Here is a 576,716-nt window from a genome sequence, read left to right as displayed (position 1 = left end):
CATCACTCCGTGGCGCACAATCTTTTATAGTACATAGATGGCATACAGATTAACCAAAAACACTCCAAATGCATACATAAAGAACCAATAAGAAGAGCTCGAAAACAAAGTTTTACCAATGAAAAGAATTTGAGAAATAAGGTATCGAGTAACTCGAAGAAGCCTCTCCTCCAACAGGTTAATTCATTAACGTGTCCGCAACTGACTTGCAGGTGGCGAGGTACGTTTGTGTGCTTTGGAGGACAGTTGTGAAACGAGAGAATACAAGCAGAGGACAGCGAAGGCCAAAGGATAAGATAAAATCAGGAAAGAATGGTGCGAACCATCAAATAGTTGAGACAGGGATTAGCCAGACCAGACAGGGATTAGTGGACTCGGCCAGTCCCTGACACCAGTTCGTAAACAGAGGCAGAAGGCTGTTTTAACACGATGCCGCAGGAAAAGCAGAAAAGACCTCGTTTGCCGTGCTGCCTGAGTGAGGGCAACACAAAATGGCGGCGGAACACAAAATGGCGGCTCGATACGATCGAGATCGAAAATCGAGTTTCCTCAGGGACACAATCTTTTGCTTGCCTGATAGCACAGGCAGGGAATGTGTCTTGTCCTCCCATCTGGTGGGCCCACAATGCTGCTCGTTCCAGGTGGGAGAATAATACTTTGTCCCTACCTGTCCGACAGTAGCAAAAGAAAGCTACTAACAGGCAGCAGATGGATGGGATCATGCAGGGGAGCCAGCGGGCCTGTGGAAGCCATGTGCCTCCCCTCCGCTGCCCCAAATGAGACACCTTGGGCACCCAAGAAGATGCTGGCTCCTGCTGGAACAGGGAACAGTCAGGGTTGTGCAGGCCTTGTGGCTCCCCTCGCAGCCCCATTTTAAAATCTGCTTGTGGGTGCCCCAGGTGGGCACTGGGGTGCCCCAGAATAAAAAATTAACGAATTGCCAGGTCTTGCATGGCCCCTTGAAATGAGGCTACTAGCAGGGAGCTGGTGGGGCTGCAGAGCCATGGGGTTCCTCTCACAGGCACCATAAAACTATAAATCTGTGGGTGCCTCCTGGTGCAACTGGAACACCTCCAAAATGGAATGATTGGAAAAAGGATATAATAAATGAGCAGGCAGAGCTGCTTAATTATCATTCACTGCTCCTACCAAGGAGTGCCCCATAATGCCCTAAGGTACTTCTAAATGATATATAACTGGCATCCCTAAAAGAGGCAGCGCCACCAACAGAAATGTTTTAAAATCTTGTGGGAAACTGCAGGTAGTTCAGCAGGTCCCCAGGAACAAAAGAAAACTGTAGGTCGCCTGGGTCATTCAATTCATGACCCAAGGAGAGCTTACTGTAATTTTCAAAGCTAATATAGTTGGAGCTTTATGCTCTACAGATGGAGTGCAGGGCCACCTTGTGACAGGTTTTATATCTGCGCTTTGTATTTGCTTGAAAGATTTTGGAGAAAGCTCAAAGACATGTTGATTTGTTTTAACAAAACTTTATTATTTTTTATTGCAGACAATTATTTATTAAACATTGCACTGTATGAATTATTAATTAAAAAAAATACAATTCAATGTAATTATTGGTACTTTTGTAGGCAAAGTGAATACATGTGCTGTATATATGTTGAACTCCTGACCCCTTCGGAAAGCCAATCGGCCAATTTTCTATACTCTGGTGTTCTGACCCTTTGACAAAGTCAGTATGTCTACTTTAGTTAAAATCGCACCGAGGCCCTACTCCAAACTCCCTGATGTGCATGGTTTGTGTGCAGGGGGTCTTGGGTACAGGGCCTGGGCATTGGGTTGAGTGGGGTTGGTGTTATGTAACGCAATGTTACTTTATGTAAAAAAGAAACTAGAAATTCTGTGGAAAAAAAACACAAAGGTTAAAGTGGCAATATAATTAGGAATGGTACTAATATCTTGCTTTGCATTAAAGAAACTTTAGAAATTCACTGAAAAAGCCCAAAGGTTAAAGGAACCCTATTTTTAGGTGACAAATCAATTAGGAGATCCACATTTACAACCTTGTGTCAAGTATCGTTATTTGATTTTTAAGGAATTCTCAAAAAAGTCTAGGAATAGTGTTGATTTTCGGGGACTTTCACATATTCCCAGAAGTACTTAATGCATAACTGCTTCAGCGTACATAATGTAACAGGCCTAACATTTATGTATGCAGAAATACGACACAAATATGTATGCATTTTGTTAATGCAGAACATATTTTCCTTGTGTAGACAACCCTCCATCCATTCCCCAAACAATTCCTTTTTTCCTATCCTCCTTCATAAAACCAATCTTTGCTAAGTGGCCTCTATTGGCACCATTGTATCCTTTTTGCTCATTGACTCCTCTCATTGACAACCAGTCTAGTATATGAGCAGGACTACAGACATCTGTTTCAAAACCAGTTTGCTCTGGAACAACACCAAGTACAGTTTTTAAAAGCTGCTTTTTCACAAACATATCAAAAATCTACTTTCACTATTGACGTACATTTTCAATGGCAAGCAGAAAATACATTTGAAAGTAAGTTCTAGTTTTTAATTTGGGAAGGTACAGAAACATACTTGTAAAAGTTATTTCAGACCACATACTGTGCTGCTGTTTGGTCATGTTACCGTGTACAGAGTCAAGAAACAACAAAGATAAAGTACATAAAATGCAAAAAATCAGGGCGACCTTGTTAACAGTCCATTTCCATAACAAATGATGTATTTTCATAGTTTGGAATCATTCCCAAAAATAGGTGAATGCTCATAATCATGCACATTTGTAGAGTTCATAGTTTTCATTGGTAAAACCACTGAGCACTGAGACAGGAATGGATTCTAATCTGGTAAATTAATTTATTTCAACACTTTTGCAAAACTAAGTGTATGGATTGCTTATGAATCCAGTGTTTTGTGATTAACTGCAGATGCTAATGGGAGTGCATTCTAAATATGCAGAATGTATTTTCCTCTACCCTATATCCTATATTGAATCGTTTAACTAAATTATTGTGTGCTGTAACAATAATTCCTAATTAACCTTTGTGAGAGTTTATTTATCATCATGTATTGTACAAATTTCCCAAGTCTATTATATAATGTAATGGCTTTATTTATAGCCTTTAAAAATAACTCATTTTAAATCTGTGTTTATGTGTGCTTCCACAAACATCAGCAAATGGAATTGGAGACTACATCAACTGTGCTTCCAATAGGTGCCCCATGTAAGTGAAAGAAACCATTTATTACAATGGGCTTCTTATTCTCACCTACTTTTCATGCAATGTTTTAAAGGAACTATTTAGATTGGATTTGTTATGGCACAAAATTGTTTTGCGGTTTAAATGCACTAATCAAATTATTTACATACCAAACTCTTTTCAGAACAATTTCTTCAGAATTAATTTGTAATTGCTCCTCATATTGGAACACTCTTCCAATACATATGCAGAACCTTTTTCTGATATTTTTGGTAGCCTCTGTTACTTGATTTGTGTAGGAAAATAGTTACCCCATTTTGCATGTTCACACTAATTTTTTGAAATTTTTTAATGATGGTTGTTAGATTCTGCACACTGAAGCACTGCTGTTAAGTGCTCAGGGTATGTGCTCTGACCCATAAAACATGTAGAAAGTGCTTATTATATGCTGTGTAAATGCACCTTTGGCATGGGCAGATAAATGTCACCTGTGGACAGTGGTACCTATTGTGCCATCCAATAAAGTGACTCATGAAAACATGACTTCCGGTCTACCATTGTAGCCTGACTCCTCCAGTATAAAACCTGTAGTGGAACCTGTTAAAATAACCATTATTGACAAGTAAGCCTCCCTGTTAAATATTAATAGGTCTTCCCTAAGTAGGCCTTGTAACCCACTCAATAGGGTGCATGGTATTTAAAAGGGGACATGTAGAAAAGTTATGTTACCAGGTCCTAAAATTGACAACACCAAAAAATCTATTGTCACTGTGGCAGGCCTGGCTGTCCTTTATAGAGAATCAAAGTACCGATTAAAATTGTAATTAAAATCCAATTCAGTGGTGAAGCATAATTTGAATACATATTAAGGAATAGTAACTTCTTGAAAGTTACCATTTTCGTGCCTTTAGTTCCTGGAGGCTAATTTTCATTATCTCTACAGCTTCTCTCACCCTGTGCTCAGCTCAGGAAGAGGTGGGAAATTCCACCTAAGAGCATCCATTTAGGTGACCTGAATGGTCAGAGGTGACTTTTCTCAGCTTAATAGAGTAATGCATGGGGGCTGCGAGGATTATGTTGAACCCACACAGTCAAATCCTGCCTGACAGGTCTAACTAAAGCACATATAAATGATTTTCACCCTTCAAAGGGAGCAAACAGGATGCCAGGACAATTCTTGTCTTTGTTGTGTCTAGTATCTGAATGACTTTGCTTGCTTTTGTTGAATTATATCTCTGAGTTTGTTGTGGTTACAGTACCCGCTTCAAACTAAATGTTAATGTTAGACATTGGATGGCACTAGGATTACCATAGTACACTACCCACTCACACCTCCAGCCATCAAAGTCCAAGTTTACTGTATTTGAAGACCTTTGCTATCTTGGATTTGCCCCCTGGCACATTGTACTTTGTGTCTGTTTACAGTATAGCAAACAGTAACTACTAAAAAAGATAGGCAAGCCAGGGCCTGGGTTTTCTATTGGTCATAGAGGGGAAGTCCCTCTGTGTGTTTTAGGGTGTATCCAACCCGCAGGCTGGTGAACCTTCCAAAGCTGGACACTCACCCAGATTTCCTTAGAATACTGATGGACTTGTGAAAGGATACCAGGTGGGGTGAACTTGCTGTGCTTGGGATCTGTGATCTGTTAGAAGGACCTGAGGAGGCTGGACCCACTTCCACTTGAAATCCAAGTACCAAATGATTTCCAAGGATCATAACACAGATCCCCTTTGTGGCTTCAAAAGCATAAAAAAGCTGAATAGGACATTCCTGTAATAACTACCAGCTGCCCAGTGGACTTGGACTGTACCATGCTGTCGCTCTCTGCCTCACATCTTAGAGCATCCCAGTTTTCCACATGAGGTCCTTTTGACCTTGGAAGTGTACTGCTGTGGTTGTTTCAGTAACAAAAGAGGGTTGGGAACTTTTTCAAAGCTTTTGCTCAAGAGCTTGAAGGGGAGTAAGTAGGTACAGTACCCGATCAGCAGTCCATGGCATTGGATTGAACATCATGTTTGTACCACATGAAGAAGATTTTTTTAACTAGAAAAATAGCAAAGTCCCTTTTCAGATTGGGACTTAGAAACTTTTTCAAACTTCCCCAGTTCAAGACTAGTAGAGTAATTCTACGTGAAGAATCGCACCCATGCTCCATTGTGGTTGGTCTCAGTTCAACTGCAACCATTGGCTACCATTGGTACTTTGTGCTTTTTGTCCCTGGCTTGAGGCTCTCTGACTACAGGTGGTAGTGGCTCAGTGGTCAGCAGGCATCTGATAGGTGTTTTCTGGGAATGTTGGCCATTTATGCACCTATTTTCTGTGGCTACATTTTCTCTCAGGCACTGCATCCTGTGCTGCCAACTGCTCCCACAATGACTGGATCTCAATAGTGATACACGTTGGGTGCTCCTCTCATAATTGACTATTTGGCCCCCATAGAGGCATATTTATGGCTCACATATATATTTAATATGAGGAGATGCATTTTCCTCACCACTTTGGGTCAAATGGGACTTTATCCTTTACATTACTTTCTTTTTAAACTCAGTCTTTCTAATGACAACATCATTCTCTCAGAAATTATTAGTATTTTCTTTTGTTTTTCTCATAAAAGCCACACAATGTACAGAGCATACCTTTCTTGGTACCTCTCTTGCTATGTAGTGCCCCTTGTGTCTCTCTCCTCATTTGCCATGTATTTCCCACTGACTGAAGAACTCTTTAATGGGATGGATTAAATGCTGTCACAAACACACCTCTTCCTCTAACAAGTTTTTTGGACCACTTTCCTCGTTTCATAAAAGTCTTCTTTCAAAAATGGCAGACAGCTGCGGCATGCAATCTTCTACTTCAAAATAAACTTTGCAGCTCTCTAATCCCCCTCATCCTCACAAAGACATTACAGGGGGCAGTAACAGACAACCAAAAAGGATCCAACTTCACCTCCTAAATATCCTCCACTGCTCAAACTTGAAGACTTAATGGAGGAAATTGAGTTAATGAAGCCTTTTGTTGTTGACACAAATACCACCCTTCAGTGAATGTAATACTTTTGGTCCACTCTTGAGTCCAGATTTTCGGCTCTTGAGATCAGAATCGATGATGCACAAAATGTCACCACAAAAATCTCAGATTTGGCCAGGGAGATCAATACTCTCAAAAAACAAACTAAAGATTTGGAAAATCATAATCAACAAAACAGTCACAGAATTTATGGCCTCCCAAAGAGAGAGTGCAGAGAGAGGTGGCATATTCTTCTTTCTGAACATCACCATACCAAAACATGCAACCCTTTCTGATGGTGCTCCTCAACATCCAGCGAGCTTATCGTCCCTGCCCAAAACGTTTGTCTTCTGGTTCAATATGTAAACTCTGAAGCATTATTGTACTCTTCTACAATTTACTCATCTTATCAGGGGGCTCTCTGTCTCTAAGCAATGGAAACAAATGCAGTGGCCTGGACAGTAAGGTGCCGATTACGATCCTGTAAAAAAATTCCCCGTACGACTCGTATCCGGTCTTTTTACCGTACGAATCGTACAAGTGCCGTACAAACTGCCAACTACGATTCGCATGGAAAAAAGTCCATACAAATCGCATTGGGAATAATTCCCCACACGTCCTCGGTCGGAAAATGTGTCCGACACGTCCCCGGACGATTTACCGTACAAATGTGAAAAGTGAAGTCCGACCGCGCAATTACGATCCATCCCGTGCGTCCGATGTTACAACCGTATGGAAAAAACACCGTCCGCACCGAACTCCCATAGCAACCATGGAGACATGTGCCCGCATACGTGCCCAACACTCCCCCCAGCCCTCCTATGTGCGAGTCGAATCCCCACCCGTGTATGTACACCCGTGTATGTACGAGACGTACCCCCACCCGTGAATGTATGGAGCGTACCCCCACCCAAACAGTGAATGTACGACCCGTACCCTCACCTGCGTACGTATGGAGCCTACCCCCACCCCAACCGTGTATGTACGGACCGTACCATCACCCCAAACGTGTATGTACGACACGTACCCTCACCCGCGTATGCATGGAGCGTACCCCCACCCCAACAATGTATGTACGACCCGTACCCTCACCCGCGTACATATGGAGCACACCCCCACCCCAACCGTGTATGTACAGACCGTACCCCCACCCCAACCGTGTATGTACGACACGTACCCTCACCCGCGTATGCATGGAGCGTACCCCCACCCCAACCGTGTATGTACGGACCATACCCCCACCCCAACCGTGTATGTACGACCCGTACCCTCACCCGCGTACGTATGGAGCGTACCCCCACCCCAACCGTGTATGTACGGACCGTACCCCCACCCCAACCGTGTATGTACGACACGTACCCTCACCCGCGTACGTATGGAGCATACCCCACCCCAACAGTGTATGTACGACCCATACCCTCACCCGCGTACATATGGAGTGTACCCCCACCCCAACCGTGTATGTACGGACCGTACCCCCACCCTAACCGTGTATGTACGACCCGTACCCTCACCCGCGTACGTATGGAGCGTACCCCCACCCCAACCATGTATGTACGGACCGTACCCCCACCCCAACCGTGTATGTACGACCCGTACCCTCACCCGCGTACGTATGGAGCGTACCCCCACCCCAACCGTGTATGTACGGACCGTACCACCACCCCAACCGTGTATGTACGACCCGTACCCTCACCCGCGTATGCATGGAGCATACCCCAACCCCAACCGTGTATGTACGGACCGTACCCCCACCCCAACCGTGTATGTACGACCCGTACCCTCACCCGCGTATGCATGGAGCGTACCCCCACCCCAACCGTGTATGTACGACCCGTACCCTCACCCGCGTATGCATGGAGCGTACCCCCACCCCAACCGTGTATGTACGGACCGTACCCCCACCCCAACCGTGTATGTACGACCCGTACCCTCACCCGCGTATGCATGGAGCGTACCCCCACCCCAACCGTGTATGTACGGACCGTACCCCCACCCCAACCATGTATGTACGACCCGTACCATCACCCGCGTATGCATGGAGCGTACCCCCACCCCAACCGTGTATGTACGACCCGTACCCTCACCCGCGTATGCATGGAGCGTACCCCCACCCCAACAGTGTATGTACGGACCGTACCCCCACCCCAACCGTGTATGTACGAACCGTACCCCCACCCGCGTACGTATGGAGCGCACCCCCACCCCAACCGTGTATGTACGGACCGTACCCCCACCCCAACCGTGTATGTACGACACGTACCCTCACCCGCGTACGTATGGAGCGTACCCCCACCCCAACATTCTAAGTACGGAGCGCACCCCAGGCCCCAACACCAGCACCTTCACACAACATCGTGCATGTACGAGTCGTACCAAGCCAGACACAAGGACAGCACTGTACAACAATATTCCCGAAGTACACACCGTACACACGCTAAAAACGCATGTACACAACCAGGACAAAGCAAAACAACACAAGAATACACAATTCGAATGGCACAAAGCCACAAAACATGTCCAACAAGCACAAAAACAACACATTCACTGACCTGCAACTGCCAAAATCCCAAACAGAGGCCCAAAACACAACCACTCCTTATAACACACCCACCCAAACTTCAAACACAGCCACACCCACCAATGGACCAATAAAAAGGGCCCACAGACACAAACCATGAGCCTTTGCAACAGACTCACTGCTGCCAGACCCCACAGTCAACTTACAGCACCATACTTGAACCTTTACTACACCTTACACTTGCACAGCTTCACACACACACCTTCACAAACACCCCCTCATCACATTCACACACACACCTGCACAACCACACCCACACACCCACAACCATCCACACACACCCCCCCAACCATCCACACCCACACCCCTCACCATGCCCACTAACAAGAATCCAAAGTCCTTGTCGACGAAATCCTCAGAGTCGAGCCACACCTCTTTGGAACATTGGTCAAACAGACCTGCATGTCCGAAAAAACAGCCATGTGGCAGAGGATTGTCGATGCTGGGAATGCTGTTGCGGCCACCAGAAGGACCAGGCATGAATGCCAAACCAGGTGGTACGATCTGCGGAGGAGGGTCCGAGCCAAAATGGCCGATGACCACAACCAGGCCAACGTCACTGGAGGAGGGCCGCCCCGCAGACCCGTACACTACCATCCCTGGGAGGAGAGGGTGATGGCCATACTGCCGGTGGTGTCAGTGGACGGATTAGAAGGACTCCGAGACCCGGGTGAGTACACAAACAACTCACCTCACATGGGGGGAACGTCATCCACAACCAAACTCACAATCAGGCACGCAACCACCCCAAGCTATCGCATGACTCAACCACACTCCATGAACACGCACATGCCACTGGCGCCACCATGCCCCCAGCTGGACAATGCAAAGTCACAGGCCACAGAAAACACCAACACAAGACACGGTAAGCCGGATGGCGGGAGTGTGGGCCCCAAAAATCACATAGTGCAAATCAGAAGCAGACAACAATGCCCTCTGCCCATATGGCCTAGGTCACAGCCAGACAAACAGTGTGTCCCCACACAGGAAAGACTTGCCAGCAAATGGCGGACGCCTTGCATTAACACATGGGGGTGACGGCACGTTTTTGCACATGACAGCAGCTAATGAACAGCCAACACTGTGAAAGAGTGGCAGCACACACCACCACAGCAGCAGCGCAGACACAGACACTACACCCAATGGGTGCCTGGAGATCAGAAGCAAACTCACATCAACAATTCAAGGGCCATTCAAAGATCTGCAAAAAGTGTGTGCCTAGGAAGCTGGACTGAGGTGACAGAGGGTGACACACAGAGGGAGGGAGAGGGGGAGAGAGAGGGAGGGAGACACAGGGAGACGGACAGAGGGAGGAGGCTGACACTCAGAGGGAGGGAGAGGGGGACAGAGAGTGAGTGAGAAAGGGACACACAGGGAGACCGATTCAGCCTTGGGGGGTGTGGGAATGTCTGCTCGTCAGCAGGTGGACTGCGTGCATGTAGACAAGGGTGGCCAGTGCCTGAACCCCCCTCTTCTCCATGGCAAAACAAAGGGCCATGTCTCAACCTGTGCACGATCACAACGCCAGATACCTGCATTATCTAAGTGTGTGGAACAACTCCATGTGCCCACGTACAGTGCAACACGGAAGGCGCCAATGCATGGCTCGCCACACCTGCTCACTCCACTGCTGACTGCAGTCACAATTGACGCAGCAAGTAAGACTGTGCCACACATAGGTAAAGTCGCAAAAGCTGTGGCCAAGGGACATACCCATGCACAAGTGCACTGTGAGTGGAATGCAAGACATATCCAAATTCCCAGAGGAAATGTGCCAACTTAGAAACGAATGAAACATGGATGTTGCATGGAACAAATTTAACATTGTCTCTCTCACACACAGGTCAACGTCGTGGATCACCCCCCAACACTGGGGGGGGAGACTCACAGGACCCGGCTCAGCGGGATGACGGACCCACCGGCAGCGACGACTCTCACCACTCTGTGGACGAACCCGACCCCGACCAACCTGGCCCCTCTGGTGTCCAACCACCTGCAGCTCCTGCGTCAGGTACAACTGGGCCAACCACCACCCCCACTCCTGCCACATCTCAGGAGACACCCAGGATCCCTGCCCCACCACCACAATGCAGCCAGGCTGGCCAGGAGGGACACGGTGTACCGGGCACCCAGGAGGAGGCAGGCGACAACGCCAATGCCACCCCTCAGGGGTCCCGGAGACCCGATGTGCCCACAAGGGCAGGCCATGTGCAAGTGGGCAGGGGTGGTGGGAGTGGAGGACGGTGGAGGCACGAGCCTGACCAGTTGGCTGCGGAACCGGTATATTCCCATGTCAGAAACATCCTGGACACATACCGGCAGGACACCACGGGCATGGCCCAGGTTGTGTCCATCCTCGAGGAGATCAAGACCCAGCAGGCCCAGCAACATGCGGAGCAACATGCCTGTCTACTGCAACACCAAGGGCGGATGGAGGACAGACAGGCTGAGCTCGTGACGGTGCTCACGGGAATTAACCGTTCACTCCGTCGGATAGCCGACAACATGGGCAACCCTCCCTGTGCCACCAGGCATAGAACATCACCACCCACAGGGAGGGATGATGAGGAGGAGGAGACATCCGACGGAGCATCCCAAACATCGTCATGCCTGCTTCTGAGGCTCCCCGCAGGAGGGCGGGTCGTCCACGGAAAAGACCGTGAGGGTCAGCGCAACAGCACCATCTCCCAGGACACCTGGCCTGGCACCTGGCCCACTGGACCAACAGCAGCACAGCAGCAAAAGACATTCTCTGCCACATGGATTTGCTGGTCACTGTCTGACCAATGTTGACAAAGACTATGGCATGGACTCTGATGATTTCCAAAGGCAAGGACACCAACTCCCCCAGTGAACTTTGGATTCCACACACCCGGAAAGCCCCTCATGTCATACCCCCCCCCCCCCCACGTACCCCAACCAAAATAAAAAGTTACACGATAAAGAGATGATGCCTACATTTTGCATTATTACCTTATATGTGTCTTGTAAAGTCTAACCATGCCTGAGTTCTCATTTGACTTCAACCATCCACACCCTGGGGCCTGAGTCTGGCACAGGACACACATGGGTCACATTGTATTAGGCAAGACAGACATGGAGCACCATACACACCCGTGATGGACCCAACCAGCTGAGGGGGTGGCCGCACAACCGTGCCAACAGACATATTGAGTACAGCGACAGCCATGCGCAGAGGTCAGGGATCATGTGGAGTGTCCTGTGGGGCAACCAGGTATGTGTGGACAGGTGGCAGAACCATGTCCTGCAAGCTTGAGTCAGGTGGATGCAGAGAATGGTGGCCTGGCCAACGTTGGATGCATGGGGATGGCACATGTCACAATACCCACACAGTCATGGACATCATGCACAATACACAGTCTAATCCCACACAAACAGCTTGCATCTTGCTACTCTACACATAGACACATAGCCACTATCACGGAAAACCATGCCAGACATGCCGGATGCACCGTGGCAACACACCAGCATTGACTGAGATTAGGCACCTTGGAGGCATAGGGACACCTTTATTATTCATGTATTCGGGAATGCAGAGGCAACTCGGAGTACACATAAACAGGTCATGTGGAGTAACATGTGGGTCCAACACTGGAACCCCCCTTCTGCAGCACAAATGCGTGATAGCCATGGAACTGGCACACAAGTGTCGGGTAACAGCTAAACACCCCCTGCTGCTCACGGAGAGGCTGCCATACACCATTGATCCTCTGATGTGGAAGTCCCACACCATGTCAAGCCAATGCAAACCGTATGTGTCCGAGGGCAGTGTTACACACATTGATGCCATCATCACAATCCACAATCCCATCACAGATGACTGTCAACAAGTCTGACCATCTATTCAGGTGTACCCAGCTGCATGTCATGTGTCCCATGGTGATGCGACATGTCTGCAGAGGAACCAAACATCGACAGGGGCAGTGTGCACACATCGTAAACAACTGCCACACCCAATACACCCCTGATGCATCCCTTACCCTAAGGAGACTTCCAAACTTGTCCGTGCGTGTAACGCTGAGTCAGCACACAATGACGTGTCCATGAGGAATAGCAGTGCCACAACAATGCAACCAGCAGACGGCATGCGCAAGTACCCGGGGATGAGAGACACACAAGAAGTCAGCCACAAAAAGCACAGCCACTTGCATGTGCATGTACTCGACACATGTAAGGATGACAACATGCTAGGTCACAATTCTGACTGGGGAAATACACTCATCACTGGCACCATCACTCCAGTGACACATCCACACACACATCTGACTCACGTGGCATACATGCAGATGGACACACACATCGCAACACATGCCACAAGGGGACCAATGCGTGCACACACAGACACTGGTACTCACCACTAAGCAAAGAAGTCGCGTATGAGCCGACTCCAGATGTCCTCTTGCGGAACCACATCCTCCACATCACTAGCCCCATTGCCAAGACCTTCGTCCTCCACGGGTGGATGGTCCTGATCATCTTGATCCAGGATGAGTGGCACAGCTTTCTCAACTGCCATGTTGTGCAGCATGCAGTGGACCATGAAGATTTTGCAGACCTTCGCCGGGGCATATGGGAGGGCGCCGCCGGTCTTGTGGAGGCATCTGAATCGGCTCTTCAGGAGCCCAAATGTCCTCTCTATCACTCGCCTTGTCCGGCCATGGGCGGTGTTGTAGTGGAGCTGGGCCGGCGTGATGGGGTTGCGGAGAGGTGTGATCGGCCATGGCATGTTGGGATAGCCAGCGTCCCCTACATGGAAACCACATGGACATAAGTAGGACAGGAGAAGCGGTCGTGCTGGAAGTCTACGCAAAATACAGGACACATGCTCGTTCGTTGCGCAGCTGCGTCATCATTTCAGGCACCCTGCTACGCCTCATGATGTAGGCATCGTGTGCTGATCCTGGAAAACGAGCACAGACATGTGAAATCACCATGTTGGACAGACACACCACAAGGGCATTGATGGAGTGGTAGGGCTTGCGATTCCTGTACGCTACCTCCTGTGCCTGTGGTGGTACCAAAGCCACATGTGTCCCATCTATGGACCCAATGACATGGGGCATCCCTCCCAGGGCATAGAATCCACGCTTGACCCCAGTCAACAGTTCAGGAGTTGGGAAATGGATGAACTCATCCAGGTGAAGCAACATGGCCTCTAAGAAATCATGCAGCACACGGCTGAACATGCTCTAGGACATGCCACCAACATGAGCTATGGTATATTGAAAGGTACCCGTGGCAAGAAAATGTAGGGCTGCCATTACCTTCAGCTTGGGTGTCAGTGCCGTAGGATACCTGTGCAGCGGTTGCAGGTGTGGTGCCAGCCTCGCCGTCAACTCCTCAATCAACGGTTGGGGAAGCGGTAGCACCGGATACAGTCATTCTCCCGCATGTCAGCCAAGTCCTGAATTGGTCGGGGAAGAGGCGGCGCTCTGCAGTAATTTGGAAGTGACATGGAAGAGTGAGTGCACTACAACAACAATTTATTTGTACTGAGCACATGTTAATCTGTCAATACACATATGCGACATACGGAGTCAGGTATGTGCCACATGCCCTGGACACGTAGGGCTGCCAGGTGACACTCCTACCAAGACCCAGCTACACACAGAGATTGTGAACCTCCACATGCCATGGCATGGGATTAGCTGTGTCCCAGTGTAAGTGAACAGCCAGACGCAACACAGGAGTGACATACATCAACACATCAGCAGAAGTAGGATGTCGATTTCAGAGACTGGTAGCGGAACACTAGAGCCACAGGTCACATGACATTACACTAGGACAGCCCACACACCTTGCCAATAAGGTGTACATGTCATGACTCTCCACACATTCATTGAGAGGATGCAGACATGTCCTTGTTACGCTACTCCGTGTCCCATGCATACATACGCACCTCACATCCGATACCACATGTGGCCTGGTGTGCGTAACAGTGTGCCATGTCCATCTACACACAGACACATGTTGGTTGCTGCAACAGCTGATGCTTTTGAGGGAGCACCAACATCAAGCTAATGGGAACACCCCACACATACATGACATAGACACATCGTGCACCGTGGGTAGTCACATGTCTGGTGTGGTAACCCCTGTAGCGGGCATCAGGGGACACTTGCGTGTGTTGTTGACTGTGCCATGCCAGTGACGCTCATCCCAAGTGTGCAGTACGACATGCACACATGTCAAAGGAGTTAAGGGCATGCCTGGCACACATTGCACCGTCACACATAACATCTGTACACATCTCATCATACATCTGTTGCCTTCTCGACTCAGGAGTAGTGTGCCACATCACAGACTTTCACACCTGTGCCCCACACATGTAGTAATGCCCAGACAATGCCTTAATGTCCATCCATGGACAAGTATGTCAGCTCTATTCCTTCCTGTGTGCTGCCTGTCACCACTGTGATGTGTGAAAGGCACCGTACATTCGCTCAGAGGGCCTGTGTACGTTCCGTATCACTATGGGTGTGCTCGCGTATGCGTACCTATAGTGATAGTGAGCGTACAGGCGTGTGTACGGTCCGTATCACTATGGGTGTGCTCGCGTATGCGTACCCATAGTGATAGTGAGCGCACAGGCGTGTGTACGGTTCGTATCACTACGGGTGTGCTTGCGTATGCGTACCCATAGTGATAGTGAGTGTACAGGAGCACACCCATAGTGATACGGACCGTACACATGCCAGTACGCTCACTATCACTATGGGTACGCATACGTGAGCACACCCATAGTGATACGGACCGTACACACGCCTGTACGCTCACTATCACTATGGGTACGCATACGCGAGCACACCCATAGTGATACCGACCGTACACACGCCTGTACGCTCACTATCACTATGGGTACGCATACGCGAGCACACCCATAGTGATACGGACCGTACACACGCCTGTACGGGCCGTTGCTATGCATTTGGGGTGCCCTAGGGCCCCGGTACGCACCGTACCTGTGTGTGAAACTCCAAATTACATAGGGGACACATGAGGGACAAGTATAAAGGCCTACATGCATGCTGGTTGTCATGGAGACCAAGTTTAAAGTTTGAATTTTTTTCAGCAGGTGCACAGCAGTAGTCAGTTTGAATGAATCTACTTTGTTGCAATGTGGTTCTGGAGTTGACATCATGCTCAAGAAAAACACACAATAAGAACCCACTGACTGTGCTAGGTTTTGAAGGGATTGGAGGAAACATAGGATGCAAATGTGAGTGACCAATCACTCTGTACTCCTGTGCATGAAACAGGCCAGCAAGGCAGATATAAGGCAGCCAGGTCCCATGAGGGAACACTTGCCTGCACATCTTTGGATTCTACGACCCAGCTGCTGCTACTGATTCCCTGGAACCATGTCAAGGTCTGTGGAGAGGGCACAGCCTTTCACCCTGGAGGAGAACCTGGTATTGCTGGATGTGATCCTCCCACAGTACCCCCTGCTGTATGGGCGACCAGGGTATCAGGTGAGTGCAGAGTCTACTAGCACAGACTGTGTCCCTTGTTTGTGACTGTGACTTCTGGCATTGTGTCCAGGTGTGACACACATGCTATGTACTGTAGGGGGGGGTCCCAGGGGGGGAATGCCTGATGTCTCCCAGCCAGAGCATGCTGTGGTGCATGTCTGCCGTCCTCACTTGCATTGTGTTTACTGTGACAATCACTGCATGGTGCATGCCACATTCTGCCTGTCTTGTCCTCCTGGGAATGTAGCCTCTACAGTCCTCATTTGATTATGTGGTCAGCCCAGTGTGACAGGTGACTGTACCCACAGATGTGTGTTAGTTCTGTGTACCTGTGCTGAGAGTGTCTACATGATGTGTTTGTACCCTGGACATCGGTGTGTATGTAAGTCCCCTGTCATGTGGGTGGGTGCATATGCGGAGTGTGGCACCCGGGCTGCATGAGGGATGGATATACCCTGCCCATGTGATGTGAGCAGGGAGCAGTGCTGTGTGTCTGACATGCAGAGCCAGCCCCACACCTGTGAGCCCCCCCGTCTAGTGGCACATGTGCAGAGTGAGGTTTGTCGCTGCATTTGGCAATGGCAGGTGAATGTCCTGTGCCTGTGTGTGTCTGTGTACTCTGCTGAGGTAGCGTCAGTGGTCTGTGGCATGTGACTGCTTAGAGGTGCTGCACATTATCCTGGTGTAGCTTGTGATGCACAGTGTGAGCCTGGATCATTGATTGTGTCATTGCCCTAATTCCACCTGTGTACTTTCAATGGCACGTACTGCTTTTGCCCTTCCCCAGAGGATCATGTCCCTACGACAAAGGTGCAATGCGTTGGATGCATACTATGCCTTGTTGTAAACAGCAAATTTGTTCTAATATGTGTCTCTGTGACATGTGCCAGGTGTATTGATGTAGTGTCACTTGTTCATCCTCACATGTAGGCGCCTCTGCCAAGAAGCAGATATGGATGAACGCCGTCAGTGCCGTGAGGAGGACGGACGGTCGCAAGCGGCGCCTGGCCCAGGTGAGGAAACGCTGGCAGGATATCCGGTGCTGGACACGGAGGATCTCACGGGTCCTGCTGGGGGACTCACCTGAGACCCATAAGAACCGCGGGCGCCGCCGTCTGACCCACATCCACAAGCGTGTGCTGGCGGTGGTATTTCCAGACTTGGACAGGCGCTTACAGGAGAAGCAGCAGCAGGAAGGGGGTAGGTACATGTGTGTTTGTTGTGTGTCACCAGCATTTGTAAGTGCACAGTTGCATGGATACACTGCCAGGGTTTAAAGGTGCTGTGCAGATCCTGTTACCCACAGTATAGCGGTGCTCTCCTGCCTCCCTTCCCCTCCTTGCAATGTGTTCCCTGGTCTGTGTGTAGTCACTCCTTCACAAGGTTATGTAGGCTGGCACTTTCTCCACGTGAACTATGCCTGTAGCATCATGTGTGGGGGTGGTGTGTAACAGGTTTTGGGACCTTGCCTGTGCCCTGTCCAGTTCAGTACTTGTGGGTTCCATGTCAGTTGGCACTGATGCTGAGTCCAGACATGGGAGTTAGTCTCTCAAGTGTCATGCCTTACAGCACGCATGTCCTATGTTGTGGCCTGTGACATGATGTGCATGAGTGTGCGATACGCATAGTGCAGGGATGGTGGCGTGTGTTGCAGTCATTCCCATTCAGGACCATGGAGTTGTGTGGCCACTACTGTCCCCTGGGGCATATTTTCCTAGGTGTCATGTGTGTCATCACAAAATGTGGACACTCTCAGTGTCTACAGCATAGGTTGTGCTCTGTGCCATTGTCCCCTGGCACCATGTATATTGACGTAAAATGTAGTACAAGTGTCCACTGTACAGCCTGACCTGATTTTCCTTGTTCATACTCACGGTGGCCAGTGCCTGTGTGTCTTGTTACAATCATCTGATGATGACCATTTGTACATGATTATTTGGACAGGCGCACCTTGGGTATTTTGTGTCCAATCTTGCATTTATCCAGCCCATGTGTATTTCACCCAGACTAAGAGATGTAAGTGCTTCCTGTGTCTCATCAAATTGTCTCATGTAGGGGGTGGTTGGTGCGGGCAAAGCCTACATGTCAAAACCGGATATCTCCTTGCTAGGCCTGGCCAGTGTGTGATGTTTGTCTGCACATACACTCAAGGTGCAGTGAGCCAGTTATGGTGGGCATGTTTTCAGTATTACCTATGCAGCATGTGCCTCAAGTTCATGGATATGGTCCCTGCTCATCCCTATTTTCGGCAATGCTGTGTGGTGCAGATGCAGTGCTGGATTGTCCCCAGGGCCTGGCTCCTCTGTCAAACTCCATTTAGTGTCATTTGCTATTGTGTCATGCTCTCCATAGTTTTTCAGTGGCATGGTGGGTCAACCAACTGTGTGTTGCATGCCCTACATCTGTACCTTGTTTAGTAGATGTTACTGATCTTTCTTTTCAGGCTATGCACTGTAACCTATGTAGATTGGACTCATGTGACATATGTATACAGGTGTATGATTAATTGCTGTCTCTTCACCTTGCCCACAGCATCGTCGGGGGACATGGAGGGAGACATGAGCACAGACGGAGCGGAGGGACCGAGCACCAGTGCCAGCGGTGACATCGTGCCTGGCACATCGAGTGGAACTGAGGCGGAGGAGAGTGAGGCTGAGGACCTGTCCACTGGCACGACAGAATATGAAGCTGACGGGTCCGAGGATGATCTCTCCGAGTGGGCGGAGGATGCACCAGCAGCTGACAGCGGCACAACATCTCTCCCCGCCCCCTCCATTGCCATCAGCCGCCTCCCACTTGCTCGTGTCCCTTCCCAGCGTGCCCAGTCACCACATGTCTCCTTCCTGCCAGGCACCGCACCCCCTGCCCCTGTCTCCACTGCTGCCGCCAATGCCGAGTCTGTGGACATCCAGCGGCAGTTGCAGGTTGGTCAGGCTGCGATGCTTAATGTCCTCCATGGCCACAGCCAAGTGCTGAACAACATGGAGGCATACTTGGAGGGCATTTTCTCATCGCAGGCTGACCAACGCAACTTGCTGAGGTCCATTGACTCGACACTGACTGCAGCAGTGGGTCTCCTGCAGTGCTACGTCCAACCCCCTACCCCTGACCCATCCACACTTCCCACTCCCATGCCTGTCCCACGTACACCCAGACGTCAGCATGCACCCACCACAACAGACACAGGCACCACACCAGCAGGGAAGGTCAAACGCACACCTCCTGGCACGCACACACAGGGTGAAGTAGGCACACCCACTGGGTCGGGGGGCAAACGTAAGCCACGCAGCCAGAGTGGGAGTCCGCATTCCACCAAATCCACTCCCTCCAAATCCCCTCCCCTCAGCTCTCCTGGCCACATATCCGGCAAAGACTCCTTCATGGCCGCTCTGTCACTGAGCCCCACAGTGACACCACCCCGCAAGCGGTCAAGGGAGTCCCCGGTCAGGGTGGTTGAGTCCCCCCCTGTCCATTCCCTCCCCCAGTGGCGCTGCGACCCATCCCTCCGCCCCCCCCCTCTTTGGGGCCTGTGGTTCCTTCGGGTGCAGGGGAGTCGCTGGAGGACCTTGCTAAGGTTTGCAGCGCCATCCTGGCCTCAGCCTTTGGCCCTGCCCCACCCCCTGTGGTGGAGTCCTCCATCCCTGCACACACGACGCCTACCCTTCGCCATCATGTCCCTGCGGTGCCTGGTCCTTCCCCCCCACATGATGCCCTCCCCGCTCTGGAAGACGAAGGAGTCTGACTGTGCAGGCAATCTAGGGGACACGCGTCCCACTGTGTCCCTCACCTGGATTTGAACTTTGGATTGCCCTATGGGCATTGTACATTTTGAACTTTCAAGGGACAAACAGATTTTTGGATGCTGAATAAAGCAATTTATTTTTCCTTAGTACACTACTGTCTGTCTGGTATTGCTGTTGGTCGACCTGCCCCATTATTTTGGGTGGTGATTATGTGTTGGGTGTGTGGGAATTGTAGTCTTGTGCTGGTCATAGGGTAGATCCTGGTATCTGTGTGCCATCACAAGCTGTTGGCTACATAACTTTGTTCATGTAAGCAGTTACTGCATGGTGACATCGTCCCAAGGTGTGTTCCTTCCTCTGTGTAACCTGACATCTTCCCTGCAGGGTCTTTCCAATATGTGGTGCTGAGCTGTGTCTACATTGGCTGGGTGTGTGACGGACTCGTTAGACTTGGGCCATGCATGCTGAGCGATGTCTCCACCTGCATCATTCGTGGCATCCTTGGTGGTCACTGTACTTGTGTATGTAGACTGTTGCCATGACTTCATGTGTACATGTTTTCTTTTTTGCGCTATGCATGTGTATACTCCCAGCCTCGCACACATGTGGTACATGTACTGCAGGATCTTTGTGCACCTGACTGACATTTGTGGGCATTGGATCTGTGGGTACTCCACCCTTTTCTTTGCAGGGGCACTGCTGTGAGTGTTAGGCTCCCACCCCTCCTGTGTCTGGGCACTGCTGGGAGGCCTCTGCACACACCCCTCTTGTGACTGGGCACTGCTGGGAGGCCTCTGCACACACCCCTCCTGTGACTGGGCACTGCTGGGAGGACTCTGCACCCACCCCTCCTGTGTCTGGGCACTGCTGGGAGGCCTCTGCACACACCCCTCTTATGACTGGGCACTGCTGGAAGGACTCTGCACCAACCCCTCCTGTGTCTGGGCACTGCTCGGAGGCCTCTGCACACACCCCTCTTGTGACTGGGCACTGCTGGGAGGCCTCTGCACACACCCCTCCTGTGACTGGGCACTGCTGGGAGTGTTAGGCACCCACCCCTCCTGTGTCTGGGCACTACTGGGAGGACTCTGCACACACCCCTCGTGTGACTGGGCACTGCTGGGAGGACTCTGCACACACCCCTCCTGTGTCTGGGCACTGCTGGGAGGGCTCTGCACACACCCCTCTTGTGACTGCGCACTGCTGGGAGGACTCTGCACACACCCCTCTTATGACTGGGCACTGCTGGGAGGACTCTGCACCCACCCCTCATGTGTCTGGGCACTGCTGGGAGGCCTCTGCACACACCCCTCTTATGACTGGGCACTGCTGGGAGGACTCTGCACCCACCCCTCCTGTGTCTGGGCACTGCTGGGAGGCCTCTGCACACACCCCTCTTGTGACTGGGCACTGCTGGGAGGCCTCTGCACACACCCCTCCTGTGACTGGGCACTGCTGTGAGTGTTAGGCACCCACCCCTCCTGTGTCTGGGCACTGCTGGGAGGCCTCTGCACACACCCCTCTTGTGACCGGGCACTGCTGGGAGGCCTCTGCACACACCCCTCTTATGACTGGGCACTGCTGGGAGGACTCTGCACCCACCCCTCCTGTGTCTGGGCACTGCTGGGAGGCCTCTACACACACCCCTCTTATGACTGGGCACTGCTGGGAGGACTCTGCACCCACCCCTTCGTGTGTCTGGGCACTGCTGGGAGGCCTCTGCACACACCCCTCTTGTGACTGGGCACTGCTGGGAGGCCTCTGCACACACCCCTCCTGTGACTGGGCACTGCTGTGAGTGTTAGGCACCAACCCCTCCTGTGTCTGGGCACTGCTGGGAGGCCTCTGCACACACCCCTCTTGTGACTGGGCACTGCTGGGAGGCCTCTGCACACACCCCTCCTGTGACTGGGCACTGCTGTGAGGACTCTGCACCCACCCCTCCTGTGTCTGGGCACTGCTGGGAGGCCTCTGCACACACCCCTCTTATGACTGGGCACTGCTGGGAGGACTCTGCACCCACCCCTCCTGTGTCTGGGCACTGCTGGGAGGCCTCTGCACACACCCCTCTTGTGACTGGGCACTGCTGGGAGGCCTCTGCACACACCCCTCCTGTGACTGGGCACTGCTGGGAGTGTTAGGCACCCACCCCTCCTGTGTCTGGGCACTGCTGGGAGGACTCTGCACACACCCCTCTTGTGACTGGGCACTGCTGGGAGGACTCTGCACACACCCCTCCTGTGTCTGGGCACTGCTGGGAGGACTCTGCACACACCCCTCTTGTGACTGGGCACTGCTGGGAGGACTCTGCACACACCCCTCTTATGACTGGGCACTGCTGGGAGGACTCTGCACCCACCCCTCCTGTGTCTGGGCACTGCTGGTAGGACTCTGCACGCACCCCTCCTGTGTCTGGGCACTGCTGGGAGGACTCTGCACACCCCACTCCTGTGACTGGGCACTGCTGGAGGACTCTGCACCCACCCCTCCTGTGTCTGGGCACTGCTGGGAGGACTCTGCACCCAACCCTCCTATTTCAGGATATGTACGCTTAGAACATACACGGGTGTGGGTTCGCTCCATGCATACGAGGTGGGGGTACGGTCCGTACATACACTGTTGGCATGGGGGTACGCTCCATGCATACGTGGGTGAGGGTACGGGTCGTACATACACGGTTGGGGTGGGGGGTACGCTCCATACGTACACGGGTGAGGGTACGGGTCGTACTTACACTGTTGGGGTGGGGGTACGCTCCATACGTACGCGGGTGAAGGTACGGGTCATACTTACACTGTTGGGGTGGGGAGTACGCTCCATACGTACACGGGTGAGGGTACGGGTCGTACTTACACTGTTGGGGTGGGGGTACGCTCCATACATACGCGGGTGAGGGTACGGGTCGTACATACACGGTTGGGGCGGGGGTACGCTCCATGCATACGCGGGTGAGGGTACGGGTCATACATACACGGTTGGGGTGGGGGTATGGTCCGTACATACACTGTTGGGGTGGGGGTACGCTCCATGCATACGCGGGTGAGGGTACGGGTCGTACATACACGGTTGGGGTGGGGGTACGGTCCGTACATACACTGTTGGGGTGGGGGTACGCTCCATGCATACGCGGGTGAGAGTACGGGTCGTACATACACGGTTGGGGTGGGGGGTACACTCCATACGTACGCGGGTGAGGGTACGGGTCGTACTTACACTGTTTGGGTGGGGGTACGCTCCATACGTACGTGGGTGAGGGTACGGGTCGTACATACACGGTTGTGGTGGGGGTACGGTCCGCACATACACTGTTGGGGTGGGGGTACGCTCCATGCATACGCGGGTGAGGGTACGGGTCGTACATACACGGTTGGGGCGGGGGTACGGTCCGTACATACACTGTTGGGGTGGCAGTACGCTCCATGCATACGCGGGTGAGGGTACGGGTCGTACATGCACGGTTGGGGTGGGGGTACGCTCCATGCATACGCGGGTGAGGGTACGGGTTGTACATACACGGTTGGGGTGGGGGTACGCTCCATGCATACGTGGGTGAGGGTACGGGTCATACATACACGGTTGGGGTGGGGGGTACGCTCCATACGTACGCGGGTGTGGGTACGGGTCGTACTTGCACTGTTGGGGTGGGGGGTACGCTCCATACGTACGCGGGTGACGGTACGGGTCGTACTTACACTGTTGGGGTGGGGGGTACGCTCCATATGTACGCGGGTGAGGGTACGGGTCATACTTACACTGTTGGGGTGGGGGGTACGCTCCATGCATACGGGGGTGGGGGTACGGTCCGTACATATCCGTACCCACGCTATGGAATGCTTGTGCGGGCCGTACCCAGGCCTTTGCCACGTGGGTACAGCCGTCCCGCCATTGTTGGGGTGACGTAGGTGTGGGCATGGCACGACTCGTACCCACGCTCTTAAGGCGTGGGTACGGGACGTACCTGTATTGTTGTGTTGCCGGTTCGCGCCGTCAAGCACTTCCGTTGTGGTGGACGCTGGCTTTGCTGGACACGCCCCCACCCCCTAGTAGTGACCAGGGCCTGGGGGTCAGGTATGTCCAGGGCATGTGTGCTGTGTGACTTTGGTGGGGGTTTTGTGGCCTGCCCCTGCTCCTGCCCCCCCTTTCCCCCCTCCCTTTGTTGTTCTGTCTTTCTGCGGCGTCTGCGTCGTAACCTGTAGAGGAGGTCGACTGCTATGAGGGCCGGGATGACACGTAGGTTCGGGTCCATGTGTGTCCGTCGCGTGCAGGTACTCCTTGTTCGCGTCGTCCTGATTTCCCGGTAGTTTTTGGCTGCCGGAAAATATTGTCCGTGCGGGATGACGTCGGTGCGAATCGTACTTCCTGGTTCGTGAATGGCAGGCTGCGTGCGTCCAGACGTCACGTCGGCGCTTTCCCGGATCACATTTGTATGTTTATTTTCGTCGGTCGGGGTTTTGTACGATTCGTACGGAAATAGTATTTCCGTGCGAATCGTACTTCCATGTTTGTATATTGTTGCGACCGGGTACGCGTCGGACGGAGAATATGCTCCGTCCGACGGTTCGTACCCGGTTTTTACAGGATCGTGATCGGCACCAAAGTCTTCTGCTCTCAAGACGTATCTAGAGTCACAGTGAACAGAAGGAAAACATGTCTTGACCTACATCCTTGTCTACATGCCACAAATGTCAGATTTAGATTGATACACCACTGTGTCTTCAAAGTCACATATAAGGATATTACTTCAACTTTTGAATCTCCTGCTCAATTTAGAGACTTTATTCCGCTCCATAAACAAGATGCAATGGAGATAAGCAATAGTCAATTAGACCTCTGTTGTTCATGAATGTTCTTTTGATTTTTTTTATAGTGTTATAAATTTGCCTTGTATGTTGTGTTGTTTCATTTGTTCTCCAGTCACCCTTCCCTCCTAGTAGTAATGCTTCTCCCTTGTCTTTTACAAGTTATTTGTCAGTCACATCCAAGCGGGTGACCTGACTTTTTTCCCCATCACTTGCTGTGGTTGTCAATGTATTGTCCACAATTCCCTGTGTGTTCAACTCCCCTTGGTTTTTTATTCAATACCGAGATAAGTCTCTATCTCAGTTTTTTTACCCCAATTTCAATGGTTGTCATCCATTCACCCGTATTACTCATATTCATTTTGGTTTTTCTAATTTTTTCCTTTCCTTTTTTTCCTTATTTTGGGGTTTTGGATCTCATCTTTTTCTTATTTCATCTGTGCATACCTGACACTTGGTGCTTCTCCACTTTCCATTTTCAAGTCTCTGTGTTCTCAGATCTTCTTCCTCATGATTCAAGTCTCTCATACATCTCACCATACTCTTCTTTCTTTTACCATTTAGGGTTCTATATTGTTCCCCAGTTTGCAATTAATATTTTTTCCTTTACCTCCCTTCTCTATCTGTTTTTTATATGTAGTTTATATGTAATTTTTGCTTGTATTGTCAGAATGCATATATATCCAAACCTTCTTATATGTTGATTTCAATCTATGTTTCAAGATAATTTGTTATAATGTTTTCACTATTTGTTCTTATGAATAATCTCAGAATTGCTTCATGAAAAGTTAAAGAACTTAAAAGTCCAGTTAAATGACGGAGATTTCACATTCATCTCTCAAAACTGAAATGCTGCATAGCATTGCTGCAGGAGACTCACCTTTTGTGAAGGAAACTGCCTTTCTGATGAAAGGATGCATGGGATCTGTTCATTGTTCCTCTGCTTCACGAAATAAGAATGAGATAATTATCATTTTTTGATAAACGTTTATCAGTTAACATTATCAAGCAGATTTGTGATGATGCTGGGCAATGGTTTTATTTGGATACTAAGGTCAATTGAACCTCAAGCACCATCTTCTATGTGTTACCCCAACTGGAGTGGACATACAATTGTGGGACTTCATGTCAACACAACTGATGTCACTAACTACAACTAATCTCATTGCAGGTGAGGACTGTAATCAATCAACTCTATTCTAGACAGAAGATCAACATTCAGATATACTCTCAATAAAATGCAAAAAGTCTTGAAATGCATGGTTTTAAAAAGGGGCCTCATTGATGCATGGCCTATTTACAACCCCCATGTACTGTAATGATCTTTTGACTTCTCATCTCATCGTTCCAGATGAGCATAGATGATATTTTTCTGGATAAGATCCTCACACAGACCCTGCTTAATGCTGAGAGAGGTGATATTTTGATATCTGATCATGCCCCAGTCTTGACTGATCTGGATCCTCTCCTTTACCCTCTTTGTACCAACAGATGGCACTTTAATAATTATCTATCACAAGTCTTGGAGTTCATCAAGTGTTTTCAACAATTTATAAGCACATTGGTCCTTGTTAACATCAATTCTGACTCTCAATTTCACTTTATATGGGATTAAGTCATGGCTACTGCAAGCGGATACATTATAAAATATGTTGCATACACAAAACTGCTTATAAACAAGGCTCTGGATTGTTTCTCTAATGGAAAAGATTGGAATATAAATATTATTCCGTCTTAACCAAGCAAAGTTATTGTTCAATAAAACTTCCATTCAGCATGCATGTGGTACCTTATTACAAATTAGTACTCATTATTATGGTGATTCTAATAGAGCTGGTAAACTACTAGCTAATTACTTAAAAGTCAAGCGACAAAAACAGAATAGAGCTCATATGAAATTAAATGAAAATGAAATGAAATGAAATGAAAAGGCGATTTGTCGAGCGCGAAACAATCACCCGAAGGTGTCAAGGCGCTTACTCATTTCGGCTGGGAATAGACAGATCTTAATGATTAAACAGCCAGGTCTTTAATGCCTTCCTGAACACTAACAGAGTGTTCTCATGTTTTAAATATAGTGGGAGTGAGTTCCACAGCCTAGTAGCACCTAACAAAAAACGTCTTCCTCCCCAAGAACATCTTCTTACCTTGGGGACAACCAGATCATTAGACAAGGGTGAATGAAGATTTCGTGCTGGGATATAGCGTAACAGATTCTGTTTTAAGAAACCTGGTCCTATATCATATATGGATTTAAAAACAATACAGAGAGCCTTAAACTCTATACGTTTTTTTATTGGCAGCCAGTGAAGGTCCTTCAATGCCAAAGAGGCTGATTTATACCTCGGGATGTTCAATAAAAGCCTGGCCGCGGCATTTTGAACAACCTGAAGTTTGGCTAAACATTTTTTATGAAGATTAATAAAGAGCCCATTGAAATAATCGGCTCTCGAAAGAACAAGTGCTGAAACCACCAACCTACGGAGCTCGGCTGGAATAAAAGGGAGGACTTTTCACAGAATTTGTAATGTATGAAAAGAAGAGGAGATAACCTGATTGACATGATACTCAAAAGACAGTTTGGTGTCAAAAATATAAGATGCTGATAGTAATACACTACGTAAAAATCATGGTATCTTAACCCAATGCACAGAATTCTACTCTCAACTTCACACAGAGGACGATCCTCCTAGTCATACTCAAAAATACTGATCCCATCCTGGAGATTTCTCTTTAGAAAAAGGACTACTATGGTACAGAGATCCTCATCGCAGCTTCCCAGAGATAAGGCACCAGGCTTCTTCATTTTCTAATTTATTGGTCACCAAACTTTTGATACTATTTCAGCACTTTCTCTACATTAAAGGTTCAGTTGGATCCTTTTCAGGGGCCATGATTTGTCTGAGTCCCAAAAAAGGAAAAGATCGAATGTAAAAACCATTAACCAATCTCCCTTATAAATACAGATTGCCAGATTCCCACAAAAAACTTAGCCTTTTGTATAAATGATTGTATTTGCTGCCTTGTAGGTCTCGACCAGACCGGATTTTTAAAGGGTCACAATATTGCAGATTTTTCTAGAACTTTAAATATTCTTCATGACGCATCCAGATATAAGCCCGTAATAGCAGCAGTTTGCTCCCCTTAAAATACGCATGAGACAAAGTTGTCCATTATCCCCACCACTTTTTATGCCATCCCTAGAACCCTTTCATAATTCTAACACTATTTCTAGTTATCATTCCAAACTGGTAGAAGTGAAATTCACGGCATATGCAGATGGCATTTTATTATATATTTCTAAACCCCATACCTCCATTCCTGTTTTTCTTGAACTTCTTTCCTCCTAATATTTAGTTTCTGGATATAAAATAAATATTGATAAGTCGGAGGTATTACCCCTCAACAAATACTGTTTCAAATATATGTTCAAAAGCTCTGTTTTTTGGGGGAAAAGTGACACTTTTAAATGTCTTGGTATAGCCTATATCTCCACCATTAAATATACCAAGAATTTGAAAAACAAAATTAATTCCATGTCTGATATATTGTCCCCGCTTTCTCTCTTTTGGTTAAGTAGCTTAGATACCTATAAAAATGATGATGCTATCGACTTCTATCTTTCTATGCTTTCTCTCAAACTTCCTCAAACCTTTTTTTAAAATCTATCAATAGCATGTAGTCTAAATTTTTTATGGAATAAAGAAACAGCTTGTATTTCCTTCTTCAATCTTCAAAGACGTAAAAACAGTGATGGCATTAGTTTTCAAAATTTTGTCAGATGTCAGACATCCTTTGTAGCAAAAGAAGGTGGGCTAAGGATGTAAGAACCAGATTATTTTCCCTTAGGATCCTCCGTACATACAGATATCGGTACAGTTACATCCTGGAACCCCTTCATAGGCAAGTAGGTATTACAAGAGTCTGTTGCTTTGGTGTCCGAATCCAATGACTTATTTTACCTGAGCATGAAACAATCTATTAGCTATTAACAGCCTACTCTGGGTCAAGATCCTTTCTTTCCTTATTTGTTGCAGCTACCAGATCCAGGAATGCTGAATGAAATATTAAGGGTTCGGGTGGGATATAATTCAAGCTACTCATCCCGGCCAAACAGGGCCTGGGTCCATAATAATAGTGGCCTCTGTCCCTGCCCCTTGAATGTAAAATGTTCTTTGCTGCATATATTAATGGATTGTGTTTTTTATTTGGCAAATCAAATACATGTTTTAAGACCTTTGTTTTTTAAATATGGCACTCTCCATAGGGGGTAAGCTGCGTGGTTGTATCAGAAGTGCGCTATGTGGATGTGGCAGATGGAATTGCTCGGTTTTTACAGTCAAATAGAATTTTATGATTAAGTATAATGTGAGAAGGATGCTGGGTAGTAAAATGGGACTTTTTATGGATTTAAATTTGTAACCGTGTTTTTAGAATGTTCTATGGACATTTCTCTAAATAAACTTATTTTTCTACCTACCTACCAGACATCCTTTGTACTTTAACAGAAATGAACCTCTCTGTCAGCTCATTCCCACAGGACAGGTATTCCCCCATTTGGCACACAGTCGAACTCTTCCTTATCTCACTTTTTTTTGGGGAGTTTGGGCTCATCACTCACAAACCAAAATAATTTTCTTCCCCTAGATTAAATTATCCGAGTACCATTGCGTGTTCTTTCCTTCCTAGTACACATTCAACTCAACACTGATCCGTACTCTCTCCTATTTGGTATAATTCTAATATTACAATTAATCAAAAAGTATTTAAATGTCCCGCTGGATATCTACAGGTATCACTAATGTTTCTCATTCATTGTCCAATAATCAATTTTAGTCCTTTAAAGATTGTCATTCTACTTTCAATATTCCTCATTCCTTCAGGCATAAATATTATCAGTTACTGGAAATCCTTAGGCTTAACCTCACTGAGCTCTCATTAATTTCCTGTGAAAATGTATTAGATCATGTTCAGTTCTTTGACTACTCCTCTGCGTCCAAAGCTTCCCTCTTGTTTAAAATAACTCTGCGATTCTGACATAGACAGACACAAAACTGAAATTGAATTACTTTGATAAACAGATTTGAATAGGTCATTCCCTATTTCTCTGTGGAAAAGAATTGTGGCAAAAAATACATTTAACATCTCACCCTGCAAACACCGCCCAAACATTCTTCTTCTTTTATAACAGGTTATTTTTTATGCCTGTTTCTCTATATCATATGAAAGTATTTGATACTGATAAATGCTGGACATATAATGCGGAAAGTGGCGACTTTATGCATATGCTTTGTGCATGCTCTAAAGTTTCTAAATTTTGGAAACCGGTATAGAACACATTTTCTGATATTTGTGATTTTAGTGTTCCATTTGACATTCTACATGTATTTATTGGTGGTTGCTCTAATATATGGTCTACAGATGCAAATAGTGGTGGAATAATGGCTCTTCTTCTAGCTGTTGCATTTCAGGTTATTACTTCAGACTGGAATACTCTTAACAATGTTAGTTATCTTAAATTGTGGATTTTGATATGTCATAATCATATGATGGACACTGCTTATCTACGAAGTACATACTTAAAGATTAAGAGAGACCTATGTGGTTGCCTAAGATTTCTGTTTTATCTGAAGATTTATCCATCAATACTACATCTGATGATGTTTTCAAGCCTCTATGATTTACTCCACTTCTGCCACTACTACTTGTCTATTGTCTTTACTGCTCTACCTGTCTTTATTATTCTCTCTATTATATTGAATTTCAGTACACTACTAGATTAATTTTGGCAAATGGTTGGAATCCAGTCCTGCTCTGTCAACATTTGGTATATTTAAAAAAATAATCTATTTATGATATATAACTTTTCAATTTGTTATTTGTTAAGTTTCTCATCTACATGTGTTCTTATTTTATCATGTATGATGATGTTTCAGCTTGTTGCTTTTTCTTTTTTATGCATAATATACTGTTGTACTTTGTTTTCTGTACCACTCATATATATTGTACTTGTTTATAACATATTTCTTTAATAAAACATTTAAAACTAAATAAAACCCTGTCTTATCTTTGCCACAGCTACCAGGATTAGAGTTCAGATTTAAATTACTGAAATCTTTGACTGGACTTAGAGAGACAGCCACTTTATAATTTTGTGGTGGACAGAAATCCACCCCTACTGATAAACCACTTTCTCACAGTGTCCATTAACTACATCTTACTGACCTCTCTGTTTGATCCATCATATTATCGTTTTACTGTCCTGAGTTGTACCTTATGTTTTACTCCCAGGGTGAAATGAGCTAGACTTTCTGACATTTGACTGGACTGGACTGGATAGTTTCATACGTGTGACAGCAACTATTGATTAATGATTTTCTATATCTAGAAAAACACATGAAATACACATTCGAGAGAGCAGCATTTGATTTTCACATCTTACACACCTCGAGTTTGCAAAAGAACAAGGTGTAGAATACACCCATATATCTACTGTAAGGTGGAGTTCGCACACAAGTCCACAATCTGGAAGTGTCTTGACATGAGTGTATTACCCGTCACAGAATACATATGTTATGCATATGAAATTAACGCACCACCAGTACATACGATAGTGTGTGTAACTGACATCTAATAGACTTTGTTCTTCTGCTAAATCACAATTGCAGGCACAAATAAAAAAAAGTAAGTATAACAAAACTGCACAAGAAGCACATATATCAAAATTAGCATCTAATATTCACTTATGTCCATGGTATAATCTATGCATTAACATGGTGCATACAAACACAACACACCAACAGTCACAGAAAAAAAAGTGTCTGCTCGGAATATTGAATCAACACTATTGATGGGGCAGAATATCTAGGTCAGAATAATATATCAACAAGTAATTAGGTGCATATTTTCTATGCACAACTCCATGCATATGTACCTAGACAGTACATATAGCTTCAAGGTACATAGATGTGGAGTTAGGAATAGTAAATATATACTTCTCTATATACACTTACCTTTCAATATTTTGTCTCTCACAATTCTGTCCTCGATTTTAGCATGCCAAAATATTGTTAGTGTCAATATTCAGTACTACAGAAAGAAAAACAGAACACATGCAATATGGTACATGCTGGTCCACATTACTCTTTTAGTACAACTGGCATACTAATAAAATTCCAAGAATATGCAAGCAGTTCCTGGAGTGCTCCTCAAATTCATTATTAACTGTGGAGTATTGCAAGAGTAAGTCACAGTGAAATCTTTGAGAGTTTGGCCCCATCTATCGAACCTGCACCCACAGCCATTGCCAGCATAGAGAAAGATTCACTTTGGCAGCCACACAGGATCTTCTTACCTAGCAGTTTCACTCACCGGTCACCCATGTCTGACAAAAGCATCATTTGGTAAACAAATATATTCCTGCTCAGCCACACAAGAGTCCCGTGCAATAACAGAAAGAAAGGACAGCGTGATCTCTTGGAACCAGGTAATCTTCACCCAGCACAAAACTATTGCTCAACCCACAAAAAGGGTTATCTCGCATGAACAAGACCACTGTGCTTTCACACACCTGAAATCAAAATTGTGACAGGCACATATACACATTATAAATAATGGCGCAAATTAATTTGATTAAAAAATGCAAAGCACATTGTAACAACGCATTCCTATTCTAGTATCACAAAAGCTGTGAAAAGGAACAGTGACTAAACTCCACATTACAGGAAATGGAAAGGCATTAACCTTCAACTAAATATTCATTTCTTCTACATCACTATTGAAAAAAGAAAATTGAATATGCATTTGTGTCTAGAACTCTAAAGAAACATCAACATCCATTCAATGACAACAATTGATTAAACATACTCTACAGTTTAATAATTGAAATGTGTAGCACTACGTGAAATATTAAGCTTTGCATCAAAAACCCAAGGAAACTCAATGCGCGTGTCTGTTTTTAACTTCGTCACACATACTATTTATTGACACAGTAATTGCTAAGTACACATTTGCAAATCAAAAAAAAAAAAAGAAAGTTGGCATACTGGTTCGTAGCCTCCAAGAATTCAACTGTTCTATTTTTGCACTTGCCCATATCAGAAGTGCTCAACTTCCTCTGTATCTGAGTTCCAAAGACTTTAGCCTCGCGACCCATGCGCAGCGCGAGACATAGCCGAGCGAGATCGAGGCTCAACTCTCTTTACTAAGAGCACCACCGCATTTCCAGTCAATGGGCTCAATTCAAACATATTTTGCGTGCGTTATACTAGTAGACAAATACCCCAAAAACTCCATTTGATAAATTAGTTATTTTCAGGGATGAACCTTAAATTCATCTTCTGGTTAAAAGCGCAAAGAAGTTCAGAAATGTCCCACCTTTTCAAACTTTCTGGAGCAGTTTCACTTGGTCACTTCCAAGGCTACCAGATCCTCAGCGTCAGCACATAAGGGCCGGAACACACTCCTGCAGAGGACAACAGTAAGGTGCAATGCAAGTCCCGTCAACTTGTCACTCCAGGAAAACGGCCTCTTGAAACTTTTGATGTCCCTCTAGCAGCATAGGAGGTCAGCCAACCATGGAAGTCCACTTCTTAATCCTGGGTATAAATGGGAGAATATCCAATCAGGTCACAGATAGCAGGCACAGTCCTCTTCTGTTCCGCCCAGGTTCAGAAACTATTGTAAGAAGCTGGGGTAGGTGCTACTTTTGTTCAATACACTAGCCAGTGACAGATCACAATCCGGAAAGAACTGAAGAATGGCTAAGAAACAAAACAAAACCAAGCAGATTTAAGCGATTTAAAGTTGACATAAATGGTTAACAAAAAACAGAAAAAGGTGGAGTTAGGGAATGATTACATTTAAAGATCAATCTCAAAGTTGCAAATGAAGTATTATAGCAGTGGACCCAGAACAGTTGCTTGTGGTATAGGGAACTATGTGGACAATATTAAAGAATAATTTGTAAATCAGCAATTGCATGGTTTTGGTCATTTTAATTGGTTTTAACATGAAAATTGCAATGCTCGCGAATCAAAACAAACTGCACAATCAGCATGACTAGGGGCAGCATTCTATAGCATTGGGGGACACATGCAGCATAAGATAGTAAGAAATGACAGACCCAAAAGCATAAACTTCATGCAACAACCATATCAAAGTGAGCAGGAGCATTCACACCCAATCCACCTCCACAATAGGGATCAAGTCCTATGGTGCAGCACCACCAGGTACAGTTCTGCGCAGATAATTTTGATAGGGTTCCCAAATGTCGATAGCTCTTAACGCAAGTGGCTGCTTCTCTGCATATTCCTCTGCCATGTCGCCACAATATGCAACCACTCAAAGCCAGTCCACCACTGTGGGTTTATTAGCATTTATCCACATCATAGCTACCTGTCTCTTAGCCAGGACCTGCAATATGGACATAAGACGCCTGTATGGTGCTGGCATTGCTGACGTGTCCCCTAGTAAAGCAACCACAGCGGAGGGAACTATTTCCAGGTGTACAGTTCATCTGAGCATTTGAAATACATCTAGTCAAAATTTGTGCACACCTATACAGCTCCAGGATAAGTGCAAAAAGTCAGCATCTTCCATATAGCAGCACTTGCTTTCACTAAGGTCTTTATCCCCAAACTTGATTAATTGAGCAGTTGTGTGATAACATTGATGGAGAAATTAAAAAATCTGTTTGTGCTTGTAATTTATGGGGGTTCTTTTACCTGAGCACAGTAATAGGCCCATGTTTTCTCAGAAATTATGCAACCCAGAGTGGCCTCCCAATGCACTTGTCGTCTCTCATAGGACCATTGTCAGCAGCCATAAGGGTAGCAAAGAGGAAGGATACAGAGTAGGGAAGCCAGCAGTCTGTGGTCTCTGGCAGGCTAGGCTTTTTAGGGCAGCGTTATCACATCAGTTCAAAAAGCTAGTTAAGGATAAGAAGCTGCATTCTCAAAGAGGTCTCCTAGCACAGACAAGCAAACTTTGTGTAGCAGAGGTTAAATTGCATGTTCATGGATTGGGAGCAACAGTATGTTATCACTCAGGCGAATAAGCAGTGAGTATGGATACTCCAGTCTGAGCCTCTCCACCCGGAGCCAACAGGCTCAGCATGTAGTTGCCAGCACATCTACATTGGTGTGTGCCATTTGGGGCTGAAGGGATCATCTTGCTGCAGCATCCCTAGATCAAGCAGGTGCCTGCTCAACTTAAACATGCGCCAAAACCAAGCATTAAGAAATTCACCATGCACTCTCCTTGCAGTACTCCAATCATTCAGTCAGTACCCATGTACTCATGCAATTACCCAGGCACTAACTCATGCACTTCTACAGTCCTTTGAGTGGTACCCATACAGTTTAGTAGTCTCCATGTTACTACCTATGCACTCCTCCAATTACCCAGCCAGTCCCATTTTCCCTGTTCAAATAGCACTTTTGTTGCTAAGTGTTTAATCGCTCCCCTGGGGACTTCAAATAGTAAATCAACCCGGCAACTATTTGAAGTCCCCCAGGGGAGCGATTGCCATAAAATAATTGGCAATGAAACATGTTGGCCGTCATTAAAGTGGCTCACAACATTCTGTGTTTTTAACTTGGTACAGACTCACAGTTCGGAATAAAAGTGACTAGTTTTTGTGAGTTTAGTCCAATTTTAAATCGAGACTTCTTGAGTTTCATTGTCTTCACGGGGTCTTTATCTTTTTCACTTCCTTTCTACTGGACACATCACTGTTTTCTTTTTTGAGAAAGTTATTGATGATGATACAAACATGGGCAAGCTGGTGAGAACCTACCAGTAGCTCCTCTGGTGGTGCGCACGTGAGATACTTTCTCTTTCCTTTACACATTTTTTAGCACATATACACTTGAAGCTGGGTGTTATGTGTTGATTTGAGTGTACTGACTGACTACTCTCTTCTCTTTTTCTTTGCTTTAATTGTTTTAAAATTAGTGGGCACATAGGATTTGGCCATATTTTGCTATACGATAGCTGGGTGTGGATTTAGATAAAAATATCCTTCTTCACTATAATCCTATATATATATAAAAAATTGAGAACGTGCCTGTATATGCCAGACTTTTGTTGTATGAAAATATGTTGAGTGGAGGGCGTTCTGGCATATTATTACCCTCTATAGCTCCTTATTGTAAGCAATACCAAGTCACTCTTACCTGCAGAATACTTGTTCTCTTACCTGTAAGATGCTTGGCAGGTTTTGCAGAGATGCTATGGGCCAACCTCCCAGAACCCCTAATGTATAACCAGAGAATTATATCTAAAAACTATGGCCATAGAATAGAAACTTAGGGGGGAGGGCCGGATTCGGATGCTGCTGAATTCCTGTTGTCGACCTGCGAGGCAACAAGAAATATTTTGAGCGCTTTGTACTATGGAAGACCTCTTAGCTCTACTCTTTCTACATTAAGGCTGAGAAATGGATTGTGTAAACGTCCTACCTGCGAATCTACAGGTATGGTCCTAGCATCCTGTTTTCGTACTGTGATGGAGTTCTTGTCCGAAGTGACGTCCAGATGAATCTACTTGTTAGAACGCAGGGGGTTGGTAAAGTATTCTTCTATTCTTATGAAGAAAAAATGAGTATTAGTGTTTAAATTCTAATATTCAGAAAGGTGTTTCATTTCTCATACTTTTTACTCTACACTCTAGTCTTGTTCACTTACTTTGTGTAATTCTGCTTCTACGTCTGCATACTCCATCACTCGATTTGTGGTTCCTTAAATAATAATACATATGCACCAAAAGATAGAAAATATGCCTCTAAAATACTCTTCAAAATATTCCGCTTTAGCAATTACAAACATAACATGCATGCAAATGTTCTTTTGGCAAGGTTCCTTTTGAAAGTCAAAAGTGTGTCCAAAAATTGTTCTTCTTATTCAAGTTGCCAGTCACTACTGTCTTGCATAGGGCGCCTGGTTGAATAAAAGAATTTAAAAGTAACTTAGCGTTCTCTGTTTCTTTTTAGAAGATCGTGGGTCCGGCTTACGTCGAAGTTCCTGGAAGTCCGGACGAATTCAGGTAAGCCGCTGTGATGTTGACGTGACTGCACTCGGAAGGTTAAGCGCCTTCTAGAGGCTCGGGTGTGGCTTTTATACACCTACCACACCCGAACCGCACCCTTACGATGCTTGACATCGCCCGCGTTCATACGCGAGGCAACGTTTTAACCTACTGAGGCTCATTCTTCATTGCGCGTTCAACGCAAGGCAATACGCGAGGCTTTCCTTCTTTACGAAACTTGAACATCAGATACTGCTGCCAGAATATTACAGTGAACATCAGATTCTGCTGCCAGAATATTACAGTGAAACAAGTCTCTCCATAGTTTCGCCAGCATTTTCAATGTATCATGTTTCCGCCATCATAAACAAACAAGTACTCAGACCCAAATTCATTAATACAACATACGTAATTACACAAATAAGCACATAATGACACTTAGCACACTGAATTAAAGTCCGTGGAGTTCAGGATGCACAGGATAGGGGTGGGTTTTTTATGGGATCATCAAAGACATAAAGTCTAGAGACGCTACGTTAGTTTTGTCACATAGACTTTTTTACAGGTCACTCTTTTATTCATGTTTAGACTTTACAGGTCTCTCTTTCATTCATGTTTAGACGTGGAATCATGACACCAAATGTCCAGCCAGTGTGCATGATTGCTTCATCCTCCGACAGTCCATCAGCAACCAGCATTCTCAGGATGGCACCAAGTTCCAAATGAACACCCCACTCACCTCAACTCCACAACCATGCAACTCACAACTCTGGCAATGCACACATCACAAAATCACAACCAACATGCAAAACAACATGCCCACCCACCAGACACGACAGATTAACTCCCAATGGTAACCTGGGCAAGCCGTGAACATGAGCCATCAATGGCATGGCACCTCAGCCACATACTAGCCCAATGTGGGGAGAGGTGGCAACCAGGCATGTGTGAAGGATGCAGGAGAACCATGATTGGGAAAGTACACAATGCCAAGAGTGGCGGAGATGTGCTGGAACGACCACCGAACACACCCATATTCATGGCAACATACACCTCTGGTGTATGGAGTGTAGTGGACAGTGGACGCAACCATGTCACCCCAGCCAGTGGGGGAGTTCACGGAATTGTTGCCTGTTACGTCCCTCCATAAGCGTGAGCGGAGTGGGATGGCCCTGCATACACCAGGCCAGCGTAGGAGTGTGAATAAAAAGCACATAGCCCTGGGCGTGGTCCTCTTACGGAAAGCCCAATGTCTCTGCCAGTCCGGTGCCTCTCACCACGCCACGAGGCTGACGCCATGCTCGTGAACGGAGTTGCTTGCGATCCTGTGCGCCTGCCATACCCCGGCCCACTGGACCCCAAACCCATCAGGCCCGCCCCTGCGCATGCCACACTGATCACCTTCCGACACCGGCGTGTGTCAAGGAGGGCCCACCACGTGCCTGGGCAAGCTCCAAGCCAGAAGCCCGCAACCTTGGCAGCCTCCTCAGACCATCACGGCCTCCACGACACAGGCCCGCTTTACTCCTTTCTCATTGACGTACTCTACTGCCGCTCCCGGCCTACACCATGGTCAAGTAGGTCACACATTTGGAACTGAGTCTTGATTACACCATGGCATTGAACATTATTTAAGGCAGAGTGCATGTCACTATACTCCCTTCGATGTGGTGCCACCAAGTCTGTGTTTAGCATTACAACTAAGCCTGGGCGAAGCACTACGCTACGCTCGCGTAGTTTGCGAAGTTCGCGCTACTTCGCACTACGCGAACTGCACATAGCACAGTGCGAACACGCGTAGCGTAGTGTTGCGTAGTGCTGCGGTCATTTTTTGCTTGCTCGCGGTCCTCAACGTCAAGTTGGCGACCGCGAGCAAGCAAAATGACATCCCGGCGAGACTTTTTCCTTGTTCGCGATCAGCAACTGCAAGTTGGCGATCGCGAGCATGGAAAATAAACCTCCCGGCGAGATTCCCAACGCGAGGAGGTCAGGTTTCTCATTGCGAGTGGTCGCGTATGCTCGCGACCGCTCGCGATGAGAAACTACCAGTTCGCGTTGAGAAAGCTGAAGCTCGAGTAAAAATCTACTCGAGCAGCAGAAAACTACAGCTCGCACTGTGCAAGATGCCATTTTCAATGATTGCACAGTGCCGGTTGCTTGTCCGCACTGTGCAATCATTGAAAACAACATCTTGCACAGTGCGAACATGTTACTACGCAGTTCGCGAAGTGCTATGCGTAGCTCGCGTAGTGCAAACTTCACTTTGCGTAGCTTCGCGAAGTGCTACTTCGCGAACTATGCCCACCCCTAATTACAACCACACCTGTCTGTGGGCCTACGCGGACTACTGCCCTTGGCCTATGCTGCGCACGAGTAGGTCACAGAATTGGAACTGAAAATTCATTATTCAAAGGCAGAATTCATATCATCACACGCAAGGAGAGGCGTAAGAGGATGACGCATTGCAGCCCAGAGGGAATAGGATCATCGTTACGGAAGTGATCGAACACTACTGACAATAGCCCTGGTGTCACTAACTGCATTGCGAGCCAACAACAGATGGGTGTGGGCAACTGCTGACCGCTGCCTCCGGCCTACACTGCGGTCCAGTAGGTCACAGAGTCTTGATTTAGCGATGGCGGTGTTCATATCAGTGTACCGGCATCATTGCAGATTGCTTCCCCTCTCAGCACCGGTGCCACTAACTCTGTTCCCCGACATTCATGGACACTCTCTGGTCATACGCTGGTGGTGTCTGAGTCTATGGACTAGGGTCTAGTTATCATCCTCATGTAGCTGATACCAAATTGGTGGTGAAAACGAGGCTGTTGCTTTCCACTACACCATTTGCTGCTTCCGGATAACATCAGACCTTCCGCATCATGCCCTGGAGGACACCTTCCTCTGTCCCCCGCTAGCCTCTGCCACATTCACCTTTGACGTGGACCCGCTCACTGTGCGTGGACCTACTTCAGTGCACCGGAAGTCACCATCCCGTGGCAGGGTGCCTGTGCCGGCCGCTGTGTATCCAGGTCCACTAGCTCTGTTCTGGTCAGGTCCGTGACCCCTTCTTCTGAGGCGATGGTCTTAGGGTCATCAACGCCATGTGTCTGTGGCCCTGCGCTGTCCACTGCCTCCAGCCTCAACTGCGGTCCACCAGGACTCACACATCAAATCGAGTCCTGACCAGTACGGACGTCGCATTACCGCAGGAGACACATGCCACCACCGCCACGACCACCTCCAACTGCCATCTGCCAGAGTCGAAATGGTGGTCCTGACAGACTTAAGGAGTTGCTCACACCTGTCATGGATGCCATCATCAGACTGATACCCTGCTTGGCACTCCAGGTGCCACTGACTCCGTGCACCGCAAGCCATTGTCCGTTATTGATTGAGTTTTGTGCTGTGGAGAGGTTGTGCAGCAATGTCACCTCAAGCAGTGTGGGAGATCTGGGACATTGATGAGGAAGATGATGCAGGTCTAACACACCCCACTGCATCTGCATCATGAATATCTCGAAGAGACACAATCCGAGACTTTTTCTTCACATGGGTGCGCTCAGCTGTAGTGCCCTAACCTCAGTGCACTGCAGCTAACGGACACTTCTGTATGCATGTTGGGTGTCCTATGGACTTTCTCCGGCTACCTCCATGTTGCTCAGCAGTTGACTCTGTTATGCAGGTGTTTTCAGTTTCCGTTGCACTGGTGTCCACTGTTCAAGTGGTTGTTAGCACCAAGCATTCTGTTCGTGCTGGCTTACACTCACCACACACACATCCAGCACAGGCGTCACTGTATATGTGGCCCTGCTAATAAAGGGGCCAGGCGCATGTGGCCATAACCAGTTCAACATAATATCTGCGTGTGTCCCTGTGGTCTACGGCATTACATTGTGCAGCAGATGCTGACATGTCACCGCAGGCAGAGGGTTAGAGCTTGGACATGTAGCTTTGTCGTCACCCACTCAATTCGTAAGGAGCCGTCATACGCAGAGCCAACGTGGGTGTGTGACTGCTATTTGCGTGCCCCTGGGCATGGTTGTGTACTGTGAATGTGCATCTGCATGTGTCTCTATGGCAGTGTGGGTCGCCTTTGTGGGGTGTAGGTGGTCCCTGAAAGGTAATAGACACCAACGTATGTGATCTAGTTCACCCTCCATGGGTTTGGACCCCACCCACACCTGTTCGGCCACCTCCTTTTGCATGCTGACATATGGCATTGGGGTACAATGTGTGGGTGGTTGGGTGAAGTGTTGTGAGCCAGCTGTGCTTGCGGGTGCTTCCTGCTGTGTGGTCTGTTGCAGGCTGTGTGTTCTCCTCTAACTAGCTTGGCTACCCGAGTCCTGGTGGTGGGTTGCATGGGATGTCCATGGGCTGTTGTAGGGCATCAGTTCCGAAGGTGTGGTGGTCCTCTCTGGCATCACAGATGTGTTGTCTTCTGTGCTCTGCTGGAGGTGTTGTGTGCCCCTCTGCAATGTGAACGGGAGATGCATGTTGACATTGTGTTGACATGTCTGTTGGCACATTGTTCTGGTTGACATGCAGACTGTATGACAATGTACATTCTGACTCTTTGGGAGGTGCTGAATACTGCTGCAGGACAGTGTACATTTGGACTACATGATGATGTGAAGTCCTACGTGTACATTTCCTTTTCCATTGTCCTGCTCTGTCAGATGTAGTAGGCATGTTTCTGTGCATGTGCGAAGCCAGTTGTTTCCTCTGTTCTGCATTGTCGACTTTGCGCATTGTACCATGTTGTCATCAATGTGAGTGTGCTGTTCTTATTATGTGTGTGTGCTGCAGTGTGCCAAGAGGATGAGGGACATGATCCAGGGTAATTGTGGGTGTTGTGCATGTGTGCCATTGTGCCCATCTCCCCCCATACCCCCCAGTCCCTGGTTATTACTCACCCTGTTGATGTTGTGTCAGGTCCTCTCGAGCTGTGTCCGTACTCCCTACTCCTTGCACCATCTCCACACTGATGATTGTGGCCTGGGTTTCCTCCAGCTCCTCCTGTGGCGCAGGACTGCCTCTTCCTCTCACCGTTGCAGCCTTCCTGTTAGCAGCAGGTTTGTGCCTGGTTTAGGTTGTTACATCATGCCAGCGCCTCTTAGCCTTTTTGATTGACCTCCTCGGCACTCCGACTGCATTCCAGGTGGTCTACTTGTGGGTCAGTTGATGGTAGTGTTCTGTTACCTCCATGACGCTGATCTGGTTTTGCTGTGGACTTCACCCCGCCTTCCTCTCCCTCTTCTCCTCGGCCGTCCTTGTCCCCGTTGTTCCTTGCTGGTGGTCTGTGGGGGTTGTGGGGTTTTCGTTGGCCTCTGCGCTCGGTGAGGGCGCATCCATGTTGCTACGTGCTTTTGCTTGTTTCTGTTGTTTTTATGGGGCATTTTCCCACCAGTCATGTGGGATTTGCAAGCCTGTGGCTGGTTTTCGCTACATTTTGTACCGCGTTTTTCCGCATCGCATGATTTCTTGCATTCGTGTTTCGCATTTTTGCGGTGTGGTGTTGATTTTTGATGCGTTATCTGGTGACTATCGCATGCTGCCACTGCCTTCTTAATACATGGTTGGCACGGCGTAATTTTCCCGCGATAGTCTGCGATGTTGAGAGTTGCGACAAGCTACTCTTGCGGTAGTTATCACACGTTCTTGTGAATATACCCCTAAGTATCCTGTTGCTATCCATGTACTCAAGCAATGACCCAGGCAATTACACATGCAGCGTTACAATCACATGTGCACTATCCATGCAGCCCTGTAACCACCTAGACACTACTGATTCACTCCTCCAATTATCCAGGTAGTACCCATGCAGTCCAGCAATCACGCTGTCACTCTCAATCCACTCCTCCAATAACAGAGCTAGCACCATGTACTAATCCAATCACACTGCCAAAACACAAGCACTTATAAATTCACCATGCACTCTCTTTGCAGGATTCTAATCATCCAGTGAGTCCCAGTGCACTCTTGCAATTACCCAGGCACTAACTCATCCACTTCAACAATCCTTTGAGTGCTACTTATACAGTTTAGTAATCTCCCTGTTACTACCTATGCACTCCTCCAATTACTCAGCCAGTCCCATGTCCTTATCCAATCATTCTACCAAAACCCAAGCACTTATAAATTCACCATGCACTCTCCTTGCAGCACTCAAAGTTTCCTGTTGCTATCCATGTACTTATGCAATGACCCAGGCACTAACACATGCAGTGCTACAATCACATGTGCATTATCCATGCAGTCCTGCAACCACCTACACCCTACTGATTCACTCCTCCAATTACCCAGGTAGTACCCATGCAGTCCAGCAATCACACTGTCACTCCCAATGCACTCCTCCAATTATCGAGGCAGTACCATGTACCAATCCAATCACTCTGCCAAAACACAAGCACTTATAAATTCACCATGCACTCTCCTTGCAGTACTCTAATCATCCAGTCAGTACCCATGTACTCGTGCAATTACCCAGGCACTAACTCATGCACTCTTACAGTCCTTTGAGTGCTACCTATACAGTTTAGTAATCTCCATGTTACTACCTATGCACTCCTCCAATTACACAGCCAGTCCCATGTCCTTATCCAATCACTCTGCCAAAAGTCAAGCACTTATAAATTCACCATGCACTCTCCTTGGAGCACTCAAAGTATCCTGTCGCTATCCATGTACTCATGCAATGACCTAGGTACTAACACATGCAGTGCTACAATCACGTGCACTTACCATGCAGTCCTGTACCCACCTACACACTACTGATTCACTCCTCCAAATACCCAGGTAGTACCCATGCAGTCCAGCAATCAAACTGTCACTCCCAATGCAGTCCTCCAATCTCTGAGCCAGTACCATGTGCTAATGCAATCACTCCACCAAAACACAAGCACTTATAAATTCACCATGCACTCACTTTGCAGTACTCTAATCATCCAGTCAGTACCCATGTACTTATGCAATTACCCAGGCACTAACTCATCCACTTCTACAATCCTTTGAGTGCTACCTATACAGTTTAGTAATCTCCCTGTTACTACCTATGCACTCCTCCAATTACCCAGCCAGTCCCATGTACTAATCCAATCACTCCGCCAAACACATGCACTTAGAAATTCACCATGCACTCTCCTTGCGGCACTCAAAGTATCCTGTCGCTATCCATGTACTCATGCAATGACCCAGATACTAACACATGCATTGCTACAATCAAATTTGCACTATCCATTCAGTCCTGTAACCACCTACACACTACTAACTCACTCCTCCAATTACCCAGGTAGTACCCATGCAGTCCAGCAATCACACTGTCACTCCCCGTGCACTCCTCCAATCACCCATCCAGTACTATGTACTAATCCAATCACTCCGTGAAAAAACACATGCACTTATAAATTCACCATGCACTCTCCTTGCAGCACTCTAAGTATTCAGTCACTATCCAAGAACTCATGGAATGATCCAGGCACTAACACATGCAATGCTACAATCACATGTGCACTATCAATGCAGTCCTGTAACCACCTACACACCACTAATTGACTTCGCCAATTACCCAGGTGGTATCCATGCAGTCCAGCAATCACACTGTCACTCCCCGTGCACTCCTCCGATCACCCAGCCGGTCCCGTGTCCTAATCCAATCAGTCCGCCAAAACCCAAGCACTTATAAAATCACCATGCACTCTCCTTGCAGTATTGTAATCATCCAGTCAGTACCCATGTACTCCTACAATGGCATAGGCACTAACACATGCAGACCTACAATTACCTGTACATTACTCATGCAGTCCAGCCATCTCCCTGTCCCTATCCATGCACTCTTAGAATCAACCATGCTCTACACATGTACTCTAGCAATCACCCAGATGTTAGCATGCAGTTATTTCTCTTTTTTAACCAAATAATGTAGTTCTGAAGAGACCTGTTTTTTTTCTTCTTTTTTGTTTTTAATTTTTTTTGTATTTTTTGAACAACTTTGAGATTTGTTTGGTGTTTTTTGAAAAACAAAACAACAAACAGACAAAACTTCAAAGTTTTGGAATTGAAATGTCATTCCAACTGATAAAAAAAAAATTAGCAGCAATAATTTCTTGTTGCTGAACATACAGCGTCAACGGATTGCTCCCCACAGCATAAAATTGCATTGCATTTTATACAATGCTGTTTGTGCGTCGCAAACTCTGGATGAATATCCAGACCGCAAGATGCAGAGGTTGAGCATCCAGAAGTACTGGGACCAGCTCCCTGGTCAGTTTGTGGTGTGGCCTCTTTAGCAAGTCGCAGTTGTTCTTTTGCGAGTTGTTTGGGATGTATAGTCTGCAGATGACGATACATACTAGAAGCGCTACACGAGTATTTCTTCTCATTGCCTCTTGATAAAACTTTGGGACAGAGTGTGCAGCTCACCTTCCTTGCATTCACTTTTCTTTCTCCCTCCGGAATTGTGAAGAATTTCCAAACAATAGACTCTAGTCTTTTTTTGGGAGGTGGAACCAAATCTTCTTCATCAGATGGAAGGTCTACTGGCGGATTAGAAGAAGCCATTGCAGAAGTTTTCCAAGTAAACACAAAAAAACCTCTCACTATTACTCCTAAAAACACAGCAGGTGTCTCTTCTCTGATGCAGCCGAAAGACTGACTAAAAAGGGTGGGGTCCTCCAAGTTCTATAATGGAAAACCTTGTCAACCAATGAAATGGTTTCTTTTAAAGTCACATGGGAGTCGTAATATGTGACGTCATCAGCAGTGCATTGGGGGGCACATGTTATAATTAGCTAAACTAACTATAACAGCAGAATTTCTCTGGTGTTGTAGAAGTGAAATGTCCAACTAACTATAACGTCAATGAAACCTATGGTTTTTTCAGTGAATTTCTAAGGTTTTTTAAATGCTAATTTCTAACTATAACGTCCCTGAAACCTATGTTTTTTCAGTGAATATATATATATGTATGTACAAAACACCTCCAAGTTAGGAGCCCCCGACCCTGCAGGGCAGCCTCTGAAGGCGGGCACGTAGTCGCCCGTCAATTTCACCACATGAAATACAGAGAAAGGGCCCCCTATCTGGAGATAAGCGCCTTTATTTCAGGAAATGCAGCAACATGCTTTCTCAGTCCAACATGTTTCGGGGTTAGCCTTGATCACAGAGAGAAAGCTCAAACACAGGTACATATCTGCGTGCATTGTTATAGGTGTATTGGTGTCACGTGACTCATAGTCCCACATCATCCAGAATGCACCTGGAAAAGCAAGTGAGTGTTGGTTAATCAGAAACAGTTCTTGTTGTTTAGGCAGCAGTAATCCATTGTAATTTCCCGTACTTTGCATATTAATTTCATTCTGTGTGGACATTAGACACTAATGTTTCGTAGCCAGTTGATGCTGAATAAACCTTTGTCCTGAACAAAAGCTCACATCCCCAGAACGATTGGAGCGGGGAATTCCTCACACCAAATCCCTTCTGTCGCCGCCGTTACATTTGCTTTGTTAGCATTTACCTTAGTAGGTTGAATGGCAGCATGTGGGTCATGCTCCATAATTCAAATCCACAAAACACCTCCGAGTTAGGAGCCACAGACCCTGCAGGGCGCCCTCTGAAGGCGAGCACGGAGACGCCCGTCAATTTCACCACATGAAACACAGAGAAAGAGGCCCTTTTCTAGAGATAAGCGCCTTTATTTCAGGAAATGCTGCAACATGCTTTCTCAGTCCAATATGTTTCGGGGTTAGCCTTGATCACGGAGAGAAAACTCAATCACAGGTACATATCTGTGTGCATTATTATAGGTGTATTGGTGTCACGTGACTCATAGTCTTACATCATCCAAAATGCACAGGGAAAGGCAAGAGAGTGTTGGTTAATCAGAAACAGTTTTGTTGTTTAGGCAACAGTAATCCATTGCTCAGAGTCCTTTCCCGAACTTTGCATATTAATTTCATTCTGTGTGGACATTAGACACCAATGTTTTGTAGCCAGATGATGCTGAATAAACCTTTGTCCTGAACAAAAGTTCACATCCCCAGAACGATTAGAGTGGGGAATTCCTCACACCAAATCCCTTCCGTCGCCGCCGTTACATTTGCTTTGTTAGCATTTACCTTAGTAGGTTGAATGGCAGCGCGTGGGTCATGCTCCATAATTTAAATCCACGAAACACCTCCGAGTTGGGAGCCACCGACACTCCAGGGTGCTCTCTGAAGGCGGGCACAGAGACGCCCGTCAATTTCACCACATGAAACACAGAGAAAGAGACCCGTTTCTGGAGATGAGAGCCTTTAATTCAGGAAATGCAGCAACATGCTTTCTCAGTCCAACTTTTTTCGGGGTTAGCCTTGATCATGGAGAGAAAGCTAAAACACAGGTACATATCTGCGTGCATTATTATAGGTGTATTGGTGTCATGTGACTCATAGTCCTACATCATCCAAAATGCACCGGGAAAGGCAAGTGAGTATTGGTTAATCAGAAACAGTTCTTGTTTTTTAGGCAACAGTAATCCATTGCATATATTCAGTCCAATAACCCCCACTTCACGTCGGCTCTCAGGCAGCACACCTTCCACGACAGCCAGTTCCAAGATGAAAGGATTCACAGTGAGTCTGCTCCTGAACCCCTCCGCAGTGTATACTGCTTCCTTCCTCCCCTTTGTAGGAAAATAGTCCCTTGTTGTTATTGACTGCTAGGGGGGATCCGCATAGTATTTTCATACTCCAATCCAAAGGTTGCCATTTAACATGGTGCACCTGAACGGAAGGGCGTGCCATTAACAGTGATAGCGTACTGTTCAAACATTCAGTCCAGTAACCCCCTCACAATAGAAAGGGTCCGACACAGCAAGAGTGGATGGATGTGGATTTAGGAATGGATGTGGATTTATAGAGCGCGAATTGCTGCCCGAAGGCGTCCAAGCGCTAGAATAACCAGGGACCTGCAGAGGGGCCTAACTGGGATTAGTGGGGCAGATTAAAAAGAAAAGTTTTTAACTGTTTCCGGAATGTGGGCAGATTGCAATTGGCTCTCAGGTGCAGGGGGAGGTTGTTCCATGCCATGGAAGCGTTGTAGGCGAACGTCCTGCCGCCAGATCTGGATCTTTTTATTCTTGGTATCGTGGCCAAGAAAGTCTGGCTGGAGCGGAGGTTTCTGCTGGGGAGGTAGTGGGTAATTAGGTCCCAGGTGATCCTGGGACCCGTATCCCAGAAGGCCTGATGTGCAATGCACATGGCCTTAAACAGAATCCTCTGGCGCACTGGTAGCCAATGAAGGTTAGCCAGCCCGGCCCTCACCGATTGTCTGCGCGGGATGTTCAGCAGCAGACGTGCTGCGCAGTTCTGCACTATCTGGAGTCTGCGTATGGTATATTCTGGGGCACCGAAATAAAGCACGTTGTTGAAGTCCAGGCGTGATTGTATTAGACCCTGTACAGCCACCTGTTTTGCCTCCATGGGAAGGAGAGGGAAGATTTTTTTTAACATTCTCATGAGTCCAAAACAGGCGGCTGAGAGTTTTGTGGCCTGGGTGCTAAATGATAAGGATCTATCCAACCAAACCCCAAGGCTCTTGATGTTGTTTTTTGGGGTTGGAGGAAGGCCCAGACAAGGGGGCCACAAGGTGTTGGGGAAGTAGGGATCCGGGGAACCTAGGAGCATCAGCTCCGTTTTGTCCCCATTCAATTTGAGGAATGAAGAGGACATCCAGCCCTTGACCTTCTCTAGGCATTCTTTGAGACCGCCTGACGCAGGCATATTGGCCTCCTGCGCCAGTGAGACCACCAGCTGCGTGTCGTCCGCATAGGAGATGATCTTAATCCCAAATGAGCGGACAACCTCGGCCAGTGGCCTCATGTATATATTGAACAATGCGGGGCTCAAAGAGGAGCCCTGAGGGACCCCACACTTTAAAGGTCTACAGGTGGACATAGACTCACCCTCAAAGACTCGGAAGTATCTATCCTCTAGGAAGGATTTGAACCACAGCCATGCTTTGTCCCTGATCCCGGCGTTGGATAAACGGCGCAGCAAGATGTCATGGCTGACCGTGTCAAACGCCGCGCTGAGGTCAAGGAGGATCACTGCCACTGAACCTCCTTGGTCCAGGATCTTTCTGGACTCCTCTGTAACCATAAGAAGGGCGGTCTCAGTCCCATGTTTGGGTCTAAAGCCCGTCTGGGTGGGATCTAATAATTGTTGTTCTTCTAGAAAGTTTACCAGTTGGAGATTTATGAATTTTTCCAGAAGCTTACTCACCCATGGGAGCAGGGAGATTGGACGGTAATTACCAAGGTCAGTCGGGTCCAGGTTGGATTTCTTCAATAAGGATCTGACCATAGCCTGCTTCCAGGCGGGCGGGACAATGCCGGAGGTGATAGATGAATTTAAGACATTTCTAATGGTCGGCAGAATGAATTGTGAGGCCGCCATAATGATGTCTGGAGGGGCTGGATCGTCAGGGGATCCGGACTTGACTTTTCGGGCTATGGATTCAAGGGTTACAAGGTCTAGAGAGGGGAAATGGGTCAAGGTAGATAGAGGTTGTGGTGGGGAAGAGATTGGGGTTTCATTGGGTTGGGCTGATAGGGTGATGTCCTTATGGGGGAAGGCTGAGTAGATTTTATTCACTTTTTGATGAAAGAACTCAGCAATGTTATTACAATGGGTGGAAGATTTAGTGATTGGTAAATCGGGTGGGGGTTTTGTTAAATGTTTCACAATTTGAAAAATTTCTTTAGGCTTTGATTTAGCACTCATAATCTTGTTCGAGAAGTGGGCCGCCTGAGCAGTTTTAACTTCTGCTTTATATTTGCTGAGTGACTCTCGGTAGAGGGTTTTGTTCTCCGTCGAATAGTTCAAACGCCAGCGTCTTTCCGATTTCCTGCACTGACGCTTCATGTCCCTGAGAGCTTCAGTATACCAGGGAGCAGTTTTGTGAGAGCGTTTTAGCGTGACTTTCTTTTTTGGTAGTATGACATCCAGAGTTTGAGAAATCCAGTCAGCGTAAGTTTGGTAGGCTACGCAAGGGTCTTCATTATAATGGGGGTGGCTGCTAGCAAGTTTGACGGACCAGTCGTCAATTACGAGGCGAGACCAAGCTCGCATGACCCTTGTGGTGGGTCCAGTCGGGGGGGGCTTGAGTGAGGTCCACTCAAATGGGACCAGTGAGTGGTCTGTCCACGGCAGAGGAATAGGTAGCCCAGCTACAAGGTCAGTACAATTGCTAAAAATCGAATCCAGCAGGTGGCCCTTAGCATGTGTGGGGGTCTTCACATGCTGGGTGAGTTGCAGGGCTGCCAAACCGTCAGCCAGGGTAGTGGCTGTATGGTCTGTAGAGGAGTCAAAATGGAGATTAAAATCACCTAACAGGGTATAATTAGACGAAGTACTAGCCCGTTCAGCCAGGCTCATAGGTAGGCACTCATGGAACTGCTTAGAGGGGCCAGGGGGACGGTAGATAAGAGTGCCTGAAAAGCAGCTATTAGGAGAGAGATCGATGTCAAAAGTGAGGCTCTCACAGTCTGGGATGGTTTCAGAGGTGACACGACATTGAAACCGTTCCTTGTAAATAATGGCTAGACCTCCTCCCCTGCCTTTCGGTCGGTCTTGCCGCGTAATTTGAAAGCCTGGAGGGAGGGCGACGGCTAAGGCGGGGTCGGACTCCGAGGTCAGCCAGGTTTCTGTCAAAAACAGGATGTCTGGCATATGCTCCTCTATCAAAAGTGCAATTTCAACCTTATGTTTCGGCAAAGAACGACAGTTCAGTAGGAACATTTGGAAGTCGTGGGTGAATTCGGCGGTAGGTTTGGGTTTAAGGGAGCACTTACATTTAGGACAGGCTTGTGGTAGAAGGTCAACGCAGTAGGGATGCTGCGTACAAGCAGTGACAGGGGGTCTGAGGCTGTACAGAGTTTCTGCATTATAGTGCCTGAGCTCTGGTATCTGTAATGCAGGGGTCATGGCCCTAGGCCCGGGCTCGGCGCGGACGAGCGCAGACGAGCTTGCCTTATGCGCGCCTTCGGCGCGCAATCGTCGCGCCCGCTGCGCTCGTCCGCTGCGCTTCCGGCAGAGGCACATGTTTATAGAGGAAGGGCGAGTGCAGGGGGCGTGGCCTCGAGGTGGGCGTGTCCCCAACTCGGCGAGGGCAATGGCGGCTGACTAGGATTGCCAATTCTGCCCTTTCCAGCGCTCGTTTTCCACCCACAAAGGTGCCTGCACACTGTAATTGTGTGTCAGGTTGGGGAGGTGAGTGGTATTAAAAACGAATTATTTCAACTTAAAAACAGTGAAAAACAGTGAAATGCGCTAAATGCAGTCTACTCCCGGCTGTGCCTCAGGAGGTTCCAGGGTTAGTCTATTGCGCTAGTGCTTCAGCGCCCTCTTTATAAACAATGCAGGGGGCGTGGCCTCGAGGTGGGCGTGTCCCCAACTCGGCGAGGGCAATGGCGGCTGACTAGGATTGCCAATTCTGCCCTTTCCAGCGCTCGTTTTCCACCCACAAAGGTGCCTGCACACTGTAATTGTGTGTCAGGTTGGGGAGGTGAGTGGTATTAAAAACGAATTATTTCAGCTTAAAAACAGTGAAAAACAGTGAAATGCGCTAAATGCAGTCTACTCCCGGCTGTGCCTCAGGAGGTTCCAGGGTTAGTCTATTGCGCTAGTGCTTCAGCGCGCTCTTTATAAACAATGCAGGGGGCGTGGCCTCGAGGTGGGCGTGTCCCCAACTCGGCGAGGGCAATGGCGGCTGACTAGGATTGCCAATTCTGCCCTTTCCAGCGCTCGTTTTCCACCCACAAAGGTGCCTGCACACTGTAATTGTGTGTCAGGTTGGGGAGGTGAGTGGTATTAAAAACGAATTATTTCAGCTTAAAAACAGTGAAAAACAGTGAAATGCGCTAAATGCAGTCTACTCCCGGCTGTGCCTCAGGAGGTTCCAGGGTTAGTCTATTGCGCTAGTGCTTCAGCGCGCTCTTTATAAACAATGCAGGGGGCGTGGCCTCGAGGTGGGCGTGTCCCCAACTCGGCGAGGGCAATGGCGGCTGACTAGGATTGCCAATTCTGCCCTTTCCAGCGCTCGTTTTCCACCCACAAAGGTGCCTGCACACTGTAATTGTGTGTCAGGTTGGGGAGGTGAGTGGTATTAAAAACGAATTATTTCAGCTTAAAAACAGTGAAAAACAGTGAAATGCGCTAAATGCAGTCTACTCCCGGCTGTGCCTCAGGAGGTTCCAGGGTTAGTCTATTGCGCTAGTGCTTCAGCGCGCTCTTTATAAACAATGCAGGGGGCGTGGCCTCGAGGTGGGCGTGTCCCCAACTCGGCGAGGGCAATGGCGGCTGACTAGGATTGCCAATTCTGCCCTTTCCAGCGCTCGTTTTCCACCCACAAAGGTGCCTGCACACTGTAATTGTGTGTCAGGTTGGGGAGGTGAGTGGTATTAAAAACGAATTATTTCAGCTTAAAAACAGTGAAAAACAGTGAAATGCGCTAAATGCAGTCTACTCCCGGCTGTGCCTCAGGAGGTTCCAGGGTTAGTCTATTGCGCTAGTGCTTCAGCGCGCTCTTTATAAACAATGCAGGGGGCGTGGCCTCGAGGTGGGCGTGTCCCCAACTCGGCGAGGGCAATGGCGGCTGACTAGGATTGCCAATTCTGCCCTTTCCAGCGCTCGTTTTCCACCCACAAAGGTGCCTGCACACTGTAATTGTGTGTCAGGTTGGGGAGGTGAGTGGTATTAAAAACGAATTATTTCAGCTTAAAAACAGTGAAAAACAGTGAAATGCGCTAAATGCAGTCTTCTCCCGGCTGTGCCTCAGGAGGTTGTGGTTTTATTCTCACCAGGATCAGACAGCAAAGTCTATGGGCCTGTGAAACATATAGGCAGACACGTTTCAGCTCTGTTAAGCTTTCCTCAGTGCCAGTTCCAATGTGTGTTGTTCTCGCCTGGGGTCCTCTGAAGTATTTCTGCCGCCACTCCCATTGAAGAGGTGACTCGGCCCCATCCCACTTTTAAGGGTACACTGCCACTAACTCCACTGGATGCAATGCTTTGAACTGCTGCAGTGTGGCATGCCACCACCGGGAGTAAGGTCAATTAGGTAATTAGCTTTTCGACGCACAGTGGCGTCCCAACTTCACGTCGGCTCTCGGGCAGCACACCTTCCACGGCAGCCGGTTCCAAGATGAAAGGATACACGGTGAGTCTGCTTGTGAACACCTTCGCAGTGAATACTGCTTCCTCCCTCTCCTTTGCAGGAAAATAGTCACTCCGTGGTTATTGACTGCTGGGGGGCTCCGTGTAGTATTTTCGTACTCCACTCCAAAGGTTGCCATCTAACGCGGTGCACCTAAACGGAAGGGCGTGCCGTTAACAGTGATAGCGTACTGTTTAAACATTCAGTCCAGTAACCCCCTCACAATAGAAAGGGTCCGACAGAACAAGGGTAATTCACTTGTGGTTTCAATCTCACCAGGATCATACAGCAAACTCCAAGGGACAGTGAATCATATAGGCAGACGCGTATCAGCTCTGTTAAGCTTTCCTCAGTGCCAGTTCCACTGTGTGTTGTTCTCGCCTGGGGTCCTCTGAAGTATTACTGATGCCACTCCTATTGAAGGGATGACTCGGCCCCTGTCAGGAAAAAGGCAAATGCCGCTGCTTCTGTAAATCGGAATGAGAAAAGATCTCGAGTAACGGTTAAGCCCTCCTGCTGCAATGTCTGGATGACTGCCTATTAGGTCTAGCCACACCATTTCAAGATGGCCGCTTGTTTCCCCAAGATCTATCCACATTTGATGGACGCTCGAGATCTCGTGAGAAACGAGGTTTCGTGCGTCGGCAACGAACGTTCTAATCAGCACTTCAATTTGACTCCAGTAAGGGAAGCTGCATTTTGGCGCGCTCCGCAGAAAATGAGTAAATTTTTGTGCGCGTCACGTTCTTTCAGCTGAGCTACTGTCCGCTTGCGAAGGAGTAGTCGTCCTTGCAAGAAGGAGTCCAGAGTCAAGGTATTGTGGGGAATAAATTCATATATTCCCCTAGTGGAACTATTCTCAAGAGGAATTTCGAGTGAGGCAAAGATTCACTCCAGAAGAGAGCAACAGTCTTCTTGGAGTTCAGGAAGCCGAAGAAGATTCCAGAAGGTCTACAGAGGCTCTCACTCTGCTCCGGTAGGATATCGTCGAGCTATGGGAGGCCAAGAACTAGAGACTGAACAAGAAAGGAAACAAGTAAGAACGATTCTAATTAATATTTGAACTCATGTATTAGACTTTGCTGACAGAAGAAAAGACTCATGCACGCTGGCTTCTACCCTGTCCTCCCCTGGCGTACTTACCTGTTCTTTCCTTCCTTGTTTTCCTACACTTCCCTTTTTGCGCGTTTTCCTCTTGAAGCCAAATATTTCCAGTTGTTCACTAAAGACTTTGAGATCAATAGCCATTCAGACAGACTAACACAAGGTAAGAGAAGAGTAAAGGGAGTTAGATCAGTTAGAATACAGAGTGAGGAGAATAGGTGATTACATAACCCCACATATATCTCCTTTGTGCATTAGGTTGAGAATCACACCTACCAGAGTTCAGTCAGCTGAATCAGAAGAGGAGCCAAAACTCCAGCAAATCTGGGTAGGGGAGGTATAAAAGATGTTTAGAGCAGAGACGGCCAGGTAATTAGAGTAAATAAGATTGAAGTGATATCTCCCTCTGTGCATTAGGTACTCCAAGACAGTTTCATCAAGAATAAGAAGAAGGAGCCCAGAAACGCTCAAGTGTCTCTTCTCTGTCCCATTCCCCTCTCCCCCTGCCTGGAGCCATTGTATTCACAGTGCGTTCCGGGAGGTGGGCATTGGGAGCTAGCAGCATTCTGCCTCCGTGGGATTCTGGCGCAACTTCCTTGACAGATTGAAGTGCCCTCAAAATTTCTCCACTTGGGCAGAATGGCTGAGGGTTTTAGTTTAAAGGCATTAGGAGAAATGTTAGAGGGAATTCAGCGGGAGTTAGGGGCCCTAAGTGAAGAAAATAAAAATTTAAGACAGGAACTGTTAACTTCCCGTCAAGAAACCATGCAATTGTCCCAGAGAGTTAGTGGAATCTCCACCGGAACACCTCCAATCCCGACTTTTTCTGGTAGTTCCCAGCCAGCTCAAGATCCGCACACTGTAGCTCAAGTAATCCATTCGGTTTCCCCCTTGATTCCTTTGGCCCCCCTGAAAGATTTCATGGTGATCCTCAAAAGGCTCAACTCTTTCCAACACAATGTTCATTACACTTCATGTGTCGCTCCACTCTGTTCCCTGATGCCCAGTCACGAGTGGCTTTTATTTTATCCTACCTGGGGGGCGATGCCGCGAATTGGGCCATGCCTTTAGTTTCTCGAGATGACCCCTTCCTATATGATTTTGAACGTTTCAAGACAGAATTCCTTAGAATTTTTGATAGGCGCAGAATTTCGCAGGCCACTGATAATGAGTTATTAGAACTGCGCCAAGGGAATAGGGATCTTCTCACCTACCTAACCCAGTTTAATAAATTATTGGTTGAAACCAACTGGCCCGAGGAGAAGAGATCAGCCTTATTCTATCGGGGGTTACGAGATGAAATCAAGGATACTCTGGCACAGATTCCTAATAGACCCACAGAATACGCTGAGCTGGTAGATCTAGTCCTTGAAATTGACTTTCGAAGTTCGGAAAGAAGAGGAGAAAGAAAAACGAGAGATTTTCGCTGGAACCTTCCTCGGTTTGACAGAACGAAGCCGGATACGAGTAAGGGTCTGGGAGGAGCAGCGGATAGTGAGCCCATGCAGATAGGATCAGTTTGCGGGCCTTTAAGCAAGGAAGAAAAAGAACAAAGAAGACAAAAGAAGTTATGCATGTATTGCGGGGGCTCTGGACACTTTGTGAAAGAGTGTCCGAAAAGATCGAAGACCACAAATTCGGGAAACTCTCAAAACCATCTGTAGGCGGAGTCGCTCAGGTGACGAAAACAGAAGACCAGACTCCAGGAATTCATCATATTATGAATACCCTTCAGACCCAGACGCCACATTTAACAATGCAAATGATTTTGAAGTTTCGAGATCAAGAGATAGATGGAGTGGCCATTATGATTGATTCAGGCGCCACAGGCAATTTTTGCGACATTAAATATGCGAAAAGGATGGGAATTCAGGCTATGCGCAAGGAGCAAAAGGAGTCTGTTCGAGCTGTGGATGGGACTAATCTCTCTTCAGGCCCTATCACGCATCACACAGAATTGGTGGAACTGATCCAGGCAAATGGTCATCATGAGATCCTTCAATTTAATTTGATTGACGCCCCACAGTTTCAGATAATCTTGGGTCTTCCTTGGCTTACGTTACATAATCCAACGATAGATTGGGAAAATCAGACGGTCGATATGGATTCGATCTTCTGCTCTGAATATTGCTTCGCTTCCCCGTCTAAGGTTCCAGAACCATCCATGGCCACCTTGTTATCGTTCAGTGGAGAATCAATAGGGGTCATAGACACCTTAGAAGTTCCAACAGAATACCTAGAATTCCAAGAAGTTTTCAGTGAAAAAGAAGCGGAAAGACTTCCACCACATCGTTCTTACGATTGCACCATTGATTTGGAACCAGGAGCAGCACTGCCCTGCAGTCGAATTTATGCATTGACGGAAGCAGAGAATGGCTATCTCAAGGAGTATTTAGATCGCTATTTGGCCAATGGGTTCATCAGACCGTCACAGTCTCCAGTGTCTTCTCCACTCTTCTTCATTCCGAAGAAGGAAGGTTCTCTGAGGACGTGCATCGATTATCGTGCAATCAATCGGGTCACCGTCAAGAACCGTTACCCGCTGCCACTGATTTCCGTTCTCCTAGACCAGATAAAAGATGCTCAAATATTCACCAAGTTGGACCTTCGAGGGGCATATCACCTGATTCGCATGAAGGAAGGGCATGAATGGAAAACTGCTTTTAGGACCAAATATGGGCTATTTGAATATCAGGTCATGCCCTTTGGCCTATGTAATGCCCCGGCTGCCTTTCAACACTTTATTAATGACATTATGGGAGATCTGGTGGATAAGGTGGCAGTGATCTATCTAGATAACATCTTGATATACTCTAAGAATCCTGAAGAACATCCCGAGCACGTCAAGGCCGTATTGGAGAGACTTCGTAAGCACCAGCTTTATGTAAAATTGGAGAAGTGTGCTTTCAGTGTACGGATGGTTGAGTTATTGGGATTCGTTTTATCTCCAGGAGGAATCTTGATGGATGCTAAGAAGGTTCAAGCGGTGGTGGATTGGCCATCACCAAAAGATGTTAAGGAGATTCAACGATTTCTAGGATTTGCTAACTTTTACCGTCGATTTATCCAGGGATTCTCGCAGAAAATCATCCCCATCACAAAATTGTTCAAAAAAGGAGTGAAGTTCTTTTGGACGACAGAGGCGGAACAAGCTTTTGAATATCTTAAGACCAGCTTTACTTCAGCACCCATTTTGCTTCATGCCGACCCAAGTGAGCCCTTCTTTGTGGAAGCAGATGCTTCTGATCAAGCTATTGGAGGAGTTCTGTCTCAGCGGCACAAATCAACTGGACAGCTGCACCCTGTGGCGTATCATTCTCGAAAACTGAATCCAGCCGAAATTAATTATACCATTGCAGAAAAAGAGCTGTTGGCTGTGAAGGACGCATTCACTGAATGGAGACATCACTTACTCGGGCCCGACACACTATAACAGTGTTCACGGACCACAAGAACCTTCAATTTCTCAAGTCTGCAAAGACACTAACCCCACGCCAATTGCGTTGGTCCCTTTATTTCGCAGATTTTGACTTCGTGATCACATACCGCCCCGTGAGTAAGAATGGCAAGGCGGATGCCTTGTCCAGAATCCAGACGGAAAGTACTGAACATTTGGTAACTCCACAACCAATCATTCCAGAGTCTAAGATATTGTGCACCCTTTCTCTTGCGAACTATAAAGAAGAGATTAGCAGACAGATGTCAGCAGCTGAAATGACCGAATGGGCAAGTCAAGAGGAAGGAAGAGTCATCAAGGATTCTTTGCCTTTTCGACAGGGAGCTCTGTACTTGCCCACTAAAGAGATTCAAAAACAAGTTCTGAGAGACTGTCATGATCAACCTTTAGCTGGCCATAAAGGTACCTTGAAGACAATCGACTTAATCCAGCGTTATTTCTGGTGACCAAATATGAAGTCTCAAATTCAGAAGTATGTGGAGTCTTGCGGGCTCTGTGCCAGAGGGAAATCAAGTAGACAGGCCCCTCAGGGGTTTTTGCAACCGTTACCCACATCCAGACACCCTTGGCATACAGTCACGTTAGATTTGATCGTAGACCTTCCACTGAGTAAGGGATATGACACGGTTTTGGTAGTGGTAGACACCTTCACCAAAATGAGCCACTTTATCCCAGTAAAAGGAGTTCCTTCTGCCCCTGAGTTGGCTAAGCTTTTCAGGGAAAATATTGTAAAGATTCATGGGGTCCCCATGATCTTGATTTCAGACCGCGGCCCTCAATTTGTGTCTCACTTTTGGAAGGCTTTTATGAGAGGGCTGGGTGTAGAAGTCAGACATTCCACCAGTTACCACCCTGAGACAGATGGCCAGACTGAAAGGGTGAACCAAGAGTTAGAACAGTATCTGCGTCTGTATCTCTTGGATCGGGGTGGTGAATGGTCAGACTTACTGTGGATGGCAGAATTTGCACACAACAATGCAAAGAATATTTCTTCAGGTTACTCTCCATTCTTTTTAAATTCTGGAAGACACCCAAACCCCTTCTGTAATCAGGTAGATTTCAGGGTTCCTGCTGTTAGTAACCTGTTAATGGACTTGGCTTCAGCTCGCAAGGCTGCGGAATCCAATCTATTGAAGGCAAAAGAGGGTTACAAGAAACAGGCTGACCGACATAGAAGAAAGGCCCCACAGTATCAGGTGGGAGATTGTGTATAGTTATCCTCCCGACATCTTGGGTTGAAGGGAAATCGAAAATTTCAGCCTCGATTTTTAGGTCCATTCCCTATAGAACAAGTTCTTGGCCCTGTCACTTGTAAACTCAAGCTACCTAAGCAGTTGCGGATTCACCCAGTTTTTCATGTATCCCTCTTAAAAAAGACAGCTCCTAATCTCAGAGTAGACAGACCGCCACCTCCTTTGCAGATCAAAGAGCATCTCGAATACGAGGTAAAAGGGGTTTTAGACTCTAAGAAGGAGAGAGGCAAGTTAGTCTATCTAATAGATTGGAAAGGTTATGGACCAGAAGAACGAACCTGGGAACTTGCAGAAGATGTACATGCCCCAAGACTGTTAAAACAATTTCATTTGCGATACCCATTGAAGCCAGGACCGATAAATCGGTCTTTGAGAGGGGGTACTGTCAGGAAAAAGGCAAATGCCGTTGCTTCTGTAAATCGGAATGAGAAAAGATCTCGAGTAACGGTTAAGCCCTCCTGCTGCAATGTCTGGATGACTGCCTATTAGGTCTAGCCACACCATTTCAAGATGGCCGCTTGTTTCCCCAAGATCTATCCACATTTGATGGACGCTCGAGATCTCGTGAGAAACGAGGTTTCGTGCGTCGGCAACGAACGTTCTAATGCGCACTTCAATTTGACTCTAGTGAGGGAAGCTGCATTTTGGCGCGCTCCGCAGAAAATGAGTAAATTCTTGTGCGCGTCACGTTCTTTCAGCTGAGCTACTGTCCGCTTGCGAAGGAGTAGTCGTCCTTGCAAGAAGGAGTCCAGAGTCAAGGTATTGTGGGGAATAAATTCATATATTCCCCTAGTGGAACTATTCTCCAGAGGAATTTTGAGTGAGGCAAAGATTCACTCCAGAAGAGAGCAACAGTCTTCTTGGAGTTCAGGAAGCCGAAGAAGATTCCAGAAGGTCTACAGAGGCTCTCACTCTGCTCCGGTAGGATATCGTCGAGCTAAGGGAGGCCAAGAACTAGAGACTGAACAAGAAAGGAAACAAGTAAGAACGATTCTAATTAATATTTGAACTCATGTATTAGACTTTGCTGACAGAAGAAAAGACTCACGCACGCTGGCTTCTACCCTGTCCTCCCCTGGCGTACTTACCTGTTCTTTCCTTCCTTGTTTTCCTACACTTCCCTTTTTGCACGTTTTCCTCTTGAAGCCAAATATTTCCAGTTGTTCACTAAAGACTTTGAGATCAACTATTCAACTGCTATGCCGTCCTCTCAGGCATGAGTTACTAAATAGCCATTCAGACAGACTAACACAAGGTAAGAGAAGAGTAAAGGGAGTTAGATCAGTTAGAATACAGAGTGAGGAGAATAGGTGATTACATAACCCCACTTATATCTCCTTTGTGCATTAGGTTGAGAATCACACCTACCAGAGTTTAGTCAGCTGAATCAGAAGAGGAGCCAAAACTCCAGCAAATCTGGGTAGGGGAGGTATAAAAGATGTTTAGAGCAGAGACGGCCAGGTAATTAGAGTAAATAAGATTGAAGTGATATCTCCCTCTGTGCATTAGGTACTCCAAGACAGTTTCATCAAGAATAAGAAGAAGGAGCCCAGAAACGCTCGAGTGTCTCTTCTCTGTCCCTTTCCCCCTGCCTGGAGCCATTGTATTCACAGTGCGTTCCGGGAGGTGGGCATTGGGAGCTAGCAGCATTCTGCCTCCGTGGGATTCTGGCGCAACTTCCTTGACAGCCCCATTCCACTTTTAAGGGTACACTGCCACTAACTCCACTGGACGCAATACTTTGGACTGGTACAGTGCAGAACCCCACCACCGGGAGGAAGGCCAATTAAGTAATTAGCTTTTCGATGCACAGTGGCGTCCCAACTTCACGTCGGCTCTCGGGCAGCACACCTTCCACGGCAGCCGGTTCCAAAATGAAAGGATACACGGTGAGTCCGCTCGTGAACCCCTCCGCAGTGAATACTGCTTCCTCCCTCCCCTTTGCAGGAAAATAGTCACTCTGTTGTTATTGACTGCTAGGGGGGACTCAGCGTAGTATTTTCGTACTCCACTCCAAAGGTTGCCATCTAACGCAGTGCACCTGAATGGAAGGGCATGCCGTTAACAGTGATTGCGTACTGTTCAAACATTCAGTCCAGTAACCCCTCACAATAGAAAGGGTCCAAGACAGCAAGGGTAATTCACTTGTGGTTTTAATCTCCCCAGGATCATACAGCAAAGTCCATGAGGCAGTGAAACATATAGGCAGACGCGTATCAGCTCTGTTAAGCTTTCCTCAGTGCCAGTTCCACTGTGTGATGTTCTCGCCTGGGGTCCTCTGAAGTATTACTGCCTCCACTCCCATTGAAGAGATGACTCGGCCACATCCCACTTTTAAGGGTACACTGCCACTAACTCCACTGGACGCAATGCTTTGGACTGCTGCAGTGCGGTGTGCCACCACCGGGAGGAAAGCCAATTAAGTAATTAGCTTTTCGATGCACAGTGGCGTCCCAGCTTCAGGTCAGCTCTCAGGCAGCACACCTTCCACGGCAGCCGGTTCCAAGATGAAAGGATACACGGTGAGTCTGCTCCTGAACCCCTCCGCAGTGTATACTGCTTCCTCCCTCCCCTTTGCAGGAAAATAGTCACTTGTTGGTATTGACTGCCAGGGGGGCTCCGCGTTTTATTTTCATACTCCAATCCAAAGGTTGCCATTTAACACGGTGCACCTGAACGGAAGGGCGTGCCGTTAACAGTGATAGAGTACTGTTCAAACATTCAGTCCAGTAACCCCCTCACAATAGAAAGGGTCCGACACAGCAAGAGTAATTCACTTGTGCTTTTAATCTCACCAGGATCAGACAGCAAAGTTCATGTGGCTGTGAAACATATAGGCAGACACGTTTCAGCTCTGTTAAACTTTCCTCAGTGCCAGTTCCACTGTGCGTTGTTCTCACCTGGGGTCCACTTAAGTATTTCTGCTGCCACTCCCATTGAAGAGCTGACTCGGCCCCATCCCAATTTGTAGGGCATACTGCCACTAACTCCACTGGACGCAATGCTTTGGACTGCTACAGTGCGGTACACCACCACCGGGACGAAGGCCACTTAAGTAATTAGCATTTCGATGCACAGTGGTATCCCAACTTCATGTCGGCTCTCGGGCAGCTCACCTTCCACGGCAGCCGGTTCCAAGATGAAAGGATACACAGTGAGTCCGCTCCTGTACCCCTCCACAGTGAATACTGCTTCCTCTCTTCCCTTTGCAGGAAAATAGTCACTCCGTTGTTATTAACTGCCAGGGGGGCTCCGCGTAGTATTTTCGTACTCCACTCTGCTGCAGTGTGGTATGCCACCACCGGGAGGAAGGCCAAATAAGTAATTAGATTTTCGACGCACATTGGCTTCCCAACTTCACATCGGCTCTCGGGCAGCACACCTACCACGTCAGCCGGTTCCAAGATGAAAGGATACACAGTGAGTCCGCTCGTGAACCCCTCCACAGTGAATACTGCTTCCTCTCTCCCCTTTGCAGGAAAATAGTCAGTCTGTTGTTATTGACTGCTAGGGGGGTGCTCCGCGTAGTATTTTCATACTCCATTCCAAAGGTTGCCATCTAACACGGTGCACCTGAACGGAAGGGCGTGCCGTTAACTAGGGGTGTGCGGAATTAGCGAAATTCACTTTTGCAAATTATCGCGAAAATGTAAAAAATCTCCGCAAACACGCAGAAATATCGCGAAGATGCAGAAGTTTTTTTCCCGCCTGTTCGCGGTATTTTCTGCATGGTCGCGGCTCGCCAACTTACCCATGCGGTTTCTCGTGGGCGTGGCCACCTTGTTTTCACTTGTCTCGCGGTGCATGATCGCGAAAAGAAGGACGTGATCGCGCGACAAATGACGTTACTGTTGTGCGAACTGTCGCGAGACAGCGCAAATAGCTACCAACAATCCAACATCTCGTGGAGAACGCGACCGGATCGGGAAAACTTGTCGGTGAACGCGGGGATTCAGGTAAGGCGATCGCGCGCACACGGGAATGTATTATTTTACAGCGCGAGCAAGCAAAAAATTTCTGGTAAAATGCAGATTGCGTAAATTGTTACATTTTTGCGCTCACCGCGGAATGCGAAAATGTCAAATTATCGCAATTTCCGCGAGCGGAACGGAATTTTAGCCCAGGTCTACCGTTAACATTGATAGCGTACTATTCAAACATTCAGTCCAGTAACCCCCTCACAATAGCAAGGGTCCAACACAGCAAGGGTAATTCACTTGTGGTTTTAATCTCACCAGGATCATACAGCAAAGTCCATGGGGCAGTGAAACATATAGGCAGACGCGTATCAGCTCTGTTAAGCTTTCCTCAGTGCCAGTTCCACTGTGTGTTGTTCTCCCCTGGGGTCCTCTGAAGTATTACTGCCGCCACTCCCATTGAAGAGATAACTCGGCCCCATCCCACTTTCAAGGGTGCACTGCCACTAACTCCACTGGACGCAATTCTTTCGACTGCTGCAGTGTGGTACGCCACCACCGGAAGGAAAGCCAATTAAGTAATTAGCTTTTCGATGCACAGTGGCGTCCCAACTTCACGTCGGCTCTCGGGCAGCACATCTTCCACGGCAGCCAGTTCGAAGATGAAGGACACACGGTGAGTCCGCTTGTGAACCCCTCCACAGTGAATACTGCTTCCTCTCTCCCCTGTGCAGGAAAATAGTCACTCTGTTGTTATTGACTGCCAGGGGTGCTCCGCGTAGTATTTTCGTACTCCACTCCAAAGGTTGCCATCTAACACGGTGCACCTGAACGGAAGGGCGTGCCGTTAACAGTGATAGCGTACTGTTCAAACATTCAGTCCCGTAACCCCCACACAATAGAAAGGGTCCGACACAGTAAGAGTAATTCACTTGTGGTTTTAATCTCACCAGGATCAGACAGCAAAGTCCATGGGGCAGTGAAACATATAGGCAGACGTGTATCAGCTCTGTTAAGCTTTCCTCAGTGCCAGTTCCACTGTGTGTTGTTCTCGTCTGGGGTCCTCGGAAGTATTACTGCCGCCACTCCCATTGAAGAGATGACTCGACCCCATCCCACTTTTAGGGTACACTGCCACTAACTCCACTGGACGCAATGCTTTGGACTGCTACAGTGCGGTACGCCACCACCGGAAGGAAAGCCAATTAAGTAATTAGCTTTTCGATGCACAGTGGCGTCCCAACTTCACGTCGGCTCTCGGGCAGCACATCTTCCACAGCAGCCAGTTCCAAGATGAAGGACACACGGTGAGTCCGCTTGTGAACCCCTCCACAGTGAATACTGCTTCCTCTCTCCCCTGTGCAGGAAAATAGTCACTCTGTTGTTATTGACTGCCAGGGGTGCTCCGCGTAGTATTTTCGTACTCCACTCCAAAGGTTGCCATCTAACACGGTGCACCTGAACGGAAGGGCGTGCCGTTAACAGTGATAGCGTACTGTTCAAACATTCAGTCCCGTAACCCCCACACAATAGAAAGGGTCCGACACAGTAAGAGTAATTCACTTGTGGTTTTAATCTCACCAGGATCAGACAGCAAAGTCCATGGGGCAGTGAAACATATAGGCAGACGTGTATCAGCTCTGTTAAGCTTTCCTCAGTGCCAGTTCCACTGTGTGTTGTTCTCGTCTGGGGTCCTCGGAAGTATTACTGCCGCCACTCCCATTGAAGAGATGACTCGACCCCATCCCACTTTTAGGGTACACTGCCACTAACTCCACTGGACGCAATGCTTTGGACTGCTACAGTGCGGTACGCCACCTCCGGGAGGAAGGCCAATTAAGTAATTAGCTTTTCGATGCACAGTGGCGTCCCAACTTCACGTCGGCTCTCGGGCAGCACACCTTCCACGGCAGCCGGTTCCAAGATGAAAGGATACAAGGTGAGTCCGCTCGTGAACCCCTCCGCAGTTAATACTGCTTCCTCCCTCCCCTTTGCAGGAAAATAGTCACTCCATTGTTATTGACTGCTAGGGGGGGCTCCGCGTAGTATTTTCGTACTCCACTCAAAAGGTTGCCATCTAACGTGGTGCATCTGAACAGAAGGGTATGCCGTTAACAGTGATAGCGTACTGTTCAAACATTCAGTCCAGTAACTACTCACAATAGAAAGGGTCCGACACAACAAGAGTAATTCACTTGTGGTTTTAATCTCACTAGGATCAGACAGCAAAGTCCATAGGGCTGGGAAACATATAGTCAGACGCGTTTCAGCTCTGTTAACCTTTCGTCAGTGCCAGTTCCACTGTGTGTTGTTCTCGCCTGGGGTCCTCTGAAGTATTACTGCCACCACTCCCATTGTGGGTGATTCACTGGGTGTATGAGTTCATGAGTACATCTGCAAGGGGCCATATGGATGAGTGAGTGTGCCTATGGCTGTATTGGTGAGTGAATGAATGTCTCAGTCATATATGTGTGAGTAACTACATATGTGAAAGGCAGTATATGTGAGTGTTGGTGTATGTAAGTGAATATATGTGAGAGTGAGTGTTTGTGGGAGTGGTTTATGGATGAGTATGTGCTTGTGTCAGTGATTGTAGAAGAGATTTAGTCTGTGTTAGTATATGTATGAATAAGTGAAGTGGTGTATGTATAACTGTTTAGGTGAGTAAATGGCAGTGTGATTGATTCTTTGGGTGACTGACTAGGTGTGTGAGTAACTCTATGGGTGAGTAGGGGTGTGTGAGTGTCTGTATGGGTGTTTGAGTGCATATATAAATGCCTATATTGATGAGTGACTGCATGTATGAGTAACTGTATGGGTGAGTGAGTGGATGTGTGTGTAGACCTATGAATCTGTGAGTGGGTATGTACAAACTGGTATTATGTTATCTATGGTTTCAAGAATGGTGGTCTGAATTTTAGAGTGGGTGCATGAAAGGTTATATTAGGGTGTGAAGAGGTGCTTCAGATATTAGGTGGATGATGTCATCAGTGATGTCATTTGCAATATTATTATGTAATGTCACCAGTGATGTCACTGACCATGTCATGTGTGATGTAATATGTTACTTCATCAGCAGTGTATTGCGGGTGGTGTGAGTTATAGTTAGCTCAGCTAAATATAACAGCTGAATTTCTCTAGTTTTGTACGAGTAAAATGTTGACCTAACTATAACGTCCCTGAAACCTCTGTTTTTTCAGTGAATTTCTAAGGTTTTTTAAATGCTAATTCCTAACTATAACGTTCCTAAAACTTATTGTTTTTCAATTAATTTTGAAGGTTTTTTAAATGCTAATTCTTAACTATAACATTCCTTAAACCAATGGTTTTTCAAGGAATTTCTAAGGTTTTTTGAATGCTAATACCTAACTATAACGTCCCCGAAATCCATGGTTTTTCAATGATTATAAATAAACTTTAAACTTTTTTCACATTATCATCCACATTATTTTATGTATTCTTACCTTTTAATAAATGTACATACAGTACTCCGTAAAAGTACTTTAGAATAGTATTGTCCTAAACAGCACTAAAACTGTTCTTAAACTTCACCAGTAGTTACTATAAACAAAAAGGAGAAAAACTGTTATTTAATGTAATGTATTACAGCAATTATAACCTTATATTTAAAAAAAAAATTACAATTCCATAACAATTTCAGTTTCCCATTTTTGCTGCTCTCAGATTCCACTTAACTTCACCATACACAGTGATTTCAGTGTAGTATTACCATTGAACAGCGGGAAAAAAACAATCAAATTGATTGTAGAAAAAAACACATCAGCGTAGATCATCATTTTCAATATGTGTAGCTATGTGTTTTTCTATGTACACTTTGTTTATTACTACCTTCATCTACATTAACTTTATTTTTTATCTCAAATACATTTGCCAAAATGTAGACTCTCATTTACATCTGGTACAATATTTACAACAAATGTATAAACTATTTCCTTTTAAACACAATTTTCCAGCTGCAATATCAATTAGCACAAATAATATTCCAAATACTAATTATAAATACTAATTGTTTGCATTGCTCTCTACTTTCTGTTCAGATCTTCCCAATAGGCCGAATGATGTATTCAAAACTTTGATTTCAAAAATATCAAATATGAATTTGGTAGTTCATAAGGGAAATCTAGGTTTGAATTCCGAGTGGGCATCATTGCAATCTTTCCATCCTTTATTACACTTCAAATACACAGTATAGTGTCCAGATGTTGTAGTAGGTCCATTATGTAAAATAATAGCCACTGCTATATACGTTCTTCCTGCAACAGATATTTGACTTCCATTAAAAATTTCAATTTTGGTTTACGATTTACTACCATTTGCTCTACAACATTGTAGCATTAAAATGAGATATTTTCTAAATCTTTCTACATGTAATGTAGACAACATCTCTGATCTTTTAGTCCTGATTGGCTGTGTTTATCAATTTGCTAAAAGGTATTGATTTGCATTCTGATTCTAGCTCTGTGGTAGAAGTAAATGAACAATCTTCACATTTATGATCCCATCTGTAACTTAGTCCGAATAAGTTTTTAAGTGGTATTCCTTCATGTTCTAACACTCCAAGCATAAGCATTAGAAATTCTTGTGCATATTGTTGTAAAATTATGAGTAAATGGCAATGAACCAGTATATAGATCCAAAAGATGCTGAACGCCAGGAGCAGTATGGATTTTACTTCTGTAAGGTACCAAAGTTGAAATACATGATGTAGTAAAGAACAAACTCTCTTTTCATGATTTCCCATTATTTCACGATGAAGATCTTCTAGATAAAACACAACATTCAGAATCACATTAGCATAGCAGTTGATACCTGAACTATTTTCCAACTGGTATCCTACAATCTCATCAATAGTTTCCATTTTCTCTTTGTTTACACCCTCAAGTTTCTTTTCAAATATTTTTTTTTCAACCTCAGTTGAATATTTGACATATTTCCATTTTGGACACACTACATGTTTCTCATATATGGGATATTCACCTAAATCAGGTGTCTAAAGTCTTCTTAAATGATTATACTCTCTTACACAATTTGCATCAGCACTAACCTTTTTCTCATCCAAATCGATCAAATACATAACCAGACAATGTTCTTACTCAAGATAATGCTACGTATGCCATTCCCTCTTTGAACACTGTACTTCCAATATTTACAAAAGCACTGTCTATACTTAAACCTTGAGATTTATGAATAGTTACTGCATATGCTAATGACAGAGTAAAAAGTTTTCTCCGAACATCCAAATCTTTTACGAGCAAAAAACGTACAACACAACGCCAAATCTATCTTACCTCTTTAATCTGATCAAATTTTATAATAAATAATTATTTTCTATCTCTGTTCTGAAATTTTACAAAATCAACAGCAATTATATTGCCCCATTTACTAAATAGTCTTCTACATTCAAATTACTGCCGTAAAATTACCCGACAGTTTATACAGACATGTAAAGTCTTTCCTAAGCCTGCAGTTTTAGATACAGACTTTTCCAAAGAAGGCAATTTAGCCTGTACTTTTGCTGTGAGAAGAACAGTCATGCCCTGGTGTTCAATTTTATCAATAGCTTCAATTTACACTATTTGTTGTTTTTCCAGTTTCAAAAGTTCTTGAATAAATGTAGGACACTCTTGCAGTGTAGGCATGAGGCAAACGATTGACTGCTTTCCTCCAAGCATATTGTACATTACTTCACCTGCTGTGTTTCCACTTGTAAACAAGTTCCTTAATAGCTGACTTTCTAAAGCTTGTTTACCCTGTTTCGTCAAGACATTATTATGTCTTGAAGAATATTTCCGTAATCTTTAACATTTGCTTGTTGCATATTCTTAATAAGCTCTTTATATTTACAATGTAACCAAATGTTCACATTTCCAATACTTCCCAAAGATGTCCTAGTGTCTTTATGGACAAGTGTTTTAAAAGCAGGTTGTCCTTTTACAGGAGTTAATTGTAGTAGATCTCCGAACACAATTAAATGTTTTCCCCCAAACAGAACATCGTGATCTGTTTTTGAAACCTGTTACATTCTAAAGTGTACAAAAGCGAGCATTAAGTTTGACACCATGCTCACCTCATCAATGATTAAAAGTTTACTTTTCTTCAGTACTCTTGTCACTTCATAACAAGCTTCTCCAGACAGCTTCTGATATTCCAATGTATTATCATGTTCAACTGGTAGCTTAAGTAATCCCTTTAATGTTGTGTGCTGTTAATGCAGTTGGAGCTGTTACAGCCCAAGATAAATGTGAATCTATTGTTTTCTATAGATAACTGGTCAAAAGTTACATTAAGAAATGTTTTCCTGTTCCAGCTTGACCACTGATGTACATTAGAATAGGTTTAAATGATGAACATAGGCATTCTTTTTTTAATACAGCAAACCATGTTGTATCTGTAGTGTCACTTTTAGATATATTCCTTTTTGTTCAATATTTAGCTGTTCTTCTAACTTTTCCAATGGAATTATATCCTGTTGTGCTTGTTGCATTGCAGTTTCTGCCTCCTTCATGGCTATTGCTGCTTCATTCTCGATAATTGGTTATCCCTGTGGATCTTGACTTAGTGGATCAGAACTTCGACTATCTTGAGAACTGTCTCTTGCTATTTCAGCTGCAATAGTACTTTCTTCTCCAATCTCATCATTTAACTTTGGTACATATGTAGGGTAAATTGTGTATTGATTGACATCTTTACTTGCAGTAAAAGAATCTTCTCAGCAGTAGAAATCTTCAAGTAATTCTGCTTCACTACGCCATGGCTTCAACAGTTGCAGAAGTGCTAAATAACAAAAATCACTATATTCTGGACTTTCGCAACTGAGTTTTCTGTGGTTAATAAGATTTCCTTTGGCATGTTTTACTAAACTTCCGTCACATCCAATTACTGCATATTTTTCTTCTTTTAGATTTCCTGTAACTTTTCTTTTAAAGCTGTAATGTTGAAGTATTTCATACAGACATAGGTTTTCGAGATGTGGACTCCTTTTGGGATAATATGTATCCAACATACTAGTTTTAACAATATCTTTACTTTCTGGTTCATTCAGTGCTAAGTATTCCATTTCTTGTAATGTTTTCAATACTCTATTTCATGCGGAGGCAAGACCCAAACTTATCCAAATGATTCCTTTTGATTTTGTATATAAACTAGCAGAGCTCAAGTGATCCTAACATTCATAGGATCTAATCTCTCGATTGGAAAGCATTTTTAAGCTAAAGCTGTACAATTTCTTTCTAAGACTCTTCTCTTGTGAAATTTCTCCCCACATTTCTTTCATCTCTGTCTTTTTAGATATGATGTGACATTTCTACAATATATTGAATATCCATGTTTGCATACCACATTTTCAAAGTCACTGGATTGTTGTCATTATTATACTTTGAGTCTTTGCTTCTTTTTAAATTGTACTTATTCTTCGGAGATTTCCTACTTATTGAATGCCATACTGGTGACATAAACTATTAACTCTTCCTTTAGAAATTATTGGACGTGGGAATCCAATACAACATTTTGTATAAAATTTCCCTTTAGACTTGTATTTTCGTCAATAGTATTTTTCACATCGATGATTTTGAAACTGTAAAACTTGTTGTCTTAAACTTTTTTCTCCTCCTTGTCTTGGAATGGCACAGGTAACATACTGTTCGATGAAAGACAAAACACTTCTGAATTTTGGAGCATTCTTTATCCATAATAGCATGTGTACATGAGGAGCACCTCTAGCTTGATACCTTTCCCACAAAAAGAAATCAGTAACTTCTCCAAGTGTAGAAATATTTTTATTGCTGATAAATGACATCATACTTTGAAAACTATAGTTAAAATACCTGCAGAGATTAACAGGATCCAAGGAACATAGCTCTCCAGGTGTCTTCAATTCAATATTTTTTACATTTGAATTTGCTTCTTTTAGAAATTCAACTAAATTTTCCCATGCATATTCAGCAGAGCTAAGTGTTACAAACCATGTAGGTGTACCTACGTTTCTTAACATACATTTAAGTTCACCGTGACAACGAAACCAATATTCATTGTTACCACGTTGACATGTCATCAAATTAATTAACAGTGATTCTAAATTTTCATCTCTTTTGCAGAAACATCTGAATGATGAACTCCTGTTTTTAATATGTGTTTAACTGCATATGAAAGAGCAGACAAATCACTTTCAAACAGAAAATGAAATATGCATGGAATGCACTCTCAAAATCTTGCATCTTCAGAGTACAATCTTGTTGAGCGGTATTCTGAAGCTGGAATCCGTACAGCTCGCTCATCAAATATTCCGCCTTCTGGAGTGGGGAACAACTGTGGAAAACAACAAGCTTCTAAACTTTTTTACACTCATGGGAGTTCCCTTTGCTTTTTTCATTTGAAATAATTCAATACTGTTTCCTATCACTTATATTGAATGTAGAGGATGTATAGTATAATTCATAAATCTCTTCACTCGTGGACTTATCCACTTTTTGTATTTGGCCACTTGAAATTTTTGTTTCATCTTCTATGCATATTACCTCTTCATCAACATTTACATTCTTATAATAAATATTATTGTGTACCAGATATAATGTTGCCTTTTGAATTTTATTAACATCTACAAACTCTTGTCATATTTTTCGACTCTTTGTTGGTACACCATTAACTAGAATAACTACTGTCTCATTTTCCTCCCTGTCTACAACAACAGTTTCAATATTTGTCATTGAATCTAAAGGTAGTACACAACTCTTCCTTTCAGACCTCTTTGTAATTCTGTTGGAGGCAGCTTACCTGTTTTAGGTTCCATACGAACTATAGCCTGAAACGGGTGCACAGATTGAATAAGAATGGACTCATCTGCATTCAAATCTGCCAGTTCTGGAGGAATAGCTACCAACTCTAAGTTGTTATGTGCTGCTCTAGCTGGCATTTTGTTCTCTTCTAATGTGTTGTAACAATTTTACAAATAACTTGATCACTAGTCAATTGAAACCAACCTTCTAACAACAAATAAGCACCAAATTACTGCTACTTATTATTGTTTTTCATTTCACTTTTTAATTATAAATCTACACTCCTAGTTTGACTTCTATAATAGGTACGTTGACAACAAATACAAACATAGTTTGGTTTTTCCCATAAATCTGTCCTAAACTTTGTAATTTCTGCTGCAAACTTATCAATACTAATATCTTTCGCATGTTTTTCAACACCTACACTACACCTATCAAGGTCTCACTTTCTCCACACTCCTCTTGTGAACCAATAAAAACGAAACTGTATATCATCACAAACTTTTTGTACATCTGAAACTGAACCATGCAAAAGAGATGTGTTCATTTCACTTAAACATAATGCAGGACTTTTTACATAGTAGAGTCTCCTTACTAACTTCGGCATTTCGATTGGTGTACTGCTAAGATTCTTAAATGATGAAAAGTACTTTTACACACGTCTCTTGAAAGACAAGCCAGATAATGACCCTTCAACTTACTATATTTGTTTATTTTACATAGATAGAGTCCTTGTAACATTTAATCTTCTGTATAACAATTTTTTTTAATACTCTTGTAAAATATATTGCAATATGTCAATGGATTCCTGTTGAATACTGCAAATACTGCTACAATCCCACTTATATACATCCCACTTATATACAGGAGATTGTGTACGCTTCCCTTGAACTTCTTGAGCTATTGCTTCTTCCACACTCCTAAAACCATTTTTTCTTCACGAATGGGACAACCATGTTTCATCTCATAGCATCGACCACTAGTATCAACTGCATACATTCATGTGTTGCATTAAAAATAACTTTCTTCATTAAAGAAAGGCTCAGTAGTGGACGAGTGCTTCCATTCACCAGTAAAGGTTTTACAAAAGTTACTTCTATTAACTAGTCTTTTTCTTTTCTCCTTCATAAACGGTTGTATGTCGTTACAACGCATTCCGTTGCAATGCATGCCTTTATCAAGCATGCGTTACAACGGAATGCTTTTTCAATGCATAACCTTTACCATGAATATTCCTTTACCATGCATACCTTTACAATGATTTTTGTTGTAAATGTATGCATGGTAAGGGCATACTCTTGGTAAAGGTTATACCCCTCCCCTGTACCCTAACGTGTCCCCCAGCCCCCAATCCTTCTTATATTTAGCCCTGCCCTTAACCCTCAATCCTGTATTTTTTTTAAACTCAAATTCCCCTGACCTGTTCACGTTGCCTCCTCTCCATCTTCCGTGGTGACGTTGTACGTCGTAAAAAGGAAGCAGAAGTTTCTTTCTGTTTCCTCTCAAACGACACCGATTGCCTGCACTTCTCGGCGTGACATCAGGTGAGTTTTTTTGGGGCGGTGTAGACCCCCCAAGCCCCCTTTTTCTAATTTTAGCCTTTACCACACATGCCTTTACTATGTATCTCGTAGTAAAGGTATGCGTGGTAAAGGATTTCGCGGTAACCACGCATACGTTGTAATGCATGCGTGGTTAATGTTTGCGTGGAAACAGCCGCGTTGTAGGGGCCGTTTCCCTCATAAACACCATTGTTTTATCCAATGTTCTCATTCTCTTCAATATTAATATAAATAATTTTTGTTTCAATTCAAAAGCAGTATCTCCTACATTTTCAATGTGTTGCTTCTTGTTTTACACTACTGATCGTTTTTTATACTTCTTACAGTGTTTTAATACATTTTGAATTACTCTACTTTGAAAGATACATGTGTGTTTCCCTAAACTGCTTTTATCTTCATGAACCATATGTTGTTTTGTTACTATATTATATCTTATTCTCCTTCTTCTTTGTTGTAAAACATTCCTTTTTTCTTGCATTTTTCTTCTGTTTCTTTCTTTCCTCTACAACGTTGTTAAGAAACTGTTTAGTCCTCTTACCAGGCCAGACTTTATCCTTGGTAACATTTCTCTTTTTTCTAATACACTCTTATTACCTTTGTTTAAGTAGATCTGTTTTTTTTTTGTTGTCTTCTCTTTTCATGTTTTCTTGCAATCTTCAATTTGTGATCCAGACAAAATAATTTTCTAAAAAACAAAGAACAATTTCAATAATTTGTTACACGAATTAACAATTTTCAATTAATTACATATCAATATTCATATTAACTAGTAAGCAATTACTTACAATTACATTGCTATTCTCTTTATCACAAATAAAAAAACAAAACTATAGCAACAAGCAAGAGAACTGCAGGAAGTAGAAAAAAGGTGCTAAATTGAAAGAAAGGGAGCGAAAAAAAGAACAAATGTTTAAGAACACCAAAAAAGAAATACACAAAGAAGAAAACATCTACAAACCAAATTGAGAAATACAAAAAAGAGGCAACACAGGTGCACAAATAAGCAACAGATATGCACAAAGAAGCGAGAGACGAGCATAAAGAATAAAGAGATGCACGGAAAGAAATGAGAGGTGCATAAAGATGGAAGACAAGTGCACAAACACGTAAAAGAGGAGTAAAAACAAACAAAAGAACTGCACAAAGAACCAAGATAGGTGCAGATACAGACAAGAAGGATGCAGAAAGAATCTAGAGAAATGCAGAAAGAAGCAAGAGAACACCAGCAATTCAAAACAGCAATAAATGCAATGTTACTATTGTAAGTCTCACCATATTCTTGCAAACATGCATGCAAGCGTCTCTACCTTTTAGCAGATGCATCATACAAATAGTAGTATACATGTACTACACATGAATAGCATGTTCAGATGCATAACACATATCAGAATACGTTTGCAAGTAGGCACATACCTCATTCACAAGACCATGCAGACCTTTAAACATGACTAACAGCACTTTCCATTCCAAGCAAACACCTACAATTATACGGCATACTCCAATGATACCTTTCCACTGACTCATAAAAATAGCCTAATGACTAATCCGTCTGCCACCATGTCTTAAACCCGACTTTTATGTTGCAGCTTCACTATTCAGCGACTACTCTGAGTGTTGGGCCTAGCCAAATCTAAAGCAGCAACCTTCCGCATGTCTCTGTTGTAAGTCTCACCCAGTGGTTGAAGTGGGGAAATTAAGGTAGGGGAACTGTTGGCGGAGAATCAGAGGGCTGGAACAACCTGAGGATGAGATCAGTGGGCGAGTCAGTGGTGTGTCCAGAATGCACAAAACCTCCCAATTTTAGGTATTGTTCGACATTTCACTGACCAGTTACAGTTTATTATGTTATTTAATTCAACCAATGGATACACATGATTATTTAAGCTATAATATGAGTTATTGAAATTAAAATACATTCACAAAATGGATTATGTTTCCAATCACAGAATGCCCAAAACACTCTTAAAAGTGAAAGCACAAGCCATTTGCTCCGAGCCTTGTAGTTTCTGTCAGCACTTCGACTCCCTTTTTCCACAAGATCAGATCAAACATGAATAACAAAATATCCAAGTTTGCAAATGTTTTCTATATTATTATGGCTCTGCCATATTTGCCACATAATACATAATCTTCTGCATAATCTGACAATTTCAACTAGAAAATTGTTTGTATCTCAAACACATCAGAAGTTACTGAAAAATGTGAATTGTGTTGCTACGAAGTGGACTGCCCTTTGCAGAGGTTGACTAATCACCTTTCTCACTGCTTCATTTGTATGTTACACTGATACTAATAACAAAAAATCTTTCCAGAGACTATTAGCATGTGTAAAAATGTCAAAATAATAAAGTATCATAAAATATACAGCATTACGCTGCAGCTTTTTTTGCTGCATAATTTAGTCAGCGTTGCTGCATTATTTTGACCTCCTGTGCTGCATAATTCCTGTGGCCCCAAATCAGGCAGCACATATTAAATCTGCTTGTGCATGAAGCAGAGAGACTGTGAAGTTTGCAAAATTAGTTTGCCATGCATCAAAACCCTGCATTACCGATCCCTGGTGAGTTGCAACTACTACTGCTGAAACAAGGCCAATTGAGGTAATATATGGGTGAGGCGGACTGGCCTCAAAGGCAGGGCTGACTTTTGCACTAGGGGCTCCCTGTGCAAAAATGTTTGTTGGTGCCCCCCAACGACCACCTCCGGCCTGGATTCCCTCATTACCACCCTTTGCCCTTCAAGGCTCCATAACCACACTCTCTCTCACAAGCATTTAATTTGATTTACAGTGCCACTCATACCAGAGTAGGGTGTCAGAGCACTTTACATCAGACACATTACACAGAGACAATCAATTATAAGTGTATAAATCACTGTATAGAAAAGCCTACATATGACTAACGACTTACAAGATGGAGCACTCACATGAGAACAATACTAGTAGGCAGTATAGTTTAATAGCCATTGATCTTGAGAAACACAAACTCAAAATTTAAAAAATAATACCATGGTTAGGGGGGTCCTCTTTAATAATCAGAGTTAATTTTTATCCAAATGAACACTTTTTGCAACATTACGATAATCAGAGACTGAGGGAAAAAAACATAATGCTCTAATATATACCTTGCAGTTTGCATGCAGCTCTTATATGACAGTTATTAGCTCACAACTGTTCTATGTTCGCATTTTAACTTATAAACTGCAAGTAACAAAAGGATCTATCTGACAAAAGCAGTCGCCCACTGACTCATTTATGTGCACTTTGTGATCTGCATGGTGCATGTTCTTTACAGCAGGCACATTAACCCTCCGCGCTACCTTTCTATGAGTCAAAACTTCCACTAGACAAAACTTTAATATCTCTCTCTCTAAGAAGAACATTATTCACCTGAGTTATCATGACATTTGTATTGTTGCTGATGCTCCCACCTAAACTCAGTACCCAGTGTGGTCACACCACTTGCACCACCTTAGAGCCGGCCCTTCTCAAGGTTCCTATAACTTCATGCTCTAGGATGTGCTGCTTCATAGGCTACCCGCCAAACTGGAGGTGAACTTCAGTATGGATTTTGGAGGACAGGCCTTCAAGGTTAACCCACACTTGCCACTGCTAGGGTCCACCTGCTGGTCTAAGACACCAGGGCTTCTAAGCTCTTGCGGAGCCTTCCAAGGTCTAGCATGGGAATGTGCTCCCTCAGAAAAGTGGTCTGGGGGAATGGTCATGAAGGCTGAACCTGGTTCCCCAGTTCCAAATTTGGCAACTCTCATCATAGTGCCACATCCTTCCCCCACTAAACACGATACTCCCCAACTAAGAGAAATTTGCACTGCCTTCCACTACAAGCCAATTCTACCACGCTATGAACACCTGGATGAGCCTCAACTCAAATTACACACTAGACATGAGCAATATCCTGCATAAAAAAAGTAACAACATCCTGGAAAAACAAAACCCTAATAGGCAATGCAAGATTAAGTAAAGCATGTGAAATGTAAGCAAGAACAACATGGGCTCCTTAACACTTTTGCACTCAATATTCAGAAATCAGTGAGTGCTTTTCCCTAAAAAGTTAAGGACATGACTGCAGGTTCCGGAAGAGACCGGTTTAAAATATCCATTGCTTACATGCTTACAAAATGTAAGAAGTATGGTTTAAAAAGACCACATATATGAACACAGAGCTGCGGTACACATTTTGTTTTCCAATTCACCCAGCAATCAGTTATTGCAGTACCTCCAGGATTGGTGCACTTCCCCACAGGGAGAAAACAATGCTGTTCAAAGAAAGACAAGAAAATAAAAATTACCCTTCACTGGTAAACTCTGTAAAGTGGCGCTAATGTGTTTGGTTGCGAATAAAATCATTCTTGCCACTTTGCGACCACTCTGCCTTGCTTTATTTAGTTATTTATTTAACTTTCATATTTTAGACCATTTATTCCTGAGGCTGAAATAGGAAAATGTAAAAAAAGATGACATTTCCACCAAAACTATATTTTTTTTGGACCCATTTCACAAGTGAGCAAAAACGAAAGGAGGAAAGAGAGGGTCAGAACCAATTATTGAAGTCACGGTTTTCAGTAATTGAGAAGGAGCTAGACAGAAAGAGAGTTAATAAGAGGAAGAAAAAGAGGGAGGGAGCAGCTGCCAGAGACAAGGCACAAGTGGACACTGTATTTGCCTTCTTCCTTCTCTGCCTGCCCCACCCAAAAAACGCCGAAACTTACCTGTAGGCCTCCGCTATTTTTAAATTAAAAAAGTTGGGGAATGGAATATATTGATTTAAAGAAGTAGGGGTACGGCGTGGCCTGCCGATCCTGCCGACTTCGGCCACTGGTTTAACCATATTCCTGAAAGCATGCAGGCATGTGTTAGTACCTTTTGCTAGTAGCGTTAAACATAAAAGAAACATACAAATAGATGTATACCTGTGTTTTATAGCTCAAGCATCTTCAGGTGCAGAACACATGTGAAAATACATGTACAAGTACAGACATACCTCAGTCACAACTCCCTGTAGTTCTTTCAACTTCACAGACTGCACTTCTCATTTCAAGCAGATACCTACATTTATATGTCATACTTGAAGGGTACCTTTCCACAGAATCATACGAAGTAACCTAATCACTAATCGCTCTGCCAGAAGGTCCTAAACATCACTTTTATATTTCTGCTTCACTATTCAGTGACTACGCAGAGTGTTGGATATAACCAAATATAAAGAAGCAACCCTTGGCATGCCTGTTGTAATTCTCATGATATTCCTCAAAGCATCCAGACATGTGTCTGTGTCTTTTGCTAGTTCCATCACATATAAAATAAATATAGAAATAGATGTATACCTGTGTTTTATAGGTCTATCCTTGTTGCTGGAATTCTGCCCAAATACAGAAGTATGCGCAGAAGTATGGGACCTTGGTATACTACCACCTTACTACCCACAAACCCAGGACCGACTAGCTATAGAGTCTGCCTTGCTCTCCTACACCATTCCCAGATAAACCATTAGACACCCCAGAACACAACACTCCCAGATCTCTCAGGAATCGCGGTAACAAGGCACACCATTTCGCTCATACTGTTCTACTTGTCCAAATTAAGATCTGACAGAGACATGCAACAGTTTAAAATATTTCCTTTAACTAATGTGCCCGAACATGCAATATACATGCCACAACAAGCAGGAAAAAGCATAATACAAGTATAGTCAGCATAGTACTGACTCTATACATCATGAAGGGAAATTTCATAATAAAAAGACAGTGGAGAAAAACACTATGGTGCCTAACCTCACTCCCCTTGCTAAGAAGAACTATTATTATATAATACAAGATCTCTGGGCTTTGTCTCAATAACCCATACCTTAGCCTATACATGGTATATGTAAATCATAGGTCTTCTCCCTGGAAAGGTCTCTCTCAAAGTGTTTCTCACCTCTTCATGCACCCTACTAAAAAACTCAAGTACGCTGTCCAGACAACAGCTGCATCAGTATGTTTTCTCTAAGGGCTACGGTCTGGCCAGAACAAAATACCAAGGGGTATTGTTGTTCGACCTTGCACATAATGTTCAGTCAAAATCCCAGGAACTTGCAGAGAGCAAACACATGACTTCCCATGTGAAAGCAGTCATTTAAATATTGCAGAAATAAAGATGTGTAGTAATGTGCGCAAAAGCAGCAGACAAGCTGCGAAGTGCCCATGCTAACTTAGTGAAAAACAACAATGTCCCTATAAGCTATGTGACACCCAAACATTGGCCAGGGCGTTAGCCATATGGGGAAACACAAAGCAGAGAAAAGCAGAGGTAATTTAGTCGCAGTCCAATTGATATTGGCAAAAAGGCCCAACATGTTTTGTAATTTCAAGAGTATACTGTTTGATTTCAAGAGTATACTGTTTGGGAAGACAACATTTTGCCAAATGGGCGCTCAAAAACCCATCCATTTAAATGTCGTCGTCAGTGACCAAAACGTTGCGGGAAAAGTGGAATGCCATGAACTCCAGAATGTTCTCTGTTTCTTCCATTGCAAAAAAGTTTGCCATCCAGTTGCTGAGATCAAATGAACACACATGCCCCTCATATCCATAGGCTCTTAGAAGCATTTCAGGGCAACCTGCGCCAACTTCAATCAAACTCGGAGTAATGAGGCGCTGCGCACGGGCACAGGTACTCAAGTCTGCTGTTGGTCCAAGCACAGGATCGCACAACAGGCGCCTCCCCATAGCACATTCCTGGTCATGGGCCTTTAAGGGGCCCACTAGCAGGTCTTAATCCAGGGTGGCTCGTGTGGTATTGGAGAGGCAGACTTCCAGGGCCCATTGAAAGGGGCACTGCAGGCAGTGGAACACAGGTTGCACACAGGTGAAGTAGGCATAGCGGCAGGTCAGCCAATAGTCCATGGCAAAGGACTTCACCGGCATGGAACCAAAAAGCTGCCACATCCGATCACGGTCCAACTGCAACTAGACTGGCCTGGCAGTTCCACAAATCAAGCAGCCATTGCGAAGCAACAGTATAAGAACCAGCATGCTGTAAATCAACAGGAGCAACAGGGGAAATCCTCCGAAGGTGTTGGAAAAAACAGAATGAATAACGGCTGGTATTACTCCAAAAATAGTCTCAAAGGAAGAAACAAGGTAACATCCCACAAATTAAAAAAAAGGGAGCGAGGCCTTCCGTATTAGATGCATTAAATATTTGATTTATTCATTCTCAAAAATAGAGTGGCACATTGGTGTTTAACAGAGAGTTTATCTCACTTGCGGTTGTCCCCACCTGCAATTCAAAGGTCTCTCGAGCTGATCTGAGAGCGACTTCTTGTTGAAACAATAGCGCTTTGAGTCTGCCTAATTTGTTGAAATCTGTTTTCAAAGTTGTAATTCAAGGCCAAATGAAAATATTTACAATCCCATGTGGGGACGGAAACACGACGTTGCTGCAACATGTAACTCGTTGACAAACAGTTACTATATATGGGACACCAGCCCGTAAGCCGCGGCACTCATGGTTATTCAAAATATGATAACTCCCTTTACAAAGCAAAGTAAGTGCAGAAATAACAGCTGTGACCAGAATACCTTTTTAAAAAACAAGACAGATTAGAAGCTGAAATGTTACAAGCCCTGTGCAATAAGAAAAACTTCCCTTTCTGGTGCTGACATCTATTGGTGAACGTTAGCGACCATAGTTTGTGAATATAATTATTGCCAAGGGGTTTATATCTACCAATTGCGTACTGTTTCATGTAGGGAGTGAAATTAAAAAATGAGATAGGCAGTGAAATACCCCAATGTATTAATCACACAGCTGAATCAGTCTCTGTACGGAAAAAGGTAACTGTTCTAATTGCTCAATATGTAATAATGTGTAAGTACAAATATACCTCTGTCACAACTCCATACAATTCTTTCAACTTAACAGTATACACTTCCCATTTCAAGCAGATACCTAAATTTATATGGCATACTTGAAGTGTACTTTTCCACAGACTCATACAAAGTAGCCTACTCACTGATTGCTCTGCCAGCATGTCTTAAACCTCACTTTTCTCTTGCAGATTCACTATTCAGCGACTGCTCATAGTGTTGGTCCTAGCCGAATATAAACAAGCAACCTTTCACATGTCATTAAAGTCTCACCATATTCCTGAAAGCATGCATGCATGTCTCTGTACCTTTTGCTAGTGGTATCATATATATAAAAAAACATACAACTAGATTTATGCCTGTGTTTTATACGTCTAACATCTTCAGATGCATAATACGTATGAGATTACATATGTGATTAGACACATACCTCAGTCACAAGACCATGCAGACCTGAAAACCTGACAGACGGAAGAACTTCCCATTTCAAAGGGACACCTAAAATTTTTCGGCGTACTTCAACTGTAGTTTTCCACAAACTCATACAAAGCACAATAATCACTAATCCATCTGCCAATGTACACATATTACTATGCACAAACTATTTCAATCATCAATTCAGTACAATAAAACAAACTACAATGCAAATCGGTACATTTAAAAAAATATGGTGTTAAGAGGAGATGTCATCAACAACTGCCTGTCCAAGGTGTTTGCCTGGTTCAGGCTAAACCAACTGTTATGTAATTCTGATAAATCCGAAATCATTTTCTTTGGCCATAGTCCTGGTGTGGAATGGCAAAATTGGTGTCCTCAGGACATGTCCCCTTCAGCTTGCCCAGTTACTACCATAAAAAATCTTGGGGTAAAAATGGACGTGGACATGTCCATGAAGGCACAAGTGCAATCTGTAGCCACCACATGTTTTGGACTAATGAAAATGATGAGGAACTTTCTCCCTCTCCTGTCAGTTTCTCATAGGAAAACTGTGGTCCAAGCTCTGATAACATCTAGGCTGGACCACGCCAACGCTCTGTATCTCGGCCTCCATGACTACATACTAGGCCGCTTGCAGGTGTTTCAGAATGCGGCAGCAAGGGCCGTCCTGCTGGTTGATACCAGAACCCACATGACACCCCTCTTGATGTTTCTGCACTGGCTTCCGGTGCCGAAAAGGGTGATATTCAAGGCTCTGGTGTTAGTCTTTAAAGCCCTTCATAATGTCAGGGCTCCTTACATCAGGAGCAGAATTCAGCCATATGCCCCTGCTAGAACGCTGCGACATCCACTCAGAAGTTGTCGGTCGTGCCAAATTTGCACGCTCTCGGTTGGGTGGACGCTCGTTCCAGGTGAGCACCACTAAGCTGTGGAATAAACTGCCGCCTCCTTTAAGATAGGAACAAGTTCTCCTCAGCTTTAGAAGGAAATTAAAAACCTGGTTGTTTCAGTGAGAGTAGAACTCTTGTAGTCGCTTCCAACTGCTCTGTCTATAGGGTTAAGTCAGCGCCGGGACACTCGCAAGAGTAGCCGTGCGCTTTACAAATACCCCTACAACATAACATAACATATTTCAAACATCACACTTCTCTAAAAGTTTCAAAACTTTGAAAATAATGCTTTTCAAATATAAAAATATCACTAGAAAGTGTGAAGCACTACTACATAATACATAATACACCTTACATATGTGTAACTCACCCCTGTAATTTTATTGCAGAATATGAAATATCAGAAACTCATAAAAGATTTTCTTTCTCACACAATAAATGTAATGCACCACTCTCAACAAGGTTAAACCAGTAAATGCAAACTTTTTCTCTCTTTCGCCGCGCAAATAAATGTAAGGTACATATCAAATTGCTTTCTACATTATTTCAAATTGTGAAACAAATTTCTATTGGTTAGACATATTAACCCTTTCTAAATGTTATGGTCCCTTACAGGAGTTCAAAAACCTATTTCCAATAATACTAGTATTAGTTTTTTTAACATCGCACCGCTTCTAAACACAGTACTTATTTGGGAAAACTTACTGCAGCAGCATATCACTTATGCATAAGTTAGCATTTCATATTATAAAAGGACAGTTACGTTTCAACCCTTCTCCCATTCTGCTTAATCCTAGTTTCCATAGTAACACTGTTTGCAACATTGAACTCTACCAGTACCTTTCAACCATTTTTCCAACACCAATCAGAAACATGCTTCTTGAGCAAATTAACATGCATCCTATTTTGAGTGCACAATGTTAATAAGCAGCCAATCACTTATCGGATTTTTCAAAAACTGTGTCTTCTCCACCATTTTAGATACCTCTCATTCCACCAACTGACTACCTCAGCTACAGACATCTTTTCATTCCTTCCAGACATCCCTTCAAGATGCTTACAGTATGGATTGTAGGGCACAGCTATGTTTCCTGGTTCAAAAGATATGCTGAACACAGAGGTATTGACAAAGACCTAGGTTTGCAAAATGTGGAAATTAAATGGTTTGCACAGAGAGGACTAAAGTGGCACCAATTGAAGCCTTTGGTTAAAACCTTTTTGCATCGCCAACCCCCTGACCTCATCATTGTGCACTGTGGTGGCAATGACCTAGGCACATTGACTGGGGTAGGGGTGGAAATGCTAATGAAGGCTACCTTTTCACAATTGATGTTGCTTTTGCCTCAAACTGTCTTTGTATATTCTAATATATGCCGAAGACACAAATGGAAGTGGTCAAATCAATTCACTTCACAGATGAAGGAAACAGAGTTTTTCCCAACAACCTTAAGCTATGCATCTGTACTTACATGTAGCTCAAACAGAGTTATGATGAACACAACAGCTCTTTTTAGAGCCAAACTAAAACCTGGGGCCAACAATGGCTCATGAAGTGGGTCCATGTGGCCCCCACTCCCATCAAGTTTAAAGCTCCGGGGAGGTGGTGGCCCACAGACTGCGGGGTCCACAAAGGACCCTTGCCCTTAATGTATGTATGCCTGGGAAGGTGGTGGTCCCCGGGGCAGTGTGGGGGGGCAGGAGCCCCCCAAACTTCTTTTTAAAAACTGAAGCCCGGGAAGGTGGCAGTCCCTGGGGCTTGGGGAGCCCACTAGACCCCCCCACCCATAGAAAAGGAATGCCCTTGAAAATGGTGGTCCCCTGGGCACCGTGGGGGGACAGGAGCCCCCCACATATTTTTGATAAAAAGCCCCGGGAGGGTGGTGGTCCCCCAGTGCTGAGAGGGGGCACGTGCCCCCCCTACATATTATTAACAAAGCCCCAGGGAGGTGATTATTATGCATTGCCCCTAGGACCTGGCCCACTCGGCGACTTAAAAGAAACAAAGTGCAGAAGACCGCGCACTGTTTTTTAATATATTTTCGGCAGGATATGCGTGCCCTACGCGTGTGCTGAATCCCACCGAATATATTAAAAAACAGTTTGGGGGGCCCTGAGGGTCCCTGTAGGACCACCTGTTCATGCCTAGAGGGTCTGGGTGTTTCTACCCTGCCCCTTTTCTTGTTTTTAATTTATTTCTTTACCTTATTGCTTTTTACTCGGTTCAACCGAATAATAAGATGGCTGTCAACAAGTTCTGGTTTGAAGTGTTGGCAGCAAATCAGAGTCAACCTCATGGTTGGGCGGGTTCGCGGATCTATGGCGCTCTCCCGATACTAATGTTTATTTAAATATCAATTTCTCAGGAACTTCTGAACGGATTGACACCATTTATTGAAAAGAGTGCTTCTGGACCAAAAGCTACCTTTTTGCCAAATTTGGTGTAATTCCTTTCAGCAGTTCAGGCTGTAGCCGTGTCTAAAGTTTCCTATGGAAATTAACATGGAGAAAACACGTTTTGGGTCCCCCCATTTTTCTCGGCCCCCCCACTTGACGAATAACCCCAAAACTTTCAATACAGGAGCTTACCGGAGCACCCCATTCGTTTTTAAAAATTCGAGAAGATTCTGCAAACGGCACCAAAGATATTGGCAAAAGAAAAACACTTTTCCTATGGAAACAAGGTCCTAAATATAACTACTTATTATTACCTACTGGCGGTCGCCAGTAGGTAGTTATAGTTAGGACCCCTTTTCCATAGGAAATCCGCAACATTCTATTTTGAATAACTTTGGCGCCGGTCGATGAATCCTCGCGAATTTCTCAAAATAGGTGGGGCGCTACGCTCCGCTCCTACCCTGAAAGTCTCGGGGGGATACGTCAAGCGGGGGCTGAGATAAAAGGGGGGTCCCAAAACACGTTTTTCCCATGCATTTTTCCATAGGACCTTTAGAACGAGCTACAGCCCGAATGGCTGAACAGAATTACTAGAAATTTGGCAGAGAGGTAGTCCCTATGTCAAGGAAGTGCCTTTTGTAGGTTTGGTGTAAATCTGTTCAGTAGATTCTGAGAAAATAGCCTTTAAATCAATATATATATCTGAGCCCGCTTACGGTACGCTTACCGTACGCTTACGGTACGCGTACGGTGCCGTGCGCGAGCGCGATTCTGATTGGCTGTTAGATCTTAGTAAACATTCGAATCGGCCGAAACCAGGAAGCGGCGGCCGCCATTTTGTGTGTTTCACTCAGAAAAAAAAGAGTGAAAACAAGAAAAGGGGGCAATGAGGAGAGTTACAGACCCCCTTACATTTGTGAGGGGGTCAAAGAAGGACAGAAAAGTACAAAGAAAACATTTATGGATTTTAAAAAAAATCACGGGGTACGCGTACGGTAAGCTTACGGTAAGCGTACGGTAGAAAAAAAAAAAAAAAAAAAAAATGAAATTCAGATTTAAGTGTTTAGATATTAGGGGGCTCTAAAAAGAGCCGTTGTGTTTATGAAATGATTTTTTAGTGGTACCTACAAGTAAGTACCGATGCAGAGTCTAAGGTTCAAGAGGAAGACTCTGTTCCCTTCATCATTGAAGTGCACACCATCTCCTCTATAAATGTCTTGCATGTCATAACGCAAGTTGTTGTGGTAAATGGCACCCATACCATAGTCACGGAGGAAAGCAGAAACAGATTTGTTGACGTGCTTTCTTGCTTTGTCAATCTGCGGACAGAAATGATTGGACCAGTTCCATTTTTGCCTTTGGCATATGTTGGAAAACACAAAGGCAGTTTTAGGGAAAAGTGAAAACAGTTGTGCAAAGGTGTCCTTCATAAGCATTTCCAGACCTACCCCAGTCAAAGTGCCTAGGTCATTGCCACCACAGTGCACTATTATGAGGTCAGGGTGTTGGATTTGCATGAAGGATTTCACCAATGGCATCAATTGGTGCCACTTTAACCCTCTCTGACCAATCCATTTAATGTCTACATTTGGCAAAGCAAGGTCTCTCACCATATCTGTTTTCTCTGCAAACTTTTCACTCCAGAAGACATAGCTGTGCCCTACAATCCACACTGTGAACATCTTCAAAGGAGAACTGGATGCACTCAGGAGGTGTCTTTCAGTAGAATGGCAATATGAAAAGAAAGACAGTTTGGAAATGGAGGCATACATATTTTTTACAAAACAAAAAGAACTGATTGGCTGTTTCATACCATTCTAGAATAAAAACTAGGCTGTATGTGTAAATTAATAGAAGCATGTTTTGTATTGGTACAAAAAAATGTGTTACCAAAGAACAGTACTATGGATTTGCTGTTAGGTTTGAAAAGTCAAGCACTCTTGCTCTGTGGAATTGAAACATTGTGTGGCGAACTTCTGACCTAACTCCACACAGCAGTGTTCCATGAGCTGTTGCTATGGTAGCAGGCAGAAGTCAAGTTGGGGGAAGGGTACTAGGCAGAAGTCAAGTTGGGGGCAGGGTACTTTTGGAAAAGGGTTGGTTTTCAACCAATAGAAATGTGTGATTACATTTGAAAAAAAGGGGGAAGCACTGAGATTTGAAACTTACATGTATATGTGTGGAAAAATAGAGGGAAAGTTTGCCATTATCTGGTTCTGCTGAGAGGAGAGAGGTGAACAGAACAGAGATCCTGGCTCTGATAATCTGCTGTTTGAGTGCCACATTTCTTTCACAACTAACTAATTTTAAAGGTGAGTTATGAGTTTGAGAGGGGATGTATGTGGTAACTTAAGAAATGAATAATAGAAATGGAAATTCTTTTTGTTGAAGTTGCGTTTATCATTTTCTGTTTTGGGAGAAATTTAAATGTGAGGAACATGTAAAATAATATGGACTATGTTTTCACAATAAATTAAGGTGTACTGGAATAAAAAAAAATAGTTTAAGGGTTTGAGGTTGGACTCGGTAATGCAAATACATTCAGCATCACTAAGGCTGGTTGCCCTTGCTGGAATGTAGGCAGCCACCCAGGTTACACATGGTGGTGGTCTGAAAAAGCAGTTTGGACATGTGCATTTAAGAAAATCAAAAAAGTGGTTTCATAATGTGTCAGTCTGTAAAAGTGATTTTCACTTGCCAAAAAAAAAGAGCAGTAAGTGTGCTTTCAAATTGGCAAAGAAATTTCGTTTTGGGACTAATGTGAAAACATGACTCTGTGTGCAAAGAGGAATTATAGGCAGAGATTTATTGCGTATTGCTCTGGTGATTTCACAGTTGCATTAGATGGAAAGGGGGAGCGATTTTTTGGGGGAAGAAGCAGACTCTTAGCACACACCCATCTGCTTGCCATGTATAATCATGCACAGTATTCACAAGCGAGTGGGGTTTTCAGGTTTCAGTCTGTAATGCAAATACATTCAGCATCACTAAGGCTGGTTGCCCTTGCTGGAGTGTAGGCAGCCACCCAGGTTACACATGGTGGTGGTCTGAAAAAGCAGTTTGGACATGTGCATTTAAGAAAATCAAAAAAGTGGTTTTATAATGTGTCAGTCTGTAAAAGTGATTTTCACTTGCCAAAAAAAAAAGAGCAGTAAGTGTGCTTTCAAATTGGCAAAGAAATTTCGTTTTAGGACTAATGTGAAAACATGACTCTGTGTGCAAAGAGGAATTATAGGCAGAGATTTATTGCATTTTTTTCTGGTGATTTCACAGTTGCATTAGTAGGAAAAAGGGGGAGCGATTTTTTGGGGGAAGAAGCAGACTCTTAGCACACACCCATCTGCTTGCCATGTATAATCATGCACAGTATTTACAAGCGAGTGGGGTTTTCAGGTTTCAGTCTGTAATGCAAATACATTCAGCATCACTAAGGCTGGTTGCCCTTGCTGGAGTGTAGGCAGCCACCCAGGTTACACATGGTGGTGGTCTGAAGAAGCAGTCTGGACATGTGCATTTAAGAAAATCAAAAAAGTGGTTTCATAATGTGTCAGTCTGTAAAAGTGATTATCACTTGCCAAAAAAAAGAGCAGTAAGTGTGCATTCAAATTGGCAAAGAAATTTCGTTTTGTGACTAATGTGAAAACATGACTCTGAGTGGGTATGGTAAGTCAATAATAATAATTGTAGTCTCTCAAGGACCTTGTAATGTGATAATTGATTTTTAGTGTTTTTTTAAAAAAAAAAAAAAAAAAGCGCACCGTACGCGTACGGTAAAAAAAAAAAAAAAGTTTTTAAAAACATATGTAAAAAAAAGATGAAAGATAAGGTTGGCTCTTAAAAGAACCGTTGTGTTCATGCAGGGACAGAGGAAAGAAAGCATGGGAAAATTATTCAAAGCGACAAATGTGCTGATCTATTTTGTTGTTCACTAGGGAAACACTGGTCTCCCTATGGCAAATTAGATCTTGACAAAAGGTGCATCGAATATCAACCCTTCGAAATCGAGGGTTCATTTCCAGAGGGCCAGCAAAAGGAGATTCTCCCCCCACAGATGAAGGGCTCACCTGACCTGCAGAAGAAGGAGTCAGCTCTGCAGATGATGGTCCAGGCTGAGCTGCTGTGGATGTACTTGCTTGTCTTTCTGAAGAGTTAGCTCCAAAAAGATGACCATGTGTCCTTCTGTGTACATCCTGGAGGTGTCTCTTCATGGTATGATTCCCAAAGGAATACTTCCTGTCAGGATTACCTCTAGAAAGTACACGCTTACACAGCTTGCAAGTTACTAAGGGTGCATTCACCTTTTGCTGGCCTTCAGGAAAAGTAAAATAATCCCATACATAAGAGGGCTTTTGTTTCCTCGCTCTCTGCCTCAAGACAGTGCTGCTAGTGCTAGCCTCACTCTCAGAAGAGCTCTGCTGTTCTGCCATCGTATCACAAAGACAACCCAGCTACTTCTCCTAAGGGATCACAAGCAGAAATGAGGGGAATGGGTGTGGTGTAGGAGAGTTCTAGAACTGAAAGTAGTTTCAACCAATCAAAAGTTGTGTTTCATGATCACATGACCTACCGTACGCTTACGGTACGCTTACGGTACGCTTACGGCAAAAGTGCGCATGCGCGTAAAAAAGACACGCGCTTGCGCGCATGCGCATAACAGTCACTCCCCGACACTTCCGCGTAACGTGCGCGTGTAGCGTACACGCGTACGCGTCCCACGCGGAGTACGCGCGGCTACGCAAATTGCGTAACTATACGCAAGCAGCGTAAAAAAATTACGGGCGTTGCGTAAACCGTACGCTTACCGTGAGCTTACGGTACGCGTACTAAAAAAATAATAAAACAAATAGAAAAAAAGTACTGCTAATAAATTTTACATGTTTATTTTAAAAAATATATTAAAAAAAACATATTAAAGAATTTTAAAAATTTAATCATAGTCTTTATAAAAGGTAAGAAAATTAAAATAAAAATATGTTAGAAAAAATAGAAGAAAAAAAAAAAATTAGCATTTAAAAAACCTTGCAAATTCACTGAAAAAACCATGGGTTTCACACACGTTATAGTTAGGACTTAGCATTTAAAAAACCTTAGAAATTCAGCGAAAAAACCATAGGTTTCACACACGTTATAGTTAGGAATTAGCATTTAAAAAACCTTAGAAATTCAGTGAAAAAAACCATAGGTTTCACACATGTTATAGTTAGCTGGACATTTTACTCGTAAAAAACCATTGAAATTACCCCGTTATAGTTAGTTCAGCTAACTATAACTCGCGCGCCCGCAATGCACTGCTGATGACGTCACATATTACATCACTCATGACATGGTCAGTGACATCACTCATGACATCACTGATGACATCTCAAATGACATCACTGATGACACCATCCAGTGAATGTGTGTTTTTCTGAAAATTAAATATGTTTTATATATGTATATCTCAAGGTCGATGAAAGAATAAATGGGTATATTACTGTCTAAATGGATGATTTCTTATTGAAAAATTGATTGTGTAACTGACTGATTAAGTGTATCATAGTGAATACATGGCTTAGTGAGTAATGTTTAAATATATAAATATCTGTATCAGTCTCTCACTTTGTGTATAAGTGGCTGCATGGGTTGGTGAGTATCTACATGGGTGTCTATATAGGATATTAGTTGGTTTTTTGAGTATCAGTCTGAGTGTCTGCATGGTTCGGTGGGGGGTATTACGTAGTGCATAGGTGCATGAATGATTGACTCACTGTTTGTATGTGTTGATCAGAGCATGTGTGCAGGACTGCATGGGTGGATGAGTGTGTGTATGGGTGTGTTAGTGAGTGAATGACTGTCTCAATAGTGTCTTTATGAGTAACTACATATGTTTTAAACTAGTATATGTGACTATTGGTGTAAATAAGTGAGTATATGTGAGAGTGAGACATTGGAAGAATTCCTGTATGAATAAGTATGTGTTTCTATAAGTGATTGTTTAAAAGACTAAGTATGTGTAAGTTTCCGTAGAAGTAAGTGTGGTGGTGTGTGAATAACTGTATATGCAAGTAAATGTATGTTTTATTCTTTATTAGCATGGGTGACTATGTGTGTGAGTAGCTCTATGGATAAGTGGCATTGTGTTACAGGATGTATAGGTGTATGAGTACATATGATAAGTGAGTACATGTATGAGTGACTGTATTGAACTGTTGGTGATTGAATGGATGTGTATGTGGATCTTAGAATTACTGAAGAGGTTGTTGTAACTGTTATTGGTATGTCCATTCTTTTGTAAATTTTAGTCTCTATTTTTGTATGTGTGTATCAAAGGTTATATTAGGGTGAGAGGAGGTCTGCCACTCTATCACAAGGATGATGTCATCAGTGATGTCATTTGAGATGTCATCAGTGATGTCATGAGTGATGTCACTGACCATGTCATGAGTGATGTAATATGTGACGTCATCAGCAGTGCATTGCGGGCGCGCGAGTTATAGTTAGCTGAACTAACTATAACGGGGCAATTTCAATGGTTTTTTACGAGTAAAATGTCCAGCTAACTATAACATGTGTGAAACCTATGGTTTTTTTCACTGAATTTCTAAGGTTTTTTAAATGCTAATTCCTAACTATAACGTGTGTGAAACCTATGGTTTTTTCACTGAATATATATATAGTTAGGGCCTAGTTTCCATAGTAAAAGCATTTTTTTTACTTGCATATAGAGAAAAAGGGGGGTCAATAAAGTACATTTCACTTTTGAATTCCCAAAGGGATTTTAGACACAACTACAGCCCGAACCACAGGATGGAACTGCACCACATTTGGGAGTAAGCTAGCTCTTGGTCCAGAACAAATTCTTTGTGTCCTTTGGTGTAAATCCATTCAGTAGTTTTTGAGATTTTAAGGGAAATTCAAATTTGCATATCTAGGGATGCGAAGGCTCTGTGAACTCTCTCGTTCTCATGCTGATATTAGTTTGGCTGCCAACACGTCAACCAGGAATTGTTGGCAGCCATCTTGGGACTTTCCTTCAGCCGAGTCCCTGAAAAAACATTTAAAATAAAAGAAAAGTGGCCAGGGTAGATACCTCTTGTCCTGGCATCTCCATGGATCCCCTAGGACTAAAAATAATTTCTTTCATTTTTGAAAATCACGCCAGATCCGTGATTCCAGTGAAAAATAATTTTAAAAAGCAAGCACGGGCTACCACACTTGTTTTGATAAAAGCCCCCAGATGGATCAGGTCACAGGGGTATTTTTTTTAAAAAGGAGGTGGGCGCACGTGCCCCCCATCTGTGGCTCCTTTAGCCCTGGGGACCAGAACCTCCTCAGGACTTCATTTTTCTAAATGGAGGGGGCCATGTGGACTCCCATACAGGGCTTCATAGAAGCCCTAGGGACCATCACCTCCCAGAGGCAATGAATTAAGCAATTAAAGGGGAGCCCTGGGGTCCTCCTTCGGCCCCCACGGATCATCACCTCCTTGAAGTCAGGACGTCAACACAGAAGGAGGGGGCCGTGCTGCTTCCCTCCTGGAGCCATGATTGATCCTGGGGACCGCCACCCCCGCAGAGGGAGCTGCATGTTTAGCAGTTCCCTGTGTATGGGAGAAATGTCAGGCCCCTGTTCAAGGGAGGGAGCCATCAGGGACTTCGGGGGCATTCAGACTCCCCTCACAGTCCCCAACGGTGCAGACTGGGTGCCTTTGGAAAGGATCCAGGGCACCCAGCATTTATTTTAAACATATTTCTATTTGCATTTATAAGTTGCAATGGTTTGACAATTACATCTGCAGTATAACAGAAATTTCCTAATCTTCAGGCTTGGAATTTGCAAATACAGGACTTTGTGCACTAAATATTAATTATCAGTTCCTTCAATATTGAAGCTCTCAAACATTATAAACAAACTCTTTCCACCATCAATCAATGAATCCCATCTTATTGGAAAGAGTATCTAGGGTGAATAAGAGTGTGCTGCATCTTCTGTCCACTGTATGACCGCGACATTGTAAGGATCCAGCCTCAGTAAGTAAGATTATCTGAGGGCAAGCCCCTAGTATTCTCAACAATTTAAACCTTGAAAAACTAATGCAGGGAGTGCTAGTAAGTAAGAACCAAGGGGTGGTTATGTTGTGACAGGCGTGGGCGGGGGGGAGATTCCCGTAGTCATGTCGCAAGTCGTGCATCCGATTATGTCCCCTAAATACTGACGGGCGTGTATGGGTTCTAGGGAGGGGTCTGATCCCATTGTCCAATTTCATTTCTAAGCTCTATTGGATTGCCTGAATATAGTCTGTCCAACTCTCAAGGCAACCAGTCATAGTTCACCGAGCTGTCTGTCACTATGTTGGGTCAGTGTATCCTCTCCTACCTGTACATCACCTTGGTTGTCTGTGCTTTTGGCCATTTCCCTCTCTGGATGTTCCCCCGAAACTCCTCTCTAAACAAAACCCTACACTCTGCTCCAGCCTACTGGGTTACATCTCTCACCCAAGTCCTCACTGTAGGTGCAGTACTGAACTTCCAAGCCATTGCTTTGCTTCTTTTAGCTGATGCCAAAGCCAAGTTAATAAATATGATTCCCACTTTCCGTTTGGGTGGTCTTGGAAAGAGCCCCAGTAGGAAAACATCAATGGTGGTGTAGAGGGCACGTCCCAATGTTGTCTCCAGGGCAGCTATGACCACATAGGGCATTTCTAAGTTATATGTATGAAGTCTGCATCTATGTATTTGCTTATCGGGCAACAGTGTGGCTTACCACCATAGACCACCTAAAGCCTGTGAGTGTTCATGTATGTCATATGTAATTAAACTGTGTGTACTTAAATCTGGGTTAGACTGAGATCCTATTCCTGTCCGAGTCTGGGAGAACCTGGTCTTGTATTGCCCCCATCTTTGGCGCAGTTTCAGCAGAGGTTTAAGAGACATCTAAGCAGCGATCCACAAAACCATTTTACTAAGTGTCTCGCAGTACCCAGGGAAAGCAGGAGTTGCAGTTTCGCATGTGTCTTGGGTTCTTTGCAGCTCCCTCCCAGAGTCCTCTAAAAGTATGAACCAAGGCCTCGTATATGAGGAATTGACCAGCTTGTAGGCCAATACTGGACACCAGTTCCTCAAAAGAGATAAAAGCTTATTGTTGGTAAAAGTCGTCGACAGTCACCAATCTTGCTTCGCCTCAAGCTTTTAGTTGTTCAATCATAAAGAATGTTAACAGGCATGTGATTTAAACTGCCGGGTTGAGCAATTTAGCCAGTACCACTCCCATGTGGGCAGAGGACCCCACCAATACTATCTCCTCCTGCCTCAGTCCATCAAGCAATTGTGTAATCTACGGGATTTGAGGGGAAATATAGCTTGAAGTTCGGTGCTCCCAGACCTCCCTCTGGTAGGGTCTCTAATGACACCTTCTATCAGCTCTTGTCCCATAATAACTCCTGCAACAGGGTGTCAGGTTGGCAAAAGCAACACAAAGGCACCGTCACTGGGAGGTTGATAAAAAAGTATAGCAGTCGGGGTAACATGCCCATTTTGAACAAGGATATTCAGGCCATGATCGGTAGTTGTACAAAGCGCCAAAAAGAGACACAGAAACAGAGAGATCTGAGCATTTTACCAAGATTACCATCATGGAGCTCCTCGAGAGAATGGAATATCTGTAGCCCCAAGTAGCGAAATGTGGTCTGGGACCAGTCAAGATCAGTAGGGAGCTCCTGTGAACGTGGGGTTTCTGGAGACTTGGGGAACAGGCTTGAGAGTTATTTAAATTCCCATAGGAGAGTAAATACTCTAGAGGAACCTCAGTGACATCCCGCAGGTAGAGTATAAGGTTGTCTGCATACAGGGAGATAATGTGCTCCTTGTCCCCAGCAGTCAGTCCCATAACCCTACCCCGCTGTCTGAATGACTCTGCTGAGGGCTCAATAGCCAGCGCAAACAAGAGCTGGACTGGGGGAATCCCTGTTGTGTACCAATAAAAATCTCATATTGCGGGGACACCATCCTGCTAGTTTTGACTCGCGCAGTGGGGGTGTCATGTAGGAGTTTCACCCACCAAATCCAACCAGCCCTCAGGCATATCTTCTGCATGACTTCAAATAAAGAAATCCCCTCTAATCGTGTTGAAAGCCTTTTTTGGTCTACCGACAACAGGGCTGCCTTCGGAATGTATTGCATCGTCATGTGAAATAACACAAAGTATAATGTCCGGAGATTCAATGATGTATTCCTTGCCAGGATGAAGCCATTTTGGTAATCATGTATAAGGGTGAGCATGTATGGGTGTAGACGAAGAGCCAGTATTTTACTAAGGAGCTTAAAATCCAGATTAAGCATAGAGAGGGGTCAAAGAACCGTGGTGTGGGCACCCTGGGTGCTTAATTTGGGAAGGTGAATCACAACTGCATCCCTTGTAGACTCCGGCAGTCTTCCCAGTAATAGAGATTCCACATATAAGGTCTCTAATAGGGGAGCCAAGTTTGAGGCATATACTGAATAGAACTCTGCATGAAGTCGTCCGGGCCGAGGGATTTACCTATGGCCATACTCTTAATAACCGCGCCTTTCTCTTGAGCCAAAACTGGTCCTCCCAATGTCTCCCTTGCTTGCTGATCAAGTTCTTGCAATGCACCTAAAAAGTCCATTTGAGCCTCTGACAGAATAGTTGGCGGTGAATCGTAAAGGTTTTTGTACTAATGACCAAACAGGAAATTGATGGGCTTTGGCGCGACTATAGACTACCAATTTATCATTTTAATGTGTGTAATCGCGGACCCGCAGGATTCCGGCCTAACAAGCTATGCCAACAGTCTACCCAGGCGTCCCTCTTTTTCTTGCACTTTAGAGAGACAAACCCTATATCCATGGCATCAGAGCTTTTCCAGTGCAGCGTTAGAGAGTTCACGTGTTTCCCTAAAGTCCTCAGGGTCAGCCACCTCCTTGCCCTGGATATTATCAAGGCTGTGCACCTTGCCCTCATGTTCCGGGAGTTCAACATGTACCTCATGCTGTATTTCTATTGATTGCCCTAAACAATGCCCTCTACCACTACTTAAATGCCTTCCATTCCACCAGTCCCAGGGATTCTGAATCAGTGTTAACATCAAAATAACTGTCTATGGCATCCCCAAGGTTTCCGAAAAGCATGTGTCTTCTATGCTTGATGGGTTAGGTCTCCACAAAGATATCGACTGACGCCCCCCTATTGGTTTGAAATTAATCAACAAGGGACTGTGGTCAGAAAATGTCTTCCCAGATACTCAGTGTGTGTTAAAGAATGGGTGAGTCTATGGGAGCATGTAAAGGCATCTTGCCAAGTGTGTAGCTGGTGCATTGGGGAATAAATGGAATAGTCCCAAAGATCTGTATGTTGCATACGACCCATCCCCTTGATATTCCATGACAGGAATTTTAGCATGCAAGGTGTAACCACCATATGAAACCAGGCAGTACATACCTCCTTCCTCCCATGTCTTCCCCCATTCCAGGATCTCACATTCAAGAGAAGTAAAGCCATTCCTGCAAACAGAACTAAAAACAGAAACCAAAAATTCCCATAAACAAGAACTCCCCATCCCAAGAGCAGCCTGGCAATGTCCAGCTGAACAAACAGCAGGCTCCTCCACATCGTTATGGCAATGCCTACCAATCCCAGGGTGAGATTATCCAGGAGGGCTTAGGCTACGGCCTGAAGACAGCACTTGCCTGCCTGTGCTGGCCCAGGCTACCAATAATGCCCATGGGAGCCACTCATCTTGGAGCAAAGATATGGTACTTTCCAGTCAGCTTTGACACCTCCGCAGGGGTTTGCATTGGAGGGGGTCGTCTGCTGCCCTCTGAGTTATTTTTGGGATGGATAAACCATCTGTCTCTGAGGAGTCCAAGTCGGACCCATCTGTCCCCTTCTCAGAAGGAGAGCCAGCTCCAGAAGTAGTCCCCTGTGTTCTCATAATCTCAGCCACCGCCTGGAGGGCAGCAGCCCTCTCTTGTGATGTTTGAGAAGGATCCGGTTTCTTAGGGTACCCACACGGGCCTCCTCCAGACTCTCTTCCTCATCCTCCGCCATTGTATCCTGGGGGCAGTGTTTGTTTTTTAAATGGTATGTCCAGATCTATACACTTCCAGCCATCCCCAAGTATCTTTAGGGCCATCACAGAAGTGTGAGGTTTCCTCTAGGATTATCCAGCGTCTTGCAGGAAATATCGAGGAGGACTTCAGGCCCTCCAAACAGAGAGCTCTTTTGACTTCCAGGGAGGAGGCCTGCCTCTGCTGCACATCTGCCATGTATTCCGCAAATATGGAAACTCTACTATTGTCCACAACAAATGGGACCTTGATGTGTGCTCTCTGAAGTATCATATCTCAGTAGTGGAGAATCAAGGCCACCACTAGGCGGGGGACCCAGTGCTGGCGGGTGCCTTGGGACCCGGTGTGCTCACACCGATGTGTAAAAGGCAGACAGTCCCTCTGGCGCGACCACTGTTTGAAGCAATGATGTGAGATATGTGATCATGTTGCTGCCTCTCACCCCTTAAGATAACCTCACCACTTGGATATTTTTCTGCCTTTTGCGTCCTTTAGCATCTTCAACCCTATACTCAAGTGAGCGGACTCTGTCAGAAAGTTCCATAACTTTTTGTGATAATGCCTGGTGAGCGGACTATAAATCGAGGTTTCTGCCACTTTGATTCTCTCTGCCTATTTATGGTGTTCCACTATCAGCAGTCTCAGCCCCACCAGCAGTGTGCTGATATCCTGGTGCAGCATAGCCTTAATATCTGCTGTGGCTTCAAGTATCTTACTTAACAGTACCTGAATGGGGTTCACCAGTATACCAGGGCCTGGTCCCTTCAGGGAATCAGCTTGTGCAGAGTGTCATCCACTTCAGGGGGCACCCACCCCTGTCATCTTTTCCAGGGGTCTTGCCCATCCTCACAAGGTTGCATAGCCCTTGTACAAAGAATGGGTGACGCTTACGGTTCCTGATCTCTTTAGGTCAACCATGTCTTAAATGTGTGGTATGGTAAATCCTCCAGTGTTGACCCTCCCTCAGGTGGCAGGTACTCCGTGATGACTCCCGCAGTCAATAATGTATCAACCCCTTGTGTTCCAAATAGTCACAGGCCCATAGCTCTGGAAAGAGAAGGCCCACCTCCTGCCCTCTGGGTCCACAACTTCAAAGCCAATCATTAAGTAATATATGGGGGGTCAGTAATAGTGTGAATCTCCCAGCTGCGGAAGGCTGATTGGGCCTAGGATTTCATAAACATGTATGCTGGGATTTACCACTACCTGAATGTCTGCCAGCCCCAGCCAGACCACCAAGCCTCAAAGTCCTTTACGCCTCATTCCTGATCACAGGGCCTAAATCATTGCGTTTCACAGACCAGAGTCTCCAAAAGAGGCGGGGCTCCACCAAGTAGGCCACCCGTACCCAAGGGTTGACTCAGCGCTGCTCTCCAGGCACCGAGCTGGGCCCAAGTTCCTCACATGTCAGGGGGTGCTGCAGTTACCAGTCTCTTCGCTCCCCCCAGCCACAGCTTACCACTTCTATTCAGGCATCCGGGCGCCTCAGGTTCATCAGTCGACTCCTCATCGGACAGTCTGCTGCTCTGTCCCTCTAGGCCATCCCATGCCGCCCCACAGCAGAGGCCAGCCACTCTTCTTTTGCAGCTGGTACAGTGGGCCAAGTGTGACCGCTTGCTCCTCACTTCAAGCCTCCTTGGCATACTGGCGTTCGCCTGATCCCCCAGCAGCCGTGGCTCCATACCTTTGGCCAAGTTCATGATGGCAAGCCAGGCGGGACTGCTCCCACGTCCCTCTGTGCACCCTTAGCCCACTGCTAGTAATTCAAGTCATCAGTGGCACTTTCTCAGGTAGAAAGGGTAGCAATTAGGGGTAAACCAGTGTCTCAGGGCAATGCAGCCAGTCCCCAACACCCCCAAGCTGAGCATACATCAGTGAGAGCTCCACAGGCCCAGCCAATGGTGTTCACACTAGAGAAAGGAGCAGGTTTGTGGTCGCCTGTCTGTGGGAATAGGTCTTTGCCTGTCTCTGCCCCTGTTTACCTCCTGTTGTTCTGTAGGGGCACAACTGTAGACTCAGGACTCCAGGGGCAGTGTTTTTTTCCTTTTCCCTGATGCCCAAAATGGTGGATCTCAGTCAGAAATCCATGGGGCCTCTACAATCTCATCCCAGGCCTCTTCTGGTGGCACTAATCATCAGGCTGAGCCCCCCCCGGTAATATACCTGACACAGAGGAGGCCTCTCATCTCCTTTCGTCCTCACCCTTGCTCCTCCACACCACTGCGCGAGGCCCCAAACCCAGACCAGCGAGATGTCTCCCCACCCGTGCATGCTGATCTGCATGTTAGGAGTTCTCACTCACCCTGTGCCGCAGTCGGTGTTAATTACAGGATTCTCCGCTCCCATTTCACTGAAGTCCCACCAGCATTATCACGAGGGCCCGCTGAGCAAGTGCAGGGGTGGTTCTGCTTTCACGCTGTTGACTTCGCTGTGCTGTTGGTCCCTGGGAGGTCCACTGTATTCGGCCGGGGCACCCGCTTAAGTCCCCAGGAGCCACTCCAAGCCTATGTACAGTTATGGATGACAAGCGGAGTGATCAGGCAGATTCCTGCCATTCTGTGATCTTGCGGCTCCCAGGGCGAATGCCGATGCAGGCACGAATCTCTCGGCACCTCCGGTCAGACAGCAGTTTCCAGCCTGAATGGTTCTCCTTCACTCACCAGACAAGTCTGCAAAGCATTCGCTCTCCCTGGATGCAGTCAGGTGCTTCACAGGCGGGGGGGCAACTTACTTCTCTGGTCTTCGCCCGTTCCAGATGCAAGTAGCTATAACTTCAGGCTCCGGTCACCATTTTGTGTCTCAGAGTCTCCAGCGGAATGTCGGCCCAGCCGGTCTTAGCCACTCCACTACAAGGGTCATCAGGGCCATCAGTGGGCCCACAGCATTCCCAAAATGGGGGGCACCAAGACATTAGGGGGTTCTAAGATGCTGTATGGCACAGAATAAAGAAAGGGCTGGTGTGGAGCAACAGTCTCATGCATCAGCCATGTTCGGCTCGATAGCCACGCCCCCTTCAGGGCACCCAGCATAACAAGGGCAGGCCCGAGGAGATGGAGTCCCTGGGTACAAAATCAGCCTGGGAAGGGCGGGCTACACAGTCCCTCTCCCCATTTTCTTTAGTAGTATGCAAAGGTCTTCTCACCTTTTTCCAGGTTGATGGACAGCTTAACTAAAGCCACCTGAGCAAGTTTACACCTGATTTTGGTGACGTGTTATTGATGAAGAGGACTACGAAGACATCTCCACCAAATAAATAAGCACTTTTTTATTTAGTCAAGAGGAAGTACCCCTGTTTGGGACATCTGTCCCAGACTATCACGGCTGTGGGGAGGAGCCTAGGACAAGCACCAGCTGTGGTCACTGTAGGCGCTACATAGCAAGTGTTATCTTACCGCTGCGTGGGACATCATTGCCACAGGAGAAGGGGGACTATCTATCCCAGACTGCCAAGGCTATAGGGAAGAGTCCAAGACAAGCCCCAGCTGTGGTCACTCTCAGCGCTATATAGTGCGAGTTGTCTTCCCACAGCGCATGATATCATTGCCGCAGGAGAAAGGGGACTACCTGTCCCAGACTACCAAGGCTGTGGGAAGCAGTCCAGGACAAGCACCAGCTCCGGTCACTCTGTTTTCTACATAGTGCGTGTTGCCCTCCTGCAAGACAGGATGCACACGAGATGCGCGTGGGCTACATCCAGGCAAGGCGCGGGCCAAATTGTGGGCCCGTCAGTGCGAGGAAGATGCAGGGAAGGGCCACCCCCCTTCGTCCCACCTATGTGGAAGCACACTGGAGATATACTCCAGTTCCATCAGTGAGTACAAATTCTGATATTTTCATTTGTGCCATGGCTAAAAGAAAGGCCTTGGACTGTGCTATCAGTAATAGGCAGATAGGAAACTGGTTAAAATCATGCAACAGGCAACTACACCTTGGATGCCATTGATATATTGATAGAGGAGGTGGAGGAGATATTAAAAGATGACAAACAGAAAGAGGGAGTGGGCACTAAACCGCAAATCACCCATTTTTCAAGAGGCAGAAAAAGTAATGGCAACTTCTACGTCTGCTATCACCAGTCCAACAACGGGTGAGGGAACTCCCTTAGTTGCAAACTCAAAGGAACAATGTTTAATCAATACTGCCAATGTCTTACCCTTTTACTCAACAATTCGAACATTCCTAATATTACTGACTACAACAGGGCATGCCCGCTCTCCTGCAAAGCCAAGTTTAGTCTGCTCACATAGTTTTACCCCCCTTGGGAATTTGACCAAAGAAACGGAAGGGCAGAATGCACAGAAGGACATGAGTCTTCAAATTGCAAGCCTGAGAGAAGAGTTAGATTCCTTGAAATCAACTGGGCACATACTGAATGAGAAAATGCCAGAGCTCCAAACCGCCATTACAAGTATATCAAATAAACTTGCCACCCATTTAGCTGCAAGCCATGATTAGTGGATGGGCTGTGAAACATGCTCTAACTGTTCTCAGAGCTCAGAGCAAGGGGGTGCTCAAAAGGTTGCAGGCTCAGCAGGCAACAGTACGGGCAATGCTGCTCGGCGTTTTCCTGACAGACGATATTGGGAACAAGTATGGATGTACATGTCTACCATGAGAAACCCAATCCTTCTAGGCCTTGAATCCAACAGAAATACTCAGAATCACCAGGAGAGCAAAATGGTACATACCCTGCCCTGTCCTGTTATTACCCTACCACACTGTCTTGCTTTGGAGCAAACTGAAAGCAGATCCCATATGCACCAGTCAAGACTTTACTATAGAGCAACTCCTTCCATGCATTCAAATATGTCTAATCAAGCCTCAGCATGGACTGCCAAAGAACCAATTAAAGAATCTACTATTTATATGACAAGAGGCCCTAAATTGTTACCAGGTGAATAGTAGTCAAGGGAGACACTGAACAGCAAAGTGTTCCACTTGATTAGACTTCAGCCTAGTTATCTCTCAGTGATTTAGACAGACATTATTTGCACATAACGCCTGTCCTAATGAGAAAGTGCCTATGACAACATTAAGATACAAGCGAGCCAGCAGGCCATTCTTGATGGTCTATTTGGCCATGGAGGCTCATTCCATCCCTAGGGTTGAACATGCAATTCAGAAGATAACTTTACTTCTCCCATGTAATTAATTCCACAAGAAACCACCCACCATCTAGACTAAGCATGTCAACCCTCCCCCATACCCCCAAGGGAAAATGCGGTCCACATTGACCAGACAAGTAGAATCTACAAAAAAAGATGGCTCTCCCTACAAGCTCATGGGAGTTGATTGACTATGGTGAAACAAGCCAATAGACAAAGAAGTCTCCAGCAATGACACTATTGAGTCACCTAAACTACCTTTGGCAGTGGAAAGTGTGCTAGAAAATACACCGTAACCAGCTCTACTTAACTATCAACAGAGGTTGCTCAAAGAAACATTGTGTCTTATAAAGCATGCCCAATTTCAAAGCAAAATGAATAACTTTGTAATTTTTTCTGATATCTGTGATACACTGCAAGATCGAAGTCTCCCAAAAAGACTACCACTTACCTTAACCACCCAATACAGCCACAATCCAAGGCCTGACAATGCTGTGTGGGAAAACAAATCCTCAGATGTACCCTCATTCCCAAAACCATCATCTGAGGAAGGTAGATTTCCCTGTTGATTATCTTATATTATCCAGGAAAGTATCAGGACTTCAAAACTCATAGACCCCAAATGAGGCGCCTTCATTGAACAATTTGATGTGATTATGTTGCAGAAAACATGGGCACTTTAACAAAATTTCAAACAAGGATATGCTAACTTTAGCAAAGAAGCTGTTTCCTCAAATGCAGGCTGCCCTTTGGGAGGGTTTCTATTATGGGTAAGAAATAAATTGTGCCTGTCATTAGGCCAGATTAAACTTAATAGTAAGGATATATTGGGCTTAACCAGGAAGGGTAACAATGGCTGAAAGGTTAAAGTGCACAACATTTACAATTGTGCCGCACACAGAAGCAAGGAATCCCCCACACTGCATTTATTAGCCCAACACTTGACTGAAAATAGTGAAAAGGCTCCTCACCTGATCGCTGGCGACCTCAACACCACTTTTGAGTCCTCAGATGGTATTGAGTCACCCATGGATCTGGAAGATGACACATGGGGAATCCAGAGACTGGAAACTAAACCATTGCAATGATAGTCGAGCTCTGCCACTCAGTTAACCTCTATTACTGCGACCCACAGCCTAAGAGCCTGCAATAGGAGATTTGAGTCTGATAGCCCAGCTAGCACTACCTTCAAAAGGGGTAACCACCAGAGTAGAATAGACTACATTATCCTAGACCTCGGCCTCTGGAAACTTACAAAAAACTTCCAAATCGTGCCTAGACAGTGATCATAATGCCCTTAAACGCTCATTAAAAGGTGAAATATTTATGAAAAGTATAGTGAAGGGCGGTCATTTTGTGTTGATTCTAACACTGGGAAACAACAGAAAGACAGTGCAGTGGTCGATATTAAGTTTAAATGGGGAGACACTTTCAGAAATTTACACCCAGTTCAACAATATTATGGACTCCTGCGTGAATGGTTGTGTAGAAATGCCTTCTTTCCTAGATAAGCACAAATAATATGTTTTATTCATTGTGTACCAAAGCCATCACTGGAAAAAATAAAACAACCCATTCGGCCCCTTTATGGTATTCAACGGAGTGCCGTAGAGTGAAGACAATGTTAGCACAGGTTATTAAAAAAGGAAACAGAGAACTTATTAGATCCTGACTCGTCCAACACAAGTCATTTCTCTCTAGCTCTAAGCAAAACTGGCCTGATTCAAGCTGGGTGGCTATGGTAGATGCATCCAAAAGTAAAGACTACCAATTCTATTGTCATATCCTCACACAGAGTAGCTCTGAATCCTGTAGCCCACTTGAATTTTTGTTACAGCCATAACACTGGGTGGAATACTTCAAGGTCATGTACACATCATACGACAGAGCACACCCGTGATATAGACTCATTAAAGCCCATCCTTTATCTAGTAGCATCCTAAAGTCATGCTCTCATACAGTTCTCACTAGATGAGGCACTTAAAGCCATAAAGTTGCTAAAGCCAGGAAAAGCACCAGGCCCAGACAAGGTGCCAGGAGACCGGGACAAATCAGAACCATCTGTGTGGGCGCTTTTACATAAATACTTTGTCAAACAGGATCCTGGCAGGAGACAGAATTCCCGAGTAATGGTGTGGCACAGAGATAATTCCTCTATTTAAAAAGGGTGATAGATCCATTACTAGTAATTATTGTCTGATAAGCCTGATGGACAACCTTCAAACAGTGTTTTGTGGACAGCTTTTAGCTAAATTATTTGAATGGATGGATGTAATAAAAATTCTACCCTGGGTTTCAGAAGAGGGTGAGCACAGTTGTCCAGATTTTAAGATGAAACTAAATCACCATGGCATTTGCAGACCTAAGATCCGGGTTCGATTTGGTTTCAGCTTAGCCCAAATGGGAATAAATATTGAATTGCTCGAGATGCTAAAAAGATTACATGAAAACAACTTTGCCCGAGTAAGGTGGGGGGCAGGAGGTAAGCTCACTGAGCAAATACCCAGAGAGCAAGGACTCAGATAAGGGTGCATTCTTGCCCAAATATTGTTTTCATTATATTTGAAAAATGTGATATCACCTGGGCAAAAGCACTCATGACTCACCAAAACTGAGGGGTGTACAAATAACCGCATTGTAATTTTTGGATGACACCTTACTGCTTTCCCGTACCCCTGTTCGGCTACAAAACCTCTTAAATAATGTTGCTGATTTTTGCAATTTATGGGGATTAGAGGTATATACTTCCAAGACTAAGATTTACAACAATATGCTTCAGCCCTGTGTTTCCCCCTGCCCTGGCACTAAATTTAGCAGCCTAGCACCAATGCAGGCACCCTTGCACCTTGGTGCAAAGTTGCCTGCGTTACAGGGGAATATTGTTATATGCAGGAAGGTGTCCCTTCCTGCACATAAACAATCTTTAAATTTTGGCTCAGCCCCATATTTACGTCACCCTTGTAAATATCGGGCAGCGTCAAAATCATTAGGTGTAGTGGTGAAATGACCACCACTGTCCCCATTACCCACCCCTTTCAAGCTAAGTAGTGTGTGAAACGGTGCCTTATTCACAAGGCAGAGTTAAGCCATGTTAAGTGGCTTAATGCTGCCTTGTGAATAAGGCGAAGCCCCTATCACCACTACAATGTCCTGAAAAGTGATGTTGTGGTGGCGATAGGGGCTTGTAAATATGCCTTGATGTTCATTTGTTCAATCTGAATGTCTAGTTTGTTGGATTGAATTGTGAGTGCCGCCGTTGAAAATTGTAGTGTTAAAAATGTCAGTCTGACTGCACCATCCACTGGACTGCCGCCGGCGTGTGGTTTTTGACCTGATAGGAGGCGCTCCTTCTTGATTCAGGTCTGGTGGGTTGCCTGGTTGATGGAGGAGAGTGCCGCTGGATGTTTCAAGAGAGGGTCGGGCTGACTTACTGTTTATTGTTTTTTTTAAAACAAGCATCGGAGACCCTGCAACATTTTCAGATGGTGTGTTAGGATCTTTTTTTTCCGCTGTGTTCTTTGTTGCTGACCAGCTGATACATCGATTTAGCTCTCGTAGCTTGTGAGTAGTCCTCATTTGGCGAACACGTGAGTGGTCTCCGCCATGCACTTTTGAGGTTGCCCTGATGGGTCTGTATAAATCCTTTGGACCATTGAGATGTTCTTAGTTTTAGAATGGTTCTTGGGTGCAGTGAGGCCGATTTACCACCTGTTTGTTTGAATTTGTTTCTGAGGAATTTATGCTTTCGTTCATGCCTTCTTTATCCTCATACAGTTTATGATCCTCCTAGGAGGTTCTCTTGATTGTTTCTGTTGACATCTGGCACAAACTGAAGCTTGAACTAAGGCTGAAGGTTGTCACCCACCTATTTGGTTTTTCGGTATGAATCTGAGCTTCTATGGTTGTAGTTTTTTGGGTTGGTTTGATATTGCTTGTAAGCGTAGCTCCTAATTTTTATGAAGTATTGTGTGATTCCTCAGCACCTTGATTCTTGTAACACACTTGATTCGGTGGATTTTTTAATTGCAGCTCTTGTTGGGATTGGGAGTGGATATTCTCTGCGGGGCTAATGGGGTTAGACGACCACTTACATCTTCTGCCATTGACTAAATTGCGGCTCCTAGGTCTTTGAGAAAATAAAATCTGTTGCACATGCTTTCTTTGCCTTCTTAGTCTACTTTGTTAACTGTGGAAAATAATGGTGAAATTAGGGGGTTCCGTTGTGTGTTTCGGGCTTCCGCTGGGTTTGTTGGCTTTATTGATTTGTTTAAGAGTGATTTATTTGATTCCCACCTTTGGCTGGAGCCCTTCTGTCCCTGGGTGTGCCTTATTTTCCCTGACGTAATTTTTATTTTGCATTTTGGAGCAGCCTTATTGAGGGTTTAGGTATCGACTCAAGTCCTGATCTAGGGGTTCTGAGATGTTTTTTGCAAGTGCCAAAATTGAGATCACTTGCAGTGAGCTGGACGGCTCCTTGTGAAAGATATTTATTTACTTATGTTCTTTTTTTCTGGCACTTGTTGCTGTTTGCTGTTTGGTTTGTTTGTCGCTAGGGTTGAGGGAAGAAGGCAAGAACGCAGGTCGTCTGGGGGAGGCTGTCTTGACCTGTCTGAACCAGGGGTGCCTTGAACAGCATTAGGGTAAGGTAACAGTCACAGAGGGGTGGACACCCAGTGTTGATGCCGGTGCCCTGCCTGCCCCCTTGCCTGTCACACCCCCCAGAGGTTTTGCTCACTTTGAGGCTCCTTTTTCTCTTCCTTGATGGTATGTATCAACCACACTGTTGTTGGTGGTGACTGTCCAATGGCCACTACTTCTGTACCCTGTCCTTGCTTCCTCTCCTGGAACCCCTAACAGCAGACTCCGATTGCTGGCATCCTGGTGTCCTGGCTTCCAGTGCTTACTTGCTGCCTTAGCTTCTCTGAGCCGTTGGCAGTATGGGCAGTCTAGGCAGTGTAGGCAGTGTCTGGCACCGAATGGGAGCCTCTCCAGACAGTCGCACCCAGACCTGGCTGGGCAACCTCCGCTGGGCCAGGCTCACACTCTGAAGGTGGGCACTACACTCCCCCACACTCGGTCAACCCTTCACCTGGTATCTGCAGTCCCTCATCCATTGACTTTGTTGTCTCGGACACATGGTAGAATTGGAGGGAGCCTAGCAGCAGATATTCTGGATGTGGAGCACATCCGGGCTGCATGTTGTGTTGCAAACTGCAAACCGCTTCACTTCGCTGCCTCACTGCATCACAAGAGTCCTCCTCAAGGCAGTGAAATGCTGTGTTCTTTTTAGAATTAGTATTGGTCTTATTTCACTTATCAATGTGGGATAAACTGTCTGAAGAAAATGCTTAGATATTATTATAGATATTGGCGGGCAATGATAGGTTTTTGACTATGTTTCTTTCTTTCTTTATCATTCAGTACTATACGTTGGAAGTGAAATTTTCAAAATGTATACTTGTTTTTAATTCACTGTAGGATATTGAAATGTAGTCTATGCTATTTAATTTGCAGCTTTTATGGCCATAGGCTGTAAAAGTCCATTTATATACACACCCCTGTTTGGTGGAGATTCACCTCTTTGTAGTCTCATCGTCTTCTCTTGACAAGGATTCACATTATCATAGATTTATGGATGAAGATGCTTGAGGAACAATCACGTTATCGAAATTACATACACACAAGGTCACTGGAGACATTACCCCTTAGTGATCTACACAGCTGTAGTGCAGAATCTGCACAAGGCATTTACCCAACAAGGTAACACTTACTAATTAAATGGGTGAAAGTACTCCAGTTGGGTAGACTTTTTTGGCAAAACTGGGGAATCTTCTGGGAAAAAAAGAGGTTCCAATCTGGCCCTGGTGTGCATTTCACAGAAATTAAACCTCAATGGAGAACACTTACAAATATAAACATAGCAGGAGCCCCAGTTGAAGCTCCACTTCAGTACAGCACAAACATTCATAACTTCTTGAGATTAGCGTAGGAAAAACAAATGTGTTTCCTCATGTATTCCACACTGAAAAACTATCTGGAATCCTTAATGGAGGCAAAAGGATTGTTGATCTAACGTATTGAAATCTGATCTGATCTCTCTCACATACCCACTCACAAACCCATACAGCCACTCACACACTCACTCACAGACCCATACAGCCAATTACACACCCACACACTGACCTATACAGCCACTCACTCTCAAAGGTTACAGGTAACAATTATTTTTTTTATTAAACCTTTCAATTAAACCTTTCAAATTTACTCAAATAACCAAAGGTTACAGGGACGTTATTGTTAGGAAATAGAATTACAACTTTTTAGAAATTTCCTGAAAAACAAAAGGTTTTAGGGACGTCGCAGTTAGGAAATAGTATGTTTTTTTAAAACTTAGAAATTCACTGAAAAAAATCAAAGGTTACAGGGCTGGTATAGTTAGGCTCAGATTTCACTCATACAAAACCAGTGAAATTCATCTGTTATAGTTACCTGAGCTAACTATACCACACACCCCCGCAATGCACAACTTTTGACCTCACATATTACATCACTCATGACATGGTCAGTGACATCACTGATGACATTTCAAATGACATTATTGATAACATCACTCACAGAACCTCACACACATCCTCTCACATACACACACAACCACTCAAATGCCCAATCACACACACATAATCCGCTCACATACTCTCTCATTCATCCATAGAGTCACTCACACATCCGTACAGCCACTCACATAGCCCCCTACTTACCCATACACCTACTCAAACAGCCACTCACTCACCCATTCAGTCACTCACACAGCCACTCACTTATCCGTATGGCTACTCACACAGCCACTTACTCACCTATACAGTCTCTCATACAGCCACGTACGCACCCATACAGGCTCTCCACAGAGCCACTAACTCATCCATACAACCACTCACACACCCACACAACCCCTTTACGTACCCATTCACACATCCATACACGCATTCACATGACCACTCACTCACCAATCCAGCCATTTACACACCCACTCATTTAATCAAACACCCAGTTACTCACTCACTCATACAGCCACTTACACATCCAGTCACTCACCCACATAGCCATTCATGCACCAACTCACTCACCCATACAGCTTCTCACATATCCACTTATTCACCCATACAGCTACTCCCACCTCCACTTATTCACCCAAACAGCCTCTCACACACCCACTAACACAGTTATACATCAACTCAAACACTGATACAGCCAGTCTCAAAGCTACTCAGATAACATATGATAGAAATACTATCACTCATTAGTAGTACATGAAGAATAGTAATTTAACTTATGCTGTAGCTTAGTATATATCTTTAAATGTCAGAAATGTTTAGGAAACATCTTTATTCACTGGATGATTCAGTGATGTCACTGACCATGTCATGACTGATGTAATATTTGAGGTCATAAGTAATGCATTGTGGGGGCATAAGTTTAAGCCAGTCTCAGGTTGACACGCCATTTTGGTGCAAACCGATGTTTACTGAGGTTAGTAAAAACAGGTTTGTACCAAAATGTATGGTTAGATGAATGGTAACGCCCATGATCATCCATGTTGCATCTCCCTGATGTAAGGTAACGCAAGGCAGCACTATGCTCTGTCTTGCTTTAGTATTCTTTTTTTTTTACAAAGCCACTCAAAGTCATGCAAATTGAGCTTTCCATGATTTATTACATATCAAAATAGATTTTGCATCACTGCTGCATCACAAAAGTGAAACAAGCCCAAAGCAAAATCTTAATAAATCTTTACCAAATTATTTTAGAGGTTTGTGGGAAGTGTGATGGAGTGACCATGTATTATAAAGAATAAAGTACCCTCTGCCGTGCATTATAAGGAAATTATAAGCCACTTTGAAATTCCTTGACCTTATAAAGATACTTGGCCTTATATGTGTAAACATCTTGTGCTTTTTGACTGTTTTACTCTGTAAAAGTCAGTTGGTGGAAACTTTATGAATGGCATTCCCTTTGGTTTGATAATTTCCCTCATTTCTCAAAGGCTGTGTTAGAATGCAGCATTGAACAGTATGGATCAGTATGCATTTCACACTTATGTCATTTTTATGTTGATGAGGTTTTTACTCAGAGGAGTGCTAAAGTTTACACAAAGGTTCCGCTCAGCGGAGGCGCGGGTGCTGTTTAGAAGTTATGTGTAGTTTTCTGTATTTACCAGGAATATGAAGAAAGAAGTTTGTATTTTCTCAGAAATGCTTTGCAATCAGGTGGATGTAAACTATACATTTTGAAGGTGTGTGTGCCAACACACCGCTTCTACTAAGAACTTTCTTCAGCTTTAATATCGTGAGCAAAAGGAGGATTCTCCTCTGCAGAACATAACTCAGTATGATCTGAGTTTGTTTTATTGTTATGCCTTTATTAGTTTCTCCCTGCAGAGCAGTATAAAGCTGCACTCTGTACGGCTGGTTTTCATTCCAGCGTGATTTGTTTGATGTTTACTGTGTAATATCCACTTTGGGGTTTGAAGTCCAAGCAAACAAATTCCGCGTTTGTTTCAAAGAGAATTAGCTTCCTGTTGCTGTGAAATTCATCCTCTCCGAGCTGCCTTTCCAATTCTCTAACTGCACATCAGCTGACCTAAAAAGGGTAGTGCGGTCTTTACTTGTCTAATTATGTTTTTAGATGGGAGATTTCACGAATTTGTTTTAAATGAAAGGACATTGTCTCACCTCTCTGCGGTTGTTTTTGTGGAGTAACCACAAAGCAATATGATTGTTCAAGGAGCAATTTAAATAAGCATTTCATGTTTTGGAAGCATGACTGCTTGTGATGAAAGTCCAGGACTTGTACCTTTTTGCGTTTATTCTGCATGTTTTTCTGCAGACTGCCTGCCTCCTAAACCATACACTTTGTATTCTATGGTGGTTCGCGCAGCTTGTAACATCTGTTCAGAGCACGCTTAAGGCCCTTTGTACCTGCTCATCTGACCTCACCAGTGACTTAAAGCAGACCGGTGAAGGTCGAGGGATTTGTAATTATGTAGACCTCGCTGTTCCGTGTATTGAATACGAACCACACTACTAATTATTAATATGCTGTTGTAATTTGGTTATAATTATCACAAAAGCATTGTCAGGCGTTCTCTTTGTGTGTTTCTCGAAAATGCTTATTTGGCCGTAAATGGCAGTTTTCCAGGATCACTGGTCTCATAATTAACGGGTCCTCAAACACTGGACCCGACAATTCCTGACCCGAAAACACCCGACCAGGAGCGATCTGTGGATCTGCAGGGGGTGGGGGGGGGGGGGGGGGGGGGTTTGTACAGGCAGCTGAAGTGCCTATTTGCCCGCATCCTTTAGCAGGAGGCGGCAGAAGAAACATAGGGGGCATGTCCTTCACATCTAACATGGGCTTCTATTGGAATTCCATAGAGCATATTATCAAGCCCATTATTGCAGTTTTCTGCCGCTAAAGCAGCGATAATTTTATCGCCTGTCTTGATAATATGCCCCTGAGGGGCATATCAGCAAGGGCCGGCGATAATTATCGCTAGGCGCACTTAGCGCTAGGATAATTATCGCCGGCTATCGTGGAATTTTATCGCTGAGATAGCGTGCTATTAGCAATGCTTATCTCAAAAGCGATAAAATTACTCGCGCTAACAGCCAAAAGTGAGATTATCGCTGGAAATCCAGCGATAATCTCAATCATTTTGGCGTTAGCTTGCTGATAAAGCAGGGCATACTTAGCCATTATATCCACCTTACATTGGATATAATGGCTAAATCAGGGTGAAAGCAGGCCTCTAGAAAGTAGCGTTAACTGTGGTTACACTACTTTTCTCATCGCTATGCCTGTTAGCTATTCCCTTGATAATTGGAGAAATGTCGGTTAGCGACATTTCTCCAGTTATTTTGGGACGGAACGCCCACTTTGGTTCTCATTAGAGATGCAAAGGTGGGCGTTATGGGAAAGGGAGCTAAAGCAAGGAATCACGCATTAGCGTGACCTTGCTGATTAAGGGATAAAATTATCACCGCTTTTCGTCCGAAAACGGACGCTAAAGCGGCGATAATTTTTTATCGCCAGCTTGCTGATATGCCCCATAGTTCGTCCCAACTTGTAACCATACTCACGCATAAAAAGTACACCTCATACCGAGGGCAAACATTGGTTGCACTGGTATTTTTTTGTATCTGGTATTATTTCATGTGTCTATATTATCCAGCTAAATCATTCATATGACGTTACCATATAATGTGCTACTTTAATGAAACGATTTCAAGTAGTCCTACTCCTAAATCTTGAGTTCCCACAAACGCAGGCACTACTAGAGATTTAAGACTTGTTCTAGGAAAAAAAGATTCACTTTTGTGACCTCCCCGACATATCATGTCGCCATTAAACATGCAAGTGTTGTTTCTTGCTTGAAGAAAACGTGCATGCTTATGGAAACAAATTTGTGAAATTTCACCAATACATTTTGATTTCATTTTCTTCACATGAAACACATTTTCTAAGTGAAGACCACTTCCGCCACACAAATGAAAGCATTCTATACATGTCACAACCCTTAGTGCAACACTTACACCTTATACTTTTAAGTTTAATGTTGGAAGAGCAGAGCAGTGAGGGAAAGGTATTGAAAATGTTCCTGAATACCTAGAATCTTGGGTGTGACTGTGTCAACATTCACCTCGTTTGCATGGACCCCTCCCTCAACTGTTACCTTGGAACATCCACTGTCTCCACCCCCAAGGAGCACAGACTGAAAAGTCACAAATTCAGTAGACTGATATACATAACTAAGAAAGTAAGAATATTTTTTTTGTAAAGATTGTGGAGCAAAATACATTTATTAAACCAAAATAATTTGATGTAAAGTTTAACAATATAGTGCTAATAGTAATAATTATTATATATCAGAAATGAATTAACAATAAGTGCAATCTCACAAAATGAATTCACTGAAACAATTACATGTTTTCCTCATATAATTAGGAACAACTGTATTTTAATTTCTTCTTGGAATCCTTATCCATGGTACCCTACCATACACAATTTAAAAAAACGCAGTGAGCTTGAGTCGCAAAGGTAAATATGTATGTGTAGATTTACCGGCATGTGGATCTACTTCTACACCTAGGTGTACACACCATTTTCCATTGGTCATTTACACCTAGTTGTAGACTTACATGTCTCCATCCCTTTCAGTGAGGGAATGGAACCCCCTATGAATGATTTTACATCCATTAAGTTAGTACTAGTCACTTTTCACTTGTTGCTGGAATTCTGCCTATGGAACAGATAAGGTAAATTATTAGTTTATCTTTTTAAAGCATATGTAAAAATATTTGAGGGCAAAATATAAATTTAAAATAATCTAAAATAAATAATATTAACCTGGAACTGATAAAATATAATGTTACATCACCACCTCAAACTAAATGTGTCTTAAGTAATAACACAATGTAAACATTAATTACACTTATAGATATTATTTCTTTAAGCAAAAACTTAAATTCTCACCCTCACAAACCTATTTGCTTTTATTTATATAAAGTCAAAGTCAAACGTTTGCTTTATTTGGTTAAAATTTAAAACCATCAAAGCACAATCCAATAATTCGTGATACAGATAGATACAAAGAATTCACAAAAAGTATAATACAATACATTGGCATATAAACACAATAAAAGTATGTCAGTATAAAAGTGCTAATCAATTACTCATCCATAAAACCATTACTATTTCAACATTTCCATGCTTCACTGCTTAAAAGATTAAATACATAGTGGCTGGGGGATTACTGATGATAATATTAAACCTTATTTCTGCGCCTAATCGCCCCAGTGATGAAACTTGCCACCCCAAAGCATACCAATGGCGTCTCAAGCATTTGCAGGTAGACCAGTGCAGGCCTCACTTGCACAAAATTATGCGGTTTGACAATAGGCACAATATATTTTCTCCGAAGCAAAGAATAAAATTTACAAAAGAAAACCATGTGCAACATATCTTGTTCGGAAGTGTTATCGCATGGGCATGGACCCAGGGTTCCCTCTTTGAAGAATCCCTTGGGGTAAGCCAGGAGCCAGGGCAGCATGCCGTGTTTAAACTTTATCAACAAAAACAAGTGAAATGGTTTGTTTATAAGGGTCAGGTAAAACTGAATCCTGCTGCCTGTGCTTAACATGACAAACCTCCTGACTGCCGGTTTATTCAATTCTACTTCTTCCCTCAGTGACATGGCTTTACTCAGAAATTGATTTTTAAAGGCCTTTATGTTTGTTTTACTTAAAGCACAAGGTCTATCAAACATTTCAGAACAGCCAAGTGACTTCAGGTTATTCTTAACCCCTTGAGTGCCCCGGCCTTTCCACGCCCTGTGCCGGGCGTTTCATTAGCGGGCGGGGCTCATGACGAGATAGTCTCGTCATGGGCACAGCGCAACCGCGGCCCATGACGAGACCATCTCGTCATGGGCACTCAAGGGGTTAATATAACGAAGCCATGGGATAGACAAAGCTTCGTCAAGGGATAAGCAGTCCTGTGCAATAATCTGGCTCAGGTTCGGAGGTTGCTGAGCCCACAGTCTAAGGCAGCCCAATAAAGGCGCCACAGTAATTTCGTCAATAAGGTAACCTGCCCCCAGATCTTCATGCATATTAAAAGTTGGAGCAGATGGGGGAAGAGACATCAGTTTGCGAAAAAAGGTATTTTCCACCGTTTGGATTTCTAACGAGTCCTTATAACCCCAAACCTCACTGCCATAAAGAGCCATAGGTGTACATTTAGCTCTATACATTTTCATAAGTGCAGGTAGAGGTTTACTCCCCAGACGTTTTGCAAAACCTAACAGAGCTCCTGTGGCTCTGGCAAGAATGTTCGTTTTCTGGGCACGTTGCAAAACCCAAGAACGTCTGTCGTCAAATAAAATCCCTAAATATGGGAAGGACTGTACTTTTGTGAGTTCCTGTTCATTACAGTAGAATTTGACCCGTTTCGCTCTCCCAGCCCCTATTGACATGGAATGTGATTTTTTAAAATTTATTAATAAATCTAAGGAAGTCATAAAATCATTAAAACCGTTTAAGAGTGCTTGCAAGCCTCTCGCGGTTCTTGCCAATAACACAGTGTCGTCGGCATATAGTAAAGCGGGAATCAATTTTGAGCCGGCTCTGGGGAGATCATTAGAGATCGAACTTAAAACCTCTCCCAGGTTGTTGATGTAAAGCGAGAAAAGCAGGGGAGCTAAGATGCAACCCTGTCTTACCCCGCGCTTTACCTGCCAAGGATCAGATATACTGGACGACTGCAGTGGTATCCTCATGAATAATGGCCAGGAAGGATATCAATACTGGGTCAAGCCCAAGAGCAGCTAATGAAGCCCATAATTTTTGGCGGTTAACAAGGTCGAAAGCGGTGGACAGATCCATAAATGCTAAATGAAGGTCCCCCCGCTTCGCGACCGTGTACTTCCCGATAATGAGATGCAAGTTTAGGCATGGACCCACTGTGCCCTTTCCCTGTCTGAACCCATATTGTAGGTCACAGATTATGGATTTATCTTCCAAACAATCGTGTTAAAACAACTTTGCCCATTACTTTCATGGCAGAATCCAAAAGAGAAATTGGCCGGTAGCATGCCGGATCTTCTCTAGACCCTTTTTTAAATAAAGGGACAATAACAGCTTTGCCCCAAGATTTAGGGGCTCCAGCCTTGGAGGCAGCATTAAAAACGGCCGTTAAAAGTTTTGCCCAAAGCCCTGGGTCAGCCTTATAAAGGTCCGCGGGAACACCATCCGGCCCAGGGGCTTTACCTTTTGCCATTGTATTGATGGCTTTTAAAACTTCTTCCTCATTAAAAAGAATTTTTGAGGCTAAGTTGCTATCCGCGTAGTTCACTGGATTAGGGTCATACATTTCAGAATAAAGACCACTGAAATGGCCCACCCATCTCTCTGGAGGGATAAAACACTCACTATTGGTGTTCTCCAGCTCATTAAAAAGTGGACTGTTAATTACCCTCCAGAACTGGGTACTATTTGACAAAACGCTAACATCTGTCAATTCATCCCAGGCCAGATTTCTCAGCTGAATTTTCCTGTCCTTAGTTGCTTTTTTGTACGCCCTTCTTGCCTCTGCAATCTTATTTGGATCTTTGTCTCTTTCTTTTAGTGCCAACATAAGAACAGAGTGAGCACTTGAACAAGCATTATCAAACCAGCTTTTAAATCGCTTGGGCCTTGGTCTCTCGTGTGTTGTGAGAAAGCCCAAAACTTGTTTAGTGATCCTGTCAAAGGAGCTGAGAACTTCCATAGGAAGCGCCTCTGACGACAAACATAAGCTAAAATCCACAGTATTATTTTTATATAAGTTCTCCAAAAAATCAGCTGGAGTAATGACATCCCATCGTAGTCGTCTGCCCTGATTAGTAGAGACTAAATTTGTATTAGAGATCACAGGCAATGCGGAATCGTTTACTAAGGCATTCATTTTAATTTCCATCATAAGCGGATTATGATCGCTTAGAGGATTGTGGGTAACACTAAAGGAACCTATTAAGTCCCTCAAAGGACAGGATATAAAAATATAATCAATAGTACTGTTATGGCCTTGACCAGTGAACGTAGGGACACAACACAAAGAATTTTGAACTGGGGAATATAAATGAAGTGCAGAAACAATGCTCTCCAGGTATTTCCCGCCCTTAGAGTGTTTGTAATGTAAATCCTCTTTTTCACAGTAACCATGATTATCAGAACCATAACAATTAAGATGACATACGTGAATGTTAAAATCGCCAAAAAGTAAAAGAAAATAAGGAGTGCCATTCTTAGTATCATAATCGTCCAGGAATGTGAACAGTGCTTTCAAATGTTCCAATTCATCGGACCTAGCAAATGAATTGTAGAAATTTACAACTAAAAGCGATGGCTGATTAGGACCTTCAAGTTTCACTGCCAAAAAATGTAGAGAATTGGTGACTAGCATTTCAGTGTTATAGGATAACTTCAAACTAATTAATAACAAGAGACCTCCTCGAGCTCTCCCCATGGCAGAAGGGACAGCATATTTAATAAAAGACTGAAACCCATCCAGGTAATACGGCTCGTTCGCCTCCCAAGTCTCTTGAAGTGCGATAATGTGGTGGGTGGAAAGGTAATCCCTCCAGCTTTTGTCCTCTCTTTTGGTACGTAGTCCCGCTATGTTCCATGAGAGTGTAATAATTTTGTTCATAACTGGAGTATCCCCCATACAACCTGGCTCTTGAGTAAGGTTATTTTCTACGTTAGGAGGACAAGAATAAAGTGCAGCCTGCACACTATGCCCGAATGCTGCGTTGCTGATTTTCCCCGTTATAGTGTTAGGAATAGTAAAGCTCCCCACCAACGGAGCAACATCGGGGTTCTCTTGAGTGATTCCTAACTCGTTAACTGCCTGAAGAGTTATATCCATCGCATCACTACAATTGACCATATAGTCAATAAAAGGTTCTCTCAAGAGTAAAGGGGCAGGGTGATTAGCTGAAACAACACAAGTTACATAGTTAGAAGTGTGAATACTAACCGGGGTAAGTCAGTCATTAACGTCTAAGGAACTAAGGGCCTCAAATCTATTTCGTAAAGACAATGGTTTACTGGCAGGAATAAACTGGGTGAAACAATCGCCAGAACTAGCGGGCCCTTGGGCATGAGGAGGGTAGAAGAAGCCCAATGGGAGAACATTAATATGGTCGTGGTGTAATCTATTCGTCCCTGCCTGCCTTAAAATAAGGTCTACTATGTCTGGGGAACTAAAATTCACTACAACACAGTCACCATTTAACAATTTGTTAGACTTCCCCACCCAAGAAACCCTTCTGACCATTTTAAAACAGTCAAAAAGGCGGCTACCCAAAACAGTTTTACCCGACAAAAAATGAAGGGCTTTATTTTTTAATGAGGACCAATGCTCTGCCCTGCCGTCAGGTGTTTTCGGGACATTCGCTAAAATTACAGTATATGGACAGGCTTCCGGTGGCAAATGTAAAGGATAATCCTTCTGTCTGCACTCCAGCTGAACCCTAGCATTTTCAGTCTGCCCCCTTGACCCTGCATTCATACCATGATTTGCTCCCAAAGCCGGTGGTAAAGGATTTAAGTTACCCACAACCGGAGCCGTAATAGACTCAACCAACTCCGAGACTCTGGAAGTAGCAGCGTTCAAAGAGTGCAAATCGGGTGTATTTTTCCTAAGTGACAGTACATTCTGGTCCGCTAAGTGATGTTCAATCAATACAAGTCTGTCATTTATCTTATTAAGACTATCCATAACTGGTGAAATTAACGCTCTCAATTGCTCTTCCATAAGTTTAATCAAGTCGACAGGCTTTACCCCCTTTGTAGCAGCTTGCCCTTGATCAAAAAACTCATGACATCCATTCTCATTATTCAGTATATGCTTTCCCACAACGTTATTTCCCTGACAGTCCAACCCAGATACAGGGTCTTTAAGTCTCGCTGACTTGGCTTGTTGACGGCTTCCTTTGGGTGCATTGTTGGCTTTTCTCTTTCCTTTGGAAGAAATAGTATTAATTACCGGGGGAATTTTTGACTGCCTGGTACGGGTAACTGGGGGAGAAAATGCAGGAGTAGATACAATAGAGGGAAGGGGGAGGGCGACAGGGCTGGGTTGAGGGGCACGGCCCGGTGAGGGAGGATGGACAGTTTGCCCAGCACCTGTACTTAAAGTATGATCGCCTGGTTGTAGTTCCAAAGAAAGCTGGGTAAATGGTTCTAAGGACAACCTCCTTTCCACCATTTGTATTTCCTTCGAGATGGCATTTTCGGCTATTTTTAAATAGGCATCTAATGTCCCAGGTCCTCCAATAGCCAACCCCTTACTGTTATGTTTTGCCATAATACACACAAGACAATAACCGGAAGTCACTTCTTGTAACGATAATCAATATTCCAAAAGTAAGCAGAAACTGTACCTCAATACTCGAAGGTAAACATCACACCATAGGACGCGTTACTATCGCCGATGTAAGGGAGGTGGCCACAGACGGTCCCGCCCTTGTCCCGGGCTTAACCCGGCGCAGCCCGCGCGCGGAGACCGCGATGCGGAGGTCGGGGATTATTTTTAAAGCGCCGTCGGGTGCGAAATGCTGCTTCCGGTGTCAGAGGCTCAGGGCAAAGGAGCCTGGGGGATGTAGTCGCGCTGTAGCCCTCTCGCTGGAATCACCGCACACACCAGCACCGTGGCGAGGGGGAGAAGAGTCACTCCACAGCAAGGACCCGCAAGCCCTCACAGCCAGCCAACAGGTAAGAACTGCGCCACCAGTAATAGCCTGCGATGGACAGAGAACCCGCTTCTGCCAAGGTAGGGGGTTATTTTTAAAGTGCCGTCGGGCGCGAAATGCTGCTTCCGGTGTCAGAGGCTCAGGGCAAAGGAGCCTGGGGGATGTAGTCGCGCTGTAGCCCTCTCGCTGGAATCGCCGCACACACCAGCACCGTGGCGAGGGGGAGAAGAGCCACTCCACAGCAAGGACCCGCAAGCCCTCACAGCCAGCCAACAGGTAAGAACTGCACCACCAGTAATAGCCTGCGATGGACAGAGAACCTATTTATATATATACTTAGTATACACACACACACATATTCACAGATCATCCTCTGGCCATCACATGATGGCAATGTATGTACAGGTGCCAGTGCCGTTATGTATCCATCAATACTTTTTAAAGCTTCTGCACTTAAAAAGAAATGCATGTTCACTCGGGATCATGCAAAAAACTCAAAGACTTGTAAACATGAGTTTGCACCAAAATGTTGTGCCCAACTGAGTGTTGCATAACGAGCAGAACTATCCTTATTTATCCCCATTACTTCCTGCATTCTGCAGCCTATATACAAAGAGGAATAGGTCTCAAAGTGTTGTCTTTGTGCAGGAAGTTATCTCTTTATCAGAATTTAATATTTACCAGGCTGTGGGTGGGAGACACCCTAAGAAATTCCGAGTTCCTCTCTGACCAATGGAGTAAGGTTTTCAGGCCCCAGTCTTCCTACTTTTGCAGTAGTTTAAGTTTGTTTTACTCTCAACAGGCCTACAGTACCGTGTGACAGGATAAATACAAGATGCTGAAGGTCTTTGCCCACACTGGACTTTGGGCCTAAGATTGGGGCTGTGAGCGTGGAGTATACTATGGTAATTAGTGTTCTACTACACATAAAACTAAAATCCAGTTTGAAGCAGGCACTGCACCCACAACAAGCCCAGAGACAGATGTCTGGTAGGGCAAAAACAGGATCTTTCAGATACCAGACTGGGAAAACACAAGCATTGATACTGTGGTGTCAACAGAATGCCCACAGCCTTTATCGTGCATATTCTGTTGAGCTCAGAGGAGTCTTCTCTGCCCATTCAGGTCAGCTTTTTGTGAGCTCCTGGGGGAATTTCAGACGTATATGAAACCTTTTCTCAGCTGAGTGCAGGCTGGGAGTTGTTGGAGAGTTAATACAAAGTAGCCTCAGGGATCTGCAGGCAGGTAAAATGTTAAAAGTTACTTTTCCATAATCTTTGAAAGAAATCTGACTTCACCATTAAATTAGATGTTTAGTATTTTATTCTCTACTTTAATGTTCTGCATAGGAAAGCTGAGCCTGCCACAGTGAAAGTAGCTTTTAGGGCTCCGTCACTCTGGGGATTTTTAAAGAATAATATTCTACATGTCCCATTTTTAAATACCATGCTCTCTATATTGGAGGCGGCATGGCCTATGTAAGGCCGAATCACTAATATATAAAAGAGAGTTTTTTATCTTCCAAACCGGGTTACTTTAACTAGTTACACTACAGGTCTAAAACTGCAGCAGTCAGGCTACAATAGTACACCTGAAGTAATGTTTTCCTTGTCACACTAGTGGATGGCACAATAAGTGATTCAGTCTAGCGGTGAAATGTAACTATGCATACCCTGGGCGAAGTTTCTTCTCCATATATTATGGCTTTATAGGAGACTGAAATATACCAAACAGGGATTTGCCAATTTCTCCATGTTTTATGGGTTGCATTACATACACTGGGAACTGGATGGCATTCCTCAGTGTGTAGAGTATAAAAGCCAGCAATAAAATTCAGCAAATAAATGAGGGTCATGAGCACAATTCTGCATTTTCTCACACCCACATTACAATATAGAAGAACAGCATACAAAAACACAAATTGCAACAATATTTAGAAGTTCACCGTGTGCAGTTTTAAATTCCACCAGACAGGCATTGGCTTACAGCAAAGCATATGGAAGGGCTGCTGAACACCTTTAAATAAGGAACAACTGGTGTGCAATTGGACAAAATTCACACATTTGAGTACCAGGACAAGAAACCTTAATCTAGGAGCCATATAAAATCCACAAAAAAATAAAATGAAATGAATTGCAGATTAAAGAGAAACATTATCACAGGGACAGCAAGTTAAGTTCTCTAATACCACCCAGCTCTTGGGAAATGCCAAAGAATGATGCGCAGCTTGTATGATAAACTTTATAACGCTCGGGCTATTCCACTGGAGTTTCCCGGGTCTAGGGTACTGAAACAGAGCAGGGAAAGGGGAACCTAAACTGATAAAGGTGCTTCTTTGGACTAAAAAACAGGTCTTTAGCTTCTTCCTGAAAAGAGGTTTGGATGTAATAATTCGAATTTTCATGGGGAGGTTATTCCATGCAGACGGAGCTAGTAAGCCAAATGAACTGCCTCCTGCTCTAACTCATTTGAATCTCGACACAATGGTCTGCTTAGCTGCCGCCAATCTCAAATTTCTCATGGTAGATACAGGGGACCCTGGACGGAGAGAGCATTAAAACAGTTACAGATTGCTTTGAAAATAACCCTATGCCTTATTTAAAACCAATGTAGTTTCGGCAGTATGGGTCTGATAGGGGCCTGATTTGGAAGTTTAAACAAAAAATGTGCTGCTGAGTTGCAGTCTATTTAACTGGGCCTGGGATGTCCCCAGATACAAGACGGGTATTAATCTAGCCTGGACATGACCAATGCATGAACCACAGTCCTCTGGGAGAAAATGAAGCACTTTCCTCAATGATCTCAATAAGCCAAAGCACATTCCAGTCAGGGCAATAAGTTGAGGTTCAAAAGAAAATGTGGAATCAAACTAGATGCCCACGTTCTTGACTTTGACCTTGGGGACGTGTAAAGGGCCTAGGTCATCAGTTCACCAGGCATTAGACTGAATGTCAATACCCTTGCTTAAGACCACAACCTCTGCCTTCCAGCATTAAGTTTAAGACAGTTTAGATCAATCCACGAGGCTACTTCTGGTAGACACTGATGGAGGGAGGCCACCGTGGTGCTGTTCTTTGGCAAGGTGATGACAATTTGCATAGGACACAATAAAGAAACAATGGTGCTCCACAATCTCCACCAATGGGTGCACATATAGCACATGAGCTGAGTGAAGAATCCTGAGGGACTCCCTGCTGCAAGAGGTGAACTGTAGATTTAAAAGGTTTCTCAGAGACCTGAAAGGTTCGTCCTGAGTACAATCCTAAAGTTCTAAAGACATTTTATAGTTATGGTTCTATAAATACTGTTGCTTTCAACAAAACAAAGGAATTGAGAGTGAGCTTTATTAATTCTAAAGACTTTCTTTTTGTCTTCTAAGCTGACAAAAATTGGTCTTGGCCCATGGCGTTACATATTTTTTGTTATGAGTTAAGGATTCATAAAAATATCAGGTCTGCCCAATTCAGAACATAAGGATTTTACATAACTCAACCAATATGAACTTGAAGCAGTGGTCCAATGATAGACAGTCATTAATCAATCAATCAAGACATTTCTAGGTTGCGCAATTACTAGAGAAGGCTTTCTGGTGCTGTGCTTAAAAGGCCACATTCCCCACCTAGACACCAAAATTACAGTGTGCAAGCAACTTCCTGAATCGACTGTGGTCCATGATCCCCCTTAGAGAGTTTGGCAGGCTATTCCATGGGTGAGACACCTGTAGAGAGAAAGCTCTGTCACCAACCCGAGAGAATCTGAATTTCTGCTGCAAAAAAATCTTAGCTTCAGAGGAACGCAGATAACAGGTGGTACAATAGCTACTAAACTTGTCCGGTAGATAAACTGGAAAAATTTATGGAAAGCCCTGTGAACAATACACAAAGACTTGAAAAGAGTTTGTTAAGCAGCTTAGTGGAAGAGGAGGCAAACTTGCGGGAGAAGGAGCCTGAGGCATCGCGTTCGCTGCCTATCTTGCCAGAACGCCACAGTCAGAGTCGGAGTGCGATATCGGGGTACCGGCCCTTAGAAGACGATTCCCTGCCAGCTGATACCCTCTCCACCACCAAACTGATGCATACTGGCACCTTGTGCCACGGCCCGCATAACCAAGGAGGAGGCCATGATGGAGGGGTTGGAGAGGCTTAGTGAGGCTGGAGGTGAGGGGGCAGAGAGGGCAGCTCTTAGAGGTGCGTGGTGTGCCACAGAAGTGTCTGGCTGCACTTGTGCCCACTCAGGGCAGAATCCCAGCTTTGATGGAAGACAGTGGTCAGGCAACATTGGAGGGTGGTGTCGAGGGGTCCCTGGCTCCAGTTTTGGATTCGTGGGGAGGCAGGGAAAAAGCGACGGGCAGTGCGACTTGCAACTGATTCTGCCTCAGATTGTTTCAGACCCCACATTGCCTCTCAGTAACTTTATCAATCTGAGCATGCCTGAGTAAGTCTCTAGAAACCCCTGCATCTCTGCAATATTCTCCTTCCCAGTCATTAGCTTACCTGCCCTTTGATTCCTAGCTCCAGCCCCCCAGCTCTGAGCCAAGGAGCTTTGTAGGTCGAAAAGACCTGAGAAGGAATATTCTATAGGACAAAGAGTACCTAGCATTTGGGATCTGAGACACAAAGTCTACATGGGACAATCAACAGTGCTGGTTTTATTCTATCGTACATCTGGTGGCTGACGCCTCTTGGTTGTGTATAGCGACTTGTTATTTCAAGTGGCCAGGAGGTCTGACAGCAGACAAGGTGACAGGTGTGCTCATTCTGATCTCTGGGTAGCCTATTGAAAGCCCTGTTGAACCACGGTTAGATTATATTAACAGGGAAGGCTGGGGCTTAATGGAGCACCTTTGAATAAGCAACAAGCAATCCAAGTAAAACAAGTAATCCAAAAAATAATTAATAATCAGTGACTAAGGGCCAGATGTACGAACACATTTTCTAATAGACACTGAATGGGTAAAACTGTTTGATACATCTGGCCCTAAGTGATTAAGCTACAAAATGGCTATGAGGTCAGGTCATATTTGAGGGTCTGTCAATCCATGCATGATACAAAACTATTGAGGTAAAAAGAAAAAGAAAAAGAAAGGCAACTACAAAGCTAAAATCCAAGCAGAGCTATGGGCACTGGGGGTCCCAAGTGATGTTTTGCGCAGGAATTAACAAGTGACGCCATGCCTGCCACGAAGAAAGTCAAAATTATGGCTTTGATGAAGCCTGCATTGAAAACAGTGTCCCCCCCACTCAATTTACAAAGTCAGACATTATCAGCAAATGTAAGCAAGCAATCAAGGATGTCTAACCAGCCTCTGATGAATAGCCCTGCTAATAGGAGGACTATTATCGCTCAAGCCATTCTACACTCATTAGGCTTCCTAGGTCCTTGTGCCGGTCAAATCCTTGAACCCCTCAAATCATGTGCAATTGATTAACTCAGTGGGGAGTCGATGCCTCTAGTGGCACCACCTCGCCCAGGAACTATCTTTGCCCAGTCCAACAGCGGTATTGTCAACAACATCAATACTTTCAGCAACTGGGCTGCACTTAGTGAGGCCGTTGTTTTGGTGAGGTTGATGGGAATGAACCATCAGACTCCCTTATTTTACAGAAAATTAAATCAATCCTCTTCAGTCCGTTTGGGCCTCCTGAGCTGACCCTAAGTAGGGCTTTCAAGAGAGGGAACTTGGCGGATTATAATCTGTCACCTGACTGTTCTACACAAGATCCTGCCAAATTCATCAATTAAGGAGCAGCTCAGTGACAACATCGTGAATGCATCTCCTATACCTCCTGTGTCTCCATGGATAGGTGAGGAAAATGCCAATGCAGCAACAGAATGTAAAAGGGTGGGGTTACTTGACAGCACCAGCAGCTCTAGCAATATGTATTGCCCTGCTTAGCTGATGTCACCCCTATGGGACACTCTATATGACATTTGGAAGTTATATCTTTGGCCCTTAATATCCATTCAGATAAATTAGAGCTACAAATGGACCTGCTCAATGCCTTAGCAGTCCATGTTTTGGGAATAGACAACAAACTAAAAGTGTTAAATTATATGGTCCAGAGAGTTCAAACAGCTCCTGCCACCAGTTACCATACCTGCACATGCTCATCTACTCTTGATTTGCTTACGTCCATCCTATCCATTACTGCTACTATGTGGAGGAAGGCAAAGGTAATAGACTTCAGTTTGATACCTTTGCATCAAATTCAATCAGCAAGGAAGAGACAGTACAATAGGCCCAATCTCCTTCCTCACCATCCTTGGTTAGCACGAATGCAATAAATGAACAATGAGCACTAACACTGCAGTCTCATCCTACGATCTAACACCAGCTATTGGTGCATTAAGTCATCCTCATGAGAAAGTGGGCCGCAGAGTTCCCTTCAACCTACAGCGTGAGGTCTTCAAAAAGAGGGGTCTGCATCGGAAACGCGATTCGTGTTCCTGATTGGACCCCGCCAGGCCTCCCGTGTATTTCCCATTTTCCCATCTCCTTACCTGCTGTATCCCCGATTGTGCCTCAGTGAGGAGTCTTGCTTCTGTGTTCCTCTCCATCTGCTTTCGGTATTTCATTGCGGTCTCTTCTGGGTGAAGAGATTCTAGGTGCCGCTGAGACAGCTCGCAACATTGATGCTTACTAGCATTGCAGGGCCGTTAACTCTTTGCTGCCTCGTGCTCTATCCCTGTACAAAAGCAAAAAGAGGTATTTTAAAAGAATCTTTGTTTTAGGGGGTGATAGGTTACACCACATTTCGCTCCCTGTAAATTCGACCACATACTTATCTGATTGTTTGGCTCATTGTTGTTTGGAGGAGTGTTTTGTTCCGCTTGGTTGTGGCTTCCATTTTTTTTCCTCTTTGGGCATCTCATATTCAGCGAAGATAGGATCAATTTTTTAGACATTTGTATCAAGGAAAAGGAAGGCCATTTTGAGGTAGAACTTTACAGCAAACCTACTGATAAAACACCTTACTACATTATAGTAGTTTTCATCCCAAAGCACAAAGGGATAACATCCCATTTGGACAATTCCTGCGATTGCGCAGGAATTGTTCTTCGATGTATGATTTTAACAAACATTCAGAATTTCTCAAACAAAAGTTGAAAGACCATGGTTATCCGAGGAGATTAATCAATCAATCCTTGAAGAGGGCAAAGTACTACGACCGTGAGTATATGCTGGACCAAAATAAGATTAGGAATGAGGACCAAAAGAAAGACAAAATTGTATTTGTTAGCCAGTATAGTGAGAATAGCGATCAGATTAAGAATATCTTAAATAGGAATTGGAAGATTCTCAATGATGGGCAGATTTAAAAATTAGAAAAAACATTATTTGCCTATAGAAAATATAGGAACATCAGAAACAGTCTGGTAAAGACCTATAGGAATTCCAGTAAAGAGGGGCAGGGTACCCTGTATCGTACAAGAGCAATAGACAATAATAAATGTGGTACATGCTCCATCTGTGCACACTGCATAGCAGCGAAAACCATTGTTCATAATGGTCAAGAGATCAAATGTAGTAGTCTCAACAACTGTCGGAGTAAAAATCTTGTGTTTCTGCTTATCTGCCCATGTGAACTAGGTTACGTAGGGGAGACCGGCAGGGAACTCAGGTTGAGGGTACAGGAACATAAATCGGCACTGAGGACAGGGAAAGTAAATGCACCCCTAACGGAACACTTCTCTAAGTTGGGACATGACTGCGAAGACCTGAGGTGGTTCATACTTGAGAAAATATCTGGAAATATGAGAGGGGGTGATATAAACAAAAAAAGAAAACTGAGAGAACAATGGTTCATTTGTAAACTCAACACTGTACAAAAGGTTGGTGTTCTCTGGGTTGGAATGTTACATACTATGAATCAGTGGTTAGGCAATGTGCCACAGGTTAAGGAGCTATTGAACTTTAAAATCAAACTTGCACTCTTTGTAATCTATTGTCTATTTAAAACTCAATTTCAAGGTTTTATTGTCTTTATCTAATAGTATTAATCATGACCATTACAATTTATTGCGCAGCACTCTTAGAACCGTAGTCATTTTATACTCCAGATTCAGGCCATCTCATCAGATTTTTGTTCTCCCTAAGGTGGCAATTGTTGAGTAGTTTTTAGACTTTTGTTCTAGGTGCAGATGTTTCCTAAGGGTCCAGATGTCTGTCGACATTAGTCCTTGCCCAAACGAAAATCCTGCTATGCACTTCTAACAAGCTTCAGCGATTTCCTATAGCACAGAACTATATTTAGAGTGTTTTCTTCCTAGCAGGCCCTGGTCCAATCAAAGGCTTTTTGCTTCGACCTTTGTTTCAATAGGGGTACATCTAAGAGAGGTTGAATTGTGTTCTTTTGTAATTTTGTGGTCTATTATCTAGACTGAACAAAGTTCCTTTGAATCATTGATTGACTTTAAAGAACTCTATTTGGTACAGGAACCCAATGCAAGTTTGTTTTTTAAAGCAGAGGTGGCAGGGAAAGAGCATGGAAGGGAAAGGGCCAGGCACACTGAAGCATTTTGAATGCTTGAGAGACCCTTGATCAAATAGTCAGGAAAACTAAGGAACAAAGATTTCCCATAGTCTAACCAACATAGAATTGTAGCTTTGAGGATTAGCTGGCTGTGTCCAGCAGGAAGGAGAGGGTATACCTTCCGGAGCACTTTGAGAAACGAAAAGCAGGTGGATGGCAGCGTATTTACATGGGAGGTCAAAGAGGAATCACTGTCAAAAATTAACCTCAAGTTCTTGACCACAGGTGATTCCACTAAGGGCAAACCAGATTGAGAAGGCCAGAAATCTGAGGGGAGAGCAGGAGGGATTTTATTGACGGCGCTGCAAAGGATCTCAGTTTTATCTTCCTAAAGCTTGAGGGAATTCAAGGTTAGCAATTTACTGATTTTGCTCATGCAATGATGGAAGTTGTGAAATGGAGCAAGAGCCGTCGAGTCCACTGATATTACAAGTTGGGTGGTGTCTGCATAATCCATAAAGACCACCCCCAGATTGCCAAGTAGGGGAGCTATCGGCCTGAATTAAATATGAAATAGAGTGGGACTTATCGCTGAACACTGAGGCACACCCTGTTTGGAACAACGGAACTTGGAATCTGAATCACCTGAGCTCTATTGTCAAGATAGGAAGCCTGCCACCTCAAAGCCGTTCCCTTTATCCCAATATCGGCCAGCCTAGAGATCAAAGTCTAATGAGAGACCAGGTCAAAAGCAGCTGATAGAACTAATTATGCAAGAGCCACAAAGTTCACGTTATCAGCTGCATTCCTCAAGTCATCCAGGACAGAAACCGATGCAGCTTTGGTTCCAGACCATGGGCTTTGGTTCAGTGCACCAGCCAAAAGCATAGAGTCAAACAATTGATTACTCTCAAGATAACCAAAGAGAATTGAATTCACCTGCTTTTCCAACCAAATTACATTGAAACACGAGCAATGAAATAGGGCAAAAATTTCTAAAGGCTGTTTCTTTCCAATCTAAAGGAGCCATCCCGGATGACAAGGAAGCATTACAAGTAGATTGCAAAACTTCGGACAAAGTTCCAGCTGGAGATTGCCACATTTTCGTTGGAATAACATCATTGCAAGAGCCAGAGGTGATGGCGGATGCCAACTCCTAGCAACTCACGTCCAAGATGTGACCAAAGGCACCCAGTGAAGATAAATTGGTCCAAGATCCTTCACCACCAGCCGTCGGTTAATCCTTGTCAGCTGGAACCAAGGCCTGATGACCAATGCCCTGGGAATTGGTCTGAATAGAATAAGTCGGTAATAGAGACAGGGCCTTCATGATGTTCATAATCTTTTTCTCAAAATAGAGAACAATATTATCACAATGTGCTTGAAAGTGTGTCATGGACCCTCAGGACAGATTTTCTAAAGAGTGAGTAATGGACAACATCTTACTAGATGGATTTGAGGCAGAGAGCATCTCATTTGAATAATTATTAGTTTTAGCAGAGACAATGAGCTTTTCATTAATCTGAAAGTGTTTGAAGCGTAGTAAGATCCCCAGTTCTTTTCAAATTTTGGCACTAAATCTTGTCTTTTCTTTACACCTCACTGTACCAAGGTGCAGTCTTACGATTGTGTGTGTGTGCACAGTCCTCACAGGCAGTAACCTATCCAAGGCAGAACCGGTCAACAGACTATCTGTATATATGTCCACAGTAAATATGGTAAAAAACAAAAGAGGGAGTGAAGAGGTAAAGGAAATAGAAGGTGGACTTGTGTAGGGGAGCACAATGTTTTGTTAAAATAACCCTCACCCACCAAAAGGACCCTTGGTGGAATGCTTCATCATCGGGTTCTTCCCGCCCCACTGCGGGACGGGGCGTGCTACAACCAATGAAGACGCGGGAGCACTTAGTAGTGATTATACTATGTGTAATGCAGAAGTGAGAGTGGAAGGGTCAAACGTGTAGGTAGTGGAGTATGCTAAAAAATAACTGGCTATGTGGAAAACTAAATGTTAATGTTCCTTCTAGCTGCTATTATTAAAAATGGGGAGTGGATGTACTGTGCTACAATCGCCTACCACCTCCTTACTCAACATGTTTCAAAGCCATCCCCTTGGCTTCTCATCAGGACCCTAGAAGATCCCAATACCACTCTTATGATAAAACAACAATGTGGTCTGCTATTGAATCAAGCAGGAATAATGTATAAAAAATGACATGCACTTAATAATATGCCCTGATAGGTATGATGCCTTAAATTAGTCTGGAAGGATAAAAAAATCATTACATTACAATACTTGAGAGCAATCTCTGGATCATATCATCCATTTAGCGGAAATCTGTAAGAGAAATTATATATATTTTTCTATGTGCACCGCAATTGTTATATTTAGTGGGTGCTGTGCTGCCCATGAAGGACAAACTCGGCCCTGTACCAAAATCAGCCGAAAACCAGCCCTGGCAAAGAGCCCGGCGGCACCCCCATGCGCGGGGGGGGGGAAATCCGGCCGAGCAATTTGCCAGGGCCGGTTGTGGTTCCCAGTCCGGCCCTGCAGACATCACAACAAAGAACATAAAACACACACAATATTGCGATCAAGTGTAATATTGATCCGTCTCCTGAAAAGTCTGGAGATGTTGTAATGGTCATATATTATTGGCGTGATGTATCATGATGCCTCTACAAGTAATAAACAACAGACATTAACGTACACTTTTAATGGCATGCTATAGCCTCATAAGCTTTTTCACGGGAGGGGAGGAGCGCCTGTAGTCACACACTGTTGAAAATGAGAGGTAGTTAATGTAAACTGGATGTCTGACATACGTTTAAGAAAAAGCTCAGAAAATGCTCAGAAAATTGCTCATTGTCTTAGGGGGGGAAAAACGGCTGTTCCAAACTCACTTCATCAAGGCTGCTCCCTCGCTCTGGATACTGCCTCGCTGTGGCTCCGTTGAATGAGGAGTCGGTATCGTAAGCCTGTTTAAGTATGGTATACTTCCGCGTTTCCACGCGTAAAGTGTTACCCACAGAAAAAGGCTAGAATGGCAAACTTTCAAAAATGGCCACCTCTGCCGGCACTAGTTTTATGTTAAAAAATAACGACTTCCGTCCTAACTCTGCCTGTATACCCATTATATAACATAACAGAGAAATAGCTCAAGAGGAATTAGTAGAGCTGAGGTGCAGAGGTCAATAGTATGTACAACAGCTGACTAGAACTCTGAGGGGCATATTATCAAGAACGGCATTAAAATTATCGCCGCTTTAGCAGCAGGAAACTGCCGCTAAAGCGGTGCTAATGGGCTTGATAATGTGCCCTTGAGAATTCCAATAGAAGCCGATGCTCTGGTGTGAACCTGGGCTTCTATTGGAATTCTCAAGGGAATATTATCAAGCCCATTATCGCCGCTTTTGCTGCAGTTTCCTGCCGCTAAACCGGCAATAATTTTAACGCCGTTCTTGATAATATGCCCCTGATTCTTCTTTTGTAATGCATATTTGGTTGTATATATGAAGGGCTGTTATTTTGGTATCCCTGTGGTTATGGTCAACAGAGTGTTCATTCAGTTGAGTCCGACTGATGATCGCACTCGAGTTGGGGTGAGCTAAGGCCATCATTTATCACCCTGCTACGCCCTGATGTAGGTACTCTAGCCGTAGAGTCATTTAAAACGACTTCCATCCTAACTCAGCCCGTATGTCCATTTTACAACATAATTGAAAGAGCCAAAAGGAATTAGCAGAGTAGGGGTTGCAGAGGTCAATAGTATGAACAACACCTGACTGGAACTCTGATTCTGTTATACAGATTTGGTTGTGTCTACGAAGGATGTCGGATGACAGAGTGATCCTCAATACTGGTATGTTAGTATCTCTGTGGTCATGGTCAACAGGGTGTGCATTCAATTGAGTCCAACTGATGAGCTCCCTTGAGTTGAGTTATATGAGTATGAGATATAGTTTTTATAACCATAGAGTTTAACAGAGATTTCGGTGGTTCCAACCAAGCCCACTGTACTGGATTAGTCAAAAAATCTTTTCAGGTGGCATGTGGCCTAGGGTGTGTTCATTGTGGTGCACCTGTACCTCTCTGACCAGGACTTGTTAGGGTTTTTTTTATCAGATGTAAAAATGCTGGGATGATAGGATCTCATTTATGTTGTCAGGGTATGTCATCATCTAAACCTAAGGTGTGTGTTCCCAAACGGAACACCCAGCGTTGTTTTTTTCCGAAAAGGAATTCCTCAGTGTTCACTTGTTCGATGACTGTCCAGTTTATGTCCTCTGTGGTGTGATTGAACTCAAGATAGTGGGAGGCCATTTTTGTGGTTTCTCTTTTGCATCTAATGTTACTCTTGTGTTCAACTATGCGTGTTTTGACTGTGAGTGTTGCCATCCCAATGTACTCCATTGCACATGGGCAAGTTATAATGTATACAACATTCTTGCTGTTGCAATTAGTGAAGCGGCATTGTTCCCACCCTGTAACATAACTAAATTTGATGTTTTTACTTTTTTTAGTTAAATGACATATGCTGCAGTTGCCACAAAGGTAATGACCCTTGACAGGTGGTAACAAGGTATAAGTCACTCCAGTTCGAGGAGTATCACGTGGTCTTGTATGGACTACAATGTCACATAGACTCTTGCCTTTCTTGTGGGAAAACTTTGGTTTTGGTAGGTCCGGGTGACCATAGTTAAGTAACCGCCAATATTTATTTACAATCTTCGTTACTTGGTTGGAGCCAGTGTTAAAGGTGGTAATGCATGTAGGTCTTTCTTCTTGTTGTTCCTGCACTGTTGTTTCCAACAGTGCATTCCTATTGCTGTTTCTTGCCCGCTTGAAGGCTTTGGCCACTATCTTTGGTGGATACTTCTGTGTGTCCAAATTATTTTGTAAGTCCACCACTTGTTCTATGAAATCACTAATCTCAGTGCAATTTCTCCTCAGGCGAAGGAATTGTCCATACGGGAGGTTATTGCGCAGGTGACGGGGATGAAAGCTGTCATTGAGTAAGAGGCAGTTTTGGAAGGTGCTTTAAAGTGTGTCATTGTTTTGAGTGTGCCATCTTCTGGGTAGATATTCAAGTCTAAAAAGACCATCTCCCTGTTGGAGATGGTACTTGTGAATTTCAGGTAGTCATTTTGGCATTACAGCCAGGTCATAAATCTATTGGCAGTTACTTCATCACCTTCCCATATGACCAGCACATCCTCTATGTACCGTTTCCATATTTTGATGTGTGTCAGGAAAGGGTTACTGGTATGTAGGATTTAGTGTGTTCAAGGTGGTGGACATACAGACCAGCTATACTAAGGACAAAGGTACTCCCCATACTTGTCCCATGTTTCTGGAGGTACAACTTTTCTTTGAATTCGAAGAAGTTCTTCGTTAGTGCCAGGTTACAGCATTCCATGACGATGTTGCGGGGTGTTTGATACCCCCAGTCTATTCCAAAAAGGACATCTTTTATGATGGTTAGGGTCTTGTCATGGGAAAGGCTCGTGTAGAGGCTTTCCATGTCTAATCCCATCAGTAGTTCCTTGGTTGGATCAAAGTTGACTGTGTGCAGAAGCCGCAGGACATCTTTAGTGTGCTTGAGGTATGTGTCTGTTCTGTACTAGTGGGCAAAGAAAAGCATCCGCAAAATATTTGCACACTTCACTATCTGCACGTTTTACCCTTCCACATTCACACCGGCATTACACATGGTATATGTGAGAAGTTGGCCTGATATATGCTGTCCACTAGTGATAGTGGGAACCCTGTATCAGTCCAAACAACCCCTTATGGTGATAGGTTAAAGACAACCTTTATTGAAAGCTGTCCTAGTGGTAGCTATGGAGAGCAGCCTTTAGGCTAAGTCTTGAAGGAATGTAAAGCAGCATGCTTTACCAGTCTATAATCTCCTGAATGGCCAAATGAAAGGACAACCACACCAGGTATATATTTAAAATATATGTATTTAAGATAAAACACTGGAGTTCGAAGTACTAAAGTTACAAGTTAGCAATCAACAGTAATAGCACAAAGGCGTACCAAACCATATACCAATTAAGTGGTGGAAGAACCATGACTGAACTAGAAACAAGGCCTAGAGCCTGTAGAATCGCTGGGACCCCAAGGAACCACCCAAGGTAGTGACACAGGGGACCCACGGGGGCCGTGTGCAGTGTGTGAACACAGCTGCGCAGCTGCGGGTTCCCGTTAGCTTCTATGGGCGATGTTGCAGTTAGAAATTCAAAGATTAGGGACACTTTGAAATGAGTCAGGACCAAACCCTTTTGGACTTAGGAAGTTCTAGGGCTAGCACCCATGGGAGCACCGGAGTACTCGTGTTACCTCACCCAGGGAAGCCGGGTGCATAGGTGTCTTTTGGTGTCGGGTCGCATCGTCGATATCAATGGAAGTTGGCAAAGAAGCGCTGCTGCCGTGAAGAGGAGAAGTGTCCGAAGATATCCAAGCCTGGATCTAGGATGGAAGGAACCTGAAAGCAGAAGGGACAGAGTCTGGGTCACTTACCAGTGACCAAGGGCACGGTAGACCAATGCCCACAGATGTCGGGTGCTTCAGGTGAGTTGACGGGTGTCTTGACTCTTCAGCTACGAGGTCCAGGAGGTGCCAATGATGAACAGGAGCTGGATTCGAGCTGTCCCACAAAGTCTGTTGAGTGCTGCGGTGTCAGCGACTAAATTAGACCCAACAAGCCTCGGCAACGGCAAGTCACTTAGAATCAGAGAAAGGACGGCGGTACAGACCAGCAAGGTCTGGTGGACTCACCCAGCGAGGGTAAGTCAGGGCACATCTGGAGCAACCAGAAAAGCCTAATCAGAAGAGGAGTTGCCTTCGTGGGGACCTACTAGCCAACAGGCTAGCAATCGCAAAGGAGCCTTGAGCGGTCGCACTGGAAACTGGCCCACGGGTCACTCATGGAGTGGAGGCCAGCAATCTTCGGTGCAGGAGATGCTCAAGGCTGGGGCTACTTGAAGCCCAAAGCACAACTTCGAGGAAGACCAGGAAGATGATAGAGCTGCAAAAGTTCATGGTGTCCAGGGGTCACGGTTCCACGTCAACCACGATAGCCACAGGCCTCAGCTTTGCTGTGGACTCAGGGTAGCCTCGGGCAAGTCTGAAAATTCACATCTAGTGATGCAAAGACTTCGGCGTCCGGCAGGAGCTTCAGCGATGCAGACCTGTCAGTTGCTTCTTTGGTGCCTGCCAAGCAGGGGAGTCACTCCATGACCCCAAGGGAGATTTCTTCAGTCTTCTAAGCAAAGTAGAACGTCGAAGGTCCAGGATATATATTGCAAAGTTTCATCCAGGGTAATCTAAAGTTGCAAGGACTGGGTTCCCATACTTATACAAAGTTTGGGGGTTGGACATACTCTAAGGACCCACCTATGGGAGGGTTTGGAAAGAGGGGTGGTTACACCTATTTCCTTTGTCCAGTTTCACACCAGAGGAGGGGCAGGTAGCCCCTACAACTGGTTTGAAGTGGACTATGCACAGGGACACCAAGTGTGCCCCCAATGCAGGACTTCAAAGCACCAGAGAGTGCTCCCACCCAGCCACAATACACATCAGCCTGTCTGGGGAGGTGGTTACACCTCCCTGGGACAGGAAACCTATTGTCCAGGCCACCCCTGCCGGAGTTTCAGTCATCAGCAGGAGGCCAGACCCGTGTCTGTGGCAGAGGCATCCATTTTGTGATGCCAGGGCTGTAGAAAGTCCTACCGGGTTAGACCAGTGTGAACATGTCTCTCCCTCTAGAAGGGTGGAATGCTACTACCGCCACCAGAACTGGTGGGAGGGTAGTATTCCAAAGCATTTGACACCAAACACGTTTCCGTGCAACCATCCGAAAGTTAGCATTTACCGCGAGGTTATAATGCATTTAAGAGTATAAAGTCAGGCTGCACCACAAACAGCATCAGAGGAGGTACTCCGAATGCTGCAGAGGGGCTCTGCTCATGCAGGGGCACACTCTCACATAAAAACCAAGCACTCTGCCCTCAGGATTGTTAAGGCCTGCCATAGGAGTGACTTATAGGTTTTATATGTTTGTGAAATGGTAGTGATATAGGTAGCCTATACTACTGTAAGGGGTGCAAGCACCACCTTACCCAGGCTGCAGTAGCAGACCTGTGGTGACATTTTGGAGTGCTTCCCAGGGGTGGCATAATACATGCTTCAGCCCCTGGTAGGCCTCTGAGGTACCTATGCCCTAGGTACATAGTATACCATATACTAGGGGCTTATAAGGCACTCCAGAATCCAAGTAGAAATGTACCTAATGTACATGGAAACCATTTTAGAGAGGAAGCAGCTAGGCTGGGGTCCTGATTAGCAGGGCCACAGCCAGACTAAGGTCGAAAAACAGTGAAACACCAGCAAAAAGTGGGGGCACCCATGTAAAGCAGATCCTTCTCTCCTACACAACCCCCCCAAACGCAGGGACATTAAAATAACCTTGACCAGTTGAGTCTTCATGTTCTAAGTGGAAATGACTAGAGAGTCCATCTGCATTGGCATGGTTACTCCCAGGTCTATGTTCCACTGTAAAGTCCATCCCCTGTAGGAAAATGGACCACCTAAACAGTTTGGGGTTTTTACCCTTCATTTGTTTTAGCCATAAGAGGGGCTTATGGTCTGTCTGAACTATGAAGTGAGTACCAAACAAGTATGGCCTCAACTTCTTCAGAGCCCAAACCACAGCAAAGGCCTCCCTTTCAATGGCTGACCAATGTTTCTCTCTAGGGGTCAGCCTTCTGCTTATGAAAGCTACTGGCTGATCGTGACCTTCATCATTCAATTGTGACAGTACAGCCCCTACCCCCAATTCAGATGCATCTGTTTGGACAATTAACTTCTTGGAGTAGTCAGGACTCTGCAGAATGGGAGCAGTGCACATGGCCTGCTTTAGGTCATCAAATGACTTTTGACAGCTAGCTGTCCACTGAACCTTTTTGGGCATCTTCTTAGAAGTTAAGTCATTCAGGGTTGTCACTATTGATCCAAACCCCATTGACAAATCTCCTATAGTACCCAGTCAGGCCTAAGAAGGCTCTCACCTTAGTCGGGGTAGTTGGAGCAACCCAGTCCACGATGGTCTGGATTTTGCTCTGTAGTGGTTGAACCTGGCCTCCACCTACAAGGTGGCCCATGTACACAATCTGACTCTGTCCTATCTGGCACTTAGTAGCCTTGATAGTGAGGCCTGCTTTTTGCAGGGCCTCCAAAACATTCCTCAGGTGGACCAGGTGATCCTCCCAGGTGGAGCTAAAGACAGCAATATCATCTAGATATGCTGCACTATAGTCTTCCAGGCTTGTAAGGACTTGATTCACCAACCTTTGGAGAGTGGCAGGTGCATTCTTCTAACCAAAGGGCATTACCACAAACTGATAGTGCCCACTAGGGGTAGAAAAGGCTGTCTTTGGCTTTGCATCATCAGCTAGTCTGATCTGCCAGTAGCCAGCTGTCAGGTCAAATGTGCTTAGAAACTTTGCTGAGGCCAAAGTATATATTAGCTCATCTGCCCTGGGGATGGGATGGGCATCAGTCCTAGTGACTGCATTGGGACCCCTGTGGTCTACACTCAACCCCATTTCTCTCTTGCTATCTGCGATGTGAGGTTTAGGTACCAGGACTACTGGACTAGCCCAAGGGCTAACTGAGGGTTCAATCACTCCCAAATCCAACATCTTTTGGACTTCTGTCCTTATACAGTGCCTGACATGGTCAGGTTGCCTGTAGATCTTATTCTTCACAGGCAGACTGTCCCCAGTGTCTACTTCATGAGTGCACCAGGTGGTCTGACTTGGAGTCAGAGAAAACATATGTCTGAACTGGCTGAGAAGCTTTCTGCAGTCAGTTTGCTGCTGGGCAGTGAGGCTGCCAGCCAAGGCTACACCATCAAATGACCTATCATCAGGGTTCTGAGAAAGCAGGTCAGGGAGTGGGTCTCTCTCTTACTCCTGTCCTTCATCAGTAGCCATGAGCAAGCCCATGTCTACCCTATCAACATATGGTTTAAGTCTGTTTACATGAAGTACCCTGCGGGGACTCCTAGGGGTTCCGAGGTCTACCAAGTAGGTAACCTCCCCTTTCTGCTCAACAATTGTATGGGGGCCACTCCATTTGTCCTGGAGGGCCTGCTGGGGCCACAGGCTCCAACACCCACACTTTCTGTCCTGGCTGGTAAACAGTCAGTACAGCCTTTTGGTCAAGCCAGGCTTTTTGCAGTTCCTGGCTAGCCTCGAGGTTTTTAGTTGCCTTTTTCATTTACTCAGCCATCCTGGAGTGGAGACCAAGTGCATAGTCCACTATGTCTTGCTTTGGGCGCTTGAGAGGTAACTCCCATCCTTCCTTCACCAAACACAATGGACCCCTGACAGGGTGACCAAACAAAAGTTCAAAAGGGCTGTAACCAATCCCCTTTTGAGGTACCTCCCTCTATGCCAGTGAAAGGCAGGGCAAGAGTATGTCCCATCTTCGCCTAAGCTTTTCTGGGAGTCCTTTAATCATGCTCTTTAAGGAATTGTTGAACCTTTCAACTAAACCATTGCATTGTGGGTGATAGGGTGTAGTGAACTTGTAGTTCACTCCACACTCCTTCCACATAGCAGTCAAGTAACTAGACATGAAGTTTGTTCCCCTGTCAGATACTACCTCCTTAGGAAAGCCTACTCTTGAGAATACACCCAAGAGAGCTGTTGCGACCACAGGTGCTGTGGTGGTCCTTAGGGGTATTGCCTCTGGGTACCTGGTGGCATGATCCACCACCACCAATATAAATCTGTGCCCAGATGCTGTTTGAGGATCCATGGGACCAACAATGTCAATCCCAACACTCTCAAAGAGAACCCCCACCACAGGTAGTGGTATCAGGGGAGCCTTTGTGGTTCCACCTGCCTTGCCACTGGCTTGGCAGGTCACACAGGAGCAACAAAACTCCTTAGTGTCTTCAGACATGTGGGGCCAGTGAAAGTGAGGGACAACTCTGTCTCAAGTCTTGTTCTGGCCCAGGTGTCCTGCTAGGGGAATATCACAGGCTAGTGTCAATAGGAAGCCCCTAAACTTCAGAGGTATAATCAACCTCCTGGATGCACCAGGCTTGGGGTCTCTACTCTCTGAGTAAAGGAGTCCATCATCCCAATAAACTTTATGGGTGCCACTAGCATTCCCAGCAGCCTCATCAGCAGCCTGCTTTCTGAGGGGTTCAAGAGAGGGGCAGGTGTTTTGCTCTTGGCTCAGATAAGACCTGGAAGGGCCCTTGTCCCCAAGAACTCAACCTGGTCAGGTTCAAGCTCCTCTGGGACAGTTCCTTCTTCAGGCTCAAGGTCATCTCCCTGAGGAGACTGATCAGCATTCTGAGTCAGGTGGGAAGGCTCTGCCTTAACCCTACTGCTCCTCCTCTTGTGAGGCACCTGGCCCATTTTTCCAGAATCAAGAGCCTGTCCAGCTTAAGACATTTTGGCCTGTGACCGAGTCACAGCAAAGACATGAGCAGGGATCCCTAACATTTCTGCATGTGTCCTGAGCTCCACTTCAGCCCAAGCTGAAGTCTCTAGATCATTGCCAAGCAAGCACTGTACTGGTAGGTCTGCACTTACCACAACCTTCTTAAGGCCAGTTACCCCTCCCCAGGAGAAGTTAACAACTGCCAGAGAATGGTCTGTTCTGACATTGCTAGCATTGGTCACTTGGTACATTTCTCCAAGTATAATCTGCCCAGGTTCCACAAGATCTTTTGTCACCATTGTGACACTTGCTCCTGTGTCCCTGAATTCCCAAGCCTCTACTCCATTTATTAAACGCTGTTGTCTTTATTTGCCCAGATTACTGGGACTCACAAAGGGGGACATATCCATGTCCCCATCACAGACAAGCACAGCCTGAGTTGGAACTCTGACTAGGCCAGAGTCCATCTCAGAACCCAGGGTCAACCCTACTACACCCTTATTCTAGACATTGCCACCACCTATTGTATCTATACTAGGGAGAACAGTTGCCTTAGGGGCAATGGTGGCTGGAGTTGATTTTTTGGACTTGGTGCAGTCACTGGTCCAGTGAGTTTTCTGTTTACAGATTTTGCACCAAGGTTTCTTTTGGCCTTTTCCCTTGTTAGACAGTCACTCCCCATTTGAAGAAGATTTTTGGGGCCCTTGAGAAGACTTCTGGTCTTTGCCCTTGTCCCCACCCTTGTCAGAGGTCTTAGAATCCTGCTTCTTTGGGTCACCACCTTGGTAGTGTACCTTCTGCCTCACCCTGGTTCTGACCCATTTGTCTGCCTTCTTTCCCAATTCTTGGGGAGAGGTCAGATCAGAGCCTACCAGGTACTGGTGCAACAGCTGATTTTGACAGTTATTAAGAATCTGCTCCCTCATTATCAGATCGTACAATCCAATGAAGTCACACACTTTACTGCCCAATAACCAACCTTCCAGAGCCTTAGCAGCACAGTCAACAAAGTCAACCCAGTCTTGATTTTGTGCTTTTTGGGTATCTCTGAACTTTAACCTGTATTGTTCAGTGGTTAGGCCAAACCCATCTATCAGTGCACTTTTCAAGACCTGGTAATCATCAGCATCCTCTTCTCTTACAATGAGGAGCTTATCTCTACCTTTGTCTTCAAAGGAGAGCCATAAGATTGCTGCCCACTGACCTTGGAGGACCTTCTGTACTTTACAGGCCGTCTCCAAGGCAGTTATCCATTTTTGGATGTCATCCCCACTCTGGTAGGGAGGAACAATCTTACTTAGGTTTCTATGGTCATAAGACCTCTCCCTATCTCTAGGGAAATTGCTGCCACCAAGGGACTCTAGTCCCTCCTTTTTACTAGCTCTGTAGAGCTCTAGGGCTTCCCTATCTAGGGCCATCTGCTGCTTTCTGAGGTTGAACTTATCTTGCTCATACTTCAGCAGTCTCTCTCTCTCCTCTCCTGGGAGGTTTCCCTCCCTCTGTGAGAAGAAACAGAGGTCCCTACAGATGAGTTAGACTGTAAAGGCTCCCCTTAGAGAGATCTATTCCTCCCCTATGTTCAACTCTTCCTGGAGGAACATAGAGGGGAGCATTATTGTCATCCTCCTCATCCAGGGGAGCTGGGTTCACCAGATCCTGATCATTGTCATCAGTCTGGTCAGCAGTAGAGGTGGGGTCAGGGGAGCTTCCACCCCTAGGCCCACCCTCACCTGCTGTCCCACCCACTCGGCCTACCCCATCAGGCCCTCTAGGCCCTGAGAGATCATCCAGCTTGAGTATCTTTATGAGATGCTGGGTGGTTGGGCTTTTGCCTGTCTTCAGCTTCCTAATGGACCATAAGGCCCTAAGCTTTGCAAAGGAGAGATCCTCATATCTATAGGGGAGAAGCTCACTGGCTTCTGGCAGGGGCCCACTGGTTCCTGGCTGATTAGACATTACTAATGTGGTGTGGTGTATTGCACTACTTACACTAGTGTGGCCTACTAAACTCTCTTGAGTTGTAGAAATGGTGTGCTATCCCTTAACACACAATTCTAAGTTCAGTAGAACTTACTGTATACTAAACTTGATATTATATGTAGCTAAGGTACCTTTAGTGGTTTTTAGTTGATCAATTCAATTGAGATTATCTGGTAAAACAATAGCAAGCTGGAATCCCACATGCTGCACACCTATGTGAGAAGTTGGCCTGATATATGCTGTCCACTAGTTATAGTGGGCACCCTATATCAGTCCAAACAACCCCTTATGGTGATAGGTTAAAGACAACCTTTATTGAAAGCTATCCTAGTGGTAGCTATGGAGAGCAGCCTTCAGGCTAAGTCTTGAAGGAATGTAAAGCAGCTTGTTTTACCAGTCTATAATCTCCTGAGTGACCAAATGAAAGGACAACCACAACAGGTATATATTTAAAATATATGTATTTAAGATAAAACACACCCCTCTAGTCTCTTTATGAGACTGGAGTTCGAAGTACTTAAGTTACAAGTTAGCAATCAACAGTAATAGCACAAATGCACGTTTGGGCCCTAGGGCGTACCAAACCAAATACCAATAAAGTGGTATAAGAACCACGACTAAACTAGACACAAGGCCTAGAGCCTGTAGAATCGCTGAGACCCCAAGGAACCACCCAAGGTAGTGACACAGGGGACCCACAGGGGCCGTGTGCAGTGTGTGAACACAGCCTTGGGTTCCCGTTAGCTTCTAAGGGCAATGTCGCGGTTGGAAATTTAAAGATTAGGGACACTTAGAAATGAGTCAGGACCGAACCCTTTTGGACATAGCAAGTTCTAGGGCTAGCATGCACGGGAGCACCGGAGTACTCATGTTACCTCACCCAGGGAAGCCGGGTGCATAGGTGTCTTTTGGTGCGGGTCGCGTCGTCGATTTCTATGGAAGCTGGCGAAGAAGTGCTGCTGCCGTGAAGAGGAGAAGAGTCCGAAGTGATCCAAGCCTGGATCTAGGATGGAAGGAACCTGAAAGCAGAGGGGACAGAGTCTGGGTCCCTTACCAGTAACCAAGGACACGATAGACCAATGCCCACAGATGTCGGGTGCTTCAGGTGAGTTTACAGGTATCTTGACTCTTCAACTGCGAGGTCCAGGAGGCGCCGATGATGACCAGGAGCTGGATTCGAGCTGTCCCACGAAGTCTGTCGTGTGCTGCATTGTCGGCGACCAGATTGGACCCAAACAGCCTCGGCAACGGTGAGTCACTTGGAATCAGAGGAAGGACGGCGGTACAGACCAGCAAGGTCTGGGGGACTCGCCCAGTGAAGGTAAGTCAGGGCACATCTGGAGCAACGAGGAAAGCCTAATCAGAAGAGAAGTTGCCTTCGTGGGGACCTACTAGCCAACAGGCTAGCGATCACAAAGGAGCCTCGAGCGGTCACACTGGAAACTGGCCCACGGGTCACTCGTGGACTGGAGGTCAGCAATCTTCGGTGCAGGAGATGCCCAAGGCTGGAGCTACTCGGAGCCCAAAGCACAACTTCGAGGAAGACCAGGAAGATGATGGAGCTGCAAAAGTTCATGGTGTCCAGGGGTCACGGTTTCACGTCACCCACGATAGCCACGGACCTCAGCTTTGCTGTGAACTCAGGGTAGACTCGGGGAAGTCTGGAATTCCACCTCTGGTGATGCAAAGACTTCGGCGTCCGGCAGGAGCTTTAGCAATGCAGACCGGTCAGTTGCTTCTTTGGTGCCTGCCAAGCAGGGGAGTCACTCCTTGACCCCAAGGGAGATGTATTCAGTCTTCTAAGCAAAGTAGAACATCGAAGGTCTAGGATATATATTGCAGAGTTTCATCCGGGGTAATCTAAAGTCGCAAGGACTGAGTTCCCATACTTATACAAAGTTTGGGGGTTGGACATACTCTAGGGACCCACCTATGGGAGGGTTTGGAAAGAGGGGTGGTTACACCTATTTCCTTTGTCCAGTTTTGCACCAGAGCAGGGGCAGGTAGCCAGGGGCAGGTAGCCCCTGCAACCGGTTTGAACTGGACTATGCACAGGGAGACCAAGTGTGCCCCCAGTGCAGGACTTCAAAGCACCAGAGAGTGCTCCCGCCCAGCCCCAATACACATCTGCCTGTCTGGGGAGGTAGTTACACCTCCCTGGGACAGGAAACCTATTGTCCGGTCAGCAGAAGGAGGCCTGACCCGTGTCTGTGGCAGAGGCATCCATTTTGTGATGGCAGGGCTATAGAACGTCCTACCAGGTTAGGCCAGTATTGAACATATCTCTCCCTCTAGAAGGGTAGAATGCTACCCCGCCGCTAGAACTGGTGGGGGGGGTAGTATTCCTAAGCATTTGACACCAAACACGACATGTTTCCGTGCAGCCATCCCAAAGTTAGCATTTACCGCGAGGTTATAATGCACTTAAGAGTATATGGTCAGGCTGCACCACAACCAGCATCAGAGGAGGTACTACGAATGCTGCAGCACCTTACCCAGGCTGCAGTTGCAGATCTGTGGTGTCATTTTGGAGTGCTTCCCAGGGGTGGCATAATACATGCTTCAGCCCCTGGTAGGCCTCTGAGGTACCTATGCCCGAGGTACATAGTATACCATATACTAGGGGATTATAAGGCACTCCAGAATCCAAGTAGAAATGTACCTAATGTACATGGAAACCATTTTAGAGAGGAAGCAGCTATGATGGGTTCCTGATTAGCAGGGCGACAGCTAGACTAAGGTCGAAAACCACTGAAACACCAGCAAAAAGTGGGGGTACCCATGTGAAGCAGATCCTTCTCTCCTACAGTATATTCACTACTAAGTGCTCTCGCGTCTTCGTTGGTTGTAGCATGCCCCGTCCCGCAGCTGGGCAGGAAGGTCCCAATGATGAAGCATGCCACCAAGTGTCCTTTTGGTGGGTGAGGGTTATTTTAACAAAACATTGTGCTGCCCTACACATCAGTAGGGACACACAATTCACAAATAGTGATATAATACTTTGGAAGGATATCTCCATTTCGCTTTATCCAAGGAGGATTCCCTTTGGTTTCTTCACAGTAAACATGGGCCAGGTCTTTTCTAACGGCTTATTTCATGGCATTTCAAGATTGCAGGTGGTCTGAAAATACAACCTGGTGGCTTAGAATCATTTAGACTAATATCGAAATGGATCCGGTAATGATACTACCATGTCATGGACCCTATGACAACTTGAAAATTTGGACCAAAGATAAGGTCCAAAATACTGCCAGCCTTACACGTGGAGACATGGACAAAATATTTTAGGCTGTTCAACGCAAAGGAGTTGATAATATTAACGGCATGAGAATTCGAACCAGACCAAATTAAAATCACAAAGAAAAAGGAAGGTTTAATCAGACAGAAGCAGAGATGTAACAAAATCCACAACAGCATCAGTGGAATGCATTGCTGAACCAGGTGGATGATAACAAACCAGGCCCGCCAAGGCACTAGACCCCAAAAATGCATCGAGAACCCCAAAAGTTTAGCCTCTGAAAAGTTGGGAAGTTTTGGAGCCTTGAGGCCCTTTGAAAGAATTGCTTATCCCTCCCCAGCCAACAGGACCAGGGATATGAAGGACCTCACACCTCGCCAGACAGGCAGCACCCGGTTTGGATTGGTCTCAGATGCAGTCAAAGATTCTGTAATTAAGAGCATGTCCAGTTGCTTTCACTCAACAGTACATCATAGATCTTAGCAGCATGCTTTGGCAGAGAGCGAGCATTAATTAAGTCACACAGCAAGGAAAAGCAATAAAGCATGCCCCCTCTAAACAATGCAAACTAGGACATCATGGTTGAGTCCTAACCTCCTGTTCCCACCTTGCCATTCCATATTCAAACAGGCCAGTTGAGACCTTCGGGTCCCAGTGTCATCAGAAGCCACGCTTTGAGGAGTAAAAACCATCCCCCTCCAGCCCAGTGGGGATGAAGCTGCCCCTAACCCCCCTCATAGAAACTAAGAATACCCTAGCATTCCTGTAATGCGTGGGAGGCAAAGTCTGTGTTGGAAGAATCCTATGGTTAGAAAGCAAAGGACACACAATTGATGGACGGAATGCTGAACAAATCAAAGCATTCACCCCTAATCAAGAGACCTGGGTTAAATCCATCATTCTTTTGCTCACCATGCCACCCCAGTTTAGACCTGGCCATCTGCAAATCAGCCTTGACCCTGTGTCTCATGTGAACAGTCTAGCCCGAACTGCCAAGCCAGGTCTTCCCTGGACCAGAAACAAGCATGCTAGGACCGGTTTTGGGCTTTCAGCCCTCATCAGCCAGGATAGCTTGATTCCAGTGGCACAGTGAGCCCGGGACCCATGTCTGGGCATACCCGGCACACTTAGGGCGAGAAAGCAAAAGACACACAATTGATGGACAGAATGCTGAACAAATCAAAACATTCACCCCCAGTCAAGAGATCTGTGTTAAATCCATCATTCTTGTATTCATCATGCCACCCCAGTTTAGACCTGGCCATATGCAAATCAGCCTTGACCCTGTGCCTCATGGGAACAGTCAAGCCCGAACAGCCAAGCCAGGTCTTCCCTGGACTGGAAACAAGCATCCTAGGACCGGTGTTGGGCTTTCAGCCCTCATCAGCCAGGATAGCTTGATTCCAGTGGCACAGTGAGCCCGGGACCCACGTCTGGGCATACCCGGCGCACTTAGGGCGAGAAAGCAAAAGACACACAATTGATGGACGGAATGCTGAACAAATCAAAGCATTCACCCCCAGTCAAGAGATCTGGGTTAAATCCATCATTCCTTTGCTTCACATCTCAGGATGCTTGTTTCCGGTACAGGGAGGACCTGGCCTGGCAGTTTGGTCTGGACTGTTCCCATGGGTCACAGGGTCAAGACTAATTTGCATATGGCTGCTTATGGCTTTGTCCAAACTGGGGTGGCGTAGTGGGCAAAAGAACAATGGATTTAACCGAGATCTTTTGACTGGGGGAGAATGTTTGCATTGTCAGCAGTCCGTCCATCATTTGTTTGCTGCAAAAAAAAGAAAAAAAGAATCCTATGGTTAGCACAACTGACTGCATTGCTGGCACTGTGCAAGGCCAGTGCGGGGAGGGTTGCAGACGAGTGTGCCATTGGTGCTCCTGCAGCATGCTGTCAACCAAGCCATGATGCAGTCTGTCTTAAATACGCAAGGTATTGCCTGCACGTGAGTGTTATCAGGGTAACTAAGATGGCGGTCGGAAAAACAGTAGACCATCAAAAAAAAAGCAGCACCTTGAGAAAGTCAAGTACCACTGAGTACAATTTACCAACACAGATTTTTTCCAAAAGTCTTTGTTTACCAATAAAACTGATTTGTTTCTCATTCCCCAAAACAGTGAGCCCCTCGGTCACTCTTACCCCAAATTAAGGGGCATATTAGCAATGCTTTGCGATAACTATCGCAAAGCGTGCTTAGCGCTCCTTTACCTAAAGCCCGCTATTTCAGGTTTTTATTGCGGAGATATCGCGTTATTAGCAACGCGTATCTCCAAGGCGATAAAAATTCCTGCGTCAGCGGGGAAATCGCCGTTTTGCAGGGAACATCGCTGTTTTCCAGCGATGTTCCCTGCAAAACGTCGATAACCTTGTTGATACGACCCTGTGGTTGTATCAGCAGAATCAACCCCCTATGTTAGGGGTGGTTAAGTCAGGATTTTAGCAGACGTTAGTTTTTGGAGAAAACAGCAGTTTTCTCCAAAAACTAACGTCTGCTAAAATGCTAGGGCATCCTTGCTGATAGCGCGAAGCCACGTTATGGATGTTCTGACATGCAGTGAATGTCAGGAAAGCCCACTTTGCATCTCATTAGAGATGCAAAGGTAGGCGTAGTGAAAAAGGGTGCTAACATGCGAATATGCATGTTAGCACCCTCTTGCTGATAGTGTGATGGTTTTATCGCCGCTTTTCTGGCTTTTAAAGCCAAAAAAGCAGAGGTAAAGCCCTTGCTGATATGCCCCTAAATAATTAAAAAACGGCAAGCGTAACAATAAAAAACAGCAGAAAAAAATAAACACCATAAAAACACAGAAATGAACAGAAAAGTAAACCTCTTGGCCGCACAGCAGTCTGCCCTAAATAGGTGAGGTCTTGTCTGCACAACTGGAAGAAACAATGGCAGCACCAGGGGCATCTGGCCTGGCTCACGGGTGGGGGGGCGGGTGCAGGGGCCGTGGGAATTGCAGGGGTGTTGCGGGGGGTGTCACAGGGTGTGTTGCGTGGGGGGAGCAGGGATTAAAAAATAAATAAAAACTTACCTCGAAGCCGGGTACCGTGTCTCATGTGCTCCTGCCCTCCTGAGTCCGCTTCCAGGAACAGGAAGCAGGCAGCCAGGCATCCTCCCCTCAGCCAATTACAATGCTGCAATGCAGCGTTGTGATTGGTCTGAGCTCCATGGCACAGTGTTCAGTCAGTGGCTGTAGGGGGGGGCATTTTCTCCTTGCAGGCTGTAATGCAGCCTGCATGGAGAACAGGGAAGCGTGCATGACTGCTTTGGGCAATTAACAATAAAACAGTTTTACTTCTCATTCAAATCTCCCACAACAGGGAGTCCCTCTGGTCACCCTACCCCAGACTGAATAATTAAAATCAGCAAATGTAACAATATAAAACAGAGGAAAACTATACAAATACCATAAAAACACAGAAATTCACAGACCGTACTGATTCTGTCCTCTAAGAAGACAAGGCCAAGCTTTTCATGGCACCAAGATGTGGGCAGCTTGGGGGGAAATATTGTAACAATGACAAAAACTATTTTCTTAATCCTGTAAGGGCAATAGTTGGCATATCCCCAGATGAAATTAATATTATTTCCACTTGTTGAGTGTACTGTTACCATCACAGGTGTCCTGGTGCTATGAGAAATTGCTAAAGGTGCGAGAAGCCAGTCATGAAAGTAAAAGAGGGTCTAATGATCAAGTTTTAAAGAGTGTAAAAGCCCGGTTTTGGGAGTTTTCCTGAAGGAATTTAGACTGTCAATGAAGCAAGCACAGTGTGGGAGAGAGAGTTCCACAACTGGACTGCTTGGACTGAAAAGACACACCCGGTCCCCCGGATGCTTCTAGATATTGGAACAACTATTGATTCTGACCCTGTTACTTGTATGGTGAAGCCCAGAAGCTTGGCCAGGTCGAAATCTGGTAAGCTAAGTGTTTTTATGGCCAGGCTCTTCCTAAATAAATTATGCTATTGGCCTTATTTAGGTAAAGGGCATGGGAGGTGTATATCTTTAAAACCCCCAGGACAGGTGCAAGCAAAATCAGAATTAGACTTGTGATTTGTCCAGGACTCTGTAATAAGAAGTAAATCAAGAACTTAGGTGCTTAATAGATAGTGTAGCTCTGTTGCATGTTTAACCAGCAACCATGCGTTAATTAAGGCACAACTACTATTAGACTGGTGAGCACATAAGCCTGGTGAGTTTAATGTGTCAAGAAGAGATTAGTCTGTAATGGTATGGGTAATTGGGGCACTGATTCGAGGTGATCCTTCCCCGCAAGAGCTATTGCTGTCTTACTCCTCATGAAAGACAACCCTGTTTTGAGTAATTTCATATTAGCAAGACTTATCCAATGCGACCCTAGAGTTAATAAACGTTTTCTAGAATGCTTGATGCTCAATATCGTTTTTCACTATGGCAGAGTGGCTGGTGTTATGTGCACCACTGTACAGACTGGCACTGTAACATACAATAGAAACACAGTTACTGTTATACAAGGTGAGCATATGAGGCAGTGTCTTCCTGCTCAAGATTTTCTTCAAGTCAAAAGGTGATGCGAGCATTGAACAGCATTGTCAAAGGTGAATCCCAAATATGGAAAAGCTCCAACCATATTTGATACATGGTCGATGAATGAAAAATATCTAGATTTAGTATTCTGAGATCCCAGGGTCATTCTATAGGACTTTGCACAGTTTGTTCTAAGTTCCAATTTGTCCTTAAAGGACACAAATCCACCAAAGACATTTTTCAGACCATTTCCTGCTCAGACCATTACAACTGCATCATTGGTGTAGAGTAGCACAGCAAAGAGACAGAGCCTGCCAAGCGGGGCAGGTCCTGGCTCTTATCTATCAAGATACCCTTAGCTAGTTTAAGATACTCTAGTTTGGCCCAGAATCACACCCTAGCAGATAGATCATGATAAAGATGTTGTGAAAGAGGAAAAACGTTGTATCTTCTCCCATGAAAGCAAGAAGGGAACAGAAAATTGCTCCATTGGCTCAGGCAAAATCAGGTCCATAAATGCTACATGTGGAGAAACCTTTTTAATGATGGCTTATTTGTCACAAAGAAGTTAATGATATAGGCATTGCTCTATTGTTTCAAGCCTAGCCCTAAAACCATATTGGAGATCCCAAAAAAGTGTTTGTTCTCAGCCCCACTCAATATCCTTTCCCTAATTACTCTGCTAGCTATTTTTACCATGGAGTCAATTTTCCGTAAAAAACTGTACAGTTATACATTGTAGCCATAATGCTAGTATAAAAACGAATCGCTGCATTAGAGCTTTGTTCACAAAAGGTATCCAAAGGTCAATGTTGGTTTTAAAAATGTCTGTATTGCCTCCATTGAACCCATCAGCTGTTGTTGGAGGGCTATTAACATTACCATTTTTACCTCTTGGTACAATAAACAGATATTTTAGATAACGCATGAATCAATAAGAGCACTATCGTCAAGGTTTGATATACAATCCTTACTATAAATATTATAAAAATGATTTACCCGAGTATCTGGTACAATAGTTGAGACTAATGAAGAATTTAAGGTGTTATTAAAAAAATTAGACCTTATAATTGTCCAAAATTGACAATTATCTATTTTTGATGTGGCAGCAAGTAAGTCATCCCAGGCTTTATGTCTTATTAAATTCTTTCTCATAGTGAGAACTTTCTTGTAATATGACCTACATTGGAAGAGCATGTCAAAACACTCTCAGGAAAATGCATCGGCATGATGCACATGCTGAACAAGATCTTCCCTTGGATTCCCCTCTCCTCCAGAAAGGTTCTCATTCAGTCTCTTCTAGTCAGTAGACTAGACTATGGGAATTCTTTACTGGTAGGGATCAGGGAGGATTTGTTATCAAGGCTGCAGGTCGTCCAAAATACAGAAGCTCGCCTGGTCCTTAACAAACCTGCACGAACCCAATCATTGCCTCTGCTGCGAGAACTGCACTGGCTCCCCATCAGGAAAAGATCAGTTTTCAAACTCGTATGCCTGGTATTTAAATCTCTCCATTGGCTTGGCCCGTAGTACTTAACAAAAAAACTAGAATGGCACACTCCGGTACGCCAGCTGAGATCCAGCAGTCAAAGGCTGCTCTGTCCCTTGAGAATCAGGAAAGTTAAAATGGGTGGCGGTGCCTTTTCCTACCTAGCCCCAAAACACTGGAATGGTCTGCCAGAAGATATTCGGGCATGCACCAACCTGGTATAATTTAAGAAATGTCTTAAAATGTGGTTATTTTAATGAGCACAGTCCATCTATGTTGTCTGCTACCCTGGCGCCGAGAGATCCCCCTGGGGATCATTCATTGCGCCATACAAATATTAAATAAATAAAATAAAATTGTGCTACTTCATTGTAGCTCTAAGAGATTTACTAAAAGCCCATCTAAATTTTTGGTTAGTTCAGGAAAATGAATTATCAAAGCATCTATTTTCATGGCCTGAGGTAACCCTCAACAGTGTGATTACAAATTCACAAATACCATTTAAAAGTTTCAAGAAATAAAATATCGGAGTTAGCAAAGGTGTGCAACTACAGTTGAAGCACATACGTTTTTTGTAGAGAAGAGGTGGGTCAACACATTCCCATTTTAGCCTTAAAACTCCTTCTATGAAAGCCAACTCTCACTTTGCTACAAGATATTCATGCTTTGAAAGCCAAGGATAAGAGAATGAGAGAAATAAGGGGGTTGTGGTCATTGTGGTCCTTAGGTGTAATTTGAAATGAATATGCACAGACTGGTTTGCACATGTGTTCCTCTAATATTAGGTAGTACCATAAACGCATTTATATTTTTGTGTTCATATGATATGACTCTTTCTCCCCAGACTAACTGAAGATGCTGTTCTGCACCTCTGGCATGGTACAATAAGGATGCTGTTTCATTATGTAAACAGCTTCCATGCTGAATTAGATGAGAGACACTTCACACCGAAGTTATCATCATAAACGGCTGTGAGCTGTGACTGAGATGCAGACCTGCTGGCTTCATCCTGAGAAGGAAGATAGCCATGCAAGAGAAGTGTGTAGGCCTGCACACTCAGGCAATATGCATTTGTTAATGCACTGAGGCCAGCTTACTGACACATTATACCAAGGTATGGGCTTAGATCATTCCAACAGGTCTGGCAAATGAGTACTCCTAATATAATCTTGCTAGATTACAGTTATTAGTGAGAGATAGGAGTAACATTAGGAACAATTAACATGGTTAAATTGTTCGTGTTTTTTACCATTCTAATAATGCTTATAACATTGATGTGTTTCTACTGTTAATAATCGCACTCATGTTTTTTTTACAAGAATGAGATCTTTTCAATAAATATTTGAAATTGTTTCATATCTTTTTTTTGTGACACATTGGGCATGCAAAAGTGACAAATGAAAGGGTTAGAAATGTTTCCACAAATTGTTTGGCATCAGAGTGGTCATATTCAAGGTTACCAATAACATCTATAACTCTGAAAGGTTAGGGATGGTACTGTGTGCGACCCCAAAACCCCATTTACTGATGATATCAGTAGACTCAGTCTATATATTGTGAAGTTCTGTTGACCTAATATCCAGTCCTATTAAATTCAAAGGAAACAAATAACAGGACCATTCATAAACCATGATTACTCACCAAAGATTCCACGTTAAAGGAACTTAAATTGACCCCACTATGGGACCTCAGTCTCCCTTATCAAGCATTCATGCAATGCCTCAAGAAAATAATAGTTAAAAAATCCAGAGAAGCAGATTTGCAAAACCTCCTAACAATACAGCACAATCCATTTATAGTTGATTCCCATGGAAACCCAGTGGTGCAAACGTATTTGGACTTGGTGCTTTCACAAGAAAAAATAATCCAATTTTTAAGGCCAAGGCTTTTGTTTATCGACTTTGGAGAAATAGCAATTAAATAAAAATATAAAAATATAAGAGATAAAACTCAACTTGTAGATTCTGCTCATACTACAAAGAATAGCCAAGCAAACATATTTTGCAGTTGTCCAGCCTTTGACAGTAACAGGGAAAGCCTACTTTGACCAATAATCTTAAAATGAAGATATGAAATTGTTCATCCACTATTGACCAATGCTTCAGCAGTATGGATAGTTGTTTAGTTTCTTATTAGACCTAGGGGGAGTTCGTCGTTGAGTTTACCAAAAAACACCACCACGCTGCAAGGGGTTCCGCAAGCGATGGAGTTCATTCGGTCACACTGTTTGTGCTGATTTTTAGCGCAGGGTTTTTGATCCATGCTGGCGGCACCTTGCACAGCGCAAGAGGGTGCTGCTTCTTTCTGCGGCTTGTGTAGATTTTCTACTCGAGTGGCAGCTTCCTCAATGCCAACAGAAGATTTCTCAATGTGAGCAGTCGCGGCCATCTGTGACCACCCGTGTTGAGAAATCTCACCAGGAGGTGGTCTGGAGTAAATGTTTCCTCGCTGGCACTCACCAACTTAAAATTGGCGGAGTTTTTCAAAAATGTGCATGCTACACGGAGCCTGAAAAGCTCTGAAAACTCCGCAAGCAGAGCATAATTTCACACCCCAGCATATTTCTTATATCACCAAAATATATGTCTAAAGCCTTCCAGTACCTGGATAAATTATATCACACCCTTTATTACCTCTTGCTCTCCCTCGCTCCTTGGAATCATATCAGACCAGTGAAGGTGATGATGAGAGGGGAAAGTAAGACATTAAATCAATTCACAATGTATTACTTGTCTTGGAAACATGCTGTCCCTGATAATACTATTTTCATGTCAAACACTTAACTCTACTCATGATCATATACACTGCTTGATCCAGGGTAAATGCTAGCCCTTTCCCTAAGACTGCTGACAGACTACTCAAATAATTTAGTTTAAATTTGAAACATGTTCAGAATCTCGAATTTTATAATAGCCAAAATAATGAGTGACAATTAATGGTTTGATAAAAGACAAGGGAATAGGTTAACACTAATTGTTGTGTATCATAATGGTTTTAATTAACTATACAAAATGTTTTCTTCTTCAATGAGTTTGATAAGATATTACAAAACATTATTGCCAAAACATTGGAACTTAAGATGTAGTCAATAATCCTAAACAGCCTCTTACAACAAAAGTAAGATTACAACTTTTGGTGCAGCCTAAACTGTAATACGCATCGATCAAATTTCTTTGAAGTAATACATATGAAAGGAAGAGGCCTTGTTTCTCTTTTGACTTGAAAGGATGTACACTTTTTATTCCTCACGGTCTGACTAAAATTGTCACTTATTTGTGTCATTCCTGACTTGGCATTAAAATCAACAGTGATAATATTTGGACAACCCTAACTAGAGGAATCAACAACAAAGTTCAGAAATGTGTTCACATAGTCAAATAGAGCAATACAATTACACAAATTACAACATTGATTACTAAGACAATTATAATTGTAAATATTTGTCACCAAAATATCAAATTCAAAGAAGTGGCCCCCCAAACAAAAAAGACCCAGATTTAGCTCTTGCTATTATAAATGGAGTAGATGGTAAATCAGAATTGTCCTAACCATCTAAATGTTTTTGCTTAATAGACCAAGTCTCTTGAAATAATACCATATCAAAGAATTTTGTGAAGCCTAACCAAGTACCATTTGAGAACTCTGATGTTAATGTTATTGTCAAACACAAACCTCAAGGTTACAAACTTAATCTGAAGGCAGTAGCGCCTCCTTCAAAGGAAGAGGCCAGAAATTGAGGGGAAGCGTAATGGGGATTCTGCCCGAAGTACAGCAAAGAAACTCAGTTTTATTCCTGGTAAGTTTCAGTGAGTTGGCATTCATCCACTCACTGATTTCAACAAAGGCTCTCTGAAAAGTTGTTAAAGCTCTTACGGTTTCCTTCTAATTATTGGAAAAAGAGAGAATCAGTGGTGTTTCGTCCGCATGTTTGACCACTTTTAGGCCATTTTCCTTAGTAAGACTTATGGGGGAGAAAGTGGCTATTGCAGGAGCTCCCGTCTTGCTCCATGACTGAAGTCGAGGCGGGCTCGGCGACAGGTTGGAGTTCGTACACAGCTGCAACTTGTGGCTGGTGTTTTCTGCTGTGAAGGACGTTGGCAGAGTTTATGCCGCTGTGAGGGGCTTTTGGTTCAGCCGGTGCGACTGCGGCAGGGGAGATGGCATGGTGCAGCGTGGTGGAGGTGGAAGATGGTTGTGTTGAAGGGGGAAGCTTGAATCATCTGCAGGCAGACACGGACAGGTCACGGACACAGACAGGTCTACTATAGCTGCTGTGGTGCCTGTCTGTTACTCTTCGATCTTGAATTTGGTGCCCTTGAAGCAGGGGCTGACATCACGCAGCAGTCAAGAGCAGCTCTGAAGCTTGAAAAACATACATGTTCAGGTCAGAGATATCCTTTGTTGAGTACCTTACTAAATGGTATTATTACTGCGCTAGCTACTTCAATCTTTTACCACCTGCACTACTACTCCTCCTCGACTACCATCTATGACTAAGGCTTTGGGCTAGGGGTGTGCGCAGAAGAAGCCTAGCCAGGTCAGGTGCGGCTTGCGCCCGCTCTTTTAAGTCACCCCCCCAATTTAGAAGGTGGGAGTGGAAAAGAGAAAGAAAAAAGAAAAAAAAGAAAGGGGGAGGGAGGGAAAGAGAGAGGAAAAAAAAAATTAACAAAGTACTCCACGAAGATCATGAAAAGAATCTCTTGTGACAATACCTCTAAAACACAGTTAGTAGCGAATTCTACACGAGCTACAAAGAATCGCTGCCAAAATCCCTCTGAAAAAGAAATGGAACTCAGGTAATTTAGCGGTGAACCAAGAAATCGCCTCCTGATGGACCTCAGGGGCAATGGGACCCTAAAAAGTTAGGTGAGCAAAAGGAGGCTCAAAAACCAGCTACTGCTTGGGGCCGAGCGCTAGCTAAGGGCGCCTGTAACACCATGAAGTCTCCCCTACAGGCAGTAAGCCATACCTCTCCCCCAGGAATGGAAGTAAGCCTGCCACCATCAAACGAAGTAACAAAGGTGCTCTCAAGTGGCATGCATCATTTCACCTACCCACCGTTCTGAGGTCTAAATTAAGGAGCTCAGCATGAATCGACCAGTCATAATACATCTAAGTCAACTTCAAGTCTAGAGATCCACGACGAGTGTTCTCTTTGAGATACCCTGGCAAGTCTGATCATTGACACTTCCCTATTCACCACTGCCGTAGAAGTCGCACCCGAAACCCCAGCCACAAGTGCATCTTTAAGCCAATCAGTTCCACAAACTGCCCCCACGCCTGGAGTATCAAAGAGCATGGCTGGGCCAGAGGACACCTCACATATCCTCCTAAAACAAATACTGCTAGACCTAAAAAGTATGAAATTGTCATAGGAAAAAGCGCAAAAGAAAACTGAATCTCAACCGGGTTCAATTCAATCTTTTATCTAGCAACTTTCATCACGCATCACTGATGCAGAACAGCGCATCTCAGACCTCAAAGACAAGGTACCTCGGCAAATATATCAAGTCACCAAATTAAAATCTGAGTTTATTAATCTGCAAATTAAGGTGGATTACGCAGAAAATCATTTATGGAGGTCCAACCTCCGCACACCCGGGGTGCCTGGAGGCAGCAAAAATGGTTGATTATTATTATCATTATTATATGGGATATCTAGAGCGCATGGCTACCCCAAGGCTTCCCAGCGAGACACGTAGCTGCTAGGAATCGGGCTTTGCAGAACTGAAGTTCTTCATTCGATATTCCAAAGGTAAAGAATTCCAAAGTTTAGGAGCAAGGTGGGCGGAGGATCATTCTCCCTATCTCTCTCTCCTGGCCTTTGTTGATTTTAGAAGTTCCTCCTTACTTGAGCGCAAATGCCTGTATGGAATCTACAGGGAGACTAGAGTCTTGATTTTCCTGGGACCCTTATTATGTCGAGCTCTCTGGGTAATGACCGGAATCTTGAATTTTATTCTGGCGTCTACTGGGACTCACGTCTACTGGGAGCCAGTGTAGAAATTTTAGGTGCTTTTTTACTGACTCCCTGCCGGAACATTACATAGTAATCTTGTAGCTGAGTTCTGAACAACCTGCAGTCTGTGGGTCACATGTTTAGGTGCAACCAGGAATATAGAGTTTCCATAATCTGATTGTGAGGTGACCAAAGAATGGACTACTGTCTTCCTAAGCTGTATAGGAATCCTATCTAGGATTTTTCTGAGACTTCTAAGTAGTCCAAAACAGGTAGCTGCGACTTTCTTAGTCTGTGTCACCATGGAAAGATCTTTTTCTAGCCAGAAGCCTAGATTCTTAATTATTTATTTGGGAATAGGTGGACTGCCTAGGCATGTGGGGCAGCCTATGGTGGTCCTGGGTATTTCCTTGCTCCTAAGGATCAGTAACTCTGTCTTGTCCCTGTTTAATTTTAGACAGCTGTTAGACCTGGCACCATTGGTGTGGGTCACCCTTCCATTTTTGTCTGTGCCTCAATGTATTTTTGTGCTGGTGTTAGCTGCTCAGGGCTCTGTGCCACTGCCATCCAGTGCCACAGGGCAAGTGCTCCCTTGGGAAAATGTATTATGTGAATTGACTTCCATGTTTGGCTATTTGGTTTACTATCAGTCCCTAGGAGAGTGCACCAGGGGTGCCAAGGGCTTGTATATCGAAATGCTGCTAGTGGGCTTGCAGCACTGGTTGTGCCACCCACAGAAGCAGCCTGGTAAAATGTGTCTAAGGTCTGCCATTGCAGAACCTGCATGCAGTCTGGTACTGTCATGCTGACTGGGCAAGTGTCCCCACTTGCCAGTCCCTAAACCTTCCCTTACCTTCATGTGAGTCACCCCTATGGTAGGCCCTAGGGCAGGGTGCATTGTAAGGATAAGGTAGGACATGCCCTGAAGTGTGTGGCATGTCCTAATAGTGAATTACAGCCATTTTCGTTTTTCACTATTGTAAGGCTACCTGCTCTCCATAGGCCAGAATGGGCTGCTAGGTTATAACACTCTATAATCCTAGCAGGCTCAGGAAGCATGGTAGAAAGCCATGTTTAGTATGCATGAACTCAGAATAATAAAATACATCTTTTAGCAAAAGTTTTTTTAATATCCTGGGTTTGCAAATGCTACTTTTAGGGGGGGGGGCTAGCTTCTTTGTGTGTGGCTTGAGTGACAGGGCTGGGAAGTTCCAGGAGACAGGCTGGGGCTGCCAGGTGGTGAATAGAGAGATTACACCAGGATGGGCAGGAGGAGTGCACCTTGACTCTGAATAGGGCCGTGGTCTGCCTCCACAATGCTGGCTCCACCCCCTGGGCAGCGTCTGATGTTTCTGCCCTGCCTGCTGAAAGAAGGAGCCAGAGTCCCAACAACAAAGTGCTCCTCACTGAAAAGAACTGGACTGGGATTATGCAAAGGCCCCCCTGGCCTGTAAAGACAAAAGAAACCTGGTATAAATATAGGAGCCCTGCTCCTACGAAATCAGATCCTGATTGAACCACGAAGAAACTCTGCCTGACTAGAAGGACCTGGGAGAAGCTGAAGGAGGAGTAACTTTCCCTGACCTGGGGGATTGGCCTGCAGTGGGTGCCTTGCTGAGAGAGGAGAGGAAAAGACTGAAAGAGACTTTGCAACTTTGTTTCAACAATCTCCAAAGGCTTGGGAGAAGAGCCTGCCCCCTGAACTGAGTCCCAGGACCATTGGACTCATCTGCCTTCCAAAACTGCGTTGCCTGGACAATTCTTGCTTGTTTCCTGCTGGATTTGGCCCCAGTACGACTCGTACTCCATCCGCCGCGAAGCCGTGTCTTTGCCGCCCGGCACGTGTGTCTACGCTGATTTAAAAGCGTTAGTACGCGCCGTATCCCTCCCGGCCGCATCGCACCTAACCTTCCCCGCCGATTCAAGTCGTACAGCCCTGGCTGCCGGACCCTGTACGCTGAACACAAGCTTTGTTGTCCCGCAGGTACGGTCCGTACGCTGCTAACGTACTGCACCGTGCCGTGCTCAGAGCCGAGACGCCACATCGCACCGATCCTCCCCGTACGCTGTACGGCTCGCCGAGAAGTGTCGCCGCCTATCCGCACCGAAGGTACGGCTCGAACGCCGAACGCCACGGACTCTGCAAGCTGATCCGGGCCATCCGCACGTATCCCTGAAGGTCCCATACCAACGCCGCGTCCCGACGCCGCGACCCGACCAGCATCCGAATACGCTGCCGAACTACGATCCGGACCCATCAACTTGTCCCACACTGTCCGTCGCGAACCCTACAACACCAAGGTACTTTGTTCTGTTCGCACTGCAGCGTGCACGTCACGGACCCCGGAGTCCGCAACGATTGTTTGACTCGTAATTCCCTTGTTTTGAATACCAACGAGTCGCACATCCAGGTATGAACCGTACAGAGCCTTGACAGAAGCATACTTATGTGAAAGAAGTGTATTTTAACTAAAAGAAGCCTATTTTTGCATTTTAAGCCTTTCTACAAGAACATTGAACTTTAAAATAATACTGTGGTCATTTTTATTCGTTATTCTAGTCTTGTGCTAAGCCTCATATAAAGAAAACTATTTTTATACAACCTTGACTGGTGTCCATTTGTGGTGTGTCATTGTATTACTGTATTTGTTCACAAATGCTTAACCTATGACGCCCTGAGAATAGTCTTGACTGCTTGCGCCACACTACCTAAAGGGTGAGCAGGGGTTATTTGAAAGGGTGATCCCCTTATCCTGACTTAGAAGTAAGAGTCCCTGCTTGTCACAAGTGCATACCTGTGCCAACCAGAGATTCCCAATTCTAACAACAGCTTTTTGCCATCCACTCATTGACTTTTTCCATACAAGAAGATAATCTCTCAGCCTCCTCGCTGTTTTTTGGGTCAAAGGAGATCACCAGTTGAGTGTCGTCAGCATAGGATGTCATAGAAATGTCAAACTCCAGGACAATCTTAGCAAGTGGTTCCATGTAGACATTAAATAGCGTAGCGCTTAATGACGAACCCTGTGGTACTCCACACCTTAATTACATAGTTTTGGAAATAATAGTGTCCTCTAGTACTTGAAATGTTCTATCCTCCAGGAACGATGTCAACCACTGGAGCATAGTGCCTTGCACCCCAATGTCTGAAAGCCTTCTACGTAATATATGATGGTCTACCATATCGAAGGCCGGGCTCAGGTCCAAAAGGAGAAAGGCAGCTGATTTTCCCTGGACTAAGGATCTTCTGAAAGTGGTCAGTGATAGAAGTTGTCTTGGACCTTATTTCCAAACATGTGTGCCATGCAGCCACAGCATAGAGGGCAGACCTTACCATCCAACTGGCCCATTGTGTACCTACAGTTCAGTATCCCAATGCCAAACATCTGTGAACTATTATTGCAAACTTTGTTGACTTCAGAATTAAGGATAAGATCTTGGCATGTGCCATTCGGGACGGAGTACATCAGACTCCTGATAAATTTTCATTTAAAGTATTTTCAGACATATCTGCTTTTTCTGCATGGCGTAGGAAGGAGTTTAGAGGCATGATAAACTCCTTTAAGCAGCTAGGAGCCCTGGCGGGCATTATTCAACAATCCAAATTGAAAGTCCTGCATAAGGGGAGGGCTTATATCTTCCTGTTTGTTGAGATGGCACAGGAGTTTCTTCAGTCCCTACAACACTCTGGGGGCAGAAATAAGGGACAGCTTTGTTTTTAAGCCCCTAGGCAGAATGATGGTGGATATATGTGTCTGAAATATTTTCTCTTGTTTTCCTTTGTTTTTTATGTTTTTCTTCGCCAGCCGCCTGCCCACCACATTGGGTGCCATATCACAGCAATCCAATTCAGGGGAGGGAAGAGGGCAAGGGAAGGCACAGTTTGGGAGGTAAGGAGGGTAGGGTCAGTGGGGGTAGAGGGAAGACCACCCAAGGAGCTTTGGATGGGGGGACTCTGGAGCCAAGCGGTCCATGGGATGATGGTTGAAGGATCACTGGGAGGGTGGATGGAAGGGGGGCTGGGCTCCCTGGGGGAGGGGGACAATAAAATGCAGCAGAAGTGAGGTAATTCAAGGGAGTAAAATAGTTTATTTAGCTGTCATTTTTGTACAAAGATGTCTCTAAGATCACTAAAGGTAGTATTGTGTAATGTAAACAGCGTCAGCAATAGAGTGAAGCGCCGATCTATGAAGGCATGGTTCAAGGCCCTACAGGTTAATATAATCTTACTTCAAGAGGCACACTATAAGGAAGGATTGTTAAGGGAAAAGCCCCTGGCTTTCTTCAACATGAGTTTTATGCTTTCTTTAATGCGGCCACCAGGAGGGCAGCGATGCTAATAGGCAAACATTTACAGTGTGAAATTACAATGGTACAAAGGGACCACAGTGCTAGATGAATTTGGGTGCTGATGAGGACCTCTGAACAACTCTTTAACTTCATGAGCTACAATGGTATTATTGAGGACTCTTCCGAGGCACTGCAGTCTCTTTATGGCTTTGCTATGATTCAATCTGGGTTAATTGTGCTCAGCGGTGATTTCAACTTATTGCTTGACCGAGATGGCTTTGTCAGGACTTAATTCTGGACTTTGTGTTAGTTGACAGTTGGAGAGATGAATTCCCATTCAAGGATGTTTCACTCCTCCTCTTGGATTGATTTCTTTCTCATCTCCCACTCTCTCCTAAATACTGAGTTCGAGATAATTGAAAATTTCTTCTCTGACCATGCAGTCATTTTGGTTCAATTTAAAGTTTGAACTCAATCCCAAACTGGGTACAGATGGGTATTTGACAAGGTTCTACTAGTAGATGAGCAGTTGGTTGCCCATATGCGCTTGGCATTGGAGGAGTTCTTGAAATGTATGGTTAATACAGCTTCAGAATTTGCTATGTGGGCTGCTCTTAAAGCCTTCTTTAGGGGGGAAGTAATTGCCTATAAAACCTATAAGAGGAAAAAAGAGAACAAAGAAAGATCACAGTTAGAAAAAGAACTCTCTATAGCTATGGCAAGCTATCTAGCCATACCTTCCTATGAAAGTAAAAATAAGCTCGGTCAAGCAAAATATAAATTACAAGAATTTTTCACATCCGAAATGATTCTAACCCATGAATCAGTCTTGCAAAAAAGATACACAGAAAATGATCACATCGGCAGATACCTGGCTTGTTCGGCTAAACGTAGGGCCGATACCAATACCATTAAAAATATTATTGACCCAGCCACCAAGAGAACTACATCTCAGCCTCTTGAAATTGCTGCCAGTTTTTAAATCATTAGAGGCGAGCTTTATTCTGGCTCCCATAACACCACTTCAGAGGAAGCTATGAACTGGTTAAATGTGATTAATTGCTGGAAATATTCTACTGAACAGAGAGAATTCTTACTGGCTGATATTACATCTGAAGAAGTCAGTCATGCAGTGGATACATCACCATCTGTCAAAACATGTGGGCTAGATAGGATTCCAATTGAAGTCTATAACATTTTCTCTTTCTAACTGAATACCTTTTTGAGATAATTATTTAATGGGATTCTAAAAGGAGACACAGTACCCAACACTTTTATTCAAGCTGTAGTGATTAGCTTTGCTAGGAAGATGAAACCCGAGGAAGAGGTAAACTCATATCGACCAATAAGCCTACTGAATATTGACTACAAGAGCTTTTAAAAATTATTGCAAATTGATAAGCACAAGTGACTTCTTCTCTTATAAATTGCGACCAAAATGGCTTTGTGTAAAGTAGGCTCTTGCCTTCTGATACTTACTACTTACTTCAATCAATTGATTATTTCGGCAGTAATAAAACAAAGCAGCAATAATAATCCTAAATGCCAAAAAAGCTTTCGACAGAGTGCAGTGGAATGTACTTTTCGCTATTATGAATAAATTTGCATTTCCATCCAAATTCTGACAAGTAGTGAAGAATCTATACTGTGATGCTCAGGCCTCCTTTCTTGTTCATGGGAATACAGATGGCTCTATTTCTATTAGCCAGGGGATGCGACAAGGCTGCCCCCTTTCTCCAAAGCTCTTCTCCCTGTTTATTGAACCATTGGCTTGTGTCATTAGGCAGGACCGTGCCATCCTAGCTCTTGTCTCTGGATCCACAAAACTTACGTTATTTGCGGATGATATAGCCCTGTATTTGACTGCCGATGTAGATGACATATCGAGAACTTTCTCTAACATAAGTGAATTCACACTTGGGGTGTATAAATAAATCACACAAAGTCAGAAGCACTACTTTTTAACTGCTCTCTTGATATAATACACCTCCCAATGCAGGGACATTATTCAACGACTCAGCCCTTAAGGTATTTAGGGATATTTATAACCTCTCACTTGGAGGATTTATTTTCGCTAAATTTTATCTCTACACTTAAGAAAATACGTAATCTTTTTAGGCAATGGAAGTATCTTCCCTTAACAATTATGGGACGAGTGGCTCTTATTCAAATGAAAATTCTCCCCTTGCTCCTATTTTCCAATATAATAGTTAAGGTTCCTCAATCTTTTTTTGATCGGATACATTTTAAAATAAGATATTTCATATGGCAAGCAAAAAAACCTAGATTGAAACTACAAACATTATAATTGGATTTTGAAGATGGTGGGCTCGCTTTACCTAATTTTCGTTTATATCATAAAGCTTCACTTATTATGTTGGCTGCATTATAACAACCTTGAGGACAAGCTCTCGGCAATTTTTTTCCTGGTTCTAATGCGTGAGGAATCTGAGATTGGTTTTGCTCCTTTCTTACGAATCCCCAAACTACTGAAAAAATCACGTTATAAGATCCACAGGGTTATAACATCTCACTTCCAAAAGATTTGTGAAGCCCACGGAATCCCCTGGCTGCATACTCAACTGACTATAGAAGAATGCATCCCTTTGGGGCTCCAGTGGTCTACTCAGAGTTGTTGTCAGTGGGTTAAACTTGGGTTCCATAAAATACAACATTTTTTAAAAAATGAGCACCATTACAAACATGCTTTTCCTCTTCAGTTATATTCAGATTAAAAAATTCAGCTCTGGCTTAATAACCTCAGCAAAGTGTAATGCCTCTCAACTTGGGAAAGCCCATTTAATACTTAAAACTAAAGGGCTGGGGAACTGGTGTAGGCTATTTAAATCTGTAGAGAATGAGCAAATAGTTTCAGATCACTTAGAAAGAATTTTCACACCTACTGGCTGCCGCCTTAGTCTCCAACAATGGCAGGGATTGAACAGAATGAGCTGTAAAGATGTAAGAGCGGATAATTTAGGAAGGATGGCTTTTTTTACTCAATGGATGATTTACTATACCCCTGCCAGACTCCATAAAATCTATACGGCGGTAGACTCCAGGTGTTTTAGATGCAGACAAGCAATTGGGAATTGAACGTATGTGGTGTTCACATGCACCTACCTAATGAATTTTTGGCAGAATGTTTTTGCACAAATTGGAAGACGTCTGTCACTTAATTTCTTTCCCAATGTCTTAGTTGCTCTTTTAGGCAGAATAGAGGTATGAGAAGAGCTCACCACTGGCCACCGACAGTTCATCTTCATAGCCACCTTAGTAGCAATATCATTAATTCTTGACAATTGGCAATCAGAGACAATACCGACAATTTCCCAATGGCTGATTAAAATGCAGAAAATCTTCAGGCGGGAAACTTTATATGCCAAAAGGGTGGGGTCAGTAGTGAAGCTGAACAGAATATGGAAGAATTGGAATTGAATTACATCAGTGGGGGGTCAAAATGATTTATGATTTATGAATTAGATAAGATGGTTTTTGCACGTTGCTACCTATTATGAACTTTGTATGAACTTTGTATGCACTTTTCATGTTTATAGATCTCCAGCTTTTATAAATCCAGAGGTGTATATGCACTTTATGTAAATATTTGAAGAAAAAGAGAATTTTTATAACAAAGAAGTATCATTTATGGATTATGCTACATTGAAAATAAAGATTAAAAAAAAGATTGATAAGGGGTTTCATTCACCCATTGAATAGCAAGGGGCTAAAAGCAGATCCCTGTGCCACTTCCTGATGTAAATTTTTGAAATCTGAGTAATTGTCATTGTACCAGGAGAGACAGACAGGTGCACTTCTCTCCTCGTAGCGAGAGTGATTCATCTCTGCAGCTGAACTTGAAGGCCCAGCATATTCAATTATCATCTCCACACCAGGTAACTAACAGACAGATTGACATCATGTTCTTGTGAGGCTTACTTAGAAACAACCCCCTTTACCACGGAAATTCATGACAACTACTTATCGCCCTTCTGAGCCTATTTAGGCTTTCTATCTTAAACCATCCTGACTGCCAGTATCCTCCCCACTGTAAGTGTCCGGCTGGGCCCTGTGTGAGTACCCTCTTTCCTTTTTCACCTCCACACAGTGCACAACATGTTATCTGACAGTCATCCCCAGATGCCCCTTCATTGCTAGGTCCTGATGAGACCCCACATTGTCATGTGGGCGAAAACGTCGTCAATTACGTGTAGTGAACTATTTGTCAGCTACTTTTATTGTGTTAGTAGGCTGCAAGCACTATTTTCGTATTGATTTAATGGTCCCTTTTGTACATTTAAGTATTTTTGACTGATTGCCCGCAGGAACCGTTGTTTTCTGTTGAACTGTAAAGTACCTTTGTTCCGGGTGAGTAGGGTGTCCCTTGTGTTTTTTACAAATGACATCAATATATATGCACATTGTTTTATTAATTTTAAAATCTATTTTATAATTGTATCTTTTTTAAAACAATTAGGGGCTTATTACGATGTCGGTCGATGCTTCCTCTGACCAGCACCGTGACAAACCGGAACCGATCGACCTCTGGTTGGCGGTCCTGACCGCCTAATTACGATGCAACCGCACATGGTGCGGTCACATCCACACATTTCCCTATGGGAGCATGTGTTACGACCATATACTCTTGTTTATTGTGCTGGTGTGTTTTATACTGCATTTTTCAAATGTGATGCTGTGTTGCACTGTGGTTTTGCTGACTATTTTTGTCTTGTGCTATGTTTTATTGTTTACTTTGGATATGTCAACGAATGCTATTAGATTTACAGCCAAAACAGCACATGCATTTCATGTTTCCTGACAGAAAACCATTTTCCTTTCTCTAAGGTGGTAAAGTGGCACTGCTTGCGCTCTTCAAGTGCTTAAGACACCGGTCAGGTCAAAATTGTCGCATAAACTTAAATTAGAATTTCAAGTGCTCACTTTATGTTACACAGCACAAATTGTCAATGATTTCCACATGCCGCAGCATCAATTCCTGGTTTCATTGTGTCAGTTCTGGTTCATCTGTCATGCTGCATTTAATAATTTTAGTTGAATTATATAAAATTATTTCCGAGAGAGAAATGCATCTTTTATTTTTAAATTAGGAAGGGGATATATCTTTTGTTTTGAAATTAGGGAAGAGGATCACTCTTTGCTTCACAAAAAATATTGACTAAAAAATATTTGTAATTTAACTATCAGGGGTCATATCATCTACAGTGCCCTGGGGGCGCAGCTGGTATTTGTGCCCGCTTTCTGTGCCCCCGGGGATTTCAGGTGCGTGTTTGGCCTATTCTGTGGCACAAATAGTGGAGTGCTATTCACTGCGGATGTTCCCTCATTTGGGAGTGTACCACAAAGTGGCATTGAGTTCCAAATCAATAAAATGACATCTTATGTTATCCTTACTCTAAATTGATGGCCAAATATGATCTTCTGACAATACTACAATGCTCAGTCTTTAACACTAAGTCAGAGCAGCCAGAACCTCCCCTTAGATAAGAATATTTATATATAGCATTTGCATTTATGTTTTCATGTATGCGTTAATGTATTTATTTTGGAGTTGTATATAGAGCAACATGACCCTTTTTGGCCAGTACTGGCCATGTGGACAACTTAGCCAGGGGACGTTTGATCCTGAATCGAATCTCACTAGATGCTGATCTCACATCTTTTCTTGGCTGTGAGTATAGCCCTTGTTACATAGAATATCCGCGGTTTCATCTCAGTGAGTTATGTAACTGCTTGTCCTTCATCTTTACCTTTTGCTAATGTTGGACCATAGAGCTCAGAATCATGCTTACCGGCATTGGACCCCATTTCCCCACAATGTCTACAAGATTCGGTTGCGGTTTGCATTATGTTGATATCTTTTTTCACAGTGTTGGGCCTCCATCTGAAACTGCTCACTGTCAGGAACCCTTTCATGTTCCAGGTAACTGCTTCTTTATGTCCTTAAATATTACCTTTAATAAGAGATATGCTTGGTCATGCACACTTTCAAAAAGTCTCGAAGGCGCATTTTCTGTCACCTAGGCAACAGATGCTATTCTGCTCTTCACACACTCAATCGGATCAGCGGCAAAAAGTCATCCTGATGATGTATTTATTTATGTATGTAAATGGCAAAACCGGAAACGGATTTTGCTGTTAGTGCTAAGCACTTCTCGGCCGGGATTTGATGCCATAACTATCTCGCCAGTGCTCATCAAAGTGAAGGCATCGGCAGAATGATGCTCACAGCCATCGTTGAAAATGCGGGGAAATTAACGACTGAGCAACAAACTTAGCCATGCATTGATACTGACCCTTGGTAAACAACACCAGAACTACCCATAAGCTGAAAACTCATAAAGGAAAACGACTATTATTCCACATGAACGCCCATTGCTGCAATAAAAGCATGTTTATGAAAAATATAGTATTTAAATTGGATTTGAAGAAACTTCAGATCAGTTGCTTGCTTGTAAATACAACCATTTTCGTCACAATATCATAAGTCGTGTCCATGGAAACAGAACGCATTGACCTCTGACGGGCAAAATGCTAAAATCATTTCTGTTATGTAAGTGTAATTATAGATTGTGGTATTCAGTGTGCTTGCAGTCTCCCTACTCCTGTTTAAAAATACAATATAACATGGCATTTGGAATGTCCAATTTGAAGAGATGTTCATCTTTGAGCAAAGAAACATGATACCACTGGAGGAAATTATAAATTATTCAAGCCAACAATTTTATATTCAAGTCCAAACTGACAAGCTGGAAATCAGAACAAGCACAAAGCATCTGAAGCGGAATGATTACCATGACCATACTGTAAAGTTCAAATCCAAATATTTCATAACATTTCTAATTTGTGACTTTAAATCTCAAAACTGCTATGGAAATTGGTATTTCGTTAAAATCACACATTGTACTGACTGGCGTTTAAATGTCTAACGACAGTCACTGTTAAAAAAAAGGGGAAAAAACCTATGATTTTCGTTGGCAAAGTCAGATAATTCTACTGGTAACCCCTTAAGTGGAAATTCTTTAAAAGTCTCTGTTATGAACGCAAGTAAGTGCATAATCAGACACAATCGACTTTACGTTTGTTCAAGATTTTTTTTATTCCATTATGCATTTGTTTTTGTTTTAAACTTGTTTAGCCATCTTAAGTGACTTCTATAAGAGTGGCTGGAAAGTATTGTTTAGTCTCATGTAAAAAGGGCATTCCCATCCTCTTTATAGCCATCTACATCATTAGGTAATTTGGAATATGTTATGTTATGCGTTGTTATGTTATGCTGTGCTATGCTATACTATGGTATGTTGATTTGCATAGCAAACTGATCGCCCAAGTGGGTATCCAGGCACTTGGGCAAGATGTGTAGGTATGTGGTCCCACGGTGCTTATATGATGAGCCTGGTCTTTAGCTTTTTGAAGAACTCAAGAAATGAGGAGGAGGTTCTGATGTGTTGAGGGAGGTCGGTTCATGTCTTGGGTGTGATGCAGGAAATTAGCGACCTCCAAATTTGCTTTTGCAGATGCGTGGAGTGTGTGCAAATGTGGCTTTTGCTGATGTAGGGAGTGTGTGGGAGTGAGGCAGAGTGTAGCTGTTTGGTGGGTTTGGATTCTGGTCTTGCGTTGTGTAGGGCTTTGTATGTGTGACCGAGAAGTTTGAATTGTCTGTGCTTGTGAAGAGGGAATCAGTGATGCTTTCTTAGGAGCGGTGTGATATGGTTGCGGTGTGGGAGGCCGAGTATGAGTCTTGCAGCTGTGATCTGAATGGTCTAGAGTCCGTGTAGGAGTTTTGTGGAGAGTCTGGCATAGAGACTGGTACTATAGCCCAGTCTGCTAGTGATAAACGCTTGCTTCTGGCGTTCTGCGGCAACCATTTAACAGGGCTAAATTTTGATTCCTCTGTAGTAATCAAATTATGTGAATATCTTACTCCAGTAATTTCTCAACAGAGAAAAACGCTGATACAGGCGAAAATAGGTGAGATGCACAACTATTTTAGCATATACTTAACCATTTTCCTTAATATCTACTATGAGGTATAAAAACTGTAACCATTGGTATTTACCTGCTGTGGTAAATATCTTACACCATACCGGTCCACTGATATTCGGAGTCATAGTTGCAAAACACTGGCACAAACTAAATAACAGAATGGGCCTCTCTCTATAGACCCAAGTCGGTGCCTGAATGGTCAGCATGTCGGCTATAGTTTACGCTCTATTTCTCATTGCCTTGGCATCCAACAGTCTATGATCCATGTTATCAAGACGTCTCATTTTTTGTCACAACCATCTAAAGGCGCCACATGAATTCATTAGTGATGCGGACATTGACAGAATTTTTATAACCCCCGGGAGCCCAGCAAAGGGCTAGAGTTCAAACACTTTCGAAACAATTGCTCTGCCAGAAAGTAATTAATATGATACAGTTTCAAGAGCTGTATTAAAAAGTGCAGTCATTCATTCATTTACTTGTTTGTCAGAAGAACTCTTTGCTCATTTGGTCACAACTTCTGTGTCTGTCCAGCTGCCAAGAGGAAACTCTATCTATTTGAAAAATAAAAGCTCCATTATTGATGAAGTTTCTTCAAATTGATCCCCGATCATTGACTAATAAGAAATTATAAGCTGTTAAAGGAATTTATTGGATGCCTCTTCAGGGGCTGGGATTCTTGTAACTCAAACGGTGGGTATAATCATCATACAAACCCCGCCATTGGTTGAATAGACCTTTGTTAAGCGACGAGGAGAGACGGTAAGGAGCTATCATTTACATTAATTTCCAATAGACTGTGAAGACCAATTGGGATTTCACAGTAGCAGTGGCTGCCACAAGAGGGAGCTAGGGTTCCAATTGCCTCATTTTTCAAGCAATGTGGATGGTAACTGCCAAGAGCAATTAGCATCCACATTAGTTGTTTTTTAATTAAATAAGGATTTTAAGCACATGCTTGTTACTGCTTTCAATGCCCTGCTGCCTCTCCTCCTTGCTGTGATGGGAGTCAGGCAGCCAGGCACTTTAAAAGGGGCACTTGCTCAAGAGAGCATGTGCCCCACAGCACAGCATTGACCTAGCGCCAGCTCTGCCCTGTAATATACAGGGGTCTGAAGAGACCTCCCAATCATGATGTGCCTATATTTTCAAGCAGTTCTGGATGTTTAAGGCATAAGCCCTGTATTACCGACCACCTGTCAATCACTTTCACAGGTTGCAAGAGCACACTTTCCAAACTCGACACCTGTGACGTGTTGGGAAAGGGTGTTGCTTGCAGCCGGTAAAAGTGATTGAGGGAATGTGACTTGAGGTCACAGAGTCATGAGATTCTGTGACTTCAAGTCACATGCATACTGTTAACAGATACACTGCACATGCTTTTGCATGGGAGGCTTGGCAGTCTCACGCCTCCTCACCTGGACTGAACAACACACTGTTGTGAGTTGGCCTGCGTGTTCCAAAGCAGGATTTGCCAGGTAAGTGGGACCAGGGAACCGAGGCCTTCCATCATGCCTGCCAGCCTGTGGCTCATTTATTCACTGTTTTTGGTACAATAAAATGAAACCACATGATGGCACACCAGAGAACACATCATGAACTGATGTATTTGAAAGTTATCACTTTGTATTCTTTTAATATGCACTTTTAAATATGTGAGTTCAGGGTGTAGACATCAGGAACTGACATATGTAAAAGTGCAGTATTCTCTTGTGTGCTTTTAACATGCAGGAGTGTTTCACTTTAATAGATCAGCTTATACCACTATATTAAGTGGCATTAAAACTGTTAATAAAAGCCTCTCAATATAGTGTTATAAACTGATGTACTGAAGTGAAGTGCTCCTTTATGTTAAACACATACAATGTGCCCAACCACATTCAAATTCCACCAGCCACAACTGCATCACAGAAAACAAGAATTGAAGTGAGTTAAAAATAATTTATCAACAAATTAGTCCAAATTAGATCATTAAGTAGTCACATTTCAGACATCATTATTACAGATTTAAATAATCAATAAGTCAATATTTCATAATTATATACATTAAATAAGGGTAAGAATACCAAATAGGATGCAGACTATACAACAAATGCGTTCCACAAAGGAAAATTACGATTTTGACTGAAAGAAAGTTAAGTTGAGAAGGGCATCTGGGTAAGCAAATAGGATAAGGTGACAGCTTCATAGAACCAAATGAAAGTTTCTGATGAGAGAATACAAATGTTCAGGCATGAAGTCTTTGCACTCTGATCGTGGAGATTTGCAGAAATGGGAAAGATTTTCTTATTCAAAGTCAATGAGCATCTTTCTAATGAACAAAGTGTGCAAAAGACAGTATGAAAGGGGGTAATGGCCTTTAGGATGCAGGCTGAGTCAAGCTTGACATTTCCCTTTAAGCGGAACAATGCTTGCCTGAACCACGCATATGTGTGGTTAAGGCAGACAGTGGTCTGATGTCTGGATGGGTGGGGAGAGGAGCAGGAGGCATCAAAACAGGACGCTCCAGACACAGTCAGGTAAGTGGGGCTGGGGTTGGGGCTTGAGTGGGGTAGTTTTTAGGGGTGCGGTCAGTTTCAAGATTCAGGACAACATGGTCAGTGTAGTTTTTTCAGAAGGGGTGGGGTTTTAGGGCAGGGGTCACGTAGTTTTAAGGGCTTGTGTGGGTTTTAGGGTGCAGGGCGGGGGAAGTGGCAGGTTTATGTGGAGGGGGTCAGTTTTACGGCTCAGGGTGGCGGAGCTGGGGTTGGGGTGGTTTTTGGCAGGGGTCAGTGTTTTCGGCCTCAGGGTAAGGGGTAGGTTTAAGAGCAGGGTGGGGGTCATTTCTAGTGCTCAGGGCATGGTGGAAGGGGTAGGGGTCGTTTTTGACAGGGAACAGGGTTTTAGACCTCAGGGTGGGGAGGGGAATGGGTAGTTTTAAGGGCAGGCTGCGGTCAGTTTTAGGGCTCAGATTGGCAGCAGAGTGGGTGGGGCAGGTAGATTTTGGGGCAGGGACCAGGTGTTCACTCAGGGTGAGACATCAGGGTTGTTTTAAGGGCTGGGGCAGGGTGGGTCACAGGGCTGGGGTATCGGGTGTTAAGGCACAGGGCAGGTGGGCTTGAATACCCGATTTACCATGCAGATCCCTTTAGCATTCATGTCTTTACAATGAAATTCATTGTAATGGCACGTGTGGTAAAGGAATGCGTGGTTGAGACACATTTGTTGCTGTGAACGCTTAGTTTAGGCACATGTGGTTTAGCGATGCATGCTTATGTCATACAAACTAAGTGGGGGAGTCCTCCTCTACTCTAAGGAACACATATTAGTAAAACATGAGTTGTAACATTTCAGTTTGTTCTCAGTCCTATAAACCATAAATTTTCTACCAAGCTCATCAGTGGAAAGAGAAAGAAAAATATGTTGTGGAAAAAAAACGCATAGATATGTGAAAAGGCACCTTAGACCTGGTTGTAAAGTCGATATTTAAACATGCCATTAATCTTAGGCTAACTTATTTCATTACAACATGTTAACTTGACTGTCTACTTGTAATAGCTAAGTGTGGTTAGCTACAATAAATTGTTAGAGTTGCACACGTAATTTAATGTGATAAATTGCACTTTGTAAATGAAACGTGTTTAACTTGGAAAATGAAGAATTATACTCCATCAATTCCCCACTTTGATGGCTAGAATAGCCTTCACATGAAACACAAACGAATCTCCAAAGAACACTTTAGCTCCCTGCTGAGTCATCCATTTTACTATTTGAGTTTTGCATTTCATTCATCTCTCTGTAAGTCTTACTTTTTCTCTTTTCTATTTCATCTCTCATTTTCCTTTTTCTTTCTTTCTTGCTAAGAAACATCTAAAACTCTTATTTACAGGAAATAAGCAAATACAAAAATGCCAATAATCAAAAGAGACTTTAATATAGCACCTACAAATCCATTAAAAATGTTTCCAAGCCAATTACCTACTGCAGAAACTCCCTTCCTTAAGGTACCTAAAACATTAATTATTTCTAAGTTCTCTAACTCAGAATTTAAATGAAAAACATTTTTCTTAAATTAGTCCATCTCCTTGCCCTTGACTGGCAAGTATGAGCAAGTGTCACACTTTCAACATCTTACAAACTCCACCTTTCTCTGCTAACAATATGTCCAAAGCTAATCGGTCTTGTGAAACCATTGATCAAACTGCTACTAATTCTGTATTTACTGCTAACAAAGTGCTAGTAGCTAATTTATCCTCTACTCTAGAAAGCATCTGATTTCTTACCATTTAAAACTACTCCCACTGGGGGAAAAACAGCACCAAATATATCTCTCACTAATTGTATCACATTGGTAGTACTGCCACTATATTTGTGAGATGAATTAATCACCATCACTTTTATGCTACTCAAATTGTACTTTTTTGGCAATATTAAAGCTAAAAACCAAACACCTTCCCAATCAGCAGGCAGTTAGAAATAAGCATCCTGTCAAAATATACTTCAGGCTTAACTGATTCATCTCCAGTTATTATTTGAACAGGCCCTCCAAGAATATTGAATTTGTGTACATTTCTACGTATTCCCATGTGTCTGCTTCAGTAGTGATTTCTTCTCTTGTAAAAGCATAGTTTGACTTTATGTTGTTTGTCTATTTTAATTGAAGAAGAACCATTTTCCCTTTGTACTCATCTTCCTCATTTCTCACACAGTCTTCAAAAAATCTTTTTTTTTTTTTTTTTTTTTAGTTATAGTTTTTCCAGGGAATGACCTACCTATTCAACGCAATCCCTTTAACATTCCCTGGAAAAACTATAACTAAAATACAGGGTAAAATTGGTAGCTTTATATGGGGGCATAAGAATGCCAGAATGTCATGGAAAAAGCTTAGGAGGAAGCTCCTTAAGGGAGGACTAGCCTTACCTGACATAAACTGGTATCTGATGGCTTTTCAGTTTAAAGGGATAAGAATGCTATTATCTCACCCCGAACAAACATCTTGGGGGAGAGTACTGGGAGAAATGGTTACGGCTGAAGGTGTCAACAGTCAAGAAGGGTTTTTGTACAAATTTGGTACTCCAAGGTTTTTTAAAAAGGTTCGGCTAAAGGTATTGAAATCAGCATTACAAACTTGGTTTAATTTAAGGAAGATATGGGGAATTGGATATTTCTCGGACTTTGCTCCAATATGGGACTCGCCTGGGACACCGCCCCTAATGTGTGATAGTCTGGCGATTCCGATTAAAAATTCAGGTATGGAGCGATGGCTAGACTTAGTGGACTCAGAGGGAATTCTACCGTGGGCAGCTCTATCAGCTAAAATTGGCCCCACCTTTTCAAGGTTTAAATATCTTCAATTGAACAGCTGGTATGAGTCTGAAAAAGGCGATATAGGAGGAAAAGGGGAATTAGAACAGCTTTTTCAAGATCCGTCCCCAAAGAAGAAAGAAATAGCCTTATGGTATGCCCAAATCCAAGACGCTGAGGAAGCCAGGATCCCCTCCCCAATTTCAGTTTGGAATGACTCTCCTTTGGTCGCCCAAATCGAGAAACTACTATATCCATCATTAAAGACGCTGTATAAATTCATAAAGCCTGCCTCCTTGAAGAAAAACCATTTTTATGTAATAAACAGGCTATACTATACTCCGGCTAAAATAGCCAAATTTGCTCCTATCCCGCCCCCAAGGTGTCCAAGATGTAGTCTCACAAACGCAAATGACATACACATTTTTTTTCAGTGCCCGGTGTTAACCACATTTTGGAAAGGAGTGGGGGAAGTGTTGACATCTATTCTGGAGGTGGATATAGTTGTAGATCTCTCTCTGGTGTTCTTTGGTAAAAATGAGTCTACGGATGGTGTACCTTTACAGAAACATATGGCCTTAATATTATATTTAATCATCTTGGCAAGGAGAGAAATATGTATCAAATGGAAGGACAAAACCCCCCCTGGTAATGAAGATTGGCTCAGAGCCGCCTTTAAAGCGGCACGATTAGACCAAGATACCGGAGCAGACAACCAACCCAGTACTTGGCAACCATTGATACGTTGGGCACAACAAAGGTATTTGATTTGATGGATCAAGGCAATATCTCTAAAAATGTTTCATTCCCTCATGGTCCTATGATTACACCAGTCCTCCAACACGGGAGGAAGGCCATGGGGCCTAGACAGAAACAGTGAGCCAAAGAGGCCCTCAGGAATCGAGAACAAAACCTGGCTTGTCAAATCTGTGGAAGTTTTTGGTGATATGAGGACAAAAAAAAAAAAAAAAAAAAAAAAAAAAAAAAGTCTTCAAAAAATCTTCCTTTTCTGTTCCCTTATGAATCATACAAGCACTCCTTTCCTCTAAACCTTACATAAATTCTTCTTCTCTGATGGGTTCATTGAGCATGTTAAATTGCATTCATACACTCAAACGGTATGTATTTTACTAGGGGATCTAAAGAAAATCCACTCCTTAGCCTGTGGGCGATGATTAATTCTTTTGTGAACTGGAAATTCAGATAGGATAAAGTCCTAATTGGAGAAATAATATTTAAAATGATTCTGCCTATAAAATGAACTAAACAATATACTACAGGTAACTGCACATGAAAATAGAATGTGGTGATAGGTGACACCCTCAGCATCTGAAGCAGATTAGTGTACACAGCCATGGCAATCCTAGCATTCTTGTACTAAACTAGAATAAGTGGTTGATGTGAAATCTCCTTCAGAAACATCTAAATATGAAGCCTTTAGTTTTATTTCATCTAATTGACTGTGCAAGTGATGTAGGTGCAGGGGTAAATCTAAAGGTACCTATCTCAGGAGTAATACTCATGTCTCTCTCTCTATCTTTCTCTCTCTCTCTCTCTCTCTCTCTCTCTCTATATATATATATATATATATATATATATATATATATATATATATATATATTACCTACTGGCGGTCGCCAGTAGGTAGTTATAGTTAGGACCTATTATCCATAGGAAATCCGCAACATTCTATTTGGAATAACTTTGGCGCCAAAACTGGTGGGGCGCTCCGGTCCGCTCCAATCCTGAAAGTCTCGTGGTGATTTGTCAGGCGGGGGCCGAGAAAAAAGGGGGGTCCCAAAACGTATTTTCCCCATGCAATTTTCCATAGGAACCTTTATTTGCAGCTACAGCTCGAACTTCTGAATGTAATTACACCAAATTTGGCAAAGAGGTAGCCCTTGGCTCACACTCGTGCCTTTTGGTAAAATGGTGTAAATCCGTTCAGTAGTTCCTGAGAAAATCAAAAGTAAAATCACATATATATCTGGGCGGAGCCTAACCACACATCTCATCGTGAGATCTGATTGGATGTCAGCACTTCATCCAAAAAGTGTTGGTAGCCATCTTGGGACCAATATACACAATAGCACCTCATTAAAAAGCATTGCAGTTAATTGAAGATTTTAAGACTTAAATTACATTATAAATCATTTGTTGATGGTACCATACTCATTTTAGGAATTGTGGTGTGTTCTAAGGTGATTTTACCATGTGAAAAATCCTTCTGCTGGGATATCATGAATCATGGTTGAGAGAAAACTATTTTCTCATTCTTTTCCCACAGAGGTTTGGAAAGTGATCTATAAGCTAAACTGGGAGCATATTTTCTGTAAATTCACAATATCTTTCTCAGTCATTTGAGAATGAAGTCTGACATTCTCAGTAAAACATGTACATCCAACAAGGGCAGAGACTGTCAGTTGATTCCTTTGTGTTCTACTGCAGCTTCCCAGAGTGTTCTAAAGAACAACTAGAGCGCTAAAAGTCCTACTTATGACAAACGTATTGCACACCTGAAGCTATCTTGATTGGATGCACTTTCAAGACCAGCAGCAGACTTCCCTGGTGAGCAGTAGCTTTACTACAGTGATCTAATGAGCAACTAGAGTGCTAACATTCAGAATTTATGGGGGGGGGTTCATTTTGCCATAGAAATTATGATTAGTTCTGCAGAAAGAAAAATTAGGGCACATATTGACTTCTCAAATCCTCTTCTATTTCATAAAAAAATTCTGACATGCAGACTGAAACATGCACTTTGAATATAAGCAGCAGACTTCCCTGGTGAGCAGTAGTTTTACTACAGTGATCTAATGAGCAACTAGAGTGCTAACATTCAGAATTTATGGCAAATGTATGACACATCTGAATGCCTTCTTGATGGAACCAAAATAAAAAACTGAAAGTATTCCCACTGAGGAGACTGCAGTAAATGAGGAAATTAGGAAACTTCATAACAAATAAATCTCCCAAGATGGCCACCAGAGACAAAAGAGCCCACATGTAGCACAAATATCACCCAGATGTAGCCCACAGGTAGCCCAAAGACAGAAGTGTGCAAAACACTTATTTTTTGCGTATGTGCAGTTTTATATAGTGCAGACTTGTCAGGTATTGGAGTGCTTTACATGAGCATTGGTTACATCACACAAGATCAAATTCATTTTGGTTGTAGACATGGGGAGATTAAGTGATTTGACCAGAATCACAGAATGTTGAGCTGTAGCAGAAACTCCAACCTGGTTCCCCAGTTGCAAAGTCTGCAGCTCTGGAAGTAACACCACATCCTCTCCCCTAGGTGCAACATTTAATAAAGTGGTCAACTGGATAAAAATCATAAAGATTACAAATAATTAAAAAGTTCTTTGTCGCGATTTGAAAACTCAGAAAATATGTCCTTATTTTAGTTTTTTAGAGCACTAACCATAATTTTGATGCAAATAAGACCCTCTCATATATGTAATTTCTAAAGGAAATACTCTAGGTATTACAGTTTTGATTACATCAAGATGACGTCAGGCATTCCACACTTTTGTAATAAATATAGAATGTTAGCGATCTAGTTGTTCATTGGGATACTGTTGAGATGCAGAGGCCAGGGGCACTGACTCTGAAAATTGAAGGCAGGTAGGAGAGTGCAGATGCAACAATTTGGACAGGCAGGAAGGGCAGTGGCAGCACAACAGACTATGGAGGACAGTGGAAAGGGGGGCAGGGGCAACAAACCAACAATACAGGACTGGCAAGAGAGGCTGTGGCAATATAATAGACCATTGTGGGCAGAAGGAAGAGGCAGTGGTAGTACAACCATACATGCCAACAGACCCGTTTCAGCCAGTAAACGTCCAATGTTTTTAAGCTCAAATGGGCTTTATTTGATCTGTCTCCTATCTACAATCTCCTCTTTTTCAATGTAACTCAAAGGGGAAAATCAATACCCCAGTTTTTTTCAAAATCTCCCTCTTACCTAGTTCAAAATGTTCGCAAGTATGGTACATTGGATCATGGTAGGCAGGAGGAATTGGGGTAGGGACATGGACTCGGATAACAGAGGACAGGAGGGACATGGAGAGGTGCACCAAACTGACCCTACAGGGCAGGCATCAGGGTTTGCAGCAGCACAATACACCACACAGCGCATGCGGGATGGGAGTGCAGCACAACAATCCATAGAAAGCAATAGGGAGGGGACAGGACCATGCACATGGACAACAGAGAACAGAGGGGAACAAGGCAATGGTAGCTAGCTGACCATAATGGACAGACAGGAGAGAAAGCTGCAGCATAACAGACCATAAAGGGCAGGAGGGACGGATCAGGGGCATTACAATGGAACAGACAAGCCAGGAGGGAGGGAATAGGGATCTGCACATGGAAACAGAGGGCTGGGGGCAAGGGGGCAGGAGCAGCAAGATGACCATGGAGGTCAGGCAGGATGGGCACTGGAAACAAGACACACCATGGAGAGCAACAATGAGACTATGATGGCATATACACAGACCATGGAGGGAAGGTGGGAGGGGGTCAGATCAGCTAGCTGGCCACACAGGGAAGGTGGGAGGGGCCATGGCAGCACAGAAGACCATGCATGGCAAGCGGGAGGGTTAGTGGCAGCACAATGGCTATGATGGGCAAGAAGGAGGGTGCAGGGGCATGCACAAAGGACCATGGAGGATAGAAGGGAGGGTCAGGACCTGGGCACAGACAAGAGAGTTCAGGGAAAGGGGACTCATAACAGACCGCGCGGAGCAGGCAGGAGGAGCAATTGCAGCACAACAGACCAGGCAGGGCAGAAGGGTGTGGCAGTAAAATGGACCATGGAGGACAGGAGGAAGGGGATAGGGGCATGGCATGTGGACAGGCAGGGTGGAAGTGGCAGGGACAGGTTACAGTCATCTGACAATGCTAGGCAGGTGGGAGGGGAGTGGCAGCTCAACAGAACACTCAGAGTAGATAGGAGTGGCAGGTCCATGGAACATGGTGGGCAAAAAGGATGGAGCAGGGGCATGCACAAAGACATCGGAGGTCAGGAGGAAGGAGAATAGGGGCAGCAAGCTAAGCACAGAGGCTAAGCAGGAGGTCAATGATGGGCCATAGAATTGGGCAATGGAGGGCAGGAGGCGTGGACTGGTACATCATGCTAAATGGAGGGCAGTGGCAGCACATCAGACCATGCATGGCAGGAGGTAGGAGGCTAGTCCATGGATTCAGACAACAGAGGATAGGGAGGAGGTGGATGGGGCAGCAAGCTAACTGTTCAGAGAAGGTGGGTATTAGGAACTTTATTGTTTTTAAAATGTGTGTCTGTGGGAACTACTTAAAATATGAACAAGTATGCAGCATAATCTCACTTTTATTCAGGAAGAAGAGGATGTTTGTGACTGTGACTCCGGGCTCACTTGGCAGAAACACCCCTTGACCCTCCACCCCCCATCGCAAAATGTAATGCCCGTGAAAAGGGTAGGTGGACGCTGTGTTATATAGAACATAATCCTGAGAGCACGATTGAAAACGCGCCCCCTGGCCAGTTGTATGTTGGGGAATTAATTCCCCTTCAATACTGAGGGTCCCTGAGGGCCAACTAGCCCAACAGGTATCTCCAGTATGCGCCAGGGAGCTGCGTTGCAGACAGGTGTTCTGAGGCCATGCCCCTTTTTACACCTCTATGCAACACAGCTCTGGCGCTTACTGGAGGTACCTAGTGGGCTAGTTTGACCCTTGGGACCCTAAGGATTCAAGGGGACTTAATCTCTCAACATAGAACGGCCACAGGGCGCGTTTACACAGTGGTGAATGGAAGGGACGGGGCCTGAGGTGACGTGTGCAAACACGCCCTGTGGCGCGTTTTAAGTTGGGGAAATAATTCCCCTTCAATCCTGAGGGACCCTGGGGGCCAACTAGCCCACTAGGTGCTTTCAGTAAGCGCCACTGCTCTGTGTTGCAGAGAGGTGGTGCAGGCCGTGCCCCTTTTTACACCTCTCTGCAATGGCGCTTACTGGACGTACCTAGTGGGCTATTTTGTCCCTAGGGATCCTCAGGATTCAATGGGACTTAATCTCCCAACTTACCACAGGGTGTGTTTACACAGTGGGGAAGGGAGGGGACGGGGCCTGAGGTGACGTGTGCAAACACGCCCTATGGTGCGTTTTAAGTTGGGGAAATTATTCCCCTTCAATCCTGAGGGCCCCTGGGGGCTAACTAGCCCATCAGGTGCTTCCAGTAAGTGCCACTGAGCTGCGTTGCAGAGAGGTGGTCCAGGCCGTGCCACTTTTTACACCTCTCTGCAACGCAGCTCTGTGGCGCTTACTGGAGGTACCTAGTGGGCTAGTTGGACCCTAGGGGCCCTCAGGATTTAAATGAACTTAATCTCCCAACTAAAAACGGCCACAGGGCGTGTTTACACAGTGGTGAAGCGAGGGGACGGGGCCTGAGTTAACGTGTGCAAACAAGCCCTGTGGCGCATTTTAAGTTGGGGAAATAATTCCCCTTCAATCCTGCGGGACCCTGGGTGCCAACTACCTCACCAGGTTCTTCCAGTAAGCGCCACTGCCCTGCGTTGCAGAGAGGTGGTCTAGGCCGTGCCCCTTTTTACATCTTTCTGCAACGCAGCTCTGTGGCACTTACTGGAGGTCCCTAGTGGTCTAGTTGGACCCTAGGGACCCTTAGGATTCAAGGGGACTTAATCTCCCAACTTAAAACGGCCACAGGGCATGTTTACACAGTGGGGAAGTGAGGGGACGGGGCCTAAGGTGACGTGTGCAAACACGCCCTGTGGCACGTTTCAAGAGGAAGTTTTAATCCCATGCCCTATTATATACTAGGGGCTTACAGAGGAGGTCATGCTGATCACAGGGGGACCCCAACGCATAGTGTTCCCTAGTGTATGTAGGTGTTTTCACTGTATTCTGAGTGTCTTTTCACATAGCACTGGATATAGGACTGGTTAGTCAGACTCAGTTACCACCAGTATCCGTCTGAAAAAGTTGAGGGTACAGGATGATTTTGCAACAAGGCTTCTTACTGCTCTTCTGTTTGTTCTTTCTGCACGTTATCCTTCTTCCTGCACTTTTCTTCATCTTTGAGGTCTTCTGTTGCTTCTTTCTGCATTGCTTTTTTTTCTTTGTGTGCGTTTTTTCTTCTTTCTTCACATGTCCTATCTCTGTAGGCATAGTTTGAAATTAGCATTTAAAAAACCTTTGTAATTCTCTGAAAAAACCATAGGTTTCAGGCACATTATAGTTAGGAATTAGCATTTAAAAAACCTTAGAAATTCACTGAAAAAAACATAAGTTTTATGGGCGTTATAGTTAGCTGGACTTTTCACTCGTACAAAACCATTAGTTCAGCTAACTATAACTCGCGCGACCGCAATCCACTGCTGATGACGTCACATATTACATCACTCATGACATGGTCAGTGACATCACTCACGACATCACTGATAACATCTCAAATGACATCACTCATGACATCACTGATGACATCATCCTTGTGTAAGAGTGGCAGACCTCCTCTTATCCGAATATAAACTTTGATACACACATTAAAAAATACAAACTAAAGTTTTGAAAACTATAGAGATACCAATACCAGTTAGAACAACCTATTCAGTAATTCCAAAATCTACATACGCATCCACTCATTCATTAACACTTCTATATAGTCACTCATACATGTACTCAGTTATCATATGTACTCATACACCTATACATCCTGTTACACACCTACACTCATACATAGAGTTACTCACACGCATACTCACACATGCAAATATACATCCATTTACTTGCATATACAGCTATACACACACCACTACACTTACTTCTACAGAAACGTACAAATACTTACTCTCCAAAACAATCACTTATAGAAACACATACTTATTTATACAGGAACTCTTCCAATCTCTCACTCTCATATATCCTCACTTATATACATCAATACTCACATATACTAGTTCAAACCATATGGACTTACTCATAAAGACACTATTGAGACCTGTCATTCACTCTCTTACTCACCCATACACACACTCATCCATCCATACTGTCCTGCTCACATACTGTCTTCAAAACACATACAAACAGTGAGTCACTCATTCATGCATCCATACGCTAAGTAACATCCCCCACTGAACCATACAGACACTCATACTGATACTCTAAAAACGAACTAATAACCCATATACACACTCATGTAGCTACTCACCAACCCATGCAGCCACTTATACACAAAGTGAGACACTGATACAGATATTTAAATAGTTAAACATTACTCACTGATACTTGTATTCACTAAGATACTGTTAATAAGTCAGTTATACAATTAATTTTACAAAAAAAAACATCCATTTATACACTTATTTACCCATTTATTCTTCCATTCACCTTTAGATATACATATATAAAAAATATTTATTTTTCAGAAAGACACATATTCACTGGATGATGTCATCAGTGATGTTATCAGTGATGTCATTTGAGATGTCATCAGTGATGTCATGAGTGGTGTCACTGACCATGTCATGAGTGATGTAATATGTGACGTCATCAGCAGTGGATTGCGGTTGCGCGATTTATAGTTAGCTGAACTAACTATCACGGGGGAATTTCAATGATTTTGTACGAGTGAAATGTCCAGCTAACTATAACATGTGTGAAACCTATGGTTTTTTCAGTGAATTTGCAAGGTTTTTTAAATGCTAATTCCTAACTATAACGTGTGTGAAACCTATGATTTTTTCAGTGAATTTGCAAGGTTTTTTAAATGCTAATTCCTAACTATAACGTGTGTGAAACCTATGGTTTTTTAAGTGAATTTGAAAGGTTTTTTAAATGCTAATCTCTAACTATAACGTGTGTGAAACCTATGTTTTTTTTTGTGAATTTGTAAGATTTTTTAAATGCTAATTTATCTATGTATTATTATATTTTTTATATATTTATTTTACAATAAACTACCTATGTATATAGTTATAGATTGACTGTATCCTGTAATATGGAATGGCTCAGCTCTTTTTTTTTTTTATTTGGATAAAGTTGAACAGCATAGTTAATATCTTCTATAAATGTATAAACAGTTTAAAATGTTTGTTTTTTTTAAGGGTTTTTCATGGTGCGCACACCGGCAATTTTTTTTAATAGAGGAAATGGGTTTTTTTGATTTACGAGGTCCTTTAGGGACCCCCTGAGAAGGTCTAGGGGGTCAGGGAGTGTCTTCCCTGCCTCCTTTTCATGTTTTAGAAATTGGGTTAAAAGTAATTCATTTCTGATGTGTGCGTGCACCGTGCGCGCATGCGTGCGAGCACCGTGCGCGCACCGGCAATTTCTTTTATTAAACAAAATGGTTTTTTTTTATTTACGAGGTCCTTTAGGGACCCCCTGAGAAGGTCTAGGGGGTCTGGGAGTGTCTTCCCTGCCTCCTTTTCATGTTTTAGAAATTGGGTTAAAAGTAATTCATTTCTGATGTGTGCGTGCACCGTGCGCGCATGCGTGCGAGCACCGTGCGCGCACCGGCAATTTCTTTTATTAAACAAAATGTTTTTTTTTTATTTACGAGGTCCTTTAGGGACCCCCTGAGAAGGTCTAGGGGGTCAGGGAGTGTCTTCCCTGCCTCCTTTTCATGTTTTAGAAAACGGGTTAAAAGTAATTCATTTCTGATGCGTGCGTGCATTGTGCGTGCATGCGTGCGCACACGGTGCGCGCATACGTGCGAGCACTGTGCGCGCACGGCAAGTCATGTGATTACGAAATAACACTTTTCATTGGTTCATAGTAGTTTCTGTTCCAGAATCTTCAAACACCACACCCACTCCCCTCACTATTTCTTCTTATTTCCTGGGAGAAGGAGCTGAACAACTACTCGAGTGAAATCTTACTTGAAAATGGCAGAACAGCAGTCAACTTCAGGGAGTGAGGAGGAGACCTTTGTGGAACCACCAAGGAAGAGCAAACAAAAACACTCTTTCATCTGGAATTACTTCACCTTTCCAGAGGGCCAAAAGAAGGTGAATGCGCCGAAGGTGACATGCACTATTTGTGGAAGTGTCTTATCTAGAGGAGATCCCAGCAAGAAATACTCCTTTAGCATTTATTCTATGCTGAGACACTTCAAAACAGTGCATCCTGTACATTATGCTCGAGAAATAACTAGAGCCCTAAGGGACAACCCTCCACCTGCTCAGCCGAGCACATCATCTGCGGCCGCAGATTCACCGTGTACCAGGCCACTGGACATCCGCCCCCTTTTCCAGAAGGTGCACATACATTGCAATGTGTGCAATGCTGTTCTTTGCTACGGTGAGAGCAGTATAAACTTGATTGAAAACAGAATACAGCAGCACACATGCTCCAGCCCATAATTGTTTCCATTTTTTTTTGTTCCTGTTGAACAGTTTTTCATTACCAGTTTTTTTTTGGTGCTCAAAAAAATAAGACAAAATTGTTAAAAAAAAAAAAATACAAATCAAAAAAGACAAAAAAAACTGTTCTTTTCAGAACTCACTTCACTTCCCCAAGAAGAGCTATATTCCTAATATACTATGTTGTAATTTTATTGAATGAATGTGTAGTGTATACATGAATCATTGAAATGATTGAAATGACTGAGTGAAGAGGAGGAAAGGATAGACAGAATGCTTGAGAAAAGGAAAGTATGATCAGTCATGAAAGGGAAGTGAAAGACTGACTGCAACAAAAGGACTAAGGGTAGAGGATACAGGTAAGAAGAGGGAATGAGTAAGGGAATGGCAGTGAGTAATGGAGAGTGATGGAGGGGGAGTGAGAAAAGGGGAGTAAGGGACGGAGATAGGAAAAGGGAGTAACATATTAAGCGGATGAAGTACAGCAGGATAAAGGGATTGAAAGTAAGAGAAGTGGAGTGATGGTGAGATAAGGGGTATGAGGATTAGAAAAGGGGATAAGGGAAAGTGAGAGATGGGGAGTGAGGGGATGGAGGGATTTAGGAAACTGGACTGAGAGAAAGGGAGTCAGGATTTCAATGAGCAAAGGAGAGTGAGGGAGAGTGAAGGAAAGAATGCGAAAAGATGAAGGGGTGTGAGATACAGACAGAAGGAAGTGAAGTAGGAGAATAGGAGTGACTATGAGTAAAGGATAGTGACAGTTAGGGAAGGTGAGGGAAGGAGAATGACGGAGAAGGTTAAAAAATTAACATAGATGGAAAATGAGTGATGGAGAGAGGAGGAGTGGTAGAAACAGAGATGTTAAGGAAATTAAGGGTAAGACAGACAAAGGAAGAGAGACAGAAACAGAGACAGAGAGCAAGGAAGTGAGAAAGAGTAAGGCAGTTAGAATGACTGAGCCATATGGAGACAGGGAGAGAAACATGGTTGAAAAAATAGTGATGGAGGCAGTAAACCTAGGGGAGCAGTAGAGAAGGAGTGAGGGAGTTACGAAAGAGCAGTAAAGGAAGAAGAGAGAGGGAAGGGGAATGAGAAAAGCAGAGTGAGGAGAAGTGAAGAAAAGGGAGCATGAAAGTCAAGGGGTGAGAAATACAGATATTTTAAACTTACCTGACCAACAAAATAACTTAATTAGAAATACATGTTTTTTTTTAATTACAAGAAAAATTGATTCAATTTCCTAAATTTTCTTTCTCGATCTGAAAAAAAAGAAAAAAAAGTAGTAATATTTAACAATACATTTTAGAATACAGAACACATATTTTCATATTTAACAAAGTAATGTTTTGCCCTTTTTTTGCTGTTTTCAGAATATATTGAATTTCACTGAAAATAGTGATATCAATTGCATTCATCACTTAACAGCGGGCAAAAAAATAAACAATCTGAAAGATTGTTTAAAAAAGCCCTGAATCTATCCTCAGTAAAACATACCTTGATAGAAATGTAACATATATATTAAAAATATCTTCTAAGAACAATAACTATTTGCAATAAATAACGTCTGTAAATCTTGATGCTTAAGCACATACACCAAAATAATAGCTGTCAAAGAAGTCCACAATAGAAACATTTACCTTTCCATGAGGCCAAATGGTAATTTTTAAATCCTTTTTAGGTGAAATATCCAATGGTAATCCTATAAAATCGAAATAATGGTTTCTTCAGATGCTGCAATTCGTATCTAAAATTTTGGTTTTAGAAAAATTAAGTAGGAATTTGGTAATTCTGCAGGCAAACGTTGCTTGAAAATCAATAGAGAATCATTACACAGTGTCCAGCCTTTTTCACATTTTAGATAAACTATGTAATGACCAGAAGTTATAGAAGGTCCATCATGGAAAATTATTGCAACTGCAACAAAAGTCTTTCCTGATATTGATAATTGATTTCCTACAAACTTCTTTATTAAAGTGTCCACTTTTGTTCCATCAGCTCTACAACGTTGCATCATTAAAATTATATGCTGTCCATATTTCTTTAAAAATAACGTTGATAACATTTCTGATTTACATTGAGTACATTCCATGTTGTGATTTGCATCTTTAACTAATTTACTAAAAGTCACTGATTTACTCTCTGGTAATGTTAAATGTATGAACCTTTCAGAATCAACATTAGTGCTGCATGTGTTCATACAGTTTTCACAACAATGTTCCCATTTATAAGAGAGACCAAACATATTTTCTATTTCTACCCCTTCATCTTCCAGTACCATAAGCATATACATTAAGAATTCCTGTGCATCTTGCTGGACATTTTGTGTAAACTGTGTACATCCAGAACATACATCTAAAAGATTTCTAACATCAGAAGCACTTCCTATTTTAGTTTTATCATTACTCAACTTCTCATGAAGGAAACTCAGCAGAGAACAAAATCTTTTTTCATGATTTAGTATTATCTGCTCTTGCAAACTTTCAAGATAAAATACAACATTCAGCACTACATTAGTGTAGCAGTTGACACCAGAGCTATTTTCAAAATGACAACCAACAACCTCTTCAACATTGTCCTTTTTCTTTTTGCTTGCAATCACATCACTCTCCTTTTGTTTTCTCTTCTGTACATCCTCATTACAGATATTCTCAATTCTCCTTTTCCGACAAACAACACGTTTTTCAAACACAGGATACTGACCTAAATGAGGAGCATAGCTTCTTCTTAATCTATTATACTCCTTTACACAATTTGCATCAGCACTAACTTTTGAGTCATCAAGGTCTATCATGAATAAACCTGATAATGTTTTCACTCATGACAAAGCAACGTACACAAAGCACTATCTACAGTTAATCCTTGAGATTTGTGAATAGTTACAGCATATGCTAGAGAAAACGGAAACTGCTTCCTACATACATATAAGTCTTTCACAAGCAAAAAACGAACTGAACAACGTCTGATGTCTTTAACCTCTTCAATCTGATCAAATTTTATTTTTAAAAATTCAATTCCATCTTTTTTCTGGTAATTAACAAAACCCACAACTTTACCCATAGCTCCATTCACTAAACCTTTTTCTACATTCAAATTACGTCTTAAAATTACTCGACAGTTCATATATACATAAAGATTCTTTTCTAAACCAGCTGTTTTCAATATGTTTTTCTCTAGAGAATCCAATTTAGTTTTCAATTTGCCTGTCAATATAATAGTTATTCCTTCATGCTGTATTTTATCCATGGCTTCCATTTTCATAATCTCTTCATTTTCCAATTTCAAAAGTTCTTCATTGAATATAGAGCATTCATGTAGTGTTGGCATTAAGCAGATTACAGTATTTTTTTCTGCAATTTCCTTGTATATTTTCTCTGGAACTATTTGTTCTGTTGGAAACAAATTACATAGCAATCGACTCTGTAAAGTTTTTCTGCCATGTTCTGTGAGTAGTCCAATTCTGATATGTTAGAGAATACTTGCATAATCATCATCATTTGCTTGCCGCATATTGGTAATGAGTTCTTTGTACTCAAAGTATGACCAAATATTCACATTACCTATACTTCCTAATGACTTTTTCGTGTCTTCATGTGCAAGAGTATTAAAAACTGGTTGTCCTTTAACTGGAGTGAGCTGCAGTAGATCCCCAAAAACTATAACATGTTTTCCTCGAAATAACACGTCATAGTCTGTCTTTAGAATTTGCTGCATTCTTAAATGCACAAAGGCAAGCATTACGTTTGATACCATGCTTACCTCATCAATAATGAGAACTTTCATTTTCTTCAACACTCTTGAAACTTCAAAACATGCTTCTCTTGTTAGCTTGTGGTATTCTATTTTGTTCTCATGCTCTACTGGTAACATTAGCAAACGATGTAAGGTAATTCCTTTTATGTTATATGCTGCTAACCCAGTTGGAGCAGTAACAACACAAGACAAAGTTGAATCATTTTTTTTCTGTAGGTAGCTTCTAATTACTTTAATTAAGAAACGTTTTCCAGTTCCAGCTTGTCCACTCACATACATTCTGATTGGTTCAAATGATGTGCATGAGCACTCTTTATTTTCATGTAGTAATCCATGATCAATTTGTTTTGTGACTTCTTCATAAATTTGTTGTTGTTCATCATTCAGTTGTTGTTCCAAATTTGGTAAGTCTATTAAATCTTCCTGCGCTTGATTCATAGCTGTTTCCACTTCAGTCATGGCTATTGCAGCTTCATTTTCTACGATTGGTTGTCCTAGGGGATCTTGACTGAGCGTACCAGAACTTTGACTGTCTTGAGAACTGTCTCTAGCTACTTCAGCTGCAATTGTAGCTTCTTGTTCAATTTCTTCATTTAACATTTGTACATAATTTGTGAAAGTACTGCATTCTATGCTATCTTTACATGCATTAAAGGAATCTTCATAGCACTGAAAATCTCTAAGTAATTCATCCTCTGAACGCCATGGTTTAAACAGCTGTAAAAGTGCTAAGTAGTAAAATTCCTTTTTGTTAGTAGTGTCGCAACTCAGCTTCCTGTGATTAATCAAACTTCCTTTTGTTTGTTTCACCAAACATCCTTCCTCACCAATGACTTTATATTTTCCATTGTTGATTTCTTCTGTGGCATTCCGTGTAAAAATGTAGTTCTGCAGCACTTCATAGAGACACATGTTCTCAAGATGATGACTTCTGTTTGGGTAATATGTGTCCAACATATTTGTTTTCAAAACGTCTGTACTTTCTGGTTCGTTCTCTGCTAAATATTCAATTTCTCGAATAGATTTCAGTACCTGATTTCGCATTCCTGCAAGGTCTAAACTTACCCAAATTATTCTTCTGGATTTGGAGTACAGACTTGCAGATGATAACCTATCTGAGCATTCGTATGACCCAATTTCTCGATGCAATAACATCTTTAAACTGAAACTGTATAGCTTTTTACTGACAGTCCTCTCGTGAGAAATCTCTTCCCACATTTCTTTCAATTCCGTTTTCTCAGATTTAGTGATGTAAGATGTGACATACCGAGCAACAGCAATAGAATTTTCAGCTACATACTGAATATCCATGTTAGCATTCCACATGGATAAAATGACTGGGTTGTAGTCATCTATATATTTTGACTCTTCTTTTCTTCTTAGGTTGTAGGTATTTTTCGGAGATTTTCTTGTAATGGTATGTCGCACAGCTGACATAAAATTGTTTACTCTTCCTTTTGAAAGAACAGGTCGTGGAAATCCAAATCGACATTTTGTGTAGAATTTATCTTTACTCTTGTACTTTCGTCGACAGTATTTTCCACACCGATGACTTTGGAAACGTAAAACTTGCTCTTTTAAGTTTTTTTCTTCTGTGCTTTTAGGTATAGCACATGTTGCATATTCTTCAATGAAAGATAAAACTGCATCACCAGAATCTGTTCCAAATTTTGGGGCATCCTTGATCCACAACAGCATATGAATATGAGGAGCACCTCTCGCTTGGTACTCTTTTCTCCAAAAGAAATCCACAACTTTTCCAAGAGGTGGATTTTTTTTTATTGCAGATGAAGGACATCATAGCCTCAAATCTATGATTGAAATATCTGCAAACATTAACCGGATCCAATGAGCACAATTCTCCTGCTGTCTTGTATTGGATGTTTTCAATATTTGAATTTGCCTCTCGAAGAAAATCCAGTAAATCATCCCAAGCGTACTCAGCACAGCTTAGGGTAAGGAACCATGTAGGAGTTCCTAAATTCCGTAACATACATTTCAATTCTCCATGGCGTCGGTACCAATATTCTAGTTCCACGCTGACAAGCCATCAGATTAATCAATTGAGATTCCAAATGATCATCTCGCTGTTGCACATTGTTCATAAAACGAAATCTTGGAACTTCTGCATATAATCTTGTAGTCCGATACTCAGAAGCAGGAATCTGTACTGGACGTTCATCATATCGTCCACCTTTTCCTGTAGGAAACAGCTGGGGAAAACAACGAGCTTCCAAGCTCTCCTCCCATACACTCATGGGAGTTCCTTTTGCTTTTTTCATCTGAAACAGATCAATAGTGTTTCCCATAACTTCTTTAGAATGAAGAAAATGTGTGCTGAAATGTTCATAAATTTCTTCTTCTTTTGACTTATCCACTTTTTCAATTTCCCAGTTGGTATTCCTGTGTCTGCTAGTAAAACTTCTTCATCTTCATCCATATAAATTGATTCATAGTACTTAATATTTCTTTTCAAATATAAATTTGCTCTTTGTACTTTTCGTACATCTACTAGCTCCTGCCAAATTTTCTTATTCTTTGTAGGTACACCATTAACCAGAATAACTAATGGTTCAGTTTCCAAGCTATCTGCATCAATTGTTTAAATATTGTTTTTCAAATCTAATGGCAAATAGACAACTCTTCCTTTTAAACCTCTTTGTAAATCCGAAGGAGGTAATTTACCTGTTTTGGGCTCCATATGAACTATAGTCTGAAACGGATGGACACATTGAATGAGTATAGACTCATAAGTATTTAAATCACTAAGTTCTGCAGGAATATCAACCAATTCTAAATTATTATGTACAGCTCTAGCTGGCCTTTTATTTTCTTCTAACTTGTTATAACAGTATTTACAAATACGCTGATCTTCACCCAAATCAAAACAATTTTCCAGAAACAAATATGTAGCAAAATCCTTCCACTCATAATTATTTTCTTTTTCACTTTTTTTATAGAGATCAACATTCTTTGTTTGAGTTTTATAATAGCTTCTCCGGCAACAAATACAAGTAATATTTGGTCTTTCATTTGAGATAATAGTAAATTTTGTCATTTGATCTTCAAAATTTTTACTAACAGTGGGTTCTACATTCTCTTCCACATTTTCTTCAATAACTGTGTCATTTCCTGCACTTTCTTGTTCTGGACCAAAGTAACAAAACTGAATATCATCAGTAACCTTCTCTACATCTGATACAGATCCACGCAACAGAGCACTATTCAACTCATTTAACTTTAGTGCTGGACTTTTAGCAAAATACAATCTTCTCACAAACTTTCTCATTTCAGTATGATGTAGTAGCAGCATCTCCCTTTCTCAGGCAGCGTTCCCAGCACCGCTCGGTGAACACGACTGTTCAAAACATAGCATGCCACTGAGGCAGATGGGGGTTGACTGAAGGGGTGGAACAGCCAGAGGGGAGACCGAGGCCACTCGGTGATCTCTTACTGCCTTCAACTACGGGTGTCCAAAGTATGCGTAGGAGGGCTGGCTGCATCCAACCGGGCTTTCAGAATAAGCCTCGGCTAAGTAGATGTTTTTCTTCAGATGCAGTATTCAATATTTCTTATTTGGGTAAATTAAACATGTGGCATGGATGTAAGTTGGACAGCCCCGCTTTAAACATTTAATGTAAGCACTAAAAATTGAATAATAAAGGTACTATCAAAGCACCACACACAGGTGTCAAATCTACAGATAGCTCTAGTTGTCTGTCTACGCCTTATCCGGGTGCGGCACGAGAATACTTTGTAACAGGAGCTGTTTCTCTGCTGGAAGGATAAGACCATGGTGCCGCTCGTGCCTGGATTTGTGGACTCTTCGCTTGTCAGGACATCGCTGGGTGCTTGAACTGGGTGTGAGGGACTGCGAGGCGCTTGCAGCGTGAAGATTGCCAACAGCTGCTGCCTCTTCCCGGACACTCCCCCTTTGTTTGTTTGCCCGCCTGCCTGCCTTTAAAACACGACTCGCGGCCCCCGCTCCACGGGAGCCGCTCGTGCCTGGATTTGTGGACTCTTTGCTTGTCAGGACATCGCTGGGCGCTTGAACTGGGTGTGAGGGACTGCGAGGTGCTTGCAGCGTGAAGATTGCCAACAGCTGCTGCCTCTTCCCGGACACTCCCCCTTTGTTTGTTTGCCCGCCTGCCTGCCTTTAAAACACGACTCGCGGCCCCCGCTCCGCGGGAGCCACTCGTGCCTGGATTTGTGGACTCTTCGCTTGTCAGGACATCGCTGGGCGCTTGAACTGGGTGTGAGGGACTGCGAGGCTCTTGCAGCGTGAAGATTGCCAACAGCTGCTGCCTCTTCCCGGACACTCCCCTTCCCTCCTACTTACCTGCCTTTACTATAAATTCAGAACCTTCTGACGCAGCGCGGGGCGCGCGCCGGGCGAAGCCCGAGCCAAGGGCGGGCCCGTTCATGCCCGTCCCAGACCGAGCAAGACCGGACCGGGCCCCCCCTCTAACGCTTAATGTTCAGTCTGTTAGTCTTTCTAGTAGGAGGAACTTAAACTTAAACATATTTTCGCTTAAGTGTTTTCTTGTAGATAGTTATACCCACTACTGCTCTAATGGCGACTACTCGAGGGCGCAGGAGCAGGCTAAATGTGGATGTATCTAACATTACTGGTCCACTTGACAATTTTATTGTTAGAGCCAACTCAGTTATCGACCAAGGGATTGCAATAATGGAACGGAGAGTGTCGCAAGACTTACTATTAGCACGGCGCTCCTCCATGGGCCACATTGCAACAGCTAAGACTCCCGTCCCACAAAGTAACAAGGTAACCACGAATCTAACACACGTAGACATACATACTATCCCAAATACAGTGGATTTGTCAGCGTCAATGGTGGATTCTATATCCCTTACACAATTAGAGAGGTCTCCGCTCCTTGCTTCAGAGTCATTGAGTATTGAATTACCGTCACAAGACTCAGCTAATGATCAGTTGCGAAGAGTGTGCGAGGGAGTTGGTACAAAAATAACAAAATTATCTAAAAATCCTGGGAAAAAGATAAATGATAATACAGCTAAAAGGACCAGGAAGCCACAAAAATCTACTGCTTTGGGGGAAAAAGGGGAAAGTAAACATTCCCTCAGGTCTGCAGCTCATAAAGGTCAGCAGTCAAAGGATGTGTCTACACGAAAATGTCCATTAGAAACCGTAGTTAATTTGGATTTGACTAGTGCGGGGGTTCCCTCTGTTACTGATACAAATTATAAAACTATTGAATCTGACAATAATTTATTTGAGTATTTAAAGGAGCTTTTTAAAACCTATCTTTCTCCTCTAGAAATTAGGTTAAAGCGGATTGAGGCACAGTTAACGGACCTGACTGATGTCTCCAAAATCCCGATTATCTCTGGGGTACCAAAGGCTGCGAGTGGGAATCTAACCCGTACAAAAACACCATTAGTGACCTCCTCGACTCTTAAACCACAAGCTCCTGCAACCAAGGCAAATAAATCGGCATCCATCATGACTGAGAACATAACAAACGTAGAAATTAAAAATCCCCCTATAAATTTGGTGCAGGAGGCTAATACTGTCAAACATTGTACTTGGGGATCCAATTCAGGAAACTCGAGCATTAGTTTGCCCCCCGAAGCATCGCCATATGTGGTAATCTTGACTGGGGTTCCTAAATTGAAGGAGGATAATGAAGAGTCAACCGGATCACTAAAAAATAAGGCACAACACTGGTTAAATATCAACCGACCCCTTCCACCAAATAGGTGTAGTAAGATTTTAATGGTCCGTAGGGTACCCTGGGTGGGGCCAGAAAGAAAGTCGATACAGGGTGACTGTGTTCTGGTCAATTTTGATAACCCAGACACGGTCGACTATATCTGCTCCTGGGATACCCAATTTAACAACGAGGGTATTGAACCTAAACGACTTTCCTTCTTTTATCCACCTAGACCTTATCACCATCAATTTGATTGTAATGAAAATTGGACTACTGTGGGTACTCAAGTTAGTGGAGCGGCCAAAAGGCGTTGGGAAAGGCAGCCTATTAGGGATCAAACACCCAGGGATACCTGGAGAGGTATACCAATCTCCAATAGATTCAATAGCTTGGAGATGGTGGATTGACTCTATTGGAGAGTTCGGAGTTTAAATGTTTACTGTCCTAGCACAAATAAATTGTATAATAATTTTAACTACAGCACCACGGGCTCTTTAGGGGATATTGACGAGGGCAGGGCTAATCAGTTACCAGTAACCCCAATAGCAATTCCAATAGTTGGTCCATTTCTAATTGAAAATTCAGATGGATTAGAGCAGGAAATATTTACACATCCAGTCCTGGACCCGGAAACGGCCCCTAACACTCGGAATCCTCAAATTATTATGGAGATAGAAAATGAAAGTAATTCTTTTTCGATTGAAACAGATCATTGTGTTGACCATCTCCATAATTTAAAATGTCAAGGAGAAAATAAAAGAGGGTATCTGTCCTTCCTATCATGGAATATAGCGGGATTATCAAATAAGGTGAATGACCCCATTTTTTGCGATTTAATTGCGAAATATGACATCATTTGCCTCCAGGAATGCTGGGAACAGACTGAGATCCATCTGGCAGGTTATCGGACTTATTTTACCCCTGCCACCCAGTCGAGGAGAGGTAGGAGTTCTGGGGGCCTTTGCACTTACATCTCTAATACAATTACTTTGTCTATAAACCAACAGACTACACGGGGGCATAATAGTTTTCAGGTTCTCAGCTTAACAGCAGGTGGGAAACGACTCCTTATTCTAGTCAATTTATATCACAACATCCCAAAAGAAGAACATCACAAAGTTTTAGAAGATTTAAATGACTGTATATGTTCTTCTAGTATTAATCCTGAACATAATGACCCTTGTATCATCCTGATGGGCGATTTTAATTGCCATTTGTGTAATCATAGTAATTCAGGTATTTGCGGTATGGTTAACCTGATTGGCGAACCATGCACACATTTTGAGCATACTTCTTTGGGAAACTTGTTTAATACCTTAATTTTCGACTTGAACTTGGGGTTCGCAAACGAACTTTGTAATCCCCCGGTTTTATTCCAAACCCCTTTTAATGGGCGTGGTTTACAGTCCGTTATAGACTACACACTGATTTCAACTTTCTATCACCATAATGTCCTGTCTTTTAAAACACTGGACATTGTGTTGAGTGACCATTATCCGATCAGTACAATCTTTGACATTGAGATGAGCATTAGATCGGGTACTAACGTAGCCGAAAATTTGTATCGCCATGCCCTTTCATTGGCGAGACAAAACGGCTTCGCCTTAAAATGGAACAAAGTTGACCCTACAAATTTTCTTCAAAACCTAATTAAGGAACAACACAATAATATTAAGATTTGTTTGGAGGAAAATCCTGACCCGGGCATGATTGTTAATGCTTTTAACCAGATTACTTTGTATATTGGCGAAAAACTGACAGGAACATTTCGAACAGGGACGAGAGAAAAAGCTGAGGGATGGTTTAACTCTGATTGTACAAAAGCACATTCTCGCTTAAAGCAGATCTTAAAGAACATACCGAAAGATCCGCTAGCAGTTAGAGTAGCGAGAACTGCCTACAAAACCTGCTTGAAAAAACGGAAACAGGAGTTGAAGGAGATTGCGTGGGATACTCTAACAAAAGCCAGTCTGTTGAGAGATAGTACTGCCTTCTGGAAAGCAGTAAATGCTCCCTTTTTCGTAGATAGAAAATCCGATAAGGTAGAGCTTGCCATTGATGGACCAACCTGGGTGGAACATTTTACCGAGCTTTATAAAGAAGACGTCCTGCCTACTATAGATTTTACCTCCCAAAACTACCAGCTTTTAACTGAGTGGGCCCCTTCCGCTTCATTCCCTCTAAGTATTCTTTTCTCTGTCCCCGAAGTAGAATTAGCATTACTAGAAAGTTCGAGAAATAAAGCTCCCGGCCCCGATGGTGTGCCTATAGATATATATAAAGATACAATTTCCTTATGGACTCCTTTGCTGACCAACGTATTAAACAGTTTTAATAGCATGGGTTTTCCACCGACCTGGCAAGAAGCCGTAGTTGTGCCTATTTTTAAAAAGGGAGATCGTAATGATCCCAAATGCTATAGGCCTATCTCCCTACTTGATTCTTTGATGAAAGTGGCAGGTAGAGTCATTTTAAACAGATTAAACTCCTGGGCCGAGGAAAAGGATATCCTTTTTAAGTTCCAATATGGTTTTAAGACAGGTTTAGGTACAATCGAACAAGGACTTAATTTAGCCCTTATCATCGGTAAATATATGACGGCTAAAAAAGGTAATCTTTTTATGACGTTCATCGACTTAAGCTCAGCTTTCGATTGTCTGAACCATGAGGTATTATGGAATACTTTGACAGGCCTGGGTATTGACATAAACATTCTTAACTTCATTAAAGAATTATATAGGGGGCAGGGGCAAAGGTACGCTTTGGAAATAAAGGAGAGTGTTCTACTAAGTTCCCAATAAAGAAAGGGGTTCGACAGGGGTGCATCCTGGCACCATTTCTTTTTAATCTATATATTAATGGTGTGGCGGAATTTTTAATCAAACAAAAGGTAGATTATCCTCAAATTGATGGCACGGCGGTTCCCATTTTACTTTATGCGGATGACGCAGTTATCATGGCTAGAACCCAATTGGGCCTCCAAAAAGCTCTAACCTGTTTTACATCGTTTATGAGCTCTAGAGGCCTAAAAATAAATATAGGGAAAGCGTTCTCCATGTGCTGCTCTTCGAAGAATAAACTTCCTTGTAATGTTTGTATTGAAAAGTCTAAGATAGGACTTACAAGTACTTTCTCATATTTAGGGGTTGTTTTTAATGAAAAAGGCACCTGGAAAGCAGCGATTAGGAGCAGGAATCTTGCTTTTGCTTGCGCACTAGGAGCAATAAAACAGTTTTCCAATAAGCTGGGGGGCAGGCCTGTCTGTATTTTAATGGATATTTATAATGCCAAATGTGTTTCAACTGCATTATACGGTTCCGGCATATGGGGTATCGCTGACTGTCAGGAGATTCAAGTAAAAGAAAATTCTTTCCTGCGTTATTTGTTAGCGGTTCCCAACTCGTCCTCCACATATATTTGCCATAAGGAATTAGATCTGGTTTATATTTCTGATCTAGTTAAAGTTAGCCCCTTATTGCTATGGCACAAGATATGGACTACAGAGGAAACTGTTTTTAATAGAACTATTCTGATTGACTGCCTCAAATTAGAAAGATGCATGGACATTCCCTGGATTGGCTATGTAAAAGAATTTATGATTAAGATGGGACATTCAGATTTTTTTGAAAACCCTTGTTCCTTAACCTCGATCTCCCGGAAGGCTTTCAAAAAATGGTGTCTTGACTTCCTGGAAAGTAGACGATGGTGTGATGAAAAAAGTAAGATATCTGTATCCCAACATAATTTACTGTTACAGGCCCCTGGCCTACAGTTGTATCTGTCTCCCGATCACTCCAGCTACGACAGGATGTTGTTAGCTCGTCTGAGAGTCGGGTCCTTTTATAGATTAATAACTTTTCCAGACAGAAACGATTGGTCTCCAAATTTAATTAACTGTCCATGTGATATTCTTGCAACGCAATCGCAAATACACTGTGTTCTCTTTTGTAAATTTTATTCATGGGGAAGAAGGCAATATTTGATTGCCCTATTGAAGACCTGGGGACTGAGGCAGTGCAGGCCTGCTTTTCTAAAACTGCTTTTACCACAAGATGAAATACCCATTAATGCCTTATCCAAGTTCTTAAAATTTGCTATTCGGTGCAGATTGTCAATGAATTAATTTAGAGTCTGCCCTTATGTTGGATACCCCGACCATGATGTACTTGAGTTGTAAAAATTTCGATTTTTAATTCAGATTTTTTTTTTAACATGTATGTATTTCTGTGTTGCTTTTATGATTTTATATTTGAAATCGAATAAAGCTATCTTGACTTGACTTGACTTGACAGTATGATGTACTGCCAGCATCCTAAAATGGTGAAAAACACTTTGACAAACTTTCCTAGAAAGACAAGCCAGAGAATGTCCTTGCAAACCAGTATTCTTTCTCACTCTGCATGGATCTAGTCTTTGAAGCACCTTAATCTTCTGTTTAACACTTTTTTTACTATATTCTCTTAGAAAGTCACGTAATTTATCAATAGATTCTTGTTGTACAGTACAAATACTACTACAATTCCAAGTGTACACTGGGGCTTTAGGACTTTTCCCCATAACTTCATCAGCTAACACTTCTTTCTCATTTCTTGGAACCATTTTCTCCTTTTCCATTACACAACCATCTTTAACTTCATAACTTCGACCACTGGTGTCAACTGCATGCAGCAAACTATTACTTTGAAGATAACTCTCTTCATTAAAAAATGGTTCAGTACTTGAACTATGCTTCCATTCTCCTAAGCACACATTACAAAAGTAATTTTTTTTCACTACTCTTTTCCTTTTGGACTTCATTACATTGACTATATTATCTAATGTACGGATCCTGTTCAAAATTAAAATGAATAGTTTTCTTTTTAATTCCAAAGGCTTTGCAACAATTGATTCAATATGTTTCTTTTTCTTATAAAATATTGCTTTATTCCTATATTTTTTCACATCCTTTAGCAAATTGAACACCACTCTTTAGAAATTCTGTTTTTCTTTTTAAGTCATTCTTTCTTGCTTCTGATTGTACATTAGCATTTAGTAATTTCTTTCTATTGTCTTGTTGTTTTCTTCTTGAAACACTATTTGCAGTGGATATAGTTTGTACATTTTTTCTATGTTTGAGGATATTTTTAAAAAAATCCTTAATCTGCTTACCAGAAGACTTTTTCTTTTTTCCAACATGAGATTCTTCAACTAATTTCTGTTGTCCAGTTGTCTTCAAATATAGATGTTTTTGCTGTTCTTTTCTCTTTCTTGATTTTATAGGCATGTTTAATTTATTTCAGTGTTGTTCAGCAATACCTAAAGGAAACTAAAAAAAAATACCTTTATGTAATTTAAATAAACTACTATATTTTTTTTGAGCTTTTCAAATCCTATCATATGAGCTGCCCCTTTCCTACGAGTGGAAGTCTTACAGAACAAGAGCAACACAAATTAAATCTCTGACAACAATTCCTGTGTGCAGACAGACTCATGGTGTGCTTCTAGGCAGAAAACGATATTTGATTGTCAATTTCAAAGCACATTTACTACTGTGGTAGAGAAAGTGATAATTACTGTAACAGCCTGACACATTTTCCTTATAGTTTAGAGAGGCAGAAAAGAGCACATGTCCTAACAGCTACTTGAGACCATGAGCATGTGGAACCTGGGTGAGTGATTAGACTAGAGCAAAGGAAATGAGCCTTGGTGATGTTGAATGTGTTAGCGTTACACACTGCTATCTGAAATACCACACAGTGCTGAATAGTAAACATGGGAGTGCAGGAGAAGCAGCTGCCTGTGTGCTAAGAGTGTGTTTCTGGAGACTGTGTATTGTCAGGTGCAAGAGAGATCTGCATGGATGCTTGCACAACTGCATGAAGACTGCACAGATGTATGTAAGATCACCTGTGGCAAGGGTTAATTGGAGTTTTGAACATGTAGGAACTATCTCACCCATTGCAGGAGTGGAAGGAAAATCTACCCTGTTGTTTTCAAATGTGTTAGCATTTGCCTCTCATCTGTGAGATGGTGATGTGTGCTGTATGCTAACCATCACAGTTCAAGAAAACAAGCTGCCCCTCTCCTACGACTAGTGCAAATCTTACAGAACAAGAGCAACACAAATTAAATCTCTGACAACAATTCCTGTGTGCACACAGACTCATGGTGTGATTCTAGGCAGAAAACGATATTTGATTGGCAATTTTAAAGCACATTTACTACTGTGGTAGAGAAAGTGATAATTACTGTAACAGCCTGACACATTTTCCTTATAGTTTAGAGAGGCAGAAAATAGCACATGTCCTAACAGCTACTTGAGATCATGAGCATGTGGAACCTGGGTGAGTGATTAGACTAGACTCTAGAGCAAAGGAAATGAGCCTTGGTGATGTTGAATGTGTTAGCGTTACACACTGCTATCTGAAATACCACACAGTTCTGAATAGTAAGCATGGGAGTGCAAGAGAAGCAGCTGCCTGTGTGCTAAGAGTGTGTTTCTGGAGACTGTGTATTGTCAGGTGCAAGAGAGATCTGCATGGACGCTTGCACAACTGCATGAAGACTGCAGAGATGTATGTAAGATCACCTGTGGTAAGGGTTAATTGGGCTTATGAACATGTAGGAACTACCTCACCCATTGCAGGAGTGAAAGGAAAATCGACCCTGTTGTTTTCAAATGTGTTAGCATTTGCCTCTCATCTGTGAGATGGTGATGTGTGCTGTATGCTAACCATCACAGTTCAAGAAAACAAGCTGCCCCTTTCCTACGAGTGCAAGTCTTACAGAACAAGAGCAACACAAATTAAATCTCTGACAACAATTCCTGTGTGCACACAGACTCATGGTGTGATTCTAGGCAGAAAATGATATTTGATTGGCAATTTCAAAGCACGTTTACTACTGTGGTAGAACAAGTGATAATTACAGTAACAGCCTGACACATTTTCCTTATACTTTAGAAAGGCAGAAAAGAGCACATGTCCCAACAGCTACTTGAGACCATGAGCATGTGGAACCTGGGTGAGTGATTAGACTAGAGCAAAGGAAATGAGCCTTGGTGATGTTGAATGTGTGAGCGTTACACACTGCTATCTGAAATACTACACAGTGCTGAATAGTAAGCATGGGAGTGCAGGAGAAGCAGCTGCCTGTGTGCTAAGAGTGTGTTTCTGGAGACTGTGTATTGTCAGGTGCAAGAGAGATCTGCATGGACGCTTCCACAACTGCATGAAGACTGCAGTAATGTATGTAAGATCACCTGTGGTAAGGGTTAATTGGAGTGTTAAACATGTAGGAACTACCTCACCCATTGCAGGAGTGGAAGGAAAATCTACCCTGTTGTTTTCAAATAGGTTAGCATTTGCCTCTCATTTGTGAGATAGTGATTTGTGCTGAATGCTAACCATCACAGTTCAAGAAAACAAGCTGCCCCTTTCCTACGAGTGCAAGTCTTACAGAAAAAGAGCAACACGAATTAAATCTCTGACAACAATTCCTGTGTGCAGACAGACTCATGGTGTGCTTCTAGGCAGAAAACGATATTTGATTGGCAATTTCAAAGCACATTTACTACTGTGGTAGAGCAAGTGATAATTACTGTAACAGCCTGACACATTTTCCTTATAGTTTAGAGAGGCAGAAAACAGCACATGTCCTAACAGCTACTTGAGACCATGAGAATGTGGAACCTGGGTGAGCGATTAGACTAGAGCAAATGAAATGAGCCTTGGTGATGTTGAATGTGTTAGCGTTACACACTGCTATCTGAAATACGACACAGTGCTGAATAGTAAGCATGGGAGTGCAGGAGAAACAGCTGCCTGTGTGCTAAGAGTGTGTTTCTGGAGACTGTGCATTGTCAGGTGCAAGAGAGATCTGCATGGATGCTTACACAACTGCATGAAGACTGAAGAGATGTATGTAAGATCACCTGTGGTAAGGGTTAATTGGAGTTTCGAACATGTAGGAACTACCTCACCCATTGCAGGAGTGGAAGGAAAATCTACCCTGTTGTTTTCAAATGTGTTAGCATTTGTCTCTCATCTGTGAGATAGTGATTTGTGCTGAATGCTAACCATCACAGTTCAAGAAAACAAGCTGCCCCTTTCCTACGAGTGCAAGTCTTACAGAAAAAGAGCAACACGAATTAAATCTCTGACAACAATTCCTGTATGCACACAGACTCATGGTGTGATTCTAGGCATAAAACGATATTTGATTGGCAATTTCAAAGCACATTTACTACTGTGGTAGAGCAAGTGATAATTACTGTAACAGCCTGACACATTTTCCTTATAGTTTAGAGAGGCAGAAAACAGCACATGTCCTAACAGCTACTTAAGACCATGAGCATGTGGAACCTGGGTGAGCGATTAGACTAGAGCAAATGAAATGAGCCTTGGTGATGTTGAATGTGTTAGCGTTACACACTGCTATCTGAAATACGACACAGTGCTGAATAGTAAGCATGGGAGTGCAGGAGAAACAGCTGCCTGTGTGCTCAGAGTGTGTTTCTGGAGACTGTGCATTGTCAGGTGCAAGAGAGATCTGCATGGATGCTTACACAACTGCATGAAGACTGAAGAGATGTATGTAAGATCACCTGTGGTAAGGGTTAATTGGAGTTTCGAACATGTAGGAACTACCTCACCCATTGCAGGAGTGGAAGGAAAATCTACCCTGTTGTTTTCAAATGTGTTAGCCTTTGTCTCTCATCTGTGAGATAGTGATTTGTGCTGAATGCTAACCATCACAGTTCAAGAAAACAAGCTGCCCCTTTCCTACGAGTGCAAGTCTTACAGAACAAGAACAACACAAATTAAATCTCTGACAACAATTCCTGTGTGCACACAGACTCATGGTGTGATTCTAGGCACAAAACAGTATTCCTGGGTAATACCAGTACACCTTAACTTATGGTGAAGACATACTCCATAATATCTTACAAGTTCAAGGCAGTTAAATATCTTCCAAAACATAAAATGTAAAACACAACTTTAAAAGAAGAAACACATTTCTATTATTTATATCAAAATACACCACATACATCCCCTCTCAAATTCATAACTCACCTTTAAAAGTAGTTAGTTGAGAAAGAAATGGGCCACTCACACAGCAGATTATCAGAGCCAGAATCTCTGAGCTGTACTCCTCTCACCAAAACCACTAAATGGCGAAATTTCCCTCTCTTTTTTCACACATATACATGTTAACTTCAAATCACATTGCTTCCCACATTTTTTTTAAATGGAAACACACATTTCTATTGGTTGCAAATGTCAACCCTTTCCAAATGATTCCTACCCCCAACATGACTTCTGCCTGCTACCATAGCAACAGATCATGGAACATTGGTGTGAGCAGAGAGGTCAGAAGTTCAGCACACAATGTTTCTAATCCAAAGAGCAAGAGTGCTTGACTTTTCAAACCTAACAGCATATCCAAAGTAATCTTCTGTGGGAACATATTTTTCTGAACCAATACAAAAAAACATGCTTTTAAAAATTTAAACATACAGCCTAGTTTTTAGTGTTGAACGGTCTGAAATAGGCAATGAGCTCTTTTTATTAAAAAAAAGTATGTAAGCCTCCATTTTACAACTATCTTTCTTTTCATATTGTCATTCTACTGAAAGACACGTTCTGAGTGCATCCAGATCTCCTTGAAAGATGTTCACAGTGTGGATTGTAGGTCATAGCTATGTCTACTGGAGTGAAAAGTATGCAGAAAAAAGAGGTATTGTGAAAGACCTTGCTTTGCCAAATGTAGACATTAAATGGATTGGTCAGAGAGGGTTAATGTGGCACCAATTAATGCCTTTGGTGAAATCCTTTCTACATCTCCCACAGCCTGACCTTATAATTGTGCACTGTGGTGGAAATGACCTAGGCACTTTAACTGGGGTAGGTCTGGAAATGCTTATTAAGGACACCTTTGTGCAATTGATGTCACTTTTTCCACAAACTACCTTTGTATATTATAATATATGCCAAAGGCAAAAGTGGAACAGATCCAACCAATATTGTCCGCAGTTTGAGAAAGCAAAAAAGCACGTCAATAAGTCTGTTTCTGCTTTCCTCAGAGACTATGGTATGGGTTCTATATACCACAACAACTTGCGTTACAACATGCAAGGCATTTATAGAGGAGACGGTGTTCATTTCACAGATGAAGGGAACAGAGTCTTCCTCTTGAACTTTAGACTCTGCATCGGTACTTACTTGTAGGTACAAAAAAACACTCAATGAACACAACAGCTCTTTTTAGAGCCAACCAACATCTAAACACTTAAACTTGATTTTTGATTCTATTTTTTTAATGAATTTTTTGCCGCCGTGCGCGCACCGTGCGTGCACTGTGCGTGCACGGCGCAATATTTATAAAACATTTTTTTTTTTTGGGACCTTAGGGGTCTTTCATGGTCCCCCTGAGAAGGCCTAGGGGGTCAGGGACTCTCTACCCTGCCCCCTTTTCATGTTATCCACTTGTGTTTTTAGCTCTCTTCTGCCTCTAAAATTCAAAATGGCGGCTGGGGGGTGCGTGCACCTTGCGCGCACCCCGCGATTTTTTGAAAAAAAAGAAAATGTTTTTTTCACCCTTCGGGGTCCTTCAGGGACCCCCTGAAAAAGGCTAGGGGGTCAGGAACTTTTAACTGCAATTTTCTCAGGAACTACTGAACAGATTGACACCATATATGCAAAAGGCACATCCCTGACCTGAGGACTACCTCTTTGCCAAATTTCAAGTAATTCTGTTCAGCCGTTCGGGCTGTACCTTCGACTAAAGGTCTTATGGGAAAATGCATGGGGAAAACGCGTTTTGGGACCCCCCTTTTTTCTCAGCCCCCGCTTGACGAATCACCCCGAGACTTTCAGAGTAGGAGCTGAGCGGAGCGCCCCATTAGTTTTGAAAATTTCACGAAGATAAGTCAACCGGCGCCAAAGTAATTCAAAATAGAATTTTCAGATTTCCTATGGGAACTCGGTCCTAACTATAACTATCTACTGGCAACCGCCAGTAGATAATATATGTATATATATATTTATGTCCAACAAAGATGCCCCAGCATTTTGAATGAGCACTCGACTGTGCCCCATACCAGAAGGTATTATAATGCCTCGCTGCAGCCTGCCACACACATGCCACTTGTTTTCTGATAGTGCCGACGCGTTTCGAGGCTGTACACGGCTCTTCATCATGGGATTTGAAAAAGACAGGCATCGATGATTCACTTCGTTTCAATTTCCTTTTATTTAAACAAAGCCCTCAGTGGGTTGGGCAAAACACCGTCATCGATTTTCAAGCATTGTGGGATTTGCGGCCCCAAGGAGTGAATTATATTATCATTTCCTTTAGTAGGTTCAATGTCCTGTCGCTATCAAGAGCATTCTTTTATCCTTTAGTAGGTTAGGCAGGGATGAGGCAGGCTCTGTAAGCAAAGAGACGCAGTGCCATCTAGAAAAAAAAAGTTCCTTTCCACAGCCTTTCACTTCATTCAGGAAATGGTGCTCATTCCACGGCGGGCCGCCGCGTGAAAGTTTGTCCAACAAAGATGCCCCAGGATTTTGAATGAGCACTCGACTGTGCCCCTTACCAGAAGGTATTATAATGCCTCGCTGCAGCCTGCCACATACATGCCACTTGTTTTCTGATGGTGCCGACGCATTTCAAGGCTGTACACGCCTCTTCATCATGGGCTTTAAAAAAGACAGGCATAGATGACTCACTCCGATGCAATTTCCTTTTATTTAAACAATGCCGTCAGTGGGTTGGGCAAAACGCCGTCATCAATTTTCAAGCATTATGGGATTTGAGGTCCCAAGGAGTGAATAACATTATCATTTCCTTTAGTAGGTTCAATGTCTTGTCGCTATTGAGAGCAATTATTATCCATTAGTAGGTTAGGCAGGGATGAGGCAGGCTCTGCAGACAAAGAGACGCAGTGCTGTCTAGAAAGAAAAAGTTCCTTTCCACAGCCTTTCACTTCATTCAGGAAATGGTGCTCATTCCATGGCGGGCCGCTGCGTGAAAGTACGTCCAACAAAGATGCCCCAGCCTTTTGAATGAGCACTCGACTGTGCCCCATACCAGAAGGTATCATAATGCCTCGCTGCAACCTGCCACACTAATGTCACTTGTTTTCTGATAGTGCCGACGCGTTTCGAGGCTGTACACGCCTCTTCATCATGGGATTTGAAAAAGAAAGGCATTGATGATTCACTTCGTTTCAATTTCCTTTTATTTAAACAACGCCCTCAGTGGGTTGGGCAAAACACCGTCATTGATTTTCAAGCATTGTGGAATTTGCGGCCCCAAGGAGCGAATTATATTATCATTTCCTTTAGTAGGTTCAATGTCCTGTCGCTATCAAGAGCATTTTTTTATCGTTTAGTAGGTTAGGCAGGGATGAGGCAGGCTCTGTAAGCAAAGAGACGCAGTGCCGTCTAGAAAAAAAAAGTTCCTTACCACAGCCTTTCACTTCATTCAGGGAATGGTGCTCATTCCAAGATGGGCCGCCGCATGAAAGTATGTCCAACAAAGATGCCCCAGCATTTTGAATGAGCACTCGAATGTGACCCATACCAGAAGGTATTATAATGCCTCGCTGCAGCCTGCCACACACATGCCACTTGTTTTCTGATGGTGCCGACGCGTTTCGAGGCTGTACACGCCTCTTCATCATGGGCTTTAAAAAAGACAGGCATCGATGATTCACTCCGTTTCAATTTCCTTTTATTTAAACAACGCCCTCAGTGGGTTGGGCAAAACACCGTCATCAATTTTCAAGCATTATGGGATTTGCGGGCCCAAGGTGTGAATTACATTATCATTTCCCTTAGTAGGTTCAATGTCCTGTCGCTATCGAGAGCAATTTTTTATCCTTTAGTAGGTTAGGCAGGGATGAAGCAGGCTCTGTAAGCAAAGAGACGCAGTGCCGTCTAGAAAAAAAAAGTTCCTTTCCACAGCCTTTCACTTCATTCAGGAAATGGTGCTCATTCCACGACGGGCCGCCGCGTGAAAGTTTATACAACAAAGATGACCCAGGATTTTGAATGAGCACTTGACTGTGCCCCTTACCAGAAGGTATTATAATGCCTCGCTGCAGCCTGCCACACACATGCCACTTGTTTTCTGATGGTGCCGACACGTTTTGAGGCTGTACACGCCTCTTCATCATGGGCTTTGAAAAAGACAGGCATCAATGATTCACTCCGTTTCAATTTCCTGTTATTTAAAGAACGCCCTCAGTGGGTTGGGCAAAACGCCGTCATCAATTTTCAAGCATTATGGGTTTGCGTTCCCAAGGAGTGAATAACATTATCATTTCCTTTAGTAGGTTCAATGTCCTGTCGCCATTGAGAGCAATTTTTTATCCTTTAGTAGGTTAGGCAGGGATGAGGCAGGCTCTGTAAGCAAAGAGACGCAGTGCCGTCTAGAAAGAAAAAGTTCCTTTCCACAGTCTTTCACTTCATTCAGGAAATTGTGGTCATTCCACGGCGGGCCGCCGCATGAAAGTATGTCCAACAAAGATGCCCCAGCATTTTGAATGATCACTCGACTGTGCCCCATACCAGAAGGTATTATAATGCCTGTAGTGTATTGTAGTTTGTTTTATTGTACTAAAATGAAGATTGAAATAGGTTGTGCATACTAATATGTGTGCTTTCTGAGTCTATGATGAAAGTAGTAGAGAAAACTGAGGTTTGAAACATGTTGGCAGATGTATTAAACTATGTCCCAGTCTATATAACTCTGCACCCATGTGCCCGGTATTATGAGAAGAGAGGAATACATACACTTTGTTGTGCAAATCTTCTCAGTTCTGTTCTGTTATTCGGTCACACAGGCAGTTATGTGTTATAGAGCCTCTCAAATAGACTGCTGAATACCCCGATGCCATCTTTTATGAGCATAAAGGCATGCATGCACTTTCTTCAACACAAATTTAGAGAGCATGCAAAGTGAAACACAGGTATTCAACTATTTGTATGTTTCTTTTTATGTCTCATGCCACTAGCAAAAGGCACAGACAGACACATGCATGCCTTCAGAAATATGGTGAGAGTTAAACCAGTGACTTGGGAAGAGTTGCTGTTTTAAATTTGGCTATGCTCAACATTCTGAGCAGTTGGTGAAAACTGAAGCTGCAAGAGAAAAGTGAGCTTTAAGAGATGTTGGCAGAGGGATTAGTGATGAGGCTACTACGTATGAGTCTGTGAAAATGTACACTTGAAGTACGACTTATACATTTAGGTGTCTGCTTGAAATGGGAAGTGCAGTCTGTCAAGTTTAAACGTCTGCTTGCTCTTGTGACTGAAGTATGTGTCTACTAGCCCTTGTTTATGACCGAATCGTACACAGGTCCGAACTACCAAATACGATATGAAGATCGCATACCTACCAAAAGACTAATTTCTGTGACCCGAACCTGTCCCTACAACTCGTTTGCATTCAAATCGTGCTGTGCTATGGAACCGAAATCCGACCGAGCGAGTACGATGCATGATTCGGACAGCCGCCTCCCCTCGGTCTGAGCGAGACAAAACGGCAGTCGGAAACCTATTTTGAGGGGCTATAGCAGACCCCCTTCACCCGGGGACTTTCGAATCTGTCATGGGTGTGTGCCCATGGGTCCCCCCGATCCAGGCATGCACAGTGTTGTGGGCACCATGAGGTTCCCACCACAGGGTGTACGCTTTTCCCCACCCACCCTTTTTCTGCTATGGAAGCCTGTTTACGCATCTGTACACAGGCTCCCAATGATTTCAATGGAAGTCTGAGCGAACCGAGTCCGTAAGCATCCGGCTGCCTCGTACTCACGCGGTCGGACTCCCGGAGCACGTTTCGCTCGGAAAGCCCTCTGGATCCGAGTCGTACGGAGTGCTTTCCTAGCGAGATCGGAATCGGGCCCTTAGAGTTGTTACCTATTCCTCAGGAACTGGCAGATTTAAATACATATGAGTCTATTCTAATTCCATCTGTGCATCCATTTCAGGCCATAGTTCATATGGAGCCTAAAACAGGTAAGCTGCCACCAACAGATTTACAAAAAGGTCTTAAAGGAAGAGTTGTGTACTTACCTTTAGATTTTAAGAAAAAAATTGAAACTGGATGTGTAGACAGAGAAGAAAATGAGCCACTAGTTATTCTAGTAAATGGTGTACCAACAAAAAGTTGAACAATCTGGCAAGAGTTTGTAGATGTTAATAAACTTCAAAAGCTACATTATACCTGGTACAGAATAATATTTATTATAAGAATGTAAATGTTGATGAAGAGGTAATATGCTTACAAGTTGAAACAATAATTTTAAGTGGACAAATTGGAAAAGTGGACAAGTGCAGGACTGAAGAGATTTCTGAACATTATACAATGCATCCTCTGCATTTAAAAGAAATAATAGGAAACAGTTTTGTATTTTCTCAGATGAAAGAAGCAAAGGGAATTCCCATGAGCGTATGGGAAAGAAATTTAGAAGCTCGTCGTTTTCTACAGCTATTCCCCACTGGAGAAGGTGAACGGTTTGATGACCGAGCTGTATAGATTTCAGCTTCAGACTACCGATCACCAAGAATATATAGTGAAGATCCAAGATTTCGGCTGTGCATTCATATATATTTAATCTTCTCTATGAAAGCGATGTGAATGCACTTTCATATGCAGTAAACGACATATTAAAAAGAGGAGTTCATCCCCAACATGTTTCTTCAAAAGAGTTCATGGACAAAGTTGAAGAAAGAGATAAAAAGTTAGAATCTCAGTTAATGAAATTGATGGCATGCCAACGTGGTACCAATGAGTATTGATATCGTCATCATGGAGAACTTAAATGCACGTTAAGAAACTTAGGTACTCCTACGTGGTTTGTAACAATTAGCTGTGCTGAATATGCATGGGAAGATTTACTTGAATTTCTACGAGAAGCAAATTTCAAATGTTAAAAACATTGGATTAAAGAACGCTGGGGAACTCTGTTCCTTGGATCCTGTAAATGTGTGCAGGTATTTTAACCATAGGTTTCAAAGAATGTTTACAATAAAAATGTTCCACCTTTTGGAGAGGTAACAGACTTCTTTTGGCGAAGGAAATACCAAGTCAGTGGTGCTCCTCATATACACATGCTATTATGGATAAAGAATGCACTGAAATTTGGAACAGATAGTCATGAAACTGGTTTGTCTTTCATCAAACATTATGGTACATGTGCGATTCCATGAGATGGAGGAGACAAGAGCTTTTATGCTTTCAAAGTCATTGGTGTGGGAAATACTGCAGACGAAAATACAAATGTAAAGGGAAATTTTACACAAAATGTCATTTTGGATTCCCACGTCCTACAATTTGCCAAGGAAGAGTAAATAGGTTTCTGTCATCAGTAAGACATACAATAACTCTATAATCTCCGAAGAATACATTTAACTCAAAAAGAACAGAAACTTCAAAGTACATTAATGACTACAATCCAGTTTCAGTATGTTGCAGATAATTCAATTGCTGTTGCTCAGCATGCATGCAAGCCTGGCTGAAGACGGCTGAAATGCCAGAAACCAGTCCTAGGAAGCTTGTTTCCGGGTCAGGGAAGACATGGCTTGGCAGTTCGGGCTGGACTGTTCCCATGAGGCACAGGGTCAGACTGATTTGCATATGGCTATGTCTGAATTGGGGTGGCAGAGTGGGCTAAAGAACGGTGATGGATTAAACCCAGATCAGTTGACTGGGGGTGAGTGCTTGCAATGTTCAACCCTCCGACCATTTCCTTTGGTTTTTGCTCAGCATGTTATATCATATATTACCTAATCTAAAAAGACAGAGATGAAAGAAATGTTGGAAGAAATTTCAGCAGAGAAGAGTCTTTGCAAGAAATTGTACAGCTTCAGGTTGAAAATGCTTTCCCATTGAGAGATTGGATCCTATGAATGTTCAGATCGCTTGAGTTCAGCTACTTTATATTCAAAGTCAAGAGGAATAATTTGGGTAAATCTAGGTCTTGCCTCCACATGGAACAGAGTATTGAAATCTTTACAAGAAATTAAATACTTAACACAGCATCAACGAGAAAGTACTACTATTATCAGATTTAATATGTTGAATACACACTACCCCAAAAGAAGACCACATCTTAAAATCCTATGTCTGTATGAAATACTTCAAGATTACAGGTTTAAAAAGAATGATACAGAAAATATAAAAGAAGAACAATATGCAGTAATTGGATGTGGCGGATGTTTAGTCAAACATGCAAAAGGAAATCGTATTAACCACGGGAAACTCAGTTGCGACAATCCAGATAAAAGAGAATGTTTCTATTTAGCACAGTTCAAGCCTTGGCGTAGTGAAACAGAATTACTTGGAACATTTTGACTGCTATGAAGATTCTTTTAATGCAACTAAAGACAGTAGTGAGTGCACAATTTTCCCAACTTATCTACAAATGATGAGATTGAACAAGACATTACCATTGCAGCTGAAATAGCTAGAGAACATTCCCAAAGGAGTCAAAGTTCTGGTCCACTGTAACAAGATCCGCTGGGATAACCAATTATTGAAACTGCCCTGCAACAAGCAGAACAGGATCATATTGATCTGGAAAAGTTAGAAGAACAGCTAAACATTGAACAAAAAGAAATATATCTACAAGTCAAACTACCAGTAAAGCATGGCTTGCTGCATTAAAAAAAGAATGTCAGTGTTCATCATTTAAACCTTTTCTGTTGTACATCAGTGGTGAAGCTAGAACAGGAAAATGTTTCTTATTTATAGTTTTTCCAGTTATCTACACAAAACTACAGAATCACATTTATCTTGTGTCATAACAGCTCCAACTGGTTTAGCAACACACAACATTAAAGGTATTGCTTTTCATCAATTACTTATGCTACCTGTTGAACATAGTAATAAATTGGAATATCAGAAGCTATCTGGAAAAGCTTGTTATGAAGTCTCAAGAATACTGAAGAAAATGAAACTTTTAATCATTGATGAGATGAGCATGGTCTCAAACTTAATGCTTGCCTTTGAACACTTGAGAATGCAACAGATTTTAAAAACAGATTATGATGTTCTGTTTGGAGGAAAACATTTAATTGTATTTAGAGACCTACTACAACATCCTCACATTAAAGGACGAACAATTTTTAAAACACTTCTCCATGATGACACAAGGAAATCTTTGGAAAGTATTTGAAATGTAAATATTTGGTTAAACTTTTAATATAAATAACTTGCTAAGAATATGCGACAAGCAAGTGATGAAGATTATGGAAATATTCTTCAAAATATAAGAATTGATGTCTTGACGGAAAATGGTAAACAACCTTTAGAAAGTTAGCTACTAAGGAGCTTGTTTACAGCAGCTGAAATAATGTACAATATGCTTGTAGAAAACAAATCTACAACAGATTGTGGAAATTGAAGCTATTGACAAAATCGAACACCAGGGAGGGATAATGCTTCTTACTGAGAAACTACAGCTAAATCGGATTCTTTGGAAAAGTCAGTATCTAAAACTGCAGGATTAGAAAAGACTTTACATGTATATAAAAACTGTCAAGTAATTTTGCGCAGTAATTTGAATGTAGAAGAAGGACTAGTAAATGGAGCAATGGGAAAAGTTGTTGATTTTGTAAATTTTCAAAATAGAGATGCAATAACATTTTTGATTATAAAATGTGATCATAATAATAAGGTAAGACAGATTGGATGTTGTGTTGTACGTTTGTTACTTGTAAAAGGCATATGTTGGCAGACAACAGTTTCCTGTTTCTCTATCATATGCAGTAACTATTCATAAATCTCAAGGTTTAAGTATAGAAGGAGCTTGTATAAATATTGCAAATACAGGGGCAGATTTATGTTCCCTGGCGCATCCCTGCAAATCATCATGGATGCGCCAGGGAAGATGCGTCACGCAAGTTTGCCCTTGCGCCACCACAGATGCGCCGCATTTACAATGCGGTGCATCGTGGCGCCAGGACAAGCAGATACGTGGCGCATCTGCCGGCGTAAGGTTGGCGCAGTGCTGAAGTTGCGTCGCAAGCGCGACGCAACTCCAGCACTGTTCCAACCTACCCTGTCCCTAACATGGTGCGTCAAGCCTTACGCCTGCTTCAAGCAGGCGCAGGGTTTTGACGCATCAGCGTTGGGAAAGTGACTCAGTGAAATCTTATAGATTTCACTGAGTCACGTTTCAGGGGCGTTCCTGCGACGGAACGCCCCCCCTGTGTAGAAACACCCACATGAAACCTGACGCAGGTTTCATGTGGCGCAGGGCTTTACACCATGACGCATCTCCATAGATGCGTCACGATGTAAATGGGGCGCAAAATGGCGCAGGGTTTACGCTGCCGCTGCGTCACAAAAGTGAGGCAACGGCGGCGTAGAAGGGGCGCAAGTCCTTCATAAATCTGCCCCACAGTGTTTAATTGACAGAAGGAATGGCATATGTTGCATTGTCTCGAGTAACAACATTGTCTGGTTTGTATTTGATAGAATTTGAAGAGAAAAAGGTGTTAGTACTGCTACAAATTGTGTAAGAGAGTACAATTATTTAAGAAGACTTTATGCTCCTCATTTAGGTGAATATCCCATATATATGAGAAACTTCTAATGTTTTCAAAACGGAAATATGTCAAACATTCAACTGAGGTTCAAAAGAAGAAAACAATTGAAGAGAAAGTTGAAAGCATAAAGAAAAATAAGTGGAAAGTGTTGATATTGTAGGATACCAGTTGGAAAACAGTTTAGGTATCAACTGTTATGCTAATGTGATTCTGAATGTTGTGTTTCATCTACAACATCTTCATCATGAAATAATGGAAAATCGTGAAAAAGATTCTGCTCTGCACTACATCATCTTTTTCAACAGTTGGTAAGTGACAGAACTAAAATACATACTGCTTCTGGCCTTCAACATCTTTTAGATATATGTACTGGTTCAGTGACATTTACTCTAAACATAGAACAAGATGCACACGAATTTCTAATGGTCATGCTTGGTGTATTAGAAGTTGAAGAAATAGACATTGATAACTTATTTGGACTAAGTTACAGATGGGATCATAAGTGTGAAGACTGTTCATTTACTTCTACCACTCAAAAAAACTGAACAATTCCTTTACTTAACAATACCAGACTGCAAATCAGTACCTTTTAATAAGTTGGTAAAAATAGCAAATCGGGAAATGATATTTCACATTGTAGATCAGAACTGTTGTCTACATTACAAATAGAAAGATTTGTTAAATATCCCATTTTAATGTTACAACGTTGTAGATGAAATGGAAGACAATTGGAAACAAGAAGTTCAAATTTTAAAGGAAGTCAAATATCTATTTCAGGAAGAACTTATAAAACAGTGGCTATTTTTTTCTATAATGGACCCACTACAACATCTGGACACTATACTGTTTATTTAAAGTGTAACACAGGATGGACACATTGCAATGATGCCCACCTGGAATTCAAAGCTAGATTGCCTTATGAATAACCAAATTCTTAAATGTTATTTCTGCAGCCAAAGCTTTGAGAACATCATTCAGCCTATTGGGAAGATGTCAGCAGAAAGTAGACAGCACTGCAAAGTATTACAATTTATAATTAGTTTTTTTATTATTATGTGTGCTATTTGATATTACATTTGGAAAATGTTGTTTAAAAACAAATAGTGTATATATTTGTTGAATATATTGAACCAGATGTAAATGAAAGTGTACATTTAGTCAAATAGCATGAAGTGATTAACAAAGTGTAGATAGCAAAACAAATAGCTACACATATTGATAATGATGTTCTATACTGATTTGTTTTTCTTTGGACAATACAATTGATTGTTTTTTTTCCCCGCTGTGCAATGATGATGCTACATTGAAATCACTATATATGGTGAACTAAAGTGGAATCTGAGAACAGCAAAAAGGGAAACTGAGAATGTTATGTAATTCTAAATGTATGATGTGTTCTCAAAAATATAATATTATAATTTCTCTAATATATTATCATTAGATAACAGTTTTTCTTTTTCTTCTTTATAGTAGGTACTTTTGAAGTTTGAAAACAGTTTTAGTGCTACTCTAAAATAGTTTTATTGAATGATGTATCTAAATTACATGGACAGTAAGAATACATAATATATTATGCACAATGAGCTGTAAAAATGTTTAACATTTAATTCTGTGTTATATGTTTCTAATATAAATAATGTTCATCATTTACACTACTTGGAAAGTATGATCATATTTCTTTGGAGCAATATCACACGTACTGTTTACAAAAGTGCATAGACTTATAAAAGTGCTTTTAATGCAAGTTATTTACTCCTCATTTTACAGGAGAGGTGTGTATTGAACTCTCTATCCAAGGACTTCTAAGACACATACACAGATAAGAGATGTCGGCTTCTCTGACTCAGTACTCTGTGAACTGATAAGATCTGTGCACCTGGTTGATAAACTACATAGTTTTGAAGTTAGAGTCATCAGATGCGCAACACGTGTCACAATACATGTAGAAGCCTACACACACTAGAATACGTCTGTTTCACATCTCATATTTTTTAAATTTGCGTATAAGAAGATGTATGTATTAATTTCTCCTCCTTATAGAGGACAGGTGGGTATTGAAAGTACTTTTTATTATATTTGGAAATCTGACAGTTTTGAGGTATGATGTATTGTCTCATTTGAAGAAGTATTTTAAGACATATTATAGAGCTAATAGGCCTAAAATTTAAAGGATAGAATCTACTGTATACGGCACAACCCATGCACTCATCCAATCATTCAAACACTATCCTTGCAATCATGCAATCACCCAGGCACTATGCATACCCACATCCAATCACCCAGACACTACCATTGCACTCCTCTATTTACCCGTGCACTACCTATGCACTCATGGAATTACCCAGGGACTATCCATGTACTTATACACACAAACAGCCACTATGCATATACTCATCCAATGACCCAAGCACTACCCATTCAGTCACCCAGGTACTATCCATGCACACATGGAATCACAGAGTCACTGCCCTTGCACTCACCCATTCATCCTGCCACTACCCATGCACTCATCCATTCACTCAGGCACTGTCCATGCAGTTATGCAATCATCGATGCAGTCCCCATGCATTCATCCAATCACACAGATACTATCCATGCACTCTCCCAATGAGCCAGGCACTACCTTTACACTAATACATTTACTCAGGCACTATGCATGCACTTATGCAATCACCCAGGCACCACCCATGCACTCATCCAATCTCCAAGGCATTACCCATGCACTCATCCAATTACACAGGCACAACCCATACACTCATTAATTCACCAAGGTACTATCCATGAACTTACAGAATCACCCAGACCCTGCTCTTGCATTCACCCATTCATCCAGTCACTACCCATGCACTCACTGATTCACTGAGGCACTGACCATGCAGTCATGCAGTGATCGAGGCATTTCCCATGCATTTATCCAATCACACAGACACTACTAATGCACTTACCCAATGAGCCAGGGACAACCCTTGCAATGATCCATTCACTCAGGAAGTACCCATGCACTATCACTCAGGCACTATCCTTGTACTCATCATTCAATCAGGCACTACCCATGCACTCCTCTATTTACTCAGGTACTATCCTTGCAGTCAACTATTCAGTCAAGCACTACCCATGCAAGTCATTCGATCATGCATGCACTATCCCTTAACTCAACCATTCACTCACCCAGCACCCATGCACTCATGCATTCACTCAGGCAGTACTCATGCACTCATAAAATCTCCCAGGTACTACCCATGCACTCATCCAATCACTCAGTCACTACCCATAAACTCACTCATTCTCCCAGGTACAATCCATGTACTCATGGAGTCACCCAGGAACTGCACGTGCACTTGAATCACACAGACGCTAAACATGCACTCACCAAATAAGCTAGGCACTCCCCTTACACTAATCCATTTATTCAGGCACTACCCATGCACTTATGTAATCACCCAGGCAATACCCATGCACTCATCCAATCTCCCAGGCATTTCTCATGCACTCATCCAATCACCCAGACACTTCCCATACACTCATTCATTCACCCAGGCAGTATTCATGCACTCATAGAATCACCCATACACTGCTCTTGCACTCACCCATTCATCCAGCCACTACCCATGCACTCATCGCTTCACTCAGGCACTGCCCATGCACTCATCTAATCACTCAGACTCTACGTATGCACTCATCCAATCACATAGACATTAAGCATTGACTCATCAACAAAGACAAAATATACATTTTCTGTTTTAAATCCAGAATGGTTGATTTCATAAGATCTGTTTTTTCTTCTTTTTAAAACTATTTTTGTGTTTTTTTAAAACTTTTTTGTAGTTTATTTGGTGTTTTTTACATTTTTTAAGTGAAAATGTAAACACAAAAACTAGCACAAAACACTGTGCCTAATTGTGGGGAAAAAAAAATCCAACGATGGTTGTTTATAGTGTCTAGCATTGATTGCCACAACCTGCTCCCCCACACTCAAAACGGTTGAGCATTTCGGGCAGAAGAGTCCAGCTTTAGCGAAATCAGGCCGAGTTGGAGGAATACTCTGCAGCCTCTCAGCAGATCTTGAAGTAGATGGCTGTGCGTCTTGGCCACCTTCAGATGTGTTCAGTCCTGCCAATTCTTCTCAAGCAAAAACGGTTCTCATGCACCGTTTTCGGATGCTTATACATAGAAGACGTGCCACAGGAATACTTTTTCTCGAGCCCAAGACAGCACCTTCTTACACAACTTGCAGGTGACCTTCTGCACATTTACTTTCTTCTGTCCCTCAGGAATCGTAAAAAACTCCCACACCACACTCTCCTTCGTCTCTTGATGTAGCTATTTTAAATTTTCAAAATGAAAGTGTAAGAAACTGCATACTGCCTGAAAAATAGCTTCTCCAAGAATGAGACTGACTGTTGGCAACCACACCCTAAAGTAGAAGAAAGAGGGTGGGATCTAGCAAGATTAATGATGACAAGATGTTAGACCAATCAAATCTTTTTTTGAGGCAAATGGGGTGTGCAACCCCTATTCAGTGCCACCGCATACCGGACAGGATTCCGTAATTGTTTTTCATTTTTCATTTTAAATTTCCACAATATTTAGTTGTATCTTATAATATTTCATTTGCAAATAGCTGTACCTCATCATTTAAATGAGAGCAAATGAATCTATATTTATATGTTATTTTATTGTAAAAAAAACCCATTGAATTTCGTCCTGTATGCGCATCTGGAAGTTGCGATTTACGCGGACGTACCACGACTTCTAAAATTACTATACATTTTTTTCAATAACGTTCTTTCGTTAATATACAAGTTTAGTAACTATCTTAACAAAACTATAACCTTGAACTTAACATTATTATTCTCTATATATATGAAAAATATATATGTTAAAAATCACACTGGAACCACGTTTCATATGCGGATCCGGACGTAAGGCCTGGTGATGTACAGGGATTATCTTTTAGTACTTGATTCCATTTTTATATTTAAAAAAAAAACATATATATATATATATTCACTGAAAAAACCATAGGTTTCAGGGGTGTTATAGTTAGCTGGACTTTTTACTTGTACAAAACCATTGAAATTCCCCCGTTATAGTTAGTTCAGCTAACTATAACTCATGCGCCCGCAATGCACTGCTGATGACGTCACATATTACATCACTCATGACATGGTCAGTGACATCACTCATGACATCACTGATGACATCTCAAATGACATCACTGATGACATCACTGATGACATCATCCTTGTGATAGAGTGGCAGACCTCCTCTCACCCTAATATAACCTTTGATACACACATTCAAAAATAGAGACTAACATTTTCAAAACAATGGACATACCAATACCAGTTACAACAACCTCTTCAGTAATTCTAAGATCCACATACACATCCACTCATTCACCAACAGTCCTATACAGTCATTCATACATGTACTCACTCATCATATGTACTCATACACCTATACATCCTGTTACACAATGCCACTCATCCATAGAGTTACTCACACACACACACACGTGTTCACCTACCCTTTTCACGGGCATTACATTTTGCGATAGGGGGTGGAGGGTCAGGGGGTGCTTCTGCCAAGTGAGCCCGGAGTCACAGTCACAAACGTCCTCTTCTTCCTGAATAAAAGTGAGATTATGCTGCATACTTGTTCATATTTTAAGTAGTTCGCACAGACACAATGTTTTAAAAACAATAAAGTTCCTAATACCCGCCTTCTCTGAACAGTTAGCTTGCTGCCCCACCCCCCTCCTCCCTATCCTCTGTTGTGTGAATCCATGGACTAGCCTCCTCCCTCCTGCCATGCATGGTCTGATGTGCTGCCACTGCCCTCAATTTAGTATGATGTACCAGTCCACTCCTCCTGCCCTCCATTGCCCAATTCTATGCCCCATCATTGACCTCCTGCTTAAACTCTGTGCTTAGCTTGCTGCCCCTATTCTCCTTCCCCCTGCCCTCCGATGTCTTTGTGCATGCCCCTGCTCCATCCTTTTTGCCCACCATGTCCCATGGACCTGCCACTCCTATCTACTCTGAGTGTTCTGTTGAGCTGCCACTCCCCTCCCACCTGCCTAGCATTGTCAGATGACTGTAACCTGTCCCTGCCACCTCCACCCTTCCCGTCCACATGCCATGCCCCTATCCTCTTCCTCCTGTCCTACATGGTCCATTGTACTGCCACACCCTTCTGCCCTCCCTGGTCTGTTGTGCTGCAACTGCTCCTCCTGCCTGCCCCATGTGGTCTGTTGTGAGGCCCCTTCCCCTGAACTTTCTTGTCTGTGCACAGGTCCTGACCCTCCCTTCTATCCTCCATCGTCCTTTGTGCATGCCCCTGCACCCTCCTTCTTGCCCATCATAGCCATTGTGCTGCCACTAACCCTCCCACTTGCCATGCATGGTCTTCAGTGCTGCCATGGCCCCTCCCACCTTCCCTGTGTGGTCAGTTAGCTGCCCCTGACCCCCTCCCACCTTCCCTCCATGGTCTGTGTGTATGCCATCACAGTCTCACTGTTGCTCTTCATGGTGTGTCTTACTTCTAGTGCCCATCCTGCCTGACCTCCATGGCTATCTTGCTGCTCCTGCCCTGCCCCCTTGCCACCAGCCCTCTGTTTACATGTGCAGACCCCTACTCCCTCCCTCATGGCTTGTCTGTTCCATTGTAATGCCCCTGATCCGTCCCTCCTGCCCTTTATGGTCTGTTATGCTGCAGCTTTCTCTCCTGTCTGTCCATTATGGTCAGCTAGCTACCATTGCCTCTTGCCCCTCTGTTCTCTGTTGTCCATGTGCAAGGTCCTGTCCCCTCCCTCTTGCTTTCTATGGATTGTTGTGCTGCACTCCCATCCTGCATGCCCTGTGTGGTGTATTGTGCTGCTGCAAACCCTGATGCCTGCCCTGCAGGGTCAGTTTGGTGCACCTCTCCATGTCCCTCCTGTCCTCTGTTATCCAAGTCCATGTCCCTATCCCATTTCCTTCCATGATCCAATGTACCATACTTGCGAACATTTTGAATTTGGTAAGAGGGAGATTTTGAAAAAAAACTGGGGTATTGATTTTCCCCTTTGAGTTACATTGAAAAAGAGGATATTGTAGACAGGAGACAGATCAAATAAAGCCCATTTGAGCTTAAAAACATTGGACGTTTCCTGGCTGAATCGGGTCTGTTGGCATGTATGGTTGTACTACCATTGCTTTTTGTATTGATTTAAGTTATCCACTCATGGAGTCGTATATACTATATTGTGAAAACGAGATATAAAATCTACAAACTGTCGCACCACAGAAATAGGATATGATGTTTTTTATTAAAATTCTTATTTCACAAATGGAATTTACAATATTGCATCCAGGACTGCTTGAAGTTTTACAGTCTCCATCAATGAATGCAGTTCATACAATCCCAGACCTTAATACCACACATATTTAACATTTGAAATCAATAATTACACATAATTGAATTGAACATATAATAAAACACTTACATAAAATAAACAATACAAGCAAATATAATTTTTGTCCTCTTGTCCTAAAACCACTTACATAAAATAAACAATACAAAAATATAAGAACAGCAAATATAATTTTTGTCCTCTTGTCGACGCGTTTCGGTGTAATATCTAGTATGTAACACCTTCTTCAGGACCAATACTTTAAAACAGCTCTCAATATCGATTAAAAACAATCTATAAAAAAGGAGGATACACACAATTAATTTACATATTGGTGCTGATAGTACTATTTTTTTTATCTTAGGTTCACAATATTGGATTGTGAAAATCACAATCTACCAATGCATTGCGTTATGGAAGAGGGTACAAGAACCCATACTAAGTATTCATCATGCTTGCGAAGGTTCAGGGTAGGGATATATACACTTTTCCAACTCCAATAATCTATTGACGGTTCTTAATAAAACCTCAAAGCTAATATCAAAAGTCTCATGAATAGAATTTATTCAATTATTCGTAAGGGAGACCCGTAAAACATACTAATTATGCTGGTAAACCCACTCATACTTATGTCGGGGATGTATTTACCAAAATAGCCTGTGTTAGGTTCATATCTAGTGATTATACTTACACTAAAATGGGGCTTCAATTTCGTTTTCAAAGATAGCCGAGGGAGAGTGTCTCAATTCACTGCCTCCTAATTTTCAAAACAAATACAAATAATCTGAACATCTTTGTTGTGATTAAATTTCCCATTTTACGTCAATGCTTCCTATCTTATTGCAAAGAGGTAATTATATTTTTTTATAATTTTTTATAAAACAATACCGCTTACCCTATTTGTTGCGCTAATGTCTTAGATTAATGAATCCTCAATTCTTGTTCGTGTTTGCACGTGTACTTTCGTGATAGATTCAACAAGCTCTATTGGATACAGTATATATAGGTAAATATTAGTGTCATTTATTATTAAGAAACTAACTATTTTGGAAGATTCTTAAAAATAAAATTATAAGTTGAACTCACCGTTTAGGCATTAGAAGAGATTTATTTGATTCTTGGCTCATTCATTCATAATCCATATGATGCGTTACTTTCGAGTTGCTACTTGCAATTTCTATGGTTCTCTTGCTTGTATTTAAATTCAAGCAGAAGCCAGTACCTAGGATTTAAAACGAGAAACCCTTAGCCATTACATATTCTTTGATGCAACGCCCTTGGGACTACCTAGTGTTCAAAACATGGTCCTTGTGTCAACAACTTCGTTACAAGAAGATCCGTAATATACGGTCTTCAATAAATCGGAATTGTTCCACTTTATTTAGGATTTTATGCCTATTAACTTCTGATGACCTCGTTTAAATTAGGCATTATGCCTAGTTGTTGCTCGACAAAATATCCCTATCACACTGCGTTAGAATACGTAGCATCACATCTTTCAGGATGTTTGTTACACAGACTGCTACGTCACACCCTTGCTCTTTGTGCTCTACATTACGCTCGATTACGTCTATGGACTACATGCGGCCATTTTGGTAGTTTTGTGTAGTTCTCTACCTGAATTGTACATACTTTATTGAATCCTAGAACCACAATTTCAGATCTGTTATTAATCACACACACCATTATCCCTGTTACACCTTACTATAGCCCTCCCTCTGTTATCAGGGATACAACTTGATAATAAGGTGTTTAAAGGGTGTATTTGAGAAAAAGTTCATAATCATGAACCTACGAGTTAAGCCGATTTCTATTATAGAAACGCTGCCCCTCTCGGTCTTGGAACGATTTACCGAGTCATTCCTAATTAGCATCGCGTCTCGAAAGGGATAGTGTGTGTATATTAAAAACCCTTTTTTTTTTCCTTTTCTTTCATGTAAGAACCATTATAATACGCAACATGCCCAGATTAATATGGCTGATAGCCTTTCACTTTAAATTAATGTGTAGTCCATTGTTTATGTTGATGTTTGCAATACTAAGTATGTTTATTATGAATAAGTCACGTTGACGAACATACAGGTATGGCAGTCACGGGGCAAGATATGTTGAAATGATAATGTGTGCATATTAACACTTGTTTTCTCATCCTTATTGTATCAATTCCTGAATTTTCACATCGTGACCAGGCCAATATGGCCACCAGCTTTTTGGATTATAGTAATGCACTGCTGATGACGTCACATGTTACATCACTCATGACATGGTCAGTGACATCACTGATGACATCACTGATGACATTTCAAATGACATCACTGATGACATCATCTATGTGATCATCTGATGCACCTCCTCACACCCTAAAATACAGACTACCATTCTCGAAACCATAGACACACCAATACCAGTACAGCTACAATATTCTGTGCACTATGCATGCAGACCTCTAATCAGCTACATAGCTTTGATATAGTCTTTTAAATACTCAGTTAGTACCTATGCAGTCTAGTAATCCTTCTGTCTGTCCCATGCACTTCTCCATTCAACCATCCAGCACTATCTACGTATCCTATCACTCTGCCAATAGTTAAGCTCTAATTAATTTAGCATGCACTCTCTTTGCAGCACTGAAATTACTCCAGTTATTAGTCATATACTTACGGAATGGCCTAGCCACTAACACAAGTGCATGTACAATATTTTGTACACTATGCATACAGACCTCTAACCAGCTACATACTATTGATACACTCTTCTAAATACCCAGTTAGTACCTATGCAGTCTAGGAATCCATCTATCTGTCCCATGCACTTCTCCATTCACCCATCCAGCACTATCTACGTATCCTATCATTCCACCAATACCTAAGCACTTATAAATTCAGCATGCACTTTCTTTGCAACACTGAAATTGCTCCAGTTATTAGTTATATACTTAAAGAATGGCGTAGTCAAAAACACAAGTGCAGGTACAATATTTTGTACACTATGCATGCACACCTCTAACCATCTACAAACCATTGATACACTCTTCTAAATACCTAGTTAGTACCTACGCAGTGTAGGAATCCTCCTGTCTGTCCCATGCATTTCTCCAATCACCCATCCAGCACTATCTACTTATCCTATTACTCCAATACCTAAGCACTTATAAATTCACTATACACTCTGTTTGTAATACTGTAATGATTCTAGTTACTAGTCATGAACTTATGGAATGGCCTAGCTACTAACACAAGTATATCTATAATATTTTGTACACTATCCAAGCAGACCTCTAACTAGCTACATACTATTGATACACTCTTCTAAATACCCAGTTAGTACTCATGCAGTGTAGGAATCGTCCAGTCTGTCCCATGCACTTCTTTAATCACTTATCTACCACTATCTACTTATTCTATTACTCCACCAATACGTAAGCACTTATAAATTAAGTGTTCACTCTGTTTGCAGCACTGTCCTCATTCCAGTTACTAGTGGTATTCTTATAAAAGGACCTAGGCACCAACCCAAGTACACATAAAATATTCTGTGCATAATCCCTACAAATCTCTAAGCAGATACATGCTATTGGTCCACTCCATTAAACACTGAAGTAGTACCCATGCAGCGTAGGATATCTCCTGTCAGTCTCATGCAATTCTTCAATCACCCATCCAGCACTATGTTCTTATTGTATCAGTCTGCCAATACCTAAGCACTTATGGGGCAGATTTACAAGCACCCTGCGCCACCAGTACGTCACTTTTTGTAACGCAATGATGGCGCCAGGCACTCCTTCATATTTACAAGGAGAGGAAAAGCCATCCTGTGTGGTTTTTCCTCTCCTTCTAAATACGACCCCTTCATACAAAGAACTTTGCGTTGAAGGGGCGTTCCATAGGTGTTGCTGTAGGTGTTCCCACGCAACACCCATAGAACAAGACACATCTCCAGATTTATGAGAAATCGTAAATCTGTAGTGTGTGTGAATGCTGCGCCATCCTAGAGTTGGTGTATCAAGGCGCAACGAGGAGAATTGTTTTCATTTCTCCTCATTTTTTCCTCTTTCAATGCATGCTGCATTCCACAGCATACATTGAAAGAGGAAAATGCCTTTACTGATTGTTTTTGTGCAGGAAGGTGTCCCTGTGCTTCGGAAGTGCCACAGTGCAGTGCAGCTAAAGACCTTGCAGTGTCACGCTGCAGTACTTCCTCGTAAATCTTCACCTATAAATTCACCATACACTACTAATGCATTCTTTAAGTCAATCATGCAGTATACATATATCCAACCGAACTTTCACACATTATCTTGCAATTATAGTTCTTTCTTTAACCAGATAAGGTAGTTCTGATAAGAACTTTTTTTTGTTCTTATTTCTTTTGTTTGTTTTTTTAAAAAATTGAACAATTTTGTATTTTTTTGGGTGTTTTTTCAAAAAAGGAACACTAAAAAGAACGAATAAAACAGGAAACATTTGGAATTATTCATTCCAAAAACAAAAAAACAAAAAAATTAACAACAATGGTTGTGTTGTGCAGCACAAACTGCATCCACCAACTGCTCACCGAAGCATTTAAGTTTCTTACACTTCACACAGTGTTGCTCAAGAAAGGCGAATTCTGGCTTAATGTCCATTGTAGGTGTTCCTGAGGACGCTCCAGATGTACTTGCCACAGCAGGTGAGGGGTTCAAAGCAGCTCGCCTCATTTTCTCCCAAGCAAGATTGAGAGGATGTGTGGTCCGGAGATGTTTGTACATAGAAGCAGTGCCACAAGAGTATTTTTTTTCACTGCCTCTTGACAGGGCTCGGTCACAAATTTTGCACGTCACCTTTCTCACATTTACTTTCTTCTCTCCAGGTGGAAAAGTGAAGAATTTCCACACGACAGATTCCAGCCTCTGTGGACGTGGTTCCTCCTGCAAGAATTCTTCTTCAGAAGATACTTCCTCCTGCTGTTGTCCAGATGCCATTTTGTTTGATATTTTTTGAAAAACACCAAAAAAACAAGCAAAAAGGGTTCTTGTAGGAAAAAAGATGTCTCTCTAAAGATGCTCCAACAAGAATTATTTAAATTGGTGGGGTCCTTCAATAGTTACAGTGGGAAATGTTATGAACCAATGAAAACTTTTTTTTTTAGGTCACATGGGATCCGCACACTCTGCGCTCACGAAGCATGCACCCGACGCGACTTCACGAAAATATATTTAAAAATAATATAAGTTTATTATAAGTACAAATATATTATTTTTATGAATATCTTAGATAGTCTCTTGCCCTAATATGTATATTAAACACACATACATATTCTTTTAGAACATTAAAAAATTTCTCGGGAGTCGTGCACCTAGCGCCCCCCAGCACGTATATGACGTCACGCAGGACCCGCTCACCACGCAAGCGTCGCGGACTGTAATGCGCATGTGTCGCGAATGCGCAGGAGCAGGAGTCACGGACTGGTCGCATACCATTCGCGCACATCATGTAATATTAAATGTATATGATGTAACTGAAAAACACGCAGCTGTCGCACACCGTACGCGGATCCTTCACGATGTTTCTAAAATGGCGGCTAGAATCTGTGCATCCACCGTGATGTGTACACTTTGGTTTCGTGACTCTGAAAAAAATTGTGGAAATTTAAAAAAAAAAAGAAAATAATATAAATATATTACAATTAAAAAAAAAAAAAAATTAACCAATATTTCAGTTTTTATTGTTTAAGATATTTTTTTGCAATTTTCAGAAAAATATATAATGTTATTTAAAGAATAAAATATTTATGAATAAACAGGTAAAAATCTGTTGAAAATCAGTACAAAAAATAGGTATAATTACTATTACACTTAAAAATTAGCATTTAAAAAACCTTTGAAATTCACTGAAAAAACCATAGGTTTCAGAGACGGTATAGTTAGAAATTAGCATTTAAAAAAGCTTTGAAATTCACTGAAAAAAACATAGGTTTCAGAGACGTTATAGTTAGAAATTAGCATTTAAAAAACCTTAGAAATTCACAGAAAAAACTATAGGTTTCAGAGGTGTTAAAGTTAGCTGGACATTTCACTTGTACAAAACCATAGAAATTCCTCCGTTATAGTTAGTTCTGCTAACTGTAACTCGCATACCCGCAATGCACTGCTGATGATGTCACATATTACATCATTCATGACATGGTCAGTGAAATTTTTTTAAATGGTGTAAATCTGTTCAGTAGTTGCTGAGAAATCAGAAAAATAAAAGTTTCAATATCTAGGCGGAGCTTAAGTCCTGTGCACGAGCTTCACTGTGATTGGCTGCCAACACTCCAAACCAGGAAGTGTTGGCAGCCATCTTGTGGCTCGGTAGAAGCGACTCACTAGAAAACTGAGAAACAAAGGTAGAAAACAAGAGAAGGGGGCAGGGTAGAAACACCCTGAACCCCTAGGCCTGCTCAGGGAGTCCCAGAAGGACCCCCAGGGCCCCAAAAAACATTACAAAAAATAAATAGGCATAATTCGAGCTGGGGTCATGGGTTCCCGTGTTTTATTTTAATGAGACCCCGGGGTGGGCGAGGTCCCGGGGGCATTTCTTAAAAAATAATAGCGGGGGCTTGCTGGGGCCCGCTGGGGTCCCTGCAGTCTCGGGGCTTCACTCATGTTGGGAGGGGGGTTGCGTGGCCCCCCTCCTGGAGCCCTCCATCTGCTTATAACTATGGCGTCGTTTGACGATTCTTAAAAAAAAAAAATCGAAAACGTTTCTCTTTTTTGATCAGCTCCTATCTTGAAAGTTTAGGGGTGATTGGTCAAGGGGGGGATGAGAAAAAAGGGGGTGTCAAAACATGTTTTCTCAATGCATTTTCCATAGGAAACTTTAGACAAGGCTACCTAGGTCAAACTGCTGAATGGAATTACGCCAAATTTGGCAGGGAGAAAGGTCTTGGTTCATAAAGCGCGGTTTTGTAGAAATGGTGTGAATCCGATCAGTAGTTTTTGAGCTATTAAAGGAAAAAATATATATATATCTGGTCGGTGCCTGAACTCCCGAGCACAAGTTTGCCTCTGATTGTCTGCTAACACTTCAAAGCAGGAAGTGTCCTCTGATTGGCTGCTAACACTTCAAACCAGGAACTGTTTGCAGCCATCTTGTGCCTCGCATCGAGTGAAAATATAAAAGAAAGGTTCCAGGGGCAATTTAATATATCGGAGCTCTGTGTAATGATGATTTGGACGCAGTGAAGGTTTAAGATTTATTAACAATAAAGGAGAAACAGGTGAGCGCCAGGCAGCACGACTTCCACTCCAGGACACCAGTAGGAAGATAATGCTTTCACGTTCCCTGTGCCCAACATCACCACTTTGCAGCAATGCCTTTAGAAGCCAGTCCGTCGGCTCCCAGCTAGTACACTGCTGTGCCTCTACCTCTGTGAGCTACTATGCTGCTGTTCCTTTGGGAGCGGACGGCACATAGTTCTGCCTCTGTGAGTCGAGCGGACGGGCCGCAGTTGTCCCTCTGCGAGCCTGGGTACGAACTGTTCATAAGTCACACTATATGAGCATTGAAAAGCCATTTTGTGATTCAGTCCGTCGGCTGGCGTCTGTCCGAGGCATTTCTGAAAACATACCGGAGCTCTTTCTGCGAGAGATACCCCTTTCACGCTGCGTCTCCCCACATTAGCAGGTAACTGACCCTCTTCACACATCACCAGTATACCCCCAACAACCCTCTTGGGCCCGGAAGTGTCTCTCTATGAACTATTAATAAAAAGATGCTTGTGAGGTTGGAGAAATAAGAATCTTAGTCATGTATAGATTTACATATAAAATATTGTATTAAAACAAAACAACAACAAATAAAACTATGTACAACCGTAGCGTGTCATCACTGGTCCATTTGTGATTCACAGCCTGCAAGACAAAAAGAAAGATAAGATGGTGCGTCATGCATCCAGCAAAGGAGATAGAGAGAGAGAGAGTGAGAGAGAGGAAGAGAGAGAGAGGAAGAGAGAAAGAATGAGAGAGAGAAGAAGACAGAGAAAGAGTGAGAGAGAGAGGAAGACAGAGAACGAGAGATAGAGTAAGAGAGAGAAAGAGAGAAAGAGTAAGATACAAGGAAGAGAGAAAGAGAAACAGAGTGAGAGAGAGGAAGACAGAGAAAGAAAGAGTGAGAGAGAGGAAGAGAGAAAGAGAAAGAGTGAGAGAGAGGAAGAGATAAAGAGTGGGCTACAAGGAAGAGAGAAACAGTGCGAGAGAGAGGAAGACAGAGAAAGAGAGAGAAAGAGAGAAAGAGTGAGCTACGAGGAAGAGAAAAGGGGGAATCAGTGTGAGAGAAAGAAAGAGAGAGAGAAAGAGTGAGAAAGTGAGAGAGGAAGAGAGAAAGAGTGAGAGAGAGAAAGCCAGACAAAGAGAGAAAGAGTGAGACAGAGAGGAAGACAATGAGAGAAACAGTGTGACAGAGAGGAAGAGAGAGAGATAAAGAGAGAAATAGTGTGAGAGAGAGGAAGAGCTAGGGATAAAGAGAGATAGAAGAAGAGAGAGAGAGAAAGTGAGAGAGGGAGAGAGAAAGAGTGAGAGAGAGAAAGAGAGAAAGAAAGAATGAGAAAGAGAGAAGAAGAGACAGAGAAAGAGAGAAAGTATGAGAGAGAGATAGGAAAAGATGGAGAGGGAGTGTTAACACTGGAGAAAATCTTCGCAGCTCACCTTTGTGCCACCAGTGTGTCTCCAACCACGTGCTGGGACATAGTGCACCATCAAGTTTAGTGATCTGAAAGATAGTATAGATTTAGTTGTTGCAGAGTACATACAACTGCACACTCGTAATTCTCTGTTTCAAGGCAGAGAGAAAGAGAGAAACAGTGTGAGGGAGAGGAACAGAGAGAGAGAAAGAGTGAGAGTGAGGAAGAGAGAGAGAGAAAGTGAGAGAAGAAGAGAGAAAGACTGAGAGGAAGACAGACAAAGAGAGAAAGAGTGAAAGAGATTGGAGGAGAAAGAGTGAGAGAAAAAGAGAGAAAGAGTAAGATATAAGGAAGATAGAAAAAGAGTAACAGTGTGAGAGAGAGGAAGAAAGACAGATAAAGAGTGAGAGAGAGGAAGAGAGAAAGAAAGAATTAGATAGATAGTAAGAGACAGAGAAAAAGTGTGAGAGAGAGAAAGGAAGAGATGGAGAGGGAGTGTTTGTAATTGCAGAGTACATACAACTGAATAAACGTAATTCTCTTTTTCGCTAATTCGCAATGAGGCTGGTGCACCCCATCCACTCCCACTGCTCGGAGGTGTCTGTGCACTCTTGTGTGCCCAGACTGCTGCACACTATCCACTCCCACTGACCAGAGGTGACTGCCTGCTGCTGCGGAAAGATGTCTCTCTGCTCACCTTCCACCACCGGCGTGTGTGTAAGAAGGTCCACCATGTGCCGAAGCAACTTTGTCATGCTTTCAGGATGGACATGCATCATCGCAGATTTTTTGCATGTTCAGCTTTGGTGGTGTTGGGAGGGTGAACGTCGATTCGTGATTCACAGCCTGTTGGATAAAAAGCAAGATAAGAGTGTGCATCATGCGTCCATCAAAGGCGAGAAGAAGAGAGAGAGAAAGAAAGAAAGAGTGAGCAGAAGACAGAGAGAAACAGTGAGAGTGAGAGAAAGAGAGAGGAAAAAAGAAAGAAAGTGAGAAGAAGACTGAGAGAAAGAGTGAGAAAGAGGAAGAGAGAGAGAAAAACAGTGAGAGAGAGGAAGAGAGAGAGAACGAGTGTGAGATAGAGGAACCAAGAAACAGAGGAAGAGTGAGAGAGAGAAAAACAGAGAGAGAGGAAGAGAGAGGGAGAGAAAGAGACAAACATTGTAAGAGGAAGAGGAAGATAGAAAGAGTGTGAGGGAGAGAAAGGAAGAGATGAGGAGGGACACTGAGTGCCCAAACTGTGTACAAAACCATCACAGGTTACCTTTACACCACTGCTCTGTCTCCAACCACGTGCCTCGACCTAGTGGAACTCTCAAGCTCCCACATCTGAAAGATAGTACAGAATTAGTAATGGTAGAGCAGGGTTGGATTAGAATTCAAAATCGGCCAGGGGCTCACTAAAAAAAGTGGCCCACATTTGCATATTGCCTTTCCTCAAAAAAATTTATTTAAAAAAGGGGGGTGGGGGAGATACAAAAAAAAGCAGGTATTCGTTTACACTGGTGACTTAAAAACAAGTGAGGCCACTTCTGTTCAGGCCCCCTGCCCTGATAGGTATGCATTCATTAATGGGCGGCCCTGCGAGAGAAAGAAAGTGGCACCTCTGCCTGTTGCTAAACGTGAGGTAATGATGCCCATCTGCCTCCAGAAAGGCCATTCAAACACCCACTGGGCAGCTGGCTGTATCCAAACAACAGCGACACTGCCCAAATCTGCCCCCCAGACTGCTCCAAAAAGCAGCCCACATTCGGAACTCGGCGCCGGCTCCTCGGGCATTGCACCAGTGCCCACGTTACCAATCCGACACTGTGGCAGGGTATATATGAGAGCATACGACTAAATCGCTCTGCCGTCTCTCTGCATTCAGAATGCTGTACCCCATCCACTCCCGCCGCTCAGTGGTATCTGCCCGACACTGCGCACCAAGATCACGGCACCCTCCACATCATGCAGCTCCGTTCTCATGTTTGGTACTGAGTCTTGATATTGCCATGGCAGAGGACATACTAGTGCACCTATCATCATCGCAGGTTGTACACCCGCTCAGTGCTTGTGGTGCTACTAACTCAGTGAGAAGTGAGGCCACACAGAGCAAACAAAACATCAAGTGTCCAGAACACCGGGACGTGCCATCACGTGGCGGTGTGACTGTGCCGACCGCAGTGCATGAGTTGAGAGCAAATCTAAAATGACATAGAGAACGTGCACCCAGTCTTTTTTATTAGTAGGATCACGTGTCCTGTGATGCCTTTGCTGGATGGGTGTGGTGTGGGTGTGGGTGTATACCAGCCGTGAGGGAGTGGCTGTGACATCATGCGGGTGTCCATATTGGAGTGCTACCGTCACCTGGGTTGCAAAAGCCAAAGTGTCACTCTGTGAGCCAAGTCCAGCAACATGGCCAACATGGAAGGTATGGGGAATTACTGACCCTATATTCGTCCGCACAAGAAAAATGGTGGACATGAGACATCTGTGTGGATATGAATGTTTATTGCACATTCAGTGGAGTGTTGCAGCTGTAGCAATACAGGGCCATGGAAAGTTGAAGTTTCAGTTTTTGGCACATGGAGGGCAGCCAATTAAAGACAAGCTCGTTGTTGGAGTTAGGCTTCACCAACATATGTACTTATACAATCACTGCGACGATCCTCACGCACTTATAATTTCACTATACACTCTGCTTGCAGTACTCTAATGATGCAGTATCTACATACGTCCTTTTACAATGACCGAGACAAAGTTATATAACTAAAGTTTTCTCCCACTGTCAAAGGTAAGTTGGTTGCATACGAAGTCCAGAGCACAAGGTAATGTGGTAGGGCCCAGGGGCAACATGTTGCATACATAAGGAACACACGGACACAGATAGATAGTGGAACTGGGTACTGGCACGTACGCTCGACTCCTTTTTATTACCAGGGTCAAATGTCCAGTGACGTCTGTGCTGGATGCGTGTGGGGTGAGTGTAAGCCAGCCCTCTGGCAATGGTTGATGCTAGCAACAAGTAGAACAGTAATCATTGGATCAGACACAGAGATTCAATCATAAAGGGTCAATGATTTTGTGCTGCACTAAGGTATTTCAACTGCAATAGTTCTTTCTTGATTCATCTCTTTGTTCAACATTTGGAGATAATTTAGTAAAATTGTACATTTAATGCTATCTTTACATGCATTGAAAGAATCTTCATAGCAGTCACAATCTCCAAGTAATTCCATTTCAGTCCGTCAAGGTTTGAAAAGTTGCAGAAGAGCTAAATAGAAAAACTCTCTTTTATCTGGAGTATCACAACTTAGTTTCCAGTGATTAATCAAATTTCATTTGGCATGCTTTACTAAACATCCTTCAGATACAATTACAGCGTATTTTCCTTCATTTATATTTTCCATAAAAAAAATTTTTAAACTATAATGTTGCAGTATTTCATATAGGCATATGTTTTCCAGGTATGGACTTCTATTTGGATAGTACGTATCCAACATATTTGTTTTCAGAATATCTGTACTTTCTGGTTCATTTAGTGCCAAGTATTCAATTTCTTGCACAGATTTCAAAACTCGATTTCGTGTTGCAGCAAGACCTAGACTTATCCAGATGATTCCTTTTGACTTTGAATATAAACTTTCAGATGTCTATCGATCCAAACATTCATAGGATCCAATTTCTCGATGTGAAAGCATCTTCAAGCTGAAGCTGTACAATTTTTTGCTAAGTGTCTTCTCCTGTGAAATTTCTTCCCACATCTCTTTTGATTCTGTCTTCTCAGACTTGGTAATATATGACATGACAAAGCGAGAAACAGCAACTGAGTTATTTGCAACATATTGTATATCCATATTTGCATTCCACATCTTCAAAATCACTGGATTTTAATCATTAATGTACTTCGATTCTTCTGTTCTTTTTATATTATAAGTATTTCTGGGTGATTTTCGAGTGATAGTATGCCTCACTGCTGACATAAAACTGCTCACTCTTCCTTGAGATGACTTATGGTGCACTGAATTAGTAGTACCTTTGGTGCTCAGCGTGTATGTACCCTGAGATGATGCGTGGTCCGGGAGGGACGCACTCGGACCAATGTCTTTTGTCTATTGAATTCTGCCTCAATAAGGCCACGTGGTGATGGCTTATGGTGCACTGAGTTAGTAGTACCTTTGGTGCTCAGCATGGACGTACCCTGCGATGATGCATGGTCCAGGGGGGCCGCACTCGGAGCAATGTCTTTTGTCTATTGAATTCTGCCTTAATAAAGCCATGTGGTGATGGCTTATGCTGCACTGAGTTAGTAGTAAGTTTGCCGGTCAGCGTGTACATACCCTACGATGATGCGTGGTCCTGGGGGCCCGCACTGAGAGCAATGTCTTTTGTCTATTGAATTCTGCCTCAATAAGGCCACGTGGCAATGACTTATGGTGCACTGAGTTAGTAGTACCTTTGGCGCTCAGCATGTACTTATCCTGCGATGATGCGTGGTCTGGGGGGCCGCACTCGGACCAATGTCTTTTGAATTCTGCCTTAATAAGGCCACGTGGCGATGACTTGTGGTGCACTAAGTTAGTGGCACCTGAAGCACTCAGTGTGTGTGCACCATGCAATGATGCGTGGTCCGAGAGGGTCGCACTGGGAGCAATGTCTCTTGCGTACTGGACTGCGACATCTACAATCGCTACTTCATCTGAATTTTGATGCCTGCTGTCCGCAGTTTAGATCGAAGGCAGTAGTCTGTACAGACATAAGTCTGCGGTGCTGTGCTGCTGGGTTCACAGGGGGCCTGTGTCGAGGAGACCTGCAGTCATGGCAGCAGCAATGTGGCAGGGTTAGGCCCACTGCTCTCGCAGACTCGTTGGTCTCCACAGTTCACAAGTGAACCACGCCCAGAACCCCGGCTTATTTATTCATACTCCTACGCTGGAGTGGCGTACATTGGTCCAGCCCACTGCGCTTCCACTTCCAGGGGAGGACAACACAGCTACATGTCCGAGATCTTCCCCACTGCCTGAGGTAACATGGTTGCGTCTATTGTGCACAACACTACAAGCACCGGCAGTAAACGCACAGATGGAGAGGTTTATGATCTGAATAGTGAGGTCTGTCCAGCACATCACCGCTACACTTGGTATTGTGTGCATTGATATTATTGATGGATGAGTTGCGTCCTTCACACATATTTACTTGCCATATCAGCCAACATTCAAGTAATGTGTAGCTGAGGGACCATGCCATTTTTGGAAGGTCCGCTGTCCTGTTCTGTGCTGCCTCAGAGTAGTAGGGAAGGGGGTGGTCCGTGGGGGACATCCTGAGGCTGGTGGCAGTGAGTGTTGTGACCTTCATGGCTGTTTGAGCTGCGTGATCAGTAACTCGATGACATATTTTGCGCTTCAGATGTGATTCTGGGCTGCAATCCCTTTCACATTGTAGGTAGTCGTCCTGGTTTACACCAGTAAAATGGAGATGTTGGATACCTACTGCAAACGTGGCTTATTCCCTGTTTTTGGATCGCACCCCAGATGTGGCTGCTCATTGAAAATATCGGGTACTGGTGCTTTTGTGTTTTGCACGGGGATGTCTATATTATTACCATTAGTTGTTCTCAATTGTGAACAATTTTTTTTTGTGGAAGCTATTGCTGGAATACTGGGGATATTGGCTGTTGTCACTAGGTGGACAATGATGTGATAATTTAAAATCAATGAAAAAACTATAGGTTTAAAGAAGAAAAAAAAAGAAATATTAGCATTTAAAAAACCTTTGAACTTCACTGAAAAAACATAGGTTTCAGGTACGTTATAGTTACAAATTAGCATTTAAAAAACCTTTTTAAATTCACTGAAAAAACCATAGGTTTCAGGGACGTTATAGTTACAAATTAGCATTTAAAAAAACCTTTGTAATTCACTGAAAAAAACATAGGGACATTATAGTTAGTTGGACATTTCACTCATACAAAACCATAGAAATTCCTCCGTTATAGTGAGTTGAGCTAACTATAACTTGCGCCCCCGCAATGCACTGCTGATGACGTCACATATTACATCCTTCATGACATGGTCAGTGACATCACTGATGACATCACTGATGACATCTCAAATGACATCACTGATGACATCACTGATGACATCATCCACGTGACAATCTGATGGACCTCCTCATACCCTAATATAACCTTTGATACACCCCCTGTAAAATACAGACTACCATTTTCAAAACCATCGACACACCAATACCAGTTACTACATACGCACTCACTATTTCCTAGGTCTACAGACACATGCACTCATTCATCCATACAACCATTCAGACATGTAGTCACTGATCAATACAACACTATCATATGCACTCATACACCTATACAGACAGTCACACGCCACCACTCATCCTAGTCAGTCATGCACTTATCCTAGTCAGTCATGCAAAGAATCAATTACAGTTCCATTTACTCACCTACACAGTTATACACACATCACCTCATTTATTCATGCAGATACTAACTCATACTTACTCTCTTATATAATCACTAATACAAGTATACTCTCATCCATACAGCCACTCCCACAATCACTGACTCTCACAGATAGTCATTTATATACTCCAACTCTCACATACACTGCCTTTTACTTTTGTACTTACTTGGACATCTACCACTGAGACATCCAGTCACTCACCAACACATCCATACACACACTCACTCACACATAGAACTGTTTCCACATGCACTCTTAAAGTCATACACCCAGTCAATCAACCACTCATACATCTATGCACAGAGCCACACACCCCCACCCAACCACACACACACTCAGTCTCCCATACAATTACTCAGGCAACTAATCAATAACACACATAGATACCCGTGGAGCTACTGACCAACTGATGCAGCAGGTTATACAACAACAGACAGACTGATACAGACAATCACACAGTTTAGTCACTAACCTATGTATTCAGTAAGACACATTTAATCACTCACTTAAACATTGAGTCACACACCTACTAAATCCACCATCCAGGCACTTATACATCCACTCATTCTTCAATACAGCTTGGTATATATATAATACATATTTACATTTTAAAGAAAACACATTCACTGGATGATGTCATCAGTCATGTTATCAGTGATGTCCTTTGAGATGTCATCAGTGATGTAATCAGTGATTTCACTGACCATGTCATGAATGATGTAATATGTGATGTCATCAGCAGTGCATTGTGGGGGAGCGAGTTATAGTTGGCTCAACTAACTATAACAGCAGAATTGCAATGGTTTTGTAAAAGTGAAATGTCCAACGTCCCTGACACCTATGGCTTTTTCAGTGAATATATCTATATGAGTATATATTTTAAATGAAAAAAAATCTTATTGAAAAAAATTAAATACATTCAAAAAATATTTATTATATAAGTATATATATATATATATATATATATATATATATATATATATATATATATATATATATATATATAATATATATATATTACCTACTGGCGGTCGCCAGTAGGTAGTTATAGTTAGGACCTATTTTCCATAGGAAATCCGCAACATTCTATTCCCAATAAGTCTGGCGCCGGTTGATGAATCCTCACGAAATTTTCCAAACTTTTGTCCAGCTCCACTCCGCTCCGCTCCGCTCCGCTCCTACCCTGAAAGTTTCGTGGTGATTCATCAAGCGGGGGCTGAGGAAAAAGGGGGGTTCCAAAAAGCGGTTTCCCCATGCAATTTCCCATAGGATCTGTTGTCGCAGCTACAGCCCGAACCGCTGAACGGAATGACACCAAATTTGGCAAAGAGGTAGTCCTCAGTTCGGACTCGTGCCTTTTGCATATATGGTGTGAATCCGTTCAGTAGTTCCTGAGAAAATTAGAGTTAAATGTACATAAATATCTATGACCTACACGCACCATAAGCGCACCCTCCCTGAACCGAGCGCGCACCCTCCCGATCGCGCGCTGAATGCTAATTGGCTGTCGAGTGTCTCTCTACATTCGAAACCAGGAACTGTTGGCGGACATTTTCTGCCTTGCTAGAAGCGAGGCTGAAGAAGCAAGGGGAATAAGTGTGTAAAACATATAAAGGGGGCAGAGTGGAAATACTCTGACCCTCTAGAGGTGCTTAGGGGGTCCCAGAAGGACCCCTGGGGCCCCCTTTTTAAAAAAAAAAAACTGCGAAATGCGCGCACGGTGCGCGCATCCTATCGCGTTGGCTGCACGGATTCTCACGCGTTGGGTGCGTGGATCCACGGCAATGTTTTTTGAAAAAAGACAAGAAATCATTGGTTGTATGACTACTTTCTACACTGAAAGGTAGGGTGTATATTTCTGTTTTTAAAGGTATGATTCTTATTGGTTAACAAAAACAGATTGTAAGGAACATTATATATGATAAGCTCATATGTTGAAAAGTCAAGCACACTTCCTGTCTTGTTTAGTAACATTGTGTGCTGAACTGGTGACCTGTGAGCGCAGTTTCTATGGTAACAGGCAGAAGGCAGATTGGGGGAAGGGTTGAAATGTATTTCAGTTGGAAAGGGTTGAAATGTTTAACCAATAGAAATGTGTGTTTGCTTTTGAGTTTATGTGTGAAGGATTGTGATTTGATGTTTACATGTATATGTGTGGAAAATGAAAGGGAAACTTTTCCATTCTTTGTTTTCGCTGAGAGGTGCACAGTGCAGAGATTCTGTAAAAGAAAATATGGTGAGTGATTGATATACTTCTTAATCTCTAACAAAAGAACTTGAAAGATGAGTTATTTAATTGTGAGGGGATGTATGTAGACTATTTTGATTTTAATCAGACTAATGTATTTCTCCTGCTAAAGCGTAGGGAGTACTTTTTTTCTATACAATCTTATTGACAGTGCGTGTGCATGTAGAAACCATTTTGTGATAAGCATTTGTGTTTTTCATGTGTTTGCAGACAGATAACTGTGTTGTTTTTATATTTTGGTAGAATTAGAAACCAGTCATTGTTTATGAATTTGTGAAATGAGTTATGTTATGTTTCTATACTAAAATGTAGTACTACTTTTAGATGAAGAAATGTGTTTTGGTATAGTGCAAGGGATAGTGTTGTTTGTCTAGAATCACACAGTGAGTCTGTGTGTATTTGGGAACCACTGTGAGAGAAGCATTTGGTAACATCATGTATTTGCTGACAGATAACTGTTTTAGCTTGTCATGTTGTGAAGTTTTAGTAGCGTTAGAAGACAGTTACGGCTTATGATTTGATTAAATGAGTCAGGCTTTGACAGAAAAGTGCAGTCCTGAAATATGTAGATTGTGTGCAGTTCTGTTACCAGTTGCACTGCAGTGAATGAGTTTTGGTAAACTCCTAGGGATAGTGGTGCTTGTCTAGAATCACAGTGTGAGTTAGTGTGTATTTGGGATCAGTGTGAGAGAAGCATTTGGTGACATCATGTATTTGCTGACAGATAACGTTTTAAAAACCTGTCATGTTGTGAAGTTTTAGTAGCATTAGAATCCAGTCTTTGCTTCTGCGTTGATTAAATGGGTCATGCTTTGACACTGATGTGTTGCAGTTAAATATGTAGATTGTGTTCAGTACCATTAACTCTTCTAGACTAGTGAATGAGTTTTGGTAAACTCCTAGGATAGTGTTGATTGTCTAAAATCACACTGTGAGTCTGTGTGCATTTGGGTAAGGATTGTGAGAGAAGCATTTGATAACATCGTGTATTTGCTGACAGATAACTGTTTTAAAACTGGTCATGTTGTCAAGTTTTAGTAGCATTAGAAGCCAGTCTTTGCTTATGCTTTGATTAAATGAGTCAGGCTTTGACACAAAAGTGCAGTCCTGAAATATGAAGATTGTGTGCAGTTCCCCTACCACTTTCACACTAGTGAATGATTTTTGGTAAACTCCTAGGTATAGTGGTTGTTGTCTAGAATCACACTGTGAGTCTGTGTGCATTTGGGAACCACTGTGAGAGAAGCATTTGGTAACATCGTTTATTTGCTGACAGATAACTGTTTAAAAACCTGTCATGTTGTGAAGTTTTAGTAGCATTAGAATCCAGTCTTTGCTTATGCGTTGATTAAATGAGTCATGCTTTGACACTGATGTGCTGTACTTAAATATGTAGATTGTGTGCAGTACCAGATTAGTGAATGAGTTTTGGTAAACTCCTAGGATAATGTTGCTTGTCTAAAATCACACTGTGAGTCTGTGTGCATTTGGGAACCACTGTGAGAGAAGCATTTGGTAACATCGTGTATTTGCTGACAGATAACTGTTTTAAAACCTGTCATGTTGTCAAGTTTTAGTAGCATTAGAAGCCAGTCATTGCTTATGCGTTGATTAAATGAGTCAGGCATTGACACTAAAGTGCAGTCGTGAAATATGTTGATTGTGTGCAGTTCCCTTACCACTTCCACTGTAGTGAATGTGTTTTGGTAAGCTGCTAGGGATAGTGTTGTTTGTCTAGAATCACACTGTGAGTCTGTGTGCATTTGGGAACGACTGTGAGAGAAGTGTTTGGAAAATCTTGTATTTGCTGACAGATAACTGTTTTAAAACATGTCATGTTGTCAAGTTATAGTAGCATTAGAAGACAGTTGTGGCTTATGCTTTCATTAAATGAGTCAGGCATTGACAGTAAATTGCAGTCGTGAAATATGTAGATTGTGTGCAGTACCATTAACCCTTTCCGTGCTCATGACGGAACCACTCCGTCATGAGCCACGGGTGCCGTGTGCTCATGACGGAGTGGTTCCGTCATGCTGCGGCCGTTGGCGGCCGCTCCGCCCACGCGGCGCTAATTCCCCGCCTGTGCGGGCGATTAGCGCAGTGGGCGGAGACGTGATGGAACCACTCCTTCATGAGCACAGCTCACCCGTGACTCGTGACGGAGTGGTTCCGTCACGAGCACAGCGCCACTGCAACTGCCCCCAAACCCCCCCAGCGCCGCGGCGGAATTCCTGCCGCGGCGAAGGGGTTAACTCTTCCAGACTAGTGAATGAGTTTTGGTAAACTCATAGGATAGTGTTGCTTGTCTAAAATCACACTGTGAGTCTGTGTGCATTTGGGTAAGGATTGTGAGAGAAGCATTTGGTAACATCGTGTATTTGCTGACAGATAACTGTTTTAAAACCGGTCATTTTGTCAAGTTTTAGTAGCATTAGAAGCCAGTCTTTGCTTATGCTTTGATTAAATGAGTCAGGCTTTGACATAAAAGTGCAGTCCTGAAATATGAAGATTGTGTGCAGTTCCCCTACCACTTTCACACTAGTGAATGATTTTTGGTAAACTCCTAGGTATAGTGGTTGTTGTCTAGAATCACACTGTGAGTCTGTGTGCATTTGGGAACCACTGTGAGAGAAGCATTTGGTAACATCGTGTATTTTTTAGCAGATAACTCTTTTAAAACCTGTTGACAAGTTTTAGTAGCATTAGAAGGTAGTCTTTGCTTATGCATTGATAAAGTGAGTCAGAGTTTGACACTAAGGTGCAGTACCATGTACTATTCTGTTCACTGTGGCAGAACTGAAAATTTAAAAGTTTTACCTAAGCACTGTCCTAGAAGTAGTGTCATTATTTAGTCAGTTTCTAAGTACCAAATAGATTGCTTCAAATGTCTATGCAGTATGCATGTAGTGTTCTAACATACTCTATACTTGTCTTTTACACCTTCAATTCCCTAGTCAGTATCCATACACTTCCAGAAAACACCCTGCCACTTCCTTTTCAGTCCTCTAGAGACCCATTCAACAGCATGTACTAATCCATTCACTGTGCCAAAACCCAAACACTTATAAATTCACAAAGACACTCTCTTTCCAGTACTCTAATGATTCAGTCACTGCCTAAGTATTCATGCACTGAGCCAGGTCTTAGCACATGGACTTCTTCAAACGCCTATCCACTATGCATGCAGTCCTCTAACCACCTACACACTTGTCTTTCACACATTCAATTCCCCAGTCAGTATCAATTCACTTCCAGCAAACACCCTGTCACTCCAGTTGCACTCCTGACCCATTCAGCATTATGTACTAATCCATTCACTGCGCCAAAACCCAACCACTTATAAATTCACCCAGGCACACTCCTTGCATTACTCTAATCACTTAGTCAGTACCCAAGTACTGAGCCAGTGACCCAGGCCTTAGTATATGGACTGCTTCAAACCCCTATCCACTATGCATGCAGTCGTCTAACCACCTACACACTTTCCTTTCACATCTTCAATTCCCCAGTCAGTATCCATACACTTCCAGGAAACACCCTGTCACTCCCTTTGCAGTCCTCTAGTGACCCATTCAGCACCATGTACTAATCCAGTCACTGTGCTAAAACCCAAACACTTATAAATTCACCAAGATACTATCTTTGCAGCACTCTAATCATTCACTCAGTGCCTAAGTATTCATGCACTGAGCCAGGCCTTAGCACATGGACTGCTTCAAACCCCTATGCACTATGCATGCAGTCTTCTAACCACCTAGACACTTGTCTTTCACACTTTCAATTTCCTAGTCTGTATCCATACAGTCCAGTACTTGTCACTGCCTTTGCACTCCTCTAGTGACCCATTCAGTACCAAGTACTAATCCATTCCCTGTGTGAAAAGCCTAGCACTTATAAATTCACCTAGGCACTCTCCTTGCTGTACTCTAATCATTCAGTCAGTACCCAAGTAGTCATGCTGTGAGCCAGGCCTTAGCACATGGACTGCTTTAAATGCCTATGCAGTATGGATGCAATTGTCTAATCACCTACACAGTTGTGTTTCACACTTTCAATTCCGTAGTTAGTATTCATACTCTTCTAGCAAACACCCTGTCACTCACCTAGTGTGTCTCCTTACAGTACTGTAATCATTTAGTCAGTTAGCATGTAGAGTTTTAGTGAGGTAGGCTTTAGGGCATGAACTGCTTCAAAGTAGTATGCACTATGCATGTAGTGTTTTAACCATCGTCACACTTGTGGTTCAGGAACATCGTTTCTTAGTCAGTATTTATATAAAATGTGTTTGTACAGTAATGGAATAGTATAATTTTGAAAGTTATTAATATACATTTATTTGTGATTCTTTTTTACAGATACAGAATAGGAGTGTTTCTCATCTGTTTGCACTCTTCTCGTGCAAGATTGTTCGGATGAAGGGTCCTTAGGTGTTTCATCATACTTGCCATGCCGCATGAGTATTTTTTGTTAGGATCCCCTCGTAACAGAACTCTTTTGAAAATCTTGTGCATGATCAAGGTGGCATTGGTCTTTGTTTGCCCCTTGGGAAAAGTAAAAAATGTCCTCACCACTGAAGAAAAACAGTGTGGGCGTGGTGCCTTCTGCAAAAAATGTTCCTCAGATATGGTAAATATTTTACAGCGGCAACATTTAAAGTTTTTGTAAGTTAAACTTATAAAATTTTGTTAGCTGTATGCATTTTATATATCTCTGATTTGTTTCTTGTGGTATTTTGTTGAGAATACCATGTTGTTTTTTTTTTAACAATCTTTCTGATTTTCCAGGTCTGTCGTCGACATCCATGGTGTCCACAGGAGTGTTCCGCCTTGTTGTTTTGTATTATTGTTGTTACATTTTGTTTATTAGTTTATCGTTCATATATATGTTAATAAAAAAATAAAGTTTGAAAATAGTTTATCGTTTACTTATTTATGATTATAAAAAAAAAGTTTGAAAAAAAATTAATAACGTTTTTGGTTGTTCTCTTAACTGCTGTGTGACTCTTTCTTGTTCTTATTACTGTTATTTGATGGAGTCCACCATGGTGTTAAATTTGGGGCACTTATCGCTGGAATACTGGTGATATTTGCAGTTTGCACCAATTTCTGAATAGTGTGTTAGATTTATCTTAACTTTACTTCCGTTAAAGTGCTGATAATGAAATGGAGTCTAGCTGTTCTCGTGCAAAAAGACACGAGGTGCACCTTTCCAATTTATTCTAAATACTACAATCCTGTATTGAATTGCACTGAGGTATTGGCTGCACTTACAGTGTACACACAAAATCTATTAAGAAATCTCATTGTATTTATCACAACTTTCACACTAATTGCAATGCGAAACAAATTCCGGCGATAAGACACGTTAGCACCAGGGATTTTACACCTGCTTTCTGCTGGTGTTAAGCAGGACAACTACCTGCACCATGAAAGGGAACACAGCCAAGAGCCACACCAGAACACCCACAGGTGCCATAGAGTCAATGAGCATGATACAGGGATACCCATGAGGGCCAGAAGACTCATCTCAACAACTCCAGGACTGCCAATGCCCCCCAAACCCACATCTAAGTAAGTGTGTCCCTGTGGTCATTGTCTTAGCATGATAGGCACGAGCCCTGCAACATCACAGTGTGCTGTCACCTCAGCGTTGGCAGTGAGCCTGGACGTGTAGCTACGCACGCATCCTCCTGCATGCACAACTGGCATGTGCTGGCCTGGGGTTCACAGGTCAGTGCAGGGGTGTGCCTATCCGGCAAGGGGAACGGGGTGTCTCAGACATGTCCTGTACAGGAAGTGTGGTAAGTGTGTCTCTGTGTTCTGGTGTGGCCTGCTACAAGAGCCGCAGCAGTCGATGTTGTAAAGTGGCATGCACCACCTCCAAACGGCACTGTGATGGTGTAGTTGGAATGTAGCAGGACATGCACAAATAGGCATTACAATGGTGTGCCGTACGAGTGCATGAGATACAACAGCGCACCGTACAAAAGTGTGGGGGCTCTTGGGAGGGAGGAGCAGCCGTTTGGCAACATAACACACAGTGAACTCGACCATGTGCCACATGCTGGGCATCTCATCCATGATGACCACGGTCGCAGACATCCCACAACACCAACGACTGGCCTTTGTACACATCCTGTATGAATGCAGAGTGGTTTTCACTTCTATGCTCATTTAGTGGTGTGATGTTGGTGGGTTGTGTGACTTGTGCTCCTTGTTGGTGTGTTTCATTTTGGCCATTGTTAGTCTATATGTGTGTTGTACTTAATTGTGCATGTGTGCCATTCTGTCCATCTCCCCCCTCCCCCCACTCCCTGCTTCTTCCTCTTCCTAGTGCTGTTGTGTCTATAATTTTGTTGCTGCACACATAAATACATGTAAAGAATAAATTAGAATAGTTCCTTGATTCTTTTAAGTTTCAAAACTTCTCTATTGGTTTCTTTTTAATTTTCCATATGAACCGTTTTTTTAATATTCAACAACACATAGAAGTCAGAAGTGCAATGTATTCTATCAAAACACTTTCTAGAACATTCTACAACACGTGCAGGTTAAAAGTTCATCAATTTTTTAAAGCTTAACGATATTTTTTGCAACATTTTCTTGAACATTTAACGACACATGCAGGTTAAAAGTTCACGATTGTTTTAAGTTCCAACAGTGCCTTCCAAATGCAAGTAGCAGGTGTGGTTGAGCTGAGCAAATTTTATCCTATGATATGTACTCCACGTTGAAACTGCTTTTTCTTAACCAATCACAAAGATGCTTTTCCACAAAACTAATGTGCACCCTACTTTTAAAAAAGAATGCTTTTCATGATATCTTTAGAGATAAGTTATAGATAGGAATTAGCATTTAAAAAACCTTTGAAATTCACTGAAAAAACCATAGGTTTCATGCACGTTATAGTTAGGAATTGGCATTTAAAAAACCTTTGAAATTCACTGAAAAAAACATATGTTTCAGGCACGTTATAGTTAGGATTTAGCATTTAAAAAACCCTAGAAATTCACTAAAAAAAACATAGGTTTCAGGGGCGTTATAGTTAGCTGGACATTTCCCTCATACAAAACCCTAGAAATTCCCCTGTTATAGTTAGTTCAGCTAACTATAACTCGCGCCCCCGCAATGCACTGCTGATGACGTCACATATTACATCCTTCATGACATGGTCAATGACATCACTGATGACATCACTGATGACATCTCAAATGACATCACTTATGACATCACTGATGACATCTCAAATGACATCACTGATGACATGACTGATGACATTATCCATTGAGTATGTGTTTCTGAACGGTTTTAATATGTTTAATATAGATAGGGAAAGGCCTGTTGAAAAATAAGTGGGTGTACAAGTGAGTGAATGGATGATTTTCTAGGTGTGTAACTGACTCTATAAGTGAGTCATTAAATGTATCTTACTGCAGAATAGTGACTAAACTGTGTGAATGTCTGTATGTGTCTGTGTGTTGGTGTATAAGTGGCTGCATGGTTTTGTGAATAGCTATATGAGTGTCTATATGGGTTATTGATTGGTTGTCTTAGTATCTGTATGGGTGCCTGAGTGTTTTTGTGGGTAGGGTGTGTGTGACTCTGTGACTAGATGTGTGAGTGGGTGATTCAGTGGGTGCATGGTTTTAAGAGTGCATCTGTGATGGACTGTATGGTTGGGTGAGTGTATGTATGGGTGTGTTAGTAATTGAATGTATATCTCAGTGATACATGTGTCAGTAACTACATATGTGAAACGCAGTGTATATGTGTGTAAGAGTATATAACTATCTATATGTGAGAGTGTGTGATTTTGGGAGTGGCTGTATGCGCCATAGTGCAAGGATATCTGTGTCATGTGCTGTTTGTTTTTCTGCAGGAAGACACAGAATTTGTTAGTATTTTTATGAGTAAGTGAACTTGAGTGTGTTTAACTGTATAGGTGAGTAAATTGGACTGTGATTAATTATTTGCATGACTGACTAGATGTGTCAGTACCTCAATGGATGATTTGCGGTGTGTGAGTGTCTATATAGGTGTATAAATGCACAGAGTGACTGTAAGTATGAGTGACTGTACAGGTGAGTGAGTGGACATGTATGTAGACCTAAAAGTCAATGAGTGGGTGTGTAGTTATTGGTATTGGAGTATCTATGGTTGTCAAAATGGCCGTTTGAAATTTTGAGTCGGTGTATCAAAGGTTATATTAGGGTGTGAGAAGATGCACTAATTTATCACATGGATGACGTCATCAGTGATGTCATCAGTGATGTCATTTGAGATGTCATCAGTGATGTCACTGACCATGTCATGAGTGATGTAATATGTGACGTCATCAGCAGTGCATTGCGGGGGCCCGAGTTATAGTTAGCTGAACTAACTATAACTGGGGAATTTCTAGGGTTTTGTACGAGGGAAATGTCCAGCTAACTATAACGCCCCTGAAACCTATGTTTTTTTCAGTGAATATTATATATATATATATATTATTCAAAACAGCTCCAATGGTATAAACCAGAGATGGCACTCCATGCAGTTTGTTCAAATGCTGGCATATCACAGGCAACAGTCTACTTGTTTCAGCTCACTCTGAGCCTTGTTTGTCCACCCGTGGTTATTTGGCTGCACTCTGGACATGCAAAGAAGGAATTAAATGTGTATATATATATATTTATGCACAGAAACCCTTCAGCAAGCAGAAAGGAAGAAGCCACACAAGGAATCCAGTTTAGAGGCTTTAATATAGACAGCATGTAGGCATAATGCATTTCGGCCGATGGCCTTCCTCAGACGCCACTGCTAATCAGGAACACAAACAACTCGGTGCCTTAAAGTGCTCCTGCTGTCCTCTTATTTGCGAGAACTGGCACCCTCTCCAACCAAGTGATCGCCCACCAGGTGAAGTACTGTATGCACTACATCTCCCAGGTTGCATCAGTACTGGACAGGTGTTGCGCAGAGAAAAAGAAAATAAGTCCATGTGGGAAGGTGTCATGCAGGGCAAGTCGCTGTGTGTCCGATTTAATGAAAGTCCAAAAAGCCTCCTTTGGTCCCCGCATACGTTCAACCCTTTAGATGCAAATGCGCTGGGCCGTGAGTTTTGATTGTAATAAATCAAACTCCTCGTGCAGTCACAAGCTGCCACTGGCAGCAGCCCCTGCTGTACTCACATCTCGAGGTGGGCTGGTTCCAATCCAATACCTTGGACAAACAAAAGCCCGCAGATGCAGAAACCAGAATGGCAACCATATATAGATATATATATTATCTACTGGCGGTCGCCAGTAGATAGTTATAGTTAGGACCGTGTTTCCATAGGAAATCGCAAAATTCTATTTTGAATAACTATGGCATCGGTTGACGAATCTTCGCGAAATTTTCAAAACTTGGGACCCCCCTTCAAAAGTGGGGTCCCAAAACGCGTATTCCCAATGCATTTTCCCATTGGACCTTTAGTCGAAGGTACAGCCCGAACAGCTGAACAGAATTACTTGAAATTTGGCAGAGAAGTAGGCACCATAACGTGCGCGAGCGTATTTCTGATTGGTTGTTACATGTCACTCAACGTTCGAATCGGTCGAAATCAGGAAGTGTCGGCCGCCATTTTGTTTGTTTTCAGTGCGAGAGTGGAAAAGGAAGGTGGTGAACGTGAAAAGGGGGCAGGGTAGGGAGTTCCTGACCCCCTAGCCTTTGTCAGGGGGTCCATGAAGGACCCCGAAGGCAGAAAAAAACATTTTTTTTTTTTTTTTTTTAATCGGGGGGGGGTGCGCACACGGTGAAAAACCATAAAAAAAATTAAAAAAATCAAAACGTAGTTAATTGAAAAATAAATATATATAAAAAATAAATACATACATAACTTAGCATTTAAAAAACCATACAAATTCACTGAAAAAACCAAAGGTTTCACACACGTTATAGTTAGGAATTAGCATTTAAAACCCCTTGCAAATTCACTTAAAAAAACATAGGTTTCACACATGTTATAGTTAGGTGGAAATTTCACTCGTATAAAAACAATCAAATTCCCCCGTTATAGTTACTTCAGATAACTATAACTTGCGCGACCGACACTCTATCACAAGGATGATGTCATCAGTGATGTCAAGAGTGATGCCACTGACCATGTCATGAGTGATGTAATATGTGACGTCATGAGCAGAGGATTGCGGGCGCGCAAGTTATAGTTATCTGAAGTAACTATAACGGGGGAATTTCATTGGTTTTTTACGAGTGAAATATCCACCTAACTATAACATGTGTGAAACCTATGGTTTTTTAAGTGAATTTGCAAGGTTTTTTAAATGCTAATTCCTAACTATAACGTGTGTGAAACCTATGGTTTTTTCAGTGAATTTGTACGGTTTTTTAAATGCTAAGTTATGTATGTATTATTATTTTTTTATATATTTATTTTTCAAATAACTACGTATTAAAATTTTATTTTATTTGGCTGTGTCTTTGAGTGAATGGATGTCTCAGTGGTACATGTGTGAGTAACTGCATATGTGACAAGCAGTTTAGGTGAGCATTGGAGTATATAAGTGACTGTATGTGTGAGTGAGTGCTTGTGACTGTGGCTGTATGGGTGAGTCTGTGCTTGTGTCAGTGACAATATAAGAGAGTAAGTATTTGTAAGTATCTGTATGAATAGTGAGTGTGTGTGAGTTTCTGTATGGGTGAGCACGTGGCTGTGTGATTGAGTGTTTGGGTGAGTGAGTAGGTGTGTGAGTAGTTCTATGGGTGACTGACGATGTAAAAGTGGCTATATGAGTGTTCCAAGTGGATATATCAGCGGCTGTATTGGTGAGTGATTGGCTGTATGAGTACCTTCATGGGTGAGTGAGTGGATGTGTATGTAGATCTATGAATCAGTGAGTAGGTATATATGTACTTGTATTGGTGTGTCAATGGTTTCAAAAATGGTAGTCTGAAATTTGGAGTGAGTGTATGAAAGTTTATATTGGGGTGTGAGTAGGTGCATCAGGCCTTATATGGATGATGTCATCAGTGATGTCAATTGAGTTGTCATCTTTGATACCATCAGTAATGTCCCTGACCATCTCATGAGTGATGTAATATGTGACATCATCAGCAGTGCATTGCAGGGAGCGCGAGTTATAGTTAGCTCAGCTTACTATAACAGCTGAATTTCTTGGGTTTTGAGTGAGTGAAATGTCGGCCTAACTACAACATCCCTGAAACCTGTGTTTTTTTCAGTGAATATATATATGCATACGTACATATAAAAAGATATTTGTTACAGGGGTATTATAATTAGGTTATAGGGATGTTATAGTTAGGCTCACATTTCACCTCGTACAAAACCACATAATTTCAGCAGCTATAGTAACCTGAGCTAACTAAAATGTATGCCCCTGCAATGCACTGCTTTTGAGCTCACATATTACATCACTCATGACATGATCAGTGACATCAATGATGACATCGTCCTGTAAGTGTAATGGTGACAGTATTTTTAATATATGTCATTTGAGTGGCTGTGAGACTGTGTGAATCTGTTTCTGAATGGCTTTGTGAGTGGCTGTATAGGTGTGTGAGTGGATGTGTTAGTGGATGTGTGGGTGAGTAGCTGTACTGGAGAGTGATTGGCTGTTTCGTTGGCTGTATGTGACAGTGAGTGGATGTGGAAGTAACTATTTGGGTAAGTAAGTGGTGTATCAGTGGCTATATTGGAGAGTGAGCTGCTGTGTGTGTGGTTGTAAAGATGAGTTAGTGGCTGAGTGGGTACTTGTAAGGGAGTGGGTGTGTGAGTGGCTGCATAGGTTACTGATTAGTTGTTAGAGTTTTGAGTTGAGTGAGTGGTTGTTTTTAAGAGTGAATGCCTATGTAAGTGGGTATGTGAGTGTTTTTATGGATGTGCGATTAGGTATGTAAGCAGTTGTGTGAGTGAGTGTGTGAGTTGGCAGCTGCATGAAAGTCTTCATAGCTGAGTGTGAGGGTAAATGAATAGCTGTATCGGTGGTTCTGTGAGTAGATGTATGAGTGAGTGAGTGAGTGGATATGTGAGTGGCTCTATGGATGAGTGCTGGGGTGTTTGACTGGCTGTATGAGTGACTGAGTGTGAGAGAGGGTCTATAGAGAGTATGTGGTTGTCTCAGTCACTGTTTAGGTGACTTGAGGCATGTGTTAGTATCTGTATGAGTAAGTGGTTGTGGGAGTATCTGTATGGGTGACTGACTGGTTGAATGAGTGCCTGTATGAGTGTATGAGAATGTCTGTGAGTGGCTCTGTAGATGAGTGAGTGGTTGTGTGAGTACTGGTATGAGTTTGTGAATGAGTATATGAGTGGTTGCATAGGTATTTGAGTGGGTGTATCGAAGGTTATCTTGGGGTGTGAGTGGGTATATGAGTGGTTCTGTGGATGATATAATCAGTGTTGTAATCATTGATGTAAATTGAGATGTCATCAGTGATGTCATTGGTGATGTCACCCACCATGTCATGAGCGATGTAATATACAAGGTAATAAGCAGTGCATTGCAAGGGCGTAAGTTATAGTTAGCTCAGATAACTATAACTGCTGAATTTCACTGCTTTTGTATGAGTGAAATCTCAGCCAACATATAACGTCCCTGTAACCTTTGCTTTTTTCAGTGAATTTCTAAGGTTTTTTAATTACATTTTCTAACAATAATGTCCCTGTAAAATTAGTTTCTTTCAGTGAATTTCTAAGGTGTTTCTAAATTATATTTTCTAACTATAATGTCCCATTATCTTTTGTTTTTTAAGTGAATTTCTATGGTTGTTTAACTAGTAGCTGCATTACAGAGTGGTGGAGAAAGGAGGCGGTTAATCTGACCAGCTCGCAGGAATCCTTCTGTAAGGGACTTACTGGAGGTAACAGGATGGCTTCTAGGCACGCAAGGTCCCTCAGCAGCCAATGGGACCTCATCCCCCAAATAGAAAAACTCCAAGAGGCACGTTTGCAGAGTGATGGAGAAAGGGGACATCGCCTACATAGTCCTTACAGCTATTGTGCTCACTGGGACTTACTGGAGGTACCAGGAGTGGTAGATGGCCCCAAGGCCCATCTGGTACCAGAAGACTACACCCCACAATGAGCAGTGCACCAAGAGGCGCATTTGCAGAGTTGGGGAGAAAGGAGGTGTGGCATCCGATAACCTCTCATCAATCCCGCTGTGTGAGACTTACTGGAGGTAACAGGTGGGGTAGTTGGTCCCCGAGACCCTCTGGAGCTAAGAGGACTTCATCCCCCAACCAGCAGTGCACCAGAAGGCACATTTGCAGAGTGGTGGAGGCAGGGGGCGTTGCCTTCCATAACCTCACAGCAATCCCACGGTGTGGAACTTAATGAAGGTAATAGGAGGTGTAATTGGACCCAATGGACCCTCTTGAGCAAATATGACTTCATCCCCCAACCAGTAGTGTGCCAGGAGGTGTGACTGCAGAGTGGTGGAGAAAGGGGTTGTGGCCTCTGATGTCCTGTCAGCAATCAGGCTATGTGGCACTTACTGGAGGTAACAGGAGGACTTGTTGGTCTCCAAGGACCCTCAGCATCAAGGTTGACCTCATCCTCAACCATCAGTACACAGGAGGTGCGTTTGCAGAGTGGTGGAAAAAGGGGGCACGGCCGCCGAACACCTCTCAGCAATCCCAATGTATGGGACTTACTCGAGGTAACAAGAGGGCAAATGACAGTGCACCTGAAGGCACGTTTGCAGAGTGGTGAAGAAAGGGGGCGGAGCCTCTGGCAACTTGCCAGTCTTTTTATTTTTTAAATCTTTGTCTTTTTTCCGGGAGGGTGGCCAAGTCCTTCCCTGGGCCAATTTTGGTCCCTTGTACCCCATCTCATGGGGCTCAGCCTCTGTTCTGGGTGCCCTGGTCCCACCCAGGGCACACACTTTTTATTGTTGGTGATTGTGGGGTGAGCCTCAAAGCCCCCTCCCTCTCTGCTGGCTCCCCCTCCTGCAGGAACCGGCTTTGCTTTTACACATAGGGAGATGCTAACATGCAACTTCCTGTGTGTAAAAGCAATTCGGCTATCCTTTGATCAAGCAAGAGCAATTTGCTCTTCCCTGCTCAAAGCAGGTCACAATTTGCTATAGATTGGTGGAAGTGGTAAAGACCCCTCCAAGCCATAGAAATTTGTCACCCCACACATTTGGGAGACAAACCCAGGAAGAGTAGTGTAGTGGGTAGGTGTTGCCCCCACACAAAAAGACTGGAACTTGTCAAATATGGCACTCTGAAACTCCAAATCAGAAGGCTCCTGGGCCTGTGGAAGTTACAGAAGAAGGACTGCCCTGCTGCTTGAAGGACTGTCTTCCTGTCTGAGAAGGAAGACTGGACCTTCTTGCCTTCATCCCAGGCTAACCAGAGGGACTTCAATGGTGAGTTAGCTGACCTCCAATGTGAGCTACAAGAGACAACAAGCTTCAGAGGCCTCCTTGCAAAAGCCCAGTTGGTTTGCTGCAACTAGACTTGCCTGGACCTGCAACTGGAGTGGCCTGAGCACTGCTGGCGTCTGCTATAGTAAGTCCCTGCTCCCTAATAAGTGCCTCCCCGGGTCCTGGATCCTTCACTGTTATCAGAGTGTACTCTTCCTGAAGTAAATGTGAAAATCCTTCAGTTTGGGTTCCTCAAGACTGCTGATGGCCCCCCCTGCGCCAGTCGGTAATTTCAAACTCCAATGAAACCAGCTCTTCACACCAACAACGACAGTCTGTGGTGACTAAAAATACAAAGCTACAACAACAACTATCAGTGATGCTTCATCATCTCGTCGCACTACAGAACGATTGCCCACAATACCCTGACTGCTCTTTGCTTTACTGTGAAAATCGTCTGTGATGCTTAGCCTCATCATTGCAGTCTCCTCCAAAGTGAATGGAACTCTTCATGCCAGACTTTGATGGGAACCCTTCAGTGGGACTAATTTGGTCATAGTATCTGACCTGTGCTTTATTGCATTTGGCCTGAACTTGTGACTTTCCCCACTGTCTAGCTTGACCACATGACCTCGCGTGGCATTTCGTACTTTTAGGCATTATTGTCACTGAAAAATGTAGATTGAGTATCCCCAGTTACACTGATTGGAATTTTCTTATTCCTGGTATCAATGTATCTATTAACAGTTACTGTATTTTTCTAAATTGTTTTTTGATTTTTCTTGTTCTGTGTTTTCATTTTATCACTGTTTATATGCTGCATAAACACTTTACACTAAGGGAAGGCTTGACCGCTTTTGTTCCATGCTACCATATGAATAAGTACAGGTTCATTTGATGACTTTTGTGGTTCGTCCTTAAAGGGATTGTGGTTGTTGCCTGAGTACAGCTTCCACCCCCTCAACCAATTTCATTATTTCTTGCATAGCTTATGAATGGTATGGAAAAAATGTATTGAATCGTGTGTTGTAGATGTGTGAGTGCACGTTTGTATGTGCGTGAAAATGTGTGTGTGTTTCAATGTTTGTGTGAAGTTGTATGGGAGTATATATTTATGTGTATGCATGATTATGAGAGTACATCCCTGTCATTTTAGCTGTAATTGTTGACTTATTCTGGTAAATAACTAGTTCTGGCACATTAGTAGTAATTCCTAGCATGTGGTCATTCACAGTATGAAACCATGGTTGCATCTTTCAAAACACTGTGAATTCAACATATTTACAATATTTGGTGATGTATTGGGGCCTAAATAGCATGGTTATGCTTCCCCTGGAGAAATTCGTGTCCTGGTATATCTTTTGTAATTCTTGTTATTTTTTGAGCACCCACAACAGGATGTTGGTGACCTCTAAAAAGATGTTAGCCCTGGCATATTGATAATTCTTCACATTTTTGGGGCATTGTAGTGCTCATCCATGGCAAAACACTGACCCTGACACATTGCCTATAATTCTTGCCTTATGTATAAGTGTGTGTGTGTTTGTTTGTGTTTTGACACTTGTGTCTCCGTGTCTTGTTTTGTGTCCAAGTGAATATGGGTTTGCATGATTCAGAGCGCTGACCTTGACAAAGTGCCATGAATTCTTGGTACATTGGTGCCAGCTCTGGTATGATGGTCCGCTTCCAGCCACAAAGGACTGTGGTGCGTTAAGTGTAATTCTGGAAAAAATGGGGGGCATCCATTGCATGTTCAATACCACCTCCTGGTGAAATGCTGAACTTGGCGTTTTGGTTTGAATTCTTGACATTGCATGATGCCTTGGTGGACATCTCATGGAGACTGTCGGACAATTGGTGGTAATTCTTGATATTTGGTGACCATCCTTTGCATGAAGGTGCCCAACCCTGGAAATGTTATGCTTCTGCCATTTTGGGGCAGGATGCTGCGCAATCATGGTAAAACTCTATTACTGGCCTATTGGTATGCATTTCAGGAAAGTTATGTTTTGACAAATTAGACAAAATTTAGACTCTAGTATATTGCTAATTCTTGGCATATGGGGCCAGTGAGAGCTCACTCCTTTCATAATGTTGGCGTTGTCAAGGTTTCCATGTTTTCAGGTGTTTACAAACACATCCATTCTTTTTAATTTATTCATGCATCATTTTCGGCTCTCATCTAACTACATTGTACCCTTCCATTAAATGTGCCTTTTAAGTGATGTTTAATTATTTCTTTAACCTCCATTCTTGTCTAATTTCCCAGCACTTAAACTACTCTTTCCAGCAGTACATTTGCACCCTATTTCAAGAATGTTTGCACCCCCTTTAAGATTTGAATGTAGCAGCTAAAAGATAATGGTGGGAATTTTACACACATTCCTGCCGCTCTGTTCTTCAGAGAAATGCAAATGATTTGCTGAATAAAGAATGAATACTTAAGACATGAGATATATATAGTGGGGTGCTCTGTGCTCAGTTATTGGAAGCCGGTGTCACTCTTGTGTTCTTTACCATGATAAGAACCAAGAAAGGACCGGGCTTCCAAGAAAGAGTTTGGCTAATACTCAGCTACCATGAATGAACTAGGCTAATAGATGTGTTGTTATAGTGTGATCTGGGACTTTCCTGTTCTAACTGGTTGTAGGGGAGAAGCTTGCTAACAAACAAATATGCATACTGTTAGCTATAGAGACTTTGGTGAGAGCAAACTGAGCTGTTGTGCAAAGAAGCCTCTAAAGGTAGTACAGAAGCTTTATCGCCTGTAGGATGGTTTGGGTTATTTGCATGTACAGTTGTTCACAGCATGAAGTAAGTAAATTTTTCATTCTTTGGTCATGGCTTTGGAATTTTGTGTCTTTTTGAAAACCAATACAAGGATCTCTAATCATCAATTTTTACAAAGCAAGTGGCAGGAGGACTACGTTCCTTCCAGGCATTAGACCATCACAATGTCGACATAATAACAGGAGTGTTGGATGTAGTGTTTTATGAAAAGACTTTATTTCTAGAGGCCCCTGTACACACAGTCATCCTTGTTGCCACTATCTGGAAACCTGAGCTTTCCAAAGAGAAAAGCTCTGCCCCGGTCTCAGTGAGGCAGTATGGACTCCTGGAGGTGCCCCTTGGCCTGGACTGAGTTCAAATGTGATCCTGCTAGCCACTATGTAGCAACATGCAGTGAACAGTGAGCTGAATGCCATATGATGTAAGCCATGCACCCCAAAAGGGGTGGAAGTAGGTCCTAAAGGGTGTGAGGACTTGTAGGTGTCCACAAGGGTATATTAGGTGGGTGAGCATGGCCCAAGTTGATCATAGGTGCAGCATCCATCACAGAAAAGTGCTTAGAGGTTGGGGGCTTCATTTCTCCTCTTTGACACCAGAGGGTGCCAAATCAGAAAAAGTGCAGCAAAATCGGATGTATTCTGTTTTCTACTGAAAAACACATTCTCATTTCAGTGGTGTTTTATCAATTATAATCAGTTTTAACTGAAAACTGGAAACCCTAGCATTGTGATATCAGTGGCAATTCTTGGGCTGAGAGGTACCTCGTTGGCATCTTGGTGCCCATTCTCTGGTATTGCTGGTCCAAACATAATGGTAGTCATGCTTTGAATAAATTGGGCATCAAGTCCTGGTTTTCATTCCAGGCACTTATTGGACACCCATATAATGATCATCATATCCAGCATTGATATGGTGCTGGCTCTAGCAAAATTGTGATCAGGCCTGGGCCAAAATTCCGTTCCGTTCGCGGAAATTGCGATATTTTGGCATTTTCGCGTTCCGCGGAAAGCGCGAAAATGTCAAAATTTCCGCATTCCGCAGCTTAGCGATAATTTTTTTCTTGCTCGCGCTGTAAAACAATACATTCTCGCGCGCGCGCGATCGCCTTACCTGAATCCCTGCGTTCTCCGACAAGTTTTCTTGACCCGGTCGCGTTCTCCACGAGATGTTGAATTTTGGTAGCCATTTTGCGCTGTCTCGCGAGAGTTCGCGGCCGCATTAAAGTCATTTTTAACGCGATCACGTCATTTGTCGCGCGATCACGTCTTTCTTCTCGCGATCATGCACCGCGCGAGTATGAGAAGATTGAGATCTCGAACATGTCATTCTACATCGCGAGCCAGAGGATGAGGACGCGGGCACGTGAAATCGAACGCGAACAGGAGAAAGAGACCGCGAACACGTCATATCCAACGCAACAGGGACAAAGAAGAGAACGCGATCATATCGTTTTCGACACGCCGGCGGAAGTAATGTGAAGCTCGAGAACTCAACAACGTAAAATTTACAATTTGGAGAGGAATATCGGCTCTAGCAGTATGAAACCATCTGCAAATACTGATTTTGGATGAAAAGAACTCCTTACATTCACATTTGGCTTTCCTTTTTTGTGCAAGGAGTCATTTTTTTACAAGGTGGAGAGAGGGAGGAAGTGACACAGAATCTCCAACTTCCTGTTCCTGTCCAGCAGGCTCCTCCCAGTGCTTTGTCCATCTCCTGCTCATTCTGCCTTTGGATTTGGAGCTGGAAAGATCACTCTTTTTGTCTGCTGCATCATTGCAATTGGATTTCAGGATTTTTGGAATAGGATATTTTACAAGTAAGTGGTTGTTGTGTTTGATTGTGGGCATTGCAGTTGTTGTGTAACTACAATTTATTTTTGATAATTAATTAATTATCATCATTCCTTTTATTTTTTAATTTTTTTAAATTTTGTGGGTTGTAGTAGTAGGCCCGAGCTAGCCATGGGCATGGCCTCATGGGTGTGTGTGTGCATGATGAAGCAACTGTTCCTTTTGTTTTTTTAATATATTTCATTTTCAAGCACATTTAGGGCATGGATGGCATTGGATTGAGCTGGGGAAGTGTGTTTTTTGGGGTGGCCTTGCTGATGTTGTTGGGCCTGGCCATGTGGCTGGTGGCCATTTTGAGGCCTAGGCCTGCAAGCTTGCCTGGCCTTGTCTGCCAACAGGCCTGCTTTCATCCACTGCTACCAGAGCAGGTAGCCACAGCTTTAGTAATCTACTGTTTTCTGTTTGCTCTGGTGAATTTAGACATCATTTAGGGCATGGATGGCATTGGATTGAGTTGGGGAAGTGTGTTTTTTGGGGTGGCCTTGCTGATGTTGTTGGGCCTGGCCATGTGGCTGGTGGCCATTTTGAGGCCTAGGCCTGCAAGCTTGCCTGGTCTTGTCTGCCAACAGGCCTGCTTTCATCCACTGCTACCAGAGCAGGTAGCCACAGCTTTAGTAATCTACTGTTTTCTGTTTGCTCTGTTGAATTTAGACATCATTTAGGGCATGGATGGCATTGGATTGAGTTGGGGAAGTGTGTTTTTTGGGGTGGCCTTGCTGATGTTGTTGGGCCTGGCCATGTGGCTGGTGGCCATTTTGAGGCCTAGGCCTGCAAGCTTGCCTGGCCTTGTCTGCCAACAGGCCTGCTTTCATCCACTGCTACCAGAGCAGGTAGCCACAGCTTTAGTAATCTACTGTTTTCTGTGTGCTCTGGTGAATTTAGACATCATTTAGGGCATGGATGGCATTGGATTGAGTTGGGGAAGTGTGTTTTTTGGGGTGGCCTTGCTGATGTTGTTGGGCCTGGCCATGTGGCTGGTGGCCATTTTGAGGCCTAGGCCTGCAAGCTTGCCTGGCCTTGTCTGCCAACAGGCCTGCTTTCATCCACTGCTACCAGAGCAGGTAGCCACAGCTTTAGTAATCAACTGTTTTCTGTTTGCTCTGGTGAATTTAGACATCATTTAGGGCATGGATGGCATTGGATTGAGTTGGGGAAGTGTGTTTTTTGGGGTGGCCTTGCTGATGTTGTTGGGCCTGGCCATGTGGCTGGTGGCCATTTTGAGGCCTAGGCCTGCAAGCTTGCCTGGCCTTGTCTGCCAACAGGCCTGCTTTCATCCACTGCTACCAGAGCAGGTAGCCACAGCTTTAGTAATCTACTGTTTTCTGTGTGCTCTGGTGAATTTAGACATCATTTAGGGCATGGATGGCATTGGATTGAGTTGGGGAAGTGTGTTTTTTGGGGTGGCCTTGCTGATGTTGTTGGGCCTGGCCATGTGGCTGGTGGCCATTTTGAGGCCTAGGCCTGCAAGCTTGCCTGGCCTTGTCTGCCAACAGGCCTGCTTTCATCCACTGCTACCAGAGCAGGTAGCCACAGCTTTAGTAATCTACTGTTTTCTGTTTGCTCTGGTGAATTTAGACATCATTTAGGGCATGGATGGCATTGGATTGAGTTGGGGGAAGTGTGTTTTTTGGGGTGGCCTTGCTGATGTTGTTGGGCCTGGCCATGTGGCTGGTGGCCATTTTGAGGCCTAGGCCTGCAAGCTTGCCTGGCCTTGTCTGCCAACAGGCCTGCTTTCATCCACTGCTACCAGAGCAGGTAGCAACAGCTTTAGTAATCTACTGTTTTCTGTTTGCTCTGGTGAATTTAGACATCATTTAGGGCATGGATGGCATTGGATTGAGTTGGGGGAAGTGTGTTTTTTGGGGTGGCCTTGCTGATGTTGTTGAGCCTGGCCATGTGGCTGGTGGCCATTTTGAGGCCTAGGCCTGCAAGCTTGCCTGGCCTTGTCTGCCAACAGGCCTGCTTTCATCCACTGCTACCAGAGCAGGTGGCCACAGCTTTAGTAATCTACTGTTTTCTGTGTGCTCTGGTGAATTTAGACATCATTTAGGGCATGGATGGCATTGGATTGAGTTGGGGAAGTGTGTTTTTTGGGGTGGCCTTGCTGATGTTGTTGGGCCTGGCCATGTGGCTGGTGGCCATTTTGAGGCCTAGGCCTGCAAGCTTGCCTGGCCTTGTCTGCCAACAGGCCTGCTTTTTCATCCACTAGGATCAGAGCAGGTAGCCACAGCTTTATTGATCAAGTGTTTTCTATGTGATCTGTTGAATTTTTAGACATCACCTTCCTGAGAGTGTAGTGTGTGGCTGTACACAGTACTAGTAGTATAACATAGCTCTAGTTAAAAAAAAGTCATAAATGGGTAGACTATCTTTTGTTTGCACTAGTACAGTACTAAGTAACTGAACCACAAAAACAAATGCAACATTTCACTGATGTTCTTCTCCTGTCTTCTTTGCTTTTAGGTGCACAAAAGACAGAGTAGGAGGTGTCATCGGCATCACCTGGCTACCCGTTGTACTGCCAGCCAGACAGAAGTCCTGCTGCGCATCACGCCCACGTGTGACCAGAACTTGTTGTGCATCTGCCTCCTGCCTGACATCGCAAGAAGATGGCCCCAAAGAAAGGTACCAGGTCCAGTACCAAGAAAGTTGCTGGTGAGAAGAAGGAACAGAAAAAGGAAGTGCCATTAACCACGACTGGTGGTGTGCCGGCCAAGGTTTTTTTTGGCACCAAAGCGTTGTCCGGGAACCAAGCTGGGACCAGCACAGCGGTCCAGCAACCCCACCAACCTAGGCCCAAGGGCTTTACTGTCGCAGAGGTAGCCAGTCTACTAACGGGCAGCGATGTTGAAGAAATGTCATTACCGCAAAGTAGTACACAATCAAGTTCAACGCAGGCGCAAACTCAGCATATCAGTGTCAAGCCGCCGCAACCAGAACAGCAGCAGCTGCCGCAACCAGAACAGCAGCAGCCGCCGCAACCAGAACAGCAGCAGCCGCCGCAACCAGAACAGCAGCAGCTGCCGCAACCAGAACAGCAGCAGCCGCCGCAAACAGAACAGCAGCAGCCGCCGCAACCAGAACAGCAGCAGCCGCCGCAACCAGAACAGCAGCAGCCGCCGCAACCAGAACAGCAGCAGCCGCCGCAACCAGAACAGCAGCAACCGCCCACCATAGTAGTTGTTGCTCCTGACGTAGGGGCATTTCAGGAAATCGAGCTTCCTGCAGACAAAGTGGAGCGAAGTCAAACCACTGTTTCAGAAGATCAATTGTCTTCCAGACCACCAGCAAGGAAAAGGAGGCTTAGTCCATCATCTTCTTCTTCAAGCCCCGCTTCTGATGATCGTGATGACACTTGGGTCCCACCAGCTCGGTCTGAGAGTGAAGTACGCCACAAGACATTGCTTCTGAAAAGGAAGGTCCCAGAAAAACTTAGAGTTATGGAGGTAGATGTAGAAGAGGGGGGTGATGATGTTGATGAAGACGAGCCAGTCATCACGCACATTACTCCCGCCCCAAAGGGATTGGAGACTGACATTCTCACCCTATCCAGAAAGGCTGCTACTGAGCGGGATGTAGCACGGATCTCACCAACACAGGTTACACCACCACTACCTCCAGCTGCCATATTTTCCAAGGCCCGGCAGGGACCTACATCCAGCTCAACCATCTCAGTAGGAAGTGGTAGTAAAAGTCACAGTGTAGGTGGACAGGGTCACATATTTTCAAGCACCCCCTCAAGTTCATCTGGTGTTGAAAGTGGCACATCCAGCAGTGCCAGAAAGTTCTCCTCCCCAGTTTGGGACTTCTTTTCTGTTAGCGCCAAGGAGGAGAACGTTGCTATATGTGCAATTTGTCGGCAAGGTGTTCGGCGTGGTAAGCTTGGTACAAACTATGGTACCGGAGGACAAGCAAGTCATCTCAGAATACACCACACTATCGTGTGGGAGGATCACCTACGTAAGTTAAAAGTAGGAAAACTAAACCCTTTGAAGTTGGTCAGGAATCAGGGAGCGATATTATTATGGTGGCAGGTGAAGAACAGGGAGGCATTTCTAGCCCTGTCTCCAGTAGTGCAGTCACTGCAGTGGTAACGCCCACATCCTCCTCAGTAACATCAGAGTGGCACCGCAGTAAGAGCCATACTCAGAGTGTGGGAGAGACACCAAGGCGACCGGCGAGTACCTCAATGAGACAATCTGTGTCGTTGAGCCTTAGTGGGTTAATGGCACCACTAAGGAAAGTAAGCCAGCCTACCATTGACAGCATGTTTAGGTTGGAGGGGCAGTTCCAACGCAACCACCCAACGGCACGATTGTACAATGCGAAGCTGGCTAAAATGTTAGCGCTGGACCTTCTTCCTTTTTCATTTGTGGAAGGGGTGGGTTTCCTTGAATTTGTGTCTGCCATCTGCCCGAAATGGAAAGTTCCCAGCCGGTCCTATTTTGCAAGAATTGCTGTTCCGGCACTACATCATGATGTGCTGGAATTGGTTGGTCACGGTTTGCAGCAGAGTGCTGTGCACAATATCCACCTGACAACAGACATGTGGACCAGTTGCCAAGCCACAGATTACATGTGCATCACTGCACACTGGATCTCTTTTGTGGGGGTTAGAGATCAACTATCTGCACGAGGTGTTGTTGACACAGCTGCGATTTTTGAAGGTACTCGGAAACATGCAACTGTAGCCATGTTCGCCATGGAGAAATCTCATACGGCTGAAAACATTTTAGAAGAGTTTCGCACCAAGGTTTTGGAATGGCTGCGGCCCAGAGGGCTTGGTATTGGTTTTGTTGCCACAGACCATGGCAGTAATGTACTTAAGGCCATGAAACTTGGTTCCTATTTCAGGGTTCCGTGTTTGGCACACTGCATAAACATTATAGTGCAAGACTTTCTGAAAAAAGAACCCATAGTCAGCAATTTACTGGCCATCTGCCGAAGAATATGCACTCATTTCAGCCATTCTTTTAAAGCTCGGAAGCAGCTGAGGATCCTCCAACGTGAGCGTAGGATGCCAGTCAAGGCACTCATCCAGGAGGTGGCAACACGTTGGAACTCAACGTATTACATGCTTGATCGTCTGTACGAACAGCAGAGGTCACTCAATGAATATGTCTGGTACAGAAGCAGTGATGCTAGTGTTAAAGGCATGACCCTTCAGAGGGAGCAATGGACCCTAATTCAATGCCTGACTGAGATGCTGTCTCCTTTTGAGGTCTTCACACGTGAAGTCAGCAAGGAGGACTGTACAATGGGCCAAGCTATCCCATTGTTGCAAATGCTAGAGCATGAGCTGAATAATGTGTCTGAATCCTACAAAGGTGTAGAGGACAGAAGGCAAGCCCATGACTTGGTGGAGAGCTTATCCAGGCGCTTATCAGAAAATGTAAGGATACAAAATAAAATTTTGTCACAAGAACATTACATTTGTGCCACAATTCTGGATCCACGTGCAAAATTAGGACTTTCCTTTCTTTTTCCGACACTGATTTTGCCCGCTACAAAAGTTGTATAGCTGAAGCAGCCATCAAGTTTGAAAACGAAGGGCTGCTAATTAAAAGCCCGCCACATCAACCCACAACAAGTACTGATACTGAAGCAGGCCATGCAGAATCAAGTGCAACTTCGTCGGCTGAGGGCAGTGCGGTTGGCTCACAATCGCAACACTCACCATCACCATCGACTACAAAAACAATAACTGGATCATTCGGCCGAGTACAATCATTATCAGATTGGTATGTAAAGATGGGCCTTAAGCACAGTGCTGATGCACAGAAAAAACAGCACAAAAGCTTACCAGCAGCAACCCTGAACATTGAGCGGATGGTCCAGGCCTATCTGGACGACCCAACAGAGGTGTACGTTGATCAAAACCCAGTGCAGTATTGGTATAGGAAAAGGTCTGAATGGCCACAGCTCAGCAGGCTGGCGATAAGCTATCTGGCTTGCCCTGTCGCAAGTGTCTCTTCCGAACGTGTTTTCAGTGCTGCTGGTTCCATTGTAACCTTGAGAAGGACCAGTCTATCTCCCAAAAACGTGGAGAGGTTAACAATGATCAAAATGAATCAGCACTTCATACCACCGAATTACACAATGCATGAATCAACAGAGGAAGATGAGGACAGCGGCTCAGGTGACGGAAGTATTGTGTCAGATGATTACCTACTACTGGAAGATCCCCCAGAGTTTGAGGACGAGCTATACTTCCCTGACAATTAGGCTCGCACTTACTGTCTTCCTCCCTTTTTTCCCCCTTTGTTTCTGTCTGTCGTTCCGGTTATAAACTTGTGAATCGCAACCAATGCATTATCACCGTCTTCTACTCTTCTAATTTAAGATACAAGTTTCAGGTGTCTGCCATTTGACACTACAGTCCTCAGAATCCAGCTCCTCCGCTCGATCATACTGCATCTCCTGGTCAATTCCATTTCCCTCATGAATGATGATTGGATGATGGTAACAACAAATTCAAACTTTCCTCGTCCTTCCAAAACAAGTGGAACATGAATCTGATGACTTCTATAGCTATCCTCCTTCGAGAGAGACTGGCCATTAACTGAAAATAAGATGCAACAGGTAATGATTGATGCCATGCATTGGCCGCAGAATAGCAGACTGAATGATGTAGATTTTGTTGTGTGTGTTGCGCATGAATGAATTGATGTAATTGTGCACTGCCACTAATCAACATTCTACAGAACACACTAATTTTCCCCTTCTTGCAAACAAGAAATGTGTACTTCTCCTGCATCTTGGTGATACATTGCTTTTAATTCAATACAGGAAGGGGACTCACTCAATCTGCGCAATGCAAATGACTGTGACTTAACAGCACCGTCCATCATGATGATGGCGAAAGAGACGGCCTGCAGCGTTAACGAGATGAGATGCAACAGGTAATGATTGATGCCATGCATTGGCCGCAGAATGGCAGACTGAATGATGTAGATTTTGTGGTGTGTGTTGCGCATGAATTGATGTAATTGTGCACTGCCACTAATCAACTTTCTACAGAACACACTAGTAATTACTAATTTTCCCCTACTGGCAAACAAGAAATGTGTACTTCTCCTGCATCTTGGTGATACATTGCTTTTAATTCAATACAGGAAGGGGACTCACTCAATCTGCGCAATGCAAATGACTGTGACTTAACAGCACCGTCCATCATGATGATGGCGAAAGAGACGGCCCGTTAACTTAAGATGAGAAGGAACAGGTAATGAATGATGACAATTAATGGCATGCATTGGACACCTGACTCTGAGCTATTGGTCTTTGTGTTTGCGTTGTTTGTTGTGCACAAAGTGATGTCAAAGTGTACTAGTGGTAATCTATCTTTCTGTACACAATAAAGAATGACTCAAGTCAGTAATATTTATATTTCTACTCTTGTTGTGTTATAAAAATTACACTTGTACTGCAGGCCGATCTCCAGTTAGTCAGTAGAAGTATCAGAGCTCATGATGAAGTCAGGAGGATGTTTCATGAGTGGCATAAAACGGAAAAGCCTAAAGGTAAACACGTCAACAACAACCACAGCACACCCAAATGTCTGTGTAGAAGTTGAATAGAGTGTAGCGGTGGGATGACTGCAGTGCATTGATTTTACTAACTTTAACTGTAAAATGCTATGTTTGGAATGGATAATGTGCTTTGCGTTTGTCCAACTCTTTGAGAGAAAAAAAAAGGACTCTAAAGTGTTAACGTAGGATGTGCTAATGGTAAGCACTGTGGGCCTGATCTCTCCTGTTACTGTTGAAGGTCTATGCTGGAAACAGACTACAGTAGAGATGATGCATATGCATACATGCCACCTCGGAAAGTGTTCTTGTTGCACTACACCATCACTTGTGCATTTGTTTTCACTTTCTTTCTGAATATCCCCTTTGGTTTTCAATCTAAAATTACAGGCCGGGCCTTGTCCAAAACTTTGTAAAACATTACAATGCATATTAACTACCTTACCAATCAATCACCTTTTTATTCCAGCCGGGCAGTGGCGAGTGGCGAGGCGACACACCCAAGATTGATGGACGAGAGGAGCAAGAGGAATGCCGAGATGCAAAAAACCAGTCCACATTTTTGACCAGGATAAGACAGTAACAGTATCCACTTTTCACTTCTTTTAAATAATTTGATTAATATCTTGTATACATTCTTTACAACAGTGTGTTCTTGGAGTTGTTATTATCAATCATCATTACGTTTGCTCTGTGTTTACGATTCTTCACTACCAATATTTAAAATTTCTATTTGCTATCTGTTAAAGTATTAAGGCCGGAACAGAACAAGAAATAGAAGTGTATGTAATCCGGGTCTCATCATCATGCATGCATTGCCTTTTTCTCCCTTAACATATGGAATGGATATGGTATGGTAGTCTTCAATGATTGTCGTTTGTTTGTCTATGTATGTATACTGTTTTTCTATGTCAAACCTTTCCCAAAATCCCCCTTCCCATCCAATCAACGGACCCTAACCCTCTTCCCCCGGGCTGTGTGACTTATTGTCGAGGTGTAACTAAATTAAATGTACACCAATACTTAATCACACACTTGCTGGGGCGGATGTGGTGAAAGCAACACTACTTCAATTTCAATGCAGAGCGATGATCTTCTTCTGCTTGCCCACCCATGAGTAGGATATTTCAGAGGTTATTTTATTTAACAAAGGAACATATACCTCAGCATGAATTGCCGGCATTGATTGGATTTGTTTGTTGTCATTCCTCATATACAGCACTAACTGTTAGACTGTAGGCATAGTCAAGTGACTCGAGTCGACAAAACTATAGTTTGTAACTCTGTCTAGTAGGCTATCCTCATAATAACCAGCATTCAGTTTTTTTGTCAAATATTTGAGCATATAATTGTGGCTCGGTAAATTCTGTGATGTACTTCATTCAACTACTCCTCTAACAGTCTCTCAAAGGCGATTGACTATCTCCTTTTCTTTTTTTGGAAATGCTGCCACCCTGCCAGTGTATACTACTACTACTATACTACCACCACCACCACCCCAATCATGGCATGTATGAAAAAGGAAACCATCTTCACCATGCAGCCAGTGCTGTGCCACAGTTTGACATAAACATCAAGCACCGGTAAGAGAGAAGTTTGGGGGAGGCAGAATTAATAATGGACATGTTGTCAATGATTTCAGTTTCAAACACCACTCCAAAGAATGCATAGTAGGACCAGTCAATGAGTGAGGTGTGTCGCATCTATCTGTTTGTGTCTTATACAGTCAGCAAATTATTGAAATCAAACACACGCTATGGGCGGCCATGCACCAGCAAGGAAACAGTGTGATGTAAAACAGTTACCCCACCTACAAAACATTAACAACATTGCATGTAACATAGAAAAATATATTTAATTGACCCTAACAAATAAACTAAACCCACAAAAGCTGACCCACCCACCTCCCTAACCCCAACGACTGTCCATAGAAGTAGAGAACGCCCAAACGAGTGAAGAACGAACAGGAATTAAAAAAGGGGCAGTGACAGGGACTAACTGGTGGGGCGGGACTGGAGGAGCACACGCATCTGGTCCTCTAAATGGGCGACGCGGCGTCTAAGGCCGCGGCAGTTGCAGCCACAGTGGGGGGGGCACCGGAGATGACACGGTGGCGGCGGGCAGCCGTCCGGCGGTGGCGCCGTACCGCTGGAGGGCGGTGGCTGGGGCCCGGGGCACTGGAGGAGGCTTCAATAGCTGCAGCAGCCTCCTCCTCCTCCTCGGCTAGGACCACCAGCCGTCGGTATTCCTGCTGGATTGCCTCCAGCTTCCGGCGCCGTGCCTTGGCGGCCAACTCCTTACGGTTGAGTTTCGGAGTTGCTGTGTATCAAAAAGAAAAAAACAAGACAATTGTAAAATATAGTCTTAATAAAACAGTAGGACAAGGTAATTATTTATACACATAGTGGCATGGTAGAGTAGCACTATAAAATAAAGCACAGTAGTACATAACATTTTAAATGTCGCCCGTCCTTCTTCCTTCCACCTGTCTTACACTTTTTAGTTGAACAGTGCACCAGGTGCTCTTCTCCATAAAACTTTCAAAGCGGAGTTGAAATCAGATAGATGAGGACATTGGTTACTCAATACTCCGGCTCCTAGTCCTATACCAATTAAAGGGAATTCTAGTCTTCTAGTTCACTCTTCAAACGTCCCCAAGAACTCATACTTACTTACGACATCGGATAGCGGGCGGACTTTGTCCGCCCGCCATCCGACTGCTAAAAAGGGTGGGGGTCCCGTGGGGACAATTAATTAGGATGATGCGCCCGGCACAGTGGCGGGCGCACCCTGTTTTTTTAAATTTAAATTCTGGTTGGCTTTGCTGAAAGCAATGCTAAAATGTTGTGCTGCTTTTCCAAGCACAACATGACGGGCCTCGCACGGAGCCTGTCACGTTTTGCTTTGAAAGTCGGGGGGGTACCATAGCATCGGTAGGTACCCTCCATGGGGGCCCCCAAGCATACTCTGCAATGTGTGCATGCCTTTCTGTGGCGGACGGCAATGCCGCCACGCAAAGGCATTCCAAAATGCAGATTATACGGCTGCCGGTGTGGTGAGAGAGACACCACCGCCATATTGAACCCTTTTCCGCCTGGACATGTCTGAATATTTTCTACAGGGATGGCGAGAGGTTTGCCCCTACGGTGACGGCAGTGAATTCCAGCCGGCCCGGCGGGGGCAATACGCCCACCATCCTAATGGGGCCCTAATTCACAACTGTACAGTATACATATACATACAGTATACCTTTGCAGTGAGTGTGCTGTCAAGTTCAACAATAGTTAAAGATTATGAATCTAACTTACCACCACCTGCCACTGGTGCTGCCACTCCCCCTCCGTTGCTATCTGCAACTGCCGCATCCTCGCCCTCGGCGTCGCCTTCGCTGGCCCCAGCAATGGTGGTCGGTAGTGCGCCTAGAAAACATTACACATTTATTAGGCGACATATACACCTCCCCCCTATTGATCAGTAGCAAGGTTGAAAAATGAGTTAATACTAACATACATCACTAGTACAAATCAGGTAGTAGTAGAGTAGACACTAAGTTATATGATCATTGTAGCATTTGCTTGATTAGCCCTAGCCATGCACATGTGACGTTACCTTTACCTTGCAGCTTCTTAAGACACCTTTGAGCCCACATGACCTGCCTCACACTGCTACTGTCTAGTCTACGCGCTGCGTACAAGCGGTCAACAAACATTAACAAGCGACTTTTTTAGGAAGAACTGGTGTACTACTGTTACTGTTAGTCCATATTGCTTATCCATAGATGCTACCCTTTTTGGCACAGCTGAGAAATGCTTGCAAGTTGCAATATACTAACTCACACCATTTCTTTTTTCGCATTACAGACGCAAGATTCCCTTCTACGAACCAGAGCTTCTGAACGATGCACCAACTACCAGTACTAGGTTCTTCTGAGGTGAGGGGTCCCTTCACTCACATCTTCATTTATAAATGTATATAAACTAAATTGCTATGGGATGGTGGTGCTGCCTTCCACCACTGTTCAGTTATCATGATTTAATTCCCAACTGTATAAGTGTAACAATGTATATTGATTAATATTATTGATTTGCCGGTTGGTGCTGCTAAGAAAACAGTGTACAGACCTTCTCAAATTGAAATAAACATTTTAAACTTACATAGACTTCGTGGTATTTGGTGTGGAGTGGACTAACTTACACGAGTGAGCAAATTAAAGTAAGGGTGTGCATGTGAATTGCTTCCACGACAGAGGTTGGGTGTGTTATGTTCTGGGTTGTCTACTTGTTGGTTATCTTGGGGGGAGGGTTCCGAGACCTAATAGGTATGACAAGACAGTACTATAGTCAAGCAGTGGAATTGTGGTGGGTGCGGAATTTCGGATTGAGGTGTGCAAGGAAGGTCCAACCTACCATCACCAACATCCTATTTTCTGGTGCAAATGTATGTGCAAGATCCCTACAACAGTGGTATGTCCTATAGGGTATCATATCAAAATATTAAGAAATCTGGTAGGGCTGTTGTTGCTGTGAATTTTCAAAGCCTCAACATCAATAAGAGTAAAAAGTAGTACAAGACAACGACCCAACGGATTGTACGAGCTACTGGTGAATATGAGTTTTATATTACAACCTTTCACAAAGAGTGGCACTGGCCAACTGGGCAAGACTAGCTACTACAGTACAGACAGACAGACTGATAGTATGTAGTAGTACTCAGTCATCATAGCGGAGGCAGGGATAAGCTTTTTGAAACCGTACAGATCGAAGGATAATTGGTGGTAAAAAAATAGCATTTGGAAACACACTATAGTTCGGGAGAAATGGGGCAGTAAAAGTTATGGAATAAGAAATATTATTAAAAACAAGAAGACTTACTGGGGCCAGCAGAGGAGCCCTCAGCGGTGTCCTCCTGGTGGTGTTCCTGTCCCGCCGACTGTCCAGTCCCTGTCGGTCTGCCCCTGGGTGTTGATGGACAGGAGAGATATAAGAATTAAGAAAGAGACAAACATTGATGGATGGTGTCAAACAAATACAATATTTTTCAACAACGGTCAAAAAACACTTATGTAAACAACAATTGCAATAACTACATTGACCGATCTCATCTGGTCAACATGTAATATCGTGGGATTCGCAGTTCGACTACTTAAGTTACTATTTATCCATTCTTCCATTCTGATTCCAGAAAACTAAGTTACAAGTAAGCCTAAGCCTAAGTATTAGTACAACGTACCACCCAACCTAGCCCACCTATTCCAGGCATGCCAATTGTACATTAAGTATGCATTTCCACTGTATTCCTCAACAATGTGTATGATCCAATCATGGAGGACACATGAACATGACTAAATTTTTTGTATACACCAAATTTTGGTTTGATTGATGCTGATCTGCTACTGCTAAGTAACTGCAAAGCCTACCTCCACTCATTGAACAAACTAGAAAAGGTTCTAAAGACTGACGTACTAGCAGCACGTCACATAACTGAGTGAGGGGGGGCATCACGCATACCACTAACCAATTAGAAGCTCATACAAAGTACCTAAACCTAAGTATCAATCCGCCCCTATCTATTAGTGACAGGACAAAGTAAGGAGTGGACGTGAGTCACTGTAGCATTACGTAACTTAATTTTTCTAAAATAAACTCGTAAAGAATCACGCTAAGCAAGTGCAAACGCAAAGCTGCAAACAAGTAAGATTAGTAGTAGCGCAGAAGAGCACCTGTGTCATAATCACAGAAGACTTTTAAACGTTATTAACCTGGAATGTATTGTAAGCAGCAACATTCTAGCTGGTTGGAAGGAAAAAAAGATATTCGCAATATATAACATAGAGCAGAAGAACAGACACAAAGTTGTAATAATTAAATAGGTACTCACCAAGCCCCGGGACCTCCACTCCTAGCAGGTCCAGCAGGTCCTGCTCACGGTCCAGGATGTCGGACCACCGGTGCGTCAGCTGTGCCTGGGTGCGCCGGACCCCAGAGATGCGCGACACTGCCCGGCGCACCTTCCCCCACCGCTGCCGACGCTCCCGGAGGCCGTACCCGGACCCAGGCCTGCTACCTGCTGCCAGGGTTGAGGGGAGGTGGCGCTGCACAAAGAAAATTAGTGCAGCCAACTCCGCCTCCCCAAATAAGGCCCGTGCATGCACCCCTTGTGGGCGCCGCCTTCCGCAAGGAAGGCGGTCGCGGCTCTGGCTGCGCCGGCGAACAGCCCTGCCCTTGGACATGGTTCTGGGGACGGGGCGGGAAAGAAAAGGTAAAATAAATAAAGGAGTAAAGGAAATAAATAGCGGGCAATACAAAGAGAAAAAGTAGCTAAAAAACAAAAAAAAAGTAGACAAAAAACAAAAATATAGAGGCAGGAAAATAGTTAGAGAAATAATAAGTAATAAAGATCCAAAAAAAGTGGCTATAAACAAAGGATTGAAAAGATTTAGGGAGGATTGAAAATCAGGCCCCAAAACCATGCAATAGAGTGGAAAACAAGATGGCCGCGCCCATTGCGACCACGTGCGCAAGTTTGCGCGATATTTTCTCCCTGAGCAAGCAAAAAGCAACGCGATCAAGTAAAAGCGGTCGCGAACAGGAAATATCGACCACGAACATGCATTGCGCGACCCGGAACAGGAAGTAAACATCGCCAGAGGGCAGGACAAGTGAAAACAAGATGGCCGCGCCCGTGAGCAACCGCATGGGTAAGTTGGCGACCCGCGATCACGCAAAAAATACCGCGAACAGGCGGCAAAAAAACTTCCGCGTCTTCGCGATATTTCCGGCGTGTTTGCGGAGATTTTCTGCATTCTCGCGATAATTTGCGGAAGTTAATTCCGCAAATTCCGCCCACCCCTACTGTAGGCATATTAGTGTCTTATTTTAATGCATGTTAATGCACAACTATGTCCATGTACCTGTATTACACATGTCTATTCCACCTTGAGCTCAACAGCCATTTGAATACCGAATGCCTCAGACAGTTCTGTCTCAAAATCTCATGCGTATGCAGATATTTTCAGGATTTCTTCCGCTCCTTCCTTTGTTCATCTTATCTTAAAGCATTGTTCCTACATTTCTCTTTTGGGTTGCTATGTGTGCATTAAGTATGATGTACCACTCTTACTTGCAAAGAGCTGTTGCGCACCACTGCACTGCTGCTGCCTTCAGAGTAACTGTTTTTTTGTGTGAGGGAAACTTGCACTGCTGCGGACCAAGGTCTATGTGCTCTGTGTGATGGAACTTTGCAGAGCTCCTGTCTGTTTTATATACAATGTGTATGTCAAGGGCTTGGAGGGAATATACTACGAAAATACTGCAAAAAATATTATGACCTAAATATCACTATCAAACCATTATAGAGACTATATATACATTTACTATAGTTTAACCACAGGCCTATGTACCTTACGAATATCCTAATTGATACACGCATATCATCACATTACATTAAACAACATGGCTTGCAAAACACTTTCATTCAATGTTGACCTATCGTCCCATCACTCCTGTAACAGCATTTTAATGTACCGACCCCAGGGTCTAGAACATCATTTCTAACCACACTCGGGACTCTACTTGAAGAAGGGCTCTGCTCCAACTCATTTACCATTCTGCGGGACTTTAACTTCCGTTTAGAAGCCCCCATGGATCCAGATACTAAAGCACTGCTAGACATGATGAGCAGCGCTGACCTGATCCAATCCATAAACGAGCCCACCCAACCAGCAGGGCATAAGTTGGATGGGGTCTTCTCTAATCATCCATATTTAACCTACACAGGAACGATACCTTTGTTCTGGACTGACCATGCAGGAATCTTATTTGAAGTAACCACCCCAGTTTGCCGCCACAAACCAGGGGGCGTGTCAAATCAGATAAAAACAAGGGCCCGGAACAAAGTGGTGGGATCTGAACTACAAGAACTGCTTAATACCACCTTGCGGCCACAGTCGGTAGGTAGAAGAAGGTAGAAGACGCTGCCAGATCATACACTCGATGGGTTGAGACAGTGTACAAAAAGCTAGCCCCGCATAAACTCGTAAATCCCAAATGAGCTTTACCAACTTCACCATGGTCCTCAGAGGAGCTCAGAAGTCAGAAACTAACCTGCAAATGGCTAGAATGCAACAACCGAAACAAATATATTACAGCAGAGAAAGAAGTCTGTAAACAAAGTATCACCGATTATAAACAAGCTGTTTTCAACGCAAAAAAGCTCTTCTTTATAAATCAAATTAACCTAGCAAAAAACTCCTCCAAAGAACTTGATAAAACCGTATCTAGGCTAGCAACCCCAAGTACACCTAGGGTCGATTCAAGTCAAGAATTCAGTAAAGAAATTGTTAGGTTCTTCCAAAATAAGGTAGACGTTATCTTCTCAGCCTTCAACCAATTTCCGCAATGAGCTATAGGAAATCTGATGACTGGTTTTCAGCAAGTCATAGGAACATGTCCCACACCTGAGAAATTTGCCCCACTTTGTATCAATGATACAAATATGCTACTGGGCTCTATCGAATCACGATCTCCTTATGACCTCAGTCCAGTGACAGTGATCAAACATGCCCTGGTACCGATTGCCACCACACTGACATCAGTATTCAATGCCAAGTTTGAATCAGGAGACTTCCCTAGCTCTTGGAAGATGGCCTCTATACTCCCACTTTTGAAAAAAAACTATCTGGATTCAAAGGATCCAAACAACTATAGGCCCATCTCCCGCCTCCCATTGCCAGCAAAAGTGGTGGAAAAAGAAATAAACGTTCAGTTGAGTGCCTTTCTCTGCAAAAATAAGCTACTGGATCCCCCTCAGTATGGTTTTAGAGAGGGGCACAGTACGGAGACCGCCCTGATAAAATCAACGGAAGAAATTAGGAAAGCCCTAAACCAAGGAGGTGAGGCTGCCCTCATTATGCTGGACTTCAACACGGTCCATAATGACCTTCTGATGGACCGTTTGTCGCAGTTTGGAGTCAAAGGCATGGCGTGGAGGTTGCTAAAAGCGTTCCTAACTGACAGGAAACAAATAGTGTCCTTAGGGAAGTTTTACCCTAACCCTTTTTCGCTACCATGTGGAGTTCCACAGGGATCGTTCCTTAGCCAAACCTTTTTTAATGTGTATGTGGCACCCTTGGCCCCTCTGATCAGATCACATGGTTTTAGTCTTACTTCATATGCAGATGACACATAAATTGTAGTGTCACTGCTACCAAGGCAAGAAGAATGCATGAGCAAGAAATTCCATGACTGTATGGGAGCAGTCAAATCTTGGCTGTCACAGATTTGCCTAACATTAAACTCAGGCAAAACCAAGATCCTCATGTTTGGAAACAAGGCCAATTTCTGGAACCTGGACTGGTGGCCATCAGATCTGGGCATCCTCCCTAAACCCACGAGCAAGGCAAAAAATCTGGGTATAATGGTGGACGACAGACTAAACTTTGAGGACCAGATAAACGCCACGACCTTGGCCACCTTTCATTCCCTTAAACTGCTAAAAAAGGTAAAACCTTTCCTGCCAGAAGACAGTTTACGAACCGTTGTCTCATTCATTATCTTATCCTGGCTGGACTGCTGCAATGGGCTCTACTTAAATATCCAAGAGCGGCATCTAAATAGATTGCAGACCCTGCAAAATACGGCAGCAAGACTGGTGACAGGCACCCCCAAATTTGTATCAGTCGCATAAGAAATGAAAAGACTACACTGGCTGCCCATTAGGAAACGGGTGCAATTTAAGTCTCTTTGTATTGTCTTTAAGGCACTACATGGTCACGGTCCTGATTTCTTGATTCACCAGTTTCAATGGTACACTCCCAAAAAACCTTACTTTCACTAGGAGCCAAGCTTGTGAGCGTACCACCCACGAAGAAAGCCTTGTGGGGGGAGAAGTTTCATTACAGGTGCGGCCAAAGCATGGAATGCACTCCCCTGGAGTTTGAGGAAATCCACTGACCTCCTCGCTTTCAGGAAACTACTTAAAACCTGGCTTTTTAACTTATAATTCCCTCCGGCTACACTTTCCGTGCTACCCTGTTCTCGGTAGAGTTGAGCTACCAGCGCCAGGATACCTCCGGGTAACCGTGCGGACTACAAATATAATTAACATAACATAACATGCATGCAGAGGCTACTCCTAGCTGGTTCCACAAGCAACGATACTGTTGGTCCTAGGGAGCTTAACAAAGAGAGAGGGAGAGAGGATGTATCCTTATGGCTAGAGCTACTTACCGTGGATCTTCCGTGTCGGCTCAACATCCTGGGCACATCACTTAGGGGCATATTATCAAGGTCCGGCGTTAAAATTATCGCCGCTTTATCGGCAGAAAACTGCCGCTAAAGCAGCGATAATGGGCTTGATAATATGCCCTTGAGAATTCCCATAGAAGCACATGTTCTGTTGTGAACATGGGCTTCTATGGGAATTCTCAAAGGCATATTATCAAGCCCATTATCGCCGCTTTAGCAGCAGTTTTCTGCCAATAAAGCGGCGATAATTTTAACGCCGGACCTTGATAAAATGCCCCTAAATCTCCCCGCACCTACCAAATAAGGATTGTGTCCTTGTGTAACGTAACTGGTGCTCATGTAAAGGGATCCAATACCTTCGGGTCGAGTTCCTGCTATATAAATCTGCAACAACAAAAAAAAGAAAGTTAATATTTGAGCCGTCCCGTTTATTAATTTCCACATTACATTTCTTCTGCAACCAACCCCCCACCAAGAGAAAGGTATGCAGTCAATTTCAAGAGGGTTATGTTTTCGCATTGATAATTAATGTCTTTACTTGAAAAATAAGCATCGTGTTTTCAAAAAATTCCCTTCAGAGTTATTATTTGCATAACCTACACAATCGCCCGAATATACCATACATTTCTGATATTACCAGTTGTACATCACTTTACAATAGAAATATCTGTGCATGAACATGTTGTGTTCAAATAAACAGCTTCAGTAATCACTTCAAAGACATTAGGGAAGAGAAACCTCCATTTCAATCCAGTTCAGTAGGAAAATTGAGAGAAATTCTGAGAAGCAAGTGAGATATAATTACAGTAAATCACAGAACATTCCCGCAGCATCACTCAACGGTTATTACAAAAAAACCTACTTAACTGTCGTATTGAACTTGGGACGGCGCAGTGTTTGTAATTTAAAGTTTGAAGCATAAAAATGTCATTTGGCGGCACTGTAATAAAATATGTAAATGTAGCAAGTCCTGTAAATGTCACAGGTTTCCGCGCGTTCATAATGTGCCATAACAACAATTACAAAATTAAGCTTCTGGAAGAATTAATTGAGAGCTAATATTTATAGTGCCAAATAAACTCGAAATACAGTGGAGCCACTGCCAAAATGACTATGAAGAGGGCGAATGCTCGCTAAGCCATGAACAGTATTAGCGCCACTGGCTTACACCATAAAGGATACAGTGATCTGTAATGTGTGCAGTTGCATAGTGGGCAATTTACTGCAAATATTATATTTCTTTATGGACAATACCGTGACGTGCATTGCAATTTCAAAGAAAGCCCCGATATTAACACTCCCCTATTTTGTAAGACATTTTTTAAATATTATTTGCTGGTGCCTGTGAAATCATTGCTCATAGTTTGAAGTATAGTGTGCAATTTCTCGGCCAGGTAGACAGAAATGTGCAAGTTGGCACCTAGTCAAAAGATAAAAATCTTGAAAACGGGAAACTTTTCTATAATTACTAAAGTGTGCTCCTTACATTACTTTTACTGACAATCTCTCCTCAACTTTTGCACCCTTTACATTCTCTAAGGTGTGGATGCTCTACAGTGACTTGCAGTAAATTAGGGAGCATATTTATCAAGGGTTTCCATCGCTCTTGCGCCAAGCAAAGTAATGCAAGGGGGACGCAAAACCTAGATGAGATTTACCAAGCATCAAAAGGCCCCCTTGCATGGCCCTGCGGTGCTTGGCAAATCAGGAGTATTGCCATGCAGCGCAAGTCGATGCCTTGTCTTACTCTGCCCAATGGCGACATTCCATGTGTGGGGTGTGGGTGTTTCCATGCATTAACCCATGGATTTTGGCACATCCCCAAATTTACCATGAGCTGGAGACCTAGGAATGGGTCAAAATGCTCCCTCTTCCCAGGGAAGGCGTAATGCGGAGAAATATCTTTATTTCTCCTCATTTTCTCTCTTTCTACATGTGCTACATTCTGCACCATGCTGCAAGGGAGCCTGCATTGACAGTAGGCAGCCAAACATGCACCAGCACAAGGAGAGAGCAGGAATGTGCCATTCATTGATAGATTTGGCGCAGTCCTGACCTCTCCCTTTCATGCAGCGTAACGCAGCATGGTGTTTTGCTGCGTTGCGTGATAAGATGATAAATCTGGACCCAAGCAACTAATTTAGTGCCAACCAAAAATCTCCTGAACTCATCTCACACACTTGGTAACTGTACAAGTTTCCTCTGTAGGTGAATAGAAGATCCTTCTGTTGTGTTGTGAAGTCAAGGCAATAAATTAATGTGTAGCGGGGCTAGAAGCTCCAAGTTTTTTTAACACATTGAAAACAGTTCAGCCACTGTGTAATACTTCTTGAAAACAGTTGAGTCTCTGTGCGATACTTCTTAAATGTCGGCAGTTTCAGGACAAGTGGTGTGAGGCTCTTAAGAGAGGATCGCCCCAGTGACATTTTCAGATTCTTCCAGAGGTAAGGGAGAGAGCCAGTGCATAAAGCTGTGTTGTCCTGATTCACAAAGGTAACCTACTGCTGAGTAGGTTTACACTTTTGACTATGTTTACTACTATTTGGTATTCACAAACTGCACTTTTGCAATAACTCACAGTTTTGTATTAAGGTCAGCACTACATTGGCCAACAAGTGGTGCTGCAACACCCTCTCATAGAGAATAATTAGTGTAGAGACATAAATAAAATCCTCAAAGAAAAATGTGTTAAATTAAATTAAATTAAATTATTGAAAATAGTTAATCTATTTGTAACATTCATTTATATTTATTTATTGTTTTATCTATTTAAAAAACACTAATTTAACATTATCTTCATTGGGTTTCTGAAGAATAGACTCCATAGTGCCACTGGAAGTAGCAGGCATTGATGGGGTCAGATTTCAGTGCTTGCATGCTTCCCAATGTCATGATTGCATTGCAACATTTTGGAATTGCAGCCACTGTGAATTACACATGACTGCAGAGATGGAGATCTGCTGTCCCTTTCATGTCTTCATCCCTACATCTTTCAAAAAGATTTGAAGGATCAATAGTTCCTAATTCATGTTAATGTGGCAGAATTTCTGAGATAGTGTGAGCAGGTCACATTAAATATGCTATATTGGAGAAGCACTCCCATTAGGTCTAAACAAGTCTCTGGTCTAATCCTTACACCCCAAAATTGAGGAATCCAATTAAATGAATACTACAGTGGGCCATATGTTTGAATAATCCAGCCTCTGGGAGTTTTTCCTCCTCATTTAGAATTTTGTGTTGAACAATTTGGGTCATTGAGGTGACGTGACCTGGATGGTTAAGCAATCATTTTTTAATTTGTGGACATCTGCATGTGCAGTGTTGGTGATCCCTGTCACCTTCATCTGTATATAAATCACATTAAATATACTGCCACTAAGAAGATAAAAAAGGGGGATTAAAGACAGTCTTCATACACTATCCACCTATAAAAAAAAACCAGACAAAATATTTATGACTGTGTGAATCCCAAATTCTTTTTATCACCAACATTCACATTCATATCCCCGCTTGTTTGCAGATTTCTCCACAAAAATCCATGTAAATAATGTGATCGCTAGGCTTACAGTTAAACATCCAAGCCTCTGCATGCTAGCTGACTTCAATACCAGTTTCAGCAAACCTGAGCTGCACCTAACGATTCACCATAACTTTGAAGTGCCTAACCCAGACAACTTGCTCCTCATGAAGTGGTTGTCGGGTATACACAGTCTGACAAACACTTAACAAAATATTTGCTCCAAATAGCTTTGTAGTATCCTAAATTTAATGTGTAAACATTACTTCTATTTGAGTGTTATACTGCTGTCTTATAAATGTACTCTGGTGGGATTCCATTATAATCTGGAGGTTCTAGAATACTCTGTCTTTGATGGATGCTTGCCATGGGTTGGCTGTACTATGCTTGCGCTTAACAAATAAGCCTGAAAAGATTGCTTTTCATAGGTGATTTTCTTAAAATTAGGGATGAGGATGGGATCCTACCAAGGACATGATCATGTTAGGTTCATGCTGATCTGACCCCTGAAAGTTGCATAGAAGCAGAGCATAAGGTGATGCAGGTGCCACATAAAAGTGTTGCTGTGGACAGTTGAAGCACTTGGAGAAGGGCAGGTATGGGTTGCTTGTTCTTAATAGCCTGTGCTTCTTTTCAGCTTTCAGGGGTCGGATCAGCATGGTGCTAATACAATCTTGTCCTTGATAGGATCCCGTGCTCTTCGTCAAGGTCCAAGCAGGTAAAGAGCATGGCCACCAGACATGGAGCGCTCTGTGCATGGGATCAGGAATAGTATTTGTGAGTTGGAATGTAACCCTCAAAAAAGTGTAATGTAAGTGGGGATTTTCCAGTGCCATATATGACCCTATTCATAGGACAAAGAGTCTTGAAAACATGTCATTCTTTTACTGACAACCAATGTAGACTGATCTGTGCCTGGGTGACGTGTTTTTTTTTGTTGCTGTGCAGAACTAACCAAACAGCAAAATAGTGAATTCTTTACAACTGCGTCAATGAAAAGTCAGGCAGGTCAAATTGCTAGAGATTGCAACAATTGATCCTTGAGAGGACATATGCTGGCACTACCTGTGCATGGAGATGATTCATCAAGAACGGAAGGATTTTTCTTAACAGCTTTGTAGGTTGATCAACATTTAACACTGGATGGTCACTAGTTATTATCTCAAGATAAACTAATCGAAAATGGAGAAACTCTCATGTGGCAGTTCCAGGGAGGACCACTAAGGGAGCCTTGTCAGACATCCCGAAGCTCATTCCCTCCATTTGTAGCTCCTCACGGAAATTACCCCGGGAACCTAGACCATCTCCTTGTTCTCCGCTGTGAGAACAGGTCCTATGCACCCTTCCCTCCGAGAGACGAGCTCCCCTCCTGGAGTACACATGGAGAGCCTGTGCGCCCTGAGCCAGCTTCACCCAGGCCCACCTCTCAAAGCCCTCCTTGGTCTCCCAGCAACATGTTGGGAGACCGTCCAAAGACACCACTCATAACCCCTGCTTGGCCTGCACCACCCCCTCAGAAGCACAGGATCCCATCAGTTAAGATGGGCCCCATCTGTTTTCAGGGTGGTAATACCACACTCAGCCAGGGACCCTCATGATCCCAGCTTGGCCTGCACCCCACCCCTCAGAAGCAAACGGTCCCTTCACTGAAGATGGGCCCCACCTGTCTTCAGGATGGTACTACCATACTCAGGCAGGGATCCTCAAGATCCCGGCTTGGCCTGCACCACCCCCTTCAGAAGCACATGGTCCCTTCATTTAAGATGGGCCCCACCTGTCTTCTGGGTAGTACTACCACACTCAGCCAGGGATCCTCATGATCCTGGCTTGGTCTGCACCACACTACTCAGAAGCACGGGGTCCCTTCATTTAAGATGGGCCCCACCTGTCTTCTGGGTAGTACTACCACACTCAGCCAGGGATCCTCAAGATCCCGGCTTGGCCTGCACCACCCCCTTCAGAAGCACATGGTCCCTTCATTTAAGATGGGCCCCACCTGTCTTCAGGGTGGTACTACCATGCAGAAGTCTTCCTGACACAGCCTGGGATAAACGTGGCTACCAGCTGGTTAGACCACTGCAGGGCACACCACCCTCTGCACCTAGCTGCAGACACCCCCCATGCTCCTGGTCCTGGCGTCTGACCCCCCAGGACCTACCTGGTTAGCTACTTGGCCAGTCATCGCTTAACCATTAACTCAGGTTCACAAAACCAGCTCCAGAATGACATCCTTTCACTAACTTGTATAAACAACCTACCAACCCTGTCACCTCAGGGTCTACTATTAACCCTTCTCCTGGAATCTAGGGAGTCCACCACTCCCTCTCAGATCTCCACAGGGTCAGTTACGTAGTCCACCTAGAGTACTTAGGGGCTACCACTACACATCCTAGTTCAAAAACGACCCTCCTTTGGGGCCCACCCACTACCATGGGTCACCTCTGGGTTGCTCACCCTCCCCACCAGTTAACTTGGGGGGACTGCCAGTTCCACAACTCTCCTGCACCCTCCTTCCACCATGGGAACATTTTCTCTGGGTCCCCCACCATAGGAACCCCTGGGGTGTTACTACCCGGGGTCAAGAAACCTCCTGCCCCACCAGTCCAGTGGTTTTGGCCTGTGCCAATGGCAAGCAAACTTTTAGTGGGGGAAGGCAAGTGGGGCCCCTCCTGTGGGAGCTTACCCAGCCCTTGTAAAGTGAAGGAATTTCCCAGGACTCCCTAATCACCTCTCATCCCTTCAATGTCCGATCCACCCCTACACCCCAACCTGTGATGTGGGTATTAGTTGCTGTCCCTATACCTCTAGAGAAGACACACTCCTCATGCAGGTGTAGAGTACGTAGTGTTAGGGTTCAAAGGGTACAATATGGCCTAGAACAACTATATGTAATCATGTTCTGGAAAGCCCCACCCAGCCACATCAATATAGTAAACATAACTCAGTCATATCAATACAGTTTAACCTTTAAACAATAATATCTTCACATGACATATATGTTGCAGGGGCATTCCACTCCCATACTTTTAGTTCACATAACCAAACCTTTAAACCCTTCTCAGAGCCTTGTGCTCTGTCATTTGCTCATTACTGCATAGGTAATGTGTGGCAAAACTGGACTCATTGAATGCTATCAATGCATACCAGAATGGGATACTATGTTTACTGCTGCTAGACACCAATGTTTGAAAACTAGGCATTACTTGTGAGACCTTTACAAATGATGGATCTACATTTGTCCTTCACTGAGAACCAAATATCCCATTCTAGCGGTTGACTCTCGGAGGGTAGCGTTGCGGAGGAGTCCAAGGCTTACTCAAGGGAGCTGGTGTGGGCTAGTAGTAATCCCCATATACAGGTTCACAGAAATAACACTCAGTAATTGATTGTCCAGTCTGTGCTTTTTGTTATAAAAAAAGGTAGAGTACATTTATTACACACACACACACACTACTCAATGCTATGCATCTATTTGCAAATATATATAAGCTGATGGAAATACTTTTTGACATTCTGTATACATTCCCACCCCTCCCGCAGGAGTGGGGTCTAGTACCACCACTCACATGTATGAACATCATTTTGTCCCTAAATGCCACGAGTTGACCATAACCTGGATTGAAGGCCTTTCCACTGGCACCACCTCAGTGGCGGTCCACCCCAGTATTTCAACAAGCATTTAGAATGTGAACACCCGTCATAGTGACACAGACCCCTGACTAGGAGCACCTAATACTGGCCATACAGTATACACAATTAAAGCACAGTGGCTGAGAGTCTGGTTATTCAACTAATGCAGTAGCAAGAATGCATGTCTTAGCATACCTTGGAATGAGGGGTACTTTTCATATCCTGTACAATGCAAGTCAATCACAGCCCCTAAAAGGCATCACATTTATAATCACATGGCTATACAATTACAACCAGGCACCCTTGCAAGAATGCAACATATTTCCAGATCATTTATAACATCACATCTAGCATTTGACATCCAGTCCCCAAAAGGACCACATTTACGTAAATGCACCTTCTGTGCAATTACTCATTTCCACCCCCAGGGGATGTCTCCACTATGACAATCCATATTCAGCCTCTTCACAGTCCGAACCATCAGCTCCCAGCTGAAGAAAGAATGTTCCAGCATTAGGTAGGCTTGAAAACATGGATGAACCCTTTAGGGGTTATTTCTTTGCAGTCCCCAGATACATAGGGTGGGGACTTTCCACTTCTGTGCTGGGGGAGGCAGTGCTGCTCCTGCAGCCCCCCCTGTACCTTTGCTTCAAAATGGTGGTAACCCCATCTTTCTGGGTTCCCACACGGCCAAAGCAAGCAGGTTTTCATTTAAACTGGGCCATGCCCCACAGGGCATTATGGGGCTCTCTCCCTGGAATGTGCATATGAGAGCAGCGACTATCCCACTGCTCCAGTGAGAGCCAATGTGCTGGACTGGTGGCCTTACTGCATTCCACACTTTCTCAGGGGACTGGTCCCACCTGGGCACCCCACGTACAGGTGAGTTGGAGAGCAGCTCGGGGAGCCCACCCCGGCTGCTCTCGTCGTCTCCCCACCTGGCCAGCACCCTTGTATGCTGCCGCAGGAGCCTGCCCATCATTCTGGTCTGCCTGCGCCTGCCAGCAGACATAGGCACTGTGGCTGGCCGGGCAGGGCCTTTCTTTCTCCCACTCTGGGGGTATGTGACAGCACCCCCCCCTCCTTTCCACCTGCACCCTTGGCCCAGGAATGAGGTTCTGGGCCCCATCTACTCTCAGGGGGAGCACAACGGTGCTCCCTGATTTCCACTTCAACGGGGCCCAGGGATGGGGTTCCGGGCCCCTAAGAACTCTTCACAGGGGCTTGACAATGCTCCCCAGCTTCATTTTCACCAGGGTAGTTTCATGGGGGCATGACAGCGCTCCCTGACTTTACTTTATTGTAGCCCAGATATGTGATCCAGGGCCCATATGCACCTTCATGGGGGTCACAATGGTGCCTCCCGATGTCACCTTCTTCTGGGGGCAGCCCATGGGACCTGACCCACCCGGGGGCATATAGGAGACCAGCGGCGCAGCCCCAAATACTTTTTTGTCGATCTGTTGAAAAGTCACATGTCTCCTACCTTCTGGGGGGGTCCTACTCGGACCCTGGTGGACCGATTTCCCTGATCTTGGTCTCCTTTCGTTCCTTGTGGCCAGCCCTAGCCACCTGGATCACCTTTTGCTGCTCTCCTGGCCTCTAAGAGGGCAAACTCAGCAAAGAGCTGTTTTCACTGGGTTACTGCGCCAGACTTTCATCTGGCTCTCCTTCTGGGCCTCTCCTCTCTCTATGCAGAAGCCCAGGCTTCCTCTCACTGGTCCTGGACTCCCTCAGAGGCACAGTCCAGAGTCCTAGGACAGTCAGGGGGTTCCTCCTTCCAACTGCCCATGGCGCCGGTCTCCAGCGCCAGTCTTCCTCAGCAAGACCTCACCCCAAGAGAGAGCTCCTCTTCCTGTGCAAGACCTTTTAAGAGAAAATGGAGGTGCCCTGATCCCTCCTTCCTGCACAGGATTCTGGGATACTTCTAGATGGCATCATCCAGGGGTCCCATGCCACATGGTCTCTGTAACGCCCCTTCCCCTAATTGCTGACATCACAGCCTGGGCCCAGACCAGTCCTGGTGCCTGGCGGGTGACAGCTGTTGATTGATGCTCTGGAGAGAAGACCTCAGCCCAGGGGAATGCTTGCAGTGAGGGGCTAGGTCTCTGATGCTACAGCTTGGGGAGGAAGGTAATTAATCCAGCCTGACAGGGTCACCCCAGGCCTCGGTTCTTGTTATGAGCTGAGTCAGAGTAACACGAAATTACTGGATGACCCATAAGCAGTACAAGTATGACTTTAGACATAGCAGAATGGTTCTTTTCACACAACTTACAGTGTACGTTGGTCCATGTCTGGAGTATGTAAGTCCTAGGGAACTGAAACTACCCCATGTGGTCTTCTTCTCCATAGGAGTATAATGAATTGTTCCTACAGTGAAACAGTAAAGGCCACTGACTATCCCTTACATGTGACTCCCCACATTACATGGACTATTCCATGTCACCACCCAACTCTGCATAGTCCCTTTCACACCATTCTATCTGTACGCAGCTCCTAGGCTTTGTACAACAGGAGTCTCCCCTACACAGCCCTTACACTGGTTCACACATGTGTGAACATGTGGTCACAAATTACCAGTCTGGTGCCCCGTACCCTGGCTGCAGCACAGCAGCCTTATCTCACAAGGCAGACACCAGTGGAACCCACATGCAGTCCATTTCATCATGCGTTTACAATCGGTGAGTACCAGCTTATGAGCCTCTCCGGCAGTAAAAGCTGAAGAATCAGGTGTTCAAAAAGCAAAAAATCTGGGTGGATCAGATGGTCAGAACCACCTTCTCGTAGAGTAGGTCTTCGATCCTCAGGCAAATTAACCAATGGTTCCCACAAACAATAAATTACAATCCCAGATCTCTTACAACCATTCACCAATACAAGGGACTTGTAAGGAATTACTCTATTTTTCTTGCTCCCTACAGAAAGACAGCCTTCTAGTATTCTGGTCATGACTCAGGTTTCATCTGTGTGGTCTTGCCTAGTTTTCAGGTGGCACTCAGGTTCGGAAATCAGACAGGCAGTATTGACCTGGCCAGGCTATCTGAAGCAGGCTGTTTCCCCCTGGAGTTTCACCTGGAAATTGCATTGACAGTGTCTTCATAAAAAACAATCAGTGTCCTGCCCAACGGAGGGAGCACCTATTGAAAATGGGCTGTAATGGGGGGATTCATTGGCGGGTGTGGGCCGGGAACTCCCGTTGGAGACCGCAGACCGCTCCCTCTGCAACAGATACTTCATCTGTTTTGAGGTATAGGGTTGGGGGTGGGGGGTTGTTGGGTTGTTGTGCCTATTCTCTAATCGCACTACTCTACAATAGCATAAAGCCATCATGCATACACCAAACACAATTCTATGCACCAGTGATTCTCATTAACGCCACACATGGTAGCCCCGTGAGATAGCCCACGGGATCCATCTGGTACCCTTCGGATAGTAAGTTGGAACGTCGGGGGCGTTGGACAAGATCAAACGTGGGGCTATTCTCCAACAGGCCAAAAGGGCCCATGCTGACATTCTCATGCTACAAGAGACACACCTTATGGGGACGAAGATACTATGCTTTCAACGTTATGGCTACAACCGGGTGTTCCACGCGGGGTTTGTAAGGTGGTCATGGGGTGGCAATACTGATCCGCCGTTGGGTTCCCTACAAACATGTTAAGACATGGGCTGACACCCAGGGGAGGTACTTGTTCCTTCAGGGCATGGTTTTGTGAAGAGCATATGGTACTGGGCTGTGTTTATGATCCCCCCGCCACTCTCTTGGGGCTTAGTGGAGCGACTTATGACCTTATGGGCGGGTATACCAGTGGACATGTCCATAGTCGGGGGAGATTGGAATGATGTGATGGAAGTGGCCAGAGATCGGTGGAGGCCCGGGGGATGTATGGATGTCTGCCAGCCCACCAAACTGCACTCCCTAGTGTTAGGGCTTGTTTGGGTGGACCCTTGGCACCGACTGCACGGGAATGCCCAGGGATACACGTATCTCTTGGTGGTTCACGATTCCTAGTCCCGTTTGGAATATTTATTTGTTCCTCGGGTGGTGGTGGGCAGGGTGGTGGAGGATGATATCCTCCCGCGGGGCATATCTGACCACTAGCTGGTAGCCCTTACCCTACAGGTGGGTCGGTCGGGAATCTACAGAAGGAAGACTACAGGGAGCATGTGGAAAGTGCGATTGACTGCTACTTGACACTTAAAATAGGATCATTTGTGGGGGCTGAACCCCTTTGGGAGGCGATGAAGCCCACTATACGGGGTGGCAACATCTCCTTCTGTGCGGCAGCCAGCTGAGCACGTAAGGAGCTCCTTCTACAATCTGAGGCTACCATTATTGATCTGGAAAACTGGAGTAGAGGTGACGGGTGTGGCCAGGTCTGTCAGCAATTGTTGCTAGCACATCAGGGATATGCAGACCTCTTATTAGATGAGGCCTGCCTGGCTTGGCTGGTGACCCGTAGCAGGATCTACCAGTGGGGGGATAAGTCCATTAAGCTGCTCCACAGGCTGTGTCAGGGGATTTTATACCCCCAGGCCCTCCCTGGTATTGTCGGCCCGGATGGAGAGTCCCTTAAGGATTCCTCAAAAATTGCTGACAGTTTCGCCACATACTATGCGGAGTTGTACGCCCCCAGAGAATGTCTACTCGAGGATGTGATAGGCCATTTCCTTGATGACCTTCCGCCAAAGGCTTTGTCCGGCAAGGCGCATGCGGAGCTGGATCTACCACTTAGGGAGGAGGAGCTGGGCGCCGCACTGGGGGACCTCCACTCTGGGAAGGCCCCAGGGCTGGATGGTTTTCCCTGCAAATTATAAAAAAAGTACTTTTTGCAGTTAGGGCCCAACTATCTGAGAGTGATGGCGGAGGCCAGGAAGCGGGGCTGTCTCCCTCTCGACTGGAGACATGTGGAAGTAGTGGTGTTCCACAAGCCGGGTCGACCCCCTGATCAACACGTGTCATATCGCCCCATCTCTCTACTTAACGTAGAGGCTAAAATTTTGGCCAGAGCATTGGCCAATCATCTCCGGTCCCACATCACTACCCTTTTGCATCCCGATAAGTCTGGCTTTATGCCTCAGAGAGCGACACGTCACCATATTCGTTGTGCGTATGTTGCTATTGCGGCCATCCAGGGCTTGCGTGCACAAGCAGCAATGTTACTGGCAGATATGGATAGGGCATTTGATTCCCTTAGTTGGGTGTACTTTTTTGGGCTCCTACGCAGGCTGAATATTGGTCCACGCTTCTTGTCCTTCCTGACATTGCTTTACACTGACCTTACCGTGGCGGTGTACATGGCTTGTTCTACCTCCTCCATATTTTCCATTGGACGTGGCACCAGACAGGGCTGCCCCTTGTCTCCGTACTTCTTTGCATTGGCTATGGAATCCCTGGCCGCCTGGGTGAGAATTGATGAACAGGTGTCTGGCTTTGAATGGTTGCACGGACTGTCGGACATTATTGCACTGTACGCTGACGATGTGCTATTTTTTCTTACCTATGTAAACAGGACGGTCCCGAGGTTGATTCACCCCATGTAGATCTTCGGGGAGTCATCTGGATTATATATGAACCCCCGGAAGTCTGTGTCTTGGGACAGAAATTTGGTTCCAGTATGGGAACGTGTACAGGAGGATCTTAAGACTTGGTCCCATATGCCACTGTCCATATATGGTAGGTCAACTATCTTTACGATGGTCTTGCTACCCCGTCTATTATATCACCTGCAAAATCACCCCTACCCGATTTCTCCCAGATGGTTCCGACAGGTAAATGCGGCTCTGGGACAGTTTTGGTGGGCTGGGGGAGTGGCGAGAGTTGCATTACGGATGTGCTTCCGCTCTACATACTGTGGGGGACTGGCGACCTTTGACATTTTATCGTACTATATGGCCTCCCACCTTCTCATCTTAAATGAATGGTGGTACGGGGATAGGCCAACCCTGCTTATGCTGTGGAGAGGAGGTGTATGGGGGATTTCTCTTTACACACTATACTATACTCTGCACAGCTCCGTAACTCATTGCCATCAGCTATGAAGGTTGTTTTTTGAATCTGGAGGCAAGCATTGCGGTGGATGGGGCGGTGGAATCCATTGACGCGGGAGACTCCCCTCTGGAATAACGGGCGATTGCCACAATTGGCTACTCTATCTGGGTTTCATGGCTGGGATAGTATTGGTATTTCTACTGGGAGACGTGATGCGGGTGCTGGTCCTGAAGTACTTTCAGGATCTACAGAAGGATTTTCATATGCTGAGAACCCAATTGTATAAAAATCTGCAATTCCGGAATGCTTTCTCCCCTAGTTTGGAGAGCTGCTATAGCAGTACGGCTGCCCCTTATCCAGTTCAAATACCTTCATCAGGTATATTTCACTAGGGTTAGATTGTGGAGGGCGGGATTGGTGGGTTCCCCTGTATGTCTAAGATGCGAAAGGGAGGAGAGTACCTTGATGCACACGGTTTTGCACTGCCCTGACTTGCCTTGGCACTCTTTTGGAGGGGAGTTATGTCCTGTCTCTAAGAGGTATTGTGCTGGGATCTTCCCCGTTGCTGAAGCAGGTACTCTTGCATGTTATGGGAGGGGTGGGGGCAACATATACAAATGCCAGCTTATGCTGCTTGGGTTTACTCTGGCTAAAAGAGATTGCTAGGGCATGGAGGTAATCCGTAGTACCCTCGGTGCCCGCATGGAAGAACGGGCTCGACTTTTGCATGGGCTTCGAGATCCCCATTTTTACAGCATGAGGGTGCCCACACAAACATTTTAAAATTTGAAAGCAATGGGCGGACTATGAAGGCTTACAGTTGGAGGCCATCCCTATGGCAGGGCCCCTTGACCCAGCTTAATCTCTATTCTGTTGGTGCAAGACATGGTCTTATGTGTGACGGTATGTTATAATTTTTGACAAAGGTGCATTTTCTATTAATGTGCTTCTATGGGGTAGACGTTAGTACGATGGGGGAGTTTGTTGAGTTATGGTTTCTTTGATGTTCTTCATCTGTATTGCTCTCCATTTTTCCTTGATTTGCTTTTGTAAAAGTCAAAGTCATGATGATGTACGTTTATTATACAGAAGTTTTTGGGTTACAGAGCTCTGCTTCATATGCGTTATTTGACAAATAAAATCTGTTTAACAAAATTCAAAACAATGAGTGAAAACAACACTTTCATGTATAGTTTTTAGAAAAATGTGTACTATGTGAAATTGGGTTGACCTGGGTGCGAGCACTGGTCAAGCAGCAACTACAATCCTTATCACGGTAAGGCACTGTAGGTCAGCAGTTCTTTTAGAGAAGCGGTGTAGCACAGTGGCAGTCCTTGTAGCAGCACAGCAGTCCTTCTTCCTGGCAGAGCATCCACAGGTCCAGAAGTGTACTGAAGTGGTGGTGTCTGAGGTCCTCTTTTTTATACACAGTTATGCCTTTGAAGTGGGGAGGAGATTCTAGAGGCATGCCTTTGAAGTGCAGAGATGTGATGACCCTCTGGCCCTGGCTCCAGACTAACCATGGGGGTTATGCAGCCCTTTGTTTGAAGAAAGGACACAGCCCATTCAAGTATAAGTAGGGCTGGGTCTAGCTCCTCCCACCCATCCTGCCTGTGATGGCCAATCCGTTACATCAAAGCTCCCCATTCAGTGCTACTGTTTAGGAGGAATACACATAGTTCAACTGTCAGTTACACCCAGTCATGTGACCAGAGGCATGCTGCAGGCATCAAATGGCTAAGGCAAGAAGATACCAACTTGTTATCTCTCATAGTGCAAACAATCAGAGAGGCAAATAACACCAAAGTTCCTCCTAGCAATAACAAAAAGAAGTATATGTGTGGATAGCGAGCCCTATGCCAAGTGAATTGCGGATAATCCAGCTGCTTCATGCTACTATTTGTGCATTGTTACTGTAACCTCCCAGCCTGGGTACTTGTACTTGATCACGCCACAATTAGAGCTCAGTATCACATGTCTTTTCATTATCATAATGTAACTATGAACATTCTATTTTATAAATTCTATAACCCACACCCTCACATCATGTTCTACAGAGTCCATCAGTAACCAAAAGGGACCCGTCATCTCTAATTCACAAGACACTACAGCTCTCCCTCTGTTACATAAAAAGTATCCTTTATATATATATATAGATAGATAGATATATATATATTACCTACTGGCGGTCGCCTGTAGGTAGTTGTAGTTAGGACCGTGTTTCCATTGGAAATCCGCAACATTCTATTTTGAATAACTTTGGCGACGATTGACGAATCCTCGCGAAATTTTCAAAATAGGTGGGGCGCTCCGCTCCTTCCCTGAAAGTCTCGGGGGGATTCGTCAAGTGGGGGCTGAGAAAAAGGGGGCGTCCCAAAACGCGTTTTCCCCATGCATTTTTCCATAGGACCTTTAGTCCAAGCTGCAGCCCGAATGGCTGAACAGAATTTCTTGAAATTTGGCAAAGAGGTAGTCCTCAGGTCAGGGATGTGCCTTTTGTAGGTCTGGTGTAAATGTGTTCAGTATTTGCTGAGAAAATAGCATTTGAATCAATATATATATCTAGAGGCGCGCTCCGAGCGCGTACCGTAAGCTTACCGTACGCGCACGCTGCCATGCGCGAGCTCAATTCTGATTGGTGGTTACATGACTGTAAACATTCGAATCGGCCGAAATGAGGAAGTGTCGGCCTCCATTTTGTGTGCCTCACACTGATAAAAAAAAGGAGGAGAACGTGGAAAGGGGGCAACGAAGAGAGTTGCAGACCCCCTAGCGTTTGTCAGGGGGTCCAAGAAGGCCATAAAAGTATGAAAAATACATTTAAATTTCTTTTTTTTTTTAAACCGCGGGGTGCGCGTACGGTAAGCTTACCGTACGCGTACGGTAGAAAAAAAAATAAAAGAAGAAAAAAACAATTTTAAGTGTTTAGATATTAGGGGGCTCTAAAAAGAGCCGTTGTGTTCATTGAGTGTTTTTTGGTACCTACAAGTAAGTACCGATGCAGAGTCTAAAGTTCAAGAGGAAAACTCTGTTCCCTTCATCATTGAAATGTACACCGTCTCCTCTATAAATGTCTTGCATGTTGAAACGCAAGTTGTTGTGGTATATAGAACCCATACCATAGTCTCTGAGGAAAGCAGAAACAGATTTGTTGACGTGCTTTCTTGCTTTGTCAATTTGCGGACAAAATTGGTTGGACCAGTTCCACTTTTGCCTTTGGCATATGCTAGAATATACAAAGGCAGAATGAGGAAAAAGCGACATCAATTGCACAAAGGTGTCCTTAATAAGCATTTCCAGACCTACACCAGTTAAAGTGCCTAGGTCATTTCCACCACAGTGCACAATAATAAGGTTAGGCTGTGGGAGATGCAGAAAGGTTTTCACCAAAGGCATTAATTGGTGCCACTTTAACCCTCTCTGACCAATCCATTTAATGTCTACATTTGGCAAAGCAAGGTCTCTCACCATACCTCTTTTTTCTGCAAATTTTTCACTCCAGAAGACATAGCTGTGACCTACAATCCACACTGTGAACATCTTTGAAGGAGATCTGGATGCACTCTGAAGGTGTCTTTCAGTAGAATGGCAATATGAAATGAAAGACAGTTTGAAAATGGAGGCATACATATTTTTTTAAAATAAAAAGAACTCATTGGCTGTTTCACACCATTTTACACTAAAAACTAGGCTGTATGTGTACATTTTTAGAAGCATGTTTTGTATTGGTTCAGAAAATTGTGTTCCCACAGAAGAGTAGTTTGGATTTGCTGTTAGGTTCCACAGGTGAAGCACTCTTGGTCTTTCGATTTGAAACATTGTGTGGTGAACTTCTGACCTCTCTCCTCACAGCAGTGTTCCATGAGCTGTTGCTATGGTAGCAGGCAGAAGTCAAGTTGGGGGAAGGGTACATTTTGAAAAGTGTTGAAGTTTTCAACCAATAGAAATGTATGATTTCATTTGAAAAAAATTTGGAAGCACAGAGATTTGTAATTAACATGTATATGTGTGAAAAAAGAGAGGGAAACATTGCCATTAATTGGTTCTGCTCAGAGGAGAGAGGTGTACAGCTCTGATATTCTGACTGTGATAGTCTGCTGTTTGAGTGCCACATTTTTTTTTCAACTAACTAATTTTAAAGGTGAGTTATGAGTTTGAGAGGGGATGTATGTGGTGAATTTTGCATGAGTCTATGAGCACAGAGTAATTGCTGTCAGAGATGTATTTCGTGTTTCTCTGGTTCTTTTGAGAAGTAACCATGCATATGTCTCTTGCAACTGAAATTACACAGTCTGCATAAGCAGACTGTTAGCACACACCCAGCAGTTTATCCTGTAGAATCAGGCTGAGTATTCACAAGTGAATGGTGTTTCATGGAAGCAGTGAGTAACGCTAATACATTCAACATCACTAAGGCTGATTTCTTTTGCTGGAGTGTAGTCAGTCACCAAGGTCACACATGTTCATGGTCTGAAAAAGCTGTTTGCACATGTGCTGTTTTCTGTGTCTGAAAACTGTAATGAAAATGTATGCGACTGTTAGAGTAATTAACGCTTGCAGGAAAAAACAGTATTAAGTGTGCTTAGAAATTGGCAAGCAAATTTCATTTTCTGCGTAAAATAAATCACAGCATGAGTCTGTGAGCATAGTGGAATTGCTGTCAGAGATGTATTTCGTGTCTCTCTGGTTTTTTGGGGAAGTAACCATGCATATGTCTCTTGCAACTGAAAATACACAGTCTGCATAAGCAGACTGTTAGCACACACCCAGCAGTTCATCCTGTAGAATCATGCTGAGTATTCACAAGTGACTGGTGTTTCAGGTAGCAGTGAGTAACGCTAATACATTCAACATCACTAAGGCTGATTTCTTTTGCTGGAGTGTAGTCAGTCACCAAGGTCACACATGTTCATGGTCTGAAAAAGCTGTTTGGACATGTGCTGTTTTCTGTGTCTGAAAACTGTAATGAAAATGTATGCGACTGTTAGAGTAATTAACGCTTGCAGGAAAAAACAGTACTAAGTGTGCATAGAAATTGGCAAGCAAATTTCATTTTCTGCCTAAAAACACAGAAAACAGTAGTAGGTGTGCTTTGAAATTGGCAAGCAAATTTCATTTTCCGCGTAAAATCACAGCATGAGTCTGTGAGCATAGATGAATTGCTGTCAGAGATGTTTTTCGTGTCTCTCTGGTTCTTTTGGGAAGTAACCATGCGTATGTCTCTTGCAACTGAAAATACACAGTCTGCATAAGCAGACTGTTAGCACACACCCAGCAGTTTATCCTGTAGAATCATGCTGAGTATTCACAAGTGACTGGTGTTTTATGGAAGCAGTGAGTAACGCTAATACATTCAACATCACTAAGGCTGATTTCTTTTGCTGGAGTGTAGTCAGTCACCAAGGTCACACATGTTCTTGGTCTGAAAAAGCTGTTTGCACATGTGCTGTTTTATGTGTCTGAACACAGAAATGAAAATGTATTCGACTGTTAGAGTAATAAACGCTAGCAGGAAAAAACAGTACTAAGTGTGCTTAGAAATTGGCAAGCAAATTTCATTTTCTGCGTAACACAGAAAACAGTAGTAAGTGTGCTTTGAAATTGGCAAGCAAATTTCATTTTCTGCGTAAAATCACAGCATGAGTCTGTGAGCATAGTGGAATTGCTGTCAGAGATGTATTTCGTGTCTCTCTGGTTCTTTTGGGAAGTAACCATGCATATGTCTCTTGCAACTGAAAATACACAGTCTGCATAAGCAGACTGTTAGCACACACCCAGCAGTTTATCCTGTAGAATCATGCTGAGTATTCACAAGTGACTGGTGTTTCAGGTAGCAGTGAGTAACGCTAATACATTCAACATCACTAAGGCCGATTTCTTTTGCTGGAGTGTAGTCAGTCACCAAGGTCACACATGTTCATGGTCTGAAAAAGCTGTTTGGACATGTGCTGTTTTGTGTCTGAAAACTGTAATGAAAATGTATGCGACTGTTAGAGTAATTAACGCTTGCAGGAAAAAACAGTACTAAGTGTGCTTAGAAATTGGCAAGCAAATTTCATTTTCTGCCTAAAAACACAGAAAACAGTAGTAAGTGTGCTTAGAAATTGGCAAGTAAATTTCATTGTCTGCGTAAAATCACAGCATGAGTCTGTGAGTATAGTGGAATTGCTGTCAGAGATGTATTTCGTGTCTCTCTGGTTCTTTTGGGAAGTAACCATGCATATGTCTCTTGCAACTGAAAATACACAGTCTGCATAAGCAGACTGTTAGCACACACCCAGCAGTTTATCCTGTAGAATCATGCTGAGTATTTACAAGTGACTGGTGTTTCAGGTAGCAGTGAGTAACGCTAATACATTCAACATCACTAAGGCTGATTTCTTTTGCTGGAGTGTAGTCAGTCACCAAGGTCACACATGTTCATGGTCTGAAAAAGCTGTTTGGACATGTGCTGTTTTCTGTGTCTGAAAACTGTAATGAAAATGTATGCGACTGTTAGAGTAATTAACGCTTGCAGGAAAAAACAGTATTAAGTGTGCTTAGAAATTGGCAAGCAAATTTCATTTTCTGCCTAAAAACACAGAAAACAGTAGTAAGTATGCTTTGAAATTGGCAAGCAAATTTCATTTTCTGCGTAAAATCACAGTATGAGTCTGTGAGCATAGAGGAATTGCTGTCAGAGATGTATTTCGTGTCTCTCTGGTTCTTTTGGGAAGTAACCATGCATAAGTTTCTTGCAACTGAAAATACACAGTCTGCATAAGCAGACTGTTAGCACACACCCAGCAGTTTATCCTGTAGAATCATGCTGAGTATTCACAAGTGACTGGTGTTTTATGGAAGCAGTGAGCAACGCTAATACATTCAACATCATTAAGGCTGATTTCTTTTGCTGGAGTGTAGTCAGTCACCAAGGTCACACATGTACATGGTCAGAAAAAGCTGTTTGCACATGTGCTGTTTTCTGTGTCTGTAAACTGTAATGAAAATGTATGCGGCTGTTAGAGTAATTAACGCTTGCAGGAAAAAAAAGTACTAAGTGTGCTTAGAAATTGGCAAGCAAATTTCTTTTTCTGCGTAACAACACAGAAAAAAGTAGTAAGTGTGCTTTGAAATTGGCAAGCAAATTTCATTTTCTGCGTAAAGTCACAGCATTAGTCTTTTATGGCCTTCTTGGATCCCCTGACAAATGCTAATGCATTCAACATCACCAAGGTTCATTATCTTTGCAGGAGTGCAGTCAGTCTGCCAGGGATCACATGTATATGCTCGAAAAAAGCAGATTGCACATGTGCTGTTTTCTGCCTCTGTAAACTATAAAGAAAATGTGTCAGACTGTTAGAGTAATTAACAATTGCAAAAAAAAAAAAAAGTGTGAGTTTGAATTGCAAAAGAAATATCGTGTTCTGTCTAGAATTACACCAAGAGTCTGTGTGCACACAGGAATTGATCTTAGAGATGACATTCGTGTTGATTTTCTTTTTTTTTTTTTTTTTTTTTTTTGAAACCGTTTATTACAATCTCGAATATATACAGGTATGGGCCTACAACCTTCCGGCCGGCCGCTAAAGTGACAGCAATTAGTGACATATATACAATAAGGCACTTGGCGTTACAGAGACGCTAGCAGGAGGTATCAACAACGTGGGCCACATGACTCTGAGCCCACAATACGGTTTCGTTTTATACAACACTAACAACATAAAACCACACCCGCAAGGCAACCCGAGAACAAGAGTGACAACATATGCTCCTCAAATGGGGGGACCCCAACCCTACACTAAAATCGAAGGAGGGGAAGGGAAATAGGTCCGGGACTGGGAAAACACTGTGCCCGGGGTTGGGGGAGGGGGTCATCTAGGGGGACGGAGCTGGTGAAGCGGGAGGCAACAATGGCGGCTCGCAAATACCCCCGCGGTAGGCGTTCCAGGGGCCCCACACCTTCAGCCACGCCCCAGGCTTACCCCGCGCCACATACACCACTTTCTCTCGGAACATGCACCAATCCATGTGTTCTTTCCAGGCCGACACTGCCGGGGGCCTCTGGGATCCCCACAGTTGAGCGATGTCACGTTTAGCGATCATATAACCCAGCGTCACCCATCGCGTCTGTGGAACCGAGTAGTCGGTTGGTTCCCACACATTCAGCAGGCATCTCCTTGCTTCAGGCACCAGCACGACATGCGTAACCGCTCGCAGGACCTCATGCACACCACGCCAGAATCGCTCCACCCTCGGACATTCCCACAGAATATGTAAAAAAGTCACCAATGCACCGCACCCACGCCTACACAGTCCATCCTCGGCATAGCCCATATGCAGAAGCCCTGGCCCCGTCATGTACACCCGGTGAAGTATCTTAAGCTGGACGAAGCGAAGGCGAGCCGGGATGGCCACCTCCTTCGGGGAGGCCACCGCGGAAATCCAGTCCTCGTCGTCCAGCTCCAACCCATCGGCAACCCAAGCCTCGCGGAGCCCAGTCAGTAAGCCCGAGCGGTCATTAATCAACTTCTTGTAGATGAGGGAGATCGTGCTGTCCGGAACGTGGCCATCTAGCACTCTATCCTCCAATGGGGAGGACTCCGGGATAGCGGCCACGTCTGGGAAGACTGAACCCAGAGCGTGACGGACCTGCAGGTATCGAAAGTATTCACTGCCCTGCAGCTGAAACTCCGCCTGCAGTGTCTCAAATGTTTTGAATCCTCCCCTCGTCCAGAGGTCCCCCACTGTACTAATGCCTATCGTGTCTCACCTATCGAAGCCCTTCGAGGTCCATAAGGAGCCCAACCTCTCAGACGCATACAACGGTGACGCCCGGGTCAAACGGTCCTTCCATCCCATAGCTGCATTGGCCGCGTGCCATACTCGCACCATGGCACGCGTGGGTCCCGTAAGGCGGGAATCGGGCACGCTAGTGTAGAGCGCTCGATTATAATCGCCACCGGGCAGGAGCATCTTGTCCATTTCAAATGCCGGGTTTAAGGCGGGCCCGTAAAGGCCATGATTAATTGCAGCTAATTGGGAGGCCCAGTAATACCGCTTAATATCCGGGAGGGCAATCCCTCCGTCATACCACGGGAGCGTCAACTTTGCCAGGGCTATACGCGGCCTCCCGTCCCAGAACAGGCGGCGCTGCAAACTCTCCACCTCACGGAAGTAACGCGCCGGGACCAGATCCATCGAGTTCTGGAGAGCATACAAAAAGCGCGGCAAGGACATCATCTTGAACAATGCCGCCCGGCCGAGCGGTGAAAGCGGCAAGCGCCGCCAGCGCGCGACGTCCTCCTTCAAGCGCTGGAGGGGGGGAAGCAAATTCCGCTCGTAGCGGGCCACCGGGTCCAGCGTAATATAGACGCCCAGGTAACGAAACCCCTGCGAGGCAATCTGGATCGAGCAGCCCCGCGGGAGAACAGGAGCCTCCCCGGAAAGCACATAGATACAGGATTTAGCCCAGTTGATGACAAGACCTGAGTTACGGCCGAAGGAGCGCAGAACATCGACCAGGACAATCAGTGATTTACGCGGGGAGGCTAAGTACAACAGGATGTCGTCGGCGTAGAGGGACACGCGGTCCTCATACTCAGGGGTCCAACGGAGACCACGGATAGAAGGGTGCCACCGCAGCCACTCAGCCAGGGGTTCCAAGGCCAGTGCAAACAGGAGCGGCGACAGGGGGCAACCCTGTCGCGTGCCCCGTCCCAGCACGAATGGGGCCGAGACTCGACCATTCACCGCCACCTGCGCCAATGGGTCAGAGTACCGTGTTGATTTTCTTGTGTTTTTCACTTGTAGGAAAGGGATAGATAGTGTTATAAGAAAAGAAAAGATCATGACAAATATAGTAATATATTTAAATTACAAAAAAGGTATTTTTTTTAGTTTCTTTTAGGTATTGCTGCAGAGCAGTGAAGGAAATATAAGATGCCTATAAAATCAAGACAGAAAAAACAACAGAAAAAAAAAAGGTTTATTTGAAGACAACTGGAGGACCCAAGTTAGTTGAAGATGCTCATGTTGGGAAAAAAAAAAAGTCTTCTGGTAAGCAGACAAAGGAATTCTTTAAAAATGTATTAAAAAAAGGAACATTTTTAAAAATGCCCCCATTGGAAAAACTGTTTCAAGTAGAAAACAACAGGAGAATAGTGAGAATTTATTAAATGCTAATGTACAAGCAGAAGCTATAATAATTAACTTGAAAAGAAAATCAGCATTTAAAGAGATCCGTAGGAAAATGTTTCAGAGAAGAGTGATGTCCAATTTGCTAAAGGATGTGAAAAAAATATAAGAAAAGAGCAAAATTTTTAAAGAGAAAAAAAGATATTGAAGCCATTGTAGCAAAGGCTTTAGATTTAAAAAGAAAACTATTCATTTTAATTTTGAACAGGATGCGTACATTAGAAAAAATAGTTAATGTAATGAAGTCACAAAGCAAAAAGAAAAGAGTAGTAAAAAGAAATAACTTTTGTAAAGTGTTTTTAGGAGAATGGATGCATAGTTCAAGTACTGAACAATTTTTTAATGAAGAGAGTTATCTTCAAAGTAATAGTTTGCTGCATGCAGTTGACACCAGTGGTCGAGCATATGAAGTTAAGGATGGTTGTACAATGGAAAAGGAGAAAATCTTTCCAAGAAATGAGGAAGAAGTGATTGCAGATGAGGTTATGGGGAGACGTCCTAAAGCCCCAGTGTATACTTGGAATTGTAGTAGTATTTGTACTTTGCGACAGGAATCTATTGATAAATTACGTGAATTTTTAAGAGAATATAGTAAAAAGAGTGTTAAACAGAAGATTAAGGTGCTTCAAGGACTAGATCCATGCAGAGTGAGAGAGAATACTGGTTTGCAAGGTCACTCTCTGGCTTGTTTATCTAGGAAAGTTTGTCAAAGTGTTTTTCACCATTTTAGGATGCTGGCAGTTCATCATACTGAAATTAGGAAATTTGTGAGAAGATTGTATTTTGCTAAAAGTCCAGCACTAAAGTTAAATGAGTTGAATAAGGCTCTGTTTCGTGGATCTGTATCAGATGTTGAGAAGGTTACTGATGAGATTCAGTTTTGTTACTTTGGGCCAGAACAAGAAAGTGCAGGGAATGACACAGTTATTGAGGAAAATGTGGAAGAGAATGTAGAACCCTCCTTAAATAAGAAATTTGAAGATCAAATTACAAAATTTGCTATCATCTCTAATGAAAGACCAAATATTACTTGTATTTGTTGCCGGAGAAGCCATTACAAAATCCAAACAAGGAATGTTGATCTCTACAAAAAAAGTGAAGAAGAAGATAATTATAAGTGGAAGGATTTTGCAACATATATATTTCTTGAAAATTGTTTTGATTTGGGTAAAGATCATCGTATTTGTAAATACTGTTACAACAAGTTGGAAGAAAATAAAATGCCAGCTAGAGCTGTACATAATAATTTAGAATTGGTTGAAGTTCCTGCAGAACTTTCTGATTTAAATACGTATGAGTCTATACTCATTGAATGTGTTCATCCGTTCCAGACCTTAGTACGTATGGAGCCAAAAACAGGCAAATTACCACCTTCAGACTTACAGAGAGGTTTAAAAGGAAGAGTTGTCTATTTGCCGTTGGATTTGAAAAAAAATATGGAAACTATTGATACAGATACTTTGGAAACTGAACCATTAGTTATTCTGGTTAATGGTGTACCTACAAAGAATAAGAAAATTTGGCAGGAGCTGGTAGATGTACGGAAATTACAAAGAGCAAATTTATATTTGAAAAGGAATAATAAATGGTATGAAGCCATTTATATGGATGAAGATGAAGAAGATTTAGTAGGAGACACAGACACACCAACTGGACAAATTGAAAAATTTGACAAGTCAAAAGAAGAAGAAATTTATGAACATTTCAGCATACATCCTCTTCATTCAAAAGAAGTAATGGCAAACACCATTGATCTGTTTCAGATGAAAAAAGCCAAAGGAACTCCTGTGAGTGTATGGGAGGAGAGTTTGGAAGCTCGATGTTTTCCCCAGCTGTTTCCTACAGGAGAAGGTGGACGATATGATGAACGTCCAGTCCAGATTCCTGCTTCTGAGTATCGGACTACAAGATTATATGCAGAAGATCCCAGATTTCGTCAAAGTATTCCTTATTTGTTCCATCTGTTATTTGAAAGTGACTTGTCTGCACTATCTTATGCAGTAAATCACATTTTAAAAAGTGGAACACATCTACATAATGTGTCTGCTAAGGATTTTATGAACAAAGTGCAGCAGCGAGATGATCATTTGGAATCACAATTGATCAATCTGATGGCTTGTCAGCGTGGGACGAATGAATATTGGTACAGACGCCATGGAGAATTGAAATGTATGTTACGGAATTTAGGAACTCCAACATGGTTCCTAACCCTAAGCTGTGCCGAATACTTTTGGGATGATTTACTGGATTTTCTACGAGAGGCAAATTCAAACATTAAAAACATCGAATACAAGACAGCAGGAGAATTGTACTCATTGGATCCGGTTAATGTTTGCAGATATTTCAATCATAGATTTGAGGCTATGATGTCCTTTATCTGCAACAAAAAAAATCCACCACTTGGAGAAGTTGTGGATTTCTTTTGGAGAAAAGAGTACCAAGCAAGAGGTGCTCCTCACATTCATATGCTGTTGTGGATCAAGGATGCTCCAAAATTTGGAACAGATGCTGATGAAGCAGTTTTATCTTTCATTGAAGAATATGCAACATGTGCTATACCTAAAAGCACAGAAGAGAAAAAGTTAAAAGAGCAAGTTTTACGTTTCCAAAGTCATCGCTGTGGAAAATACTGTCGACGGAAGTACAAGACCAAAGATAAATTCTACACAAAATGTCGATTTCGATTTCCAAGACCAGTTATTTCAAAAGGAAGAGTCAACAGTTTTATGTCAGCTGTGCGACATACTATTACAAGAAAATCTCCCAAAAATACGTACAAGCTGAGAAGAAAAGAAGAGTCAAAATATATAAATGACTACAACCCAGTCATTTTATCCATGTGGAATGCTAACATGGATATTCAGTATGTGGCAGACAATTCTATTGCTGTTGCTCGGTATGTCACATCGTACATTACTAAATCTGAGAAAACAGAATTGAAGGAAATGTGGGAAGAGATTTCTCACGAGAAGACTGTCAGTAAGAAGCTGTACAGTTTCAGTTTGAAGATGTTAACGCATCGAGAAATTGGATCCTACGAATGTTCAGATAGGTTATCATCTGCAAGTCTTTACTTGAAATCCAGAAGAATAATTTGGGTCAGTTTAGGCCTTGCAGGAATGCGAAATCGGGTACTGAAATCTGTTGGAGAAATTGAATATTTGGCCGAGAACGACCCAGAAAGTACAGATATTTTGAAAACAAACATGTTGGACACATATTACCCAAAAAGAAGTCATCATCTTGAGAACATGTGTCTCTATGAAGTGCTGCAGAACTACAGTTTTTTCACGGAAAGCCACAGAAGACATCAACAATGGAAAATATAAAGTCATTGGTGAGGAAGGATGTTTAGTGAAGCAAACAAAAAGAAGTTTGATTAATCACAGGAAGCTGAGTTGTGACACTACTGACAAAAAGGAATTTTACTACTTGGCACTTTTACAGTTGTTTAAACCATGGCGTTCAGAGGACGAACTACTTGGAGAATTTCAAAGCTATGAGGATTCATTTAATGCATGTAAAGATACCATTGAATGCAGTATTTTCAGGAATTATGTCCAAATGTTAAACGAAGAAATTGAACAGGAAGCTACAATTGCAGCTGAAGTGGCTAGAGACAGTTCTCAAGACAGCCAAAGTTCTGGAACACTCAGTCAAGATCCCCTAGGACAACCAATCGTAGAAAATGAAGCTGCAATAGCCATGACTGAAGTGGAAACGGCTATGAATCAAGCAAAGGAAGATTTAATAGAATTACCAGATTTGGAACAACAACTGAATGAAGAACAACGACAAATTTATGAAGAAGTTAGAAGAAAAATTGATCACGGATTACTACATGAAAATAAAGAGTGCACATGCACAGCATTTGAACCAATTAGGTTGTATGTGAGTGGACAAGCTGGAACTGGGAAAAGTTTCTTAATTAAAGTCATCAGAAGCTACCTACAGCAAAAAACTGATTCAACTTTATCTTGTGTTGTTACTGCTCCAACTGGGTTAGCAGCATATAATATAAAAGGAATTACTCTCCATCGCTTGCTAATGTTACCAGTGGAGCATGAGAACAAAATAGAATATCACAAGCTAACTGGCGAAGCATGTTTCGAAGTTTCAAGAGTGTTGAAGAAGATGCAAGTTCTCATTATTGATGAGGTAAGCATGGTATCAAACTTAATGCTTGCCTTTGTGCATTTAAGAATGCAGCAAATTCTAAAAAGAGACTATGACGTGCTATTTGGTGGAAAACATGTTATAGTTTTTGGGGATCTACTGCAGCTCACTCCAGTTAAAGGACAACCAGTGTTTAATACTGTGACACATGAGGACACGAAGAAGTCATTAGGAAGCATTGGTAATGCGAATATTTGGTCATTCTTTGAGTATAAAGAACTCACTACTAATATGAGACAAGCAAATGATGAAGAATATGGAAGTATTCTGAAAGATATCAGAATTGGACTACTCACAGAAGTAGGCAGAAAAGCAATACAGAGTCGGTTGCTACATAATTTATTTCCAAATGAGGAAATAGTTACAGAGAAAATATACAAGAACATTGCAGAATAAAATACTGTAATCTGCTTAATGCCAACACTACGTGAATGCTCGATATTCAATGAGGAACTTTTGAAATTGGAAAAGGGAGAGATTAAGAAAATGGAAGCAGTGGACAAAATCCAACATGAAAGAATTACTATTACATTAACAGGCGAACTGAAAAATAAATTGGATTCTCTAGAGAAGAACATTTCGAAAACAGCTGGATTAGAAAAAAATCTATATCTTTGCATGAACTGTCGAGTATTTCTAACGAGAAATTTGGATGTTGAAAAAGGTTTGGTGAATGGAGCTATGGGTAAAGTTGTGGGTTTTGTTAACTACCAGAAAAAAGAAGGAATTGTGTTTTTAAAAATAAAATTTGATCAGATTGAAGAGGTAAAAGACATTAGTCGTTGTTCAGTCCGTTTTTTGCTTGTGAAAGACTTATATGTACGTAGGAAGCAGTTTCCATTTTCTCTAGCATATGCTGTAACTATTCATAAGTGTCAAGGATTAACTGTTGATAATGCATTTGTAAACATTGGATCTACTGTGTTCAAAGAAGGTATGGCATATGTTGCTTTGTCACGAGTGAAAACATCTGGTTTATTCATGATAGACTTTGATGATTCAAAAGTTAGTGCTGATGCAAATTGTGTTAAGGAGTACAATAGATTAAGAAGAACCTATGCTCCTCATTTAGGTCAGTATCCTGTGTTGGAGAAACGTGTTGTTTGTCGGAAAAGGAGATTTGAGAATATCTGTAATGAGGATGTAGAGAAGAGAAAACAAAAAGACAGTCATGTGATTGCAAGCAAAAAGAAAAAGGACAATGTTGAACAGGTTGTTGGTTTCCATTTTGAAAATAGCTCTGGTGTCAACTGCTATGCAAATGTAGTGCTGAATGTTGTATTTTATCTTGAAAGTTTGCAAGAGCAGATAATAGAAAATCATGAAAAAAGATTCTGTCTGTGCTAAGTCTTCTTTATGAGAAATTGAGTGTTGATAAAGCAAAAATAGAAAGTGCAAATGAAATTAGAAATCTATTAGATGTTTGTTCAGGACGAACACAGTTTTCACAAAATGTCCAGCAAGATGCACAGGAATTCTTGATGTACATTCTTTTGGTACTTGAAGATGAAGGGGTAGAAATAGAAAATATGTTTGGTCTCTCTTATAAATGGGAACATAGTTGTGAAAACTGTTTCTACACATGCAGCTCTAATGTTGATTCAGAAAGGTTTATCTATTTAACATTGCCAGAGACTAAATCAGTAACTTTTAGTAAATTAGTTAAAGATGCCAATCACAACATGGAATGTTCGAAATTTAAATCAGACATGTTTTCATCGTTATTTTTAAAGAAATATGGACAGTATGTAATTTTAATGATGCAACGTTGTAGAGCTGATGGAACAAAATTGGACACTTTAATAAAGAAATTTACAGGACAGCAATTATCAATTTCAGGAAAAACTTTTGTTGCAGTTGCAATCATTTTCCATGATGGACCTTCGATAACTTCTGGTCATTACACAGTTTTTCTTAAATGTGAAAAAGGCTGGACACTGTGTAATGATTCTGAATTGGTTTTCAAGCAACGTTTGCCTTTTGATTTAGCAAATTCCTATTTAATTTTTCTGAAACCAAAATTTTAGAAAGAAATTGCAACATCTGTAGAAAACATTATTACAATTTAATTGGATTACCATCGGAAATGTCATCAAAAATTATTATAAAAATTACCATTTGGCCTTACAGAAAGGTAAAAATTTGCATTGTGGACTTCTTTGACACAAATTATTTTGGTGATTACGCTTATGCAACAGAATTTTCGGACGATATTTACTGAAATTAGTGATTGTTTTTACGTGAGATTTATATTGCAAATGTTTCATTTCCATTGCGGTATGTTTTAGTGAGAAGAGATTCTGGGCTTTTTTTAAACAATCTTTCTGATTGTCTTTTTTTTTTGCCCGCTGTTAAGTGATGAATGCAATTGCTTTTACGATTTACAGTAAAATGCAATATATTCTGAAAACAGCAAAAAAAGGGCAAAAATATGTTTGATGAAAAATGAAAATATGTGCACTGCATTCTAAAAAGTATTGTTAAATATTAATACCTTTTTCTTTTTTTACAGATTGAGAAAGGAAAAATATAAAGATAAACTTCTTTACAGCAAGTAAAATAAATCACTTATTTTTCTTTTAGTTATTTTCTTTGTCAGTTAAGTGTGAAATTTCTGGAATTATCACACATTTACTTTAATGCTCACTTTTTTTCACTACTCTTCTCTATGCTTTTTTCATTTCTGTAGTAGTCCCTCATGGACCTTGTAGGTTGATTAAATTTTTTGGGGTTTTAAAAAAAAAAAAAAAAAAAATGCGCGTACGGAAAAAAAACCAAAAAAAAGTCATTCAAATTTTTTTTTAAAAAGTTAAGAAGTAAGGTTGGCTCTTAAAAGAACCGTTGTGTTCATAAAGGGAAAGAGGAAATAAAGAATGGGAATACTAACAAGGACCACAGATGTGCTGGTCTATCCTATTGTTTATGAGGGAAACACTGGTCTCCGCATGAACAATTAGGCCATGACATCTTGTGCACCTCATTGCAACCCTCCCAAAACGAGGGTTTATATCCAGAGGACCAGAAAAGGGTGATGATCCCACCGCAGAGGAAGTGCTCGGCTGAGCTGCCGAAGATGTACTCGGCTGAGCATCTGCAGGTGTGCTTGGGTGACGTACTGGAGATGTTTCTCCAGTATGTCTAGCATAAGTCCTGGGATGTTTATCCTTAATGTGTCTAACCATAGAGTGATTTCCAAAGGAATACTTCTTCCTAGGATTCCCTCTAGATAAGACATGCTCACAAAGTGAGCAGGTGACTAAAGGAGCATTTACCTTTTTCTGCCCCTCTGGATAGGTGAAATATTCCCATACAAAAGAAGTCTTTTGTTTCCTCCTTCTCTCTCTGATGATGCTGCTACCTGGCTCACTCTCAGAAGAGGACTGCTGTTCTGCCATCGTATCACAAAGACAACTCAGATCCTTCTCCTAAGGGATCACAAGCAGAAATGAGGGGAATGGGTGTGGTGTAGGAGGGTTCTAGAACTGAAAGTAGTTTAAACCAATCAAAAGTGCTGTTTCTTGATCACATGACCAACCGTGCGCGTACGTTCCGCTTACGGAGCGCTTACGGAGTGCTTACGGTAAAAGTACGCATGCGCGTATAAAAGACACGCGCATGCGCATAACAGGCACGCTCCAACACTTCCGCGTAACGTGCGCGTGTAACGCATGCGCTTACGCGTCGCGTACGCAGTATGGACGTCTACGTAAATTGCGTAACCATACGCAAACAGAGTAGAAATTTTACGTACATAAAGCAAAACGTGCTAAGCTTACCGTACGCGCACGTAAAAAAAAAAATTAAAAAAAAAAAAATGGAAAAAATGATGTTATACTACTATATCACCTGTTTGGTTAAAAAAAAAGGAGAAAAATTATATATTGCAGAATTTTTAAAATTTCACCATAGTATTTAAAGAGAATATAAAGTTAAAGAAAAAGATGTAAAAAACCTTGCAAAAAGAAAAAAAAAAAAATTTCACACACGTTAAATATAAGAATTAGCATTTAAAAAACCATACAAATTCACTGAAAAAACCATGGGTTTCACACACGTTATAGTTAGGAATTAGCATTTAAAAAACCTTGCAAATTCACTGAAAAAAACATAGGATTCACACATGTTATTGTTAGCTAGACATTTCACTCGTAAAAAAACCAATGAAATTCCCCCGTTATAGTAAGTTAAGCTAACTATAACTCGCGCACCCGCAATCCACTGCTGATGACGTCACATATAACATCACTCATGACATGGTCACTGACATCACTCATGACATCACTGATGACATCTCAAATGACATCACTGATGACATCATCCAGTGAATGTGTGTTTTTCTGAAAATTACATATGTTTTATATATGTATATCTCAAGGTCGATGGAAGAATAAATGGGTATATAAGTGTCTAAATGGATGATTTTTTTTTTGAAAAATATATTTTGTAACTGACTGATAAAGAGTATCAAAGTGAATACATGGCTGCACGGTGCGCGCATATAGATATTTATGTACTTTTAACTGCAATTTTCTCAAGAACTACTGAACAGATTAACACCATATATGCAAAAGGCACATGCCTGACCTAAGGACTACCTCTTTGCCAAATTTCAAGTAATTCTGTTCAGCCGTTTGGGCTGTAACTTCGACTAAAGGTCCTATGGGAAAATGCATGGGGAAAACACGTTTTGGGACCCCCCTTTTTTCTCAGCCCCCGCTTGACGAATCACCCCGAGACTTTCAGGGTAGGAGCTGAGCGGAGCGCCCCATTAGTTTTGAAAATTTCACGAAGATAAGTCAACCGGCGCCAAAGTTATTCAAAATAGAATTTTTAGATTTTCTATGGGAACTCGGTCCTAACTATAACTATCTACTGGCGACCACCAGTAGATAATAGATATATAGATATATAGATATATAGATATATATGTATACATTACAACTCTTTAATAAGTCATTTTGGTGCTTGAATCAGTCACCCAGATCTGGTCGTGTGAGGCTGAAGAGATACTTGAGAAGGGTCCATGACTGGAGTTGGTGACAGAGACATCTGCACAGTCATTGGGCTCTCTGGACTCACAGGTGAATGAGTCTCACTCCTGACATCTTAAGGTGGTGAAGGTTGAGGCAGGTGCTTAAGATACAAAGAATCTGGTGTGATGGACTTTCCAGAGTGGTGAGCAGTTACGTGTGTCCTTTACTGGTCATACCCTTCAGTGGGTCAACATCAAAAGGAGCATCAGACTTGGGTTCCATTTCTGCCTCACGATCACTTGATCTCCTCTGTTAAACACAGTGTTCCGAGCACAGTGGCATTTGTATGCATAGGTTTTCATATTACATTTGTGAGAAGAGTCAGTATTGTGAAGTTTATCAATATCAATAAATCTCTCATTGGTCCATTGTGGAACTTTGGTACCTATGGCTCTTCCAAACATTAAGGTTGCAGGACTTTCACCTGTGGTAGTATCTAGAGCTGACCTGTACGCATGAACTATAGACTGAAGAACTGATTTGAGTTTAAGCTTTTCCAGTGCAGCGCGCTATATGGTCTTCTTGAGGGTACTCATAAATCTCTGGACTACACCATATGCATGTGGCCAGAGAGGTGTGCTTTTCTGATGCTTGGTAATTAAATGAGTTTGAAAAACGTAAAGTCAGATTTAAAATTTGAAGGAACACCGCAAGTTGCAAAAACACTTTCTTGTTTTTCAATGACTCTGTCGTGAGTCGTGGACGACATATCATCCACAATGGGAAAATGGAAAATTCATCAACAATTACTAGTAGATGATGTCCATTGTCAAGAGGTCCAAAGAGATCAATTGCAATCTTCTATCATGAATGCTTGGGAGATCAGAAATATTTAACAGATGTGGGGCTGTCTTAGCTGACAGACAGTTCCACAAATGACAGGTTTTTTACTCTTTTTCAACTCTTTCATAAAGATGGGGGAATCATACTCGGTCCCATAAGGATTATTTTGTAGCAACAACCCCATGGTGTACCTCATAGGCCAGTTCAATATCTTGTTGTCTCATACTCTCGAATATGACAATTTCCGACCCTCGTAGGATGATGCCTTTTAGAGGAACTGAAAGTTCCTCTTGCACATTCTGGTATTCAAAGTCATGATGAAGAGGTTGAGTATCTGTTCGCCACAATTGGTGTGTAATAATGTCTTTGAGTATTTGCAAATCACTATCAGTACTCGTGGCAGCAATGATCTGTTCTACCGATTTGACAACAGGAGTACTGGATTTCACAATTAGATTAAAATAGGCATCAGCTTCTTTAGAAGTAGTGTCATGACACTGTATTAGTAAAAGGGAGAAGTGGGGAACCCAATAGACCCTTGGAGGCTTGGGCAATTAGTATATTACAGTCCTGAAGATAGTCTAGCAGATGCCTTCACTACATAGACCGAAACATCGATAACTGCACCCATTTTCTTTGTGATGTTTCTCACTAGAGGAATTTTTTTCTATATAATTAGTTACAATTTCTTTATGTATATACTGCACGGAATGGGTGATCACATAAGTGTCAATGAGATAAGAAAAGCAACAAAAAACTTTTAAATCTCGGTCACAGTGTGTTTATATGTGCAGTATTTTATATACCCTTCAATATGTTTAATTTCTCAACATAAATTTGTGTTTCAAGAAGTATACACCCATTTTGTGTTTTGTTCCTTTGTGGTCTTTCATAGATCTCTTCATGTTAAAATAAGGAATACATTTTTGGAAATAACTCAATGTAAGCTACTGCTCAGAGCTTATTGCAGATGACTTCATATCTCATGAGAACGAGTAGAAGAAAGAATCCCTTGTTGGCACTTTTACCTGTTGGTGACACTGTATCAGCACACATAAGAAGTAGTCAGCAGGATTTTGAAGTTTTCCTAAATGATGCACAATTGCATAATCATACTCCTGCAATCGCACCCCCCATCTCTCAATGTGAGGAGGTATCTTGGCGTTAGGATTGTCGAAAAAGGGTGGTCAGGGAAAACTGTGAAACGTTTTCCATACAGGAACACATGAAAATGTTCACAAGCCCACACTACAGCTGGGCTTTCTTTTTCAGGTTTTGAATGTGCACGTTCTGTCGTTGACAAACTTCGGCTAGCATAAGCCACAATGTGTCTTGGGGCATTGGGATGTTGAGTGTGCTGGGCAAGGATGGCACCCGACCCCACTGGGTTTGCATCAACAACAACCTCCATCTGCATTTTCTAATCAAGTTTAGGAGTGGGTGGTGCTTGTTGAGTTGCACTACGTGGAATTTCGCAAAGTTGCATATAAGTCCGTGGAGTTCCGCTCTGCCCTAGAAATTAGTTTGCCACTGTATACAAGTATGAAACTTACAGAACAAAACGTTAATCTGTTGACTCTCACACCTCTATTATATTGGGTCTATCTTGTCAACATTAATTATTGCCCCAGCCCCCCATGCTCTTCTTAGCTCACCAGAACGTTTTGTTTTCACTTGTTGAACTCAAGCCTTTCATAGCCCGGTCCTAAAGCAAAAGGATCAAGTGCAAGGTCATCATCCTCATCTCCCTCAATGTGGAGCACCGGCTGACGTAGGTGAGCCCAACTCCAGAACACCCTCCTGCCTGCGTGAGGTTCCCCGGCGTGAGACTCCACCGAGCCGACTGATTAGAGCATGGACTAGTACAGCTAAGGACTAGGGCGCTCCTTGGAGGCCGTCAATCACTGTCATGACCTCTTCCTAGAAATGTGTGTCAAGCACTTGAGTGCTTCTTCCAGTCTGTGATTAGTTGCGCACACAGGGTGTGAGAAGTTGGCCTGATATATGCTGTCCACTAATTATAGTAGGCACCTTGTATCAGTGCAAACAACGCCTTATGGTGAATAGGTTAAAGACAACCTTTATTGAAAGCTATTCTAGTGGTAGCTATGGAGAGCAGCCTTCAGGCTAAGTCTTGAAGGAATGTAAAGCAGCTTGTTTTACCAGTCTATAATCTCTTGAATGACAAAATGAAAGGACAACCACACCAGGTATATATTTAAAATATATGTATTTAAGATAAAACACACCCCTATAGTCTCTTTATGAGACTGGAGTTCGAAGTACTTAATTTACAAGTTAGCAATCAACAGTAATAGCACAAATACACGTTTGGGCACTTGGGGCGTACCAAACCATATACCAATAAAGTGGTATAAGAACCACGACTGAACTAGACACAAGGCCTAGAGCCTGTAGAATCACGGGGACCCCAAGGAACCACCCAAGGTCGTGCCACAGGGGACCCACAGGGACCGTGTGCAGTGTGTAAACACAACCTCGGGTTCTCGTTAGCTTCTATGGGCAATGTCGCGGTTGGCAATTTAAAGATTAGGGACACTTAGAATCGAGTTAGGACCAAACCCTTTTGGACTTAGGCAGTTCTAGGGCTAGCACCCACGGAAGCACTGGAGTAATCGTGTTACCTCACCCAGGGAAGGTGGCTGCATAGGTGCCTTTTGGTGTCGGGTCGCGTCGTCGATTTCAATGGAAGCTGGCGAAGAAGTGCTGCTGCTGTGAAGAGGAGAAGTGTCAGAAGAGATCCAAGCCTGGATCTTGGATGGAAGGAACCTGAAAGCAGAGGGGACAGAGTCTGGGTCACTTACCAGTGACCAAGGGCAGGATGGACCAATGCCCACAGGTGTCGGGTGCTTCAGGTGAGTTGATGGGTGTCTTGACTCTTCAGCCACGAGGTCCAGGAGGAGCCAATGACAACCAGGAGCTGTATTCGAGCTGTCCCACAAAGTCTGTTGAGTGCTTCGGTGTCCCCAACCAGATTGGGCCCAACAAGCCTTGGCAACGTCAAGTTACTTGAAAGCAGAGAAAGGACGTCGGTGCAGACCAGCAAGGTCTGGGGAACTCACCCAGCAAGGGTAAGTCGCGACACATCTGGAGCAATCTGGAAAGCCCAATTAGAAGAGGAGTTGTCTTCGTGGGGACCTACTAGCCAAGCTGGGGCTACTCGGAGCCCAAAGTACAACTTCGAAGAAGACCCAGAAGATAGTGTTGCTGCAAAAGTTCACGGTGCCCAGGGGTCATGGTTCCACGTCACCCACGATAGCCACGGGCCTCAGCTTTGCGTCGGGAAAGTTTGGAAATCCACCTCTGGTGATGGAAAGACTTCGCCGTCCAGCGGAAGCTTCAGCGATGCAGACCGGTCAGTTGCTTCTTTGGTGCCTGCCAAGCAGAGGAGTCACTCCTTGACCCCAAGGATGATTTATTCAGTCTTCTAGGCAAAGTAGAACATCGAAGGTCCAGGGTTGCAGAGTTTCGTCCAGGGTAATCTAAAGTCTCAAGGACTGGGTTCCCATACTTCTACTAAGTTTGGGAGTTAGACATACTCTAGGGACCCACCTATGGGAGGGTTTGGAAAGAGGGGTGGTTACACCCATTTCCTTTGTCCAGTTTCATGCCAGAGCAGGGGCAGGTAGCCCCTGCAACTGGTTTGAACTGGACTATGCACAGGGACACCAAGTGTGCCCCCAGTGCAGGACTTCAAAGCACCAGAGAGTGCTCCCGCCCAGCCCCAATACACATCTGCCTGTCTGGGGAGGTGGTTACACCTCCCTGGGACAGGAATTCTATTGTCCAGGCCTCCCCTGATGGAGTTTCAGTCAGCAGCAGGAGGCCAGACCCGTGTCTGTGGCAGAGGCATCCATTTTGTGATGCCAGGGCTTTAGAAAGTCCTACCGGGTTAGACCAGTGTGAACATGTCTCTCCCTCTAGAAGGGTGGAATGCTACCCCCGCCGCCAGAACAGGTGGAGGTTTAGTATTCCAAAGCGTTTGACACCAAACACAACATGTTTCCGTGTAGCCATCCCAAAGTTAGCATTTACTGCGAGGTTATAATGCACTTAAGAGTAAATGGTCAGACCGCACCACAAACAGCATCAAAGGAGGTACTCCGAATGCTGCAGAGGGGCTCCGCTCATGCAGGGGCACCCTCTCACATAAAAACCAAGCACTCTGCCTTCAGGATTTTTAAGGCCTGCCAGAGGAGTGACTTATAGGTTTTATATGTGTGTGCAATGGTAGTGATATAGGTAGCCTATACCACTGTAAGGGGTGCAAGCACCACCTTACCCAGGCTGCAGTAGCAGACCTGTGGTGTCATTTTGGAGTGCTTCCCAGGGGTGGCATAATACATGCTTCAGCCCCTGGTAGGCCTCTGAGGTACCTATGACCTAGGTACATAGTATACCATATACTAGGGGCTTATAAGGCTCTCCAGAATCCAATTAGATATGTACCTAATGTACATGGAAACCATTTTAGAGAGGAAGCAGCTAGGCTGGGGTCCTGATTAGCAGGGCCACAGCCAGACTAAGGTCGAAAAACAGTGAAACACCAGCAAAAAGTGAAGCAGATCCTACTCTCCTACACAACCCTCCCAAATGCATGGACATTAAAATAACCTTGACCAGTTGATTCTTCATGTTCTAAGTGGAAATACCTAGAGAGTCCATCTGCATTGGCATGGTTACTCCCAGGTCTATGTTCCACTGTAAAGTCCATCCCCTGTAGGGAAATGGACCACCTAAGCAGTTTGAGGTTTTCACCCTTCATTTGTTTTAGCCATAAGAGGGGCTTATGGTCTGTCTGAACAAGGAACTGAGTACCAAACAAGTATGGCCTCAACTTCTTCAGAGCCCACACCACAGCAAAGGCCTCCCTCTCAATGGCTGACCAACGTTTCTCTCTAGGGGTCAGCCTTCTGCTCATGAAAGCTACTGTCTGATCCTGACCTTCATCATTCAATTGTGACAGAACAGCCCCTACCCCCAATTCAGATGCATCTGTTTGGACAATGAACTTCTTGGAGTAGTCAGGACTCTGCAGTATAGGAGCAGTGCACATGGCCTGCTTCAGGTCATCAAATGCCTTTTGACAGCTAGCTGTCCACTGAACCTTTTTGATCATCTTTTTAGAAGTTAAGTCATTCAGGGGTGTCACTATTGATCCATACCCCCTTGACAAATCCCCTATAGTACCCAGTCAGGCCTAAGAAGGCTCTCACCTGAGTCTGGGTAGTTGGAGCAACCCAGTCCATGATGGTCTGGATTTTGCTCTGTAGTGGTTGAATCTGGCCTCCACCTACATGGTGGCACAGGTACACAACCTGACTCTGCCCTATCTGGCACTTAGTATCCTTGATAGTTAGGCCTTCCTTTTTCAGGGTCTCCAAAACATTCCTCAGGTGGACCAGGTGATCCCCCAGGTGGAGCTAAAGACAGCAATATCATCTAGATATGCTGAACTAATGTCTTCCAGGCCTGTTAGGACTTGATTCACCAATCTTTGGAAAGTGGCAGGTGCATTCTTCAAACCAAAGGGTATTACCACAAACTGATAGTGCCCACTAGGGGTAGAAAATGCTGTCTTTGGCTTTGCATCATCAGCTAGTCTGATCTGCCAGTAGCCAGCTGTCAGGTCAAATGTGCTTAGAAACTTGGCTGAGGCCAAAATATCTATTAGCTCATCTGCCCTGGGGATGGGATGGGCATCAGTCCTAGTGACTGCATTGAGACCCCTTTTGCCTACACAAAACCTCATTTCTCTCTTGCCACCTGTGGTGTGAGGTTTAGGTACCAGGACTACTGGACAAGCCCAGGGCTAACTGAGGGTTCAATCAAACCCATATCCAACATCTTTTGGACTTCGGTCCTTATACAGTCCCTGACATGGTCAGGTTGCCTGTACATCTTATTCCTCACAGATAGGCTGTCCCCAGTGTCCACCTCATGAGTGCACCAGCTGGTCTGACTGGGAGTCAGAGAAAACATATGTCTAAACTGTCTGAGAAGGTTTCTGCAGTCAGTTTGCTGCTGGGCAGCGATGCTGCCTGCCAAGGCTACACCATCAACTGACCCATCATCAGGGTTCTGAGAAAGCAGGTCAGGGAGTGGGTCACTCTCTTCCCCCTGTCCTTCATCAGTAGCCATGAGCAAGCCCATGTCTGCCCTGTCAACATATGGTTTAAGTCTGTTGACATGAAGTACCCTATGGGGACTCCTAGGGGTTCCAAGGTCTACCAAGTAGCTAATCTCCCCTTTCTGTTCAACAATGGTATGGGGGCCACTCCATTTGTCCTGGAGGGCTGCTGGGGCCACAGGCTCCAACACCCATACTTTCTGTCCTGGCTGGTAAACAGTCAGTACAGCCTTTTGGTCATGCCAGCCTTTTTGCAGTTCCTGGCTAGCCTCAAGGTTTTGGTTTGCCTTTTTCATGTACTCAGCCATCCTGGAGCGGAGACCAAGTACATAGTCCACTATGTCTTGCTTTGGGGGCTTGAGAGGTAACTCCCATCCTTCCTTCACCAAACACAATGGACCCCTGTCAGGGTGACCAAACAAAAGTTCAAAAGGGCTGTAGCCAACCACCTTTTGAGGCACCTCCCTGTATGCAAATAAAAGGCAGGGCAAGAGTAGGTCCCATTTTCGCCTATGCTTCTCTGGGAGTCCTTTAATCATGCCCTTTAAGGATTTGTTGAATCTTTCAACTAAACCATTGCATTGTGGGTGATAGGGTGTGGTGAATTTGTAGTTCACTCCACACTCCTTCCACATAGCAGTCAGATAACTAGACATGAAGTTTGCATCCCTGTCAGATACTACCGCCTTAGGAAAGCCTACTCTTGAGAACACACTCAAGAGAGCTCTTGCCACCACAGGTGCTGTAGTGGTGCTTAGGGGAATTGCTTCTGGGTACCTGGTGGCAAGATCCACTACCACCAGTATAAAGCTGTGCCCAGATGCTGTTTGGGGATCCATGGGACCAACAATGTAAATCCCTACCCTTTCAAAGGGTACCCCCACCACAGGTAGTGGTATCAGGGGGGGCTTTATAGTGCCACCTGCTTTGCCACTGGCTTGGCAGGTTACAAAGGAGTGACAAAACTCCTCTGTGTCTTCCGACATGTGGGGCCAGTGAAAGTGAGGGACAATTCTGTCCCAAGTCTTGTTCTGGCCCAGGTGTCCTGCTAGGAGAATATCATGGGCTAGTGTCAATAGGAATCCCCTAAACGTCAGAGGTATAACCAACCTCCTGGATGCACCAGGCTTGGGGTCTCTACTCTCTGAGTAAAGGAGTCCATCATCCCAATAAACTTTATGACTGCCACTAGCATTCCCAGCAGCCTTATCAGCAGCTTGCTTTCTGAGGGGTTCCAGAGAGGGGCAGGTTTTCTGCTCCTGGCTCAGATCAGACCTGGAAGGGCCCCCTGTCCCCAAGAACTCAACCTGGTCAGGTTCAAGCTCCTCTGGGACAGTTCCTTCTTCAGGCTCAAGATCATCTCCCTGAGGAGACTGATCAGCACTCTGAGTCAGGTGGGAAGGCTCTGCCTTAACCCTACTGCTCCTCCTCTTGCTAGGTACCTGGTCCATTTTTCCAGAATCCAGGGCCTGTCTTGCTTTAGACATTTTGGCCTGTGACCTAGTCACAGCAAAGATATGAGCAGGGATCCCTAACATTTCTGCATGTGTCCTGAGCTCCACTTCAGCCCAAGCTGAAGTCTCTAGATCATTGCCAAGCAAGCACTGTACTGGTAGGTCTGCACTTACCACAACCTTCTTAAGGCCAATTACCTCTCCCCAGGAGAAGTTAACAACTGTCAGAGAATGGTCTGTTCTGACATTGCTAGCATTGGTCACTTGGTACATTTCACCAAGTATAATCTGCCCAGGATCCACAAGATCTTTTGTCACCATTGTGACACTTGCTCCTGTGTCCCTGAATGTCCAAGCCTCTACTCCATTTATCAAAGGCTGTTGGCTGTATTTGCCCAGATTACTGGGACTCACATAGGGGGACATATCCATGCCCCCATCACAGACAAGCACAGCCTGAGTTGGAACTCTGACTAGGCCAGAGTCCATCTCAGAACCCAGGGTCAATCCTACTACACCCTTATTCTGAACTTTGCCACCACCTATTGTAGCTGTACTAGGGGGAACAGTTGCCTTAGGGGCAATGGTGGCTGGAGTTGATTCTTTGGACTTGTTGCAGTCACTGGTCCAGTGAGTTTTCTGTTGACAGATTTTGCACCAAGGTTTCTTTTGGCCTTTTCCCTTGTTTGACTGTGACTCCCCATTAGAAGAAGATTTTTGGGGCCCTTGAGAAGACTTCTGGTCTTTACCCTTGTCCCCACCTTTGTCAGAGTTCTTAGAATCCTGCTTCTTTGGGTCACCTCCTTGGTTCTGTACCTTCTGCCTCACCCTGGTTCTGACCCATTTGTCTGCCTTCTTTCCCAATTCTTGGGGAGAGGTCAGATCAGAGTCTACCAGGTACTAGTGCAACAGCTGATTTTGACAGTTATTAAGAATCTGCTCCCTCATTATCAAATTGTAGAATCCTATGAAGTCACACACTTTACTGCCCAGGAACCAACCTTCCAGAGCCTTAGAAGCACAGTCAACAAAGTCAACCCAGTCTTGATTTTGTGCTTTTTGGGTATCTCTGAACTTTGACCTGTATTGCTCAGTGGTTAGGCCAAACTATCAGTGCACTTTTCAAGACATGGTAATCATCAGCAACCTCTTCTCTTACAGTGAGGAGCTTATCTCTACCTTTGTCTGCAAAGGAGAGCCAATAGATTGCTGCCCACTGACACTGAGGGACCTTCTGTACTTTACAGGCCCTTTCCAATGCAGTTATCCATTTGTGGATGTCATACCCACTCTGGTAGGGAGAGACAATCTTACTTAGGTTTCTATGGTCATAAGACCTCTCCCTATCTCTAGGGAAATTGCTGCCACTAATGGACTCTATTCCCTCCTTTTTACTAGCTCTGTAGAGCTCCAGGGCTTCCCTATTTAGGGCCATCTGCTGCTTTCTGAGGTTGAACTTGTCTTGCTCATACTTCAGCAGTCTCTCCCTCCTCTCCTGGGAGGTTTCCCTCCCTCTGTGAGAAGAAACAGAGGTCCCTACAGAGGAGTTAGACTGGACAGATCCCCTTGAGAGAGATCTATCCCTTCTAGCCCTACTTTCAACTCTTCCTGGGGGTCAAAGAGGGGAGCATTATTGTCATCCTCATCATCCTCATCCACGGGAGCTGGGTTCACCAGATCTTGATCATTGTCATCAGTCTGGTCAGCATTAGAGTTAGGGTCAGGGGAGTTACCACCCCTAGGCCCACCCTCAGCTGTTGCCCCACTCACTCTGCCTGCCCCACCAGAACCACTAGGTCCTGGGAGATCATCGAGCTTGAGTATCTTTATGAGATGCTGCTTGGTTGGGCTTTTGCCTGTCTTCAGCTTCCTAATGGAACATAAGGCCCTAAGCTGTGTAAAGGAGAGATCCTCATATCTATAGGGGGGAAGCTCACTGGCTTCTGGCAGGGACCCACTGGTTCCTGTCTGCTTAGACATTACTAATGTGGTGTGGTGTATTGCACTACCTACATTAGTGTGGCCTACTAAACTCTCTTGAGTTGTAGAAAGGGTGTGCTATCCCTTAACACACAACTCTAAGTTCAGTAGAACTTACTGTATACTAAACTTGATATTATATGTACCTAAGGTACCTTTAGTGGTTTTCAGTTGATCAATTCAATTGAGATTATCTGGTAAAACAATAGCAAGCTAGAGTCCCACACGCTGCACACCAATGTGAGAAGTTGGCCTGATATATGCTGTCCACTAATTATAGTGGGCACCTTGTATCAGTCCAAACAACCCCTTATGGTGAATAGGTTAAAGACAATCTTTATTGAAAGCTATCCTAGTGGTTGCTATGGAGAGCAGCCTTCAGGCTAAGTCTTGAAGGAATGTAAAGCAGCTTGTTTTACCAGTCTATAATCTCCTGAATGACCAAATGAAAGGACAACCACACCAGGTATATATTTAAAATATTTCTATTTAAGATAAAACACACCCCTCTAGTCTCTTTAAGAGACTGGAGTTCGAAGTACTTAATTTGCAAGTTAGCAATCAACAGTAATAGCACAAATACACGTTTGGGCCCTTGGGGCGTACCAAACCATATACCAATAAAGTGGTATAAGAACCATGACTGAACTAGACACAAGGCCTAGAGCCTGTAGAATCACTGGGACCCCAAGGAACCACCCAAGGTAGTGACACAGGGGACCCACGGGGACCGTGTGCAGTGTGTAAACACAACCGCGGGTTCTCGTTAGCTTCTATGGGCAATGTCGCGGTTGGAAATGTAAAGATTAGGGACACTTAGAATCTAGTTAGGACCAAACCCTTTTGTAATTAGGCAGTTCTAGGGCTAGCACCCACAGGAGCACCAGAGTACTCGTGTTGCTTCAACCAGGGAAGCCGGGTGCATAGGTGTCTTTTGGTGTTGGGTCGCGTCGTCGATTTCAATGGAAGCTGGCGAAGAAGTGCTGCTCCCATGAAGAGGAGTAGTGTATGAAGAGATCCAAGCCTGGATCTAGGATGGAAGGAACCTGAAAGCAGAGGGGACAGAGTATGGGTCACTTACCAGTGACCAAGGGCAGGATGGACCAATGCCAACAGATGTCGGGTGCTTCAGGTGAGTTGATGGGTGTCTTGACTCTTCAGCCACGAGGTCCAGGAGGTGCTGATGACAACCAGGAGCTGGATTCAACCTGTCCCACAAAGTCTGTCGAGTTCTGCTGTATCGGACACCAGATTGGAACCAACAAGCCTTGCCAACGGCAAGTTACTTGAAAGCAGAGAAAGGACATTGGTGCAGACCAGCAAGGTCTGGGGGACTCACCCAGCAAGGGTAAGTCGGGGCACATCTGGAGCAACGAGGAAAGCCCAATCAGAAGTGGAGTTCCCTTCATGGGGACCTACTAGCCAATGGGCTAGTGATCGCAAAGGAGCCTCGAGCAGTCGCACTTGAAACTGGCCCGCGGATCACTTGTGGAGTGGAGGCCAGCAATCTTCAGTGCAGGAGGTGTTCAAAGCTGGGGCTATTCAGAGCCCAAAGCACAACTTCAAGGAAGACCCAGAAGATAGTGTTGCTGCAAAAGTTCACGGTGTCCAGGGGTCACGGTTCCACGTCACCCAAGATAGCCACAGGCCTCAGCTTTGCTCTGGACTCAGGGTAGCCTCGGGGAAATCTGAAAATCTATGTCTGGTGATGCAAAGACTTCGGCGTACGGTGGGAGCTTCAGCAATGCAGACCAGTCTGTTGCTTTTTTGGTGCCTGCCAAGCAGGGGTCACTCCTTGACCCCAAGGGAGATTTCTTCAGTCTTCTAAGCAAAGTAGAAAGTCGAAGGTCCAGGATATATGTTGCAGAGTTTCGTCCAGGGTAATCTAAAGACTCAAGGACTGGGTTTCCATACTTATACTAAGTTTGGGGGTTGGACATACTCTAGGGACCCACCTATGGGAGGGTTTAGAAAGATGGGTGGTTACACCCATTTCCTTCGTCCAGTTTCATGCCAGAGCAGGGGCAGGTAGCCCCTGCAACCGGTTTGAACTGGACTATGCACAGGGACACCAAGTGTGCCCCCAGTGCAGGACTTCAAAGCACCAGAGAGTGCTCCCGCCCAGCCCCAATACACATCTGCCTGTCTGGGGAGGTGGTTACACCTCCCTGGGACAAGAAACCTATTGTCCAGGCCTCCCCTGCCAGAGTTTCGGTCAGCAGCAGGAGGCCAGACCCGTGTCTGTGGCAGAGGCATCAATTTTGTGATGCCAGGGCTTTAGAACGTCCTACTGGGTTAGACAGTGTATGTATGTGTATGTATTTATATTTGTAAAGCGCACTGCAACCCTACGGGCATCCTGGCGCTGATGACAGAGTGAAGGAAGGAAGGAGGGGAGGCTGAGAATTAAACTCTGGGGAACAGCCAGGTTTTCAGCTGTCTGCGGAAAAGGGTCAAATCCTGAACCAGTCGTAGCTCCACGGGGAGACTATTCCATAGACGTGCAGCCGCAGTGCTAAAGGCACGACCTCCCAGGGTGTCTCTCGTTGTTTTGGGAGTCAAGGCCAGCCTAGCTGATGAGGAGCGCAGCATGCACGTGGGAGTATACCATCTAAAGAGATTTTGCAGTGGTATAGGGCCAAGGCCATGAAGAGCTTAAAAAGCTACACACAGAGATTTAAACAAAATTCTCTGATGCACAGGCAGCCAATGGAGTTCAGACAAAGCCCTAGTGCTAGAGGAGAAACGCGGTCTCATAAGGGCAAGTTTTGCGGCAGCTGCCTGGGTCCGTTGAAGTCTCTGTATCAAATATGCAGGGGAGGCAAGCAGCAAGGCGTTACAGTAATCCAGGCGACTAAGAATTGTACATCGGACTACTGTACCTCGTACATGAGGGGGAAGAAGGGACAAAATCCTACGTAAGCCTCTCATGATCACATAACAGTTTGAAACCACCTTGTTAACGTGCGACTCCAGACTTAGCTTCTCATTAAAGCAGACCCCCAGATTGCGAACAGTCTTTACTGGAACCAGAGGGGTATCCAAGGGGAGAGGCCAAAAGTTGGAAGGCAGGGAAAGAGGCACCCTGCCCACTGAGCAATGTAAAATCTCAGTTTTGGCACCATTAAACTGCAAGGCATTATTTCTCAGCCAAGTCGTCATTTCCATCATGCAATTGTGGAAGGTGGATAAGGAATCCCCCTGATCACCATCCAGGGAGATGATCAATTGCGTATCATCGGCATAATTAACTGCCGTGATGTTACATGATTTGATGGTCTGCACCAAAGGGCGCATGTAAACATTGAACAAAATAGGGCTGATAGATGAGCCCTGTGGAACCCCCTGTTTGTTGGGCAGAAAATCTGACTGATATGGAGGCAGAAATACCGCCTGCCGTCTATCCGACAGGTAGGAACATAGCCATTTTAGGGCCGAGCCTGTGATCCCGACCTCCTCAAGCCGATGTAGGAGAATGTTGTGGCTGACCGTATCGAAAGCGGCGGACAAGTCAAGCAATATCAAGGTTGCAGAATGCCCCTTGTCCGCCCGCATTCGCAGATCCTCCAGGGCAGTGATCAGTGCAGTTTCTGTACCATGCCCCGGACGAAAACCAAACTGATTCTCTTCCAATTTCCCGTTGCTCTCAAGAAACCCTGAAAGCTCCTGGCTGACAAGTCGTTCAGCTATCTTGGCTGGATAGGGCAGTAAGGAGATAGGACGATAGCTCCCATAGCAAGCGGGATCCAACGAGGGTTTTTTTAGAAGGGGAGAAACCAACGCATCCTTCCAACAGGCCGGGACTACACCACTGATTAGTGACTGGTTAATAATCAGATGGAGGGGCGGAAAGGCTATCCGACCCTAGTTCCTTCCAGAATTTCTGCGGAATAGGGTCTAAAGGAGAACCAGAGCAGACTTTCATAGACACATTGGAAAAGTCCTCCAAGGAAGGACAGGTCCAGTGATCTAAACAAGGTCCTGCTGATGCCTCATCGCTTGGCCTGAATGTTGTACAGTCAGGCGGATCCACTGTGGGTGTCCATGTTCCAGCCTTACAACTAGTTACAGAATTGAGCTGCATGCCCTCGAGGATTCCCTTTATTTTGTTGTGAAAAAAGGCAGCCAGCCCATCACACAGATCCTGCGAGGGAGTGATCCTATTAGCCAAACACTCTGGGTTAATAACACCTCTCAAAATGTTGAAGACACATTTAGCACTGTTCGGAGAGTTTAAAATAAGATCCGCAAAATACGACGCTTTAGTGGAAGCAATAGCTTGCTTGTATCTGACCAGCAGTTCACGCCAGATAATCTTATCGCTGATCAGATAGTGCCTACGCCACTGCCTCTCTGCGTGTTTGCACTGAATTTTAAAAGCTCTTAATTCCTCGGAGAACCAGGGTGCCGAGGGGGAGCCTCTTTTCCTAACCCGTTTCAATGGAGCAATCCTATTAATAGTGTTAGTGATGTAGCTACAGAGCTCCTTAAAGTTGAAGTCGACTGACTGCTCTGGCACAGGGAGAGGGGCATCATTAAATAAAGAGGCGCACTGAGCTTTACTTCTCAGGGATTTCCAGTCCCTGCCTAAGACACTATTGCTGTCTTTGGGCGGGGGGAGACTGCCCCTAGGGATCGACAAGACTCGAAATCTAATTCAATGGTGATTGGACCAATCCACTGGGAGGATATTGTCCAAGGTCACTACATTCTCTGCCGCAAATATTAGATCTAGAGCGTGTCCTGCCGAGTGTGAGGGCTCCAGCACATGTTGTGACAGATTAAGATTGGCACATGATTGAATGATATTGTTGTACGCTGTTTTCATCATTGCATTGGGCCAGAGATTAAAGTCTCCCAGAATCAACATCCTGCGATGGGTTAGTGCCAAATTACTAATCACATCCAGGAACTGTTCGCTCATAGTCCCCGTATGTCTATAACAAAGAATTCCAGTCAGGACATGGCCGGATCTATCTTTAAGTGAGAAGCCCAGAGTTTCAAACAGCGAGATCTCATCGATATCCAATGGCGAGAGATCCCAAATTTCTTTGAAAACCATCCCAGTTCCGCCACCCCTGCCATTAGATCTAGGCTTGTGAAAAGCTTTGCACCCAGGGGGGCAGGCAGTGCCAAGTTCCAGGTCGAGACCGGGTGCAAGCCAGGTTTCAGTCATGAACAAAATATCACAATCATGTTCGTCAATTAGCAGCTGAATTTCCGTTGGAGAGACCTAACATTTAAAAGTCCACACTTCAATCCCACCTCATGAGGAGAACAGCCAGTAGTCCCTGAAACATGCACCAACGCCGGTACTTCCAGACTCCGGGCACCGGTGTGAAGCTGGAACAATTGTGACCGGGAGTAGCAATGCCGCGCAGTAGGAGGCTTCATGCACGGAAAGGGCTCGTAGGCAACATTATTAGCATTATTAGGCACAGTAGGCACGTCCGAGGCGCGGACGGGCACAGACGGGCTTGCCTTTGGCACGCCTTCGGCGCGCCGCCGGCGCGCCGCTGCGCGGTCGCTCCAGGGTGACGTTTATAGAGGCGCCGGCCAAAAGACTAGAGTGCTGACCTCCTAGCGCAAAGCGCAAGTTCCGGTCTAGCGCGAGTGCAGGAAATGAAGTAAGCGAACTTTGTGCAAAAAGCAAGGGCAGCAGCAGAATAAGTTTTTTTAAAACAGAACAAATGTATTTTTAGATGGAGCAAGATAAAAACACAGTTCCCAATTCAATTCTCCACACTCCCCACATCAACACTCCTTCAAAAATGTCAGATTGTGCGCGGTCGCTCCAGGGTGACGTTTATAGAGGCGCCGGCCAAAAGACTAGAGTGCTGACCTCCTAGTGTGAACATGTCTCTCCCTCTAGAAGGGTGGAATGCTACCCCCGCCGCCAGAACTGGCGGGGGGTAGTATTCCAAAGCGTTTGACACCAAACGCGACATGTTTCCATGCAGTCATCCCAAAGTTAGCATTTACCGCAAGGTTATAATGCACTTAAGAGTATATGGTCAGGCTGCACCACAAACAGCCTCAGAGTAGGTACTCCGAATGCTGCAGAGGGGCTCTGCTCATGCAGGGGCACCCTCTCACATAAAAACCAAGCACTCTGCCTTCAGGATTGTTAAGGCCTGCCAGAGGAGTGACTTATAGGTTTTATATGTGTGTGCAATGGTTGTGATATAGGTAGCCTATACCACTGTAAGGGGTGCAAGCACCACCTTACCCAGGCTGCAGTAGCAGACCTGTGGTGTCCTTTTGGAGTGCTTCCCGGGGTGGCATAATACATGCTTCAGCCCCTGGTAGGCCTCTGAGGTACCTATGCCCTAGGTACATAGTATACCATATACTAGGGGCTTATAAGGCTCTCCAGAATCCAATTAGATATGTATCTAATGTACATGGAAACCATTTTAGAGAGGAAGCTGTTAGGCTGGGGCCCTGATTAGGGCCACAGCCAGACTAAGGTTGAAAAACAGTGAAACACCAGCAAAAAGTGGGGGTACCCATGTGAAGCAGATCCTACTCTCCTACACAGGGTTTCCTATGTTTTCTGCTTGCATCCGGAGTATAGGTCACAGGTTCTGTCCAACAGTGCATGTGGCCATGTGTTTAGGTTCATATGACTGTGCCTGTCCGTCTCTCTGTACTACAGTTAGATGCGTATTCATGTCTGTGATATTTTGTTTAGCCTTCTGCCCTCGTTATATAAGCACTGATCAGTAAGCCACTTTTTGACAAGAACTTGTGCTTATATTGCAAAAAGGCTATTAAAAAAGAAGAGTACCGACCCTTGTCTAACATAGGAAGAAGAACGTTAGTCTGCAGTGCTGTTTCATCGGAGTCCTGTCAACTTTTGCAGGACAAAAGTAAAACAGGAGGGAGATCTCTGTTTTCTGAGAGACAGTAAAGCGCAGTTCTTCATTCCGGCAACAAATTTCTCAAGTGCTTTTACTTCCTGTGACTGTCAGAACCCTCTAGCACCCCCTTGCTTATAGGAAGTCAATGTTGCATCCACCCCACCCTAATTTAGGAAGTAGAGTTGCTTCCTCCGTGACGGGGACAGCCCCCCGCACCTGTCAGCTGGGAAGCTACCGATATTCCTCTGGAAGCTTGAGCTTGACCGGTAGAGGTCTCTCCGGACAGGAAGGCAGCTGTTATACTACGCTTTAGAGCTGTAACACTCTCAAAAGTAGGGTGGGCTTGCACCAGTAATCTCCCCAGGAGATGGAGTTTTTCCCAAACTCCACGATCCAAGCGGAGCACAGAGTCACCGCCCACCCCTAATCAAAATATGCCATTTCAGTTGACCATTGAACTGGGACATTTTGTTTTGTTAAGTCTCTCAGTGGAGCACTTACAGTGGTAAAGTGGCACGTATTTCCCTTGAATAGTAACTGGCCATAGCAAGGAAGGACCTCAGCATGGTTACATCCTGTGGGGGAGAAGTGGATGACAAGGCTTGTACTTTGTGTGGGTCTGGAGTCATTCCCCCATCAGAAAGGAAATGACCAAACACCTTGAGTTTGGTTTCATGAAACTCCCATTTTGATGCATTTAAAGTGAGACTTGCGTGAGCGAGTATATGACACACTTGTGTCAGAGCTTTATCATGTTCCTTTCGTGTGGCCCCGAGAACTAGTATGTTATCACTGTAATTGAAAGAATTTGTGACTGGCTGTAATATGTGATGAATGAGATCCTGAAAAGGTTCGGCAGCTGATGACACTCCGAAACTTAGCCTTTAATATCCAAACTAACTAACTTGAGTTGAAAAGGTAGTAATGTACCTGCAATTCTCTTTGAGTTTAAGCTGGTGATACCCTTAGTTCATATCAAGTTGGGAAAAGACTTTAGCTCCATTCAGCTGAGTAATCATGTCGGCAATGTGTGGACCTCGATGTAGTTCTCTTTCAATCGCCTTTTTTGCTTGGCACATATCAATACAGATGTGCACTACTCCGCACTATCCTTTTTCGGCACTACCACTATGAACAATACCCATGGCGTCGGACCAATGGTTCACTCAATGATTTCGTCCCTTAATAAGTTATCAAGTTCTTTCTCAACACCCTCTTGTAAGTGGAATGCAATCCAACAATTTAGTTGATCAACAGGACAAACGTCCTAATTTTTTTTAAAATTAGTTTTATTAACAGATGCTCATGAGCCCATACCATACATGACAATTCCGTAAATCCATCCATGAGGAGACCACAGAGAGCAATAGCAATACAGTAATGCGGGAACAATAATGACAGTAAAGAGATACCCAACCAGCACACCGCTATGCAAACCCCGCAGACTCCCTGTATTTTTGCCAGGGTGGCCACACTCTTTTCCATTTTTTAGCACCCCCCCCTGCTTTTATTCACCATTTCTTTGGCCCATTGGCACCAGTCAAGGTCTCATTTCCATTCCTCCAGCTGTGGAGGCGCCGGCATCCCCCACCCCCTAGCAATATTGTGTTTTGCGATTCCCGTAGCCAAGACCAGCTATATTCGAGTCCAGTCGCCTTTGATCATCAGCAGGAGCCATTTTGGCCCCATCAGGACCGTCTCCCCCACCACCCTAGACATGGTATCAGCAACTTGCTTCCAGAAGCAAACTGTCTCAGGGCATTCCCATAGGATATGTAGGAAGGTGCCCTCCTGCTGGCATCCCCTAATGCACAGCGCTGACAGAACCCTACCCCATGAGTAAAGGTGTGTGCGGGGATAGTATGTGCGGTGTAGAATTTCAGCTGTACAGGTCAGAATCTAGCGTGTATTGCGATCTCCCTTGGACTCTGTAGTGCCTCCTGCCAGTCCTCATCATCTATGCTGCCAAGGTCTTTAGCCCATGCTTCCCAGAGTGTGATTATGGGGTCTGGTACGTTGATTATCAGTTTATGATAGATTGTGGAGGTCGGTTTCTCGGGGATGGGGTCGAGTAACAACCTGTGTTCTAGCTGAAACGTCCTCATTTTTGTGAAGTTGCACTTTCATGGTCTTAAGCTTCCTAATTGAGAAAACACAAATGGAAACTGATTCACTATCTCATGATAGGCAGTGACATAGTAGTTCACACAAATCAGGCCCAAGTCAGCAACAGTACTGAAATTGAGTGAACATGCTCCTGATGAAGTACCTGGCAAGACATGAATTGGTGCTTGCACTTCTGTATTTTTATGCTTCACAGAAGCTATTAATGAACCTTGACTTTACAGTTCTGTCGAAGCAGCCCACATATACACTTTGGTTTTAGAGAGAGTTAATGTTTTTCAATACTCCAATGTCTAGGATAAAAAGTATGGACAAGATATGGGCACCCATTCACTCTCAGTGCGATTTTGGGACAGTGTCCAAATGAATTGCACACTTTCCCTTGTTAGACTAGTTTTGACTGGCATTCTTCCTTGCTGGAGGCTAACCCTACAAGTGTATATCATCTAGCAGTCAACATTTACATCACACACCCATCTTCCTCACTGTCGCTAGACAATGACGGTGATGAAGAATTTGATGACAATCGACATTGTTCAGGTTCTACTTGCCTCAACTTATGTTGCTGATTGGCCTTGAGGGCATGCATAGAACATATTGTCTGGAACTTTTGGGCATCCATTTTGTTTTCTCGATATGATGCACTTGATCTTGTCTTCATTTTGTTTTCCCAGCATGACACACTTGATCTTTCCCTCGCTTTGAAGACTATTACAAAATGGTTCTCTTTTCCACAGCCTTTGCATACCTGTCCAATGGCAGGACAGCTACCCTCACGTGAATAGAAAAATTCACATCAGAAACACAACTTCTTTTTTTATGGAGACATTTATTTATTTCCTTCAGCTTTGTGTTTTGACTTGATTTTCACAACTCATCGCTGATTCATTTTGGCCGTTCCTGCCTCCATGTCAGGTGTCTGTCTATCAGCTCCCTCTTCCGCTCTGGCAGCCATGAGAATTTGCTCCAAGTTTCTTTCAGCATTCATTGTCTGAAGGAGTTGGGGAGGCTACCTTCTGTTACTCTGCGACACAAAGCCTCTTCACCATTAAATTCATTGAACTTACAATGCATTATGAGCGGATCAAGTCTTTTTACAAACTCATCCATCGTTTCCCCTGCTCTCTGCTTTTCCTGACTAGAAATGCACCTTTCATAGTCGACATTCGGCATTGGATTGATCTAGGTGTTAAATGCTTCCTTGATTTTATAATACTTCACTTCATCACTGTTGGAAAGTGGATTATTGGTAGGGGCAAATGTAGGTCTGCCACTGGCAATAGGACCACTAACACAGTATAGGGCTCAGAATAGGTGTTAGAAAATTATTCCCATGCTCAACCCTTGGTAACATGACTGTGAACAGACAGTCTTAACTTCAAAGACAGGTATATAATGCATTTAAAAACTATTAGGTATCAAGGAGAGAGAGAGGAACAAGAAAGCTAGTTCTCTTCCCCATAGAATGTATGTATAATCAAAAGGAACTAGCCAATGCAGAGGAAGTATCAAAAGGTGTGTTTTGCAAAGGAAAGAAATACTATTTCTTATGAAAGCCCTCAACCACAAACGTAGTTGGTGGCATGCTTCATCATCGGGCCCCACCAGGTGGCACCGTGCTACGACACCTGTTTACAGCAGAGCGGGTATTCTGGTGAATGAGTGTGCAGTGATGGTGTGTGAGTGTACATTTTTCCCATGCTCAACCCTTGGTAACGTGGCTACGAGCAGACAGGCTTAACTTCAAAGACAGGTACGTAAAGCATTTAAAAACACCAATTCAGTAAACAATTCAGACACAACACATAATAAATATCCAACACCAATTTATAACAAAAGGAAATATTTTTATCTTTAAAGTGACACCAAAACAACAAAAATCCAATGTAGAGTACGGGAGATATGAATTTTTAAATATTTATCACTTTATAGCACTTAGAAACATATAGCATAATATTTGTATATCTGGTCGCAATAGACCAGCTCAAAGTCAAAGTTTCAGCCCGACCTCGATGGAGCCCTCAGCGGCTACCACTCGCAGTAGGTCCGGGTCACAGTTTTTACCTTCGGACTTAGAAACCTTTCTGGAGCTTTTTCTCATGGGATCCATTGATGCTCTTCACCAGGCCGGAGTCAGTAAGGGTTCGCCAGCCTCAGATTTCTTCTACTCCCGGTCAAACAATGGAAGTCGGACCTATGGAGCTTTTAGCAGGACGAATCTGGGAGGCTTCGCCGGCTCGCGCTTGAAGGCAGGCGGCTTGGCTGGCCAGGTTGTGTCAGTCCCCCTATGGAGCTTTTTTCCAAAGTTGCTCCAAACTTCTGGAACGTCTTCCCGAAGTTTCCCAAGGGGTCCCAAAGTGTCTCAAACTCACTCCAAGTGTCTGCAAGCTCCAAAATGGTCCTTAAAAGTTGAGGACTTCAGTTTCCACAATCCACTTGGACAAAACCCTCACAAATCCACTGGAATTTCTCCATGTTGAGGATCCTTGGTGGTGATGTTCCAGGTGAGCTCTGTTCACCTGTAGCTTGCAGGGAGTCTACTCTTTTGTTCTTTGGCAGTAAGGTAATCCACAGGGCTGTAGTTTCAGCTGGTGCAGTCTTCAGAGGGCAGGCCTTAGATTTTGCACCCCAATTCTCTGCCTGGCAACGTCTTGCTCTCTTAAGTTTCAAGCCACAGATCTGAGAGACTCTGTCCCTCTCAGATACTTATTCCAAGTTCTCTGGGTCAAGCAGGAGGTCACTCCTGACCAATGGGAGCAGGGAAACTCCCCAAGGTCATAACCACATCCTGTAGAGAGTGGCATTATTTTGTCCCAGAGTGCACCAAATCCTCCAAATTCATAATGGCTGTTTTTTAGCAGGGAGGTAAGAGCTGGCTAAACACCCCTAGGATGGCTACTTTCCATAGCCTCTCCCCCTTGCATCTGTGCATTCCTTCCATAAGCCTAGCTCTGGCTTTAGAGTCAAAAGAGTGAATTTGTAAATGACACTGAGGCCTCCTCTTCTCTTTGAAGACCATGGTTTACGACTCCTCCCCCTGCTCTGGCATTCCCGTGTAGCAGCACACTGCCCTCCCAGCAGAGCTGGTTAACCCTTGGGGCTCTTTATCATCTCTTCAAGGCAGCCTGGCTAATCCACTTAACTCTGACCAATCAGTACAGACCACTGGAAGGCTGCATCTGGACTTCCAAACAATAACATTTTGTAACTTCTTGTCTGTATATTTTAGGAGAAACCCAAAATATCAGATTGTTGGATTTATCACTACCATTCTGGTAAGCCTTTGAATGGAAGTTCTATCGGGAAACATCGTTTACAACGTGGGGATTACATCGCGATGCCATTACATCGCGGTTTTTACAACGCAAGTCGTTACAACGACTTGCGCTAGATGGCGCTCTAGGACAAGGAATAGTATAATTTACTATCCAACACCTTCCCTACTGTACGTAGACTGGAGTTGGAATAGTAAATTATACTACTCCTAAATCCAGCGCCCTCCAACGCAAGTCGTTGTAACGACTTGCGTTGTAAAAACCGCAATGTAATGTACCGCGATGTAAATGTATGCGTTGTAACGTCATACATCCGTTCTATCATTCTCCTATCAGGAGTTATTAGTTAATAACCTATTGCCATGTTAACCTATGTGGCATGGGATTTGCAATAGGAAAAGTGACTTGGGCCATTTTTTCAGCACTAGAGCTTATGAAAACATATTTTATAAGTACTTTACCTATATCTACAGGACCCCCACCCCATGGAACAGCTAGGAGAGACTTTGGGGCTTCTGAATCTGTGGAAATATTACAGATCCTCCCTCCACAGTGCTCCTAGCATCAAAGTCGAATGTGAGCAGCACTTTATCACAATGTGGGGAGTGAAATGTGAACGTACACTTAACCTATGGCATATAAAACTCATTGTATAAGGGTCTACCTTATAAATACCTGACTCCCACCCCTGGGACACATAGGGGAGACCCTGGGGGTTCCCAATATGCCAAAACATTTTAGGTTATCCATTGTTAAGTGCCCCAAACACCAAAGTCAAGTTTGGGCACAATTTACTTTTCAAAAGCAGTCCTGCCAACCAGGGCCACTTTTAAAAATACCTCAGGTGTCAGCAGTGCACACATGCAAGTGCAGAAAGGTCTGCTGGCCTCTAAACTGCCATGCCCTATTTATACTAGGGCGTGATAGGTAGTTTCAATCCCCCTGCCCTAATATGTACTAGGGCGCTATGGGGTAGGTCATGCCAATCACAGGGGTACCCCATACCATAATGTACCCTAGTGTATGTAGGTGTTTTCACTGTAATCTAAATGTGTGTCTTTCAGCATAGCACTGGCCCTGGACCTGGTGAGGCAGAGCCCAGGGTCAGTCAGAGTCATTTCCAACCAGTACCAGGCAGCAAAAAGTTGGAAGGTGCACACGGCACAGGATGACTTTGCAACAATTACTTTGCGGTATTATCTTGATCTCTTGTTTTAGTTCGTCACATGCCAAATCTTCAAGTATTTAATGAGATTTTTGTCATTTGCTTCTTCTAGCTCATTCATAAAATCATCTAAAGTTTCGATCCAGGCTGTCCATCTGTCACCAATATTTTGCCATTTGGCAATACCGAAGGGAAGCAGTGATTGTAGGAATCCAGCATCATCATAACCTGTGGAACGTTCTGCTGCTGGGAGCACACACTAGCCGTGTGCTGACATTTGGGCTGTCGCACCCACTCTCTGGCTGTAAGGTGCTGTCTTCTTCTTCGATGGTAAGTAGCAGCTTTTTTTGTTGCATGGGTTCTTCACCCTTCACAACCCTTTTCTTTGTGTTGGGTTTCAACAGCCTTTGGATTTCTTTGTGTTCACCTGCTTCTGCTCACAGCGTTCTCTTGCACCTGGCTGTCGTCGCTCACTACATTTTCTGTACCTGATTGTCACTGCTTTTACCGTTGTTGTTGTTAGAAATGTCTCTACTTTTAGCGCTTTCTCACACTTGGCTAGCAGAGCGTCTAGCACTTCTCTGTACCTGGTTATTTCTGACTTTAGCGTTATCATACTATATGGATGACGATGTGATGTTGCGTTGTGGCGCAGTATCTCTTGTCTTGACTTTATAAGCATATTTCTAACCAACAACAAACACACTTTCCGGAAGGCCCTCACTTTCTTCACAGGCCTGGCACTGGCTGGAGTGTCGCTTTGACTCCACAGATGCCAACCGTCGATTTTCACTTTGCCTGAGGCGCATGTGGCTAGCATGAGCAGTTTGCTAGACCACAGCGAACTCTGTGGGTGAGCACTCTCAGTTCTTTGGGTCGCAGGGTTTACGCAATCCCCTAGTTGTAGCATCCTACCCCAGCCTGGGTACTTGTAAATGATCATGCCATACATGGAGCTTGACATTACAAGTCTTTATTCATCAGCTTGTAACCATGAACTGAACACTCTATATCATGAATCTTATGACTCACAACCACACACTTATGTTACTGTTCTACGGAGTCCGTCAGGAACCAAATGGATCATCTCTAAATCACAAGGCACTACAGTTACTAATCTCAGAGGTCCCATGTCTGATTGGTTTGTAAAATAATCATACCAGTGTCAATTCAGGCAGTCGCCATAATGGTGATATAATTCAGTGGGCCACTATTACCGAGGAGCTAAATCAGAATTTAAATACTTCTGAAGTGATTCACTTGTTCCATACAGTTTCTTGAAAGGCAGGGGATGTGGAAAGGTTAGATTTAATTCAAGTTTTAGTTTTCTTGTTTCTCAGAAGCTGCTGTCTAATTGATAGGATTTTTTTCGGGAGCCTTAACCTGCGGCAATGATTATATAAAAATATAGCACTATAAAGGTTTTCAGAGCCTTTGAATTAGGAATGCTTTCTTTATGATCTTCGCCTCAGCTTGAATGTAAGATCTGCTGATGAACAGCTCTCATTTTTTTCTCCCATCCTTACACAGTACATTAAAAAAGAAAATGAAAGAGTCTCATTTGTGTTTTGCAATGTAACATGAAATAGAAATACCGAAAATGTGTTTTGCTCCAGTTTGGGTGAATATAATATTTTAAGTCCTGTAAATATGTTTCTGTAAGAAAGAATAATTTACTTGATGTGCCTCAAGTAAGATGTAACAATTATGAGACTGCTAAATTGGGAAACATTAACTTGGATTCCACGAATTAATACACTAGATCTGCATTTTTTCTATTGAGACACGGCATAACCATAAGATGTCCAAGTGTTAGTTTTCATTTCAGAGATCTGCAATAGGTGTGGTCATTTTACAGAAACAAGGGTATGCATCATTTGAAAGCGTATGGTACTGCTTTTAATCTAAGATTTTTAATAGCATCTTCTTACCTTAATATGAGAAAGCTAATGAGTAGCTGCTGCTTTTCCCTACTTCTGAAGAAAAGTACTGCAATCCTAGGATGCTTTTCGCAACTCTGTGCCAAGAGCACTTTCAGAAAATTGGCCTGGTGTTTTTAAAATATGTTTTTCTATAATAAGTAATCAGAAGGATGCTACTGGTCCTCCATTTATTATGTTGCATCAAATTATGGATTGTCTTGATGTTATTAAGACTCAAGTATTGTAATATGCTCTGCGCTGGATTTCCAAATAAGGAATTAGCAAAGGAGCCTACAAATAAAGAAAGCCAGACTCAATCCTGAACAAACCAAATTACATATTTGTGCCTCTAAAAGATAGCCACTGGTTTCCAATTGCACCGAGAGAATAATAAAAACATATTTGTATTAAAGGATGTTGTTCACCGTATATGCCCACCCATGTCTTTAGACTTAATCTCACAAACCACTTAACTTCAGAGGAATCATGAAGGTCACTTAATCTGAGTGTTGGAAGCTCAGTCCTAATTCTTGCCTGGTTTCCTGTTGCAAAGAGTAAAATTCATTTTCTGTACACGAAGTTCAAGGCACAGGAGAGTAAAGCCCCTAAAAGTTTTCAGGTTGTTTTCATCATATACATCATCCAAGTCCTGACACCTAATCACAACAAGCATTAAAAATGCAATAGGTCTCGCCTTTCATTAAGTTAAAGCCATTTGCTTCGCTATACAAAGCAAATGTCTTTAACTTAATCAAAGTCGAGACCTATTGCATTTTCAATGCTTGTTTGTATTGTGTGCTTAATTAGTAAGCTTTAATGTCTCATGACTGTTAGTGAACCGTGTCACTTATTAAACCTGATGCTGTGGTGGTGCTGAGTGATGCTGTGGTGACGCTGAGTGATGCTCTGGTGACGCTGAGTGATGCTCTGGTGACGCTGAGTGATGCTGTGGTGGCGCTGAGTGATGCTAGGGTGGTGCTGATTGATGCTGCGGTGGTGCTGAGTGATATTGTTGCGGCACTGAGTGATGCTGTAGTGGCTCTGAGTGATGCTGTGGTGGCCCAGAGTGATGCTGTGGTGGTGCTGAGTGATGCTGTGGTGGTGCGTGTGATGGAGCAGGGTTTTTACTCTAAAACCGAATATCTGTTTCATTTTCGCATGTTTAAACTAAAAGTACTACTGATTAATTATTAATGATTAAAAATGTGTCGAATATTGACTAATCAACCTTATTAACAAGAGAATTACACGTGGGAATGCTATTGCATGGCTAAATAACAAGTGAACTAAGTTGGTGAGCAAACTGACAGATAACGATGTTGCTTATGTAATGTTATGGTGTTTTGTGCTTATAATTAATATGCATTAATGGCTTCTGATGTCGCAAATGGCTAGATAAATACACACACATAAGGGTATTAGCTGGGGAATAACACTGTTCAGTCATTTCTATGCAGTAATTATGTTTTGTGTTTCTTTTCTCTTAAGTTGACAATTGTGGCCTACTGAAAGATGGCCACCATCTGCAGCCTGCAGTCGAGTAGATGCAATATTGAAAAAGGCTTCGCACGGACTGCGACCCTGACTTCTGGTTGAACTGAAAAGCCATGAACATGACGACAAATCCAGGATGGCAGCCAAAAACCCCTGGATGTGAAAATTTGTAGCAACTGAATAATCTGACTACATGAACTTTTGGTGATCTCATAAAATGATACATTTTTAATCCGAAAGAAACATCCGTAGAAGTAACACATTTATGGACATCTGACTTTTTATTCAGAAACTTAGAATTATCAATAATGGGAAAATTCTTGAATGTTACAAGACGACAGCTTTTCCTGTTCAACGGATGTTTTAATGTTCTTTTTGTAACTTTTGAATGTAGAATTTTAGTATAAATATGAGCAGACTAGAGAGGTCTAGTGCCACTTCTTCCTGAGCTGATGATGCGAGGTCCCTATGCTGACCGAGAGGACGATGACTCTACATGACAACAGAAGACTCTAATTTTTTTCCTTCAGAGGACCGGTTCTGACTTAGGATCTGACATTTAGACAGAATAGGTAAATATGAGAAAAATGAATTTGCATTTAATTGGCTTTTCTTGAAATATTAGATAAATGAACAATTTTTTTGAATTGCTGTCTCGGGTGGTTATTTTGGTTATGTTTATTTGATTTTATTGTGTATTCTTTAAAAAGTATTTTACTAGATCTTCAGCAACTAGCTGGGCGCATTGGCCTCAAAGTACAGGCAGATCAGGTAGAGCATATGTGGAAGGTGTTTTCTCCTTTACAGGGCACGGATAGTGTGATCTAGAGTGAATGTTGGTGTAATGGGCCCCACCAGCGTATGATGTGTGTATGCACGTGTGACTGTGATATCATTCCGTCCGTGGAAGTAGAGGGGATTCGGAAGCTCTGATCTGCACCAGTTTCTTGGTAGCAGATTGATGGTTAGCTATTGTCTTGATCTAGCGGAATTGCGTGTATATAGGCTTGTTGATTATTGATTGATATTTGTACTAACACTATATGTTGAAGTCGTGTTGAGTTCTATGTATTTTGAACGGCTTCTGGGATGTAGGAAGTCGGTGACAGTTCCGTAGTAGAGCAGAGGGAGTGTTGCTCTCGGAAAAAGGCGGGATTGTTGGCCTTGTATGCAGACAGTGGAAAACGTGTGACAATTGAAGTTGCGCGTCGCATTGTCTGGGTTCGACAAGGTAGCATCGCCGTGTGTTGCCATTAGAAACGTATTTCTGTGTGAAAGAAGTGTATATGATAGCGAAGGTTATCTGTGAAACTCTGGTCTTAAGTCCCAGGGATCCGTAAGGTTTGCCGTTAAAGCTTACCGCTGGAGAAGTAATAGGTATTCTCGGCGCTTGTTAGAAGGACAGGGCAGAGGTAAGCGCTGCTTTGTTAACGTATGATATAATTCTGTAGTAGGACAGACTGTTCGCTGTTCTCGGGAAAGACAGAATTCTGTGTGAATGTACTACATTTTCTGGTGTGTAAGTGCGTGAATGAGAAGGCATTCTGGTTAATTGTGAAACTCTTGGGAGCATTCCGAAGGGAAACAGTTAATTGATGCTTGTTAGAAGGGTAAAGTAGAGGGATGTGCTACTTTATCAACGGAAGTAACAATTCTGTAGTAGGGCAGAGGTAAGCGCTGTTCTCGGGAAAGGCAGAATTCTCAAGGGAAAGGTCTTTTGTTGTTCTGTGGTTAGCGAAGCAGACAATGGAGATGTTTGTATGTTGTAACTAACAGACTCGTAGAAATTGAAACAAAGTCTACCAAGTAGTCTTGTAAAGGAGGGGTAGACGCGAGAGAGAGGAGACAAGAGCAGAAGCGACTGCAGCGGCTGCTGACGTCAGGAAGACCGTGCTGTGATTGGATAGTGGGTTAGAACGGAGGAAGCGCAGAGATTGGTGTGTTGGTGTACGCCGCGCTAGGATTGGGAGACATACAGGGTGACGTAGACGCTCCAGGATTGGTGCGTTGGTGTGAGTCGCGCTAGGATTCGCAGACTGAGTCAGTGACGTAGACGCTCCAGGATTGGTGCGTTGGTGTGAGTCGCGCTGCAATTGGACAAAAGATCGTACAGTTGTAGGAAGAGTAAACAGCTTGGGGAAAATAAGAAAATGTATTACCATGCTGAGGAAAAGAAAAATAAATCCTTGTTCAGTAAGGTTAAGACCTGGTTCGACAAGAATAAGGATATCATAACTAGAGAAGGAGAGTTACTTCCTCCGACCAGAACCCCCGCATCCTTTATGGTTGCAAAATATGGGTATCATACCTGTATTTGGATAGACAACTGGGTGAAGTATACTAGAGAGGATGGGGTTTTGGCTTTCCCGGAACATGGCTCATTTAATTTGGCCGTGTTAAGAAATTTACGAGAGAAAATGATGAATCTAGAGCCTCGGCCTAGGCCGACGCAATTCGAGGCATTGGTGGAATGGGAAGATGAAGTACATGAACGAGAAAAGCAGAGGAGTGGAGGTAACTATCGATATATGTTCGGTAGAAAATATGATTGCGAAACCCATCATGACAGAATGAGGAGGTGGCGAGATGCCAGTATGACCGAGGGGTTATATCCTGTAAGAACAGCAGAGGAATCAGGAGGGAGAAAATGTACAGAGAAACAACATAATGTAGAGACCAGAAGATATGGGGCAAATGAGTCTGATGATGATATCTTAGAGGACATGCTCTACAAAAGACCACCTCCCTATAGAAGAGAACCAGAGGTAGGAACAGCAGTTACCCCAATGAGAAACACCCTGCGGATTATAAAGACAGAGGCTACAGCCCCTGAGCTGAAAAGCGGTTGTTCTCTGGCGGAAAGAGAAAGAGAAAAAGATAGAGAAAGAGAGATAGAGAGAGAGAGAGAGAGAGAGAGAGAGATAGGAAAAGAGAAAGAGAGAGAGAGAGAGAGAGAGAGATAGAGAGAGAAAGAGAGTTAGAGAGAGAGAGAGAGAGAGAGAGAAAGAGAGATAGAGAGAGAGAATGAACTTGAAAATGAAAAGACCAGAGAACTAGCAAGAACTACATCTGAACTAACAGAGAAAATCAGGGAGCTGACTAAGAATCTTGAGGCTGTTACAGTGCCTGTGACAATAGGCCCGGTTATGCCGATTTTTGACAAGCAGAGGACGGGTGAAAATGTTTTGACGGTGCCATATGTGGGCAACCGGTTGATTGTACCTCCGGAACAGGCAGAAATGAGAGCGGGAGAAACACAGTGGAGAACAGGAGAAAATCAGTGGAGACATACTGTGTGTGGAGGGGAAATGAGTGTGCAAACTAACTCAAGTTTGAATTCTGGATGTATGGAAAGGAACAGAGGATCAATGCTGGAACCGCAGAGGGTGGCAGAACCAGAGGCTGTGGAAAAATCTGCGATAACTGCTGAAGATTTGAATGACTGGCTGAAAACATTACAGAAAAAGGAGAAAGAGTCACAGGGGATGGATGTAGCTAGACTACGTATGGAAATGGAAGAGTTGATAGTAGGAACCATACCTACAGAAACACTGAAGAATTAAGAGGAAGGGGAGATTCTCTTTTTATGTAAGAGTATCACATGGAGAGCAAAGAACATACATGAGAGGTTGAAAGGAATAGCCAGTGAAGTGGGAATTGACATGGATAAGGTGAAAGCTTTACAGAATACATACCGAGTGGATTTTTCAGACAAAGATATTGAGAATCTGAACAATGCAGGCCGGACAGGACAGATTAAGGAAATGATTACCTTGTTAAGGAAATGGGGAGATGTAGAAAGATGGAAAGACAGATGGTATCGAAAGCGAGAGGATGGAGTGGATAGAACCTACTCAGCATTTCCCTTGACAGAAAAAGAGAAGGCAGTGACAGCTTACCCCATGAGAGAGATTCCAGGAGGAGGGTACGTACATGTCCCATGGACCAGACAGGATATTTTATCATTTACGAATGATTTCCCACGATTAAGGGAAAAGCCAGTGGAGTGGTACAGACAAGTCAACAGATTTGTAAAGCTGTCAAAAGTACTGTGGATTGACCTGAATAGTCTGTTTGATATAATTGTACCAGCAGATCTGTGGGCAGAATGTAAAATAGTCATAGACTGGCCCTCTAAAGAATACCCGAGAGATCAAAAGACAGGAGCTCCAGACCCGGAGGTCATGAAGAAATACGAGCAGGTTATGGCCTTCTTGAAAAATAAAGTACCCCCCAAGGAGACAGATTGGGTTAAAATAGACCGAACGCATCAGGAATTGAAAGAATCAGTCCATGCTTACTATGAAAGACTGATACTAGCTTTTAAGCAGTTCAGTGGAGATGAACACCTGGGTGACAAGGATCTGAGTCATTTTGTGTACAGATTTGTATATGGTTTGCGGCCTGAAATCAGTGAAATGATACGGCAGCATACCGTGGACTGGCAGAGTAAGAAGATTGATGAGATTTTGAGACATGCAAAATACTTCAGTGATGAGATTGAGGCAAAGCAGAGAAAACTGAAAGAAAAGGCAATGTGGGCACAGGTGGAAGTTGCAGAAAGACAGGAAGCTCAGCTAGTTGAACAGGCAAATAACCCAGGAAATAAACCTAGGTTTGGGCCAGGAAAAGGAAAAGGGAATATAGAAGAAGCAAAGAAAAAGTTCCCCTGCCACAACTGTGGAAAATTGGGGCATTGGAAATCCGAGTGTAAGAATCCACCGTCCACTAACGATGATAATTCATCATTGAATTCGCAGGTGCAGAGCGAAGGGTGTGGTCAGCATCGGCAACAGCAAAAGGCTGATAAGCAGCAGAATCAGGTGCCAAAACCATCCTTGCCACAGAGAAAAGGATCCCAGAAGTACAGCCAAGAATCGGAGTTCTACGATGAAGAGCAGGTAATCAAACCAAAACGCGCAAGCGCTGTATCTCAGTACTGGCTGAAAAATGAGGGAAGTGACTCTGAGGGAGACTTCTGACGATGCCGAAGAGAGGAGGAGGAGTGCGTACTTGGCGCAACTCTGGAAATAGACCAGGCAGGACCTTTTGTAGACGGGAAAATTAATGGTGAAAGTATCACTTTCCTAGTTGATACTGGGGCTACGAGATCAACTGTCAGGTCAGCTGATATAAAGAATGTTTCTCTCTCGGACGAAGCAATCCAAGTGGTTGGTGTGTCCAACACACAGATCAAAACACTACTTACTGAACCAGTAAAGGTTAGAATAGGGAAATTTTCAGACATGCACCGATTCGTGGTGTGTGACACCAGTCCAGTGAACCTGTTAGGCAGGGACCTGCTGTGCAAAATGAATTGCATTATTTTCTGTACTCCAGATGGAATAACCTTTGAGACACCTGATGAGGATGTGCTATATAGAATGACCATGGGTAACAGAGAATGTGAGGCTTTGGGGACAAATGCAATATTTAATCCTGATGCATTACCCACAGAGTTGAAACAGACAGTGAAAGCAGCAGTTTGGGATTTTACTGGAGAAGATGTGGGCCTGATGAGAAATGTAGATCCAGTAAAGATTACTGTAAAAGATGGAGTGGTTTACCCAAATATACCGCAATACAGATTGACACCTGAAATAATTGAAGGGATAACACCCTTAATTGAAAAGATGATCCAGCAAGGGGTGTTAAGAGAAATATTGAGCAGCCCATGTAATTCACCGATAATGGGACTGAAGAAACCTAATTGAAAGTTCAGAATAGTACAAGATTTGAGAAAGATTAACAAGATTGTTGTGCCCTGTTGTCCGATTGTGCCAAATCCATCAGTGATTTTGTATCAGATTCCTCATGATGCAGAATGGTACACGGTAATTGATCTGTGTCATGCTTTCTTTTCAATCCCATTGCATCATGACAGCCAGCCGATATTTTCATTTAGATTTGGAGAGCGGATTTTGGCATGGTGCCGAATCCCACAGGGGTATACAGAGAGCCCCTCAATATTTAATCAATTGCTAAAGAAATCTATGGAAAGTCTGACAATGCCCTAAAATTCAGTCTTGGTCCAATATATTGATGACCTACTTGTGGCATCAAAAACACGTGAAGCTTGTGAAGTAGATACCATTGCATTGCTGAATCACTTGGCAGATGGAGGATTAAAGGTATCTCAAACCAAATTGCAGTTCTGTAAGAAAGAAGTCCAGTATCTGGGACACAATATTGAGAAAGGCCTGAGAAAAGTGACTATTGACAGAATCAAAATCATTAGGGGAATGAGAGCCCCAATGACACAAAGAGAGGTGAGAATGTTCCTGGGAATGGTGGGATACTGTCGTCAGTGGATAAGTAATTTTTCCCTGATTGCCAAACCATTGATTAAATTGACCAAAAGTGAGGTGAAAGACCCATTAGAACTAAACCCAGAAGAAATGGCTGCGTTCAGAGAGCTGAAAGGCAGACTTTGTGAAGCTCCTGCCCTAGGGATGCCTGATTATGAAAAGGAATTTGAGTTGTACTGTAGTGAGAGAAATGGATGTGCACTTTCAGTGTTAATCCAGAAACACGGACGTCTGAGAAGGCCAATTGCCTATTTCTCAGCAACTCTTGACCCAGTAGCTGTGGGTTTGCCAGGTTGCCTGAAAGCAGTAGCTGCTACCTGCAAAAGTTTGGAACAAAGTGAGGGAATCATAATGGGATACCCTGTACGGGTATTTGTACCTCATGATGTGGCAATCCTTTTAACAAGGAGCCGGACACAGTTCATGTCTCATAGTCGGCTGACTAAATATGAGAAAGTCATTCTTGGTGCAACCAATGCAAGTCTGGAGAGATGTGTGAAAGTGAATCCAGCGACACTGTTACCTGATGCTGAATGTGTGGGAGTGAGAAATGATGTTGATCATGACTGCCTGGATGTACTTGATTACTGCACAAAACCAAGGCCATACATAAGAGATCTGCCATTACCTGAAAGTGATCATGTGTTGTTTGTGGATGGATCTTGTCTGAGAACAGATGAAGGAGTGTTGAGTGCTGCATATGCTGTGTGCAAAGTCTCGGAAGTTGTGGAAGCATCACCCTTGAAAGGAGTTAAATCCGCTCAGGTGGCAGAACTGGTGGCACTGACAAAGGCATGCAAGATTGGGAGGAGTGTGAGAGTGACTGTGATGACTGACAGCCAGTATGGCTTCGGAGTTGTCCATGATTTTGGCCAGCTATGGCTACAAAGAGGTTTCCTGACCTCAAGTGGAACTCCCATAAAGAATGCTGAAGTGGTTGGAAAACTGCTAGAGGCGATACAGCTGCCTCAAGAAATAGCAGTTGTAAAATGTGCTGCTCATGGTCAGGGTGATGATTTTGTAACAGTTGGTAACAAGTTTGCCAATGACATAGCACAATATTGTGCAAGGAACAATCACTCAATTAACAGGAGCAAATAACGGGAAATGTCTTCTTGTTCATTAATGTTTACTAATGAAGTGGGGACATGGGAGGAAGTAAAACAGCTGCAGGATGAGGCAGAAGATGATGAAATGAGGGATTGGGTGAAGGCAGGTTGTGCACCCAGAGAAAAGGATCATGTGTGGGTCTACAGGAATGGAAGACCAGTCATGCCAAACAGCATGCTGTCAACCATGGCAAGGATGTATCATGGCCAAGGACACTTGGGGAGAGATGCTATGATAAGAGCCTTTAAGCAAACCTGGTACAGTCCAAAGTTCAGACTGATAGCAGAAAGTCTCTGTCAGAGATGTCTGATATGTCAGCAATTCAATCCTGGAAAGAAAAACAGTGGTGAGCCTAAGAACAATAGGCAGAGAGGGAGGACCCTTTACAAGAATGCAGATAGATTTCATTGAAATGCCCCCAGTCAACAGGTTGAGGTATGTCCTGGTGGTGGTCTGTTTGTTCTCAAGATGGGTGGAGGCGTACCCGACAAGAAGAAATGATGGGATAACAGTGGCCAAATTACTGTTAAGAGAGTTCATCCCAAGGTACGGGTTCCCAGTAACCATTGAATCAGACAGAGGAGGACATTTTTATAATGAAATCATGAGTCTAATTTGTGAAGCATTGAGTGTACAGCAGAAGTTGCATTGTGCTTACAGACCAGAGGCTTCTGGGGTTGTTGAGCAGATGAATGGCACTATCAAAAACAGAATTGGCAAAATGTGCTTAGCCACAGGAATGAAATGGCCCGATGTCTTGCCTCTAGTCCTGATGACCATTAGGTCTACTCCAGACAGAACAACAGGTTTGAATCCACATGAAATTATCATGGGACGTGCTATGAGGCATGCATATGTACCAGTGAACAAGCTGATGACTATAACTGATGACATGATTTTGGATTACTGAAAAGGCCTGGCTGACGCAGTTCATTCTGTGTTTCACCAGGTTGGAGAAGACGCCACCACACTTGAAAAGAAACCAGCCCATGATCTGAGCCCAGGGGACTGGGTAAGGATAAAAGTCCACAGAAGAAGAAATTGCCTGGTTCCAAGGTGGGGAAGGCCAAGACAAGTCATCTTGACCACAACGACTGCTGTGAAGTGCGCTGGTGTGAAGAATTGGATACATGCAAGCCACACACTGAGAGTTCCAAATCCAAGAGATGGTACTGGAAAAGAATACTTTGAAGAATCAGACTCCAGTGATGATGCAGACAGTGAGGCAGTAAGAAGGAAAAATAATCCTGAAAGTGGGGAAAGTGAGTCAAGAGAAGCTTTCATCCCACCAGAAGAGGTTCTAAAGAGAACAGTGCAAACTGCAGAAGCAAGCTCAGACTCAGAAGAATTGCCTGAGGTTCCAATTGACAGTGACCAACACAAAAAGAAAGAAAGAAAAGAAAAGAACATTCCAACAGAAGAGACACCTGAGTCACACGAAGGAATTTGACAAGTTCCACCTGAGATAAATATTGAAGAAAAAGGGACAGACAAAGACAGAGAGGGACAGATTGCGGAAAAACCCCGAGGAGGTGTTAGGAACATCAACAACAAGCTAGGTGAAGGGACAAGCAGACAGCAAGAAGATTGCGCGTCGGAGACCCGAGGAGGTACAGAAGTAGGGATATCTCAAGTGGTGGAAAAAGAGACTGTTGGAGAAAAGGAAGTTGTTAAAGAAAAGAAAGCTGTTAATGAACCAGTAGCCACTGAAACAGAGTCTGATGAAAGTGACAATGAGATACATGGAGGACGAGTTCTGAGAAAGAGAACTTGGCTTGGAGAAAGAAACAATAAAGAAGGAAAGCAAAAGAGAAATGCTAAAGGAGATCTTAGGCCAAATAAGATAAAGAGACTGAGGTACAAACTGACACGAGTTAACTCTTCGAGAGCTGAGCAGGTGAACGAAGTGTCGAGTCAAAACCCAACCAAAGAAGAAGAAACAAAGATACCTGAAAGAGAAAAAAGAATAAGAAAACCAAACCAGAGATACAAGTCACCGGAATGGACGTATGTGGCACTGCCTGAAGAAGGAGAAGAGGCAGACAGCCAAGGAAGTCCAGAGGAGGCTTTACTGAAGGAGGTTGCTGAAGAAGAAGCTGTGGGAATCCTGAGAGTTATCTTGTCCGACATTGGAGAAGAAACGGATGTTCAGGACTTGATACAGTTTGATGATGATGAAGAGACAGTGAAAAGTGATGAAAACCCAAATTGAGTAAATCCAAGGAAAAATCACTTGGAGAAGAGAAGAAGAAGTAGTACTAAAATTAGTAGAGTTTAAAAATCTGGTGGGTACTTGCTGCCCATTAAAAAGTTCAGTACAGGAGTAGAAGAGGCTAAGTCAAAAGACACAGTCAAATTAACAAAATGACTAACACTGAGAATAAAAGTAGATGTACCTTTCTGAAAAGATGGTGCAAAATGTGCTGCTGCTGTACAGGTTTATTAATGCTGCTTTGGAGCGTGCTTGCTCTACTGATTTCATTTAGAGTCACTATAGACACTTTAGAAGGTCATACTGAGAACAAGACTAATATAGGGAAGAGTCCATTAAAGGTAGTTCCAACTAGAACTAGTAATGTGCATATACATAAAGATAGGTCAATTAACGATTTTTCTAGCAATGTTTTTTCTAAGTTGTTGTATGAGTACGTAAAGACAATGGAAGTAAGGGATTGCTACGTTTGCATGCAATTACCTGCCTCTGTTTCGAAAGGAGTGACTTATCATCATCTTCCGGCTACGTATGGAATTTCCTGTAGTGTGATGATTAGTATTTTTTATTAATTAGGGAAATTAGATTACAATATGTCTAATATAGATAATATTCTTGGGCAGTTGCCTATGAATAAAGAACTGAATCCTGCAAAGGATGCTAACACTTTAGGTGAGATTTTTCTAGAAACCAAAGAATTAACCTTAGACTATGTTTTTAGAAACAATTTAACTTGCAAATTGAAAGGAGAAGAGAAGAATTTTCTAGACATGGTTGAGAGAAGAAGGTTGAACATGCACAAGAAAGCAGAAGGGCATAAAATGAGTGACACAATGTGGGATATTGAGAAAGAAAAGGAGTTGAAAAATGGAGCCAGTCCAACTATGGCTATAGATGCCCTACAGAAAGGGAAACTGTGCATTACCAGGAAGAGATCCCAATATGATTATTATTTCATAGGGACTAGTGAGTGCCATGATACATACTTTATTGCAACCGGATGGGGATTTAGAGGAGGAGAAGATTCAGTTTTTCCAGGAGTGTATTATATTTGTGGGAACAAGGCTTATTACCGTTTGCCTGACCATTGGTTTGGTACATGTTATGTTGGCCTGGTCTTTCCAAAGATTTTTCACATGGATAGAGTAGATAATGCTGAACATTCTAACACATTAACACGCTATAAAAGAGAAACATGGACAGAAATTGTAGGAGATATTTTTGGAGCTTTAATTCCAGCAGTGGGAATTTCTTTAAATACATATGGCATTCGGAAGCTGTCAACAGTGGTAGATCGCTTGTCAACAAGCACCGCTGGAGGCTTTCTTTTGATCAATACAGAAATTGGTTGCTTTGCGCGCTATGGCGATGCAAAATCGACTTGCCCTTGACATTCTTTTGGCAAAAGGGGGTGGAGTCTGTGGAATGCTGAAAGTTCAACATTGTTGCACTTACATTCCTGACGAAAGTAAAGATCTAAAAGTTTACATCAAAAATATTACTGATTTGCATGAAGAATTAGTACCACTGGAAGCTGAAAGTATCTGGACTAAAATGGCTAACAAGATGATTGCTATTAAGAACTTTGTAGCTAAAATAGGTAGTACCATATTTGGTAAGATATTATTTCCATTAACTTGTGTAATAGTTGCATTATTGATCCTTAGATTAGGATGTATGTGTTGTAGATATAGAAGAAATAAAAAGAAAATCACGAAAGAAAATGTTAAAAAGAGACAAAAGAAATCAGAAAGAGATCCACAAGAAATAGAACTAGAAGAGCTAAGAGAAAGCATGTATATAGAAACTGAAAAGGAAGATGAGATGGAAACTAGGATCTAAAAATAAGATCAAGAAGACATTTCAAATTCTTCTAAAAGGGGAAACTATATTGATTTTTGGGGTTTTGATTTTTGTGGTGATTATATATCACCAAAGGGGGGATTGATGGAGCAGGGTTTTTACTCTAAAACCGAATATCTGTTTGATTTTCGCATGTTTAAACTAAAAGTACTACTGATTAATTATTAATGATTAAACATTTGTCGAATATTGACTAATCAACCTTATTAACAAGAGAATTACACGTGGGAATGCTATTGCATGGCTAAATAACAAGTGAACTATGTTGGTGAGCAAAATGACAGAAAACAAAGTTGCTTATGTAATGTTATGGTGTTTTGCGCTTATAATTAATATGCATTAATGGCTTCTGATGTCGCAAATGGCTAGATAAATACACACATAAGGGTATTAGCTGGGGAATAACACTATTCAGTCATTTCTATGCAGTAATTATGTTTTGTGTTTCTTTGCTCTTAAGTTGACAATTGTGGCCTACTGAAAGATGGCCACCATCTGCAGCCTGCAGTCGAGTAGATGCAATAATGAAAAAGGCTTTGCACGGACTGCGACCCTGACTTCTGGTTGAACTGAAAAGCCATGAACATGATGACAAATCCAGGATGGCAGCCAAAAACCCTTGGATGTGAAAATTTGTAGCAACTGAATAATCTGACTACATGAACTTTTGGTGGTCTCATAAGATGATACATTTTTAATCCGAAAGAAACATCCGTAGAAGTAACAAATTTATGGACATCTGACTTTTTATTCAGAAACTTAGAATTATCAATTATGGGAAAATTCTTGAATGTTACAAGACGACAGCTTTTCCTGTTCAACAGATGTTTTAATGTTCTTTTTGTAACTTTTGAATGTAGAATTTTAGTATAAATATGAGCAGACTAGAGAGGTCTAGTGCCACTTCTTCCTGAGCTGATGATGCGAGGTCCCTATGCTGACGGAGAGGACGATGACTCTACATGACAACAAAAGACTCTAATTTTTTTCCTTCAGAGGACCGGTTCTGACTTAGGATCTGACATTTAGACAGAATAGGTAAATATGAGAAAAATGAATTTGCATTTAATTGGCTTTTCTTGAAATATTAGATAAATGAACAATTTGTTTGAATTCCTGTCTCGGGTGGTTATTTTGGTCATGTTTATTTGATTTTATTGTGTATTCTTTAAAAAGTATTTTACTAGATCTTCAGCAACTAGCTGGTCGCATTGACCTCAAAGTACAGGCAGATCAGGTAGAGCATATGTGGAAGGTCTTTTCTCCTTTACAGGGCACGGATAGTGTGATTTAGAGTGAATGTTGGTGTAATGGGCACCACCAGCGTATGATGTGTGTATGCGTGTGTGACTGTGATATCATTCCGTCCGTGGAAGTAGAGGGGATTCGGAAGCTCTGATCTGCACCACGTGCTGAGTGATGCTGAGGTGGCGCTGAGTGATGCTGTGGTGGCCCTGATTCATGCTGTGGTAGTGCTGAGTGATATTGTTATGCAAGCTTTTTGAAGCCCCCTGACTAAAAGTCTCATGTTCCAGTGCAGCCCAAAGGAAGTATATTAGCGGTGGAATCCCTCTCCACTTCAGTGTAGAAATTACACAGTGGTTTAAAACCCTAACACCACCACAAAGCACTACAATTAACATCGGATTCCAGTTGACCTTTTGGAGCACGGTACAGTGTTTGACGCAGTTTTGTTTATATGGAGGCATAGAGGGATGGGTTGCACAAATGGTGCATGGGTAGACGTGTGAGAACAAAGGCCACTGCACATGGATGTACAAGCTTTTTTCCCCTATCCTGTGGTCTAGATCATCAATGTATGCATACGGGAATAAAATTGATGAAATTCGTGGGGACTGTCTTTTCTACTTCTTGCAGGAACAGAGTTACAACGGTTAGCCATTAGAACCAAGTTTCCACTACTTAGAGACTTACTTTAGAGGAGGAATGGTCAATGGTTGTGCTGACCCAGGGCAAATTGTGTGTTTATAAATATATACACACACATATATCGAAGGTAAATTAGGCATACAGATTGTGTGACTTTCTATCCACATTTCTTTAAATGTTTCATATTTGCGATATAGGAACAATTATAAGGAAGAAGCATGCCAAGATCAGGGTGGGGAGGGAGGAAGAAGCTCTCACAACTGCATTTTAATTCTCTGTAATTTGCGAGGTGGGAAAAGAGTAGCTCAGAGGTATTGCCTGATGGCATATTCAGGGTGGGAAAGCACTAAGGAGGTGGGGCTTGAAATTTCTGAGGGAAACAGAGCTAATGGCAAATTTGACACACGTGGATCATGAGGCTGATGTAGCACAACAAACCCATTTTAAAGAAGACAGAGAGTACATGATCACTCTTAAATTTCTCACTTGGACTAAGTACATTGGCATTGTGCTTAGTTCTCAAGGATCAATTACTGATGGGCGACAGTCGAGATCTGACGATTTTCAAGCTTCAGTATGTTGTGTGTTCTAAAAGTTGAGGATGAAGGAGAAAATGGGGACAGCTAGTAGGCTAAAGTAAATACCGAACAGTAGAGGGGTAATGTTGATAGCTTGAGGGACACCAGCTGTGGAGCAGTATGGTACTTCCAAACCAAAAGGGAGGAAGCGACATGAAGACTGACTCGGTCAGCGAGGAAGTGGGCTATCCAGCTCACAACAGTGCAGTGGTGCCTCACTCAACAGTAAATGATGAAAATTAAAGTCTCCCAATTGCTGCTGTACATCAGTTCCCCAAGAAGAAAACAGCCAAAAATGTAGTTCCTGAGTAGTTATTGACTGCATCAAGAATTACCCAACTGAGTTTGCTGCAGGACTCCTAACCATGCCACTCCAATTATATATTGCTTTCATGGGACAAAACCAAGGAATTTTTTCTCCTCAACAAGGTTAAAAAACAGTATTAGTAAACTTGTGCAATTTAAACATTAGTATCTGATCACACAACTTCAAACATGCAAATTTAAATAGGCAACTCAAACACGTAGGAATAGCATACACCATCTCAAACTGGTTAATAGAGGGTTACTCGATTGAAAGCACGCAGGCACGCCTTCCAGCTAACGTAATGATCAATTTTAGGTCCATGCTCCTTTTTCCATTATCTGATTCATTATGCTTCATTTCCATTCAAGCTTTAGACAAAATTGCTGCATTTTTCCTGTGTTGCTAGGTCTTCTCTAAATAAACAATGGACACAACTTACGAAGGAACAGTAACATATTTCACAAATATCATGACAATAACGTAAACTAAACTGCATAATACATGCCAATAGATACTAACATGAATTATAATCACCATTCAACTGAATGACGTATGCCAGGTTTTACGACTGACGTTACATACTTGTGTTTAACAAAATTATCACTTTCCTTATTTTTTTTTTTACTTTTTACTATCGTTGACAACCTGATGGTCTCTGAAGGGAAGGTATGTGTTTTTTCTTTAAACATCGTATTTACAAACCCAACACTCCCCAATGTGTACTTCTTTACACCCACTAAAATGTGAAAGAGTTCAGAACTTGATGTCAATACATTAGTAGATACCATTCTCAAGTATTTCTTCTGACCCTTCAGCAGATGCGCTTCATTATATAGTTACAGCTAACTTACAGCTACTGGAGAGAATAATATGACAACTACAGGATGTGTGCTTAGGGGCAGGGTCGAACATTAAACCAAATGTTACCTCAACATATAAAGGCAGCTCATTTTCAGAAAGCTGCATTGGTTAAAGGGGTTTAAGAAGGCTGGGCAATCCCGGAGAATATCTAAACTGTCCTCTGTATGTATGCAAATGTATTTTAACTCCTTCCACGCACCGCAAATTTTAAAAAAGCATGGCGAAGGTGCGTGCGTGCGTGCATGCGCAGCCTGCTCTTTTTCAAAGCACATACTCGCGCTTGTGGCGCGCCGCTGCGCACTCCCTCAAGCTGTATGCCTCCACAAGCACGAAAAAGCTTCGAAAAAGAGCTATACGACGGCTAAAGGTCTCCTATGAAGTGCGTGCGTGCTGCATAGGCGAGACCTAAAAACGAGTTAAACAGCAAAGGAATGAAAGAGGCCACTCAACCATTGTGTTGTGAGCTCAACCATGAAACTCATAGCCACCTGATTTCAGCAACTTGCCTCTATTTCCTTTATTCAAGAACAATATGAAATTAAATGTATTTCACTCTTGGCTAGTTAATATTTTTCACCAGAATATTTTACAAGCCCTCAGCAGAGCATTTTGGATCAACCACAATTTCTTATGCATGCAAATGATCTGCAGGTCTACATCCAGATGGCAACTCGCTAAGCTCCATGGTGGCAACTCATAGATATCATTTGGGGCAGTCCCTCAGCAGTTATGAAGGAGGGAGGAGAAAGAGATTGACAGACTAGTCTCCTGCACTTTTGCAGTCATGTCTGTCTGTAGAAGTGCAGCAAAGCGGTACTAAGACCACACTGTGTATGCAATAGTGGACACATCCAGTTTCTTTGCAATCCCTCCTGCTCTGTGTGTGACTATGCAGTAGCAATAAGGGCAGGCAGACTTTGCCAACTTCACAAGTCTTTAGCAGGCTCAGAGCATACAATAGGCTTGCCCAGAACACCAATGCAAACTGACCTTTTTCTCCAGGTCCAACATCCTCTTTTTAGTGGCTGAACCTTTTGAGGGTCAGCCAATGAGAGGAGGAGATGGGATCCTAGATCTCACACTTAGGTCACCACTAACCTGTAGCACTGAATAATGCTGCAAAAATTACATGGAACCCACCAGTCCCTCCCCTCCCCCAATTGAAAGGGCAGAAAATGTTTAAGACTGTATTGATGCTGAAGAGGAAGACAGAGATCTGCGAGAAGGCACACAAGATACTTTGTTGGAGTGTAGTCACACCACTCATTTCGTCAGGTGCAGGTTCTCTTGCATTTTCTGGTGTCTCTCACTTCTGACAACGTTTTAATGCTAACAGAACACAGGGTCACACTGCTCTTACATCAACTTTGAATACAACGTTTTTCATTTATATAGATTTCATATGAATTGCAATATTCTACAGGAACTTAGATATACAAAAGACTTACTCCAGTAACAAATGCACTGTGGTAAATGTTCAACATATCAGTGGCATGGCTCCTTTTTTCAACTGACATCTTGGGTAGGCAGAAGTTTTGTTAGGTCCACAGCCCTACTCTGTAATAGTATGCTGTTGGAACTTAAAACAGCTTCCCCTCTGTCTGTTTTTAGAACGTCCTTGAAAACTTGGCTTTTTGTTCAAAAGTAGGAGATCAGAGCAATCCTTTGTTGTCCTGTTCAGCGCCAAGACACGTCCAGGTATTAGTTTGTGCTCAATAAATTTCTCATTCATTCATTGTGTTAGAGCCAAAAGAATCGCGATGAGACCAAATTTGTTCCAATGTCTTTTAGCAGTCATTAAAGCTCTACAACTTGAGGCACCAATCATAAATAAAGGTTCACACATGATCTGAATATGACACTGCGGAGGAACAAAGACAGCTGTTACAGCACAACTTTGAGGTCATGACAAGATTCAAGTATGTAGGTGCAAAGGACAGTACAGTGGTCTAACAAAAATCCCACAATTCAAACATGTAATACCTAACTCTCCCCAGCTATCACTAAGCCAGGGCATCTGAAGACTGAGGTGGGAGAGAACAAACAATTCCAAGGATACAAGAAGAATTCTTCTAGGTAATGCTGCAGAAGAAACTTCAAGATGCTCCACAAACAGTGACCTTCTGGGAAATGCTATCAACATCCAACCTAAAGATAATCTTGACATCAAGACCTGGAAACACAGGTGAAAAGCTGAGCCCAAGCAGAGGAACACCACATGGAGGCTGCCTCATATCAGCAAGGAGGAAATCCAAGCTCCTAACCATGATCTGGATGTGACTTTTATAGACTGCGTGATCCACGCATCTCTCAACATACACTTTTTTCCCAGGATCCTCAAATTTTATGGTTGTTCCTCAAATCCCAGGACTCTCGAACTCTGCAGTAGATCCTAAAATTCTGTCATAGCAGAATGGGGCTTATGGTCATGGCATTTGAGGTGCGCAAATGGGGACAAAAATGACTGTGCTACTGAGGGGGAAACAACTGGATAGCACATATGTAACAACTACAATTCTGGACAGCATGAATTCTTGCCACACAGAGTGTATGACATCTACAGTGGAAATTACCTGAGTAAGAGGTGGCCTATAATGTCCAGGATCATAGGTGAATTGAAGTGGGGACAAACACCTCTGACAAGCCATGACACTAGAGGATCAGATCACTGTGTGCTAGCTTGAATCACCATGGCATCCCTTTGCCTCTGCCTCTCCCCCATGTTCCATGGACTTCTTAGCAGCCTGTCAGATTCTCATTCTTTCCCGATTAACCTTTGTCTGGTCACTAATGGTCGCTAATGGTCAGGGTGCAAGAGATAGAAAGCTTTATTGGGCATGAATGCCATATTTGAGGATATCCATGGCTATCCCAGACATGATAGTGACCCATCTGTGACAGATTTTGGCTTTCTTGATAATGTACTGGATATTCAATGTAAATGCCTCATCTATAAAATATTGTGTTCTGCCTCTTCTTAGTCAATGTTTTCTTGTGGTCATACTTGGTAACACACTGGCCATCACTACCTAATAATCACTAATCAATTAAATATTGTCAGCATTTTTGACAAAATAGCGACTATCCCTGGCATATCAGTTTCCAATCCTTATCCAATTGAATCCATTCTTTGCACTACAAATGGTGGTTGTAAAAGTTAAATGGACGAGAAGTGCCAAATCGGTCTATTTGTGCCAGCAGTATGTTTGAGTATTTGATGAATGTAACAAATTGATGTTTGGGTATCTAAAATATATTTACTAAACATACAAATATAGTATTTTTGAAAAACCAAATACTTGGTGGGCTTGAGGTATTTTACCCAAAATATGTTGTGTTGAGTTTGGGAGACTTGTTGCTAACTTACATCCTTGGTGCTAGATGCAACTTACAGATACTGCTCCTATATCATGACTAGTGTTGAGGCACTTCAATATCCAGATCAATAAACCTTTTTTGATATCTTCACAACTGCAGTCTGAACCCTGATTCATGTTATCTGTCTGATATATAATATTGTGATATCTAGGTAATTGGTTTCTCACAGGCATGTTAGAACATTTTCAAGATCAAGGGTACTACTGAGGTATATCCAGTTGTTCAATTTCCTTACTGGACTGTTGTTAAACCCTTTTGATAAGAGGGCAGTATTACAGAAGTTAGAACACGGACAAGCATTTGATTTATGTAGACTTTCCTAAACTGATGTAATGCCCTGTTCTGTTTTATGCTGTATTGTTACAATGGATTAATCGGATGTGGGCCTTTGAGTAGCCATGAATCACCAGGTCTTCTAGGAGGTAGAATATTCTTTTATGTACAGACACAATAACACAGTACCTATAAGGGAATATGATTCTTCTCTTGCTTTGGGGTTTACACAATTTGTCTGGTCCAAAGGGATTTTGTAAATGGGTAGAAGCACACCTGTCACCACCACATTATGAAAGCGGTATGTTGGAATTGGTAATTTGTGGCAAGCATATTTGTGCATATTTGTCGTGTTGCATATTGTTGTGGTGCTGAGGAGCTGTAATGTTTTTGTATGGTGTTCTATGGTGCATTATTGCATTATTTTGTTGTTATATGTGTCAGCTTTAGAGTGGCCTTTCCTCAAACGTTTTGCATTCAGCCTCCACTTTTGCTGAATTTGTTTTTGCTGGCAATAGGACTCAGGGCGCGTTACCACTTCTAACCAGTGCTAAAGCGAATGTGTTCACTTCTTAAAATAGGGCGATATTGGCTTATCCCTAAATGGAAGATATAATTTACTTGTAAGTTCCTAGTAAAGCGGCACTACATGTGCCAAGGGCCTGTATAATAAACACCTATTTCAAGTAGTTGCCAAACTGTCAGGCCAAACATCCGCTAGCAACGTGGCCCCTACTCAGTCACTATGTGACTCTTTAGCAAACTTTTTTGTCGAGAAGGTAAACAATATTTACTCGAAATTTGCGTCTGAAACCAACACTAAGGCTCAACTGATAATAAGGGACTCCTCTGACTTTACCTTAGTGAAATTTGACAATACCACTTCCGATCAGATTGCTAGTATAATATCCTCCATAAAATCAGGCTCCGCTAATGATCCTTGCCCTCCGGCTATACTTATACCAGTCTTAGATCAAGTGGCACCTGTCTTATCTACCATCTGTAATTCCATGTTCGCCTCAGGTATCTATCCCACAATTTGGAAGAAAACGATTATAATACCACTCTTAAAAAAAGCAAACCTGGATCTCACCGAAACTAAAAACTACAGGCCAATAGCTAGCCTGCCTTTTCCGGCAAAAATCTTTGAAAAGGTAATGAACATCCAACTTTCCAAATATATTGAAGACCACCAGCTGTTAGATGCCACACAATTCGGCTCATTAAAGCGACCGAAGACATCAGAGTTATCTTAGACCATGGAGGCACGGCTGTTCTTGTGTTGCTGGATCTCTCAGCAGCCTTTGACACGGTCGATCATGCTATCCTGATCGACCGGGTCACTGAACTGGGTATCCAGAAAAAAGCTGCTGGCTTCTTTCCTCGCCAACCGTACTCAGTCGGTAAAATTTGGTACCTTTCAGTACATCCAATTGAGCCTCCCGTGTGGTGTCCCGCAAGGATCATCCCTAAGTCCGACACTTTTTAATATCTACGTGGCTGACTTGGCTAGAGTCATCAAGAGACATGGCTTGAGCCTTACTTCATATGCCGACGACACCCAGTTGGTGTTGACAATACACAATGATGGAGAGGAAGTAGCAGCAAAATTTCAAGGAGGCATGCTGGCCATCAGTGATTGGATGACCAGCAATTGCCTTAAATTAAACTCTGATAAAACAGAGGTTATGATCTTCGGTAAACTATCCCCTGCCTGGTCTTCAACCAGGTCGCCGTTGTCACTGGGTCCTCCGCCGTCCCCAGTCACTAGGGTTAGGAATCTAGGCGTCATATTTGACGATAGACTAACTCTTCTACCTCATGCCAACTCGGAAGTCTCAGCTGCATTTTACAAACTACGCATGATAAAAAAAATACTACCATTTCTTCCCCTGACATCAGGAAAACTCTGGTTAGCACTCTAATCATGTCTACCATTGATTACTGCAATGGGCTTCTCTTGCACGCCCAAAATAGGTTTATTCATAAGCTGCAAACTATTCAGAATGTAGCTGCCAGGATGCTTTCGGGAACCCCTACATAGAAGCCTATATCACATGTTATTCAGAAATTTCACTGGCTCCCTGTGAAGAGTCGTATAATGCTTAAGGCCTTGTGTATTGCATACAAGACTTCCCGCAACACAGGGCCTCAGTTTCTGATTAGAGATTTAGCAGCCTATATTCCAGCCCGGGCTCTTTGCTCATCCACGGCATCCCTGTTCACAGTGCCACGCACTAAAACTGCCTCTTGGGGCGATAAACGTTTCATTGTTGTGACTGCTAAACTTTGGAACTCATCCCATTAAAGATCAGATCATCCCAACCCTTATTAACCTTCAGGAAAAGGACGAAAACATGGCTGTTCACACAATAAGTCTCCTTGGTGTTAGTTTCAAGCTGCCTGTCCTTAGCGCCGAGACACCCATGGGTATTTGAGCACTTTATAAATCTCATAAACATAAATATAAACATATATTAAATGCTACTAGTGGGCTTGCAGCAGTGATTGTGCCACCAACTTTAGCATCCATTCAAAGATGTCTCAGGCCTGCCATTGCAACCTGCTTATGTGGTTTGAACTGCAATTTCGAACTGCCAAAATCAACCTTTTACCAGGGACAAACCTTCCTTTTTAATACATATAAGACACCCCGAGGGTAGGTCGTAAACAGCCCACCGGGCAGGATGCAATGTCTTTAAAAAGTAGGACATGTAATTTTAAGATTTACATTTCCTGGTTGTGACAAAGTATTCAAATAGTTTTTTAGTACTGCAAAGTTTACCTCTCCAATTGACTAAGATTGGGTTTACCTTTTTACATTTAGTAAACTGTAATTTCCAAATGCGAACAGGTAGCCAGTACATGTTTAGTGTCTTTGGAATGAAAAATCCCAGTTTATGGTGAAGTTGGATTTTAAATTGCAGTTTTGAAAATGTCAATTTTAGAAAGTTTGTTTACTGCCTTAACCATTTAGTGCCTGTAACCTGTACCTGGGTCACATGACTGGGTGTAGCTGACATTTGAGCTTTGTGTATTCCTCCTAGAAAGCCACTCACAATAGGGAGCTTAGGTGTGTCTAGATGGGCCCTCACTGGCACAATGGGAAGGAAGAGCTGGGAACAGCCCAACTTACAGCTTAATAGTCTGTGTCCTACTTCCACACAAAGGACTCCATACTCCCGATAGTTAGCCTGGAACCTGGACAAGGAACACTGTCTTTATATCTCTCATGGATCTTTAAGGGGACGGTCGCTGAGAGTGTAAGAGCCGAATCGCAAGAGTCATGGATTGGATTTATTTTTGTCAATTTTCCCCACAGCCCTTTGCATTTCAATTTTAGCAGTCCACCATTTCCCACTGAGCCACAAGTTGTTTGCGTGGGTGTCACTAGGATATTATGCTTTTTACCTTGCATTTATCTATATAACTAACTACACCTGGTTCCCCACATGACCCGCCCTCCACTCTTGTGGAGTGTGTATTCTTTTTAATTAGGTGGCTATAATTACAAATTTCCTGTCCCTGGCCCATCAATAAGAAGTGGAGATTGTCACCTGCCCGACATTTCTGAGGCATTTTATCACATGGAATTTTGTCTCTCATTGCAGTAAGATGGTTGAGCTGGTTTACCTCCTATGTAAGGCTGGTTAGTGCCTTCCAAATAATATAATTCATTGCATCTCTGTGTTTCTTTCCTATCTCATATAGTGAGCCTTCTCATTGTTTATATACTCAATATTTTGGTGTGTATATTTCATCTCAGTCTAACTGGAACCAGACCTGTTAGTGGTTCCAAAATGTTTCCAATTATTGTAAGTATAAATGAACATATTCTGATTTTAGGGTTTTTAAATACTGTAGGGTGCATATATTCCTATCGGTGTTTATACTGCCTTTTTAAATATATATTTGGCAATATTCACTTACTTGGGTGTTTGTTCTTTTAAAACACGCTTTCTGTATTTTCTTTTTTCTATTTCCCGAGTATGATATCAAGCATCTGGCTTACATTAAGGTGGTTGCATGTTTGGTTACCATGGTGGATCAGGGTCCATATGTATCAAAATCACGTTTTTGCGAATCTCAACATGCGATTCTTATCGAATCGCATTTTGAGAATCGCAAAACCCAATGTAAATAACAGATCACAAAATATTAGCGATTCCCAGAAATTCGCAGAATAAAATACGAATACCTATTTTGCGAATCCTTAATTGCGAAATTGCAAATAAGGATTCGCAAAATAGAGAATTGGAAATTCAGGTGCAGCCTGATGACATCACAACCAGGAAGTGTGACTGCCCATGCTACACCTGATTGCCAGAAGCTGAGTGAGAGGCTGGGAGGAGAGGGAGAGAATTGTGCACTGCAAGTGAGAGAAGGAGAAATGGATCCCCAAGAGAAGCAGCAGGAGGAGAATGTAAGAAAAAGGAAGCAAAAATTTAGTGAGAGGGAGCAGGAGGTGCTCGTCCAGGAAATGGTAGTTAGCCATGAGCTCCTGTTTGGAAAGAAATCTCTACGTGTGCCAGAGGCACGTAAAAGTAAATTTGGCTTGAAATCCAAGAGAAGGTGAATGCCATCAGCATGACCCACCGCACTGTTGTGGACCACCGCAAAAGGTAGTACGACATGCGCCAATGATCAAAGGAAAAGGTGGCCACAAGGTTGGCGGAGGCAAAGAAGACCAGTGGGGGGACATCCACAGCAACTGAGTCTATTCCCCTTGAGGAGTTGGTAGAGGGCACCCTTGAGCCTGAGAGTGCCAATAGCGTGCCTGACCTGGACAGCTCCGACCCCCCCAAACACCAGACAAGCTAAGATGCATACCATTACTCCCCTGATACATCACCACCTCACTCATACACTCAGGAATCACCCAGGCACCAAACATGTTAACAAGCACTCCCAGCAATGCATTATGGGAGAGCAGTGAGACACAGCAAGGTAGAATAAGGATGAGTAATTCAGGAAAGGCAAAAAACAGACAGATAGTACTCATGTAATTCAAAACCTGAGAACTGTATTGCATTACCAATGCAAGGCAGGACTCCAAATGAATGTGTGCATTTACATTCACAGCACCACCTGAAACACAGAAATTAATTGCAGAAGGTGAGGATGCATCCACCAATGAAGACCAGGCAGGGCAAGAGCAGCAGGATGAAGACAGACCAGCAATCCCTGTGCCGTGCTGACGGCACCTCATAGTGCTACCTCTCCCACTGCTGAAGACAGGGCCACAGGACACAAGTGGCGAAGCCCAGCCAGTCCAGAGCCAGCGTACAGGACAGCATACAGCACAGTCCCCTGTCCATCCTAGTGAAGGGAGTGGGTCCAGACGCAGGGCACGGCCGTCCACCAGTGCTGCTGCTGTAGGTGAAGACACAGTGTTTTCCGGGCTTGAAGGCACCATGGTCAAAGTCTAGCCCCTGCAAGCTAAAGCATTAAGGTCAATCCAGCGCCAGTTTGCCGCACACAATCACAACATGACTGAGATGAGGGATGGTTTCATGGGCATGACAGGTGCACTAGAAGGACTGTGTACAGAGATGAGGAGAGACTGGGCAGCCAGGCGCAGGGAGAGACGATGTCTCCACAGCTGGCTGGACATGTACACCAAAGCTGTGAACCACCTGTTGAATGCCACGTCCCTGCTTGCACTTCGGTGTGCTAGCATGCAGCATGAAATGGCTCACTGCTGCCAGGATGTGGCTAGGGGCCTGGTGCAGGTCAACATGCTGTGGACCAGCTGCGGGCAAGGTATTTAGCAACAATATCAGTGATGACATGTTTGGCATTGCACACTACCTGTATGTTCAGTGAATGATAGGACTTGCGGTTCCTGAACACATACTCATTCTGTGAGGGGGAAGAGTGTGACATGGGTCCCATCTATGTAGCCAATTACGTGGGGAAATTGGGCTATCTGGAAGAAATCATGCTTGGTCTGATCTAGTTCCTGTTGTGTGCTGGGGAATTGGATGTGGCGATGCAGCCTCTGTACCATTGCATCAAGGAAAGCGTGGAAGAAGCGCAACAGTGCACTCTGTGAGACCGCTCCTGCTGTGACTTTCACCCCCTGAAAACTCCATGATGCCAGTAAGTGCAGTGAGCACAGGACCTGTATATGGGTGGGAATGGTGTGTGGCCTGTGTGTGGGGTGTTCTAGTATGGGTTTGAGCTCCTCAATTAAGTCCAGGATACTGTCTGCGTCCAGCCTGTAGTTCCGATGCATCTCCTCCTCGGTCTGCTGGAACAAGGTGATGCGCGCTTTGAAGATCCTTTCCTGGCATCTCCTTCTCTGTGCAGCAGCTCTGATTCGCAGTCTCCTGGCTATCACATACAGCTCAGCCATTGTGAAACCCCCTCGAGCATTGTGGCCTGTTTATATTGGTTGCACCTGGTTACCACCTGCTCAGAGTTGGTGGTAATTACAATGTGCAAAATGGCAAATTTCACAAATTCTCAAATTGAGATTTTTACCTGCATTTCGTTTTGCGAATTCGCTATTTGCGAGCTGGTTATTAGCGAATATCGCAAATAATGTGTAGCTGATTGCTAGTTCGCGTTTTTATTCGCAGATTCCCTGCCTCACAAAATTGGTAATTCGAAAATGTGCAATTACCGTTTTTGTTCACCGGATGCCCTTCTTACATGGGAACACTCTGTTTTGTGATCGCAAACAGAGCTTTTTGTGATTCGCAGTGTTTGCGATCGCAAAACAACTTCATACATATGGCCCTTAGGTCTTTACTGTTTCAGTACGTCGTTAATCCCAATTATGTATGTGGCTCTAGTTTTTTTGTTATTCTTCCTTATGCCCAGGTACCCCCTGATTATCAATTTGAATAACTCTCCCTCCTCCCGGGTGGGTTCATTTTCATCCATTCCTTCTGCGCCCTAAAGAAGGTTGACATTCAAGACAGGTCGATACCGAAACGCACGTCAGTGCTATTTCACAACCATTTAGACCAGGCTATCTATTTAATTGGAGTACCATTGGATAAAGAAACTTAGTGTTATGTACTACTTGAATACTCAGAATTTGTTAAATAAGGATATGTTATTGCTCAATTGATTCCTTCCCTGGTCTAAACATTTGTCCTATTGGTTGCTTTCATTGACTTGTGATTTTGATGATTGAATGATTGTGTGGGATTGACTCAATATGATTGCTTTGTCTTAGTGTGAGTTTTGAGTGAGTGTAGTTTTGGGATGTAGATTTACGGGAGTTCCTAGAGATCTCACCATATAATTATGTAAATATTCTGGATTTTTTCAAATTGTCTTTATTGTTTAAAAAGGAAATATTTTTTCATGTGATTAATTAAAATGAATACATGCAAAATATTCACTCCTATGAGAACAATTGTATTATGAGATCCATGGGGATTTGTACTCCGTGGGTTGTATTGTAATTGGCTGCTTGTTTTAATATATTATCTTATACTTAGTTTATATTTGATTAGCAGGCAGGGTTTGTTCTGTTTGCATATTGCTATATTTCCCTTGAACCTGCTGGTATATCTGTTTGCAGGGGCCGTCTTGGCTTTGTTCTAGGAAGGCAGGATGCTTTGGTACAGGGAAACCTCTAGAAGCTTTTCCCCCACTTTAAAGGCGCAACTGGGTGTAAATAGTAGATTTCAGACACAACCACTTAAGTACACTTCTGGATACTTTGCCAGCAAAGACTGCTGTGCTGCTGAAAAGACTGCCACTCTGCTGGACTGCACCCTGCTGGACTACTGCCTTTCTGTGCTGACTTGCTGCCGTCTAGCCTGGGTGGGAAGAACTGGACCTGCATCACTTGAACGCAGAATACCAGAGTGACTCCAAAGGCTAGTTGGCTGGCCTCCTGAACTGAAGCCTTAGTGACTCAATATTGATTTGGGAAAAAGGGGGTGGTGATGGACAGAGTTTCTGAATGATGCAGAATACTCTTACCAAGTCAAGAGATCATGGTTTTAATCCATCACCGTTTTTTAGCTCACTGCACCATCCCAGCTCAGAACCTGGCTACATGCAAATTAGTCTGTACCTGTCCCTGTGCATGATGGGAACAGGGCAAACCAAACTACCAAGCCAATTCTTATACTGGGAAGGAAACAAGCTTCCGGGGACCAGTTTCTGGCATCACAGCCTTCGTCGGCCCGGCTTGCCTGAATCCTGATGGTGCAATGAGCAAGGGACTCACGTCTGAGCATACCCTCCCACACTGAGTGTGGATAAAATCGATATGGGAAAAAGGGGGTGGTGATGGACAGAGTTTCTGAATGATGCAGAATACTCTTACCAAGTCAAGAGATCATGGTTTTAATCCATCACCGTTTTTTAGCTCACTGCACCATCCCAGCTCAGAACCTGGCTACATGCAAATTAGTCTGTACCTGTCCCAGTGCATGATGGGAACAGGGCAAACCAAACTACCAAGCCAATTCTTATACTGGGAAGGAAACAAGCTTCCGGGGACCGGTTTCTGGCATCACAGCCTTCGTCGGCCCGGCTTGCCTGAATCCTGATGGTGCAATGAGCAAGGGACTCACGTCTGAGCATACCCTCCCACACTGAGTGTGGATAAAATCGATTTGGGGAAAAGGGGGTGGTGATGGACAGAGTTTCTGAATGATGCAGAATACTCTTACCAAGTCAAGAGATCATGGTTTTAATCCATCACCGTTTTTTAGCTCACTGCACCATCCCAGCTCAGAACCTGGCTACATGCAAATTAGTCTGTACCTGTCCCAGTGCATGATGGGAACAGGGCAAACCAAACTACCAAGCCAATTCTTATACTGGGAAGGAAACAAGCATCCGGGGACCAGTTTCTGGCATCACAGCCTTCGTCGGCCCGGCTTGCCTGAATCCTGATGGTGCAATGAGCAAGGGACTCACGTCTGAGCATACCCTCCCACACTGAGTGTGGATAAAATCGATTTGGGAAAAAGGGGGTGGTGATGGACAGAGTTTCTGAATGATGCAGAATACTCTTACCAAGTCAAGAGATCATGGTTTTAATCCATCACCGTTTTTTAGCTCACTGCACCATCCCAGCTCAGAACCTGGCTACATGCAAATTAGTCTGTACCTGTCCCAGTGCATGATGGGAACAGGGCAAACCAAATTACCAAGCCAATTCTTATACTGGGAAGGAAACAAGCTTCCGGGGACCGGTGTCTGGCATCACAGCCTTCGTCGGCCCGGCTTGCCTGAATCCTGATGGTGCAATGAGCAAGGGACTCACGTCTGAGCATACCCTCCCACACTGAGTGTGGATAAAATCGAGTTATTGACTCAATAGGCTTCCAACAACATCGTACCTGCACCTAGAATCTGCCATCTGCGAGTCTAGCCTGCCAAGAGGTGCCACCCCAGCCCTGGACCTTCTGCCAGCTTCTGTGGATCCAGCAGAACCAATGCATCTCCTCTGCTGTGTGGCGCAAACCCAAGCAGAACTGATGCCTCGGCGCCACTGTGTGGATCGGTACCGCCACAAAGACACGCACAACATTGCAGCTTATCACTGCATTGGGTTTGCCACTCCACAATGCATCCTCAGCACAGGCCCACGTATCCCTCATCAGGGGCAGCTTAGAAAATTACACCGGACTCTGCATAGCAGCCTTGCAGCCCGTCGGACATGATGAACTGCCCCGACTAAATGACGCGTCTTTGACACCGGACTTCGCATCGAAATCCCTCGTCAACAGGATCTTTGATGTTGACACAGGACCTCGATCCAAAGCCTCACTGAATCTCGGAAACTATAGCATCGCTTCTGCTGTGCGATGTATCTTTGATGCGGATCGTTGCAATGCTCTGCAACCCACTGTTCACTGGGTTGATTTAGAATTTGCTTCTGCCTTCCCCCAGAGAAGAATTGTGGTTGCTGTTTCAGAAGAGTTTCACCACCCTGAGCCTGTAACTCAATTTATTACAGTTGTTTTGTACTGTGAATGTTGTCTTGTGCCTGTTATTCTTTTGCCATATATTTATTTCTTTGTGACCTTGTGATCTTGTAGCAAGTTGCCTTTTTGAAATTTTCAGCATGGATATTTTACCTTTTTCTAGACCCTATGAGGATTCTGCACCTCTTACAATGGCAAACATTTCTACAGCGTATGTGAGCAGTCCCGGAAATATAAGGTGGAAAATTGGTTTAATCACATTGGCCAATAAAGCCATTGCATGTTGGTGCAGAATGTGCACCAGTGATTTGTAAGTTAAATGCCACATCTGCATTATCCACATGTTTACCAAACATATAAGGCTGCCAGGGTCACCACTGTATTACTAAGCTACAATTTAAATGTATGGCAGTGATATATGAAAAGGAAAAGTGTATTTTCTATGGAGGAATATCTATTATATATATTAATAAGTCACCCATTTTCACTGTGTAGGTTAAGCTAGATTCTCTATTCTATAAAAGGGCTACGTATAATACAAATCCTATACTTATATATTTGCTTGGGAAATGCTATCAAAAAGATTCAAAATAATTTTTCACTCAGTTATAAAAATCAAATTCTATGGTAAAAATGTATTGAAAAAGTAACTTTATTTGGTACTGCCTCAGGGAAACATGTTTTAGAACCAATTGTGCCACACTTCCAAAGTCTAGAGGCACAATACAAATTCCTGGCTGGAGTTACCAATCCTGCTCTGCATATGACAGAGGATGGTCGTCTTGGCCCAGGAACATATGTGTTGTCTACAACTGTTTACTTGAGGGAGATTAGCTATATGGGATGCGGACAGGAGCCAGTGGAACAACATAGGACAGTCTTCACACTACCACTTTTGACTTCAGGATTCCAACCTGGGCTGACAGGGTCTGATCCCTATCCTTCACAGTGCCCTCATAGTGTATCTGGCTTCAGTCCCAGTAGAGGGACAAAGCAGTTCTTGAACTTGGCAGAGGGAGAAGACATGATCTGTAGAGGTGTGTGGAATAGGGAGATCCAGAATACCTCTTGTTGGACAAAATGATGAGCTATTTTGGATTTATGGCTACTGGGAATGTTTACAGTACATTGAAGAGAAAGTGTAGGTAAGAAGGAGTTGGGCAAAGGGTGGCAAAGCAGACAGGATTCAGTACGGATAATTCTACAATCATTAGTTAGTTCAAAGGTTAAGAATGCATCTCACCACCACCTCCTGAGAATATTCCTGGCTATAGGAATGCTAGTTCTGAAGAAGGCTCTGCCGAAAGAAAGACTATGCAAGGACTACAGATGCCAGCTGGTACCCAGGGCCATGATACTGCTCTCCAACTGTCAGGTGCCTGACCTCCTATTTGCCTCCTCTAGTGACAAAAACAAAAGTAGGGCTTCTGATTCTAACAGGGCCCAGTTGGCCATAGAGGAAGGAACCATGCAGAAGATGTGCTGACAAGATTGGGTGCCTAAAAGTACACGTGGCCTGCAGTAGTGACCAAAAAGAACTTTTCCAGAAGTTCGGCAAAATCAGCCAGTCAGTTTTTACACCTCTGGAGGATTAGAACAAGATGCTGACTGAGGCTTGCTCCTAGAGATTCACCCTTGGTAAGCAACAACATCCGTTTTCTTGGTTTGGAGATTTTTTCTGCACTGAAAATGGGTTCAAAGCTTCCTGGCCTCAAGAAGCCCTGCCTGCTGATGTCCAAAGAGATACTAGTTACTTTTGGAAACAAACCGTCAATTGTTAAGAAAATGGGCAAATACAGTTTTCGATGGGGATGTATCTTCCTGTCTCTAGCACAAGAGATGTCTCTTTGAATTTGAAGTGAGCTTTGCAATGTTATAACTTGATAAGATGAACTGTGGTATAGTAGTCTAAATATACCTTTCAATAATATGTTCATTCATTGTTGAAATTGCTATTTGAACGAATGAAATAAATACATTTGACATGACCTTATTTCTATCTACAACATAAGGGCCCAGTGTGTGAATGCATGGTTTTGATGAATGACTCCTCCCTGTCAAAAGAGCCATACGCACAACATTTTTTAAATTTATATGTCTCAGTCAGAGAATTCCACTCATCATAACCTACTTCAGCCAAGAAACAACATACATACCTATCTTCCATGTCATCATTTCCCCTGCTTTCAGCCGCTCCCTCTACTGTGTTTGGTATGTTATCTTTAATCTAACATGAATTGTTCTCTTTTAGTCTGTTTACTATTTTATTTTTAATTATTTGGTAGACATGCAATGGAGATAGTTTGATGCATCGACATCTCTACTCTCAAAAAGGCAAATGACCGCTTCATCTTTAGCTTTCATCACGCTCCTAAATTACGAAGTTGAATAATGAAGAGGAAACAGCTAACAGTGGTAGACTTTTAAATTTAGCAACCACTATTTTCACTCCCCGATTGTCTTGACGACATAAATACCTAACCCATCATCTAGAAGTCCTGATTGTTTCGAGGAGTCCATCTGACTTGAAGATGATTCTGCTCGGAATTTAGTTCAATTATTTTTTTGCATCTCTCTTGCTCGGAGGTATTTTGACTCTGATTACTGTAATATAATCCTCCCAGCCCAGAGGTCTTAATAGGAAGAGGGGCAGCTTCCTTGTATTAAAGTATGTGCCTTTGGCTTCTTTTTGTTATGTCTCCTTTGTAATGTCCCCTGATGGAACATGTGATTGTTGTGCTGCGTTTTGGGACAGATTGGTTAGCTTAGTTGGTAAGCACCTCTTAATGAAGTCTGTAAGGGTCCTGGGGGTCTTGGGCACCAGTGAGCAGATTGCTCTGACTTTCATGCTTAAATGATTGTTTCCATGTGGCCTGATGACTTTGTTTGACTTTAGTGGCACTTTTACTTTCAGTATTTAAGACAATGACACTAGTTTCTAGGGGCACACATTTCACAAATGCTACACTATGCTCCTGGTCATCCACCTCATGGGTCTTGCCAATGTATTATGATGACTGTATTTTGTGCGGTGATTTATGTAGTGTAGCACCTGTTACGCTTTCACAGTGATCGAAATACTATGGGCAAGCTTCGACCACACACATTTTACATGGTTGTCTACATGTAGCAAGTCGACCTTGTCTTACTTTAGGTCCAGTTATTTTTTCAGACTTTTAGACTATGAGCTTCTTGTGGTAAGCACTCCACGTATCCCGGGCTAAACTACTGTTGAACTGGCTCCTGTGTCTTACGCATGTATTATGGTGACAGTATTTCCTGCTGTGAATTATTTAGTGTCCCACTTATTTCACCTTCATAGTGATTGGAATGCCATGGTCAAGCTGAAGTCACAAAAAAGAGGAACCGTATTTAATCCGTACTAGAGTAGAACCCTCGTTTTTACCTGCATGAATCATTATAGAATAGTTTCTACAGACACTTGTGGAAGATGGGAAACAACCTTTACAACGCGGTCATTAAATCGCACTACCTTTACATAGCAGCCATTACATTGCAACATCCTTTACATCGCAGGTCATAACAATGCAGCCATTACATCGCATATCACTACAACGCATATCATTACAATGCATGTCACTACAACTCAGGCATTACATCGCAAGTCATTACAATGCATACCATTACAACGCATAGTACCCTTACACTATCCAACACTTTCCTTACTGCTGCACTCACTGGAGTTAGAATAGTAATTATTACCCCTATACTATCCAACACTTACCTTAAATGTGATGCAATGGTATGCATTGTAATGGTATGCGTTGTAAAGGTATAATGCGATGTAATGGAATGCGTTGTAAAGGTAGTTTCTGAAAATGCGATGTAATGGCATGCGATGTAAAAGAATGCATTGTAGAGGATGTTGCGATGTAAAAACTACGTTGTAAAGGCATGCATTGTAAATGTATGCATTGTAACGTCCTACATTCGTGGAAGATAGTCTGAATTTCAGTTCCTTTTTTCGTGCCATCTGTTTGCTTATTTTAAAATAATCGCATACATACATTTGAGTGAAGCTCTATTCTTTGAAGTGGTGGTCCTTGTCTCAATATGTTGTTTCCTTTCAGTAGGATTAGCTTCATGAAGTAGACCTGAACCTAAGCCACGTCTATTTCTTTTGGGGATTTCAGTTAATGGAATGCACTGAACCATTGTCCTCCTGTGCTGGAGTTTTGTTTGTGCCTTTGGATGCTGAACATGTTTCTCACATAAATGTCAAAGCCCGTGGACTGCTGGGAGGTGCAGGTTAGATGAGGTTTCGCTGTTGCTTAGTGATTTGTGTTCTGGCCACATCTGGACATGCTATTCCCTCATCCTATGTTTATGTTTAAAGAGTTGGTGATGTTGATCTGTGTCATGTCTTTGACGGGTCCATCGCAAGGTGTCAAAGTCATGACTCTGCATTGGAGAATTACGCACAAGTATTTAAGAGCAAACTCGATATTTTTTAACTCCAGATTTTAAATATAGCAGGCCTGAATACATTTTAGCTAGCACAAATCATTAGTTTGTATTCATTTTAATCAAAACATAATACACTTATAATGGTAGCTTTACTCAGTCGTCACCCATTGCCTTGATTTGCGAGGCTTTGGATTGGAGTGTCTCATGTTTCGGTTGCTGAGCCCTTCCTGCTCAGGGAGCTAGGTCTCACACGCACTTTGCTGCACCTGAGTTTAGGAGATAAGTGCACCTGAATCTCATGACACGTGAATTTGTGCTGTAGGTCGAGCACCATTTCAGAAGTACACAAAACTCTGACTACACAGCCTTGATGGCCACTCTGGCCTAGTTTAGAGTATTTGATTATGCTGTGAATACATGAACCATTTGAAGCAGATTGCTCTGCTTCTGCCTTTGCCATATGACAAGTTAGTTACCAGTCCTACCAAGATCATGTTAGACTGGTGTAAACCCCTTCTGTGCCACGCCCTTTCCCCCTCCTGTGCCGGGCGTTTCATTAGTGGGTGGGGTTCATGACGAGATAGTCTCGTCAAGGGCACAGCGCGACCGTGCTCCATGACGAGACTATCTCGTCATGGGCACAGAAGAGGTTAAGTGCCGAACATTCCCAAATTGCACATTACTTCTGTCACAGATGTTCAGTCGCCGTTTTGGCGCATAACGCAAAGTGGCCTATTTATTGAAAAGTCACACTGTGCAGCATAGCAAGCCACCTTGCTGAGCTACACTGCATGAAAGGGAATGGGCAGTAATGTGACGTATTTAAGGCAATGTGGCGCATTCCTGTCCTTTCCCATGCACTGGTGCACAATGGGCTGCATAGCGCCAATAGAGGCACCCTTGCCCCATGGTACAAGGATGCCTGTGTTGCATGCAGTATTAGTTTTGCTCAGTATAGGGCACCTTCCTGCACAAAAACTATCCTGGAAGACATATTCCCATTTCTATGAAAATAGGAGGAAGAAAGGTGAAGAAATAGAGATATTTCTCCTCACTAAGCCTCCCCTGGGAAGATGTAACATTTTGGTGCATCCCCAGGTTTGGTAAATCGGGAAATACGTCTAAAACATGGGAGTTGCATGTGGACCCCCACACAATGCCAATGGAATGCCTTCCAGGGCATAGTAGCATAACACAGCGATTTCTGCTGCATTACTCAAGATTTATGATGTCACTCAGGGCCACGCAAAGTGGCTTTGCATGTGTGGCTTCATAAATCTTACTTAAAATTTGCATTATTCATGTACCACATTGTGTTGTGAAAACGTGATGCAAACCTCCTCATAAACAGGCCCTGTAGCATTAGACTCTAGGGATAGTAGTATGTCAGTTAATATTGGTGTCTTTTTTTCTTCACAACATGTCATAAAGTTACTGTTCTCTTAAATGGTCAAAGGTTTGGGAAGGATTCTGCTATTTTTCAAGGTGCATATTAATATTGAGGTTACTAAATATATTTATATATATTCACTCACAAAAACAAAGGCTAAAGTTAAGTTATAGTTCGGAATTGTGAGAATATCCAACTTTACATAAAAAAACTAGACATTTTCTGAAAAAAATCAGAGGTTAAAGCATGTTACAGTTAGGTAAAAATGTAATGAAAATGATACCATTTGAAACTAACAAAACCACTGAAATGTACCAGTCATATTCATCTCAAGTAACTATAACTCATAGACTAAAGTAACTATAACTCACCCTCTGCCATGCAGAGTATTATCAACAAAAATTGCTTTTTTCAGCTGCAATTAGTAATGTTCTAAATGTAGGCAATAAATATGCCATGATGGTTTTAATATGGAAGGGTAAAAGCAGTGCATGTCGAGGGCACAAGTAATAGTTACCTCAGGGTGAGCATTCCCAGATTTAGTAACATTCGTAAACCTGGGAATGCATCAAAATGCTACTCCTACCTAGGTGAGGTTTCATGTGGTGAAATATATTTATTGATTTGCATTATTTTCGCTTTCTATGTGTGCTTCATTCTGCAACACACAAAGAATGAGAAAAAGAAAATAGCGAATTGTTTTTGTGCAGGAAGGTGTCCCTTCCTGCACAAACACATTTCTGCTTGTAATGCAGGCACCTTTGCACCCTTGCACAGAGGTGACAAGTAAGGTTACTGTATGATGAAGTTGGTAACCACTTTAGAATTCTCTCTGATAAGGTGACTGAGGTGACAGTGACAAGGGGGATCTCCTAGTCCTGATGAAAGCCCACTGAGCCCTGAGTAGCAACTGAGGATGGGCCGAAAAATGTTGATCTTATATTTGGTTAGGAGATGACAGAGTGATAATACTCTGGGATCATCTACACTCTTTCTTCTAATCCTGTCTAGGGACCCCAGAATAAAGTGAACCAGTTATAGAGTGGGTATCTCTAAGAAAGTTTTAGTAACCTTTTGAGTCTAGGGAGACTATGGTAATACAGAAAAGAACATACAAACAATAGCTCTACCCCTATTTTTGGGTAAACAGGGAGTGGTGTAGCAGCTCTGTGATGAAGCATATCACTTCACTTTGATAGCTTTATTTCGGTCAATGACCATAAAAGCACAGATAAAATATTTACATAGACATAAAAAGCATAAATAATTCAGCATTTAAGATAAAAAGTTATTAAACACAGTTATCAAAGTAGCACAATAAACAATTCTAGTTCCATTCTAAAATATACAATGCACATATTCAATCACAGATACAAACGTTAAAAGGGACCCAACGCCTTTAGAATACGATTACGCGTATGCCAAACATTGGTCAGAAATTTTGATAGGGCAAAGACAGTTGGGCCAGAGACATCAGATTTTAAAATCCTATACATTGGTGCATATTCCCTGCAGCCCATATTCCTTATCAGCGGGAGGAGCCAATATTTTCGCGCTGCCTTGTAGGCTGGGCAGAAGAAAGCCACATGCAAATCAGTTTCCTCCGTAGTATCACAAGCCGGACACTGCTTTGTGGTGGAGGCCGATGGCCAGGTACTTGTAAAAAACCGGAAGGGGAGTGTGCCGTATCTCCATTGGAGAAACAGCTTCCGGGCCAATAGCGGGGAGATAGGGTCCAATACCTTCTCAAACCTGTAAATATCCTTACTTTGAAAAAACACGGAAGTTAAGGACCCTTCTTCCTGGGTGGCTTGCGCCCTGGCTAATTTGTAATCATGATAAACTTTTGCCAGGGACTTTTTGGAAATATTTAGTGCAGCTATCGCTGGCTCAGTCCATAAGTCGGGTAGCCCTATTTCCATGCAAGTGGCTTGGATGTATTTGACCCAGGGGATATTTAGCACTTTTGGGTGATTCAGAAGTTCGAGTAGTTCCGCCCTATATTCTACAAGATCGTTACTACTCCACAGCCTGCGCCAGAATGCTAGAGGTCTCAGATTTATTTCGTCGACTAACGGGCGTAGGCCCAAATCAAGCCTCAGAGGGAGGAGCGGGGTACTGGGCGGAAGTGCGGCTATCTGTCTTATAAATTTGTTTTCCGTTAGAGACAGACTCCGACAAGGCATAAAGCCCCACAATTCCACCCCGTACATTATCATTCCCCTAGCCTGGGCCTTATATATCTGAATTAATGCCCCCAATGGTCGATATGATGAACCAGTCATCATCCGGGCGATACCCCCAGTGGTTTGAGTAAGTTTGAGGTTAGCCCTATTCTGGTGGGGTCCCCAAGTCATGGTTTCGTTGAGTGTCACACCCAGGTATTCAAAGGTGGCCACTCTCTCGAGCCGTGCAGCTCCCAATTGCGGATTTGGCCGCAATTTTTGCCTCGGGTTCAAAACCATGAATTTGGTTTTTGCCGCGTTAATTTCCAGCCCCCTATCAATACAGAAGGTCACGAAGGAGTCAAGAATCCTCTGTATACCCATAGGGGTTTTGGATAGCAGCAGGGTGTCGTCCGCAAACATGATTGCGGGCACCCTGCTGCCATTCAACTTTGGGGCATCAGTATATTCGGTGGCATTCAGATGGGCGATTACCCCGTTGACGAAGAGGCAAAACAGGGTCGGTGCCAGCACACAGCCCTGTCTCACCCCCCGGCCAACGGGGAATCTATCGGTCAGTTCCCCCGACCTCCCACACCTCACTCGGGCATAATTATTGTGATGCAGCCTCTGCAAGATCAATAGGATGTCCTTGGGAACACCCATCTCTGCCAGGACACTCCAAAGTTTCCCCCTGGGCACCAGATCGAAGGCGGCCCGTAAGTCCACAAAAATTGTGTACAGACTACCGCCCTCGAGTTTTGCTGCCCTCCAAAAGATCAGGTTCAATCTAAAAACCTGGTCCACTGTAGAAACCCCCTTCCTAAATCCTGCCTGATAGGGACTAAGGGCACCCACCTCCTCCATCCAGTCCTGGAGCCTATTCAGCAACACCCTGCCAAAGAGTTTCTGTGCCACGTCTATTAAACTGATTGGCCTGTAGTTGGCTGGGAGGAGCGGCGAGCCCTTTTTGAAGATAGGGACCACCTCTGCCCCCAGCCAAGTACTAGGGATTTCCATGCCACCAAGAACTCCATTGAAAAGGGCGGTAAGGTAAGGGGCCCAAACAGTGGGCTCCTGTTTAAACATGTCCCCTGGTAATCCATCCAGTCCCGGCGCCTTTCCAGAAGCCAGTCCTGAGATGGCTACTGTCACCTCACCCAACGTTATTGGCTCCCCTTCGTAGTCCGGCCAGACCACCTCATCAGCAACAGGAGATTCTCCCGGCTCCAGACTGTATAAGGTCTGGAAGTGGGCCTGCCACACCCCCGGGGCTATATTGGGCTCTAGTGCCGATTGTAAGTTCCCCGACCCCCCACTCACAATCCTCCAAAACAGACGTTGGTTTTGGATCGCTAGGGCCTTAGTGAGTTCCTCCCACTGGTTTTCCTCCCATTCTGCCTTAGCATGGACAATAAGTTTCTTATAGGCTCGCCTGGTTTGTTTAAGGCTATCCCCCCCTAGGCCCTCCTTGATTAGTCTAAGGAGTTCTGTTTTTGCCCTTCTGCAAGCTCGATTGTACCAAGGTGTTTTGCCACGTCGCCCCCCTTTTGCTTTTCGTGGACCGCAAGTAAAATAAGGTACCGCAGCTTGTATGAGGTCCTCATGGGCCTTGGACAGTTTACCCTGGGAGTCTTTATTGTTTACCTCGGTATCCAAGCACCCCACAGTTTCCAAGATGGGAGTTATCCCAGCATAGAACAGGGGGAGTTTATTCTTGTTAGTGACCAGATGCTCCCACCTAATCCTTCTCCTGTTATTATCAAGAAGAAGCGCAGGGTTATTCCCTTCCGCCTTACTCGCAAGAGCTTGGGGGCCAGGATGAACAAGGTCAAGCTCAAGTGCATTATGGTCACTATCCGTCCGTTCCATCACCCTGAAATCCTGGATTGTCGGCCACTTCACTATTTGAACAAGGACATAATCCAAACGGGTCTCTCTTCCCAGTCTATTATAGGTGGTTTTACTGGGTATGTCGGATTTCATTCGCCCGTTACAAGCTCTGATTCCGAACTTCAGGGTGAGGGCTGTAATTTGTAGTGCTAGTGGGGTCCATGCCTTCGGAGGAGGAGCTTCCGCTAAAGGTACCGCCCATCTGACCTCTTCATCAGATGATAGCCCGTCCAAAAGGCCAGGGAGTGGCTCAAAATGAGAATTAAAATCCCCTCCCACTACATAATATGAGTCACTCGTTAGGTCAGATATAAAGTTGGAAAGTTCATCTATGGTTGGTGATTCCCTTCCAATTCCCATTGGCCTAGAGTATATATTAATAAACACAAGTTTAACTTGGTTGGGCCATATTAATGAAATCGCAAGGATATCTACAGAATTAGTCGGCAACCGCGTTGCCACACAACCCAGATTAGATGCGACCCAAGTCGTGAGCCCTCCTGACGGACGGCCTTTGCCTTCCCACCTCGCTGGAGTGAAGAATGACATATAACCTTGGTGACCATAGTCCTCTCTGGCCCAGGTTTCCTGGAACATACATATGTCTCCAGTCTCAATATATTTTACCCAGTCCGGGTCACCCAGTTTGTTAGCCAGTCCAGCAACGTTCCAGCAAATTAGCCTCAAATGATCAGGGGTGTTAAGTGCCATGCCAAAAGTATTAGAGGAAATGGTTCCAGACTCTACTGCAATCGGGAATTCTGGCGCATTACCAGCAGTAGGGACTATTAGTTCGAAAAGTCCGCTGGAGTCGTTCTCCACAGGTGTTGGCTCATTCGATGTCCCGGAGGCATTGGCAACATTTTGGTCGGATAAATCATCCAGGGACACTGGATTGCTCAGTGGCCCAGGGATTTTACCATCATTCGGGGTGGATGACTTGAGGGAACTACAGGGGCCACAATCTTGAGACATTAGCGTGTTGACCGAAAGTCAATCGACCCCATCTAAACCATTCAAACAGTTGAAACGGTTAGAATAAAAATAGGGTGTTTCCTGCACTTGGAGGTTTGGGCATTGTACATAATCCTTATGTCTGCGTTTATGTTCCACCCTTATCCACTCATCCTGCGATGGAGGATGACGCATACGGATAGGGGGGAAAAAGAAGGATACTGGGAGGGTCTGGATAGTAGAATCCAGTGATCTGTTTGTTCCTTCACAGATGTGCAGAACAGTGCCCGGGTCCTTAAAGCTTACCAGAATACAGTCCCCTATTATTGTTTTCCTGGTCTTCCCTAACCACTGGACCCTTCTAACCATAATAATCTCATTATTAAAATGAGATGCTAGAGGTCGGTTCAAGTTTAACCATTTGATGACCTTTCTCTTTAGAGATTGGTAATCTTCATTTTCCCCTGGTCTTAATTGGGGAGCGCCTGCTAGAACCACTGTTAAACTGTTAGCTTCTGGCGGCAGATCTGGTCTTCGCGTTCTTGGGGCATGCCAGCCTGGGGAGATTAGAGGGACATTGCCAGCTTCTTGGTGGCCACCGTTACTCCCTGTCTGGAAACTTTGATGGGCGAGGTCTATTGTTTGTAAGGGCCTATGGGTTGGATTACTGCGTGGTACCTGGGCTGGAATAGCCATTAATGGCTGCAGGGGGGGGACAATAGGCATGCTATCAACGGGGACTTTATTGGTATCCTGTGGAACTCCTATTTTAGGAGGGTTTCCTGCGGAGAGATGGGGCCCCATGTTTTTAGATTGCTTGCTAACTACAGTGTTCAGGGTAGTAAGGGATGTCTCCAGTAGAGTGAGCCTGATCTCCACTTTTTTCAGACTATCACTAATGGGCTGCAGAAGGGAGCGAAGTAGAAATTCTATACTCTCTATAGATATGAGAGGGGGATTTGTATTAGGTGCATTGGCCACTAGGTCGTTATTGGTGGTAACTATATTGGGGCCAAGGGCCTTGGAGGGGGAAACATTAGGCACAATCTCCATATCCTTCCCCGATTGTTGGGCACTTGTAAGTTTTTTGCCAAAGTCTAAATGAAGTGGTTTGGCTTTCCCCCTCCCCTTCATAGACTTCCTACTACGCTTACTTGGTGGAGGCCTATACAGCTCCCGCGCAGTACTTTGTTTTGGATTACCATTCTTAGTTGCATACAAAGGGGAAGTTTGGGTGACCAAATTAACGGGGGTGTCACGTATCGTGGGAGGAGTTGTGTCTGTGGACCTTCCAGGGGCCATTCCAGGGGGACTAGAAATTTCCCGAAATAAGAGGGGGAGGTCCTCAAGAGTCAAAGGGTGTAAACTACTGGGGGGCGTGCCTTCCTCTTGAGACATAAGATGGGAGGTGGTCTCTGTCAGAGGTCTACTCTTCATGGATTCGATGGAGCGCCGCCGCTCCACCCTTCGTCTCTCCAGGGAATTTTCTTTACCTGCATCTCCTTTGGCGGGTTTGAAGTATTTGTCCAGTGTCCCTGTGTTGCTGCCCCCCTCCCTTAATAAAGAATCACGTGGTCCTGGCGAGGGCATCACCTTAATCGGATTCTTAGCGCTCACAGTAAAGGGTATGGCCCAGCCTGGCCTCCTTTGGCCCCTGACGGCCACAGACGGCCCGCCCTCTGCCCGGGCTCAGCCCGGCGACGCCCGCGCGCGTCCCGCGACGCGGGGAAAGGGTCTGCAAAAGTAGCGCCACCGGGCGCGATTTCTGCCGGAAATGGGCGGTTCCTAGGTGGAATGCTGGGTGTTGTAGTCCCCCCCCAACAGCGGCCTCGATGGAAGGAGAGGCGGTGGGGGAGGCTAGAAGCAGCGTTGCGGGGTGGCGAAGAAAACTCTCTCCCCGTGCCCGGGAGCCAGGTTGGTGCTGCTGCTGCGTGGCTGTATCAGGCTGTAGTGACTGCAATACAAAGCGCGATCCCCCCGCTCCACCGGGAAAGGGTCTGCAAAAGTAGCGCCACCGGGCGCGATTTCCGCTGGAAATGGGCGGTTCCTAGGTGGAATGCTGGGTGTTGTAGTCCCCCCCCAACAGCGGCCTCGATGGAAAGAGAGGCGGCGGGGGAGGCTAGAAGCAGCGTTGCGGGGTGGCGAAGAAAACTCTCTCCCCGTGCCTGGGAGCCAGGTTGGTGCTGCTGCGTGGCTGTGGCTGTATCAGGCTGTAGTGACTGCAATACAAAGCGCGATCCCCCCGCTCCACCGGGAAAGGGTCTGCAAAAGTAGCGCCACCGGGCGCGATTTCCGCCGGAAATGGGCGGTTCCTAGGTGGAATGCTGGGTGTTGTAGTCCCCCCCCCAACAGCGGCCTCGATGGAAGGAGAGGCGGCGGGGAGGCTAGAAGCAGCGTTGCGGGGTGGCGAAGAAAACTCTCTCCCCGTGCCCGGTAGCCAGGTTGGTGCTGCTGCTGCGTGGCTGTGGCTGTATCAGGCTGTAGTGACTGCAATACAAAGCGCGATCCCCCTGCACTTATTTCTTCACATTTAAAGCACTGAAGCATATCACTATTAGTGGGTGGGGGACTTTTACCCCATATTTGGGAATACAGAGAAGGTATCGACCTCATAGCCACACCTCTTAAATCTCTTTTATGTGTTAGATGTATATAACACTGCCCTACTGTGAATGGTTGGTTTCATTGTCTCAAAATATGGTGCAACAACAGTCTTTTGCTGCCTGTTGAATTTGTAGTTTATTAGACAATTGTTCTTCTTTCTAAGTGATGCTTTGAAATCCATAGACCCATGGAAATCATGAATTGTACACAATTTTTAGATGATTTCCAGGGGATGAAAGTTGAAGATTTGGCACTGCTTGAAATATTCTCAACATGTAATGGACTGCAATGATGGAGTGGGATAGAAAGCTATTATTAATTTTAGGCCTTTTTGTTACAGTGCAGCCGCCAGTTTGAGCACATAATGCCACGTCCATATAGAGCGACAAGAGAAAGCACAGACCTATTTGCAGCATGTATACTGCTTAGGTGCGCCGCCACTCAGTACAAAGGTGCGTGTGATTAAGAAACACAGACTGCTTAGAATCAACAACATTGTCCTCAAAATTTAAGAAGACTTGTGGGATTGACCTTTCTTGAGAGCCCTTACCACTAACAAGGGGTGACAGTAACATGTTTTAAGATTGTTTTAAATAACTGAAGTATTGTCCTGAATAAGGTGACGGAACACCTCAACACTGAAACGCCGCGTCAACAGTTTGTTCTTTTGCTTTGTTTTTAACAAATTATTTTAATAAAATGTTCATGAATTAATAAATGTTTTAATACATATACAAATAATGTGAATGAGCCAAATACACGAAGTTAATGATATTTTTGTGCATAAAACATTGTCTTTGCCAAATAATAATAAAAAACGCTTTCTATACAACATTACCTTTTAGATCTTAACTTTTAATTTGACTTTATTGTCTTATCATTTTGTTTATATAAGTTTGTAACTTATTTGTGTCTGGTAAGCTATTTGGGTCACAGTACCAGTTTCATCTAAATTTTATAAGCTTAATTTCAGGAGAAGGGAATTTTGTTGTTGTTTGTGTACATATACCCATCCCTTTTCCTAGTAATAGGGTACCTCCTTGATATTTTGACACAGAAAGCTAATATGCCATTGGCCGTCCGGTAATCTTTATTACACCGGGTCCAACTGCTCCTTCTCCTAATTCTAGTTTTATTCAATCCAGCACCCTGTGAGGCTTGCATTCACCTTTTGTGGCACAGATTGATACACATCTTGTATAAATCTCTGTTTCCCCAAAAAAGAGGGCACTTTTATTAGCAGGCATTGTAATGAGGAAGCATATGGCTCCATGTAAAGATGAACACCATTAAACATTGTAGAAGTACTTGAGGAGGGGTTTTATTAGGGTTTATTTTCCCTTTGGGAATTGTGGAGAATGTAGGTTTACAAAAACAGAACAGGATTAGACTTTGGCCTTCAAACTGCTTAGTAAGTAAGTTAATTCACCAATTGTAATAGTGAATAAGACATTTTTAAATTATTAAATGTCTGTGTAGGATGAAATAAATATGCCCTGACCCCATTGAAAATAAGAATGAGGATCATGGAACTCCGTTGCAACATTTTGTGTAGCTGTTCAATAACACCATGGGCAGTGTACTTCTTCTCTCCAGAACATTGTGAGAAGATTGAGTGAACAGTCCTAGAGAGGTTGGTCTAGTAAGGATCCCTAGTGGAAAAATAAAACATTGGGTCTTTGGACTGGGACACACCAAGTAGGTCTCAATGAATTTACAACTTAAACTCTTATGGACACTTTTGACCTTTAAACTGAAATCATATTGTTATATTTTGCTTACCTTAAACCGAAATCTGTCTCTAAATAACAAATCCTGCCCTTCAAGTTTAAAACATGTTTTATTTAATATATACATGGGTTTATTAATCCAATAACCTTGTGTGGACTCTTTCAAGCTGTCTCATTTATATCTTGTAAGAGACTGGGTTGTTGGCAGTCGCGTCCCATGGAGGGAGTGCCGTGGGGTAGTGTGTGGGGCGGGGGCCAAATAAGTTTCAGCGCGCTCAATGAATTTTTATTTATTTATTTATTTGTTTACATTACTCCGGTCGGCCGTGAGCCGGAGTTTACTACCCTCCACCCTGCCCTGAGGATGCATCACACAGAGGCTGGCCCAATGGACTTTGATGAAGATATTCGCAATGGACCCAAACCATCCTGCTGCGCTGATGCTCCAGTTCTGCTCAGGTTTACGCTGCGCAGCAAAGGAGATGTTTTGGTTCTACTAGATCCACAGAGGCTGGCAGTGCTCCTTAGGCCCACCCCTATGGTTCCAGAAGTGTAATGAAAATTTAGTGTCTGAGGCCACGGATGCCAGATATAACATATCTACTTTTCACAAAATATTATAGTATGCATATATTAATATATGCTATGACATCAATATGTTTCAATATGCAGTAACGCAATTTTGCAGCAGGAGAAAAATCTAACTATAAGGCAGCCATTAAACTGTTCAGAAAAAACGATTAGAACTGTAAAAACACATATGTTTGAAATTGAGGTAGCTGACAATGCACTCAGGACCATATTTAAAATTGTTGATTCCTTTCTGAACCTAAAAGCCATAAAACAGTCAAGATATTACTGAAGGACTCTGAAATGATCATTCTAAAAGCCAGATGGGAGTCTCGTTTAGATATATATCCTCTGAATGTTTTGAGGTGTAGGGTAAGTCTTTAAATCCACACATTAACACTCTTTTTAAACTCTCCCTAGAATCTGGAGTGATACCCTCAAATTGGAAAAAAGGCACTGGCGTGTCCACTGCTTAAAAAATCCAACTTAGACCCTCTAAGTCCCAGCAACTATAGACCATATTTCCTTACTTCCTCCTTTAGGAAAGATGCTGGAAGCTTGGGTCAATTGCCGAATCTCTAAATTTATAGAGGAGAATAACCTTCTGCACCCCTTGCAGTCAGGCTTCCGGCGGGCTTTAGCACACAAGCAGCCCTACTAGAGGTTACTGACTTCTTTAAAACCCGGATGGACTCAGGGAAATTCATGTATAATTGTGTTACTTGACCTATCGGCTGCCTTTGATACAGTGTCTGATGACATCTTTCTGCAGCAGCTAGACAAAGCTGGCATAGTAGGCACTGTCAAGAGCTAAAATCATTCCATTCGGCTGAAAACAGGCAGTATTTCTATCTCCCTTCAACTCGGAATTAAAGGAGGTCAAACTGTGGTGTCTCACAAGGATTGCCCCTTAGCCTCTACCTTGCTTATTATCTATGTGGCCCACCCTTGTTTCCATTGTACAAGCCTGGAGACTCTATGTGGTGTCATATGCAGATGTCACACAGTTGATGTTTGACTTTTCTCACCCGTACGACTCCACCTTTCAGGCATATCATCCACACTGGACTTAACAAGAATTTGCCCATCTGCATTGGATAAACCCTCAGCCCTCACAGCCGTTGCAAAAAACCTTAGGGTTAAGATTGATTCCTCCCTCTCTTTCAAGTTTGAAGTTAAGAACACTGCTGGAGAGTGCTGTGTCCTACTGAAATCTCTAAGAAAGACCCTTACGTTTCTTCCAGAAAATACTTAGAAGGGCATAATCCATGCCTTAATCTCATCAAGACTAGACTATGCGGATGTCCTGCTCCTTGGCTCTCCTCAGGCGCTGCTAAATAGTTTACAGAGGGTACAGATTGCCACTGCCTGTTTGGTGTTGAACATCCCACCTCGCCACTCAATTTGCAAGGGTCTTAGAGGGACCCTTCCTTAGCTACCTTTGAACCAAAGAAGAAAAAAAATTAAAACCCTTTTATTTACGTCCTAAACAAGATAAAAAAATACAGAGGGAGGATGAGGAACATGGCGGCTGGCAGTTAGACAATTGTGTAGCTCTCTCACCTTTTTGGATAATTTGGTGAGCGGTGCGATGTGTGGGGTCCTACCTGGAGCATTGAGTGTGTCGAGGTCGGGGGGGGCACAGCAGACTTCTCACTTAGTAAAATGTATATATACAACGAGCGGGGATGCCGTGGCAGGAGGCAAGCAAAGTACAGCCGCCCTCACACAGCACGGAGCCAGAGTGTGGGCGGAGGCTGCTGCAGGGCTCTCAGTAGATCATAGAGCCTTGGGCAGAGTCTCTTACAGAGGAGCCCAAAGCAGTGCTGCCCTGTTTAAATTGAAGCCTGAATGCGCTCAGAGAGAGGAGCAACCGGGGAGTCAATATTCCTTTCTGCATGATGAAAAAACATCTATGTCACCAGTAAAAAGGAGAACTGGGAAAAAAACAGCAGGAGCTAAAAATTCCTCCCCAATTTCAGGGAAGAAGATGGGTGGTTCAAGTATTAAACCTGCTACCGAGGGAAGGAGGTTGGAAGGGCTACTATAAGGGCAGGTCAATAGATGTGCCTTAAGGAATAAGCAAATCTTGGCAAACACTGAAATGTTAGATTTAGCTCCCAACAGACAGACACCAGTGATTGTGAATACCTCTCCTTAGCCCTCAGTAGGAAACCCCATTACAAGCCCATAAAATGGTGAAAGAAGCGGGCAGAAAAGGACCAAAATCCTTCAGGCGTGTTAAGGTAACACCCTCCCTGCATTCCTATTTTAATATCCAAGCTTTGGGAAAGGGTCAGTTAAGTCAAACATCTATAACAGATACACACAGCAATCCCAGTAAAGATCATCAGCGCCCTGGAATGGCGGAGTCTGATAAGATCCAAGCCACTAGTACGGTGATAGTTTCGTCAGGCATATTAGAGACTTTTAATAGATACCAAGTCTTGGCAGAAAAGGGAGTAGATGAGATATTGCAGGAAATGGACTCAATGTTACCCTGTGAGTGCGCAGCGCAAGCAACCCTTCAAGCACAACCATGGAAAGAGACTCACCTAGAGATGGAAAGGATGATAACAACACTCCTTAGCGAAATCAAAGAGCGGTTCGACCTATCCGAAAAAAATCAGGGGAAGATACACGAAGTATGTGAAAGCCTAGAATGTAAGGTGAATTTAATAGTGGAAAGACTGGAAAATATGGAATCCACTGTAGAGATACCAACTAGGTAAGTGGAAACAAATCGAAAGGAAATCTTTTCCCTTAAAACAGGGGAAAAAGATTTAACAGATGAGATCACGATTCTTGAAAACAACGCGCGACGAAACAACATGAGGATTTTAAATGTCCTAGAAGGTTTTGAAGGAGACGATATAAAAACAGCAGTGATAGCTCTATTAGAAGAATTGATACCAGCCCTTGATAGTAGTGTTCTACAGGAGGATATACAACGTACACATCGATACCCTTTTCGGAAATCGACAGTTAGGAAACCTTAGAGAAAGAACCTTGTAAATTTCAAGGCATAAATTCTGAAAGAAAAAAAACTGTTATAAGCCATCAAAGCAGGCTCTTTTAAAAAGTAGACTGGTCTTTTAAAATCAGATCAGACATCTCTAGGATGACCCTAGAAAGTCAATGGGATCTGGGAAAGATTATGCAGGATATGAGATCTTTGCGCCACCGTTCAGAAGCGTTTTCCAGCCACTCTAAGGTAATGTGCAGCATTAAGATGCATATAATAAAAGACCCAAGAGAGGCTGAAGTGCTAATTCAACAGATGAAAGCGCACCAGAAATATATTTTTCTTTTCTCCTTGTTTTTCTATAACCCCGAAACGGTGAGACAGCTCTAATAATAAAGAGTGCCAGGTCCACGGTCACCAGAAGATAAAGGGGAGGGTTCCCCAGGAAGGGAAAAGGGGGGAGCACTAATTCACAGGTAAATTTGTACATATTTGCACATGGTGGGGAGCATGTTGGACAAAAATAAAAAAAGAGTCCTCATTTAACGGAAATCTGCTAAATTTAAAGAGACAGAGTTCTTTCCCTGATCAGAAACAAATGATGGGAAATGACCGAAGAATTTAAAAATAAGATAGTGAGCATCTTAAATTGGAATGTCAATGGGCTTAGGGTTGCTAGTAGACGGAGAAAAATTCGGGAGTATTGGAAATTCTCAAAGAGTGAAATATTTATAATACACACTTGCTGAAAGTAGAATGGGGTAAAATATTTAAAAAATCAAAGATGGATAGAACATTATGTATGTACAGATCAGTACTGCTGCTTAAAAGGGATGGCAATTCTCTTTAAAAGATCCATCCAAGCATGCATGGGAGACTGTACGTTAGATAAAAAGGGTAGATGGATTGTAGTGAGGGTTAAAGTGTACGACAACTGGTGCGCAATTGTAGGATACTACGGCCCCAACACTGATGATACGGGCCCACTTCAAGACTTATATAGTGTTCTTCTAGATATAAATGTCCCTATTCTAATGGCGGGTCATTTTTATCTTTGATGGATTCAATGCTAGATAAATCATCAACCAGGAACAGCAAACACCCCAAAAATGAGATCCTTTTTGAAAAGTATGATGGAAGATTTAGGCTTAAAAGACATATGGAGAGAAAAAGGACATAAGGATAACAGATACATGTTTACAAACAAAAATTATGGGCGCGCCTCAAGGATTGACTTTATTTTAGTGAATAATAGGATTAGCAATACAGTTGTTAGTGTGGAGCACATAGTAGAACAACTATTTGGTTGAAATCCTAAAAAAAGAGACAAACACATTTCTTCAGATTAATAGGCACACAGCTCCGATGCACATAGTATGGGGCACATATGTAGCCTTTAAGAGGGGAAGATTAACTAGCATTCCCATTAATCAAAATAAGGAACGGAAGGCAAAAATCAATGAGCTGGAAGATAACATAACTAAATCATCTAAGGAACAAGAGATTTCCATGAATACAAAACCAAGATAATTTGCAAGAAGCAAAGTATAGATTATCCAGTTTCTTGGCACAAGAGATTTAAAAGATATGGGAAGTAAGCAAAATCTCCCACTATGAATATGGAGAGGGCTGTGGGAAGCTGCTAGTTTGGAAAACCAAAGCAGAAGTGACTAGGAATAACATCTCTGAAATCCTAGATGGTAGAACAGGCTGATCTCATAAAGGAGATAAAGAGATAACGGAGGTTTTTGCTTCGTTCTTTAAAGATCTATTTAAGGAAGATACTATAGTATCAGGGGAGCAAATGCAAAGGTAACTAGAAGGTACAAATTTTACCCGGTTAAATCCTACATTTCAAAATCTCCTTTGTGCGAAGATCAGCCAAGAGAAAGTAGAACTAGGAATGGGAAGAACAAAAAAGGGGAAAGCCGCAGGTCCAGAAGGCCTCCCAAATGAGCTTCATAAAGTTATTAAAGAAGAATTGGCCCCACAGCTGATAGAACTCATAAATGGTATCTTCTTAGAAGGAGATGAGTTTTCGCGCTCAAGGGAGGAGGCAACGACTAGCATTATTTTAAAAACAAATAAAAATCCTAAATTATGTGAGTCATATAGCCCGATTTCTCATTTAAACTCAGACTACAAAATATATTCCCAGATATTAACGAAAAGGCTAGAGAAAGAGAATGATCAATTAATACACCCTGACCAAAAGGGCTTTATAAAGGGGAGACAACTGCACGATCTAACCCCAAAAATTGATTGGCACTATAAACCTAGCAACAACTAACAATATGCCCTTGGCGATTCTTTCGTTTGATGCTGCAAAAGCTTTTGATCGGGTTAGCTGGCCCTTCTTACAATGGTTAATAAAGAAACACAATCTGAGGGAGAATTTTTTACGAGCAGTGTCAAGAATGTTTAAAAATCCTACAGCAAGAATTCTACTAAATGGGAACCTTACAGATTCAAATTAAATGAGGGACTCGTCAGGGATGCCCACTCTCCTCTTGACTTTTCAATATATATATATCTCAAACCTTTGGCAGAGAAAATTAGAGTAAACCCTAATATTACCCCTTTCAAATATAAATACTGGGAAAAAAGGTGGGCCTTTATGCAGATGACCTGATGATTTTTACTAGCGAAATGAAAACAAGATTATTACAACGCTAGAAGGTTCTGGTAAAGTCTCAGGATATTTAGTTAATCAGCACAAAACTGAAATAATGGAGTGGAATACCAAGTGTCATAGCCCATTGGTGAAAAGAGAGATCAGATATATGAGCATACAGGTAGTTCACAGCCTTAATGATTTGTCCCACGCAAGTTTTGCAAGGGTCAAAAAGGAATCAATAAATCTGTTGAAGACCTGGAACAGTCTTCCATTATCCTTTTTAGGCAGATCCAATTTACTGAAGATGTCCGTCTACCAAAGTTTATGTTTATTTTTGATACAATTCTGTTGGGGTTTGATCTGATCGCTATCAATAAACTACAATGGACTCTGAGCAGTTTTATTTGGGCAAACAAAGGGGTCAGGATAGCATGGAAAAGGTTATCTAGGAGGAAGATCTATGGGGGAATTGTCAGTCCCGTCCTGACTGCTTATTATCATGCTTTTCAATGTAAAACCTTTATATCTCTACTTTTGGAAAATGCCTATTATACCACCTTTCTAGGAGTAGTAACAACGAAGGAGTAAAATATGGCAAACTTTTTTTTATACAAGTTCGACTATCCTAAATACTACCAAAAAAGTGAGACTAAAAGATCTGAAAACTGCGAGTAGGCTATGGTACCACCTCAGACATCTATTGGAGATACCCTACTACTACGCTTATGCCCCAAAATGGGACTCCCGCAAGTCTTGTAGATAAAATGGCAATCCCTCTAAAACAAGCCAAAATAAACAAGTGGGATCAGCTTCTGCAAGAAAACGAACTAGTTCCCTGAGAGGTGCTAGAGAGAGCCACAGACGTGCATCTCGCTAAATTCAAGTACTATCAACTGCTGAGTTGGGCGAATAGTTTAAAAAAAACAGGTGAATATAGAGGGAACATTGAAAATGATCGCCAACTAACACCTCTGGAGAAAAATGGAAAATGGTACTGGGTAGTGATTCAGGCAGGAAAAGAACCCCTTCTACAGCTGGAGGAGCTCTAGAAGAGGGACATCCCCAGTCTGAATTTAGAAGACATATGGAAAGTATCGATGTCTAGTTTTTGGTCCACTGTGAAATCTGCACCCCTCACGAAAAACCATCTCTTTACAGAGCATAGGGCGTATTGGACACCACAGAAGCTGTCGCAACTTGGGAAGCCAGAGCAGAAGAGGTGACTGAAATGTGGAGAAGAAAGGGCGGACAATGTCCATATGTTCTGGTGGTACCCTCTGATAGATCATTACTGGCTGGAAGTGGGTAAGATGATTAAAGAGGTTATAAGTCAAGCCATTAAGGTAAGCCTTAAATTGATTCTTTTTGGGGTAGAAGAGGGGTGCAAATTATCCAAAAATCGCTTTTATTCATACTAGTATTGTTGACAAGGAGGGAGATTTGTATTAAAAAGGAATCACCTATTTCCCAAACCAGATCTGAGTGGGTATCATCAATTCGGAGAATTTGATTGCTAGAATATAAGAGTATAGCAGAGAAAAGAAAATACACTAGATTTTGGGAGATCTGGGATAAATTGCAAGAGCAATAATTTGGAAACATAAGTATAAAGTGATAAAGAAAGAAATCTGTCCTATGATTTAAAATATCGATAGCTAAGTCAGAAGAGCGAATGATTAGCTCTGAAAAGGACTCAGCTAGTTGGTTATGGGGCTCAAACAGGAGTGCAATTGCGAATACTCCCCATGGTGGGGAACTATCGGTGGATTTACTGCTTAATCTGCTAAATTCAAGCTCTGGATACCTTTAGTGATGTTATGTGAGGACTAAAAAAACTAAGATAAAAAAATGCCAACCATACGGAGATCTTCGCTCTACTGAGCAAAATTTGTTATGAATCCTTAGGATATACGAATAAAGAGCGGGAGGTTGGGCTTTCACCTTCCTGGCGTGAGAGCTTTGGAATTCCTTGCCCAACCATCTGCGAAGTATTACCTCAGAAGCCATTTTTAAGGTTCACCTGAAGACCCACCTCTTCAAGAAAATCTGACTCTCCTCTAATGTTACTCCTTTTTCGTTTTTGTGTTTATTAGTCCTTCATTTTTTGTCTCTTGCTTCCTTGCAACTAGTGCCAGAATGCTCCGGTTGGAGCACCGGTTGCGTTTCATAAAATACTTCGGGGCTTCTTTACAAGTGCCATGCACTACTTTTGCGTCATTTTTAACATGGGAATATTGACGTACGGTTGGCACAAGGGGCTTATAAATAAGCCCCTTTATTCGTTCATTCATGTTTTATTTGCACTCGTTTCATTCTCAGGGCTGTCGGCAACTCCTACATTGCATCATGACCATAATGGTGCTATTTCCCTCGCATAAGCTATGATCATAGTGCACTATATTTCCCCAAAACATTTGGCTGAGACAACATATAAAGGTGCCTCTAAACCCGAATATAAGGACAGAACACGAGTATTTCTTTTCTAAAGGAGTTTTTTCAATTAACGCAAGCCTGGTACTAATAAGCTGTTTAACCTCACTACACAGATAATCATAGAGACATTTTTTCATATATGCATATAACCTACCAACCCATCGCTCCCGATCGTGTTTTTGTTTCATCGATATATTTGGCAACTACTGACTTTGCCGAACGGGTTGCACTGTACTGACTCTTTTCTTTTCTCTTTAAACAAATTGAAATTAATGTGCAATATGTCAGACGCTCGCTTTCCTTGATGTACAATAACTGCCTCTTTTTAATGAGGGTAAGAAGTGAATTATTTATTAACGAATCATCATTCTGGTGCCATGACATGAGATTTTGATGACCACAGCCAATATGGCCTCCCTACAACCTCCTTACTTTGAACATACTAGCTGATGATTGTGAAAAACCCTCCACCTTTCTTCGATTGACACTGATTTAGTGCTGATTGATAATATTTCAAAAGAGATGCTCGTAGCAGACATCCGCCACAATTAACAGAACAATTTATCCACCAGACTAGTTCTGTGCACTCTTCATGGCCTCCTTCTCACTTTTCCTTGACCGTTTGTGAACATTACACGTAATTTTTAGATGAGGACGAACAGATTGCACTATTAATCACAGAGAAAATAACCCAAGCGATGTTCCTTTATTCATCATTAGCACCTTAGTTTCATCTGGTGCCCATTTTGCATGTGCTATTACCACTTGCTCATTGATTAGACCAGGCACTTGGCCCCAGTGAACTCCTGGCAATAAGTGCATGGGCTATCACCAGAGGAGTGCAGGTTTCTGAATAGAACTTAGTGCTAAAAAGGGCACACAAGCAATTTGTACTTATTTCAGCATTAGCTCATGTGTCTAAGTTGGCCTGTAATCGGGCTGTAGGTGTCTTAAATAGTCAGCAAGAAGAGCATATGAGTGATTCACAAATTCCACGTCCCAGATTTAAAACCCCTGAAGTCAGAAGAGTGCTGTTATCCTCCTGATCTTCAACCACAGCTCTGTGACTTTCTGAAGTATTTAGATTTTCTATTTGAGTGATAATTAAAAAGCTTGTAAAAATGGCACACATCGATGCAATACTTGATGGCCAGATGTTCTGTGTTATTCAGCAAAAATTGACTATCTCCTTGGCATACCCTCCAATGAGCAATCAGAGAAGCATTTATTGCTCATAACCATACGCTGGTGAGTTTAATATATTTTAATAATTTACATTTTAAAAGACTCAGATGGACTTATAGGTGTAATCAGTTCCATTAATTAAACACAGCACAGTCTGCTCTACAAATAATACTTTCTTACCGGTAATCCCATTACTCTGGAGGTCCTCGTCTGTGTCCTGTGGTGGCCTCACCTCAAGGTTGAGAAATGACTGGAAAGAGACAGAGAAAAAATGTTAAAGGATTTTACATAAATATGTGAGATGAGGCTTTGTACAGGAGTAAATGAATGAACAAGCAATGTTGCCTTTTGTTGTGCAAGTTTACAACCAACTTTTATTTGGTTTTACAATCAGAAGAGATGCACACCTGACTTGATGTCTGGCATAATATGCATACTGAATGCTCTAAATCTAGAATATGGTTATTGAACAAACCTTTCTGCCTGAATTGGGGATATATTGTGGTGTAGTACTTAGCTGTTGAAAAAGTCTCATTAGTTCGAGTGATAGCCAATACCTTGTAATTTTAGTAAAATTACATATATGACAAAAATAATTGAACTTGCTTTCAGGCCGCCTTCTTCATCCATTGAACAGCTATTGTGTCATTCACATTTTCTTCCGCAATACTGCAGCGTTCTGCATTGGGAAATGAGTCAGTCGACTTCAGCCACTGACTAACTTCATTGTGAGTGTTGGCGTTGTGGCTTTTCACAAGGACCACATTCAGACACATAGGGGCTGATTCCGATGTCGGACGGACTCAGGTCCGTCCGACATCAGTCAGGAGCCGTAACCGACCAACCTGCTGTCGTCGGTTATGGCCCTGCTAGTACGATGCGACCGAACAGGGTTCGGTCCCACTCGTATACAAGACAATGCAGGCATGCATTCCGAGTGGAATGCATACCTGCATCCTTGAAAGCAGGGGTGCAGTTCATCCCTGCACCCTGCGGGTGGCACCCCAAGGTGACTGCCACCGGGTGCAGGGATCCACAGAGGGGCACCTTAGGTGCCCCCAGGCTGCCATTCGGCAGTCTTGCACCCATGGGGCCCTACTGTGGGCCCCCAAAGACAGTTTCCGACTGCTTTTTCGTGCTGGAAAAACCAGCACGAAAAGGCAGTGAAAAGCTGCCATCGTACTCCCTCAGTCGCAAAGAGGCGGCCGGGGGAGTAATGAGAGATTTCCGGACGGCAGACGGGCTCTCTGAGCCTGTCTTCCGCAATCCGGAAATCCGTGTCGGATTCCTTTCCGACCGAGCCCATCGGAATGGCTCGGTCGGAAAGGAATCCGGCTGACATGATCCGAATCGGTCGGAAGGGCTCCGACCGGAATCGGCCCCAAAGTAGTTTCTCTTAGGTGCCAGACACCGCCATGGCAATGTGTGTTTTTAAAACCCCAAAACATTTTTCCTTTTAGCCAAGGTGTTTTTGTTTCAAATAAGGGCCCAGCAGCCTCACCACAGCATAGTTGTGAGAACACCATCACAGCCAAGGATTGACAAAGCCCAAATGCTGCTTTTTTATACTCCGCTAATGTGTTTTACTAAATAACATATAGAATGGAGCAGTAGATCGTACCGCAAATTGAGCATTTTCTTTACTACAGCAAAAAACCTTGACGCTACATTGAAATATTATTTAAATGAGACGTTAAATGGCTGCTATCTGTAAAATGGAGTATTTTACTTATTATAATATTATACTATACAAGAAGCGACATCTGCTCTTTGTGGAACCCAGACATTTTGGCAGTGGGCCCGGTAAATTTTTCAGCTGTGGTCTGAAACCTCATTGAACAGATTTTAGTCCAAGAGTGCTCATTTTGAAGTAGCATTCTTTTCGTCTTAAATGCACGCAGTGCTAGCATGGGTAAGGCATACCATTATGCAGGTGAATAGGCTGTGACAGTGAAATGTGAATTATCAATAACCAGAAATGTGATACTCCCTTGGCTTGAAGAATTTAGAGGGCAAGTGAAGAGAATGATGCTCTAGAGAAAGAACAATTACATTGGATGCACATCTAGGAGAAAGGGGTTAATCTTTTAATGTTTGAAGTCTGCCTCAGTGTGAACTGACACAGGTAGAGATTTCCAGAGAGCCATGAGAAGTTTACACATTTCCCAAGCTATTTGTATGTTGGGCAGAATAGAAGGAAGCACTCTTGTTACATACTATTGCCTTATTATCAGTCACGTAGAGTGAGCATTCAAGCCAGATGTGGTCACCCACAGGAGTAGCCTGAAAATGTAAATAGCTCTCACTTTGCTCTGATAAAATCAAGCAGTTGAAGCAAGTTAGCCCAGCGTCTCCTTTAGAAGAGCTACCTTCTCTCTTTCATTCATGCACCTATCCATTCATTTTTTCACCATTTCATTAACCTGTTGATATCTGCCATTTTACCTTTGCATTCTGTCATCCATTCATTCAGCTATCATCCAGTCTCTCACAATTCAGTCCATCCCTTGACCATTCCATCCATCTGTTCACATATCCCTCAGCTACACATGCATGCACCTATCCATCCATTCTTCCATCCACCAACTCATCATTTGCCTTACCCATCCTTAAATAAAGCCTTTCACCCATCAATGATCCTTTTGTCCACTCATGCATCCACTCAGATATCCATTTACTCATCTATCCTTTCGCCTACTCATCCATTTTCCCACATTTCCTTTTACCCTGCCGTCCCTTCAATCTCCCTTTTACCATTCATCCATCCACCTTCTCATATTTCTATTTACTCTGCCATGCTTTCACTCTCATTCCATCCAACCTCGCAGAGGCCCTTTGAGTTTGCTATCTTTTCACTAACCCAACCATCCATCCTATCAGATTTCCGGTTACTCTGCCTTCCGTTCACCCACCCATCAATACTCTGCCATCTGCTCATCCACCCCTCTATGTATTCTCTCACTCATTCATTCACCCATTCTCTCACCCAATCATCCATCCTATTATCCACCTTTCACCCGCTTATCCCTCAATCCTCTCACCCACCAATCCTGCACCCACCCGTCCAATGCCCAGCTGATCCAGCCTCCGACCGGCCCTCATTTCAGCGGCCTGCTCTCTGCAGACAGACGGAGCAGCGCTCACCCGATCTCATCTTCTGATACCGCCCCTCTACCGCTCGGCGGTTCTTTTAATCAGGTGTTGGACCGACTATTATCCTCAGCAGTCCGCTTGCTCTAAAATAGGCACTTCTTGACCCTGTGGAGCCATCTGAAGGTTTTATGTGGGCTCTACCTAGTTCCCCAGTATTGCTGTTTTGACTATTACTTTTTGTCCCTATTTCATACATCAAACTCTGTTTGCATCTCGCTGTCCCAGTTTGGATCCCTCTTGCCTTCTATATTTACTCTTGGTAAGCTGTTTGACTGTTGTTGTTGGTCAGCCCGGCCAGAAGCTCAGGCACGCCCCACAGCCACTGCCCTAAATACATTTGCCCTGAGGAAGGTGAGACCCACATGGGGGTCGAACACCGAAATGCGTGTCGGCGTTACAACTCCTTATGTGGACCACATAAAGTTCATGATTTATTCTGTTTGTTTCAATATGCTGATCTGAACTTAAAGGTTGACTCTATGTATTGTGTCATTTTGGAAAAGTGATCTGTGTTTTCTCCAAATACCACCAACAATGTCATTCTCAGTTGTTTATTTTGGTCCATTTGTCAATGTGTTTTCGTTGGTGTTTTGAGTATGACTGGATTCCTGATCTTCAGGACGTATGAGAATGTGTGGGTATGAGTATGGTTGTCTGAACGTTTGAGTGAGCGTGGGCTGGGGTGTGTTCTATTTTTATTTATTGCCTATTTAATGAATGATAATGTGAATTAACCAACAAATACATTTTGATGTTTTGATACTTTGATTGTGGCATGCCTTTGTCAGTTGGTCAGCTTCTTTGCTGTTTACATATCTGCGATGTATAGCGCTAATTGATTTATATAGGTAGAGAATTTTTGTATGAGTGATCATCCAGTCTCTCACCATTCAGTCCATGCCTTGACCATTCCATCCATCTGTTCACATATCCATCAGCTACACGTGCATGCATCCATCCATCCATTCATCCATCAACCAACTCATCATTTGCCTTACCCATCCTTAAATAAAGTCTCTTACTCATCAATTGATCCTTTTGTCCACTCACACATCCACTCAGATATCCATTTACTCTGCCCTCCTTTTGCCCACTCATCCATTTTCCCATATTTCCTTTTATCCTGCCGTGCTTTCAATCTCCCTTTAATCCATTCATCCATCCATCTTCTCAGATTTCTATTTACTCTGCCATGCTTTCACTCACTAATTCCATCCATCCTCTCAGAGGCCCTTTTAGCTTGCTATCCTTTCACTAACCCAACCATCCATCCTAACAGATTTCCAGTTACTCTGCCTTCCTTTCACCCACCTATCCATACTCTGCCATCTGCTCATCCACCCCTCCATGTATCCTCTCACTCACTCATTTACCCATTCTCTCACCCACTCATCCATCCTTGTATCCACCTTTCACCCGCTTACCCCTCCATCCTCTCACCCATCAATCCTCCACCCACCCGTCCAATGTTTCACCAACTCATCAATCCATTCATATACCGACCCATCTTTTTACGCACTCATCATCCATCCTTTCACCCACATATTCTTTGTCATTCCTCATCTATCCATCCTTGCACCCACCCATCCTTTCACTCACTCATTCATCAGTATTTCTTCTTCACAGATTTAATGTAGAACTTTAATCTGTCAAGTTGCGGACATAAGAGGATCATAAAAAGCCCCACCCCAGTGTAGATGCTAATGCTTGGGTTCATAATGCCCCTGTGGTCACCTATATTTAAATCAAGAAATCACTGTATTGAGCTGGTCGTACTTAGGTCAACATTTGGGCAAGAAGGCTAATGTAGACTCCATTGCACTAATGATGTGTGAGATAAAAGATCCAAGAACAATGGTAATTGAGTACTGGACCATTAACAGTTGGAACAGCTTTCAGAGGAAATGATTTTGGTAAAGCTAATTTTTGTTCTCAGTTATGAGGATAAATATTGGTATTGTCTGAAATAAAAAACCCACTTTTCATACCAAACATGAGAGGTTTGGGGATATTAACATCAACAATGGCTTTAAAAACGGTAACACTTTAGGTACTTTGGGACCAAGAAGTGTGATATCCTTTGTGCATCAGTGGAGCAAGTGCAATTACGCCTTATCCATAATTGAACATTAGAGAGGTAGTTCCAGATTTACTAAAAGTTTACATTTACATTGCCATTTGTGTGATGAGAAGTGGTGTAAACTGGAGTGAGAGATGAACTTTCACTCACAAATTTTGCACAAACAATTGTCCTTCGTACAATGCCCCAACGTCTTTTCACCAACACCCTGTTAATGGATGCAAAGGGAGGTGTCTGGGACGTGCCTGTGAAAATACCATAGTTTTTTGTCACCGAGCCATATCTACAAAAGTGGTGTCTGATTTTGCTCCAAATCCTAATGCAAATTTAACCATGCAAAAGCAGGAGATTAAGCAGTACATTACCTGATATACCAATGCATTAAAGCACACATCTTACATATCTGATCCCTGGGTGATTGTCTATTCGTAGAACATTTGCACTGTGTGGTGCATCTCCAGTACATATTCTACACTAGACACCCCTGGCTCACCACCTTTGTGCCATAAAGCGAGCATGAGAATTGCTCAGGCAAGTCAGACTCATTGCAAGTCTCGTCAATGGCATCAACATCTGGTGACTCTTGCAAAATCTGGTCTTGTCCTTTGGGCAGTGACCAGCTACAATTTTTCATGCTGTACTTCATTACATCTGCGGTTTAGATTTAGACAGTTTGAACATTTCAATAGTATTTTACAAATATTATGTATATCAGTGGCTTACACAAGCAAGTCAAAGTAATAGGTGGCGAGGGTGCTCAAAAAGGTGCCATGCAAAGGTGGAAGTTGGTAAGATGAATGAAAAGTCTTTGGCACTACTGCAGGTCACCTTGGTGCATATTTATAAGCTCCTTGCGCCATCTGCACATCACTCTTTGTGATTCTCTGTTGGCGCAAACCTTGAAATCATATCTAAGCGGTTACTTAAAGCCACTTTGCAAGGATTTGAATAGCCTCATAAGGCATGGTAGAGCAAATCAATGCGTTGCCTTACTCTGCGCTCTGGAGGCATTCCTTGGCGATTGTGGTGGGTGTTCCCACACAACACTCATGGATTTAGGTGCTACCCCAGATTTACAAGCGCTTGCAAATCTGGGGAAGCGCCAAAACCTTACGTCTCCCCAGGTGAGGCATAACTAGGAGAAATAATTATTTCTCCTAATTTATTCCTCTTTCCATGTGTGCTGCATTTCCGCAGCACACATAAAATTGTTTTCTTTTTATTTCAACTTGGCTGGAGCCATTTCTTTCTTATCAGTATTGTTGCTAGATATGAAGCTAGTACACAGACCTTTCTCTTACCTTTGATGGTACATCCCTCGCATAGGACATGATATAATATGATATGATATGATACAATACGATATGATATAATATAATATAATATGATCCGATATGACATGACATGATATGGTGTTTAATAAAGTGCAGCATTAATTTCCGAAATTTCTTTTTGTCTCTCAAACAAAAGATGACCAAGAACAAGAGTACTCTCATGTAAAACATGCAATTGAAACCTATCATCAATGTTCAGACCGCTGGAAAAGAACACATTCTAGTTGCTTTTAAAGATCTGTTTCTCTTAATGGTTAAAGTGCTGCAATTTATATGCGTGAACTAAGGGCTCGATTTTAAAAGCCCTTGATTTGACCTTACATCACGCAAGGTAAAGCGAGGCAACACAAGGGCTTAAGAGATATTTACTAAGCCATGCAAAGCCCCCTTGCATGGCTCTGCATGGCTTAGTAAATACAGCGTAATGCAAGGTAATCAAAATCTCTGCCTTGCGCTACTCTGCGTTGGTAAGGTGTTCCATGGTGGAGCATGGGCGTTCCCATGAATCCATCCTTGACTTTCACACAATGCCAGATTTACTAAAAATGGTTAACCTGGGATTGCGTCAAACTGGTAAGCCTTCCTAACAAAGAAGAAATATCTTCATTTCTCCTCTTTTTTCTTTGTGTGCTGCATTTTGTCTCGCTTTTTTTAACACAGCACATGAGGGCAGCCCAGTAAACACCAGGAGACTGGGTATGAACATGAATATAAAAAGGAATCCCCTGAAAAAAAAGACTTTTGTACATACAGGAATAGCAGCAAAGAATATATCTGCTAACCTTGTTACATGCAATAAATAGTAAATCAGTAATAGATTATTTCAGATGCTAGGCATACTTCTGTGTGTATAAATATCAAGTGCAATTTAATAATTACATAAAGATATCGATTGCACAAAGAAAATTCATTATAAACACAGCATCAAAACAGTTAAATCAATAGGTCGCACTTTCCCATAAAAACTCTGATCAATACCTGAGAGTAGAAAATGGTGATACGAGCTGCATCGGGGATCACCCAATAATATAGTCCCCGTTATAGTTAAAGAAAAAGATTACTTTGAGGCAAAGGATTTGCAACTCCGTATAATAATTGGAGTGAACGTTCCGTTGAGGTTTCGGTCCCTATCATCAGAAAAGAATGTGGGGCCATCCTCAGAATGACGTGTCGAGTTTTATAAACATGAAGACCCGTTTTAAATAATGAAACAACGCGTATCCAAAAGGGTAATGGTGATTCTTAAGCCGGTCACTGGCTCCCCAACAAAGTGACTCACAGTCCTTTAACATTTCACCAGTCATTTAATATTAAAAAACAGCCACCATCAGAATTAACATAGCTGCCAATGTTTCAGATTGCTTGTGTGACATTTTCATAATTTCAGTGCAATTATGAGTAGCATTCAACGGCTGTGAGTGACAATTTCTTGCGCGCAAAATCAAACAATGAAGATGAGGGAAACATATAAATAGCAGAAATTAAAACCATTTGAGCAAAGACAAACTCTAAGAAGATCTTAAAAGTGCTGCAAAGCACCAGAAATGGAAGGGCACTTGCATCGTACTGACCAGCCGCAGCCTGTCACAGACCTAAAACAGGCTTTCTGCTGACTTATTCTTGCTTCGGATGGGTGCTGAAATTATCAAGTAGTAGGACGGGCACTGACCACAGTGGCTCACACCCCGACCCAAAGAAGTGAGTGCAACTCGGACTGACCAGTAGCGCTGAAAACTAGTGCAGTTAGCAGACAGTCAGTGACTGCAGTGATGGTGGCAGCACAGAAGATTAATCTGGTCATAGACATGACCAAGCAGCACACCAACTCTCCAAAGAAAGCAATTTTTTATTAGCGTTATTAGCAAAGTGGATTCCTTACTCCAGGCTAGGCACTTACTTCTTTGCAGCGGCCACTCGGTACAGGCATGTAGTAGGCAACCACTGCAATGACGCAGGCTCAGTCTCCGAGCCCGTGGCAATGCTGGGCACGATTCTGTGATGCTCAGCAGCAGCTGCACAGTGGACCGGTGTGCAGTGGTGAAGGAAGTGACCCAATTGCCGTCACCTGGGTCACTCGCAACCTCCTCTCAGCCTTCCATACAAATGAAGAGTCGGTCAGATAAAAAAAAATACAAACCAATATATTTATTCAGATACACTCAAGCGGAGCCCAGTCTGCCCAGACTTTAAAGATTGCTGCAGAAGGACTGAGATCAGCAAACATGGGAATACATTATGTACAATTCAGAACCGATGAAGGCATGCCCATAATGGAATTTTCCAGGCAGATGCAGTTAAACAAAGAAGTACAGAAGGATTGGTTTTGATTCTGAGGCCGGGCACCCACTATCTCCTACCCAAGGTCACTCTGTCAGTGCCCGCCAGTAGACTAGTGGGAGAAGGCCTCTATCTAGAGGGAAAGGTATGAGCTAATGACAACAGTGTATTCATTAGCAATGCAAGGCCCAGCCTTGGAGAACAGAAAATGACCACAGGCTGTTCTCTGGAAGAAAATAAGGATTAGTTTCGATCATGGTCCAAAATGGCGCCGAACAAAAAATAGTGCCGCAAATGCTAACTTACATAGATTAATATGCAAACAAAATAACGCAAAAAAAATCATTTCAACACTGGGCTGCTGAACTACTCTGGTGGCTGCTGTGGTTGTTGGTTCACTCAGCCACCTGTGAGGTCGGGTCTTGTTGTGGGATTCATTACCGCGGTGCAAGCTGTGCTTCCATTGCAGCCAGCACTCAGCCCAAACTTTATTGTTTCTCATGAACTACCACCCACTCATGTTGTTGGTGGCAGGACCTGCCTATTACTGTGTGTCTGACAATCTCATGTCCTGACCTCACCTGGCTGACACTGTCTAGGTAGTAGCCATTGGACATTGACTCCTTTTGACATCAGTGAATGCATCACTTACAATGCTGTGCGGAGAATCCTATTATAATCATGTGTTACATGTAGCAAATGAGCAGTTAGAGCTCCAAACAGCTGAGCCAGCCACCAAGCCTGCTGTGAGCAGCGCACAATGTCGCTGCCATTCCAGCTTTCAATCAGCAACAGTGCATTGGCAGGGTTACGGCTTGACAGCTATAATGAGTGACTGCATTTCAGTTCACCACACTGAAATGCGTTAGTCTAACGCCTGAAGCGTGGTACTTCGCAGGGTGGAGTTAGTCTTTATGAAACTCCTCTATATCACCAGAAGAAGGTGAGGAGAGGTGCAGGCGTCAAACAGTTGGAAAAATTATTTTTCTCTGTCAAATAGCACAGCAAGTTGTCTTGCTCTGTTGCGTGACATGGCTCTCTAGTAAATCTGCTTCTAAATGTTCTCCACTCTCCAATTTTTTCACTTCTATACGGGAATAGTAACAGTTGATTTACTTGCTATCTATGATTATATCTCAGTATATCTTCTACAGAAATTTCTTCTGATATACATTTTTTGTGCTACATATTGTCTACACCCAATCAACAATTGAAAATGCACACAAAAAGTGGCAATATTTTTGTAAATAATAATTAGGATACAATATTTGAATCACATGTTATTTTGATAATATATTGGTGCCATACCCCTGCAGCAGTCATTTTGTAGCTTTTTTTGTTTACATTTTTTTATTAGGGTTTTGCATACAATATTCCATGAGATACATCAAATATTTCATCGATGAACCACCTTTTTTTGTCATTGTAAAGTATCGTTCCTGTTTACAAAGGGCGATTGCACTAGTTGTCCAGTCCCCGGAACCCCTTGACATAGCTTAGATCGTAGATCTACTACTGGTTTGTCCCAGTGGACTGTAGTGTGCTCTGTTGCGACTGTACCGTTGTGTCACATGGTAGCTAGGGTTAGCACGTTCTCCCCACTCCTGTCTGTGTACAGCTTCCCCTATAATGTGTGTGATCATCTATTCTGCTTGGTGAGTATATCAGCTTCGGAACTGCCGATGGGAGTTTAACTGTGAACTGTGGGAAGAAAAGAGATAAAAAAAGAAAAAAATGAACAAGAAAAACATGTGGAGGGGGTACATATATGGTGGGTAAGGAGAATCGGTCGTGGCGGGTGGTGTGCTGACTGGTTGCATGTCCGTCGGATGCTTCCTGGGGTAATCGTGGGGGGAATTGAGCCATCGTAGGGGTGGACGATAAACCCGGGGGGCCTCGCCTATCTCTCCCTGTAGGTTCTCCTACTTGCCTATTGTACCGCTATTGTTGGGTCCTGCGTGGTGGGGGATAGGGAGGGTGTGCGGGGTGGGGGCTGCGTTACTTCCGGTGTTTCCCCAGCTGGCCGTTCCTGCTTAAAGTGGATTAAGAGTTGTGCCCATTCCATAGATATTGGATGTTTACGTGTGCCCTTTACCTCTTCCTCTCTTAGGGTCTCTTCCTCTGCTGCCCCCCACTTGAGTAGCGCCCCCGCCCAAGCTGCCTCCGAGGGCCCTTCAATGCATGGCTATATTCCTCTTTGCTAAGAGAATGGCCAGGGATGCAAATTTCCATTGTAATTTTGCAGTTTTCTTTTTCTGGGAGATCCCCAGAGCGCACGCCTCCCATGTGGAAATGTTCGGGAGATTGACCGTTGTTCGGAGTGTATGGTGTATATGATTCCTGTCCCAGTACAGCTGTATGGAGGGGCAGGCCCAAAACATGTGTTTAAAGTCTGCTTCTGGTGCCTGGCAGCGGGGACACGTGAATTGAGTATCGGGGTAAAACCGGTGAAGCTTATCCGGTGTAAGATATGCTCGGTGCAGGATATTGAACTGTATGTTTTTGAATCGTGCATTTCTGGATACCTTTTTGGGAAATTCCAGAGCTTGGTGCCATTCCGTGTCATGGAATGCTTGACCCGTATCGTCCTTCGGAGCCTATCCAGGGAGACATCCGTCAATTCCCGAATCGCTTTGTAATGCCACGCGATTAGGTGTCTACCTGTCCCCATTCGCAGTATCGTGTGTAACACTGGATGTGTCGGGGGCTCCCCGTCCCGAAGGTTCCAGTGTTGGCTACCACTGTCTAAGAGTTGTCTGTGCTGCAGAAACTGTCCGTGCGGGTGGTCATACCACTCGACCATCTGGGCATAAGTCTTCAGTTGTCCTTCGTGAAACAGCGCCTCCATCTCTGTTACGTCGTGATCGGTCCTTACCCGGATGGCTCCCGCGGTGTAGTATTCGCTCTTCCGGGGGAATCCCACCAGGGGGAGCAACAGAGAGTATAATGGTCGTCCCCTCGACAAGCAGTGCACCCGCATCATACATCTGCGGGCTACAGAGACCTGTAACGGGTGCATGCGCGTCGGTTTAGTACCTTGCAGTAGCATTCGTCTGATAGCGGGGAGGGGTATCCTGCCATCCTCGGTTATCGTTTCTCCCACGTGCCTCTCTGCTGTCCAGTGGGACAGCCATTGGAGCTGCGCCGCGAGGAAATATGATTCGAAGGATGGAGCTCCCAGGCCTCCGTCTGTCGTGGGCAGAAATAACGTGCGTAGCGCTACTCTATGGTGTCCGCAGCCCCAGATCAGAGCTGTTAGCAACGCGTCTAGCTCCCGAAAAAAGGAGCGCGGTGGGATTATCGGGAGATTTGCGAAGTAATATAGCATTCTTGGAACCATGATTATTTTTGCTATGGCTATACGCCTGTCATTTTGTAGCTTTGTAGGTAACAAAACTATCTTAAGAAATTGGAGCCATTATGGGGAAAAGATTTATGCACTACTAAATGTCTCACATTTAACACAATGTACAACAGGCAACCATGCCAGTGTTTGGAAAACTGATGTACTATTAATACTGAGCATGTGCAATTGCATTTTCAAGATGTTGCTATTTATGTGGTAGGTTTTTGCAGAGCCCAGATCTATGTGGCGCATCACTCTTGCCTGGTTTGCATTAACTCTCTGTGACATATTGACTAATCTGAAGAATTTTTTCAAGGCCAGACATGGTAGAAACCTTAATGACCACCTTCGATACCTGGTGTGCCAATGTAATTTTAGAGCTGTCAGATAAGAAAGCTCTCCTTTATACTGATGAATATATCACTAAGATTACCAGTGGTCAATCTTTGTTCTCCTCCCAGCTGAGCAGATTGGTTAACCTAAAATAGGAACTACTTGAGAAACTTGCAAAAGCTAAAATGAAGCATGTAAGAATCGAGTTACACACCCTTATGATGACTGAATATCTCAAGGCTGTAGTAATACCCCTAGGGCTAAGGTTAGGAAAGTTCCCGTCATTTTCTAGGAGGATAAGAAGTTTCGTGGTGGGTTCAGTCATACATCCACTACATGTTCATGCCACTGGATAGTGCTGGGAGCTCAGACAGCATTAGAACATGCCAAAGAGTAACATAAAGAGATAGAGGCAATTGAGAAGGAGCTTTTTGGCGGTGATGGCATGGCTGAGGCCAAACCACTGCTGGACAACCTAAACTAAACAGTTGATGATTTCAATAGGTCTGAGAGGCAGCACACATATGGTGAACCTGATTGAAGGAAAGCCCTTTCGGTAATGACACTGATCTCCTTGCCACACTATACATGGAATCACTGCCTACTAATATACCTCAAAAGGAGAACATTAAAATAATTGAACACCTCCACAGCACACAAGAACAACCCAGAAGAGTCTCCATGGACTTTATTATTTGACTTCTCAGGATTGCTCTACAGTACTACTATTGTAAATATAACAATCATAATTATCAATGCACAGGCACTTCAATTGGAGACATTTTTGCACCCAACCCACCGAATATTTACGTAGATGACCTAGAGCATAGATTTGCACTTGCAGAGACTAACAAATACTGTTCCAACCTAACCTGCTGGAAAAGGCACTGTAAGATGGTCTACCATTTTTGCAATTTCTGTACTTCCATAAGAATTGTACTCATAGGGAGGACTTTTTCAAAGAGGCACATGTAGTCCAAGAGAGAATACTGACCAGGGGTTACGCAAAGAAAATAGTCAAAGCTGCACTCACATGTGCATGGTATGGCCAGAGAAAAGATTTGCTTCAAACAAAAAAAACACATTTGAACAAACTGGTATGTGTCACGACTTTCTGCCCTCACACTAACAGAGTCAGAAACCTCATTACAATAAATTGGCAAGTGATAGAAAGCATGCACCCCATAATAGAACCTCCAATGTTTGTGATTAAAAGAGGCAAGAATATCAAGAACCATTTGGTCCACTCCACTACCAGAGGTATGACCCCTGACACAAGCAGAACCTTAGTGGATATCTGGGGTCTACAACTTATGAAACGTCATCATCGGTGTGGTGGGTGTGTAGCCTGTATTACACTAATGACACATAAGTATTTGAGCACGGCACTATTAAAGTGGAATTTAAGGCATTCTCTAACTGCAAATTCAAAAACATTATCTATTGCATATGGTGACCGTGTAAATGACTGTTTATAGGGAGACCTCTTAACTGTTAAAAGCAAGGAAACACTGGAGCAGAATAGGATGCAGAGTAACTGCTACCCCAATGGATACTCATTTTCTGAAACAGAACCACACTGCTGAGGACTTTGTCTGCCAATTCATTCATGTAGCTTGCATCCCAGAGAGTGGTGGTGACCTCACATAGATCCTTAAAAAAATGGAATGTAAATGGATTGAACATTGTAATTCCATACAACAACGTCTTAACATTGCAGAGTAGAGGTGCTCCTATGTAGATGAACTGAACACCATACTGTGGTTAGGCAGCTCCAATTAAACTACTGCTGAACTTTCCTGCTTTCACTTCAAATACCCTATTTTATCTGTCTTGCCTGGCCATCACCACTGGCTGTAACAATGTTGTCTGATTGCTTGTCACAATTGTTTTCCCTTTTGCACAGTTTCATGTGACCTTTTAAAACAACACTGCTTCTTGGCACATTAGGCCTCCTCCCCTGGCAGCTCCTTGTTACGTTGGCCCTCACTATTCAGCACAACACAACACGGCGATGTGTACCTATAGGCCATATGTGGTGCACTGCCAAGATTATCTATTCCTTTTGGTTTGGATTCCGCTTACATTTATTTAGGCATTTAGTCCCCCTGCATTGACAAATGCTCTTGTACACTTCTGCAAACTTTAATTTAGCACAGCATGACCCCACTTCAATTGTGCCCCCACCCATCCTTTCCCTGTCCACATCCCTGCTTCTGAAAGAAACCCCCATATTTTCTCTGCTCATATCCTGGACTGAGAATTATGTTTCCCATTTACAGAAGCACATGCAAGTGTGCCAATAACCATAGTAACTGCCATCTCTACCTGCCTCCTTCCCAGCATGCCTTTTGGCCTTCTTTGGAGACCATAGGCCTGGAATGCCCTCACCTCAGACCTCGCTTTGGTCTCCTTCAGTTTCATAGGAAAGAGTGCTGCCATGTCTTCCCATTGAAATTGATGTTTGTAATAATAGGATGATTATAGCAGATATAAATTCAGTCCCATCCAGGAGAGTTCAGACCCCAAGAGATAAAACTACTATAGTCGAAATAACATACCAAAATGACACTAAATTAGTAAGCACAGAACGAATGAAGAAGATTGACTATCTCATGCTGATCAATATTGGATCTGTACGACCCAGAATATGGATAAAATGTGCAGATGATCTATATTCAAGTCTGTTAAAAATATGCAATCAGTCCTTGAATACAGGCACAGATCCACAGGTCAGCATTAATAACTCCGCTATTGAAAAAACCAACAGCAGACCCATCAGTGCTAAATAACTACGGTCCAATATTGCAACTCGATTTCCCAATACAAATTGTGGAAAAATATATTAGTAAGAAACTATCAAACTGTCTGGAAGATCATAACCTCTTAGAAAATCTGGTTTTAAACCTGTGCATAGCACTGAGTCAGCACTGATCCTAGCCTTGGATGAGCTTCAGATGACAGTTCATAGATGGCAAACAGCATTCCTGACATTATTTGACACTTTCATCCATTAAATTCTACTATCCATTTTAGCAGATATAGGTGTGGATGGGACACTGCTAAAGTGGATCAAATCCTACTTTACAAACAGAACTCAAACAATCTCAATTCACCCTTTTTGTTCAGAATTTAAAAAAGAAGAATAAGGAGTTCCTTAGGGCTCAGCTCTTAGCCCTATCCTTTTTTAATATTTATTTATGTCTGTTGTTGACACTTCTTCAATCTTATTCAATCTTATGGCATTAGCTTTGTAAACTATGCCAATGATAAGAAGCTGATCCTCTTGTTAGACAACAATGGTCACATTTCACGAAAAGCATTCCAGTCTAAGAGAGGTTGCAATTTGGTTGAACAGCAACTCATTAAAATTCAATCGAGAGAAATGTGAATTTCTTTGTTTCTCTTCTTCCAAATCTCCTTATACACTTCCCAACAATTTCTGGCCATGAGCAAGCACAGGACACCCAGCTCTATCGCAGTTAGTAAGTAATCTGGTAGTATACATTGATAACAAGCTATCCGTGGGGATACATGTTTTGCATTGCACCAGAATCTAAGAAAAACTGTACCACTTCTGCCACAGCCAGCAACAAAGCTAGCAGTTCAAACCATGGTCTTGAGCAGAATTGACTACTGAACGCGCTGCTACCTGGAGCCCCAGATTGTCTAATAAAAATACAGTACAGAGTGCAAACTGCAGCAGTAAAACTTGTTGCACTAGATAACCCCAGGCGGTTCTCTTCCCCTGGCACCCCTAAGGAGCTCCATTGGCTTTCAGTGAAAAAAAATGATCACATTTAAATCTGTATCTATTGTGTACAAGGCAATAATGGAAACAGGACCAAGGATGTTACAAAGAAAATTAAAGGGCTACATACCTCCAAGGAACCTACACTCCTCTTCAACCAACCTCTTACGTATTCTGAAATTTCAGAAAGAGAGATTTGGAGGCTGGGCCTTCTCAGTGAGGGCTGCTCAATTATGGAATTTGCTGCGAGCCCCACTAAGGGCCAGTAGTGGCCTAATTCACTTTAAGAAAGATTCTAAAACATGGCCTTTCCCCTCACTGAGGAAGGACAGATATGGACGTAAAGTTTCTGTTTTATTTGCTCTACTTTTGGTGAGGTGTTTTAGCACTAGGATACCTTTGAGGTGAAAGATGTGCTTTACAAATGTAATACAAAATAATAACATTAATTACCAAACAGTTCAGATTTAATGGACCTCAACATAATAAGGTCCTAGGAGTTTCAAGGAATTTTTTTTAAAAAAATGGTTTAAAAATACCTGCTCAATTTTAAAAAACTCAATGCTCCATATTTGCACAAACATGATCAGCAGGCACATATGATATGATATATGATATGATATATTCTTATGAAGTGCTCACATGCCAAGATTGTAGCTGAAGGTGAAGGCAATTCCATAGTTTGGGAGTGCAGCAAATGAAACTTCTTCATCCCCAGGATGTGTGTTTAAATTTAGGAACCACAAACTTTCTAGTAAAGGTAGAATGAAACATCCTGAGGGGAGCGTACACTTTAGGTATTCTTGGTCAACCTCATGAAGGGCCTTATGGGCGCTACAGAAAGCCTTTAAAGCAATGTGTTTTCTGACTGGTAGCCAGTAAAGCTTATACAAAGCCTGGGAGATCGACTGGAACTTGGGGATGCCTAAGAGCATGTGAGCTGATTCATTTTGAAGGGTCTGGAGTTTGTTCAATAGTCGCTGAGGCATACTCACATAAAATGTGGTGCAGTAGTCAATTTAAGATAGAACAAGGGTCACTATTACTGTCTTCTGAAGTTGAAATAGGATGCATGGAGTCATTTTTTTCATTGTCCTCAAAGTATGGGATAAGCAAGAAGTGACTGAGTTGATTTGATCCACAAAGGTCAGGTTGTCATCAAACTGAATGGCTAAATTCCCTACTTGCTCGAAGGGAGTTCACAAGTCCTTTTGTCACGAAATGGGGTACCAGGAGGAAATGTCACTGTGAAACAGAAGATCCTCTGTCTTACCAGAGTTAAGTTTAAGGCATTTGCTTTTCATTCAATTGCCCACTTGAATCATGTAATCATGGACCCTATCAGCTGCACTTTGCGTGACGGCTGCATAGGACACTATGGAAAGTCCAAAAGTGTTGATCAGGCTGGTGAGGGGTGTGCCATATATATTAAAAAACATGAGACCAAATGACAACACCTGAGGGATCCCACAAAGGAGTGAAAAAGGGCTGGATACAAACTTGCTGAAGGCAACTGACTGTTCTCTGTCTGAGAGAAAGGGAAAAGAGCTTGAAAGTGGCCGAAGCAGTGCCTTTGATCCCATTGGTATTAAGATGATCCGAGAGCACATTGTGATTGACCATGTTGAACGCAGCCGAAAAATCAAGAAGAATGAGTGCAGCTTCACCACTGTTGTCTAGTATTGCCCTGATTTCATCCAAAGTCACAATCAGTGCCGATTCAGTACTATGATTGCTTCTACATCCAAACTGAGTAGAGCCTAGGAGATGGTTATTGTTTAGAAAAAAAGATAGTTCCAGGTTCATAGCCTTTTCTCCAATTTTATCTAACATTGTGAGTCAAGAAACGGGGTGGTAGCTGCTGAGTTCCTGCGGGTTAAGAGTAGCACAGAGGCTTTCTTTCAGGATCTGCATATTGCATAGTGGCATATTGAACTACTGTCTCAGGAGCAAACTGAATTATTGCAAGAGGAAATGGATCCAAAGGAGAGCCTGATTTTACTGATTCCATCGTTTTTTTTTACATGCTCAACAGTAGAGGGGTGAATTAATTTAAAGAATCAGTTATAACGGGGGAACCTACATCTTAAGTAACATTTTGATTGGCTTGCTTGTTCGAGGAAAATTTATTATAAACTTCTTTGACTTTTGATTGAAAGTATTTGGCAAGTTTATCACTACATGATTGATTACTGGCTGAGGTATTTTTGTTATTGGAATTAGCTGATGTGTTAACCATCTGAAAAAGTGTTTTGGCCGATTTGATTTTATCAATGAAGTAAGTAGATTTTTTGGCTTGGATCATGGCTTTTGTTCCTGATGCATTGTATGTTGTATTGATCTCTTTCAAAGGTATAATCATGTTTCCTCCTTTTTTGTTACTGTCATCTACAGAGCTGTGTGGGAGTTTTTAATTTGTCAGAAAAACAAGGGGCTGTAGGTTTGCTTCTATGGTGACTGTGAGATTATAAAGGAGCTAGTCAGTCCACCACAGAGCGCCAATCCAATTGGTATAGTTAGATGTTGCTGAGGCCAGATCCCTCATTCAGTCTGCATATAAATGTTAACCAGTTAAGCTGACAGGAGTGGTCTAATGGACCACATAGTTCAGGGACATCCTTGGCTCAATCATGGAATGAAATCAGCACCTCAGCACTTCCATCATTCACCATGAAGCAAAACGTCCAAGATATCGGCACTGGGGACAGACCACGCACGCAACCTGGGAATCATCCTCGACTCAACGCTCTCAATGACCAAGCAAGTCAACGCCGTCTCCTCTTCCTGCTTCAACACCCTCTGCATGCTCCGCAAGATCTACAAATGGATTCCAACAGATACAAGAAAGACAGTCACCCAGGCCCTCGTCAGCAGCAGGCTCGACTACGGAAACGCCCTCTATGCGGGAGCCCCGACCAAGCTCATCAAACGACTACAACGCATCCAAAACGCCTCGGCACGACTGATCTTCGACGTACAACGCCACAGCCACATCACCCCCACCTAAGTAACCTGCACTGGCTCCCCGTCAACAAGAGGAAATCCTTCAAGCTCCTAATCCACGCACATAAGGCACTCCACAAGACCGGCCCTGCCTATCTCAACAGACTTCTCTCCTTCTACATCCCCAACGGCCAGATATGCTCCGCCGACCTCTCACTAGCCACCGTCCCATGCATCCGAAGAACTACCACTGGCGGGAGATCCTTCTCCCACCTCACCGCCAAAACATGGAACACCCTCCCACTGATCCTACGACAGACCCAAGACCTGCTGACCATCAGGAGAACACTCAAGACCTGGCTGTTTGATCAGTAGCGCCCCCCCCCCCCAGCGCCTTGAGACCCTCGCGGGTATGTAGTGCGCTTTACAAATGACTGATTGATTGATTGATTCATATCCGTAACCACTGGCATGGCAATGCGACTCTGGACTATTAAATTTGAAACATAACGTAGATTTGACATTATGCCACATTTTGAAAGCTTGTAGTACCTGCCTGTGTTTTCTTTCATGTGATGTAACTATTGCCAAATTCAAGTTGAGAGACACCAACATCCACAAACATGTTGGATTGACATCTGCTACCCCAAGGTGCCTGGGATAAACTAAAAATGTACTTCTTGGACTTTGTTCTTAGAGGTCAACTTTCTGTAGCATCTCCAGGTACCCTGGAGGACTTCTTGTTGTTGTTCAAGTGTGTATTTGAGTATGAGCCATATTTAAATATGGTGATAAATCACCCTTCATGTGCACTTTATGTAAAATTTCGATTAGGTATTTTACCACAGCTATATTTACTTGCTCCTGAAGAATACAAGGGAGGCACATCTACCATGTGCAAGATGGGCTGTTTGACAGATGAGAACATGAAGCATATGTTATGTTTTTTGTAAGGCCTATGCCAAACCCTGATTATGCTGGACCATTCATCTTTGGAAACTTTTAGGTTTTGGGGACCTCCACACAGCTCTTAGGGTATGTAAAACCAACACCTGAGACTGTGATGTGTACTCAATTTTGAGATACCTGAGTATATGAACTTTTAATAAAACATTTATGGTTTGGGAAATATGATGACTCTTGGTTTGGTGGAATGTAATTGTTATACTAGCTTGGTTTTTAAAGTAATGTTATTCTTTAAAAATGAGTTTGTATTTATATTAAATGTTTTACATTGTATCTTTTATGGTTCTGTAGAACCGAAATAAAGGAAACATGATGATGATATACATCTGTTATGGCAGCCAATACAAATAGGAGTAGCAACATTGCAACATTGATAAAAAAGGCAGGTCTAGGGGTAATCCCATAGCTTGACCCATACACATCAGGTCAGTAAGATGCTCTTTTGAAAAAGGTGTTCAGGTGCATGAGGACCATTGCTGTCTGCTGCCCCCATCCTTACATCCTTGACGAAGGGTTTCTATCCACGACGGACCTGAGGAATCTCGACCTGTGTCCCTTGTGCATGCATCAAGGGCCACAATACTAGTTCGACTGCCAATTCAGACTCCCACGTTGTGTACTGGGAGGCAGGCTCCCCTGCTCTCTGAGATGCTCATTCTTGTATCCAGGCCTGTCAACTTGAAACGAGCCCCTGTTCAGGTACCCCAGGCGCCCCACTTCTCCTGCTCATCTCTATCTCTGTGCCCTGAACAAGGTATGACCCATCCCGGGTCGGTCACCTAAAGGCGTGTCGGAGCGTCCTTCCACTGATCTATATGTCTCCATCTCTTACCACCTGATATTTGCACACCCCTGAGGCTAATATGTAGCTTCAAGAGCATTATTCAACAACTGATCACCGACTACCCATGTCTATTTAGTGCATCATATTAAGCAACCACTACAAAGCATTGCATGTTGAGATGTATACTAAATACCATCCATTACCTTCTTAGGAGATTATTTATGGAGTCAGTGGATTGCCATTGAAGCATTTGTTGTGTGAATGAGTCAGTATGATTTTGTGGTATGAATGTGAGGATCTAGTGTGTGTCTGTGTTGCCCCTGGGTACTGTTTTCACTTATAGCATCTCCGAAGCATAGGATGTGGTTTTTATTGTAATATTTATTAAATGTTGTCCTAATGGAATTTTGATACTTTAAGATATTTGAAAATGTTGAATAACATTAATACTATTGTTATATAATCCAGGCTTCTCTCTCATCATGTGTATAGGATTGTTTGTCTCCACACACCTCCCCGGTTTCTTTACTCCCATGGGACTGGGTTGACAGTTCTTGTGTTCCTTTATCTTTGACATATTTTGGATCTACTAAACAATTTAGGCATTGGGCTTTTGCTTTGATTTGGCCAAAAAAAGAAAATGTCTTACTATTTCTCCTCTGTCTTCTCATGGGTATTTCTAGCCCCCTCAACCCAATTTGGAGTGCATTGACAAGTATACACATCAAATAGGGCAGAAGATGCATCTGCCAATTTTTGGTAGATGTCCCTTGGCCACCAAACTCTAAACAGTCTCATAAATCTTGCACCTACTTGACCAAGCTACCAGTTGGATTATTGCGACACAGCCCTATTAATATTTCAAAATATCTAGGCTGCTGTGTGCCTCCAGAAGTGGTTACAAATCAGTATAAACCCTTGAAAAATATAAGTTAGAGTGAAACATTATAAAATCAACAAGTTTGTGAGCAATAGCCTGCTATCAAATATATCCTGTATATATTGTGACATATTGTGTATGCCTAGCAGCTAATCCTTTTAAGTCCTCAGGTACTAAGTCAAAGAGACGAAGATTTCCACATTGAAGTGTAAAAATCAAATTTAAACAAACCTTTTAACTAAGACTTTATTCAGACCCATCTTCATTAACACAGTAGAAATTCAGGTGTCAGTGGCATTCATATTTACTATTGCTCTTCCAAACACATATCATAGCCTTTTAAAGCTAAACTCTCCATACGAGCAACTCGTTCAACAGTTGTAGAGAATAGGCGTGGAGCATATTTGCTGGGATAATCAATGAAACAGAACCTGGATCATGTGGGTGCAGCCCACATTTATCAGAAAAGTGTAGTATGTATAATGAAATCAGTTTTCTGTGCTAACAAATATGTTGCCAGAAACCACAAAATTATATTGACCTGTTCCAGCAGAGCACGAAAGAGAGTTCAAGACCATCAGGAACATCAAACTTAATTTCTTCTGCTACATAAGGAATAACCACATGGACCCCAAAAAGGAATACTTGACTTCAGCCCAAATAATCATTAAAATAGAAAAAGGGAATAAAGGAGAACATAGTTTTATGAATATTGTGTTTTCTCCATCATGGATATTCCCCTGCTTGAGTTACATGTTCAGTTAATCAATTAAAAGTGAATAAGAATGATTAATGAAACAAGCATTTAGCTCATATTATTTGTTGCAATGTTATAATCAACCTTACGTGAATATATTTGCATGAATATATTTGCAGTGCTAATTCTAAATGCTGACGACTTCATGTTACACTCTTTTGTTATTGATTTCTAATAGTTTCTAGAAGGTTGACAATGATGTACCTCATTTAATTGCTGTTATTCAAAAGTACATAGTCTTGCAGAATGAAAATATGTGAAAAATAATGAGGCCACTTTCTGTTAGTTATATATGCTAAATGTTTTAACAGCAATGAAATAAGGTTATAATAACCAAGTATAAAGAGTGAAAGGTAGAGGGGAATCTTCACACCAGATGAGACAGGTTTTACAGAATCATACCTATGGTACCAATTGAAGGCTAGAGTGGAGGGAGGCAGTTAGCCTGTGTTTGTAAACTTCTCAGTACTGGCCTTGTCAGAGGAGAATAGCAGACATTGCTAGTACATTGAACAAATGCAAACATCAAAATTCACAATCATTTGTAACACATTTATGTGAATAACATTATCCATGCGGTCCAAATGTTTTTCTTTTCCTTTATTATGTTATACTCCATTCATTGTCGATCATCGTCTCGTTAGTTGCTAATGTGACCGGACGCACACCAATAGCCATGTCTACTGCTCGATGGCTCTTCCCTACTAGGAAGTGCTTTTCCTATTGTGACTTGTACACTGATTTTGGAATAGTTCATCCAATTATACCATCTTCATGGTTCATAGCGATAGGCCATTTGGACAGTCAACTTTATTTGTCAGTTGGCTGGGACTACAATTCTGGTTCCATACAGATGCTGCGTTGTTAATTGTATTGAAAAGTGCCCTTTATCCTTTGGTGCACAATCTGGATTGGCACATAAGTCTTACAACTTTGCTGACCTGAAGAAGTCCAATGTTGAATGGATGAAATGAGTTGGCTGATGGTTTTTTAGGAATGGAGTATACCATAATAAAGGAAAAGAAAAACATTTGGACCGCATGGCTAATGTTATTCACATAAATGTCTTACAAATTATTGTGAATTTTGATGTTTGTATCTGATACATATGTTTGACAGTCTGTGGTGCAGCCCTGATTGTGTTTTGTAGTTCCACATTCCCTTGAGAAGGGAGTCACCCCTGGGCAGGGGGTGTAGACGGAGAAATGCACACAAGGATATGTGATTTTATCCAACAACTATAATATAGGTGACTAACGGTGTGGGTGCTGCTTCTGTTCTTAGGTCCCATGTCCATAGTCTAAAGTATCTACATTGAACAAATCCTCTGGTGTTCAAACTGGTATGCAGGTGCGAACCATCTCTGAAACTTGACTTAAAAAATAAGAAGTAAAACAATGAGGGTAGGATTGCTTTATGTGTATAACATTAATCAATTGTGTTTCCTCTTGTTCATGCTTTTAGTAAACAATACTGCTAGCATTTAATTTGTGTTCATTGTGATAACAATTCATATTGTGACCTGTTCTCAGGCCAGGATGCTCCCCCCACCGCTCCAGCGTTCCCTGCTGGTGCTGTGTCCTCTGTCTGCTGCCCCTCGCTGCTGCTGGGAGTTCGAGGCCCTCCTCCACCCACAGGCTCCCGCCTGCGCCTCATCCCTGGTGGCCCAGTGGTGGGCGGTAAGTATTCGGTCTGATCTGCTGCCTGTTTCCTGTATTTGTATTGTATTTGTTGCCTGTTTTCTCTGTGCGCTGCTTTAGTCACTGTTGCCTGTATTTGTTGCCTGTTTTTCTGTGCGCTGCTTAAATAACTGTTGCCTGTGTTTTTGTTGCCTGTTTCCTTTCTGCTGTGCCTTAAGCTCTTCGCGCCCCGCTCCCCGCACTCCCCGCATTCCTTTCCCGCCGCTGCGTCCCCTGCGGCTCCGCCCCCTCCTCTTTCATTCGCTTCCCACCACCCACCTCCCAGCTGCTCCTTCCTCCCTCCACCCCTTCTTAATGCAGGTCGCAGCGCGGCCGTGCTGCTGGCGCGCCGCAGGCGTGCCAGAGGCAAGCCCGTCTGCGCCGTCCGCGCCTGGACCGCGCCCCGTGCCAGAACCCCTGGACCCGGCGCACACCATCGCACCATACCCAGCCTCAGCTACGACGCCGACTCCCTCCACGCTCTCAACACCGGCCGAGACCAATGCTGCAACCAGGACGCCCCGAAACGCACCCACGGACCGTTTTGCTGCCGCAGCTGCAGCTTCACCTGCGACAGAACCACCAAACCATCAAGGACCAGACCCAACAACCTCCGCTGCATACTCCTCAACACCCGCTCCGCACGTAGACATGCCATCGAGCTCTGGGACCTGCTCGACGCCACTGCCCCGGACGTATCCTTCCTGACCGAGACGTGGTGGAACGACTCCTCTGCACCAGACATCGCCATTGCCATCCCAGACGGCTACAAGATCATCTGCAGGCATATCTCACGTCTAGCTAATAACACTAGGTTTAGTAGGAGACCCCGCTGTGACTGTGGTAAATTATTCTCGGATATTCCAACGTCTCAAAAAATTATCAGAGAGATATTTATCCTGATACTAGTATTAAAAATGTCACAGAGGGCATCCCCCACTTCTTTCCAATATCTACTCAAAACAGGGCACTCAAGAAGATATGTATGTCATTGGCACTCGGGACATTGCATCTTGGGCACTTGGGGAATGATAAGGGAGCAAACCTGGCGATTTTAGCAGGAGTATAATAAAGTCTATTTACCACAAAAAAAGTGATTTTTTTTTAAACTAGCCGGTTTAACATATTTGTACAAAAGTTTCATTGAAGGTTCAAAAAGGTCTACTGCTATCTCCTCGAGGGGGGACTGGTTCCAAACTGCATTTTGCGGAGGCAGTTCTTTATCATCAGAATCCATAAGTTTTCCATACCATAAAGAGATTTCTTTTTTTTTACGGTTAGGATTCTGCAAAAGATGTTCTATTTCCCAGTCACCACTTATATCCCCTTTTTCAGCGTTGAACCAAGAACTTAATTGCATATATTTAAACCGGGAGAAATCACTTCCAACCCGAGACCTTAATACCTCCCAAGGATAGATCCCTTCTTCTGAAATCAGGTCTGACCAGATTGTAATACCTGCACTTCTGATAGGAACTGCAAGGCTATCCTTCAAGCAGATCGGGGTTCCTGGAGAATCCCAAATAGGGATCAGGGTCCTCCTAGGGGGGGGACTGGTATAAGGCGGCATTTGCTATGGCTCGATTAGATCAGGGAAAGGGCAGGGAAAGTGAGTTGAACATATGGCAACCCCTATGTTCCTGGGGTCTGAAATTGAGATTGATATAAAGGGTGTTGGTTGCCCCCGCTGCCCCCGCTCCCCCTCCTTGCAACCCCCTCTTTGTCCTATGATTACACCAAGCCTACATCAATGGGGCCGGTCTGGCTAGACCTAAGCGCAAACAGTGGCCGCAGGGCATATAGATCAAGATGACGGCCTTCTCTGTTAATTCTTATTGGTGAGATGAGGATAAAAAAAAAAAAGATCATCTGCAGGGACCGCGCCAACTGCATCGGAGGAGGAATTGCCATTGTCCACAAGTCCACCCTCAAGGTCACCACCCACACAGACGACACCCTCACACCGCCGAACACCTGCACTTCAGGATCCACACCGACCCCAACACCACCCTCAGAGGAACGCTCATCTACAGACCCCCTGGACCCCGGGCCCAGTTCAGCGACTCCATCGCTGACCTCGCCAGCACCCACGCACTCGCCTCCATGGACTACATCCTCCTCGGGGACCTGAACTTCCACCTCGAGAACAACAACGACATCAACTCCACCACACTGATCGGCAACCTCGCCAACCTCAGCCTCAGACAACTCAACACTGCACCCACCCACACCACCGGCCATACGCTGGACGCCGTCTTCTCCACAAGCACCCACGTTGCCTTCGACCACTCCACCGAACCCCACTGGACCGACCACCGCTGCATTCACTTCACCTTCAAAAAACCAACCACCCACCACCACACCCAACAGCTGCCTCGCCGCGGCTGGAGCAAAGTCACCGAAGACCAGCTGCTCACCACCCTCTCCCAGAACCCACCCACTGACCCCACCAACCCAGACGCCGCAGTCCGCAACCTTAGACAGTGGATCGACGACTGTGCCAACACTCTCGCCCCACTGAAGAAACACTTCAACAGCCATGCCAGCAAGAGAGCCACCTGGTTCACCGACGAGCTCCTGGCCTCCAAGCGCGCATGCCGGAAACTGGAGAATAAATGGCTCCACGAACGTACACCGGACAACCACGCAGCCCACAAGGACGCCACCCGCAGACACCACCACCTCATCAGATCAGCCAAGAGGTCCTCCTTCAAAGACCGCCTGGATAACAACGCACACGACTGCAAAGAGCTCTTCCGCATCTTTAAAGAACTCTCCAACCCCAGCACCAACATCAACGACATCCCGCCCTCACAGGAATTGTGCGACTCACTGGCCATCTTCTTCCACCGCAAGATCGCAGACATCCACGACAGTTTCAACACCACGACCGACCCGACAACGCCAGACTCCACCCCTCCTCCAAACACCAACAACGCCAACCGCCTTACCTCCTGGTCCAATGTCAACGATGACGAGACACGCAAGGTCATGAACTCCATCCACTCAAGATCTCCGACAGACCCGTGCCCACACCACATATTCAACAAGGCAGACGCAGCCATCGCCCCCCAACTACGGAAGGTCATCAACATCTCCTTCGAAACAGCGACATTCCCGGAAAGCTGGAAGCACGCCGAAATCAACACCCTCCTCAACAAGCCCAAGGCGGACCCCAAGGACCTCAAGAACTTCCAGCCCATCTCCCTGCTCCCGTTCCCGGCGAAGGTCATCGAGAAAATCATCAACATGCAACTGACCGGCCACCTCAAAGACAACAACATCCTGGACCCGTCCCAATATGGATTCAGATGAAACCACAGCACTGAGACTGCCCTCATCGCCGCCACAGCGACATCAGGTGCCAATTAGACAACGGCGAAACATCAGCCTTCATCCTCCTTGACCTCTCGGCCGCCTTCGCCTTCGACACGGTCTGCCATCGCACTCTAAAAACACGCATCCAAGAAGCCGGTATCCAAGAGAAGGCCCTCGACTGGACCACATCCTTCCTCTCCAGCAGATCCCAGAGCGTCCGCCTCCCACCCTTCCGATCCGAAGCCACCGACATCATCTGCGGCGTCCCCCATGGCTCCTCCTTCAGCCCAACACTGTTCAACATCTACATGGCCCCCCTCGCAATAGTGGCCCGTCACCACAACCTCAACATCATCTCCTACGCCGACAACACTCAGCTCATCCTCTCCCTCACCAAGGACCCACGCACCGCCAAAACCAACATCCACAACGGAATCGCCGACTGGATGAGGAGCAGCCGGCTGAAATTGAACTGGGACAAGACGGAGGTCCTCATCCTCTGACCCAACCCCTTGGCCTGGGACGACTCCTGGCGGCCGACCACTCTGGGGACAGCATCGACACCCACCGACTACGCACGCAATCTAGGATTCATCCTCGACTCCCCCCTCTCCATGTCCAAACAGGTCAACGCCGTCTCCTCCTCCTGCTACAACACCCTCCGCACGCTTCGCAGGATCTACAAGTGGATCCGGACCGAAACAAGTAGAACGGTGACACAGGCCCTCGTCAGCAGCAGGCTGGACTACGGCAACACACTCTACGCCAGAATCCCAGCCAAACACCTACGACAACTGCAGCGCATCCAAAATGCCTCTGCCCGACTGATCGTCAACGTCCCCCGCTGCAGCCACATCACCCCCCACCTGACAAACCTATACTGGCTCCCCGTCGACAAGAGGATCACCGTCAAACTCCTCCCCCACGCACACAAAGCACTCCGCGACACCGGACCAGCCTACCTGAACAGCAGACTCAGCTTCCACACCCCCACCCGCCAGCTCCGCTCTGCCAGCCTCGCCCTAGATGCTGTCCCCTGCATCCAACGAACAACCTCCGGCGGCAGATCCTTCTCCTACCTCGCCACCAAGACCTGGAACACCCTACCTACCCACCTACGGCAGACCAAAGACCTACTCGCCTTCAGAAGACTCCTCAAGACCTGGCTCTTTGAGCAGTAGCGAAACTCCCCCCCCCCTCCCAGCACCTTGAGACCCTCACGGGTGAGTAGCGCGCTTTACAAATATTATGATTGATTGATTGATATTGTGTGCACTAGACTCAGGTTTGAAGTTTAAAATACATTGCTAAAATGAATACCTCTTATTCTGTTGTTACTGGGCGCATAATTTCTGAATGAAAGAGCGTTTGGGGGTTCCATTAACTATCCTTCTAATATCTAATATTCTAATATCTCATGAGATTAATCAATACCTGAAATGGCTCAATGAAACAATATTGTGGCAAACAATGTAATGGACAAACATATTGTATATTACTTACCAATATATTGTGTTCCTATACTTATAACGGTACAATATTGTTGACACTGATGTCATCAAAAATGTAATTTGTTAATACAAATAGGGTTTAAAGTTGTATGTGTTAAATATTTTAATGAATACATTTAATATAATGTAAATGTAATACATTTCACTTATATTCAATGCTATATATATATACATATTTAAACACAAACCTATATGTGTCTGTGTTTCTATAAATATATGTGTGTTTAAAATATTTATTTGACCCATATTATTATACATATACACATATATACAATCACACACATCCGCCACTTAATCCCAACACAACTGATTGATTTCTTTCTGGCACTGTCTGATCCCAACAACGGATAAAAAATAGCACACTACAGTGGGCCTTTTTCTTGGATGATATATATACACAATTTCTGACACCTGAGTAACTGTGTGACTCTGTATATCAGTGTCTGGGTGGGTGTCCGAGTGGCTGCAAGGGTGTGTTAGTAAGTGCATGAGTTAATTTTAAAGTGAGTGAGTAGCTGCATGGATGAATGAGTGAGTGAGTGGCTGTGCGAGTGGCTGTATGGGTGGGGTTGGCTGTGTGAGTGGCTGTATGGGTAGGTGAGTAGGTTTATGAGTGAATATATGAGTGAGTCTGTGGGTATCTGAATGTCTGTATGAGTGAGTGACTGGGTGAATGGGTGAGAGTGTAGCTGCTTCAGTGGGTGTTTGGTTAACTGAGTGGGTGTATAAGTAGCTATATTTGAGAGTGAGTGTCTATGTAAGGAGCTGTATAGGTGAGTGTGTAGGCATGTGAGTGGTTGTATGGCTTTTTGAATGGGTAAGTTAGTGGCTATGTGGGTGGGTGAGTGAGTGGCTATGTTGAGAGGCTTTATGGGGGAGTGAGTTAATGTGATGAGTGGCTGTATGGGTGAATAAGTGGGTGTGTCAGTAGCTGTATGGATGAGTGAGTGGCTGTATTGGTGAGTGAGTACCTGCATGAGTAACAGCATAGGTAAATGAGTGGTTGTATGGGTGAGTGAGTGGGTGTGTGGGTATCTCTATAGATGGGTGTGTGGGTGTGTGAGAATTTTTATGGGTATGCAAATGGGTATGTGAGTGGTTATATGAGTGTGTAAGTTGGAATATTGGAATGTGAGTGGATGTGCCAGTGGTTCTGTTAATGATGTCATCATTGGTCATCAGTGATGTCATTTGAGATGTCATGAGTGATGTCCCTTACCATGTCATGAGTGATGTCAGAAGTGGGGTCATATGTAGTGCTGGTTTCTTCAGTGAAATTCTAAGGTTTTTTTAAATTTACTTTTCGTAAGTATAATGCCCCTGTAACCTTTGTTATTTTCAGTGAATATCTACAGTTATTGATGTTATTTCCTAACTACAACATCCCTGTAACCTGTGTTTATTTAGTGAATTTGTAAAGTTTTTTTAATTTGATTTCCTGTATCCTGTAACCTTTGAGAGTGAGTGTGTGAGTTACTGTATAGGCCGGTGAATAGGTGTATGAGTGACTGTATGGGTTTGTCATTGTGTGAGTGGCTGTATGGGTGTGTGAGTGGGTTTGTGGGTGTGTGAGTATATTTGTGAGTGGCTGTATTGTCTATGACAGGGTGTGTGAGTTGCTGTATGGGTCTCTAAGCAGGTTTGTAAGTGGCTTTATGGATCAGTGAGTGGTGTGTGAGTTGCTTTGTGGGTGTAGAGTAGCTGAATGGGTGTGTGAGTGGGTGTTTGAGTGCTTGTATTAGTGTGTGAGAGAGTTTTTGAGTGACTGGATGTGTGAGTGGGTGTGTAAGTGGCTGTATAAGTGTGTACATGGATGTCTGAGTGTCAGTACAAGTCTGTGAGTGTGTGTGTGTATGAGTAGCTATATGGCTGTATGAGTGGGTCTGTGAGTGGATGTCGGTCTGTCTGTGGGTGAGATCGTCTGAGTTGGTGTTTGAGTGAATATGAGAGTGTCTGAGTGGGTCTGTGTGTGTGTGTGGGTGTCTGAGTAGATCTGTAAATAGGTGTGAGAGGGTCTGAGTAGGTGTTTTTCATTGTGTGTTAGGGTATCTGAGTGGGTCTGTTTGTGTGTCTGTGAGTATCTGAGTGATCTGTGAGTGGGTGTGTGAGTGTCTGAGTGGGTCTGTGAGTGGATGTGTGAGTGTCTGAGTGGGTCCATCAGTGGGTATGAGAGAGTCTGAGTAGGTTTGTGAGTGGGTGATTTAGTGTCTGAGTTAGTGTGTGAGTGTATTGTTTTGGGCCGATTTTGCGATTCTGCCAATGAGGTAGACAGAGGGACACACTGAGCGTCATGGCAGATTTGGTTGTAAGCAATTACTTTAGTGACCATTAAATTAGGTTTGAAAATTATTTCTTTTAATATGAACGGTCTAAATAATAATAAGAAAATGCGGGCAATAGAGACATGGATCTTGACTGAAAATCCTGCAGTTATACTTTTGCAAGAAACTCATATTCCTATCTTAAAAGCTGATAATTTCTCTATGTTCAAAGGGTGGGCCTCTTATCGGGGCTTTTCCTTTTTTTCTGAGTCACAAAGGGGAGTTGCACTCTTTCTTAATAGGAGAATGGAGGCAGAGATAATTCAAACTGATGAGGATAGCCAGGGTCGGTGGTACTGGGCCACATGTAAATTAAAGAATAGACCATCGCATATTACCTTTGTAAGCTTTTATGACCCCCTGAATGACAGTTCTACAATTTATGATGAAATGTTTCAGTCCTTACTGATGGTTGGCGGGGATATTGTGATTGGAGGGGATTTTAACATCCTTATGAAACCGAATTTAGACTCCACCACGGGTGGGAAAAAGCAGTCAAAACCTAAATCATTTCAGACAATCATGAATAATCTAAGGATTTTTGATCTTGTCGATTCTTGGTGTTCTATAAATCCTTATAAAAGGGAATATACTTGCTGGTCGGGAAAGTATAAGTCATTTTCTCGCATTGATTTTTTTCTTGTCTCTTCAAAACTTAAAAACCGGCATCATCGGATTTTACACAATGGCTTTTCCGACCATGCGATGCTAGTTGTTGAGTTTGTGTTCGATGAAAGCAGGAACGTTCTGAAACGATGGGTCTTTAATAAATCTTATTTGTCTGATGAATTATGGGTTACTTTTCTTAAAAATGAGATTAGGGAGTATATCGAACGAAATTTGGGGACAGCCCCTATTCATGTTGTTTGGGACTCACTGAAGGCGTTTATTCAGGGGGTAGTCATAGGAAGGGACGCAAGGGAATCCGTTATTTTTAGGGACACAAAGAATCAATTGCAGCAAAAAATACAGGTTTAAGTAGATCAAAAGTACCACAATCCCTCTGCTATGTTGCAGAATCAATTAAATGCTGAAAAACGGGAGCTGAGTGCACACTACTTTGTAAGAAGTGAGGACATTTTTTGTAGAAAATTAAAAAAAATATATGAACATAGTAATTTCACGGGTAAATTTTTGGCGTGGAAGGTTAAAGAACAAGCTGCAGCTAATGTAATTCGATCTCTTAAATCTCCAATTAGTGGCGTGGATACCTCAGATCCGGGAGAGATACGGGCAATAATGTTGTCTCATTATGAGAATATTTATACGTCACATCACATCATGGATCAGCAGAGATTAAGCGATTTTTTAGATAAATATCGTCTCCCTTCCCTGTCTCATCTGGAACAAGAAGCAATGTCGTCATCATTTTCGAGTGATGAATTAGAGCTGGTAGTTAAAAGTCTTTCCTGTGGTAAGGCCTGTGGCCCAGATGGATTTCCGGCTGAATTCTTTGTCACGTTTTTTAGCTCTCTCGCTGAGCTTCTCCTTTTATTAGTAAATTCTATGTTGAAGGGTGGCCCAATTCTCGTGTCTTTTTACGATGGAACAGTGGTCAGTTTTTTGAAAAAAGGACAGGAAGCTAAAGACCCAAATTCTTATAGGCCCATAACACTATTGAATACGGATTATAAAATTATCACAAGATTGCTTTCTATTCATTTTAATTATGTCTCTGCGCAATTGATTCAAGCAGATCAGAATGGCTTTATTGCGGGCCGTCAACTCCTCACCAATACACATTATCTGATTGCGGCATTAGATTATTTTTAAATACGGAAGGTTCCGGCATTAGTTCTCCTTTTAGATGCAGAAAAGACTTTTGATTTGGATGTTTGGGATACACTTTTCTTTATTTTACAACATTTTGGTATTCCCCTTCAAATTATTACCCTAATTAAAAATTTGTATCAGGGGGCTAAAGCTCAGATTCTTGTCAATGCATCTATGGTGGGTTCGATTTTAGTGCAAAGAGGGACAAGGCAAGGCTGTCCATTATCCCCCGTCCTTTTTGCTTTTTTTATTGAGCCTCTAGCAGTTGCAATTAGAAAAAGTAAAGATATATCTCCGCCTATTACTGGCATGGATAAGATTAAATTATACGCGGATAATATAATGTTGCTGTTGAAACCTGAGATGCATTCGCAAATACAGGTTTTTTCCATTTTTACAGAATTTGAAGCTCTGGGGGGGTAACGAATTAATAAGAAGAAAACTGAGATTCTAATTTGTGGTAATATTAACATAAATCTTGAATTGCACCCAGATATTCAGAGTTGTATTAACAACAGACCCAAAAGGTATCTGGGTGTCTATTTTTCGTCTTCAGTTCGTGATTTATATACATTGAATTTTGAACCTTTAATTCAAAAAGTTTGTGATATGTTTTCACGATGGGATCAATTGCCTTTATCTATTCTAGGCCGGGTGGCATTAATTAAAATGTCAGTACTTCCCTTATTTAATTTTTTGTTCTCCACTATTTCTTGTTCCCTTTCAGGCTCTTTTTTTAAAAAAGTCAAGTCCTTATTTTCAGCCTTTGTCTGGGCCAAAAAGACTCCTCGAATAGCTATCAAAACCCTATATGTAGATAAGGAACAAGGAGGTCTTGGCTTGCTAGTAAAAGATTACTATTATGCATACTTCGCACAGTATCTCTAAAGATTTAAACTTTCAATACCCAGAGAGGCTTTATTTATCAATTCTTTTTTTTGACTTAATTTGTAAAGAGACTAAAATTTCTTCTCCACTTTCAATATTCAAATCACCTAAATTAGTTAGATATAAGGTTCTGAGTTGTTTTTTTAAATAACGTGATGTTATGTTGAAAAGGTACTCACTCTCCCTCCTGAATTTAATAACTCCACGGAGCGATGCTGTCTCCAGATTCGGATTAATATGGGATCAGAAACTATACATAACTGGGCCAGATCTGGGTTTATAACTTTATCGAACTTTGTGAAAGATGGGACATGGCTGACTCCTGATGAGATGGCTATCTTAATTTGTGGAAACTTTCTTATGGGTTCATATGTTTTACTGTATAAGTCTCTGGCTCAAGTCGAATCAACGCAGAATAGTTAATTCTCACACTAAACAAATGATCTTTTCTGGTCCCCACTTTTTCCAAAACCCGGAAAATGGAGAAGAAGCTTAGCGCAAAGCAGGGAGAAGGATGTGAGTGCCAACGCAATTAAAAAATGGCATAAGTTTGAAAGTCTTAAATTGACTCATAATTCTTGGAAAACTTTAAATAAATTTAACTTTACGGTCCTGAGAGGTGCAAATTGGCGATGAATGCTTTTTTTTATTAAGCGGCTGCTATATTATACCCCTGCAACTATTGCTACAAGGTATAGTAGTGCGTCGCCTACTTGTTTTAGATGTACTCAATCGGACATGGCTAATTGGTCTCATATAATGGCCTTTTGCCCTAAAATTAAGATATTTTGGAAAGGAATGTTTTCTTTGCTTTCTCTTCATTTACATTTTACGATCACTAGTTATGAAAATTTAATTATTTTTGGATTTGATTCAGAGCTTAATTTGGGTGATTCTCTGGCGAAACTTCTGTATATAATCGTAGCAGTTGCTAGATCACTGATTCTTAAGTATTGGAAGACAGAAACAGTCCCAACTGTAGATGAGTGGTATCAAAAAATTAAGAGAGTCAGGAAAAGTGAATTTATATTTGCTCAAAGGATTGGGGCATTGCGTAAATTTACTAAAATCTGGGAATCCTATTTTGATTGAAATTACTTGATTGATTATGGTAACTGAAATTTGATGTTTGTTGTTAAGAATTTTGATTTCTATGGTTTTTTTGTATGCTCTCTGGGGATATACTGTATTAATTATGTTGAATGGTTTGCCAAGTACTCAATAAAAATAATTTAAAAAAATAAAAAAATGGCAGATTAGCACACTCTGATATGTGGAGCAAATATTTTCCTCGTCATTATTTTGCCCACCAGGGGTCCCTCACAGACCTCTATATTGCAACCAGAGGGTCAGGGTACATATTCCCTGACCCCTTCTACTACATTTCATCTCAATTTCTTCAGCCAGGAATCAATCCCCGATTACTAAAATGGCGGGCGCAACTTTCTACTCATGTTGCAGCCAGCCAATCTTGGCATTGGTGTTAGTGAAGCATCGTAATTGATTAACAAAGGATTCATCCCTTCCCATTTAGATATCCACATTTATTTTTCCTTTCCTAACTTTCAAACTATTGAACACCAAATAACAAAAAGGGCTCTTTCTGGACCAAGAGCTAGCTTTCTGCTAAATTTGGTATACTTTCATTCAGCGGTTTGGGCTGTAGTTGTGTTCAAAATCTCTATGGGAATTAACATGGGAAACACATTTACATTGCTCCCCCTTTTTATCGGCCCTCCGCTTGACAGAGGCAATGCCCCCCTTTTCTATCACTCTGTAAATTCACCTCCTGGTGCACTGCTTGTTGGGGGATATAGTCCCATTGGATGCTGAGAGTCCTTGGGTGCCAGGAAGCCCTTCTGTTGTGTCCCGTAAGTCTCAGACAGCGGGATTGATGAGAGTTGGGCAGCGGCCCCACCCCCTTTCTCCACCACACTGCAAACGTGACTACAAGTTAAAAAACATAGAAATTCACTGAAAAAACAAAAGTTACAGGGACGTTATAGTTAAAAATTAGCATTTAAACAAAGTTTGAAATTCACTGAAAGAACCAAAGGTTACAGGGATGTTATAGTTCAGAAATGGAATTTAAAAAAACTAGAAATTAATTGAAAAGAACAAAGTTACAGGGACGTTAGTGCTAGGCTCAGGTTTCACTTGTACAAAACCAGTGAAATTCAGCACTTATAGTTAGTCGAACTAACTATAACTCCCGCCCCCGCAATGTACTGCTTATGATCTAACATATTACATCACTCATGACATGGTCAGTGACATCACTCATGACATCTCAAATGACATCACTGATGACATCATCTACAGAATCACTGACACACCCATTCACACTCCCACACAACTATTCACAAACCCATTCACAGACCATACCAGTACTTACACACCCACTCACTGATTCATAGATCTATACACACATCAACTTACTCACCCATTCAGCCACTCATATACCCAATCAGTCACTAATACCGCCACTGACATATCCACTCATATACCCATACAGTCACTCACACACTGAGTTAGTCACCCTTAGAGCTACTCTCACACCTAATCACTCAGCCATACAGTCAATCACATAGCCACTTACACATGGAGATACAAACACGCACACCCACTGACTTACTCATACAGGTACTAATATGTAGTTACTCACCTATTATAAACAAACAACATAACGTAGCATAGAACATTAATGCAGGTCAAGTTCAGTTGTACATAGTTCACTTACCCATAGGTAGGCCTGGGCCAAAATTCCGTTCCGTTCGCGGAAGTTGCGATATTTTGGCATTCTCGCGTTCCGCGGAAAGCGCGAAAATGTCAAAATTTCCGCATTCCGCAGCTTAGCGATAAGTTTTTTCTTGCTCGCGCTGTAAAACAATACATTCTCGCGCGCGCGCGATCGCCTTACCTGAATCCCTGCGTTCTCCGACAAGTTTTCTTGACCCGGTCGCGTTCTCCACGAGATGTTGGATTTTGGTAGCCATTTTGCGCTGTCTCGCGAGAGTTCGCGGCCGCATTCAAGTCATTTTTCACGCGATCACGTCATTTGTCGCGCGATCAGGTCTTTCTTCTCGCGATCATGCACCGCGCGAGTATGAGAAGATTGAGATCTCGAACATGTCATTCTACATCGCGAGCCAGAGAATGAGGACGCGGGCACATGAAATCGAACGCGAACAGGAGAAAGAGACCGCGAACACGTCATATCCAACGCGACAGGGACAAAGAAGAGAACGCGATCATATCGTTTTCGACACGCCGGCGGAAGTAATGTGAAGCTGGAGAACTCAACAACGTAAAATTTACAATTTGGAGAGGAATATCGGCTCTAGCAGCATGAAACCATCTGCAAATACTGATTTTGGATGAAAAGAACTCCTTACATTCACATTTGGCTTTCCTTTTTTGTGCAAGGACTCCAGGAGTCATTTTTTTTTTACAAAGTGGAGAGAGGGAGGAAGTGACACAGATTCTCCAACTTCCTGTTCCTGTCCAGCAGGCTCCTCCCAGTGCTTTGTCCATCTCCTGCTCATTCTGCCTTTGGATTTGGAGCTGGAAAGATCTCTCTTTTTGTCTGCTGCATCATTGCAATTGGATTTCAGGATTTTTGGAATAGGATATTTTACAAGTAAGTGGTTGTTGTGTTTGATTGTGGGCATTGCAGTTGTTGTGTAACTACAATTTATTTTTGATAATTAATTATCATCATTCCTTTTTTTTTTTTTTTAATTTATTTTAATTTTGTGGGTTGTAGTAGTAGGCCCGAGCTAGCCATGGGCATGGCCTCATGGGTGTGTGTGTGCATGATGAAGCAACTGTTCCTTTTGTTTTTTGAATATATTTCATTTTCAATCACATTTAGGGCATGGATGGCATTGGATTGAGTTGGGGAAGTGTGTTTTTTGGGGTGGCCTTGCTGATGTTGTTGGGCCTGGACATGTGGCTGGTGGCCATTTTGAGGCCTAGGCCTGCAAGCTTGCCTGGCCTTGTCTGCCAGCAGGCCTGCTTTCATCCACTGCTACCAGAGCAGGTAGCCACAGCTTTAGTAATCTACTGTTTTCTGTGTGCTCTGTTGAATTTAGACATCATTTTGGGCATAGATGGCATTGGATTGAGTTGGGGAAGTGTGTATTTTGGGGTGGCCTTGCTGATGTTGTTGGGGCTCTCCATGTGGCTGGTGGCCATTTTGAGGCCTAGGCCTGCAAGCTTGCCTGGCCTTGTCTGCCAACAGGCCTGCTTTCATCCACTGCTACCAGAGCAGGTAGCCACAGCTTTAGTAATCTACTGTTTTCTGTGTGTTCTGTTGATTTTAGACATCATTTTGGGCATGGATGGCATTGGATTGAGTTGGGGAAGTGTGTATTTTGGGGTGGCCTTGCTGATGTTGTTGGGGCTCGCCATGTGGCTGGTGGCCATTTTGAGGCCTAGGCCTGCAAGCTTGCCTGGCCTTGTCTGCCAGCAGGCCTGCTTTCATCCACTGCTACCAGAGCAGGTAGCCACAGCTTTAGTAATCTACTGTTTTCTGTGTGTTCTGTTGATTTTAGACATCATTTTGGGCATGGATGGCATTGGATTGAGTTGGGGAAGTGTGTATTTTGGGGTGGCCTTGCTGATGTTGTTGGGGCTCGCCATGTGGCTGGTGGCCATTTTGAGGCCTAGGCCTGCAAGCTTGCCTGGCCTTGTCTGCCAGCAGGCCTGCTTTCATCCACTGCTACCAGAGCAGGTAGCCACAGCTTTAGTAATCTACTGTTTTCTGTGTGTTCTGTTGATTTTAGACATCATTTTGGGCATGGATGGCATTGGATTGAGTTGGGGAAGTGTGTATTTTGGGGTGGCCTTGCTGATGTTGTTGGGGCTCGCCATGTGGCTGGTGGCCATTTTGAGGCCTAGGCCTGCAAGCTTGCCTGGCCTTGTCTGCCAGCAGGCCTGCTTTCATCCACTGCTACCAGAGCAGGTAGCCACAGCTTTAGTAATCTACTGTTTTCTGTGTGTTCTGTTGATTTTAGACATCATTTTGGGCATGGATGGCATTGGATTGAGTTGGGGAAGTGTGTATTTTGGGGTGGCCTTGCTGATGTTGTTGGGGCTCGCCATGTGGCTGGTGGCCATTTTGAGGCCTAGGCCTGCAAGCTTGCCTGGCCTTGTCTGCCAACAGGCCTGCTTTCATCCACTGCTACCAGAGCAGGTAGCCACAGCTTTAGTAATCTACTGTTTTCTGTGTGTTCTGTTGATTTTAGACATCATTTTGGGCATGGATGGCATTGGATTGAGTTGGGGAAGTGTGTATTTTGGGGTGGCCTTGCTGATGTTGTTGGGGCTCGCCATGTGGCTGGTGGCCATTTTGAGGCCTAGGCCTGCAAGCTTGCCTGGCCTTGTCTGCCAGCAGGCCTGCTTTCATCCACTGCTACCAGAGCAGGTAGCCACAGCTTTAGTAATCTACTGTTTTCTGTGTGTTCTGTTGATTTTAGACATCATTTTGGGCATGGATGGCATTGGATTGAGTTGGGGAAGTGTGTATTTTGGGGTGGCCTTGCTGATGTTGTTGGGGCTCGCCATGTGGCTGGTGGCCATTTTGAGGCCTAGGCCTGCAAGCTTGCCTGGCCTTGTCTGCCAGCAGGCCTGCTTTCATCCACTGCTACCAGAGCAGGTAGCCACAGCTTTAGTAATCTACTGTTTTCTGTGTGTTCTGTTGATTTTAGACATCATTTTGGGCATGGATGGCATTGGATTGAGTTGGGGAAGTGTGTATTTTGGGGTGGCCTTGCTGATGTTGTTGGGGCTCGCCATGTGGCTGGTGGCCATTTTGAGGCCTAGGCCTGCAAGCTTGCCTGGCCTTGTCTGCCAGCAGGCCTGCTTTCATCCACTGCTACCAGAGCAGGTAGCCACAGCTTTATTGATCAAGTGTTTTCTATGTGATCTGTTGAATTTTTAGACATCACCTTCCTGAGAGTGTAGTGTGGCTGTACACAGTACTAGTAGTATAACATAGCTCTAGTTAAAAAAAATTCATAAATGGCTAGACTATCTTTTGTTTGCAGTTGCACTAGTACAGTACTAAGTAACTGAACCACAAAAACAAATGCAACATTTCACTGATGTTCTTCTCCTGTCTTCTTTGCTTTTAGGTGCACAAAAGACAGAGTAGGAGGTGTCATCGGCATCACCTGGCTACCCGTTGTACTGCCAGCCAGACAGAAGTCCTGCTGCGCATCACGCCCACGTGTGACCAGAACTTGTTGTGCATCTGCCTCCTGCCTGACGTCGGAATAAGATGGCCCCAAAGAAAGGTACCAGGTCCAGTACCAAGAAAGTTGCTGGTGAGAAGAAGGAACAGAAAAAGGAAGTGCCATTAACCACGACTGGTGGTGTGCCGGCCAAGGTTTTTTTTGGCACCAAAGCGTTGTCCGGGAACCAAGCTGGGAGCAGCACAGCGGTCCAGCAACCCCACCAACCTAGGCCCAAGGGCTTTACTGTCGCAGAGGTAGCCAGTCTACTAACGGGCAGCGATGTTGAAGAAATGTCATTACCGCAAAGTAGTACACAATCAAGTTCAACGCAGGCGCAAACTCAGCAGATCAGTGTGCAGCCGCCGCAACAAGAACAGCAGCAGCAGCCGGCGCAACCAGAACAGCAGCAGCAGCCGGCGCAACCAGAACAGCAGTAGCAGCCGGCGCAACCAGAACAGCAGCAGCAGCCGGCGCAACCAGAACAGCAGCAGCAGCCGGCGCAACCAGAACAGCAGCAGCAGCCGCCGCAACCAGAACAGCAGCAGCCGCCGCAACCAGACCAGCAGCAGCAGCCGCCGCAACCAGAACAGCAGCAGCAGCCGCCGCAACCAGAACAGCAGCAGCCGCCACAACAGCCCACCATAGTAGTTGTTGCTCCTGACGTAGGGGCATTTCAGGAAATCGAGCTTCCTGCAGACAAAGCGGAGCGAAGTCAAACCACTGTTTCAGAACATCTATTGTCTTCCAGACCACCAGCAAGGAAAAGGAGGCTTAGTCCATCATCTTCTTCTTCAAGCCCCGCTTCTGATGATCGTGATGACACTTGGGTCCCACCAGCTCGGTCTGAGAGTGAAGTACGCCACAAGACATTGCTTCTGAAAAGGAAGGTCCCAGAAAAACTTAGAGTTATGGAGGTAGATGTAGAAGAGGGGGGTGATGATGTTGATGAAGACGAGCCAGTCATCACGCACATTACTCCCGCCCCAAAGGGATTGGAGACCGACATTCTAACCCTATCCAGAAAGGCTGCTACTGAGTGGGATGCAGCACGGATCTCACCAACACAGGTTACACCACCACTACCTCCAGCTGCCATATTTTCCAAGGCCCGGCAGGGACCTACATCCAGCTCAACCACCTCAGTAGGAAGTGGTAGTAAAAGTCACAGTGTAGGTGGACAGGGTCACATATTTTCAAGGACCCCCTCAAGTTCATCTGGTGTTGAAAGTGGCACATCCAGCAGTGCCAGAAAGTTCTCCTCCCCAGTTTGGGACTTCTTTTCTGTTAGCGCCAAGGAGGAGAACATTGCTATATGCGCAATTTGTCGGCAAGGTGTTCGGCGTGGTAAGCTTGGTACAAACTATGGTACCGGAGGACAAGCAAGTCATCTCAGAACACACCACACTATTGTGTGGGAGGATCACCTACTTAAGTTAAAAGAAAGTAGGAAAACTAAACCCTTTGAAGTTGGTCAGGAATCAGGGAGCGATATTATTGTGGTGGCAGGTGAAGAACAGGGAGGCATTTCTAGCCCTGTCTCCAGTAGTGCAGTCACTGCAGTGGTAACGCCCACATCCTCCTCAGTAACATCAGAGTGGCACCGCAGTAAGAGCCATACTCAGAGTGTGGGTGAGACACCAAGGCGACCGGCGGCGAGTACCTCAATGAGACAATCTGTGTCTTTGAGCCTTAGTGGGTTAATGGCACCACTAAGGAAAGTAAGCCAGCCTACCATTGACAGCATGTTTAGGTTGGAGGGGCAGTTCCAACGCAACCACCCAACGGCACGATTGTACAATGCGAAGCTGGCTAAAATGTTAGCGCTGGACCTTCTTCCTTTTTCATTTGTGGAAGGGGTGGGTTTCCTTGAATTTGTGTCTGCCATCTGCCCGAAATGGAAAGTTCCAAGCCGGTCCTATTTCGCAAGAATTGCTGTCCCGGCACTACATCATGATGTGCTGGAATTGGTTGGACAAGCTTTGCAGAAGAGTGCTGTGCACAATATCCACCTGACAACAGACATGTGGACCAGTTGCCAAGCCACAGATTACATGTGTATCACTGCACACTGGATCTCTTTTGTGGGGGTTAAAGATCAACTATCTGCACGAGGTGTTGTTGACACAGCTGCGATTTTTGAAGGTACTCGGAAACATGCAACTGTAGCCATGTTCGCCATGGAGAAATCTCATACGGCTGAAAACATTTTAGAAGAGTTTCGCACCAAGGTTTTGGAATGGCTGCAGCCCAGAGGGCTTGGTATTGGTTTTGTTGCCACAGACAATGGCAGTAATGTACTTAAGGCCATGGAACTTGGTTCCTATTTCAGGGTTCCGTGTTTGGCACACTGCATAAACATTATAGTGCAAGACTTTCTGAAAAAAGAACCCATAGTAAGCAATTTACTGTCCATCTGCCGAAGAATATGCACTCATTTCAGCCATTCTTTTAAAGCTCGGAAGCAGCTGAGGATCATCCAACGTGACCGTAGGGTGCCAGTCAAGGCACTCATCCAGGAGGTGGCAACACGTTGGAACTCAACGTATTACATGCTTGATCGTCTGTACGAACAGCACAGGTCACTCAATGATTATGTCTGGTACAGAAGCAGTGATGCTAGTGTTAAAGGCATGACCCTTCAGAGGGAGCAATGGACCCTAATTCAATGCCTGACTGAGATGCTGTCTCCTTTTGAGGTCTTCACACGTGAAGTCAGCAAGGAGGACTGTACAATGGGCCAAGCGATCCCATTGTTGCAAATGCTAGAGCATGAGCTGAATAATGTGTCTGAATCCTACAAAGGTGTAGAGGACAGAAGGCAAGCCCATGACTTGGTGGAGAGCTTATCCAGGCGCTTATCAGAAAATGTAAGGATACAAAATAAAATTTTGTCACAAGACCATTACATTTGTGCCACAATTCTGGATCCACGTGCAAAATTAGGACTATTCCGTTCTTTTTCCGACACTGATGTTGCCCGCTACAAAAGTTGTATAGCTGAAGCAGCCATCAAGTTTGAAAACGAAGGGCTGCTAATTAAAAGCCCGCCACATCAACCCACAACAAGTACTGATACTGAAGCAGGCCATGCAGAATCAAGTGCAACTTCGTCGGCTGAGGGCAGTGCGGTTGGCTCACAATCGCAACACTCACCATCACCATCGACTACAAAAACAATAACTGGATCATTCTGCCGAGTACAATCATTATCAGATTGGTATGTAAAGATGGGCTTTAAGCACAGTGCTGATGCACAGAAAAAACAGCACAAAAGCTTACCAGCAGCAACCCTGAACATTGAGCGGATGGTCCAGGCCTATCTGGACGACCAAACAGAGGTGTACGTTGATCAAAACCCAGTGCAGTATTGGTATAGGAAAAGGTCTGAATGGCCACAGCTCAGCAGGCTGGCGATAAGCTATCTGGCTTGCCCTGTCGCAAGTGTCTCTTCCGAACGTGTTTTCAGTGCTGCTGGTTCCATTGTAACCTTGAGAAGGACCAGTCTATCTCCCAAAAACGTGGAGAGGTTAACAATGATCAAAATGAATCAGCACTTCATACCACCGAATTACACAATGCATGAATCAACAGAGGAAGATGAGGACAGCGGCTCAGGTGACGGAAGTATTGTGTCAGATGATTACCTACTACTGGACGATCCCCCAGAGTTTGAGGACGAGCTATACTTCCCTGACAATTAGGCTCGCACTTACTGTCTTCCTCCCTTTTTTCCCCCTTTGTTTGTGTCTGTTGTTCCGGTTATAAACTTGTGAATCGCAACCAATGCATTATCACCGTCTTCTAATCTTCTAATTTAAGATACAAGTTTCAGGTGTCTGCCATTTGACACTACAGTCCTCAGAATCCAGCTCCTCCGCTCGATCATACTGCATCTCCTGGTCAATTCCATTTCCCTCATGAATGATGATTGGATGATGGTAACAACAAATTCAAACTTTCCTCGTCCTTCCAAAACAAGTGGACCATGAATCTGATGACTTCTATAGCTATCCTCCTTCAGAGCCGAGAGAGACTGGCCATTAACTGAAAATAAGATGCAACAGGTAATGATTGATGCCATGCATTGTCCGCAGAAAAGCAGACTGAGTGATGTAGATTTTGTTGTGTGTGTTGCGCATGAATGAATTGATGTAATTGTGCACTGCCACTAATCAACTTTCTACAGAACACACTAGTAATTACTAATTTTCCTCTTCTGGCAAACAAGAAATGTGTACTTCTCTCCTGCATCTTGGTGATACATTGCTTTTAATTCAATACAGGAAGGGCACTCACTCAATCTGCGCAATGCAAATGACTGTGACTTAACAGCACCGTCCATCATGATGATGGCGAAAGAGACGGCCTGCAGCGTTAACGAGATGAGATGCAACAGGTAATGATTGATGCCATGCATTGGCCGCAGAATAGCAGACTGAATGATGTAGATTTTGTGGTGTGTTTCGCATGAATTGATGTAATTGTGCACTGCCACTAATCAACTTTCTACAGAACACACTAGTAATTACTAATTTTCCTCTTCTGGCAAACAAGAAATGTGTACTTCTCCTGCATCTTGGTGATACATTGCTTTTAATTCAATACAGGAAGGGGACTCACTCAATCTGCTGCGCAATGCAAATGACTGTGACTTAAACAGCACCGTCCGTCATGATGATGGCGAAAGAGACGGCCCGTTAACTTAAGATGAGAAGTAACAGGTAATAAATGATGATAATTAATGGCATGCATTGGACACCTGACTCTGAGCTATTGATCTTTGTGTTTGCGTTGTTTGTTGTGCACAAAGTGAATGATGTCAAAGTGTACTAGTGTTAATCTATCTTTCTGTACACAATAAAGAATGACTCAAGTCAGTAATATTTATATTTCTACTCTTGTTGTGTTCTAAAAATTACACTTGTACTGCAGGCCGATCTTCAGTCAGTAGAAGTATCAGAGCTGATGATGAAGTCAGGAGGATGTTTCATGAGTGGCATAAAACGGAAAAGCCTAAAGGTAAACACGTGAACCACAACCACAGCACACCCAAATGTCTGTGTAGAAGTTGAATAGAGTGTAGCGGTGGGATGACTGCAGTGCATTGATTTTACTAACTTTAACTGTAAAATGCTATGTCTGGAATGGATAATGTGCTTTGCGTTTGTCCAACTCTTTGAGAGAAAAAAAAAAAGGACTCTAAAGTGTTAACGTAGGATGTGCTAATGGTAAGCACTGTGGGCCTGATCTCTCCTGTTACTGTTGAAGGTCTATGCTGGAAACAGACTACAGTAGAGATGATGCATATGCACACATGCCACCTCGGAAAGTGTTCTTGTTGCACTACACCATCACTTCTGCATTTGTTTTCACTTTCTTTCTGAATATCCCCTTTGGTTTTCAATCTAAAATTACAGGCCGGGCCTTGTCCAAAACTTTGTAAAACATTACAATGCATATTAATTACCTTACCAATCAATCACCTTTTTATTCCAGCCGGGCAGTGGCGAGTGGTGAGGCGACACACCCAAGATTGATGGACGAGAGGAGCAAGAGGAATGCCGAGATGCAAAAAACCAGTCCACATTTTTGACCAGGATAAGACAGTAACAGTATCCACTTTTCACTTCTTTTAAATAATTTGATTAATATCTTGTATACATTCTTTACAACAGTGTGTTCTTGGAGTTGTTATTATCAATCATCATTACGTTTGCTCTGTGTTTACGATTCTTCACTACCAATATTTAAAATTTCTATTTGCTATCTGTTAAAGTTTTAAGGCCGGAACAGAACAAGAAATAGAAGTGTATGTAATCCGGGTCTCATCATGCATGCATTTCCTTTTTTATACCTTAACATATGGAATGGATATGGTATGGTAGTCTTCAATGATTGTCGTTTGTTTGTCTATGTATGCATACTGTTTTTCTATGTCAAACCTTTCCCAAAATCCCCCTTCCCATCCAATCAACGGACCCTAACCCTCTTCCCCCGGGCTGTGTGACTTATTGTCGAGGTGTAACTAAATTAAATGTACACCAATACTTAATCACACACTTGCTGGGGCGGATGTGGTGAAAGCAACACTACTTCAATTTCAATGCAGAGCGATGATCTTCTTCTGCTTGCCCACCCATGAGTAGGATATTTCACAGGTTATTTTATTTAACAAAGGAACATATACCTCAGCATGAATTGCCGGCATTGATTTGATTTGTTTGTTGTCATTCCTCATATACAGCACTAACTGTTAGACTGTAGGCATAGCCAAGTCGACAAAACTATAGTTTGTAACTCTGTCTAGTAGGCTATCCTCATAATATCCAGCATTCATTTTTTATGTCAAATATTTGAACATATAATTGTTGCTCGGTAAATTCTGTGATGTACTTCATTCAACTACTCCTCTAACAGTCTCTCAAAGGCGATTGACTATCTCCTTTTCTTTTTTTGGAAATGCTGCTACCCTGCCAGTGTATACTACTACTATACTACCACCACCACCCCAATCATGGCATGTATGAAAAAGGAAACCATCTTCACCATGCAGCCAGTGCTGTGCCACAGTTGGACATAAACATCAAGCACCGGTAAGAGAGAAGTTTGGGGGAGGCAGAATCAATAATGGACATGTTGTCAATGATGTCAGTTTCAAACACCACTCCAAAGAATGCATAGTAGGACCAGTCAATGAGTGAGGTGTGTCGCATCTATCTGTTTGTGTCTTATACAGTCAGCAAATTATTGAAATCAAACACACGCTATGGGCGGCCATGCACCAGCAAAGAAACAGTGTGATGTAAAACAGTTACCCCACCTACAAAACATTAACAACATTGCATGTAACATAGAAAAATATATTTAATTGACCCTAACAAATAAACTAAACCCACAAAAGCTGACCCACCCCCCTCCCTAACCCCAACGACTGTCCATAGAAATAGAGAACGCCCAAACGAGTGAGGAAACAAACAGGAATTAAAAAAGGGGCAGTGACAGGGACTAACTGGTGGGGCGGGACTGGAGGAGGACACGAATCTGGTCCTCTAAATGGGCGACGCGGCGTCTAAGGCCGCGGCAGTTGCAACCACAGTGGGGGGGGGCACCGGAGATGGCACGGTGGCGGCGGGCAGCCGCCAGACGGTGGCGCCGTACCGCTGGAGGGCGGTGGCTGGGGCCCGGGGCACTGGAGGAGGCTTCAATTGCTGCTGCACTCTCCTCCTCCTCCTCGGCTAGGACCACCAGCCGCCGGTATTCCTGCTGGATTGCCTCCAGCTTCCGGCGCCGTGCCTTGGCGGCCAACTCCTTCCGGTTGATTTTCGGAGTAGCTGTGTATCAAAAAGAAAAAAACAAGACAATTGTAAAATATAGTCTTAATAAAACAGTAGGACAAGGTAATTATTTATACACATAGTGGCATGGTAGAGTAGCACTATAAAATAAAGCACAGTAGTACATAACATTTTAAATGTCGCCCGTCCTTCTTCCTTCCACCTGTCTTACACTTTTTAGTTGAACAGTGCACCAGGTGCTCTTCTCCATAAAACTTTCAAAGCGGAGTTGAAATCAGATAGATGAGGCCATTGGTTACTCAATACTCTGGCTCCTAGTCCTATACCAATTAAAGGGAATTCTAGTCTTCTAGTTCACTCTTCAAACGTCCCCAAGAACTCATACTTACTTACGACATCGGATAGCGGGCGGACTTTGTCCGCCCGCCATCCGACTGCTAAAAAGGGTGGGGGTCCCGTGGGGACAATTAATTAGGATGATGCGCCCGGCACAGTGGCGGGCGCACCCTGTTATTTTAAATTTAAATTCTGGTTGGCTTTGCTGAAAGCAATGCTAAAATGTTGTGCTGCTTTTCCAAGCACAACATGACGGGCCTCGCACGGAGCCTGTCACGTTTTGCTTTGAAAGTCGGGGGGTACCATAGCATCGGTAGGTACCCTCCATGGGGGCCCCCAAGCATACTCTGCAATGTGTGCATGCCTTTCCGTGGCGGACGGTAATGCCGCCACGCAAAGGCATTCCAAAATGCAGATTATATGGCTGCCGGTGTGGTGAGAGAGACACCACCGCCATATTGAACCCTTTTCCGCCTAGACATGTCTGAATATTTTCTACAGGGATGGCGGGAGGTTTGCCCCTGCTGTGACGGCAGTGAATTCCAGCCAGCCCGGCGGGGGCAATACGCCCACCATCCTAATGGGGCCCTAATTCACAACTTTACAGTATACATATACATACAGTACACCTTTGCAGTGAGTGTGCTGTCAAGTTCAACAATAGTTAAAGATTATGAATCTAACTTACCACCGCCTGCCACTGGTGCTGCCACTCCCCCTCCGTTGCTATCTGCAACTGCCGCATCCTCGCCCTCTGCGTCGCCTTCGCTGGCCCCAGCAATGGTGGTCGGTAGTGCGCCTAGAAAACATTACACATTTATTAGGCAACATATACACCTCCCCCCTATTGATCAGTAGCAAGGTTGAAAAATGAGTTAATACTAACATAAATCACTAGTACAAATCAGGTAGTAGTAGAGTAGACACTAAGTTATATGATCATTGTAGCATTTGCTTGATTAGCCCTAGCCATGCACATGTGACGTTACCTTTACCTTGCAGCTTCTTAAGACACCTTTGAGCCCACATGACCTGCCTCACACTGCTACTGTCTAGTCTACGCGCTGCGTACAGGCGGTCAACAAACATTAACAAGCCACTTTTTTAGGAAGAACTGGTGTACTACTGTTACTGTTAGTCCATATTGCTTATCCATAGATGCTACACTTTTTGGCACGGCTGAGAAATGCTTGCAAGTTGCAATATACTAACGCACACCATTTCCTTTTTTCGCATTACAGACGCAAGATTCGCTTCTACGAACCAGAGCTTCTGAACGATGCACCAACTACCAGTACTAGGTTCTTCTGAGGTGAGGGGTCCCTTCACTCACATCTTCATTTATAAATGTATATAAACTAAATTGCTATGGGATGGTGGTGCTGCCTTCCACCACTTCAGTTATCATGATTTAATTCCCAACTGTATTAGTGTAACAATGTATTTTGTTTTAATGTTATTGATTTGCCGGTTGGTGCTGCTAAGATAACAGTGTACAGACCTTCTCAAATTGAAATAAAAATTTTAAACTTACATAGACTTTGTGGTATGTGGTGTGGAGTGGACTAACTTACACGATTGAGCAAATTAAAGTAAGGGTGTGCATGTGAATTGCTTCCACGACAGAGGTTGGGTGTGTTAATGTTCTGGGTTGTCTACTTGTTGGTTGTCTTGGGGGGAGGGTTCCGAGACCTAATAGGTATGACAAGACAGTACTATAGTCAAGCAGTGTAATTGTGGTGGGTGCGGAATTTCTGATTGAGGTGTGCAAGGAAGGTCCAACCTACCATCACCAACATCCTATTTTCTGGTGCAAATGTATGTGCAAGATCCCTACAACAGTTGTATGTCCTATAGGGTATCATATCAAAATATTAAGAAATCTGGTAGGGCTGTTGCTGTGAATTTTCAAAGCCTAAACATCAACAAGAGTAAAAAGTAGTACAAGACAACGACCCAACGGATTGTACGAGCTACTGGTGAATATGAGTTTTATATTACAACCTTTCACAAAGAGTGGCACTGGGCAAGACTAGCTACTACAGTACAGACAGACAGACTGATAGTATGTAGTAGTACTCAGTCATCATAGCGGAGGCAGGGATAAGCTTTTTGAAACCGTACAGATCGAAGGATAATTGGTGGTAAAAAAATAGCATTTGGAAACACACTATAGTTCGGGAGAAATGGGGCAGTAAAAGTTATGGAATAAGAAATATTATTAAAAACAAGAAGACTTACTGGGGCCAGCAGAGGAGCCCTCAGCGGTGTCCTCCTCGTGGTGTTCCTGTCCCGCCGACTGCCCAGTCCCTGCCCGTCTGCCCCTGGGTGCTGATGAACAGGAAAGATATAAGAAAGACAAACATTGATGGATGGTGTCAACTTAAGCAAATACAATTTTTTTCAACAACGGTCAAAAAACACTTATGTAAACAATTGCAATAACTACATTGACCGATCTCATCTGGTCAACATGTAATATCGGGGGATTCGCAGTTCGACTACTTAAGTTACTATTTATCAACAGTAATCCATTCTTCCATTCTGATTCCAGAAAACTAAGTTACAAGTAAGCCTAAGTATTAGTACAACCTACCACCCAACCTAGCCCACCTATTCCAGGCATGCCAATTGTACATTAAGTATGCATTTCGACTGTATTCCTCAACAATGTGTATGATCCAATCATGGAGGACACATTAACATGACTACATTTTTTGTATATACACAATTTTGGTTTGATTGATGCTCATCTGCTACTGCTAAGTAACTGCAAAGCCTACCTCCACTCATTGAACAAACTAGAAAGGTTCTAAAGACTGGCGTACTAGCAGCACGTCACGTAACTGAGTGAGGGGGCATCACGCATACCACTAACCAATTAGAAGCTCATACAAAGTACCTAAACCTATGTATCAATCCGCCCCTATCTATTAGTGACAGGACAAAGTAAGGAGTGGACATGAGTCACTGTAGCATTACGTAACTTAATTTCTCTAAAATAAACTCGTAAAGAATCACGCTAAGCAAGCGCAAACGCAAAGCTGCAAACAAGTAAGATTAGTAGTAGCGCAGAAGAGCACCTGTGTCATAATCACAGAAGACTTTTAAACATTATTAACCTGGAATGTATTGCAAGCAGCAACATTCTATCTGGTTGGAAGGAAAAAAAGATATTCGCAATATATAACATAGAGCAGAAGAACAGACACAAAGTTGTAATAATTAAATAGGTACTCACCAAGCCCCGGGACCTCCACTCCTAGCAGGTCCAGCAGGTCCTGCTCACGGTCCAGGATGTCGGACCACCGGTGCGTCAGCTGTGCCTGGGTGCGCCGGACCCCAGAGATGCGAGACACTGCCCGGCGCACCTTCCCCCACCGCTGCCGACGCTCCCGGAGGCCGTACCCGGACCCAGGCCTGCCACCTGCTGCCAGGGTTGAGGGGAGGTGGCGCTGCACAAAGAAAATTAGTGCAGCCAACTCCGCCTCCCCAAATAAGGCCCGTGCATGCACCCCTTGTGGGTGCCGCCTTCCGCAAGGAAGGCGGTCGCGGCTCTGGCTGCGCCGGCGAACAGCCCTGCCCTTGGACATGGTTCTGGGGACGGGGCGGGAAAGAAAAGGTAAAATAAATAAAGGAGTAAAGGAAATAAATAGCAGGCAATACAAAGAGAAAAAGTAGCTAAAAAACAAAAAAAAAGGTACACAAAAACCAAAAATATAGAGGCAGGAAAATAGTTAGAGAAATAATAAGTAATAAAGATCCGAAAAAAGTGGCTATAAACAAAGGATTGAAAAGATTTAGGGAGGATTGAAAATCAGGCCCCAGAACCATGCAATAGAGTGGAAAACAAGATGGCCGCGCCCGTTGCGACCACGTGCGCAAGTTCGCGCGATATTTTCTCCCTGAGCAAGCAAAAAGCAACGCGATCAAGTAAAAGCGATCGCGAACAGGAAATATCGACCGCGAACATGCATTGCGCGACCCGGAACAGGAAGTAAACAACGCCAGAGGGCGGGACAAGTGAAAACAAGATGGCCGCGCCCGTGAGCGACCGCATGGGTAAGTTGGCGACCCGCGAACACGCAAAAAATACCGCGAACAGGCGGCAAAAAACTTCCGCATCTTCGCGATATTTCCGGCGTGTTTGCGGAGATTTTCTGCATTCTCGCGATAATTTGCGGAGGTTAATTCCGCAAATTCCGCCCACCCCTACCCATAGGAACATTCCAGAAAATCTTGGAAGAAATAGTAGGCAGTGGTTGATGTCTCTGAGTTCTAACAAACAAAAGGAATCCACCTGAATGAGATTGGTATGGTCCCTACAATGGTGGGGAGCACACTGTGTGCTTTAAATACCCCTCACACACCAAAAGGGCCCTTGGTGTCATGCTTCATCATAGGGGTCTTCGCATCCCTCTACGGAATGCGGCGTGCTACTAACCAACGACTACCTGGGAGCACTGATGTAATAACTATGTGTGGTGCGTGAGGGTTTAGATGGTAAGTGAGTGGTGGGGTCAGATGTGAATTAATCAGTGAATGTTAAAAAATACCTGGCATGTGAGGGCTAAAAATATTTTAATAAACCTCCGTGCTGGTATTGCTAAAAGGGGTGTGATGGAGGTATCTTGTATTTAATGTACAATACATCGACATGTTTCGAAGCGTAAAGCTTCTTTTTCAGGACGGGGTGCACAGATCCCCACCTTACTCACGTCAGGGTTGTGTGTTGTCATTAAATTACAAACAATATATGTGATATAAATGCGAAAACTAGACTAAATGTGCCTAATTATTAGATTCCAAATCGTAAGTACCTGCAATGAGGACTTGCTACAAGTTGGAGAATTGCATCATGAGCCTGTAATACGGAGGGACCCCATGCTTAATAGCATTAATACGGAAGGTACTACCTGTCAAGACTGTCCCATCCGCGGCTCTGTGGCATGTCTTTGAGCATGTCTCTGAGCTGCCTAATGAAAGGATTCTGTGTTGCTGAATAGCAAATGGGACTTTAAGCATCGACACTCGCATCCAATCACTCATTACAGGATATTGGAGACACAGAGTTTGTGGGCCTGTATATTCTCAAGGGCTGTGGTCACTTGCAGTAGCCCACATGCTACATCCTGACAACAACGCCCCATGTCAGTCTGCATGTTGACAGTTCTCCTAGGTCTTGTTGTTGTGGCTACTGACAAATCAGTTGATGGACTGGGTGAAGGCATTAAATTGTGCCAGGTACTACCTGTATCTCTGTCTCTCCACAGGGTACTCCCTCTCCATGGCAGCAATCTACTGGTCCTGCCCTTTCTCAAATTGCTGTATCGATTGAGCCATTCATAGTAGATGCCTGTTAACAGTCTTTATTTGTTTTGTCTGCAGTTGCTGCATGATGATGATGGAATTCTCCAAGCCACGAAACACAGGAGAATGCTCTGACATATTGTCTGACACATGCTCACCATGGACAGTTGATTGCTCGACTCTGCACTGTCTGTGTGTCCTGCCCAAAGATATTGTGGTGTCCCCGCTCTGCGATGGTCCCTCATCACAATCCACAAATTTGGGCAGTGGTGATATGGTTGCTCTTATGGGCAGCTGGAGTTGATGTGATAGGCTGAGTAGATGATGATGTGGTGTCCTCAGCTTCAAAACATGTGTCTGTAACTCCTTCTGTATCAAATGCTTCTTACACATCCTGGGTGTGATCTGTGGAAATGCATGTATATAGTTATTGTAAATAAATGGTTTATGTTTTTTTGCAATAATGTTAATAACTGTGCTTCATATGTTTGTGAAATTTTGATGATGTACATATGTTTGGTGTAGTCATCAGCATACAGTAGAGCTCGCAAAATATGTGTGCAACAACTTCCATGATACATTGCCAGGATAGAGAAAGCACGTCAATGGAGTTAATAATGCTGCAATGTTTGATTTTTGGATTTGCTAACATTATGTTGCGTTAAGTAAGTAAAGGGAAGATGACTTACCCTGGCTGGTGCCTCCACCGTTGGAGGTGCCAATGTCAGACACTCTCACCACACTCTCTGGCTCCAAGGTCCCCTCAATTATTCTCCCCGTGAAAGTGGGAGTGCAGGGTGTTGCGGATCCACCACCTGTTCCATCCTGCTCTCCACCTTCTCCTTAGAGCAAGATTGCAGGTCGTACCATTACTTACGTTTCTCTGAAATGGTACTCTGGTTGACACCTAGAGAGTTCACTTTATCCAGACTGCTGGTCCAGATTTTCGTCTTTTGAGTGTCTGGTACTGTGAAGAAGTCCTTCCCAAAATTTGGTCCATATGGTAGACAAATTCTCCTTCTCAGAGAATTTAACCTTCCTCTTCCTGCTCCCTGAATCCTTGACATTGTGCTATTCTAGAATTTCTAAAACCACTGCACATAGTAATACAGAAACACTTCACACTTCCAGCACCTACCTAGGGTTCTGAGTTGTGGTTACCCTCTGTATTTGTGAACTTCCTGGTCTGACATCATCATTCTGCATCCAAAATGCAACTTTTCCTATTTTGCAATTACCTATTTGGAAATCGCAATTTCTTTTAAAATTGTTTTGGGGAAATCTTTTTCTTAAACCAAGACATGTTTACACATACAAAGAGTATATCAAGAATCAAAACAATCTTTTGATATTCAAATCAGTGGTACAGGTTACCAATAGAGGCATCAGGCATAAGCTGTACAGTCAAACCCCCCCACCCAATCATAGTCCCCTGTATTCCTTCCACGGTTCCCAGATCTTCTCTCCTTTTTTGGGGCACCCCTTACTTTTATATACTACTATCTCGGCTTGCCAACACCAATCAAGGTAATTTTCCCATTCCTCCAATGTGGGGATAGATGTGGCCCCCCATTTCCTGGCGATATTTCGCTTGGCTACTATTGTTGCCAACCCCAGCCATGTTTTCACGTATCGAGGCGAACCTTGTTCGCTTCGGTGAGCAAGAGGAGCCACTTGGGTTCCTGCTCCACCTCGAGCCCCAGCACCTCTGACATCACTCGGGTAACCACTCCTCAAAATTCCTTAATGCTCGGACACTCCCACAAGAGGTGATGAAAGGATCCTTCCAGCCCGCATCCCCTATGGCAGCTTGCACCCGGACGTTTCCCCACTTGCCGAAGCACTGACATGGGATAGTACACTCTATGTACTCGGACCTTGGATTATTTCATCCCATTGTTCATCCTCCAGAGTACTAACATCACCCTCCCAAGATGAGCGGAGCGCAATCATAGGATCCGGAGCATTGTTAATTTTTTTTTGTAGAATAGAGAAAGAGTCTTGTCCTGTATGTGCTCTGTGAGCACCCTATCTTCCAATGGACCAGCCTCCATGAGCGTTTCCCCCTCCCTGATATGGCCCCTAAGAGCATGGCCTAGTTTTATATAGTCAAGCCATTCACCCTGACACAAGGCGTAGTCCTGCTGCAGTTCTGCAAAGGTAATATACGCCTCCCCCCTCCATACATCCCCCAACTTCTCTATCCCTATTAATTCCCATTTGGCGAAACCTGTCAAATTGCCATCCGACTTAAGAAAATCCCCAACCCAGAGAGGGGTCATTCCCAAGAGCTTTTTGCCCCACCAATAATTATTTCGTAACCGCCTTCCATACTTTGACTACTGTGCACGTGTGGGGTGGGAGGAGTCTACTCACCCGCGTTTCATACAGAACTGCCTGAGGTCCTCTGGGCCCCACAGCTACTCTGTCCACTCTGTGCGCCAGCTCTGACCTTTCCCCAAACATCCAGCCATTCACATTCACCAGTTGCGCTGCCCAATAATACACCCGAATATCCGGCACTGCCAAGCCCCCATCATAAACCCCTTTCTGGAGTTTACACAAAGTAATACGGCAATACCGGTGGCGGCCCCATTTGGAAATCGCAATTTTGCGCTTTTGGAAATTTCTATTTCCTAATTCCGACTGGAAATCTGTAGTAATCACATTTTGAGATTTCTTGATAGTGATTTCTATTGATTTGCAATTTGGAAATCGCAAATCCAGAATTTCGTAAATATGGCCCTATAAACCTTCAAATAAAAAAAATAAATAAAAAAAAAATAGAAAATATAAAAAGCAAACTATTAATAACATATCTAGTTAACCAATATTATGAAAATCATTGGAGTATAAGAAAAATGTACTATTCCCACTCCAGATAATGCAAGTAAAGGAAAAGTGTTAGACTTTTGAAGGGTTAGATTTACTTTTCCCTATCCAGTCCATGCAACAATTAGGAAAGTGTTGTGTTGGACATGGCCCTTCTTAAGGGGATTTCACTAAAACCTTTTGCTTTTTGCCCTCCGTGTTGTTGATAACTCTCTTTTCATAATCTTAGGACTAGGGGCACTCTCCCATTATACTGCCGCAGGAAAGGCTCCATGCTATTTCTACACATGCCAGGATACCGTGCTCACTTGATTGGTTTAGGTGTTGTACCTGTGAGTGCCCTGTAAAAAGATACACCACCTACCTAGGGTGGGTACTGCACAGGCTAGTAGTGGTATGCAGTACTCATTGTGTCACCAACCGGAATAGCCAAGCAAACATGTATCATGCTCAGGTTGGCCATTCTCACTATGTAGCTATCCCTTAGGGGGCCTTTCACTACTACCAGAGCGGCCCTAGGGTAAGTCCTGAAGGGTTGAGATCGGGATAGGTGAGTAGCTGGGCAGGTACACCTCCTTGTATGCTGCCCAGGTAGGGACAAACACATTATGTGGATTATTGATCCCTAGGGGGTCAGAGCTCCCCATGGGACACCTCCTGGGTGTGGCTGAATCTCTGGTTGTGGCCTTGGGGCCAGGGCACTTTTTCACTGTAAATGCAGTGTGAACGTGTGCATGCCCTTCCTTCACACATTAGGAAGTGGTGCTTACCTGAGGTTTCTAAACATAGGTCAGGTCCACCATTGCAGGCCTGGGTGTGCACACTGGCATCTATGGTGGTTGTAAACCTGTGCACAGACAGCCTTTGCAGGCCGGTGTGCGCACTTGCACCTATGATGTTTAAAACCTGTGCCAAGTCTGCCATTGAAGGTTGGTCTGGTCACTGGCACCTATGATGTGCTTGAACATGTGTCCAGCCTGCCATTGCAGTCTGGTATTAGCATTTGCACCTATTGTGTTTTTAAACATAGACCTGGTCTGCCATTGTCAGCCTGTGTGTGCGCATGTGCACCTACCGGTTTTAAACAGTGTCAAGCCTGCCATTGCAGGCTGGTGTGTGCATTTGCACTTCTACTCAGGCTGGCATGTCTGAGTCACTAGCCATCCTGAAAGGACCTTTCCCTACCACCAGAGCACCCTGAGGGTTCATTTAAAGGGGTGAAGTGAATGGTAGGTGAAAGGCAGCGCAGGTACATTTGTGTTCCCTGCCCAGGTAGTGGAGAATACCATGAATGTTTTCACTATCTACGATCTTTGCCCTTCCCATAGGCTAACATGGGGAAAGGGTTGAAATTACTTCAGGCTGCAATAGTGGATTTCAGTGGAACAGCCTCATGATGTTTCCTGTCATTGGATTTGTAGTGACAACCCCTTTTCAAGGGTAATGGTGGTCTTGTCATGGCTAGTTTAGAAATACCACTACTTAAAAGTGGGTATTTCTCTGCTCCTACACTCTTTGTGTGCTTTTTGCTTGGCTCCAGTGCACATTCGAGGCTGTGGGAGCACAGCTGAGCATTCCTCAGAGACAGCATAATATATTGGCCATGCAACTGGAATGACAGACCTCTGCCATTTACGTGCCTGGCTGGATAGATTGGAGGAAGAGGTTTTGACACTTGGCCTCAGGGCCCAGATCATGGTCCCACTAAAGATTAAGATCTGCATTCCATGGCCTCATGGCAGACAGGACTGAAATTTATGGGAGACATCTGTGGTTCAAATCTTTGAATCACCCCCAACTTCAAAGGCAATCTACAGTGTAACTACTATGCACCATACTTCAGCAGGGTAAGATACACTTCTGGGGATGTGGGACCGTAGAACCTGGAACTAGGCCTGGGTGGAGTTCGTAGAGTTCTTCTATGTGAAGTGCTGTAAAATCTTTGCCGCTCTCTGTAGAGTTCTGCCAGCTTTTAAGTCGCTCTACATGCACTGATTTTAGGCACTGGGAGTTTGTCCTGCGCTGTAAAATCAACATGAATGCCACCCCACCTTGCACCGGAGGATGCTGCTACTTTTTGCGCTTGAGTGGACATTTTACTCAAGAGGCAGCTTCCTGAATGCTAGCGGAAGATTTCTCAACACGATCAGTTGCAACCAGCTGTGACTGCCCGTGCGATAAATTTCGCTGGGAGGAGGTCTAGCATGACATTTTTTCTTAGAGTACTTGCCAACTTAAGGTTTGTAAGCAAGATGAGAGAAAAATCTTCAGTCTACATCACTTCGCATGGTTTTGCTAAATGTGGTGAAGGCAAAACTCTGGGAGCTCCACCGGCTGAGTGGAATTCTTCACCTACCCCTACCCAGAACTCTGTGGTGCACACTGCCAGAGGAATCTGTTGTGCACAGTAGGTTTACTGCCCTCCCTGAATAGTGGCTCACCTGGGCTGAGTACCTGCTGCTGAGTGGCACCCTGAAGTGTGCTCTCCAAGGGCTTGTTGGCTTGCCCCCTGTTCTTTTGGAGGTCTTAGGGACATCAGAGATCTCCTACGAGGGACCCACACTCTCTACTTGTGACACCTGGAGAGCGGTATCCTCTTAGGTGCCTACATTGTCTGCTGGATCACAACTGGTAGTGCAGCGTGATCGTAGATCTAAAAATTGTGCCTGGAGACCCTTAATAATGCACACCAGATGTTGAGCCTCATTTCCAGGGATGTACAGAATTTACAACTCTTCGTTGTGTGTGACCAGAACGGACTGGTGCGACGGGTATCATCGCGCACCATATGCTATTCCGGGATTGCCTGGGTGAGACTCTAATTGACATATACCAGATGGGGTGCCTCCTTCTTTTGAGAGGCTGCATTTGTTCATTCTCCATTCATCGGTTGTTCCCTTTTTGGCCCTCAGCATTATGGACCAACTGCCCTCTCCTCCCCCAGCCCCCGATGACATTATGTTGCCAGGTATTATGTTTTGAAGTGGGTCAACAGACTGCATAATCCCCCTGTGCTTTGCAGAACTGGGCTGGTGCTGGAAGAACTTGTGGAACCCTTTGATGTGTCTGAATATTGCCCTCAGCCTGTTTCTGCTCCGCATCCTGTGGGTGAACACCCTGAGTGATGGCCAACCTCCTTTTTGATGGCTGCCTCCTAACTAGTCCTGCTCCCTTCCCTCACCAACTTCCCTAGGAGCCTGACTAAGTGTGACTTCAGCTGTGTCCTGCCTAGTGCCCTGGGAGTAGGACAGGTTACCTCCAATCTATGGGGGTAGGACAGTCGGGTGAGTCGGAGAGTGGAAGGAAATTGGGGTCATGGGGTCTGCAGTGTGTTATCAATTGGCCAGCTGGGTATCAGTGCACCACATTAGGGTGCTAAATATGAATATGTGCAAGCACATTCTGTATTGAACTTCCTGATATCCATTGCACTGGGTATCGGTGCAGAGTGAGTGTGTGTGTGGGAGGGATAGACTGTGGATCGTTTGTGATTTCGAAAACTGTCCAGCGGTGTTGCTGTACACTTTCATTTCTTGCCAGAATAGGATTGCTTTTGACATTGGTTTGACCCGGGAAGCTGCGCCCATGGTGCTGCCAAAAAGTGTTCTAATTCTAAATATGCCAATATTTGTGATATCATTGTGACCCAAGGTGCACCCTCAAACTGTGTGGTATTAAATTATAAGAATTGCTAAGGTGGGCCTGGGGTGGACAACGTGTTGCACCTCATAGAAGTGACGGGGTGTAGAATAGGATCTTTCCCAAGTGTACATATTACTGATGTCATTTCAACACAGTTGGGCCTAGTACTGTGAGTAATAATTCCAAGTGTGATTTATGCCCAGAAGTATACAATGTTCATACTGTGTTTATTATTGTGTTTGTTGAATGCAAAATAGACATGGGCTGTGAATTCGCTCTGTTCATGGAGTTTGTGGAACTTTCCACACTCTGTGGAGCATGCAGAGTTCTGAATAACTCTGCTCTGTATAGAGGAGCAGGAGTTTTCCCTCACTTGAACTTGCAAATGTCAAGTTGGCGAGTGCGAGCGAGGAAAATCCACCTCCCGGTGAGATTTCACAACAAGGGTGGTCGGATTTCTCAAGATGGGCAGTCACGGATAGTCACGACCGCTCGTGTTGAGAAACTTTCAGTTTGTGTTGAGAAAGCTGTTGCTCGAGCAGCAAGCAAAGAAGCAGTGTCTGCTTATGCTGCACATGGTGCACTTTGTGTTGATTTTACAGCGCAGGACAAACATGTGGTGCTGAAAATCAATGCAAACAACATGACCAAAAGCACTTCGCTGCTTGTCAAACTCAGCGTGGCTTGGCTGAGTTTTTGGGCCAGTTCCAAGAGCTCCACGTAGTGCAACTCAATGAACTCTGCTCAGGCCTAATTGCAAACGTTATTTACATACATCACGTGAGAAGAATCTTTTGTGATACTCAAGGTATTTATCTTCAGTAAGTGCTGTACCAATGCTTTACACATTGACTCTGGGATAAACATGACTGCTCAATGCCAAGCTACCCAAGAGTGAGCACAGGTCACACAGTGTGTGTAATCACCCGCCGCTGACAGGAGTGATATGTTCTGCCTGGCTAGGGTATCACCTCAGCAAACCTGACATGTCAGTTCAAACAGATGAAGTTCAGAGGGGTTACATTTTCTATTCCTACTCCAGCCAGCAGAAATGTAGGAAAAAGTATTGGACTTTTGAGAGGTTACATTCAGCAACAGTAGGGAAAGTGGTAGATTTTGGAGGGATTACATTTACTTTTCCCATTTCCTTTGAAGCAAATCTAGGGTAAGTGTTGGACTTCAGAGGGGATAGATTTACTGCTCCACTCAGTACAACAGTAGGTAAAGTGTTGGACTTTGAATGGGTTAAATTAACTATTCCTGCTCCAGTCAAAGCATCAATGGGGAAGGCATTGGACTTCGGAAGGATTAGATTTAATATTCTCACTCCAGTTAAAGCAAAAGTAGGAAAAGAGTTGGACTTCGGAGGGGTGACATGTACTATTCTCACTTAAATCTAAACAACAGTAGGGAAAGCACAGAAATTCGGAGGGGTTAGATTTACTATGCTCCAGTCAGCAGAGCTAAAGGGAAAGTGTTGGGCTTTCAAGGGGTTACATTTTTTTCCTTTTCCAGTCAGCTCAACAGCAGGATAAGAGCAGGACTTCTAGGCAGTTACTTTCACTATTTCAACGCCAGTCTAAAAACAGTAGGAAAAGCATTGGTCTTCAGAGGGGTTAAATTTACTATTCCTACTCCAGTCACTGCAACACTGGGGAGAGTGTTGTATTTCAGAGGGGTTAAATTAAATATTTCCACACCAATCTGAGCAACAATTGCGAAAGTGTTGGACTTCAAAGGGGTTACATTTTCTACTCCTACTCCAACCAGCAGAACAGTAGGGTAAGTGTTGGACTTTGGAGGGGTTAAATTTAGCAACAGTAGGGAAAATGTTGCATTTTGGAGGGGTTAAATTTACTTTTCCCACTTCAGTCAAAGCAAATGTAGGGTAGGGTTGGACTTCTTAGGGGTTAGATTTACTAATCCTACTCCAGTCAGTGCAACAATAGGAAAAGTGTTGGAATTTGGATGGGTTAAATTAACTATTGCTACTTCAGTCTAAGCATTAATAGGGAAAGCATTGGACTTTGGAAGGATTAGATTCACTGAGAGGGAGGAAGATGGCAGGTTGATTCCGCCAAGGGCTCCACTCCACTCCACTCCACTCAATGTTTTCCCACTTACTGTGCTGTCACTGTTTTTGGGAAGCAAGTAGAACGCCTAAAGCCAAAACGCTGTCTCCTGCCGTTTTTTGATGCCTTTCTCAGTGGGTCTGCAGTTAGCTGGAGCTAACATCCTGGGGTTTCCCTTGCTGATGCTGCAGCTCTGTGGGAGGCATATTTTCAGCCGTATATACCTGGTTGTTTTTATTCAAGTATATTGGCCAAAACTTATCTGCCAGGACTTTGCAATGGCTCCTCCAAAACCTAGTGCCTCACAAGGAGCATGAGGAACCCGAGTGGCAGCAAAGTCCTGCACTGCAATGTCATCAATGCGTCGAAGGCCACGGTTTTGATGTAGGGGTGCAAGCGGGGTACTTACAGGGAGGATACTTAGACTCTGCATGCAATGGGTCACTATTAGCTCCATAGGTTTAATGTTATGAAAACCCTGTTGTTCCAGCAGTGGCTCCTCTGCTATGGCGGAGGAGTGTCGCCGCTACCTTGCTAAAAGCCAGCTGAGGGAAACAGGAGAAATACAATGATAATAAATAGGTTTTATTATCATTTAATTTTTCTCGTTTCCCTGTCGAGCCAGCCATATCTGGTTGAGGCAGGGCTTTGCTGTTTTCACAGCCAACAAGGTAGGAGCAGTTCACACAGTAAGTGCACATGATGGTTTGGCAGGCCATCTTAGGCCGGTCCAAACCGTCATGTGCACTTTTTTTATTATAATTATTTCCCTCGTCCCCATCCCATTTCCCCTCCCCTCCACTTGAGCTTTGCGGCACCCGCCACTGCGTAGTTCTCCACTGTACAAAGTACCCCCAAGGGCCTGGCATTTGTAAATTTCAAGAGCCAGAGTTATCAGCCGAAAGAAAACAGCCACATTGAGCTATCAATGTGCCCCCGCAATATTGCTCTAGTTTACTATTCCTACTCCAGTCAGTGCAACAGTAGGGAACTTAAATATATTTTATTAGCAATCTACTCACCAAAAACAAATAACACAGTATTAAAACATACATATTTAGTAAACATATAAAAACAAAAAAACATGTTAACATAAAACATAGACCAATTACACAATAGTTAAAAAATTATTTAATATCCATAATTAATAATCAAATAGAAATAACATTAAATTTAAAAATTTAATTCAAATACTCACCATATTCCCCTACAAACAACCCACAACTAAAATACAACTTATCTAAATCAGTATTAAATGATGTGCATGAATAAAAATGAATCAAAAAATGTATTAACATTTAAAAATATTTACTAATAATTTCTAATTTAAAAAAATAATAACATTCCAACCATATAACTCTACAAACCCAACAACCAGCTACTAATGTATAACTTAAATATATAGCCAACAAATTATTTCCGTAATTAACAATAAATTCTATAATAAATTAAGAATTAAAAAACAATTAATTTACATTTTGTATAACATAATTAACTTCCCACCCTAGACCAAAACCAAACAACCCGCTACTAAAGTAATACATACTATAAATAATAATAAAACTACATTTTTTATTTCAAATGTAAAATAGAAGACTAAAAAGAACTGCATAGCTAGTAATAAATAAAAAACTAATTACAAATGAAAAATGAATTACTAATACAGAACCATATTTATAATTAAAATAACTTCTCGCCTTGTCCCCCTACCTACCCAACAACCCACTACAACACTATAAACCATTAATTACATGAAAGTAAAAAATTACAAACTACAATTTTAAAAATGCATTAATGATTTAACCAGCAATATAAAACAAACAACATGAATATAATTATTCAAACTCATCAAAATAATTAAAATATATATTTTTACCATTATATTGCTGAAAGGATAATAAAAAAGATATTAAAAACAGCGATGTTCCTAAAAACGATATTACTTACCAAACAAATAGATAGTCTCTACCTCTATATTTTTGCATCACTATATTATGTTTTCCAATATTTTGGTATGTTGGTATTTCGAACTCAATATTTTATCCATACACCCCTGAAACACAGCCAGTGCAAGTATTGTTCAGCAGGTTGTGGAGTGGTTGCACTACAAATGATTTTCTAATTCTGGTTGGCACATTGAATGAGTTCTTGGTGGCAGTGGGTCTAAACAACTGACCTCTGTGCTTCTAGAAAAATCAAACAAATACACCAATAGAAACCAAATAGGTTTGAACACAGGTTTCCAACCTACTGATCCAGAAAAACAAAGGGGGACGCTAAAGACCATTTCAAGGGAAGAGCTCATGGAAATTCTTCTCCAGAGAGCCAAGAAAATCTATGTAGTTTAGGGGAGGGGCAATCAGGGGCAGTGATGTGTCCGTAAGAGGGATTTTCACATCATGTCCCAGTGTGCCCTCTCAACTAAAAAGCATGGAGAAATTGCATTGCCTGGCAAAAATGTTTTAAGCAAACTTTCCAGACATTTCTCAGGTTGAGACCCTACATAACAATCCAGAAATTCAAGCATGTACAGGTAATTTTAAATGGAGCAACCTTCTGCATCATAAATCCAGGCTGACCTTTCAGCAGCAGAGCATTGTAGGTTCTGTCTGTTTGGAGATGGTCGCAATCACACATCAAATGTGGCTATGAGGTTCTCACACTTAATGACCCGGCAGTAGTTTTGCATACATTTGTTTTGGAGGAGAACTACATTGCACTGTTTCACCAATTTATATTTTTAGGGTAGGCAGGAGGATTACAGAGCTAGCAGGATTTCGATTGACCATCAACTATGGATACTCCTCCCATTCCTAAGGTATATGAAGCTTGTTGGGAGGACTCCTCTCATGTGTACAACATTAGGGGATTTGTTCTGTTTTGATATTTTCAGGAGAGTATTAATCTTGGCCACGATGAAATGTTGGGCCTCTCTGCTACAGCCCATACTCAACCAGTCCCTTTATGGTGGCCAACCATACCCACCTGTCCCCATCAACAAGGATGGCATGAGAAGTCCATTGGGGAAACCAGGGATCACCACTAACTGGCTACTGTCTCTTCTTCTGATTGCCTTCTGGAGCAGGCTCCACCCACCAGGTGTCCTGTAAGGTAGTGGGGCTTCCACCTTATTATGGCAATTACCAATCCATCTTAGAAGTAAGTCTGCTGTAAGAAAGGCCCAAGCTTCTCTATTCACATGTCAGCTGATGGCCCCAGGTGGTGCCTGCTGCAAAGCTTCCATAGCCAAAACAACCATCCTGACTGTGTGCATGGTTACGGTGTGAGACCGGGCCTTTCCTACCATTGTATAGGAGCAATTGATATGGAGACTCCTTTTAGTTGCCTGAGACACAAGCAACAGGTACGTGTTCAAGCTCATTCTTCAAACTACATCTAAGCGGTCTCCGAAACCCGAACTATTGATTGTAAGCAGAGGGTCTAGGACTGCAAGGTAATAGAAATTACACTTTGGGAATCTGTACTTTGTTGCAGCAGTCTGAGCAGCAGAGTGGGCTAGTGGGCTTCCGTCAAGGGGAAGCTAGATCTGAGGGGCTCAGCAGTGGAAACTCACCCCTTGTTACAAGGGAGGCATAGTCAAACTGCTACATAATGGGAATTAGGTAAATTGCCCCCTCTAAATATATAAATAAAAGAAGATTGAATAGGGGAAGAAAACAGGTGTGAACAAGCTGTTGGGTCCTCTCGAGGGCATTCCACATAACCCCCCTCTAAATCTATTTTTCACAATAATGGACATAAGGGCACAGGAAGTATTTGATAAGGTTTAATCTGAGATACAAACTGGGAAGGGTTAAATGTCTACAGGAAATTCTAAGCCAGATCCACAATTACTAGATAGTGTCATGGCAGAATCCCTAGCCCTCTAATTGAGAGTGAGAGGGGGGGAAGCTCTCAGGCACACGCTACATGAGCAAGTAACTCAGTAGAGGTTCTGAGTGATCACAGGGTTTGGGGAAGTGATTGAGAACCACAGTTCTCCTCCACATATAGGGGAATGATCTGAGGGAGCTGCAGCCTCAGAGGAATCTCTATTAAATGGTCTTCAAGTTGAGATTAAGCAAAGATTTGAAGTCTCTGAATCATACCAGAGGCTAATTGGGGACACATGCCAGGCCCTGGAGTCTAAGCTAGTTCTCATGTTCAAGAGGACTGATGTCTTAGAAGATAAGACAGAAAAGTGGGAGCACAGACTGAATGATAACAGTTCTGAGACTGTAAAACCAGGCATTACAAGATATATTGGAGAGGACAGTCACTCCTGGCAAAAATATTTGAGGATTCAAGTTGTGCCCGAAGGGATGAAGGGTGAGATTTGAAGACCTTTATTTGTGAATTTGCTTAAGGAAGTGGTCCTTCAAGAAGAACTGGCATGTGACCTGGAGAAAGAAATTCAGAGCCTTACAGACTTAAAGAAGGTTGACTCAAACTAAAGAAAATGTTGGTAAACTTCTTGACATACTCCATTAAGTAGTCAATTATATCTTTAGCATTAAGAACAAGCATTCAAAGCAGTCATGGTTACACTTACAGCATCAGATCAAATATATGCAAGAACACCAAGCAGAGCAATTGGGGCTAAGGTTAAGTTAAGATTTCCTGCCTTGTTGAAAGTAATGTGGAAGATTGAGGTGCACAATTTAAGGACAGAAGAGCAGGATGATGAGCTCCTAGCTAAGATGCATGAGGCAGTGTCAGGTGGTGTACTGTAGGTGAAGAATGGTAGCGATGATGGAGGATTACTAAAGGATGTGGGTTGCGGTTAGTGAAGTTTGGTTTTCCAGAGATTATATTTTACTGTGCCTTGTGAAGAGCTCGAGGGAGGGAGCATAGGATAAAACAAAAATCCTCATTTGCATAGATATTGCTGCTGTAATAAGGATGGTTGTGGGGTAAGAGAGGTAACCAGCAGGGTATCTGAGTAAGAAGTAAAATGACAGAAATTACGTTTTTTAACTTAGAATGTTAATGGACTTTGAACAGTTAGGAGGAAGAGATCAATCTGTCAACATTTACAGGGCTCTGGTGATATTTTTGCAACAAACCCACCTTACTGCACCAGAGTGTAAGTCCCTTTTTGGTAAACAGAAATGGATGCACATAATAATATGTTCTGATCAGGGATTTAACTCAAGGGTGATAGTAATGATGGTAAGGAAGAAAGTGGGCATTTGGGTTCTTGATTATAGAACTGACTAAACTGGCAGATGGATTGTTGGGAAGTTCTCAGGGCCTCATGGGCATTTACAGGTGTAGGATTCTATGGTCCTAACTGTGATAACATTTCTCCTTTGACTGAAATGTAAGCTAATCTTGCAGAATATCCTTCTCCAAAAGTGATAGGGGGGACTTCAATTTCGAGCTCAATGATGACTCAGATACATTAAAAGTAGAGGAACAAACAATAGGAAGATGGATAGCGAAGGCACTCAGAACTGTAATGCAGGACTTTGGGCTATATGATAGATTGCGAAAAAAGTGAGTATGAAAAAGAGTTATACCTTTCATAGTAAGAAGTATAGGTATGACTCTAGGATTGACTTTTTTTTAATAGAGGGCCTTCTGGTAGGTAAAGTATGGAAAATCATGCATATGCCGGTGCATTGCTCATAGCATGCTGCCATTTTCTTACATCTGAACTTTACAAATGTCATATGAGAGATAGACCATCAACAGGTCTTTATTGTTAGAAGAGGGCATTTTGCAGGAATTTAAGTATGACTCTGGGTAGTTCTTTTGCCTGAACAAGAAGTCGGCTAGTGTGAATGTAGTCCGGGATGCCTATAAGGAATATGTAAGAGGGATCTTGCTCAAGCTTGGTAGGTTTACAAAACAAAATTGAAGAGAAGAAGTTAGGAAAGCTCAGGAAGTGGTGATAGTTGGAAAATGAGTTGTTTGAAGCCACACAGTAGAAAAATCAAGAGCTAAGACAGAAATTGTCAGAACAGCAAGAGGTTATGAAGCAGCTAATAGAAAAGAGAATTAGAAAGAAGTGTCTAGCAGGCAGTTTAAGACACTTTCAATATGGGGAGAAGTGTAGCAAACTGTTGATGTGGAAAGCTAGAATATACAAGGTGAGGAATGACATTGTTGTGCATGTTACTGATAGTGAAAATGTTACTGATAATGAAAATACAACCCCAAATCGAGAGTAATTTATTCTGCAATGCATTTTAATCTTTATGTACAGAAAAGACTCTAGTGGACCCCCGAGAAATTAGAGAGTGTTTGACATCCAAAAACTTCCAAGTCTAGTAGACACAGATGAACTGTATTTGCAGGAGGAGATTACAACAGAAACAATTGCAAACATGAACCCTCTGCTGGTTATGATCAATGCAGCTAAGGTTTTTGTCAAAGTTATTTGGACATACTTGTGGGCAGTTGTGAAGGTAGTGTATTTACCTCAAAGTTTCATTGAGGGAATTAAACAATTATACTAGGCCCGACAGCCCGGAGCATAGTGAATGGAAGTCTCTCAAGCAAAATACCTATTACTAGGGGAAGCCAAGCAAGTTTGTCCTTTGTCACCACTTTTGTTAGATATATCTCAAGCTCCTCATACAGATTTTTAGGGAGAAAGAACATGTTGTCCCATTTCGGAGTTGTGGGCTCATAAGTAAAATTGCCGTACATGCAAATGACATTATAGTGTATATCAGTGATCTGGTTAAAACCCTGCCTCGATTGGAGTTATTAATATTAGTAGACAGCTTTGGAACGCTATCAGGATATGCATTAACAAATCCAAGACTGAGGTCATGACATGGAATACACAAGGGGGCAACACACAGCTCATACAGGTCAGACCTAAAGTTAGATGTATGAGAATGGTGGTTGTGTCAAGATTAGAGGACATTCCAAAAGTTAACATGGGCAGAGTTTTTAGTGAGATCAATGTCCTATTGCGTAAATGGGAAAGTTTACATCTAACAATCTATGGGAGGGTGTGTTGTAGGGATTCTGCGTATGCACAGAACTATGCGCAGGAAACCAGAACCTTAGAGAATTGTGGTGTACCAGAAACTCCCCTCAGAACTAAGAACCCCTTATCCGACTAGCTTAGTGTCACATTCGTTATCCGAGATTTAGCTCGGCGGTCCCAATGTATAGACAACCCAGAACATGCGACTTAGTTATTCTCAGGAATGGTGGGAACCCGAAATACCCGTTTGCACATATATATCAGTCCACAACAGAATAACTAAGACACAGTAAAGTTTAAAGAATTTATTCATAAACCTCGAGTCCTGTTATACAGTACTTTGGCTAACATAAGCAGACAAATGGTTAAGATCATTACCATTAGCATTGTTACAATACCATAAAAAATGAAAGGAGCGATCATATTAATAATGACAGTGGAAAATAACCACCCTCCTTTCTCTAGCAACTAATAAAATATTATTAGACTATTAGAAGGTCTCATAGGCTTGCATAGGGGACCCCATACCGTATAGATCAGCTTAGGTGTATCACATCACAGGATCAGCTCAGTGTTCTCTGCTTCAGCTCTTCTATCGAATGCCCTAACAAAATGCTGCGCTGTAATATTAAAGCCTACGACTTTCTGGTTTTTGCAGCTGCGTGCATGTTATGACTAAACAGTGGTACGATCACCCTGAACACAATCAGCCGGCACCGTCTAGTGTCCTAGAACAGTTCTTTACTCGATGTACAGACCAAGAGCACTAGCAACTGTTAAGGATGTATAAATAACATTCACTTGAGACAAGAGCGAGTCTGCATTTCTCAAATGAATAACATGTAACAACAGTGTCGGGTGCAAAGGCAGCAAAAGCAGCAAGATGGCTGTCTAACAGCTAACGTGATTGAGCTAACTTAGCACTGTAAATAGGGAGTGGCCTAAAACCACGTGACATCCCCCTTTGATCGAACCACGGTATAACCAGGGGCGAATATTTTAACAGAACGCAGAGTTCAAGATCAACGATGCAGACTAAAGAGCTTGAAATGTGAGTTCAGAAAATGAGAGGAAAAAAATTCGAAGAGAAAAATATGTAAAAAAAAAAAAAAATCCATCGTCCATAGAGGCCAACGATCGTTTGTGAGAAGAGAGGGAACAAAAAAGTTTCTCCACTTGACTCACCATCAGACATTGTGAGCACAATTGTCAATGTAGGAAAGTATAAGCAGCATATGCAGCCGCAGCTTCCAGTAGAAAATCATTGGAGTCATCCGCAAAATTGTCTGTCATCCAATTCAGCAAAGAAAAAGAACACACGTGTTCCACAGGGAAATGAGTATCAAGCACTCCACGTGGACAAGAAGCAGGCATCTCGATGTAACTTCGTGCCAGGAAGTCAACTGCTGCCTTCTCGATATCCCATAATCCAAGGACTCCATGCGCCGCACCCAAGGCCATAAACCCGACTCCAGAACACTCAAACTCATGAACCACTAAGGGATACATCAGTCGATCAAAATCCAGGTCAGGCGACACCAAGTTTGACAAACACATATCCAGAGCCCATTGGAATGGACATTCGAGACAGTGAAAAACAGGCTGTACACAAGTAAAAAACGGGAACCGGAAGGATAATCCATAAGCGACACTCAAGGTAGCCAGTGGTAAAGTCCCATAGGATTCCCACATCCGGCTACGCAGATGGAACAGGCTGAATCCGTGGTCGAGTAGCGCAAGTCGTGCATCCATAGCGTAGAGCGCAGACCAACAGGAGTATGCCAGCAATTAATGCGAGAATCAGAGGAAACCCACCGAAAACTCCAGAAAAAATAGAATGAAAAATAGCTGGTATTATACCAAAGATAGACTGGAAAGACGTCACAAGGCCAGAGCCTACAATTTTAAAAAAATGGACCAGACCAGTCGTGGAAGAAGCATTGAAGATAGTATGTATTAATGTGCCAAAATGTAGGGGGAGGTCAGTATTCAAAAGAGCTTGAACTTCTGTGCGAGTGTTCGCCACCTGAAGGAGAAATGTTTCACGGGACGAAGTCAATGCAACCTCCTTTTGAGACAAAAGAGCCCTTATTCTGCTCATCCTATTGAACTCTGCTTTCAAGGTTGGAATCGTCGGCCAGATGGATATATCCAGTCGGCCTTGCGGGGGTGGGAAAAGCACGTTATTACAGCAAATTACCCTTCGTGAAACTGAAACAATATAGGGAATTCCAGCTAACATCCCACAGCAAGCCTCACTATTTAAAAGCAGATAACTACCATTAGCAAGCAGCGTAAATGACGGCGTTATAACTGGCACAGGAATGCCCTTCAATACGCAAGCTAAATTAGGGGCATTCATATTGCACGATCCATGTAATTGGATATGTCTACACACTACGGAATGATCAGGAGCAGTCGTACACTCCTCACCCTTCAAATAAACTTCTTTGCCGTCCCTCTCACATCGATATGTAAATGGGAGAGACCAGACTTCATGCAAGAATGCAGAACCAAGTTTTTCATATCTGCCCAAGGCGTAATGTTTCATGTACGAACTAAACCTATACATAGAAATCGGGAGAGTGACCATCCCATGGATGAGCCACACTGCATAATCAGACTCAGCCACTGAAAAAGGCAAAGGCTCTAACTTTTCTATATGTAGTAATGAATACGTAGCATCTTTCATGGACATGAATTGCTGCTTTGCTGTCAGATTAAATGGGCGGAATAAAGAAGAAATATTCATGTAATCCCAAGGTACTTTCCCCGCCTTTAACGTCTGCAAAGTCCAAGCAAATTGCATAATAGATCGTAATTGATTTTGACCATGATATAACACAGACACATCTTCCTGGACAATATCCACAACAGATGAAACAATGTTATCCAATGTATATATTCTCGAAGATAAGGTATTAATACTATTATCTATTAATGCCAATACTTTTTCCATATTGGCCTGGTCAATAGCACGGAGCCTGGAAGCAGCCTCAATCTGCGACAACTTCCAAACCTCGTTGTAAACAGCATACACCCATCTTTTGGATCTTCCCAATGCGGGACCTTTAACAAAATCATTCAAATCAATTTTGTCATGCAAACGGGACAAGTGAATTTTAACAGAATCCAACGTGGAATGTTGCAACCATGTCTGGCACAACTTACCTACCGAGTAGGTAGGGACAGTGTGTGAGGACAGAAAACGTGGGTCTACTCTATCCTGTATGTATCCGGGAATTAACCCCAAAAATCTACGTTGACAGGTATCCGAACTCCTCTGCCATACCAACCAACCTTTAGGGTTCAATGCACTAATATTGAAAGTGGAATTGGAAATAAAAGACTGCAACATAGTAATGGACAGATCTGTGTGATTCCCCCAACTAGAATAAGCACACAGATCCGGGATCGAGGGAGATTTTAATTTTTTAGAAATAGCCAATCCAAAACAGGTCGTCTGAAAAATAGTGGAATTTAAAAATAACATGTGGTTTGGGATGAGGCAGGCACGATGTAAAGCTTCTGTTCCTTGTACTTGCCAAGGCTTAGTGCCCCAAACCGATTTGAGATCAATAGTATCTTTCCAAACGTCATACCCTCCAATTGCCAAATCGTCCATAAAGGACTTAGAAAACAACAATTTAGTGTGCGTCAAACGCACCTTTGAAATAGGTTCGTCCTTAATTTTAAAATAAAAGGATGCATTATTGGACACACTGAAATCTGAAAAATATGAAAATTTGTTGACCAATGTCTTTGAACTACCAACCATCGGGGCAGGGCAATGTTCCCACTGAGTAAAGTTGACTAAACTACGAAATGTGTTAGCCCTATGAAGAAAATGAGTACCATAATGTTGATAACAAAACTGCTCTGCATAGCTTTCAGTATTCAAATACAAATCCTCAGCATCAAATGCGGCATAGTATTTCAAATCAGAAAACAGTGTCTCTATAGTTTTTACATCCCAATCATCAGATCGAATGTTCTGTTTTACCACATCACCCATAGAAACACGATATACAGATGGTACATTAATCACTTCCGTGGGCCCATGAATTTGAAATTTAACAGCATCCCATGCTATTCCATCACGGACAGGCCAGGCGGTGATGTTCACAAAAGTCTGGTCCCTCTTCATGATGTGTGACGATGAATGTGGGGCCAAAGTTCCATTAATTAATCTAATTGTAGAACGTTCATTCAGGTAGTGTCCATTTATAAGCCTAAAAAACACCACCACAAAACCAATGGACATGAACAAAAAAATGCAAATGAGCACCAGCGAAATGTAAATCCAGGGGGGAACCAAAAATTGTCTCTTGAACCAGGCAAAGAATTTTGAAAATTTGGAAGGGGCAGTGGAAGTCAATGATTCAGTTCCAAAGGAAGAATTAGACTGGATAATTTCAGTTGAATGCAAAAGGGGCAATGGAACATCAGCAGGATAAGAATACTCAGCATCATCAGGCAAATCACCATCCGCAGGTGACACAGCAGAATCAGAAAGTACTTGCATTTCAATGGCAACCTCAGGCACGATGTCAGATGGTGGCACCACAACAGAACTGCGCATCATTGAAGGGCAAGAAACTGAAGGTGTCAGACTATGGAGTATCGGCCACCCTGTGTAGCTTGACATTGTCAACTGAAATGTACCTGTTGTCTCTGTGACCAGGAAGTGGAGGCAAAACAATTGTACGGGTACCCTCAACTCCAAGCACCGGCACTGGTGCACGATAGGAGGGGCCAAACTCCTTCTTCTTCTCCACCTTCTCACGGACCAGATCACCAACTCTGGGTAGCCAGCCGACTACCAGAATCTGAAGTCCAGCTTCGGACGCAGAGGATATGTGCTCCTTTGCTAGAGTGTCTCTTGCTTCTTGAAGATTCTGTAAGACAGTACAGTGGTCATCTAAGTCAAAAGGCGCGGCCGCTGCCGCCATGTCGAGACCCTCAAGGTCTGGGACAAACATTCGAACCCAGAAGAGCATCATGTACGGGGTCCTCCCACCCAGAGACCTTCTAGGGAGATTATTAAGTGCACGTTGGACGTCATACAAATGAGCTAGCCAGTTTTTGCCAGTACCTAACACCCTGGCTGTCAATGATTGCTTTAGGTCACGGTTCATTCGTTCCACAACACTATTGCCCTCAGGCCGGTATGGAGACGAAAATTTGACTTGGACTCCCAAACTTCTCATAGCTTCTTTGTACGCCTTAGAGGCGAACGCAGGGCCCTGATCAGAGTGGAGGGTTCCACATGCAAAACTCCCTATAAAGACACGCAATGCTTTGATGACAGTCCTGGCGTCAGCACTCCTGTGTGGCCACACCCAAAGAAAACGTGTGCACGAATCTACTGCAACCAAGATATACTTGTACGCAGTGTCTGAGGAAAAAGGACCGCAGTGATCTAAATAAACACACGCTAGTGGTTGATTAGATATATGCAGCTGCGTTTGTGGTGGACGCGCCATCGTAGATGGCTTTATTTGTTGGCAAATACCACAATTGAGGACATAAGTCCGCGTATGTTTGTACAAACCGTTCCACCAATAACGCTGTTGCAACAGTGACACAGTTGCGGACACTCCGGCGTGTGCTGACGCAACACCCTCGTGTGCAGCTTGTACCAAAGCAGGCCTGCAGTCCGAATTGGGAATAACTCTATCCCCAACATCATTAATCCTCACTAACGGGACGTTATCAAGACTTAAGTGATAATGGTATCGAGAAGGGAAACCTCTAGGGAAGTTTGTCCCAGTCTCTGAAGCAGCAATGGCTGCCAAGATGTCATCATCGATCTTACTTTTGGATCTTGTAACTGCTGCTACTAAGTATGTTGCCACTGCTGTTTTAGCTGCCTCGTCAGCCAAACTGTTACCGACAGCATGGACGCCAACTCGTTGGTGACCAAGAGTGTGAATAACATTCACAAGGGGTCGACTGCCTTTTAGTTCAGCCACCCTAGCCCAAAGCATTTTATGCTTCACTGTGCTACCTTTCGAATCACGAAATCCATTCGCGATCCAAAACATCAGATTGTCGTTGTAAGATTGAACACAATAGTAAGAATCACTCACGATAAGAGTTGTGACTCTATAATCAGCAAACTCCAGTGCAAGCACCAGAGCTCTAAGCTCCGCCAATTGTGCGGTACAATCACCCAAAGTCTGCGTATGCACCGCATCCTGTAAGAATTCTCCATTCACGAAAGTACCAACAACAATTGCGCAAGCCGCTGAATAAGCGTGCCTTGATCCAGTTGCGGGCTGCGCGGACCCATCAGTGTATATGACACAATGGAACTCCTCCAACGGGGGCAATGTAAGTGGAGCCGGATGAACTAATTCATACTCCAAACTCTCCTGAGTCTGTAGCCCTGCGTCAAAGATGTATTCGACGTCAGGCGAGGCTAAGGAGGTTGCCCATTGTATCCACCTTGGATGCAAAGCTTTAGAATTCGGCACACTTGCTTTAGTGACTGCCTCTAGGGCAGGAAATGGTGTCACCACCATCATGCGTTTCCCCTGTGATAGCGCTCGTTCTTTCAGGATTGCCATCTGAACTGCTGTCAAAACCTTTTCGACAGTGGAGAAACGCATTTCAGCCGAAGTATATAAATGAGATTTGTAAGCAATGGGGACCGTGTCGCCTTCATTGTATGTTAAGTACGTGAACCCCTCCACACCCGGTACAATTCGTATGACCAGGTTTGTGTGGTTATCACGAGTTTGTAAATATTTCGCAGTAAGAAGGTCAGACTGCAAAGAGTACAATGCAGCCGAATGATCTGGCAGCCAGCAAGATTTGGTAAAAGTTGGTTGTACCAAGGCATATAGTGTCTTGATACGCTGGGCATATTCAGGAATGTAGGTACGACCGAAATTCAGAAAGCCCAGCAATGATTGTAATTGTTTCAATGTCGCAGGGATACGAAGGCGTGCACATTTCTCAAGGAACTGCGGAGCCAAGCCGCGGCCCTCATTGTTGAGTTCGTACCCCAAGAATAATACTGTGTACTCGGCAATGTGGGACTTCTTAAAGTTAAACTTGTAACCAAAGTCCGCAAACATAGTAATTATGTTGTCCACGCGAGCAAGGTGTGGAAGCAACTCGTCGTCTGTTAAGTATATGTCATCAACGTACGAGTAAGCCTCCGGGTCTACCATCTCTAAGAGAGAGACCACACGGGCAGCAAATACCCCAGGACTGTTTTTATAGCCCATTGGTAGCCTTTTGAACACTTTTTGTTTACCACCTGAAGTAAAAGCGGTCCACTCATAACTATGAGGGGATATGTTATGGCAATAAAAGCCATTGGACAAGTCGAGTGTGGTTTTGAACCTTTTTCTCACAAGACTATCGACGAGAGCCGAACTATGGGTATTTTGCACCGCACAATTCCGGCAGTGCGAGTTTAAGTGCCGGTAATCCAAAACTAGGCGGTACGATCCGTCAGGCTTTGTCACAGTGAATAAAGGATTATTCATGGGTGACACACATGTTTCAATTACTCCCTGATATTCCAATTGTTCAAGGATAGACGCGACGTGAGACCTAGCTTCTCGACGCATAGGGTATTGGGGTTGAGGCTGGGGGTCGGACCGCAATGGGATTTCGTGTAGGGTAGAACATTTATCCCACCCCACCTGATTACGATACAACGCAGGTGCTAGCACCCGCGCCCACTCATCGGCTAACTTCCTAGACTCCTCCTTGGGCACTACGTGTCCAAAAGAAGGAAGAATGACTTCTTCCCCCCTTGGAGCGTTTAGAACAAAAGCCGGGGGCCAATCTTTCTCCGCCAAAAGTATATCATAGGTGGTCGTCAGATTATCCCAAAATACCGCGTTAATTTTTCGTTGTATGTCACCCTCAATATTGAGGACTACGTCAAATAATCTCTCAGGGGGGGCTACGCGAGTATCAGCAGTTTCTACTGTTACATAGATTTTAGTTGCTGTCGCCTCCAGAAATGGACGCAGTGCTCCCCGCACTACTGTAACTTCCGCCGCGCTGTCTAGCAGCGTCAGTGCCCATTTCATGTTCAGAAGCTGTGTCCGTACCATCTGAGGCATACTTCGCTGAGATAGCAGCAACTTTCTTTTTCTGAAACGGAGGACGTGGACGTGCAGAATCCTCCTGCTTACCTTTTCCGTCCGCCTGTCGGGGCTGGTCTCGTCCTTGAGTACCCCGGCCTCTCCCACGGTCTCCTCCACCAAAGTGTGAAGCCGCTGTTTCCTGTGAAGAACGAGGAGAGCGCTGGTCAGGAACCTGAAACCTATCAGGTGACTTAATACGAGAACGATCACGCAAATCATAAGTGCGTTCAACATATGCCTGAACAGGAGAGGCAGGACGAGTCTCCTGTTTCTGTTGCTGTTTATCTTGTTTTTTAGCTCGCCAATTTTGTTTTGGAAAGTTGGGTCTATCGTCTTTTGTAGACGAACTCACTTTAGTTTGCTGTACTATATCAGGAATTTTGATGACGGGTTTCACGCCTAGGGCACTACGTCCAACCATCCTATAGGCTTTTGCAATAACTTTTGCAAACTCCCTCGGCTTATCGTCATCCGCAATTAGCGCCATCATGTTTCCCACTTGAAACTGCATGGCATCTCCTTTGAGATTTCCCATAATCATGGAACACACTATATCGAAGCTGTCGATAAGCCGCATTCCCAATTCAATAGCTGCTTCCGCACCATGATCCTCCTGGACTTTTTTGATAACGGAAGGTAGTACCGACATAGACGTAGTGCCGAAGCACTTCGAATAGGTCGCGGCAAAGACCTTGCCCCAATTGTCACAATCGACAATGTCTGGGATTAGTTCTTTCGGCAATGTAATAGTGAGTATCCTGTGTTTTTCCACAGGACTAGTGTTAGGAAACACGGCTTCTAGTTGATCGAATTTCTCTGCAAGCCAATAAGGATACTCATCCTTATTCTGGGGGCGCTTGCCAACAACCGCATTTACCATTACAGGACCGATCACTACCGCATGATGGTGATCAGCCCCATGTCCCGCAACTGCAGGTGACCCCACCTGTATAGTGCGCGACACATACTGCACTAACGCCCTATGGACCGTAATCAGGGTTGTGTGTAGTATACGTAAGCTATCCACACCCACCGTCAGGTAGCGTGGATGAGGTGTATGTCCGGCCAGTACCGGCCAAGTAGCTCCTTCAATAGACAAAGGACCCAGTCTCGCCGGGGTGACCGTGTGGGGGAGGGCGCCATTAAACCAAATAGTGTGCTGCCAGGTTGAAATAGGAATTTCTAAAGCCATATATGGGGTATAATGAAGAGGCACCTGCGTAGCAGTGTATTTGTGGAACGTTTTATCGTTATCTTCCACAGCTTTAAAGGTAACCCAAGAGTAAAACAACTCATAAGGGTAAGTGGCATTTGCACTTACGACAAACACCACTGCCATCCCGTCATCAGGCACCCCATACGTCCTCAAATGAGCACGTAGAGACACCCTACTATGAGCGGGAATTTCTACCGCCATTAGGACTAAAAAGAAAAAACAACGAGATCTTTAGTAGCACTTGGGCTTAGATTAGTGTAACCTTTTTTATTATCAAGCTTGAAAGAACCTATAGCCTAAAACCTAGGTAGGTTAAACCGTCACTCCCGTTATCCGGAAACCAGAGTGAGGGCGTTGTGGACTAATAAAAGCACTATTAAGGCATCTCAGATATTAAGACCAAACGTTAGGAACGCCATGTTGTAGGGATTCTGCGTATGCACAGAACTATGCGCAGGAAACCAGAACCTTAGAGAATTGTGGTGTACCAGAAACTCCCCTCAGAACTAAGAACCCCTTATCCGACTAGCTTAGTGTCACATTCGTTATCCGAGATTTAGCTCGGCGGTCCCAATGTATAGACAACCCAGAACATGCGACTTAGTTATTCTCAGGAATGGTGGGAACCCGAAATACCCGTTTGCACATATATATCAGTCCACAACAGAATAACTAAGACACAGTAAAGTTTAAAGAATTTATTCATAAACCTCGAGTCCTGTTATACAGTACTTTGGTTAACATAAGCAGACAAATGGTTAAGATCATTACCATTAGCATTGTTACAATACCATAGAAAATGAAAGGAGCGATCATATTAATAATGACAGTGGAAAATAACCACCCTCCTTTCTCTAGCAACTAATAAAATATTATTAGACTATTAGAAGGTCTCATAGGCTTGCATAGGGGACCCCATACCGTATAGATCAGCTTAGGTGTATCACATCACAGGATCAGCTCAGTGTTCTCTGCTTCAGCTCTTCTATCGAATGCTCTAACAAAATGCTGCGCTGTAATATTAAAGCCTACGACTTTCTGGTTTTTGCAGCTGCGTGCATGTTATGACTAAACAGTGGTACGATCACCCTGAACACAATCAGCCGGCACCGTCTAGTGTCCTAGAACAGTTCTTTACTCGATGTACAGACCAAGGGCACTAGCAACTGTTAAGGATGTATAAATAACATTCACTTGAGACAAGAGCGAGTCTGCATTTCTCAAATGAATAACATGTAACAACAGTGTCGGGTGCAAAGGCAGCAAAAGCAGCAAGATGGCTGTCTAACAGCTAACGTGATTGAGCTAACTTAGCACTGTAAATAGGGAGTGGCCTAAAACCACGTGACAGGTGAAACTGGTGAAGATGGTTATTATGCCTAAAATAACATTCCTTTTCGATTGCATACCATTACTTTTCGCAAAGGACATGCTAGATAAGATACAAGGCAGATTAGTATCATTTATATGGGGATTAAAAGCCCTGAGATTGGCCTGGAGGACGTTAAGGAGAAAATTGGAGAAGGGAGGGTTATCTTTTCTGAATATACAGATGTATTGGTATGCTTTCCACATTACAAACTGTAGGATGTTAAAGCTGATGAAGATGATAATTGGAGGGGAAAGCTATATGGAGTAGGATTGGTGAATTGAGATGGACAGGCTTTCTATATAGATTTGGGAATCCCACATTTAAAAAAAAAAAAACGTATGACTGAAAGTCCTGAAGTCATTCTTAGTGGTTTGATGTTAAATGAGGAATCTTCTGGGTATTGATTATTATTTGGGCCAGAGACAATGGGGTTTTTATGTGACAAATTAAGTCTTCCGATTGTGAGAGCTAGAATAAAATATTAGGGCTAACTAAAAGATGGTCTGTATCTCATTTCCTCTGTAGCTATAAGGATACAGCCTCGCGGTGAGATATCCAGGTTCAAGTTCTGTCAGCTAAAATCATGGTGGGTGAACCAACAGTGGGGGGAGGGACCAGTGGAAGTATGAGGAAACAATGCATGACCCCGTCCCATTCTCTAAGGAAGTTGTACTATGGTATTGGGAACGGGTGAATGCAGATGACCAAAAAAAAAAAGATGCGGGATCATGCATGGGAAGGATACTTGTGAATGTCAGAGCAGAAGAACTTATGGCAGGAAATCATAAATCTTCTTTATACTGGTGTAAAATCTAATGCATTAAAGAAAAATCAATTCCACACTCTGCACAGGATTTCTTGGACCCCTGATAAATTGTTGAGAATAACTAGATAGAAAGACACAAAGGGGCCCATTACGATGGCGGGCAGACTTTGTCCTCCCACCACCATAACGGTAAACGAGACTGACCGCCAGAGGTGTGGCTGTCCCGCTATGCCAATTAGGATGCGCCCGTCACCCTGGCGGTCGCATCCTGCATATTATGCATTGTGACGGGCGGTATTGTCAGCAGCACCCGCCGCAATGCACAATATGTATGTTGTGCATTGGCATGCACAATGTGACAGGCACCTTGTGTATGCCAATGAAGGGGGGTACCATAGGTACACCCCAAAAGTGCACCCCCGCCCCCAACACCCTGGGGGATCGCAGCAGGCCCCCAATGTCACAGACCGCCTGCCATTCCATGACGGAATCCCCGCCATGGAAAGACCTTTTTCCGCATGCATTATTATATGGATGGCGGTGCCTGCAAGGCACCGCCACCATATTAAGTGCATTTTCCGCCCGGCCAGCAATCTGACTGGCGGAAAGCGGCAGACGGTCTTTCAGTCCGCCACAGTGCCCTTCGCATTACTAATATGGTGGGGTGTGTCACAGGGACATTTGGCGGGCGGATCACCACCGCCAACCCAGCAGTGGCGATCTGCCCGTGATAATAAGGGGCCCCAAAATGTTGGAGGTGCAGAAAAGTCAGTGTCAAAGATAGTCATATGTTCACAAGCTGTCTGGCACTTCAGAACTACTATAAGGCAGTATGTGATTTAATATTGTACATCTTGAAGCAGAGAGTGGAGGCAAACTCATAATTGGTTCTCTTTGGCGTCAACAGCAAACTAAACTAGTCGATACCTGCCAACTTAAATCAGCTAGTTTTTTTCCTATTTAGTCATTGCCAAAAGAGAGAAATGTATTAAGTGGCTATCATGTACTCCTATTATGGCTAAAGATTGGCTGGACTCTGTAGATAAAGAGAGACACCTAAGCGAGAGAGTTAATGCTTAGTGGTCTGAATACTTGAAATGGAGGAAACATCTGCCTAGTGATCAACCTAGAGCAGCTGGTACAGTCATGGCAAGGAAACTGCCTGCCAGGCAGAATCCAGCAGAACTGTATCCAGATAAGTGGTCTCCCCAGGATGGTATTTTCATCTTATGGTGAATGAGGCGAATAAAAAAAAAACATAATGGCAAACTAATCTTTCTGCACTTTTCAGCATATGTTTTAAATCGTCAACATTCTCTTTGATATATCATGCACGCATGTCAAAGATGATTTGATAAAATGCCAACAATACCTCGATATTTAAAGAACTGGTATTATTACATCAATGCAAGCCTTACACCAGCATTGGCAAATGTCCTTCCACTAGGTATAGAATTGCTACCATTATGGTGTGCATGCATTGGATTGCAGTGGGAATATTTGTGTCAGAGACACCCAAAATGTGTCAAGAATTACCACTCTTGTGCATTTTAGATTTGTGCTATTACTCTGTAATCGTTAATTAATGTTCAGGTTTGCACCATTTCACATTAATCCATGTGCATGTTTAGATTTTCAACATTACAGGACCCCTTAGTGTTTTATTTGGTGCCACCTGTAATTAATCTTAAATCTGTGTTTAGATGTGGACTCCAGAAAGTCTTATAACTGTGTTATTTATATGACCATGCTGCTGTATTAGTCAGAAATCCATAGTGCAAGTCAAATTTGCATCATTAATCTACATTTCTGGTGCATGTTCAGATTTACCCCAATAATTTGTTAGCATTATTGCACTCCTGGTTTGCTCTATTTCTCAGTACTCCCTTAAATAATATCAGATTGGAAATATCGCTCAGCAATGTTCAGAACAGGCTGGTATGCGCACCTACACGCAGAATTCTTGAATACAAGGGAAATAGTTACAATTATGTGGAACTCGTTTTAACATGTCCAGATCTGCCTGCGCAATCACTCATTAAATTTAAGGCTGCAGCCTAGACTGGTTACACTCATGTTATGTCCGTATATCCCCATCAGCTGCAATTCCAAAGAACGGGGCATATTATCAATGGCCAGCGATAATTATCGCTAAGCTCGCTTAGCACGAGTTTATTTATCGCTGGCTATTACTAAATTACATCGCCGAGATAGCGCGTTATTATCAACGCGATAGGCGATAAAAAATCCAGCGATAGCGGCAAAATGCAGGAATATCGCTGAAAATCCAGCAATATTCCTGCAGCGATAGGGAAAACCTTGATGATTCTGAGATGTGGATTCAGCCATAGAATCCACCTCCCGTTATATGTATTGCTAAGTCTGGATTTTTGCAGACGTTACCTTACGGCGATAATCACGGTTAGCGCGACTTTTTTTATCGCAACGCGGGCATTGATAATAGGGAGACCTTGTCTTGGCGACTGTTTCCATTTACTTTTAGTGTGGAACGCCTACTTTGCATGTCATTAGCGGTAAATATCGCTGACATGCAAAGAGGCAAAAAAACAGGCGCTATTGCCAGTAAACTGTCGCTAAACAGCTGTTAGCAACAGCTTGCTAATAGGGCGATAAAAATATCACCGCTTTAGCGGCAAAAATTGCTGCAGCAGCGGCAATATTGCCCTTGATAATATGCCCCTATGTTCTTCTCTGCTCTATATTTCAACAGTAAAGCTAGTAACTCAACTGTTCCACCTGCCAAGGGATATCATGAAATGGAGAGGCAACATATGAATGACTCTTGCACCAAACAATGGCTGTTAAGGCAGACACATTGCCCCTTTCTCTCTGTGGTAACATGTATTGATTGCATAGGACCAGACAGCTATCTCTTCCGTAATAGTAATTATTGCCATAGAGACGGAGACATTTAAATGCCCATATATGGTCAAGGTCTTGGCACGTTTCAAACCGTTGTAAAAATATTCAGTTTACAATGATGCTATATAATTTATTTTAAAAAAAAGTAGGTAAAATTGGTTTTGATCGGGTAACTCGTGAACATGCAAATTGTCGCTATTGACAAAGAGATATGTTCATTCCAAATATCCATAACATTAATAGATTCCTAATTTACTCATGGATAAGAGGCACACTATTCACAAAGGAAAATAGGAAGGTGAATAATGTGAACATATGTGAGCTGTAAGTGCCTAACATATGCTACACTTGTGCAAATTGTGCACACAAATAAACATTAGTTTAGAATAAGAGGTTCATACCAATGAGCGTTTTCACTGAACAGTCAAAGATGTTTTGACCCTCTCAGTTTAGTAGGGGCACACCAATAAGATCTCGTACGCCCCAAAGGAGCAGTGCATGTCACACCCCGTTTGGCGTAAAAGGGAACTGTCTGGTATTTTCACTGCTCTCTATGATGAGTTAGGTTCAGCAAGGCTCAAAGGGGGATATTCTCAATGAAGTGGTGGTGAGAGGCATTAGCCTCTTTGGCTTAACGCCTCTCACCGCCAATTCGTAAATGCGAGGCTGCACCCTATTCTCAAGAATGTGGTGCAGCCTGGCGTTTCCCCTGCGATGACGATAAGTTTCACGACTTAGCGCCAACGCAGGCACCCTTGCACCAGATTGCAAGGGTGTCTGTGTGCAGGGGAGGGTTGTTCATGTACAGGAAAGTGCCCCTTCCTGTACATAGACAATCCTAAAATACCATGTTGCTTTTTCCATGTGTGCAAAAGGTAGCACACATGGAAATACCAAAAACAAGGAGAAATGAAGCATTTCTCCTCATTTCCCCAACTTAAGACCAGGATTTTTCTGGTCTTAAGTTCGGCCCTTCTACCTATTATCGCCGCCCTTGATAATACATGGCAGCGTCGATCACCCACTGCACACCCCACTCACGCAAAATTTAGCGTGAAAGGGGCCTTATTCTCAGGGCAGCGTTAAGCCACTTAACATGGCTTAAAGCCACGTTAAGTGCGTTAACTCTGCCTTGAGAATAAGGCGGTGACCCTATTGCCACGGGAATTTCAGAAAAAGTGACATTCCCATGATGATAGGGGCTTGAGAATATGCTCCAAAGTGTTAGAGATTAGACATCCTTGTCTGAGAAACTCCTATCTGCAGGTCGGATGTATATGTGCACAACCCACACCCTGGCACCAGGAAACAGCACACACACACACGCACACATTTTTTGGTATCTCACAAAAGTAGATTGTTATTATGGACTTTCAGCACATAAATCTTATGTACCAGAATGATGGTTTTTATTGTGGTAATCGCAGCAATCATTACAAAAACCAAAATGAATATTAGAAAAATCAAAAGCAGTTCACACATCCCTTCTGCCCCTAATAGATTAATCGAATCTTTACCTAACATTTATATATGATTTATCAGCCTCATGGTCATCGTACAGGTTTAGCTGTTAGTAATTTCGCTACTATTTCATGGCAATCTATTTAACTATCCCACATACCTCTGACAGCTGTCAGGCCTACTGTCGGATAATTGTCCTCCAGAATGTCCCTTCTGGCAATCAGTCTTCAAGTCTGCACCATCCAAATCAACTGGTTTCTTCATAACTTACTCCCCTCACAACAGTCTATGGAGTTGGGAGGTAGAGGTTTCCCTGCAGTCTCTTGCATTTGCATAAACAATGTCCATGTTAGAGACACCCTAAAAAAAAAGAACAACTGTAACAATTTTGCTTTCTTCTTCCTTCAAAAAATTCCACACAAGTCTGGATGGCGTCACCGTGCTAACCACTACTCGTGTGTAGTCCCCTGGATTAAAGAAAAGTAGAGTCGTTTCTGGATCATGTGTTATTATTATTATCAGCACTACTAATGTCGATATATAGCTACAAGTCATTTTTTAAATCATATATATTTTCTACATTATGATTTTTGAATAATTATCTCTTAGCTAAATGTTCCCTGTATTTTTTCTGCACACATTTATTTGATTTCCCTAAAGAGCTTGTACAACAGTTTTATGTGTCATCATCACCATAACAGTCCGCACAATATGTTGTGTTCTTTTCTGTTGTTGGGTACCTTTAAGAAACAAACACAGATTCAAAATTGTGTGTAATGCATTTATGTATTGTTCCATAGCATCTAATGAAAAACTATGTACCCACCCTTGACAGAGTTTGCCTAGACTATTCGTATTGATATGCACTCGGTTATATCCTACTATACCGTTTTCAAGGCTTTTATAAAATGTTCTTCTCTATTTACCAGTGTGAGAGAGTGCCTATTTTAGCATGGCCACTTCCATTTGTTCCTATATTGTATTTCTGGATTTTGAAATCTGCACACAGGAGCATTGCTATTAAGGCCCAAGTGACTATGCTCCCTCTCACCCCTATAACGTGGTACAATTAATTAATCTCAAATTGATATATTTAACTTTACAGTAATGTCATAGTATATGGTGCTGGAAAACACACCAATCGCATGGAAAGTCAAATGTCATCTGTGTACTCCAGCGCTTATTGTGCAAGTCACTAGAGTGACTAAGAAAACATGACTTTAGGCATACCTGTCTAGCCTGATTACAACAGGTTTTAAACCTACAGACAGACTTGTCAAAATACCCCTTATTGACAGGAAATAAGCCTAATTTTATATATTAAGTAACACCCCTAAATAGGCATAGTATCACACACTGTAGGTTGTATACTATTTAAAAGTGGTACTTGCAAAAAATCGAAGTTGTCATGTGCACACAGTTACTAGCCCCCAAAAGCTGTTAGTTCTGTAGATGTATCTGTCTTATATGCAATTCTAAAGTTGAGATAAAATGTTAAGTCTGTTAACTTTAGATTGTGATAAACTGAGAGAGTTGACTAAGCACTATTTTAAAATTCCAATTAATTGGTGAAGTGGGATTAACTCATCTATTGTATCTGACACATGTGCCATCACAGTTGGCCTGATGTTGCATCTAGGTTCCATTCAACCACGAACAGGAACTACTGATTGTCAGATTACATATCATTGTGCTTTTTGCCTTAAATCATTAGAAATATTTATTTATTCTTTTGTTTATTGTTTTGATGTAAGTTTGTTTATTAAATTGCTCTCTATTTGTCTAAATTGTAATGAGATTTTTATTTTAATGTACTTTTTGATTGTTTTGTTTCTGCTATATACAGGTCTGTTCTTTGCCATTGCTACCAGAGGTATAAGCTAAGGTTCACATTATTGAAACTATGTTTTTCTTATCAGATTTATGGTCTTATTCTTTGTGGTGGACTCCCAACCAGCCAAATTAATATTCCACTTTCTTACAACCATTATGGTCTTATTTCCTATTGTGTAACCTTTTACTTCAAATTAATTTAAGAAAATCACACAAGTGGATCACATTAAGCCTAAAGTAAACACACAAGAAAGTTTCCTGCATTTTATTATTACAAAATACTTGTTTTTAGTCTCAGTGGAGACTTAAAATAAGGGATTTTTGCCTCTAACCTGAGCGTACTCCATACTCCTTATTCCTTATTCTTGGAACTGGACACTGTTCTAACTGTTGATGTTGATGCACTTTTCTTGTCGCATTTGATATATGTAGATACCAGTCTGTTTACTGTTTGTAGTACAATTCTTGCATCTGGTTTTTTTATAGTGAGATGATCTTCAGTGTTGTACATTGAGGTATGCATCTGTAATTTCTTCAAACTGTATTTGGTTCCATTCATTAGTATAAGGAATAGTAGGAACTCACTGTTTTGCAGGATTTGCAACATGCTTGGGATGGTTTAAGCCAGAGTCTAAATCCTTCTCCATATTCAGTGACCATCTGCTAACCAAAGGTTGGTTAGATAGTGGTTAGTGTTAGAGGGATTGGGATTGAATAAAAAGTTCTGTCCAACCTAGTGAGATACTGTACTGGTGGTGTGGTTGGAGGGTACTGCCACCATTATCCTGTGTACCCGTTACATTCAAAGTTCTGGAAGGTTGCCCTTGGTCCTGCTGTGATGTCCCTTGGCTAACTCTGTCCCCTAACAAAAAACTAATACAAAAAAACAAAAGCTAACTTGCATGCCAAATTCGAAATATATATTCATACATACTATTCTAGTATATTATATTTCTAAATCCAAGAGAAACATTTTTTAAACTTCCACTAAAGTTTGGTACGGTGACATGTAAGTTAACTTTCAAGACTACTATAAGTATTTATGACTTTTGTACATGTAGGTGGAAATGTTATTTAAGTCGTATCAATCTTCAATGCAGACATTTTTTGGGGATCAGAGCATTGACATTAAATACATGCACTGATGCTCAGGTGGGTCTGAGGATCCCCATAAAGATGAGCATTATTCTGGAGGACCTCATCACAAATGATTTTTATCCACTAGTCTGTTAAGATATGTGCTGCTCTATCTTTTGTTCCTTTCGTCATGTTGGGGGCCTGCATTGCAAAAGGTTCAAAAGGATGGAGACGGATGTTGTTGTGGTGAGAGTATGCCACATGATGACCACAAAATGGCTGATTTCCTGTTCCTATATGTAATTTCCTGTGTGTGGCATTGGTGAAGATGTAAGTTCCAACATTTGAGAATCCACTTTGTATGGAGAATCGCCAATTGAGGAAAAAGTAATAAAAAAATGTGGGACACACATAATGCTACAGCTTGCTTTTGTACATAATTTATGTAACAAGTGAAGGTTGTCACCATGTATGTAGGAAAAACTGACTTTCTGATATGAGTGATTTTTCAATAAGACTTCTAAGTGGAAAGTGTTTGTATTATTTATGAAAGTGAAATATAAATATGATAATAAATAGAGCACAGCATATGTATTTGTGAAACTGTGGTTTTGAGACTGTTGTCTGTGGATGATATATGTTCATGAATTGCTAGTCAGCCATTCAATATTGACTAGACACTTTTTGACCATACGAATGTAGCACTCAAAATAACAGCTTGATTGAAAAATTAGTTTACTAGTTGATGCTGGACCTGTAGACCGAGACCTCTGTGACTGAGCTGCACCACAGAATCCTAGATGTGACTGTTGATCTTGGCTATTATCTTTATTAAGCCCTGTTGCATGCTAATGCTGTGCAACACCTAACAGGATACAACAATCTTGCACACAACTTCTGATGAGTACACCAGCACCCAATATATGAATTAAAAAAAACCCTGAATCACAATTTAGGGAAATCAAATGTGCATTCAATGAGAGGTCATGCAGGTGTGTGACCTTTTATACCTCTTCGTACTAAGTCTGGGCAGTGAACTCCGCTCCGTTCACAGAGTTTCCAGAGATTTCCGCACTCTGGGGCCGATTCCGATTCCAGCCGCAAAACGAACTGACCGACACGGACCCGGACCGAATACCGACCGACACCTACCAGCGCCGTATGACCCGTGCAGTACGATGCAACGTGTATGAATTACAACCGACACGTACGGAATACAAGCCGTATGACCGAGCCGTAGGGAAAATAGTGATCCGGCCGGAAAACCGATGTGATTTTCACCGACTGACACGAACCCGGAATGAACCCGACCGACCCGTATCCGCGATGTACGATTAGCGCAGTACGATGCAATGCATGTAAAACCAGACCGACTCGCACAGAGACCAAGCCACACGACCGATACGCACAGACAACCAGGCACACAAGCAATAGAGACCGCCGCGACTGCCACGTACCAAACACAGAAGACAGGCAGTGTGAACGAGGCGGAGAAGCCCGCACGAGACAACAGCAGCGTCCGTTTCCGTCACATGAACGTCTCCTTCATGCCTACAAAACACAAAGGAAAAAAGACCAAACAAGCAATGACAAAAGCCAATAAATACCAAAGAAAAAAACATGGGACAAAGACACACCCACAACTCCAACTATATAAAGGACTACAATCACTACCATCATCCCTTGCAAACAGGAGACAGAGCCAGCAGCAAACACCAGTACACAGCAACCACAGACACACTCACAACTCACCCATCACACAACGAACACACCATCAGCTCCTCATACAAAAGCACACACACATACACACAGCAAAACCAACACCAACCCACCATCACTTGCACCCTCACACACACATCACTCACCACCACCACCCATCACCATGCCTCTAAAGAAGAATCCAAAGTTCACAGATAGTGAGTTAGAAGTGCTGGTAGACGAGATCATCAGAGTAGAGCCACATTTGTTTGGTACATTGGTTCAAAGGACCCCCATCTCACAGAAAACCAAGATGTGTGTGAGGATTGTGGACAAGGTGAACACCCAAGCACCAGCAAGGCGCACAAAGGACGACATCCAGAACAGGTGGTATGACGTGCGCAGGAGGGTCAAGAAACTCATCGAAAAAGGTCACGCCCTGAGTCAGTGCACCGGCGGTGGCCCTCCTGCCAAACCAGTCTACTTCAGGACCGGGGAGGAGAAGGCGCGGGACATCCTACTACCAGAGAGCGTCCATGCCCTAACAGACATCCCAGAGCCTGGTGAGTACACAAACAACATACCCAAGATTGTGTGGCAAGGGGACAGTGAAACCATGCACCGCAAGCAAAGCTACACTAACCAATAGATAATCAGCCCAGGATGTGTATGCCAGTCACAAAAACACAATACCTTCCATCTCAGAGTGACTGGGAACTATGTCTTGACATGCACCAACCTACAAATAAATAGAGCAAGCCAGTGGCACTAAGCCAAATACACCCTGCCAGACAGTTTGCCACCACAAACACACCACCTCACAGTGTAGCTGACTGTCATGAAGGAATAGTGGGGAGTAGTCACAGATAATGCACACCCTCCTGATTGGCCCATCAAGACTTCTCAGAAACATGCCCACATCACAGGGAGTGGAAAATGACTGACAAGATGGCTGACACTGGGTCCTACTGTGGGGAGCACAAGGACCTGCTAGGGGTTGTGTGCAAATCAGAACCAGGACACCACTGACTGACATCCTGAAAGACAACTTGCATGCCCTACAATGGAAGCACGTTTCATGATGGGAAGGAGGACTGACAGCCCTGACCATACTAATCAGCATGGGGAGGCACCCCCCTCAACACAAACTCCACACAACTCACCAGGTACAATGCATTGACACACACCTCATTGAAATATCAGCAAAAGATACCTCATACTCGGTGCTGCTGTGTGACGCACAAGGGCTCACTTGGGACTTGTAGCCAAACAAACATCAGGATTTCACAGTCAGCCATCTTGCCATTGCTGTGACACCCCCTCACAGGGAAGCAGAGTCAAGAGGGAGGAAGTATGGGCATGCTGGGAAGGGGGGTGTAGCCAAGAGTATGATGGGAGTTGCAGTCACAGACAACCTACACCCACCCACATGGCCCAGCAAGATCAAACTGAACCATACTCTCCTCACAGGGAGTTGGAAGGGACTGACAAAATGTCTGACCCTGGGCTCTGTTGTGGGGAGCACAAGGCCATGCTGGGAAATGGCCAAGAATGAAATCAAACTCTGTCAGTGACAAGCTGGGAAAAAACAGTGTTCAGGCAGGCATCTGTTTGAAAAGTAGAAAATGTCATGTTTGTGAACCAACGATACATGTAGAAACATAAATCACATTGTGTGTCTCTTCCAAACACAGGTGGTGCTGGGCACCCAGCACCAAATGACAAGGATACCCAGACCCAGACTCTGGTGGACACTGAGCTCTCTGGTCTGACTCTCTCACTGTCCTCTTCGGATGACGACGACCAACCTGGCCCCTCCGGTGTGAGCCATCATGCAGCACCAGCAGCATCAACATCTGCCCCCCCTGTTCCCACGCCTCCAGCATCTGGACACCGACAGGGCACCCCCGCCAACACAGACAGACCAAGGACAACCAACACCCACAGCACAGGGACATAGGACCCCCTGGAAGCTACAGCCAACACCACCAGCAACACCACCCAAGGGGTCCCAGTGTCACCTGTGCGTACTGTCGCTGGTCCTGCCCGTGTGGAGAGGAGTGCTGGGAGGGGTGGGAGGCACAGGGCGCGCCTTGCAGAGGGGTCTGGACTGCATGATGACCCCCAACTGGCACGCATCTTAGATGCGTACCAGGATAGCACTGGAGGAATTGGCCAGGTAGTGGGGATCCTCAAGGACATGCAACACGAGCAGGTTGCCCACCATGCCCGCATAGAGGCCAAGTGGGATGACATCACTGTGGTGCATCAGGACATACTGCAATGCCTCCGCCAGATCAACACCAACCTGTCCACACACCCCTGTGTGCCCACAACTTCTGTCACAACACCATCTGCCAGTGCCACAGGGAGGGAGGAGGACTCTGGCGGAGAGTCCCCTGCACTGCAGAGCCTGCACATGAGGATCCCCCCCCCCGTAAGAAGACGGGTCGTCCGAAGAAGGACATGTGAGAGGCAGATGTCCCAGCACCTCACCCAGGACCTCCAAACCGGTTCTGGACAATGTTCTTTGTGCGCAACCCGTTCACCTTGTCCAATCGCACACAACTCGCCCACATGACATGGAGGGTTCATGTTGAGCCAATGTATCAAATGACTGTGGACTTTACTCTGGACATTTCATCTACCAGCACTTCCAACTCCAATGTGAACTTTGGATTCCCAAACCACTGTACAGCACCCACCATCCTGTGTACTTCCCTCACACATGTTTGTAAATAAACTCACCAGTACACCATACTTGCCTCTGTTGTGATTCCAACTTGTCATGTTCAGGGAGATGTCGATCTGCCACACAACACAGTGCATGCCAAATACTGCAACAATGTGACCAACGTAAGGTGAGTCATGGGGATGTGACACATGTGAGGGACACACACCACTATGGCATAACAAAACATACTCACCATGGCCATGTTACTCATCACACACAAAATGTTGACCTGAAACACATTGGCATGCACAGACACAACACCAAGCCCAGTCAGTTTTAACAAGTCCACAGGTGAGGTAAGCAGATGTCACTCAGATGCGGGAAGACAGACAACACACATAACAAAGCGTAGCACAGGTTCATTACACAACAGCAACACGTTTATTCCACACTAGTTGCACGGGAATTCTACGTAACAGTGGACACACGCTCCCAATGTGTTGAAAAATGGAAGTCCAGGGATGTATGGTACAAAGTACCCTGGGAAGGACAGACAAGATACAATCAAAAGCACAGAAGAACAGGAGAGAAATGCAATACACATGCACAAAACATGTTGCAAAACACCTACACAAACACTAGTTAGCAGGACTACCCTATTGTGGAGTACACACCACCTGAATGGACACATCACAGCACACATCCAGTCAAGTGGCACACAGACACACTCAGACAGCAACAGAGCTGGCTCAACACATTCCAGGCTACCTCCATACATTCACATAACAACCCTGTAAACTCACATTCAGGTGAAGAAGTTGTTGATGAGCTGGGAGTGGACGTCACCATCATCTTCATCATCACTGGCCTTTTGGCCCAGGCCGGGATCCTCCACGGGTGCTGGAGGTTGGTCATCGTCATCATCATCCTGGATGAGAGGCACCTCCTTCCTCACCGCCATGTTGTGTAGCATGCAGCAGACAAGGATTTTCTTGCACACCTTTGCAGGCTCATATGGGAGGGCCCCTCTGGTCTTGTCCAGGCAGCAAAAGCGGCTTTTCAGGAGGCCGAATGTCCGCTCAATCACCCTCCTGCTCCGACTATATGCCTCATTGTAGCGCAGCTCGGCTGGTGTCACAGGGTTCCTGAGGTGTGTCAGCAACCGTGGCATGTTGGGGTATCCGGAGTCACCTACACACACAAAAATGAATAAGTAGCTGAGTTTTGTAGGCGTGAGGAATACAACAGTGACAAACACACACAATGAGAAACAGTCAGTACACACCAACAAGCCAGACATGCTGAGCTGGCATCTGTGACAGCAGAGTTGCAATGTGACTACTCCTCATAATGTAGTCATCGTGCGCAGAACCAGGGAACTAGGGGTGGATGGAATTTGCGTAATCGCGTTACGCAAATCTCCGCGAAACGGTAAAAAATCTCCGCGAACATGCAGAAATTCCGTGAACACGCGGAATTGCTTGTTCGCGATGCTTTTTTCCTGTTCACAGTTGCTGTTTGCGTGCTCGGGGAGAAATATCTCGCGAACACGCATTTTGAGAACGCGAACAAGAAAAAATTTCGCGAAATCGCGGAAAGCAGAATTTTGGTCATTTTCGCGTTCTCCGCGGAACGCGAAATTACCGAAATTCCGCAAATTCCGCGAGCGGAGCGGAATTTACCGCCCAGGCCTACAGGGAACCATGTACACACATGTGTGATCGACATGTCAGCAAGACAGACCACCAGAGCATTGATCGAATGGTAGGGCTTCCTGTTGCGGTATGCCTGCTCATGTGCCTGTGGTGGTAGCAGGGCAACATGTGTCCCATCAATAGACCCGATGACGCTCAACATCCTCCCCAGAGTATAAAAGGCATCCTTTATTTCAGGGAGTTCAGCTGGGCTCGGGCACTTGATATACAGGTCGAGGAATTGCAATATCCCCTCCAAGACATCGCGTAGCACCCAAATAAACATTGTTTGCGACATACCTCCAGCAGTAGCCACAGTGTACTGGAAGGTACCGGTGGCAAAGAAGTGCAGGGCTGCCATCACCTTCACCTCTGGGGTCAGTGCTGTGGGGTATGTCCGGCCAGGTAGCAGATGTGGCACCAACTGCTCCGCCAACTCCGCAATCAGTGGCCTGGTGAAGCGGTACCGTCTGATGCAGTCGCGTTCCTGCATGGTTGCAAGGTCTGCGAACGGACGATGGACAGCTGGAGCCCTGCAGTACAGAGATGCACAAAGGAAGATTGTCAGTTCATCCACCCATGTGGCCATGACCACGATCCCTATCACATGCTAGTTCATGACATTACACAATGTACTGAGGTGTGTGCTGTTGGGCATGGACACATATGTCACCTACAAGACCACCACCTCACATCTCAATTCCACATGTCCACATGAGTCCCATGTAGTGCAATGGCCAATCATCTGGCTGTGTCACCCAACCTATGTGCTGCTGCAACGTTCAACAAACACACCACAGTGACAATTGAGGCCTCATGTCTCCCAGGCATCACAGATCTTTGCCATGCGGAAACACAGGCTCCCTGTATTGCCACATCAACACAGCAATGGACATGGCGTAGCACGTACACACCACAATGCAAGCGTAAGTCGAACAGGTAATGGCCACTCTTGTTCCTGACGGATCTACATGTACGTCTCTTAGACACACACCCCATCAAGGTTGATGCATATACCACATGGATGTGGAGACTGTCACCCATTGGTAACATTTGATCAGACACATTTGAGACACAACATGCACACAGACTGCGGGTGCACATCAGTATTGTGGCTACAGGTATCACTGTGATATACATGCCATCACCCATAGGACTCAGGGTGGATGTGACATGTCCTAAACATATCCAAACTGACACAGTGGCCTTGACTCATGCCCATTACTGTCCAATTGCACATCACAGTGGCAATGTGCACAATACACAAAGGATTCTGCCCCTGTAAATGTGCACAGCCTGGGAGTGGCTGCACAAAGTGCCAGCCAAAAAAACTGCTGTGGCCCCCCCAAACACAAAGAGAATGCAGCCTTACATGCCATGGGACACTGTGTGGCCAATGCTGTAGTGTGGCAGGTGTGCACAGGTGTCCATGGCCAGTATATGTGTGTTGCATCCGTATATTAGTCACACTAATGAGGTCCGACGTGGGTGACAATGCGTACGCATTGCACGGGTCATGTCCGAGCCATGCGTATACTTTGTAATTTAATGCAATGAGGTTCGACGCGGGTAACAATGCATACGCATTGCACGGGTCATGTCCGAGCCGTGCGTACGCTTTGTCATTGAATCCAATGAGGTCCGACGCGGGTGACAATGCGTACACATTGCACGGGTCATGTCCGAGCGGTGCGTATGCTTTGTCATTGAATGCAATGAGGTCCGACGCGGGTGACAATGCGTACGCATTGCACGGGTCATGTCCGAGCCCTGCGTATGCTTTGTCATTGAATGCAATGTGGTCCGACACGGGAAACAATGCGTACGCATTGCACGGATCATGTCCGAGACGTGCGTACGCTTTATCACTAAGTGCAATGAGGTTCGACGCGGGTGACTATCATGCATACGCATCGGACAGGCATGGTCCGAGACAGGCGTACGCCTTGGCCATTGAATCGTATGTAGACGGGCGCATGTGTATATTCAAAGTACGCGTTGTATAGTCAGTTGAACGAGCCGGGCGCACCCTTTGGCTCTGGACTGTCATGGAGACGGATGCGGATTCAAAACTTGTACGGGTTGTGCACTGGAAATTCAGTTGGATGCCTACAACAATGTTGCAATTTCAAGTGTTCCATGAAGGTGAAGATTTGAACCATGCAGAAGGCTTGTACGAGTCGTACTTTTAAATGGATTGGCCAGATTCATAGAATGCAAACGTGTTGGACCTATCACTTGGGACACATGACACAGAGTCTGCCTCTGCAGCACAGATGTAAGGCTGGCTGGCCCCCAGGGAGCTCGCTTGCCTGCACTACATGCTACTGGACCACATCCCTGCTACCACTGCTGCTGTCTATGCATCCTCTGGCTCCTGCTATGGCACGTACTCTGGAGAGGGCCCCAGCCTTCACTGAGGAGGAGAACCAGGCCCTGCTGGACGGGCTCCTTCCAGAGTACAGAAAGCTCTATGGGAAACCAGGGGAGTAGGTGAGTGTGCAGTCCACTGCCTTCCTAATTATGCATGTTGTCTGACTAGCAGTACTAGCAGTGTGTACAACAGTGGCAAGCATTTTCAATGACTACTTTCATCCCCAACGTGTGTAGGTACATGCAGTGAACAGTTTACCTGCTGCTAAAGTGCATTATTGCAAGCTTAAACTATCCAGGCATTGTTAACATGTCAGACATGCATGTGCTTTTGCAGTCCCCATGGTTGCACTACCTGTGTAATTTATTTCCCTTTGTGATGATGACATGTCTATCCAAATGCGTGCTGCAGCAATCTGGGGCATGTGTGTTAATATACTTTTCACTTTGTCCTCCTCACAGGTTGATGCCCACCAGAAGCAGGAGATCTGGCTGACGATCGCCCGGGCTGCTCGTTCTGTGGGGGTCTACAATCGCCGGATCCGCAACTGCCATAAGAGGTGGCAGGACGTTCGGGGCTGGACCCGGAGGATAGCTAGAGTCCAGCTGAAGCTGTCACCTCCACGCAGAGGGGAGGACACCGGACCCTGACTCCCCACATGCTCCATATCCTGGCGGTGGTCTTCCCGGACCTGGATAGGCAGCTGAAGGCCAGACAGCAGCAGGAAGGGGGTGAGTCCATGTCTCATCTGTGTACTATGTCTGACATGCAAATAGCAGTCTTTTGTCCTGGTCACACTTCCACATTACGTAGCTCTTGTAGTCCCAAACTCAGGTCCCTCATTTGTGTGATGCACCCTCCTCATCTGTTCCACAGGTGTGGCCCCTACATTCTGTTGCTTGTGTCACTAGGGCACTGTGTTCCTGCAGTCAGCTATGCTTCAGGTACCGGTCAGCATCAGTTCCCGTGAATCTGTTGTGTGTTTCATTGGTGGGTCAATTGTTTACACAATGCCTAAGATCTAACATGTGATCTGTGTGTGCACTTGAGATGTGTACCAATTGCTGGTCTGACTCGCAACATGTGGCCGGGGTATTCCAAACAAACCCCTGCAACAGGGGACTCCAATTTTTGGGTCTCAGGAGTATATAAAGCAAGTATGTCACACTTGCTTAGCCACCTGACTACTGTCCAGGGCCAAACACTGTTTCACTTAGTCCTGGGCAGTCATGCCCCCTCAAGGGCATTTAGAAACACTCTGTAATCCCACTCCTGTGTATGAAATTGCAGGTTGTGCTCAGTGACATGTGCCCTCAGGTGTCTGCCTCTGTGTCATTAGGGTGTGGCTTGTTGCTACGTACAACTGGGGTGTCCATGATTCCGTGGGTCAGCATGACATCTGCAATGTGAGTGTGAGAGACAAGACCTGTGTGACATATAGGTGTGTGATCATCTGACAGCGCACAATGGTGTATGCAACTGTGTCCTTCATGCAGTTGGGTTACATGCATGGCAGACTGTGATGTGTTAATGTACAGGGATTAGTGTTTGCTGTGACTCATATGTCTGATTTGTATGATGTGGGGTCTTCTGGGTCCTGGATATGTTGTTTGCATGGGATGGGTAAGTGCGCCGGTCATCTGATGAGTTTGCTTTACCCCAGAGCTAGGAATGTGAGTCAGTGCATATTGTTGTTATCTGGATGCCCTGCCCCTGTGACAGGAGACAGTGTTGACTGGCTTTCAGGGCATCCCAGTGCCATGGCATTTAACTTGCTATGAGTGAGCCTGCATTGTGTTCAAGTGTGCACCATGCAACACATTGTGGCATTGACCATCAGGACAAGAGTACATCATAGTGTGTGTTGCTGGCATGCATCACAAGCATGTGGAATGAGTCTCTGCCCATCCCTTCATCCGGACCCCTGTACTGAGTCAGTAGCAAGAGATGTGCTGTGTGTATAGTGACATGCTCCTACATGTTCACTTGCATGAACAACTAATGTGTGGGTGGTGCATGTTGGCACATTGGGATCCAACATGCAACGGACATATATGTGAAAGTCAAGGAGGGATATGTGTGCCATGGTTGATGTTGAGAATGACAATTGTCTTATCCTAAACAGTGTTGGCACTTTGAGCTGTGTTCAGCTGATGATGCCAGGGCTTGCCCTGTGATGTGATGTACTCACTGTGGTGTGTGCAGTTGGTGCAGGTGACTGATGTTGTTCTCTTACTTCCTATTCCTATCCAGATACATCCACGGCCACAGGAGGGGACAGCTCCAAGGACCAGGAGGAGCCATAGAGCCTTACAGGGACAGAAGGAGAGGAGCCGGGTGGACCCAGTGGCACGGAGGGCAAGTGGAGCCACACAGAGGAGTCGTCAGCACCATCCCCCCAGCTGAGGGCCAAAGCAGCTCTGAGCATGACTCCCTTGTGGAGGCGGGTGTCAGCAGCCACCAAACCCCAGCTAGTGAGGCAGCACCCGCCCCTGCCACCGCCATCACCACCACCACCACCCCCTCACACCAACTCCCATCCCAGAGGTCCCTGTGGGCTCCCGTGTTCGTGAGCATGTCTCCTTTGTGCCAGGTACCGCACCCCCTCCCCCTGTGTACCCTACTGCCCTGAGTGAGGAGTCTGTGGAGGGCATTTCCTCGGGCATGTCTGCCCTACAGAGACCAATCAGTCTGTGGCCTCCTCCCTGACAGCAGCAGTGTCCTTCCTCCAACAGTCCCACACCCCTCCTACCCCTGCACCACCCACGATTCCTAGCACCCTACCTGTCCCAAGCACAGAAACCCCCAAACCAAGGTCTAGACCTGCACACAAGCAAGCGCAGGGGACTGATTCCACACTCACAGGGGCTGGTTTGCTGACACACACACAGTCATCCACAACCACTCCGCAGTCCTCCGAGACCTCTCCCTCCCAGCCCCCTTCCCTTGCCTCATCTGCAACCCCAACCCCCAGAAGCTCTTCCTCTATGACCTTGGCCTCTTCTCCACTGACCCTGCAGATCCTGATTACAAGGGGAAGAGGAAGTCTCCACACACAGAAGGGAGTTCCTGTCACACCCGGACACCCTCCCCCAGGCACAGTCAGACAGAGATGCCCACCCGCAAGTCTCCCTGGCGCCAGAACAGCAAGACCCCCCTGCCACCACACAGTTCCAAGGCAAAGTCTCCATCCTCCATCCCCCAGGCCACCACTCCAGAGGTTCCCCCGCCACTCCCTGCCCCGGGTTCCCCCACACACAGATACACCATCCCCAAAATGCTAAGGCCATCCCCCCTAGCACTTGCTCCTCCACACCTGGTCAGACAGTTGGTGACACCGTGTGTCCCCCTGCCCTACCGACCTCATCTCTCCCCCATTCCGCTCCCATAGATGTAGGCACTGCTTTGGAGTCCACGACCACACCGTCTGACTTGGGCACTGCAGTGGTGAGCCAATCCACTCCATCTGACCTGCCCACTGGAGTTGTGCTGGCACCCACCCCATCTGACTTGTGCCCCACAGTTATGACAGCACCCACCACTTCAGTCAGCTCCACTGCAGTTGCAAGTGTCTCACCTGCATCCACCACCTCTTCACTGCCTCCTTCTGCTGCGCCCTGATCCTGTCCCTGCGGTGCCTGGCCAGCCCCCATGTATGCCCCTCCGAGGGGATGACCCCGGTACTTAGCAGTGCAGGCAATCAAGGTGTGACAGTTGTCACTCTACTTCACTCCTTGGCATTTGGACATGGACTGGCTATTGGCCTTTTGTTTGCACCGACATTTAGATTTTCATATACTGAATTTGTCACTCTAGTTCACTCCTTGGCATTTGGATATGGACTGGCCATTGGCCTTTTGTTAGAACAGACGTTTCACTTTTAATATGCTGAATAAAGCTTTTTTCTTTATCCCTGTGAACTGGATTTAGCTGTACATTATGTTGATGTTGTTTTAAATGCCCTTGCACCTGTAATGCTTGGTTTACAATGTTGAAGACTGATGTGTTGATGTGAGGTACTCCCTGTGGTCCATGAGATATGTATCCTATTCTGGTGGGTATCCATGTCATCCTTTGCAGCTACCTGGGTGTGTCAGGAACAACTATTTGTGTACATCCCTCTGTGAGCATTTCATTTGAATGGTCACATCTGTGGCTTGCACCCCTGCACATATGATGTGCTTCCCGTTGTCCAATTTGTCACTTCAACATTCTTTGTGCTCATCAACACTGGACCTTCAGGTGTGGGAATCATTGTAATAGGAGCAACTGGGGCCTCTGTGCAACTTGCTAGACATATGTTTTGGATGTGTGCATGCTTGGTGATGGTCACTTCTGCTGTTGTGTCATTGTATGCCGTATGCATTGTCAATACCCATGGGTGGTGCTTGTCTGGACATGGCCGAGAGTGTGTTATGTTTTCACAACACTGTTAGCCTCACCACATCTCTGTGTGTATGGGACACAACCACTAGTTTGCCCCAGAAATGTTTGATGTGTTGTGAGCAGGGATCATACATTCTGTTTGTTATTTGCAGCTTTGACCATGATGACACTTACCTTTTGGTCACTGTGATTGGGGGGGTTTAGTCCCCATCACCACAATGCTCGACATCTGCTGCATTTTGGGAGCCCCCACTTCACTTCTGTTCTACACAGTGAGGGGGGGTTCTTTTTACATTGCCACAGTGCTATGGTGATGCTTGCCTTGTGTATGTCACACTCATGTGTTGGTCACACATGTGCTGTTACTTACATTGCATGCTCGTAGCCATAATCACTGTTGTGGGCATTTGTCAAGGACTACACACTGTTGTCATGATGTTAGGGGGGATGTATTTTGCGGACATACCTGATGTTGGATTATGCTGGATGTGTTGCGCATCACCCATCCTATGGCTGGGGGTGGCTCTAGTGATGGGCAACATGAGCCATATGGCTGGGGGTATCAGTAGTGATGGGCAACATAAGCCCTATGGCTGGGGGTGGCAGGGGTGATGGGCAACAGCTCCACTATGGGTGGGGGTGGCTGTAGTGATGGGCAAAATAAGCCCTATGGCTGGGGGTGGCAGTAGTGATGGGCAACAGGTCCCCATGTGAGTGGGGGTGGCAGTAGTGATGGGCAACATAAGCCCTATGGCTGGGGGTGGCAGTAGTGATGGGCAACATTGTCCATATGGGTGTGGGTGGCAGTAGTGATGGGCAACAGGTCCACTATGGGTGGGGGTGTTAGTGGTGCTGGCCATGCAACCCCTATGGTGGGCTGTTGTTAGTGGCCAGGATGTGGATCCCCTGTATGTGTGTGCCATTTTGCGGGTATGTGTCGTTTGTTTGTGTTGTAAGTGGCTGACTTACCGCCTGCGCCGTCGGCGTCGGTCCCTGAGCCGGTCATATATGTAGAGTACTGGTATGACCTGCGCGATGGGATTCATGATGTGCAACCCGACCACTATGGGTGGATGTGGCTGTAGTGATGGGCAACATGAGCCCTATGGCTGAGGGTGGCAGGGGTGATGGGCAACATATTCCATATGGGTGTGGGTGGCAGTAGTGATGGGCAACATAAGCCCTATGGATGGGGGTGGCATTAGTGATGGGCAACAGCTCCACTATGGGTGGGGGTAGCTGTAGTGATGGGCAGCATAAGCCCTATGGCTGGGGGTGGCAGTAGTGATGGGCAACAGGTCCCCTGTGAGTGGGGGTGGCAGTAGTGATGGACAACATAAGCCCTATTGGTGTGGGTGGCAGTAGTGATGGGCAACAGGACCACTATGGGTGGATGTGGCTGTAGTGATGGGCAACATGAGCCCTATGGCTGTGGGTGGCAGGGGTGATGGGCAACATAGTCCATATGGACGACCATCCCTCCAGCACTCTGGCCCGACGTGTTCGGGGAAATTCCCCCCCCGAAGCGTGAAATTAAGACACTCGGGGTGTGGCTCGAACCAGAGCTTTCTATGAAGACACAAGCAGCTAAAACTTCGGGCACCTGCTTCGGGCTTATGCGCACGACCCGCAAGATTCTCCCCTTACTGCCACCTACTTCCAGGAAACTGCTTATCCAGGGACTGGTATTGTCTCGCCTAGACTACAGCAATTTGGTCTACCTGGGAGCCCCTGAGGCCACCCTGACGAAACTCCAGCGGACACAGAACGCTGCAGCACGCCTGCTAACCAACCTCCCCTCCAGAATGTCCGCCAAGCCGGCCCTCAAAGCTCTGCACTGGCTCCCTGTGCGCCAAAGGGTGCAATTCAAAGCCATGTGCACGACGCATAAGCTGATCAACGGATCTGGCCCGGCGATCCTTAGCAACATGATCACCCCCTACACAGCACCCAGATCCCTACGATCCCAGAATGAGAACCTGGCCAACACTCCTAGATTCAAAAGGACTCGCACAGGAGGTCGACGATTCTCTGTTCAAGCAGCTGCTGGATGGAACGTTCTTCCTCGCTCCCTCAGACTGGAACCCAACTACCTGGTATTCCGCAAAAAATTAAAAACACACTTATTCCCGAAATAGAGTCCCTCAATAAGTATCTCTCCTCTCTCCCTCCCCCTCTACAGGATCACAATTCTTATAGCGCGGGGATGCCCGTGGGTCACCAGGCGCTTTAGAAATCGTTATTAAATTAAATTAAATTAAATATGGGTGTGGGTAGCAGTAGTGATGGGCAACAGGTCCACTATGGGTGGGGGTGGCTGTAGTGATGGGCAACAGGTCCCCTGTGAGTGGGGCTGGCAGTAGTGATGGGTAACATAAGCCCTATGGGTGTGGGTGGCAGTAGTGATGGCAACAGGTCCCCTATGGGTGGGGGTTGCAGGGGTGATGGGCAACATCAGCCATATGGGTGGGGGTGGCAGGGGTGATGGGCAACATTGTTCATATGGGTGTGGGTGGCAGTAGTGATGGGCAACAGGTCCACTATGGGTGGGGGTGTTAGTGGTGCTGGCCATGCAAACCCTATGGTGGGCTGTTGTTAGTGGCCAGGATGTGGATCCCCTGTGTGTGTGTGCCATTTTGCGGGTATATGTCGTTTGTTTGTGTTGTAAGTGTCTGACTTACCGCCTGCGCCCTCAGCGTCGGTCCCTGAGACGGTCATAGATATAGAGTACTGGTATGACCTGCGCAATGGGATTCATGATGTGTTGTGTCCTACACGCTGCTTGTTGCTCTGTCTCGTACCCGCTGCAAGCTGGTCCGCCTCGTAGCCGTGGATTGAGTTGTGGCGCGAATCGTAGCTGATATGCTTGTTTTCCGGTTACTATGACATGCCATACGTGACGACCCGTCCGGCGCGTAGGAAGTACACATCCTACTTGTCATGCAGGAAACTGCTATGGATACTGCTTCCGGCCGACTCGGTTCGTCTTTAGGAGTTACGGCTCGGACGGAGAATGGGGCTTGATTCACAGCCTACGTGTCATTCGTGCTTTTGGCAGTTATGAGCATCGTACTTACTCTACATTACGGACCGGCTCCGGGTACGTGTTGGTCACACAGTAAGGCTACGGACAGCTGTCCAACCGGCTATCGGAATCGGCTCCTCTGTGTTACGCAGAGCTCGCTCTGTTTTTCCCTCGATCGTGTTCGTCAACATCAAGTTGGCGAGCACAAAGGAGGAAAATCCTCCTTCCAGCGAGATATTTCCTTGCTCGCGATCGTCAACATCAAGTTGGCGTGCACAAGCATGGAAAATCAACCTCCCGGACGGATTTCTCAATGCAGGTGGTCAGATTTCTCATTGCGAGTGGTCGCATATACTTGCGACCACTAACATTGAGAAACTGTCCGCTTGCGTTGAGAATACTGCCACTCAAGTAAAAATCTACTCGAGTGGCAAAAAGGAAGAAGCACGCCCTTGCGCTGTGCATGGTGCCGTTCATGATGACTGCACAGTGCAGACAAGCACCTGGCACTGAAAATATCCGTGAACAGCATGTATATAATGAGTAGAGCAGCAAAAATGTTTTTCCACTTTGCGGAGTTCCGTGTAGCAGAACTCCGCCCAGGCTTACTTTGTACTTAGTAATTAGTAAGTGTGTTTGAGCGCCCATCACCCTGATGAACATACAACTCTAATGTGAAAGTTTAAACTTATTTATGAGATACATATTATCAGAATCTCCAGCAACCAGCTCACAGGCAAAAGAAGATGTAGCTATTGTTTGTGCTTTCATGAAAGGCAGAGTACACATCGGTGTAACAGCTCCTGGTATTTCAGACAGCTTACACATTGATGGAGTTTCAGCAGTGTCTTTTGTGGAAAAAGTATTCTGTGTGATGAGGTACCTGAAGTGCCACATGGGTGCAATCAAGGGCACCTAAAACACAAAGGAAGTAAGCAAAAGTGTAGAATTCCATATTCAGTCTTTGACTTTCCAACAGTGGCTGTGGCCTGGTGATAATCTGGTGCACTCTGTTGATGCACCTCATCATCTGATGCAAATATCAAGACTAGCTTGCATGTGAGATACCTACCTTGGCAAAAGTGACCATCTGCAAAGTCCTAGTAACCATGAAACAAAGCACAGTTAGAAGTTTGATATAGGAAGGATAGCCTGGGGGCAGGCTGTAAGTGATTCGAACTACTGATCCAAGTCTGCAACCATGTCAAGCATCATTTCAGGTGAGACGTGGTACCTGACGATTGATGCTTTCCTGAACATGAAAAAAGAGTTTATCCTTTGCCTGCAAACCCTCTATCTCATCTTCAGATAATTGTTCTTCAATATGATGGGAAAAGCAGCAAGGACATTCACTGCCATATTAAAGTCCAAAAACTTTGTATGGGATGTAAGATGGCCTATATGTGATTGGTTGGTTTAGTAATGTGTTTCACCTGTAGATGGAAGGTGGAGTCCGCAGTCAATGCCCTAATTGCATTACCAGGTGTTGTAAGTATAGTAGGCCTAGTCGTAAAACAATAAAAAAGCCAAACAAACAAACAAAGAAATGTGAAAACATAGAAAAATATAAAATAAATGTTTTCCTATTTTTTCCTTCGGCTATTTTGTCCCTCCATTATTTTCTATGGCAGTTTGATGGAGTACCGTATGAGTAGCCATGTGTGGCGCTAGACTTACTCTAAGGCCGAACTGGTGTAATGCAACTCATTTTATGGACACTTTTTGGCTATGATAACATGATAGTTCCTATTCACAAAGATAAATGTATATGTGAGTACATCTACACTTTGGTAATTTACACTTTGTAATAAATGTACTATTTTTGGCTAATCTCAGTTTCTGAAATTAGTTTGAATTGTAGATATATATGCCTCCACCAGGGATTGAAGGCAATTTTATGAGTGCAAAGTTACTACTACCAAAATGGACCAAAAAGAGTTCAGTTTAGACTTGGATTAAGCCCAGCACCACACATGGCCAACTATTGTACTGCAACACCCTTCCATAGAAAATAATGGAAACAGAGACGTAAAATAAAACTTAACAGCAAATAATGTTAAAAACATTAATTTGTTTCAGCTTTTTTGAAAACGTATATATTACATTGACTTAATGTTGCAATGTTATATATAATCGAAACTTTCATTTTGTTTAAATAGTAAATTAATTTCAATTAATTATGTATAATGTTTTGTAATGTTAGAGATACAAAACATAAATGCAAAATTTAACTTTAGGTGTTTTTTTTAATTGTAACATTAATTTTAAAATAATGTAATATATTTAATGTAATTTCATATTTAATTCAAAATTAAGTTAAAAGTTTAAAGTCACATGTAAGTGGATTTCTCCGCTACCAGGACATTCCCTGTGATACAGTATAGGCAAAATTTAAAAACTTGATTAAACTGTTAAATAAAACCATATTTTTATGTTTATCATTTTTGGAAATGAATGTACATATATTTATTTAATCTGAAAATGTGGCGCAAAATAATATATAAAACAATTAAAAAGCAACAACACTATTAACTTATTACTAAAATTAAAAAACAATCTAATCTATGGTAAAATGTTTACATGTATTTAATATCTTATTATGTAATACAAATTACAAAAGGTCATTTATAGAATAACGTAAACTATATTAAACTGAAGTTACATTTATTTTTAAATGAAAACTTGTTATTAAATATTTGATTCTTAAAATATATTTTTATTTGTGTATATATTTTAAGCATTCAATTAAATGTATATATATTTTTCAAAACATTTAACTAAATTAATTTATGTTAACATTACTTGTGTGGGCCTATTTTTTATTTATTGCCTCCATTATTTTCTATGAGACTGTGCTGATTTAACAGTGGTTGACCATAACTGAGCTGAAGTACATTTGCTGCTATTTTGGGCCCTTTTTGGCTTTAGTAACTTTAGAAATACAGTTTGTAAATAGCAATGGTCTTACTCTTCTGTGGATCTGTGCCTGTCTCTCTCTAAACCTTTCCTATATAGGGGCCGATTCCGATAGCCGGTCGGACAGCTGTCCGTAGCCTTACCGTGCGACCGACACGTACTCGGAGCCGGTCCGTCCTGTAGAGTAAGTACGATGCGCATAACTGCCAAAAACACGACGACACGTAGGCTGTGATTCAAGCTTCATTCTCAGTCCGAGCCGTAACTCCTAACGCTGAACCGAGTCACCCGGAGGCAGTATCCATAGCAGTTTCTGGTATGACAAGTACGATGCGTACTTCCTACGCGCCGGACGGGTCGTCACGTATGGCACATCACAGCATCCGGAAAACAAGCATGTCAGCTTTGATTCGTGCCAAAACTCAATACATGGCTATGAGACGGACCAGCTTGCAGCGGGTACGAGTCGGAGCAACAAGCAGCGTGTACGACACGAACACATCATGAATCCCATCGCGCAGGTAATACCAGTACTCTACAGCTATGACCGGCTCAGGAACCGACGCGAATGGTGCAGACAGTAAGTCAGACATCTACCACATAAACAAACGACACGTACCCGCAAAATGGCACACACACACAGGGGATCCACATCCTGGCCACTAACAACAGCCCACCATAGGGGTTGCATGGCCAGCACCACTAACACCCGCAGCAATAGGGCTTATGTTGCCCGTCACTACAGCTACCCCCTCCCATAGGGGACCTGTTGCCAATCACCCCTGACACCCCCACCCATATGGCTGATGTTGCCCATCAACCCTGCCACCCCCACCCATATGGCTGATGTTGTCCATCACCCCTGCCACCCACACTCACAGGGGACCTGTTGCCCATCACTACTGCCACCCCCACCCATATGGCTGATGTTGCCCATCACCCCTGCCACCCCCACTCGCAGGGGGCCTGTTGCCCATCACTACTGCCACCCCCACCCATAGGGCTGATGTTGCCCATCACCCCTGCCACCCCCACCCATATGGCTGATGTTGCCCATTACCCCTGCCACCCCCAGCCATAGGGCTTATGTTGTTCATCACTACAGCCACCCCCAGAAAAAGGGCGTATGTTGCCCATCACCCCTGCCACCTCCACCCATAGGTCTCATGTTGTCCATCACGACTGCCACCCCCAGCCATAGGGCTCATGTTGCCCATCACTACAGCCACCCCCACCCATAGGGGACCTGTTGCCCATCACCCCTGCCACTCCCACCCATATGGCTGATATTGCCCATCAACCCTGCCACCCCCACTCACAGGGGACCTGTTGCCCATCACCCCCGCCACCCCCACCCATAGGGGACCTGTTGCCCATCACCCCTGTCAACCTCACCCATATGGCTGATGTTGCCCATCACTCCTGTCACCCACACTCACAGGGGACCTGTTGCCCATCACTACTGCCACCCCCACACATAGGGCTGATGTTGCCCATCACCCCTGCCACACCCACCCATAGGATGGGTGGTGCGCAACACAACCAGCATACTCGAACATCAGGTATGTCCGCAAAATACATCCCCCTTAACATCATGTCAACAGTGTGTAGTCTGCGACAAATGCCCACAACAGTGATTATGGCTACGAGCATACAATGTAAGTAACAGCACATGTGTGACCAACACATGAGTGTGACATACACAAGGCAAGCATCGCCAAAGCACTGTGGCAATGTAAAAAGAAAACCCCCTCACTGTGTAGAACAGAAGTTAAGTGGGGGCTTCCAAAATGCAGCAGATGTTGAGCATTGTGGTGATGGGGACTAAACCCCTCTCATCACAGTGACCAAAAGGTAAGTGAAATCATGGTCAAAGCTGCAAATAACAAACAGCATGTATGATCCCTGCTCCCAACACATCAAACACTTCTGGGGCAAACTAGTGGTTGTGTCCCATACACACAGAGATGTGATAAGGCCAACAGCACTGTGAAAACATAGCACTCTCTTGGCCATGTGCAGACAAGCACCACACATGGGGGCTGACAATGCATACAGCGTACAATGACACAACAGCAGAAGTGACCATCACCAAGCATGCACACATCTCGAAAATAGACACACCAATCAAAACAACATGTGTAGACTGTAGGTGTCAGATCCCAAACTCACATGCCATGCCAGCAATGGCACCTAACAACCAGGATGAATGTGCACAATGATGTGATATGACTCACAGGGACAGCATGCAAAATCACAGAAACAGCATCGAGACAAAGGCCCACAACAGCAATACTGATGCACTGGTGCAGATGCACAAACACAAACAGGCAAACTCACACTGCACATCTGACACAGCATGTGTGTGTGTGTGTGTCACAGTATCCCCAGGCAACTACACAACACATGAGGGGGGCTGAACCACAGTGACACAGATGTGGACACAGTGCCACACAAAAGTAAACCATCATTGGGACACCCTCAGCGGGCAATCAGGCATTGGGAGATGAGAGAGAGCACAACAGACACATGTGACATAAGCTGGAATGAACACCAACTAACACAGCAAGAGACTGACACACAACACCACTACCCCCAGGGACCAGACATTGGGGTGACACAAGCTTGCATGACACCTCCACTGTGATGACAAAGGCAGATGTCGTACAAACTGGGAAACCCAGACATGTGTCCTGTGCCACAAGCGTACATCACACATACACAAACACAAATAACTCAGCATGGTCCCTCATCCATGGACAAATGGGAGCTAGGGGACCACCTATGCAAACATTCACATCAGTCCACCCTCAACACCACACACCCTGAACTGCAACAATGTGTATCTGTGAAGCCCACATGGACAGGTGACATTACACATGCACCCATGACAAACACAGGAATGTTGGGAGGAACTAAGGTGCACAGACACATCACACAAGGACAGTTCACAACCCTGGGGAATGACAGACATACTGCACAGTATGCGGTACATGGCCCTGACGTCAAAACTCATGTAACCTTCAGAATTCCTGCCACAGTCCCAGGACAATGCAGATGCCAAGGAGAACCACAAGGCACAGATACTGACACCTGCCAGCATCGCAGCCATGAACCCGACAAGTGGGAGCAGTCACACACACATACAAATGTCTCAATCACTGAAAACTACCACCTAGGGAAAACTGCATGATTTAGCAAATAAACAGGTCCCTTGAGGAACCCTGACTGTGTCCCATATGTGTCTGACAACATCATCACCACTCAGAACTGACAAATCCCAATGATGATACACCAATTAACAGTAGTGTGTCATGCACCCACACATCTGGTAACCCATTTGAAAAGTAGTGGGATGAACCTAGTATCACTCAGCAAGCATCAACAACAGGAACATATCAAGGGAACACTGTCAGGGATGTGGACACACACACATGCTCACACAACACGCACCATGGGCCCAGGCCATGTCACTGGACAACAAACTTACTTGAGCGGACTCAACTCCTGTGGGATCCCAGCCGTGCCAAACATATTCACCGCAAGTCCCACTCATGTCTGCAGAACACTTGGTCAGTCAGCCATCAGTTACCACACAATGAAGGCTCTGGTCACAACAGTCTGGGCATGTGAGTCTCCCCTAAGTCATCTGCACATACCCAAAACATATGTCTACCAAGTTGCACAGAGGCCCCATGTGCTCCTATTACAATGATGTCCACACCTGTAGGTCCAGTGGCGGTGAGCACAAAGTAGGTGTAAGTGACACACTGGACAATGTGAAGCACATCATATGTGCAGGGGTGCAAGCCACAGATGGGACCATACAAAAGAAATGCTCACAGAGAGATGTCCACAAATTGTAGATCCTGACACACCCAGGTAGCTGCAAAGGATGACATGGATACCCACCAGAATAGGATACATATCTCATGGACCACAGGGAGTACCTCACAGCAACACATCAGAATTCAACATTGTAAGCAAAGCATCACAGGTGCAAGGGCATGTTAAACATCATCAACATAATGTACAGCGAAATCTAGTTCCCATGGAGAAAGAAAAAAGCTTTATTCAGCATTTTAAAAGTTAAACGTCTGTGCAAACAAAAGGCCAATGGCCAGTCCATGTCCAAATGCCAAGGAGTGAAGTAGAGTGACAACCGTCACAGATTGCTTGCCTGCACTGCTAAGGACCGGGGTCATCCCCTCGGAGGGGCATACATGGGGGCAGGCCAGGCACCACAGGGACAGGATCAGGGCGCAGCAGAAGGAGGCAGTGAAGAGGTGGGGGATGCAGGCGAGACACTTGCAACTGCAGTGGAGCTGACTGAAGTGGTGGGTGCTGTCACAACTGTGGGGCACAAGTCAGATGGTGGGGGTGCCGGCTAGGCCTGGGCTAAATTTCCGTTCCGCTCGTGGAAATTGCGATAATTTGACATTTTCGCGTTCCGCAGAGAGCGCGAACATGCCAAAATTTCCGCATTCCGCAGCTTAGCGATAATTTGTTTCTTGCTCGCGCTGTAAAATAATACATTCTCGCATGCGCGCGATCACCCTACCTGAATCCCCGCGTTCGCCGACAAGTTTTCCCGATCCGGTCGCGTTCTCCACAAGATGTTGGATTGTTGGTAGCCATTTGCGCTGTCTCGCGACAGTTCGCGCCCACAGTAATTTCATTGGTCGCGCGATCACGTCTTTCTTCTCGCGATCATGTACCGCGAGAAGAGTGAAAACAAGATGGCCGTGCACGCAAGCAACCGCATGGGTAAGTTGGCGAGCCGCGACCATGCAGAAAATACCGCGAACGGGTGGGAAAAAAACTTCTGCATCTTCGCGATATTTCCGCGTTTTTTGTGGAGATTTGTAACATTTTCGCGATAATTTGTGAAAGTCACTTTCGCAAATTCCGCCCACCCCTAGTGCCAGCACAACTCCAGTGGGCAGGTCAGATGGAGTGGATTGGCTCACCACTGCAGTGCCCAAGTCAGACGGTGTGGTTGTTGACTCCAAAGCAGTGCCTACATCCATGGGAGCGGAATGGGGGACAGGTGTGGTCAGCAGGGCAGGGGAGGACACGGTCCCCATATCAGTGGCACTAACTGTCTGACCAGGTGTGGAGTAGCAAGTGCTAGGGGGGATGGTCTTAGCATTTTGGGTATGGTGTATCTGTGGGTGGGGGAACCCGGGGCAAGGAGTGGTGGGGGAACCTCTGGAGTGGTGGCCTGGGGGATGGAGGACGGAGACTTTGCCTTGGAGCTGCGTGATGGCGGGGGGTCTTGCTCTTCTGGAGCCGGGGGGACTTGCGTGTGGGGGTCTCTGTCTGACTGCACCTGGGGGAGGGTGTCCGGGTGTGAGGGGACTTCCTCTTCCCCTTGTAAACAGGACCTGCAGGGTAGGTGGGGAAGAGGCCGAGGTCACAGAGCAAGAGCTTCTGGGGGGTGGGTTTGCAGGTGAGGCAAGGGAAGGGGGATGGGAGGGAGAGGTCTCAGAGGACTGCGTAGTGGTTGTGGATGACTGTGTGTGTGTGTGCAAAACAGCCCCTGTGAGTGTGGAATCAGTCCCCTGCGCTTGCTTGTGTGCACATCTAGACCTTGGTTTCGGGGTTTCTGTGCTTGGGACAGGTAGGGTGCTAGGAATCGTGGGTGGTGCAGGGGTAGGAGGGGTGGAGGACTGTTGGAGGAGGGACACTGCTGCTGTCAGGGAGGAGGCCACGGACTGATTGGTCCTCTGTGGGGCACACATGCCCGAGGAAATGCCCTCCATGAATGACACCAGTTGTGTCGACAGACCTGTGTGTGCACGGAGGACCTTCAGCATCGACGTCTCCCCTATATGGATCTGTCGAAGTAAGTCCACAGACTCCTCACTCAGGGCAGCAGGGGACACAGGGGCAGGGGGTGCAGTACCTGGCACAAAGGAGACATGCTCACGAACACGGGAGCCCACAGGGACCTCTGGGATGGGAGCTGATGGGAGGGGGGTGGTGGTGGTGGTGGTGGTGGCGGTGGCGTGGGCGGGGGCGGGGACAGCCTCACAAGCTGGGGTTTGGTGGCTGCTGACACCCGCCTCCACAAGGGAGTCATCCTCAGAGCTGCTGTGGCCCTCAGCTGGGGGGGATGGTGCTGACGACTCCGCTGTGTGGCTCCACTCGTCTTCCGTGCCACTGGGTCCACCCGACTCCTCTCCTTCTGTCCCTGTAAGGCTCTGTGGCTCCTCCTGGTCCGTGGAGCTGTCCCCTCATGTGTATCTGGATAGGAATAGGAAGTAAGAGAACAACATCAGTCACCTGCACCAACTGCAAACACCACAGTGAGTACATCACATCACAGGGCATGCCCTGGCATCATCAGCTGAACACAGCTCAAAGTGCCAACACTGTTTAGGATAAGACAGTTGTCATTCTCAACATCAACCATGGCACACATATCCCTCCTTGACTTTCACACATATGTCCGTTGCATGTTGGATGCTAACACCCCAATGTGCCAACATGTACCACCCACACATTAGTTGTACATGCACATGAAGGAGTATGTCACTATACACACAGCACATCTCTTGCTACTGACTCAGTACAGGTGTCTGGATGAATGGATGGGAAGAGACTCATTTCACATGCTTGGGATGCATGCCAGCAACACACACTATGATGTACTCATGTCCTGATGGGCAATGGCACAATGGGGTGCATGGTGCACACTTGAACACAATGCAGGTTCACTCATAGCAAGTTAAATGCCATGGCACTGGGATGCCCTGAAAGCCAGTCAACACTGTCTCCTGTCACAGGGGCAGGGCATCCAGACAACAACAATATACACTGACTCACAATCCTAGTTCAGGGGTAAAGCTAACTCTGCAGATGACCGGTGCACTTGCCCATCCCATGCAAAACAACATATCCAGGACCCAGAAGACCCCACATCATGCAAATCATACATATGAGTCTCAGCAACCACAAATCCCTGTACATTAACACATCACAGTATGCCATGCATGTAACTCAGCTGCATGAAGGACACAGTTGCATACACCATTGTGCACTGTCAGATGATCACACACCTATATGTCACACAGGTCTTGTCTCTCACAGTCACATTGCAGATGTCATGCTGACCCTCTGAATCGTGGACACCCCAGTTAGACGTAGCAACAAGCCATACCCTAATGACACAGAGGCAGACACCTGAGGGCATATGTCATTAAGCACAACCTGCAATTTCATACACAGGAGTGGGATTACAAAGTGTTTCTAAATGCCCTTGAGGGGGCATGACTGGCCAGGACTAAGTGAAACAGTGTTTGGCCCTGGATAGTAGTCAGGTGGCTAAGCAAGTGTGACATACTTGATATACATACTCCTGAGGACCACAAATTGGAGTCCCCTGCTGCATGGGTTTGTTTGGAATACCCCAGCCACATGTTGTGAGTCAGACCAGCAATTGGTACACATCTCAAGGGCACACACAGATCACATGTCAGATCTCAGGCATTGTGTAGACAATTGACCCACCCATGAAACACACAACAGATTCACGGGAACGGATGCTGACGGGTACCTGAAGCATAGCTGACTGCAAGGACACAGTGCCCTAGTGACACAAGCAACAGACTGGAGGGGCCACACCTGTGGAACAGATGAGGAGGGTGCATCACACAAATGAGGGACCTGAGTTTGGGACTACAAGACCTATGTAATGTGGAAGTGTGACCAGGACAAAAGACTGCTATTTGCATGTCAGACATAGTACACATATCAGACATGGACTCACCCCCTTCATGATGCTGTCTGGCCTTCAGCTGCCTATCCAGGTCCGTGAAGACCACTGCCAGGATACGGAGCATGTGGGGAGACAGGGTACGGTGTCCACCCCTCCTGCGTGGAGGTGACAGATTCAGCTGGACTCTAGCTATCCTCCGGGTCCAGCCACGAATGTCCTGCCACCTCTTCTGGCAGTTGTGGATCCGGCGCTTGTAGACCCCCACAGAACGAACAGCCCGGGCGATGGTCAGCCAGATCTCCTGCTTCTGGTGGGCATCAACCAGTGAGGAGGACAAAGTGAAAAGTACATTAACACACATGCCCAAGATTTGTGCAGCACACATTTGGATATACATGTCATCATCACAAAGTGAAATAAATTACACAGGTAGTGCAACCATGGGGAAGGAAAAATCACATGCATGTCTGACATGTTAACAATGCCTGGATAATTTAAGCTTGCAACAATGCACTTTAGCAGCAGGAAAACTATTCATTACATGTACCTACACACTTTGGGGGATGAAAGTAGTCAGTGAGAATGCTTGCCACTGGTGTTCACACTGTTAGTACTGCTGGTCAAACAACATGCATAATTAGGAAGGCAGTGGACTGCACACTCACCTGCTCCCCTGGGTTCCCATAGAGCTTTCTGTACTCTGGAAGGAGACCGCCCAGCAGGGCCTGGTCCTCCTCCTCAGTAAAGGCTGGGGCCCTCTCCAGAGTACGTGCCATAGCAGGAGCCAGAGGATGCAAAGACAGCAGTAGTGGTAGCAGGGATGTGGTCCAGTAGCATGTAGTGCAGGCAAGTGAGCTCCCCGGGGGCCAGCCGCCTTATATCTGTGCTGCAGAGGCAGACTCTGTGACATGTGTCCCACGTGATAGGTCCAACACGGTTGCATTCTATGAATCTGGCCAATCCATTCAAAAGTACGACTCGTACACGCCTTCCGCATCGTTCAAATGTTCCTCTTCATGAAACACATGAAATTGCAACATTGTTGTAGGCATCCAACTGAATTTCCAGTGCACAACTCATACAAGTATTGAATCCGCATCCATCTCCATGATATTCCTGAGCCAATGGGTACACCCGGCTCGTTCAACTGACTGTACAACGGGTATTTTGAATATACACAGGCTCCCGTCTCCATACGATTCAATGGCCAAGGTGTACGCCTGTCTCGGACCATGCCTGTCCGACGCGTATGCATGATACTCACCCGCGTCGAACCTCATTGCAGTCACTGGCAAAGCGTACGTACAGCTCGGTCATGAACCGTGCAATGCGTACGCATTGTCACCCGCGTCGGACCTCATTGCATTCAATGACAAAGCGTACGCATGGCTCGGACATGACCCATGCAATGCGTACGCATTGTCACCCGCGTCGGACCTCATTGCATTCAATGACAAAGCGTACGCATGGCTCGGACATGACCCGTGCAATGCGTACGCATTGTCACCCACGTCGGACCTCATTGCATTCAATGACAAAGCATAAGCACGGCTCGGACATGACCCGTGCAATGCATACGCATTGTCACCCGCATCGGACCTCATTGCATTCAATGACAAAGCGTACGCACGGCTCGGACATGACCTGAGCAATGCGTACGCATTGTCACCTGCGTCGGACCTCATTGCATTCAATGACAAAGCGTAAGCACGGCTCGGACATGACCCATGCAATGCGTACGCAGTCTCACCCGCGTCGGACCTCATTAGTGTGACTATTATACAGATACAACACACATACACCTGTGCACACCTACCACACAACAGCATTGGCCACACAGAGTCCCATGGCATGTAAGGCTGCATTCCCTGGGTGTTTGGGGGGTCACATCTGTTTTTTTGACTGCCACTTTGTGCAGCCCCTCCCAGCCTGTGCACGTGTACATGGGGGCAGAATCCTTTGTGTGTTTTGCACATTACCACTGTGATGTGCAATTGGACAGTAATGGGCATGAGTCATGGACACAGTGTCAGTTTGGATATGTTTAGAACAGGTCACATACACACTGAGTCCTGGGGGTGATGGCATGTACGTCACAGTGAGACCTGTAGCCACAATACTGATGTGCACCCACAGTCTGTGTGCATGTTCTGTCTCAGATGTGTCTGATCAAATGTTACCAATGGGTGACAGTCTCCACATCCATGTGGTATATGCATCAACCTTGATGGTGTGTGTGTCTAAGAGACGTACATATAGGGCCGGCAGGAACAACAGTGGCCACTACCTGTGGGACTTACGCTTGCCTTGTGGTGTGTACGTGCTACGCCATGTCCTTTGCTGTGTTGATGTGGCAATACAGGGAGCCTGGGTTTCTGCATGGCAAAGATCTGTGATGCCTGGGAGACATGAGGCCTTAATTGTCACTGTGGTGTGTTTTTATAATGTTGCAGCGGCACATAGGTTGGGTGACACAGCCAGATGATTGATCATTGCACTACATGGGACTCATGTGGACATGTGGAATTGAGATGTGAGGTGGTGGTCTTGTAGGTGACATATGTGTCCATGACCAACAGCACACACCTCAGTACATTGTGTAATGTCATGAACTAGCATGTGATAGTGATCGTGGTCATAGCCACATGGGTGGATAAACTGACAATCTTCCTTTGTGCATCTCTGTACTGCAGGGCACCAGCTGTCCATCATCCGTTCCCAGACCTTGCAACCATGCAGGAACGCGACTGCATCAGACGGTACCGCTTCACCAGGCCACTGATTGCGGAGTTGGCGGAGCAGTTGGCGCCACATCTGCTACCTGGCAAGACATCCCCTACAGCACTAACCCCAAAGGTGAAGGTGATGGCAGCCCTGCACTTCTTTGCTACTGGTACACTGTGGCTACTGCTGGTGGGATGTCGCAAATGATGTTTAGTCGGGTGCTACGCGATGTCTTGGAGGGGATGTTGCAATTCCTCGACCTGTATATCAAGTTGCCGAGCCCAGCTGTACTCCCTGAAATAAAGGATGCATTTTATATACTGGGGAGGATGCCGAACGTCATCGGATCTATTGATGGGACACATGTTGCCCTGATACCACCACAGGCACATGAGCAGGCATACCGGAACAGAAAGCACTACCATTCGTGCAATGCTCTGGTGGTCTGTCTTGCTGACATGTCGATCACACATGTGTGTGCATGGTTCCCTGGTTCTGCGCACGATGCCTACATTATGAGGAGTAGTCTCATTGCAACGCTGATGTCACGGATGCCAGCTCAGCATGCCTGGCTTGTCGGTGTGTACTGACTGTTTCTCATTGTGTGTGTTTGTCAATGCTGTATTCCACACTCCGACAAAACTCAGCTACTTGTTCATTTTTGTATGTGTAGGTGACTCCGGATACCCCAACATGCCGTGGTTGCTGACACCCCTCAGGAACCCTGTGACACCAGCCGAGCTGCGCTACAATGAGGCACATGGTCGGAGCAGGAGGGTGATTGAGCGGACATTCGGCCTCCTGAAAAGCCGCTTTCGCTGCCTGGACAAGACCGGAGGGGCCATGCCATATGAGCCTGCAAAGGTGTGCAAAATAATCTTTGTCTGCTGCATGCTGAACAACATGGTGGTGCGAAAGGAGGTGCCTCTCATCCAGGATGACGATGACCAACGTCCGGCACCTTTGGAGTATCCCGGCCTGGGCCAAGATGCCAGTGATGATGAAGATGATGGTGACGTCCACTCACAGCTCATCAACAACTTCTTCACCTGAATGTGAGTTTCCAGGGTTGTTATGTGAATGTATGGAGGTAGCCTGGAATGTGTTGTGCCAGCTCTGTCTGAGTGTGTCTGTATGCCCCTTGACTGGATGCGTGCTGTGATGTGTCCATTCAGGTGGTGTATACTCCACAATAGGGTAGTACTGCTAACTAGTGTTTGTGTAGGTGTCTTGCAACATGTTTTGTGCATGTGTATTGCATTTCTCTCCTGTTCTTCTGTGCTTTTGACTGTATCTTGTATGTCCTTCCCAGGGTACTTTGCCTGTTGTGTGGTCAACTCTGACCCCCAAAACCCAGAAGCCAACACCAGTGTGGATGTTGACAATTCCCTTCAACTGATGTACCACACATCCCTGGACTTCCATTCTCCAACACATTGGGAGCGTTTGTCCACTGTTACGTAGAATTACCGTGCAACTAGTGTGGAATAAACGTGTTGCTTATGTGTAATGAACCTGTGCTATGCTTTGATATGTGCGTTGTCTGTCTTCCCACATCTGCGTGACATCTGCTTACCTCACCTGTGGACTTGTTACCATTGACTGGGCTTGGTGTTGTGTCGGTGCATGCTAATGTGTTTCAGGTCAACATCATTGTGCGTGATGAGTAACATGGCCTTTTTGAGTATGTTTTGTGTTGCCATAGTGGTGTGTCTCCCTCACATGTGTCACATCCCCATGACTCACCTTACTTTGGTCACATTGTTGCAGTATTTGGCATGCACTGTGTTGTGTAGTAGATCGACATCTCCCTGAACATGACAAGTTGGAATCACAACAGAGGCAAGTCTGGTGTACTGGTGAGTTTATTTGCAAACATGTGTGAGGGAAGTGCACAGGATGGTGGGTGCTGTACAGTGGTTTTGGAATCCAAAGTTCACATTGGAGTTGGAAGTGCTGGTAGATGTAATGTCCAGAGTAAAGTCCACAGTCACCTGATACATTGGCCCAACATGAACCCTCCATGTCATGTGGGTGAGTTGTGTGCGATTGGACAAGGTGAACGGGTTGCGCACAAAGAACGTTGTCCATAACAGGTTTAGAGGCCCTGGGGGATGTGCTGGGACATCTGCCTCTCACATGTCCTTCTTCGGACAACCCCTCTTCTTCCGGGGGGGATCCTCATGTGCAGGCCTCTGTAGTGCAGGGGACTCTCCGCCAGAGTCCTCCTCCCTCTCTGTGGCCCTGGCAGATGGTGTTGCGACAGATGTTGTGGGCACTGTAGTATGTCCCGATGCACCGCAGTGATGTCATCCCACTTGGCCTCCATGCAGGCATGGTGGGCGACCTGCTCGTGTTGCATGTTGCATGTCCTTGAGGATCCCCACTACCTGGCCAAATCCTCCGGTGCTATCCTGGTACGCATCTAAGATGCGTGCCAGGTGGGGGTCATCATGCAGTCCAGACCCCCTCCGCAAGGCACGCCCTGTGCCTCCCACCCCTCTCCACACGGGCAGGACCAGCGTCAGGACGCACAGGTGACACCGGGACCCCTTGGGTGGTGTTGCTGGTGGTGTTGGCTGTAGCTTCTGGGGGGTCATGTGTCCCTGTGCTGTGGGTGTTGATTGTCCTTGGTCTGTCCGTGTTGGCAGGGGTGCCCTGTCGGTGTCCAGATGCTGGAGGCGTGGGTACAGGGGGGGCAGATGTTGATGCTGCTGGTGCTGCATGATGGCTCACACCGAAGGGGCCAGGTTGGTCGTCGTCATCCGAAGAGGACAGTGAGAGAGTCAGATCAGAGAGCTACCTGTCCACCAGAGTCTGGAACTGGGTATCCTCATCATTTGGTGCTGGGTGCCCGGCATCACCTGTGTTTGGAACAGACACACAATGTGATTTATGTTTCTACATGCATCGTTGGTTCACAAACATGACATTTTCTACTTTTCAAACAGATGCCTGCCTGTACACTGCTTTTTCCCAGCTTGCCACGGACAGAATTTTATATACTGTTGTAGGCCATTTCCCAGCATGGCCTTGTGCTCCCCACAACAAAGCCCAGTGTCAGTCATCTTGTCAGTCTCTTCCCACTCCCTGTGAGGTGAGTATGGTTCAGTTTGATCTTTCTGGGCCATGTGGATGGGTGTAGGTTGTCTGTGACTGCGAGTCCCATCATACTCTTGGCTACACCCCCCTTCCAAGCATGCCCATACTTCCTCCCTCTTGACTCTGCTTCCCTGTGAGGGGGTGTGACAGCAATGGCAAGATGGCTGACTGTGAAGTCCTGATGTTTGTTGTTGGCCATTTCCCAGCATGGCCTTCTGCTCCCCACAACAGAGCCCAGTGTCAGACATCTTGTCAGTCCCTACCCACTCCCTGTGAGGCGAGTATGGTTCAGTTTGATCTTGCTGGACCATGTGGGTGGGTGTAGGTTGTCTGTGACCGCGAGTCCCATCATACTCTTGGCTACACCCCCCTTCCCAGCATGCCCATACTTCCTTCCTCTTGACTCTTCTTCCCTGTGAGGGGGGGGTGTGACAGCAATGGCAAGATGGCTGACTGTGAAATCCTGATGTTTGTTGTTGGACAGTTCCCAGCATGGACTTGTGCTCCCCACAACAGAGCCCAGTGTCAGACATCTTGTCAGTCCCTACCCACTCCCTGTGAGGCAAGTATGATTCAGTTTGATCTTGCTTGGCCATGTGGGTGGGTGTAGGTTGTCTGTGACTGCGAGTCCCATCATACTCTTGGCTACACCCCCCTTCCCAGCATGCCCATACTTCCTCCCTCTTGACTCTTCTTCCCTGTGAGGGAGTGTGACACCAATGGCCAGATGGCTGACTATGAAATCCTGGTGTTTGTTAGGCTACAAGTCCCAAGTGAGCCCCTGTGCTTCACACAGCAGCACCCAGTACTGGGTATCTTTTGCTGATATTTCAATGAGGTGTGTGTCAATGCATTGTACCCGGTGAGTTGTGTAGAGTTTGTGTTGAGGGGGGGGGTGTCTCCCCATGCTGATTAGTATGGTCAGGGCTGTCAGTCCTCCTTCCCATCATGAAACGTGCTTCCATTGTAGGGTGTGCAAGTTGTCTTTCAGGATGTCAGTCAGTGGTGTCCTGGTTTTGATTTGCACACAACCCCTAGCAGGGTCTTGTGCTCCCCACAGCAGGACCCAGTGTCAGCCATCTTGTCAGTCATTTTCCACTCCCTGTGATGTGGGCATGTTTCAGAGAGGTATTGATGGGCCAATCAGGAGGGGGAGCATTATCTGTGACTACAGGCCCCATCATGCTTTTGTCTACACACACTTCACCTGCATCCCCACTATTCCTTCCTGACAGACAGCTGCACTGTGAGGTGGTGTGTTTGTGGTGTCAAACTGTCTGGCAGGGTGTATTTGGCTTAGCGCCACTGGCTTGCTCTATTTGTTTGTATGTTATGACACAGTTCCCAGTCACTATGAGATGGCAGGTATTGTGTTTGTGTGACTGGCATACACATCTTGGGCTGATTATCTATTGGTTAGTGTAGCTTTCATTGCGGTGCATGGTTTCACTGTCCCCTTGCCACACAATCTTGGGTATGTTGTTTGTGTACTCACCAGGCTCTGGGATGTCTGTTAGGCCATGGACGCTCTCTGGTGGTAGCATGTCCCGCACCTTCTCCTCCCAGGTCGTGAAGTAGACGGTGCACTGACTCAGGGTGTGATCTTTTTCGATGAGTTTCTTGACCCTCCTGCGCACGTCATACCACCTGTTCTGGATGTCGTGCTTTATGCGCCTTGCTGGTGCTTGGGCATTCACCTTGTCCACAATCCTCACCCACATCTTGGTTTTCTGTGAGATGGGGGTCCTTTGGACCAATGTTCCAAACAAATGTGGCTCTACTCTGAGGATCTCGTCTACCAGCACTTCTAACTCACTATCTGTGAACTTTGGATTCTTCTTTGGAGGCATGGTGATGGGTGGTGGGGGTGAGGGATGTGTGTATGAGGGTGCAAGTGAGGGGGGTTGGTGTTGGTTTTGCTGTGTGTATGTGTGTGTGATTTTGTATGAGGTGCTGATGGTGTGTGAGTTGTGTGATGGGTGAGTTGTTATTGTGTCTGTGGTTGCTGTTGATTGGTGTTTGCTGCTGGCTGTGTCTCCTGTTTGCAAGGGATGATGGTAGTGATTGTAGTCCTTTATATAGTTGGAGTTATGGATTTGTCTTTGTCCCATTTATTTTGTGGTATTTATTGGCTTTGTCATTGCTTGTTTGGTCCTTTTTTTGTCTTTTTTCCTTTGTGTTTTGTAGGCATGAAGGAGACGTTCATGTGACGGAAATGAACGCTGCTGTTGCCTCGTGCGGGCCTCGTTCACGCTGCCTGTCTTCTGTGTTTGGTACGCGTCGTTAGCGGTGGTCTCTATTGCTTGTGTGCCGGGTTGTCTGTGCGTGTCGGTTGTGCGGCTTGTTCTCCGTGCGAGTTGGTCTGGTTTTGCACGCATTGCATCGTACTGCGCACATCGTACATCGCGGTAACGGGTCGGTCGGCTTCATTCCGGGTTCGTGTCGGTCGGTGATATTTGCGTCGGTTTTCCAGCCAGATCACTATTCTCCCTATGGCTCGGTCGTACGGCTTGTATTCCGTACGTGTTGGTTGTAATTCACACGTGTTGCATCGTACTGCGCTGGTCCATGCCGGTCGGTGTTCGGTTCGGATCCGTGTCGGTTGGTTCGTTTTACGGCCGGAATCGGAATCGGCCCCTCAGTAGGAAGTATTCAAATCTTACTGACCGCCCGCCCTTGTCCCTCCCACATTTACAAATACATAGTAAACCTATATGTGTGAAGATCCCCCACACAAAAGATAGAGGAGGTAGAGATGGAGATTTACACTCATAGGATACAACCACATCAATGAACCAATTATGTCATAAGAAACCATGTGCGAAGACAATAAAAGTGCTACATGGAAATTTGATATATTGCACAAAATGGGAAATCTTTTGGCAAGCTGTTGACTGCCCACATGCAGCTTTATGTGTTTAATTGTGTTATTGTTTTGTATTTGAAATTAAATTCATGTTTCTTTGATTAAAATGAAGTTCCAATAACAATGTTTAAATGTGCATAGTGACATTGTGACAATTTGTGTTAGGATGTAGCTCTATCTTTTCAAATTACTATTAACATCTTTTTACAATGCTTGCAGCTAAACGGAAATGTGGTACTAAGTACACTGTTGAAAACCATTTCTACATTCACAGCATCTGGCAGCTTGGCACGCATTGCTGGCAGTTGTGCTGGCATCTTAGCAAATGCCTTGAGGTCTGTCAGGGAGCAATCGGTTGTTCTGGCCCTTGTGGAGATCATTTTAAATTAATTCCTTCAATTTTGGATTAATTCCTACTATACTGTGTTCAGTCAGATATGCAAAGAGAAGTACTTTTTTCAAATAAACACATCTAACAAAAAGTGAAGCAATTTATCAAGTGATCATTTTTCACAGAATAAGAGAAGATTGTTTATTCCCTTTTTTTATGCTTATTATTCTAAATTAAGAACTTTTATAATTGTTCATTGACATGAGAAATACAATGTTGATCTTTTTGGCAGGAGTTAAGATTCTGATACATGTATATATATTTACAAATCCTGGCATCAAATGATTTCTTTGTCAGATTACCAAGGTAGTGACCTTATGTTCAAAGATCACATTTGTTGAAAGTGGTTGAAATTTGTGCTCCAACTTGTATCGAATGCATTAGAAATTTTCTAATTGACCTGTGTACTAATAGGTCAGTTTCAAATTACCAAATCACAATAGCTAGCAATTTGACCTCCCTCATTATTATTAATGTGGTAGGCCACACATTGTAACCTGCTATGATTCGCTGCCATCACAGGTATTGTGTCTCACCTCCATGTCTGTTATTGCTTAAATAAAGCTATCATTTGTTTTTTAAATGCAGCTCCTTTTCTGGAAATGAAAACTGGATGCAATTAAAAGAAAATAAGTTTCAAAGACATTTTACAGGAGTAAGCAGTGGTCCCAAATTTTTGACCACATTCAGAAAGGGGAAGAGTTATTTTGGGGACATATCCCCATTTATGAAAGTAACTACTTAGGTGCCGATTCCGATCCGGGCCGGAAAGCACTCCGACCGAGCCGGATCCGGAGTGTTTTCCAACCGAGCCGGAGTCCTGCAGTCCGACCGAGCGAGTACAATGCGGCCGTCTGCTGCCAGACTCGGTTCGGTCGGACTCCCATAGACGTCAATGGGAGCCAGTCGTACGACGCGTACATGGGCTCCCATTGAATGAATGGGTACGTCCCGCGCAAGGGCGCCCCCTACAGTGAGTACGCATCAGTTCCATCCGCGCCGTACATGCCTGTGTTGGGGGGACCCTTGGGTCTCCCCCTGTATCCGAGTCATAGGGCTGCGGGTGACATGGGGTCTGACATGGACCCCCAAAGGCAACCACCCAGACGTTTTGCGAGCTGGACACTCCGGCTCGCGGAGGCTGTGCAACACGTGCATCGTACTGGCTCGGTCATTATTTCCGTCCATTGCACGCCACGGTTAGCTTCCGACCGAGACGTACGGAGCGGTTCGGACTCGGAAACGACTCGGTCGGTGAATTTCATGTAGCTCGCATCGTACAGGCCCACTCGTACAGCTGTACGAGTGGGGTGGAAAACACGCATACGGCTCATAGTTTTTCCGGCCGGATCGCGTTCGGTGCCCATCCGACCCGGATCGGAATCGTCCCCTTAATCACAATTTTGGTTTGATACATACTCAAAAGTTATTTTGAGGTTGTAAAGGCTCCGATTTTGTGATTCAATGCTTTTGCCTGCACAAAAAACTTTGCACATTAGGCCCTTGGAGCCAAATCTAAATGATATGCTTACAAAGTGTAAAATTAAGCAGATTGGACTGGATTGGGAAATAATATCTTGCTAAAGTTCTACATGCTTTATCCAGTTTAGAATATTCTTCTTCCTTAAAAAGAGTGAAAGTAGAATTTGAAATCATCCAAGTAGTGACCGTTGAGGACTGATGAATTACAGGAACATGCTAGATGGCAATCTACAGTGAGCCTCCATTCTGCAGTCTGTCTGTTCTCAACTCGGATATTTTTTAGGTTTGGTAAAGAGAATACACATACAAAGCACAACTTTGTTATAGTGTCAACACCTCTATGACAATATCCATACCAAAAGCTTCTATTCTGTATATTTGTCCCTCCAGCAACCAACTTCCTTATGTTTCCACACTTCTAGAACTTCATAGATTGTGGTACTGTCAGCAAGATGGTTTCAATTATTGACAGTCTGAGGTTGTGACTGGCATGAATGCTCTGAGACTCCAAGAGGATAACAGTATGTCTTAGAGCTTGTTTTGATGAAGATGTTGACTATGGTGACACCCTTTGACCACCAGCTACACCTATCTTGATTGCATCTAACTAGAATTTGAAAGACAGCATTGACTTAGCACACTTTTTGTCCATTGACCATTCTCAACTGAATACAATTTCATTTCATAAATCTTTCCCAAGAGAGAAAGGTGTGTGTGTGTCTCTGTCTGTGTGTGTGCGTGTGCATGTGTGTGTGTTTGTATGGGTGTGGGTGTAGTTTACATGCATGAGCTTTTCATCGATCCTTTTTTAATGCTGATTTGTACCTACTGGCTCTTTTGGTGGACTCAAACGGCTTATTTGTCACAATTATCAGAAAAAACCCAGATTAATCTCAAGGATGCTAACAATCTAAAAGTCACAATTTTAATTTGCAAGCCGAGGACAACTGGATATGCCATGAAGGACTCGTATTAAATGGGACACATATTACATAGGAGCAAAACCAAAGTAATGCATCTTTTAACAGATCTCCATTACTAACGAATGACAATTTTGTCTAGTTTAATTGGAGCCTTCTAAAATCTCCAGTCCAATGTTGAAAACCCTAGGTGTAATTGTAGATTCTAGACTAACCTTAGCTCCTCAAAATGGAAAACTAATTTAAGATCCTTTTTTTCATCCAAACCCTGAAGCAATGCCTTCGGCTCATTATATTTCCCTGTAGGGTCTACATCGTTAATGGTGTTGAGACTTTAAAAAAAATACCATCTAGTGATCTTGGACATCTCATAGGTTCTTCTTTGAGAGTTGAATGAGTTCAGGATTCCGTTCATATTGACTACTCAAATTAAAGAAACTGGTCTATATTTCTCTTGCACACACACTGAAAGGGGATTCAGCGGGAAAAATCTGGCCCTGGGTGCTGCTTCTTTTCCCTCCTTTGGGAAACATACCTAGTTTTTAATACAACCCTCATACACTAGATAGTGTCATGCTTCATCATAGGGCTGCATTAACATCAAGACGCAGATCAACACCAACACAAAAGGAGTGTTTAAATATACCTAGGTAAATGTTCAACTAATCTTTATTCCTAACCTTCCCTGGCAGGATTAATATCAGTATCTAGGGGATTTACAGGGTTCTTCGTATCCCTAAACCATAAACCATAGTGTTATTCTCCACATGTTTTGGCCTTCTCTGACCCTCTCAGGGGTCTACTGGCCTTCCTCAGGATTAGGATCCCTTCTACATTTTGGGCTTGTTATTGCCCTCCCCTATATACAGTTCCTTATTTTTCAGGTATTATTATGGGGATATTTGGTGGTGATTTCCTCTCATTTCTCCTTTGCTTTTCCTCTTATCTTGGGAATATCCTACAAGGGAAAGACATTTCTTAGTCATCTATAATTCCCATACTTCAGCAGCTCCCTACTTATTTTAAAAAATACCTTTCAAAGTAATTCTTGTGATTCACCATCCTTTGTTTGTTGTATACATACTCTCACAGGTCAAAACACTTCCAAACCACCTTCCTTTTGCATCTCATAGAGTGTGTGCTCATTAATCATAGTGCATTTCATGAAGAATATAGTTAGTCAAATTCTCTTACCTGACTTTCATTTAATCGTTCTGAAACTGGGGTAGAGGTGGGAACATCTCCATTAGTCACACTCTATAGTATTATACAATCCAGCATTAGTTCATGGTTCATTTTATACTATCACACGCAAATTATAGTTGTAAATATTCTGCCTCAATTAAATTAATACCTCCACATGTCACACATCTCCCCAAGGGAGTGTAATTTCCTATTTCCCCACTCTAGTGTCGCTGGAGTGGCGTTATCGTTTGTGCCCTTTTGCTCTTCAGGGGCCATTTATCTGACCACCGGATCGGGACCCATCTCCCTTGGGGATAGTTGCCACGTCTCCAGGGTCGGTATCTGGAGTTCGGATTAGATAATCTGTTCTTAAGATCTCTAGCCCATTCTGTTTCTGGTACCCTCTCTTTAGAAAAATATTTGGGCTCACTTGCTTATTCGTCCCGTGCTCCCTCCGGGATATCTAATGTGTTGAGACCCAAGTTACAACCTCCCACGTTCCCTACATTACTCTTGACGTATTAGCATCACACTGGCTCCCTGAACTAGACTTAATAAAGAACAAAGCCCTATCCTTGATCAACAAAGCTGCCACTAATAATTGCCTATGGAGACTCTCTAATACATTTTGGCTTACCACATTCCTAACTAACTCTGTTCCATAAATTCTATGTTTTCTATTTGCAAACCTGCTAGTTGTTAATAATACCCCAAACCCAACTAGAATGCAGGGTTGGATCCACTGTCAGTACAGCTAGTTGTGAGGAGAGAGAGCGTTCCCCCTCAACTAAGACCAACTCTAAAAGTAGGTGTTTCTAGCTGGCCACGTTAAACGCAAGCAGCTACTGGCATTTGTTTGTGGTCGTATTCTAGTCCAAAGTGTTTTTGATCCCTGAACCAATCCATGCACTTTCCTTCCAGATAAGGGGACATGAAATCTCACATTGGTTTCAGCCTAATCTGTAAGGTGCAGTTAAGTCCAGTGGCAGAGCAAGCATGGAAGCCATATCAAGATAGTCTCATCAAACCTAGGCAATAAAACAGAAATACAACTATTTATGGGTGGAATGCTTAAAAAAGTCTCAGACAGTGGAAATCCCAGAGGGTTGCATCCAATTCTATTGTTTTGTTTTCTGACAAATGCCTTTACAAACAGGTCTGAACCATGTAAAAATCAGGCATACCCAGGCTGATCTTTTTCTCACTGATCCTCAAATATGAGGTGTAGCTAGAATCCTTTGGCTGAGTGAGTGTGGGATATATGTCTGGGCAGTGTTATGAAAAAATATTGTGGAATGAATATTTTTAGACACAAGTGTTGTGTCTTAAATATTGTTAGTCAAAATTACTGTTGATCAGTATATCATTGTTTTTTTAAGTGTATTTGTGTTTTAATATATTGTACTTGTTTTACTATATTTGATTTTTATTTAAATTGCTAATATTCTTTATGTAATAATTTTATGAGAGTAATGTTGGGTTTAATGAGCAATAGATTTGGGAGTAATTTAAAATGTGAAATTTTGAAGTTTGCTATGTTTAAAATTGGAGTGTTATTCATTTGTAACTGTATCTATATTTTTATGATACATTTTTTTGATTAGATTGTATATATTTTAGTGAGATTTGTTGCCATATTGTAATATTTAAAAAAATGTCTAATACTTTTTTGTTGGTGATCAAATGTTTTTGGTTCCTTGATTATTTAATGTTTGTTATTATGAATTTAAATAATTCAATTTAGTTAATTGATTTAAAAGTATTTTCTAGTTTTAAATTAAGGCATTTTTACAATTTAATGTTTTACTTTGGGAGTTCCAAATATATGTTTTTAAATGTATTAAAACACTTGTTTTAAATATTTCTTAATAATTGGTAATTAATTATGGTTATTAGATTGAAAGTTATATTAAATTGATGTTATTTGTTATTTATTCAGAGTTATATCATTTAACTTTATTATGTTGTGTATAATGTATTATTTTTAGTGTAATGTGTGTTATACATTTGTGGCTAGCTTATTAGGCTCTAGTTCTATACAAAAGAGGTTACTAACAGAGACTTACTATCCCCCTATTTCTTTTTACAGCCTTCCAGAGAGCTAGTCATTATGGCTTGATTTATTTGGTGTGCATGCTCACTCCTGTATGCAACATTCCATTACCATTCAGGATGTCCCTACATTCTTAGTCCTGATGAGACCCCCACACCCTTTCTGGGGTTTAAAGACCATTGACAGATCAGTGTAACAAACAAACGTTTGTCTTTGTTCATTCTCCCAGCAAAACACCAATAATTGCTCAGTAGTTGTATGTTAATTAGCAAAATCCTTTTTGTTTACTATTTACTCTAATGTTAATTATTGTTTTTTTCCCGTAATACTGGGGACACATTGCGCATGCTCTAATCAATAGTCAGGATGGGCGGTAAACCCCACTCCTCTGGCGGAGTTTTGCCCAGGAGCAAGGATTTTCAGAAAAGCTCTACCAATCGCTGTGTGGCACAGTTTTTTTAATGCACATTTCGCCAACTGTAAATTGGAGAGTGCAAGTGAGAAAATCGAGTGCTAAACCACCTGCTGGCAAGATTTCTCAAGAAGCGCAGTCACGACAGGTCATTACCGTTTTTTTTTAGAAAGCTGCGGCTCAAGATGAGAATGCTGCCGCTTGAGTAGAAAGTCTTTTCATGCAGCAGAAAAAAGTAGCGCCCTCTGGCATGATGCATGGTGCCATTTGCACTGACTTTACAGTGCGCGGCCAAGATTCTGGCATTAAAAATCAGGGCGAGTAGCATGACACACCAAAACAGCACAATTCGCGGAACTTTTCAGAATTTCGTGGAGTAAGTTTGTCGAACTCCACAGATTGAAACTCCACAAATTCCGCCCACTCTTATTAATGATCTTTTCTTCCAAAGACAATACTTGTAATTGGGAGCTCTGGGTGCAATTCAGTCAGCTCAACTGATCGGTTGTGATAGCACTACTGCATATTTAGTATTCATAAATTTCCTTGTTTCACATTGGTGTCCATTGTAATTTTGTTTTATTTGTGCAATATCTTTGAGAGTTCTTGTTGTTCTTATTTTATTGTACTACTATATATTTCATTTGATACCCATGTGAACCATTTGTAGCACAAATCAGAAGCTTATAGAAGAGAAGACTATATATTGTCTTGAGATTCATCCATCGGTTCATTCATCTGTCTATCCATCCATCCATCCCCTCCCAGATCTATTGCCGTATTCATTATTATCCAAAAGAAATTTGGGAGAGGAGAGACGATGCTATTTAAATACAATATAAACAAAATAGACCTGGCTCACATAAAGTTTGGTATAACACACTGATCTGGAAATTCCCCTGGCCCAACCTCAAGAGAGTGCAGAGGAGCTTATCAAGGTACCGTTGTCTGAATCTGCATACTGCATTCATTATCCCTATGTGAGAATTGTGTCCTAAACTATTTCTGAATGGGCAATGGCATTGCTAATAAATATAATATCTTCATAAGTGGTCTATCACTCTTAGGTGCCAATTACGATCCGGTAAAAATTTTCCCCGTACGACTCGTATCCAGGCTTTTTACCGTACGAATCGTACAAGTGCCATACAAACTGCCAATTACGATTCGCATGGGAAAAAGACCATACGAATCGCATTGGGAATTATTCCCCACACGTCCTCGTGTCGGAAAATGTGTCCGAAACGTCCTCGGATGATTTACCGTACAAATGTGAAAAGTGAAGTCCGACCGCGGAATCACGATCCATCCCGTGCGTCCGATGTTACAACCGTATGGAAAAAACACCGTCCGCACCGAACTCCCATAGCAACCATGGAGACATGTGCCCGCATACGCGCCCAACACTCCCCCCAGCCCCCGTACGTTCGAGTCGTACCCCCCGTGTATGTACACCCCCACCCGTGTATGTACACCCGTGTACATGTCGTACCCCCGTGTATGTACACCCGTGTACGTGTCGTACCCCCGTGTATGTACACCTGTGTATGTGTCATACCCCCGTGTATGTACACCCGTGTACGTTAGAGTCGTACCACCCATGTATGTACACCCGTGTACATGTCGTACCCCCGTGTATGTACACCCGTGTACGTCAGAGTCGTACCCCCCCTGTATGTACACCTGTGTACGTGTCGTACCCCCCGTGTATGTACACCTGTGTACGTTAGAGTCGTACCTCCCCGTGTATGTACACCCGTGTACGTGTCGTACCCCCCGTGTATGTACACCCGTGTACGTTAGAGTCGTACCCCCCCTGTATGTACACCCGTGTACGTGTCGTACCCCCCGTGTATGTACACCCGTGTACGTGTCGTACCCCCCGTGTACGTTCGAGTCGTCCCCCCCCGGTATTTACACCCGTGTACGTTCGTGTCGTACCCCCGTGTATGTACACCCGTGTACATGTCGTACCCCCATGTATGTACACCCGTGTACGTTCGAGTCGTACCCCCCGCCGTGTATGTACACCCGTGTACGTTAGAGTCGTACCCCCCGTGTATGTAGGTACCGTGTACGTTCGAGTCGTGCCCCCACCTGTGTATGTACACCTGTGTACGTTAGAGTCGTACCCCCCGTGTATGTACACCCGTGTACGTTCGAGTCGTAGTCCCACCCGTGTATGTACACCCGTGTACGTGTCATACCCCCTGTGTATGTACACCCGTGTACGTGTCGTACCCCCCCGTGTATGTACACCCATGTACGTTCGAGTCGTACCCCCGTGTATGTACACCCATGTACGTTCGAGTCGTACCCCCGTGTATGTACACCCGTGTACGTTCGAGTCGTACCCCCACCCGTGTATGTACACCCTTGTACGTTAGAGTCGTACCCCCGTGTATGTATACCCGTGTACGTTCGAGTCGTACCCCCACCCGTGTATGCACACCCGTGTACGTGTCGTACCCCCCGTGTACGTGTCGTACCCCCCGTGTATGTACACCCGTGTACGTGTCGTACCCCCGTGTACGTACACCCGTGTACATTCGTGTTGTACCCCCGTGTATGTACACCCGTGTACGCGTCGTACCCCCGTGTATGTACACCCGTGTACATGTCGCACCCCCGTGTATGTACACCCGTGTACGTGTCGTACCCCCGTGTACGTACACCCGTGTACGTTCATGTCGTACCCCCCGTGTATGTACACCCGTGTACGTGTCGTACCCCCCATGTATGTACACCCGTGTACGTGTCGTACCCCCGTGTATGTACACCTGTGTACGTGTCGTACCCCCCGTGTATGTACACCCGTGTACGTGTCGTACCCCCCGTGTCTGTACACCCATGTACGTGTCGTACCCCCGTGTACGTACACCCGTGTACCTTCCTGTCGTACCCCCCGTGTATGTACACCCGTCCGTGTACGTGTCATACCCCCCGTGTATGTACACCCATGTACGTGTCGTACCCCCCCATGTATGTACACCCGTGTACGTGTCGTACCCCCCGTGTACGTACACCCGTGTACGTTCGTGTCGTACCCCACCGTGTATGTACACCTGTGTATGTGTGGTACCCCCCGTGTATGTACACCCGTGTACGTGTCGTACCCCCGTGTATGTACACCCATGTACGTTAGAGTCATACCCCCACCCGCGTATGCATGGAGCGTACCCCCACCCCAACATTCTAAGTACGGAGCGCACCCCAGGCCCCAACATCACCACCTTCACACAACATCGCGCATGTACGAGTCGTACCAAGCCACACACAAGGACAGCACTGTACAACAAAATGGCCCATGTACACACCGTACACACGCTAAAAACGCACGTACACAACCAGGACAAACCAAAACAACACAAGAATACACCATTCGAATGGCACAAAGCCACAAAACATGTCCAACAACCACTGAAACAACACATTCACTGACCTGCAACTGCCAAAAACAAAAACAGAGGCCCAAAACACAACCACTCCTTATAACACACCCACCCAAAGTTCAAACACAGCCACACCCACTAATGGACCAATAAAAAGGGCCCACACACACAAACCATGAGCCTTTGCAACAGACTCACTGCTGCCAGACCCCACAGACAACCTACAGCACCATACTAGAAGCTTTACCACACCTTACACTTGCACACCTTCACACACACACCTTCACAAACACCCCCTCATCACATTCACACACACTCCTGCACAACCACACCCACACACCCACAACCATCCACACCCCCCCCACCATCCACACCCACACCCCTCACCATGCCCACTAACAAGAATCCAAAGTTCACTAGCCGAGAGTTGGAGTTCCTTGTCGATGAAATCCTCAGAGTCGAGCCACAGCTCTTTGGAACATTGGTCAGACAGACCAGCACTTCAGCAAAAACAGCCATGTGGCAGACGATCGTCAATGCTGTGAATGCTGTTGCGGACACCAGAAGGAACAAGCAGGAATGCCAAGCCAGGTGGTACGATCTGGGGAGGAGGGTCCGAGCCAAGATGACCGATGAACACAACCAGGCCAACGTCACTGGAGGAGGGCCGGCCCGCAGACCCGTACACTACCATCCCTGGGAGGAGAGGGTGATGGTCATACTGCCGGTGGTGGCAGTGGACGGAGTAGATGGACTCCGAGAGCCGGGTGAGTACACAAACAACTCACCTCACATGGGGGAACGTCATCCACAACCAAACTCACAAACAGGCACGCAACCACCCCAAGCTATCGCATGACTCAACCACACTCCATGAACACGCACATGCCACTGGCGCCACCATGCCCCATTCACCCAGCTGGACAATGTCAAGTCACAGGCCACAGAAGACACCAACACATGACATGGTAAGCCGGATGGCGCGACGGGTGGGCCCAAAAAATCACATAGTGCAACTCAGAAGCAGAAAACAATGCCCCCTGCCCATATGGCCTAGGTCACAGCCAGACAAACAGTGTGTCCCAACACAGGAATGACTTGCCAGCAAATGGCGGACGCCTTGCATCAACTCCTGGGGGTGACGGCACGTTCTTGCACATGACAGCAGCTAATGAACAGCCAACACTGTGAAAGAGTGGCAGCACACACCACCACAGCAGCAGTGCAGACACAGACACTACACCCAAAGGGTGCCTGGAGATCAGAAACAAACTCACATCAACAATCCAAGGGCCATTCAAAGATCTGCTAACAGTGTGTGCACAGGAAGCTGGGCTGAGGTGACAGAGGGTGACACACAGAGGGAGGGAGAGGGGGACAGAGGGGGAGGGAGACACAGGGAGACGGACAGAGGGAGGAGGCTGACACACAGAGGGAGGGAGAGGGGGACAGAGAGGGAGGGAGACACAGGGAGACGGACAGAGGGAGGAGGCTGACACACAGAGGGAGGGAGAGGCGGACAGAGAAGGGGAGACACAGGGACACGGACAGAGGGAGGAGGCTGACACACAGAGGGAGGGAGAGGGGGACAGAGATGGAGGGAGACACAGGGAGATGGACAGAGGGAGGAGGCTGACACACAGAGGGAGGGAGAGGGGGACAGAGAGGGAGGGAGACACAGGGAGAGCAAATCCGCCTTGTGGTGTGTGGGAATGTCTGCTCATCAGCAGGTGGACTGCGTGCATGTAGACAAGGGTGGCCAGTGCCAGCACCCCCCCTCTCCTCTATGGCAAAACACAGGGCCATGTCACAACCTGTGCACGAGCACAACGACAGCTACCTGCATCATTGAAGTGTGTGGAACAACTTCATGTGCCCACGTACAGTGCAACACGGAAGGCGCCAATGCACGGCTCGCCACACCTGCCCACTCCACTGCTGACTGCAGTCACACTTGACGCAGCAAGTAAGACTGTGCCACACATAGTTAAAGTCGCCAAAGCTGTGCCCAAGGGACATACCAATGCACAAGTGCACTGTGAGTGGAATGCAAGACATAACCAAATTCCCAGAGGAAATGTGTCAACTTGGAAATGAATGAAACATGGATGTTGCATGGAACACAATTAACATTGTCTCTCTCACACACAGGTCAACGTCGTGGATCACCCCCCAACACTGGGGGGACGACTCACAGGACCCGGCTCGGCGGGATGTAGGAGCCACCGGCAGCGACGACTCTCACCACTCTGTGGATGAACCCGACCCCGACCAACCTGGCCCCTCTGGTGTCCAACGACCTGCAGCACCTGCGTCAGGTACAACTGGGCCAACCACCACCCCCACTCCTGCCACATCCCAGGAGACACCCATGATCCCTGCCCCACCACCACAATGCAGCCAGGCTGGCCAGGAGGGACACGGTGTCCCGGGCACCCAGGAGGAGGCAGGCGACAATGCCAATGCCATCCCTCAGGGGTCCCGGAGACCCGATGTGCCCACAAGGGCATGCCAGGTGCAAGTGGGCAGGGGTAGTGGGAGTGGAGGACGGCGGAGGCGCGAGCCTGAACAGTTGGCTGGGGAACCGGTATATTCCCATGTCCGAAACATCCTGGACACATACCGGCAGGACACCACGGGCATGGCCCAGGTTGTGTCCATCCTCGAGGAGATCAAGACCCAGCAGGCCCAGCAACATGCGGAGCAACATGCCTGTCTACAGCAACACCAACGGCGGATGGAGGACAGACAGGCTGAGCTCGTGACGGTGTTCACGGGAATTCACAGTACACTCCGTTGGATGGCCGACAACATGGGCAACCCTCCCTGTGCCAGCAGGCGTAGAACATCACCACCCACAGGGAGGGATCAGGAGGAGGAGGAGGAGGAAACATCCGATGGAGCATCCCAAACATCGTCACTGCCTGCTTCTGAGGGTCCCCGCAGGAGGGTGGGTCGTCCACGGAAAAGACCGTGAGGGTCGGCGCTACAGCACCATCTCCCAGGACACCTGGCCTGGCACCTGGCCCACTGGAGCAACAGCAGCACAGCATCAAAAGACATTCTCTGCCACATGGACTTGCTGGTCACTGTCTGACCAATGTTAACAAAGACTGTGGCATGGACTCTGAGGATTTCAAATGGCAAGGACACCAACTCCCCTAGTGAACTTTGGATTCCACACACCCGGAGAGCCCCTCATGTCAAACCCCCCCCCCAACCAAAATAAAAAGTCACACCATGAAGAGAAGATGCCTACTGGTTGCATTATTACCTTACATGTGTCTTGTAAAGTCTAACTTGTTCTCATTTGACTTCAACCATCCACACCCTGGGGCCTGAGTCTGGCACAGGACACACATGGGTCACAGTGTATTAGGCAAGACAGACATGGAGCACCATACACACCCGTGAAGGGCCCAACCAGCAGAGGGGGGGCGCACAACCGTGCCGACAGACATATTGAGTACAGCGACAGCCATCCGCAGAGGTCAGGGATCATGTGGAGTGTCCTGGGGGGCACCCAGGTATCTGTGGACAGGTGGCAGAACCATGTCCTGCAAGCTTGAGTCAGGTGGATGCAGAGAATGGTGGCCTGGCCAACGTTGGATGCATGGGGATGGCACATGTCACAATACCCACACAGTCATGGACATCATGCACAATACACAGTCTAATCCCACACAAACAGCTTGCATCTTGCTACTCTACACATAGACACATAGCCACTATCACGGTAAACCATGCCAGACATCCTGGATGCCCCATGGCAACACACCAGCGTTGACTGAGAAGAGGCACCTTGGAGGCAAAGGGACACCTTTATTAGTCATGTATTCGGGATTGCAGAGGCAACTTGGAGTACACATGAACAGGTCATGTGGAGTAACATGTGGGTCCAACACTGGCACCCCCCTTCTGCAGCACAAATGCGTGATAGCCATGGAACTGGCACACAAGTGTCGGCTAACAGCTAAACACCCCCTGCTGCTAACGGAGAGCCTGCCATACACCATTGATCCGCTGATGTGGAAGTCCCACACCATGTCAGGCCAATGCAAACCGTATGTGTCCGAGGGCAGTGTAACACACATTGATGCCATCATCACATTCCACAATCCCATCACTGATGACTGTCAACAAGTCTGACCATCTATTCAGGTGTACCCATCTGCATGTCATGTGTACCATGGTGATGCGACATGTCTGCAGAGGAACCAAACATCGACAGGGGCAGTGTGCATACATCGTGAACAACTGCCACACCCAATACACCCCTGATGCATCCCTTACCCTAAGGAGACTTCCAAACTTGTCCGTGCGTGTAACGCTGAGTCAGCACACGATGACGTGTCCATGAGGAATAGCAGTGCCACAACAATGCAAGCAGCAGACGGCATGCGCAAGTACCTGGGGAAGAGAGACACACAATAAGTCAGCCACAAAAAGCACAGCGACTTGCATGTGCATGTACTCGACACATGTATGGATGACAACATGCTAGGTCACAATTATGACTGGGGAAATACACTCATCACTGGCACCATCACTCGAGTGACACATCCACACACACCTCTGACTCACGTGGCATACATGCAGATGGACACACACATCGCAACACATGCCACACGGGGACCAATGCGTGCACACACAGACACTGGTACTCACCACTAAGCAAAGGAGTCGCGTATGAGCCGAGTCCAGATGTCCTCTTGCGGCTCCACATCCTCCACATCACTAGCCCCATTGCCAAGCCCTTCGTCCTCCACGGGTGGATGGTCCTGATCATCTTGATCCAGGATGAGTGGCACAGCTTTCTCAACTGCCATGTTGTGCAGCATGCAGCAGACCATGAAGATTTTGCAGACCTTCGCCGGGGCATATGGGAGGGCGCCGCCGGTCTTGTGGAGGCATCGGAATCGGCTCTTCAGGAGGCCAAATGTCCTCTCTATCACTCGCCTTGTCCGGCCATGGGCGGTGTTGTAGCGGAGCTGGGCTGGGCTGGCGTGATGGGGTTGCGGAGAGGTGTGATCAGCCATGGCATGTTTGGATAGCCAGCGTCCCCTACATGGAAAGCACATGGACATAAGTAGGACAGGTGAAGCGGTCGTGCTGGAAGTGTACGCAAAATACAGGACAGAGAGAGTGTACCCACCAACAACACATGCTCGTTCGTGGCGCAGCTGCGTCATCATTTCAGGCACCCTGCTACGCCTCATGATGTAGGCATCGTGTGCTGATCCTGGAAAACGAGCACAGACATGTGAAATCACCATGTTGGATAGACACACCACAAGGGCATTGATGGAGTGGTAGTGCTTGCGATTCCTGTACGCTACCTCCTGTGCCTGTGGTGGTACCAAAGCCACATGTGTCCCATCTATGGACCCAATGACATGGGGCATCCCTCCCAAGGCATAGAATCCATGCTTGACCCCAGTCAACATTTCAGGGATGGGAAATGGATGAACTCATCCAGGTGAAGCAACATGGCCTCTAAGAAATCATGCAGCACACGGTAGAACATGCTCTGGGACATGCCACCAACATGAGCTATGGTATTTTGAAAGGTACCCGTGTCCAGAAAATGTAGGGCTGCCATTACCTTCAGCTTGGGTGTCAGTGCCGTAGGATACCTGTGCAGCGGTTGCAGGTGTGGTGCCAGTCTCGCCGTCAACTCCAGAATCAACCGTTGGGGGAAGCGGTAGCACCGGATACAGTCATTCTCCCGCATGGCAGCCAAGTCCGGAATTGGTCGGGGAAGAGGCAGCACTCTGCAGTAATTTGGAAGTGACAAGGAAGAGTGAGTGCACTACAACAACAATTTATATGTACTGAGCACATGTTAATCTGTCAATACACATATGCTACATACGGAGTCAGGTATGTGCTACATGCCCTGGACACGTATGGCTGCCAGGTGACACTCCTACCAAGACCCAGCTACACACGGAGATTGTGAACCTCCACATGCCATGGGACTAGCTGTGTCCCAGTGTAAGTGAACAGCCAGACGCAAGACAGGAGTGACATACATCCACACATCAGCAGAAGTAGGATGTCGATTGCAGAGACTGGTAGCGGAACACTAGAGCCACAGGTCACATGACATTACACTAGGACAGGCCACACACCTTGCCATGAAGGTGTACATGTGATGACTCACCACACATTCATAGAGAGGATGGAGACATGTCCTTGTTATGCTACTCTGTGTCCCATGCATACATACGCACCTCACATCGGGTACCACATGTGGCCGGGTGTGCGGAACAGTGTGCCATGTCAATCTACACACAGACACATGTTGGTTGCTGCAACAGCTGATGCTTTTGAGGGAGCACCAACATCAACCCAATGTGAACCCCCCACACATACATGACATAGTCACATGGTGCACCGTAGGTAGTGACCTGTCTGGTGTGGTAACCCCTGTAGCGGGCATCAGGGGACACTTGCGTGTGTTGTTGACCGTGCCATGCCAGTGATGCTCATCCCAAGTGTGCAGTACGACATGCACACATGTCAAAGGAGTCAAGGGCATGCCCGGCACACATTGCACCGTCCCACATAACATCTGTACACATCTCATCATACATCTGGTGCCTTCTCGACTCAGGAGTGAGTTGCCACATCACAGCCTTTCACACCTGTGCCCCACACATGTAGTACTGCCCAGACAATGGCTTGATGTCCATCCATGGACACGTATGTCAGCCCTATTCCTTCCTGTGTGCTGCCTGTCACCACTGTGATGTGTGAAAGGCACCGTACTTTCGCTAAGAGGGCCTGTGTACATTCCCTATCACTATGGGAGTGCTGCCGTATGTGTACCCATAGTGATAGTGAGCGTACGCAGGCGTGTACGGGCCGTACCACTATGGGTGTTCTCGCGTATGCGTACTCATAGTGGTACGGCCCGTACACACGCCTGTACGCTCACTATCACTATGGGTGTTCTCGCGTATGCGTACTCATAGTGATAGTGAGCGTACAGGCGTGTGTACGGTCCGTACCACTATGAGTACGCATACGCGAGAACACCCATAGTGGTACGGCCCGTACACACGCCTGTATGCTCACTATCACTATGGGTGTTCTAGCGTATGCGTACTCATAGTGGTACGGACCGTACACACGCCTGTACGCTCACTATCACTATGAGTACGCATACGCGAGAACACCCATAGTGATAGTGAGCGTACAGGCGTGTGTACGGGCCGTACCACTATGAGTACGCATACGCGAGAACACCCATAGTGATAGTGAGCGTACAGGCGTGTGTACGGGCCGTACCACTATGGGTGTTCTCGCGTATGCGTACTCATAGTGGTACGGACCGTACACACGCCTGTACGCTCACTATCACTATGAGTACGCATAAGCGAGAACACCCATAGTGATAGTGAGCGTACAGGCGTGTGTACGGGCCGTACCACTATGAGTACGCATACGCGAGAACACCCATAGTGATACGGAGCGTACACACGCCTGTACGGGCCGTTGCTATGCATTTGGGGTGCCCTAGGGCCCCGGAACGCACCGTACCTGTGTGTGAAGCTCTAAATTACATAGGGGTCACATGAGGGACAAGTATAAAGGCCTACATGCATGCTGGTTGTCATGGAGACCAAGTTTAAAGTTTGAATATTTAGAAGCAGGTGCACAGCAGTAGTCAGTTTGAATGAATCTACTTTGTTGCAATGTGCTTCAGGAGTTGACATCATGCTGAAGAAAAAAACCACAATGAGAACCCACTGACTGTAATAGGTTTGAAGGGATTGGAGGAAACATAGGATGCAAATGTGAGTGTCCAATCACTCTGTACTCCTGTGCATGACACAGGCCAGCAAGGCAGATATAAGGCAGCCAGGTCCCATGAGGGAGCACTTGCCTGCACATCTTTGTATTCCACGACCCAGCTGCTGCTACTGATTCCCTGGAACCATGTCAAGGTCTGTGGAGAGGTCACAGCCCTTCACCCTGGAGGAGAACCTGGCTTTGCTGGATGTGATCCTCCCACAGTACCCCATGCTGTATGGGCGACCAGGGTATCAGGTGAGTGCAGAGTCCACCAGCACAGACTGTGTCCCTTTTTTGTGAGTGTGACTTTTGGCATTGTGTCCAGGTGTGGCACACATGCTATGTACTGTAGGGGGGGGTCCCGGGGGGGGGAATGCCTGATGTCTCCCAGCCAGTGCATGCTGTGGTGCATGTCTGCCGTCCTCACTTGCATTGTGTTTACTGTGACAATCACTGCATGGTGCATGCCACATTCTGCCTGTCTTGTCCTCCTGGGAATGTAGCCTCTGCAGTCCTCATGTGATTATGTGGTCACCCCAGTGTGACAGGTGACTGTACCCACAGATGTGTGTTAGTTCTGTGTACCTGTGCTGAGAGTGTCCACATGATGTGTTCGTACCCTGGACATCGGTGTGTGTGTAAGTCCCCTGTCATGTGGGTGGGTGCATATGTGGAGTGTAGCACCCCAGCTGCATGAGGAATGGATATACCCTGCCCATGTGATGTGAGCAGGGAGCAGTGCTGTGTGTCTGACGTGCAGATCCAGCCCACACCTGTGAGCCCCCCCCGTCTAGTGGCACATGTGCAGAGTGAGGTTTGTCGCAGCATTTGGCAATGGCAGGTGAATGTCCTGTGCCTGTGTGTGTCTGTGTACTCTGCTGCGGTAGCGTCAGTGGCCTGTGGCATGTGACTGCTTAGAGGTGCTGCACATTATCCTGGTGTAGCTTGTGATGCACAGTGTGAGCCTGGATCATTGATTGTGTCGTTGCCCTCATTCCACCTGTGTACTTTCAATGGCACGTACTGCTTTTGCCCTTCCCCAGAGGATCATGTCCCTATGACAAAGGTGCATACTATGCCTTGTTGTAAACAGCACATTTGTTCTAATATGTCTCTCTGTGACATGTGCCTGGTGTATTGATGTAGTGTCACTTGTTCATCCTCACAGGTAGGCGCCTCTGCCAAGAAGCAGATATGGCTGACCGCCGTCGGTGCCGTGAGGAGTGCGGATGGTCGCAAGCGGCGCCTGGCCCAGGTGAGGAAACGCTGGCAGGATATCTGGTGCTGGACGCGGAGGATCGCACGGGTCCTGCTGGGGGACTCACCTGAGACCCATAAGAACCGGGGGCGCCGCTGTCTGACCCACATCCACAAGCGTGTGCTGGCGGTGGTATTTCCAGACTTGGAGAGGCGCTTACAGGAGAAGCAGCAGCAGGAAGGGGGTAGGTACAGGTGTGTTTGTTGTGTGTCACCAGCATTTGTAAGTGCACAGTTGCATGGATACACTGCCAGGGTTTAAAGGTGCTGTGCAGATCCAGTTACCCACAGTATAGCTGTGCTCTCCTGCCTCCCTTCCCCTCCTTGCAATGTGTTCCCTGGTCTGTGTGTAGTCACTCCTTCACAAGGAAATGTAGGCTGGTGCTTTCTCCACGTGAACTATGCCTGTAGCATCATGTGTGGGGGTGGAGTCTAACAGGTTTGGGGACCTTGCCTGTGCACTGTCCAGTTCAGTGCATGTGGGTTCCATGTCAGTTGGCACTGATGCTGAGTCCAGACATGGGTGTTAGTCTCTCAAGTGTCAGGCCTTACAGCGCGCATGTCCTATGTTTTGGCCTGTGACATGATGTGCATGAGTGTGCGATACGCATAGTGCAGGGATGGTGGCGTGTGTTGCAGTCATTCCCATTCAGGACCATGGAGTTGTGTGGCCACTGCTGTCCCCTGGGGCATATGTTCATAGGTGTCATGTGTGTCATCACAAAACGTGGACACTCTCAGTGTCTACAGCATAGGTTGTGCTCTGTGCCATTGTCCCCTGGCGCCATGTCTAATGACGTAAAATGTAGTACAAGTGTCCACTGTACAGCCTGACCTGATTGTCCTTGTTCATACTCACGGTGGCCAGTGCCTGTGTGTCTTGTTACAATAATCTGATGGTGGCCATTTGTACATGATTATTTGGACAGGCGCACCTTGGGTATTTGGCGTCCAATCTTGCATTTATGCAGCCCCTGTGTATTTCACCCAGACTAAGAGATGTAAGTGCCACCTGTGTCTCAACAAATTGTCTCATGTAGGGGGTGGTTGGTGCGGGCCAAGCCTACATGTCAAAACCAGAATTCTCCTTGCTAGGTCTGGCCAGTGTGTGATGTTTGTCTGGACATACACTCAAGGTGCAGGGAGCCAGTCATGGTGGGCATGTTCTCAGTATTACCTATGCAGCATGTGCCTCAAGTTCATGTATATGGTCCCTGCTCATCCCTTTTTTCGGCAACGCTGTGTGGTGCAGATGCAGTGCTGGATTGTCCCCAGGGCCTGGCTCCTATGTCAAACTCCATTTCATGTCATTTGCTATTGTGTCATGCTCTCCATGGATTTTCATTGGCATGGTGGGTCAACCAACTGTGTGTTGCATGCCCTACATCTGTACCTTGTTTTGTAGGTGTTACAGATCTTTCTTTGCAGGCTATGCACTGTAACCTATGTAGATTGGACTCATGTGACATATGTATACAGGTGTGTGATTAATTGCTGTCTCTTCACCTTGCCCACAGCATCGTCGGGGGACATGGAGGGAGACATGAGCACAGACGGAGCGGAGGGACCGAGCACCAGTGCCAGCGTTGACATCGTGCCTGGCACATTGAGTGGTACTGAGGCGGAGGAGAGTGAGGCCGAGGACCTGTCCACTGGCACGACTGAATATGAAGCTGACGGGTCCGAGGATGATCTCTCTGAGTGGGCGGAGGCTGCACCAGCAGCTGACAGCGGCACAACATCTCAGCCCGCCCCCTCCATTGCCATCAGCCGCCTCCCACTTGCTCGTGTCCCTTCCCAGCGTGCCCGGTCACCACATGTCTCCTTCCTGCCAGGCACCGCACGCCCTGCCCCTGTCTCCACTGCTGCCGCCAATGCTGAGTCTGTGGACATCCAGCGGCAGTTGCAGGTTGGTCAGGCTGCGATCCTTAATGTCCTCCATGGCCACAGCCAAGTGCTGCACAACATGGAGGCATACTTGGAGGGCATTTGTTCATCGCAGGCTGACCAACGCCAGTTGCTGAGGTCCATAGAATCAACACTGACTGCAGCAGTGGGTCTCCTGCAGTGCTACATCCCTCCCCCTACCCCTGCCCCATCCACACTTCCCACTCCCATGCCTGTCCCACGTACACCCAGACATACGCATGCACCCACCACAACAGACACAGGCACCCCACCAGCAGGGAAGGTCATACGCACACCTCCTGGCACGCACACACAGGGTGAAGTAGGCACACCCACTGGGTCGGGGGGCAAACGCAAGTCATGCAGCAAGAGTGGGAGTCCGCATTCCACCCAATCCACTCCCTCCAAATCCCCTCCCCTCAGCTCTCCTGGCCACATATCCGGCAAGGACTCCTTCATGGCCGCTCTGTCCATGAGCCCCACTGTGAAACCACACCGCAAGCGGTCAAGGGAGTCCCCGGTCAGGGTGGTTGTGTCCCCCCCCTGTCCACACCCTCCCCCAGTGGCGCTGCGACCCATCCCTCCGCCCCCCCTCCTTGGGGCCTGTGGTTCCTTCGGGTGCAGGGGAGACGCTGGAGGACCTTGCTAAGGTGTGCAGCGAGATCCTGGCCTCCGCCTTTGGCCCTGCCCCACCCCCTGTGGTGGAGTCCTCCATCCCTGCACCCACGACGCCTACCCTTCGCCCTCATGTCCCTGCGGTGCCTGGTACTTCCCCCCCACATGATGCCCTCCCCGCTGTGGAAGACGAAGGAGTCTGACTGTGCAGGCAAGCTAGGGGACACGCGTCCCACTGTGTCCCCCATCCAGCTGTGACTCATGGACTGCCCTATGGGCTTTGTAAATATTGAACTTTATCCACTCACAAATTTATTCGTAATGCTGAATAAAGCCAATTTTTTTTTCCTTAGATCACTACTGCTTTTCTGGTATTGCTGTTGGTGGGGCTGCTACATGATTTTGGGTGGTGAACATGTGTTGGGTGTGTGGGAAATTTAGTAGTGTGCTGGTCATAGTGGGGACCCTGGTATCTGTGTGCCATCACAAGGTGTTAGCTAAGTGTCTTTGTTCATGTAAGCAGTTACTGCATGGTGAAATTGTCCCAAGGTGTGTTCCTTCCTCTGTGTACCCTGACATCTTCCCTGCAGGATGTTTCCACTATGTGGTGCTGAGCTGTGTCTACATCAGCTGGGGGTGTGACGGACTCCTTCAACTTTGCACATGCATGCAGAGCGATGTCTCCACCTGCATCATTCGTGGCATCCTTGGTGATCACTGTACTTGTGTATGTAGTCTGTTGACATGACTTCATGTGGACATGTTCCCTTTTAGGCTGTATGCATGTGTATACTCCCAGCCTCGCACACATGTGGTACATGTACTGCAGGATCTTTGTGCACCTGACTGACATTTGTGGGCATAGGATCTGTGGGTACTCCACCCTTTTCTTTGCAGGGGCACTGCTGTGAGTGTTAGGCACCCACCATTCTTGTGACTGGGCACTGCTGGGAGGACTCTGCACCCACCCCTCCTGTGTCTGGGCACTGCTGGGAGTGATAGGCACCCACCCCTCCTGTGTCTGGGCACTGCTGGGAGGACTCTGCACCCACCCCTCCTGTGTCTGGGCACTGCTGGGAGGACTCTGCACCCACCCCTCCTATGTCTGGGCACTGCTGGGAGGACTCTGCGCCCACCCCTCCTGTGTCTGGGCACTGCTGGGAGTGATAGGCACCCACCCCTCCTGTGTCTGGGCACTGCTGGGAGGACTCTGCACCCACCCCTCCTGTGTCTGGGCACTGCTGGGAGGACTCTGCACCCACCCCTCCTGTGTCTGGGCACTGCTGGGAGTGATAGGCACCCACCCCTCCTGTGTCTGGGCACTGCTGGGAGTGATAGGCACCCACCCCTCCTGTGTCTGGGCACTGCTGGGAGGACTCTGCACCCACCCCTCCTATGTCTGGGCACTGCTGGGAGGACTCTGCACCCACCCCTCCTGTGTCTGGGCACTGCTGGGAGGACCCTGCACCCACCCCTCCTGTGTCTGGGGACTGCTGGGAGTGATAGGCACCCACCCCTCCTGTGTCTGGGCACTGCTGGGAAGACTCTGCACCCACCCCTCCTGTGTCTGGGCACTGTTGGGAGGACTCTGCACCCACCCCTCCTATGTCTGGGCACTGCTGGGAGTGATAGGCACCCACCCCTCCTGTGTCTGGGCACTGCTGGGAGGACTTTGCACCCACCCCTCCTATGTCTGGGCACTGCTGGGAGGACTCTGAACCCACCCCTCCTGTGTCTGGGCACTGCTGGGAGGACTCTGCACCCACCCCTCCTGTGTCTGGGCACTGCTGGGAGTGATAGGCACCCACCCCTCCTGTGTCTGGGCACTGCTGGGAGTGATAGGCACCCACCCCTCCTGTGTCTGGGCACTGCTGGGAGGACTCTGCACACACCCCTCCTGCGTCTGGGCACTGCTGGGAGGACTCTGCACCCACCCCTCCTGTGTCTGGGCACTGCTGGGAGTGATAGGCACCCACCCCTCCTGTGTCTGGGCACTGCTGGGTGGACTCTGCACACACCCCTCCTGCGTCTGGGCACTGCTGGGAGGACTCTGCACCCACCCCTCCTGTGTCTGGGCACTGCTGGGAGTGATAGGCACCCACCCCTCCTGTGTCTGGGCACTGCTGGGTGGACTCTGCACACACCCCTCCTGCGTCTGGGCACTGCTGGGAGGACTCTGCACCCACCCCTCCTGTGTCTGGGCACTGCTGGGAGTGATAGGCACCCACCCCTCCTGTGTCTGGGCACTGCTGGGTGGACTCTGCACCCACCCCTCCTATGTCTGGGCACTGCTGGGAGGACTCTGCACCCACCCCTCCTATGTCTGGGCACTGCTGGGAGGACTCTGCACCCACCCCTCCTGTGTCTGGGCACTGCTGGGAGGACTCTGCACCCACCCCTCCTGTGTCTGGGCACTGCTGGGAGTGATAGGCACCCACCCCTCCTATGTCTGGGCACTGCTGGGAGGACTCTGCACCCACCCCTCCTATTTCACGATATGTACGCTTAGAACATACACGGGTGTGGGTTAGCTCCATGCATACGAGGTGGGGGTACATACACTGTTGCGGTGGGGGGTATGCTCCATACGTACGCGGGTGAGGGTACGGGTCGCACTTACACTGCTGCGGTGGGGGGTACGCTCCATACATACGCGGGTGAGGGTACGGGTCGTACTTACACTGTTGCGGTGGGGGGTACGCTCCATACGTACGTGGGTGAGGGTACGGGTCGTACTTACACTGTTGCGGTGGGGGGTACGCTCCATACGTATGTGGGTGAGGGTACGGGTCGTACTTACACTGTTGCGGTGCGGGGTACGCTCCATACGTACGCGGGTGGGGGTAGGGTCCGTACATATGCGTCCCCACGCTATGTGATGCTTGTGCGGGCCGTACCCAGGCCTTTGCCACGTGGGTACAGCCGTCCCACCATTGTTGGGATGACGTAGGTGTGGGCGGGGTACGACTCGTACCCACGCTCTTAAGGCGTGGGTACGGGACGTACCTGTATTGTTGTGTTGCCGGTTCGCGTCGTCAGGCACTTCGGTTGTGGCGGACGCTGGCTTTGCTGGACACGCCCCCACCCCCTCGTAGTGACCAGGGCCTGGGGGTCAGGTATGTCCAGGGCATGTGTGCTGTGTGACTTTGGTGGGGGTTTTGTGGCCTGCCCCTAGTCCTGCCCCTCCCCATTCCCCCCTCCCTTTGTTGTTCTGACCTTCTGCGGCGTCTGCGTCGTAACCTGTAGAGAAGGTCGACTGCTATGAGGGCCGGGATGACACATAGGTTCGGGTCCATGTCTGTCCGTCACGTACAGTAACTCCTTGTTCGCGTCGTCCTGATTTCCCGGCAGTTTTTGGCAGCCGGAAAATATTCACCGTGCGGGATGACGTCGGTGCGAATCGTGATTCCTGGTTCGTGAATGGCTGGCTGCGTGCGTCCCGACGTCACGTCAGCGCTTTCCCGGATCGCATTTGTATGTTTATTTTCGTCGGTCGGGGTTTTGTACGAATCGTACGGAAATGGAGTTTCCGTGCGAATCGTAATTCCATGTTTGTAAGTTTTGACGACCGGGTATGCGTCGGACGGAGAATATGCTCCGTCCGACGGTTCGTAACCGGTTTTTACAGGATCGTGATCGGCACCTAAGTGTTCTATGGATAATTCCATGTTGGTGTAGACAGTGTTTCCTCCCTTTAATAGTACTAACTGCGGGTGGGCTTGTAAGGTAGTGCTTGGTGAATTACAGAATAAGAACTGTACATGCTATTTAGTGGAAAAAGAGCAAAAATATTGCAACCTCAAAGTCTCAGTATAATGTTTCAGGGTTCCTTCCCTGCAGATGAAAACTACAGTTGTAGTCTTCCAATCTCTATTTATATTGTTTGATGACTGGAAGCTGCTGCATTATTTACAATTAGTGACACCCTGCTTCAGTGATTACACTTTGATAAGCAACCTATCTCCTCTGATGACTAGAGACATAGATATTATAATACTACAGGGCAACCCAGTTTTCCCCAGGGAACAGGGTACTACAGTCCAATTACAAAAATGTTCCTCACCGAACTGTTTCCACACTATTCAAAAGATTGATGGTCACAAAAGTGATCCTGTTGTCTACCATTTGAAAATCACTCATTAAAACAAACAAAGGCATAACAGAGATCTACATCAGATGCTGTGAATCAGAGTATAACTGAAATAATCTGTGTCAAAGTTGTGTTTGGTGCAACTGGTTTGTTATACTGGGCATCCTTTATGGAGCCATTAGTGTGCAAGCAAGTACTTACGTGTGTGATCCCTTTTTAACGCTGAGTTCTGAGGATGGTCTTGCGACCTTGAACCGAAATGTTGTCAATTCATCCTGCTTGATGTTATATGTTACATCTTACTTTGTATTAAAGTTCCAGCTAATTGCTTTGAATGTTATGTTGGTTAGACCTTAAGTGAAACAGAAAAACAAGCGAGAGTAAGTGATAAATGTATAAAGGTTTTGTGTCTGAAAGAGTGATAAACCCCGGTAGGATTGCCGCCTAACTCTCAAATTGGCTGCAGCAGGAAGCCCTTTGCATAGTGTATTTTTGCTGAATCATGCATACAAATCATGTGACCAACAATGGCCATATTTGAGCAATATTACACAACTAAAGTCAAGCCTCCCACCCCACTTCATTCATGTGTGCAATCATTCCCACCCTCCTGACTAGGTGTTCTTAGTGTTATCTGCCTACGTGTTATTTAGTTTGGGTAATCTACCTGTCCTAAAACTCAACTCAAGCAAAACGTGTGATCTGACTGCGTGTTATTTGATTTATGGAATCTGATTAGGTCTATCTGACTACGCGTCTATTTCTACAACCTCAGCATAAAGAGAGCGTGTCATCTTGCTCTTTTTGCAATGTATTTTGATCATCCCTGTGTCTTATCTTTGCCTACTGAATTGACTTCAAAGCTTTTTGGTTTACTTGCATCACTCCCTGGTACCACCTTCTCGCATGATCATTCTCTGGAGGAACGGTCAATACTGGTTTGTTTGATGTAACATGGACTTCTTGATTTGTATGTTTTATATGATTTAGTTGATGGAATAATGAAACCATTTTGTTAGGAGGATTGACTGCTCTTCTCCAGATCCCTTAGATTAAAGACAATCAGTAGCACCCACTATTGTCTTTCCACTTCCCCATTGTAATTCCTTAGGTCCACAAAGTTGGCTGGGTTTTGCAGCTGCAATTTGAACTTCACTGGATGGTGATATGCTATGATGGGAGATGATTAGCAGATCTGCTCTAAACAGTCATCTACTCTGTGTGCATCTGTTTCTGATACAGATACCACCTCAAATTGCTTGGACGTTCCTCACCACAGAGGTGATTTCATCAGTATTGTCACTGACCATTTCATGAGTGATGTAATATGTGAGGTTATGAGCAGTGCGTTGCAGGGACGTGAGATATAGTTAGCTCAGGTAGCTATAAGTGCTGAATTTCTCTAGTTTTGAATTGTCAGCCAAACTATATATACGCATATATAAGTATATGCACATATATATATATTCACAGAAAAAACCATAGGTTTCAGGCACGTTATAGTTAGGAATTAGCATTTAAAAAACCTCAGAAATTCACTGAAAAAACCATAGGTTTCAGGGCTGTTATAGTTAGCTGGACTTTTCAGTTGTACAAAACCATTGAAATTCCCCCGTTATAGTTAGTTCAGCTAACTATAACTCGCGCGCCCGCAATGCACTGCCGATGACGTCACATATTACATCACTCATGACATGGTCAGTGACATCACTCATGACATCACTGATGACATCTCAAATGACATCACTGATGACATCACTGATGACATCATCCAGTGAATGTGTGTTTTTCTGAAAATTAAATATGTTTTATATATGTATATCTCAAGGTCGATGGAAGAATAAATGGGTATATAAGTGTCTAAATGGATGATTTGTTTTTGAAAAATTTATTGTGTAACTGACTGATTAAGTGTATCATAGTGAATACATGGCTTAGTGAGTAATGTTTAAATATGTAAATATCTGTATCAGTCTGTCATTTTGTGTATAAGTGGCTGCATGGGTTGGTGAGTAGCTACATGGGTGTCTATATAGGTTATTAGTTGGTTTTTTGAGTATCAGTCTGAGTGTCTGCATGGTTCGGTGGGGGGTATTACGTAGTGCATAGGTGCATGAATGAGTGAATCACTGTTTGTATGTGTTGAAGACAGCATGTGTGCAGGACTGTATGGGTGGAAGAGTGTGTGTGTATGGGTGTGTTAGTGAGTGAATGACTGTCTCAATAGTGTCTTTATGAGTAACTACATATGTTTTAAACTAGTATATGTGACTATTGGTGTATATAAGTGAGTATATGTGAGAGTGAGAGATTGAAAGAGTTCCTGTATGAATAAGTATCTGTTTCTATAAGTGATTGTTTAAAAGACTAAGTATGTGTAAGTTTCCATAGAAGTAAGTGTGGTGGTGTGTGTATAACTGTATATGCAAGTAAATGTATGTTTGATTCTTTATTAGCATGAGTGACGATGTGTGTGAGTAACTCTATGGATGAGTGGCATTGTGTAACAGGATGTATAGGTGTATGAGTACATATGATGAGTGAGTACATGTATGAGTGACTGTATAGGACTGTTGGTGAATGAGTGGATGTGTATGTGGATCTTAGAATTACTGAAGAGGTTGTTGTAACTGGTATTGGTATGTCCATTGTTTTGAAAATTTTAGTCTCTATTTTTGAATGTGTGTATCAAAGGTTATATTAGGGTGAGAGGAGGTCTGCCACTCTATCACAAGGATGATGTCATCATTGATGTCATCAGGGATGTCATTTGAGATGTCATCATGATGTCATGAGTGATGTCACTGACCATGTCATGAGTGATGTAATATGTGACGTCATCAGCAGTGCATTGCGGGCGCGCGAGTTATAGTTAGCTGAACTAACTATAACGGGGGAATTTCAATGGTTTTGTACAACTGAAAAGTCCAGCTAACTATAACAGCCCTGAAACCTATGGTTTTTTCAGTGAATTTCTGAGGTTTTTTAAATGCTAATTCCTAACTATAACGTGCCTGAAACCTATGGTTTTTTCTGTGAATTTCAAAGGTTTTTTAAATGCTAATTTCTAACTATGCCTAGAAGAAAAAATGCACAGAGAGAAAAAAAAGAAGTGCAGAAAGAAGCAACAGAAGTCCTCAAAGACGAAGAAAATTGCAGGAAGAAGGATAACGTGCAGAAAGAACAAAAAGAAGAGCAGAAATAAGCCTTGTTGCAAAATCATCCTGTACCCTCAACTTTTTCAGACGGATACTGGTGGTAACTGAGTCTGACTAACCAGTCCTAGAGCCAGTGCTATGTTAAAAGACACTTAGAATACAGTGAAAACACCTACATACACTAGGGAACATTATGCGTTGGGGTCCCCCTGTGATTAGCATGACCTCCTCTGTAGGTCCCTAGTATATAATAGGGCAGGGGGATTAAAACTACCTCTTAAAACAGGCCACAGGGTGTTTTTGCACACGTTAACTCAGGCCCCGTCCCCTCCCTTCACCACTGTGTAAACACGCCCTGTGTCCGTTTTTAGTTGGGAGATTAAGTTCATTTGAATCCTGAGGGTCCCTAGGGTCCAACTAGCCCACTAGGTACCTCCAGTAAGTGCCACAGAGCTGCGTTGCAGAGAGGTGTAAAAAGTGGCACGGCCTGGACCACCTCTCTGCAATGCAGCTCAGTGGCGCTTACTGGAAGCACTTGGTGGGCTAGTTAGCCCCCAGGGGCCCTCAGTATTGAAGGGAAATTATATCCCCAATTTAAAACATGCCATAGTGCGTGTTTGCACACGTCACCTCAGGCCCCGTCCCCTCCCTTCACCACTGTGTAAACGCGCCCTGTGGCTGTTCTAAGTTGAGAGATTAAGTCCCCTTGAATCCTAAGGGTCCCTAGGGTCAAACTAGACCACTAGGTACCTCCAGTAAGCGCCACAGAGCTGCGTTGCAGAGAGGTGTAGAAAGGGGCTTGGCCTCAGAACACCTGTCTGCAGCGCAGCTCCCTGGTGCATACTGGAGATACCTGTTGGGCTAGTTGGCCCTCAGGGACCCTCAGTATTGAAGAGGAATTAATTCTCCAACTTACAACTCGCCAGGGGGCGTGTTTGCAGAGTGCTGCAAGGAGGGGGCGTGGCCTCCGGCACGATGCCAGTCTTTTATTCATTTTCATTTTTTAAGAAGGGGGGCTGTGTGGTTCCCCTTCTTATTCTAATTTATTGGCCCTGATGACCCCATCCCCCAGGGCATGTCTCCTTATTATATTTTTTTGACCCCAATCCCCAGGGCCGGCCACTGTTTTTTAATATTTTTAAAAAATATATATTTATAGACACACCTAGGACATGCTGGACAAACCGTACGTACCTATCACCATGACGATTTGCGTGATATTCATTAAAAGGCAACTATGCATACAATGAATCCACGTGGAAGGTATTTACACCACTAGTGAAGCTCTGACATGTCTGATGCCCTACCGTGCCTAATCCCGGTAGACACCCTTGTTGTTTATTTATACAAACATGGGTAGCTATTGACGGGCACATTTAATACACATGCACACCAAGCCATTCAAAGGGGATTCGACAAAAATTAGACCAAAACTATGCAAGAAACCCCCCTCACGGTTAATAAAACACACATCCACTGCCGGATGTGTAATACTTTTTATTTTACTCTCTGGAAAGGGGACGAACATCACTTGAGAGTCACAGCACGCTCCTGGCAGAGCCCAATGCTGTGTTACACCCACCATTGCCTGCTGAGTGCCACACACCTCTGTGTTGTATTCCACTAGCTAGTGCATATGCTATGACACTCTCTAGCCCATGTGCACTGTAACACCACCCCGTGAATATGTCATGCCACACTTGTCTTCGCACGGGTTATATTGCCCCATCTAACGTGCCTTCCTCGATGCCTATGTTATAACGCACAGTGCTATGCCACACATATTACAATCTGGGATCCATATCTTTGTCACAGTGCATATGCAACGTTACACTCCCCAGCACATATTTTATATTACAACTTTAGAGACTAGTTAGGTTACACAACACTGCCCTGTGCATATTACACTCCAAGGCGCATATCGCATAGCACGCGCTAGTGCCTGTGCTATCTCGCGCATTCCAATGAATCTGTCTTTGCGCACAATGTATTGCATATTATATTTCACGCCCTGTTCATCTTATGTCACACTTTTTGGTGCATAGTTTATACCATACTCTATATCTAGTTTTTATTTTCAATCGTGCTCTCAGGACTATGTTCTATATAACACTGTGTTCACCTACCCTTTTCACGGGCATTACATTTTGCGATAGGGGGTGGAGGGTCAGGGGGTGTTTCTGCCAAGTGAGCCCGGAATCACAGTCACAAACGTCCTCTTCTTCCTGAATAAAAGTGAGATTATGCTGCATACTTGTTCATATTTTAAGTAGTTCGCACAGACACACGTTTTAAAAACAATAAAGTTCCTAATACCCGCCTTCTCTGAACAGTTAGCTTGCTGCCCCATCCCCCTCCTCCCTATCCTCTGTTGTGTGAATACATGGACTAGCCTCCTCCCTCCTGCCATGCATGGTCTGATGTGCTGCCACTGCCCTCAATTTAGTATGATGTACCAGTCCACTCCTCCTGCCCTCCATTGCCCAATTCTATGCCCCATCATTGACCTCCTGCTTAAACTCTGTGCTTAGCTTGCTGCCCCTATTCTCCTTCCCCCTGCCCTCCGATGTCTTTGTGCATGCCCCTGCTCCATCCTTTTTGCCCACCATGTTCTATGGACCTGCCACTCCTATCTACTCTGAGTGTTCTGTTGAGCTGCCACTCCCCTCCCACCTGCCTAGCATTGTCAGATGACTGTAACCTGTCCCTGCCACCTCCACCCTGCCTGTCCACATGCCATGCCCCTATCCTCTTCCTCCTGTCCTACATGGTCCATTGTACTGCCACACCCTTCTGCCCTCCCTGGTCTGTTGTGCTGCAACTGCTCCTCCTGCCTGCCCCGTGCGGTCTGTTGTGAGGCCCCTTCCCCTGAACTTTCTTGTCTGTGCACAGGTCCTGACCCTCCCTTCTATCCTCCATCGTCCTTTGTGCATGCCCCTGCACCCTCCTTCTTGCCATTAATAGCCATTGTGCTGCCACTAACCCTCACACTTGCCATGCATTGTCTTCTGTGCTGCCATGGCCCCTCCCACCTTCCCTGTGTGGTCAGTTAGCTGCCCCTGACCCCCTCCCACCTTCCCTCCATGGTCTGTGTGTATGCCATCACAGTCTCACTGTTGCTCTTCATGGTGTGTCTTGCTTCTAGTGTCCATCCTGCCTGACCTCCATGGCTATCTTGCTGCTCCTGCCCTGCCCCCTTGCCCCCAGCCCTCTGTTTACATGTGCAGACCCCTACTCCCTCCCTCCTGGCTAGTCTGTTCCATTGTAATGCCCCTGATCCGTCCCTCCTGCCCTTTATGATCTGTTATGCTGCAGCTTTCTCTCTGTCTGTCCATTATGGTCAGCTAGCTACCATTGCCTCTTGCCCCTCTGTTCTCTGTTGTCCATGTGCATGGTCCTGTCCCCTCCCTCTTGCTTTCTATGGATTGTTGTGCTGCACTCTCGTCCCGCATGCCCTGTGTGGTGTATTGTGCTGCTGCAAACCCTGATGCCTGCCCTGCAGGGTCAGTTTGGTGCACCTCTCCATGTCCCTCCTGTCCTCTGTTATCCAAGTCCATGTCCCTACCCCATTTCCTTCCATGATCCAATGTACCATACTTGCGAACATTTTGAACTTGGTAAGAGGGAGATTTTGAAAAAAAACTGGGGTATTGATTTTCCCCTTTGAGTTACATTGAAAAAGAGGAGATTGTAGACAGGAGACAGATCAAATAAAGCCCATTTGAGCTTAAAAACATTGGACGTTTCCTGGCTGAATTGGGTCTGTGGGCATGTATGGTTGTACTACCATTGCCTCTTCCTTCTGCCCACAATGGTCTATTACATAGCCACAGCCTCTCTTGCAAGTCCTGTATTGTTGGTTTGTTGCCCCTGCCCCCTTTTCCACTGCCCTCCATAGTCTGTTGTGCTGCCACGGCCCTTCCTGCCTGCTCAGTGTGGTTAAATTGTTACCTTTGCACCCTCCTACCTGCTTTCAATTTTCAGAGTCCGTGCCCCTAGCCTCTGCCTCTCAACAGTATCCTAATGAACAACTAGATTGCTAACATTCTATATTTATTACAAAAGTGTGGAACGCCTGACGTCATCTTGATGTAATCAAAACTGTAATACCTAGAGCATTTCCTTTAGAAATATATATATGAGAGGGTCTCATTGGCATCAAAATTATGGTTAGTGCTCTAAAAGACTAAAATAAGGACATATTTTCTGAGTTTTCAAATAGCGACAAAGCACTTTTAAATTATTTGTTATCTTTATGTTTTTTTATCCAGTTGACCACTTGATTAAATGTTGCACTTAGGGGAGAGGATGTGGTGTTACTTCCAGAACTGCAGACTTTGCAACTGGGGAACCAGGTTGGAGTTTCTGCTTCAGCTCGACATTCTGTGATTCTGGTCAAATCACTTAGTCTCCCCATGTCTACAACCAAAATGAATTTGTTCTTGTGTGATGTAACCAATGCTCATGTAAAGCACTCCAATACCTGACAAGTCTGCACTATATAACACTGCAAAAACACAAAATAATAAGTGTTTTGCACACTTCTATCATTGGGCTATATTTGGGCTACATCTGGGTGATTTTGGGCTACATTTGGGCTCTTTTGTCTCCGGTGGCCATCTTGGGAGATTTATTTGTTATGAAGTTTCCTAATTTCCTCATGTACTGCAGTCTCCTCAGTAGGAAATGCTTTCAGTTTTTTACTTTGATTCCATCATAAAGGTATTCAGATATGTCACACATTTGCCATAAATTCTGAATGTTAGCACTCTAGTTGCTCATTAGATCACTGTAGTAAAACTACTGTTCACCATGGAAGTCTGCTCCTGGTATTAAAAGTGCATGTTTCAGTCTGCATGTCAGAATTTTTTAATGAAACAGAAGAGGATTTGAGAAGTCACTCAAAATGTGCCCTAATTTTTCTTTCTGCAGCACTAATCATACTTAAAAATGAACCCCCTCATTGTGTTCCTTTTTAAATTAAATGTTTTAAGAGTTACCACTTTAATCCAAGCAAGATGGCTTCAGGTGTGCTATACGTTTATCATAAGTAGGACTGTTAGCACTCTAGTTGTTCTTTGGAACACTCTGGGAAGCTGCAGTAAAACACAAAGGAATCAACTGACAGTCTCTGCCCTTGTTGGATGTACATGTTTTACTGAGAATGTCAGACTTCATTCTCACATGACTGAGAAAGATAATGTGAATTTACAGAAAATAAGCTCTCAGTTTCGCTTATAGAGCACCTTCCAAACCTCTGTGTGAAAAGCATGAGAAAATAGTTTTCTCTCAATCATGATATCCCAGCAGAAGCCTTTTTCACATGGTGAAATCACCTTAGAACATACCACAATTCCTAAAATGAGTATGGTACCATCAACAAATGATTTATAATGTAACTAAAGTCTTAAAACCTTCTATTAACTGCAATGCTTTTTAATGAGGTGCTATCATGTATATTGGTCCCAAGATGGCTGCCAACACTTCTTGGATGAAGTGCTGACAGCCAATCAGATCTCAGGATGAGATGTGTGGTTAGGCTCCGCCCACATATATATATGATTTTACTTTTGATTTTCTCAGGAACTACTGAACAGATTTACACCAGACCTACAAAAGGCACTTTCCTGACCTGAGGACTACCTCTCTGCCAAATTTCAAGTAATTTTGTTCAGCCGTTCGGGCTGTACCTTCGACTAAATGTCCTATGGAAAAATGCATGGGGAAAACGTGTTTTGGGACCCCCCCTTTTTTCTTGGCCCCCGCTTCACGAATCACCCCGAGACTTTCAGGGTAGGAGCGGAGCGGAGCGCCCCACCTATTTTGAAAATTTTGCGAGGATTCATCAACCGGCGCCAAAGTTATTCCAAATAGAATGTTGTGGATTTCTTATGGAAACACGGTCCTAACTATAACTATCTACTGGCGACCACCAGTAGATAATATATATATATATAATTATTGACTATGTATTTTGAACGGAGAGTTCGACTACTGTTGCAGTATGATTGCCTTCTTTGCACCAAGAAGCACCAGTCACTTTATGTCCATTTAGTACTGTGGCATTTATGCACTTTATTAGATTATTCATTTGAACATAGAGTTGGACTATTGTGGGAGCATGTCATTTATTTACATGATGTTTTTTATTATTATAGCATGGTGAGCACTTTAACAATTTAAAATATTATGACATACGACATACTGTTAATTGACACCTAGGAAATAGATATATGTGAAACAAATATTTTTCTGTATAACTACTGGCATTTGGGCTTTGAATTCCTAGTTACAATGTAACACATGCTATGCATCTGTTAAAATGGTTATGTGACCAGCGCAATGTATTCACATTGTATTTTCTGTCACTTAGTATGTCTATTATGCCTATTATAAATTTAGGAGCACTTGCACTTTAAAAATGGGTTTGCCTAAGCGCGTGGTCAGGTGATCAATGCCGCTTGGACGGCCGAAACGCGTCCTGACATCCATGGGGAAATAAATAAATAAAACTGTTTGGCACTTCAAGAGGTCTGCACCCGTGATTCTGTCGTAAATAAAGTATTACGCGCTCAGAATTTCTATAATATCAATATGATCATGCATAAAGCAAGAGGCTGAGTCTGTGGTATTAGGTTCAAAAGGGCTTTATTCCAATAACTCGAGTTATAGGGAGAATAGTTCCATCACCACAAGGGATCAGGAAGGGTCTCAAAGTATTCTCAGAATATATTCTCAAACTTTATTCACAGAGTACAGTATATATATATTTGATATTATACGTAAGCAGAAGTTTCAGGCAGAGCAAGAGAGAATGAGATAAGAGCATGTGGGCGTGTAAGTAGGCGTGAAGGTGGGCGTCCATGTGGGCGTCCACGTGATGATCATTGGTGAATGTCATAGGTGGGTGGATACCTGGAGGGGGTTGCGTGATCAGCTGGAATTGTACTGGAACTTTACTGGAACTTTGCCTTACTTGTGCTCAACTCGAGCATGAGGTGTAACTGACGTGTGAAAGGGTTGCTGTGCAACCGGGGAGTCTGGAAGTGAGGCCTTCAGTGAGGCCTTCAGTGTCAAGGCGACCAGCACATCTTGTATTATCTGATATCTAAAGTCTGGAGCAGGGACTGATTCGTGACATAGGTTGCCCATCACCAAGAGCCAATGTGGCATTTATTTCTTCGTTTACTGCTGAAGTCTTACATGGGGGCTATGGGCTTTTCACTGACGTGAGCTTTGTAATCGCACAAAAAGAGACAGGAAGGCTAGGCTTTCTCCTTTGCAGATGGGTCATGTTTATCCCTCCTTCTCCAGGCAGGAATGTGGTTTTGGTAGGAGTCAGCAGATAACCGTGCTCAATACTGTCTCGGCACCTCGGTCGGGGCCCCTTTGGCTGAGGCCCAAGTGTGCAAGGCCAAGGATACGCAGCTGCAGCTTTCAGAGCGTTCTGAGGCCTGAAACCTCTTTTCGGCTCTGGCTGAGCCACAATAATGGGCTTCATGAAAATGCAGGAAAACATGATGCAAAACGTGTAGGCCTCAGTGCAGATTTGTCGTTTCTCTCATGGGAGACTGGATGATGGCAGGCCACGTTATAGCATAAGCATCATGATAGACAGGCCATGGAGGGGAAATACATAGGTTACATGTATGTGCACATGAGTGGTGGGGAACACACGGGGACACATAGGCCTTATAATATTTTATTTTCCTCATTCCCTCCTTGTCCCCTAGTGGACCCTCATGTAATATCTATTCTCATGAGACAGTCAATCTGTTCTTGCAGCATTATTTTACCATTTTCAATGCTCTGTAAATGGGGATGTGGAACACATGCAGTAGCACACAGGCCGCAAATGGCCGGGCCACACTGCAGACATAGGCAACAACTGAATATCATCAGTAGTATTAGTCCACAGACTGTCAACACTTTCCATCCCCATGCCGATATTATTCCCCAGAGCCAACTGGACCAAGTCCACGTGCCTGGGTCTTGGTATATGCTTTGGGCAATCTTGTGGAGTCTTGTTATTGCTTTGTATACAGACGGTGCGTTATTAGGAATAAAAGAAATGATATGTAGCACGTCCCACCCCAGTCTAAGGGCAGTTGCACATAGGCTGTCTGGCCACAAATAATATGTACTGAGCCTTCTTTTCTGAAACACAAGTTCCCTTTTACTGGCAGGACTGTAATTGAGGATGGACCTAAATTGTGTATGGGCTTGACATTCAACACTATAAAGTCGAGGGTCGCATTTCCTTGCAGATACTCTTCATTTTCTAGATCTGTACTTTTCCTTTGGGGAAGACCTTCTTTATCTGGGAAACAGTCTTCATTCATGACTTTATTCAAGTTACCCCATACCCAGTCACCTCTACACTCCTTGTCTTGACATTCTTTGGCATCACCGTTGATGGATGTCATTAAGGCAAACCATGCTCCGCAAGAACCATTATGGGAGAATGGAAATGGGAAAAGAGGCAACACTCCCTTCATCTTTTGATACGGGGGAAGTCGGCCACAGACCCAGCAGTCTGTAGCATTGCTAGTCTGATGTGAATGGTGCAGCATCTGAATAAAGGTATTGTTGCGTAAGGCAAGTCTATATGATAGCTCATGGGATGGCAGATCACTAAATGTGTGCTTTATAGTATCATTAGTGGAAGAGTGTAAGAGTGTGGCAATAGGAGGAAAAATAGCATGTAGTATTAAGCTGATACATATTATCGTGATGCACAGAAGAAATAGAAAACTCAAAGTCACTATACATCTACTACGTAATATTTTACAGTATTTGTTTTTCATCTTGCTCTTTTTTTTTTTATGTTATTGTCCAAGATCTTATGCAAGCCAGAATACATGTTCAACCGCTTCACCACCTAGCGGACTTAATTGATCAAACGGGTTCTGACTTTTTAGATCTAAGTTTAGCTTTGTACTCCTGCTGGGGAGTCTCCTCTAGAAAATGGTGCTCAAAGTCTGAAAAGTTATTTTCCTTTGTAAAAGAGTGGTGAAGGTGCAACCATCCTTTCCGCTCTTTGACTTTAACGGCCGTCCTCGTGGTCCAGAGCACTGACTTCGGCGCTTTCCATCCAGGAGCGATGGAGTGTTCCCTGACCTGGGTGTTGTCAGGGAAGGCGGCAGCAACCTGCGAACAACAAGAGAGTAGTGCAGACATCAAGGAAGCCAGGTAATCTGTCAGCATGTTACTATCAACATCAGTAATCTTTTTAGGCATTAGAGTGCCCCACATATTCGGTGGTCTACCAAAGACCACTTCATAGGGAGATAAGCCTGTTCTAGAATGGGCTACCATTCGCATGTAAAAGAGGGCAACCGGCAGGGCTACCATCCAATCTACACCTTTGTCTGCGCAAATCTTTGCTAGTTTTATCTTAAGGTCTGATTGTGTCTTTCTACAAGGCCTGCTGCTTCAGGATGTCGTACACAATGGAACTTCCAGGTATACCCTAACAGAAGGGACACCTGTTTCATGAGTTCAGGACATATTTGTAACCTCTACATCTGTTCATTTGGATATAATCCATTTGGAGGACTTCAAAAGGATGGTCAGGTGGATGGAATCCACCTTGTTCCATCGGAATGCCTTTACCTGGATTGAATTGGCAACAGATCATACATGTTCTGACTTTTTGTTTCGCTGCTGCACGCTGGTGCTTGTTGAACCATATATTCTGTAAGCTGTCTAGCATTGCTTTCTCTCCTAAGTGTGCAGGACTATGTGCGGTATTTATGATCACTTGTACCATCGAATCAGGAAGAAACCATGTTTCTTTGCCCTTAGTCATCCAACCCTGATCAGTCAGTACCCCTCCTTGTTCCAACCATTTCTTTAATTCATCTAGAGTAGCATGTGTCTGTATGTCTTGTACATCCCTGGAAGGATCCCTAACTGTCATGGCTTTGGTCATTGATGGTATCTGTGAGTTCGTCATGTCTAGTGGGGTCTGAGCTGTCTGTTTAGCTGTTCGGTCTGCCAGATCATTGCCTTGAGAAATGGTATCTGTGGCTTTAGTATGTGCTTTGCATTTCAGGATAGCTATGGCTGTCGGTAAATGTATCGCTTCCAGAAGGGCTTGAATAAGGGGGCCATGCTGTATCTTGGCCCCGTGAGAGGTCAAGAAACCTCTTTCTCTCTATAGTACCCCAAAATTGTGAACTACCCCGAATGCGTATTGTGAATCGGTGTAAATGTTTACTCTCAAGTGCTTAGCTCTTCTGCATGCTTGTGTGAGAGCGATGAGCTCTGCTGCTTGTGCTGACAGTATGTCTATTCTTTTAGTCTCTATGATTTCAGTAGCAGTGGTCACTGCATATGCTGCCACTAATTCTCCCGCCCCCGTCCTCATGCATGAGCCGTCAACATAGAGTGTTAGGTCAGGGTCTGGGAGTCCAACGTCTGTCAAGTCTTGTCTTGGTTTAGTCACGGTATGTATTACTTCAATACAGTCATGGGGGAAACGTTTTCTGTACTGGAGGGCAAAAGAGTAGCAGGATTCAATATGTTGCATCGTCTGATCTCTATGTGTGGTTGAAATAACGTCAGCTCATAACCTGTCAGTCTCGCTACAGTCAGGTGTTGTGTTTGTGTCCGGTTCAAGAGAACCTCTACTGCGTGCGGTACTTGTACTGTCAGGGGGTGGCCCAGCACTATCGAGTCACTTTGTCTTATGGCTAAGGCTGTTGCTGCAACAGATTTTAGGCACGCAGGCAAAGCCTGTGCTACTGGGTCCAATGTACTGGAAAAATAAGCACAGGGCTTGTGTTTTCCTGCATGATCTTGTGTTAGGACAGATAGTGCTGTTCCATCCCGCTCTGTCACAAAAAGCATAAAAGATTTGTTGTAATCAGGGATCGCTAAAACTGGTGCTTGACATAAAGGTCTTTTTAATTCTTCAAATGCCACAGTGTGTTCTTGTGTCCAAGGGAGGACATTAGTAGAAGCTGCCTCCTGTGTTGTCAACTGTATTAGGGGCTTGGCTATGTAAGCATACTGGGGAATCCACTGCCTGCAATATGAAGTGAGGCCAATGAATGCACGTACCTCCTTTTGTGTCTTGGGCTGTGAAAAGCCAGAAATCAATTGAATACGTTCTGGTGTCAGTCGCCTAAGCTTAGTAGAACAAAAAAAACTGCTCACAACTAATTCCCCTGAAAGATCACAATAAAACATGAGAAAAGGGAATAGCAACATACCTATTTCCTCGGCTTAATTTCTAAGGGGGCTAATTTAATTTCCAAGGGGCTTAATTTCTAAGGGGCTAGCGGGAAGCGAACCTCCTCAGGGGCCAACACGAAGCCAATATTCTCCTCAAGAAGCCAATATTCTCCACCTTCCCCCCTTTTTGACAGGAGGAAATCTGAAACAGATTTCACTGCTGTCAAACACTATCAAACCCTGTGTCTTGTCAACACTATTAATCCCTGTGTGTAGCTACTGGGCGTAAGCAAAATTATAGGAGATACACAGCGTATTTGAAATGGCGAGAAATCCTTCTAGCAAATGTACAAACCTCATTGTGTTAGCTCATAGGCTGGCCAAATGACATCTCATATGCAAATGTCCCTATTATGTGAACCTACACCAACCTGAAGTCAATATTAATGCTAGGAGGCCCTACTAGGAATACTAAGCTTTCTAAATATTTGGAAAACCAAGTTTAAGAACACTTATTAATGTTGATAATTTCATAATTAATAATTTATCTGCTAAAGAAATCAGTCATTTTGCAATAATTTCCACCTATACAATAAGCTGCATCCCTCGCCTTTCATATTCAAACGTCTCCCTTCAGAAGCCCAAACCCAATAGCCTAATTTAAAAACATGTCAACTTGTGGCGCCACCATTTACAAGAATGAGCTTACTAAAGCAAACTTTAAAAAGGAAATCCTGGGGTGGCAGTCCTTATTTAAAACAGGCATTTCAAGTGTTAAGATGCCAGTGTACAGATCATAATTGTTCCTTAATGTCCAATCTGGAAACATATGACCGAGGCTGCCTGTCTATAAGAGAAAGGCAGTCATGTGATACATATTTTAGTCTTGCATAACTTTTTTCTTCTTTTATTCATCTCCAATACCAATTAGACATACACTGATAACGTGTTGTCTGCTATTTTGACAGCATGATAATGGTAATATCATGTCTGTGAAATTTAGTAATTGTGAACAAGTTCCAACCAAGCGCTGCGCAAAGACTGAGTCGTCACGACCATCTCTGTACCGCCCAGGAGAACTTGTATTAATGCTAAACATACTGGTCAATACGACACAAAAACAAAACATATATAAAATACATATGCCAAGCCATCAGTATACCAAGCACAGAAAGCATAGACAATTACACTAACATATATAAATGAGCAGTGATGCACAATTACTGTACCTACAGCTCAGAGGCGAACATTCTGGCCTGCTTAATTTGTCAGGCTTATTATCAATAACTGATTTTCCTGCCCTATTCACCCCCATCTGACAAAAGCTCATCCTAATGATGAGCAGCTGTCAGCTGGACTGACTGCGTTATTTCTAACACACAGGACCAGCAAAAATAAAAAATGAAAAACACACGAACATTTTATTTTTTATTTTTTTTGGAAAGGTGTTATGTCAAAAAAAATACATTTATTTCAACACAATGTACCCTCATTTCCTATTTGAAGGCGCATATCTCATGTGTCTTCTCATACTTGTAACCTTTGGATCATTTTGCCAATCCAACTGGTGGCAGCTTTGGGCCACAATTTAAAATTGTCTGAATTTGAAAATCGTTTTTATATAGGCATATAGCCCTTAAAATTTCAAGCAAGAGCATCATTTTACTTTTTGTCTAGAAGCAATGTAACATTTGCTAAAAAATAAAACAACAGTTCTTCCATAGACATTTCCTCGGGGCACTGGTCTTGCACAGAATCGAACAAAGGAAATGTTTCTCGACTTTCATTTCTCAGCTGCCCTGTCTTATCAGAGAAGCTAAAAATAGCCCCTCAGCGCGGCTTGAGCCTGGGCTGCCAGCCATCTGTTTTTTTTTTATCTACTCCTGGCCCTCAAGGCTCTCCGGCTGTAGGCATTACACAGATGCTATGTCAGAGAAGCTTCCTAAGCAGTGCCTCTGTTCTGCTCCTTTTCCGGCCCCCACTTTGGCTTCAAGGTCAGAATCTATCTCCGATTTCTGCATAGCTTTGCAGTATTCAGCCCCCACCCTCTCCTCACTCTGAAGCGGGGGCTAAGCTGCGACGGGTAGGAGGGCCGCTGCGGTGCGCACGGACCTCACTCTGAAGCTGTCAAAGACAAAAAGTCTTCTCAATTCCATATAAACTGCAATAATTCGCCCTATTGAAAGATCGTTTTTATATACAATTTGTTCTCAGGGGGCCGTAATCTTATTTTTCTAATCTCAGTTTAGTAGAAACGCTCACTGTGAATAATGTACAGCACATAACGTACTTATTTTATCAACCTCTAATAGGTGGGAGTCTCTGCATGTTCAGCGTGAATCAGGACCCACAACCGTCTGGACCCAGCACATTGGCTCACTGAACCACCAAGAACACAAACCTGTATTCTGGTACAATTTGCAAATTCGAAATACCCACAATTTTTCTCAAGCTTAACTTTTAACCGATCACTAATTATTTTTTCGTTAACACTTTGTACATTAGGGGTGTCATCAAATCACAGGTGTTGCTCTTTCTCTAGCTACACCCCTCTCAATTTCCTTTTGACAACGTAATCAAATGTTGGACCATGTGAACACCAGCTATGCGCTGTTCGTTTGGTGGGAGGCTCAAGAACCTTTGAGCTACTATATCATTATTATATGTATCGGGGTACTTGCGGTGGCACTCTAACTGGTCTTTCTACTGGGGCCACTCTTGCTAGTTCCTCTGAAAGGACGCGATAAATACCAGCAACGACAGTATTTTTTTTCTCTTTCAGTCTGCTCTCTTTTTACCCGTTCCCCTTCCTCCTGTAACTTCTTTTCTTTGGCTTTTCAGACTCCTGTCTACTTCTCTCTGCTTTGTGAAACACTTACTCTATCCTTCTATGTGACTCCTTGCGCCAAAACTCAATGGCATCTTTCTGAGCAGGTCTACATTTTCTCTTCCATAGCTCTTCCTCTACCTTCATAATGCATTCCGCATCCCACATTCCCGTGATAGGCCATCTATACTTTGTCTCTAAATCCTTCGTGTAATCCACCCATAGTTCTAAAAACAACACGGCATCTAAACCATGCTTACAGTACATGAAATGTCCAGGTGTGGCTCTAGGCGGAATGTTAACTGGTTCCTCTAGTACACCTTTTCTGGTACATATCTTACGCAGTTTCGAAAACAACGGCATGTTGGAATGTAACCGAAAACAAAAAACACAATGACCCAAAAAACAAAAATCACAATGAAACAAACTTACATAAAAACCTGACACATTCAAACCTAACTGAACCTGACTAAGACAATAACATTCATACAGTTAAATCGGTGCACCTGAAAACTTGGACTCCAAATCTTGAAACATTAATTCTTGAATGCATGCTCTTGAACATACCGGTCTCACAAGTGAGACACGTCTTTACCGTGTTCATTAAATGAACCCGTCATTATTGCAACCCCCATGAGAAACTCACCGGGAAGCAGAACTTGAACTTGAACTTGAAGGCCTCGGACACTTGACGCTGCGCAGGGAATAGCGTATCTTAGGTGGATCTCTAGAAACCTCGGACACAGCTCTCTCGCAGGTGGGCTCTGGGTTAGGACGATCCGCAATCCTCACCGCCTCGTATGGATGCCTGGTCGCAGTCCTCCTCCTTCGGTGGCCTGAGGGAGTTGGCGGGAAAACCCGCGACGTGCGCACTTGAAGTCCGTCACGGCTGTGGAAGGGGGCAAAATTGGACCTTCATCTCCGGCGTGTGGGGAAAGAGATTTGTCCCTGTTCGGGCGCCATTAATGTCGTAAATAAAGTATTACGCGCTCAGAATTTCTATAATATCAATATGATCATGCATAAAGCAAGAGGCTGAGTCTGTGGTATCAGGTTCAAAAGGGCTTTATTCCAATAACTCGAGTTATAGGGAGAATAGTTCCATCACCACAAGGGATCAGGAAGGGTCTCAAAGTATTCTCAGAATATATTCTCAAACTTTATTCACAGACTACAGTATATATATATTTGATATTATACGTAAGCAGAAGTTTCAGGCAGAGCAAGAGAGAATGAGATAAGAGCATGTGGGTGTGTAAGTAGGCGTGAAGGTGGGCGTCCATGTGGGCGTCCACGTGATGATCATTGGTGAATGTCATAGGTGGGTGGATACCTGGAGGGGGTTGCGTGATCAGCTGGAATTTTACTGGAACTTTACTGGAACTTTGCCTTACTTGTGCTCAACTCGAGCATGACGTGTAACTGACGTGTGAAAGGGTTGCTGTGCAACCGGGGAGTCTGGAAGTGAGGCCTTCAGTGAGGCCTTCAGTGTCAGGGCGACCAGCACATCTTGTATTATCTGATATCAAAAGTCTGGAGCAGGGACTGATTCGTGACATAGGTTGCCCATCACCAAGAGCCAATGTGGCATTTATTTCTTCGTTTACTGCTGAAGTCTTACATGGGGGCTATGGGCTTTTCACTGACGTGAGCTTTGTAATCGCACAAAAAGAGACAGGAAGGCTAGGCTTTCTCCTTTGCAGATGGGTCATGTTTATCCCTCCTTCTCCAGGCAGGAATGTGGTTTCGGTAGGAGTAAGCAGATAACCGTGCTCAATACTGTCTCGGCACCTCGGTCGGGGCCCCTTTGGCTGAGGCCCAAGTGTGCAAGGCCAAGGATACGCAGCTGCAGCTTTCAGAGCGTTCTGAGGCCTGAAACCTCTTTTCGGCTCTGGCTGAGCCACAATAATGGGCTTCATGAAAATGCAGGAAAACATGATGCAAAACGTGTAGGCCTCAGTGCAGATTTGTCGTTTCTCTCATGGGAGACTGGATGATGGCAGGCCACGTTATAGCATAAGCATCATGATAGACAGGCCATGGAGGGGAAATACATAGGTTACATGTATGTGCACATGAGTGGTGGGGAACACACGGGGACACATAGGCCTTATAATATTTTATTTTCCTCAATTCCTTTAAAAGGAGTTATATTGCGAGTTGTTTGGAAAATTTACCGGCAGACGGCTGCTGCCGGTTCGCAGACCCCCTCCTGGACGAGGCTTCGCCACAAAACAGCTGACTGCACTCGAGGGTTTCCCGAGCGGATACAACCACAGGCTTGTGGTAAGTGACGGAGGGGACCCCCGGGGCACTACGTGGAGTCCGGTAGAGGAATTAGGCAAAGCCCCTCTGGACCCTATCGACTAGCCAGTACGGCGCAATCCGGGTGAAGTGAGAGGCACGAGAAGGTGCTTTCCTGCAGTTGGTGGGGACGCTCGGCTGAGCAGACACCTAGCGGAGGGCATCCAGCACAGTATTCGGCTTCCATTCCCCGGTAAGAAATTGCGTGTGTTATTGGCATTGAGGTCACCGGGAAGGAGGTGTGCCCGCACTGGGGAAAACGGATGCGGAGAGTCTTTTGTTCGCACGTTGGATTACTTCCCCAGTATGTCAAGAACAGTTTTGTTAAATTAATCCCCCAATAGAAGATGTCGGCTGACGCGCGTGCAGCCCGTGAGCTTGCTGCTGACGAAATATTCTCTGATGCCTTGGAAAATGAGGCGATCATGCGAACAGGGGCACAAAAGGAGACAAACAAAGAGCCTACTGGTTTAAAGGATCAATTTAAAATACTGGAAAAAATGAAAAAACAAGAAACAGCCAAGTGATGGGAAGCTCGTTCTTTAAAAAGATATTTGGATGTTGGCAAAATTCCAAGGGGGCTTCGTATCATGTTAGCCCCCAGCTATGAGACACCCAACCCCTTGATGATGGCAGAATGGGGAGAATGTAATCTGGACTCTTCCAGACGTTTGGTCCAGATTCTTGTGAAATATGCGGAAATAGATGGGGCAGCTCTGCAAACAAAAATAGACGCCCATGAAGCATATATTCAGCAACAAGGATATGACCCCCAACAACAAGCCAAGCTGAGGGAAGAAATGAACAGTAGGCTAGGGAAAGAGGAAGAAAAAATAAAGGCACGAAAAATATGGAAGTTCAAAAGAGACCGTGATGACTATGTGAATGGCCAAATTTTTACCTTTTCACGTCGCTATGATTCCCTTAGAGCAGCAACTGCTAACAAAAGACATGCAGACAAAGGGTCCCAGAGAGAAACAGCGGAACTTTCCTCACCCTCTAGCTCAGCACTGGAGAGTGAATCTGAAAATGAAGGTGTACGAAATGTTTCAGGAATCAAGCTGACGGAGGGGGAAGAGTTGGATGTTTTAAAGCAAGGAAGAAGGGAGACATTGAGGCCAAGACCACAAACAACAGGGTGACAACAAAATGCCAAAGAAGACGGGCGAGACGTCGGGCAAATAAGCAACGGCGAGCCAAGGAAGCGAGGACGAGGCAGAGAGCGCCCCCGGAGATACTAGAGACAGAGGTCAGTGACTATCAAGCCCAGGAAGCAAAATCAATTATTAATTTAGGGCAAATTGAACTCACAAAAGCAGAGAATCAATTATTGAGCCTGGGTTTAAGCTACAGCCCTGAGTCAAACTTTCACTATACTCGTACTAGAGCAGATGTGTACCTATTTATTAGGAAATTGAAGCTCAAAAAATTACACATGCAAAAACCAGCTAGACAATCTGACAACAGGTTGGACAACATCACCAACTTTAGTGACCTCCAAGTATCTGACGCAGCATTGTACAATGATATGTACCAATTGGCATCAGGTGATAATGTGGAATCAGGCGAATCAATCCCAGCATTTAATCAGAAGAAACCTGACACTCCCTTCAAACCAAAATCTAAATTCATCCCTCTCTCTTCCCATGATGGTTTGGATACATTCAGCGATCATGGGACAGCACAATTGAAAAAACTCATGTATACTAGCAATACAGCAAGGAAAAGGAAATATTCCAATCAACAAAGAAAATTGAAACAGCTGATTTCCAAATTACAGAAGGCAGATTTAATAATTCGCAATTCGGACAAAGGAGGGAACATTGTGCTTTGGCCCACAGCAGATTACCTCAAAGAGGCCTACAGGCAATTGGATGATGTAGGGTGTTATAGTAAGAGCACGCCTTTCAAATACAAAAATGCACAAGAGACTTTATTTAAAAACTTACTGGCATGGAAAGGCTTGGGCCTCCTAAGTTGGGAAGAATTTAAATTCATCAAAAAAGAATATCCACTAGCACCTTACATGTATTTTATCCCTAAAGTTCATAAAAATCTGACTGTCCCCCCAGGCCGACCAATCATTGCAGCCTGTGATGGTCCTTTTGAGAATCTTTCCCAATATATTGACTACTTTCTGCAGGACCACATGAAAAAGTTAGACTCGTACATCCAGGACACAGGAGACTTCCTCAAAAAGATCGACAATTTTAATTGGAAAGAGGATTATTTGTTAGTCACCTTAGATGTATGTTCGTTGTACACCTGCATCAAACATCAAGATGGCCTTACAGCGGTCGAATTCTATCTGAGTACTAGAAAAATGGAATATGCTGATCACTCTAGAATGTTATTGAATATGCTATCCTTCTGCTTACAACTTTTTTTTATTCAATGGTTGTTTTTATCAACAGTTGCGAGGAGTAGCGATGGGCACCAGCTTCTCCCCCAGCTATGCCTGTTTGTTCATGGGCTGGTGGGAGGAGCTGGTGGTCAGGCGCAAATATAAGCATGTCTATACTCAGAATGTGATTTCATGGTCCCGCTATATTGACGACCTTTTTGTCATTTGGCAAGGCTCCAAAGAAAGTGTGTTTAAATTTGTTGAGGATATTAACTGAAATGATCTTAATCTCTCTTTTACATCCTATGTTAGTGATGAAATAGTGACATTTTTAGATGTACAGGTTTTAGTAAATAACAACATTTTAACTACTACCCTTTTTAGAAAACCTCCGGCAGGCAACACGCTTCTTCATGCTACTAGTTCGCATCCCCCGCATCTAATTAGAAGTATACCCTATGGGGAGATGCTCCGTATCCGGCGTAAATGTAGCAACCCTGAGGATATGGAAACAAAACAAAAAGAATGCATGATAAGGTTCCTAGCTAGAGGGTATAGTTATGAAGTAGTGGAGGCTGCCATGAAGAAGTCCCAGCTAAAACCGAGAGAGGAAATTTTGGAATATAGAAACAAAGAGGCCCCAAACACCAATAATGAGCCAGTACGCCTCATTCTTACATATTCAAAACAAGAGAAAGAATTGAGGAATATCATGAGAAAACATTGGCATTTTATACGGGAAGATCCAGTGATAGGGTGCCTCATTTACTTTTTACTTTTCGTAAAGCTAAAAGCATGGGTAATATGCTTATTGACAATAGTCTAGATACTTTCAAAAAACAAACGTGGTCACCTACAAGAAATTGTTTTTTTAAATGCTCTACCTGCAAGGCCTGCCAGTACAAACACCAAGACCTGTTGCACGGTATTCCCAGATACGCAAAGGGAAATTAAGCAGCACTTCGCGTGCAAAATGGACTATTGTGTATATGTCCTGGAATGTGACTGTTCCTTGAAGTATATAGGTAGTACCAAGCTGGCAGTGCACAAGCGTATTCTGCAGCCATTAACAACAAGGATCAGAATTATCCCGTAGCCAGGCATTTTGAAAAGATACATAATAGTAACCCCAAATGTCTTAGGTATTTTGCCATTGAATCAGTACCGTTGAAGAAAAGAGATGGCAACAGGGAGGTAATACTCCGCCGTTTGGAAACTCAATATATTTTGGAGTTCAACTCCAAATGGCCGGGAGGCCTGAATGCCACGGAGGATCTCTATACATTTCTCTGATTCACGGTACTTGATAGGTAACCAGTCTTATCTGTCATAATTACCCTTTTATCGCTAAGTAATACACATATATTTTATTCTGGGACTTTTTACTGTTATTTTTAATGATTGGTTTTAAAGATACTGCAGGGTAGTACATTTTTTTATAGACCTAGTGCCTTTTTATTGATCATTTTAAATATGTCACAAGTCTTTTACATTTGTTCATTTTCCTGTGTTTCATTGCCTATTTATCTCTGATGAGTTTGACTTGAACTTGCTTAGATTGTGGTATCGAATTATTCTCTATTTGTATTCCACCATATTTGAACTGTTTGTATCATTTATCTTTTGTCTCAACCAATGATTGCCTTTTTTGCACCAGTAGCACTAGTCACTTTATGTCCATTAAGTACTGTCGCATTAATGCACTTTAATAGACTATGTATTTTGAACGGAGAGTTCGACTACTGTTGCAGTATGATTGCCTTCTTTGCACCAAGAAGCACCAGTCACTTTATGTCCATTTAGTACTGTGGCATTTATGCACTTTATTAGATTATTCATTTGAACATAGAGTTGGACTATTGTGGGAGCATGTAATTTTTTTACATGATGTTTTTTATTATTATAGCATGGTGAGCACCTTAACAATTTAAAATAATATGACATACGACATACTGTTAATTGACACCTAGGAAATAGATATATGTGAAACAAATATTTTTTTCTGTATAACTACTAGCATTTGGGCTTTGAATTCCTAGTTACAATGTAACACATGCTATGCATCTGCTAAAATGGTTATGTGACCAGCGCAATGTTTTCACATTGTATTTTCTGTCACTTAGTATGTCTATTATGTCTATTGTAAATTTAGGAGCACTTGCACTTTAAAAATGGGTTTGCCTAAGCGCGTGGTCAGGTGATCAAGGCCGCTTGGACGGCCGAAACGCGTCCTGACATCCATGGGGAAATAAATAAAGAAAACTGTTTGGCACTTCAAGAGGTCTGCACCCGTGATTCTGTCGTAAATAAAGTATTACGCGCTCAGAATTTCTATAATATCAATATGATCAGGCATAAAGCAAGAGGCTGAGTCTGTGGTATCAGGTTCAAAAGGGCTTCAAGAGGTCTGCGCCCGCGATTCCTTTAAAAGGAGTTATATTGCGAGTTGTTTGGAATATCTATATATATATATATATATATATATATATATTTATATATATATATATATATATATATATATACGGCCGCCAGTAGGTAGTTATTTTTAGGACCTTGTTTCTATTTAAAAAAAAAATAAAAATTCTTATGCCAATATCTTTGGCACCATTTGACAAATCTTCGCAAAATTTTCCAAACTAATGACCAGCTCAGGTCAGCTCCTGTCTTAAAAGTTTGGGGTTGATTCGTCAAGTGGGGGCTGAGAAAAAAGTGCGGTCCCAAAACACGTTTTCCCCATGTTAATTTCCTTAGGAATTTTGGAACAGGCACCACACGCTTTCCCCATGTTAATTTCCTTAGGAATTTTGGAACAGGCACCAGCCCGAACAAGCTGAACGGAATTAAACCAAATTTGGCAGAAGTTAAGTAAGCGGTGGGCACAGTGGGATTTGACAGAACAAGGGGAAAAGATGAACTGGGAGGCAGAGAAGCATAAAGCATTCAAGGACAGGGAGAAAACAGAGGGGCGAGGGACCTGCAACAAACACTTTAATATTGAGGCAGCAGCAAGTGTGAAGAGGTGTGGGGGATGAAGACAGCAGCGGTGGTGTTCAGAAACACCAACAGTCGGCCAACAAAATACGTTGTGCCTATTAAAAATATGTATACATATATATATTTTAAAATGTAGCACTGGACAAGGAGGATTAAGTACTATATACAATTAGTCTCTATCGTGACCGAATACAGGCGAAGCGTCTCAGCCTGCTGTGCCGAGAGAAAAACGGCTCTACAAAAATATAAAAGTGAAAAAGAAAGTGGTACAATGTGAGGACAGAGGCCGAGATTTTCCAGCATCATCATCTGTGCATATACCTGCAACTCTGTCCCAGTGAATATACAGGATGCACAGGCCCTCACCGGGAGAGGAACAGGGTCAGAGACAGAAAATAAATTGTCACCGTGGCGCAGGCCTCCGGAGATGTAATTTGAGCCAGAGGCGCCAGGCAGGCCTCGTCAAGGCGGGCTGTACCCAGAGGTAGGTACTGTGTACTGTGGAAAGGGCATTGAGTCTCAGAGGCTACCCTTCCCCACACCTGTGCCCTGCCCTTCCCCAATCATGCTTTCTGCCAGCACCCCCGTGCCACCCCAGCCCATTCAAACCTAGCCCCCTATTAGCATGTGAAGGCCATGCCAGGCCTGGGTACGTGTGAATGGGGCATTGTCTGTGGGCGCACAAGAGAGGAATTATAACTCTGCTGGGTAGTGAGAAGAGGCAGAGCGTCATCTGCAGCATCCAAGGCTATGTAATCTACTAAAGGAAGGGAGGCGGGGGAGGGCTCTTATGTGGAGGCAGTGGGCAGCCCCTGCCTGCACTGACTGCGACACCGCCAGGTTCCGTGGCAATCATTAATTCATCCTTGCACCACCTGTTCCTTCATTGTAGACAAGCTTCACAGGCTGAACAGAGGGAAAATACACTGAACCTGGGCTGTGCACCAGCGGTAGACACCAGAAGTAGGAGAGGCAGACAAGGAGCACACGGACTGTAACACCACCAGCAACAAACAGTACAGGAGGAAGACACATTGAGCCGGGACTAAACGCCATCGGTAGCAAGTGGAGGGGGAAGAGTTACAAACCCCACACGAACATGAGTGGGGGAGTCAATTATACCCAGAGTGACTACCACCATCATCAGACGTCTCAAACAGCAGAGGTGGAGCCCGGATTGTAACAGCACAAGCACCACAGTGAAGAAAACACACTGAAACTGGTGGTGTCCAATCCAGCTTCAGACCCCGCAAGGGAAGTAATGAGGAAAAAAAGAGAGCATCACAAACAGCATAGGGGGCAGAGTAACACATGGAGCCGGGACTGAACATTAGCAGCAGACACCACAAGCAGGCATGGTGGAGGAGAGACACACTGATCCCAGATTGTAACAGTGCCAAGCAAAAACCACAACCAGGAAAGGGGAGGTTGGAGCTCAGAACAAATACCATGAGCAGCAGCAGGCGGCAGTGGAGGTCACATATGACACATTGAACCCCCAACTGAACTCCACCAGCAACAGACAAGCAAAGGTGAGGGAAGGAATGACACACAGAGCCCGGCCTGTAACACCGTCAGTAACAAACACCACAAACAATTAAACAGCAGAGGGGGAGATCTAGATTTCTGCCATATTTGGTATAATAGCTTTCATAGGTTCGGGCTGTGGTTACGTCTAAAATCCCTAATGGAAATTGCATGGGAAAACGTGTTTTGGGACCACCTTTTTCCCTCACCTCACATAACAAATCACCCAAAACTTTCCAGACAGCAGCTGAAATGAACGGAAAAGTAGTTTTGTGAAGATTAGGCAAACAGCGTCAAAGTTATTAGCAAATCAAAAAAAGCTTTTCCTATGAAAACTTGGTCCAAACTGTAACTATCTACTGGCAACCATCAGCGGGTTCATCACTGAATAGGTATAGTTAGGTTAGCATTTCCATAGGAAATGCCTGTTTTTGTTTGCTAAATTACTTTGGCCTTGTTTGTCGAAACTTCAAAAAACTTTCCAAAAAGGTGCTACTTTTTGACTAGGTTGTGCATGGAATATTTTGGGCGGATCCATCAAGAGGGGGCTCAGAAAAAAGCAGGGTCCCAAAACACAAACTCCCCTTGTATTTTCCTCAGACTTCTTTAGGCAGGGCAACAGCAAAAGCTGCTGAACAGAATTGCACCAGATTTGGAAGGAAGCTAGATCATGTTCCACAGATTTTCTCTTGAGCCATCTCGCTCCCACGGAAGTTAGACTCCCATGGCGCTCCAATTGGCTGCTAGCAACATGAAAACATTTTTGCTAGCAGTCTTTACAGGACTAAAGGGCTTAGCCCTCTGTCCTGACTTGAACTAAAAAAATATTTAAGGGAGAAGGATAGGGATGCCCTGCACTCCGTGGAGGGGCCCAGAGGGACCATCCTGGGGGCCAAAATTTAAAAAACTGCACTTTTCACTGCAATTCTGCAGGACTCCCACGTGTTAAAAGAGCACAAAATGAAATGACAGCCCAGGCTGCATTCTTCAACTAAGAGGAGAGCCCAGTGGCATTTTCGGCCCCGGGAACCCTACCACCCCAGGACCCAATTTACTTATTTAGGGAAGGGCGAGTGCAGCCATCCTCCCCAAGCTGTTTTTGACCCCAGGTCCCCATCCCCCAGGCCCAATTTATATATTTTGCAGAGGGGTTTGTGCAGCCCCCATCCCTGGGACGTATATGCCCTTGGGACCCCTTCCCCAGGGCCCAAAGGATTTCTTAAGGGGAGGGGGTCTCCTCAAGTCTTGTTAGCCCAGGGGACCCCATTCTCCTGGCCAGCTCACTTACTGTGTCCTGGGGAGCTCAGCCCCTGGAACACAGTGGTTCCCCCTGCTCGCTCTGGCAGGACGGGGAAACATTTGTTTGCTCCTATCTGGAGGGAGCATTTTTTAGTCTCCCTCAAAATGTGAGCAAGCACCACCTGCTTCCAGCAGGTGGAAATTGAAAATGTTCCCACCAGCTGGGAGCAAACTTTGATTCTGTTTCTGTTTTACTGCTGCACTAATATCGGCAAGAAAACATAACAATAGATTGCTCCTGCTAAGATGGAGCAGTGAAAATCACTGCTCCCTCCAGGCAAGAGGAATGCCTGTATGAGGTCCAATGTACCCCAACATAGACCTAGGTAGCTATTTGACCTTTTACCTATATTTATCCTACCTTGCTCTACATATTTGGCTCTAGTACTGACCTTTTACCCAGTTAGGTACCGAATAAATGTTGTGTGGTTTTCTTCAAAAACTAGCCTCATTTACTATGTATGAAGATTCTTAATATCACTCAGCAGGATTGCCATCTTCTGTATAATAACTCGGTACAAAAGTCACTGCTATCATCATTCTTTGACGACAGGCCCACAGTACCATTACGCATCTAGGTAGAATCCCTGGAGGCTCCTTTTGGGTATAAAAGAACTACATCTTCACTGGAAAAGCCAGAGGAGATAATTCCATGCTGACACAAGACGCTGAGATTCCTGCTTGCAGAAACTCCAGCACACAATGGTCTGGCATCCCTTGCGGGGTGTCCAGCTTATGACCAAGATGGGGATCCTTAATTTTCTCCCACCAGGTAATGGGGTTGGTTCTTGCCTAGGGGGATTCTTGGCTTTACACCAACCCACATGCTAGGTACACTTATGTACACTTAGATAGGGTCTGCATAGTAGGAGTATGCCTGATTATTGCTATGTATCTATATGCCTTCATATATTCACTGTTTTACCACCATGGTAGAAATCTACCTTTGATTTACTCTGTTCGTGCTTGCAGCCTTAAATACCTGTTTCTGTCTAATGGTTGTTTCAGCACACATATTTTATACTAGAATGACGCTGGTTCAATAAATTCTTATTTGAAAATGTCCCCATTGTTTATTCTGTGTATCTCTCTGAGACTAAGGGGTTGATTAGGATGGTGGGCAGATCACCATCGCTGGCCTGGTGGTGGCGATCCACCCGCCATCGCAACCCGATTTACCCCCCGCCATATTATAATGGCGTGGGTATCGCAGTTTTTCCACCGGTCGGCAATCATTCTGATTGCTGGCTGGGCAGACTTGGCCACTAATATGGTGGCGGTGCCTACCAGGCACCGCCTTCCATATTAGGATGTGTGCGGAAACTGGTCTTTCCATGGTGGCTATGCCACCATGGAAAGGCTGGCAGGGAGTTTCTTTGGGGGCAGGGGGATGGGGGTGCACTTGGGAACTACCCATGGTACCCCCCTCCATTTCCATGCACAAGGTGGCAGGCATCACGTGGTGCCTGCCACGTTGTGCATGGAAATGCACACCATGGCACTTTGCCATTGCGGCGGGTGCTGCTGTAAGCAGCACCTGCTGCAATGTCAACAATGCGGTCGCATCCTAATTAGCGGTGTGGACCGCTGCACATCTGGCCGCCAGTCCCAACACTGCGAGGATGGCGAGTCGATTCAGGTCCACCCGCCATCCTAATAGGCCCCAAAGTGAGCACGAGTGACTGAGCAAAAAGTGTTGTATTGTTTCAACGATCCCTGAGGGGTCAGGGTTGTCATGTACGATAGTTGTTGGAAACTATTTGCTCCTTGGTAAGGGGGATTTATAGTGGCACTGTGAGGTAGCTGGTCTACAGGAGAACATATCCCTTGGGGGTGCCTGGAATCAGACTAGACACCAATCCCATAGTTTATGTTGTCTAAACGTGCAGATCCTATATATATTTATAGGAACTACATGACATGCCAGTTCCTGCAGCATATAGGAACCCAGCGGGGTTTATCAGGGCCATGGCGCTCCCCCTGTGGTCCCCAGCATGTGCATAGTGGGCATCCTGGGTGGGCACCAGGCACCCACCTTTAAATAATGCTGGCTCTTACGGGATGGGGTCACTGGGGCCATAATAGGGTTGGAGAAGCTACTCCTTTTTGATAAATATATACCGCCCTGGGTGATTGGGTCAGCAGGGCCTAATAAAGCTCGCGTAGGGGGCTGGGAGCCTCCCACTCCTTTTTAATAAAATACAGCCACAGGTGCTGGGGTACCTGGGACCGCATAAGGCTTGGGGAAGGGGGGCTCCCACTCCTTTTTAAAGCGGACAGCCCCGGCAGGATGGGTTCCCCAGGTCCAAAAGAAGCTTGTTGAGGGGTTTGCAAGATCCCCCTCCCCTTTTAAAAAATACATGGCATCAGGGTATGGGTTCCAGGGGTCTGAGACAGCTCAGGGAGGGTGACGTCATCAATTATATAATTTGAGATGTCATCAGTGAAGTCATAGAACGTCATGAGTGATGTAATATGTGAGGTCAAAAGCAGTGCATGGCATGTTACGATATGTTTTTCAAATATACATAAAAACACACACGCATACATATATACAAACATGCATACATATATTCATACATGAATATACATGTACTCACAGACAGACAAGAGATGTGGAATTCCCCTCTATTTTTAATAGACGTTCACCAAACGATGCTTGTGAGGAAATCTCATCCCAGGTTGGTTATAAAAACAAACGATGGCTGTTCTGTTTGTATCCTTCACACATTCCACGTGAGCATCAGATAAATATCTGTGATGTGTGCATGTGAAACTAAACCAAACACACACAGTACACATAACAAGAAGCAGCACACGTTCATTAGGAGCAAAATATTAAAAACGTTTTGCCTAAGAAGTAACCCCCATCAGTAACAGAAAACATTAGACTAAAGCTGCGGGCAACTCACTGAACATTTTGTATTTCTTACTATAGAAAAAGAGATGAATTGAAGAAAAGTTTTACATGGAAAGGATTACATTTAGTGCAGCCAATTTAATGTTATCATTAATGAGATGTAAGATTCAGTCATCAAAGTGTGCGACTGCTGACTTCTGAAGAGGTAGCGGTTTTTGATGTTTCAGTTTTAATTGTAGCCAGAAATTACAATATGTCTGCGGTGTCCACCAACTGTGCTAAGAGCGAGTCGTTATTAGTCAGGCAGAGAAATCAAAGGGATGGGTGCACCTATTTGTGAAGTATGCAACAATCGCATGCGGGATGCAGGTGGAAGTGGGTCGCTAGAGAGGTTTATTCTTTAATGGGTGAACAAAAAACACACCATCTTGTTCTGAAACGTGAGGTTCATCATTAAGGGAGGAATATCACCACCGCAATGTATTTTTCACCCCAAGTGCCAATCACAAATTCGTTTTACATGTCCACCAACTACTTTTTGTTTTCGTATAAATGCACATTTTACTATTTGTGCATTTCAAAGAACAGACATCCCTTGATGTGTCCTCAATAGAAATTTGCCTTCACGTGATGCTTCCAAAAATTGATAATTTTATACCGCACAAAATCTGACAGAAAGAAAAATGCAGATTTTTCTTATGCAAACAACAAAGCACTCTGGCTAATAATAAAAAAGATGCGTTAAAACGTATTTGGGGTCAGTCAATACCAGGAACAAAGAACAAAATGAAAATAAAAAAAAAAACGAATTTTTAATATGGGGAACATATTCATAGGTCTTTTGAATGCTAGAGCTGTACCACATTCAGATGCCCTAATGCCTCAACACGAAGGGGCGTCATTTTAATCATAATGACCACAACTCACTGTTTGATGTTTCACTTTAAGGACCTAGAGCACAGGGGCTCAAGTGCAATGCAAAATCGAAGTGAGTCTTATCAAGCCACGTAAAGCCAACTTACATGGCCCTTGCATGGCCTGATAAATGTAGAGTAACGCAAGGGTGTGCAAATCGCTGCCTTGTGTTTTTCTGCAGCAGGGAGGCGTTCCATGGGTGAAGAGTGGATGTTCCCACACATTCACCCCTGGATTTTGGTGCATTCCCAGATGAACCATAAGCGGTAAACCAGGAAATGCATCAAAATACTACTCCTAACCAGGTTAGGCATAACAAGGAGAAATATCTTTATTCCTCCTCGTTTTTTTCCTCTTTCTCTGTGTGCTGTATTCTGCACCACGTATAGAAAGAGGAAAATACCTTTCAGGGTCGTTTTTTTGCAAGATGAAAGACCTTCTTGAACAAAAACTATCCTTGCTACAATGCAGGCACCATTGGTGCTAGGCAGCCAAAAGTGTGCCAGCACTAGGGAAGGACAGGACTACACCGTATAATGGTAAATACTGCACATTCCTACCTGTTCCCTTTCTAGTGGTGCAGCACAGCAATGTGACTTGCTGAATTTGCTCTACATGAAAGAAAGAGAAATCTGCCCTAAGCTTTTATGTCTTACATTGTAAAAAGTCAAAAGTGTGTGTGGGAGTTTTCTGTGGTCTATGTTGTTCAAATACAACAGCTTTTCCATAAAAACATACTCTTTCAAATAATAAATACTACATTCTTTTTACCAAATCAGCTAAAAGTTTGTGAGGATTTGTAAAAGGTGTATGCATCGCTATGGTGTATCCAATAATGAAGATCTGCTAAACCAATTTTCATACAATGTAGTGCTCTGCATATTACTTTCAAATACCTTGATTACAAATGGTAGGAGCCATTGCATTGTGCCTACTACCTACTACTACTGCAGCTGCTACTACTACTAACATATATCATTATTGATAGACAGCTGTCAAAAACAGGTTCAAATTCACATAAAATAGACATCGAGAGTGAGCTTGAGTTGTCTATGATGGCGTTTGATCATAAGTTGGGGAATAACCCATTATTGGGAGCTGCTCATCAACAACCTACTGTTATTTATACCCCTGAATCCTCTTGCCCCTCTTACACACTACTAAGAATGAACTGAGCAGGGCCAAAGGAGTCATAAAGGAAGCAAGGAACGAGATTACCTCACTTCGGTCAGCCCTTCGACTTAATTTTTGTTGAAAAAAGAATTGACCTCCTGGTGTTGTGTCACTTACTCCCATTGGCCTTGTTAATACACCTAAATTCACAAAATATACCGGATGTCTTGGAACCCTCTCACACAACTCTTGTTAAAAAACCCTCACCCTTCCATTCCTAAAATTTTAATAAATGTACCTGATTTCTGCCACCCTCAAAAACCCCACATAGAAAAAATCTCACTATCTGGTGGGCTGATGCGCTATGGGACCTATCCACTAAAGAAGTATAGTAATTATTTTCGGTCACATGCTTTAGCCTTTTCCTTCCTCATAATCTGTAAACCCCTTCTTCATAAGGAATATAGGTGCTTCCTCACTGGGACTTCACCTTTTTTTTTTCTTCGTGTCTCCCCATTCTATTTTCTCTGTGTACCTTTTTATGTTTAATGCTGCTGTTCCAGGTTTCTATGGAAGAGCAGCAGGTGTTCTTTTTTTCCTGGTGGACCACGACCCCGAAGTAGATGTGGGATTCTGCAGTCCACCTTGTTTTTTTGGCCTCATACTAATTTTTTTTCTAACCAGTTACCCCCTTAACTCAGCTCCTTCTTGCCAACCTGCAACATATTTCACCACCTGCATCACCCATTTTTCGTTTTAACGCAGTAGGGAGCAAGCAGTGAAATGCCCATTAGCAGGCATTTTGCAATACGAAGGATGTATGCTCAACTTGGCAACCAATTGCCAATTTAAGATCATCATTGTATTTTCTCAAACCTTTCTATAAAAGGATAGCTTGGTATAGACTTAGCCCATTTAGGATATTGTTTTCAACTTTTTGGTGGAAAGAATATTTAGCAAAGTAGATCAGACCTAACACAGTCATATAGAGATTGTTGAAATTATACCAATCTGGCATCTGAGAAAGAACAGGGATATTGAGGCACCTAGCTGAAGCTTCCACTCGGCCTTCTACACCCTTTACATCTCAGTCTGTCAGAAATTCCCTGGGAGTGAGGTTGGTCACGATAGCTATCACAATACTACGGTTGGACTTGGAATACACGTTTTTACCCTACCTAAGCCTTCATCCTCTACCAATATTTCTAGAACTCTTTCTAAAGAAGTTAATACAGTATTCAAAAAAGGACTACAAAGTGTCCACTCCCACCTGGGAAATCTCTGGTCTCTTAAAGTTTGCGGTACCTGTTAGATGAAATTAAAACATTAAAGCCACTTACGGTTGAAACAACTTCTGATTTAGAGAGATTGGACAAAAATGGTCTTGTTTTGACGAACTCGTCACTGAGGTCGAATGGAGTCTAAGAAATGCTAAAGAGGTGGCTTCTAAAGTTGAAATATAGATTCTAAACTTCAAATGGTATACAAATAAGCTGAACACCTTGACAACAGGATAAGAATGACCAATCTCATGATTAGGTTGCTGGAATGATTGCCTTCCTGAAGAAGAAAATCATAAAAGCATTGGTTTGCTGGATTCTTCTAATGTGAATAGTTACTGAGTTCATTGACTGATGAGAGAAATGGCCAACTATCTAAAATTCAACACACCTTATTCTATTCGAAATACACTTTAAGACATGTTCAGAAGCAAATAACATGCACGTTGTAGAAATTACTCACAAATTGCATAAATATCTTCAGTGAAACAATTCATTTGAACTGAAATACATTGTAGAATGGTAAATTGTAGATGTGAATAACATTATTAGAAATGCTTCATTTATAATTGCGTTTTGCACATTTTAAACATTTTTAGCACCAAGAAAATATACTTTCGCCTGTGCTGCGACTAGGCCAGAGGTTTTCATTTTTACCTTTACTCTTGGTAAAGTATTCTGTGCCACAGCCTTGCACTGATATCATCTTAGACGTGTGCTGACTTTAATAATATGTTAATTTAATTTCTCTCGACCCATGTTAGATCATTTCCACTAAGAATATTAGACTTATTGTCACTGTAAAGAATAACTGATGATGTAGATTTATGAATGCTGCTTTAGAACTAACTTGATAGATTTTCATATTCACTGACTAGCCATTGTTTCTGCATTGAACTTCATAATGTCTTTAGATTAGGTAAGAGGCTACTCATAGGAACTTTCTCTCATGTAACAATTATGTTAGAAACTGGATCAATCCAGAGGATGAGAGTGCAGACTGTGGGAATTGGAATAAGATACATTGTTTAATTGACAACACCACATTACAAGCTGTTCTGATTGGGCATCAAGTGATGGTGTCAACAAGATTCGATACATGTATTGAAAAGTTATAATTATGAGTGTTCCTAAATAATTAGATACCACACAACTCTGTTTTCCCTTTACCCGTCCAGTAGACTTGCTGCTGGATTTCCCCTCTGCCCAAGACTCTTCTTCATGGAGAGTTGATTCATTTTCCTTAGGTACATTGAGGTGATTCTTTATTAATTTGTGATCCATGTTACTGCACAGATCGCTTTTCTAAACAGTTGCTACTGCAATTGTGGAAACAGGGCTGAGCTACCAAGAACTACTCTTCATGAGAAGTTCTATCCTTATTTACCACTTTTTTCCAATGAAACTCTTCATCGGTTCTTATTTAGAATAGCCCCTTTATTTAGCTTATTGTGTTTCTTTATGCAAAACATAATCATATTGATGACTAATCTTTCTTTATTACTAATCCTATAAACTACTAACCTGAACAAAAATATTTGGGATTCTAATAGTATAGATTTAATAAAACCTTGAAAACTATGTAAACCTCTCATCGTTGACTCCTCAGAAGTAATAAAGACTCTCATGTATTTTACAGGGGTCTCTAATTCTAACCAAAGTGGAAAAGATCCATTGACCTCTCCACAGCCTGGAGGATTCCCCATGGTGCTACTTGTAAGTGGGCGTATGTAAAGGTTTGAATGATCATGGAGAGTATTTTGGGCCCTAGCAGTTTCTGGTAGCAGATTGATGGTTTTACACCCAGAATAGAGCTTCAAAATGAACACCCAAAGTATATTTTAATAGTCGCAATATTCCTGTTTCCAGTGCCCGGATCTGGATGGAGTGACAAGCAGTTACGGTCTTGGAGATTGTGGTTTGTAGTTGTGAGTGTCAACAGGGAGAATAATGTTGTAATTGAGATTGTGAGCCTAGAGTGAATGTGTTATATTTGGACAAGGTGGTACTTACATAAACAGTATTAAAAGTTGTCATTGTGAAGAAGTTGATTTCAAGCTCCAAGAGTCAAAAGATTCTGAGATAATAATCTTGTTTACAAAGAGATTTATAGATGTGGAGTGTGAGGTATAATCATTCCCATCAGTAACTGTAGGGACAAGTGTTGGCGGTTTACTTATATTTTTAATGTTGGTGGAACCCTATTGTGCAATAGGATAAAGCCGCATTAATTGGTATGAATTTTCGCTGGTCGAGAAGTCACTTACGATTGAAGATTCCTTCTGAGTGAATGGAGATCTAAAAACTTCTGGTAATAAAGGAGTAAAGAAAACAAGATTGGCCAAAAATGTAGTTGTTCGAAATAACAGGGAAAATTGTGAAGGAGGCTGGATGCAGCAGAGAGTGAGAAGTTGACGTCACATTGTTCATGCTGTGATTGGCTAGTTGGTGTGTTTTGTGTTGGTATTGGTCGGTTGGTGTTTCGAGTCACACTGCGTATCGGACATAGTAATTTTGAGTTTGGATCCCAGATTCGATAAAGATCTGCTGAAAGTTAAAATTGGTATTTGTTTAGTCGTTTGAAATCTGACGTATACAGAGCAAAATCAAAACATTCGGTTTCACAAAAAACATTTGGGAAAACTAATTTGAAAATGAAATGTTTGGAGGATTTTATAAAAATTCTGAATGGAGATGTTACTATTACTGTTTGTAAAGGTCAGGAGTTGCCATAGTGACTACTGAGCATGGAATAAACTTGTGTTTGTGGTTCAAACAATGGATGAAAATACAGAGGATACCTTGCATTTCCCTAAGTTTGGAAGTTTTAACACCAGAATATTTGATAATTTAAGGGGACATTGTATGAAATGAAGCCAACACCTCAACCCTTGCTATCTGAAGCTTTCCAAATTTGGGAAAAGGTTGCAAGAGAAAAAGAGAAGGAAAAATATCAGAGAAGAGCAGGTAGAACAATCAAGAATTACGCAAATGCACAATGGGATGAAGACAGCGTAGATGGAGAAAGGGAACTATTGAAGGGACTAGACTGTATCCAGTTTGTAAATATGAAGTTAAGGTGAAGGATAAAGGTGCAGTTAAGCTAGAAGGAGGTGAATCAGATACTGATTTAGGAGATGAATTACTAGAAGAAATGTTGTCTTCCCAGCAACCTCCTGTGACTTACACTGATCCAGGAGAAATAAGTATTAGTGCGAGTCAAACTATGCCTATGGCCCCAGTACAATCAGAACATGCCCCAATTGAACGACCATTACAGGTTTTGCAAATTGCTCCATCAGTAATGAGGCATACCATAATTGCGATCTCCACTGATACTGATCCAGTTATGTCACAAGTGACCTCTTCTACACCACCACAGATTGAACGAAGCCCAGAGGTAATAAAAACTTCAGTTATCGAAATACTGACTGCACAGAACATACAGTTAGTGCTGCGGAGACCTCCACAAAACAAACAGGCTTTGATAGATGGAGGAGGAACTTTGGTCTTTACGACCCCATTGAATTCTAGTGAATTTCCTGGAAGTAGGGATGGTGCCTTACCAGCTTGGAGTGAGGATTTGACAAGGGAAAGAAGGGCAGAAGCTGCAGAGCCTCTAAAAGGTGCAGAAACTAAAAAGGATAAACCTTTAGACATGCCAAAACAAAAAATCAGTTTAGAGGATGCTTGGAATTTGATGATTTAGATAAATATGAAAGAGCAGAACTTACCTTTTTATGTAAGGAGATTACTCACAGAGCTGCAGCTACACCTAATTAACTGGCAGGAATAGCAAAGAAATATGATGTTGATCTCACCAATAATGTGATTTTGCATCGCAATTACTGAGTCGAATGAGATGTTATCTTAGGAGATTTGTTATGTTAAGAGATTTCGTAGAGTGTATGGCTGTCCCAGCAAAGGGACGTCCCAGCGCTAAGAGACAGATGAAGGGTGCATACAAGGCTACTGCTACTGAAACATCCAGGTCTTTACTGCCTTACTGAAGGCCAGATGATTGGAGATTTTCCTGATGGAGAGAGGCAGCGAGTTCCAAAGAGTTGGTGCTCGTACCCTAAAAGAACGGCCACCAGTTCTCGCTTTACAGAAACATGGCACCCACAGTAAGTGGTGGTCCGCAGAGCGCAGAGCACGGGTAGGAATGTAGGGAAGGCATAGATCACTGAGAATCGTTGGGCCGATGCCCACCAGTATTTTGTGCATGACACAGAGTGCCTTGATCCGGATTCTACGCTCAATAGGCAGCCAATGGAGTTGGCGCAATGCACCTGAAACTGAACTCTGCTTCGGTATTGCAAGTAAAGTACGAGCTGCCACATTCATGGTGCGCAGGAGCCTATTGGTTACAGATTTATTAACGCCAAGCAGAAAACTGCTGCAATAGTTCAGCCTGTTCAAGATCGTGCCTTGAACTACCAGCTGTTGAGTGTGGGGGTCAAACAAGCCCAAAATAGGTTTGTGGCCACGCAGTATGCCAAAACAGGTCCCTGCCACAGACTTGGCGAGCTCCTCAAAAGATAGGGCACTGTCCACCCAAATACCAAGAATCTTTACAGCAGTTTTAGGCACAAGAGGGGTGCCCAGCTCCTGCAGCCACCATAGATAGGAGTCTCTGCCTAATAGGAGGGCATCAGTTTTATACGCGTTAAGCTGGAGACAATTCGCCTCCATCCAGCCTGCTATAGTGGACAGGTCATCCTGGAATTTGACCGCATCCTGGCTGGGATCCTTATTGCAAGAAAAGACCAGTTGTGTATCATCCGCATAAGATACTAAGAATATGTTACAGGCTTTGGCCAGCAGGGCCAATGGCTGAACATAAATATTGAACAGGTTCAAACTCAATGCTGACCCCTGGGGGATCCCACAGCACAGATGGTGAATCTGAGAGTGGAAAGGAGAATAGATAACCTGAAAATACCTATTACACAGGAAGGACACAAACCAATCAAGAGCACTACCCTTGATACCGATCTCCTGTTGCCAAAGGATCAGGATGTTGTGTGAAACCGCATCAAAGGCGCCACTGAGATCAAGCAGGATGAGTGCTGTCATATTGCCTTCATCCATGGATGCTCTAAGTTGTTCCGTTACTGCTAATAGGGCTGACTCTGTGCTATGCCTGGGACTGAAGCCATTTTGAGAAGGATCCAATAGGACTCCAGATACACCGTCAGAAAGCTGTTCACAAAGGATTCGGTACCTTTCGCTAGGAACGGTAACAGAGAAATCGGGTGATATTTCTCCGGTCCGGAAGCATCTGAAGAAGGCTTCTTTAGAAGGGGAGTGACCTTAGGGTGTTTCCAAGCTTGCAGGATCGCGGCATTGGAGAGGCAAAGGTCAATAAATCCCGACAATTGGGAAGAAAGCAATCCTGATGTTTAACAAAGATTTCTGGTTTAAGAGAGTCATCAGGGGACCCTGATTTTATCTTGGTGTTCAGTGTCTTGAGGCCATCTATAGTGATAGGAGAAAAAGTGGACAGGGAGTGGATCCCATTCCCTGTGAGATCCCCCCTCAACCTATCTGCAGCTTCACATCCCATGTGAAAGCTGTCCAAACTATTGAAAATTTGAGGGCTCCTCATTATCGAATTAATAAAATGTATCCGTAGATGGAAGGATGGGGTGAAGCAAGAACTTAGGTGGGCAAAGAAGCATGAAGAAAAGAGGGAAACTGAAGTGAGGAATGATGTAGTGGGAGAAACAGCAGAATATCCATTGACAGAAGTAGTTAGGGGTACCTGTGCACATATTCCATGGATTGGAGGGGATTCGACTGCATTCACAAACAATTTTCTGAAACTGTGAGACAAGCCAGTGCAATAGTTTGATCAGGTGGAAAGGTTTGTTAAAATTTCAAATGTATTGTGAAAAGGCATGGATACATTCTTAGACATTCTGGTTCCAGCAGATTTGTGGTCTGAGTGTAAAAATGTTGTACAATGGTCAATGGCTGAGCCCCAGAGAGAGAAGGGAACAGGAGCTCGGTCACCTTTAGTGATGGAGAAATGTAAGGCAATGAAAACTTTGTTGAAAGGGAAGATTCCTCCTAAGGATATTGACTGGCTAAAAATTAAAAGAATGACTCAGGAACTGAAAGATACTGTCCACAAATACTATGAAAGGTTGTTGCAGGTGTTTAAACAGCATAGCGTAAGTGAATATCCTGCAAAGAAGGATATGGGGATTTTTGTCTCACAGTTTGTTCTGGGTATGCCCAGACGTAGGTCCCGGGCTCACTGTGCCACTGGAATCAAGCTATCCTGGCTGAAGAGGGGTGAAACCCCGAAACCGGTCCTAGGATGCTTATTTCTGGTCCAGGGAGGACCTGGCTTGGAAGTTCAGGCTGGACTGTTCACATGAGGCACAGGATCAAGACTGATTTGCATATGGCCAGGTCTAAACTGGGGTGGCATGGTGAGCAAAAGAATGATGGATTTAACCCAGATCTCTTGACTGGGGGTGAATGTTTTGATTTGTTCTGCATTCCATCCATCAATTGTGTGTCTTTTGCTTTCTCGCCATAAGTGAACCGGGTATGCCCAGACGTGGGTCCCGGGCTCAATGTGCCACTAGAATCAAGCT

This window comes from Triturus cristatus, chromosome 6 (genome assembly GCF_964204655.1).
Source record: "Triturus cristatus chromosome 6, aTriCri1.1, whole genome shotgun sequence".
Lineage (NCBI taxonomy): Eukaryota > Metazoa > Chordata > Amphibia > Caudata > Salamandridae > Triturus > Triturus cristatus.
Note: the sequence above shows the minus strand (reverse complement) of the source record.